This window comes from Channa argus, chromosome 15 (genome assembly GCF_033026475.1).
Source record: "Channa argus isolate prfri chromosome 15, Channa argus male v1.0, whole genome shotgun sequence".
Classification (NCBI taxonomy): domain Eukaryota; kingdom Metazoa; phylum Chordata; class Actinopteri; order Anabantiformes; family Channidae; genus Channa; species Channa argus.
This window is the reverse complement of record NC_090211.1, coordinates 3609376-4092648: the sequence shown is the minus strand read 5'-3', so window position 1 is coordinate 4092648 and position 483273 is coordinate 3609376. Positions and strand designations below refer to the sequence as shown.

Sequence of the window (483273 nt, the reverse complement as noted above, 5' to 3'; positions counted from 1 at the left end):
AAATTATACTTAACTGTTAACTATATTAAAAAATAATGAAAAAGGCTCAGTAGTTTTCATCTAACAAATCTATTTTCAGGGGCAGCATAATCTACATTTGGGACTCTAGTAGGAATAAGTATTTCTGTACTGTTTTGCTTGACCCCTTTGGAAATCAAAGATGGGACCGAGTCAAATAAACTGCTGTATTCTTCCATTAGCAGATGCTTCTATTAAAAAACAAACAAGGTATTGAATTAATTTCAATTCAAATTCACAACACCAAGACCTTACAGAATTATAGAGAAGAACATAACAGTAAGAAAATAAACAAAACTTAACAGACAAAATGCAAGTTGGTTGTGCCCAGTACCTGCACTCTGGAAAATCAAAGCCAAGGATGCCAGGAGAAAGGTACAGTGAGAGGGAGACAGAGATTGTGAAGCACAACTAAAGAGAAAGAGACACAGGTAATGACATGCAATAGTGTCTCCCATTCTTCTTTTTGAATGTAAGGAGCAAGATTTTAAGTTCAATTCTGGATTTCATTTGGCAGTTCATAAGGAGACATATGATCTCACTTGCTAATTCCAGTCAGTTGTAGCATTTTGGATTAATTTGGGGCTTTTTAGGTAGTCACTGGGACATCCTAACCCAATCTGGAAGTAACAAATGAATGGACTAGTTTTTCAGCATCACTTTGGGACAGGATGCTCCTAATCTTGGCAATGTTCCGTAGGTGGAAGAAGGTTCTTCTAGAGATTTGTTTTATGTGTGATTTAACACACACACTCTGGTTAAAGATACTGTCAAATAACTCCAAACTTCCTCATAACTGGAGGCCAAAGCTATGCCACCTGAAGTATATGATTTGTAAGCCCAAAGTACAATTTTGTATTTTGCTTTGTCTAAATTAAAGGCTTCAAATTAGAAAATATTGAATGCTTTGTTTCTCTAAGCCACGCTTGAAGTTTGAATTCACGTGTTTTATCTGGTTTTATAGATAAATATACCTGGGTGTCATCTGCGAGGCAATGGAAATTTCCAAAGTGTTTCCTAATGATATGGCCTAACGGAAACATTTCCAGCCAGGAGGTGAGAAAGTTCTAATGTCAGTTGTCACATGTCAGCCAATTACACAGAAATGTGTGTCTCCAGCTTAGTGTCAGATGGGGGGGATAACAGGAAAAGCTGGGTGTCATCAGCTGAGCAGTGACAGAGAAGAATGACAACCAGTGTCCAAGGACTCAGCCTTGTGGAGCTCCTGTTTTCAGGCTGTATGACTACAATGTGTGGGTTTATGCAAAGGGAAGAACATGTCACCCTGAACACATTGTGCTCCGCTGTAAACATTTACTGAGATTTTCCCTGAAAAACATTAATTTTGTCTCATTTATTAATGTTTTAAATTTGTGGGTCATTGTGGACACATCGTGATGTTTTCCCCTGAGTGAATGTCTCTGATGAGAACACTGTCAGAGACCTATCCATCTCTGTCCAGAGGTTGTTTGCCCGGTTTCAGTCTGGCCATTCATCATTGCTGCTTCTTTTCTGGATGCCACACCCTACTCAGATGACCTTGCCCTTTGCAATTTTTAGCTTTTTCCCAAAATCAAGGCCATTATGTGTGGAAAATGCTTGGAGGGTGAGGAGAAGAAGTGAATGAAATAGCATGATTTTTGGCAGCGTTTTGACAAATGGATCCAAAGATTGCAAAAGTACATTGAGTTGGAGGCCATTATGTGGTAAAGTGAGCAGAGTAAAACAGGTCTCTGATGGAAATATTTTTGTTTAATTACCTCTTTTATTTAAGTGAATCAACTTTGGAACTTCCTCATGTGTGAGAAAAAAACACTTCATTCTTCATGTGTTAACTAAATCTATTTGATGGAAAATGTTGTAATAAATGTATATAAAGTTATCTCATTTTTTTGTATTTTCTTAAGTGGCCAACTTAAGTTTTATATATTCTTTGTGTAATAAACAGTATGTGCATGTGTGTGTCTAACTAACATTTCTGCTTTATGAGAAAAATAGGAGGCACATCCCACGGACCTTTCGGAAACCTCTCTGAGAGGAGGTGCTAGATAAAAAGCCAGATCCACCTGCAGACACGACATTGAACTTTGTTTTAATTTCAAAGTGTTATCTTGGTGCAATGCTGTGTGATCCCTCTCCCTTTAGAAAGGAATGTATCAGGAAACCTCCCTAAACTGAATAAAAGAGAGGCAGCAACATAGATGCATTTCAGAGCGAGTAGGAGATGTTACTGTCTTGCATCTATGCTTGCTCTCCTCATGAGTAAAACTGAATAACGCCTTTGTCTTTCTTTCCTTGTATGTTATTTTTAAATGTTCTAGGTGCTTAGACCTGACAGAAAACCAGGTGGAAAACACAATGGCAATTTAGTTTGTTACATCAATGTAATGTGAGGACTATGGGGCGGCAGAGGGTCAGTTGGTAAAGTGGCCACCCGCCGACCGTAGGGTCGGATGGTCGTGCCCTGCTCTTCCCGATCACACGTGGAAGTGTCCCTGGACAAGACACTGAATCCCCAACAGCCCCTCCCCATCTCCAGCCGTGCAGTGCCGGTCCCAAGCCTAGTAGAAATTGTAAAGGGTTGCGTCAGGAATGGCACCTGGCGTAAAAACTGCCAAATCAACATGCGGCCAAGATGAACCTCTGTGGTGACCCTGAAGTCACAGAATAAAAAAAAAATCATGTTTGTAATGTAAGGAACATTGCAGTCTCCTCATGCCTCCACACAGATCTGTGTGATTTTAGCTCTTTCTCTCTGAATTGCTGTGGGGATCCAGTAACTAATTTCTGTTTATGTTTGCTGGCAGCAGAAGGAAACTATTTAGTCAGAGGCTGCAGACTCAAAGGTCAAAGCAGGCAGGTTAAAATAAAAATCAATAAACCTCTTACATACAGCAGGATTCAAAACAATAAAGCAAAATACAATAACAACGAAACACTGAAGAGTCAGTCTACAGATTATAACCCGGTTTATGTAAAGAAATAAATAATATTTTCTTTAACACAACGTTTACAGGTGAGAAAAAAAACAATGCCATTATGTGCCTCGTTTCTTAGCTCGGAAAAAAACATGCTGCTGCTACAGCTGACGTTGTGTGATATACGGTACCATTTGTTTTTATTAGAGTTAACATGGATGTGTGTGTCAGAGAGACAAATTGACCCAAAGGTATTGTCAATCATCATTCAGAATGGCCTGCAGTCTCAATAAATAACTGTGACACATTCTCTAAGAGATACAGCGACAAGACATTGCCATAGTTTCCTCTTTTTAAGGAAGAGATAACAGTGGTGAACAAAGGATTTAATCTTTATTAACGGCCCTAAAAATTTTAAATGCTATATGTGTAAAACTAAATTGAGACAGATTCACTTACTCAGAGATCCAACTCATGTAAAATACATTTTTTTTAAATGTTATGTTTTGAACATTTCGAAGCAGAAACATCACTCTTATCTTGCAGTTGTTCCAGCAGGTAACTTACATCTAAAATGCATTTCACTTTCCTGAATCTCTACAATGGAGGCAGTGATAACAAATTTTGCACTAGCTATAGTCACCATATCCACATTTAATCGGTTAATTATCAGTATATATATCTGCTTCAAAAATTTAACCTGTGTTTTTTTTGTGTAAACTACTAGACAATTTTTACTATTAAGGATGCAAAGAGTAAAAAAATGAGAATAAGGTAAAGAACCTAACTTTAAGTTTAAAGTAAGGCCTGAAACTTAATTTTGAGCAGTTAAAATCATAAAAATGATTTAATTACTACTATTGAAAAGAACACCTGATTAAACAGTGCCTTACATTTTATAAGCTCAAGATATCAAGAGTTTCAATTCAATTCAATTCAACTTTATTTATATAGCGCCAATTCACAACAAAGTCATCTCAGGGCACTTTACAGAATACAGTCAGGAATATAAAGATGTATAGAGAGAACCCAACAATTCCCCCTTGAGCAAGCCATAGGCAACAGTGGAGAGGAAAAACTCCCTTTAACGGAAGAAACCTCCAGCAGAACCAGGCTCAGGGTGGACGGCCATCTGCCTCGACTGCTTGGGGTGAGTGAAAAGTGAAGAGAGAAAAGAAAAGAGCAACAAAAAGCAACAGCAAAACATCGGGCAGATTGGTAGGACTAGTAGCTGCACACTCGAAGACACAGAGCTTCAAAGCCGGGGACACCTGCAGAAAGGGACAAAGAGAGGGGGACAGAGAAGGACAAAGACAACTATGGGATAAAACACACAGAGTTAATGACATACAGTTGTGACAATTGTGGGGTGAGAGGAGAGGAGAGAGGGTCAAGAGGAGGAAAGGAGCTCAGTCCATCGGGGGGTGGGTCTAAGCCTATAGCAGCAGAACTATAATAAACTATTAGCTTTATTAATGAGGAAAGTTTTAAGCCTAGACTTAAAAGTAGAGAGGGTGTAAAGTGTTGCAGTAACTTGTAACTATAGCTGGTAAATAAATAGAGCAAAATGTTTTCCTTTGAAATGTCATAAAAAACAACTGTGTTTGCTCTTGACTGAAACATACACTGGCTCTGACAAGTGGTCCACAGGGATTAGTATGGGTTCACACAAATAGAGAGGTCTGTCATTAAAGTGGCCTCAAGCTGACCTTTGACCTTAGCTCCCATGTCTGTGTTCAGTCTGCGGTGTATAAATGCACATCTATTACAACCAACCACTGAGCGGGTCGCTTACTGCAACTGTCACTGAGGCCTTAGGAGACATAGCTGCACACACACAGACACACACATGCACACACACACGCATATACACACACCACTGTCAGCTGCCTTGTAAGTCAGTGACACTGAAACTAAACAATGCAACAAATGCACACTTGTGCATTGGGCTGTGAATGTTTGAGCTATTGTTAAATTGGTGAAGATGTTTCCTTAAGTTGCTTGTGTCCACATGCATGTGTTTTCTTGTATCTGTAGTACATTTACCTCTCAGGCAATGTTTCCACTGTTCAAGTTTCTCCTAATCTAAATACTGTTAACAAAGTTCACACTGTGGCCTGCAGCCCGCAAAAGCCCTTCCAGGTTATAATAAGAATAAGAACAACAATTAATTCATAACTTTATTTATATAGCACAAATTCACATCAAAGTCATCTCAGGACACTTTACAGAATAAAGTCAAGAATATAAAGATGTATAGAGAGAACCCAGCAATTCCCCCTTGAGCAAACCATAGGCAACAGTGGAGAGGAAAAACTCCCTTTAATGGAAGAACCTCCAGCAGAACCAGGCTCAGGTTGGACGACCATCTGCCTTGACAGGTTGGGGTGAGTGGAAAGTAAAGAGAGAAAAGAAAAGAGCAAAAAAAGCATCAACAAAACATTGGGCAGGTTGGTAGGACCAGTAGCTGCACAATGGAAGACACACGGCTTCAAGGCCGGGGACACCTGCAGAAAGGGACAGAGAGAGGAAGACAGAGAAAGAGAAAGACAACTACGGGAGAAAGACAAAGTTTTGGTGGGACAAGAGGAGGAAAGGAGCTCAGTGCATCGGGGGGTGGGTCCCCCAGCAGTCCAAGCCTATAGCAGCATAACTATAACTAACTATAAGCTTTATCAAAGAGGAAGGTTTTAAGCCTAGACTTAAAAGTAGAGAGGATGTCTGCTTCCTGAATCGGAACTGAGAGCTGGTTCCACGGGAGAGGAGCTCCTTTTAGAAATTAGAAAGTAATTGCAAATATTTGTGTAGACATGTGCGCAGACTCCAACAAGAACTTTATACATGAGTTTAAATGTTTAACTATGTGAACTGAGCTTCACTTACAGTTAAACACCAAAAAAATGTAACGGAGAAATAAATGAGGCTCATCTGGAGACACACTGATAATCACTCATGCATGTAATGACGATGGTAATGATGATTGCACCAATAAAGACAGCTTCAGTTACACTTTACTCGACAATCACTTCACTGCAAAATACAAGCAGCCCCGCTGTGTGCTTCTACACTCTTTACTTGCCACCCACACAGCAGGGACGCTTCACACTTTGAATAAAACTATTTCATTTTTTTTTTAAATATGAAGTGTACAACCCCCCAAAACATCACAATAATTGCAAAACAAAAAACCTACATGAAAACGCAGTTATAGCCAAACCGAGGAGAATAATAAAATAAGCCAAAGCGCTGCGGATAAACGGTGGCTATAAAGCTGATGTGATGGCTGTTCAGTTTATCTTACATTACCAACTAAACTGCACATGTGAATGAGAGTCATTTACTGTTCCAATTCACATATGTTGGTGAAAAATCATAAATCTGGCCCTGAACGCATCGCTGAGAGATGAAGGGAGGAATGGGAAAACATTTATAAGTGGGATAAAAATCTAATCACACAGCTACTAGTGTTTTACACCGGTGTTTAACTGGGATTTGTTGCCCTATCTGGACAGAATATTAAAAACATCAATCTGCATCTGGAAATCAATGGGGCCAACATGCAGCATGGAACACATCCGACTTAATCTGTCGTGGAGCTCTGAGATCAGGGAAATATGATCACCGCTTCCTATTCATAGGGCAAATAAGTGCTTAGATAAGTAACAGTATTCTGGATGCAGAACATCTCATTTCACATCAATGAATATATTATTGGATTAGAAATATTGATGCATTACTGTGTTCATCTTTTTAATGTTGCAGCTGGTACAGTTTTTTAAGGGTGGAGTTGATTTTAATACCCAAATGGACTGTTTTTATGTTTACTGTTTTCTGGAGTGGCCCCACCATCACCGTAATCCATCCCAAAGCTCATTTTTCTTGTTTTCACAATACCAATCTTTTGAAGAAATGTCAAAACAAGCTTGTATACAGAAACAATAAAAAAAAAAAAAGCTGCAAATGGTAATAGGTGTTTTGTTTTTTTAAAATCCTAATCCCAGTGTGTCTTACATTGAAATCTCTGAGGTACAATTGTGAATCTACAAAGAGCTGTCAAGCAGCGGTAACAGAAAAGGAGAGGACACACAGCACAAGAGGAAGCATCTCCGTGAAAAATAATGAGGCTCAGCGGGAGCGAGCCAGCATCAAAGTGAGTCTTGTTATCTCACAATGACCTCGCTGCCCAGTGTGGCAGTGATTAGCCAGCCCGTAAACACTTGGGGGTGTTCAGAGTCACCCTTTACCATCCATGCATCAGCACACTAGTCTATAGACAGTGTAAACATCACTTAGTCACATGTACGTGATTACATGAACACTCATGACACACAACTACACAGCCGCAGATTGGTAACTCATGGTAAATTAGAGGTTCATTAGGTCATTAGCTCCAAATTAATCAGCAAAGGGCAGGGCGCCCTCCCATCAGCAGGAGAAGAGAAAAGACAAAGTGGAAATCCAGCGTTTGTATTTGTCTGTAAAGTCCCTCTTGGTGTTTACTCAACAAATAAATATAAAAGGTAGAGAAAAAGAGAACAAGGAAAAATAAACATCGGGAGTCAGTTTCACTGCGAACCACCAATATAAATTTTGCATTTTAGTATTTTGTATATAGTCAGAGTTTAATGAAGACTTAAGAAAAGAAAAACTGACCAAAATGATGCTCGGATGTTCTACAACCTTAAGGCTCCATATAGTAAATGACAATTGATAGGAGGAGAGAATAGGAGGAGGCAGATTTTTGCTCTATGCCACTTGTCACTGCTTCTTCTTTCAGCCATGCTGCTAAGAGCTCTTCTGTTCCACCATTTTGCTCCAGGCTAAAACATCTCAACAACTGCAGACTTGTTCATAACAGGCATTTTCAGGAAAACACACGTTAATGCTTGCATACAATACCAGTATTTTAATGCTAAAAAATGGTCCTTGCTTATGAGAAACACAAATGTCTGCTGTAGAAAAAATCTGTTGGATCACCAGGCTTGGATGTTAGGACACTATTCCACAGGTTAAAATAAAGTAACAATAGTGACTGAATACTAACACTGACTGTAAGGTTTAGGCTTAAAGGAAACAAACTTGTGTCTCTCAGTTCAAAGTTTTGTCATTAAACCAAACCTCTTCTTTACCAAGAGACCGACTGTTATTCTTGCCCCTGTCCTGTATTACAGCTGCATCCACATGTCTCAGAATAAACCTACTGACCTACTGGTAGTTATGAGCATGATAATGACTGATGTTTGGATTGATTGTCATGAAATTTGCTTCATTTCTTCATGGTATCTGACTGCTGCTGGTATAATTAACTATGTTTCACTCACATCATAATATGATCATTCATAAATAGGAACAGAGACACACCATTAAGTGACTGACTGTGACCATGAGAACTATCAGGAGGTGGTCTCAGGAGACTTCTGAGGCTCTACAGGGGTCCTTAGACTGGAATGTGAGCCCCATTGAGACAACGTTGACAGTACTCCTGTGTGGACAACACACACATCCCAAACAGGATAGTGAGGTGCTTCCCCAACAATAAACCCTGGATCACCAGTGACCTGAAGGAGAAAGAAGAACGTCTTCAGGGATGGGGACAGAGACCTGCTGAAGTCTGTACAGAAAGAGCTTAAAGTGAGACTGAGGGAGAACAAAGACTCTTATAGGAGGAAACTGAAGAACCAGCTCCAGCAAAACAGCAATAAGGAAATGTTGTCGGGTATGAAAAATATCCCAGGATTTAAGGAGGAGAATCAAGCTGAGGAAAACCCGCATAGCCAGAGAGCTCTATCCAGGTTGGTTCAACAGGTTCAGTTTGGGACCCCAAGCTGGCATCTCCCCCCTTGTCTCCAGACACACAAACAACACCTCCCCCTCCCCTCACAGTCTCCATAGCTTCTCTCACTACAGACAGACACCACAGAAAACAATATTACTCAAAATTTAATGGAGAATACAAGCTTCACTAAACTTGGGCGAGTCCGTGTATGGGGCAGCTGGTCAACGGCAGGAAGTCCAACTGGTGAAAGGAGCAGGCTCCAACTAGAGGCCAATGACGAAGGCTGGGCACCTGGATAGGGGGGACTGAAGGCCAGCGAAGACGGCTGACCCTCTGCAAAGGTCGGGCTGGAGGCTGGCGATGATAGCTGACCCTCTCCGGGGGCCGAGCTGGACGCCAGCGATGATGGCTAGAACCCCTCTGGCACCAAGGAGGGAAGGGGTCTGTCAAGCCTGAGGCAGGCGAGGAACCAGGAACTGTGAGTGCGAATGGGTAAATGAGAAGCAGTGTAAAGCGCTTTGAGTGCCAATTGGTAGAAAAGCGCTATATAAGTGCAGAACATTTACCATTTATGTCTGAGACCCTTGAAAAAATAAGGGTCTACTTACTACTCTACAAAATAATGATCAGGGTTGTCCAAAAAGACAAAATACTGGCACAATTACTGAAGGTACAGGTACTAATCAAGACAAGAAACTAATTCGAGGATAGATACACAAACTAAGAAATGGTACAAGGGCTGAGTTGGCAAACTGAAGAACCGGAGCAGGAAATTGACATAATTCAAAAGAGTGGAGCTAAAACTTAAATATGAGCATAGACACTAGAACTAGGAGATAACCATTAACTAGGAGCAGTGAAACTAAAGAATGTGGACCTTAATACTAACATAGGAAACTAGGAAATAAACATGAACCAGGCCTATGGAAACGAAGAATCCAAATTCTTAAGGAGAACCAAACACAAAAGTAATGAGGATGCAGCTAATAAATCAAAGAGTGAATGCCCATAAACATAAAACGACTAAGACACAGAAGGAAAATCAAACCAAACCTCAGGCCAAGACAAACAAGTAACAGAGTCCAAATAACAAAAGACAGGCAAAGCCGAAGGTAGGGTGTTGCATGAAGGGACAAAGATACTGATCTAATAGGAAACAAATGTGAGAGCTGGGTTTAAAAAGGCAGGGGAACAGGTGTAACCAAGTGTGAATGGTAATGAGTGGTGAAGCTGGAGCAGTGAACGGGAACAGGAAGTGGGGAAAATGGCTACCAAATAAATGTCCGGAATAGGAAGTGAATATAAAAAAAAATATATATATATATATATATATATATATATATATATATATATATATATATATATATATATATATATATATATATATATATATATATATATATATATATATATATATATATATATAAATGACACTGTGCTGCTCAACTACATCTTTCCTTTGTCTGCTGAGAATGTTTGTCCTATCTGTCTAAGGAGGAATATTAAGATGAAGATAACGCAAATTTCATTCAACACCAAGACTTTTTGGATGTTGTTAGGTGGGTTCTCTTACGATGACCTGTTGCCTCACCTGTGCAAAGCTCAACAGTGCAAGCAACTCTTATTTGCACTCAAATAGTGCGCTGAGTGAGATTAACAAATGTACAGTTATAGGTGTGTTGTCTTCTGCTCGCACGGACTTGATGCTTTCACTCCAGAGGCAGTGGAATCAGCCATGCAGCAGAATACTTTTATACATTACAAGGATTCAATCATCAACCTGTATTAGCTGTCATCTGATGTGAAGGCCCTCTAGCGCCAGTGAGTAAACAAGCTGGGGACTTTTTCGGTTTGTTATAATCGTGTGCAGCACATTTAGCTGTAAGTTAATTAGCCACATGGCACATATTTTCAGTTGCTATGACTGGGAGTAATAGCTGTTAAATACTTTGCCACTGTAGAATATTGTAATTAAGCCTGTCATGTGATAATTTAGCAGTTACACTAGCTAATGCTTAAACCATGTGGTTTTACAAATTTAGCTCATAGGACGTGGAGCTTTGCAGCCATGATGCCGCACATATTTTCTTGGCCACTAGAAGTCAGTGTACCCATTTATTACAGCTACATGAGCAATGGTAAATGTATAGGCTGCTTCAGCTTAAAGATGTCACAAGTCACATCACCACTGTCTTGTTATTTCTGTGATGTTAGGGGCGCATTATATATAGCGGACTGGAGTTAACAATTTGAGTTAAATATTGTGTATATTGCTTCAGCATACTCACTCCCAATATTCAAAAAAACGGCTGAAAACAGAACTCTTCCACACCATCCTATGCATTTAAATCTATTAATAAAAACGTCCTTTCTGCTCTTTCTTGCACTTGCATCTCATGAAATGTAAGCACTTTTCTGATAGGACTTCGCTTTGATGTTTTCTCCTTGACTTAGATTTTTCTTTGCCTCGTACCTCACTTGTAAGTCGCTTTGGACAAAAGCGTCTGCTAATTGACTAAATCTAAATGGTAAGGTATATGCAATTTCTGTTACAATGTCAAAGGACTAAGACATGATTCTCTTCTTATGTTATTACAACCATTGATTCATCAGACAGTTATATAGGGTGATTGTGGCGGTGAAATAAAGTGTTCTAGTGTATAGATCAGTACAGAATTAAATCGGAATCTAAACCTGTCTACCAAGTGGTCCTTTGATCTGGATTTAGACCATACAGCCTGGTGCCTGGTATGCATGTCAGGAGACAGACATCCCTCCCCACATACCTAAAGGATTATGTTTTATCCGATGTCTCACACAAACCAACTGCACCACCCACCCCTCCATCACCTCATCCACTGCAAGAGGATGGAGCAGACCAAGATGCAGTGGCTTTGTGCTCACGCTCTGCATCCCCTGTCAGCCAAAACAGCTACAGCCCCCCGCTTTGGAGAGTAGTGAATACTTTGCATGTGAGCAGTGGAATGAAAAGTGCCATAGGCTTACAATGAATGAGAAAGTCTTCTCGCCGCCATGCAGTAACTCACACTGCAGAATGAGGAGCTGAGAGCTCAGAGAGAGTACAGTGATACCATACAGGAGCAGTAATGGAATCAAAGCATAGCACCGGTAGAAAAAGGCCGAAAGAGGCCTCAAATTATTCACTTCACTAGGTAAAGTGGAGGTAACAAGGCAGCGGGGAAGGCTTCAACTCCCTGCCAGATATTGTAATCATGAACATAAGCTGTTAGCCTGTTCAGACCCTCATCATCAGCAGTTGGTAAGAGATGAATATGTGAATCCACATGCTCCTCTGGCAAGAAGGGAGTAATCCCAATACAAGGTTCATTTTGAGCCATCCCATAACTCGGCCCGTGCTCAGCTCACTACTCCTGTTTATTATGACACAGCTCAGCCTCACCAAGTCGTACAGAATCATATCAGCTATAGAGAGCATAACTACTCCCCTGAACACCCTCACTACCATACAGAGGAAAGAGCTGCTTCACATCACCTTTATTATTCAGCGGGAGACTACTAAAAATTATAGATATGGGTGGATCATGGCAGCCCTGAATCAGTACTATGGTTAACCACACCAGCTGGCCCTTCAATGCATTGCTGAATTAATGGATGGCCCAAACAATAATAGTGGTGACATCAAGTCATTCTGAACGTTTGCACATCGCATCAGATTCCTTGTTAGCATGCTGGATGAGCTGGGGAGGAAGGGAAGAGTGGAATTGGACTGCAGATCAGATGTTTTCATTCTACTGAGGAAGCTACCACATGATCTCAGATCCAGCTTTTGTTGCTTCATCCAAAACAATGAAGATCTAGCAGACTGGTTAGAATAGGAACTCCAGGACCAAGAAGATTACAGTAGCAGCTCAAGGAGGGAGACTTATACTAAAGGCCCAGATGTAAAGAGGGGAATCAACTCTGCAAAGGCATCTGTACTTCTGCTGGGAAACAAAAACCAAACAGACAAAGGAAACAGTAAGGGCCCTGTAACCGGTCAGGCATTGAAGAAATTTTGCCCATTTTGTGATAACAACAAGCACTCACTCACACAAGTGCTCCAATTTTAAGCTTCTCAGTCCCACTCAGAAACGCATTTGGATTCAGGACCACAACCACTGTTGGCTTTGTGGAAGAAATCATCGAGCAGCTGAGTGTGACCTGAAACTCTGCAAGCGACATCTCCTCCTTGATCTACATGACAGTGAGAAATAAAACTGATAAGAAGGATGAACTGGCATCTGACTCTGTCAAGCCCACTGTTTTGAATAAAACAGAGGAAGTCCTGTATATTGGCAAAACAATCACAGAGACACCGAGTTCTTCTCAAAGTCAGTAAAGTTATGCTTCAGAATGGAAAGCAAACTCTGGTGACATATGCCATACTGGACGATGGTTCAGAGCACACCTTGCTTCCCCACGCAGCAGCTAAGAAGCAGATACTGATGGTGAACCCAAAGACCTGCCCCTTTGTACAGTGAGGCAGGAGCTAAAGATGCTTCATCGGGTGGCAGTGTCATACACCAAGTTCCCCAAAACAGATCTTAAATATAAAAGGAGCCTTCACTGCCCCAAACCTTGGTCTAGGAGAACACACTTACCCAGTTACCCTGGCAGAGTAAAAAGGCCACACCAGATCACGCCAGGCTCAGGAGCACAGAGAAGATACTGGAAAAACCCCAGAGCTGGCCACTGCTTACATAGCAGAGATGCAGAGACTAGAAAACACCGGCTACATTGTCCAACTAGAGACACATGAGGAAGATATGCCAACACACTGGTACATGCCACATCACATGGTGGAACATAATGTGAAGCACTGTGTAGTGTTTAACTGCACTGATTCAACCACTGTACTCACCTGGCTGAAATCAGACTCATGCCAATTAAAAGTGTTGGTGGGCACCAGGGTCTTAGAGATTCAGGACCTTACGTGTGGTGATAAATGGTGTTATTTAGAATCCATCACCAACCCAACCGATGACATCACACTGGGAAAGTCACTTTCTGCACTTACAATCAGCAGTTGCTGGAGCCAGGGTCCTTCCTTTCTGCTCCATAAGCCAAAACAATGGCCAGAGGGTCCCCAGTTCCAACCACCCACAATTCACAATTAGGAATTAAGGAAACCACACTTTTGTTGATTTGCATCTAAAACAGCAGCAGCATCAACACCTTACACTACTCAGTTGACAACTTTTGAAGACTTACTAAAGGCTACTGCTCACTCCCTGCATGTGGCAGCCAAGCCAATCACAGCTGATGATTATCAGCAGGCACATGCGACTGCAGCTAGAATGTTTCCCTGCAGACCATGCCCAGCTGAAGTCAGGAAAAGTGGTGCTTATCAGTGGCCGACTGCTTATTTTGGCACCAGAGTTTGATGAAAGAGATCAACTCATTCGAGTTGATGGTCGCCTGCGCAACAGTCCACTGGAACCAGAGGCCATCCATCCAGTCATGCTCGATGCAAAACATCCAATCACAAAGCTGATCATTAAGGATGTTGATAAACAGCTACACCCACCTGCCCCTGAATGGGTCTTTTCTCAAATCTAACGCAAGTATTGGATTCCCCCTTTGTCGCCATCAATGCAGCTGAGTAGAGTGTGAAATATGACGTGGGAACCCAGAGATCCCCAAAATGGCCAACTTCCCACCCGCAAGGTTACTGCTTTGGATCCTACTCCATGAAAATATGGCAGAGAACTGAGAAACGCTGGGGGATGCTGTTTAAATATGTGACTACGAAAATTACATATAGACATTCTCTCTGGTCTTGACACTGAGGCCTTTCTCATGGCTTTGAGGCGGTTTGTATCCCAGAGGGGAAAGCCATTTGAACTGCTTTCAGATCACGGAACAAAATTTTTTTGGATGCATGTGAAGGAGACCAGACCTTCAATCCCAACTAGCAATCTGCCAAATGCAACTCATTGGTTGGGATTGAGAGATCAGGTCAGTAAAGGAAGTTTTACGGGTTACACTCGGAGCCCAGCCAGTGACAGAGGAGTACTGACGACACTTCTTATTAAAGTCAAGGGAATCCTCAACTCCAAGCCCTTAGGCTATGCATCATCGGACATCACTGACCCCGACCCAATTACCCCAAATTCCCTGCTAATTGGCCGGCCAGATGCATCCCTCCCACAGGTGGCTTATCCTGGATCAGAGTTTCCAAGCAAAAGGCGCTGGCATGATAGTCAGGTCCTTGCTGATCAGCTCTGGAAGAAATTCATCAAATCTTACCTTCCCAACTTACAAGCTCACCAGAAGTGGCACACAGACAAACCAGACCTATACATTGGCAAGATCGTACTGATCATGGATGTTTAGTCTCCACGTGCATTGCGGCCGGTGAGAAAGGTCATCTGCCATGGATATGATGGGAAAGTAACATATGCTGAGGTAACCGTTGGTGGCCAAATCTATACTTGTCCAGTATCAGGCCTCATTCAGCTCCCTGCTTTGCCTGACTAACCACCGGTGCACTAGAAGCTCCAAATGGAGGACTCAGTCAAACAGCTTTTGTCATCATTCAGATTACTTGCAGAAATCTGGTGGAATTAGCCATGCAGCAGAGGACATTAATTCTCGCAGGATTTAATTCTCAACCTATAATTGTAATTGAGCCTGTCATGTGACAGTTTAGCAGTTACACTAGCTAACGCTTACACCATGTGGTTATACCAATTAAGCACATAGCACGTGGAGATTTGCAGTGTAGCCATTCATTTCAGCTAACATGAGCATTGGTAAATGTATAGGCTGCTTCACCTTAAAGATGTCACATGTCATGTCACCACTGTCATGTTATTTCTGTGATGTTAGGGGTGTATTATACATAGCAGACTGGAGTGAACAATTTGAGTTAAATATTGCTTTATATGGTATGTGCAATTGCTGTTATAATGTTCAAGCACTAAGACATGATTCTCTTTTTATGTTAGTGTTGAATCACTGATTCATCAGACAGTTATATAGGGCAGTTGCGGTGGTGGAATAAAGGAACTGAGACTGAAGAAATCTGAGTGATTCTGATCGATCACTTGCTCCGGGTTTTTGTGTATAGATCCAGTACAGGATTAACTCAGGAGTTAAAACTTCCTGTCAGTGTTTCTGATGTGCACTTTCTCTGCTATCTGTGTCTCTGTCAAACAAAGCTTGTGAAAAGAAATCTGGAACATTTTCAGAACTTCAGAAGATAAGATCAGCTACATTTCAGAAGCATGAGAAATGGAATAAAGTCATACTAGTGTTAATGAAGCTTAACTATTTTTAGGATAAACAATGTAGACAAAGATAAAAATTTTACTTTTAGTTGTAAAACATGATGTTTGCTCCTGGAATGACACCATCATGATTAATGATGCTGATTAATGGTAATGCTGGCCTAAATTGATACACTGTGTTTTGGAAGGAAAAATCTAATTCAAAATGAGCTCATATTTTCCATGAAATGGTAAAATGTCTCAGTTTCAACATCTGATATGTTGTTTATGTTCTATTGTGAATAAAATATAAGATGATGAGATTTGCAAATCATTGAATTCTTTTTTATTTATGTTTTACATGTCGTGTTTTGGAATTGGGGTTAAAAATGCCACTCCTTTTTCTTTCACATGTACCACATAGGATTTACCTCTTTCAGTGGCAGTTTGTATAACGAACACACCGACTGTCGCTATTTGACACACACAGGACTGCTAGATGCAGTTAAGGTTCAGAAAATGAAAAAAATTTAAACTTATAACTAGCATTTGGTTTTACTGCAGTCAGCTAAGCCTGTTAACCACAGTATCTCAGCCTTCTTCACACAGAGACATTAAATCCCTCATATTGAAATGCATCAGAACATATCCACAAGGATGTCAGCAAAGGGTTTAAGAGATTTACGAAACAATACCAGGATATTTCTAGACACTTTTAATCTTTTAGTCATGAAATAATGGGGACATGGAACATGCCTGTTAATGCCTTTGTAATTATTTTCGATCAGTTCAAAAAGAGAGGGACTGCTGGACTCTTAAATGGAAATATCGTTTAAACTAAGAGACTGTGTGCCATCTGAGATCTTGAATGCTGGCTAAAATTGACTTTTGTATTTCTTATAACAATAATAAGCACCAAAAAAAGTCAAAAAAATATCGTTTCAGCATCCCCAGTCATCTCTGTCCATCCATTCATTTTTCATTCATTTGAGTTTAGCTTATGCGTTTTCTAATTACTTCCTCACGTTCCTCCTGAGGGCTCCAAGGCATTACCAAGACAGATAGGATATTTTCTAGGTTCTTCCTGAGGTGCATTCCCAGTCGAATAAGCCTTGAATATGTCTACATTGAGGATTTCATTCACGAACCCCTGTGGATCAGCCAATAATTGATAGAACAGCCCCTTGCGTTTTCTGGGCCCACCGCACAGAAAAAGGCTCAAAAACCTTCAGTGGTGCTTCAAATGAAGCTTTTATCGGACTGATGAAAAGGCTCTGAAAACCTCCTCTTATCTTTATGATGTCAGAATTGAGGGGAAACAATCTGACATTGATAATGCAATGTTTGGTCAATTGTGTGGAGCCACTTCTCTATCCTCTCTCTTTATTCTATAGTAAACTATAGTCCCCTCCAAAAGCGTTAGAATGGAAAGGTTGATTTTTTGAAGGTTGTTTTTAAAGCAAAATATGGATATGAGATGTCTGTGAAGGGTCTAAGGATGATTAGTCATGTCAGCTAGACTTTTTACTTTTTAGTTGGAAACATTTCACTACTTATTCAAGTAGTGTCTTCTATCTTGAGAAAGTTGGCTTGGAGACCCAGTTATGTCAGGTATGTGGAAGACACCATATAAAGATCAAGATCCAGGAAGTACAGGGTTTTAAAGACAGGAAAGGAAAACCTCATTGAAAATATACATCTTTTTTTGCAAAAGTGTTCTGACCAAGACAGGCTGCAATACATAAATGGTCTACACTTATATAGCGCTTTTCTACCTATTGGCACTGAAAGTGCTTTACTCTTCTTCTCATTCACCCATTCACACTCACAATCACACACACACTCACACAATGATGGGGGAGCTGCTATGCAACTAAGTGGGGGTTCAGTGTCTTGCTCAAAGACAATTTAGCATGTGACCAGAGGAGCCGGGGATCAAACCAAGAGCGGCATGATTGGTGGACGCTCTACATTCCTACGCCACAGTCGCATAAGATTCCACAAACATAAACATTGAAATTTGCACAAAGAAAGCAGTTACTGTCGTTTCAGTTCATTTTGCAGCGAAAGAATGGCTTTGGAAATAAAGTGGTGCCAATAGTAAAGCCTTTAAGAGATAACATTTTGTAAATATTAATAAATGTTAAAAATGTGCTTCAGATCAAGCAAGTATTGCTGAATAACAATTAATAAAAATAATGTAATAAAAATTTGTCTCATTAGCATAAAGATGAACACAGACATCTTGCATCTTTAAACAGAAGTTAATTATATGCATACAAAACATAAAAGGACCTAGTACAGAATCCTGAGGCCCCCCAATTATAAGGGAGGAGGATTTGGGGCCTTCCGCTTGTGCACATTTCTTTCTCTCCAGCAAGTACTGCTTTTTGTGATAGGCCAATAACAAACAGTTGATTCTTCAGCTGTTTATCAAAGCCTTTAGATAAGTCTACAAATAAAGCACCAAAATATAGTCTATTATCCATATGCATTAACCCCATCATTAAAAGTTTGTTAGTAACTATGTAGTACTGCAAGACTTTGTTACTTACTAATGATTAGAGGATGGATTAAAATTTCTTTGGATTTTTAAAAGTTTGTTGCAGTAGTACTTTATATTATTAAAATAACTGTGCAGCAATTGTCCAGCTTACTGGATGCCAGTCTAATTCCAAGTGAAACCTTGTACCACTAACCTTTTATTTTTGATTTTCTAAAAGGAGTGTGCTTATTAATGATACTATTCAGGCTTTCAAAATAATTCATTAGCTATTTCTATATCCAATATAAACTTCATTTTGTTCCAGTTAAAACAAGTGAGCTCATTTATAAATGCTTAAACGCAAAATTACTTCTAAATCTTTTTAATGGGTCCTTGGTGAGCCAACAATCTGAAAAAGACTCATTGAACTACAGAAACATTTTAAATCATCTGTGACATGACTGAATTAGGCATTCTGTTTGAAAGTTTACGGGAAATGCATCCAAATTGCTGCATCATGCAGCAGGACAACCATCCAAAACACGCTGTCAGCTCAACAAATGACTTCATCAAAAGGAAAAAGTGAAGGATTTTAGACTGGCCAAAGCATTCACCAGGCCTTTACCTGACTGAACATGGATGTCACTTGCTGAGCAGGAGAGTAGATTGAGAACTGATATGAAAAGCTCTATATTGTATGGTGTTTAAAATTTCTAGATTTCAATACCCGGAAATGAGAATTTTCATCTGAAATTCATCTTTCAATCTTAAACTCTACTGCTTGAATAAATTGGTCGATGAATTTGATAATTAGAGATGGTTGTTGATGTATTTATGTAGTTTACCGTGTATTAATTATGTTTTTCAGAGATAAGATCAACATAAACCCTATGAATGTTTTAATTTCTCTCACCTCCAGGTATATGGGTGTGGGCATAGCTATTTATTGCCAGGTTTTGGAAAGAAGCAGTGCTATAGAGCAATATTTTTATGCATTCACGCTGGCAGCAGCCATAGCCGGAGGCAATTATGTTTTTGGTTTGTCCTTCCATCTGTGCATCCATCCATCTGCGTGTCCGTCTGGCTGTCCTTCCCATTCTTGTGAATGCAATATTTCAGCAATTCCTTGAGGGAACTTCAGTTTTGGCAAAAATGTGCATTTTGTCTCATGGATGAACTAATTAGATTTTAGGAGTTAAAGGTCAAAGGTCAAAACAACTGTGATCTCAGATCTGGCCATAATTGTAAACATTATATCACAAGAATGCCTTGAGGACATTTCGTCAAATTTGCCACAAACATTCACCGGGACTTGAGGACGGTCTGATAATATTTTGGGTGTTAAAGGTCATAGGTCACAATTAATGTGACTTCACATCTCTCCCTTTAATCCATCCCATTCTAGTGAAAATGGGAATTGTTATAATAATACCTTAACAGAAATTTAAATATGATAAGAATGATCAACAGGATGCCAAATGAACTCTTTAGGTTTAAGAATAACAGTCAAATGTTGAGGTCACTGTTGACCTCACGCCTGTCCATTGTTGTGACTGTGATACCTTAGATTATACTTCCCGTTTTCATCCACACCAATGTTATTCTAAAAAGAAATTCTACAAAGTATTATTATTCGATTCTATTGTTATTACATCTGGCAGAAATGTCCACTTGGACAGAAGAACTGATTAGAATATGAGTCTGGACAGATATGTGTGCAAATTTCAACTTGACTGGTTTGTTTTATCACCTGTGCACTTAAGCACACAAATACACGATTTGTATAATCACAGTGTTGCCACTGGTTTTACTAGTTTTGCCTAGTTTACTCCACAGGTCATTGTTAGGAGACTCCACACCCCTGTGAGTCTCGTGTCTTAAGACTTTTCTACCTGTTTAATAGTGTATTAGTTACACTTACAGACTAAATAGCTCTTGAAGTTGTTGTGATGGATGCGGATTAGCATCCACCAGACAGTTTTGGGAGCTGACATGGGTGGACAAAAAAGAATTTTCCAGGTTTTTAAAGTATGTCAAAAAATCTAAATGCCTTCAGGGTCTAAATGTGATGAAAACAAAGTCGTGACTGATGAGAACTGGAAAGGTGAACGAGGAACATCATGAATAACTAATGCTGCCACATAGAATTGAGGTGTTTCTGGGGGCATTACAGTGTGGTTATAGATTCTAGCTTGGAGAGCAACATCTCATTCATGTTTTCTTGCTAAGTAAAGAGGAAGTGCAGAGGGATGAGCTTTGAAACGGGGCCTCATGAGAGTGAAACATTCAAAGAAAGAGAGATAAGAGAGTTAGAGTTGATGCACAGTGACCATAGACATGAGCTGAATCAGCAACTAACCCACTGAAATTCAAGTGAGAAGCCATATCGCAACGGTCTACTCATGTTAATCAGTAAGTGAGAACAACAAAGGTTACAACTTTGCAAAAGTAAGACCTTGAAAAATCTAGTCCATACTAATTTATCAAATATATCTATTCCTCAGAGCTTGATATGGGCTCTTTTAGCCTGTTTACATTTAGAAAATTGATTAAAATATGACTCTGAGAAAGAATACTTATTTTGGTGCTGCATTTAAACTGAAAGTACCATACTATCGTTCATAAAGCACAAATCCCTATTTCTCTATTACTCCTAGAAATACTGCATTGGATAATATTTACTAATGTTCCTATTTAAATATGTAGATTAGTACTGTATATGAAAATATGGAGTAGATAAAGTTAGTAAATTCATCAGCAGAGGATTAAGCAACAAAGGGGGGTGTAACAAAGGAAGACTGGGAACAAAGGAAAAACAGTGGGAGAAGGACTAGAGTCTGAACCCCAAATGAAATTAGACCTGAATGGTTGTTGTCTCATTTCTTAAGGGCCATTACGGTTAATAACCAATCTGCATAATACATGACATAAGTTTTTTAGGCACAACGTGTGTCTGAAAAGAATGAAGAAGGCAGGTAGGGTAGTTAACATTTTCGATTCAATTTCAATTCGTCTCATCATTATCAAAAATGTAACAGGAAGGTAAGTGTTTGATAATAAAATTTGCTTCTGTGAATAGAGAAGCAGCTAAAAATGTGTAGACCAGTTTAAGATCATTAAGGGCTGTTAGACTCATTTTCATTTTTTCTTATGGCCCATCAGAAGGTAATAGAGTGGGCATTATAATATATCAATCACACAGGCTTCAAATCAAGAGAAGTATTGTGACGTATTGTGAATCAGTGTGTACAATGTGTACAATGCTAAGAGTTGTTAGAAGAGATTTAAAGCTCTGCTCAATTCCAGGTGATCTAAGTGTTGCTTCTGATGATTGTTATATAAGGTGACATTTTGGTAGCAGAAGCCATACAATCTATGTATTAAAACTATTTATTAGAATCCCTCTGTTCTTTGTTTGTGTCTCCTGCACACAATTCAAACATGAGCTGAAATGAGGTCATTCAGATGGAGGGTTTCCTCCAACTGATAAAACTGACTAATAGCTTCATACTGTTCTTACAGATGATGAGTTACAGTGGTGGTGTCACGGTACTGATGCTGATTTGTGTTGCCCTGGAAACCTTCCCTATTTCTCCCCTCTGCTCTTGCCTCACTGTCTTCCTCCTGGCTCCACCTAATTAGCAGCAACTCGCCTCACCTGTGCCGCTCTCGTTATAGGGTCCTCTCACCTGTCTCTCCCTCCCAGATTGTCTTCTTGTTTTTTCCATGAGTCAACTCCTGAGTTGCGAAAGCAGCTTCAGCGTTTCCTGGAATTTGCCAGTTTTACACCCTAGCTTATCACCCAGGTCATAAAAACAGCAACGCTGATTCTCTGTCAAATGTATTTAATCCTTCTCCCAATCCCAAAGAACCCGATTTCATCTTACCCCCGTCCATCCGTTTAGCTCTGACTCGACTTGAGATTGAAAAATAGTTCACCCGAGCACAAACCAACGCCACAGTTCCTCCTGCCTGTCCTCCCGGGCTTCTGTTTGTTCTCCAACAACTCAGGTCTAAGGTCCTGGAATTGTGTCATGCCTCCCACATACTCATCCAGATGTTTCCCGTACTCTGGTTTGTCACGTCTTGGTGACAAACTAAGACGTCTGTGACCGAAGACATTCACGTGTTTGTCTTAACTTGTCCCATCTGTGCCTAATCTAAGTCCAGTCATCACCCTCCTGATGGACTCTTAGACCCCCTGTCTATCCCTAAACGTCCATGGTCCCACATTGCCGTAGCTTTAGTCACCAGTTTTCCCCTGTTCCAGGGCAATGCAGTCATCCTCACTGATGTTGAAAGGTTTTCACTGCAAAAGAAGCCGCCGAATTACTGGTCACTCCATCCTTCTCCAACTGGACCACTAGTTTGTGTCCAGATTTTGGAGAGTTTTTCAGGTTTCCACCACCGGCAGTCAAACAGTCAGACCGAGATGCTGAATTAGGATCTGGAGGTATGTTTCCGAATCCTTTGCTTCCCAAATCCTTTGCTCCTGGTCCCAGAATGTGATCTGGGTTGAGTATGCCCACAACTCCTTGCCATCCTTTGCCACGGGGCTAAGACCCTTCCGCATAGTTTATGGGTATCAACTTCCACTATTCCAAGCCGTGTGACAGGGAACCCTCTATTTGTTTTGCCGAGGCATCTGTTCAACCCTGTCAGCTGGCTTGGAGGAGGGTGTGTGCTGCCAACAGACACCGCAGCCGTGCTCCACAGTGTTGTGTGGGGCAGCAAGTATAGCTCTCTGCGAGGGACATTCTCTGCATTGAGAGCAGAAAGCTGGACCCCTGGTTCATTAGCCCCTTTCCCAATGTCAAGATCATCAACCTTGGGGTTGAGGTGTCGTAACCTTACCTTTGACACAAGACACTTTTCATGTGTCCCTTGACACAAGACACTTTTCATGTGTCCCGTGTCAAACCTGTCATTTCTAGTGACGTGCCTCTCCCTGCCAGATGCTTTTCCTGTTTCTCCCATTAGTCTCTCCGTTTGTTACTCCTGATGTGTTTAACGTCCTGCCTGAGTTTTCTTCTACGAGTTGTCTTTAGCCTACCTTCCTTTTCATCCCGAGCCACGCCTGGACCCTTGGTTTTATCTGGCCTACGGAATCATAACACTCCTGCGGTAAAGCCTGCTCTATTGTTGCCTCGCCTAAAGTAAGTCTTTCTTTTTGGACTATAACCTCTGGTTGATCTATCCGCTGTTTGAATCCCGCTGAGTTGGCTGGATTTTGTGAAAGTCTCAAGTGGATGTCTTATTGTCGGACTCCTCAGTAGTTTCTACTATTTATTTGTTACTTTGTGTCTTTTGGACTTTGAAGTTTGTTACTATTATGTGATTCCTACTGATTACTATTATGTGGCACAGACTCTTTCAGTCTCTACTTTCTGTTTCTTTGTTTGAGTTCTTTGTTTCTTTGAGTTTCCCTTCGTTATTGCTAAACCTGATATATTCAGCGAACCTTGGTTCTTCTGTGTTTTTGTCCCCTGCCTGCTCCTACTATCCCAGCTGCTTCCTTGACACACCAGACCTCGGGTAGCCATCATCTCCTATCTGCGTTTCTAACGACCCTAGCCTGTTCCATTAGTTTCCCTCAATGTGCCTTTCGCCATACTCACCTTTCCCTTTCCTCCCCAGACTTCCTCATCGTGTCTTTAATCTAGTCTTCTCAGAAGCGTTCCCTTCTGACGACCCCTCCATCTTCCCCCCACACACTACTTACAATAAAACTAATTTCCTTTCATTTGTTGTCTGTGCCTTTCTGATAGGTGGGCTATGTGTATAATGAATTAAATAAATTATTATATAGTATCGTCGTGTGTGCCTGTGTAGGAAGTGTTCTAACCCTGTCTTCCTCTGTCCCCTGTCATTGCCACACCCTGGACTGGTGCTGTGATTGCCCACCTACCTGCACTTGCTGCTTAGGTTAGAACCTTGCCTATAACAAGATTCTGCAAGGTTCTAACGTTGCCTAAGAGCTCTGGAATTCCCCCGCCTGCTCCGGAGTTGAGATCGTCAGTCTTCATGTCAGTCTATGTTCTGTCAGCGCCGACTATCTGGCTTGTCTGGTTTTTCCCTGCAAGTACTCAGACCTGTTTTGCTTGTCTAGTCGGTTTACTTTTCATATTACTGCCCCCTGTGTTTGTTTGCACTCTGAGGTGCCTTTTGTTGTATTTTATATTGATATCCCTCTCTGAAAGCCATTTTTAGTTCGACCAGCCAGCCTTTGTTTTCTCCCTGTACTGGCCTGCCTCCCAGTCATCATAATAAAATTTTATTTACTTCCCTATCTCGGCCTGTATGTGTGTTACCATAACAAGTATTATAATAAATTATATGTTAGGCAGATGTACAAAAAATATAGTTAAATTTACTGCTTCTGAAATGAAGGAATTAATTTTTAATGAAGGACTTTTTTGGACTAAAAATGTCTACAGTAAAGGTTGAGGTCATGGAAAATTGCTACTTTTGAGTGGATTCTATCGAAAACCTAAGTAAATAGTTGTTGAGATATTTCATGCAAACCACCAATGTTAATCATGTGTTGGTACAAGAAAAAAAGTCAAAAGGATGGTGCCGCTCTGAAGACCATGAATGTCTGTGTAAATGTCATGGTGATGCACATACACTCATCTGAGTCATCTTTCATGCACTTATACTGTAGCAATGCACTGAAGAAGCTATGTTGACTGATGACATGAAGGTGTTAAAAGCTATTTTAGCACAAATTGATAAAAATATAATGCTGGTCATGATCGACAGGTATTAAAAAACACAGTACATCACTGTATATGGGACTGCATAGATGAATCATTTTTTCATGCACATCATGTGGATGGCTGGGATTGTGTGCATCATTACAGATGCTACAGAGTGCATTACTGTATCTCACATCTCATACTGTACATGGAAGCTCCACCCTGTACCTTACAGGACTAAAATGATACACTGCTGATCTATTGGTGCCAGATACCAGAGGATCTTTTGAGGTCTTCTGAAGTCGATGGCTGAGTCAGAGCTGGTTTTTTTTGGTATGAATGAGACCCACACATAGCTAAACTTTTAAAACCCTACCTACACCCTAAAGTACAGTCTTTGTTTAGTCCAGCTCAGTCATTGCTTGTATTGATTTGCCCTCTTTACATTTCACCATTTAAAATACTCTGAAAGCCATAGTTGTAAAAGAAAGTAATCTTTTATTTTGATGGTCACCCAGAGATTAGTTTATTCCTAATGGATCACTTTCTAATGACTTTGCTTTCCAATAAATCTGATATGGTGAATGGCTTTTCTTTAGCTTGGCTTGGTTTGGTCAGACGCCACTGGCAGCTGGTGAAAAACTGAAAAAGGGAATTTGCTCCATCTGGGCTTTAAAAAACAAAACCTGCAGCAGCAGCAGCCATAGTATTTTTTATACTTCATCGAACTGGCCCGCTGGGCGTTGTATCATATTACACTAGAGATCAGAAAAGGAAATAAAGAGGCATGGGTGGAAAATAAAATCATATCAGGGTTCCCTCATCCATTTGGCATGCATGGGTGGGTAGAGAGAGAAAAGAGTGTGTGGGTGGATGAGATGCAGAGAGGACAAGAAGAGGAGGATAGAGGGTGATGGTGATGGGGGGAGGGGGGTGTTTAAAAAGGGGTTCCTTCACCCAAGGGACACATATCTCTCTGACCATGGGAGAGAGAGAAGAAGAGGAGGAATATAAGGTTGACGAGGAAGGTGAGGGATGAAATAGAAGAAAAAAAGATTGAAATAGGGACGAAGGATGGGGGCCAGATGAATTACACCCTTTCCTGAATAGGAGGAGTAAAAAAGACCAGAGCTTTGCACGGACATCTATGTGTGATTGTACATGTGTGCACACATGTATCATTAGGCACCATTAACCACAAATTATACAGAGAGAAAGAGAAAGACAGATGCTGCTGTTGGCACATTATTTTGCTCTAGTCTCCCCCCTGCAATCTGCAGCCCCAGGAAAGAAAAAGGAGAGAGAGGAGGAGGGATGGAGGAGGGAGAGAGAGTGAGGGAGAGTTAATCTAATACATGTGTAGGGTGATTAAAGAAAGAGCTTCATCGCTGTTGACATTTCAGATGAATGTGAAGCTCAGCGAAAGGATATTAAACACACTGACTTCGTACTAAAATAAGAGGCGGGTGAAGAACAGAAATGGTTAAAAGTCCAAATCTATCACAGGGAGATCACTCTCTCTTTCTCTTTTTCTCTCTCTCGCTGCTCCCCCCCCACACACCTCTCTCGACCACTCGGCTGCTCATTGCCTCTCTCACCACCTGTTAGTGCGGACCCCTCATGCACTGACATCCACTTGTTTGTGTAGGAATCTCCTTCACTCACACAATCAAAGGTAAGAAAAAACACATTTTTATTCCCACTTGTGTTTTCTCTTCATACTTGTGTAAATTTTGTTTCTCCTGGCTTGGTTTTGCCTCTTTTTCTTTCTTTTTTGGGATTAGTCACTTCTCAGAGGAATTAGCATTCTTCCTCTGCATCCTTTATCTCTCCTCTCTTGTCTTTATATTTTCTTTATGTTTGTTGCCCCTGTGTGTGTATAACTGTGGTCTTAAGTAAATACGTACATATATCAAAATATTCTACCATTATTTTTAGCCATTAATGATTTTATAGGATTTTAGTGCACGTACTTCCACCCCACTATATTTGAGTAATTTCAAGCTGTATATAACATTGTAACAGATTCAAACTAACACATTAAAACATGACAAAAAAAACCCCTCAAATTAATTAATAGAAGAACAAAACATCTCTTATTGTTGGGTTTAAGTGTAATTTTGGGCAAAAGATCATAGAAATATGATAACTTCTTATTTTAATTACATTGTCTACTAATAGATGATTATATGTCAAAGAGTCTACAGCTTTAAAAAGTTTTAGTCAGTGTTGCTATTGCGGCTTGTTTTTGTTGTGCTGCCACATATTGACCTTATAAGTGAATGTAGGTTTAAGAGATTGGAATGTAGTAGGTTAAGGAACTAATTAGTCCGTAAAATCGATTTTCAAGGTAAAGTTGACGTTTTTAAGTGGAAGAATTTCATTATATATTTGATTTTAATTATCTGAAATTGTTATGTACAGATATTTACTACACAAACTATGGAATACCAGACCACTAAAAGGGCTGCCAACCCCAAGATGATAAACTTAAACTGCCAAACATTGACAGTAGTTACACAAGGATGGATGTGGTGAGCAGTGGCATCACCTACTTGTTTTCATTGGATCCATTTTGAAGCAAAGACTTGCAGCGGACAGGCTGTGCTATGTATTTCACTTGGAGCCAGAGTTCGAGGTCCCAAACCCTTGTCCTGCTATGTGAGACCCAGTGCAAGCAGAGGTTGTAATCTTGGTCTTCTGTGTGTCCTCATTCAAAACTCCTCTGGATTACATTATCGGAAATAGGAAATTCCAGTACAATACCAGTACATTTATCAGAGGCCATGTGCCCACAACCTGTACATAAACAATTGTAGTTACTCCTTGTTTTAGGCTTCATGGAGCCACTTGTTTTCATCCACCACTGGTGGAGAGGATTGCTCCTTCATGCTCCTGCTGGATGATTACTTTCAGTGAGGGATTGCAGTTCAACCACACTTTCTGCAGTGTTTCCTGCATTCAGGTTCTCTTCAGGTTTTAAGTTCATTCATCTTTTATATTAGCAATATGCTCCAAAACTTAAAATAATGTGGAGCGGTGCTCTCAGCGGTTTCTGTGACATAAGGTGCTTTTGGACTAAACAGTTCTAGGGACTTTAACCTTCCCTTCAAGCAAATGGCAGTCGCACGTGTAATTTCCACGTATAAAACAACACCAGCTTTATCCTTCAAAATAATTATAACATTTCTAACACAGAACACAAGCCAGTGGCAAATTGCTGAAACAAGGACATTCGCCTCCCCAGGAATGAAGGCTCTTAAACTGGGCTGCAGACTAAAGAGATCACTGATCACTGTCGAACCTGGCAGAGCAGAGAGAAGTACAAAAAGTTCCTTTGAAAGTCTGAAAGCACCAAAGGACTCATTGAGCATCACTGATTTTTTTTGAGCGAGTCTCATCCTTTTAAGCAGTCAGAGAACTTCAATTACTTACCTCTAGTAACTAGTAATATGTAAAGAGCTGGGGAGAGCAGAGTCGATTCATTTAGAGTTTTATTTGTAGTTGTATATTGTAGTTTTAACACTTAAACACTGAAACAAATATTTGAATCCCTTAATTATTATAAGGTAGAGACAGAGAGCTTTACAAGTATTCCGTTTCAAATACAGTGGTAAAACGTGTTTTCTTTCTCTCACCTTTCTGCTGTGATGTATACAGTTAGGTTTACTCTAGTGCATCATGACATCACTGTTGGGTGTGGTTATACGCTGTGCCGGCATGTTGCTATGGGGAAGCAGTAAAAAAGTAAAGAAACAGTGAAGGAAATGCCATTTGCTTACTTGCGCAGTTTTAGATTTGATCAATTTCAATAGCCAGGATCGGTGGTCTGTGGTCAGGAAACTCATTAACATTTAAATAAATAAAACTAAAAGCTCAAAGCCTAACAATATTGCTTAAAGAAAATCAGTGGGATTTTCCATCTGTATGTGTATTTTGATTTAGACCTTGATCCACACATGGTTAAAGACAATAAAACATCAGATTTCAATGGAATACATATAGGCATTAATGAATTCTATACCTCGTTTTCTTGTAGTTCATAAATATTAATTATTTCTTTGACTTTGAGTGTAAATGGAGCTAATCCCTGTATGCATTGGGCCAGAAAACCACCAGACGCATCGGTAATAATCATTATTCCCTCATATTTCTTGATCCTGTGTTTCATCCACAGAATGATAACTGACCACCATGCTGCCCTGCTTTATACTCACACTCTTCACCGCCTTATTTAACAGATAACTTAATTAACCACGTGTATCGCAGGATCGAGGGGAAAAAACAATCTCATTCTCACTTCTCCTGCCAGAATTTTCTCAGCTTCTCTCAGGATTTAAAAACCTCCGATCACCAAAACACCACATTATAATTCATACCCACCGACAGCTGCATGTAAATCAATACCGCATCGGCACTGACACAGACCTGATGTTACAGGCTGTTGTGAGGAAGAGTTGCATTAAGAGAGTAAAAGAGAAGGCATTTTCAGAGAAAGGATGCAAAACAAATATTTCTCTGCATAATAATAAGGAACACTACTTACAGATACATTTGGTATAATAAACTACAAACAAAGTTTAACTGTGAGCAGAAAGATAGAGCAACGTGACACCGCTTTCTTTTTTTTTCCAGTTCAGGTTTCTATACACATTTATTATACAAGGTTAAAATATGCTGATATCTGTTAAAGTATTGTACTTAATGCTAAAGCCAGTATTGAAATGGAAACAGTAAATTGTCTCATAGTGATAGACTAGTCATAGACTTTCATCATTTCTGCAAGTGTCTGGAGCTTTCCAGGATCTCAAGGTGCAGTCCTTGATTATTGTGAAAAAATGAAATACACTATCCCTACAACACTCCTTCACTAACTACATCATGAACAGAATTCATCCATGCATATTGCCCAATTATTTCCGTTTCTATAGAGTTTGGGGGTCTGGGGGTCTTCCTGTGTTAGACAAATTAGAATAATATATTTGAGGGGGTTATATTGTTTCTACATAGAAGCACTAATAGATTGCCTTTATTCATTGTTAATTAACTATAGTTGGTCTTTGGCATAAAATGCCAGGAGTAGAGGCTCCTCAATAGAGGTTGTTTGTTTCGGTGCAGATGTAGACCTGCTGTTTGTTGCCTAATAGCAATGTGCTTAGCTTAGTTTTTACATTTTTTTGTTGAGTTTAATTTTTATTTATTTTGTTTTGATGAGGTTTTGGTTTATTTTGTTGCTATTTCAATTTTTTTCTTTTTTTTTTTGTCATTTCGGCTTATCCTGTGAGTTCAGAGTCGCCACAGTGGATTCAATATAGTTTTCCCCACATACACCAAAACCACTTTGAACTGTTTGTCCAGTCCACTGCAAATAACACTGGGTGAAGAACTCAGAACAATTATGGCTGAGTTTAGGCACTCACAGCAGTTGGTTAAGGTTAGACTCCAGTTAAGTTGCTTTTAAATAGAGATGACCCCCGCAAGATTTTTCTCAGGGGGCTTTTCATGTTTACACACATCCAATGTCTTTGTCTAACATTAACCAAAATGCTTTTGTTGCCTAAACCTAAGCCCACTTGAGATTGTGGAGCTTAACTAGGGTGTGTAGCATAACAGTCCGCTGCCACCCTCTTAACCTCATATTACGCTTATGTCTTTGTTTGCACAGTTGTAATCCAGCATTTTTGACTGTTTAGGGCAAAAAAATACCAAATGCCATTTCGGCACAGTTGGTGCCTGGCACAAATAGGATGCAATTTCAATAGATGCCTCCCTCCCTACATGGAGGCACTATTTCCTCACACACTCCTGTAGGGCTTATGAGAAGTCAGGGATAAATGACCAATAACGTTGGAGGACCTGTTACAACAATACAAACTACTAGGGAAAGAGCTGAACCAACAGATGTACATGACCAAAATAAAACCACTACGCAGATAAACACAGGAGCATCATAATAAAAAGTAAGGATGGTTGCGTGTGACTCAATGAGTGCTCAGTGGGCTGGCTAATTATTAGGGCTGTTAATTGATTCATATTTTTATTTTATTTTTACTGATTAATTACAAATTAATTGCACATTTTATCAAAGTTGTATTTACTGTAAAAGTGTTAATGCTGTTATCATCATAAGAGTGGATACATGATACTGATGGTACTGACTTGGTGAAGCCGACGAACTAACAAATTATTTCATTCCTCTCCACATCTGTCCTTTATCTTTTTATAGTTTAATTTAATTATCCTTAAAATTTTAAGTTTAAAAAAAAAATGTCCCCTAAAGTGGACAAAATATCAATGAATAATGCTTAACAGGCGTTCATGGTTGCACTATTTTTATTACATGAAGGGAAAAAAGAGAGCTTAAAAGAAAAGTTCAATCTCTGCCTTCTTCCTTAAATTCACACAGCTGAACAATCACTGTGTTGGCATAAATGTCAGTTGTTGTTGTTGTTGTTGCTGACAGTTTCTAAAAGTTCCAAAACTTGTCAAATGCACCCTCCCCTCCTCAGCTCCAACATCACAAAGAAACTGTTTAAAGATTTGACAAGATCCCAACACTTCTCAGTGCAGATGTCCTGTCTGGCCAGTAGGAACCAATGAAGTAATAACAATGGCTTCACTCACGGGCTTCCCAGCCTTAATAATAGCCAATTTAGTCTGCTGACATTTTTAGTAATTCTGTGTTGTATGCTATATTTTACTTGGATGTTTTTACAAATATAGGTTTTTCAATACGTTTCCTGAACCTTTAACAGAATCTAGAAGCTCAGTTGTTTCAGCATCCTAAATGTGAAAATATGCCATTGATGGTTAGTGTTTTGCGCTTAGTTGGTTGTAATTGTTAAAATAATTGACAGATTAATCAATAATAGAATAAGTCATCGAATGTATCCACAGATAACAAATCCTCTAAGTAACATATTCACATGTGGTCCTGCATGTGTGATGGTGCAGTATTAGTAGGACTGCTGTGTAGTTGTCTTTTGCTCTATTGACAGTAGCTGAATGCTGAAAGGATCAGATCAGTTTAGTAATAATGAAAAAGTACTGGCATGATATGTGAGGTTAATAGTATACTGTAGCTGTTAACCACCTCTCCTCACCCTTTTCTCACCTTTTCGTCTCTCACCTGTCAATCAGTCGTGGGAAGGGGACAGACAGAGACAAAGTATCTGCAGAACCAGGATGGCCATAAAAACTGCAGGAGTGACAGGCAGGTGAGATAGGGCAGTGAAAAGGACAGTGAGAGAGGGAGAGAGATGTGGATGCAGAGACAGGAGCATTTCATGTATCTTCATTAGCATACTCTGTGCCTTTCCCTCAGCCTCACCCTCCACTGCTGAGTCTCACTAGTAATCCCTCAGTGACTGAATATCACTGACTGGACGTGGGCCACTTTCATGTGGAGGAATGTTTCCACTGATAAACGCCGGTTCCCTCTGAATTATACGTAACTACAGCGTCCTTACAGTGGATCAGCTCTCTGCTGTAACACCAACAAAATGAATGGTTATACGAGGATGATAATTAAATAAGTCTTGTAATGGCTTCAGATTTCTAATTATAAATCCTCATAATTGCAGTTTATGATGATGACTGAGAATCACATGTTGAAGTGTCCTTGAGCAAGACATTGAAACCCAACTCAGTTGCTCCTGGTGAGTGTTGCCTAGCTGCATAGCAGCTCCTCCATCAGAATATGATTGTGGGTGAAAATGGGTGAATGAGAAGCAGTGTAAATTACTTTGAGTGCCCATAGGTAGAGAAGATCTATATAAGTGCAGACCATTTACCATTTTGTAAATTGTTGGTTAACCACTAAAATGGCAGCAGTTCGTCCTTTGGTCCAAGTGGACAGCAGCATGATTCAGATTATCTGTTTTAAAACAGCCTTGAGTTGATTTATTAAAGTGTACCTAAATAATCACTTGAACTGATTAGATTTTGGAGGTCAAAGGTCAAAGTTACTGTGACTGCACATTTGTCCTATTGTTGTCGGTTCCAAAGTGCCTGGAGGGAGTTCTTTTACATCTGGCACAACTGTAACTTGCCTGTTTGACTAAAGCATACAATCACATGGGGGTAACTGTAGTTGGCTTTGCAGCATGCTATATGTGGTTGTGTTTTCTGTATTTGCAGTGTCTTTCTTTATTTGCCTGTGTTTTGTCTTTTTGCAATGCCTTTCTTAAGTTGCTGTATATTTGAGCTCTGAGGGCCACCGTAGATGAAGGTCTGGGGCTCAAACATAGCTATGTAAGAAAGTGACCGATGGTGTGCATGAGTTCTTTTACAGTTTCTGTTTCTTCTGAGCAAGTCAACAGAATATCAGAATGTATAATATTGTAAAGTCATGCAAATTTATTGTTTGTGAAATGTCAGCTGAAGGGTCGGGCAGTAATGTAAATTCATGTACATGTTTCAAATGTGAAATGATTTTGTTAACGAGTGCACATAAGCCATGCTATAGCCTAACATTGAACACATCATGTGGTTTTGCACTGTCCTCCCCGCTCTGCTGCTATCTGCCCCTTAAGGTAGTTGTAGTTATCAAAATATGATATAGAAAATGCTGCAAAACATAGAAATTAAGTTAAAATAGTTTAATCAAATAGGTCTGTCACCTGCTTTTATCTAGTTTCATTTTCTCAGCAGCACGTGCAGCCACATGCCACTGTTGTGGCTGTTGCTTGTCTTGTATATTATTAGCTATTGTAAATGGTAAATAGTAAATGTTCTGCACTTATATAGGGCTTTTCTACCTATTGGCACTCAAAGAGCTTTACACTGCTTCTTATTCACCCATTGAAACTCACAATCACACACACACTCTGGCCAACACTCACCAGGAGCAACTAAGTTGGGGTACAGGGTCTTGCTCAAGGACACTTTGACATGTGACCGGAGGAGGTGGGGATTGAACCAGCAACTGTGAGATTGGTGGACAACCGCTCTACCTTCCTGCGCCACAGTCACAGTCGCACTGTGTATGTAGTGCAAGTTAACCCACCAGAAAAGGTTCTGAGAGTTTTTACTAACTCGCGGTTAACTTTTTTTGCTGTAGTAAAAACTCTTAAAACCTATCTTTGGCTATTTATCCTCATTCACCTCATTGAGTAGTGTAAATAACATCAATTATATCGACTGGGTGCCAATGCTGTGAAGAAATATTGTCTGAAAGCTGTTAAAAAAAACGTAAGTGACTCGATGCTGCACAGGTCCTCAGAAATGACATGGAATATGTGTGAAACTAAAAAAAATCTTTTTAGATGTCATTTCTAGACACCTTAACAATCATATTTTAGTTGGGGTAAAAAATCAGACAATGAAATCTATATCTAGGATTCGTCAGAAAACAGCTGACATTGAGCTGGTAGTTTGAGAAGGCAGTTTGAACAGCCTAGCTCAAGGGTAATTTCCAATTTTGTACCTATGTTCTAACCATTGCTAGTCATTCAATGTGTAAGCTACACAGATGTCATTATGCTGACCATATTATACTGACATATTACACTTAAGAATCCTGGTTCATATGTGTAAATATCTAAGCTGTTGCTTTTATACTTTTTGAGATAGAGCAGCCTGAAGCCCCCCATGCAGTCCTGGATTGCACATTAGTAACATTTATTCCATTGGTGAGCAGTTGTGGAATAATTGATCATAGCTCAAAAAACCTCATACACCTTCAATATTTATATTGTATGAATATGTACAATTGTGTGCTGACAATTATATCCTAAAATACACATTTTCCAGCACTCAATTTGACTCACAAACACACAAACAACTACTGTTGTACATACAAAGTATGTACTCCAATCTGTCATGCTTTTATATGAAAAAACAAAACAATTTTGTTGCAGAAATGAATGAAATCCATTAATTCCTAGGAAAACCCTAACAGGACAAGTCAATCAGCAGGTTGACTTGCACATAATGTCCGAAATTACCTTAAACTGGTAGCTCAACCAGTTGGTTGACTTGCATAACTGCTTCCTGTTTGGGTAATCTGACAAATAAAACCTGAAATACTGCTAAAGAAAAAGACACAATTTCACTATTAAATATTTGTATGCAAATGTATTTTTTAGTGTGGAATTTGGTGTGGAAGTTAATGCTTGCAACATCCAGTATTAAAACCCTTGCAATACTACTACATTTTAGAGGTCTGGTACCATACATACATCTTTGTAATTGGAGAAGACAAATAAACGTTCTTCTCTCCTAAGAGTCATGAGACACTGCAGCCAGAGACTGCAAGAGGGTATAAAGAGTGATGTTTGACATCTCTCCCTAACTGCAAACAATGAACTCACTGAAAGCAGCAGATGTCTCCATGTAGCTACAACAAAAACAAATGTCCTGAAATGTTACTTAAGAGAAGCTTTGTACTATAAATCAAATCACAAGTAAAAGTAGTAAATGCACACAAATGAACCTTGTGACTCCAGTATAGCATTAAGTTATTATAGATGCATCACTGTTGCAATGAATTGAGTAGGTAAACGTTTAGGTGTTGTGTAAAGGACTGCAACTAATGATTTGTTTTTATTTATGGATTCATTAAGCAATAGTTTTCTTTCAGCATAAATACAATTAAATACAAAAGCTGCAAAACTTCACATTTGGGAAGTTTTTACATGAGAATTTACTTTTTTTCATAGACAGAAATATCAACAATAATCAAAATATTTGCCAGTGTATTTTGGTACAGTAAGTAAACTAATGAATTAATCGTTAATTGTTGCAGCTGGAGCTGAAAAGTCAGATGATCACTAAGGTTATAATTCATGGCATCCTGAGAGAAACCAGGTTTGAAGCCAACTTCATGGCAATTTAGTCAGTGGTTAAGGAGATATTGAATGTCTGAACAACTTTCTGAACAACAAAAAGTTGTTGCTGCCCCTTTACAGCTCAGAATTAGTAAAAACAATTTGTGATTGGCAGAAGGGGAAGAAATGTGGAAAACAAAGACCATATTTTACACCGGTTGACACTGGTGAATGCATTGGTATTCAAATCCAGTGTAAGTGTGTGCAACAACAAATTGGGAGCAACTCAAGATACGGCTTTAAGGTCTGCATCTATGTCCGAACTCATTCATGGTAACTGCTGCTCAAATAGACGATTCTTCAAGAGACAATGCAGAACAAAAATTTATTCCTTCAAATGTGTTGGAAATATTTTTCTACATCTATACCAGTAACAAATCTCACAAGATCTTTTACCTCAGATATATGGCACAGTAAGACATAATATTTTTTAGCTCTTCCTATGTGATGACTACTGTCACGTCTGTCAACCCTGCAGCCACTCCTGCTGTAAACTCTCCTGGATGCTGCACTTGTCTGTCACATCATGTGTGAAGATGGTGGGTCCTTAGGTCCAAATGTGAGAAGTAAATTTACTTTGGAAAGGTCAGCAGCAGATCCTGAAGCATCAGATGCTCTGATTCAGTCCTACTATACAGATGTAAGTGTTGTGGGCTGAACAGATCCTGCTGTTATTGTTTTATCTTCACTCCTTTGTTTAACACCCAGCAGTGATTAGAAGGGGTCATGACTACTTGGAGGATGAGGTGGAACCACATGTTACTGAATTTTATTTCTCCATTGTGATCTCTGCCCTGTTAGCATAGTCATTATATACTGTACATATAGTTTGTTTACAATGTACTGTACAGTAACAGCAACTTTTTACTCCGGGAATTAGGCTTCAAAAATCTAAAAAACAGTGTTTAGTTTTTGAAGTTTATGTTGCAGAATGAAATGTGTAACTTGGAATGAAAAATCGCTTCGGCTTAGAGCAAACCAGGGAAATGCTAATTTCCAGGTTGGCCTACAAATATACATAATCCTTTTACACAACTTTTAGCAAGTAAATAGTATTTTGCAATTCAGTGTATTTTGCAGTTTTGAGGTTGGAATTGTCCGACTTTAACATTTTGAGTTCCTTCTTCTCAACCACATAAAAGTTAAATATTTATGTAAATAAATTACAAATGCACTTGTATTTATAGGGAACATGATCAGTGGAGGATAAGGTTCTGAAGCAACTTTTTTTTAATGAAAGAAATATTTCTTTTAGGCCTAACAGAAAAGTGAGTCACATAGCGACGGCAGGAGAGGGTAGTAGGTGTATCAGGAGCAAGGCTGTCACACTTTTAATGCGAGGATGACTCCAGAATCCCATGTGTGGTCAGGTTTTAGGTAAGAAAAGCTTTTACGGTTAGAAAAAGATTGTGGATTTCTTTGAAAGCTAACAAAAAATGTGTGTGTCAAGTAAAATCTCAAGTCATAACCAAATATTGTAAGAGCCTGAACAACGCTAATGCTACAAACTGATGCTGTACTTCAAGTTCGAATATTAGAACTTTTAAGAACTTTTCTGGAAACACTTTTTTGATAAGTCCAAATTAACCTTTTTTAAACATGTCCTTATTATGTTAACAGAAAATCTAATCTGCAATTATGTTCTCCACAAAACGTATTGGCATTTGTAATTCTATTGTGTAGAAGAATAATGTTTAGGTGACAGGATTGATGTTTGCAAAACGAGCAGTTTCCATACATCAGTAAAAATGCAGAACAATGGTGAAAAAAACTGCCTGTCACACAAAAGTTTACATCACCTTAGTCAAAATTCACACATAAGCGTAGTATTAAATACTATTTACTCACTCTAATTTAAGCAAACAGACCAGCCTGGAAGTTTCTGTGGATGCTGCCATATTAAATGACATCAGTACAGTGTTTTCTGGGAACTCAGGGTACTTGACTTGGTGCACATTTTCACACTTTTTCAAACAGGAAGTCAGAAAAATCTGAGCTTCCATGTGTATGCAATGAAAACATAACAAGTCCTTATGAAGTATGAGTATGTAAGAGCTGTCTTGTCCCTGCAGGGTGAAGCAGGAACGTTCGGGGAAGGTTAAGTGTTCTCAAAGCTGTTTGGTACCCGCCCCCCCCCCCCCGTGCTGTTCGTGAAACAAACAGTGTGTGTAGGAATGTGGAAGCAGGGAGCTATGTTTGTTCCCTCTGCTGGTTGTGGTCTCTATACAGATCTTTTCTATTTTCTGATATATCTACAGTATATCTCAGCTCTGGCCGTTGAGGGACCTGGTGTTTTTTTGTTAATTGGTTTCTCGTTTTCTTCCCCATCTCACTGCCACACACCTTTTCTCTCTTTTTTAGCTTTTCTATCCGTTTTTGATCGGTTTTGTCACTCACACACACTCCCCCATTAAACACCTGCAGCCAGCTAAATGCAGGTGCTGCTGTTGTTACAGACCTGGTGTCCAAAACAATGAAAAGAGGAATAGCTGTGTGTGTCTAATAACATTAGGAAATCAGATGGTCAAGCCAGTGCAGCACAGATTTCCCATAATGGCTCCAAATTGCTGGCAGACAGGGTTTGGTGACTAAAAAAGTGGTCATGTTAAATTGGCAGGTCTACACAAGCATGAGAACATGAGGTGTGAGAACATCAGCTCAGACTGGAGCTGTAGGGGTCATAGTGAGACATGGTTTTCCTCATTTGCTAACATGTAGTGTGTGTGTGTACGTGTACCAAGAACCTTGTGTATTTTCTTACTCCATTGTTAAACACATGGCATAAATGAGCCACATCACTAAACTAGGTGAATCATGCTACAGTTTTTTTTACTCACATCTCAAACAGTATTTGCATGTTGCTGCCTCATAAAAGAGCAAATAATGTAAAAACTGAAAACAGTATCCAGCAAATGCACTCATTGTTTCGGAATTTCCTCCCATTTCTTAAAAAAGTGCAAGAAAAATGACCTGTTCCTGTTTACTTATCGTTAGTACTATTAGTATTAATAAATGAAGCATTATGTTTCAGCGTGTCTGCAACACAGAGAGAACATCTCTGTTTAGGTCTTATTGGACTGGCTCTCATTACTTTCTGTGCTTAAAGTGTATCTCGTGTACAGTGTTGTGCTGCGAGATGTTTTGCCACTTGGGGAGATTATTAATGGACCACTGGTGGTTAGATATTAGTGGGTCAGCAAACAGTTTGAAATATTGTGACCTGCCAAAGATTTCTGTCTTGAGCTAGTGTGCAAGCATTTCCTCTTTTCTCTAATTATATTTTGGTAAGTGTTTATTCCACCCATGCCCCTCTGGGTCTCTCTCTCTCTCTCTCTCTCCCTAATGAAGAACAATCTGATGATTTTAAAGTATTAAAACTCAACACATGGCATTTAATCAACCAGTAACCATTAGCTGTACCAATTTATATTATTACATTTTTCAGACTCTATGACGGTACGGAGAGGAAAGAAGCTCAGCATCTCCATCCAGGAACACATGGCCATTGACGTTTGCCCAGGCCCCATCAGACCCATCCGACAGATCTCTGCATATTTCCCCCGTCTGTCTCCCACCTCCCCCACCCCCATCTCTCCAAACCCTGCCTCCTCCCCCCTGGCCCTCAGCCCTGGCTCTGTGGCCTCTGGGATGGGTGGGGCTCACCTCTTGTCACCTTTGCTGGCCCACGGCAGACCAGGTGGGGGGGCCTCGTTGTCCCTGACCAGCAGCGTAGACACGTCGGTGGAAATCAACAGCTCCGACAGTGACGACTGCAGTGAGCTTCGCTGTTGGCATGTGTCTGTGTGTCTGTGTTACTGTGCATCCCTACACACCTGCACAATGATTGACTGTGGCTTCAGTCAACCAAGCTTATTCAGTCAAGCTTATTTGCATGACACAGCATGAAATTTGACACCGTCTATGCACATAACAGCCATAGCTTATAGCTTATCAGCAACATATGGAATATGTCCAGTGATGATCCTAGACTCTTTGGGGCCCTAAGCTAAAATCGCTATGCTAAAGTTATGGAAAGTAAAATGAAATACAGACAACACCCCACTTCACATAGCACAATAACTTAAAGTTGATATAAATTAAATACATTTCTTAAGTTAGCATTCATAGCTTAACAGTTAGCTTGACAGTTGGACAGCTTTCATCAGTTACATACAGAAAAATATTGTCCGAGTTAGCTGATTATTAGCAGCCTGCTAGCTAAGCTAACGAGTTGAATTCTGGTGAATCCAGCAAAGGTGAACACATTAGGCTGCTCTGCTAAGTTAGCTCATGCTAAATTTCAAAGTAAAAATAAACAATGTGACACCAGAGGAAGATCTAATATTCAACTGCCACGTCACCACAATTACAGCTACACTAGCAGCATTTAGCTAACGCAATTTAATCATTATTATCTTCGCCGCTCCACTTACGACTGTGTTGCCTTTTCTCCCGTTGCTAATTTTTCTCTCCCAGAAAGATAACTCGTCTTCATTTTCATCCGCTGGTTTTCCTTGTTTCATTAGACCTGTTTATTCACACTGAATCATGATTACAACAGAGTGAGAGTCGGGGTCCTCTCAGGGAGGTCTGCAACAGTCAGTGCTGTACATAGTTTAACTTTTTTCAGCCCCCGTGAATCACTGGAAAGAGCGTAGGAATCCTAAAGGTGGGATGTATCACTTTGTTTTGCTTCATCATCTACTGTATGTGATAGCTCTAGGGAACACGTTGACAAATGTTCACGTCTTACTGACAAATTAAATTTCATCTTCGGGTCATTTATGAAGACAAATGACAAAGAAGTCCAGTGGCCCTGACAGCTCACAACACTGCAAACACATGCAAAAAAAAAAACAAAACTCAAGTAAATTAAAAAAAATAACACAGCATTAACAAATGCACTGCAAAAGCCACAATCACATAAAGAAGCCATTCATGGCTATAAACACATTAAGGGATGAACATGCTTCCCACATATGGCAGCGTGTGATCAATTCTACAAGAGTGTGCACTGTCCACAACCATGTGCTCATAATGTGCAAGCCCCACTTTTCTCCGTGATCTTACTCTCTGTTGTTACAGTGGATGCTGACCACAGTTCTGCATTAAAACAAAGACTTGGCTGTGAGGCGCTTTTGCGATAGTGGTCAAACTGCAGAACTGCACCGTTCACTTTGATCAAGTGATGGATTCTAGTCCATTTTTTTTCCCATAGAGAATAATTACAAAAGATGAAAGCAATAAGTTCTGTGTACCGTGCATATTGACTTTAAAATCAAAATGTCATCCCTTCAGTCCAGTTAATTTGAAAACTCTATAAGAGCCATAAAATTCTTTATTCTATTCCCATAACGTGTATGGAGCAAAGAGGTGCATCAGGAGAACAATGTCAGAACACAACTATAAGGATGGTTATTTTATGGCTGTAATCCTAAAGATTTATTATCTGCCACTGAGCAATTTTAATGAAAATTAATGAGAGCCATATATTTATGTAGGATCAGATCTCATAATACATCTAAGACTAAAACTTTACAGTTTAGCATTGTGAGTGTTTATGAGTCCATATGAGTGTTTTGGACAGAAGTTAAACATCAGGTGGTTAAGTCAATGCTCTCATGAAGTTATCAAAACATTTTAAGAATCTTTCTAAAATTATATACATTTAATAGCATTCTGTCCCATATTTAAAAAGATACCTCGCTCTGGATCAAACTGGTGGATGGACCCGTCTGTATCAATGTCCATCCTTAAGGAGCAAATACAGCCCCCTGACCAGCCACAACACAATAAACGATTCCTCCAATAGAGGATGAATTATGAGCTTTTTTAGCAGTGAATGAAAGCGAAAAAAAAACATTATCTTCTTGCAGAGAGGAGATCACCCCTTAAAGGTCTTTGCCCCCTCCCCCGTCACAAAATGAAAATATATTGTTATAACTGACTTGGGCTGAGCAGCTTTTGCCTGTGACATGTTTTTAAACTCCTCTTGACTCAGATCCAGTCTAAAACAAAAACTAATTAGGGTTTTTTTTACCACTTTTTTATTTCCTCATCAACACGTATTTGTTATCAGATTTGTTCTGCAGTCACAGCTTGATGACTTTTTTGTGTTCCATTTTTTTAATATTGCGACTTCAGATTTATCAGAGCAGGGGAAGCCTGAGGGAGGAGCGGAGCATTGGGGTTTGACAGTTTGTCTCGTGTAACTAAAACTCCAGCCTTTGATCAAACATAAAAGACACTTTCAGTAACAAAGAATACTTTTGATCGGAATTTGTATTTTCTGCACAAATAAATCCTATAGAGATTTTACCCACAGGCTCCGATTTCATCAGTACTGGGCATTAGAGCGCAGTGACGTCTTTAGGATGGTGAAAGACATTTGTTTGTGTAGTGTGGCTTGACTGAGATATTACTGCAGCCAGTTATCTCTGCCCTGGGCTGCTGTAAGTCAGTGCAAGTGGGTGGAATCAGAACTGTAAGCATTTGAAAAACCTGCATAAAACATCTAAGTGGAAAGTGAACTGAGAGCTGTTTCTACAGTATGCAGGGTTCAGGACTGCAGTGGAATCAGCAGAGGGTGGAATCACTTCATCTCTTTACTCTGCATGTTAGATTTGAATAGTTCTGCTGAAGACATCTAAAATTCATTGGCTGATGCCAAATAAGGCTCATCAGTATTGTCAACTTAAATTGTTGTTCAGCAAGAGCTGCACAAGTGGCCTTTTGAGGTGTGGACATTCCTGGTCTGAGCCTTCTGAGAATTGGTTTTCCATAAAGGCTGCTAAAACAGAAATACTGCATGAATAATAATAATTAAAAAAAAAACTGTCCTTACCTAAACATAAGAAGTCGACAATGTCAAATGCTGTTCTGTTTTTTTAGTTATGCAGCATTAAAAGTTTTACTTCATGACAGAAACTGGTTCAGCTCTTTGTATTCGTGTTTATGATGGCTTGTAGGTAAAAAACCCAACATTCCACAAAACAACATTTGAAATTGTTGGTGGACATGTTCTATATTGTGAAATGTTATGTTTTCTGAAATGTTCTCTCTTTCGTTGTCGTGTTCTGCACCTAATTCTAAGATTTGGCCATAAACCTAATACCTGGATAAATTCCATTTTTGATCTGGTGTTGGCACTAGTCAGAAGATTAAAGTCATGAGGATGTACAATGTAGAGACTGAATTTTCATAGTAATTTTCATAGCAATATTTTACTGAGCATATCAGTGCCAGTTGGTGGAAAGTAACTAATATTGGTAGAAATCCTCTTCTGAGTTACATGAATATTTGTCCACAGTTTCATGGAAAGTAATTTAAATACAATAAATTGCATAGCACAAATGAAGCTAACTTCTGAAAACGTTGTTCGTTGTTGGTCTCCCACAAATACTCAGTATGAATAGAACCACCCATTTTGGTATTTCAAACATTGTTTTACAATTTTACTGATGAACAGGAACAGTTATTATATGTTAAGAATTTCCCAACTTCCCTTTATGATAAAATGAAAAATGCCTTTTTAGTCTCAGTGTGCAGCACGAAAAACATGTTTTTCAAGCAATAGTAAATGTAGTGGAGTAAAAAAGAATTGACATAACTGAGGTAATTGAGTAAATGCACTGTAATTTGGTTGCTTTCCACCTCAGTATAACTGTAACCCCGAACATTTTTAAAGTTTCAAGTAATTTTCCCAAATTTAGACAAATCTACCAAATCTACAGTAGGACTGAAGCTGTTGTAGTTGTTGTTGCTGCTTAGAATTTATGCAAATATTCTGAAGTGTCTCTCAAACAGCAGCTGTGGTACTGATATTCATTAACTTAATTATAAAAAAAAGAAACAACTAAAACCTTTTCAGAAATTCTCTATGGGAAACTGCACCGATAACTCAAAGCTGGATGGATGATGAGACCACTATGGATGGGACCAGTGAAAAAGACAGACCAGGTTCACAGGTTAAAAGAAAGACAGTTAATGAGTAGTTTCTAAAAAACTCAGACTGGAGTGCAGTATATTAACAAATGTGGGTGGAGACGCTCAGTCATCCAGGTGGGTTATCTTTGAGATCAGTCATGGAAACTGGACTTTTTTCTTATTATACTGACCTACCTCTTCCTCTGCTGCTGCATGGTGACATAAACTATACTAGTAACTACTCATTTACTCATCATTAATCATCAGTTACAGTTTCTTGTGTTGCGTTAAGTGAAGTGACTCATCATACTATGTAATTACTACAGTAGGGAGTCCCTCATTTATTATGATTCCAAAGTCATTAACTTAATTTCTTGTGTACCCACAAGTAAACAGACATGCTAAGTAATTACTAAGTAGCTCTAATTCATTTAGAATAAAAACAATTAAATATATGACTTTTTAACAGTTCCTCAAAAATAAACCAGAGACAGCAGGTTTCATCGTATTAAGAGCACATAGCATTGTGCCATATATCATATATTTTTACAAGAGAATGTACATTATTCACTGTTGGTGATTATAAATTGGTCATGAAATGGGATCTTAACTTCACCAAAATTGCAAATACAATAAATACAATATTTCTAAGTTAATAAAACCCAAACTGTCATAATATGTCATGCATTTATAAACACACTCATTAAACATACAAAATGATCTAGTTGAACAGCCTTTGGCAGCAGTAATCCCGATCAAGTTCTTCCTATAGCTGTGGTTTACACCTGCACAACACTGATTTTAGACCATTCTTCATTACACAAATGCTTCAGCTGGGACATATCCTTAGGAAAATTTGTATATCCAAAACCATTCTGTAGTAGTTATACTCCAATGTTTAGGGTTATTTTTCTGCGGTGTCACCCTGCTGCCTCAGAGCGTCAGCTTAAAGACAGCCACCCTTGACAATACAGGATACCTTCATATATATATATATATATATATATATATATATGGGAATACATTTTTGGCAGCCCCAAATCATGATGCTTCCTCTACCAAACGTCACTTGCTTTGTGTTGTTTTATGCCATGTAGACTGTGTGTTGTTCCCAAACAATTCTGTCTTTGTTCCAACTGTCCTCAGGATATTATCCCTGTAGGTCTGTAGAGTGTTAAGCTGGTCTTTGGCAAACTGGCTTCTTCTGTGGTGTCCTGACATGGATCCCAAGCTTGTTCAGTATTATGAGGTCATTATTAGTGCTTTTACTTCAAACTGCCTGATTAAACATTTTGTTGCTCTTCTCGTCTTCATAATTGATTAAAAAAAAGTTTAATCATTAGTTAATATTTGACTAAGATTATAACGAACAACTCAAGGCAGCATAATGTCAGCTATAATCCTCAACCTTCATCGAGTTTGTAAAAGCTTCCAAGAGCTGCATTTTAAATGGGAGGTTAAATTTAGTGTGGAGCAATGACTTTGATTGACGAGCAGCACTGACTTCATGAATATTGTGTTTTGAGATTACAATTTCAAATAGGGGTTTCTTTTCACAACAATAATGTAAATATTCAACAACAACAAATGAGATGAAAAAGTAGCACTGTATTTTAAATGGGAGATTAAATTCAGAAAATGATTTACCTTTGTTTCTGTTAGGGGTAAAGCTGTTGTAGATTATATTATAACACCACATACTGAGTTAAAAACCTGTCAGGAATTTGTGGAAAGAGTTGAATCTGGAGCAATGAATTTGATTGATGAGCTAAGTCAACTTCCTGATCAGTCTGTTCAAGTTTACAATTTCAAATGTTGGTCTCTTTTAACAACAATAATGTAAATTATAAGCAGCAAGGAAGGACATGAAAGAGAATTTTTCTTTCTTATGAAGTGTATCATAAAGCTCTTGTTGAGGTCATACATCAGTTGAAAAAGACTGAATAATGTAGATGCTTGTTATAATCACTTGTGGTTGGATAAATGTTGTGGTGTTTAGAATAATATTGGTCTATAGAATATTGTTGATTCTACAAATGATTAATTATAGAACTCTGTTATGAAATTATCTTGGTTTAGAAAAGAGCTATAAGTTGATATGTAGGGATTAAAAATATGCCACTAAATCTGCTGTTTAAAGTTACATGGGTTGGGAGTCATATCCACTAAAGCAAAGACGTGAACTAATTTGGCTTTGAAATCGCCTATTACAGCGACCAAATTAAGATGTGCAATGTGATTTATATGTTAATTTGTTTGAACACCTTGCAGTTAAATAAGATTTATTTAGGAGTAAAAAGGAACAAGGTGGAGAAATAAACCTAAAACATAAAAATTTTGTTCAAATCAAAGACTAAAGCACAGATCTATACGTTACATTTAATTTACAGAGAGGGCAGAGGCTAATGGCAGTGGAAGTAGGCAGGTTTTAAGGTGTCTCAAAGAGCAATGCCTCTGTGTTGTCTGTGATCTTTATGTGGTGGAGGATGTGTTTTATTATTTATTCTATTGTTCCATGTACAGTGATTTAAGGAAGATGCTGTTTAAAAAAGGCAGATAAGAAATGTCGACTTGTTATGGCTTTAAAAAGGTGATACACACACTGGCCACTTTATTAGTCCACCTGTACAATCTAATGCAATCCACTACAGCAGCTCTGCCATGAATTCTACTTTTACAATGTTTTTATTTCAGTTTTTAAGTTGAAACTGTCAAATGGCCCGTGGGTGTGTATTGCAGTGGCATCTTACTTAGGAGTTTGCAAAGATTTATAGAAATGCATGGAAATTAAGACATAACATTTTGTAACCACTACAATGGAATAATTCTGTGCTGTTTAACATTTTCAAATGCCATAGTACCAAATCATCTCAATGTCTAATAAATATCTTTGAGATATTTGAGATCAATCTGTAGCCATTCCCAGCTACAAGCCAAACAACCACTTTTATAAGTCAGTGTAGCTCTAAACCGCACCTCCATTTTCATTTCATTGATTGAACTCCAGGTTTGCTAACACGTCAATCTCCAGTAGACATTTAGTGACATTTAGTTTTCCATTATTTTAGTATTTAGTAAAGTAGCTGTTGTGTCTTTGTCACCTGTACCTGTAGGAAGGCAGTTTGGTCATTTTTTGTAGTATATTTATTCAGAAACATGCTAAATACCATGAACCATACCTCGCTGCATCCCCTGGTTTAACTGGTAACCATATTGTGATACAAATACTTTTTGGATTATCTTGTTACAGTATGTGGCATTTGTATATGAACATATTGTATGTGTTCATCGGCTTTATTTTGGTGAACTACATAATTTAAACATAACAAAGTGACTATTTAGTAAATACTCAGTATGAGGTCAATTTACTTGAGGGTACATAAAAAGAATAGGAAATAATTTGATCTAAGTGAATTCATAAGGGTCAGCTTAGTAATTACTTATGATGTGTCACTTTCTTAAGGCTACATGAAAAGAGTAACTAATGATTAGGCAATGAGTAATCAACTAGTTATTAGTTTCTGTCATACTGCAGCAGATTGAGATGGTGTTCAAATTTGCAATGTTCTATTTGCAATGACTCATCTTGCAGATAACCTTGACTGGAAGACTGGGAACCTTCACCAACATTTATTAATATACTATGTATAAGTTAAATTAATATACTTTATTAAGTTTGTCTAGTGACTCATCATTATTATCATTAATATATTATACTCAATACAGAGTTCTTCAGGAGCTACTAGTGAAATCATTTTACTTCACTAACTCAGTATTATCTATTATATATTGAAGTATTCAGCTTTTGAACTACCTAACTGGGCCTAGGTGGGCCACCAAACTATGTAGCACACTAACATTTAAATAAAGAGGCATAAATTAATTTTTTTAATATAAGATTGATGTCCTTTTAATTTTAGAGAATGTTTTTTCTTGTTTAGGGAGTTATTTAAACACAGTCTACATAATTAGGCTGCTTTTATCAATTGTTTAAAATGTGGTTGTTCACTTTTTAAAAGAAGTTCCTAGTGAAGTTGTAGTCTTTGGGCATCTGTTTGTAATTGTGATGCTTTTTTGCTTTTGTTTTGTGGCTCTGTTTTGTTTGATATCACATTTTGGTCAGTGTCTATTTGTGTTTGTTTGTGGTTATTGAGCGAGTCATCTCCCTGGATGGTAGTTTTAATTCCCTGTAGCTATTTTTGTAGCTGTTATTCAGCTCATTGTGGTTGTTTGATACACAGATTCAGACTGGAGTTTGTGACTTAGACTCAACCAAAACTTGACAGAACACTCACAGGTGCTTGAGACAAAACAAAAATGGCAGCAAGCGAGCCACAAGTAGGTAAAATATCTTTATAAAATGAAGTAAGTTTAGGTGAACTGTAGTCATGTTATGTGTTAATCGATTGTGCTATTACATTATCACCTCTACAGTCATTGTCAGTGTCTTCCAACCTTATGTCAGACACAACAATTTGAGACTTGATTTAAGTCCAGTCCTCAAAAGATTTGAGACATAACTTGGAGTTAAGATTTGAGATGGTCTGTATTATATTTTTGTTTAGGTGCCATAATGTTATGAAGATTTTGAATAAGATGAACACCGTTAACTCCCTTCTTCTTCTGATACCGTTACAGCAGACTAGATGCAGTAAAGGTGTACTGCTGTCCTCCACTGGTCATTGCAGATTTCAGCACATCCTTAGTACCATTCTCTCTCTTGCAGACTTTATTGTTGTAATTGCTTTATTTGTTATTGTTATTCTTTTCAGACTATCTCTTATCAGTATTTTGCAAAATGGTCGAGGTCAGTTCACTTTCAATTCAAATTTTTTCTTCAACATTTAAATGAAAAACAAGCTTGTGTTAGAGTAGTAAATCTCAGATACAGTAATTGATGCAGAAGACTAAGAGACAACATGTAACATGTGCGTGCAAAAAAAATGGCTCCATAATAGTTTTATTAACTTCTAAAATGTCATTGGGATTTTGTCATGCTGCATAGAAATAAGGTGTTTAAAACCATCATAAACCAGACATCTAATCAGTGCTGACACTGTGTGCTAATATATACAGAAGTGATGATGACTTAGTACATGCTTTGAATCCCTTAGCTATGGCAATGGAGAGCTCTAAACAATGTGGACACATGCAGCATCATAATAGAAGGTTATTAGGTCCATAAGAGACTTGAGACTCAACTGGACTTGCAAAAGCTAACTTGTGAACATCATTGGTTCTGCAAATTTCTTCCTGCATCTCTTTGCAGTTGTTTTGTGTGTTTTTGTCACCATTTCTAACACTTCAAAAAGGAATGTTTGAAGCATAACAAGCTTTATATGTAAATCATGCAGTAGTTCATAGTAGTTAACAATTTCACATAGAAACACAATGCATTGTATAATAGTAGTAGTTACAGGAGGTGATTAGTAAAATAATGCCCAGTGTGCTGCATGCTCTGATCTAATATACTGGATTAATTAGTCCGTGTGGTTTTTTTCCCATGATCATGTATGCATGTGTATTCACGCACAGTATGTACTGTATGCATGGTGAAAAATCAGCCCTGACAAATGCTATTCTTTTAAGAGGCTTCTCTGTGCTGACATGTGGTGTGTTGTGTTTTGATACATGTGACAGGTGCTGCTCCAAATTGGATTCCTATCATCTAAAAACACGATGTTCCTGAGATATTTCTCTCGCATGCTTTGAATTTATTCTGACAACAGTGTTTTCTTTTTCTTGTCTACTGATGCGACATTTGTAAATCATGTTTTTTTATGAGTTGTGATAATTGTGTTTCTCCTATTTGCCTTCATGTGCCATTTCCTCAGCTGCTCTGGGAACTCTGGAGTTTGAGCTGAGATATGAGCAGAGTTCCAGTGAGCTGCACTGCACCGTGCTCCGAGCCAAGGTAAGGACGCTCTGCTGCAAAGAAAGAAAATCTGTTTGTTAGGCCTGTTTTCATGTGCCCAAATATTAAAGGGGGTCTCCTTGGGACAGTACATCACATAGCCAAAAGAATGTGGACATCAGAGAAATAATCTGCTGGCAATACAGATGTTCTTTTATTTTGTTTAATGTTAAAGATGTTCAAGACGGTGGTGAGACCAGGGATGTTGTTTGGCTTAGAGACAGCGGCACTGAAGAAAAGACAGGAAGCAGAGCTGGAGGTAGCAGAGCTTAAGATGTTGAGGTTCTCTTTGGGAGTGACGAGGATGGACAGGATCAGGAATGAGGACATCAGAGGGACAGCTCATGTTAGATGTGTTGGAGATAAAGTCAGAGAGGCCAGATTGAGGTGGTTTGGACATGTTCAGAGGAGAAACTGTGAATATATCGGTAGAAGGATGCTGAGGTTGGAGCTGCCAGGCAGGAGGTCTAGAGGAAGACCAAAGAGGAGATTTATGGATGTAGTGAGAGAGGACATGAAGTTAGTTGGTGTGAGTGAAGAGGATGCAGAGGACAGGGTTAGATGGAGGCACATGATTGGCTGTTGTGTCCTCTGAAAGGGAACAACCCAAAGGAAGAACAACAGGGCAAAGCCAGGTCTCAATGATAATTAAAATCGGCTGCTTTTGGCCAAGTTTGTAGAATCTGAAAAATGTGAATAGCCTGTTCAATTACAGTCCATTTCAAATAAAGTACTTTTTGTAGCTATTTTTTTTTGGACTGGTGTAATAAAATCTCATATCTTGTGTTTTTATTCTGTTAATGTTAATCTGACCATGACCTTCTGTGGTCATGTTATATTGTATGTGTCGTTTTAAGAGCAAATGTGAATGTTTCCAAGCAGTGTTTTTCCTCAAGTCCCAGAAGCTTGTGAACATTTTTCAGGAAGATTTATAAAGCTGTTGACAGAGGTGACTTTCATTACTACTTTAATTATACTTAAAGTAGTCAGCATTTGCATAAATTAAAACACTGCAACAAATACGATTTGGAATCTAACTGCCCATTGTTGCCTCAATAAAATAAATGCTATTTTAAAAAGGTAAACTAAATTCAGATTCCTCATTTGGAGATTTATTGCTACAGTGAATGCCCTTTGCCTATCCTCCACTACATGCTGAGGCTCTTTCTGGGTTAAGTTCATCTTGGCTATCATCCATCCTGTATCTGTATTAAATCTCAGTGATGTGTTCAGCTTGGCATCAAAGCTCAAGGCCTGGCCATCACTGGCCTTTTCCTTATGGATATATCTATCATGGTGATTCCATGTCCCAAATAGAGGACAACTGCTCCATCAGTCATTCAGACACAGTCTACCAGGAATAACTAATCCCCACAAAAATCACTGATATGTCATCTCTGTGAACCAGTGTGGCTTCTGATGTCTCGTCGCTTGTGTTCATTTTGACACTTTCACAGCAAAGATTTCGAAGTGGCATATATCATGGGTGATCACAGCTCAAACTACACATTTCTCAAGTGCTCTGGGTTTCGATGTTAAGTTTGGAACCTATTTTCTACTTTTTAAACTTTGATTTACATTTTGGCAACCAGTTTTTGTAAGTAAGTTAGTTCCAGTGTTGCCCTTGTTACTTAAACAAATGAAACATATTTTGAATTCCTCGTTACTCTGTTCAAAGGTATGTTATTTTACTTATTACTATCTATCAAACATAACTTGTGCATTACTCATTATATTTGTTAGGTGCTAGTTTTAGGGTTGGACCCAATAAGGGTCTTGACACCACTACTCAGTTTAAAAGAAGGTTTAATATAAAATATAATAGTTGGCAAAACAGGATGGAGATGTAGCAAGTCCTCCAACTCACTAGATGGTGTTGAACTCCAGTGTAGGAGAGAGGACAAGATGACGAGTATCTTGACAGTGACTTGTGGGCTATAACAAAACTTACTAGAGTCAGTGGGAAGATGGAAGCAGAGTCTAGAGGAGAAGCAAAGTTCTTATGGGGAAGAGTGAAGTATGGTCCTGGTAGAGTAGACGAATCTTGAGATGCGGCGGGTTGAGTAACTTGAAGATAGGGTAGGGGAATGGTGGGAGGAGGGACCGCTGGGGAAGATGTAGTGGTCTGGATCCATAACACCGAGCAAGCCTGGTAGTGAGCATGTGGAACGTAGCCGTGGTGAATCTCCAATCCCTGATAGTAAAGAGAAGTCCAAAATCCCTCTAGTAATTCAGTGCCCTATTGCAACTGTCTCATAGTTCTTGATTCCATAAATCTTACGTGACACAAACATGGTTCTTAACAATAGGATTCTTACAGTGGATGTTTACTTTGTGGACTCCTTGATAGAGGTACCTTGAACACATAATGAATACTAGTCTGAGTTCCGTCTTAGTAGTAGATAATCACATAACTTGGTAATAACGTAACATGGCATGATCAAAACGTAGACATGACGTGGTAAATCTTATAATCACATGGTTACAAGGGCTTGTGAAAACTTGAACCCTCACGGGCAGATAACAGTGCTCATAATCATGGTCATTCATTAGGCTGGCAACAGAGAGTCAATAGGAAGCGGTTACTCACAAAGTAGCAGCAGAGTCAGGTCAAAAACGTAGCTTGGTCCGAACCGTAAATAGCAAAGATGATTTAGATGAACGCTGGAAATCTGCGGCAAGAAAGCAGACGATCTGGCAGCTTGGTGAGGGAACTGAGGAGGTATATAAACAGAGGGGTGAGAGCAGGTGAAACTAATTGCTGGTGATTAGTAAAGCGGAGAACAATGTGATGGGACCAGGAACAGGAAGTGGCTGCAAAATAAAAGTCTTGAAGGGGGAACTGAAGCTGGTGATCCTGACAATGTTACTTTTTAAAAGGGTTAGGATTTGAAAAAACGTAGTCAATTGTGGAAATGGGCTACAATTCATTCATCACATGTGCTTTATGTAGCCTGCTGTTGATGATTAAAATCCAGTTTTAGTTGTTTAGCCATGGAAAGCCTACCATGCTCTACAGTCGTATTTTTGTTGGGGTTTATCTCCTTGAGCTTCATATTGTCGTGGTGTCTTAGTTAGTGTTTCAAGAGATTTGAGTTTTTGTTTTTCGCTGGGGAATTAGTCTTAGCAATACCAGCACATGATTAGTTTCTTATCACCTTACATCTCACCAAAATCATAGCAGGCACTACCATCCTTCAAACCAGCTTACTGCTCATGGTGCTGCTTATAGCATGACGATGAGAAGCTTTCAAGCTGTTTAAAGTTGACGTTTCGCTTATAATGATTTAAGCTGTCAATGAAGTATTTGGCTTCTGCCTGTTCTTTGTGGCATTTACAACAGAGTTCTAGTCTTTGTTAAGTTTTCATGCACCTTGGTTATTGTAGTTGATTTCTCTCTTTTACTTTTGACCTATTAAACTTATGGGTAGCATAGCAGTTTCTATAGAGTGGTTTTATTTCCAGAAGGATTGTGCACCCACTGGCTTCTAATTAAGGTTTTTTTCTGTTAGACACACCTCCTCCAGAAAAGGACAGCAAAAGATGACATAAGGACACAAGATTTACAGTTCTTTCTATAATATTTCAAGCTAAGCTGTCAAAAATAATAATGAAATGGTCAACTGGGGGACTGTAAAGAGTCAACAGGCTGCAGCACTGTATATCTACAGGACAGAGAGACAATTCACCAGACGCCTAATCTGTTACTGAGACAGAGGGTGTACAAAGTATGCTTGTTCCAGTCTTTGCCACAACAGGAGGCTCACGAGGTGATTACTGTTGTCCAAATCTCACCCCCTCCTCTTCACACCAAACACACCAGACTCTTACTTTTTATCTAACCATCCAAGATTCAAAGGCTAACTTTAAACTTTAAACTTTTCTTTTTTTTTTGTAATGAAGGACTATGTTACCCAGTGGTGTTTTTAATAGGTTTAAATTAAACCTATTAAACTGTAAATTAAATGTTGTTTTAATGGCCATATGGGCAATTTTTGACAATATGACTGATGTAGAAAATGACCATCGTTATCTTGTTTTTCTGGTTTGTACGTCAGTGAAAAAGGCAATGTAATGGATTCCACAGAAACCATCTGATGTACTAAGCACCGAGTTCAGCCACACTCAGATGGAATAAAAGTCGGTGTTTTTGTTCAGTTCACCGCACAAATCAAAAGTACATTTCTGTGTCGCTGACTTAAGTGTCACAGGTCTGAGTAACTCGGTAAATCTGAAATTGCACTGAAATAGTATTAGGGATTTTCTTAATATCTTCCAGTGCAGCCTCTGTATTTCTATACTTGGTAGAGAGGGAATAAAGAAAATGGCATTCTCATTGATTAATATGAAATGTGAGCAGATTTAATCTGTATTCAGTGGTGGAATTCTCCCAGTGATCATTATTCCCTGTTTGAGGGGTAGTTCAGAGGCAGTGCTTGCACACCAGTTCTTTGTATTTGACAGCCAGGCCAGGAGAAATGTTTTTAGAGTAGCACCAAGTATTCTCTAGTCTAAAACTGCTGAAATCAGGGACTAAGACCTGATCGTGACAAACAAGGCTAATGAAACCCTTGTTGGAAAGATGAAAATTATTGTACTAAAAGAGAGGCTCAGAGCGAATGTCAAACCTCGGATTCAGGAAGAACAATGTGCATTCCTCTCTGGCAGTGGAACAAACTTTTTACCCTTAAAGTACTACTGGAGGGGCCAGTCCACAAGTGTTTGGTAAATTTCGAGAAGGCTTATGACTGTGTCCCTCGAGATGTGGAAGCTACTACGGGACTATGGGATGCTGGGGCCATTGGAATAGGCCATCCAGTCTGTGTAACTAGAGTTTCCGCATCCTCAGCAAAGTTAAACCTCTCTCAAACTTCTCAGCTGGGGTTAAACTCCATCGTTGTCCCTTGTCACAGATATTGTTTGTGATTATTATGGAAAAGATCTCCAGGCACAGCCGGGGAAAGGAGGGTGTCCAGTTTGAGGACTTCAAGAAAGCTTCTCTGCTTTTTACAGATGATGGGGTTCTGTTCGCTTCACCAAATGGGACCTTTAGAATGCATTGGGTTCGGTTTGTGGATGAGATGCCTGGGAAAGAGAGGCAATTTTTTCTCTGTGGGTATACACTGGATTGCTCTCTTTGGGTAACCGCTTATTCAGTTCAGGATCATGAGGGGTGTCACCAAATAGCTTAACGTGCATGCATGTCTTTGGACTGTGAAAGGAAACCGAGGGTCGGCATGGGAACCATGGAGAGAACATGCAAACTTCACACTGAAAGGACACGGTCAGCTGGAGACGCGTACCAACAACCTTCTAGCTGTAAGATGGAGATAATGGCTTGGGAGAAGGATATGTAGGCCACCTTTGGATAAGATGGGGAAAATAATGATGATGATGAGTAACCCAACTGCCACTAAGACTGTCGTGATACAAACCTGATCAGACTCACACATCTCTGTGCATCCTGCCGCTCTTACACGGCAAAAAGCATGATATTAGACCAGAATTCTATGCACAACAGTATCAGAAAGAGAACCAACATTAGAGAAAAGTACACAATAGAAACAGAAGTCAGGTTTAAACTGCTTCATTATCTCAGCAATGGGAGATAATCTGAGCACCTGCTGTCACTGAGCTTCTTCTTTATATCCCCCACTGTTTTTTTTATTTGAGTGCCTACTTGAATGCCAACAATTTCCCTCCTGGCATTGACTGGTTTCTGCTTTAGAGAAGCAAACAGTTTCAGACATAAATAGGTGAATTAATTCAGCGCTGCCTGTTGTGAAGGTCCTTTTCTGTGGGGAGGAAGATAAGCTTAGAGTGTTAACACCTTAACTGCAAACAAAGGAAAGTACAGTAAGTGCTGCTCATACTGAACATGTGAATTAGTGGAAGTCGTTTTACTGAAGATTTGCATGATGACTATCTGGCAGCAAGATTTATGTTCCAGCAGTGAATGCTGCTGTGTGAAAAGGGACGACAGATGGAAACGAGCAAGAATCTGCAGCATGTGTGAGGCTGTAATGCATATTAATCACTAGAAAAACACAATTGTTGGATGGATACTGATGTTTTTCTTAGATTCTTATATTTGTAGATAATGTGAAATAATGTAACTGTGTTACCTGTTGAAGGACGGAGGTACTCAAATATTACTATATATATTACGGGATGAAGCTGAGGCTGAGCTGAACCATTTTTTTGAGTTTTTTGTCTATCAGATGAAGATTAGATTTCAATGCAAAAGAAATGGTTATTTTTCCTTGCTAATACCAAAAAGTAAGCATTTAGACTTAGGGTCAAAAGATATTGTTATGAAGATTTGTGGTCTGTTTATGAGGGCAAAAGATTTTGCAGAGATAATTAGATTTTTGGGGGATTTTGTGAAAAAGAAAAATCTATCCGGCTATCTGATACCTCTAAATCACAACAAACACATCGTGTTTATCTCAGTGAAGATCTAAAAATCTATGTGGCTAGAAAATGTCAAGAGTCACAATGTAATAATGGTAAATCAATAGAGAACTTTTAAACTTGAATCAGAGAATTACTGAATTTAGCAATTGATCAGTCTGTATCATATCACCTGGTGTCACAATCATAACTGGATCATTTGAGTGAGTTCTTGGTTTTGTCTTCAGGGTTTGAAGCCCATGGACTTCAATGGTTTAGCCGACCCCTACGTCAAACTCCACCTGCTGCCTGGAGCATGTAAGGTGAGATCCAAGCACACAGTGCAAATGTGTTTTGCACTAAACACAGAGTTATCCACAAAAGATGTAAGCATTAATGATTTTCTTATCTATCTTCATTTAGTTATTATTTGGCAGATCTGGGTCTGTACATATATATACACACACATATATATATACATACATTTATATATGTGCCTACATGTCTTAGTAGCAGGACCGTTTGCACTCAGCAGATTTCAGCTAACGTACACAGCATAACAAATCTCAAAATAACTACTATTGAATGGAAAAATTAATCTGCTGCTCACAATGAAATTACAATCTTTATAACTAATTTTCTGTCTATAAACCCAAATAGGCAGAGTTAATGTTAAAATATAGAAATCTTAAACCTGGATTATCTTAAACTAAATGTTTTTGGTGGTGGGTGTTCTCTAACAAAAAAATGGAGCAAAGTGAAATGGATCAAAAATCATTTACCATATAAGCTGAAACAAAATGAATAATTAAATTTGGTATTTAGCACTACATCTGTGTTTGTGTCTTTCAGGCCAATAAGCTGAAAACGAAGACAATCCGTAACTCTCTCAATCCAGTGTGGAATGAAACGCTCACTTATGTTGGAATCACGGAGGAAGACATGCACAGGAAGACGCTCAGGTGTGTGTGTGTATGACTGGAAAAAACTCATGCCTAATTTCATTGGATCTCATTTCAGACTGATTACACTTAGAGCCATTAATCAAGCACAGGGACATCTTGACATTCAGATATGAAGCTCGGTTTTCATCTTTAATTAATTACTTTGTGTCAGAGCACAAACCTCATATGAACGGCAATGAGTTTACACTGAATTTAAGACCAGAACATGAATCTTCATGTTCTACTTCCTGTTTAGCATGCATACACCCACAGCACATACATCAGTGTGGGACTGAAGTACAACATAATCAGAAGTGTCATATGGAAAAATTAGCTCTTTTTATCTGGTCTGCTGTAGCCTGAAACAAGCTTGCTACATATCAGTGTATTTTCCACCCTTTATTGCTTTCAGCCATTGAAAAGACAGAGGGGGGTGCATCCAGATGAGGGGTATCCATAATCAAAAGGAGTGTGAAATAACAGACCAGAAAGCCTTTAATTACACAACTCAGGAGCAAGCATTTAATCTCAAGTAAACATGTACTGTAGCAAAGTCAGCATGCGATTGTGAATAAACCTCGAAGGAAAACCCAAAAAGGAAAGTGTGTGTGTGTGTGTGTGTGTGTTGGCCAACAAGCTTAATTTATTAAAAGACACAAAATCTCTGAGAAGAATTTTCATTAGTAACAATTTCTCCTGAAGCGTAAATGTTTTGAAAACAGATACTGACTTCTCAGGGCTGCTCCTTAAACGGATTCTCCGCATGTAAATAATTTCAATGTCAGTTTCTTGAAAAAGACGTAAAATGTTTTTTTCTTTACAAAGAGGGTTTTGTGTTTGGATTCATGCATCTTCGATTTTACTATAAATAATATAAGGTCTGATGTTGCCAAGAGGCAATTTGTGTGTCATTGGTCCGTTGTATTTTGTCCAAATGGAGGATATAAAAATACAAGCTGCTAAATATTGTACAATTTTATAGAAACTTCTCAACAACTTCTCTTATTATACGCCAAAGTATTTTCAAAACATACCTGAGTTCTACAAGTAGTGCATTGTTGAGTATACTACACTAGAGCTTATTAACAATTAGTTAATTAATTGACAAAACTTAACTGCCAACTATTTTGATAATCAAATAAATTTGCTCTTTCCTGAATTTGCTGGTTGTGATTTTATAAGTAAGGATTTGATGCTTTACAATATTTGTATACTGTATTTTGGGTTTTGTAGTTGACAATACAAGATCATGACAATGCCAACTTCATCATTAGGAGAGTAGAAACAACTATTTATAACCATCTATTATTTTTTAAAATCATGACTTGATTAGTTCAAAAAATCTCCATGTTAATGACTTAAACAATATTTGCATGCAGCCCTATATTACACAGCTAAATAGTTTGGAGAAGTCAGAAAGACTGGCTACATATTTTGTAGTGCAGTTTGCCAGATACCTTTACAAATAAAATGCAAATACATTTTTACAGGGAACAATAATGGATTATAATGAGGATATAAATATTCCCAGACCAAATATCCATCTTTGTACTAAAACTTTTAGTAACGCTATCTACAGCGTTATTAAAAGTTTTATTGATGTGTTTAGACTTTCACAGCACTTTATTAAGGTTAGGGAAAGATGTGGACTGGCTTAACTGTCAATACACTCACATTTCTGATTGCTTTGTTAACAAAATCAAAATCTTTCCATAAGCATAACCAAAGGTTACCTCATTGTAATCACATATGGTTCATGTAGCATGACAGCCCCACACACTATAAGACTGTCACCCTACTTGCATCTCACTTTCTATGCATAAATGTAGCACTACATTCATTTAAACGTTGCGTTGCATCGGAACATGGTCATCGTGTTCTCTTTTTTGCAGAAAACACAGAAACATTGCACAGATCTCCCTGGTTGATCATAATTGATGTATAAATGACTGGATTTGTATGAAAGAACATACCATTTTCCTTGGTCGAACACAAACGTTAATACACACAGGAAGTAAGTCTCCTTTCAATACTCGTTTATCAAAGTTAATACTAATAGAATATGATGTAAATGTATGACACAGTTTTACCCTGTGACATGCTTCACTGCTCCCTCAGACCCTTATGCCAAAACTGGCTTTTTCACTCCTCTTCAGAATGATAAATACATTTTATGGTTTATCCCCAGGGCCCTGAGTGGGGGGAGGGATTACGCTTCAATCTTGTGAAGACCAATTTTAGACTTTAAAAGTGACATTTTCTGTGGTCCTTGTTCCATTAAAGGGGTGTTTGAGGGTTTTAGGGTTAGGGTTAGAATATGCTCAAGGTTACAGTAAGGCTTCCTGGAAGGGTGTGAGCATACATTATGGCTGGATAGAAGATTTCAGATTGCAAACCAATTACCGCCCTTTCAGGTCAAATCAATTGAAAAAGAGCATTGTACAGCGAAAAGTGAAAACTAATGTACAGAGTTTGGTCTGTAATGTCTTTCTAAGGACTTTAAATGAGTAAAGACATACAGTGGCTTGGGTTAGGCAGAATGAATGTGTGGAGTGAAAAGCAATAACTGGTCAGTAGGTCTGGAAGTCCAGGTCCAACCTCGTCCAAGTCCATGTACTGCTTTAGCTTTAAAAACAAACGTAAAAAAAAATAAAAAATGGCAGCATATCTGTATGTGATGCAGTTCGAATACCAACACAAATCCTAGAAGTCGTCTTCAACATACACCCACAAGCTATCAGCCAATATTTTGCTTCAGGCATTATGATTGTTTATTGTGATTTTTACATATTCATTACACTTCTACCCAGCATTTAGTAGCACTCTCACCTCAAACTGTTGCTCCATTCTGTTTATGTCCCCTGTCTCTCAACCATTGTTTACCTCCACATTTATTATGCTGCTTCAACTCTTGACGGTATTTCAACACGTCTGTCTCTAGTGCTGCACTCTCTCTGGCTCTACACTTGCTCGGCAAACAGAATTAAGATGATTCCTCTTCAGTTTGTTTGGTTTTTTGAAAGGCAGTAAAGGATTTATTTTTTCAGCTGTGCTGTGTCAAGGATGCATATTCTGTTTGTTTTGTTATTTAAGTGTTTAAACTTTTAAATAAGTTCAACATCAGGCACAGCTAATACACATAGTGTGAGAGTCCTCACACTAGTGTTAGCTTCCACGAAACCTAACTAACGTAATTCTAAACAAATCTTTTCACTTTATAAAATGTTTTCCCTTCTCATAACTGTCCTTGCTTTCCATAAATGTTGACGGTTCCTGTAACTGTCCTCTCTTTCCATGAATGTACTACTTTCCATAAAGGCAGGGGCGGAGCCAGAGAGGTGACCTAGGGTGACATTCCCACCCCCCACATGTAAAAAACTATCAGCACACAGAGAACTGAGCAAATCTGAAGCTGAAATAAATCATTATCATTACAAATAGATTAAATATTATTATTTTTTACAGTTAGAGTGGTTTCATATATTTGTCCCAATAAAATTTTGCAAACAGGCAGATTATCTCTGCAAAAGATGGGTTTTTACTTCTACTGAGCTTTTTATTATTTCTGACTATTTTGAGTTAAAAATGGTAGATAAGTTTTTGACATTTCTGACATTGAACTTTATAAAAATGCTTATAAAGCTTTATGAAAACAGCATTCCATAAATCTCCCCACTTCTCCATAATACCCCCCCTAAATTGCCTCACTTTTCACACGTTCTAACTTTCGATAAAGTTTTCTACGTCCTTACTTTCCTCTCTTTTTAAAAATGTCCACTTAGAAATACCCTCATTTCCAAAAATCCCCAAATCATGCCAAAAGATACTCACGCTCATTTTAAAGAAAGATTCTTACTTACTTTCTTTCTACAAAAAGAAATCCTCATCTTTAAAAACAAAGGAAGATAAACTCATTCACAACCCTGAAATGTCACAATTCCAATGAGCTCCTTTCACAGAAGTACAAGGACAAAATTACTGGACAAAATTACTGGTTCCTTACAGCTCTTTTATCAAACTCCTGTGGCCTAATGAACAACTAGTATACTGAATTTAAAGGCTTCACAGACCACATCCAGCAAAAGGCCCATTGAGGACAGTTAAGTCATATCATTAACTACTTAGAGCCACTACAGTGGTACAGTGTGTGTAGAGAAGTCTATTGGGGCTCTGCAAGTTCCTTTGATCTGACATCCTGAACAGAATCTAACATTTGGCTTGATAACTGGCAGCTTCTGTCATTTGATCATTCGTCACATCAATGACCTTTATCGTTGTTGCTGAGAGGTTGTGCACAGCAGGAAGAAAGGGATTTCCTTCACTGCCTGCAGCTGCTGATGAAAGTATAATATCAGGTCACAAGGAAAAAGCCTGAGTCACTGGTAGAAATTGCAAAGCAAATGTTGTTCTATCTGCTTCTTGCACACAACAAATACACAAATATTTTTGTGAGGAAAAAGTGTGAGTCTGGAAGACCATACCTTACTTAAAGAATACAAATCAGAGTCTAAACTATGAAGTTGGATCTGAACAACACAGGTTTGTAGAAGTGTGTCATAGCTCAAATGGAGATGGCAGAATTTCAAGAAGGAAGCCACTAGTCCCGAAAAACAACATCGTTGCCCATCTACAGTTTGCTCAAAGCTATATGGATAAACCAGAATGCTGTTGAAGGTAGTTTCTGTGCCAGTATCACAGTAATTCAGTGACGGTTTTAATACTTCAGAAAGTTTAGACAACTGAGTTGGTTTACTTTTTCCCCAAAATGCCAATAAATTGGCTATAATGCAAGATTTAATTATAATTATGAAATCCGTATGTTGTAAATAGAAGATAAAGATCTTATAATTTCAAGATAAGGATCTCGTGTCTCATAATTATGAGATACCTGTCTTATAATTACAAATTTTTTTCTCGATCTCAGAATTAGGAGATCCGTATTGTAATTCCGAGATAAAATAATAATGCAATACTGATGGTGAAATTTTGGGGCTCAATATTGCGCCTCATCACCAGCTCATCGAATATGTTTGCACTGTTTGTTAATTTACTATACTTTATTATCTTATTTTCAGTCTATGTCCTCTGACGTTACCTCGCGAGCAAATGCATCGCATTCTCGTTTAAATGTGAACTTGCGTGAATGAACGACAACGTCTGAATCAGTTCTTCATCAGGTCCAGATGTTACTTTCATATTTTCAGTTTCAACATTGACTGTCTCCGGCATGTTAGAGCTAACAGTGATAAAAAGCTACAGATGTTTATTTAACTTTATCCAATTATACTGTCCAGGCAGCTTCAAATTATAATACTGTCAAATTTCTTGAGACTTTCAGCCTCCACCTCCCTACACATTAAAAAGGCCATAGTCATTTATAAAGCAATAGCCTATAGATTACACAGTAGGTTGATTACCACTCAGGTCAAAACACAATGTAGCTTTCAAAATTTTTATCATTTTGACTATGCATCATTTCAGTACAGACTCATCAGGTAAAATTCAGTGTTTCCTTTAACTACGACTTTTCAGTATTTTTCACCAGATCAATAAAAAATGTAACTGGAAAATAATTTTATTTTTATCAGAATTGAAACCTGGTGTTTTTTACTGACTTATCTTCTGTTTCCTATCCTGTTTCTATCTGTGCAGGTTGTCTGTGTGTGATGAGGATAAGTTAACTCATAATGAGTTAATTGGGGAGTCCCGGGTGCCTCTGAAACGTGTGAAACTCGATCAGACGAAACATTTCCACACTTGTTTGGAGCATCCGCCTCCGGTAACACACCAACTGTATTTAGCTTTTAAGTGCTGGCAATTATTTTTGGAGTCTAATTTCACAAATTCAGGGGCAAAGAAAAAGCTTTTTGAATTTTATTGCTCTTTAAGTTGTCGACAACATGCTGAGTTTAGAGTAATGTGGAATTAAAATTATTGTTATATCCAGAAAGGATGTTATTCGTCGACACCACAGAGAATAAAATGAATATGTTTATTGTCAGGTGTAGTTTAGTAAAAAGTAACTTGAAATGAAATTGAAATGAAAATTCTAAAATAAAGTAATTCAAAATTGTAGTTATAATTAAATTTTTTGCAACCTCAGATTTATGGTGTTGGAGACAGTAAATTGTCTTTACATGTGTTAGGTTGACTATGTGCTGCCCTGTATTTTTACTTCAGTGACTGCATCACTCACATGCTTGTAATGCTCCTGATAGTATTGCATTAAAGCAGCAAAATTCAATTCAACTTTATTTATATAGTGACTAAACACAACAAAGTCATCTCAAGGCACTTTACAGAATAAAGTCAAGACTATAAAGATGTATAGAGAGAACCCAACAATCCCCCCTTGAGCAAGCCCTAGGCAACAGTGGAGAGGAAAAACTCCCTTTAATAGAAGAAACCTGTCATACAGTAGTGACAATTGTGGGGTGAGAAGAGAGGAGAGAGGGACAAGAGGAGGAGGGTGGTCCCCCAGCAGTCTAAGCCTATAGCAGCATAACTATAACTAAGTATAAGCTTTATCAAAGAGGAAGGTTTTGAGCCTAGACTTAAAAGTAGAGAGGGTGTCTGCTTCCAAAATCAGAACTGGGAGCTGGTTCCACAGGAGAGGAGCTTGATAGCTAAAGGCTCTACCTCCCATTCTACCTTTGGAAATTCTGGGAACCACAAGTAGGTCTGCATTCTGAGAACGAAGTGGTCTACTGGGATGATATGGTGCTATGAGATCTTCTATATATGAGGGAGTCTGATCGTTCAGAGCTTTATATGTAAGAAGCAGGGTTTTACTTTCTATTCTAAGTTTAATGGGAAGCCAATGGAGAGAAGCTAGTGAAGGTGAAATATGATCTCTCTTGCTAGTTCCAGTCAGCACTGCAGCATTTTGGATTAATTGCAGGCTCTTTAGGGAGCTACTGGGGCATCCTGAAAGTAGGGAATTACAGTAGTCCAACCTAGAGGTAACAAATGCATGGACCAGTTTTTCGGCATCACTTTGAGACAGGATGCTCCTAATTTTGCCAATGTTCCGTAGGTGGAAGAAGGCTGTTCTAGAGATTTGTTTTATTTGTGAGTTAAAGGACAAATTCTGATCAAACATAACTCCAAGGTTCCTTGCAATAGTACTGGAGGCCAGATTTATGCCATCTAGAGTAACAATATGGTTGGACATCATATTTCTTAGATTTTTGGGACCAAATACTGTGACTTTATGGCCTTTTAGGCCTTTATGTCTTGTAATCATGCTTGAAGCTTGATTAACTGATAAATATAGTAGGGTATCATTAGCATTGCAATGGAAATTTCTAATTATGTTGCCTAAAGGAGACATATATAAAGTAAAAAGTATTGGTCCTAACACTGAGCCTTGTGGAACTCCATAGCTACCCTTTGTGCACATGGAGGATTATTTGTTAACATGAACAAATTAAAGTCTATCAGACAGATAAGATTTAAACCAACCTAGTGCAGTTCCTTTAATTCCAATTTCATGTTCCAGTCTCTGTAATTAAATGTTATGATCAATGGTATCAAATGCAGCACTAAGATCTAACAGACAAGTATAGAGATGAGTCCATTATCTGAGGCCATGAGAAGATCGTTGGTGACTTTTACCAGTGCTGTTTCTGTACTATGATGAACTCTAAATCCTGACAAAACTAATGACTGATCTTCGTCAGACCTGAGCACAACTGCTTTGTATGGATGTGAATACAGGCTAAAAGGTTTGAGACCTCACAAACTAAGGAGCTCTTGCAATTGGGTTCGAGCATTTTTCTATGTTTAACTGTAGAAACTGTAAGCTACTGTATAGTAAGAGCATCATGTCTCGCCACATTTAAATGATTAACTTCATTACCACTGCTGTCTCCTTTCAATTTTGAAAACACACTTATTGATCTCACACAAAACTAAGACTGAACATCCCCTTTTATTCTCTGTGTTTCCTTCTTCCTGTTGTCTTTATTTGATCCAGCTCCCCTCTCCTACTGCCATGGGAGAAGCCCTTCGAGGAATATCCTGCTATTTAAGAGAGGTAAGAGAAGTCATCCATCCATGCATCTGTCTCTAAGTACACATCGGTGGCTTTGTTATCACGTTAGGAGTTGAATGAGGTGACACCAAAATTGATCAAAATCAACAGGTTTTTATCTCGAGAGTGACACGAGCCACACAGTCATCACACAACCAATCACATCAATATTGGCCTAAAATGTTCTCCACTACAAGTTGGTATTAATATTGTGGCTAATCAATAGAAAGAAATAAAATATTTTTACAGACTAAACATAAAAAATAAAAAGATATTTTTGGAAAAACTGAAACCAAACCAAACCAAACACAAACAGAAACCAATCTTTATGTTTTTATATTTGCCTATAGGAATTTATGACTTTGTGAAAGACCCTGTAGTGATTTTACAAGCTGTTAAAGTCCTTTTGGCATTTTCATTGAAACACTGTTGACTAGATGTTCTGCAGCTGACACAACCAGAAGGAGATTGAGGGGTCAGAAACAATAGTGGGTCATGTGACTCATGTAGCTTCGAATTGTTCCAATAGGGTGATTCAGATCCATTGTTTTCTATTGAGAAAAACAGGATTTAACAGCAAGCGACTGCCTAAGATGCCTTGCACAGACTTGCAGATGATTATGGAAAGAACTGGTTAGAGTAGAAAATAGCATAGGTTAATCTGCATTTATTATTCAACCATTTAATTCAGAATAACAATTATGAAACTTTATGCTGCAGATATGTTTTTAATGTTACAAAAGTATACAATGCCATTTTATAGCTACTAAAATATTAATTAATTAATAAACATGTTTTGGTAAAACATAATTGCTGGTGGTGGAAAAACTGGATTTTACAGAACTAGTCATTCTTTTTTATTGTAATTTGATAACTACAAGTACCTGATTGGCTGTGTAGCACATTTTGGAGCGCAAAGCAGAAGCGATGGATTCAGTCTCATGTTGCTAAATCTAGGGTGTAGGGAGTCTTTGAATCTCAAGTTTTTGTAAAACATGCCAAATTATACGATGTTAGCTAAGTATTTGCTAGATCAGCCACATGTCTGCCAACATTTAACCTGCAACAACTGGTGATGCAAACAAGCCCTTGAATTGAAAAAACATAAACTTTTTATTCCTCATTACACTTGATTATAAATGTTACCTGTGGGATCTTTTCATTTGTATTCCTTTTTAATGTTGTTAATGGTTACACATTATTATTAGTTGCGAACACCCAAAATATTTCTGTAATTAAGTTACATTTTCTACTACATGTGAGATTTACATTGAGACTTTGCTGAATTCAAATTGAATAGTTAATTTCCAAATGAGGACTGTTGCTATGGCAAATAAATCTTGACTGTAAATGCTAATGAATTGATGAAGATTCATGGCCACTTCCTTGGTGTATTGGAGCAGAGAATAAATGGCCCTCGCAGTCTGAGCTGAGTTACCAAGGATTATTCCCAATATTAATTTATGAGACCAGGAGTTATTTTAGGAGTATTTTACCTAAACTGTTTGTTTTATGCTGTGTACATTCATTTTTTCACCCATGTGATTGAGTAAATGTGATGCTGTTTATTCAGCGTGCTGCTTTTTAGATTATTGAAATTATCTCTTTTTGTGCAATAATAAGAATAAGTCAAAGGAAACATAATGTACGTGTTGAAGAGCTGAGGATGTCAAAGTAAAATCTCTTCAGTGTTCAGTGAAACCTGCAGCTCTTGGGCGCCTTTAATCTTTAACTGTAAATTCTAGCTTTCCCTGGCAAAATGTATTTGAAAAATGTAGTAAAATAATTGGATGTCAATCCAAGCCTGTTCTCCCAGATTTACTGCCTTTCAATTTAGATCTTTGCTAAATAAAAGCAGCCTGCAGCAAAATTCTCACAGTGCAACTGCTTCAAGCCTGCAAATGGGATGTGCACAATACAGTGGCCTTGTGACAGTGTAAGCACCATTTTTGAATATATTGAAATCAACTGTTTTTCTGCATTTAAATAGCTGAAAGTTGTGTCTTCAGGCTGCAGCAGACAACCATTAGGTTCTCAGAATGAAATGTACCTTCTGATGCAAATTAAAATTTTACATTTCATTTGACCCATTTGAGTCGGTGTAACATCCACTTACAGGGTTGATTTTATTGAATAGTGAGACCTACAGTCAAGACCGACTGCTGTGAAGCAGCAGTGCTGAATACCTCTGTGGTGCTCTCTAGTGTAACCATGGAAGGTCATTAATTAGATTTTTCCCATGCAGGGCCAGTGAACCGTAATGTGATTTTACACATGTGCACCCCATGACGGTGAAGTCATTCAGTGAGGTGCCATGGTAATCCAGGACAGGCCATGCAATGTCATAGCAGCCAAGACCAAATGTGACCTCTGTAATCCACATGTGCCACATATTTGGTTAAAACGCAAACCTGGTTATATTTTGTGTTTTTATCCTGTCGACACATTTTTTGGGCAAGTTTATTCAATACCATGAATTCACACATAAATACAAACAACATCCTGCTGCTGCTGCAAGTACTTTGGAGACCCAAATGCTGAATAATACACCACTGAAAACCCCCAAGTGGTACATTTGTTGAAGAAATAATTTCCAACAAATGTTGCAGCGAGGCCACTTTAGCACCTGGAATCTTTTAATACTGAGCCATGTGGTTGTAGAATGTGGTTTGATATTGGGCTCTTTCCTGAAACACTGTCTGAATAGCAGTACATGTTACTCTAATATCTGTATACATTATATATCATTCAGCAATAATCGAGGCTTTAAAGTGGTGCAAGTTAACAAATACTTCCACTTCCACCCCATCACAGATGCTGCGTTTGAACTGTTTGAACTTCTCTCTCGTCTTTAGCATAAAGGATGCAGAACCTATAATTTCCAAAAAGATCTTCAGATTTCCACTTCACTTCAGTACATTTGAAATTAGTTTCAATTTGCATTTTTATATGCAGCTACTACATTATTGTAGATGCATTAATGACAATTTAAAATATGTTTTCAACATTGCACTTTGCCTAAATTCTGAACTTTATAATGATATGTTACCACATACAAATTATTGGAATTTTATGTTGAGGAATGTTATTCTTGTTGTTGCTGCACACAGATTTTGATGAAGCTCGCCCCAGCCTCACTTGTATTACACAACATTACCAATTTTTGTTGCTTTTGCAAACATTTGAGATGTGTTTGTAGCATCAAATAAAAAAATATATATATATACAAATAATTATATAATTTCTGTTTCAACATTTGTATGTTGTCTTTATATTATTTACATATCAAAAACAGATTTAACATTATTTGTGAATCATTGCATTATATTTTATTTACATTTTACACAGTGCCCCAACCTGAAAATTGAGTTTATAACCCTTACCCTTACCAATTAATATTCCGACTTTGGAGTATTCATAAAACTGCTAAGAAAAGCTAACTCATTTTATGAAAAAGCTAACTAATTTTATATTTTGTTATTATGTGAGTTATGACTGCATGCTTTCAGGAGGATAAGGAAGGTGTAGATGTTGTTAAAAACCATGATTTGATTAAAGAAAACTGGGTTTGGAAATTTTATATTGGAATTGAATATAATTAAATTGTACTTCCTGCACAGTTAGAGCTGTATTTGTGTTTTCCCGATTTTAAGTGCAATATTGTAACAACACAAATGAGATAGGAACTCAATTGAACACTGAAGTTTTGTCAAAGAAAACTTAACAGGGTCAGGGAGCATGTATCTGGACAAGAGAGACATCCGATAAATGACAGTTAGCTCATCAAAAGTGAAGTGAGTGACAGCTGGAGGAGAAAGACAGTCAGAGAATGAGTGAACATGCACTGACAGATGATGACTCGCCCAGAGGAGTTTAGACCCACATAGGAGTCTAGTCGGTCTGCAGGGAACAGAAAATTATACAGAGGACTTTTTCTTTTTTGAATAGTGAGAAGATAAGCAAACAATTTGAAAAATAAATCTCCTCCTCTTCTAAGCTCACAGCTCAGCTCATGAGCATGAAGTGATGTCATGTAGCTGAAGTTTCTTCAGACTTACAGAACTTTATTTGAAAGGCTGGCAGAGATTGTAAAGTTTCCAAAGATACAATTTGCCTTCTGCCAGACTGCAACTCAGAGAAAACTGAATAAAAAAGATTCACAAGACATGAAAAAGCCTCACAAACATGTCAGCCTGAATTTAAATATGTCAGTATTGCTGAAACAATAAGATATTACTGCTTTTACAGGAATTAACCTGGGATATTTTAATAAAAAAGGTCAAATGTATAAAGAAAGAAGTTAAAGAATCAGTCAAGAAATAGAAAACATTTGCCCAAGAAAAAAGTAATGATAACATTAGAATTTTCTGCAATTAATGTAGTAAATAAAAGACTGATAAATAAGAGAATGACACGTTAATCGTATGAAGAAAATTAGGAAAATATATTGTTGGAAACAATTGAAATCAGTCATTTGCCTTGCTTTAGTTGCCAAATCGTTCAGAACAGTTGCTAAGTATTGCATCGAAATTTCATAACTTATCATTCATAGCTTGACATTTAGCTTAGTTGGACACAGCTTTCATCAGTTTACTCCAGAAAACATATTGTCCAAATTAGCTAACTAGCTAAGCTAACAAGTTGACTTCTGGTTGCTCTGTTAACTTAGTTAGCTAAGTTAGATTATGTTAAATGTCAAAGTAAAAATAAAAACACAATGTGACACCAGTGTCACCTCTGCATTAGCAGCATTTAGATGATGGCATGAACTGACAGCCACTGCAGGACCCAGTGAGAGGCCCATACATCATTTCACATGGAAAATGCAAAATTAACTGTGTATTGATAACTAAGTAACATTACTAAAACTAGAAGATTATAAGGATCTATTACATTCAAAATATAAACTAAAACGATTTCAGATGATTATTGCTATTCTATCTGCAGTTTACATAAAATGAATTTCATTCACAAATTCTTTGTAAGGCTAATTGTGAAAATACAGTATTTCCCTGGCAGACTTTGAGTTGACAAACCACATTAGAACTCAGTCCAGCACCCTAAGAACCTGTGGAAGATTTAAAGTCCTTTACGCTTCCCACAGCTGGGTTTTTTCCATTTCTACAGGTCCCACTGAGGCTGTGATAATGATTTAGGAAAGGATTAGCTGAAAACTCACAGAAAAAAATTAAAAAGCACTGATGTTACATTTATATTAAACTTTCAACACATGAATAACAAAAAGGTCACAGGTAAACTGATTCATAAAAAATTCAGGTTTGATGCTAAAGAATCAGCTAAACGCTCTGTGTGGATGAACATGGCATTGTAGGGACTTAATTTCCTTCAGTGGTGAAAAAGCAAGTCCCCATAATGTAAATAATTAAAGGTCAGAATAAGGTGAGGTTTACGTACGGTTAAAGTTTGGTAGGTTGTGGTTCTAATAGGTCTCCAGAAAATAGACAGAAAGGAAATAGACAGTAAATAAAAACTCACCTGTGCATGTGGACATAGGTGGTGGATTGTATGGCTGTCTATGAGAGGACATATTTTGGTTTAAAATGATAATACTGTGAACATGTCTGTATTAGAAGGACATCTTGACATATCCTCACTACCCAAAAAAGTGCTTTTTTCTTTGACATATTTTTGTCATATCTTTGAGGTCTTACTAATGATGTTATTTTGTGCAATTCTGCTTTTAAATCAAAAAGTAAATAGAATATGGACGAGGAGATATCTGACAGATGAGGACGGTCTGGCCCATCTGTTTATTGTCTATCACAGCACAGTCATGGTCCAATACATTTACAATGTGTACTGTAAAATGTCTTACTGCAATAATATTAAAACAACAACACTATAACAGAGGCTTTAACCTTCCAGAAACCTTTCTGACTATGCAGCAGTCAGATCGTTGACTGACCATGACTCACCTCAAACCACAGTATGCACTGACCTTATGTGGACCACCACTTTTGGGGTTATCCCTATTTATGTGTCTTGTCTTTTAACATTATTTGATACTGCCAGCTATGTTGAACTCCTCTTAAATCAGTTGGTCTGGAAGCAAGTTCTTACGCATTCTAATTATCATTATCATTGACAATCTAAGACAGTCCCTCTCCTGAGCAGCTGATTACCGGCTGTGTGTACTGTACCTCGTGTAATTTGTCTCTGTATAAACAGCTGGTGGCTGTTTGCCTGTTGATCATAAGCACCAGACGTTAATTTACACAACGCAACACATGGACGCTTTCTGTGCAGACAGGAAGTTGAAAAAAAAAACAAACAAAAATCATAAGGCCTATACAAAGATAGACAACGTGTCATTTCGTCCTGTCACTATGCAAGAAAGAAACCACTGCAATCACTGCTGCAGAAGCTGCCATGTTGCCTTTTTGCTGGCAGCTTCTACTCAGTAGTGTTGAGAGTGTTTGATGCTGATCTGCTGGATTCACCCCCTCGAGTTGAGGGAGAGGGGACGAGTTCCGAGCCGATACGCAGAGCTACCGAGAACGAAGGAGTCATGGTGAGAACAAAAGCGAATTAATAGTTAACCTTAACTATACTTACAGCTGAGTAGTTGGTTTTTAACAGACTCAATAACATTAGTTGCCTGAGACAGTTTTATGAGTTTGGTCGCAGTTAGTATTAGCTGATGTTAGCACCTATTGCTTTATTCATTACATTTCAAATAGCAGGTAGCAACTTCTGCCCCTCTGCCTATTGTCTTTCTTTACAACAGTTTGTTTTTAAAACCACTTACTTTGTTTTGTTAGCCTGTTGATGATTTTGCACCAACACTTGAAATTTTTTTTTCCAAGGTGAACCAACTTTTCTTAATATGCATGAAGCATAATGATATTCTAATAATTTTTATATGACGTTTTTTTTAACATCAAGTCCAAATCTAAGCTGTAAGTAATTTAACTTTGGTTTAGCAATGACTATAGGCTGTTTGTTGTTCCGATATGCTATTTTAATGTTTTACTATAGTAGTTAAATATTACACTACTTAGGGAAACAGTACACACACACACTCTCTCCCTCATTACTGGGATGATGAAAGAACAGCAGGTGGCAGGTCCCACCTGAACGGCTTTTTTCAAGTGTGCTGTATCTGTTTTCTTGTTCTGACATTATTGTGATCTCCTGGAACATGCTCATCCAGTTCACGTTCAGCCCCCCACCACCCTTGGAAAGCACCAATGTCCTGTACACATCAATATGTTAATAATGTGGAAAATTACCTCGTTGTCTCGAAATAATGAGAAAATACCCCATAATCACAAAATAACAGCACAAAAGAAGCTTTCTTTCATGTAACATGAACTCAGCACTTGAAATATTACTTGACCTAGGTATGAGGTCATAAAAAGATGTATATTTATGAAATTGACATTATTATAATTAACAAACACACACAAACTTATTTAGTTTGAATATTATACATGTAAAGGGATTTTTTTTTTGCTAAACAGATTTATAAATTATATAATTTGCTATACTTTTACTAAACCCAACCATTTTAGTAATTGCTTCACTAACCACTGGCGTGAAGTTTGAATACATTTTGAATAACTTATTTAATATATTTTCCTCAAACATTTGTCACAACAAATCTACTCAGTTAAATTACGTGTTGCTTTCTTGCCACAAAGTAAATAATAATCATATATTTTTACAGTTTAATCACAAAAGACTAATGGCTCTCGAGATCTTTGCTTTAGTGTTGGTAGCACTTGGGGATGTGGGGGTAGACTGCATCTCTGAACTTCCTCAGCAGGCAGTTTGGTTGGCACTCCATGACCTATCTGCACGAAAAAAGAAAATAAGCATTTCCCAAAATGCTGAACTATTCATTGAAAGGGTGATGTGCCCTGTTATCCCACAGTTTATTGAAAAATAGGAGCCACATTTTATTGAACTGGATCAAAGCAGACTCTGTATAAAGAGCAGCATATGCAGAGTGTCTATTTTCAGATCTTCATTTTTAGTTCCTGTGATCCTCACAAGGAGTTTCTGTTGTCATTGGTTCAGACTTCTTCCACTCCATGTGGGCAGATAATAGTGGCAGAGTGGAGTGAAAGCCATTATCTAAATTAGTCCTTATTATACGCTTGCTAACCGGGATCATTTCCAGTGAATTAAACCATCATGAGATGAAACTACTTATTTTTCTGGACGACTCATAGACCTCTTACAGACCTCTGGGAGTCTCTGAACTGTAGGTTATAAAATCACCCCATGGCAGGACGCCCTCGCGTTCATGGCATGAAACATCATGATGGGATTGGGTATTCTGTTATTAGTCACTTCCATTTACCAAACTACACTACAACATGCCAACAGGGACGACTAATGGATCTGCGTGTGTTATTCTTGGCTCGTGGATTTTTTGAAGCCTACACATAAATATATTCAGTGTGGTCCACAGCATAATTTTTCACTCTAAACTATTTCAGAAAGGGATTTTTTAATTGGTAATAAAAAACACTCCATGTCTTGTTTCAGGCGATGCTCTGTAGATAAAATATTTATGAGATCGAGCCATTTATTCTCACAGTCACTTAATTTTATAGAAGAAGTAAAGATTCAGCCAGTAGAGTGATGTAATGCGACTTTTCAGTACAATTTTACTTGTCTCAGGCACTTTTAAGAAATTGTCAGTTTCAACCTCAGCCAGCCTGTTACTGTATTTTAGTGTGATTGTCTGACTGCTCATGTTTCTTGGCCCATCTGGTTTATTTTATAATATCATGTTCCTCAGCTGTTAACGTGGGAATTTAAATATTATTACTAACAATACCATAAACAGAAGAGCGTTTGGGTCTAACATCCACATCTAGGGATTTGTCAGACTCGCAATCCTGGCTTGATGGACATTTTTCTTTTTATTTGGGACTCATTGTTCTTTACTTGGGACTTTTAATGCTTTTTCAAATGATTTGTTGCTCTTGACTTGGGTCTTGTTACCCATACCCTAGGTCTGGTTGAACTTGAGTTGGGACATTTGGAACAGGTCCCAAATGCAAGTGGTAGCAACATGTGCAATAAACCAAGACAAATGTATTACCAAAGTGTAGGAGAATACCAAAACAAGACCTAACCTAACCTAAAGCTCACTTAAAAATCACTACAGGAAATACTATGTGAATAAACAAAGGACTATTCTAATACTAGAGGAAAAACTACTCTGACATTCACTAAGGAGGAAAATATAAGAGGAATTAAAAATCACTCAAGTTAGAGGAAAGAACTAACAAGCTAAGTACCACAGAACTAATGCTAATAAAATGGTAACAAGGTTAACAAATATACAAGGCTAAAGGCACAAACTCATAAGGATATCAAAGGCTGGTGGTCTAGGAAAGGACAAACAAGGCAGGACAAACAAGCTGGAAAAGACAGTACAACATTAACCACTCAGACAAGTCCTTAAATACACAGAGAATGAATGGGTGATGATGGATGATCTGGAACAGCTGAGTGAACCAGTAGCCAGCTGAGGAACGGGAGCCCAGGAGGGAGTAGAGACAGACAGAGATGGAGTGGGAGTGGTGAGAGAGCCTCGGCTGGTGAGAGGGAGTACTGCGGGGGCACGTACAGAAAAACAATTAATTTACATACAAAACGCACTGAATTTGCTACTAAAAGAAAAAAACTTATAACAGTTGGTCTTACTGTAGTTTGTACTTGTTATTCTTGACACAGAACTCGGTTTGGGATTTATTGATCTTCACATGGTTTTCTTATTACTCACAAGAAGATTACTTCTCCAAAAAAGCATGCAGCAGTCACCCACAACGTGCTACAAAGCATCTGTAGGCCCACTGCCTGCAGTGTCCCAGATGCTTTAACTCTTTACTGTTGACATGACACTTTGGGGTCCAATAAGACATATTTAAATATGTCTGGATTCATGAGGTGTGTGTGACACAGGCACCAAAGCTTCTTCTAAGCTTCTTGTTATTTTATCTTCATGTATTTTGTTATTTAAACCAGGCATGGGCTCATTAGCTGCCTGCTACAGTATCAGCTTAGCAGTCGTATAGAAGTTATAACAAAGATGGATGACGAATAGCTGTTTTATTGTCTGTGCAGTCTCTTTGAGGGATTTCAGTCAATTGACCTTGGTATAACAAGAAAAAGGAGGCTTGCTTTGTATCTGTGCACTGGCTGATCTGATAACAGCTGACTGTCCGTAATAATACTGTATGCAATTTACACTCATTGTCTACTGATATATAATGAATAAAGCAGTTATTTTGATGGTAATATGTTATGCTGGTTTTCAGCAAAAAGCTTTTATCTTTACGATACTGCTATACAACGAGGCAGAATGTTAATGCCTTTCCTCACTGTGCCCCTTGAGGGGGATTTCGACCATGACAAAAACTCTAATTAAGCAAACTGATAGTAGCACAAAATATGTCTAATTAGCAGCTTCAACCCAAAACACCTTTATTTATTATGAATCACAATGCTTTCTAATTAACATTTAATGCTTGCTGTGTTGCAGATATCTATTATTCATCATTTGCACTGCTAAAAGGGTCAAAAGTGTAAAACACAGAGATGTGAGTGCCATTCAAATATTGCCTAGACTGTATATGAATTGCTACATTCAACCTAATTACAGATTGTAAAAATCCTGTAAGGGAGACGGGGAGGCTGGAGCCTATCCCAGCTGTCATTGGGCAAACAGCGCGGTGCATCCGAGACAGGCTGCCATAGACAGACATACCCAGACAACCATTCACACACACATCACAAGTATGATTTAAGTATATGGCATCGTTCAAAGTTCAGTGTAATTATTTCCAGAAATAATCTGTAAAATAGAATACAAGGGGAAAAGGATATATTTAAAATGTAAGAAAGGCAGAAAATAAATTCACATAATGAAAAATGATCGAAGCAAAGGCTATTATACAGTATGATCACAAAAGATTCAAAGAGCATGAGTACTTTCATCATCACTTCCCAAATGATGATGATCATCTGATCTTAAATAGCTGCTAATGTGCTGTTTGTTGTCGATAATGTGCTGCTTACTTTAATAACACACCAGATTATTCGAGTCCCAGTCTCACATTTGTATAAAATGGCAGGCTGATATGTAGGACAGAGATGAGGAGCATGTTAAGGTAAAAGGAACTGAACAACAAGCTAACCAAGGACAGAAGGCAAATTGAAAATCACTCCAAGAGGACGGCAAAACCAAAATGAACCTCTAAGCAAAAATAATGATAATAACATAAAGAGACCAAAACTGGCGAAAAAGGGAAACAGAGAAAGAGAGAGAGAGAGTGGATTTTTAGAGCGGCTATAAAGAATTAAAAGATGCTGCCACAATGCTGACAGACAGCCGCAAAAAGGGCCTGACAAATTAAATGTGAATCCTCACTGGCACCACGATAGCAGGTCCACTGATCGGATGGTGAATCCTTTGCAGAATCTGGGGATTATATTCGGAGCAAGTAAGCAGGACAAAAACAGATGAGATGAACAGAACAGACAAGTAACAAACTGGTGCTTGTGTATTACTCTTAGCCCTACCCTAACAATAATTGTGGAGACTTTTTTTGCAGGCAAATTAATCAAAAATGAGACACTAGCTTATTTTCTCGATTCTGTTAAGACATGTCAGGCACAAGACATGTGCCAGAGTGTGTGTGGTAGGTGGCTAAGAGCGTGCTTACACATGGCTGTAAAGGTGTGTTGGGCAATCAGATCACAAGTGGACAGCGCTAAATACGCGTGTAAACACGGATTGTAATCTAATCACTCAAACCTCTTGCCAATGTGGTCTTGGATGCTTTAGACTGCATAATTTGTAAAGTGTAAATGTTAATGTGTCCTGATTTGCCACGTTGTACAGGAGGTAAACACTGAATGTCATTTTTGTAAGATGGTGGTTGTTTTAGGGAAAGCACACCTGACCGTGAGACTCCCTTACTGGTCTTATAGCCCACAAATCCCCCATTTAACCATGTCGCACATTAGAGAAGGGGATGCAGCATAACAAAATCCTACTTGTAATGTGATCGCTCCAAATGCATTTAAAAGTAGGTTTAAAGAGAGTCTGAGAGCAGAGCCCAGGTGATTGTTTGAGTGAATGAAACTGAATAAAACAAAGCAAAAACTTGTATCATAACACAAAATCAGCAAATCAAGTTTATCTGTGGATGTGTCTTAGTGCATGGATGAAATCCTAGATAGTAAAGATTTGGATAACTAAAACCTTATAAAAGCTGAAATTACTAGTTAATTGTCTGAACCAATCAGCAACAATGGTGATATTTAATGGTGAGATTATTTTCAAGCGAGAATTCCAAAACTATTTAGCTTCAGTGACTCAGGATCAGCTGTTTTGCTCCACCTTTTGGAATTGAACGCTTTTTTTCCTGTTTGGTTTATTTGGACAGTTGGACAAAAGAAGACATCTGAAGATGACATCAGTTTTAAGACGCTAAAAGAACTTTATATACCAATTCCTTCTCAAATCAAAAACTAAAGAGAGTTAGAGGCAGATGAATGACTAATGATTGCAGTCTGCATCATGCTTGTTTTGTGTCCAAATTACTTTTAAATGTAGTTGACACTGTCCTTTTATTACAATGTGGGTGATTTTAATAAAGCTCTTAAACCACTTTCTGGGCTTTAGTTCACTGTGCTCGTTGTAGGTGTGTGAACACATTCTGATGGTGTCTCCTGCAAAAACACTGACCAGTGGACAGATTTAAGACTTCCTGTGAGCTAAGCCCTCAGTTAAACCGAGAAACTGGATGAACTCTGCAGTTCAGCATTTTACTCTTTCATTTCAAATGTCCCTGTAAAACATGAGGACAGAGGTCTCATACTGTTGGAGCAACCGTGCTCCAGCTGTCCATCAGCCACTCACCTGGAACATGAACATGCAGCTTGATGACATTTCCTGCAGAAGGGGATCATGTTTATTGAAGTGTGGTTTGCAGCAGATATCCAGAGTTGGACTGCTGGTTTATTTTGTTTCAGCCAGAGAGGTTGATTTTGTAAATGCTGCTGAGCTGAAACCTTATTCCGAGCAGGGTTCATCTACAAAGTGCTTCTCCCACCAACTGGAGGTGGGTGGGAAGAAATTCAGCCAAGCTGTGCTGACTCCCACTAAAAGCCATCGATCTGTTTATTTCCTGACCTCTTTCTTTTTTTAGCTGCAGTTTTATTGTGAAGGATGGTGGGGACGCAGGCTCTCTGGAGCTGAATGCCAACTGAACTTGTAGGATGCACTTAAAAATACACATTTTACTTAAGTCTAAGCAGATCCAAACTGAATGGTTTTGGTCTTTATAAAGACAAAAAGAAAGGTCAAAGTGTGAAGGAGGATGAGTGGATCAAAGCAAAAGATACGGGTGGAAAAGTGAGAGCACAGACAGTTTGTAATAAGGGTTGCGGAGAAGTGACGGGGCGAGCTGTTGGAGAAAGGTAACCTCACTACAAAAGGGGGGAGAAAAAGAGAGAGGGTGGGCAAGACAAAGACGGAGCATTGAACTATCATTGTTCTCACCCTTTGCTGTGTCACGACCAAGAAGATCAAATCAATGATCTGCAGTGAGGTGAGTTTTAATAAGCACAATCAGTTCAGGACACGATGTTGCTGTTCTTATCTCTTGGCTCACATGATCTCTCCTTTGTGGGAATTTCCAGCTCATCGGTAGAGAATCGGATTATATCTGGACTTGAACGCCATAATGGCCTGGCCTGTTTCCAGATAGAGCTAAAAGAAACCCTAATATCTTCATTATCCAATCCTGGCTGACATTTTCACCCAAAGGAAACCTGTGCTGCTCAAAAGTGCCTCTCTGTTGTCTAATGTGAAGTAAATTATTTTATTTATAGTTTAACGAAGCCCTATGTTTCCCTCTCCATAAAAACATGCTTTGTCCCAACTTATCCAGTCTGAGAGAACAGTGACACAACCTGTTCACATTTGTGGTGATCGGTTGCAAATGTCTGATGGATATCATTTACTTACAAATGTTATTGTTTCAATTTAACTAGGAGTTTGGTTTTCACTTCACTTTTGTAACCAAACATCCTATTCTGTACTGTTTTATGACCACACAGTGTTAATTTCTTAGAACATTTGTAAATACTATTGAGAAAACACTGTTGTTTAAAATACGACACAATAGGTCCAGTATTATAAAAAGACAAACAAAAGGCAAGAAACCTAAAAAAAAAACAAAGTCCAAGATGGGGATCACAACAATTTGTGCCAAACTTGCTTTCCAATTGATGTAGTATTACATTTTTTTAATTTAGGATTTAAATCATGTTATGTCGCTCATGTGAAGAATCTGTGAACATTTAATGTATTTAACAAAATACAAGTAACTGTTCAACTAGCCAATCCAACAACAAAACCAATTACCAGACTTGTCGTGTTTCATTTAATCTTGTTCACAGTGGGAGAACGAGCAGCTTCACAGTCTGGAGGAGAGAGGTCGTCTTCTCCTCTCTCTGCAGTTTCTGCCTCCGGGCAGTTTGGAGGATAAAGACACGGAGAGAGTCGAAGGCCGCCGCAGCGGAGGTCTCTGTGTCGGAGTGAAGCGTTGTGCTCACCTGGCAGCGATGGACGTCAATGGATTCTCTGACCCCTACGTAAAAATGTAAGAGCTCTGTCACACTGTAATCAACATTACAAATTATTGCAGTTATACTTTTACAAGCTGTGTCCTTATTTTGTGTATGACTGCATTGTCATGGATGTCAGTCATCATCCAAGTACAGTCTGCACCGAGCCAAGAACACTCAAAAGACCCCAAAGTGTTCCTGCACGTTTTTATGTTTCTATTGAGGACACTGTGGGACACTATGGGAGGTAACTGTGTGTGTGGATGAGTGGTGAAGTGTTTGGGCCCATTACTGATGTACAAGTTCTACAGTACACTGAAAATGGCGCCATTAAACGTAAAAAGTCTGTACTGAAATGCAATTTCAGTGCACGCTGAAACGCTCGAAGAGCATTTCATAATTCAAGTTCAATTCAATTCAATTCAACTTTATTTATATAGCGCGAGTTTACAACAAAGTCATCTCAGGGCACTTTACAGAATAAAGTCCAGACTACACAAGTATGTAGAAGCAACCCAACAAATCCCCCTTGAGCAGGCCCTAGGCAACAGTGGAGAGGAAAAACTCCCTTTAACGGGAGAAACCTCCAGCAGAACCAGGCTCAGGGTGGGCGGCCATCTGCCTTGACCGGTTGGGGAAGTGTGTAATTTGAATTAAGAAAATGTACTTGAAGTATCAAAAGTAAAGGTCCTCATAATACAAAACATGGGCCCTGTGACTGGATGTTCACACTGGGGAATTCTGCTGATGTTTTTTTTTTTATCACTTGATCAATAATTTGTGTTTGTTGGCCAAAGTCCAATGTGACACCTTCGCCGCGTTTTTTTGTTCAAATTACTTCCTTCAATTCAATTCCTTGAACAATACATTTTTTTGTTGGAGTATTCACATTGAACCATGAAATGTTTGACGTCTCTGCTTGAAAAATGTCATTTCTTGTTGCCAATTAATTTTCTGAATGACTCAGCTTGTCACTCACTTGCACTGTTTGGTGGTTTTATTTATACTCATCAAGTGAAGGTGGCAGAGGAAAAGGTGCAATATTTTTGTCTAAAATATAGTTGAGTGTGTGTTTAAAGGTAGGAACTGAATTAAAGAGACCATATCATGCAGGATTTAGGCTCTATAGGGGGTCTAATTAATTGGTTTTGGAGTAAGGCTCTTCTTGACATAGTTGGTCCGTGCAGGGGTTCTGAGAAACTCTCTGGAGATTTTTGGGAAAGTCTCACAAAGGCAAAAGAGCAGATCGACATAAAATATTGTGATTTTTCCAAACTCTAATCAGCTAATTAACTCAAAACACCTGCAAAGGCCTTTAAATGGTCTCTCAGTCTAGTTCTGTAGGCTACACAATCATGGGGAAGACTGCTGATTTGACAGTTGTCCAAAAGACGACCATTCACACCATGCACAAGGAGGGCAAGACACAAAAGGTCGTGGCAAAAGAGGCTGGCTGTTCACAGAGCTCTGTGTCCAAGCACATTAATAGAGAGGCGAAGGGAAGGAAAAGATGTGGTAGAAAAAAGTGTACAAGCAATAGCAACCGTGGAGGGAATTGTGAAACGAAACGTAAGGGAGATTCACAGAGTGGACTGCAGCTGGAGTCAGTGCTTCAAGAACCACTACGCACAAGACATAGGTTTCAGCTGTCGCAGTCCTTGTGTCAAACCACTCTTGAACAACAGACAGTGTCAGAAGCGTCTCGCCTGGGCTAAAGACAAAAAGGACTGGACTGCTGCTGAGAGGTCCAAAGTTATGTTCTCTGATGAAAGTAAATTTCGCATTTCCTTTGGGAATCAGGCTCCCAGAGTCTGGACGAAGAGAGGAGAGGCACAGAATCCACGTTGCTTGAGGTCCAGTGTAAAGTTTCCACAGTCAGTGATGGTTTGGTGCCATTTTCTGAGGTCCAAGGTCAAAGCAGTTGTGTACCAGGACGTTTTAGAGCAGTTCATGCTTCCTGCTCCTGACCAACTTTGTGGAGATGCAGATTTCATTTTCACAACAGGACTCGGCACCTGCACACAGTGCCAAATATACCAGTACCAGCAAACTCGCCTGACCTGAACCCCATAGAAAATCTATGGGGCATTGTGAAGAGGAAGATGCGATATGCCAGACCCAACAATGCAGAAGAGCTGAAGGCCACTATCAGAGCAACCTGGGCTCATAACACCTGAGCAGTGCCACAGACTGATCGACTCCACGCCGCATTGCTCCAGTACTTCAGCCAAAAGGAGCCCAACTAAGTATTGAGTGTTGTACATGCGCATACTTTTCATGTTCACACTTTCCAGATTTGGGGTTTTCATTAGTTGTCAGTTGTAATCATAACAATTATAAGAAATAAACACTTGAAATATATCAGTCTGTGTGGAATGAATGTAAACATTATACAAGTTTCACTTAGTGAAATACATCAACTTTGTGAAGATATTCTAATTATTTGACCGGCACCTGTAAGTATGACAATCCTTGCCCATATATCTTATTTTTCTGGAAAAGCTCCAATTGTGGAAGCGTGGTTTTTATTTTAGTTCTGTTTTTGCAATAAGCATCAGCTGTACATTTTACACTTGTAACCACTGCACAAGGGAAACAAAAATGAGCTTCATCACAAATCTGTGCCCCTCCCTGCAGAGCTCACTGAGGATGCTGACAGACAAAATACTGGAGTTCTGCAATAATGAATCTATTCAAATCTGGAGTTTCGCCATCTTATTAACTTCCCTAATCAATGATGCAATTGTTGTTAAAGAAGCACCATCTGTTAGCCAGCAGGAAGATTTAAAAGGAAACAGTGTGAGCAGTATCTTTTCTAGGCTCAAGTCTATCAGAAGGAAACACCAGGAGCCATGGGGATTTAAGGCTTCTCCTTGTTTTTGTTTCCCTTTGTACTTGACACACGCTTTGAGGAAGCAGAGAGTTTTCTGTTGCACACAGTCAGAATACAAACTGCATCCGAAATAGAACAACGAGGCAACTGACAGCTGAGGGGTCGAGAGAGCTCACAGAGATTTACCCATTTCAAAATGACTGCAGTGTCCAGAATTTCAGCATGCAGTGTCACGGCTTCCACTCTGCCAATATATCAGTTTAAAACAGGTCAATATTCCTTTTAAAAGGCAGACAAGGTCCAGTCAGTGTTGTCCACCTGTTCCTCTGTGATCTGTCTTGCTCCGACATTATCTTTATCTCCACGAAGACACATTGCTCCATTTTAGTGCAGAAGTTTCCACCTGCAGTAAAACTACATACATGATAAACCTAACAGTAATATTGTCCTTCAATTTAAGTTAAATGTTGTTTTAAAAAAAAATTACATTTAGAAACCAAATTATCACAGAGTAATTAGTAATAACTCTCTGACCTTTGTCTCGTGCTGATTGGACACACAGTCAAAGATTAAGTGCATTTATTGTTTGTTTGGATTTTCTTAGCTACATCTACAAAGTTTACATTTGGTTCTAAATGACTATTAACTGTACTCATCCACATGTTGATGTCAGTCAGATCATAAGAAGAATTCAACTCAGATTTCTTTCACAACACTGTAATCTGGGCGGCCACAGATGTTTGTGAAAATACTGATAATACTGATACTGATAATAGGTGATGGAATATTATTTTTATTTATCTGCACCCATTGTTGCCTAGTTAGTGATACTTAGATTTCAACCTAAAATGTGAAGTACCCACTTTGTAACATCTGTTTTAATACAGGTGCGTTATCATTTTTTTAATAGATTATCTTTCATCAATTTACTAATGATGATTGAAATGTTGAAACTAGGTTGGTTTTCACATATGTGTGATAATGAGCGGTCAGGCACAAGTGTGTGAACTGCTGCCAGTGCTGTTCTGAACACAGTGTGACTGTGTCATGTGAGGCGTAGACAGCACCCACTGTTGTCATTGGGATAATAAAGGAACTCAGAGTTGCAGCCTTCTTCGGGGCGGCTATAGCTCAGTTGGTAAAGTGGTTCGATCCCCGGTGCTGGCTATATGTCGAAGTGTCCCTGGGCAAGACACTGAACCCCTAACAGCTCGTTCCCCTCCCCAGCGATGCAGTGCCGGTCCGAAAATTGGGGAGGGTTGCGTCAGGAAGGGCATCCGGCGTAAAAACTGTGCCAAATCAACATGCGGACAATGATCCGCTGTGGCGACCCTGAACGCACGGGATAAGCCAAAAGGAGTGTAGTAGAGTTGCAGCCTTCTTCAGTGTAAAAATAAAATCTGGATTATTTAGATAAAAACATGATTTGAGTTAAGATTAAAATTTCTGAAAGTATTTTTACCTGCTGGGAACAAACTTGGGCATATGATATTATATAAAAGAACCCAGAAACAACCTCAGGATACCACCCAATGAAGGCTGGGGTTGAAACATTGAGCGAAAAAGTTTGATAAACTGGAGAAAAGTCGTGTGGTGTGTTGTAATTTTGATAAAATTGCAAAGTACCAGCATTCCATGTCAGTGTCAAACCAACTGCTGTCTCCCACTTCAGAGACACTGAATGTACAGGGAGGGAGACGGACACCTGCTAAACCAGAATCAAAGGCTGAGAAAAGCTGATTGAATTGTGGGATAACAGTCAAACTGGCGGTTGAAGCAGTCCAAAGTATTATAATTAGTCTCTGTTTGAATAAAACTGGTGCGTAGGCTGAGCTTTAGTCAGCAGGCTCAGCTGTGGGACATCCACAAACAACAGCCACACTCACACTGAAGTCAATTCAAAGAAAATTAGAAAATTAACAGGTCCAATATTAGAGCCAGCAGCTCTGGGCTTTTTAATTTCCTGCACAGCTTCCCATTCACACAAGCCCACACAGATACCAGGGCATCAGGGGCCCAGAATGACACAGGGCCCCAGCCGTCTCTTCTCTTCGCATTAGCATGCTACGGTATGCGGAGGAGGAACTATGATGAAGAGGAAACAGTTGAATGTTTCACACTCCGGGCTTTGTTATTTACTCATGTCGTCTGTTAAAATAACTGGTCAGAACCAATTAAAGTACAGCTCTGTTTGGTGAAGAGGCTCCGCGACAGCCGCCACCACTCTCCGCCAAGCATGAACTGCTGAGCTGACTGTGTGTGTTTGTGTGTGCACTGAGTGCTGCACTGACTCATTGCAGTAAATTATTAATTACAGCTTCATTAATGAGGATGTACACGGATTCAACAGATTGTGGAATAGAAATAATCCTGCAGCAAGCAAATGTTTGCTTCTAGCTTTCCACCACTCCTCTGCTTAACCCCACTGCATCACTTCAAGATATTTGAGATGTTAGATTTCATATTATTGAAAGCTTACAATTTAAGCCCACAGTAATACATGAGGTCATATGGAGCAATTATTAAAAGGAAGCAATCAGCAAGTCCCTGTGACTCCCAAATATCTAATAAAATAAAATTTACATAGAAATGAATAGATAAAAAATACAGAGCAATATGAGTGGGAGGACAAAACATGAATATAGACTTACGTGTTCAAAAAGTGTTTTGAAGTGAGAACTGTAATCTGATGTAAAATATAAGTTTATCATTAAGCTAAATTGTCTTTTTATCAAATGTCATTAAGTTTAATGAAAACTATACTCATCACAAAGCAGCGGAGCTAAAACTAACACCTTTAAATGTCTTGTTTGCTTCATTCAACAAACCCAACAGACACGTTTAATTTTTATGTCCGACAGGAAATAGACCTAAAAATTGACAATAGTCTTGATCAAAAAGATCAACAGAGGAATGTGTTGGCGTGAGTTTTTACGCTGGATGCGCTTCCTGCTGCAAAGCCTCCAATTTTATCTGGGCTCTGGACCAGCTCCAAGGTGGTGCTTGGTGACTGGATGGGGCCACACCTGGTAGGCCCACTATGTTTTTATGTCCTGATAAATGGCTTAAATTGTCAAGCAATTATCTAAACAGCTGTTTTCTGCCTGTGTCCTTTACCTCAAAACATTATACAACATCCCACATATCTGGAGTTATTACCAGCAGACTCATTTTAGCATGTGGTGCTCCAGAAGCAGTGATGCTCAAATATATTGATCCTCACCACACACGCCACCATTAGTCAAGAAACCTGTTTTTCTGAACACTTGTGTTTCCTCTTTAACCTCTGCAAGGAGGTGGATGTGAATACTGCTGCAGCTGACTTGTAAACTGTTGGTGTCTCGAAGTACTTGATTTGCTGAATTAAAATCTCTCACTCTACAAGAACTAACTTGCTCCACTCAGCAGTCATTTCATGTTTAAATAAAAGGCAGAATAAACTCATGTCCTTCTTCTCTGTCTGTTCTCCACCTCCGTTCAGTTACCTGAAGCCCGACATAGAGAAGAAATCCAAGCACAAAACAGCAGTGATGAAAAAGACCCTCAACCCTGAATTCAATGAGGTAAGACCCACAGCTGGTCCTCTCATGACCCATGCTTTACGCTCTCAGTGGGGCGGCGTTAATGAGCTCAGTCTCACTCTCTCTATGCTTTTACACTTACTTTTTTATTGAAATCGATCCTCATCTCTTCCTGCAACTCACCAACACTATAAACTCCTCTAAGCCCATTCTGCACTGCTTCACTTGCTTTCTTTTAAACACCTGTCGTCCTCTCAGCGGAAACCAGTGTTTAAATATGTTTAAAGAGTGGTCGGACACAGACACTGCAATTGTCCCGCACTAAACAAATGATTTCCGCTCTAAAAAAGTGCTTGCTGGGGATGGAAAAGGCTCCCACCGTAACTAGATCAGGACTTCAAAGACAAGGCAAAAAATATGTTTCATTGTTCACATAAAATGGGCCTGATTAAAAGTAAAATAGAACTGAAGAATTATTTCTACCTCACTAAATCTTTCAGAACCATTTGCATGTGTTTCCAGACCATAGTAAAGAAAAGTCTAAGAACCAAGGCTTTGAAAATAGTGCCTCAGACACCGGAGTACTGACTCCACTGGTTTCATTAAGGACATAAAACTTTAAAAACACCTCACAGTTATGCAGGATACACATATTTTCTGTAATTTCCTCAAACAGCTTTCATTACAAACTTTATTTTCTTTGTGGTACAGAAGTCCACAATAACATCCTTTGGCAACAGTAACGCGAAGTTCATCTGTCACAGTCAATGGAATATTTTTAATTCAGGTTTTGCCCTGAGAAATCCATCATAGCTCTACAAGATGTGATCTGTTTCCAACCCTGTCTCCACAAAATTACATTTTTATGCAACCAGGACCACCCACAGTGATGTTTTTGAGGGGAAGTAATCACAGGCTGTAGGTCTTAAATGAATGAAGTTCTCCATTTATCAGCAGCAAGGAAATCATATAAGTTGTTGACTTTAAATGACAAAACATGACATTTGTCCCTACCCCCTTATACCATCCATTGAAGCGTTTGTTGACAGAGCGTCTCCATGGCATTGGACATCTGTCTAAATATAACCCTTAAATGGTGCCTTATGTGTCTTACAATGGCAGCATAACACAGTTTTTCATGTTTAGCAATCAAACATGCTCAAAATCAAATATCTAATGGTTTGGGCGATTCTACAAGTCCTCCAATGTTAACACCCACAGGGGCCGTTTGTCTCTACCCTTGTTTATGTCCCAATGAACTGTTTGTTGAAATAGCACCACCACATACAGAGGCAGGCTTCTGTTGAAATTGCACCAATTTTGGCTTCACACTAACAAAATGGCCGTTGCTTGCAATGGAGCCAAATCGGTGCCCAGTTTCACATTTATTCGATGCTTTTAACACTCTAAAATACAGCATTTAAACTGGGCACCCACAACGGTTTGGTTGGGGATAGGTACAAAACAAGGTTTGGTTCAAACTTGGCTCAGGTTTGCAACAAGGGTTAGGGTTCTGTCCACACACAGAAAATTGTTCAAATTATATTTATTTTACTTAAACAAAATCAATAAAGGTGTGACTATGATTGGCATAAGTGCAAGCATATATGTGAGAGTGTGGTAGAGAACACAGAAAAACAAGCTACAGAACTAAAGATGAAGAAGGGAAGGCTGCTCAGTGAGAGAGAAAGAGAGCTGGGCAAGTAGGGCCTTTATAGCTTTGGCCACTTCCATGTCCCAGGTGCAGCCATTTCTGCCATTGCCACCCAGGATCCTGCTGGATAAAGCACAACAGAACCATCACAGCAAGCCCAGGAGGGCAGGTCACCACAGGCACCAAATAAAGATGTTAGGGTTAGTAAATAAATAGCACTCTGTCACGTGTCACATGGCACGCGTCACCTCACTGGAAGTCCTGGGAGAGTATGAAGTAAAGCTGTAGTGACAAAAATCTCGAGCGTTTCATTGATATGTCCGGTATTAAATATGATTGTGACTCGCCATTTGTGTAAACTATGATATGTTTTTCTGCACAGTTTGAAGGTCGTGATCTTCTTAGGTCACAAGGTCTCCAACCAATGTGGAATACATCACTCCTTATCCCAACAGCTTTGGTGTCCATGAGTATTTTGAGCCCTGTATCAGGATGGCTTTGCTGTTACCTAGAGGGATCTTTGTTTTAAAGCTGTATTCCTCAGACACCCAGATATTGCAGATATTTTAAAATAAACCCTTTTCTTTGCCTTGACACCCTTTTTTCCACAGTTCTTGAAGATCAGCCAACCCAAGTGAAGAAAAATATAGAATCTCATCAAAACTCTTGCTAATTATCATTCAATTAAAACGGGGCCAATACAATGTCGCAAAGGCTCCAAATCAAACTAAATGGTTCCTGTATTCAGCTTTCACTGTTGCTGCTTTATCACAAATTAACCATTTTTGCGCACCACTGTATGTGTGTGACTGTCACTGCAGGAGTTTTTCTATGAGATCTCTCTGTCGGAGCTGACCAACAAGGCGCTGGAAGTAACCGTGTGGGACTATGACCTGGGGCGCTCCAATGACTTCATAGGTGAGCAACACTGATATGGAATCTGGTAAACTCCTGTTGCAGAGGAAACACAATAAAGCAAAGAAACTCATCCTCACCCATGTGACCTTTTTGTAAAATGATGAGTAAATAGTCTCAAAATAAACAGAACATTTTTGACAGGATCATCATCGGAGTCATTTGTGAGAAAATGCTGAAGTTGTAAATATTAATGAATCTAACACTAGCTGCTCATTAGTGTGGGCAAAGCTGTTCAGTGAAATCCTATGTATGTTTATTGTGATTGTTTCTGCATATTTATCACCCTTACCATCTGTGTTACTGATCCGATTCCCTTTTCTCCTTGATTTTTGATAATTTTACTGTTTCTGCCTATGATCATAATATCCTTGTGAAATAGAAACACAATATTGTTCCATAACTAAGTGCCAATTTAGTTATTTCATCATCTGTGGTTGCGACAGGTAGAGGAGCTGTGAATTGGCATGTGAGGAGGCTGAAGAGAGAGTGCTTCGAGGGACAAAACCGTAGTGTAGCTCAAATGGAGGGAGGGATAGTGAGGTCAGTCAGGGGATACAGGAAATCCAGCCGATGTCAATGTGCTAAATGAAAGAGGAATAGTGACAACGCAGGCTGCAGTAATGTTAGTTCAAAACCAAGAAGTCCAAACCTAAAATGTCCAGTGCATAAAATCAAATAACCTAACTTGCTCTCAAGAATCCAGGTTCCAGTTCAAAAGCCTAAAATCCAAATCCGCACATATAATTTAGAAATCCAAGCATTCAAAATCCAACTCGAACACCAATTAATCTAGTTTCAAATTCAAATCCAAGCAAAAATATTCACATCCAAATCTAGATATTCATAATCCAAGTCCAAAGCCAAAAATAAATTAAAAAATAAACAAATGAAGATCGAAATCCAAAAAAAAAAAAATGGAAGGACAATAGTGTCCGTTCAGGCAGTGGCTCCAGGAAGCAGGCAGGGAGTGAGGCAGAGGGAAGTAAGCAAACGAGAAGGCTGGACTGTCAAGAGAGCAGCAACACAAGACAATCTGGCAAGGAACTGAGCAGAGAGCTGAGTATATAAAGTCAGGGGAACAGGTGAAAACGATGAAGACTAATGATGAGTAGTAATGTGATGGAAATACAATAGAACAGAAGGTAGAGCTGAGCAGTTACAAAATAAAAGTCAGAAAAGGAAAGTAAAGCTTCTGTACCAAAAATTGTCAATGTCGCAATAACTTAACAACTCTCAATTGTTAGGTGTCCTCTGGGTTCCATGGTGTGAAAATGTGAACAGCAGGATGATAGAGGACTGTTTAAATACAAATTGTCACTGAACCAGAACACAGTGGTCGATTCACAATGGGACTTTTTGTGGTTAATCATCTTGTTAGAGAAAAGCATGTTATGTAATAAGTACTGAATATTGAACAGGTGGACATGTGCATTCAGTAGTTTAGACAAGGTCAAATTAAGTTCACCTAAAATTTCACCTGAAAGTCAAATATCCCTATTTATGAGTAGTGGTATCATAATTTTCTTGTTAGTTTTAGCAGCACAATGCAAAACCTGCATGAGCTCCAACATCGTGGCTCAGTAATACAAGAGTCCAGGCGGTAAATTTAACCTGCCTGCAGTCCAGACCTGTCAACCATTAAAACATTTCAGCATAATGAGCTGAAATATTAAACAAAGAAGACATCACACCGTTGAACAGCTGAAATTCTTAATGAGATAAGAATGAATTAAAAAACACTTCAAAATGAAAGCAGTTGACGGCCCGAGTACGAAACATTTGGAAGTTGTTGAACAAAGCGTATTGTGGCACCACAGTAAATACGACCCTGACCCAACTTTTTCACGTGTTGTTTGGATCACATTTAACCAATAACATATTTCTAAGTATCAACATTTGAAATCTTGTCAACCAGATATTGGTATTTGCAAAATTTGCAAATCATTGCATTCACTTACAAATTCTATTTTACACAGTGAGCCAGGCGCTGTAACTTGTTCTCATTTTATTTTCTTGGTGTTTAGGCGGTGTCTGTCTGAGTTGTAACTCCCAAGGTGACGCTCTCCGTCACTGGATGGACTGCCTGAAGAACAAGGGTCAGAGGGTGGAGCGGTGGCACATCCTGACCAATGAGCTGCCGCGAAGCCTTAGCCACGACTAACTCTGCACGGCGTCTTTCCACACATGCAGACAGTCACTGTCAGTGATCACATGCTTCACAGAGATCCTCTGATTTCTTTATGGGACGAATCAGCAGTAATTGAGAGGAAAGATGTGTTTTATCAAGAGCCACCATGGAGGTTGGAGAGCCGAGGGAAGCTGGAGCAGCATGGTGGTGTGCCTTCATTACTGATCAGTGAGTCATAAAGAAGAAAAAGCTTGTCGGCTCCATCAACACTGTTAAGATCTCAGCTGCACTCAACATACAGCTCAGCATACAACATACAAACAGCACATAACAGGTGTAGATGGCTTCAGTTGACCTATGAGGGGATGGAACACACACAAATGAAACAGAAACCACAGCTGTAGACATCCGGCTAAACTTTATTTGCATGCTTTAGTTTCTACAGGTTTGTTTCATAAATCAAATGTCCTGTGCTCTCTCTAGAAGACAAATAGAAATTTTACAGTGCCCGCACATCTGTGCACTTCCCAGCCAGAATGGCATTTTTTTCCTCTCTCTAAGAGGCAGAGAACTTGGATGCATGTATCCTAACCCCAGTTTGTTCCCTTCATGTATTAATATTACACTTGGCTACAGAGCTATGGATCTGCATTCCAAATGATAATGGTTTGTTTAAAAAAAATCTGAAAAAGGATTGTTGTTGCAGGACACAGTTGCTGCCACTCAAATAATGTCTCTGTGCAGATATTATACATTTGATTTATCTTGCAGTTACTTTTTATGATTTTATCTTGACATACAAAATGGCATGTTAGTATTTTCTTTTGCTACACAAATAAAAACACCAGGAGACGTGTTATTTCTGCCTCACAAGAAATTGTGAGGGCTTCGGAAACAAAGGTATTAAACATTGTAGGTAACTTTCAGAAAATCTGATACATACTGTAGCTCTGTCATGTTAAGGTAATGAGAATATATTGGAAGCACAAACGGGGGTTACCAATTAAATAGTTTCAGTATTTGCAGTAACATCACCATTATCTGTGCTGCCGGTGACACCGACCAACAGCCGGACAACGAGCTGAGTCACAGCAAAAGCCCCATTAGCTGACACTGATGTTTCATTTTAACCAGTTCAGTTCAAAAATGGCTTTAATGTCATGAACATAATGATGTGCAGTTCTACCAGAGCATGTTGTACAAGGTTTATGTGTGAGTGTAATCATTCAGAATGTAAAAAAACATAAAAAAAAAACAATTTCTATTCCAACTGATGTATAAGCATGGTCACGTCTTGTGTTGCACATTGACTCACTGAATGAACAAGAACAACAACAAAACAATAAGCATCCCCCATAGGAAAATGGTCCCATCCAAGCACCAGACCACCTGTTTAGATGCTGTGATTTTAAAGACGAGAACTGCAGAACAAACCACAGCGCTGATGTTGCCTTGTAAAGTTGTAATGGACGCAAAGCATCTGTTTTAAAGTGGTGTTTGTGTTGATTTGATGAATGTAAGTCCAATATTTACTCTATTTCAACTCTATTTTGGTCTCCCCCCACTCATGTCCATCCTCCAAACACATTACACTTGACTTTGCGACACGTCAGATATTTCTGTCTGGCTCCGATTGGCTGGAGGATTTCAGCTACACAAAAGCAGCCTGAAAAAAGTTGCACCCGTTTATTCCTGCTGTTGTTTTTTGTAGGAAAAAAGTGAGACATTTCCCCTTTTTGAAGAAGTGGTGAGTCACTTTTGTTCAAAGGTGCTAATAGTCAGAGAACTTCATCAGTGCGTGTGTGTGTGTGTGTGTCAGTAGTAGTTTCGTGTTCACTGATTTAAATCAGCTACTTCATATCGACAAGAATATGCTGTAAGCTTGGTAACTGAACTTTGAGTAACAGCTGCATCCATACTTTTGCTCCAACTTTCTTTTCTTTATTCACATACACAGTTCACAATAACAGTGGCAGATTAACCACTGAAGCAGTGAGTCATCGATTTCCCACAGAAATAGACAAAAGTAACTTCTGATTTTTAGCCGATCACAGTTTAGTCTGTCACTCGTCTGTATCTGACTCATTTTAAAGCCTAAACGTGCAGCAGGATCCATGACCAACACAGGGGATAGAATGTGTTTCGGTATCAAGGAAGTAAAAAAAATATGATTAATCAGGCAAAGTACTGCCCAGCTGGATTTGATCAGTTACGGTAGCTACAAATGATATTTGCACCAAGGTGTCTCATGAGCTAATTTCCATGTCCCGTCTGCCCTGGAGAGTCTTTTTTGCCTAATTCTTGCTTTGAGACTTTATTAGTTATGTTTACAGTGTATTGTCCTCACTTTCCTGAATAACAAAATGTTTAACCGAATTCAGCAGAACCTTGTTGCAGACTAACAAGGCAGACTGCCACCATTGGCAGGAAGCTGTCAATATGAAGAAACATGTCACTCAGTGGAGCGATGTGTCAGGCCGTTGTGCTTTTAATTGCTCTTGCATGTCTACAGGACTGACGAAAAATCTCGTGAAGAAGGTGATTGTTGAAAATACATTCAATTTAGAAAATGACCAAAGTTATCTTTTTATGGAAATTTGGATGCAGCAGGGTTTCGTAGTCAGGTGGTGGGTGGGAGGATCAATCCAACTAATAGTTTACACACAATAGATGGAGCGTAACTCTTCCTTACAGCCGAATTCACACTGTGTCTACATCAACAATAAACACCGATACACCTGCTGTGATGGGTTACGGTTGCTAGGCTACGATTAGAGAAAAGATATCTATCAACCTATGTAAAATACCATAACCCTTCAACAGCTTCCATTCTTTGTTTTAAACAGTTTTATTGGTGAAATCCTAATATTATGGGAATTTCTGTGATCATGTCATTCACCATAACACATAGATAACATTTCTACTGCACTCCTCAAAGAGACTGTGAAAACATCAACTCCTATTTCTGCCATGACTGATGAAGATGAGAATGATGACGATGATGATGTTATATCAATAAAAGTTGTTCTTCCTTGTTGTTGCATGATGCAATATGTTGATATACTTCTTTATATCTCTATACTCCCCCTGCCTGTTTTCTAACTTAAAATGTTAAAGTGACACATGATGAAATATTCAGGTACAGCTCCTGTTAAAAAAGCCTCTGTTTACAGTGTTATTGTTCATCTCTTTTGCACGAATGACTGTATGAATGTGGCTTTCTATACAGTATTGTTGAACTGCTGTTTACACGGATCTTTGTGCTTTACAGGTGTTCTTACATTTCTAACAGGTGTTTTATGTAAAATGCAACAATAAATTTGGAATGCAACGAAGAGGCAAGAGTTTGGGTTGTGTTCATGTTGCAGGTCTCCTTAGTGTAGTTGAATACTGCCCCCTAGTGACTGGCAACAAAAGTACAACTGCACCTTCACAACAACAGGTTGTGATTTTTGTTTATCAGATGTTGTTTAACATCTCAACTGAAAATTATTATTATAATTATTAATTATTATTATAATTATTATTATTATTAAATGTTTAAAGTCTTATGAGATCCTAATCCACAGCATCCAACCTGACCTAAACATCAACAGCTTTAGGCTACTTTTACATAGACATGTGGTTACAATCAGAAAATATAATTGCAGTGAAGTAGTACTAAAAGTACCTGCAGAAATAGTTGCAGAAATTTATAAAATTATGGTTTCACTTTTACATTATGGGGTACTGAGTGCTGAATACACTTATTTGGAATATGATGTATCTTTTGGTGTAAGTACATTTCATACTTTCACACCACCACTCTGCTGTCACTGAAATACTTATAATTCTGTTTGAACATAGTGTACTGCATGTACATTATCCAAATCCTGACTCAGGAGAGACCAGGTTTAATGAATCCCTTATCCTGAAAAGAAGTTTTCAGGCTTCCTTTTTTTCAGTATTTCACATCTTTATTAGACCATCAAGATTAAATTCTGATAACACAAGGATTCACTTCAGGTTGTTTGTGATGCTCACAGAAATGTTCCTACACTTCTACAACAGTTTCTGATGATGATTGTGTTAAAGGGAAAGGTATTGTAATTCCAGCTGTCAAAACACTAAGCCAACGTTACCTCACCTCTTGAGAGGACTACATTCAGTTGTTTTTTGCACATTTTCAGTGCAACTGCAGCAGGTCATGCATTTTCTAAACCAGTCAAGACTATTTGTTAGCTACAACAAATACAGTGCCTTCAAAGGGAATTCAAATAGTCAGGCCACTTCATCTGTGTTTGCTGTAGGATAGACAATCGGATAAAACACAAAGATGCGGTACTTGTGAATTGGAGGAACATAAGCTATTTTGAATCTAAAAGAAGAAGGAAAAACTAAGATGTTACAAAACACACTGAGCACAGCCAGGACAACAATTCAAAAAAAAAAAGGAAGAAACCATTGGTGTTCTGAGCTACATACACAGAAATGGAAAACAACAGCAGCTGATGACAGAAGCTTTGCTTGAACATCCTCCACGGAGCGGGGATGAAGGTTTCACAATCCGCCATTTGAAGATAATATCATGAGCAGAAATACAGAGCCCACACATCAAAATGCAAACACCTGATCAGCAATAAGTATCAAAGAGTCAATTTTTGCACAAAAGTACAGAGATTGGCCACAAAAGTTCTGGAACAAAGTTTTATGACCTGATAAAACCAAGATCAACCAAAGTGTGGAGGAGGAAAAGATCTGGTGAGGATGCATATTCATCTGTGAAGCTCAGTGTAGGTAGGTGTCATATTTGCTGCATGGCTGCTTCTGGACATAATCTTTATTTATAATATGACTCGTGTTTGTAGCAGCAGAATGAATTCAGATGTACTGAAATATTGTCTCAAAAGATACAGAGAAATGCAAAACTAAGGTGGAGAAGCTTCATCGTGCAGCAAGACAATAAAACTAGGACTTCATCCGAGGGAAACAAGTCAATTGTTTTAGACCGACTGAGTCATTCACTAGACTTTAACATGAATTTGAACATGAATTTCCCCTGAGAGATTAAAGGGAGAAAGCCCCAAAAGAAAGAAACCAACAAGTGACTCACAGGCTTGATTTAGTGAATGAAAACAAGGGATTTGCAGCCAAATATTAAGTTTTATTTACTTTAAAAGAAATACTTTTGCTTACCTAGAACTTATAAAATGATGGTTTTACTTTTACATTATGGGGTACTGAGTGTTGAAAAATGAAATAATGAAAAAATAATGCAAACAACTGTACTATCAGCAACATAACAAAATTGACCAAAAGACAATAGGTTCCAAAAACTTTCTGAATTCACTGTAATAAAATTTGAAATAAAAATCTTAAACTAAATAAAAATCTGATTCCAGATGTCAAAGTTCATGTTCCTACACATTAGTTATTTTGTCAGATTACTGAGTGAACTTACTTGACCCACTCCACTCCGTTTGACATCTCATCAGTCACTTCTGATAACATCCACTTCCTAGAACCGGATGTCATCATGATCAGATATCCTTTGATTAACTTTTATTTTAGTTCTGCTCATAAAACTGTCACACTATTCACTTACACAGGATAAAACTTTGTGTTCATGTCATTGCAATATAGAATTCGTTGCACTAATTCGTAATAAATGAATTAGTGCTTAATGCCTTAATTGTTTCCATCTTTAGACAGAAATGGCAGCAACAATTCATTACAACTTTATTTTTTTTGAACTGTTTATCCATCAAATGTTAGAAAATTGTAAATTAGATCCTTTGTCTCATCAGTGTCTTTTATTCAACCCTCAGTCCAAATAGTTGATCATCATATACAATAACAAATGTAAGTGTAACTAATCCCACTTTGTCGGATTTTGGCCTCAGATCATCATATCATCACTTCAGGACAATATACATGAAGCAAAGAAACAGTTTGTTAGAAAAAGTACTGATGCAGAAGATAAAATAAAAGATCTGCAGTGTTGAAGCATCTGTTAGGGGTATTTAATAATCTGTTAAAGAGTAAATATTGTTTATTGTCTTTAGTGAATGTTCATGTAGTTCAAAGTGGTCTGAATCTGAACATCTGATAGTTTCACAATATGAGTCATCAGCCTAAAAGTTATCCTTTAATCACGGACATGTGATTGCTATTGATATCAAGTATCCTTCCTCAGAAATGGATCGTGTCACACCACACAGATACTGACAGAGATGAGGTCAGACGTTTTGAAATATTTTGACAACACAAATGCCGTGTGTGGGATTCAAAATACCACGAGCCAAGTAAAAGGAATATTTTAACTCCAGATTTTCTTAATATCAAAGTCGTCCCAATCCAGAGAGTTATGTCCAAGTTATTCTCCAGATATGATATTTAACCCGGACCACATCATATACGGGTCATAACTGAAAGTATCCAGACTCAACAGTCTCTGGATTCCAGGGTATTTTGCACAGCAACCCTTATGTTACAGTCTTTGGCATTAGTTTAAGTTATTTTCACCTTTCTTTTGTATTTTTAGTTTGACGGAATTTAACTTGTAAAATCAATGGATTCTATTGCTGTTATTTTTATTTTTATTTTTTTGCAAAAAAAACAAACCAAAACACATTAATACAAAGTAAAGATAATGAAAAGATGAACCACACAATCTTTGGTTTGTGCAGCTTCAGTTCAGAGAACCACTTATTCCTGTTTCGCACAGTTTCCCACTAGACTCTACAAATCAGCCTGAAAATATTCCTAGTGGTGAGAGCCGACACATTTCTAAATTAAAGTACAGATTTTTTAAAAAGCTAAATAAATAATGTATTGTTCTATTAATAGTATTGCAGCACTTTTTCCTCCCACCGTTTTATTGGGATCATACAAATGTGTAGAACGTCAGCTCGGCTCCTAACCGTCCTTTACTTACGTCAATAATCGCAACAGCAGCCTGAGTTTTCTCTCTCTTGTTTTCAAAGTTCACATTTGGTAGCAGAGCAGAGCCACAAGACAACAGCTTGAGCATGTTCACACTTTCTCTGTCTCTGCTCAGTGTCAGATAACACGCACACACACACACACGGACACACCTGTCAGCGGGGCAGGAAATGTCAGTCTGCGTGACTTCACCATGGTATGTCTAGTTTGGGGAAAACCAAAGATTCAGCAGCACCTCAACATTTCTGTCAACTCACTATTGAGTTTTTTGTTTTTGTTTTTTACAATTAGCACTGTCTGATCTGAGAGATGTGACCAAAAACATCTCTTCATTATTGCTGCAGCCCATTTAAGAAAGGAGATACGCATTTAAACCTGCTCTAACAGTTTGCAGCTTTTTATATATTCAACTGATCTTCACCTCTCTTTTTCACAAATTGCATGTGTTCAAGAAATGAGGTCACACAGGAAATCCTTGCACTATAGTAGCCTGCTTACTGTAAAATCTGTACACATGCAGCAGCCAGAACGCACATATATGCTCTTTGCCTTATTTAGTCATTTAACTTAACAGTTCTCGTGTAATCAAAGGTTATCTTGTGCTAGTTTCAGTTTTAGTCAAACGCTGAATACACTTATTTGGATTATGATGTATCTTTTGGTGTAAGTACATTTCATACTTTCACACCACCACTCTGCTGTCACTGAAATACTTATAATTCTGTTTGCACATAGTGTACTGCATGTACATTATCCAAATCCTGACTCAGGAGAGACCAGGTTTAATGAATCCCTTATCCTGAAAAGAAGTTTTCAGGCTTCCTTTTTTTCCAGAATTTCACATCTTTATTAGACCATCAAAGATTAAATTCTGATAACACAAGGACTCACTTCAGGTTGTTTGTGATGCTCACAGAAATGTTCCTACACTTCTACAACAGTTTCTGACAATGATTGTGTTAAAGGGAAAGGTATTGTAATTCCAGCTGTCAAAACACTAAGCCAACATTACCTCACCTCTTGAGAGGACTACATTCAGTTGTTTTTGCATTTTCTAAACCAGTCAAGACTATTTGTTAGCTACAACAAATACAGTGCCTTCAAAGGGAAATTAAATAGTCAGGCCACTTCATCTGTGTTTGCTGTACAGTGACATTTACCAACTATTTCAGTTTTAAATAACTGTATTTACATCCAGGTTGATTACCTTTTGTATTTTAAGAGACCAAAAGCACTGGAACATGTGACTGAGGTTGTCCTTGTTGCATAGCTGTGTCCACTGACACTGACTGTCTAATAATTAATAGTTCTAAAAGCACACTCTTTATTTGGCCTTGGGTTTTAGGATAAACAATCGGATAAAACACAAAGATGCGGTACTTGTGAATTGGAGGAACATAAGCTATTTTGAATCTAAAAGAAGAAGGAAAAACTAAGATGTTACAAAACACACTGAGCACAGCCAGGACAACAATTTAAAAAAAAAAGGAAGAAACCATTGGTGTTCTGAGCTACATACACAGAAATGGAAAACAACAGCAGCTGATGACAGAAGCTTTGCTTGAACATCCTCCACGGAGCGGGGATGAAGGTTTCACAATCCGCCATTTGAAGATAATATCATGAGCAGAAATACAGAGCCCACACATCAAAATGCAAACACCTGATCAGTGATAAGTATCAAAAAGTTAAATTGGAAGTTGCACAAAAGTACAGAGATTAGCCACAAAAGTTCTGGAACAAAGTTTTTTGACCTGATAAAACCAAGATCAACCAAAGTGTGGAGGAGGAAAAGATCTGGTGAGGATGCATACTCATCTGTGAAGCTCAGTGTAGGTAGGTGTCATATTTGCTGCATGGCTGCTTCTGGACATAATCTTTATTTATAATATGACTCGTGTTTGTAGCAGCAGAATGAATTCAGATGTACTGAAATATTGTCTCAAAAGATACAGAGAAATGCAAAACTAAGGTGGAGAAGCTTCATCGTGCAGCAAGACAATAAAACTAGGACTTCATCCGAGGGAAACAAGTCAATTGTTTTAGACCGACTGAGTCATTCACTAGACTTTAACATGAATTTGAACATGAATTTCCCCTGAGAGATTAAAGGGAGAAAGCCCCAAAAGAAAGAAACCAACAAGTGACTCACAGGCTTGATTTAGTGAATGAAAACAAGGGATTTGCAGCCAAATATTAAGTTTTATTTACTTTAAAAGAAATACTTTTGCTTACCTAGAACTTAGGTGATTTCATATAAAAGGTGCTGTGTTCAGTCTTGTCTCATAAATCTATATGCAAGCACATAATTTTAAAGTTCTGAACATGTGAAAGTCATGTGGTCATATGTCAAATCCAAACATCTGCTGTTTAAAGCTTCTCAAATATGAAGATTTGTATTGTTTTATACTTATGTATATCTTTTTTAGTTTTGGGGCTTCTGGGAAAACTATTGTCATAAATTTGGATGAAATAAATCCATAAATCACAAAGAAATGATTTTGCAGCTCTACAGGTATGTAAGTACTATACTGTATGTACAAACACTGACCTGTTAATAACACATCATCCTAAAATGTACAAATTGTCTGAAGGTGGCAACTCTGTGGGATATTTTAGGATGGTCTGGTGCTTCTGAGACAATACAAAAAAAATGTCCTGACGAGATCTCCTGTCATAGAGCGTCTGTGATAAAGTCATTTAAAGCATCTGCATTAATAATCCACCTGAACCTGTGATGAGCTGAACAGAAACTGAATTTATTAATGATGATGGTAAAAACAGCATTAACTTCTGTAATATCAAGAGCCAGAAATCAACACTGTCCAAACTACATGTCAAGACTTCAATTCATCATCGTGGGTTTGTCTCTACAAGTCTGTGTCCTGCATGTGCACATTGAGTGGGGGTCCGGGTTTCTTCAAAGTTCACATTTCTGAATCAGTTTTTTGGATGATGATGATGCCTTTAAATTATAAAAACCTTTCCAACTGCAGCAGAGACACTTGGATTTTTTCTTTTGTTCCAAAGCCAAAGGAAACAAATGGAGTCTTAAGTCATATCCTCAACAATGTGTGGGCAAGTTTAGTCTCCTTTATTAGGTTTAAAAACTTGTGGGGACATGGTAACAAACATTCTGATACCACTGCGTTACAGACTTTAACAGGCTGAGATATGACTCAGCTGCTCTGTTTCTCCAATCATTTACGTCAATGTAAAATGTAAGAAAGACATAAAAATAAATGAATAAATAAATAAATAGAAAGACATGAGTGATGTTGGTGCAACAGTGTTGTTGCTTAATCGTGTCTTAGTAAGAAAAAAAACAAGTGCTTTAAAGGTGCTCAGCAGGAGGAGAGAGATGAGCAAGCCGGACTGTAAATGTTATTCTGGATCCATCATCACTCATGGATTGCAAATACTGTGGAGGTTCAATGGGTGATCTGTGCTGCTTCTCCTGAAAAGCAGAACTATTCTTCAAAAATAAATTTGTTTTCTTTATCCTGTGCAAAAACCAAAAAACAAAACAAAAATGCAGCTAAATCACTGTATCACAAGCCAGTGAGCTATGAAAATGTAGTGTGTCATGCATCTTATGCCTAATCCTTTTTAAATTTCCAGACCCCAAATAATTACGTCTCACAAAGTGTGGACAGAATTATTTGTTATAGGTACTGTACTTGCTGAAGGTTAACACACAAAGTTGTCTTTTCATAATTTTAAGTTCATCTAATGTGTAAAAACAAATTTAAAACGTTTTTGCACTTATTCACCATGTGAAATTCCTTATCATGGTAATTTGCCTTCTTGGCAATAAACATATTTCTGATTTTGTTCTAACAGGTATTATCATGAAGTAATGTTACATTTAACAAAACCTTGCTGACCATGTTCTTTGATGGTCTTATACACGTACTGACATAATTTCAGCTTGTTTTCTTGTAGCCCCCATCTAGTGGCCATCAGGGGCATTATATGCAATGGTTGGTTTGCATGATAATACACATAGGAAACTACAAATATACAGATATACAAGTGTACATTTCTAGCCCACTGGCTTGCAATAGTGCTGCCCTGTCTGAATGGCCAGTCACACACTTCTATTCAACATTTCTACTGAGTGATGTGAATCGGAGGCGACTCTGCGGCAGCCAGATTCTCTCTTTAACTGACCGTTCACGTGTTAGCCACAAAGCACATGTCCTTCTTTAAATGTATCTGCAGGCCGCTGGCACTGGTGAAGGACTTGGAGCACTGAACGCACCGATACGGCTTCTCTCCGGAATGTGTGCGTTTGTGTTTCTTCATGGTGTCTCCATCACTGAAGGTGCGGCAGCAGTAGGGGCAGCTGTAGGGCCGTTCCCCTGTGTGGATGCGCAGGTGTCGCCTCAGGTTTCCTCTCTGACTGAAGCTCTTGGAGCAGAAGGTGCAGCGGTGCGGCCTCTCGCCCGTGTGCGTGCGCAGGTGTCGCCGCAGGTCGGCCGACTGTGCAAAGGACTTGCAGCACCACTCACAGGCGTAGGTCTTTCTTTTCTGTTCCAGGTGGAGGCGGAGGCTGCTCGCCTGGCCGAATGCCTCGCCGCAGCGGGGGCAACGATGAACAAGCTCAGGGACATAACCTGACACTATTGCATCATCAGCTGTAGCTGTCAGCTTCTCTTGAGGGGATTTCTTGTTTTGATGAGCCTCATGTCGTTCTGCACGCACCACCACTGTTCCATCTGCGTCTGTTCTCTTTCTGAAGCTCGACTCCTCCACTGCAACATGAGTGTGTTGTGGCGCTGTCAGAAAGTCTGCGTGACCTTCTAGTTCAGTCACTTTGTATTCCTCAGGTTCAGCTTTGATCAGAGCCGGGGGTCGAGGTTCCTCTCTGATTGCAGGAACAACGACATGGACTTTGGGGCACGAGACAGAAGGAGGATTTATGGAGGAGTGAGAAGGAAGAGGTGAAGCTTTCTCTGCTGCCTCCTGCTGAGGATCTGGCTTCAGCATGGGTTCCCAGGACTCAGTGGGCTTGATTTCACCCTGCAGGTGAACTGGCCCTGGGGGAGTCTCACTCTGGACTGACAGTAACTGCACAGGCACCACCTGCTCATGCCTTGGTTTGGCTGAGTTGTCCGGTAACTGTCTGGGCTGGTTCAAGGTGGAGTCTGGCTCCTCTGAGCGAGGTCTCGGCTCTGGATCATTGGGTTGCTGCTCAGGACCAGAAAAACCCAGACTGGACCTGGTGGACCCTGGAACAACACGTAAGGAAAAAAACGTAGAAATACCTTGAAATTAACGACAATTTCCTCGAGTGAACCAAACAAATAACAATGGATGGACTTGGCTCTTCTCAATCGTGGACACACTACAAAGCCCAAGTTCAGTTCAAGTGTCAGTTTTCAAAATATGGATTATAATCTTCTGAAATCATCACAACAGGTCAAAACTATTCTCAAATAAAAGTTCACAGACTGACATATTCAAATGACTCTTTTTTCAAACAAACAATCTAAAGTTGTCAGTTTTCTTTCACATAAGACAAAAATTATACATAAACTCACACTTTAGTAGAACAAATAAGAGCAATTTTGCAAGTGTACAAAATAAAACACACTAATAATGAATAGTTTATCAAAATTGTTGCAGTTAAACATCTGTCATTTCATTATTTTAGCCCTAGATTACCATTCATTTTACATTTGAATCACGCAATGTGCCACCAAATGATCCTACAAACTAGAAACGATTCCCATTTTACAGATGTTAGTGTCTCGTTCAGTGTAAGCAGTACTTGTATTGGTGGCCAGGCGTAGATAAATGTGATAGATAGAAGTGAACAGAATTCCCTTTTCATGGATTCGGGATTTAACCTTTCTGAAACTTTGTTTCACTGAAACTACTCACTTTTTGCAGTAGCATGTGAGCTGTTTAAGTAAAACACACAGCTCGTAACAATAAGAAACAATAGCATTTTTTGGGGGGATCAACAGACTTTAAAAGGTAACACTTGTTATTGCTTGCTGAGCTTTAAATCAACATCTCTTTCAAATGCCGAATCTGCACTTTCGACATCAAGCTGATTCACTGAGCTCATTGATGGAAAGTTCCTTATTTCAACAAGCAAAGAACAAGCATGTTCGAATCCTGGAACAGGTGCCGATGGTAAAAAGCAGAGCTTAACAACACGTACACATTTTTAAACCCGTGTTTTTGTCGGTATTTAGCGTTAGATCCATGAGAACGATTTAACTGGGCACATTTGTTCAGCGCAGTTTCGAACGCGGTTCACTAACGGAGCTACACAGCTAGCTCGGCCCTTACTCAGCCACTCGGTCTCGGCCTCCAGCAGTAGGATGTCCCGCAGCTGCCTCCGCAGGCTCTCGTTCTCTCGCTTGGTTCTGGCGGTCTCCTCCCTGTACTCGGTCACCGTGTCCTCCACCACGTCAAGGATCTCTTTAACCACCACCGTGAGTCGCTCCGTCAGATAAGCGTTGAGCAGCTGGAGTTTGGTCATTTTGATTTTGGAACCATGAAAAACTGCGGCTGTATCTCCACCGGAAACAGAACCAGATAACAACAAACGAAAAAGGAAACGATTTCATTGCTGTGCGGCAACGACTTATTTCTTCACAATAAAAGCTTTTCAAAAGCATCTAACTTGACTAAAACCTTGTTTGCATCACATGCACGTATGTATAAAACGGAATTTAATATGTTATTGTATAATATGTATATGTATAATATACATACACATGCTAATGTTATATTGGCATCAGCTTTAAAATACTTAAAATTTTCTTATCCCCAGACTGATTTCAGTGTCATGTGGGCACATTGACATGAGGCCATGAGGAAACGTGAACCACGAACCCTGTAATTGATAAACTGATTGGAAATTCTAGCAGAAGAACTATGAACTATGTATGGTGAACATGGGGCACTGCTCACCTCCTAACAGAAACATAGTGGTGGCAGCATCATGCTATGACATTGCTGAGTAACACAGACAGGATGAACCTAAGCTCCAAAGCACATGGGATCTGACACTGGGAAGACAGTTCACCTTTTAGCATGACAATGACCTGAAGCATACAGCCAAGACAATGCTGGAGTGGATCGGGACAAGTCTCTGACATTTATGGTCTATTGTACTAGTTAGTTGTAATTCAGATTGTAATTCATATGTTGGAAATTTCAAATAGAACAACCCTTCAAGTCAGATCTCTGAGTGGGAAATTAGATGAACCTGAGCAACCACAACCTCAAAATTTAATTTGGCTGCTTTGTTGCCACAACATTATTTATGTACAAAATACAGCATAGTGCTTATGGACATGGTATTGTTTTGGTAAACTACATGGCCGTCATTACACCCATCATGGGTACATTTCAGCAATGAGGGAACACACTAACTGTAACTCCAACGAATAGGTTGGCGGCTGTATCCACACACACACACACACACACACACACACACACACACACACACACACACACACACACATATATAAATACAATTTAAAAAAGTTGGGACAATGTGAATCTCTTCAACCCATATTTTATTCACAATACAACATTAAAAACATAAAAATGTAATATAAAAATGTTGAAACTGAGATATTTCCATTTCATGGAAAATATTAGCTCATTTTGAATTTGATGGCAGCAACACAGCAACACCACAGGGGCAACAAAAGACTGGAAAAGTAATTGCTGCAACTCAAAAACAAACGGAGGAGCATTTGATAACTAATTAGTTTAATTGGCAACAGGTCAGTAACATGACTGGGTATAAGAGGAGCATTTCAGAGAGACAGAGCCTCTCAAATGTAAAGATGGGCAGAGGTTCACCAATCTGCAACAAAATACCATATTCCAACTAAGCTGCTCAATGAAGCTTTACCTTTAATAGATACGTTCATATTAGATATCATCAATCTATCTTTAGAAACAAGCTATGTACCACAGGCCTATAAGGTAGCTGTAATTAAACCATTACTTAAAAAACCCTGTCTTGACCCAGATGTTTTAGCCAATTACAGACCAATATCTAATCTCCCCTTTATTTCTAAAATAATTGAAAAAGAAAACAATTATGTGATCCCCTTCATAGGAATAATTTGTATGAAGACTTTCAGTCAGGATTTAGAGTTCATCATAGTACAGAAACAGCACTGATAAAATTCACCAACGATCTTCTCATGGCCTCAGATAATGGACTCATCTCTATACTTGTTCCGTTAGATCTTAGTGCTGCATTTGATACCATTGATCATAACATTTTATTACAGAGACTGGAACATGAAATTGGGATTAAAGGAACTGCACTAGGTTGGTTTAAATCTTATCTGTCTGATAGATTTCAATTTGTTCATGTTAACGAATAATCCTCCATGCACACAAAGGTTAGCTATGGAGTTCCACAAGGCTCAGTGTTAGGACCAATACTTTTTACTTTATATATGTCTCCTTTAGGCAACATTATTAGAAATCACTCCATACATTTCCCCTGCTATGCTGATGATACCCAGCTATATTTATCTATGGAACCAGATGAAAAAAATCAGTTAATCAAGCTTCAAGCCTACAAGACATAAAGGCCTAAAAGGCCATAAAGTCATAGTATTTGGGCGCAAAAATCTCAGAAATATGATGTTCAACCATATTGTTACTCTAGATGGCATAAATCTGGCCTCCAGTACTGCGGTGAGGAACCTTGGAGTTATTTTTGACCAGGATTTGTGCTTTACCTCACATATAAAACAAATCTCTAAAACAGCCTTCTTCCACCTACGGAACATTGCCAAAATTAGGAGCATCCTGTCTCAAAGTGATGCCGAAAAACTGGTCCATGCATTTGTTACCTCTAGGTTGGACTACTGTAATTCCCTACTTTCAGGATGCCCCAGTAACTCACTAAAGAGCCTTCAATTAATCCAAAATGCTGCAGCAAGAGTGCTGACTGGAACTAGCAAGAGAGATCATATTTCACCTTCACTAGCTTCTCTCCATTGGCTTCCCATTAAATCTAGAATAGAATTTAAAACCCTGCTTCTTACATATAAAGCTCTGAATGGTCAGGCTCCATCATATATAGAAGACCTCATAGCACCATATCATCCCAGTACACAACTTCGATCTCAGAATGCAGGCCTACTTATGGTTCCCAGAATGTCCAAATATAGAACGGGAGGTAGAACCTTTAGCTATCAAGCTCCTCTCCTGTGGAACCAGCTCCCAGTTCAGATTCGGGAAGCAGACACCTCTCTACTTTTAAGTCTAGGCTTAAAATCTTCCGCTTCAATAAAGCTTATAGTTAGTTATAGTCATGGTGCTATAGGCTTATACTGCTGGGGGACCCACCCCCCTAATTCACTGAGCTCCTTTTCTCCTCTTGACCCTCTCGCCTCTCCTCTCACCCCGCAATTGTCACCACTGTATGTCATTAACTCTGTGTTTTCTCCCGTAGTTGTCTTTCTCCTTCTCTGTCTCCCTCTCTCTGTCCCTTTCTGCTGGTGTCCCCGGGCTGCAGCTACTGGCCCTACCAACCTGCCAGATGTTTTCTTGTTGCTCTTTTCTTTTCTCTCTTCACTTTCCACTCACTCCAACCGGTCGAGGCAGATGTCCGTCCACCCTGAGCCTGGTTCTGCTGGAGGTTTCTTCCATTAAAGGGAGTTTTTCCTCTCCACTGTTGCCTAGTGCTTGCTCAAGGGGGGACTGTTGGTTTCTCTCCATACATCTTTATAGTCTTGACTTTATTCTGTAAAGTACCTTGAGATGACTTTGTTGTGAATTGGCGCTATATAAATAAAGTTGAATTGAATTGAATTGAATTGAATTGAAACTGAATCTAAAAATAGTGGAACAATTTCAGAAAAAAGACTTTAATATGTTTAATATAATCCCACCATCTACAGTATATAACATCATCAAATGAGGAATCTCTGTGGGCAAGGGACAAGCCAGAAGGTCAAAACTGGATGTGGGTGGTCTTCAGGCCCTCAGGCAGCACTGCATTAAAAACAGGCCCGATTCTCTACTGGACATAACTGCATGGGCTCAGGAACACTTCCAAAAATCAATGTAGAAACCATGGATGCTGTGTCCTGCGGACTAAAGAGAAGTGGGCCCATCCAGCTTCTTATCAGCGGACAGTTCAAAAGCCTGCATCTCTGATGGTGTGGGGTTGAATTAGTGCCTATGGTGTGGGGAGCTTACACATCTGGAAAGGCAGCATCACTGCTGAAAAGTACAAAGAGGTTTTAGAACAACATTTGCTCCCATCCAGACAATATCTCTTTCAGGGAAGACTGGTTTCCTCACTTCCTAGACATTTACAGACAGTTGTTAAAAGAAGAGGGGATGCTACAAAACGGGAAACATCACTTTTTATATCCTCTTATATCCTTCACAAAATCAGCAACAGTGTGTGCAGATAGTGTCATTAAGAATTGTGTGTAATGTCAAATTGCAATTATTTCAGATGGCTTTTGAGAATAGAAAAAAAATTTGTATTCAATATTCTCTGTCCAATCTAAATGTCTTACAAATGTTAACATTTTGGCCAACAAACATAACTATTGGCTAGTAACTTTGGAAATCCACTAGCCACAGTAGCTGGGGAGAAAAAAAATGTTATATCAAGCCCTGGAAAGTGCAGAGATCTGATGAAGATTGAGGGGCTCTTTCAGGAAGAATGAGATAAACTGTCTAAATCCAGGTATAACAAGCTTCTAGAGACACAAAGCTCTATCCGCTGCCAGAGGTATAAATAAAGGTTTCAATACTGTGGTAAATGAATGATTTCAATTAGATTTGTTTTTTTACTGAAAAAGCAAAACATGTTTTCTTTAATTTTAGGTGCATTGGCAAATTGTAATTTTAGCAATTTAAAATATTTTGTAACAAAAAGTGTGCAAGTCACATCTATATACATATGTGTGTAGATACATAAATTAGCAAAATGATGGTTATTTCACTTCTAGTTAACAGTTTCAAAATAAACAAGCAAAAAGACATCAATGATTCTAACTTTCTGTCTGCCACAATACATTTAAATATGAATGGTTTAAACATTTACCGAGTTACTATTTATTCTACTGGTGTTTATTTATTACAAGGTGGAGATTATTTTATTGACACAGATCTCATAAAGTACAAATGTGAAAAAGTCCCTGACTCACACCTTTTACACTGCATTGTTAAATCCTTCAAACATCCAAACTATTGTCCCTGAGTTGTGGGATTGTGTAGCTGGAGAGTGTACGCTGCATTGTTACAACTGTATTAAGTCAGCAGAAACAGCAGGATGGGGACAGAAACAAGTGCTACAAATTATTCACAGTTAACTAAGACAATACAGGAAGTTAGACACCTATCTTTCAAAGTAAGAGTAATGCTTTCACATGATTCACATTATTTTGTTTTGTTTTTTTCTTCCTTCAAAATACATTCATATGTTGTATCTTTATATTCATTTTGAAAGATCTCAACGAGGGTAAAACTAGGGTACATCATCTGTGTTGTTTCCTGGGGTCATCAGGTGTCTTGGAGCTTAAAATATCATACACAGACAGGGTTGGTCGGAATTCAACCTGTACCTTAGCAGCAATCCACAGATCTGCTCTCTCAAGCAAAGCCGTCTTGATGCTTTCCTAACTACATCTGTGCTGGTACGTCCTTCTGTCTCCTTTAGTGAACAGCATCATCTGTGTACTGACTGACCTGCAAATCATCAGAACATAACCTCCATAGGCCAACACTAAACTATTCTGTCTCCTCTGTGGCAACTGCTCTTCAGCTTTTCATAACTGACTCGTGCTTATTTAAGTTTCCTCCCACAGTGAGTGTGGAGCATAAACGGACTACAACACATTGTTGGACCAAGGTGTAGTCCCAGTAATGTGAGTAGAAAACCAAAGCTATTTTAGCCATGAATTGCCATTCTGAAGATCCCTCTTTGACAAAGAAGATAGGATTCACATTTCGACAAATATTTATGTACTGATGCTGTCAGCAATTGTCTGTGGGACCTGGTCATCCCGCTACTGATAACCATCAGTGACAGTGCGTACTTTGTACAGTACTTACTTTGTCCAAGCTCCTCTCTGTCTTATTGATACTGGTCTGTTGGACCCCTCCTCCTCCACAGCTGCCTCGACCTCATTCTGAAACAGTTGTGCTTCCCTTTTTCATTGCCAAACCAAAAAGCTTAAAAGCAACTAACACCAGCTTTTCCCTTGGTAAAAGTCCCTCACCCACTGTATTCTCTGCTTTCTGTCACCTGCCAGTTTTCGTTGCCACTCCTTCTCCTGTGCAAACATTCTGGTCAAAAAAGATTCCAGGCACCTAAAAACCTCACTTCCAGAAATGTCCTCAATGAATTTCAGAGAGCCTGTCAGCTTGCAGTTGTTGCCATAGAGACCACATTACATTTAATTTAATCAATACTAATTGCATTTAAACAGATCTTTAGAGTTTCTGGTTTATCTAACATTTATTGTATTAAATATATAACAAACATTGAGATTTGTTTTCACCAATGAATTCCACCAAAGTCTCAGAGGACTACACCAGACTTTTATTGTGAAAGCTTTAGCAGACACTACACTTTTCTCCTCCTGCCAGCTTCACACTAAAGGAAGAAGAAAGCAGCGACTGCAGAGCAAGTGCTACCTCCTGCTCTCACATACACAGACACACACGCACACACATGCACACACCCACACACAAACACGGAATCTCACACATACATGCACACACACACACACACACACACACACACTCTCTCTTAAAGCACCCCTCCCTTCCTTTTTACCTCTTGCAGTAGAAGAGACAGATCTGCTGCAGTGACACTCCAGCTTGATCACAAAATTAAAATTATAAACCAAATCAAGGAAAATACTAATGAGCTAATCCACGATTTAAAAAACAAACTTTACAGAGGGTTTGATCCAGAATCGTGTCCCAGAATTTTTTTTTTTATTATCACTCCTTCTTTGTCTCACATCAATGGATTGTACCTCTTGTATCTCTTGCAGAGACAAAATGGACATCAGTCTGCAGCTTCTCATGGTCTAGGGCCAGGTAAAAGATCAGTGATCGGCTGCTGTGGTAAGAAAATGTTTATTTTACATGTTAGCTGTGTAAAACATGTGCTGCTTCTACAATAACACAGTGGGTGTGTCGCCTTCCCTCTGCTCCGGCTGCATCACACTTCCATCTGGATGTTTCCCTTTTCTTTGTCTGCCTTTGATGCTGAGGCATTTGGTGCATTTGTTTCCCTAGTGTGTGCCTCATTTGTGTGTGAGGAACAGCAATCCTGTCAAGACACATCATTGGGTTTTTAATATGCATAAAATAGAAGATTGGGTTTTCTAAATTGCTCTCATGGTTTACACATGATTTTACTTTGATTTTTCTACACAAGTGGGAATAATTCACAAGAACAGTCATATAATAGTTGTAGGTTCAGTGATATTTTTCTAGAAAAGCCTAAGAGAGGCTGGTTAGTTTGAATCATTATTATGTCCTTGTTCTGTGGTGAAAAGAATTGAAAAAGGTAGCACAATATTATATTGACAATTGATTGTGATTGTATGCATTGTTATTGTAGTAGAAACTGTAGTAACAGTCCAAAAGACATAAATAGCCCGTTTACAAATATATGTCACCCAAACAGCAAATTTAGCAAATTACAGAATTACTAAGTAATGTTTTTTTATTTGCTGACTTTTGTGTTTATTGGCCGAAGAGACAATTGATTCAAAGGAAATAATCAGGTGTTTATTAAAATTCTACTCAGTATAGAATGCAGATTTGCAGTTTAACTGGTTTATGACTACAGCTAAAGGTCTATGTGGTTGTAGTTGTTTAATAATCGTCCTGTTATATTTTTGAATAATCGTTGACAGAACGAAAATAATTAGTAAATATCCATCACAGTTTGATTAGTCCCATGTAACTTAAAAAATAAAAAATAAAAAAGTATAAAACAGAAAAAGCAGGACATGTTTGTATTTGAGAGGCTGAAAGTAGCAACTGATTGGTGATTGTACTTTTTGTTGCAGTGCTGTTTGGAGCTACAGTAACATGGCTGCCTCCAAAATGTGCTCTGTAGTCAAAGTTGTGATGCAGCTAAGGTGACAGTTGTGAGGGACAAGACATCCACTCAGACTGTCAGTATGAGAGTCAGCAGGATAATGGTCTGTACTTGAGGACAGTAAATCCACCGCAGATTCGCATGTGATCAGCTTCAGCTTCCATCAATTGTGTTGTTTCAAATGTCCCTTTGAGTTATATTAAATGGTTAATTTTAGACAAAAACTCTGCTCCAGCATAAACAGAGAAACAGTCACTTCATTGCGCAGCATGTTTACAGTATTAACCCATTAACTAAAGCACAATTTTTTGCTCAACTTTACCAAAGTGCATTTGTTTCCTGAACTTAACCACACATGGAATTTTGTAGCCAAACTCAGGTCTGCGATGAGACAGTCACCTGCTTTATACACTTTCTGATAATAATTAATAAATATTCATCCAATTAATACCCTGTGTCAGAACGTAACGATTGAATTCTCTACAGGTTTGAAATTATCTAGACATATGCTACTACATAAATGATAGCACAGCTGAACTTCTGACTTAATTCATTGGGGGTCTAAGACAGAAATAAAGTGAACAACATTTTTCAAAACAGGGATAGACATTCATTGAGTGGAAATTCTTTTTAATGCCTATACTCAAAGGAAAAATGAAAGCAAAAAGATACAATTTTCACAATTCAAACTCAATTACTGACACTGTGTCAAACGTTCGTAGCAGCATGTGACATATAGGGTCACTTCTCTAATTGGTAAGAAGAGCATGCCTTACTTAAACTTTTCGGTCTCTCAAAGACAGAACAAAACACCAAATGTAGTGAAAAGAAAAAATAAAAGCATGAAACCATTTGAAATATATATTGTAAATACAGTTATGTGCAAAGAAACAGTTTGAAATGGCAAAATGAGTAAAACGTAATTTTTTTCATCAGCAAAACTTACTTTAAAATAAATGTATTTAGAAACAAACTTTTGCACTGATTTAATTTTCATTATTTTGTTACTGTTATTTTCATTACTATCTTTGACCGTTTGTCTTACTTCTAATAATTAAATAACATTAGCTCTATGTGCAAAATTACATTTGTATCCCCTTACGTTGAAACTGCAACTAGTACAATAATAATGTACATTCAGTATTTTTAAAGTTTAAACGTTTGTAATAACTAATTAGGCGTTAAATATGTTGATGAAAAAAATTCTTCTTTTTACACTGTGCTATTTCGAAATGGGGGAATAAAAACTTTGCATGACTGTATTTAATAATTAACATGAGAAAACCTACAGTAGTTTAACAAACATTCTGTGACATATTTACATGTTAATGATTATTTTGTCGTTCTGATAAAAAGAGTTTTGAGAATTTTACGTTGTTTTGTTAGTTTGTTTGTTCTTTTTATGTTTTTTAATTAAATTTAGAGCTACAACATGCAAATGACATTAGCCCTGCATGACACCCATCTTTCCCTTATGTATGGTGCTCTGCCAAAACATACCAATCAAGCAGATATAACTGAAAACTTCTGATTGGTCAGTAGGGGGAGTCTCTATCAAAACCTGCAGAACTAAATAACTCTGCTGCCAGTGCTTTTTATTAATTCTGGGTCACAGGAGGCTTTGATGCGCCTCACCACAATAAAATATTTATAGTATATGAAATCCAGTTATTGTAAAATAAGTTTGAGTATATTCAGTTACTGCAGATTTTACCTTTAAATTCTTGGCATACTGACAATTTTTTCTCTGGAAAGTAGAAATATGTTCTGATAACATCTTACAATGATGTGGTAGACACCAAAAATCTAAACCTGCAAATAAAATGGAGGTGGATGTCAACGACCAGCCCTCATCCGGTATTTAATAAACGGGCTGTACATCGGACAACTGATGCTCTAACTGGGCATGAAATAAACATTATCGAAGCATTGAGTCATTACGCTGCTGCTGCTGCAGCAGCAGAGCTAAAAACAACAGACACTGATGGCTTTAATGGGCGTCTCTTCCTGCTAATTTCCCCCCCCCCTGACTCCTAAGTGTCCAATGCAGCTCGATGCAGCTGACATTAATCCTGCCACTTACTGAAAAAGAACGAAAGCAACAGCAGGTTAATTGCTGTGGGAGTTGGCTGTTTAGACCCCTAACCCTATAATGATCTTTCAGTGATTCAATTCTTTACTCAGCACTAAAGGTCTATATGAACGAAAGAGTAAAGTTAGCACGTGACCATAGACATCATGAAACTTATGCGTGATTGGGGATTTTTTTAACTGTTAACTGCCAAAAGTTGAGATACAGGTATCAACAATACACCATTATTTAAGGTTATTTAGTATGAACACATTTCAGAAACATGCAGAAACAACAAAAAATGGCCAAGTTTCAAAGAAACGAACTGTCAATGGTCAGTTAAATAAGATGAAGGGAGGATGGCCATAGTGAAGACAAACATATGAATTAATTTATAGGTAAAGTTTTGTAGACTTTTTTTTCTGATAGACAATATTGTTTGCATATTTACTAGAGTAGGTAAAAAATGTTGAGACCCTCAACATCCTATACATGGTTGTGTATGTAGCCTGAGAGACAAACACCAGGGCATAAAACCAGGGGGTGAAGGGCAGTTGTAGCACCTGATGTTCAAATACAACTTAATAGAGACATCGACCCACAACTGAAACAGCTGCAATAAAACTACAGTAGATTGTAATAAAGTGATGGGGACATGCAAAAACTATCCCTTGGCATAACGAGCATGGTGGTCAGTGGACCAGATGGTCTGCAGCTTGACTCTAAACTGGTTACATCTGTTCTTCTACTTTGATCACCAACTGGGTGAAGACCTATCGAAGATGTCAGTTACCTATAATCACAAAAGTCTTATAAAATAATTTGAGCAAAAGGAAAAATGTCTTCTTAATTTGAGTATCTGTCAAAACAGTTGTCAGCATTAGAGGGACCTTGAGGTTTCTGAGGGAATTGTCTAGTTTGACTAGTTATGTCAAGTTTCACTTTAAGGACCAGTGCTAACTTCTGCTTCATAAATTTAAAGGTTTGTGACCTGGCAGTGTCTTTTTACAACTTTGCTTTCAGTAAAATATTCCCAATATAATATCTATAAATACTGTATATATACAGATTTTGATAGTTGAGAAATATTTCTGTATCACTAATCTGAGTAAATGATAAAATGAGCTGTTGGAAAAAAAACAGCTTTGGACCAAATATATGCAGTTTACAGCATCCTTGTTTTAAAAAATGATGCATTAATTGTCGAGCTAGTAATCTCACTCATCTCTAAAATACGGAGGGATCCCAAATTTTTAGAGGTCCTTTGAAAAACTGTTTCAAATTACACACGTTTTGAATTACACTGCAGCTCAAAGCCCCTCAGGTTGTTCAGAAATGCACTGCATCAGGACACGGACAGTGATATAGAGTGTTACCTCTGTAAGAAAAGACTTTGCATTTGTCAGCTTTTACAGAGCTTTTACACAAGCTGCCGCATGTGGTCCTCAGGGGAGAAACAGTAGAATTCATCAATCCAGTCGTGGCAGGTCATTACAATATTGAGTGTGAAGGTGCTGCAACTCAGCTTTCCCTCCAAACCAGCTCTTCAAGGAGCCGTTTGTCCTGCTGGCTGTCGCTCAGATCAATGAATCTTTGCATTCGTCACATCCATAATGGTAAAAGACGAGCAAAATTAATCAAGCAGTGACATTTATTTATGTAGAAAAGATAGAAGATGGGCAGACTGAGGTATAAAAAGAGCTGCAGTGGAGCAGCTGCATTTAGGCCACTGCAGAAAAACAGTTTTTAGTGAAATGTAGAGTATGGATCGAGCCTTGACACAAACCTGAGGATGTGGTGGCTGAACCAGACCCACACTTGACGCACACAAGTTTGTGCTCTTTTTATTTCTCTATTTATAGAGAATTTCTATTTGAGCACGAACCAAACCTTTATGTACCGATGGGTCCTGTCACAGCTCAGTTGGGGTGTCCACCTCCATGAACTCACGTTGGTTTGGTGACTTACAACATGTTAAACTCTTATCATTTTCCGAGTTACACAATCACTTTCTTTCTGTTATTATCTGTAGCTGGAACTTTGTATTCTTTTTCAAATTTAATTAGGCGTTTAGTGATTTTATGAGTCTAACTAAACTCCACCAATGATGAGTGGGACTTAAATCAAAAACAGACTGAGCTGATGTCCACCCACACAAAAGACCAGGAGCCAGAAACCTCAGCAGATGCCGGCAAGAACCCGTTGAGTCACAGGAATAAACAAAGAAGCTTATCAACCCACATATACTGTATAGATCTGGAGTGTAAATATTTTGTGCTTGAGGTGATGAAAACTTTCTTCTTTCTTTTGTAAAGATAATCAAGTTGTGTTATTTTGTTGTCAGTGTCTGTATAATTGTATCATTCTAACTTTTATTATGTCTCATTAGCTTCAGTACTTTCCCAATTCTGTGCTTTTTTTCCCTTTTTGACAAAATAGTCTCACCACAAGGTCCATTTAGAAGCTTTCAGTTGTACCACACAATGTTCAAAGTGTACTAGAAGTATAACATGTACAAGTGAACACATACATGTACATGTATGTAAGTGCCAACTCCATGTGTTCTTTAAGGTCAAACCTATCAAAACTACTGAATTTCTGTCAGTATAGGAGAAATAAATATGTGACATTTAGATCTCAGCCCGTCTTAGTTTTTGGTATCAAAGAAATCCAGTTATTATTATTGTTTCGGTTATTATGTGAGGACATACTCTTTGTACTCTGCACCTTCAGTTTGTTCTGACAGCCGGGATCCAAAGACAAGTCAGTTTCTGACACCAAAGTAAAAGCAAACATAATAATGTTCTTCATTCCAGTGCTGCAGTTTTAATATTCTTTCTCAAACCTCCTGACTCACCCTCAAGCTTTTAAATAACACTGCAGTTATTACACAGAAAAGCAAACATATCTGAATATAGCCTATATTGCGATATTGTGGGAAGTCTGCGTTTTAATTGTTTATATAACTGAATAACTCTCCCTTCTCTTCATTTAAAATAGAAAACAAAAGCATTATTAAAAACAAAATACAAATCTGTTTTAAACTGAGTTCTGAAAAGTAAATCTCATGGGGATCACTGCTGCTGGCTGCTCTTTTACATGACGTGGAAGCATTACATAACACTAAGAGCTGGGAATTTTTAGAGTTTGTATAGATAAAGATGAATATGAAGCCTTTATATTAGGTCTGTAAGAGGATTTGTCTGCAAATGTTCTGACATTTATAGCTTTGAGGATGAAACAAAACTTCTTTGACAATAGAGTTCCAGACAAAACTTTGGCTAGAACATCTTAATTTCTTGGAATTGCAAAATTATGACCAAATGTCTCCTGCATCATTAGTAATTCATGTGAAATTATTATCTCATTACCAAACACTTCATTGTTATGTTGTTAACTTGTCAAGATATTGCGTTCATGGAGTTCAATTCTACACCCCAGGGCAATGTATATGGGTCTAAGTCGAAAAACTAAAATCTGTTCATTGCATCATGGAAGTTAGTTTTAAAGTTATTTGTGTTCAGTGATCATATTTTATTGCATCTATGTTTTGCAAAGCTTTTCATGTACTGTACATTTCTAGTCTGCCATATTCAAAACATCCTGCATGTTTACTGATGCATGAATAACTGGTGAGGGAGGCACAGAAAGTCCAAAATAAATTGTTAAAGTAACAAATAGAAAAACACACCACAGCTGTTTTTTCCTCCCCATTATTTTCAGACGGCGCCTCGACGTTTTTTCTTCAAGACTTAGGTTTGTCTGCACCCTCAAATGGCCACCAGTCCCAGCGGAGCCCAGCAATCCAGTACTATGGAGGAGTCCCAACAGCCAGATCAGCCAGTCAGCACCCAGCAGGATGGAGGAGAAGTCAACCAAGCGGCAGTAACTTCTCAACCCGCCAGCTCAGAGGAACAAACCCTCCCTCCAACAGATGCTCCTGAGGCCAATCAAACAGAGGAGGGAAATGCCATGGACCATCTAACAGTGATCAGTGAAAATATGGAGACCAGTAAATACTTAAGTCACCCATGTTGTACCTGTTCACGAGGGTTCATTGTTTGATTCCTCACTCATTCCACTTATCTTCTTTTAGTAACAGAAATGTTTCAAAGGGAAGCTTTTTATCTGCTCCAACCTTTTTGCCATTTCAGCCATACAATTTTATTCTGTTGTGTTTTTTATTATTATTTATTTTATTTAATGTAAAAAAAATTCCCTATTTCTTCAATTCTTTTCTATAACTTACAACGAAGGTAGTTTTTCGAATGAAGGCAGGAACCTTTTGAAAACTGAAACAAAGCAGTTATCAGTACTTGCACTGAAACAGCATAATAGAATGAGACCGTTCAGTTTTGCGCACCAACTTTTTTCAAAACCTCACCTGTTAGATGTCAAGAGATAAAATAAAAAAACAAATGAAAATGTTGACACCATAGTTATATGTTACTCTAAAACACATAGTGGATAATGGATTAGTTTGTATGTCTGAGCTCCATGACCTCGGTTGTCCCATAACAATTAAACACACACCATTTACATCATTATACTAAAGGTGAGATTCTATATTTTGGGATTATGGTGGCTACAGTGCATTTGTTCATCTCTCAAGACTTTCTCATTTTCCTACATCCTGTCAGTAGCTCCTTAACATGCCACTTTCGCATCCTTCAGTCTGGACTTCTTCTCTTTCAGGTAACGGTATCGGTCCAGTGATGGTCGACTCTACTCCCACAGCGCCCTCTGTGTCGCCCAAACAGCACGCTAAGCCAGGCGGCCACGCCAATGGTCGGGCTCGTTTGGGCAGCCGGTCCGGCTCGTTGGCGGCGGGCTCACCCAGGCCCTCGCTCACACGCCAGCCCAGTGCAATCACAGAGGCCGTTGGGGATGGATCCAAGCCAAGAGACTATCTGATCCTGGCCATCCTGTCCTGCTTCTGCCCACTGTGGCCCATCAACATTGTAGCCCTCACCTTCTCTGTGATGGTACGACGTTCATTCGGACATTTGTATATAAATAAAGAGAAGAACATAGGTAGAAACTATAGCATAAGATAATTCAAACGTCTCCACTGAAAGGAAAGTTTTTTTCTATCTGCAGGTTTATATGCTCCTCATACAGTAATGAAAGACAGACCTAAACTATTTAGGCCTCTGTCATTCCATTATGTTTCTCCACAACCTTCTGAAGGAAATACTTGGCTGTTTAGCTCCTAAATGCTCCCTTGTGTCCTGGCTAGTCTATAACTCTTTGGGCTGTAATTTGCTGCTGAGCAGATGGAGTAAAAAGAGTCCATCAGAGTTTGTTGCCCAGATTTGGAAACACTAAGTGTGTCTAGAGCGATGATTTGTGCAGGATGGTTTTACTTTTGATTCCTCATCTTTACCCTTTGTTTCTCTTCAGTCCCGCAACAGTTTTCAGCAAGGTAACATTGATGGAGCTCGCCGTTTGGGTCGTAATGCAATGGTTCTGTCGGTCGTGTCCATCTTGGGAGGCATCGCCATCATCACCGCAGCCATCGCCCTCAACTGGGGATGTAAGTAACCTTTGTCTGTATCTCTCCATCTAAAACACTGTAACACTTTCATTCTTTCTTTTTTTTCTCCATCCAGTGATATTAAAATCCTGATAAATACAGCGGCAAGACCGACTTCACAACAACATCTAAATCTACTCAACACCGCACACTCCTGTTCACAAGCACTATTTTTCTCAAGCGCTTGCACCAAAATGGAAAACAATATAAAATTCAGTTTCTGTTCTTTGCTGTTGTTTCTTGCTGCACGACGACAAGCATGATTTGCCTGACACTCTACCTCCTACACAACCAATGAATCCGCTCCTGACTCTGACGGCCAATCTGGATATGAAGGAGAAAACGGATGGATCGCCAGACGTCCACTTCATCCTGCAGTAGCAGCTTATCTCTTCTTTAGACTGCTTTCTCTTACTGCATTTGCTCCCATCGACGAACATTGTGTCTGTTGTCATGGAAATGGGCATCTGTCTCTATGGAAATGGGATTAACCTCATCTCTAAATTAATCTTCATGCCCCAGGTCCAGCAGCAGAATGAACTGAGGGATGAGGCTTTCACTTTTTTGATGCCAAAATATAAAAACTTCTTCGACTTAGTTCAACTAAAACTGGAGGTGCTGCTGCTGGTTTCACCATGAAGCAAAGATGTAAAAGACAAATGGAGTGATTGTGTTTATTGTGCACGCATACAAACACAGAGGTAGATATGCCAACGCTGCTGCTGCTGCTGCCCCAGTGGTCACATAACAGAGACCAAAGTCTGTTCCACTGGCTGCTTATTCAGTTTTTCTTTTTCTTCATTGGTTTTTCTGGAAAAACTACAAAACTTTGAAGAAAAAGCTCCTAAAAGGTGGTAATGCTCACATCATTTAAACAGGGCTTATTGGAAATACGATTATTTAAAGGCTGCTAAACTTCTCCAAAAGATATAATTTTTTTTTTCCATAAAACTCTAGTATCCTCAGCATTGTTACAACTGTCAGTGGGGCTGTCAGTTTCCTGACCTCTGGAACAGAACCTGAACCTGGCAGTTCTTATTTCACATCAGTTTTCTATAACTCAGCTGGCTTCTCAGTCTTGACCTGTGAGAACTGGTGTTTGTTAAAAGCTGCTATCAACAGAAATCTGAACTTATATATATCTTAGCAGTGTAAGGCAATGACCACACAATCTCATCGCCAGCTTGGGTGCTGTGGGGATGCTGCATGTCATACACTATTGGTCAGGGTTTTGTAATATCCCACATTTTGAGGTTTTATAACATATGGGACATAACATGGATGTTCTAAAAGTAGGTTCAACACTTCATGACATCGAATGTGTGTTTTGGTAAAGTTTAGAAACTAAGACAATCAGAGACTTGAAAGAATAATAAAGTCCTGATATGCCAGAGAGAACAAGGCTGTGTGTGAGGCAGAGAATGTGTGTTGAAAATGTGTGTTGTGGACTGAGTTGTGGTCGTCTCGACGTCTGAGTGCAGCTCTGTGCTTGTAACCGATTCCAGTTGAGTCCCACTGATCCAGACATATTTAATTATTCTCTCTGACCACAGAAGGTGCAGCTTTTTCTCCCTAATGGACATAAAGTGATGGGCAGTTTGATTCCTTCCTCTGTGATCTCAAAGCCCTCTATTAATTTAGGTGATAAAGGTTACATTTACACCAGAGATCTTCGCTCTGAGTGTTCAGGTTCCCACAACATGCTCTGACCCGAGACGGATCACATTTATTTTTGATACACTAACAATTCTTTATTATGCTTGTGTAATGGCTCTGGCCTTTATTTGAATTTCATTTGTTTTGGAAACCTCAGCTCCTTTATCATTATTGCTCGATCCCTCTAAAATAAACACTTTTTCATTTCTGAGTAAGTTTTTAGGAGACGGCTCTTTTCTGCAATTCCTGTTATTTATCTGATAATTAGAATGTGCTTAGAATCACTGTGCACTGTGCAGTTGGGACACAGCTTTATCAATCTGCCCCACAATATATAATGGTTTGTGATGAAGCAGCAAAATTTGTCTGATGAAACCTACAGTAAATAAAGTGTGAAGCACAGTGGAGCTGTGCTGCTGTCAGGCTCCGTAATGGCATTGGTCATTTACCAAACTTTAAAATCTTTACTTTTGTTCCTGTTGAAGGAAAAATCCAGACCTGTAACTTGTTTAAGAGAAATCTAACTGGAATAAGGTAATTTTGACATATCTCTGGCTACAATGTGGCAGCATATAGTGATTACTGGCCGAGCAACAGATAGATTTTTACACTGTCTTGGAGCTCACCTCCACCTAGTTTAGTCAGCATTTTCACAGAGCTACAGTATGATAGTGTGCCAAACACCTGTGTGTGTGTGTGTGTGTGTGTGTGTGTGTGTGTGTGTGTGTGTCTGCTCTGTTTTAGCCGATCCCTGTATTGAAGTGTAAACTCTAACACACTTTGTCCACTTTGTTTCAGGGGCTGATATATTATTATGAAACTCAATCAGCCCTTCATCTCCTATAACCTGTGCATGTTTACAGTATTTATTACAGAATGCTTTTACATAAGACTGTAGCCTCATTTACAGAGCTGACTGAGTAGCACCTTGTAAATAAATAGTATGAGAAATTGCCCACCTATTTAATATATTCCCTTTTAAACTTTGCATTGTCATGGAGGTAATGACCCACAGTTAACCTGGGGTTAGAAATGTACATGAACCACGGGTTTTTGTAGAAGATGTCACTGCTGTGAAGATAAAATGTGGCTGTAAGGCTTAAAGCAGGGACTCATTTGCACCAGTCAGTTGGCGCCTCTGCAAAGAGGTGAGGTCAGACTTAGAGGTGAAGGAGGAATGATAGGTCCTGTAATGCAACGTGAACGTCATATGAGGAGGATAGTGGACCGATCGAGTTCTAAGCGTTCACATCCTCAATGAAACACCTTAAAATTTAAGTTAGATCAAACAATGATTATCCACTGATCCACATAGGAAAACATAATTCTCAGACATATCGGGGCTTTCTTCCAGTCAAGTATATTTATGATTCTGATGTTAACATAAATCCCATTTATGAGCTGGAAACAAGCAATTACAATAACTGTGATACGACATTCACGCTGCATGAGGTCACTTCCATCCCACTCCCTTCTTCACTCCACCCACTCCTGTACTGTATGTAGCATGCCTGTTTACTGTTGACATTATGCAAAAAAACGGTTCCAGCTTGATTTCAGTATGAATGCTAGCTTTTCTGATTTTGGCTGTAGGTACTGTACTCACACAGTAATGTATGGAATTTGATTGTGCGACTTCTCAGAGTTGCCTACAGAGTTTTGTCAAGTGTGCCTCACATTTCACATGAGTTGAACTGACTGTTAATCCTTTTGTGCTATGGTTTATTGTGTTACTATTGGAGACTCCCACATACATTGCAATTATGATATTAATTCTTTTGTAAACACAGTTCCTCAAATCGGTACAGTTGTTCATCTCTAATCCAACTGGCACAACTTCTGTAAATAGAAAACTTCCTACAGAGTATATATCTGTCTATCTATATTTAAAAAAAACTGCCCAAAAAAGGGGTTAACTCTAAGTACTGGAAACATTTTATTTTAATTAGCACAAAAATCTCATGATATTTTAAAATATTCCTGTAAAGTCCCTATTATTGGGGAGAAGACACTGTCCAAATGAAATTCATAAAATCAATTTACCATCAGAAAATACAATAAATCTGTAATGACCTGTTTAAATTCAAAAGTCATAGAAACTAATGTCAATGTTGTATAAATGATTATTATTGTTGTTCTCATTGCAAATTGAAAAGCCAGAGATACGGATAAGGCTAATTACTGGCCTCGTGGAAAAAAAACTGCTTACAAATGATGTTAAATCGTCACTCAGTGACAGAGACAGAGAGCTAAGTACATTAAATTAATTCTGCAGCCTACAAAATGAAGATTGTAAATTACCTACAAGGTTATAAAATTGTTTTGCCCTGAGTTTGGACAGTAGTTCATTGAGGTAGATTAGTGATTTGTTATGTTTGCCTGTAAATTAAAATTTATTTGATTTGACAGAGAGATGTTGATATTCTTTAGATTTTGCCAAATTCTTTTCGTTTGACATCCCTTAAAGATGTAAAATATTAGTTTCTTTCAGGCACGTGTTACTCCCTCAAAATGGGGAAAAATGAGAAGTGAAAGTTCAAAGTAAGATCATCATAGATACAATTATTGCAATATACATATTTACAACTGTCAAATAAAAGATTAGTCCAGCATCACATATAGCTGTAAATACTGTATAAAATATGAGCTTATAAAACCTTTGCTCTGTTTGCTTACTGAAAATCTTCAATAGAACTTCTCATTTCAAACAGTCAGCTGTACTTGCAGTACTATATACTGGTATTTTTCAAGTTTTAGTGGCTCCTGACAGAAGGAAACAATAATCTTCTGTTTCATATGATTGTGTCATTTGTCATTTTCTTTTATATCTTATTTTCTTTTTTATCCATTTTGTTTATTTACTTTCTTAGATACACCTTTGCAGCCCTGAGTACCTATCTTTGTGTCTTTTAATATGTCTATTCTCATTCTCTGCATCTCTTTTGTATATACACAGTAATGTTTGTAATGCTCAGTATAACCTGCCTCCTGCTTGCATTTTTTTAAATGGCAAAGTGGGGGGATGCTGTATGCATGAGTAGACTGTGAGCTGAATTCATTATGTCCTTCTCTTACTATTGATTGCTAACTCCTGCCACTGGACTCTTTTTGTGCCTGTGCATGCCTTAAATTGACTGCTATATGAAGCATACTGAATGAGTATGGGTGTACACAATACATTTAGCAAAAACACTGTTGATCTTGACTACTGATGTTAAGTATTTGATCATGTTTGAAGGGAATAAATCCCAGTTAAATACTACCTCCTCTGAGCGTACAGATTCATGAATTGATCTGAGGGTACATATACTGTATGGTACAGAAAACCTTTATATACATATCATGGTCCTGGATAATACTGTGTTGGATATTATCACTCATAGAGTTGTAGATGAGAAAGTTGCTGAAGGAGAGTCACCGCTGTTTAAGACTTAGTGTATGATTAACCATTGCTGATCAAAACAATATTGGTAAACAAAAAGTAAATGATTTGCTGTCTTTTTATGAAATGTATTAATTTAAATTTACTTCAATACTGTAGACATGTCTTGGTTAGAACAAATTGTGTTTTTACTTTGCACATTCACAAGAGAACTGACAACTGACAAATACAATTTTAAGAAGGTATATTTGTAATCTAAACCACTTATCCTGGGGTCTCAGGGGGGCTGGAGCCTATTCTAGCTGTCATTTGGTAAAAGGTAGGGTACTATCTGGCAATCAATCAATCAATCAATCAATCAATCAATAAATTAATCAATCTTCATTGTTTCCTGGAAGGTGACATTTGATTTGCATCCAGGTGAACAACAACAACAACAACATAACATTAATCGCACAAAACACACAACAATATTATAACGAGTTCAACAATCCTGCAGCCAGTGAAGCAAAAAAGGATCGAATCGTTTCTTATCATCATAAAATGATGACCAGATGGAAGTAATACCAACCAATTTCACTTGACAAAAAGTTCAAGTAGATTCAATAACACTGCGATAAAACAAAGTTATCATAGATCCACAGATAATAACAGGCCTTGTTGTAATTTCTTGTAAACCAAGTCAGCATATTTTTCAAATTTCAGTTTACTATTAATAACAATCCCAAGATATTTGCAACTATCCTATAGGGCAATTTACGAGTCCTGTATGCTAGTTAATATACCGTAGAAGGGTGGTAAATTCCCTAAATTCAACAATCTTAATGTGTTCTTAGTTTTAGTCACATTAAGACGGAGAAATTATTTTAGGTACCTTGATACAAAATTACCTCTGGCACTATGACCCTGTTCCTGTAGAAGACTTCACAGTATCAACAGCAAATTTTATGATATGCTGGTTTTTGTACATACTCTGATATTCAAAAGGAGAGCAGCCTTTCAGAGAGCCTTACATTATAATAAATACCATTAACTTTCACATATTGTGTCCTACTGGTTAAAAAAAGGCCAATATCCAGCCAGTAAAATTCAAGATTCAAGAATCAAGATTAAAAGACAAAAGTTTTTCTGCTAAGAGATTTGGCTGCATAGTATTAAAAGCAGATTGAAAATCAATAATACCTCTAGCAGCCATATATTTAAAGTGTAAAAGCTCTGTCCTCAGCAATTGTCTCAATTATATTTTTAAAGCGTTTCATAACTAATAAGTGAGAGTGACAGGTCTAAAATCATTAAATAATTTCCGTGGACTGATCTTGGACACAGGAATAACAGTAAAATGTTCCATAGCATAGGAATTGTCTCAAACGTAAGAGAGTGTGAAAAAAATAAAGGAAAGTAAACTAAACAGGTGATCAACCGATCAGGTCACCAATCTGTCTCAGTGACAGACAAACATTTATTCTCCAACTCTCATGTACAAACAATTTAGAAACACTGATAAACCTAATTGCATATTTTTGGATTGTGGGAGGAAACCGGAGTACATGTAGGAAACCCATGTAAGCAAAGGGAGAACATGCAAACACACTTTGCTTTAAGGATAACATCTAAAACAAAACGAAGGGAATGCCTTTATGTTAAATAACCCCATGCCACATGCCCACACACATGCTTTTATTTTGTAGGGCCGCTCGATTTCAAATTGGCATGAAGAAATTAGGAGAGAAAGATGGTTTGAGAGACATAACGAGGGAGTGGACTTTACTTTTTACACCCTGTTTCTAGGACGACAGAGTGCATTGTCACAGCAACCATTGGAAAAGGAGCGAGAGGAAGCCAGGGATACAGAGATATGGCAGAGAGAAACAAGGATAGAGAGGAGAGAGGCCAGTTTCCTCTCTGTTAATAAAATATGTGTGTGTGTGTGTGTGTGTGTGTGCGCTTCATTTGAATTTTAGATTCTTATAAATTATTAGGAGACTCCACCACCGAGGCTACATGAGGAAAAATCAAGAGACAGGGGAGGGGGTCTGAAAATAAAGGCGGGGGAGAACCAGAGGAAAGAAGGAGACGCCTGCAGAAAGGATGCGGATGAGGGAGTTGTAACAGAACGAAAACCGAAAAAAAGGAAAAAGTGTGTGATCGTGGCTGGGTAGTCAATATTTAATTCAGATAAATGGACGTTTCTCTGGGTGTTTCTGGGTGTGGGAGGCTGCAGGAAGGAAGAGACAGAGGAGGAAGAACTGAACCAACAAAAAGGTGTAAAAGCAACCAGACACATAGAGAAAAAACAGAGATGAAGAAGGATGGAGGGTGGAGAGGAGGGAGGCGGTGTGTCATAATGCAGCTGAGAGTGGGGAGGTGGAGCAGCAGGGGAGGTGGAGGACGTGAAGACAACAATAAAAGAAAAGATACAGGAGCTAAACGAGTCAGTAAACAGTGAAGAGATCAATTCTGCACCGTCAAACATTCACATTACACAGAATTTTTTTAAACGAAATAATAGATATTGAAATCCATCGTCTCACCGACATGCTCCTAGATTACTGTACATACACTGTAGTGTTTTTGGACTCAGTCCCACATACACCGTCCATCTGCCCAAAATCCTCACTACAGCATAGAATCAAGATTCAATTCAAATTACCTCACTGTGAGGATATCCTTGCTGGTATGTGTGTGTGTGCGTGTGTGTGTGTGTGTGTGTGTGTGTGTGTGTGTGTGTGTGTGTGTGTGTGTGTGTGTGTGTGTGTGTGTGGGTGGGGGCTGGGGTGTTAGTATGGCAATTCCCTCTGTTACTATTACAGTTTATTATCAATCAAGTGTGAGAGAGAACACAGTGAAGAGACAGACTGAGCTATAACCACAACAACAACACAACAAGGAAGAAAGAGGGGAGATAAAGCTGTGTGTGGACGAGAGAGGAAATAGTTATGAAGAGTAGCAATCTGTGGGTGAGCATCAGTCCGGGGAGAAAGTGTAGGAAGAAGTGGAGAAGCAGGGATAAAAAATGGATGAAAGCTGCCAGATGAGGAGGAGGAGCCTGTAGAGGACAAGAAAAAAAAGGGTGAGAAGGACAGTAAGGAAGAAGAGTAGCCATCTGCTGGGGAGGATTAGGGAAAAAAACGATGAAAATGAAAAGAAGTAGGAGACAGAACATGAAAGGAAGATTGCAAGCACTTTATAAACTGTTAGGAGAGAAAAGAAAAGGAGTAAAACTGGGAAGTAGAAAAAAATTAAGAACAGAAGAAGGAATATGAGGATGGGGGAGAAGAGAAAAAAGAAGCAGACATGAGGAAAAAGGTGTAAGAAGAGAAAGTAAAACTGAAAAACTGATCAGCAAAACAACTAAAGTTATGAATCCATTCATACAAAGAACCAGATGTGTAACCCAGTTGAAATCTCTTTAAATAGAGAATTTTAAATGGATGTGGCTGCAGTTTTTGGAGCCAGATGTTTCAGTTCCTCTCCAGCCAATGCAAGAGGTCTGGTCAGGGCGGGGAACTGATGTTAGATCATTAACAACATTTTATAGAATTCTGAATTTTTATAAAAAATGAGACGGTGACAAACTTTAAAGCTTGACAGAATAAATGTTTATCAGAGACTATTGGCTATTACAGAGATATTGTAGTGTGCATAAGATTTTGGAAAGCTAATGAACAATAATGATTAAGTCGAACATTTGACAGTCAAAGTTGACAAATCAATAATTTTTCCCTCTTCTTGAGGGTGGTACCAATTTACCATAAACACTTTGGATTAACGTTTTAATAAAACTGGATCAGGCCCAACTGAATGTAACTGTTTCCATGACAACCTGTACAGATTATGAAAAGCTGATGAATACTGTATATCTTGACTTCAGGCTGTAGTCGCTTCCCCTTGCCGCCGGTGCCCTATCTCATTTGCATCGATTATCTCCAGTGGGCCTGTTGTGCTCAGAGAGGTTTGGTGGAACTTGTTCCTTTTAGAGCCTCGTACATGTTTTCTACAGATGCCATGTCCTGCCCTTACTGTGCTCTGAGTGAATTCCCCCTGTGTTTACACTCATTGATAATTACATAGCCACGATATGTGCAGATGTTAAAGTTTCTTAGTTTTATGATACACTTGTATCACTTGTTACCAGTAAGTCAGTATCCTGGTTATCTGAAGTCAAAAGAACACTTTTATCAACTGTATAATGCTTATTGAAAAGCAGAAGATATTTATACAGTCATTAAATATTTCATGCCAGGAAACTGCCTGGGACAGATCATCTTCAAAAAACCAAGTGACCATGCAAATAGGAGACTAATGAGGAAGGCCAGCAAGACTTCCCCGACCCCTCTGAAGGAGTTACAAGCTTCAGCAGCTGAGATAGAAGAGACTGTACAGACTGTACAGTCTGTACCAACTGTTTTCTGGGGTCTTGATAAGTCATAGCATCTACTCAGATACTCAAAATACTCCTTTCTGGTCTCATCAGACCATAGAACTGACATCAGAGAAATGATTTCCAGTGGGGCATAAAATTGCAGAGTCTGTTACACAAAATGAAACTACTATATGTAATAGTGATTAGTTTTGTAATTTACTAACAACCAGACAAATGCGAACATCAAGCGTCTGCTGTCTGTTGCTTTATGTCTGCTTGTCTTTGGACGCAAGCACAGGGAGAACATGCCAGCTCTCAACAGAAAGGGCACAGTCAGCAGGTAGATTTGAATTGGGGACCTTCTTGCTGGAAGGCAGCAGCACTAATCCACCATCCTGACTTAATTTACCCATAAAAACCCCAGAGTTTTTAGCTTCAAATAGTGGCCTGTCAATGACCTGTCAGTTGACTAACTGAATAATAGTTGGATTTTAGAACAATCACTAATTCACAGGCTCTTAATTAAAGAACAGATCTGCTCCTCAGACAGAAACTCTTAGGTATAGTTAACAGTCACTGTACTGATGGTGTGTTATACAATCTCCCCATAAACACAGAGGTCAAACTGCAGCAGGCGTCTGTGGGGGACATACAAGACTGATGTGCAGATTATAGAAGATGATAAAAAGAAAAATATGAGGAGACAGCTTGAGAGAATTACAGTCAACCTTGAGGGATTTCATTAGCTTGTCCTGACTGAATTATCAAATCGATGGATTGAATTAAAGAGGAGCCACCTCTTCTGCATGATCTGCATCTGCTTGGCTGCAGACCATTCTGTCCTGATGTCCTCTGTGATAACAGTCACACTGGCGGGACTGTAGAACTACACACAGGGTTTAAAACTTATCAAACATATCAAATGTTTAAACTGAGAACATGTATCATTTTAAGGGAAAAATAAGGGGAAAAAAGTTGGGACAAGGCCATGTTTACCACTGTGTGGCATCAGCTCTTCTTTTTATAACAGTCTGCAAACGTCTGGGGACTGAGGAGACAAGTTTAGGAATAGGAATGTTGTCCCATTCTTGTCTAATTGCTCAACTCTCTTAAGTCTCGTTTGTTGCATCTTCCGCTTTATAATGCGCCAAATGTTTTCTATGGGTGAAAGATCTGGACTGCAGGCTGGACATTTCAACACCCGCATCCTTCTTCTACGCAGCCATGATGTTGTAATTGATGCAGTATGTGGTCTGGCATTGTCATATTGGAAAGGTCTTCCCTGAGAGAGACGACATTTGAATGGGAGCATATGTTACTTGGATGTACCTTTCAGCATTGATGGAGCCTTTCCAGATGTGGAGGCTGCCCATGCCACACGCACTCATGCAACCCCATACCATCAGAGATGCAGGCTTCTGAACTGAGCGCTGGTAACAACTTGGGTTGTCCTTGTCCTCTTTATTCCGGATGACATGGTTTCCAAAAAGAACTTCAAATTTTGGTTCGTCTGAACACAGAACAGTTTTCCACTTTGCCGCAGTCCATTTTAAATGAGCGAAAACGCCTGCGCTCCTGGATCCAGTTTAGATATGGCTTCTTTTTTGACCTATAGAGTTTTAGCCGGCAACGGCAAATGGCACGGTGGATTGTGTTCACCCACAATGTTTTCTGGAAGTATTCCTGAGCCCATGTCTGCAGGTTGCAGCTTAAAGAAGCTATTTTTACGCACTTTGTGGCATTAGCCAACAAATAGCCCTTTTCTGTGCCACTCCGTTTCTGCTCCACCAGTGTGGGTTTCCTTATTCTGTTTTGTTTGAAAGCACATTCAACAAACTGCCTGAGCGCTTGTGATGGCTCTCAGTGCGATTAATGCCTGCACCAGCAGTGTTGCTGCAGCTAATGTACAGTAGCCTTTTGAATTTTTGTATGAATATCTGTACAGGCTATATAATGTCTGAAAGGTCACAAGCTGAGACAGAGCAAGCAACCAACAACATTCCCGGACATTCAGTCTGCATCTATTGGCATGTGCAATGTTGTCTGAGAACTGAACACAGAACATTTAGTAAAGCAAAACACTCGCACATCTACATGAATGACAACAATTATACTAAAGTTAACAGGCCAAGTCAGCATTACAAAGGTTTCCCTAGCTGTAGCCTATTTAACTATTTCCTTCTCTTAACATTTTTCACTTGATGAAAAAAAAAGACAGGTATTACTAAGCAAACAATAGGTACTAAACCTAGAACATGATGGCACTTTCATCTCAGATAGTGTTGACTTGATAACTGCTATAAGATTTCAAGAGAACTTCACCTCCATATCTTGCAGAAATGATTAGGTAGAGAAATAATTAAATGTGAAAAGGGTTTACTTGTGTAAACAGAAAGGTTTGTGTTGCCATGAAAACAGAAAGTAGCAATATCAGCATCAACTTGAGCTTTTTTTGTAGCCCATCTGTTTACATTGAAACTTAAACCGTCTGAATTAACTCTTAACTGTTCATTTATGCTGTGTACCATTGCACGTACAGATAACTATCACTGATTCTGTCCATAATGTCCACGGTGCAGGTAATCCCCCACAAATCCCATTGTGCAAACAACCCTGAAGTGCATAGGACAGTTTCTTCAAAAAGAAATATCTTTTCACCACTGGAGAATTCACATTAATCAATTTTATCATGGTGTTTTCCTATTTTACAGTGACATTAAATAGTTGTGCAATTTCCATATCCTCAATCTGAAAAGAGAACGGCAAGAAGTTTTTAGAACACGATGACCACCACCAACCTTTATGACTCAATACAATATTCCAATCCCATTCTCTCTTCCAATCTACGTCACTGTCAGTAGTAGTAGTAGTGGGTTTCTTATCACATCACTATCACATCCCGTTTGCCTTTAGTTTATCTCGAAAAATTATGCAGTTGCTCAAGACTTTACACATGACCCGGTTGCCCATCTGGAAGCGAGGAGTCAGATGATTCAACCTCTTTGTCCGTGATGATACCTTCTTTCCATTGCCTTTTTCCTGCATTTAATTAACAAATGATTTTACTCAACATGATTACTTTCTTCGCCAGGTAGCAAGAAAGACTGTCACCTGAGCGTCTCACAGGACAATGCAGTGTTTGACTATTGGGTTTACTTTATCTCTGGAGTTGAGCAAAATGAAAAACTGTTAATTTCATGCAATCATGGTCCAAAACTGCCACAATTTTCCAAAAAATGGCAAGGTAACTACCACCATTCATCCCCCATCTTGCAGCAGATAACAACAGTTGTCCTTGTGTACGTCCTCCACAAAGTAAAGATTTGTGCCAAATATAATACAAATTCCCTCCAGCCATGTCTGAGCTATAGCATTGACAACAAATGGTCTTCTTTAGAGTGACCTTGACCTTTTACATCTGACAACCAAATTCAAGGACTGGGCTGGCAAACTTGAAAGAATTCCCCTCTAACACTTGTTCAAAGAATGGGAGCGACAAAAAAGACTCACAAGATGTCACTGTCCTTGACCTTGACCTTTGACCTTGGGGCAAGAAAGCCCAAGGCATTTATCCTTGAGTCAAAGCTGTTGCTTCTTTTAAATTTCACAAAATTCCTTTGAGGTGTTCCTGTGATATTGCACTCAAAAAAATTAAAACATGGGGCCACAGAGACCTTCACCTTTGACCTCTGGCCAACAAAATGTAATCAGTACATAAAGTACAGATTGTGAAAATGTTTAAATCCACCAGTTTAAAAAAATAAAGTGTATCTTGCTGTATACACGTGCAGGAATACAACTCTGACAGATGACGGACATGTGACAGCTAAGAATCATCAAGAGTACAATACACAAAAAACAGGTTTGATTGACCTTTGAGGACTTTACATGTTCTCCTTGTGCATGTGTGGGTTTTCCTCCAAGGACATCGGTTTCCTCCCACAGTCCAAAGACATGCATGTTAGGTTAAGTGGTGACTCTAAAGTGCCTGTAGGATTGAATGAGAGTGTGAAAGGTTGTCTGTCTGTGTGTGTCTCTTTGTGCTGCCACTAAGATAAACTAGAGACCTGTCCAGGGGGTACCCTGCCAGTTGGGACCCTGAACAAGATAGGAGGTTACAGTTGGGTTCAATGAGATTTACTGAAACTTATGACTAAAAAACATCCAGTGAAGATGTGTCTCAGTGTGACTCAGTGTACTTTTTCTTGAATTCAGAGTTGGATGAATTCTTCCTGTTCTTAATACAAAGCCATTGAGCATGTTTGTGAGTGTGACCAGTGCTGCAGGAACAAGCCCGAACGACTGCCCAGAAATGCATTTAAACCCTGGTTCCTTTAATGAGGGACTAAGTTCCCCAAAAAGGTTTCTGACCCTAGAAAAGTGGTTGGAAAAGGGCTTTAGAGTAACCAATTAAACAAACATGCATGTGTTTGGATTCTGGAAGGCAACAGAAGTACCTGGCATAAACCTACACAAGCAGAGGTTTTACTACGAAGGACCAAAGAGCTGACATGAGAAACAATAACCACTGCTGATGTGTTTGAAAGATTAGAAGCTTTAGTTTTAGCATGTTGGTACCATGAACAGGTAGGAAGCATTAAACAGCATTAGGAACTGGGTGTTGGTTAGTGTAAATTGGGCAAACAGAATAAGCATAAGATCTTAACAGCAATAAGATCTTAACAGTCAGATTAATATGGGACAACCCAGTGATCAATGACAGGGAGAAAACAGAAGCAGACAAGGCAGAGATCATGGGATGTGATGAGAAAGCTTAGCATAACATACAGAAGAATTAGGTTAATAATGAGGGAGGGAGGCAAGCAGGGGGATTAAATGCTGTGGCTGATTGCTAAAGAGCTGCAGGTAATCGTGGGCGTGTATGTTGTGTAGCCTGGGAAGGGCGGTGAATGAGCAGGCATGTCAAAGTGAGATGACTGTGAATGAACATGACCCAACAGGGGAAAAAAGAAGAAAAAAAGCAGCGAACAGAGCAGAACTGTGACACAGGGAGAACATGCGTATGGAATCAAACCAGGAACCTTACCTGTAAGGAAGGAGCACAAACCACTCCACCACTGTGCTGCTCCGAGTAAAAGTCAGCTATCACCAACACGTACACATTATGCTGAATGACATGTTAAATATGTGGATACGTTTACAAAGTGCTGTAACTGCACATTTGCTATTTTTGTTAGTTAGTTCTAACATATCTACACTTCAACCATTTTTCCCCAATTCGCACTTCCCAGTCATTTCAACTGAGAGAGATGGCCGATCACCTTGAGTCTGGTTCCCTTTGCCTGGTTTCTTCCATCAAATGCTTCATTTCTTTTTGGTTCCAATCAATTTGAATTAAGTTCACATTTGTGATATGTGTCCAGCTCTGTTGTGAATACTGTTGCAGTCCTAGTCTGCTACACAAGATTGATTAAAATGTGAGCCAACTGCTTACAATAACAGGAACATCATTAGGGTCTAATTGCACAATTTCATCAAAAACTGCTCAGTTACAAGATGTTGCTTCCTGTTTGAACAGAAGCTCTGTAAATGTTCAACAGATTGGAAAATTCCTCTTCTCCTGTTTCGCCCACTTCTGTTGTTCATCTTTTTTTCCCCCAGATTGTGAGAGGCTGACGCTGACATTTAATAAAAATGCTCGAATTCTGATTTGAAGATTCTGACAGAGGTTGTATCGACAGGGATGAGCTTGAAAGTTGGCTCGGATGTGAATTTAAAAAATCTGATTTGGTTCGTTCACACTTCAGAGAAAAACTCAGGTCTGAGTTATTCGAAGATTCTGGATCTGGGCCACTTTAGTGCGTTGCCTAAGTGAGGCGGAGCTGGTATTCTGGGCTTGCACATCTGCAGGAACATGATATGGTCCACAGACATCACAGTCATGGTAAAAAAAAAAAAAGGCCCAGCTATATCTCAGTAGGAAGCTAAAAAAAAGACTTAGACTGAGACATTGACCCCTAACACTGACCCCTAACTAAGACTTAAGACAGTGTTGTTACCAGACGACCAATGTTACCCTTACCCTGACCCAAATGGCCAATTCATAGTAAATTGCATGTTGTAATAACATGAACTTTTCTTGGTATAATTAGATCTTTTTCTATTCAAGCTAGCAGTAATACCCCGCTGCAGAATAACATTTTGTGGTTCAGGCTGTTTCAAAACATCCAGAGATTTAAAAGGATTTTTAGGTTTGTGAAGGCATCTTTAAAAGTTCAAGAGTTCAGTATCTTGCTGTAGTATCAGCCTTCAGAAAGACTGACTACAATACACAACACAGGACTACACACCTGTGGGCCTTGTTGGAGAATAAAGAACATTGTTTGAGCTGTACTCTACACACTCACCTCTCTGAACTCCTACTCTCGTCTCCCTCACTGGCCCTGTCCCTGTTCCATCAGCGCCCCCAACAGGCCATTGGCTGTGGTGAAGAGCTTGATGGGTGACGATCTATCTGTGATGAGGGTGGACTTCAAACCCAGAGCCTGAAGCATCTTCACCTAAAGAAAGAGATGCACAGTGAAGGATAAGTTAAATAGAAACAAATGAAAAATATCATAATAATAATAAATATAAATACAAATATTTATTAAATAAATTAAATCACAGCTCTGAAATCAGACTCGTCCCTTGCACACAGAGATTCCTGATTCTCTAAATCTTTTGATGATATTATATATTGTAGATGGTGTAATTTCAAAGTCATTGAAATTTTTGTTGTTTTGTTGGTTTTTAGATGCTGTTTGTCACAGATCGGTGAACCCCTGCCCATCTTTATATTTGAGAGTTTCTGCCTCTCTGAAATGCTCGTTTTATACCCAGTCATGTTACTGACCTTTGCCAGTTAACCTAATTAGTTATCACATGCTCCTCCATTTGTTTTATTATTTGCAGCAATTACTTTTCCAGCCTTTCTGTTGCCCCTGTTCCAACTTTTTGAGATGTGTTGCTGCCATCAAATTCAAAGCGAGCTAATATTTTCCATGAAATGGAAATATCTCAGTTTCAACATCCGATATGTTGTTTATGTTCTCTTGTGAATAAAATATGGGTTGATGAGGCTTGCAAATCATACCTTTTACACATCATCCTAACTTTCTTTTAAATTGGGGTTGCACTTGCACTTGCACTTGCATTGAACTTGTATTGCTTTAAAAGGAAGTACAAAAAATATTTTGTTACAAAAAATGACATAAACATGAACTTTATTTATTTTTTTGTATTATACAAAGCTCTCATAAAGTGCTGTTTTGTTATTAGTTCAACTTTTAATAGCAGTGATTTATATCCATGCAACAAAGAGACATTACGTTTTAGAAATGCCATCATTTCTATATAACACATTTGCAGCTTACATGCTGCTTAAAATATGATACCAAAGTTTGCCAGTTGATGTCCTCTAACTCTATACCTGCTCCTTCAAATAGCCACCCATGTCCAGCCACCCTTTTTGTCTCCTACATCCTCTTCAATGTCCAGCAGAGCCTGCAGATGCAAGGCCGTGTCCAGATAAACGATCTGCAGCGCAGTCACATTTTGAAAGACAAATACAGGATGTCAGATGTTTCTAAAAAAAAAAAAGAAGAATGTTAATTAAATGTAATTACAAGGTGTCCAGTTAGCATGTTTTACAATAAAAGTCTAGCCATGGAAAATCTATAAAGCTGGTAAAATAAAAAGTAAACAAGCATAAACTACATTTATTTTATATAATTTTTTGTCTATAAGAATTTAAGGGGCGGCTGTAGGTAAAGCAGTCGTCCACGGCCCACAGGGTCAGTGGTTCAATCCCCAGGCCCAGCTATATGTCAAAGTGTCTCTGGGCAAGACACTGAACCCCTAACAGCCCATTCCCCTCCCCATCCGTGCAGTGCTGGTCCAAGCCCAGTGGAAATTGGGGACAGTTGCGTCAGGAAGGGCATGTGGCGTAAAAACTGTGCCAAATCAACATGTGGACAATGACCCGCTGTGGTGACCCTGAACTCACGAGATAAGCCGAAAGGACAAAAAAAAAAAACTTTAAGTTAAGATTCTATTAAATATTTCTATTTGGGTTTATTTACTTATGAAATTACGCATTACACCAGGGCAGGTAAGTATAATGAATGTGTGGGAAACACACATACATACCTATTATTTGTGTATCTTTACACCAACTTCTTAATCACTACTAATGATTAAACTTTACAAAGAGACACCCAAACATAATTTTGTAGAAAATTTAGCTCAAAATTTACACATGGTACAGAGGAAACTTTTGAAGGGCTGAAGTGCAAATGTCCAAATGAAAAACATTTACATTTAGTCATTTAGCAGGTCGAGACTTACAAGTGAGGTACAAGGCAGCAAAAACAACGACAACAACAATTCATGATTTACCGTATTGCACAGTGAACCTATGTCAGGTAAGGAACCAAATGTATACAATATACACAGATACACCTACTACACAAAGAAGTGACAAAGTCGACAAGATCTTAAATGTACTTCAGTCACTATTATTAAAGGACATTACACCATTACATTGGGTTAATGTTCCCATCTTTTGCATGTAGTTTAACTTTCATATTTAGCTTGGTTCTTAAATTTAGAATAAATAACAAACATAACAAATGACACATTTTATTATTTGGGTTTCATGAACAGCTGATGTTGAAACATCTAAAGTAACTTCAACTTGAAGTTACTTTTAATTGAGATATATTTGCACTGTATGGACCACTTTAGCTTCTCGGGTCCTTTGGAGATTTCAGTTGTTCCAAAGTGTAAGGCAGAAAGTTTAAGACCTGATTCTCGGAGCAGTAACAGGGCCTCAGAAGCAGCTGAAAGTTCTGTCTTAAAGTTCAAACACTCGAGTATTTTATGATCTTAAGTTTGTAATGTCAGTGAATAAATTCTCGTAGTTCAAAGTTTATGTAATGTCCTATTAATGAAGTTTCAGGGATCTTACCTCGTCCCTGTGAGTAGTGTCGTGTAGGCAGCTCAGTTTCAACAGACTTACTGTGGTGAAACAGATAGGGACAGATCAGGACAGGTAGGAAGTCATGGTTGCACTTAGCTCCCTCTTTGGGAGGTCTACAAAAGTGAAATTAAAATGATCTGAAGCTGAAGAAGGTGTTAGACATAATTTTTTTGGCAAGCGAAATCCCAATTTCCTGGTTATACTAGCCCTTTTATTGTATATTTTAACAGACAACCTACATGAGCGACAAAAAAATCTGAAGCAGGAAAAAAAATCATTTTCAAAGTATTAACTGGAATCTATTGGCTGGTTAAACTTCTCATTAGAAATAAAATAAAATACACACCACACTGCACATAGCACAATAATTTACAGTAATACACCATAGCGATTTATAGTACACTTGTTCAAGTTATTTAGAATCTGAATTTCATAACTTATCATTCATAAATTGACAGTTTATTCCAGAAAACATATTGTTCAAATTAGCTGATTATTAGCAGCCTGCTAGCTAAGCTAACAAGTTGACTTCTGTTAGCCAAGTTAGCTCACGTTAAATGTCAAAGTAACGAAAAGAGAAACAATGTGAAACCAGAAGAAGTTCTGTTATTCAACTGTCTCTTTACCACTGCATTAGCAGCATTTAGCTAATGCTATTTAGTTCATTATATTTAATAGTCATCTCCACTGCTCCACTTTCCACGATCCTACTTTTTTTTCGCTCCCAGAATGATAACTTCTATTCAGTTTCATCACATGGTTTTCCTTGCTTCATTAGACCCGTTTACACTCATGCAAAAGTATGCGCTACTTGCAAAGGTCAGGGCCTGGGGCCCCAAGCAGTTGCCTGCTGGCACGGAGCATCTCTGAACACAGCATTGTCATACTGAGCACTGTGCCGAGCGAGGAGACCTGTCTTCTCTGTTGTACCTGGAACACTTCCTTACCCATCGGAGTAACTAAATTCATTTGGAGACTTGATGTTGGCAGCACCTGCAGATTAGTAAAACTATACATTTTTAAGGTGTGAATATATTACCTTGTGCAGACAGCAGACCGTGTTGTTTCACGCTATGGGGAATAATGGGTTCAATTGTAAACAACTGTAAATGAAGTCTATTAACTGATACATAAAGAGTGACGACTGTCAGGGTTTGGAGCTACAATGTTTAAAAATCACAGCAGAGACAACAATGTGGATAGTAGGAATTTAATGGCTTCCAACTGCATTTTGCAAGGCAAACAAAGAAAGAAGTTTTTATTTCCAGGACCAATCAAACAGACATGTTTAATAGTGACTATGTAAACATCCGCATTAACTGTTCATCACATTTATAGTGGATGGTTTAGTGCAAAGCAAAAACGTAATTCTTTGGTTATCAGACTACATGACTAAACAAACTGTAGGATGTAGGCACAATTCTTAAGTTTGCAGCACATTGCCTGTTTTCTGTCTAGAAGTAAACCTCTGAACTGATTTCCTCTGAAGAGCGGAAAGTCAGATTCAACAAGCAAAAGGCACCGAAGAGAAAGAACACTTCACAGCTGACTGTTAAACTGTGTTTCACTGTGCTCTAAAAGGGATGTAAATGTGAAGAGGTCAGCAAAAAAAAAACTAACAAACAAAAACCCCAAAACAAATAGTAAACATAGAAACAACAGACAATAATTTGTCAGTGGCCAATTGGAGTGTAAGTCAGTAAAAATCACGTTCCATTAAATCGTTGTTGTGGTGTTTAATGGAAAGATTAAGAATTTTGAAGAAAGTCTGGATCCTATAGTAAAAGTCTCATTCATGTTCTCATGGTCAATGTTGCTGTATGTGACTGACAACAAATTTCTACCTGTGTCAGATAATATCTGTTTCTTTCATCTGATGAAAATGTGCAAAGGTACTATAAGGTCGTCAGACACAAGACTAAACTATTTCAGAGCTTAAATATCTGTTGTTAAAGCTACAGGTAATGCATATTCAGTGGTTTATACCAATTCTTTTCCCCAGCAAGAGCAGCTGGTTTATGAATAATTAATGAGGTATTAAACAGAGAGTAAAGAAAATATGATTTCTCAGATAGAAAGTTGAAAATGTAGAAAATCACAATTTTTGTTTTATTGTAGTAATCTCTTCAATGTTTCAGTTTGACTTTTATTTTTTTTTAATCAAAGAACCAGATGTTTTGTAACAGTTATTCAAGTTTTGATGAAAGTTTATGTCCATCTGAGACTTAAGAGCTTACTGAGAACGAATATGGTTCCACAGGATTTTTGGTTTGTGAATTCATTTCATATAATTTGTCTGATAATGTGTAGATTATGTACCTATCAGGATCCATATTTATGGCTATGCTTGTGTTTGTGTGTGACAATTTTGTGTTGCAAGTTCTGAGGTTTATAAAGAGTGCTATACAACCACAGACTTTTTGTTTTGGTAATTCTATGTAAATAAATCTCACTTAAGATTTATGCCAATTCTGACCCTGTTTGTCACCAAGAACAGGATTTCTACAGCTCAAAACTAGTCTCCCCTTTAAATAATTCATCCCAATTTCATCCAGACAGTCTGGGTTCCAGATCAAATTCTAGAGCATAATTTATTGTATTCCAGATATAGATAAATTAAATTATTATTTTTTTCCAATATCCATGTCTGCCAGAAAACAAACAAACAACAACAATATATATAGTGGTATTGGGGGTTTGCACAAGCAAAAGATGAAACTATTGATTATGAAAATATCTAGTATTCCAGACTTTTGCTCCTAGATTGCAAGATAAGTTGTGAAGAAACTTATCAGTTGGTGCAAAATGTTGGCATGAAATATTTTAAAAGGTACCGTCTGGTGTATTTATAGAGCCAGTTGTATAGTGTAAAAACATCAGAAAGGAAAATTTGAAAGCGATACAATAAACCCTGAACTGTTTAGTTCAGCATCTTGCTGTAATATCAGCCATTGGAAAGACATTTGACTGTGCCTGTGTGTCATATTGCAGAGGTTTACATTTGGACACTTTCCACTCTAATCTTTGTCCTCACCCTCATTGGCCCTGGCCCTGGCCCGGCAGCGCCCCCAACAGGCCGTTGGCTGTGGTGAAGAGGTTGATGGGTGAAGAACCATCTGTGATGAGGGTGGACTTCAAACCCAGAGCCTGGAGCATCTTCACCTGAAGGATGAGAAACAGACTAAGTTTTAAATCTGAATATTGGTGATAAGTCAGACAACAAGCCCAAATCAGATGCAACTTAACTATAGATTAAAAGGCCTCCTAATATTTAACCATTTTTGACTCAACGGGGTGGTTTGGAATTACATGTTGACACAATGTGGACATTTAATTTAGATAAAATCTTATAAATAGGCATTCTTGCACAGTAAATGTTTTTCACTTCTAATTTCCTCTTGTTATTTAGTATATGCCAAGATTTGTAACTAATTAAAAAATTGATGTCACGCACAGTTAACTCTGGAGGACAGGGATGCCATCTCTTGGGGATCCGTCTGCCAATCTGTTGCTGCGTTAGAGGCTAAGTTTTGACTTTCTGTCATGATTCTGACAGGCTTCTCCCCAAAAGGTCAGTGCTGCTGTCAAAGTAGGTCAGTAAAGGAGAGCCACATTATCGCTACGAGTTTGATTGTACTCCAGCAGTTTGCTGGGTTGTAATAAAGCAGATCTTGCACAGAGCCACTAAAACACAGATCTTGGTTTTATTGTTGTTTTATCCAAACACCACTGCAATGTAATTTTTTTATTGAGATTCAGTTTCTCCAGGTAGGGTCAGTCGTCCTTTATCTTCTTAATCTTTTTTAATTTCTTAATTTTTATATATATATATATATATATATATATATATATATATATATATATATATATATATATATATATATATGGTTGGATATATACACACACCACAAGAAAAATATTAATACCCCTTGAAAATTTCCATATTCAACTTTCAAAATTTGTGTTGCCACTTTGTGTTGGTCTATCGCATAAAATCCCAATAATACATTTAGGTTTGTGGTTGTAACATGCGAAGACGTGGAAAAGCTTCTGTACACCAGAAGCGATAAGCTAAACATTTAAGACAATGTTATTTTAAATAACTTTAACTCATAACTACTTAATTTCTGATCTTTCATTTGACAGGCCACTAATTTTGATTGTCACTAACTTTTCCAGATAACTGATTAACTCTATTCTGTGACAGTCTATAGTCTGTTAGCTTAACTGGATGTGTTTGTTTTAAGTTATACAGTATGGAGCACGAATGGGTGAAGAGTTACTAGATCATATTAACAGAACACATCTCTGAAGTGGGGCGAGATGTTACAAAAGTCACTGAGGTGAAGTAACAAAAAATACTCCAAACCTATGCAACCTGAATTTAAGAGGTTTTGATATTTAATTAGGCTTTTAATTAGAAATATCTCTTTATAAAGACGTGCTGACACTATGAACTAATACAGTAGGTCAAGTTTAACTTGGTGGTAATGAGGACGTTACTCCTCCATATTACATTTTGTTGTTTAAATTAAGATTAACATTTGTGGAGCTATAGCTTCACTACCGGGTGTAAGTATCAGAGCTAACATCTGAACTGTTCGTATTATATCGAAAGTTATTGAAGTGTTGTTTTCTCAGCAGTACAGTACAGTACAGTACCTGCAGCTCAGGCCCGGCTCTGGCGATTTCCTTCAGTGTGTCGCTGCCCAGACTCTCCACCAGCTGACTGAAGCGCTGACTCTCGATCTGAGCCATACGCTCCTGCTTCTCCAGTTCCAAACGGTCCATCTCCTTCTTATAGTTCAGCTCCTGCTCACGAGCTTTGGCCAGTCGCACCAGCTCTGCCTCCTGCACGAAAATGCACAAAGTGTTGGTTCACACATAAACAGACCTGGCCTGAACTGTACTAAAGAGACAATGTAGTCAAAGCCAGTTTTGTAGAGTCTAATGGATTTTTTTTGTTGGAATTTGTCAAAAAAGAAATGGTTTACTGAACTCAACTAAAATTTGAAAAATTAAGTTGAAAGCGTAGAATATGTAAATATGTACTATTGTCATGTTTTTGTTATTACTGGCTACATTTATTTTTCCCTACAGATGAAAATTAGTGCTGCTCCCTATTCAAAGTAGGTAAACTGTTACTTCTATGTCCCTACTCCGATGGAGAAACAAGTGTATGAGAAACGTACAGCCTCGATCCTCTGAGCTTCAGCTTTTAGTTTAGCCTCATTGACTGCAGCTTCTCCCTGAATACGGGCTGCCTCTGCCCGAGACTGAGCTTCAGCTTTCGCAGCTCCTGTGCTCTCCACTGCGGCACTAAACAAAAACACACACACACACACAAAAAAGGTTGAGTTAATAGACTGCAGATTAACACTGACAATGTAACTTAACACAACATCCACTTTTCTGACTCATGAAATGAATTTACGGTTTATTACACTATTAAATGCTTCTCCATCTCCTCAGACCAGAAAAAAAAAAAAAAACTTTTAAGATCTACTTATGATGTTCTAGCCAGTAATCCTAGTGAACCTGTGTTCACCTCAGCGCCTCCAGCTCCAGCAGCTCCTTCCTGGCTCTCTCAGCCTCAGCCTGGTCAGTGATCTTCTGTCTCTCCAGCTTTCCCCGAGCCTCCTGCTCCAGACGCTCTGCCTCGTGTCTACACACACGCACACACACACACACACACACACAGGTCATTATTTGAATGACAGATGATGTTTAATTGTGCCTTTAAAATGTAGATATCACTGATATAAACTATAAAATCTCGATCCTTTATAGAAGAAAAAAGAAATCCACTATCCATTTTTCCTTTTGGTAAACATTCACTACCTGAAACATTTACACATTTTTGTGTGTTCGTGTGTGTGTTTTTCTGACCGTGCTGCAGCCTCCTGGGAGTTGGTGGTGATCTCAATAGCCAGCTGGACACTCTTCATCAGGGCATCTCGTGTCCTCTGGTCGACGGGCTCCACAGACTGAATGTCGACGCTGCTGATCACCAAGTTGTTCTGGTGGAAGCGCAGACTGGGGCGAATTGCCAGCTTCTCATCAAAGCCAAACACTGCTGAGCAGATGATCCGGATCGAGTTCTGCAGACAAGGTCAATTTTAGTTTATGGGAACTTGGGATTAAGTGATTCTTTATAGTAGGTATAGGTGACACGGTTGCAATGCAAGTTAAAAGCTGTTCTCCTTTCTTTATTACACAACTGAAAGATGGTGATAGAAAACATAAAGACAGTGAATTACAAACCTTGTGGAAATCATCAAACTGCACTGAGGCGACAGCTCCTCTGATTCGGGAGGCGATGGCTTTACAAGCATCACCGACAAAGTCAGGAACTGAAAACAGAGCAGCTGCATCAGCAGAGTCTTCAGGAGACTTTATTTCAAAGTGCCTGAAGGGAAATAAAAAGGAGACAAGGAGGAATTACAGTCAGACATGTTAAATGTTACTACAATAAAAAAAAGGAAAACACATCTAAAACATACAGACAGTGAACTGTTGAGGTCTGGATTTGTCTGGGTCTGTTGGTAAACTAACCTGCTCTACTTTTGAAACTAATTTAAGGTCTTTTCATGCACACAAGAGCTATAAGTACAATAGTCTATCGTAACCTGGTAACCTTAAAGACATTACCTTATGCCAAAAAATAAAAAATAAAAAATAAACAAAAAGAGTTTTTCTCATGATAGAGACAATTTATCTCGTTATCCCAGTTTCTGCTCATTGCAGGAGTCTTGATAGACCATTAGTCATAACGCTTTTCAGGTGTCATCTCTTCCCTTGGCTCAAAAGATTTTAACTTGTTGTCACCTGAGCATCTACAGTATTTTGTGTCAGACTGTGCTGTATGTGATTACCAGTTGTAGGCGAGCTGCAGCTGCAGTCGGGCGTGGTCGGCCGTCTCGATGGTGATGATATCGGTGAAGAAGTCTGGTCCCAGCAGAAGGCAGATGGCCTTGATGACGTTGGCCCTCTTTGGTTTGTCTCCAGACAGAGACAGCATGGTGAACTGCTCATCAGGTCCCAGCATCACCATCTCAGGTCCAAATAACACCCTGCAGACAAAGCCACCAACACCATCACATCAGCGGGTTTATTTTACCTCTCTTTCCTCCATTCGTATAAGAGACCTAGGTCCCACCTGGCTTTCTTCTCTCTGTAGTCATAGACCTGGACGGCAGCATTGTGGGGGACCCTGTAGGAGACAACACGAGTCTTGTCCCTTGGCCTGCTCGGAGCCATCACAATGCGGTCTGAGCGGTTGGCCAGCGGGTCGATAGGAGAAGCAAGAAGAGCCTCGACATTTGGAGGAAGCTCCTTCTCCCACAGCTCCTCATCCTGAGTCAGCATGTATGTGTGTCCGATCACTGCACGTACCTGAGAGACAGCAGGACACATTGAATTTCGAATGAACATTGTACAGACATGGAGTTAGTTTGTTTTGAATTTTATTCCTAACTGAATCAGACAGAGAGCCTTTCAGCAGCCTGTGCTGGCCCTCTCCAGATTTTCTGCCCACAAGACTTTGCCCACAAGAATTTTTAGCAGAATAACCCAAATACTTGCAACTGATCAGAAAACCCAAAGTCATTTGCATTTTTTGGCCAATCAGATGACCTGGGCTACAATTGTTATTTATTAATTTAAACTGTACTATTAGACTAACATTGTCTTAGTCTTCAATGTCTTTAAACATCATTTATTCGCCATTAATAAAATACATGATGTCAGGCAACTAAAGAGCACATTGAGGAGAGCAGCACTATGCATTAAAGAGACACAAATAATCAAAGTGATCAGTCCTCTTTGTTAAAGCCTTTCTGTCCAGAACAATGCATTATATGCAAGTAGATTGTCCCACATTTATCTGTATTATCTAAGATCACCTGGATGCATAAGCCGCTGTTTTCGAGATTTTGGAATTTTATACAAGCTAAGGAGATGACACTTTAAGGGTTTGTAATAAGAACAACATCACAATGTCTCACTAGTTGGAGCAAACTAAAAACAGCATTTATAAAGGTTTAAAGGAAGGACTGATATACACATAGTTAAGAAAGACCACTGTAAATGCAAAACTTAAAAAAAAAAAGGTTCAATGTTTATAGCAAGCTTTTCAATGTAGAGGAGGTTAAAGAGAAACCATAAGAAGGGGAGAGATTTTCAGAAAACATTAAAAGGCAAATGGAAGCAGACATGAGCACTGCGGCTGAACCAAAGATTAGTAGGGGGGGTCATTCAAAGTCTGACAGATGTTCCTGCTCACCGGTCATGAATATCAGGGTTTCAACAAACAGGAAAGACCACTGTCTGATCTGAATCAAGAAATAAACACCTCTAAAGGGAGGTTTAGTTCTAAATCCACCCATGTTGAGTGGAGGCAAAGGCCTGTAACTCATACCTTTCCAGTTTTAATGTCCCTGACGTAGATGCCCTCGTTCTCATCCAGTGGGATGGCCTGTCGTCTCAGCATCACTTCCACAGCAGCGGGCGGGACGTACTCGATGGGGCCCCGCAGCATCCAGCGATCTCCAGGGCGACGGAGGATGCCACTCCTCCGAGAGCGCTTGGCCCTCTCCTGCATCTGCTCCTCTTCTTGCTCTTCTTCCTCCTCATGCTGGCAGAGAGAACAGGGCAGAGAGATGAGGAGGACGGAGATAAGGGTTAACGTGGCAATGCATTGGAGAGGTGAAGGAGCGTTTAGGAGAGGAGGAGGGGGGGTCACAGAGAGGGGCTAAGAGTAAAATGAATTCCAGAGTTGAAAGAAAAGTGGAAGATATAAATGGGTGTGTGGTACAATAATGAAATGTAATGGCATCAGGATACGAGGGGCATGACGGGGTTTGAGTCAAAGGTAAGGAAGGAGAGAAGAAGAAGAAAGCAGGGGTATAATGGATTAGCCAGGTTAGAAGGGAAGATGGTACAGTGAAGGACGGAACAACCTCCTTTCTAAAACATTTGAAACTTGCTTATTGGTAAAGACACTAGGAATTGAGAACCTAACAATTCTCACCAAATCCCTTCTCCGTCTTATGAGGAAATACCAGTCATAGTCCAGTATGGTTGTGCATTGTTTTTTGCCATAGCTCAACACATTGAAATAAATGGTGTAACTGGCCCAACACTACAATGCTCATAAAGTTTTTTTCCAAAACTAACAATATTTCAGATTCTGGAATAACATGATATCCACCACCACAAGAGTTTTTTTTCTCCAATCTCCTCTCAGCAGTTTACCAGCAGCTGTTTTTCCCAGCTTCTCCAGACCACACCCTGATTATTACACCTGTCATTCTCTATATCCAGAAATGGCTGCAATAACCTCTAACTACAACATAGAACATTTCTATAACACAAACTTAACCACAAGAAAACAAAACAAAATTCAACAAACCCAGGTGTGGCCTGAGCTGCACAATGCTGCTGCAGAGACACACCTTTGGCATTTTGCTTCATACCAGGCTACATATAGGTTGTCCTTTACCATGACACACCTCTGTGTAAAGATAGTTTGCTTTTGTGATTCATCATATTCTACTGGTTGCACAACTTTAGGTACACAAGACCAGCTTCACAAATTACTATCTTATACCAGCACTTTCTTCCACTTAATTCTTTTCTACTCCAACTGTCCCAAAGAAATGTTTCACATTGTAAAATGACAAGCAGATAAAACAGATCTGTAACAGGGCTGCAGAAAATGTTTTTTTAATTACTTTTAATACTATTAATACAACTGCAAAATAATTTTATTAGTAAGCAGTCACGGGAAAGATTGTTGCAAGGTCATCAAAAATAAACTACAAAACTCTTGTTTTGGTCCTTTTTGTTCTGCTCCTTTCAATGTCTCCACCTGTTGTGTGGAAAATTACTGACAGCATGAAATCGGAGACGTTATTTAATATTATTACTAACCAAAAAAAACAACTCGAGTTTGTTTAGCTGTAAACAGAAGAAGCTGCTCAACCACTGTTTGCTGTAGTACTAAACCACCCAAGGATACCATAGTAACCACTGGGTGTCATAACATTAAGGACGGCTGTAGGATTATAAATTAAAGACCGAGTACTCTCCTCACCTCTTCAGTGTCATTGAACGCCTCCACAGCTCTCAATACGAGACCCTCCTCCTCCGACAGCACGTAGACGTCCTGAATGCCGTTTTCAAGGTGTTCACCAGGCTGCAGGAAAAATGATCGCTCACCCTGTAAAAGACAAAGAAAGGAGGACATTTTCATCATACAATGGGTGTTATTACATAACAATTCGCAACTAAACAATCAAAAGAATTTAGGAGTAAGCAGGCGACACTGGAAAGAAACAAAAGGGGAACATTTAAACCATAGACACAGTTTCATTTAAGTTCAGGGGAATTTTAAAAGTACATAAAAGACAATGGAGATGGATGCCCCTCCTCACCTTTACAACCCTCTTCTGGCCCAGCTGTGGTTTCCCATCAGGTCCGACTGGGTCCAGAATCACACAGTACTGCCTGCTGCTCAGAGTGGTCACATTCACCACACCAACCACCTCCTCCGACACAGAGGGGATGTGAGCCTCCCTGTCAGCAATGGTGACGAGCCACTCCTCCCCCGTGCGACGATCGGTCTTGCCGGCATCTTTAAAGGGCTGCAGAGCCCGCACGTGAAGTGCTTTCTGAAAAAGACCAATTTGTAATACAGTATCTGAATCCAAGCAGGTTGGACGTCACATCCGTTTACAATGCTCATTGCAGCTTTTTTTACAACCATGATATGATTTTTACAAGTACAGGAAGAAATGCGTTTCTTCTAAAGCCTGATCACACCCATCTTTATGACACAGAAAAACCTACGTGATTGCTGCTCAGCTGTGGCTTATAAAAATTGAGTTGATTGAGCTGGTATTTAGTCAAAACGTTTAAATGGTTGTCAAGGTTCTCGTCTTCACTGAAGTTTGTTCTGTTCTCCATTCAGGAAGCTCTGCTGTGTGATGCATTTCCTCACCATTGTATTGGTCTCTGCCTCTGTCTCTAGAACACAATGTCTCTATGCTTTAAAATCTTGCACTAATTATAGTTTGAATTTTCCAATATATACTGGAAACCATTTAAAACAAGAACTTCAAAGTCAAATCAGACCACACAGATTAACAGTGATAGATTTAATCACCTTGTCGGTTAGGATGAAAGCGTTCACAATGTCAATGACCTCTTCGTGTGCACCTGGAAGGTATGCTCCCACCTTACTGACCAGCCACTCCTCACCTGAATAACATGACCAAACACACATGCACACGTAAAGTAGTGCTTTAAGACACCAAGATTGTTTTGTAATTACTTACAACAAACAAACAGTAGTTTTACAGCACTTTACCGATTATTAATGCTTTTGTTAAAGAAAAGACAAAAAGTATTTTGTCATGAAAACTGACATGAACTTTCTCATATTTAAGTGTATTATATAAAGTTGTCATGAAGTGTTGTTTTGTTATTAGTTTAACCTTTCAAGGCAGTCAAAGTTATGGACATTACTGGGCATGAAAACACTGTATTATTGGTTTCTACTAGCACTTTATAGGAGCTGAGGATGCATACACACACCCATGAGCAGAGAGCATTAATGCAAATGTATAGTCTACACTTTGCAAATTTGTATGCGGAAGTAAAGCCATTTTAAAGGCTTAAGCATACAGTGAGTGTGTGTGTTACCTGTGACTCTGCGGACTCCTCCTCTGTCCACACCCTCCTTGCGGGCTCTCAGCCTGATGGCCTGGTTCTCTCTAATCACGGTGGCCTTGATGGTCTCCAACACTGCCACCTCCTTTCTTGGGATGTAGGTCCCTGCAGCAAAAAGATTTCAAATGTCAAATATACCATAATTTCTACATAACACATTTGCAGCTCACTTCATGCTTGTTAAAATATGGCACAATTCTGCCACTTAAACGCTAATGACAAATTGATTTATCATTTTGGTTCTTATTGAATGATTAGTGAGCTACTGCTTCACATTCAACAAAATCAACACTTGTGTTAGTGAAAATATCTGTTTTAGTATTTATACTTAAAGGCTATTTGGTCCTAAAAAACATACCAGGTCCTTCAAACAGCCACTCGTCTCCAGCTACTCTTTTCTCTTTTCCATCCTCCTCAAAGTCTAGCAAAGCCTGCAGGCGCAAGGCAGTGTCTGGATACACGATCTGCAGCGGAGTCACATTCTGAAAGACAATGGAAAGATGTCAGCCAGGTCCCAAACAAGAAAAAAAAAAAAAACAACAGTTGATTGTTTACTGTTCATTTTTTGATAAATATGTAAAAATATGCAAAAATATCCAAACATAATAATATGTCATTACTTTTGAGACACACTGTCTGATTCCAATAGCAGAGAGGGCCTGTGGCACAGACCAGGATTCTTACAGACCTGCTGGATCTCCTCTCCAGGATAGAGGGGGAACGGGTCCTGGGTCAGACGGATCTCCAGATCAGCGTGGCGGAGCTTGGCCTGACCTGATTGGTCAAAGAGGGCCTGGCCATTATCATCGCGGGCAACAGGGTTGAGCACGACACAGTAGTGACGTGGTGGCACCATGATCATACGAACCGGGGAAAAAAGCACTCTGGGAAAGAAAACAGAAGAATTCTATACTAAATATAATTTACTGATTTTCATTCATTTAATCTTTATAGTAATTAATAGCTTTGGGTTTTAGCTTATTTTTATTGTGATCTTTTCTATTACAAACATCTGAAGTTATCAATGCAATGTCTCGGATCTACTCACGGACATTGTTGACTATTTTCTGGCATTCAATAAAAAACACAACAAATGGGAATAATATGACAGACAGTACAATAATGAACATGGCAGAAGTTTGATTTAATTAGACATGTCATTGCTGTTAAGGATGGATTCTGCCTTGGTCAGCAAAAACAAAACAAACAAAAAAAAAAAACTGTTTTGCATTTCCCCTCATAAACACAGTCACCATGCTAAAATCCTCTACCCAGCCTGCAGGATCTACACATATGCATGCATTACTGCACTTCAGAACACATATGAAGAAATCACATATAAAAAAGGCCCAGGACAGGGAATGTGGAAAGAGCTGCCTTGTAGTTTGGAGTTGATAAATGTTGGAATAAATGTATATAAAGTTCTCATTTTCTGTATTCTCTTTAGTAGTCGACTTAAGTTTTATATATTCTTTGTTTAAGAAATAGCATGTGCATGTGTGTGGCTAACACTTCTGCTTTGTGAGAAAAAACAGGAAGCACATCTCTGTGACCTTTCTGAGAAGAGTTACTAGACAAAAAACCACATCTAAATGCAGACAGTTATCTTGGTGCAATGCTTTGCAACTCCCCTTCCTTTAGAAAGAATGTAACAGGAAACCTCCGTTAACTGAATAAAAGAGAGGCAGTACATTAGATGCATTTCAGAGCGAGCAGGAGATGTTACTGTCTTGCATCTGTGCCTGCTCTCCTCATGAGTAAAACTGAATAACGCCTTTGTCTTTCTTTCCTTGTATGTTATATTTAAATGTTCTAGGTGCTTAGACCTGACATTAACTTGGTCCCTCGAGACGGATTCCAACATATCCAAAGTCTTCCAGTGGACGTGGAGGTCTCCAGGAAAGACTGTGGCCACAGCGGACCCCTAGGAGGGTTCATAGGATCCTTTTGAGAGGAACTGGTTTTCCTCCTCGTTGACTGGAAACCGAGGATTGACGGAATCCGAAGGAGAAAGACGAAAGGCTGACGACGGCGGAGTCCTGTCGTAGACTTAAGTTCCGTGAGTAGGTTTTAAGTTAAAAACCTGTGTGACTGCGGCTGTTGAGCGCGTCAAGTATAAAGCCCTGAGAATTCTAGACTCTATCAGGCAGGAAGTTTATTCGGGTAGGATGGTGGAATCCACTTTTAGTGAGACTAAAAGTTAAAACTCCATTGTAAATTAATAGGCCTAGAAAGTAAACGGAAAAGACGTCTAAAAGACAGTGTGTGTTTGTGTGTGTGCGTGTGGAAAAGACGTCTAAAAGACAGTGTGTGTTTCTTCCTTGTATGTTATATTTAAATGTTCTAGGTGCTTAGACGTGACAATAAATTATTCTCAAACCTCACACTATATTAATACTGTTACCTCTCAAATACTCTCATGTCACATACTAGTGTTGTGTGTCATCAGACCCTTATGTATAGTGGAAACTGCGAAGAATTTATGCTAATCAAAAAGCTGGTGGTTAACCGGCACATGGGTCCTGAAACTGGTAATATTAAACACATCATCCGTTGCAAGGCATTTTTAAAGAATGTGGAGTGTTTAATATTAGCTTTGTATAATGATTTCTATTCCCTCAGACACCATCTCTTCACACAGACAGTCGATATATTATATAAAGTCTTGTTTCAATGTATAAAGCTGAGATAATAGATATCGAAATGTATCCAGCTAAATGAATAGTTACCTTGCTTGCTTATGATAGTGGCACACTAACACACTGATAACACACTAATCTAATCCAGTTTATTTACAGGGACACGATGACACAACAGATTTAAGCAGTAGGTTATCACTAAATCATAATCAATCACAAGGCTCAAGAGCAAAGTATCTAGCAAGTGCTTGATTGGGTCCTCTAGACCCTGTGATGTTCATTATAGCCATAATTTGCTGGAGAGAAAAGAAAAACAATATACGGATATTCTACATATCTGCAACAGTAACTAATCGTTGACTAGTGCTGGGATAAGTGAAGTCTGTGGGCCAACAATCCAAAACAATTATGTTGCACTCACTACCGAAATCAATCAAGAACATAAATCAACAAATTTGTTGAAAATTAACATTACAACTTAAGAGTTAATCAAAGTAACTATTTTTTTATTATTCTCTACCACAGCTCCAAAACTAACATTAACAGGACTTGTTACTTATTTTATCTTTATATTATTTGGAGAGTGGCTGACCTCAGTAACTATTTGGTTAAGTTAAGAGTCACAATGCCAATGGTTGACAGGTCTAAAAAAGTAGTGAAAACTTTAAAACTATTATTTTTGAGAATAAAACTTTCGATACATGATCTTGACAAGGCTGGAGTTTGTAATTTAAAAACAGTTTCTGACCTTTCATTGTCCTGGCGGATGTAGGTTAGTGGTCCGAGCTCCACTCGGGCGATGTTGGTGTTCTGGTCCAGTACATGGATGTAGTGATGAGGTGGGATACGGATGATTGATGCCTCCACCTCCCCATCAAACTTGTTTCCTCCTGACCTAGACATGTTTAACTAAATACTGCAAAGATGGGAGAAGAAAAATGTTAAACTTTTTTTTTTTTTTTTTTTATAAGATTCCTCACATTAGTCTTATTTGGGTTTATTTACTGATGCAGTTCACCCAATTTCTTGACAGAATTTATTTTAAGATTTATAGTTTTCTATTTTGAAAGAGAAAAAGTACAGTATAGTCTCTTGAAACAAAGTACTTATTTACCTTTTTTAACGCCTTTATCAGCAACAAAGTTGAACAAAGAGACACCCAACCCTGATCTAAAGGAATGTAGCTCAAAGTTTAAACATAACTCTGAGGTAACAGGTCAAGCACATAAGTAAAGCTGACAAAAAGAAAACTGAGCAAACAAGAAATATCTTTATTAAATTTCATGTGACTAATGAGTTGACTAACAAGATGATGCTGTAAGAAGAAAAGGGACTTTTCTAGGCTTTGGAAAAGTTGTGTTTACTGAATTAACATTTGACAAGACAAACCCAAGGGCTAAACCTCGAGTATGCACACAGATACACCTACTACACAAAGACATGACACACAAAGTACAAAGTCTGATGAATTTTTCTTTGTCAGTCATTGTTGACTGATTGAGTAGATCCATTGGCTAATGATCCTACAAATATTAGTAGTTTATCTGGTATATAGTTTTTTTTAAAAAATGCTTTAGTATAGTTTCAGAACCAGGATTCTTATTAGCTCTTTCATTTCTGTAATTATCAATAAAAGAGACGGGTGTCAGCTGATTTATAGATTTAGTTATAGATCAGAAAAGGTCAATGAAATGCTCCCTCACAAAGCCTGAATCGACACTATTTTTACAGGTTTGCATCTTAAACTATTTAGCAAAGAGTTTTAGGTTCATTTTTCCAAAACATTTAACTATACTAATCTAAACTAAAATAACTCATGGAGTTCCCCAAGAATATAAATATTTTAGTATAGTTCGTGCACTTTTTCTGATATTATGTCTGAGTACTTCTGCACACAGTGGACCTGCTATTCCTGGCCTGTGCTGTTGTTCCTCGGGGCTTCCTGGTTTATAACAACAGGCCTGTGAGAAATATTCGTGTCTTTCTGTTCCAACAATGACCCGGATCGTCTCAGAATTATCCCCGAATCAAAGCGGACCACAATTACTTTCTATAAGCCAAGTCAAGCGCATGAAGTAGTTCCGGTGTAACTCATAATAAACACTAAGGTTACTGCGCACAAACGTCCTGACAAACTAAAGTGACGAACCAAACTCTGTGCTTTCATTAGAAGCAGTTAGCAGGTTCGTTTTGTGAAGGTCTAACGTTAGGAAGCTACATATAACATCGCATGAACGAACACAAAATAGTCCTAATATGTTCTTTAATACAGAGACGATCGGTGTCAGATTTCTGTACCGACTTATAGGGTTGACACTGGTTAATTTGGAACAGATTACAAATTGCATGTTATCGCGCATAAATCTTTAGTCGACGTTACCTCTTAACACTGACGCGTTAATACGGAAAACTGCTAATGTCACGTCAACGCGGAAACCAAATCCAAGGCTCTTACCTCGTCCCTGTAAAACACAACAGTGGGAGACAAGCTTTTCGGTCACCAGATACAAATTCCTATTTAAAACACAGGGACGAGAGAAGGGCGTTTACATAAACATCGCATTGCCTGCTGGGCGGAGTGTACGTCAACGTCGCAGACATGTTGGACCGGGCAAGAATCGTTGACATTGCGGCTTGAATGTGATTTTTATTTATTTTTTATTGTAAACATGTAATTGGTCAACCTGCTTCATATTACATGATGTTGTTTTGGTTGTCCTCTGTCTTGTTAACTGTGTATTTTTTGCCATAACACTGGAGCTGAGAGGCATTGTAGTTATTTAATGGGTAAACAAAAATGCACAGTTAACAAGACAGATGACAACCAAAACAACATCATCTAATATGAATCAGTTTGACCAGAACGATGATGTCCAACTTTATCTACATGTGAAAAAAGGTTATGAAACTATTTAAGGGCAGCGAACCTGCCAATCAGCTTACATAGTAAATTCAGTATGTATTCCACCACAGCATTCATATTTCAGTAATATCATTGTTGAGATAACCTCAAACCTAGTTTCCTATACTAATTCTAGTCTATCCGGTTTTCCTCATTCTCAATAGTTTGCTGATTTCAAAATTTCCTTTTGTTTTTTTCACATTAAAGAAATTGTAAAGGAATACTTCTATGTGTAACTTCTGAAACTTACATTATTATCAATATTAAATATTTATCAGGGATCATGATGATTACTGTTTTGAAAACAGATAATATACTGAATAAATCAAGACAACAGCTTGTCACTTTCATGTATAAATTATGAGCCTTTTGTATCTTTTAAGCACGTTGAACAAAACTATAATAATCTAGTGTTTAAAATCTCATTTCAACATCGAAATTTTATTGATGCTTCTTTGCCTCTTATCTTCAGAACTTCATTAGTGTTGAGAGGGCAAGATGGCAACAGTTGATTCCTTTGGACAAGCTGCTAACTGCTGGAGAGTTGGTGAATAGCAAATAAAAACTTCATTGTTTCATGTGCTGTCACTTCTTTGTGGACAGCTGCCACATGATGAAATGCTTCACATGTTACAGTGTTGCCTCTATTGCTCCTCTGGACGTACTGCAAATTATTTCAATTGTTTTGTTCGAGTGCTGTTGCTTCTACAATGTTCAGAGCTGCAGATTCGGCGATGGCTGCAGCAGCTGCAGCGGCTGGCTTTCAGCAATCACACGCATTTTCTGTAGGAAATGCCCATTCTAGTTAGATTTTCTGTTCAATTATAAGTTGAATGTGACATGTAAATAACCTTCAAGGACAAAAAGCTCACTACTTTAATCAACTGCTTATCATTCCTGTTTATTGTATTTTACTTTTGTTTATTTAAATGTCATTTTTAATTTGCTTTTTTAATCTTTCATAGTGTGAGCAGGAGAACATAGAGGAGTCAGGTGTTCATGTCAGGAGGGATTTTCCTGAGAATCAGAAATAAAGTCCAACATAGAGCATTTCATTCATATGAGTTCATAGGACATAACAAAAACACAGAGGGTTAACAGTCTTTTTACAATTTAAACACAGAAGTTTTAAAAAATCATCAAATAGAGTTATTTCATGCTAAATATGGAACCCTTATCCATACACTGCAGCTAGACAAGAAAATAACATTTCATAATATTTTTTTAATAACAAGAAGGACCACAGCTCAGCATTCTGTATTTTTTTAAGAAATATTTGTGAAAATATCAGGAGAATCTGTACAAAAACCTTTGGTTAAGTATCTGCTCCTTTATATACCTCAAGTGTACAATATACATATTTAGACAACCCTAATTTAAATACTATTTCGCTAAAATATCAAAAGTACTATGTATAGAACTGACAGGTCACATGCCATCTCCCGCTGTACACACAATGACCAACTCCCTAAATGAAATAAACATGCATCTCTTCCCTTTGCATAAACATCATCATTGAGCACTTATATATGTTCTGTAGCTTCATAAACACACATATCTGTAGCAAAAAAAATCAGTTTATAACAACACAAAAAACTGGCACCAAGCCAAGAGGAAGACTAATTACAAAAGCTCAAGATCACTTAGTATAAAATACATGTGTGTTTAAATATCACAAAGGTACATTTTGAAATGATCTGGCATATAGTGAGTAGAGAGCTGAAGTGAAACTGGATGATCCAGGTTCTGTTGCAGCACTAAGAACATTCAGAAGCACACTGACATTTTTAGTAACACAAATTGTTAAAAATGACTTTAAACACAACCTTACAGTCTGTTGACAAGATAGTAAATGTTTAAAAGAGCAACATAATATAGTTCCTTATTCTCGTAGTTGTGTAAATGTATTGTTTTTGTTTTCGCAAGGAAACAGAAACTACCAACATGCAACTCTCAGATGAAGCTCATAAGAAAATACTGTTTTTCACAAAAAAAAACTATCAACATATTCAAAAGATATCCATTTAATTTGTGCATCTTAATTGTATTAACTTCATCTCAATTTTAGAACAAGATATGTTGATTGTGTCTATATCTAACATATTTGTGTTGGAATGTAGGGATCACAGCCAGTATGGACAGGAGCAATGATTATGGCTACAAAAATCCCTTGGGATATACAAGAAATACATTTTATTATTTTATTTCAATGTGATGAACCTGCAGAAACTGCTGATAGACCGTTTCAACATTGGGACAAGATAGAATAAAATGACCTGATACTATTTTAGCTCTGTTTTTGGTCTCTACCAACATTTATCTTAAAATAAACCACAGGGAAAGGCTTCACTTCTACACATACATCAAAAAAAGCTACTTGAACAGAAGCTGGAGAGAAAGTGACGTCAGCGGTTTAGCTCTCTCTAATGTCAAAAAGATACATTTTCATCTTACAATATTAGTGTTTAACAAGAATTAGAATAATCTGCTCAGGTGTCTGTCCTCATATTTATAATGTACTGCTGGTCCAGCTTTTATATCTTTGTTTAGTTTATGTTTGTCTAGTTCAACACAAGGATAAAAAGGTTTGTGTTGAGTCAAAGACAATCATCCATACAGCAAACATTTGTTGTAACAAATGTGAGTAAAAGACCCACTTTAGGAAGCACAATGAAAAATAAGTGCTGGTGTTTAGTCCAAGTTTGACTTTAGTTCTTCGAAGTAGCTTCACAGTCAGGGCTAAAAACACTATTGGGAAAATCTGTCCATCATCTCCTCTTTCCGTGTTTTACTTCCTGAGGCTTAAGATGGTTACTGTGTGTTTGTTTTTTCAGGATTTATAAATACTCTTCAGTTCAACATGGCATCCAGCTGATCGGCCAGGTCATCAAACATGTTGCCGATGTCATCCAGAATTGTCCCTGCAGACTTCACTGTGTTTGCTCTGCTGGTGTAATAAAATAAGAAACATAATATTAATATAACAGTAGTAAAAAGGAGATGAACTACTGACTCTAGAGACTGAACAACATCCTGATGATGTTCTCCATTAATGATTGAACAGACATCATTTCAGATTATTTATGATTAAAATACTCCCACGAGAGTGAAAAAGGATGACTGGTGAAGACTGGGTTTTGTACTTACACGTTTAAATGAACAACTTGTTTACTTGCTAAAGCAAAGGATCTGAGTCATGATGTCACCTTACCTGTCTGAACTGTCCTCTAGGTACAGTTTTCTCTCTACAGCCTTTAGAGCTGCTTCTAGAGATGTGCTGGTCTGATCCAGTTTCTGCTGAACTACTGCAGGACCACAGTGTGAATCTGGGACTTGTCCCGCACCCACCACGCACACTGGATGCCTCACTGTTAATGCGGGGCTCTGAGGGGACGAGGCTGGGGTGGGAGACAGGGGCCCATGGGATGGAGACGAGGGAGAGGTGAAGGCCACACTTTGAACCCCACTGACTGTGGTAGGTGAAGAGGAAAGTCCTGTTGAAGAAAAGGCAACACCAAGTGAACTACCAACTAGTCTCGAGTCAAAATTGTCGAGTCCTAAGAAACCACCAAAATTTATATATTTAAATTGACTTTTATAAAGACAAATCACCAGGTATGAGAAAGTATTCAGAAGAGAAGAGAAAGAAAGAATGATTTCAAGTTCACTGGCCAGATTAACAATCGTAAGGTATTTAATACTTGCAGTTTCATAAGGTCCAGTCAGACTTCGGTTGACGTGAAAAAGTTATTAATCTACTTTTCTTGATATGTAATCAGATTTAAACTTTAGGCAAACAGGGCATCATTTAAACTTAGGTGTCTTACCTTGCGCAGCTAGCAGACTGTGTCGAACAGGTTTTGGGGCGACAGCAGGAGGTTTCGGGGACAGTGGGGGCTTAATAGGAGATCCTTTAGCCGGACTAGCTGGCCTTTCGGGACGGACCTCGCTGATTCTCAGGCTGGCCTCCTCCTGGCTCTGGGAAGCAGGCCTGCTGCTGCTTGAGTCTAAGCCAGATGCTTCAGCTCCATCTCTGCTGGGGGATCCTCCTCCCTGCTCTTTGTCTTTGGGTTTATGTCGACGCTTTACTGTGTCTGACTCTTTTAGATTAAACTCTGGTACCTCCAGATTCTTGGCTGCTGTTTTCTCTGGAGGCTCCAGCACTGCCTCAGCTCTGGGTGGCCCTGGAACTTTGGGCCTCTGTTTGATAGTCAGGTTGCCCTCTTCTGCAAAGGGGATGCACTCACTGGAGCTGTTCTGAGGGGACGAGGATCCCTCTAGTCCGTGCCCTTTAGATTCTTCTTCCTCAGAGTCAGACTTTACCCCTCGGTCCAGCTCTGTGCTGCTGCTGTTCTGGGTGGTAATGCACTCACTCTGCACTCTCCTTCTCACCACTGTGGCCTCTCTGGGCTCCTGCCCTGCAGAAATGAGGGAAAGAGGTGTCGGCTCCTGCTGGATATTGTTTGGTTTAGCACCTGGAGGGGGGTTATCTTCTGTACTGCCTTCCAGAGATGCTGTGATGCTCCTCACGCTGCCTGGACTGTCTGTCACCACCCCGCCAGTGGATGAAGTTGTGCTGCTGTCGCTCAGCTCTCCACTGGTGGTGCTGCTCACTGAGCTGAGTCTCTTGGGAGGGGGAGGAGGGGGACCTTTTTTGCGGGCACGCACTGCAAATGATTGACTCCTTCCTACGTTACTATTCTTTTCTGAACTTGACTGTAATCGCGCCAACTGGCTACGACCAGGCTTACGAGTTAAAGTGGCGTAAGATTGTAGGTTTCCGGAAGGAAGAGCAGGCTCCTCATCATCTTCATCAGGCTCTCCATCCGACAGAGCGTAGCGAATTGTGCCTTGGAAGCGCTTCTTGGGTGCTTTCAGGGTCATGGTGTGGTCCTCAGGCCTTGAAGATGAGCCCAATTCTGTTGAGCCACAGTGAGAATGTAGGTAGCTGAAACCCTTCAGGGCCGGGGAGCCGTGAGGTGAGGAGCCACGAGACCCAGGCAGTTTAGGCTTTGCTGGAATGGCCGGGTACTTAAACACAGTAGCTGTCCCCAGGGGCACCTGCTTGGGCAGCGGCCTCTGGTCCCAGCCCTCAGGAAGGTTCCTCTCCTTTGCAGGGCTCCCATCTAGGCTCTCCTGGGACCAGCTGTGGGGGGTAATGGAGGCTGTGGGAGGCTCCTGGGAACGTCCGGAGCCTCTGGACCTGGTGTCTATGCTCTCCTGGCTCTGAGACATCCCGACTGCGTTCTTTATAGCCAAACCATCCTCACAGCCTCCATAATGGCTGGATAGGGCCGTCTGCAGCTCAGCACTCAGCTCGCTGTCCTGGAAGGTCAACATCTTTGGGGTGTGAGGTGAAGAGCATTCGCCTCCTGCATCTGGCGGCTCAATGGTGACCAGACTAAGGGCTCCGGGGCCTTTGCGGTGCAGTGTGGCTTGACCCGACTCGGCCTGAAGCATCGCCCTCTGGATGTCACACAGCTTCTTCACTGCCAACATCAGCTTCTTCTGGTGACCTGCAGGTAAAATTCATCCATAGTGTAAATTTGTACCGATACAAGCAGTCATACCAATGTTCATTTACCATAATGTGAACACAATGTCTGCTCACCCAGCTTGGTGATGCCAATCTCCTGCAGATCCTCCCATGTCAGGTCTCTGACGATGCTGATGGAGTCATAGCCATTTTCAGAGAGTTTTTTGTGGTACTGTGGGAGGCCGATGGCACTGAGCCACTCACCCAGATCAGACTGTGAGAGACAAAAGATCACTTAGGTCATTGGGCATCATTTTCTTTTGAAGTAGGTGTATTCTGCTGCAATTGAGAGTCTTACAGGTATGTACTCAGGAAGCCACTCAGGGATATTCAGGTTGTTGATCTCCATAGAGATTTTCTTGCGGTGGCCTGGTTTGGTCACCCCGATGGCAGTCAGATCCTGTGAAGTCAGCAAGAGAAAATAAATAAGTTAGTCAATCAGCACATAAGCTACACAATTACTGACTCTTGTTTTAAACTCCTAGTTTAAGGTCAGAACAAGTGGCCTCTGGCGAATCAGATCCAAATTACAATTAAATATAAGCTAACATTTTCCACTTTAAATCAATTCTGAACACATTTTACAAGTATATCAGGCTTTACTTTGTCTATGTAACGCACTAACTCTGTGTTGGAAATATCTGTGATCTTGTACAGACACAGGCAACAACATTTAGATAAATGCTGCAAAAAAAGTGACAACCAAATCCAACTATAATTAAATGTTATTGTTGAATTAAACATAAAACACAGTTACTCTTCAATGTGAGTTTGTTCACCTCAGGAGTCATCCGGCTGATCGTCGGTACATCGTAACCAGCACTAATGAAGTTCCCAGTGTACTGCTCCAGCTGGAACTCACTCAGCCACTGATAGATGGCCTCTGCATCCTGAGATATACATAAAGCGTGAACAAACAATTATTACTGTCATCAACCTGTTGCATGTGTATTAATGGACATAAAAAAATTAAAGTTGTAGTCACAGACCTGTTAAGGGTCTCAAAGTTTAAAACTAGAAACACCCCCTAAGTGCTATTAAACCTGCTGACAAAATGACTGTATGTGCACATACGGTCTCTGTGCACATCTTTACCTTCCCTTCCAGCAGCTGCTGAGGACGAACAAACTGTTGGGAGAAGCTCTGCTCAACAGGTCTTTGCACTGTCACGGTCTGCCTCCGAGAGGTCCCACCTGCTTCACAGAACCAAGTGATACTGTTATTAAATATGCATCTAGTTTAAAGTTTAGTGTTCAAAATGATTGAAAGTTTATTTACATCAAAATTATTAGATAAATAGGAAGAAAAAAACTATTTTGTTTATATAGTTTATTTCTTTTACTGTATGTACTCATCAATATGTGTAGATGTTTTAGGAGAACATGTAGATGTTTTGGGAGAACTATACAACATTTTTGCTCGTTAAAGAGAAAAAAGGAGCAAAAATGTTGTGTAGAATAATAAAAAGAAAATTACCTGCAGCATCAGACATCAGTTGGCTTGCATCTAAGTGTCCAGAATCAACAGCAGGGGGCGCTGGCTACACACAAAATTACATATAACAAACTGAGTGGTAGTTGACAAGAGTGAAATCACTATGTAAAATTGTGAATCGGCATTATATAATGTCTGAGAATATTAATAAATCCAAGCTGCTAACAGCCGATTATCAACACCAACTGGATAGGATATTTGTTATACCACGAGTTTTAAAATGGAGGTTTTATTCTGCGCAGAAAACCAGTATTTTGACATGGGGCAAATACAGCTTTTAAACTTAAATACAAAAAACTTATCTAGGCAAATGTTTGTGTCAATTGAATTGAAATATTGCAAGAATCGTGATTTTTGAAAGCTTTGTTTCAGATAATGATTTAAATAGAAATCAAGGTTAAAAAAACTGTAATTTAGTCTGATTATCCCACTATAATGTCAAATATTGTCAAACTTTAAAATTTGTGTTTGGACCAGATGTGTACAAACACTATGTAAACCACAGAAATATGCAGGCTTATCAGTCTGATGGCAATTTTGTACCTTGTTGCCATTGTCATGGTGACTGTTGTGGTGTTGGAGTCCATTGGGTGCATTGTTGCTCTCGGTACTCTGTCCACTCCCGGCGCTGCGGGTGCTGCCCACACTGCCGGTACTCCCTACGCTGTTTCTGTCTCCAGCTGCACACAAAACAACAAAATTGAATTTCTGAGGTCTAGGAGTGGGGAGGAGAGACCATCAATCACTGCAGCTCATATCAGCAGAGAGGATTGGAGTCAGGCTGTAGGAAGCAGCGGGTGCTCTTTGTCGAGTCACAGCAGGTCAAGAGGACAGGGCCAACAGGCCTGCAGGGACTGGGGAGTGACAATGGGAGTGACAACGGGCAGGATGCAGGTTTCTGGTATAAAAGCTGTGTTGTGCTAGAGCAGAGGAGCACGGGTGAGTCCATTAACAACAATCATGTAGCCAGAAGCATCAGGCTTTAAGGTAGCCAGTTATTCTGCAGTTTGGGGATCCTTATGCCTAGGACAAGACATACTCAATTCAAAACCTAAAAACTGTTTCTTTACACTGTAGAAATTGAGGAGAAGACAGGGGATGACTGACTTGTAAGTTCAGCCTGAAGCAGACGAGCGTATGGACCCAACACACCAAGATGACTGTCGTTTGCATGTCACCTGTAGTTTTCCATATACGTAGATAATAAAAATAACAAGCATGACAATAGTTATTTTGTACCTCTGACGGATTCTCCTCTCACACACTAGAGGAGAACAAGCATGGAACTTCTGACTGTAGTGTCCAAAGGGAAACTTAACACAAGATGCAAGGTGATGTGAGGTTAAGTGCAAGACAACATGAGACAACGAGAGGCAATGCAGCTGTCACATTTTGTGCACAGTAGTTGCGTTTTGTGGTCTTGGTGTGTGGGGTCCTGATGCAGAGCATTGAGCGGCGCAGCGATGCAGCTTCAGAATAGCTGGGGAGAAGCTGTTGTTCAGGGGACTCTTACCATTACATGAGTCCCTAAGAACCCAGATGTCCTCAAAGGGACATCCAGACTGAGACAGGCGGCTTGCAGATAGACCTGTCACACACAAAGACTCAAATGGACTTTGTACTTTCAGGTGGGGGGTGGATGGGGTAGAAAATGTTTCTGCTGGGTTCTGTTGGAGGAGATCTTTTAATTGGGAACTTAAATGAAGAAGAAAATGTTTATGTTCATGCAGTTTATAAGTGATAACTTTTGGTGATGTTAAAGCTGAATAATTCCTTAAAAGTTTACATCCATTATATGCTACAGTTACAGTCACCTTTAGACTATTATTTATTGCTGTGTACATGCATATAACATTATCCAGGTTTGACTCTGCTGGAAATTTAAGAGGTTTTGTTTTCAGCATCGGGGGTTCATTCAACAGAAAAAGACCAAGATAGACCCTGATTGTAATATGGGAACAAAATTTGGTTTGTGCTAGACTCTGCAAAAAAACGTTAATCTTAGAAGCACATAATGCTCCTGCAGGAGGAGTGTCCAAGATGATCATCAAGAACGAAAGAGAAACTTTATGTTAACCCTAAGTGGGGCTAACATATGCAGAATAAAATGCAGTTATCCCAGCAAGTCTTTACATTGCTGAAAGTTCCTGTTGATCACATTAGAATAGGAATTAATTCTTATAGCTTACTTATATTTCAAACGCTGAAGGATAACAATGTTGATATTTTGTTTACAGGTGAACCTCTAACACAAATCATGTAGTAGTCAGTTAGTGAGTTAACCAAAACAAAGCTATAAATCCAGATTAAGGCTGTGCAATATGAAAATATTTGTTGTGGTATGATAGAAAAACGTCACTAATCACAATCTTTTTGGCACTATGAGGCCACACAATGCAGATCTTATCTATATTGGAATATACATTTTTGCTCATATCACACAGCTCTAATCCAGAGGTTTGATGTTGGAATAGGAGCTGTCAAAAATACTGAAAGCAAAATGTTTTGAGTGAGTGACCTGGTGAGCCATAAAACATTATACTGATGCTATCTATGAATATTGAAGAAAATACAAAATAATAAAATATTGTATATACTGTAACAAGCATAGTATGTTCCCTTGAAGGCGAGGTTGATATTTTTTTCAAGTGTTTGTTAAAAAAAAGTAGAGCTATTAAGCTGATATACATGTGTAAATTGATTAATAAATCTTTTTGTTATAAAATATTCTTTACAAAAGATCAGTCCCCACAGGCTTTCAGTCATTTAACCCGGGGAAACAGTATGTGCGGACACAACTCTGCTCACTAAGCTACTTGTCTGTTCAGAGAAGTTGACTCTTCCATGGTCTCAGGAAATCAAGTTGGGATGTTTATGTAGCAATAGTTGATGGGAATTTGCTTTGCTTAGAATCAGTACAGTAGGTCTGACGTGGTTAAATGTATAAATGCCCCTCTTTATCTTTACACCATGTGTGTGTCCTGAGAGTGTGTATACCTGTGCTGGTAGTGAGGCCATTGGCTAGCGGCAGCACCACATGGGTGGGAGACGTATACAGAGTGTGGGAGTCATCAGTCTGAGGGGCGGCGCTGAGGCTGGAGGAAAGGGGGGCTCTGGAATGCAGCTGCTGGCGCTGGGTGGGCAGAGAGGCGTGCCGGGAAAGGGTGCCCCCTATAGGGCAAGATGGGGGAGGACAAGAGGAGGAGGAGAAGGAGGAGGAGGGAGGGGAGGTTATCAAGCTGATGGTAAAGGGGGAGGTCAGTCATTACGTGGTTTAGATGGAGAGATGGATGCAAGAGGAAAGAGAGAGGAGGTGAAGCATGGGATGGTCTGTAAGCAGGCCGATTAGTTCCAAAATCAGGATGTGAAGGAGGGACTTTAATCTACAGCAAGGCCCAAATGAACCGATAGTCTCTGATCTGGAGTGATGGGCAGTCTGGTGATATTCTTTATTATTTATTCTCATTTATGGACTCAAAACAACGCTGATAGATCTTATTCCTGCACAGCTGGATACTATCTCTATGACAGAGAGAACCAACTAATCATGTCAACTAACGTGTACCGCCAGTTATTTTGACTCAGGTTTATCTAGACACCAAATGTGGATGAAAATTTGCCCTAATGGTGATTATGACACTGACTGGCAAAAAGAAAAATAATACCAGACTTTTTTACTATAAGGATATTAGTATATAATCGGAACAGTCTTCCAAAGTTTTCCATGTCAGTTTTTGTTTGTTATCAAACATGTTGGCAATTTTTCTGTCTTTTATGTTTAACTGACCGTTTCTTCTGCTGATGACCTCCACTATCGACGGAGGGAAAAAGCCAACTCTGTCCGTTCCTCTCTGGCTGTCGTGGATGTGGCCCTTCCAGCGGTCATCCATGTGTTGCTCCAACACCTGTAGTGGGCCAGATGTGTTACTACAAGCCCCCCATCCACTGTAAAGGGTTAACACTAGTGCGAAAGCAACACAACAGTGTCGTCTGTCTGATTTTTCCACTGTATATACAAAAACAGAGCTTACTTGAATGTCAGTGCACAACATGGCACAGTTTTGTGATGTTTAATACTCTAGTACAAGTCCCAACATGACGAACACCTGCATCACATCCCTGCAGCTCCAGGTAAACACCTTCAGCTTTACTCACCCCCTGATTCACTCATAGGAAGTCAGACTGGCTGAGAAAATAATAAGACTAAGCTCCAGCTATGAACTGCTCTGTGAGGCTGTTCCTAAAACTACAGTATGAAACTGTTTCAGAATTTATTTTATAGTAGAAATGTGTTTTGAAGACTCCTTGAACAGCATTGGTAAAAAGTTTTTGATTGAGGCTCGCTCCTCTAATCAGAGAATTTGAAACTTTTTTGCTGGATAAGAAATACTATGAAGTAGGTGTATTCAATATGGACATGAATAATCATTACTGTTTGTGTTATATCAACTTAGAAATATTGTGTTTTGTATGCATAACATTTTATTACCAGTTTACACAGAAAACCAGGAAATCAAATGTCAATTAGCAAAATATGGGACAGATGCTTCACACATTCATTAGTTTATTGATATGCAGTAAACTGTGTTTGAAATTTCAAATTCAGAGGAAAATGCCTTTGAGCTAATTGACAAATCAGATGAACTAATCACTAACACACATCTACGATCTACAGAGAGGAAATACAGGAAAGGGTTCAGAGGGTGCAGTGTGTGTGTGTGTGTGTGTGTGTGTGTGTGTGTGTGTGTGTGTGTGTGTGTTGGACTTGCCAGCACCTGTCTCTGTGAAAGCTGAAGTTTACTTTACTCAATCTCACAATGAAGTTTTATATTGATCGACTTCCAGTGGTTTAGTTCATTCAGCTCATATTGTGACATAACAGTTCTGGCAAAAATTTCCAGCTTGTGTTACTTTCGTACATATTTACCAGTGTTATCTCCATTTAGTTATACCTCATTTTTGGTTTGCTGTGACTATTATCTGTGTTTTAATTACTACCTTCTATGATTATTTATTAATAATTAATAGGTTTTAGTAACAGATTAAATAATGCATAACCTACAACAAAACCTACTAAAAGTGTCATGTGTTAGTGTCAATCCACTATGTTACACACACTATCTACACACTAGATACCCACATTCTATTACTAGTAGAATGTAAAACCTACTGGACTTCACATATTTCATATAAAAGGAGAACAAATCTGTTCAAACTACCAAAGAAACAAGTGTCTGAGATGCTTTTCTCACCATAATGATGTCTCCAGCTCGAATGTTCAGTGCAGTAGGATCGTGGAGGTTCCAGTAGTCCTTCAGAGCTCTGACCTGCAAAACACCCGTTGCATCTGTCGAGGGAAGGTCAGAAAACTGCATCAGAAAAAGGCTTTTACAAATAGTCGTTGATCCGTCACAAAGGTTTCTTTTGTTTTTCAAATTTGATTGTTTATAACACAGTGCAGTGACATCTTCACTAAACTTGTTTTCACATTGTCAAGAACCATAATTCTACTGGCGAAGAGTATTTTGTTCATATCATTTAATTTTTTTAAATTGATTATTTTATGCATTATTTAGAGTTTATATGTTTACTCCAAGGATCTGCTGAAATTGTTGTGGACAATTTGCAATTCAAATTTTTTTTGTATAATAATCCTTAATGCAGTATTACTTCTTTATGAAGATGAAACTCTTTTTAATTTCTGTCTCTTTAAGCCCCCCCCCCCAACAGCACCCTCAGTCCACTCTTTGACAACATTCACTCAGAGGAATGTCATAAATGCTTTGGGAGGGTCCAAAGAAAGTCTACTACTTTACATACATTCAACTTGTATTTTAGTTCATTTGTAGACTTGTAAGTACAGTGACACTCAAAAAAGCATAATATTTAAAACATTATAACATATAAATAATATAGTAATTTTAATAACTGAGTAATTGTTTTATATTATTAGAAATATGCATTCATTCATATATGCATTTAAATATTTTAAAAATGTATGTACAAATATTTTGAAATTGACCCCGATATGACATCTTCTTTTGTACAAATTCTTTTCCAAAACCTAAAACATTGTTGTGACAAAAAGAGAAAAACCAAATGTCCTAAATGTGGATTAATCCACCACTAAAAATAGTCACTGATAACTGAAATTAATTCCAGTTAATTTGAGGGAAATACACTGAACAGCTGTTTTAGGAAAAGATTGACACTTTTTTCAAAATTGAAACTATGTATTTTATAAGCTGTTTTAAAAGACTTATATCTTCAACAGTGAAGTTGGAGAAACTGATAAAGTATTGAGAAATGTATTAACACACTGAGAAGAAAGAAGGAAGTTAAGAAGAAAATACTGCCTGTCTTATCCTAAAGACCTCTGGAGCTCAGCAATTTTTTCCACACAAACAAAACCACAAATAGCTTGGGGTAATTCTTCAGGGAATGCAAAGATTTCATACATTCATCCGCAAACATTCAAAGAAGAAATAGATAACGGTTTCTCTCTTTTTATATATTCTTATCATGTTATTTAAAACTAGGAATATACATATTTGAATAGACGTGCAGATCCACAATGTTTTCTCTTGTTACACTGACTCATTCCTTCCTCAGAGATCCGACTGCTGTATGCAGCTGCTAACACGACACATTAATAATTAATCCACAGTGCATGTGGACCAAGTGTGTGCTACTTATTCATCTTTCCTCCATACACCAGTAAACAAGACGGGAAAGTCTCTCCATCCATGTTTAAATCACTTCTCCAACACAACTGCTTATTATTCCCTCAGTCTGTTCCCACAGGGAACTTCAAAAGACTGCAGGATTACAGAGCAGAAAGCATGCACACACACACACAGACGCACACACGCGCACACGCACACACACACACTGTGTATATACAGCTCTCTTAAATTTGAGGTCGAATGTGAGAAGTCTGGTCTTTGAAGCTGTGAGAGCTGATAGATGTGAGTGTAACGTTACATAAACCAAAATTTAAACACAGCTGCTGTTTGAATTACAGCTTATACTGTCAGGTGAACCTCAATATGTCTGCTGCACAGAGGGGACCAGAGCTCAGAGGTCTGAGCTTGTACAGCACTTTTGAAACTGCAAAAATCACCATTTCTAAATGTTTGGGTTTTACTCCTTCTCACATATTAAATACAAACTTCTTCTATCTAAAACTACTTCTATCTTCCCTATTTCTTTCCTTGATGGTCAATATGATACTAAATTCATCCTATAATATGTTTTCACTGATGTTTCTCCACAAAGGATGGGGTGGAAAAAAATACACAAAGCCATAAAAAGAAAAGGAAGTAAAATAAAATAGAGAAAGATAAGTAAAAGAAGACTGTCCTAGTGTATCTGCATGGACTCTGACCTCGGAGCAGTTGCTTGATGTCCTTGCTGGCGTGTGAGGTGGTGAACTGGTTGACGATGTCCAGCGCTGTCTGGTTGTAGGTATTTCGGATGTTCACATCCACTCCAGCCTGAAGGGGCCACACACGCACATACACGGGACACAAGATACAGAATACATTGTCTTTATATTTTGCTCTTCAACCTTTTTTGTCTCTTTGATGTAAAAAGAATTAGTTGGAAAATATGCAGTTTGCCCTCTGGCGTTTTGTAAGAGATTGCACTCATGGTACATCATCGCTGAACTCAAAAGAGAAGTGTTGCTTATGAAAAGATGAATGGTACAATCTCACTGTGGGCACAACCATCCTATCTCCTGAAGATTCTCTTCTAAGATGATACTTATTTGGAAATCTTAAACCTTAAACATATTAAGCCTCCTCACTGCTCTGTATATTCTCAATGTATCATCACTTCTGAACTCACATCCAGCAGGAGTTTGACCACTTCTGTTTTTCCATACAGAGAAGCTTCATGCAGAGCTGTTCCAGACTTGGTGGTCTTGTTGATGTCAATTCCAGCCTTCAGCAGCAACCTGAAACAAACAGGAAGACACATGATCCACGTCTGAGTCCTGAAACTGAGCACAGAACTTATCCAAGCGTAAAAGACGGTATGATTTAAATCCCTTCATTAACCTCCTTCAGATGACATTATCTGGCTGGTTTTAAGATGGAAGCTGGGAGGTATTTTAATATCAGGAAGTTCAAAGTCAGTCATTCACATTCATTTACACCATACAAAGTGAGCTGCAAATTTGTGAAGTTGCCCTTTAAATTAAAGTTTGCTTCCAAAACCCCACTATGTGAAAAATACACAACGGCAGTGTTGTGAGATGATTTTCTTGGGAATGTTGCATGCATGATGAAAACATAATAAACTGAGTTTCAGTATGCTCGTGAATTTATTCATCAGCCTTATGACTGCAAGTAAAATCCTGTGTTGCTGCCGCTTCATGAGGAATAACGTATCAAAGTTTATGTCCCGAGCAGCACTTTAATAAGGTCCTTATCATCCACATGAGATCACAATAATACATTTTGAAAAGTGAAAGTTGTCTAGGCGGCAGCACAATAACCTGTCATGCTGGTGTTCATGATCAGAAACTGCATCCCGTCAAATCTATCAAATTAATCGTCAAAATCAATTCGACCAGTTGTATTTATATGTTTGTTTTTGGTATAATTCTGTAATACCAGTGACTGCTGCCATGTGCGATTTGAACATTTGTTTTAGAATAAAAAATAACTTGAAATTGAAAAATACGCCTTGTGTTGCTTTATGCACACACAGTTCTTTTAGTTCTTTTTTTAATGATACTTGACGAGCGCTGGGAAAGCAGCTCTGGCACATTTTTATATCTGTGCTGCTGTCACTAGGATTCAGGCACCTTATTATAAAGCAGGTTAACACTGAAGTGCACTGTAGGTGTATTGCTGACTGGTAGCTTCCACTGCGCACACACATACAGAACCACACTTGTGTAACAGGGATAAAAGCCTTTTAAAACTGGGTCACAGCGACGCTGTAGTGTATTTCAGATCTCGCTGGAAATGTGAGGAAGACAAAACCATACAGAACACACACACGCGCGCACACACACACACCAGCTCCAGAGTTCATACTCCCACATCACCATGCAAACGTTCTGGCTCAGTGGTTAACAACCACAAACCACAGGAGCCCTGCCCTCTGCCGTCAACATGCACACAGCCTCTACAGGCACAAAGGCCCACGGACGCTATCCCCCTTGATAGGAAACCCAAGATTATGAAATGTCTCAAAGTAGTGACTTAAAAATGCAAAAATAAGGAGATTTTTTTTAAAGTCATACCAGGTCTGCACAAGGGACTGTTGTGTCAGCTCATGTAATGGTTTATAAGACATGAATCTTTTGCTTCACATCACAGTGTGGATCATCTCTGACTGCTTTGACACTTTAAGACAAACATAAGAAATGTTATTTATACTGGGTGAAATCTCAACAGACTCATATTGAGTGACTTCCAGATCTGTCAGGAAATTTGTTTACAAAAATGAAAAGCTAAACAAACTATCAGGCCAGTTGTGCTCAGCTCAAGACTTCTATTTCCAAACTATATAATATATAACAACTATAGTGAGAAAAATATAATAAACTTACCGTTGAACTGCTACAACAAAACATTTGCAAATATAGACCAAATGAAGCTCAGATATAAAATGCCATTTGCCAAGAGTGACAGACTGAATAGCTAAAATGTTCAATTGTGATCTCTTATTTGACAGTTCACTCTAGATGATGTCAGTACATAAGTCATTTAATGAAATAACACACAATAATTGACACGTCCTTAAATTCTTGGATAAAGCTGAATAAATGCCGAATAAAGAAGTGTTAGCCTTCAAATTCCCTCAGCAACTGGAATTAAATATTAGTTCATCTGTTGGATGATCAAATCTCAATGGTGAACTAAAATTTCACAGAACTTGTGCTTCGGTGATGTCTTTCATTACTGCCAGCTTTCTACATACCACCGCTGGTCTATCTGCCAGCCCACAACACCAACTCAAGGCTGAGAATCTTCACACAGAGAGGCAGAACTGGGTTATAATAATGACTACAGGCATGGGAGGCTGATGGGAACAAACATGGCGCCAACAGGACACCAAGACCAGAGTGACCTTACTGATAGGTCGGAGGCTTTTCACTGTGGTATTGTATTAGATTTGATCTGAAGAGAAGGAACACTGGACCAGAAATAATCCACTCAATATCAACAGTTTCTAAATGTATTGTGATTTCACACCAAGACACCAGTCTCTTTTTGGATAGTATTTTGACTTCAATAAGTTTAAAACATAAACATAAAACAAAACACTTTTTTAAAATCACATTCTCTCTTCCAGAAGTACTTGAAAATGTGACTGACAGTTCTTTCTTGTTACCCATAGCAACAAGGAGGGGCTTTATGATGCAGCCAGACAATGATCCAGTAATGGTTGCTGCCAAATCAACACAGGACTTTATCGTAAGGAAAAGTCTATGGTTTCAAAATGGTCAAGTCAATCAGCAGAGCTTAAACTGAGTGAACATGCATTTCAAATGCTGAAGAAGAGACCCCCAAAACTAACAACTCAATGAGGATGCAACAAAAGCCAGGAAATCAGATCTAAAGACGAACCAATAATGTGTTGATATCAGTAACTTGCAGGATTGATGCACCTGATGTAACAAGGGATTTGCAACCAACTATTGTTTCATGTACTCGAATTTAATGTATGAAAACTGTCTGTTTCAATACCTATGGTTGAGATCAAATTTGGGTGATTTGATACAAAGGTGCTATGTTCTATCCTGTTTGATGTATTTTGTAATTTAAACACTTAATTCATATCAAATAAAAGCTACAATTCTAAACTTTCATCCAACATCTGCCTCAGTGCAGGGAAAACTAAAGCGCTGGTGGTGAACACCTGCAGGCATACGCACTCTTCACCATCACCGGTGAACACCCGAGGAAAGGACATTGAGAGAATGAACTCTTACAAATACCTGGGTGTTCACCCAAACAATAAACTGGACTGAAAAGATAACAGACGCACTTTATATTTTTATATTTATTTTTTCATAGGAAACGACTGGGCAAACTCTTTCTGCAGACGAGACTAAGGTCTTTTGGAGTGCAAGGAGCACTACTAAAGACCTTTTTGACTCAGTGGTGGCCTCAGCCAGCTTTTATAGAGTGGTCTGCTGGTGCAGCAGTATCTTTACAGCAGAGAGGAAGAGACTGTATAAGGATGGTAGGCAACCTATCATCCTTGCTGGAAAATGAATCCAACTCCCTGTCTGAAATAGTGAGATCTCTGAGCAGCTCCATCAGTGACAGACTGTTACGATATCGTAGGTCTTTCTCCCTGCTGCTGTCCGACCTTTCAAACACAGCTGCTCCCAGTAAACCAATACTCACTATAATATACATTCCTACTAATGATTGTAACACTGTGCAATAACATGAACCCTAGTGGAATTGTTTGTTTGGTGATTGTATTCTTATTTGTATTTTTAGGTTTTTATTATTCATATAGATTTTTTTATATTGCCTTTTTGTTTTCATCTTATCTTGCAACCAATAAATAAGCTTTGACATTCCAATAATTTTTTTGGGGGAGTGGATGTTGTCCACAAACATACACCTGTTTTCAACCACAGGTCTTACCGTATGATGTCTTTATGTCCATTGCGGGCAGCAAGGTGCAGCGGGGTGGTGAAGGCCGAATCTGTCGGCTCCTTCCTCTCATCTTCCAACAATGCTGTAACCATGTTACTGTTAAGTAACAGCTGGGCCACCTGAGGGAGGCCAGAGGAGTCAAGGAAAGAGAAAAACGTGAAGACACCGATAAGATAAAGCTTCAACTTCAACTTCGACAACAATGTAAGAAAAGCACACTGCATTAAGAGACACTGCAGGTGAGTATGACAGAATACATAAGTGACCCAAAGCACTGAACTTTAAATTAATCAAGATGTTTGACAACAGACAAAATGAGTCACAGCTAGAACCACAAGTCTTATCACTTCAGAGATAAAACTAATTCACATTTTATTTTGTCATTGTGATTTCAGGTTCTACTGTCTCGGCCAACAAGTTCTAACTGATTTACAGATGTTTTTTTATGAGAGAATGAGCAGATGTTTGAAAGCTGTTTGTCATTACAGACAAGCTATAACACATGTCTGATCACAATGTATATTCAGAGTTAGAGTGGTAGAAATGAGATGTTTCTGCAAGGCTGCTGACAAGGAGACAATTTGTTTTTTCAGTTAAATCAACTGACTAAAGACACAAGTGAAACCCCAAAAGAAAAAAAAACTACATTTTGTAATGTTCAGATTTATTTACTGTTCAGACTTTATTTACTAGTTTCATGTTTTTTGAGGTACAGCTTCCCAGCATGACTGAATTAACGTAGAACATGTTTACATTGTGGCAAACAATGACAGTAGCTGTTGCATCAGAATACTTTTACAGCAACTGTACAAACATGGTTAAAGTCTGTCCTTAAAAACAGAAGGACAAACAGAGTGAGCTGAATGGAAACACAGCAGCTGCCACTGACACACCCCACTACCAGTAAGTAGCAGCTGAGGATCTCACAAACACACGCACACACACACACACACACACACTCTAAAGATATCTCAGTTTGAAACAGCGAGTGGGAATCAGACTTCATTTTTATGTCATTTCTGACAAACTGACAAAACAAACTGAGTGACTGAAAAGGTGACAAACCTTTGTGACTGACGTGCGTGTGTGTCAGACTGTTTGTGCATGTTTGCGTTTGTACAGCTGTGACTTTTTATCAAGAGCAGTGCAGTGTTAGAAAGATCAGTTAACACTCAAAAGCAAGTTTCCATCACTTAGACTGACAATTACATTACTCTTCTCTGGAAACTTGCCCTAACCTCACTATTAACTATAACTCTAACCTTAATTTAAACCTCCCCTATAAACCAAAAGGTATTGATTTACATTATGTGGACATGTTTTAGTGCCTAAAAAGGAACTAAATATGGTTGTCACCACAACAAGAGGTTTATGTTTCCGTAACTAGAAAAAGCCTACCTTAACCCTTCCAAACTCACAGGCCAAATCCAGAGGGGTCTTCTTGGCCTTGTTGACCAGACAGGGTTTGGACTGATGCTGCAGCAGCATTTCAGACTGAAAAAAAAAACAATCACACAACATTTTTATTGCAAAGGAGAAGTACAAATGTTAGTAAAATAAAGTTTGTTTCCTAAGTAGAGAGTTAAGCAAGAAGGAAACAACTAGCCTGGCCATGTGCAAAGGGATCAAAATTTAACCTTTACCAGATAAAGCACCTGCGATGAGTAGCAGCACCTCAGCTCTCAAAGGGTTGTCTTATGTCAGTGCTGTAATGTGGATAATGTTTCACTACCATTCAGTCAATAATGTGATGTCAACTCTTACATGCTCTGGGCTGACAAAGCCTGGATGAACAATACAGTTGGGGGTTATTATCACAGCTATGCAGGGACCCTGCAGGATGGATTAAATAGACTCAGGGCGTTATTTCAAACAGAAGACCTAAGATTTAAAAAAGACAAGGTGGGTTGTTGCTAATTCACTCACACATGCACATTCATAATAAATAATATAAACACCCCATTTTCAGAAAAGCTGTATAAATAAAAGGAAATATAATAAACATAAATAAAAAGAAAATACTATAATGTGATCCATCTCCTGATGTTGATGGCCCCACAGTAAATTAATCTTAGTGTGTGTATCATGGCCAAAAATATCGGAGCCCTTCTATTTCTGTAGTCTGTCAGAAAATCCAACCCTTCTCTCAGAAAATTGTTCCAATTGCAAATGTATTGGTATTCACATACTTATTGTTTTTGTTTGCACTGGAACAACACAAAAAACAGAGAAGAAAGGTCAGACTTGATAAAAGTTCACACAGAACTCAAAAATGCACTGGACAAAATTACTGGCACCTTGTCAAAATTGTTAGAAATAATTGTTTTTCAAGCATTCGATGCTGCTGTACTTTGTATTTAGACAAACCTGTGGCAAGTAACAGTTGTGGGCAATATGGTAATCACACTTGCAGCCAGTTAAAATGGAGAAAAGTTGACTTGTGTCAACACTGAGCATGGAGAAGAGGAAGAAGTGTTAAAGAGGTGTCTCTGGATTTGAGAGAAAAAAAATTATGGAAAAACATGGACAATCTCAAGTCCATCTCCAGAGATCTTAATGTTCCTGTGTCCACTCATATAATATCATCAAGAGGTTAACAGCCCATGGGTCTGTAGCTAACCTCCCTGTATCTGGACAGAAATTAATAAAAAATTAGAATGGTGGATAAAGAACCCTGATTAACGTAGTGGCCAGTGTCAGGAAGCTGCATCTCCACTAGAGGTCATGGGTCTTCCAGCAGGACAATGACCCGAAACACCCTTCAGAAAGCACTCAGAAATGGTTACAAACAAAGTGCTGGAGAGTTCAGAAATGGCCAGCAATGAGTCCAGATCTTAAGAGATCTTAAGAGATCTCAAAACAGCAGTTGGGAGAAGGCCTCCTTCAAATCTGAATGACCTGGAGCAGTTTGCAAAAGAAGAGTGGTCCAAAATTCCAGTAGAGAGGTTTAAGAAACTCATTCATGGGTACAGGAAGCAATTGATTTCAGTTAGTTTTAGGGGTTTATATAGGGGGGTGTTACCAAATATTAAGATAAGGGTGCCAATAATTTTGTACATTTTTGAGTTCCGTGTGAACTATTATCAAGTTTGACTTTTCTTCTGTTTTTTGTGTTGTATCTGTGCAAACAACACATGGCCATGACTGTGTGTGTGTGTGTGTATATGTATATCTATCTATAGCTAGATAGATAGGTGGACCGGCACTGCACAGCTGGGGATGGGAAAGGGCTATTGGGGGTTTAGCGTCTATGGATATAGATAGATACAGATACAAAGTGAAGAAGCTTGACAACTCGACATTCATACTAATCCTAGCCTAAAATAAATGAGTAGTGCATGATAAAAGAAGTACTCTGAAAAGAAAAACTACAGTGTTCATTTCATAATTCCAAAGATCCCCTCGTGTTTATGCTCACATCTGTCCTTCTAAGACGGATGACAGCACAAAACCAGGGTCACTTATAATCACATATAAAAGCTGATCACCCCACATCTACCCAGCACCCTCTTCCAAAATCACCCTCATATTCTACCCAAACATTCAATCACACCAAGAACTCCTCTTACACACATGCACACACCGAGGCCTACTCATACACACACAGGTGCGCATGCACACACACACACACAGCAAACAGAAATTAAAATTAAAACTAAATTCACTCCAAACCATATTACTTTTCAAGCATATTTCGAATAATTAAAAGAGACGTTTGTCAAAGCGACTACATACTGAGACATGTCATAATATACTTTTAAACTCGGATGTAGTAGGCTTTAAATCAAAAAAGTTAAGTGTTAATCGTTTTTAAATTTCCACATTTGACCAATTCTTTAATCATATTATGTTTTATATGTTGCTTATGCAAATAAACAACAGAATTCATAGGTCAGTTAAATATTGTATTAATGTAGTAGCTGCAGACTCACCACTTCATAGTGTCCGTACTGAGCCGCCAGGTGCAGAGGGATGTGTCCATCGAGAGAAACGCCATTAACTGAGGCTCCAGCACGAAGCAGCATCAGAACAGATTCAGCTTTTCCCTGCCAGGCTGCATAATGCAGTGGACGCATTCCTGCATGTGTCACACGTTAATAAAAAATTAATTAGTCATTACATGTTACTATAAATGCAATGCAAATGCAATACAACACAACCTGCTGCCCCAAACAATTAGATTTGTGTTGTAATGAGAAAACCTTATAGGTGTTCTGCATCATTATTAGCTTTGTGAAACTGCATTTCCCGAATAAGGTTGTAAGGTTGACACATTTATTAAAATATTTATTTTTATTTTAAACATATCTTTGACTTTTTATTTAGCTATGGTTATTCAGATTTGTCTACAGTAATCTTTACATATAGCCCAGATTGAATTCTGTCTTCATTCAATTTGTTTGTATGTTGTTAACATAAAATTATTCATGAGCCCCTACTATCTGTGGCCTTCACGTTCACCCGCAGCCATGGACTAATAAATAATACCTTTTCCCTTTACTAAATGTGAAGAGAAGGAACCTGCTGATGCACAACTGAGACTCGAACAGGATGTTTCAGAACGGTAGGATCATGTATAAGGGTCATTTTAAGGGCTTATCTTTGTATATCCCCAATATGATGTCAAAGGGAGACCACAGTTGATGACATAGCAGGGCTCATATCTTCACTTTATTCCACCCCAATGCTCTTTTTTTCCCCCCCGACATACCAGGTTTTTAAGGTTTATTCATGATTAGAGTATCAGCCACTGTATGTAGAAGACAGTAGTTAGTACACACGCACACAAACGCACAGGTCATGTGATTCATGTGACTCAGTGATAAACATAAAATTAAATTTATGTGGGTCCTTTCAGCAGTACCAAGACCCAGTAACGTTTGTCCCAGATATCTACCGATATGACACAACCAAGTGGCTTGTGTACTGTTTATAACTGAGAAAAATCTAATGAAATCTAAAGGCCACAAAGTGGTTATGCTTTTTAACATTGTTTAATTCCTATTATACTAATTTATATCTTTATTTTATATAGCATTAAATCTTCTAATGTATTTTTAGACATATCATTAGGATAATAAACCAGTCCGGTAATTCTTAGTCTTTGATTTTATGTTTCTAATCGTTAAAAATGTAAAAAGAAATTAACTAAAATAAGCGTTCATGCATGCCTTGTGTAAACTGCAGTTTACATGCATGTGTTTGCAGACTCCAATGCTAATCAGCTCAATTTGTGCCAAATGTAATAAAATTCCCTCAGTCTTCCTGAAGTTTTGCCTAAGTGAGAATGTGATAGATGTGAGGTTACAGTGACCTTGAGTTTTAAACTTTGACTATCAAACTATATTCAGTTTATTCCTGAGTCTAAGAGGCTGTTTATGTCAATAACGAAGAAATTCCCTTAAGGCATTTCTAAAATATGGTGTTCCTGAAAAAGGGGTTCACTGAAAACATTGCTTCTAGATTATTCATTATTCTAGATTATTCATTATCTTTTTTATTTTTTATTTTTATTTTCTTAACATGTTACTGTGAACAAATCTTATGTTTGGACCCAAACTAATGTGGCTCTCAGCCCTGATCCCACTGAATGAACAAGTATATCTTTAAAAACACCTTACAAATATTTCGTTTCCATTAAAAAAGAAAACAAGAACAGTGGTCCTGGGAAAGACATTGAACCAAGCTGCTCCTGTTGTGTGCTTCTCACTTGTAAGTCGCTTTGCATTTAAGCATCTGCCAAAAGACGAAATGTAAATGTACAGGAATCTTACCATTGCTGTCCTTGATATCCACAGTGGCCTGAGCCTCCAGCAGTGCAGAGAGCAGCTCTGTGGTCCCCGTGAGAGCAGCATGGTGCAGGGCTGAAAACCTGAGATGGAGAGGTTAAAGTTCACAAGCAGGGAGAATAAAGATGGGCACACACCTAGAGAGCTAATAGCAAAGACTATCAAAGACCGAACAGTTCACACACTATTTCTACCAACTATCACAGATATCTAGTCTCTCATAGTCTGGAAATAGTGCACACACAATGACTGTGGGCGACCCACTGAATGACCCGCCAGAATGTCTGGACGTTCTGGAGATCGGCATACTTCAAATCCTGCGAGAACAGACCTTTAAACTAAACAATTTGCTTTCAAAAGAACGAGGATGAAGTAAAGCAGCTAAACCGTAGATGTTAAAGGCCAGGACATCACAGAGTATTGAGCCTATAGAGGGAAACCATAAAAAATAACTATAAAACAATGCTACGTTTCGGTAACGCTGAAGTTACTGTAGGTCTTCCTAGGTTGTGACGTCATTGGTGGCAAATATTAAACATGGTAAAACATGTAACGATTTCTCTGCCAACGATCAGCAGTACTGAGTCAGACTGGCACTAACAGCGACCAACTACCTCCAACCAGTTGTCGCAACGTAATCACATTCAGAATTGGTCGTACAGTTGGTCAGTGTGTGCCGACTTTTAAAGAGACAGACAGAGAGAGAAGGATTATAAAGACACATGTCTGACACAGAGAAAAGGACTGACAAGAGCTGTATTTTTTAAACCTAAGCCTTTTACCACAGTAAGCAACCACCAGCTGGATCCAGTTTGAGTTTCAGAAGCACTAAAATGAACCGCAGCACTTCAGATCACACACTGTCGGCTGATGCTTTAATTTAGAGAGCTCAAACAAGACTATAAATACAATAAATATAAACAGTCCCTTTCAAACATACTAGAGACTGATTGGAAAACCAGGACTTTGTTGTTTAACAAGACTCACACAAACTTTCCCAATTAGATAAGAGAGTTTGGTTATTAATCTCAATCTGGAACAGACAAACTGATCTCTCTTTTCTTCTCTTATGTCTTGGGATAGAAGTGTGGAAACTGAACTTATTTTGTGTATATAACTAAGAATCATTTTGCTTTCTCCCAAATCAGAAAAGTCACATAATAGTGTTTCTGCAGGTTTCTGTCTGTATATTCACACAGCAGCAGTAATTCAATGAGTCTGAGCGATGCTTCTGAAGTAGTTTTCCATAAAGGGTGTGACCAATGTGGAGATGTGTTCCCAGGTGTACTATAATATACCTGTATCTGCAGGTCGGCGTCTGACTCACACTGTAACACAATATTCTCACTCTCCCTCCTGTCTCCTGTCCACACTCGAGCAGCAAGTCCAAACAGACTAGAGAATCATCACTAATTCAACCTTTTGTTTCATACATGAACACACATAGGTCTCACTATACTGAGAACAATCGTTGACATATTGCATTTACTTAGCTCTTTACCGTAACCGAATGGAAGTTATCCATGTCCTTGAGGGCCACAGCCCTGCTTGTCTTTAATTATCCCAGCACTACACTGCTGATTGACTAAACACACCTGATCCAGGTAATCAGTATTATCAGCTCAATCTTTTGCAATTGCCACGGGCTCTCTTTTATGAAGAACTTTACATCCTAAATGATTAAACAGGTAACAAAATATAAATTGCCTAAAGCAAACAGATTGTTTTGTAGACAAGTTATTATTATTATCTGTGCCTCCTCAGGGCAGCATGGTGGTGGAGTGGTTAGTGGTGCTGCCTCACAGCTAAAAGAGCACCAGTTCAAATCTACCTGCTGCCTTTCTGGGTGGAGTTTGCATGTTCTTTGCATGCGTTTCCTCCGAGTACTCCATTTTTACCCCGCAGTGCACTGACATGTATGTTTGGTTAATTGGTGACTCTAAATGCCTGTAATTGTGAATGTGAGAGTGAATGGTTGTCTGTTTGGCAACCTGGTGTATCCAGAACAGGATAAGCGGTTACAGACAATTCATGGATGATATATACAATGCATCAAACTCTTCACATGTAACCACCCTCCCCCACATGTAAAGTAAAGACAGGAGAGGGAAAAAAAAGCTATGGGCTACATGTGGCCGTCTGTAAATAAATCAGGCAGAGAAATCAGAGCTCTACGGGGGAGAGAAGAAAGAAAAAAACAAATAGAGGCAGAGAAGGGAGCTGGTTTTAAGGGTCGGTTTTTAGTGCTCTTGCTTCCTTTTGTCCTGTTGCGTAATGTGAGCGATAGCATTCATGTGGGCACAGTAATAGACTGTGCCGGGGGATGTTCCAACAGTAATGGATGCATCACTGAGAGAGAATTCAAAGAGCAGGACAGAGGAGAAAAAGAAGGAATCCTCTAGTCATCACAAGGAGTTCAATATCAGAAGTCATCTTCCACAAGAAACAGCTGCCTGAGGTTTGAATCTTAAGTCTTGCTACTGTAGTGGGGAAATTGCAGGAGCAAAATAATTAGTTTAAAAGAAGAGTGGACTCCCTAAAGGCTGCTAATTAAGACTCCCACATACAGTAGAGACATGTCAACATTAACTGAGGATCACAGAGAGGCAGTCAGAGAGAGTTAAGAACAAAGGTGAAGTCAGTTGAAGCTCCTCCAAAAAAAACCCAACATACCCAAGACTTAGGTAGTACTGTACTGGTACTAAAACAGCACGTAATAACAGCTTAGTTTGGGTTATATATAATAAATGTGTGACCATATTCTTGTATTTTACATTTTTTGTAAACCTCTGGGTTTGATTTAGCACCAGAAAGTCACTAGGCATTTTAACTTTCCTACTCTGCCTTCTTCCTTAAGCCCATAAATGGGTTACTAAACCTGTCTACTAGAGAGGAGGAGCCCTTGGACCAGCGCCTCTGCATGAGGTAACTGTTAATACTAGTTAAAGTAAAAGTCATCACTTTAAGCAATAATATGCAAAGAACACATGCAACACAGCCAAAAAGAGAAAAAAACTACAAATAAATGCAAAGAGAAAAACAAACAAAAAAACAACTGCAAAAAAAAAAAAATTCTTCATCATGAACTTCTGCTTTTCCACAATGTAAACAAAAGCAATGGCAACACTCAAAGAGTTTATTCTGGAGATTACGGCAGAAAAAACAGCAACACAACATGTAGATGTGGGTACTTGTAGACAAGCTCAATAATTTCTGTCCCAAAACTTTCCACTATTGTAGTTGTAATTTGAAGCTGCTGCCAAGATCTTTTGATACTGACCCACGGGGAATATATGGAATTGCATCTTGTGCATACATAGCAGTAATATCTAACGGGGTGCACGCTATTTGTAAACACGCAGTTTTATATTTGCTATGGTTTAAAGTATGACTTGAATCGTATTTACATCCACTACACAGCAGTTTAAGGCAGGATTAGGCTGCTGTGTCAATACAAATAAACATCTACGTGGGCCTAATCAGAGAATGGGGAGCACGGAGATATGCGCCAATGAGCTGACTGGTTATTTTCATGGAGTCAGAACATTGTGCAAGTCACACCATGTGGGGTGAGCTGGTATCAAGATTTTTGCAGAAGGATATAATTCTCAAAGACAGGACAGGATCTTTTCTCCTCACCAACAAGGCTCAGACTCATTCTGTCTTTTCCATCTGCCTATCCCCTCCTCTCTCTGGGCAAATAAGGCCCTTTTTGACCTCACCTCTCATCACTACTACTCAAATTCAAGAAGGAGAGGGGGGAGGCAGGGCAGAGAGACACGGACAGAACTGCAAACCTCTCCGTGGAGACTGTCACCTTCTCCCACCTCCTCCACTCTCTCCTGGTGTCATCCCTGCAAATTCGAACGCACTGGTGGCTTGAAATACAATTAGCCCCCAACATGCAATTACACAAATGTTCAAGAAGAGTTACAGATGACATTCCTGCTGATAGTGTCACATTCCTGCAGAGACCCAAACAATCACAGGGCTCTAAATCTTTCTCTGATTGCAGTGTGGTTGTGGGAGACAACCTATTGGGGATTGCTGGCAACAGCGATATTTGACTTGGATCTTTCCACTGTTGAAATTCCCCATGACATTCCCTAAAGTTGCTTAATGTGTCTTTTCTTTTCCTTTGTGAGGAGCTTGCTGCACCCTGGAGATCTGTCCAGAGGTTTTTGATACTGTCAGCCTCAGTACAACCTCAATTCCAAAGAAGTTGGGAGGATATGTAAAACAGAAATGAAAACAGAATGCAATGATTTGCAAATCTCATCAACCCATATTTTATTCACCCGAGAACATAAACAACATTAGATGTTGAAACTGAGATATTTTACCATTTCATGGAAAATAATAGCTCATTGCCGAATTTGACGGTAGCAACACATCAACACAAGAGGGGCAACAAAAGATTGGAAAAGTAATTGCCGCAAAGTGGATCAGTTGGTAGAGTAGCTGCCTACTGACCATAAGGTCGGAAGTTCGTGCCCCGCTCTTCACAACTGCATATATAAGTGTCCCTGGGCAAGACAAGACACCCCACAGCCTGTCCCTATCCCCAGCTGTGCAGTATGTTGTTAATAATGTTGTGATTGGAAGATAAGTTTATTTTCTGCATTACCAGCTGAGCTACAGCCGCCCCGCACTATCTACAGTACATCATATCATCAAAAGATTCAGAGAATCAGGAGGAACCTCTGTGTGCAACGCCAAAGGTCAAAACTAGATCTTAAAAACATGCATGATTCTCTTCTAGACATCACTGCATGGGTTCAGGAACACTTCCAAAAATCACTGTATGTAAACACGCTTTGCCATGCAATCCACAAATGTTAGTTAAAGCTTTATCATGCAAAGGAGAAATCTCATTTAAAATGGTCTGAGGCAAAATGCAAAACTGTTCCGTAGTCAGATGAATCAAAATTTGAAATAGTTTTTGGAAACCATGAACTACCTGTGGACTAAAGAGAAGTGGGACCATCCAGCTTGTTATCAGTGTACAATTCAAAAGCCTGCATCTCTGATGGTGTGGGGGAGCATTAGTGCCTATGGTGTGGGCAGCTTACACATTTAGAAAGGCAGCACCAATGCTGAAAAGAACTTATATGCTCCCATCAAGACAATGTCTCTTTCAGGGAAGGTCTTGAATATTTCGACAAGACAATGCTAAACCACATACTGCATCCATCACAACAGCATGGCTTCACAGGAGAAGAGTCCAGGTGCTGAACTGGCCTGTTTGCAGTCCAGACCTTTCACCAATAGATACATTTGGGCCATCATAAAATGAAAAATCCGGGAACAAAGGCCCACGACTGTTGAGCAGCTGGAATCCTGCATCAGAAAAGAATGAGACAACATTCCTCTCCTAAAACTCCAGCAACTGGTCTCCTCACTTCCCAGACGTTTACAGACAGTTGTTAAAAGAAGAGGGGATGCTACACAATGATAAACATCACCCTTTTCCAACTTTTGTGAGGTGTGTTGCAGCCATCAAATTCAAAATGAGCTAATATTTTCCACAAAATGATAAAATGTCTCATTTCCAACATCTGATATATTTTTTATTTTCTCTTGTGAATAAAATATGGGTTGATGAGACTTGCAAATCATTGCATTCTGTTTTTATTTACGTTAACACATTTGGAATTGGGGTTGTATTTTATCAAGTTAGCTTTCTGTGGTTTTCTTGACTCTGTCTAATACAGCCAATCTCAATACGACTTCCTGGACAAATAGAGCTTAATTTACACACTCAATAAGATTCACTATTATTCTAAAACTCATTTAAGGCTAAAATTCCTGAGGTCAAGTGTAACAAACCTAACTTTAAATGAAGAAATAAATTACTAGTAATTAAAAACAAACAAATTAAAATTTGTGGACATTGCACTCCCAACTAACCAACACTGCATTTAAATAAATTTTTTTGATATATATATCAAGCACACAAATACTTCTTAAAACTTTTTGTGGTCTTAAGGATGATATATCATATTTAACATGGTGAACACTGATCTTTACTTTACATAAAAGCATTTCAGTTCAATGGAAATCAGTTCAGTAAACATGAATATTCCCATGTGTTAATGTGGGCATTCAACAGGCTGAAGAATAAGGGATTTACCGTATATTCATATCCTTAACTCATGTGTTTTTCTAATCTTTTATTAGACAATGTTTTTTTAGTAAAATTAAAAACTACAGGGAGTTTTTTTCAGGAGCAGGTTGAGGCAGGCTGACAGAGGGGAAACATTTTACAGGAAAAATAAGTAAAGACCACACAGATCTCTCCACACAGAAGCAGATGTGGATCACATCTTTTCTTTGGTATGATCCTAGCTACTTATCATGTAATTTCAAGTGTCATACAATAAATTCCATTGCATTAAAATATATTGTGATTGGTTTCATTACATTGAATTATCTTAATCCTTTAATAATAATTTGACATTTTGGAGGAACTCACAACTTATGTTTTTTTACAAATTTTTACTAACTAATTTTAAGTATTAAAATCTGTTAGGATTATGATCTTTTTAAAGATCTTTTTAAGATATTTTTTTCTTAAAATATTATGTATACATATTGTGTTTCAGCTGCATTTTTCATCTGTCATATGTAACACATTACTAATATAATAGATACAATCTAACGTTAACGAATCATAACTGCAGTGACTGTGTTTTGGCTCACAGCACATCTAAAATGCAGGTGACCTACATTCATTATTGTACCTCAATGTCTCCTTTATAGATGCAGATTGAGAACTGGAGTTGTCACTGCCTCTCTGTCAGGCTTGAAGGCTTCAGATACTGGCTTTTCACCATGTAAAATTCAAATGATCTCAGCAGCTCTGAAATACCACAACAATAGCAGAATGTGTTGGGGAAAAACCTCATCAACCATTTACTTTGTATGTCATTGCTGCCATTTTTTTTTTTTGCTGTGATCTCAAAAATAATCTATGTGAGGGTTCTCACATCTTCTGATTATATTGTGAAGTTTACAAGAAAGAAATTCATTTGTTTAGTTGGGATGATTATTGTGCCTCCTCAAGGCCATGATTTCCTAATAATCTGGTTCTTGTGTTTGAGCCAGTAAAAAAAATATCCAGTTGACGTTTTCACCCTTTGCTGATTTGGGTTTCTGAGACTATTGACAAATCACAAATGTTTGATTCAAATCTTATTTGTTGCTGAAATATTTCCAAACAACTTGTTTGTAGGCTCATGTGAGATGTCCACATTACATCGGGTCCATGCAAACTGTTAATATAAAGATAAAACTAATTTGTATCTTGGTGCAAAGTTTTTACAATATACCACAGAGAATACAGCCCTAGTTATAAATAAAGGGCCTTAATGTCCTGCCTATGCCATGCGTTCTGTGTCAAGATGGTCTTAAGAGTTTTAGTAATAGTTATTGCTCTTTTACTTCTTTCTAAAACCTTTAAACTCAGTGTAAACTGTGATTTGATTCAATTTAGTGATTTTTATTTTTTTTAGAGGTTTTTTTTTTTTTGAAAACCATATAAATTTGCTGTGGCTGGATTAGGCTGTGGATTCTGTTGGGAAACGGAAAACGTTTTTCCTCCCTCCTTAGGCGGCTCATCCCGGACTAAAGGCCTGAGCTCACACCATCACTACAATTTACCATTCCAGCTCTGCTCACCATAGAAACACAACCAAACACTCAGCCATAAGGCCGCCGGAGACATCACCACAGACTCAAATACTCACCGGCTCACAGGGACACAGAAAAGAAGGCTCCTTTATTCCCAGTGTGTGTTTCACAGAGATGAATAGGCACACACGCACCAGCATGCATGTCAATAAAGACAAATATTCACAGTGATGAATGGCCAACCTGCACAAACACTAACACAGCCTTAGAAACACTGATTTGTGTGCAAGGTCACGACTCATTTTATCTACATGTCTCCCTCAGGTTTGTCTGTCCGTCTACATGTCCAAACACCATCCTACCTGTCAACGTGCCACTTTGTCTTTACACAAAATAAACTTCCAATCTTCCAATCACAACATTAGTATCAACAGACTGTGGGTCTGTAGAAACACCTGGAGAGGTGGGCCCAAATATCATCAATGAGAGTTTCATTAATCTGCAGTGGAGGATTGGTGATGAAAACTTGGCGAAATGTAAAAGTATCTGAGCCAGGAGGAAAGTATGTCAGCTATTGTTCAGACTGAATGTTGGCAAAGAGAGCTGGATGCCTTTCTGTTTCATTAAACATAACCTCCGGCTCTGTTCTTCTTCTTCTTCTGTGAATCTATTCTGAATGTTACCGTTTTCTTTGTTCACTTATTCAGAGTGTTTTTCTGTCTGTCAACAAGCTGCTCAACAAAAGGCACCGCATCCTCCAGTGAGTTTAATGATCTGATGAATAAATCAACAAGAAGAAGAACGTTCAGAGAGATCAGAAAGCTGCACAAGTTTACTGCACAAATTTGTTATTCTAATGACAGCATAAAAAACAAAGTTTTACCTAATTCTGATGTCAATCTCCATTAAAAAATACAAAGTGAAGAACAAGTAGCAGATGACAGATGCAAAAAGACAATGTTGAAACCATCCTGTCTTACAATTATATAAAATCTTGAACCTGCATAAAAATTTAGAATTTTCACTGAATATATTTAGGCAGTGACGCAATGTAATTTTTTTTTTTTACTTCTGTATCCCAACACAAGATGTGTTTTTAAAGCTGAAGTTTTAAACCCTGATCCTCAAGGACTGCTGCCCTGCTTGTTTTCCCACTATCCCTTTCCTGCCCACGAGTGATTACCTGCCTTATCAGGTGTTTTCAGTCAATCAGAAGCTGAAATGTAATACTTTACTTTGTCACACTCCTAATCTAAGATATTACCGTCCAGCAGATGACTTAATACATCTGACCAAGATAATCAGTGAATCCAAGTCCAAGTGGACCTTTTGGCCCAAATTGGAAGAGATTTCCTACCAAGTGCCCTCTGAATATTGTATTTACAAGAATAGAATGGATGTGACCTTGACCACCAAAATCTCAACAGTTCATCCTATCTGTTGTCATGTCCAAATGCAGACATTTCTCCAAAGCGATGATCTGATCATGTTAATATAAAGGGGGCAGGCAGGTGGACATATGATAGGACAACCTGAAACAATGATTCTATGCATGGCTGTTGCTTATGTGGAGGCTTAAAAAACTGTCAAACATCTTTATAATATAAACTTTTTAATTTAAATGCGGCTCTCAATCCCAACACAGACTAAAAGCTTCTCTAATATTTTACCTGAGTCACAGACACCTCTGGTCTTAGTGCAGAACAGAAGAACCAAAGAAAAGAATAAAATCCTCCTGTGAGAACAGAGTCACTGTTTGCTGACTGACTGTGTATAAATATGAACTGACATCAACAAACCGAACTCCTGGCCTGCCACGTGGGCACTGAAGGACTGTGGGAAGTTGTGCGTTAGGGATGTTGTGCTTAGATGCATCAGCATGATTATTGCAGTGGGGGTGGAGCTTTTTCTGAGCTCTATCAACCAGTGAGCCACCAGTGGCACTAATGAATAATGAAAACCCTTTTCCTGCCTGAAAGCTACTGTCCCTGTGGAGGCCATTAGGTCCAATACACACACACACACACACACACACACACACACACACACACACACACACACACACACACACACACACACACACACACACACACACAGTACAATCTGAGACATAGTGGGAGGAAAAGCACCAATTACATTTCAGACATGCTAATGTTGTTCCAAACATATCACACAGTTTGAGTCAGACTTCACCACTGAAACACTGTTCTCTTTAAAACATAAAATGTCTTGTCACTGCGGTTCCCTGTAGCCAAATAACCATCTTACACCTGAAGCAATTTGAATAATAAATTATACGTTGTGTCATTTTCCAAGCAAATGTGAATTCTTGCTTTTTCCTGCTTCTAAATTTGAAGATAGTTGTAAGATTTTTGTGTTTTATATAAAATGTAAATATTCTTTGGGTTTTTCACTGTTGGTTGGACAAAAGAAGATGTTTTTATGCTCTTGGAAAATGTGACTCACTCTATTTGCCCTTATCTGACATTATATAGACCAAACAACTTGATGATTAATATGGAAAACCATGAGCAGATAAGGTACAATAATTCTGTCTCGACTGTCACCCCTGTATTAAGTCATTCAGGCTCTTTGTAAACACTCCTATCTAATCATTAGCTATTGTCTAGCCCTCTGCTTCCCAACCTTTGACCTTCCCAGTTTCCCCCTCTGCCCTCCGAAGGGTCAACAAAGGAGACCGACACTTGACAGTGTCTAAGGACTGATATAGTGGTCTACAGTCTTCTATTTACTGCTATCTCAGACTCCTAGGTCGTCTACTCACTTTGAGCTTTTGTTACGACAACGTTGTCTTAAAGCTGAAAAGGCTCAGACAGTTGCATTAGCAGGAGGCCATTAAATCATGCAGTGATGTGCACTGAGCTGCACTCTTAACACTGAGACGCTGTCTGTTTCTATAGTAACAAAGAAGATCTGTATTAACTTTGGCATTAAAGTGACTTGTTGATTTATTAGTTTGAAAATTAACACAATGCGATAATTGCATTTAGCAACTTAGGTTTAGCAATAAACAATAAATCTAAATTATGATGCAGCCACCCAGCAATGCAAACTTTGTTTCATTATCCTCAGTTTAATATGCTGCAGTTGTGCTTTGTTGTTTTAATCAATCTGAATGTTGCATATTGTATTCTATGGCTACGTAGCTTCCCACCAACTTTTGTTAACACCTTTTAACTTAAATACTCCTGATGAATGCCAATACACTGCTATGAATCAAATAATTTAAGTATTTAAACCACCAAACGTTGACTGGTTACTGGTGGGCTATCCAAGATTTTAAAAGTCTTGTCTGATTAAAATTTGTACCGTTATATAAAGTGGATAAGTGAAAGAGTTATAGTGATGAGGCAGTCAACACAGGTAAAACACCACTGACTCGGGAGGGAGATGCTTAAGAGGAAACAGGAGCAAGATGTTACATGGAGGATAATGAAAAGCTTTAACAAAGAGAAATATTAATGTGGAGAGACTAAATTGTCTTCATATATTTTTCCTCTAAGGCTCATGAGCTCCAAGGGAGAAATTTAATGAGTCAGCGTAGGTAACAGAGAGTGAACCGAGTACGGGGAGTAAGGCTCTCAGTTCTAACAGAGTTGTTAAAAACTACTTTTAATATGATGTTTTGACACCAGACACTACTACCACTTGACTGAATCTGTTGACTCAGCTGAACAGAGCAACAGAGATGTGACCGAACAGCGGCCCAATCAAACAAGTCTTTTCCAGGTCCACAGCAGCAGCAGGAGTATCTGTAGCATGGAAACTGTTTTATAGATCTAGAGGGAGCAGAGTAATGGCTGGACACAGAGCAAGAACTCCTTCACTTTGAGAAATGTCTTTTTATAGTGCTGACTTCATCACTCACCCATCTGAATCTTGGTAGTTCACATTCAGTCTTTTAGTGGAGCCCAGCAACTCTGAAATACAAAAAGAATATTAGTCTTTGGACCTGTTCATTCACTCTATCCAAGCATCCTGTAGTTAAGGTCCTATTCATTTTCCAAAAAATAAAGATGCTCAAAGAAGAAAATTCTACCATGTGTTTAGTACTGAGGTCATAGTGAGTGCTGATGTCCCGGGGTGCACTATAATAAGAGGCGCTTCTAATATTTTGGCAATCTCTTTCGTTTTAAATAGGGTGGCCAAGATTAGAACCACCTCTAAATATTTTGCCTTGCTCTACAACTCCACCTCCCACTGTGACCTCAGTAATAAACAATAATTCAAACACGTGGAAAACATTTACACCTATAGTGCTGCACATTTCAATTAACCATAAAACACTTCTGGTTTTACAGTATATTGAAGAATGCTGAATGCTCATTAAAAGAAACATAAAAGAATTGACAACAGGAAAAATAACATCAGGCAGCAGTGGCTCATGTGGAATTGAGGATTGATTAATTAAGATAAAATGAGCAGATGTAAATGTATATTTTGATGAGACTCAGTGTATTGAACAGTGTTGGAAGTATTTAGACTTTATTTAGAGTTGATAAATGTGATCGTATTAAAACATTAAATTAACAGTACGTGTTTGCAATATTGGAAGGTAATACCTGAAAAACATTAATGGGTCATGTACAATTCAATAATTGCTATTAATCAGATAGGGGCATTTTCCAACAGATATATAAGATTATGTAACCAGGACCTAGTTACACAGTTTATTGTGAAGAAATCTCTTTTTGTGGTACATATAATAACATAATCATCCAAGGACCAGCTTGTTAGTATGATCTGTAATGATGATACAAAACACACTAGATGTATGTAAATGTGAGTATGAAGGCTTGAGAAAAATAAAGTGTTTAAGTTTTTCATTTGACAACTACCAAGATCAATTGCTTCAGAGACACTGTGTCCCAGCCAAAGGGGGCAGACTGGAGACTCCAGGTATCCTCAGGCTTACACTCTCTTCCCATTGGTATCAGTAGAGGAAATCTAGTCACAATCAGGAAAGAGATATCTGGCTGTTTCCTGCAGAGAGTTTATTCAGCAGACAGAGACACCTGATCATAAATCCTCTTGTGTGTCTCTGCTGGAACTCCTGAGGAATCTTCATTAGCCTCTGACCTGGGCTTGACTTCCCCTGCTAGGTCAAATGATGATGAAGAATGCTAAGACGCTAAAGAATAAAACTCGACAACTCTTTGATCTCCTGGCAGACAAAGACTCCCTGCTCCTTCTTCTCCTACTCGGGCTCTCTCACTCATCACTGCCAAGGCTCTACCACCAACTCCCAGTTTGGGAGCCTGTTGGGATGTCTCACGTGTCGAGGTCAGCAAAGTTTCTGACCTTGACACGTGAGACATTCAGCAGCTTGTCCTTTTTTCTGCAGCCTCAGTTTGACTCCCACTCAGTGGAATACTGTGGCCTTTAAACTAATCAGACTCTATGACAGGCTGTGCTCTGTTTGGTGCAGTGGTGGCCTGGCCTATGTCTAATCAGCATGTATAATGCCACGGTCACTGACTCTGCACTTTAAGTCAGAAAGCTGCATTCACTCTCTTAGCCTCTCAACTGAAGTTCAGGTGGCTGGTTCTGAATCACCAGACAATGGCAGGTCTGTGAAGCAACACAGCTACAGCCAAGTGCATCCTGTAAACCAGCTTTACAACCCAACTAACCCAATTACTACCAAATGCATACCTCCTTTCTGCTGAAACCTCGCTTCTTCAATCAATGTGCACGGATCAAAAAAACATAGTTAAGCACAGCTGGATGTTTAATTCCTGGAGAAATATTTGACACATGTTTTCAAATGTGAGCATGTATGCAGAAAAAAACTCCAGGGAGTATTACAGGGGAAGCAGTGCAGTGGGCGAGAAATCATCATTAGACACAGCTTTCTGACTAAAAAGGAAAGTAAAAATAAATATTTACTGTCTCAATATCTTTCTACAGCTGTAGGGGGCCGGATGGATATAGTTTTCTTACTGTTTTAACATTTCCAAAATTGCAGGTCCGAAACGGACATTTGTGGATGTTCGTTTACAATTGGCATCATAGATAATAACATGTCAGGCTCCAGTCTCATACGTTAGCATTGCACAAACATAAGGTAAAGACCAATACAACCAAATTCAGGGGGAAAAGAGAGATAAACCACTGCTATAACCAACATAACCTGTTGCCCATAAAGTTGGAATAAAATTTTTTACCTCTTCTCAAGAAATGATTGTGACAATATGATTTATTCTTGATAGATAAGTGTATATCTTCTTAAAACTTTATTGATCAATCTCTTCCAAACAAATCAGAGTGAAAATTAAACCACAATTAATCTTTGCAAAAAAAGAGGAAAACAAACTTATTCCAACTTTTATGGGCAACAGTGCACATAGAATGACAAGCCAAACTAAAACAACAGCTGTATTTTAGTGAGATCTGCAAAGCAACAACCGCCAGTGATATCACCAACAATCTCCACAGTGCAGGAGTAAAGGTATCACAACCCACTATAGTGAGGTAAACCTCATGAGCAGAAATACATAGGCCAAACCACAAGATGCAAACACCTTATCAGCAGTAAGAATCAAAAAGTGTGGGTGGAATTAGAGAAAAGTACAGTGCTGATGCACAAAAGTTTTGGGAAAAAAGTCTTATTGACTGATGAGACTAAGAGTAACCTCTACTAAGGTAATGGAGAGGCCAAAGTGTGAAGGAAGAAATAATCTGCTCATGACAGAGAATGTCTCACAGTTGGTGAAGTTCAAAAGATATTTATTCCAATGAAAATATGGACAAAATCTTGAAAATTATTATTTCCAATTGCATCACCATACAAGTTTTTCTTTATGCTTTTGTTTTGATTATGTTAATAAAAAAGATAATATTTCATCTATTCCAGTTCCACACAGCATAAAAAAAAACTGTATCTCCTCTTTCCAGAAATGTATTTTTGACTGTGTCATCAGTCCAACTACTCAGAAAGAACACAGTCTTAAAGATAACACATCCTAGTTTCAAAATATGGGCTTTGGTGGTTTGAGGGGGGGGTCAAGACATGAAACAGCAAGTATTCATTTCTGCCAGTAACCTGCTTCCTTGAATGCATTTAAACACAGTGGTTGAATAAAACACTGCTCCACTCAGTGTTTACAGTCACAGGTCACAGAAGGTTAAAAGGTCAGTTAGCAGGGACTTTGCTGGGGAATATGGGAAAATGATCCCAGACACGGGATCCACCCACAGACTGGAGACTAGCAGAAGCCAGCACAATACTGCATAAGGCAGTATGTCATCTTTAACATCCCTGCCCCCACACCTCCAAAATTAACCTCCACCACCATCCTCAGCCCCCAAAAGGAGAGCGTTTGAAGTTTTAACAACATGGGCGAATGCAGCAGGCTTTCCCTCTGAGGAAAGGAAGGCTGCTTTGGTAATGGTCTGGATTTTATAATTAAGTGGAATACATCAAGAAATAAAGCAAGAAAAAATTAAAACCCACAAATTATAAACATACAGGAGAAGACAGAGCCATGAAAACTCTCTGCTCATTAAAAGACCAAGAACAAGACCCTAGATAAACACTGAAGCTTCGTTTTGAAGAATGTCTTTACTACTATACTCATTTATTCCATTATAATCTGGGTACAGGTAGGTAAGCAGGTTTCAAACATGAAGCAAAGTGAGATATTAACTTGTCAAGTTGACTCAAGTGTAATCTTGGATTAATTTATTAGATTGTTTTGATTTGTTGTTAAGCAGATTGGACCTTTATTAAATCAGCCACCAAACTGTGCTTCAACATCTTCATTGTTTTCATATTGTTCTAAAACATGGATTTAACAAGAATATAGTGGGAAAATGCTTCATGAATTAATCTTATTATACTTGGTTTATTTCAAATCTTCGCTATAAGTCTTATGTAGGTTCTGCATAGGTGTGCACCCTACGCAGACCCCTGTGTAGGGTGCACAGAAACTAAGTGACATAGAAACATGGACAAAAACAGCTGTGGTTGGTCCACTCTGTCCCTCTAGTTTAGTGGTCATACAGACCGATGCCTCCAACGTGTGCTCTCCTTCCTGCCTTGCAGTAATTTCAGTCAAAGCAACTGCTGTTCAACATCTGTTAGCTCCAACGTAACATTATCCAATCGGTTTTAGTCACTATTGTTTCCAGAACACCAAAACAAGGCTTAATGCTGCATTCCTTTAGTTTGTTAGTAGATGCAAAGCCCTGATCATAGTAGCCGCTTGCCTGTCCCACATACCTGAACCCACATTATGGACTTCTTTGTTTACACTGCAACTGGGGATGGCTACAATCTGGAGAGTATCAACAGCAATAAGATGAAGAACACATTGTGTGTTGTATTTGATTTATCAACATGTAAGTGAAAGACCTCAAACAATATGTGTAACTGTTGAATGGTCTGAATGATGTTGAAGTATATATTACATACACTTTTTTTTTGTTTTTGTGTTTTGTCCTTTCGGCTTATCCCGTGAGTTCAGGGTCGCCATGTTCATTTGGCACAGTTTTTGTTTTTACGCCGGACGCCCTTCCTGACGCAACCCACCCCAATTTCGACTGGGCTTGGACCGGCACTGCACAGCTGGGGATGGGAATGGGCTGTTGGGGGTTCAGTGTCTTGCCCAGAGACACTTTGACATATATAGCCGGGACTGGAGGATCAAACCACTGACCCTATGATCCGTGGACGATTGCCTTATCGATATATTACATACAGTACCCTCCATGTATGAAATGAGCTGCGAGTTTAGTTTTCTACCCCGTGTTCAGTCAGAGAATTAGGGCTACGAACAGTTGTATAGACACAAATTCTTGGGCTGTATGCTGCCATTCATAGTGTCGGGTCAGAATCCTCATAGACTGGGCAGAGACAAAATTTACACCATAGATTCGCAATGTGAATGCTGAAATTAAGAATCAAGCTAGTTGTAGCAGTAGTCACATTGTGAGACACTGTTTTTGACACTGAATTTTGTCAAAGGCTGTCTTTGGTTGCAAAACCGTGACAACAGGCATGTTTTAACCTTTCTTACAGTGTGACAGCTGTTTTTGGAGTCACAAACAAAAGACACCACCGTGTTTGGTCATCTTTCTACTGGGACAGTCGAAAATCACGTAGCGTATAGTCAACTCAAAGGAGCTACAATACTTCGTCCAAAACTGATTGACATAAAGTCAGATATGCAGAAACCCTGTCTCCCTACCAACTCTGTGACATCAGATTATACCGTCTGTGACTATTTTAATTTTAAGTCTATTAGTGTAAATGATCTTATGGTCATTTGTCCCCACCCTCTGTCTCATCAGTCTCCTGAAATAAGACTTCAGCAAACAGATAGTGTAGCGAACCTTTATTTTTATACTTGCACTAATAAGCACGTGGTTGTCACAGGCACAGAAGACACAAAAATGACTTGCATAGGTTTAGAGAAAGGTTTGGGATCATGGTTTAGTTAAAATTATATTTTGTACGTTGTCGATCTTTACTCTACATCACCTGACCTCCTCCTTTGCTTCTATCACAATACCTACAAAGACAACCGCTAAGGTTTCCAATCCACTTTAATCTGAACAGCCAGTTCAGTTCAACCTGTACTGATGTCTGATGTTAATTAATCTCACAACTAGTTGTAACTTGTGAGAGACCAAGCCTTACTTTTTATTATTTATTAAGTGCATACAGTACATGAAACACTAGAAGTGACTTTTTCTAGAAATCTGTGCTGCATGTGATTGGACACCTGATGCCCCTTTAGTATCATCCATTCATATTTAAGTGTGAATAAAATCTTTGTGCCTACAAATGCAAATCAAAAATATGGCGTCCACCCCCCTCAAGGTTATTTTTACTGATTGTTTATAAAGCTAAGTGGAGAAGCCCGAGAAAGGCCGGAGTCTTTTGAAGCCCCAACATTTCCAGGGACTCAACCTCTTTGTATATTTTCGGCTCAAAGTTTAGCGTCCTGTAGATAGGCTGCCACAAGAATGCAGCAAGAGGAGGAGGTTTTTGCAGGAGTCTTAAACTTGACAAATCTTGTTGGGATCAGGCACATGGACCAGACTCTGAGTTTCAACGGGAATCAGTTGTAAAAATCTACTGACTAAAATTAGACGGCCACTGTGAGGATCAAATCTATGATTATATGTTTGCAGGCAACGTCTCATATGTCTTCTTTTTTTTTCCCAGGGCTCAAAAAGCTGCATTTTGGACAAAGCAATAAACAAATGATAATGGCTGCTCATCATTCTTCTCTCCCATCTCATTGTGGAAAAGTGTAAAAGCTGAGCAGCAGTGCTGCACTAAATCTATGCATTCTTTCATGAATCCTGGACGTCTTCCAATCACACCACAACAGATTCCAGTCAGAAAGTGTTCCCTGAAATACAGCAGAGGTCCAACTGCTACCACTTTATGATTTATACCACAGATTACATCTTGTAGTTTAAATATAAACATGCCTTTCTGCTTTAAAAACAGCTATAAAAATAAAATGTATGTCTTCATCCGGGAATTAAAATTAGACTAAATCTTAAACAATTTAGGTAAGGTCAGATTAAATGCCAAAATACATGGTAAAAAATATTCACACATTTGAACATTCCCTCTATAAAGTGGCAGCGTAACGTGATTCGTGTTCCATGTTCATGAGGTCTAATAGGCAACACTCTTCTGGTTTCTGCTGATGCTGATGCTGAAGCTGGGTGCAGATGATGAGCTTTATCTTTCTCAACCCTTTCTCTTCTAGTCCCTTCTACATTTCAGGATACCTGATTGCACAATGCAGTGCACAGTACACAAAAAAAATAAAATATGTGGCTAATACGCATTATTTACCAACAGCTCCAATGACTAGACTTGTTAATTCTTTTTCCTTTTTCATGAAGCTTTACAACGCTTTTAATTTTTATTTCCATTACTGAGAAAAGCTATAAAATGTATATGGCACCTATATACTGTTAGCCACATTCGCTGATCAAAATAGCTCTGTGGGGCAACACTAATGTTTAAACTTTTACATTTCCCACATCCCAGGTTTTTCAACCGTTCAACTTTTCATGCAGATCAAATCAGTATTTGGGGTTCAGCAATCAGCAAAGAACATTTTAGATCTTCTGCTGCTCTGGTCATTTATAGGTTGGAGCAACAGGTTTTGACCAATAACTAGATCTTTCTTAATTAATGATAATAATTTATTAGTGTTTGTAAATTTGCTGCTCTTAATTTGGAGCCCATAAAAGTAAATCACAGATTTAAAGTGAGTTTTTGCATTGTAGTTATTTGGAACTACTATTTGCAATGCTGTAGCTCAGTTGGGAAAGGCAGTCGACCGCAGACCACATGGTCAGTGGTTTGATCCCCGGTCCCGGCTATATGTCGAAGTGTCTCTGGGCAAGACACTGAACCCCTAACAGCCCATTCCCCTCCCAAACTGTGCAGTGCCGGTCCAAGCCCAGTAGAAATTGGTGAGGGTTGTGTCAGGAAGGACATCCGGCGTAAATACTGTGCCAAATCAACATGCGGACAATGATCCGCTGTGGCGACCCTGAACTCACGGGATTCTACATGAGATTTAATAGAATTCAGAAATTGCGATCGAACTCCAACCTTCAAACTCTCTCTTACTGGATATTGAAAATAAAAATGAACTTAGTTCAAAACATCTACATGTATTATATGAAAGATATTTAAGGAATCCTTCCACCATAGTCGTGGTTTATGATCTGGTCTTCAAACAGCCCAATCGGTCAAACACCAGTATGTGATAGAGGGTTTGTTTGATGCAGCAGGTCTGTTTGAAGATTAGAAAGTCTCAGGGGGAAACATGGGCACCAATCAGCAGCTTTTCTCCCTCCTCTGGCTTTCAAAGAGCCTGGCACAGGAACACAAGAAGCTCTGAAGTGTTTGTCCAGAGCAAGAGTGGGACACATCTGTCCCATATCTGCTGGCTGAGTGAGGATGGTGACGGCAGTACAGGGTAGAGATGAAGATTAGTTCTTGTATCTCATCTGTGCTCTGGAAGGAAGAGGCCACAGTGGAGGTTTCTCCAGCCTGTCCTCCAGCTCAGTCATATCGGACAGAGATGAACAGCAGAGATACAACAACTCGCCCAGGGTATAGACAAACGGGACTACAGTCACATAGCCATGCCATAGGGGCCACTGGTGCCCTGGTCCCTGTTCTACGCAATTTGATATCACCCATTGTGTTTACAATCTGTCTGCCATCTAAGAGCTTTCTGCCTTAACACAATGTAGTTCTCTCCCTGCTAGTGGTAAAATAGACAGATCACCTGGCTGCAGGTTGGAGGTGTTTTCTGACAGGCAGAGGTGTGAAACCTGTCAATTCATCAAATTTGTTAACTTGCAGCAGAAGCCTCAGTGTGAAGCTGGAAGCGTATTTTCCTGTATAGAGAGGAAAACCATAGCTCTTTCTCCTGTGGAAACCTGGTGAATATGTTTGTTTTAGACTCACTTATCTAACACCATTACAAGGAACGTAAACTCTTATTTCTCCTGTGTCTGCTGCTAGATGTCAGCTGTCAAGTTTTCTGCTTAATTCTGAAAAGTGGCTCTTACTGACAGCTCAGTTCAAATCTATAGTCATTAAACTGTCTTATAGATGATGATTTACATTAAGCCGCTTTTGAAAAAGCATTAAATTGTCTGCTCCTGATATACAAATGTATGTTTATACATTTTACAGTACATTAATACATTGATTAATTATTTCATCAATTAACAGAAAAAGAAGGACCAAGCATACCATGTTTAATATTATTTAATTTTTGTTCATTTTTGAAGCAATAATGCCCAAAATGTGTGTAGTGCAATGTGTTTAATTTTTGCACAGTTCTTCAGACAAGCAATTTAAAGATGCCACCTTGAACTTAAATTAATATCCAGAATTAGGTTTTGGTGTTCTCAAGTTTTATAAACTTCTTTGTACCTTCCTTAAGTTTCCTAGTGGTTGGTTCTCAAATGTTTGTGACATGTATGTTCTCATATTAGTTTTGACTTTCACAGTAGGTGTAATTGTGTCTTCTGAATTTACATGCTCCAGCATTTCTCCTAATCTGAAAACGTCCAGGGTCAAAAATTTTACTTCAATCTATCTCCCTCTTAAACTCTGTGTACCATTAAAAAGATATTAGGTGTAAACGGCAGAGATTTTGTTTACATTCCAGTGGAGCCAGTGGAGCAGTGGATTTTGCAGTTCAGAGATTCGGAAACTTCACGCTAAGTTAGGATGATGATGGAGGAATGAAGACAGCCTTATCGGCTCTTTATTGTTTAAGTGACGTCTGTGTTATCGGCTCTGTTCTCGTCTGCTGATAAAAGTGATTTTAACAAAGCACCAAGAAGGCGCCAGGTTTAGCCGCTGGTGTGCGATAGCAGTGACTTGGAAGCACTGTAGACTCACAGTCAATCATTTTTTTCATTGCGTTTTAACCTGGAGATGGTCTTCTCTTTAAATTGTACTTGTGCATAATATTGTTATTAAGATATTTACATTTTTAAAACAGGTATGCTCAGTTGGAATTTGATGCCAGTCACACGTCTCGTAACATTTTGGAAAAAGACAACAGTGGAGTACTGAAATGAAAACACCTGGTGGAACATCCCACCATGAGGCGTATTGGAAGATGGAGAATAGAGTTTCTCAAAATAAAATTTCCAAGAATATGCATATTTTATCATATGTGGTACATAAGCTTATTAAAACATCCATAGAAATCTGTGTAAACAACAGACAAGTACCCAGAATTAATGAATTAATGAATTAATGAATGGCTGATCTCTGGGCCCACAGTGAACAGTACATTAAACGCAGACATGATTCTTGTTTCAGAGACATGATCTCTGCCGTGGTCATCACTGCAGGACTCAGGAACACTTCTGAAAACCACCGGTAGTAAATAGTTTGTGTTCTGCAAATGGATGGGACAAGCCCCTTTCCCGAAACTTGCCACATACACATTGTCAGCATCACATCTAATATTAGCATACATTTTTCAAAAAAATAAGATAAAAACTTTCACTTTCAACATTTGATATGTTGTCTTAGTTTATCACCGCATTTTCGGGGAAACCTCTAAAAACCACTGTTAATTTGCTGCATTCACACATGCAAGTTAAAACTCTACTACACACCATATATATGTGACCTTTCATTTACCAGGTCACTATCTTCACTCTCTGCTCAACGACATCAGTCTCTGCTGTGTTTCCAGCCTGCTAGCTTAACCTGACTGGGTACGTTTGTTTCCGCAAAGCACCAGTGTGTGGTGAACTGACAATCCGAGTAAACAGGAGATTAAATGTTACAAAAACTGCTCTTAGAATCTACTAGTTGTCTCATACAGTATTTTGCACTTTCTGCTCTGCAAGTGTAAATTCTTGCAGTGATGTGACCCAAAAAAAAAAAAACAACAAGATTTGTCCGATCTGAATGTAAACCAATCTTGTACCTTCTAAGGCCTTAAACAGTAAATATAATTTGCAGACATTTTAATACCTTTTAAGGATCTGTAGCAACCTTGCTTAAGAATAAGAGAGTTAATGGAGGCAAATAAGACCTGTGTTTCTGAAAAATGACAGAGATCAGCAGAGATCATCAGAGAAAAAAATGAGTTGGCCCACAACAGTCAGTCAGTATCCTCTCTTTTCCTTAAGTCTATCACTCAGTGAGTTTGTTGTTTCCCTCAGGGAAGGGTCTGAGCTGACACAATGCTTCCACCTCCCACCCTGTGAACAATAACGTTGGGAAAGGAAGTGTAGAAGAGGCCCAGCTCAAAGTCCTGGCTTTGTTTCTGACAACCGCTCCACGCCTCAAGAGCCTCTGTCAACACAAAATACCTCCCCCCCCCCACCTACCCTCCTCTTCCTCTGACACCGAGTCACGGCCAGGTTACAGCTCAACGCCTCCAAAACACACACATTAACAAACACAAATTTAAAATGTCCCCCTTTTACTTTCTCAAACTCCTTCATGACAGTGTTAGAAAAAACAACTTTACAAGCATAGAATGCACCTTGATTTTGCTTGTTTTTTGCCCTTCCTGGGTTTTTTGCCCTTCGTGCCGCCACCCTCTCATTTTGGTGGCTGGGTGGGGCCACACCTGGTGGGGTGGGATTCAAACACGCTGCCTTCTTCATCCCAACCCAATGCTCTACCACTGAGCCACCACACCACCATTCTCAATCATGTATAATATATATGACCAGTATTAGAGATGGTTGATGTTACAACTGAGGCAGTGAGTAAAGCTTTACCTGAATGTAGCATTGTTTTATAAAATTATTTTACCTTCATTTTCCTCTGTAGACTCTTTAGACTGTGTTGCCATTTACATCCATTATTTTTCTGCTTTTTGTTCGTCAAAGTCAAAGTTACCGGCAGCTGCCATATTTGTTGGAACTCTAGTATTATCCTAATAAGAGTCATGATGTTACAAGAAGAGTCAAAGTATTATAGAATACTACTGTATTCTAATAATTTTGTTCAAGAGTCTAAGTAGAACGAGATGTAAGGAAATTTCTTACACATTTCTGAGATAGAGTGTTCCCAACAATAGCATGAGGTCACAATGGCCCATGTGAATATTTGTGACAGTTTTAAAGAAGTTTTTCTGGTATTCCTGTGAGTGTTGTCAGCTTAGAGGGTTGCTTTAGCTCAAGAAGTGTTAAAAAGTTTATGTTATTTTTATAACAGTGAATTGTATAAACTGAGAATCAGTTTGGAGAAGAACTAGGCCCTAGTTTGTTAAGATCCTTCAGTGGAAAAGAGTATTAGAAACGATATCCTTTGCATGCATTGTGCAGTAAAATGTACCTCATGTCACTCATCTTAACTAATAGACAGAATCTTGACATGTGAAGGTGAGGAGGAGGAAAAGGTCTTTGATCTTTGGTCCAAGCTGATGGAGTTGAGCAGCTGCAGTCCAGAGTCTCCCGAGTATCATCAGACCAGTGAGGTCAGTGTCAGGGAAGAAGGTGTAAAGAAGATCAATGAGCCACAAAACAATGTTTCAGACTTCAACTTCACAATAAAAACCAAGAGAGAAAAAGTGCAATAGTAAGTGAGGGAATGTTTTCTTTGGGAGTGGGAAGAAGTTCTTGCTGTCAGTTAGTGGACAGGAATCATCCTCATGAATTCATCATAAAACGTAACTAGTGAGAATGGCCTTGAACACATTCTATTAAGTACCGGGAAACACAAAATGCATCACAAAGGGAAACATCTGTACAACTGTCAGGGTTCTGTTTTAAAACTGCTGAACTGGAGAAAAATAATGCGTTGTGTTAATTTTAGAGAGCCCTAGATAAACCATTGTATATAATCGGTGTCCTGTATATCAGACCGATCACTAAGTAAGAAAAACGATATAATAAAAGAGAAAATACTGATGAATGGACAGAATTTCCCACATACCAAAGTGACTCTTAGTAATTAGTTATTTATTGCAGATGTATGTTTTGGTTGCCATTTGCCAGGATGCCCAAGTCAACAAAGCCTAATGTGGAGGCAGAGATGCTTTTATGTCCGTTGATCCAGCTGGAAGCTACTGACACCAGCCTCACTCTTACGAGGAAATGCTGATCAGGACACTTTAGGCCACCCAGACTGGGTGACAGCAGACATCATCATTGACATCTCTTGAATATGTCTGACTGTGGGGGACAACCTAATAGGACCCAATGGGCAGTTGACAATGTAGCAACAGCTGTGTGGGTCCCTCTTCTGTGTGTTTAGTAAAGCCTGGACTCATATTGTGTAGTAAAAAGTCAAATTATGACACTAGTTTGTTAATGAGGGACATGTTGTACCACAGCTTAGCACGTCTGGGGTCTTGGTGGAAAATGAAACAAGTTTTTCTGAATACATTTTGCACTGAAAGCTGCTGATGGCTGAATCAGACATGTTGGATCAGAGGGAAAAAACATATTAAAAAGCTTAATCTTACAATATTCACCCTGCAGGTATGAACACAAGAGCTGGGTAATAAAAGAGCTGGACCACAAAGAAAAAACTGAACATATAGGACGGGATTATTGAATGTGCTACATTACAGGTGTTAAAACTTTATGCAACTTTAATATAGACCAAAAAAATATAATTTCTCACTCAGCTTACACTGGGTAAACAAACCCTACCCTAATATATCTTAATATATAGGCCATGGTGGATAGTGTTGCTGACCAATAAGCGGAAAAAGAATTAAATAAAAAAGATGCAGTACAGTGAGGTGTTTACGACTATGCATGAAAAAAGTGTTCCCAAACACAATGCTGAAAACAAAATACAAAAAGGTAGCGTGTTAGTACTAGTACACAAAGATTTAGTAATCACTTTATATTATGACATGACCATTTCCACAAATACATTCTTGTGAATTGTTGAGAAACCTCCTGGGAACTAGTGTGTAATGTGGTAATAATTATAGTGGAACTAGAGCTCCCCAGAACAACAAGAAACCAGAAAGAGTTAACCATTGTAGTATGTTATTACTAATCCTTAAATGTGTAACACAAGAAATAAAAGTCAAGTAAAAATGTTTTAGAATTTGTGTGAAACAGGTCTACAAGTAAAAAAAGATATCTGCTCCAAAATGTATGATTCATTCAGTTCCTCAAAATATTTTGATGCATATTAGAAAGAAAAGCAAAAAAATCCTCATATCTAGGAGTCTCAAATGGCAACATCTGACATTTTGTCACCATTTTGACTTGCAAATTGGCTGAAACAATTCCTCAATTATTGAAATTGTTCACCGTTTTATGTGTAGACGTTTAGGGTCGCTGTGGGGCTGGAGCCTGTCCCAGCTGCCATAAGGCGAGAGGCGGGGTCCACCCTGGACAGGTTACCAGTCAATCTCAGGGCCAACATAGAGGGAGCTACATAGACAGACAACTATTCACAACTACAGGCAATTTAGAGTCACCAATTAACCTAACATGTATGTCTTTCAAATGTGGGAGGAAACCGGAGTATCCGGAGGACACGCACGCAAGCATGGAAAGAACATGCAATCTCCACACAGAAAGGCAGCAGCCGTCCGGGAATGCAAACCCATGACCTTCTAGCTGTGAGGTGGAAGCGCCAACAGCTCCACAAACATGCTGCCCAAAACTAACATTCATAAATTCAAAGCTGCTTAAATATAACTTTTGTGTTAATTCTCAAAACAAAGAATAGAACAAATGGCACCCACAGAAAGTCATCTGTGTTCTGTGAAGCCTTTTGAGTATTGTTTTCCCAGTGAAGTGTCTTAGGGTGGAGTGTGGAGTTCCTGTTTCTATCTGAACTTAAAACAAGAAATGGTTCAGCACGCCACACTTATTGTTCAGGGGGATGTGAGCTTGGCTCCACACCCGTTCCTTTGCTCAGAACGGACTTTTCCTTACAGACACGCCTCCATCTTTTTGGACAGTCATACCACTGGACTGCACCACCACCACCATTCAAGCGTCCAGCATGTGACTGGTCTGGGTGCGGTTAATCATGATAACCCTACAAGTGTAGTAGATGTAAAGATAGTGTGAATGGTGTGTCAGCAGGTACAACATTTGGGGAAATTTGTGGAGGAAGAAAAACAATGTGCAAAGTTATTTTGCATTTAAATCAAGTTATCAACTGTCTCAGAGCATGAATGAAAGGAGGAAACAACTCAAACTGAGCTAAAACTGATAGTATAACTCTGTAACTCCTCTGTTCATCACTTTATGTAAGTCAAAGATTATCTAAGACATATCACGGTTTAACGTCTGAACATCGCTTTCTGTAGCACAATATCGTTTTGTTTTTAATAACAGTGATCACTTGAATACTCCATCTTATTTTTTCCACTGCTCAGTAGCAGCTAGAGTTGAGTCTTCTTTACTTGACAATGCAATATGACCAGCATTTCATATGCCCATGTCGTTAATTTCTGTCCTGATAACAATATATACCATGATACTGCATATTTTCTGCCGATTTCTCATCAAAGTTTTAATTAAATACATATAACATATTATTTACATATATAAGGTAATGCTCATAATCCACATTACTAAATGTTATCAGTGACAGACTCTCTCTTGACAGACTGGTGAAGAAGTCAGAATCTTTTTCTCAGACTTTTCTGAGCTCCTCATCTGTGACAGCTGGGATTCTTGGCTGTTTCTGCAGTAAAGACACTAGGAGCTCAATTTTAGTTCATTTGCTCCTTGGCACAAAAAACATTACACCAGGCTCTAGAAACTACTTATAGAGTAACAAAATACTATGTGTGTTGACTCTGAAAGACTATGGATAAATGCACTTGCAAACATCAATAGCCAACAGAAGCCACAAAAAGAAAAAATGCACAACACTACATTTTAAAGGACATTTGAGTTAAACTAATAATAATCAAATGACTAGCATGTGAAAAACAAAATGCACATTTCTTAAAAACTACATTAGTCGGGTACCAAAATGAACAATGAAAGTTCTTATTGTCTGCCCTGCAGCCCAAAACTTCTACATCATTCACAAAAACCCTTTCCACTTTTTCAGCCTCTGAGTCAGAATATGTTTGAAGTCATATTAAAGCTTCACTGGGAAAGAGCAGCAGGAGTCTAGTGGCAATGGAGCAGTAGGCCTGAGGTCATGCTTGTTTTCTCATTGTCGTCTGTTGAAAACTTTAGGAAACCCTCTGTACACTGTATTTCACCCGAGTTAAATTCCAAGGAAAAGGGGGATCGAAGGTATTGCTCTGGGGTCCACATTCCGACACCATGACATCACCCCCTCTATTCTTCCCTCTGCATTCAAATTCCCTCTGCTGCTCTGACAATGGTTGGCACAGATACAACTCTGGGGATTTGGGGGAAAGAAATAAATTAAACTTTTACCTTCGAGTACACAGCTGTACTTGTCTTTAACTGCACTGATTATAAAACTTTTATTAGTTTTAAGATATTGGAATATGAAAACCTGCATACTTGCAAACAAGCTATGTTTTCTCAGGGAAAATACAACTATTTCGAGCATCTTACCACAATTTTGACCTAAATTAGTGCTTTCGGAATTCCACTCATGCTCAGTGGGAAATGTTCCTTATACAGAGAGTCTAATCAAAACTTAGTAGTCAAACAAGACAACCCGCTTAACAGCAGAAAATGAGAGCTTTGTCCAAAGAAAGACAGACTTATCAAGAACAGCTTAACCTCCTTACACACAGACATCATCAAAAAGGATGCTGGGCATTATTTGAGGTGCTTGTACATCATTTTAAAAGCAGCTGCTTCGAAATGGAAAAATAGCTTTTTAAAGATAAACAAACAACAATGTCACGAAATATTATAAGTCTGCGTTTATTTATCACATTATAAAACTGTATAAAAAAATTATAAAAAAATCCTGTCTATAGAAGCTGCATGCCCAATTTTTAGCCAGGTTCAGATTTTATACACGTAATGCACATGTGTAACTACGGTGTCAAGATGTTCACAATAAGCACTCTTCCTTAGTCTTTAGAAGTTGTTTTTCTGAATGTATTCTGTGCGTTATTTAAAGCAAAAGTCACATTTTGCAATGTCATAGATAAAAAGTGTTTGGCTTGAAAGTTAGAAAAGAGGAAGCCAACCAACAAGACAACCTGTTGCAGAACATCTATTACATAACGCACCAAATAAGCAGCAGCCATTACTCTGCCGCACACACTGCATCCCACGACACAATATACACAGGCTATAGCCTCCAACTAGATTCATTATCTTCTGGGTTTCATTTCAAAGCATCTATAAGAACTGAAGAGAGGAATGGTTTCCTCGGCTATGGGCATGCTCACAGGCACAGGCAATTATATTTGAGAAGGTGTTTATGTGAAAAATAAGAAAACTAAATAAACTATCAGCTTGAGAGCATCAGTTCAACAAGAGTTCAGCAGACATCCCAGATGCTAGAAAATTTGTTTTAAAACTCTATTTGGTTTAATTAGTTTAGCTGAAAATAATGTCTGTAGTAAACCAAGAGACTCAGAGCAGGAAATAAATCCTTACTGACCAAAAATTAACATGTGAGAGAACAGTTTCTGGTATTTTATCAACTAAGAAATGACTCCCATCTGTTCTGATATTTCGATCTCCATGGGCATAACCCTGTTAGGATATGTAAGAAGTGGCAAGAGCGGATTACAAATTACTGTTTTACTGAAAACTGGCCTTGTGTGAGATGCAAAAAGCAGCTTTACCTCGGAAACAAATTTAGAGTCTGTCACAGCCAACAATTGTAGAATTAATTTTCTGTCGATTAACTAATAATTTAGTTGACTTAGCAATTCAGCTCTCACACTACTGCATAACATTGTCTAAAATTATATATATATTTTTTTTTTTTATTTGGAATTTGAGGGGACAGTACTTTAACTAAAAAACTCCGAGTTAAAAAAAGTTCTTCTCTGACCAATTTTCGAAACCTAGATCACAGACTGTAACAGTACAGTTTCAGAAACACTGCTTTCTGAAATTCTTTTTTCTATTTTTCGCTGGGTGTTTGTGTTGCTGCAGAGTGACCATGGGTGAGCCAAAGAACACCTGTCGGATTCATTTTCAGTCAGACTTTGACATAAAATGAGGTCCATCAACAATCCCCTTCTTTCAGTCAGCCGTTCACTGCCCTGTCTGCAATGGCACAGGAGCGATACATGGCAGAGAAATTGGGTTTCTCCAGAAGAAATCTACCTGAAACCAGATTTCCCAGTAAAATACTGGGTAAGAAATCAGCTTTCTCCAAAAACCTGACTGTAAATTAAATGGATATAAGCACACTGCAGCTTGGGTCCTATGGTAATTTGTGAATAATGCTTGGACCCCAATATACTTGCTTGCAATATTAGTAATTTATTTAGGAAACGTTTTTGCATATATACCCATCAACTATTTTAACTGCTTGTGCTGTTAAGAGTCTATCCAAACTGTCCCTGGGCAGGGTATACCCCGGTCACTGGTGTATCTCAGGGCCAACTCAGGGAGACATAGAGTGTGTTTACATGGACTTAAGTAACCAGGTCACAGTTGGCTTTCTCGGGAAAGCTGGTTTACGGAATCAGCGTTCTTCTCCTGGAGAACAATTTTTTTTGCCGTGTATTCGCATAACCTGGTTTTTAATCGACTTTCTCCATCTATGCATGTGCATAATTAAAGGATGCAGAGAGGAACATGCAGCTGAATGAAAAGCTGAATGAAAGGAGAGGGCGTTTATGCCACCTTATGTTTAACACAAAGTCTGCCTAAAGTCCAACAAACAATGTAACTAACAAAACGTCTACTTTCCCCCACAGAGTTTTAAAGTTCAGGCAGTTCCTGTTGTAGATCAGCTGTGTGTCTCCCCCTTTTTTATTGTTTCTATTCCCCTGCGCCGTCACTCTGCCGAGATACATACGCACATAAAAAAGTCAGAAAGCAACATTTTCTGTCATTATACATTATACTCTGTGTGCCAGGCTTCCAAAATAATTCCAAGATGGGTAGAAATCTGATTACTTTTCTGCTGCATGTATACGCAGATTTTCAGGACCCAGTTCAGTTACTTAAGTTTGTGCAAGTCATACACAGACAAACCATTCATTCTCACATTGACACCAATAGGCATTAAGAATCTTTGCAGAAGAAAATACATGGGACAAACAGAACTTAACAGAAAGAAAGATTAATATGCAACTCAGAGGTAGTTCTGGTTTTAGTCACATTGAAAACATGCTGGATAAATACATGCCCTAAGCTAAAAAACAATAAGCATGCATAGCCACTACCCATGTCTTATCTTTTTTTTCTTTCTGTTACGTCAGAGTCAGGACTGAAACCCTTGACAGCCAGAGGTCATTAGGGGCCCCTCAGTCTCAACACACACAAGAGCTTTGTATTCCCTTCAGAGGTATGACTAGCCAAGCCCAAAGGCCATAAGCAAGCTGTCTGTTTAGTGGATCAATTAAACATTTAACACGCCAACACCAAAGTTGACAGGCAAACACTATCAGCTCAAACACAGAAAGAGTTTCATGCACTGTCTGAAAGGTTTTAACACTTTCCCTCAAACTTGTCTTGTCTGGGAGAGAGTGGAAATTTCCTGCCTCATTATCCCCTTGGTTTAAACAGTAGTTTGGTGTTTTGTGATGAGGGTAGAAATAGAGCAACTCTCTAAACTTCAACAGAGTGAGATTGATGACTGATTACCTCACAAACAGTCCTCTGTAAATGCTTGACCTTTCAACATACTGAACATATTATGTAAAGAAAACATCCTGTTTCTGGGTTTTCTTTAGTGGGGGAATAGAGCATCAGTAAGGGTGTGAAGCTCTGAATTTGTTCCAGTTACATACATAGCATTTCAAATGACTCATTTATTCCCCATAAGTCAGCAGGAAAAACAAGACAGTTGACAGCAAGCAGCGAAAACTGCAATTGCAAACCTGGCTTTATATTGTTGGTGTATCAGACTCATAACTAAAACAAGTCCTACAGTGCCTGTACAAGACTCAGAGAACAACCCCTGGAACAGAGTGATATGTCACCACTTTTCAGCCACAAGATAGACAGGTGTGATTTATGCCTTCATTAAACACAAATTCTACAGACGGGAGACAACACGGGATAAAGAGAAAGTAACAACAAAGGTCCAAAGGACGATTAACATCCTAAGCCCTGAGCCAAAGTAATTAAAGCATGTGCAAAGGTTTGGGTGCTGTACTAAATCTGTACTGTCATGTACATGCAGTAATGTTCCATAGGCTGTGGCATACTAATTACATTTCCCTTTAACTAATGGTACGTTTACTACAAATTTATAATTTCATTCCTACAATGTTGTAAATTAATTCTAATGCAGCAGAACCAGCAAGATAATAGTTTTTTTATAGACTCTTCTTTGTTGCCAAAAGTTAGTCTTTGGAACCTGTGATCTCCTAGTAAAATAGTATCTTTTAAATACCTCTGTTCCAATCTCTCCTCCTTCAACACATTCCTACAGTCTGTAACAGGTAAGGAGTCGTCCATATTAGCACATATAGGAATGATTTCCTAAGATGGAAAGTTCATACAAGGATTTTCCTCCGAAGCCTAAAAGAGAAGCTAAAAAATCATTACTCTGAGAACATTTAGGGCCAGTTAAGACTGATTAACTGTACTCTCAGATTCCTAAAATAAAACAAGTGAGATCCATCAAAGCAGAAAAAGGTGAAAGAACTTTTCGGAGAAACTGCAGTGTAAAATAGTCCATAATGAAACAAGGCCTCTGCCAACGCTTAAGAGTGGGAAGATTTTGTGGGAGATGATTGGCTGGGCCGAGTTTGAACCCAAACTCATGAATTAAACATGAGGCAGATATGTGTGAAAAGACAGCAGATATCCAGAGTAGGCATTAGTCCACCCCGTCTCTCAGCAGAGACTCAAACACGCCACTAGCTGTTTTTATTCATTCTCAACGGCCCAGATTTTTCATTGAGGGGTGACAGGTTTACGATGCTCCAATAATAGGATGTCAATGAGCTTTAACAGCAAACATCACTCCACTGGGTCAATAATAATGCCTCCTGTGGCACACTTCTGGTAAAGAAAGACAGATGGGGATGTTATAAGCCATTGCTTTTGTTTGTGGTTAAAGTGTCTAAAACCCCACCAGACCAAAATTTTAAGTGAGAAGAGGAGTTTTCATGATGCTACTGACATGAAACGAGACTTATAAAATAAAATATGTAAGACAGTTAGGTCAAAGGCTGAATTTGCTTCAGTTCCCTTCAAAACAATAAATACGTAATATGTATAGCAATTTAATTTACCAGATTAAGTGAAAAAAAAAGTCTAAACAGTCTCTGATTACCAGAAAACACCAGATCCGTGTGGGAGGATGAGGTGACTGTAACCTTCCTTTAACTGCTACATAAAACTAACAGCAACATCATTTGTTTCCACAGTCTTTACCATTGTTTGAGATATGACTGGAGCTCTTTCAACAAAATCATCACACTATGTCTTATAATATCTTAATGGCACCTACAGGAGAATCAGCTCCGAAAGCAAAAATCTGCATTTTTTTTTTTTGTATTGTTTTCTCAAATCTGGTTAAAATTTGCAGTACATTTGGATGGAAAGTAAATTGCAGTGATTCGTATAAGAAATCCTAATTTCTACACTGATAATGAAAACAATAATTGTTTAGATAGCAGACCTAAAAATGAGGCTTTTACATTTTACAACTGTAGATTTTAGAGAAATTGAACACATGGTAAATAAATTGAGGTTATGAGATTAGTCCGTTAAAATCTAATTTAACAGAGCAGTATATTCACAGTGTGCTGACTGTAAATAGCAGGGCAACAAGAATGAGATTCCACAGTGCCTGATAAACAGAGCTGGACCCCGTTCCCTCCCCAGGGCTATAATTCCACTTAATCCTGGCTGAGCAGCATCTGGGAGTTCCCTGTGATTTGGGCGATAGCAGTTGGGCATGGGGTTGATACTGAAGTACCAGATGTCAGAGGGAGAGAGTCTGGGTCAAACATGCCCCTAAAAAAAATCATAGGAAATAGCCGGAAAAGATTGTATCATTGTTGATTTTGCAATAAGCAAAAGGAGCAAAGTCCTTCTAAAAGTAAAGAATATAACACATTTTCTATCTTAGGCGGAGGATAGAAGATTTCTCACAATAGAGGACCTATCATTTTAATAGGCTGCTGTCTTCAGTAACAATGGCTGAAAAAGTTCTCATGTAACATATTAAGGTGATGGATTGGGTGTGTTAAGGTGGTGAATAATAGATAGGAGTCATGTGACAGTCTCAGGAAGACCCTCGGGGAGCAGTTTATGCCTGTCAGCTGGTTGAGGAGACCATCCAACACTAACAATACTATCCAACACTTTAAATGTTACAATACTGTCTACGACACTGAGAGACAGAGGTCTGAATCACCATCTACACCCACCACTGATGTGAGGATAATACTGTATTCACATTATATGGAAATTACAATAATTGCCAGCGTTCAAACTCTACTATATTCAGGGCCTGAATATTAAAAAACAGTGACAAGGAAGAGTATAGATTGGTTACATCTGATAAATAATAATACTAGTGATGTCCCATTTAAGCTTTCTTGGCCCTAATCCTGATCCTTCATTATCTATCTAGTCCAATCTAATACTTACATTTGCCCAAATAGTGCTCTCTGTTTGGGGAGAAGTTGTTATTTTCTGTTGGATGTTTTCTTTTAAAGTGCCTTAAGCTTCTAACCTGATCAGTCTCAACCACAAAGTCCACAAAAATTCAACACATTTACAGATACATAGTTATCACTGTAACTGTCTCCATTACTGCCAGATACTGTGGTCGACTCAAGTAAAATAAAACCCCCTTCGAGAGCAGCTCTCCCCTTCCTTGACAAAAAAAGTAGTAGACCCCCAGGTTCAGAACTGCAGCAGTAGTAATTATAGAGGGATCTGCATTTGATCAGCTTTATTTTAGCCAATAGCAATCCATTAAAATGTTCTCAGATTGGCTCTGATACCGATCCAGAACATCTCTACTTGATACACATAAATGGTGGTTTGGGTACCAATGCCAATTCAGTGGATTGGATCTCATGTAGAAACTCTTTGTTTCTGTCTCAACTTTCCTATGTCATGCAACTGTGAGCCTTTGAGTCTCCTCTGTCGAGGTGGGCAGTGCCCGCAACTTGAGTGTTCAAGTCCAAATGTGTAAATAAATGTGAAGTTATTGTGACTAACCATTGTGTGATCTTCATATTTTGATTACACAATCTACTGGATGTGGAACATTGAGGGTTTTTATATGAAAACCTACTTATAAACATTTATATCAAAACTGAAAAAAAAAAAATTTCAGACAGTGTAAAAGTTTCTCTTCATCTCATTTACAATCTATTTGAATGGCATGTATAGTTAAATATAACAATGACAATATTTTGGGTGGGAAATTACTGCCTTACTTTGAAGGATAGTACTGAATGTTATAATCTTTGTTTCTTTTGCTCATAAATGGACAGGCCATGTAAAAAAGACATGCTCACCAGTACAAATTTGATTTCTAAACCTCACATAAGGGACAGATTTTGACTCTTTGTTACTCTCTGTTACAATTAGATTTGCTGCATTTACAATACGATACAACACATTTGTATCGTATTGTCCTGTCTTTTTTTGGGCCACACAGCTCACAGTACCTCTTCTTTGCAGCCATCCTCTGAAGTGAAGAATGGGGCTCTGGTGCTGTCTGTGTAAGTGCTGGTTCTGGGGTTGTGTGTGTACAGCCTAGATGCGTACAGGCTGGCTGACAATCGCGCTCTCTGAATTGACAGAGACATGATCCTCTTGTTCAGAATATTCCTCATGTTCCAAAATAGACACTCCGGCCAAACTAGCCTGTCTGTCCTCCAAACCCTTTTGCCATGCCTCTTGGCTTACTGATCAGCAGTGATAAGGAACAACGCAGGCAATCCTATTTCCCTAGTGTTCCTCACCCAATTTTCAGTGAGAAACAGTATTGTGCTTTGGGAAACGTACAGATCACAGTTTCTCATGTTTGAAATGCAATGCTTGTTGCAACTGTTGCCCGTCAGAGTTACCAAACATCCCAACATCATATACTAAGGGTTAAGTATGTAACACTGGCTGTATGTAACATGTTGCTTCAGCTTCAACATCCTGTCCATGTTTGTTCAACACATCATTTGCTGACCCATCCTCGAAGTTTTCACCTCTTGGCACTCACTACATTTATCCTTGGAGGTCAGGGTTCACTAATGACAGTAGACATCAGCTGTGAGTAAGATCCTGTGATATGTAAAAGGTTTTCTGTCTGATAAAGACTGACCTCCTACTCACCCTAGGGCGACCTCTCTCCTTACTTAGTCAAAGAGAAAACAAAACTGACTGTCAGGTAGTAGGGCAATGATAAGACAACTACAAAGGGCTAAATTAAGTGAAGCAGAGGTTTCAAATGTTGTTCAGAAATTATTCTTCCATAAAAGTCTAAATCCCATCCAATTTTAACTAAAAACATTTTTGCAGGCCTGTGTCATATAGATTTATCTGTCTCACCCTAAATATTAACAATTCATGGAAAATATTAGCTCATTTTAAATTTAAGGACAGCAGCAGATATAAAGTTGGATGCGGTCAAGTCTATTTGGATAGTTACACATATTCTTTAATTGAAATTAGCTTACATTTGTGTAAACATTATTTCTTAACAATCTCTCTCCCATATTTCTAGTCTATATATTCACTAACTATGTATAAATAATAATAATAAGGCTAAAATGGCAAATAATCATCTTTAAAAAATCCTTTGGAGTCAATGACTGCCTGAAGTCTTCAATAAATAGATTCAGATGTTTCAGATTGTACAGTTCTTGGTGATGTTCTCATAGACCTTTGCTTCAGCCACCATTAGCTCTTGTCTGGTGGGAGGTCTCTCTGACCTCTGACTTGGCCAGGCAAGAATATTTCACCTCTTCACCCTAAAGAGTCTGCTATTTGCTTAGAATCATTATGCTACTGTACAATAAAATGTCATCCATTAGGCTTTCACACATTAGGCTAAATCTGACAATGTATACATCTGCTTTCCTATTGCTTCCATCAGCTAGACATTATCAATAAATGCCAATATGGCCTTTCCACTTGCTTCCATACATGTTGAAACCAGTGAAAGAACAGTGAATTTTCAGTCTGTAGCTGATTTCTCCTGACATTGTCTGGAGTTCATATGCGAAAAAGGCTTATGATACATTGTTTTTTGAAGCTCAGAGTAGCAATCAAACGGCTTTCATCATTTCTGAACTTCGAGCTGCTGGCTTCAGCTCACTCAAATCAGAATCAATTTAGACCCAGAGGTTTTTGTACAAATGAAAACACTAGGAGACAAAAGTCAACAAAATGATCACTTTCCTGCCTCTCTGCTAGAGTTTCTGTCTTTCTCTGCAAGAGAAAAACTTTATGCTAAGTGAAACAATTGAGCTCCAATAGCCACAGCTGCAGAGAGAAAAACTGATAAAAAAAAAATGAAGAAAAGCGGAAAAAAGAAAAACTGAAGCTCCCAGCAGCTTAATTTGGAATTTAAATTCAGTGTTTTCTCTCAGTGCTTCCATATTTGATTATTTTAATCCTAAGAACCTCAAAGTTCCTCCTGAATGTTTTGCTTGTAAAAGAAACCAAAACCATCTCAGCTGCATAATGGCTCTCCTCTGAAACCATAATAATACCAATCAAAACAGGAAGATGTATGAAAGTTCAGGACAAAAGAGCCTAGCAAGCGACCAGAGAGGCATATTAAATAGCATACATTTCATGCAAAGGTATGAGTATGCAAAGGTACTGTGGCGTAAACAGAATTTATCAAATTGCCAGTTACAGATGTAAATTTATGCTACTGAAATTTAACTAAGAGGAGCAACAGTCAATGAGATTCAATCAAACATTCCACCATCTAAACCACTCAGGCTGGAATTACTCCAAACAAGCATGGCTACACAAAATGTGTAGGAAAGCTTTGTGAAACAAACGCTGAAAGTTACTGTGCAACTTACTAAAAGCTTCCACTAACATGAGACTTTGCATCAATCCTGCATGCTATGCCAGTCCTCCCTCTCTGCTCTCAAACAGCTTCACTTTACTCTTTACACCCTGCACAGCCCTACAGGTAGTCTTACTTATGAAATTGCAAAAAAAAAAAACAATATTACAAAATATATTCATGTGGTATTAATTGTTCTTCTCTGATCGGTCAGTAGAGCGAACCTCACTTTTAAACCTTTTAAATGGGAATATCTCCGCACTGCTCCCAGTGATGTTCACTGAGTCTGTGTCACCTGAAGCTTAACTCTCCACATTAAGATGAGTTATGGAGCATGTCTCTATTAATAATATGTGACAAATGTTGCATACTACATATTTAAGTAATGTTTTTGTTTACTGCAATATTTAGCATTCTGCTTCAGCTGAGTTTAACCTGTAAAGGACTATAGGTAAACTGCTTATATAACAGCCTTTATGTGAACAATTTCCACCTGTAAAACAACTTTATCATGGCGAAACCCTCGTCTGTTGCTGGCAACAAGGCAAAACACTGCTTTAAAAAGTCAATTAGGAAAGGTTTGGAAATACTTCATTAAAGACAACTAAGAAAAGCAAACTATGCAAGCTAACTCAAGTTGAATTTCACAGCACTATCTTTGCAACTAAAATCATTTTGTTCTCCACATCAACATCAACCAGCTCAGCTCAAGATGTGTTGGCCAAAAAAATACAACATTAGGTGATATTATAATGGCATCAGGTGACCTGTGAAGAACTTTAGACAAGCATCAGTATCAAAGCAGCAGCATCAGGTGTACTTACTGTTCCTGTTGGATTTGAGCTTGGATAACAACTTCTGAGTGGACAGCAGGTCTCCGGTCTTCACTGCCTGCAGCAGGTCCTGCTCTTTTCCCATGCTCCCCCCTCCTCAGTTTTCAATAAGCTTTATTTAAAACGCTGCTTCCTTCTTAGAGCCTCATGCTGAGCACCAGAGACTTGGACCTGACTCAGGTGAGGCCCTCCACTTCCGCTCAGTAGAAAGCCCAGCAACAACCCGAGGCACAAAAAAATTCTCACTGTGATGTGCCCTTCAAGACCAGAAAGATGGAAAACCTTTCTGCTGCTTAATTTCCTGGTCAGATGTTTCTTTGTTACAGTCTTTATTTCAGGGGAAATGTTATATCCAAGGTCAGACGGGTGGTTGGCAGTTAGTAGAGCTACTGTTGATGTGACTGGAGGAAGAAGGAATGATGTGGTGAGTATCCAGAGCCTGAGAGGAAAAAAATGAGAAAAACAGATCAGATTATCTTTCATAGTACTCCAGACTGGACCACAGCAGCTCTCGTGCCTGCTTCCATGTGTGGATACAAAATAAGGGAAAGGTTTTTCTTCTAGCCCAGATCCAGTTCTGATCCACTTACAGTGACTGATCCTAACCAGAATCATAACAAATCAGATCTTCAAGCTCACAGTCTCAATTCAGACCTTTATGAGAACTAGATTTTCATGGATTCTGCTGTATTCATGTATGAGTGGAGAAATGCATTTAAAATTCATCTTCATCATTAAGTTAAAACTTACACTCTACTTATATATTAAAAAGTTGAGCCATTTGCTTTAGAGCTGTAACGAACACCTATTTTCTTTATTGATTATTCTGAGTTGCCATAATGGTGATGGTTAGTGCTGCCACATTACAGCTAAAAGGTCTGTGATTCAAACCTACCTGCTGGCTGCGTGGGTTTCATTCAGGTACTCTGGCCTCCTGGTTTCCAAGTCCAAAGACATGCATGTTAGATTTTTATTTATTTTACAAAAGTGTTACAGTGATCTGTCAACTAATCGATCACCCGATCAACAGAAAGTTATATATGTATATATTTGCTTCTCAAAGATTTGCATGTTATTTGCTTCCTTTTTTTGTTCCCGACTGTAAACTTAATACCTTTGTGTTTTGGACTGCTGGTCAAAAAACGTTGAATGAAATTTGCATGCACCATCTTAGACTTTGAGAAATGAAGCAACTTTACACGATTTTCTGACATTAAAAACAGAACAATGAATGAAAAAATAGGCAGGAGAATAGCTGATAATCATTTAATTGCAGCCCTAGAAAATAAAACTAATAAAGACTAATATAACATATATAAATGGACTAATAAAACTCCCAACTATCAGAAACATACAGTCAGAAAGAGAAATCTATGCTGAAATTCTACATTTGCCATTTATGAAAATCGGGGTTCTGCATGTAAAAGTCTTTTTGTGTTTCCATTCTTCCTCGTGTGTCATTAAGGCAAACATGACACACTCAAATTAGACAGAGATTTAGACAAGTCGTGTCTCTCTCTCTCACACACACACAAACACACCTGTCACAGGTGAGATCGGTGCTGGGAAACCACAGTAACCGAGTGTTAAACGTCCTGTGAGCCGAGCGGTTGGTTTAATTACAGCTCACCAAATCTTCAAACAACCTACAGCTCATGAAGAATCGGCTTATGGGCTGTCTCTGCTGTGTAAATATTGATGAGACTACCAGAGCCTCGCCACAGCATGAGAAGTTAAACATTTCCTACTTGGGGTCAAGTGCATTTTAAACCAAACCCCGTTTAGTTAATCCACATTTTTAAAGCAGAGTGGAATAACTGATCAGTTAAACCACCTGGCATTCAGCTCTGCGTGGCATTCAGTTGACTTCTCTTGCTCTGCTGCTTCCCTCGGGATGCTGTGATAGATTATAAGTTAGCCCTGGCTTTACACTTCGTTTCAGCTGCAGAAAAGCTACTTAAACTCTTCCAGCCCACTGGCCAGACCACAACTCACAGATATAGGAAGAAGAAGTTGGCAGAGTTTGTGAGCTCTGCTCCAGTTTTGCTGCAGATGACTGACATTGCTGTTGACAGTCCCGATTTCTGTCTGAAAACATGATCACTGCTGCAGCACCAGGCCTCAAAATCAGTGTTGCTGTATAAACAAACAGTGTGTTATGAGGTGTGTTTGCAGTTCGATCACAGAGTCCACTGGTGTGGCCCTGCACCCTGCTCTGTTTTCCTGCTTACAACTTGTGTCATTACATAACTATGCAGTCACAAAGGGGCAGGGAGCTATCAGTCCCTTTTGGCCCTATCACCCCCTCTTTTTTCCTCTAACCCCTCAGGAGCTTTGTTTTTAGTAAAACACTGTACGTGACAAGACAAGAGGCACAGTCCTTATAAGAAATGTCACTGTGTCACTGCAAAGACTGCAGTTGCTAGTGCAGTGGTCCAAAGTGTCGATGAATACCCCATTTTACACTAAAACACAAATGGGCAACAACGCTGTCATGGACAGGGGAGAGCATGGGAACTTTTTAACGCTAGACGTGATCGACAGGTGTCAAAACCCCCAGCATGCTGTGTAACAGCACGCTCACCCCGATCAGCCACAACGGTGGTTTGATGTTGTGGCTGATCGGTGTTTAACTTGAAGCCAAGTTTATGTGGCGTACGATAAAATATGTTATCATTTTTGTGAATACATTTGTAGCAAGCACTTCTAAACCGTAACAGCAAGTCTTGTACCAGCTAAACTGAGCATAGTGAGGCTGTGCGTTAAGGACCACTCTGCGCCCAAATCCATTGAAATGCAACTTTAAGATGAAAACCTACGCCGATTTGAAGAGCTGTTTGCAAAGATACAGAAACGTCTCTGTGGTGCCATTTTTTTTTTTTTTTCAAGTAAATTACACCGTGTGAAAAAGATTTCACACGGTGTAATGTAAGCTCTCTCCCCACCGGAAAAAAAGGACAAAACGCGGCGAGAGTCTGGCATGTCAACACCGGGAGGCGCTTAGCCTGTTCCCACAGCGCCGACCTTTGTAATGTTACCGAAGTTAGTTAATGCCACTAGTAAGAATTTTTACAATTATTTTCATACTTGTAAAAATATCATATGAATGTCAAAAACGACTTACCTTTTTAATAGAACTGTCTTAGGCACTTTTCGACCCCTGCATTTTAACGGACCACGGTGGCAGTTTGCAGGAAGACTCAGCAGAGCTGGAAAAGTAACGTTAGTCCATGTGTTGATATTCCAGAAAAGTCGATGTTCCTTTGGCTTTTATGTCAACAGCAGTAGCTTCAAAGACTATTCAATTATTGCTCAGTGCTCTTGCATAATTAGCATAGGAGATGTATGTAGTTTTAGGACTTACACTTTAGACTACACTTCGTTAGTCACCTCTCTATCAGCTTTTCCTTCCTCGCCGTAAATGCCACACTCTCTCCGCTGATTTCGAAAATGTTGGGACGGTGTCAAGGTGCCGTGAACACACCACATACAACATCCGACGGAGACTTTCAAAACAAGATGTATTTTTGGCGGTTCACAAAATCCACTGTTAACACTTTAGCTCACGACTTTGTGCACAAATCATTCATACATTCACGGATTCATTGTGTTGTTTATTTTCCAAAGTAGTCTCTCCACTGTTTTATGCTGGAATAATACTGATTCGTTAAATGATAAATTATTATTACAAATCATAAAAAGTATCCAGCTCTAAACAAACATCTTTTCAGAACAGTTACTGTAACTGTCAGTTTAAACCTTTATGTAGCCCATGTACTTACAAAAACAAAATTATGAAAGTGTAAATCTGTCATGTAGTAGGCTACCGCACATTTATTTGCAATAATCAAAACCTTTTCTACTTGATGGACATTTTAGAAACTTTTATTCTTTATGGGATGAAGTCATACATTATTTGTATAAGTCACTGTTTATTTTGCCTTATTTTACGCATTTTGTTAAATCTTTATTGCATGTTTTGAGTATATTATCGAATGATTTTCTAGTATGTGCCTTTAAATGTTTTATCATATTTCACTCAGAATTCAATGAGAGTGGATATTATAGTGTTTCACATCTAAGGTTTTGCTATTTTGTTGTAAGTTAACAAAATTGATGACCCTTTTAATGTTTCTCATTTCTCTTTTTTAATTAAAAGTTGACTCGGGCAACAAAACATGGTGGGACATCTCAGAACTAAGGAGGTTAATTGTGTCTGGGAATAAGAGGAGCATCTCAGAGAAGCTGAGTCTGCCACAACTAAGCATGGAGCAAAGTTCACTACTCTGAAAACATCAGATCAGACAACTTTATAAATTCCAGTGGGAAATACAGTTGTGCAATAATACATAAAATGTATGTTCAATGCCTCTGGAGAAGGTTTAATTTCTTCACTATAGTAAATACCTAATAGCATATCTAAAACATCCTGAAACCAAGAACAACGCAAGGTACAAGGCCAAAAACATTCCTAGATAGCTCTGACGTTTGGACCCTCAGGCAGCATCAAAAACTGTCCTAATTGTGTAGTGGAAATAAGTGCATGGGCTCAGGAATACCTCTGAAAATAACTGTCAGTTTCCTGCTCTATCCACAAATGCAAGTTAGGACCCTACCATGAAAAAAAAAGTGTATGAACACAAACCAGAAATACTGCTGCCTTCTCCAAGTCATTTAAAGAGCATTTAAAGATGCCTCAAACCTTCCAAAAACCTTCTTTAAATAACCATTTATTTTACCTTAACAAAAACATCTAATAATCATTATTTGAGGCACTAATAAATGGTTTCAAAAAGAACCTGATCATTTGAGAATTTCAAATTAAGAGAATAGTTTGAAAAACTAATAAAAATCAGCATACCAGTTTATATAAAAAATTAATTCAAGGAATTGTAATAAACCAACCATCAAAATACAACAGTCCTAGTAACATGACACAGTAATATGATTAACAACACCATATAATATGTATACCAGTTTGCATACAAATAATAAATTAAAGTTTAAAACAAACTTCAAAACGACAACAGTTGTTACAGAATTGTGTAACCTTTTTCCAACGTAAATCTTATTTGTTTTAATTTGACAAAGTGGGAACATGCCTCGACTAAATAAACTAAATTAATAAAAAAAATAAAAAAACCAAAAAAATCAGTGATTGTATAAAGATTAACCCCCTTTAAAGTAACTCCGCTTAATTATTGCTTGTTCAACCAACTCGTTACAAAACTCACACAGTGTAGTGACCATCATTGAAGGACTGCAGTATAAATCTGTATCTGGAAGAGGTTTTGTTAATATGCTATTTAGAATCAAAAATGGGTCTCATCGTTGTATTCTCTTTTAATTTACATTTTTCGCTATATTTGACAGAGGCGCTAACTCTACTCTAACTCTGTTACAAGTAGATCACGATTCAGTGTGAATAAACAGGTCTAATGAAACAAGGAAAACACGCTCATAAAGATGAAGAGGAGTTATCTTTCTCGGAGTAAAAAAAAAGAACAGCGGGAGGACCAAAGAAAACCAAGATAGCGGTAAGTGGAGCAGTTGAGATAATGACGATTAAATATAATAAACTATGTATCATTGGCTAAATGCTGCCAATGTAGCTGCAATTGTGGTGAAGGGACAGTTAAATAACAGAGCTTCCGCATTGTGTCTTGTTTATTTTAACATTTAACATGAGCTAACTCAGCTAACTTATGTGTTACAGCTTTGCTTGTTAGCTTAGCTAGCAGGCTGCAAATAATCAGCTAACGCAGACAATACTTTTTCCCATTTCTGCCCCTACAGACTCCAGGATCACCACTGGTGCTAGAAATTGCATTTGTACATAATTGTCTTCCAATATACTTAATTTACTTGTGTTTCTGACCACTTGCAGTCTGTGAAACATCTATAACAAGAAATCAAGTTGCTAAATTCCACATCCAGCAGCTGTATAGGCGACTAAGGGAAATATCTGACTCGTCAGCTGCTACATGCAGTCAACAGTCGACTGTCTGCTGTTTGTGTTCAGTGGCTTTTTAAGTTTTTTTTTTTGTCTCTGTGACAAAAACAGTAAATGAGCTGCAGAAATAAAACAAGGAGCCAAGCAAGGCTAAAATGTTTATTAAAGTTGCAGTTAATTGATAACAAATCTCTGGAGGTTTTAATACAGACAACTTTCACATTACATAGACACATCAATTCAATTCAACAAAAATATGTCGTCCAATTTTGCATTTGAAATACTTTTTTCATTTTTACCTTTATATATTGAATATATCTAAACAAGGGGTCTCCACCACACTGCTCATGCAGTAACTCTCCAAAAGGGTTAATGAATCCTACATAAATTTGATTAGTCAAATTTAAGTTCTCAAACCAACTTAAATGTATATCAGATTCATAAGTGTCCCGCCCCCTTCTTACATAAAGGATTCTTCGACAATTTGTCAAGCTTGATGAGTCAGTGTTTACACGTAGCCAGTATTAAGACCCCTCTAAGAATCGAGTAATAGCAAATCTAGCGACTTTTTCTGGTTTTCTATTAGAGACTTTTGGAGACTCTGACGTCACAACACGTATCGTTCTCTCTGTTCTCAACGAGCAGCGTGAGTTGTGGACAACGGCTTATCAGTTGGTTTTCGTCGAAATACAATATGACAATAAATAGATCATTTTGTAAAAGTAGCTCTCAGGGGACAAAAAGGTTGGAGACCCCTGATCTAAACATACACTAGGCTCTTCATTGAGTTCTTCTGTTCAATGCAATCCAATATAACAGCTGAGCATGAGAGTACATTTTAAAACTGACAAAAATAATTTACTTTTTAATATATTTCTAAGAAAAAGTCAACAAAAACACTTAAAATGATATATCATATTTATCATACCCCCCCTGTCTCCTCACTTGTCTTTGCTTCTCTGATACAACTTCATGATGTTACGAAGGTGCAGAGCCTCCCACAGCCGGCTCTCCATCTGCATGTCATGGTTGGTGTAGAATTTGAGGGGCTTATGCTTGGGGTCATAGTAATGATCAGAGAATGCTGCATAGTTGCTGGTGATGAAGCCGTAAGCAGAAACCTTTAGGATAGATGACAGTGTGGTTCAGTGATTCACAAGCTTCACCTCCAGTATTTACATTGTATTGTATTGTATCCAGTTTTTACAAAACTGTGATTTTCAAAGTTTCTCTGCAGTGTGACAACAATTACTGGATCAGTTTGATACAAAACAAAACAAAAAAACATAAAAACATCATGACTGTTAGGAATGTGGTGCAGTTATTAAAAGCGTATATATTTTTATAAATAATCTATTTGGATTTATGGATGTATAGTAGTGTTCCTTCTTTTTTTCTATATTTAGTTAGGTAAAATTTTGAATGACTATAAATTAACTTAGATTGATTCATTATTGATTATTTGCTTGCTAAAATAAAACAAATTATGATTTGATATTTTTTGATATTTAATATTGATATTTATAACTACCTGTAGTGCTGGGAAGAGCGTGGTGGGGTGTAGTAGAGCAAGTGACAGAACAAAATCTTGAACCAACTTAAGCTGCATATTGTAGCTTTAAGCACTGTACTAAACATTTTATTTTATTTTTTTCATAACAGTTTATGGTGAACTTATTGAGAGAGAGAGAATGTGTGTGTTTGTGTGTGTGTGTGTGTTTGTATTACCTGATCACAGCTGTGTAAGGCGGTCAGCAGCATCAGGGCTCCAGTGCTCGGTATATACAGGTTGTTGGTCATCCGAGGAGAATTAAGGAAGCTGAGAAATAAATAAAAAATGCAGAGACGAAACTCAGTCTTTCTGTGTGGCTGTTCACAACACCTGGACTTAAATTTAGAGGCCTCTCGTCATTTTTCAAAACAAACTCTGGTCCTTTACCTTTTTGTTACATAGGAAATAAATTCTGGGTGGAGAATCTTGAAACTGTCAGATGTGTTGTGGCCAAAATACTGGGTCTGTTGGACACGAAATGTGAATAAACATCAACTACTTAAAAATGTTCCAATAATAAGCCAAATAAGAGAACAACAAGCAGGAGAAAGAAAAGCAACTTCTATTTAAAAAAAACGTGTAAAAGAAAAGAAAAAGGAAACACACGAAATAATTAAGGAGTTCATCCCCATCCACAGGCCAAGAACAGAATTACATGACAAATCATGGTCCTTTTTTCCATACATTACATATCCAGATATTATGGATATTATGGATTAAAAAGTTAAAAAACTGATAGGCTGTGAAAGCTGTTTTGAGTTATTCTAATTTGTTACCTTGTTTTGCAGTTTAATGATTCTCTACTCTTGAAATGTGCAATACAAATCATTGTTTTTTTGGTTTTTTTTAGATAACAGCATAGTTATCGCCAGTAAAATACGTCTACATGTTGGTTCTTTAATTTGGGTTAAATAGCATAAATAAGTGTTGATCTTAGCTATTGAATTTAAGAAGCTCACGTGTCCCCCTTGTCTCTGCCTGATGGGACAGTCCGACCATGAAGAGCAGCGTCCAACATCACATAATCTCTGAGATCTGAAGGGATGAAGATGTATTTTATGTCCTGCACAGGAAGAAATTACAAATTACAGTCAGTCAGAGAGAAATAAACTCGGACGAGGAGAATAAAACATCTCAGCACTTTGTTTCAACATTTCTCACCGGGCCCTGAGGGACTTTGGTAAAACCGTCCTTTTTGTACCATCTGAGGGCATGTGTCATGGTGTTTACAGTAAAACCATAGAAAGAAATGTTTGTACCCACATCTTCTTCAAAACCTCGGATCACTGCTCCATTCACCCTGGAGACCAAGGAATAACAAGTGATAAATGATTTTTAAAAGACTACAGGAAGCAGTTTCCTCTACTGTTGCCGCTGTGTTGGTGCTGTATTTGGAAACTATTCATTTTTGTTTAACTTGAATAACAAGCCTATTTACAAAGTTTCACTCTTTAATAAAACCACTGCTCAGTTAGTTTCTTTATTTTCTATCTTTTTTTTTTTTAATTTTCTTAGCATCATTCCCACATCTACCTTATTACCAACTGAGAGACTAAACCTCTATCTGGTCTGTATAAGCACAAAAATACAGAAAGATTATGTTTTGCCATCAGGTAGCATGATGGTGGATAATTTATTAATACATTATCTTGAATAATTGTCTTGCAACAGTTAAATCTAAATAAATCAGTGGGTTACCAAAAGCCTAACAAGGGAATACTGTAACAAAAAGATGCTGAAAACAAAACACATTTACAAGTATATTTTACATTACACAAATATATAAGAATGGATATTTTTTTTAAAAATTAGAAACATGAAATCTTCAAATTAATCATATATTTCTTACTTAATTACTAACAATTGAAATAATGCCTCTTTGCTTTTTAGCACTATATAAAAAAAATATATTAGAGTAAAAAAAATGTGATCAGTTTGCTCAGTTTTTTTTGTGATAAAGTTGCTAACATCGGAAACATCCTGATGAGATCATCAAGCATTTTAGCTCCTATAGCTGCTCCCTTAACTTCATCCAGACTTTTTTGTTTTTATAGATAGAGTGATAGATTGATGAGAAATTACCTTGATAACCACAGTTACCTTGACTTATGACCCCCAAAGTCTAATCAGTTCATCCCAACTGGACATTTGTGACAAGGTATTCCTGAGATATTGCCGTCACAAGGATGGGGCAAAAGGACAGACTAACATTTGGACAGTACAACCAAATAACATAATGCGATTTCAGAAAACAACTTTTTTAACAATAAGTACATAAATAAATAAATATTTTTTTTAAATAAATAAGCGTGCATATAAGTGATTTTGCAGAACCAAAGGACATACTATATTGATTTAGTGGTGCAAGATCATCTTTTGATTTTAGATGCTCATAATTTAGGCCTAATATTTTGTCTTATGCATTCTAAAAAAAATACATAAATCAGACTTAATATGTGGAGGCTGCAGTTGTCTTCGGTCTCACCTGAAGACAAAGTCATGGCTATCAATGTCCTTCCCTTGCCTGGATCCTCTGAGGATGCCACCGTTTCCCACAACAGCACAGCGAACACACCTGTCAGGTAAGCCATGATCAAAGAGGTGTGAGCTGTTCAGGAGAGAGAGGGTCGAATTGACAACTGGAGAAGAAAGAGGAAAAGAAGACAAAGTTACATAACCTGGACATTTGGGCTCTATTCTTCATGCATGGATTAGCTGGAAAATAAAGTAAATGATAAGACATGATCCAGATCTGTTGATTCTTCAAATGTCTTTAAGCAACATATCTCAAAACTCGCAAACTCAGATCAGCTTATAGTCGTTCTAATTATTATGCACAGATTATACAAATAATTCTCTGTCTATCAATGAATGTGCATTTGTGGTGCCATTAATGAAGTACATTTAATTGTCAGGCAGCTTTTTTTCGTTCTGTATTTTTGCCACTTTTGACGAATCACGTCTGAATGTAACATCATTATATTGCTCAAAGCCTTCAGCAGAATCAGTTTTTCTGAAAAGGTAAAATCAATTTCAACATGGTCTATTCAACCACCAGAGTGAGCAGGTGCCTCAAATAATTAAATAATTAGATTAGAAATCCAACTTCACTCCATTTAACCTTAAATATGTATGAAGAAAAGTACCCGAATATTAGTTAAAGAGAAATGATCACATTTGTTTGTAGCTAAAGATTTAGGCTCTGACCTCTGTTTGTAACTCTGGCCGAGTTTGTAATATGGTGCTATAGGGTGCAATTTGCAATTTAATATTTGATGAATAAAACATTTTCACTCCCAGGTAAAGTCCTCTATCACCGGTTTCCTGGCAACTTTGTTTGCTCTGAACTCAGGCTCAAAGATTTATCCTACCAGGCTGTGTGTTAATAAACCTTGCAATGAACTGCAGCAGCAACATATACTGTGAATTATACGTGGCCAGTTCACTGACAGTAAACTTTTCTATGTTTGGGTTTAAAGAATTGGAAGAACCAATCATGTCTGTTGATGTCAAATTATCAACTGAAACCAGAATAACAGAGTTCTCCATGTATTAAGATCAGGGCCCTGCAGTGTACCATCAATGGGAAGTCCCTTCCAGCCATATGGAGGTGCATCATTCTTCAGATTTTCCCAGGCTGATTCCAAAAAACTTCCCATCCATTGAAGGACCGGTACTGAGAAGCTGAAGCTCTTCCTAAAGAAAGTATCATTCCTCACTGCCTTCCTCAGAGAACAAGGAGCTTCTATCTGCACAAAAACACAGGTTTAAAGCTGGAAAAAAGTGTCCAGAGAAACAGGCTGGCTCAGTTATTCATATTTTAAGTGTAAGATTTTAGCTAAAATGTCTGTGTGTGAATATTTTTTTCTGATCTGAAAACCGCCTCATGCACTTTAAACAGGAGCCCAAGGAGATGTTATTAATTCATTACGATGGTAATACCAAGTACAGTAAGCACAAAGTCAACATACTGAATAGACTTTTTGAGAACTGGTTCAGCAGCTTTGTTGCTCTTTGGCCATTAAAGGTTTCTGGAATTTAAACTGATTGAAAGGAAAAAAGAGCTGAAAAAAAAAAGAGCACACATGTATCCAGACAAAATTTTTGCGGTCTTCTACATGTGAGGAAATCAATTTTATGTATTATACTGAAATATGAGTTATTTTGACAATTGTAAATTTCTAGCACAAATTGGCTTGACAATATTTAGAATTCAAACATGTTTAAAATGTGTTGTGTTCATGTGTTTTATTTCATGATAAATGAGGGTGTTTTCCATATCAAATAAAATTATTAATGCAGTTAAAAGTGCATAAATTAAAGGGATTTCAATACTTTCCAAATACCATTTCCACAACATAAGTGGAAACAATGGCAACACTCTGAATTTATTTTGAGATCAATCACCTTCAGTATGCAGGATTGCTTTCATGCCATTTTGACTATATGTAAAAAATGACAACTGTGACTATGATTTGATTTTTCCATTTTTCCTATCTTCATTGCTTGCCTTGGTGTCAGGTACATGTAATGATATGAAAGTATAGAAATATGTTTTTGGTTTCCCTAATTTTTCCAAGGACACACAATGTACCGTAGTTGAAATATCAACCATATGTGTGTTTATGCAACATGCATATTTATTTGCAATTCTACTTCATTTTTTGCCTTTCACTACATTGCATGTTCTTTTCTCTGATGCACTTTATATATTTACTGTAGATGTATTATTGGTATTTGGTATCAATATGTATACATTGTTAAAGGATTAAATCAGTGAATGAGACAAAGGAGTTGCACCTATAGCTTGAAAGGAAACGAAAAGAAACACTCACTTTATCTTCTTGCTGAGCTGCTGATGTGGTTTTCAAGTTCAAGTCACTTGAGGTGACGAAGCTTCTGTAAAAGGTTTAATACACATAAATTAGCCGGAACATTAATGCCACCTGGTGGTTTTAATGTTGTGATGGACAGGAGTCAGCATGGACATTTATATATGTTTCTTCTGACACCTGTTGATCGTGGCCAACATAAATTTTTTTCAATGTTGACCCCTGTCCACCAATCAGCAGGGCCTCTAAACGACATCTCTGAACATTAAAGTTAGAGGACTTTTTGGTGTCTGTTCGACAACTTCAAACAATCCTTATTTATCTGAAACAACTACTGAATAGAAACATTTATTCTACTTTAAAACTAAAATTTCCTGGTTCAGGTTACTAACCCAGACTCTGGAGCAGCAGGTGAATATTTAAATGTAATTGCATCATAACATTATCAGGTGACATCACAGCCCACCTACCTGTTGGAGATCAGCTTGTTGTATACAGTACAAATGATTAAAGAGCACATTCCCAGTAGGAGAAAAGTAGATTTCATGGAGGGATTCATTTTTTCCTTTCAGATACTCATACAGTGCAATCACTGATATAGATCATCACATTATAAGCGTTGTCCTCAGGTGAATCCAGGAAAATACAGCAGGAGGAAGTCGACTAGGTGAAAAAAATGAAAACGGAAGCATTTACTGTCCTTGAAAAAAGAAGATGAGATAAGATTAGACTTTATTGATCCCACAACGGGGGAATTCCAGGGTTCCAGCAGAGAAGAGACAAGCATCAGTTATGCACCACACATTAATCAGATAAGATATTTGCTCTAACCCCTCACCTAAACAGACATTGAGCAACAGCACAAAAAAGTTACAGAACAGACATGAATGTTTCTCCCATAATAACCATACACATGGATGTCAGTTTGGCCAATATCCTTCTGTCCGCCACCTCCTCGATGGAATCGAGTGGGCAGCCCAGGACAGAGCCGGCCCTCTCAACCAGCCTATTGAGTCCCATCCCGTCTGTCCATGTTGCCACCCTCCCAGCACACAAGTTCTTATCTTCACAGATAGACCTTCAACACTACACAACATCTGCATCAACACTGGATCTACAGTGATTGTCCCCACTCATCGATGGACATCATCTCCTCAGTCTCCAGGCAAATTTGCCCTCTACAAAGATCAGACCCTACATCATTAAATACACAACCCAACCCATTCTAAAGGTGCTGGTCGTATCCCGTCTTGATTACTGCAACACTTTGTTAATGGGGTTACCAGTATCCACAATCAAACCCTTGCAGATGATCTAAAATGCGGCATCATCCCACAATGGTGGAACGAGCTACCAAACTCTGCACGCTCAGCAAACTCACTCCCAATATTAAAAAAAAAAACTCTTCCACACTCTCCTATGCACTTAAACTTGTTCTATCTTAAAAAAATAAATAAATAAATATCACCTTTCTGTTCTTTCTTGCACTTGCATCTCATGAAATGTGAACACTTTTCTGATAGGACTTTGCTTTGATGGTTTTCTCTTTAACTTAGATTTTTGCTGCCTTATAACTCACGCGTAAGTCACTTTGGATACAAGCATCACCAACTACTTTGTCTTGCTGGTGTTTAGGATCAGGTGGTTGGTTTATAAAAATATCTAAATTTTTAAATTGATTTGATTTAAATGTTTATGTGTAAATGAAACTGAACCTGGAACCATGAGAATCCAATAACATAAGATCTGCAAAACAGCACGAACAGCAAGATGTCAGGACCATAGACTATATGTTATAGGCAAATAGCAACACGTCCAACATAGTGAGGTGTCATGTAACTTAATGACATGTGACCTAATGACCTCATTACTAACTTTCAGATTAATGGATGGATTAAAAAAAATGGGCCAACAGACAGGCGAAGCTGTACTGATCCAGACCCTCCATGCTGTCCATCATTACCACAGACCAGTGGCACTTTCTTCACACATTTCTAAGGCTTTTGAGAGGCTGGTCTGGACCCTGGTCAAACTCATACTTCAAGTCCAGATCACCTGGACCATCCTCAACTTGAAGTGGATGATATCATCACTCATCTGCTCCACCACACCTACACCCACCTGACCAAGCCTGGGGGCATACTGAAACACCCCCATTGTTTCTGGCATTATAGGTTATGTCACTGGCTGCTCCCACTGTTTCCAGCTGCACAGCTGTGGGCCTGACACTGCAATCTGCAACCCAGCTGCTTCACAGGGGACAGTTCTATCTCCCTTACTCAAATCAGAGTCATAATCATTTATCAGTCGTTTGAATCTTAAATGCCATTGTCTGATTTATTGTCTGTTAGGACAATCCATGTCTACTTACTAATGAAAGAATGATACCTTAGTTTGCAGTCTCTGTTCTTTTTATTAAATTTGCTTTTTTTTGAAGATAAATCTACAATAATGTCACACATTACTATGACGTTACTATGATGATTGATGAATAAATGATTTACATTTATTTAGCTCCAATGATGAGGCTTTTTTTCTCTCCGATTAGTCACGTTAACCACAGAGTTTGTTAAAGCTGCTTCCTTAAACACCCGCCAGTTCCTTTAGCTGAGCTCTTTCAAACAAGAAATATGAATTGTATTGTCCGAGTTTTTTGTCCCTGGGCCTGTGCATGGGAGGTCACTTCATTAATGCATCCATGCAGGGTTCAAGTGCCTTATTGCAATTGACTGAAAAGCATGCAAACAAATTGAGATTTCTCCGGGTTTATGCTGTATCCAACAATTTTTCCACCAACACTATAGAGAATCACTTTCCAGGACACTGTGTCCTATCACTGTGCTGTGGAGACAGACGTGGCAAGTTTTACTGTAGGCAGACAGCCAGACTAGACAAGGAAATAAACTGTACAGGTATTTAATGATCAGATAGGAAATACTGGCACAGGCTGAACCCAGTGATACGGGTTCTAAAAGAATAACCTGCCAAATGACTGAAAGAATGTGGATGCTTTATAGACAAAGAGTGATCAGTCAGTGAGTGGCGGTTGTGTATATTGGTAAGTTGACAGGTGGGGAAACACCTGGATAAGTGGCCGCCAGGCTCTGTAAGAGGAAATTCACAAGCAACTATAGCAATTTTAATGGTTTAATTAGCTTTCAGATTTTCTGAAAACACAGTATTTCAAAACAGACTCAACAGTTGTTTATAAATTCTGTAAATGATATAATTTCTGCATGATGACTGGGACTCTGACACCGGACATCTTTTCACCTATTTTAATCAATCCAGCCACCCACAGTGCCACTTGCATTACACACATAACCTGTTAATCGTTCTTCTACTACTCTACTTCTACTGTTCAGTGTTTTACATATATGACCACAGTAATTGTCTAGTGACTTAAGGTACAATTTTGTAAATCTACACTTTGTGTCCACTGTCCCTGAATGACACTTGTATCTATAAAGATGGAGCATCACAAGTACAGTTGATCACACTGGGCTACAAAACAGGTTGTGTAACATAACAGTTACAATCCAAATAAAAACATCACAGAGAGTGAGCGTGAACGTTAAGTCATGCTGTCCAGGAGGGCAACGGTAGCCAGGACAAATTAATTCTTAAATCTATTTATTCTACCTTTTGGCAAAGAAATTCTCTGCTCAAGGGGAAGTAACTTATGTTTTGCAAAAAGAGGGTGGCTGTCATCGGCTTTAAAGCTCTGCTTGGAAGTTCATCAAAATTTGTGCCGGACACTTGACTGCACAGCCTCGCAATATTCTCCAACCTTTTTGGATTTTCAAATTAAGAGCCGCAAATCAGAAAATAAAAGAAAATGTTAAAATGGATTTAATACAACAAGAATAAAACCTTTTTCATATAAGTAGTATCAATGAAAACACATATGTTGGTGGGCCTTTGAACACACTGAGTCAATGTTACAGTCAAATATTTATACTGTTGCACCACCTCAACAGCCTGAAAGTAAGTGATCAATACTAAAGTTCTGACCACATTTATGTCCAAAAAGGAAACTTTTGCACCGTTTTTTAGGCCAATCATTCACCACTCAACCACCGTCACTGTGTGTTATGTCAAGTGCCATTTTACAGCTTATGCCTCCTGTCCCTGTGGGCCACTGGTTTCTAGAGACAGAGCCTCACCTGTACACAGAGTGTGTAAACATGGCTCACACGTTACAGTTATCAGCTCTAAACAAATCACACAACTCCAAACCAATGTTGAGCCAAATGTTACTGTCTGAAAAAAAGTGATAGGGACAAGGTAGCTGCTAGGGGAACAAGGTGAATAAATCTAAGCTCTGCAGTCTAAGTCACATATTCACCCGTGTGTGTGAAAATCCCGTGTGTGTTTGTGTGTGTGTGTGTGTGTGTGTGTGTGTGTGTGTGTGTGTGTGTGTGTGTGTGTGTGTGTGTGTGTGTAAAAAAGGTAATAATTCAAATGAGCAAATGTTGGTTATGGAGCAACAACACCTGAGAAGATGTTTTTCTAACTAACTTATCTTGTGAAACAACTCTGTGACGCAAGTCTCAGAAAGAAGCCCGTCCTACTCTGGCAGTAGAGGCAGTAAAGGCATAGGGTCAGTGGTTCGATCCCCGGCCCCAGCTATACTTCGAAGTGTCTCTGGGCAAGACACTGAACCCCTAACAGCCCATTCCCCTCCCCATCTGTGCAGCGCTGGTCCAAGCCCGGTAGAAATTGAGGAGGGTTGCGTCAGGAAGGACATCCGCGTAAAAACTGTGCCAAATCAATATGCGGACAAACAAACAAAAAACAACAACAACTCAAAACTGTACATAAATAAAAGGTTCACCTGCAAAAGACTTGTTTTTTCAGCTTATCCTTTGAGTTCAGGGTTGGCACACTTTTCAAGCCGGGTGCCCTCCCCAATTTCTGCGGGGCTTGGCAACGGTGCTGCGCGGGGATGGGCTGTTGGGGATCCAGTGTCTTGCGCAGGAAGAGTGGCCAACAAACCATGAACTACATTAAAGTCATTAACCAACACCAGGTCAGGCAAAAACAAGCATAGACTACAAAAAAAAGTGTCTCAACATACCTGGTTTCTTCTTAAAAGTCAGTTTTTCGCACGGAGAAGGGACACAAAGAAGACACCGGCGTCTCCGTGAATTTTCTTTTGGGAACCTAATGTGTCAAATAAATCTCCATAGGTCATTCGTGGTGAGCTGCTGTCGGGTCTGTGGTCCCGGCATCTATGATGGGAGTCTTGTACCTGATAAAGGTGATTCGCTTAGTTAGGGGTGGGGCCAAGTTCATGCCTGCCTGCACTGGATGGTGTAATAAAACGACTGTCTTTAATGTGAAATGTCTAATGTTATATTTGTTTTAGATGCAGTGAAGAAAAGTATTTAGTTTTGTGTCTTTCTGCTGATGAAAAACAGCTCCCATTCAAAAACAAAGAAAAACAAATATACTGATGACAAAGGGCAAATTTGAACATGATAGGCAAAAAGAAAGAACAATAAGGCACTAGATAGAGCAGATTGACACATTAGTAAAGAATATTCCATTATTTCCACTATAATATCTGTTGTCAATGATATCAGGTGAAGGACATTATGTCAGTGTAAACTGAGAAGTCGAGGGGCTGATTTTAAAGCTGTGTCCTTTCAGAATATTCAGAAGCGCCTCTGGAGTGGTGGCACCTGAAATGCTGGGTTGGTTGTGGAAACATCACGGTCTGGCTGACTTTGAAAACAGAAACCAATAGGTTTGGCACCAAAATCTCAGCGTAAGTGAAAAGATCAAATGCATACAGTGTTGAAAGTTGTGGATCGAAAGTTGTGGATCAATCTTGGACAAGTGCACAGCTTCTCCCACTGGAGTCATGTGTCTTGTTGTACCAACCAAATGAACTTATGGCTTTCTGTACTGCATTAGGAGTCAAATATTGAGGGCCCAGGGTTTCTAGTGTACTCATCTGACAGCCATAGTATCAAAATAGTGCCCTGGGATTGACATCAGGCTGGAGGACATATGAACATTATGTAGTCCAAATATTAACAGGTAGATGTTCAGTGTAGATTTGAGACCTATTGTTAATTGGTCATGTAATATATTTGCAATGAGAAAAACCTTTTCCACTGACTGGTTTTATGATAATGGAAGAGTTAGTGCACATGTGAGCATTGGAGAAGTAAAAGCTGACAATATCCGATTTTATTTAACCCGTTTTGTCCCCATGGAAACATGACAGAACAAACCTTAAAGACCTGAATGAAGTTAAAAGGCTCAGTAGAACTGCAGAGTTGGTGACAAACGTCTATAGACTGTTGATCACAATCATCTTTCAAAATATATAAAAACTTATACTGTATATTTAAAACCAGAAGGACATTTAGTTACAATTGCAAATACATTATATACAAAATACATCATATGATCATAATTTCTGTTAGTTTCTGCTATCAAAATGTTGAACATAAGAATTGGATTGTTTTCTATAATATATTTGCTCATTTGAATTTAAAGCCAGAAATAAAAGTCAGGGAGGCAGGAAATGGAAATGACACAGTCAAAATAATGGAATCTGCTTTAGAGACATGTTGTTGGCATCAAATTTAAAATCGGCATATATTTTACAAAAAACAATGACATTTTCTTACTGTCAAGATTTTATACGTTGTCTTTGTACTATTTACAACCTAACATAGGTTTCAATGACTTGCAGATCATTGCATTCCGATTTGAACAGCTTTACATTTTACACAGGACACGTCTTAATTTTAACACCTAACACCTGCATTATAAAAATTGAGTAAAACAAAAGGCCTTAATTCAAACCATTTGATGTTAATATTCAGCAAATTATTAAACAAATTTAAATGAGCAAGGTGTAACAACTACATGTTACACCATCATATTCTAGACATATTCACCGAGTAAAACATATAGAAATTGAAATATGTCAAATATAGAACAGAGCTACTTCCATTCCAGTCTCATTTAAATCCATCATATGTCCTCTCTCAGTCTCCCTTGTTCCTTCTTTGCAACTTGATGACCTTCCGGAGGTGCAGAGCCTCCCACAGATGGCTCTCCATGCGAAGGTCGTGGTTGGCGTAGAATATTAGGGGCTGATTTTTGGAGTCATAGTAATGATCGGAGAATGCTGCGTAGTTGCTGGTGATGAAGCCATAAGCAGAAACCTGTAGGGTAGAAGACAAAAAGAATGTGCTTCAGTGATTCAAGTGCCAACCGGTTTGCGCTTGCAAACACGGGACATCTACAGGACAGTAATCAGTGTTAAGGGCTGTTGTGAGGTTTACAATTTTCAAAAGATCAAATGTAAGTAGTCACAGGTTCTAAGTTGATATTTTAATTATATCAATAAATTAAATAAACTAGTTAGAACCCCAATTCCAAAAAAGTTGGGAGAATGTGTAAACTTAAATAAAAATTGAATGCAAATCTCATCAACAACATATCAGATGTTGAAACTGAGATATTTGCCATTTCATGGAAAATATTAGATCACTTTTAATTTGATGACAGCAACACATCTCCAAAAAGTTGGGAATGTGTGTTTGTGTGGTCACACATCACCTGGTCACAGGTGTGTAAGGCGGTCAGCAGCATCAGAGCTCCAGTGCTTGGCATGTACAGGTGGCGAGTCCTGACGTCGGTCAGCTGAGGAGAATGAAGGAAGCTGACAAATGGGAAAAAAAAGAACTCAGTCAACAATAATAAGTTGTCATATACTCAGAGGCCTGAGCTCAGTTTAAATAAAAAAGAAAAAAAAAGAAACTAAAACTCTGGTCCTTTACCTTTTTGTCACATAGGCAATAAATGTGGGGTGGAGAATCTTGAAGCTGTCAGGTGTTTTGTGGCCAAAATAATTCCAGGGTCTGTTGATGAAAAACAAAATGTGGATAAACAACAATAGCAACTAAAATTATAACCTCGTGATAAAGAAAGCTCACAAAATCTTGAGGGCCTTCACCATCCTACACGCCAAGAACAGACATGAACAGAGTTACATGACAGAGAGTAAGAGGGAGGAAATACTTACATTATCTTAAATTAGCGGAAAATATCCACCTACCATCAGGCAGTCTGGTTAAAAAGTGAATGTGATTCAATTTAGACTGTTATTGTTTACATAAATGTTAAACTTGTTACCTTGTTGATGCTCTGAAGTTTGGAATATAGATTAATATTTGATATGATGTAATTATAAGCAGTAAAGTCTACATTTATATGTTGGTTCTTCATTTTGGGTTAAGTTCGATAAATAATCATTGATCTCTTTGCAGCTGCTGAATGTAAGAAGCTCACTTGTCCCCCTTGTCTCTGCCTGATGGGACAGTCCGGCCCTGAAGAGCAGCGTCCAACATCACATAATCTCTGAGATCTGAAGGGATGAAGATGTATTTTATGTCCTGCACAGGAAGAAATTACAAATTACAGTCAGTCAGAGAGAAATAAACTCGGACGAGGAGAATAAAACATCTCAGCACTTTGTTTCAATATTTCTCACCGGGCCCTGAGGGACTTTGGTAAAACCGTCCTTTTTGTACCATCTGAGGGCATGTGTCATGGTGTTTACAGTAAAACCATAGAAAGAAATCTTTGTACCCACATCTTCTTCAAAACCGCTGATCACTGCTCCATTCACCCTGGAGATCAAGGAAATAGTGGTAAGTTTTAAACCAAAAATGAATGATAATAGTAAAACACAAAATGTGCCTTCAACTATAACTAATTTAATATACTAAAGTTTACTAAGTTTTTTGGGTCGTGGGTTTTACCAGTAATGTTGCAGTAATGATCTCAATTTGAATAGACTTTTAAACTCTCCATTTAAATTAAACCTAGTTACCCTAAATATGAAACATTGGGCAATTTAATTTTTTCACTTTAGTGGAAAATAATAATGATAAGAGTTAACGAAACTCAACAAAGCAACAAAGTTCAGAAATGGTAATTATTTCAGTTTTTCAATTTAGAAACATTTTATTTGTCAGCTTAAAGCATGAGGTCACTTGTTTTTCAGCTTTTCCAATACAGAGACTAAAACCAGCAAAGAATTGCATCCACTAACTAGAATTTTCATCCGTTCTTTCAAACTAATTTAGTTTCTTTGTCTGTGCCAACAACCTTTTCAAAAATTATTAAAACCACATCAGGGAAAAGTGAAATGTAAACAGCTCTGTACCAGGTGACATGTTTCATCCTCACAAATATGAAATCTGAGCTCTGAGCCTTGTGTCATCCTTTAATCCAAGTTAGAAACTCCATCCCAATTTACTTTTCTTAATTTATCTTGTTCATTTAACTCAGATCTGCTTTCTGTGCTTAGTAAGAGTCAGTTATCATTTCTAAATCATGTGACGAGTTTCAAAAACAATCGTACAATTGTACAATTCAAATTAACTTATGATTGTAGAACTTGAAACTGATAAAATTGTAAAGAGTTTATACAATTTAAAAAGGTTATTTAATATAACATCTGCAATTCTGCAAAACAAAATGCACTTTTGCCAAATCGGTTTTCATTCGGTGGCACTATTTAATTTTAGTTACTGGCCTAATAACTTATTTAATTTAACTATGCTATGATGTATAAAGAGCGCTGTGTAAATGTCTGGAGGCTCCAAGTGTCTTTAGTCTCACCTGAAGACAAAGTCGTGGCTGTCAATGTTCTTTCCCTGTTTGGATCCTCGGAGGATGCCTCCATTTCCCACGACAGCACAGCGAACACACCTGTCAGGTAAGCCACGCTGAACGAGCCGGGAGCTGTTGAGGAGGGAGAGGGTCGTTTCGACAACTGGAGAAGAAACAGAGAGTTTCCTGAACTACAGATCCGATCGCAAGCTGTAAATGAACCTTCACTTACTGTGTATAGAAGAGCCCATGATGACACTTGCGTGTGTCTTAGGTTTGGTGTATGGAGTGACAACAGTAATGCAGCAGTGAGACAGACTGCGAGTCTTAATAGTTTTTCCCAGTGCATTTTCAAGTTTTACAAGCTGATTCCCAGTTCGTGTTATTTTGGCTTTAGGTTTGGATTGGATTGCCTGGATTTGTGTGTGACAACAATTCCTAAATTGTTAACAGTCAGACCAGGATAACAGAGTTATCAGCGTATTAAGATCAGGGCCCTGCAGTGTACCATCAATAGGAAGTCCCTTCCAGCCATATGGAGGTGCGTCATTCTTCAGATTTTCCCAGGTAGGTTTGTTGAAGCTTCCCATCCACTGAAGGACTGGTACCGAGAACCTGAAGCTCTTCCTGAAGAGAGGATCGTTTCTCACTGCCTTCCTCAGAGAACAAGAAGCTTCTATCTGCAGCGTCTGTTTCAACATGACGGAAAGGGAAAAGTCTGATTTCCAGTTATTTAAAGGCACTGTATGGTTCTGGTTTCGGAAGTTGTTCTGATTAGAAATATCCATTTTTATGTGTGGATGTCTGTTTTGATCGTTATTACAGGCTCTTTGTGTTTGTTCTGTTAGTCTTTTCATCCAAACTCTTACATAAACTCTTCTGAAAATTAGACTATACGGTTCATGTTTGTAACTATGCATCTTTTGCAAAGCAACAATTACAGTGCTGTTTGTAGGATGGAGGATCTCCCTCTGTCTCAACTCAGAAAACACAGAAACCGTCAAATTTGTCTAAAATACGCTGTTACTTTAAAAGACTAGCGGAACTGTTGAAGTATTTTATGAGCCTCAGCTGCATTTTTGGCTTTGTTTACTTTAAGTCTAATCACATTCTAGGTGAAATTTGCTAAAGTGGGATTCATGAAAACAAGCTGCATTAGCAGCACCGAGACAAACTTTTACATAAATGAATGTCAATATTGTAATAAGAGCAGCTTTAATAAGCCAGAGCCATCACTGGAACTTTGAAGGTTCTGGAGGAAACATTGATCTATAGTAAGTACATAAAGTAGACCCCTTTCTACACATGCACCCAGTCCACATGTTTGAGATGATCTGCATGTTGGGCCTTAATAGTCTTAATTATGACAAATCAGTATTAATACACGTGATCCTAGGAGCTACGTCAGTGTCAGCAGAGGTTTTGAGGTAACTTTAACTAAAGCATCAGCTGCACTGTGTTCATTTTGTATATAATGTACTTTTTCCATTTTTAAGTAGTATTTGCCTTTACCATTTACTTGGCATGTGCTTTTCTGTAATTCACTTATTTGTCATTACGTACATTGTCAGAGGGCAAAACAGTTGGATGCTAGAAAGCAGCTGCATCCACCGCAGAAAAAGAAAAGAAACACTCACCGTGTCTTCTTCTGGTTGTGCTGCTGAGATGATTGTCCAGTTCACCTGATCTTCACTTAGAGGTTTGATGCTGCCACCTTCTGTCTGCTCACTGTCATGACAACACCGTCAGACATCTCCGGTAAAACTTACAGCCATAACATTAAAGTCTCTTTATGGACGACGTACACAAACAGACAGACTCACTGACACCTAAAGGCAATTTCAGGGTCACCAATTAACCTAAAATGCACGTTTTGGGACTGTGGGAGGAAACTGACGTAATGGAGGAAGCCCACACAAACCAAGGGAGAACATGCAAACTCCACACAGAAAGACTGCAGTCAGCTGTTGGATTCAACCCAGGGACCTTTCAGCCAGTTAAATTATACAAATATACTTAGTTTAACTTTGATTTGTAAATAAGACAGTAAATCTGATAAAGGTAATTCATATAAGAAATCACCTTTAATATTATAATTATTTCTAATCTACTAAGATTGGGTTCTTAGTACGAAGCTTCATATGTTTTATTTGCCATTTGTGGCTCACATTATTTTCCTATAAACATTATTATAAACATTTAGTCTAGTGTTAAACAAATATTTTCCGGTTCAGGTTACTAACCCAAACTCTGGAGTGATATTACAGCCCACCTACCTGTTGGAGATCAGCTTGTTGCACAGTCCGTACAAAAAAGTAAAAATGATGAAACAGCAGGTTCCCAGTAGGAGAAAGGTGCATTTCATGGAGAATGGTCTCATTTTTCCCTTTCAGGATCTCATTTGATCCCTGATACACTGTAGACTGTCATGTTTTCAGTGTCTTCCTGTCAGGTGGTTTCAGGTGAGTTGTAGTGGGTAAAGTACATGTGAAAAGTAGAAGGAGGTGGTGGATCAGGTAATAGACGTTTAGCAAATATTTGACTAGTTTTATAATCTGAAAAACAATGTAAAGAGGTAAAAGTTCAAGAAACACCCATTTACGGAGTGGAACTAATCAGAGCAGTTAGTATCCAAACAGCACCAGGATCAGTTGCTCAGCAGGATGATTATTACACACATAATACTTAATAATAACCTGCATGACATTGGTGGGTTAAGCTTCTGTGCCTTTGCTGTTTGTCACCATATGGACATCAAGCTAATGTCCCACTCACACACACAGTAGGCTAATGTTAGCACTAAGTTAGTTCCTGCCAAATAGAATTTCGAACCAAAGATCATCAATTTTATAAAATGTTTTGTTGTTTTTGTAGTATCTGTGGTAGATGTGGGGGTGTCAGGTCATGTGATCCCCCCTTACCAAATGTAGACTCGTTTTTACAGCTTGTTTGTGCTGTTAATTGATCCAGACCAACAATTTTAAAAAAAGGATTTTCTACCAAAAAGTCACTTTGGGAGGGGGACAGGTTTAGGGAACAAGCTGAGATTAGCTTAGAAAATCATTTTTTTCTCAGCTGTGAAGCAGAGCGTACAGCCCAACCTCATTCCTGAGGTGTTAAAAAACATCACTTTGTCAAGACCTTTGAAGCATTAATTGGAGGGACTTAATTGAAATTACAGATATCTGCAAAGTATATATCAATTGTCAAAACTGTGATTTAAGATATCTGTAATTACATTTTGCCTAGCTATAATTTCATTTTCCATTGTCTATAATTGTATTTTGACTCAGAATGTCTTTGGACATCCAAAAAAAGATCTTTTCAATGTGCCATCCAAGATATCTGTTATTTAGATGTTGACTAGTCATAATGTAATTAAAACTATTTGGAATTCAAATTACAGAATTGAATGGTAGAAATCCTAAATTGGTTTTCCCATTCAAATCATCACTAGTTAGAATGTAGTTGCAGATGTCTTAAATTACATTTTCTACCGGTTGATATCTGAAATGTAATTATGGATTAAAGATCAACGGCTTTCGTCTTGTCCCGTCAGGGGTCGTCACAGTGAAACGTGTTCCACACGTAGACTTGGCATGAGTTTTTACTCCGGATTTTGAGGCATTTAACAGACAGGAAGTTCAAAAAAGTACCAAACCAAAAAAATTACACACAAAAAAACCTGAAGTATCAGTATAAAACTGAATAAAATACAAACAGGAAGTAAATAAATTCTCTGCTAGCTGGAAGTGATGACTACCAGAGTGACAAGGCATCCTGCTACCTGACCACAGGTAGGGGGGGTCACTTAATCAATGAATGGCCCCTTTTTACATTTATGAATAGGATTTTATTGCATTTAATTATTGGGGTATCTTTGTGTTTATCACTTTTATCACAGCTGGTAAAGATGTGAGCTTTTTACAATGATCATATGCTGTTTTTTACCTGATATAAAGTCATATTATTGTATATTAATTAGATTCCAAACAATAAGTCCAGTCACGAAATAAACAATACAACACCTGACTCCAGTTAATGTTTAGAGACGTCAGACGTCAATTGCCATTACTTTTTCCAGTGTCATTTTAAGTTTAACAATTACCTGAAAGATCATGACTGTTTGTGTTTTTTTAAAGCTAAAAAAACTTTTGGACACATTTATGCAGAAAACCTGGAAATTGCCACCTTTTTCTTGAGTCTTAGGCAACACTGTGAGTAGAACTTCGCTTAGGATGGTTAGTTATGTTATTTAGATGTTCTACATTAATTTGTGTGACGAAGAGAGGCATTAAAAAAAATGTTTTACCTGCATTTATATCATCACATGCTCCACCACACCTTCCACTCCCCACACTGTGCTGTCTCTGTAGACACTTCCTCACTAGTTGCAGCTTCACACGCCACATTTTCAAACCAAATCACAACACCACAATGTTCCAGGGTGAGGCTGAGCATAACAAATCAGTCCAGCAGCAAGGAACTTGGCTAAACCTACTGTACTTGATAGGCTACAGGGTCAGCTGGTCTAAGCTCCTACTGCCCAGGAAGAGAAACCTAGACAGTCAGAAATATAATGTAAATAAATAGTAAAGTCAGTGATTTCAGTCATCAGCGTCTTTTCCATTGACTGTTTAGTCAACATATTCAGTCTGTCCTGGTTCTTCACAAGGCAGAGAAGTATCTCTCAGCTTCAGCTGTGTTCATGCTGAGGCTGATGTGGATCTTTAGCAGGTCTTCCACTGATTAAACAAGCCCTTCTGCAGCAGGGTGGCACTGACAAGGTGGTCTGTGAGAAAAACGTCTTCTTTTGCGTGTCTATTATCACAGACCTAAGAGGACAATCCAAAATGATAAGCGTAACATCATAAGACAACATGACCATTTCACCTATATCATAAAAGGTTACCAACAGATAAATATTTTAATACATAGATCACACCGCCATGCACTCAGTTTCACTCTTAAAGGGGCCCGTTGACTTAGTGGTAGAGCATTGGGTTGAGATGCAGACGGCTGCAGGTCGAATCCCGCCCAACAGGTGTGACGCTGCCCAGCCATCAAGGGTGACCTTAGTCTCAGTCCCCAGGGCATCTAGCGTAAAAACTAATGCCAAATCAATGTGCGGGACACCTTCTGATCTTTTAACTTAGTTAACTCTTACAGCAAAAGTCACAGTCTTCTACGAAGTATCAAAGGTATCAGTTTGGAGAAAGTACCTAAAAATTTCGAAAACATTAAATTTACCATGGAATCCAGTGGAGATGGTTCCCAACAAGTGGAAAACATATGGTACAACAGTGACTTAATTAACAACTGGACATCGCTCCACAATGGATAAAACAACAAGAAGAAAACTGGTCCAGGGGGTTGTCAAGAGGCCTAAGGGGCTGCAGGAATTTCTTCCAAGTACTGGTTGTGTACCACAGTACATGTGGCAACAGTCTCACATACTCCTCATACCTGGACTGTGAAGTCAAGATAGAGAGGAATCATCAACAGCTCCAAATATCAGTCAATTTTTAGCCCAAAACCTCCTTGTTTTTGCTAAAGAGCTCACAATGAAGGGAAATGTTGCCTCTCAGCACGATGACGACCTAATGGATACCTCCAAACAAGGAAAAAAATGGCTTCACCAGAAGAGAATCAGAGTCTTGGAATGGCCCTGCAAGAACCACGACTTGAACACAAGTGAAAATCAATGACCTGCACAGGGCCGTCCACAGGAGAGGCCCTCACAGTCTGACAGATTTAGAATGGGCAAAGATTTCCAAGGCAAGTTGTGCCATGATGGACTCCTTAAATACTGAATGCTGTCATAAAATCAGAATGTGCTTCAGCAAAGTTTTAGTATAAGGGTGGAAAAACTTGTGATTTGTTTGTGATTATTGTGATTAGAAGTGATTTTCTTTATCTGCCTTTCTTTTCAAACACCTCAAAAACATGTCTACGAGCAGCTGCTGCACACACAAGCTACTTTCTGGTATATTTTGGCACAATGATATTCCTGCAGTAAATTTATGATTAGGATTTAGTAAAATCAATAAATCAAGATATGGGTATTACAGGTTGAGGTAAGACTTTATTGACCCTGTGGCAAAACTGTCAAACTACACAACTGTATATAAAGTACTATCTATCTTTACCAGCTGCAGGAGTTTTGATTGTACCAGAGTATTTAAATGTTAGTTTTCTGTTGTACCATTATTGCTATTGACAAGACAGAAGCAAAAGACAAAACACAAAAAGTATGAATTAACAGTGAGAAGTGAAAACTTTCCTACAGTATTTTACATTCAGGTTTTGTGAGTTTGTGTTTCCATGGGAACTGTCCACCTCAGCTGACAGTCAGAGGTGAACATTAGAAGTAATGATGGTCACCCAAAGAGGATGGACGGCATCTCATAGGGAGTAGAGCTTCAGCTGCTCCTCCATCTTTCCCTCTGTCATCTCTCCCAACACTTCCTGCTTCTCCCTAAGCAGCTGGAAGATGGCGGCCAGCTGCTCCCGTTGCACCCTGGGAAGTCAATCACCCCACACACACACAGACACACACACACACACACACGATAAATCTAACATTGGACATTCTCAAAAATGTTTTAGAATGCTACTTTTTGTAGCTGAAAAATTGATTATCTTATCAAAATGTTAAAACCTTATGTGTACATAAAATGCCTTAAAGTAAACTAAATAAACTAAATAAAACAGGGCTTTCATGAATTTAAGTATCTAACCAAGAATACCAACATCTTATAGCACTGTGTAATGAGAAAACACATCAGATATTTGACAAATGTCTCTTTTAATAAGCCAAAATGAATAAAAGCCTCCAAAAATCATATAGCAGCACAAACACAATTAACATTTCACACAATTATCACATGTGAGACATTTAAGTCAGAAAAACTCAAAACACTAAACATGTTTTAAAACTGAAGCTGGAAGATGTTTACTCCAAGGATTTATTTTTTGAATTGTTTGGTCAACGTTTAGCCTAAATTTATTCATCTAAAAACAATAGAAAGAAACCAGCTGACTGCAGTTTAAGTGTTTTGGACTCGTAGACAAGAATTCATTTGGATTAAGATCAACTATGTTAAGAGTTTTTAAACCTATTAGCTCATATGTTACACAATCCTTCCTCTGCTCTGAAATCACAATAACCACATACATTTTCTGTTCATGTTTTCACTTTTTAATGTTCAATGTGTACAATTCTTCCTTTAACACAAAAGAAGACAGATAAAAATGCAGTTTCCTAAAGGCACAGTGGTGTAAAGCTCTGACACCAGAAAAAGAACTAAATTAAAGACAAGCTTATCTTTAATGAACTACTCAAACTACGCAGCTGGTATTATGATCTTCATATAGTGTTGTCCATCTGTACAGATCAGCTGAAAGAAAATAAAAAGGAAGCTGAGGGGAGTTGGAAGTCTTGGATCATTCAGGTGCTCTGAAAGAAGAGAAAAGGTAGGAAATTAGTTTCTGTGTTTTTATAAATGTACTAGTACAACACAACTACAGTATATAGGACCCTCCTTGGGGTTTTATTCCAAACCACTAATAATTCATATTACAAGTACCCAATCTGCAAATCATGTTGTACATTATAAAAATGACCTGTAAATTAATTTATATAAAGTGTAAGCATCAGAAAATGTGCAATAGATTTGTTGAAGTAAGACTCTACGGAAAGAAATGACCTGCAACAAACTATTATTTTTATTTTCATAAATAGGTGTGTTAGATAAATTAGTATCACCACAAATAAGAATTTCCATCTGGTTGCTGGTGTGTGGATCTGATTAGAGCCAAAAACAGCAACGTGTCACAGTGGAGAAACTGTGGCTATGATGTGTTTGGCATTTTGGCTAAAACGTTTATGAAAAGATAAAGATTATTAAAACATGTAAATCCATATTGCCATTTCCTAAAACTTCCTACTTGTAGTCACCTACATTACAGACACACAAATTACTGATGCCTTTTACCTCTACATTGATCTAATCTGAGTTTCTTACAAATTTTGATTAATAATATTACGTTTGATTATTAATAATTAAATATACAATCATCCAAGGATATACTCACAAACTGTTCAATGTTAATCAAATCAAAGTAATTCTAATGTTAGGGAATACTGCATAATAATATGTCAACTTTGAATGCATGACCTTTACTCCTACTTGTATTTCCATACTGTGGTATTACTACTGTACCTAATTAATAAAACATCAGAGTACTTCCTTTACCCACAGGTATGATCCTTTAAAATCAGGGTAGAATTATTCACCACACAAATCCCCACACAGAGTCACTTCAGATGTGAACGGATGAGAGCACAAGGACAGAGGACAGATTTATCGTCCAGCAGCCTTCTAATTAATGGACACTGATATTCATCCTTAGATATATCTACATTTTTCGAGATAAAGCTTTTATGTTTCATGTCATTTTCGAATATGATTATATTCTTTGGTCTCAGTGGACTAAACCACAGCTATTTCAGCGGAACTTTACTATGTCCTATGTCACATACACTATGTTTATTATAACATCATATTTTCTATGTTATATGCAGTCTTATACATATCAAATATCATATTTATTACATACCTTCATTCATTGTGTTTAATTGAGTGTTATTTTACTGTTGATGCTACTTGGTGACTTTTACAAATATGTTTAACAATTGATTTTTGTATCATTTTTAATTTGTTAATTTCTCTTGTTCTTATGTGTGTGTGTGTGTGTGTGTGTGTGTGTGTGTGTGTGTGTGTGTGTGTGTGTGTGTGTGTGTGATTTCATCAGTTCACAGCTGGTGTATTTCTTTTAAGGAGTCCAGATCTGAGAATCAGCACTCACCGTTAGTTGCAGTACGAGTGGGATGCATGCAGGGTTAGCAGATGAGCAGCACAGCTGGACAGAAGCTTAGTGAATAAAGAACGCTAGCACCACCAGAACCACTACAGCATGAGACTGAGGCACAAAGCAGCTGGATGTAGTCAGTGTATTAAATAAAAAAGTGATTTGATTTGCAGGGTACTGCATGTCCTTCAATCTGACAGAACATTAAGGAAAATGTGAAGGCATTTCATATGTAATACCAGGATCTGTCCTGCAGAGGGCACTCAAGTACAAGAAGGAAGATCCTTGCATTAAGCGCTAATAAAAAATAATAACATCAATAATGCAAAGTTAGCGATTTACTGCAACTGATGAAGGCAAAGACGGAGAGATGACTGTAAATATCTTTCAGCGAGTCTGTTGACATGCAGAATCTGAGGTATGTATTAACACAGCGCCGATATGAAGCTTTTAGACAACTTGGCAGGTGGCTCCAAAAATCACAGCTGCACTGGTATAAAAGTCCACACCCATGGAATTCAGCCGGTAAATCTGTGGCAACAGTTTTAGCTGCTGTGTTTCTCACTTGTGCTGATTTAGAAATGACATATTATCAGTATGTTAGAATAAAACCTAATGCAGCAGCATGGTCTCAAAAAGAAGCATATTTTTAAACCACTGCATGTTTTCTGCTACAGACGCTAAAATAATCTTAAACCTTAAACTTTTGCATGTTTTAGAGATCATTATTTATTTTATACTTTATCATAAATGTCTTCTGCTAACTGCACCATCTAGCAAAGACTATTACATATTCTGTTATCTGTATGTACAGTAAGCTATCACAGGGCAAGGGGCAGGGTCCACCCTGCACAGGTCTCCTGTATCCTGTAACACAGCACCACATATACAGACTGACAATCATTCACACTCACATACACACCTGCAGCCAATTTAGAGTCACCAATTAACCTGTTAATTAATAATTATTGGCATGTTTTTGGACTGTGGATTGTGTTGCTGTGTTATATTTTATGCCATTACAAATTCTGTTTAGAAGAATTCTAGCATTTTCTTATTGTCTGATTGTTTTCACAATCTGACATCAGCACTGACATTGAGAAAATATGCTTTGTTCTTCCCACAAAAGCCTCGAGAAGGTTCTTAGAGGATCTTTTGTGTTTCCTGTATTTATGCCTTGAGCATATATGACCCACATTGGCTGTTTCCCTCCATCTCAGGCACTTTTTTGTCCTCTCTGTCTTCCTATTGGGAGGTTTAAGCTCCAGGATGAAGCAGCAGGACTGAGGACACACTGGTTTAATGTTCAGTCTGTTAAGAGCAGTTGAATAATAAGAGGATAAAGCAAGATCCGAAACCAGCCTCCATCTGGAGCGCTGGACTGTAACATACTGCTGCTGCTGGTCCAACAGCTGCATGACACTGTGTGAACTGATTTGACCCCTTTTGGCCAAGCACTGAACAGCTACACATGGCTCCAGTTAAAACAAATGATAGATATGTTTTTGTCAGTTATCTAATAGTGATTACAACACTCCATACTTCAATGTGCCAATAATCATTATCAATGTGTCGATCCTGTAAATGCTGCCATATTCGTGTGCTGGCCATTCTGTGGGATTCATACGATTTATATGACTCCACTTGAACACATACCCCAATTCCAATATCAATTGTGAAGCCTAAAGAAACATTTCAATGTTTGAGCCAATCATGTTTTTCAATAGCACGCACACAACTTAGAATTACTTACTGGAATTTTTAAAGAGGGAACTTCAAATCTAATAAATATAATGGATACATAATTAAAATAAAATATACCCACTTAATATTTATCTGGTTGTGTTAAGGTTCGTTTGGGATGAGAGTTAGAGTTAAATAGTTAAATCATTACATACACTACACAATGTAAATGACTTAACAACATGAATAAATGTAAGGTTTATTAGAAATTATGGATTTTGTCAGGGTTGATTTATGGGGACGACTGAAGGTTCAGGTGAAGCTGGGGTCTGAGAGGTTATTCAATAGAAACATCACCTTACCATGTGCTTCCTAACACATTGTTTGTGTCTGCTGAGGTTGATTAAAGGGAGGTAAAATCTGATGTAAGCTCTATCCTGAAAAGATAAAGGTGGAGGCAGTGAGACACTCGCACAGACTGACTCACAAAGAGTAAAGACACAAACAGCTCCATGTATCCACAATTATGTTTTGGCAAAAAATATAAAAAGTTAACAAAAACTGGGGTGTCATGCATGAACCAGGGCAAAGGCACAATCCAGGTGTGCAAGTTAAAAAGGCCATATTATATACATAAATGTAGGTTTAGATTTTACTAAGACAGTTTTGGACAATTTGCAATTCCAAACAGTGCTTTATTTATCTTTATTTATCATTATAGGCCTTTATTCAGTACTTTCATTTTAGCTCCTGTCTCTTTAAGACCTCCCTCACCTCAAATCCACTCTGTTCTGAATGGCCAGACTGGAGAAATCTGCCAGTGGATGGAGCAGATTGGCGAGGCAGCGAAAACATTTTGGGAGATTTGAGTTTTTGTGTGATTTCTTCTACATACATTTCACTGGCATTTCGAAACTTTGGTGTTGTTTAATATGAACAATTATCATAATAATAACAGTTAAGTTACAACTAATAATATGAAAAAAAAAGAGATAATATGACCTGTTTAAATCTAAAGAAAGGCTGAGTATCGTATGAATCTATGTTATGGAGCTGTCACTTTTTTCAAAAATTAAGTTTGAATAATGTTTTAATTTTAAAACATTAACCCACATAACTTGCTACATATGGCATGCTTAATTTAATAAAGCAGTAGAATACCTTCAAACCGTGCTTATGACATGGTTCTGTGTTGTTACTGTCTGATTAGCAGTGCTTTGCTCACTTGTATCACTTATTTTGTCCAAGCAAACATCCATAGCTCAGTTTACTGAAATACTGATCAGAAGGGCAAGAGATTTGAATTTGAATTTTGCCCTCTGCTGGACCTCATCACAAATAACATCAAAACATCATATGGATCATGTCAAATAATAATTTGTATGCACAAGTCATTTCACAGCCACTATGCAGTACAACTTAAATTATTTATATTTTCTGATGCAATCAGAACCTGAGTAGGCAAGAATACACCTTAACACACACATGATACTGTATGTAAGTGTAGATCAGCATTTGTGACATTTCTGTGGAAGTGACTGTTTCCAGATGTTAATGTTGGCCTGTCGTGAAACTAGTGAATGCATCACTCAGTGTTGGTCAATCGTATGCTCACAACATATAAAGTTATTTAGGTGTTTGAGTTTACACAGGATTTCATATTTTCAAGTGCTTTAAAGAATGTCACATGCTACTAGAAGCTGTCACATTAGTCTGTCCTCAAGTATGAAGGTTTGATACCCAGCCTTAGTTGAGGGCATTGGTGGGGTTGGACTGGATAAAAAGCTGGAGCTGGTGGAAGGTAACATGTACAGTAGGTATGTGGAACTGAAAGGCAAGAACCAGACTGTTAGAGTGGGCAGGGGCATCATTCACACGAGCTAAGAGCAGGAGCTTGGATACTATTCAGCAACAAACACCGTCCCTCTGCTGGAGAAGTATTTACTCATCTGTGACGTCATTTGGCCCCAAGACACAAGTCAGACTGGAGATGTGAAGGGCAATAAAGACAATGGAGAGCAGAGACTTTTCTCCTCTGCTGCTCTTAAAACTTAACAGAAAGAAAATAAGATAGCGCTGCCAAAACACAGAAATATTTTAAGAGCTTCTGTGGTCCAATCAGAGAGCTGCCGATTCTCACTCCCCATACTGACAAAAAAACAAGAAAGCAAGCACAACTCTAAAGTCTATCTGTGGTGCTCAATCTCCTCACTCACACTCTTTTCTGAGATTAAAAAAAAAAAACTTTGTCCACCTTCAGGCTTCAGACTCGCCACAACAGAAGCCTCTAATAGACACAGCCCATATGTAACAGCGGATTATATAAGACCTTACTCTATTCACTTGCGGTTCAGGCCTCAGGAGGTCTTGATAAAAGAAATGAACGAAGAACACAGGCTGCTGTCTATGTAAATCTACAGGGACAAAGGGGAACAGAACAGCCAATTTCAGGACATACAAACTGTTCCTGGCTTTTATTTTGTAGCCGCTCTACCTCATTTCCTGTTCCATAGTTCATTCCGGCAACTTCACCTCTCCTGATTGTTTTTACCTGTTCCTCTCAACACATCTGCCAGATTGGCTCTGTGTTACCTTAGTGAATCTTTCGTTTGGATCTTGGTAATCGGTTTATCTGTCTACTATCACCTGCCTGAAGCCTCTCGCTAAACCTGGTTGTGTATTACCTGCTAGGCTGCTAACCTGTCTGCCTTTTACCTGCCTGCTACCTGGCTGCTGACTCATCACATTGTCCGTCTGTAGCCCATACTTCCAGAATTCCTGTGTGGTAAGTCCCCACTACTTATTTGTTGGATTGCTTATACCGACCCTGTTGTTTGAAACAGGAAAATATCTGGATTTTGGATCGTGTATCAGATCTTGAACTCTAAATATTTTACTTAAATATATAGACTTTAAACATTGATATTTGAACTTTGATATATCTGTTTCCCTGCTACAAAAGTACTCACCTGTTCCCTGAGTTCATCTACAGAAATAACACAGCACCCATCAGCAACCTCCCACTCAATTCTGGTACCCCACCATCCTGTTAACTTGGTCTCCAGCCATCTTCCTGGTCCCTCCATTTGTCTGGATCCTGATCCTCTCACCTGCTCCATCAACTTTTTCTCTCTCCTCTTGTCTACACCTAAAATGGTCGTCCCCCCTACCACTCAGGGTGCATCCATACTGAAATCATACTCCCCAACCTTCAGGCCATAAAAATACATGTAAAAAAATGTCAAAATATTAGCCTATTTTGAATTTGATGCCAGCAACACTCCTCAAAACATTTGGACAGAACCATGTTTTCCATTATATTGCCACACCTCCTCTTCTACTGGCACACTGTTCTGCAACTGGGCAGACAAACATTTAGTTTTACAGGCAACATTTTTCCCATTGTTTGCTAGATTTTATGTTTTTTGTTTTTTCACCTTCATATTTTCTTTAAAGGGTGTCAGGTCTGGACCTGGAATTTTTTTTTACTACAGATATGATGTTGTGGTGTTTTGTTGTTGTGATCTTCTGAAACCCCCCCCCCCCCCCCCAAAAAAAAAAACAAACAAACAAAAAAAAAAATATATATATATATAGTTCTCGAATTGTGCAGTGTTTTTGAACTGTGCACTGATAACAAGTTAGATGGTTCCTCTCCTCTTTAGCAAGGAGATCATGATGTCTGTGTGTGAATGTGTAAAAAAACATGTGGCCACACCAGCTAGTGGATAACTTGTAACTCCTGAACCCTCACGTTGGAAAAATGGGCTAAACTCTGATGCTATTATTAGAAAATGGTAATGTCGCTTACTAAACAGCTGCAATAGCAGGCTCATTTATATTTTGTCCAGACAGCTGCATTTACTGGTTAAAATGAGCAAACTGAACGGCAGCAGGTTAGTTCAGTTCTTACAATAAAAATATAGCCTGTCCCACGAGAAAGGTGATGGTTAAGTCAAAGTGTCTCTGTAGCTGGTGTTACAGTACAGATACTGTACTATAGTATATATATTTGAAGTCTAACATGTTGAATCTGTTATTAATTGTATATATTGATAGTTATCAATATCAATAAATATATTAAAAAATAGAGTAATAATATTTTTGCCACTTCTCACAGCCCTAAGAACAGACACATGACAGTTTTACACTTCCGCTCATTCAATTTAAATAAGCTCAGGCTTTATCCCGACTGCATCACATTTGTTTGACTGACACGTTGCAACTATTGGACTTGGTATGAACTTGTCAGGATCCACTCTAAAGACCTTTTTAAAAATATAATTATTAGGTTGCATCCACAGTCATATATATAGTTTGGGATTTCTAACTTGAAACCTTTGTTTAGTTTTCATGGGTGAAAGGTTTCAGGCTTCATCCATATCAGACCTGCAGAATACTATGCAACGCCGACAACTACAGTATTTATTCCAGGTGCTGAGAGAAACCTGTGAATTTGTACTGCCAAAGGATGCAAAAATATATGTACACTGCAGACGCTCCTCCACCTCTAAGATTATTGGAAAGCAGCTCTCTTTCAGACTAGCTTGCCTTTCTTTTCATGCAAGGATGAAACAAAAACAAACAAAAAAAAACACTAAAATGGCAGGAAGCAGGGAGTGTTTTTGTGTGTTTGTTAGCATGCACAGGATGCTACGATATCACCACCATCTCAAAGTCGGGATACAGTTTAAACTGACCTCTGTTCCTCCTCGATCTCATCCTTGGTCATCAGCGTCTCAAACTTGCTCTGTTTCTTTCCTGAAGCGAACATCACTTTATCATCATCTGAAACATAAGAGATACACAACATGACTGTCCCCCCACAACAGTTTTTTTTACTTAGTGATAGCAAATATCATATGATCATTTTTACACCTAAAAAAAGGATCACAAACAGTCTACCCACATTTGTGTCAAAAATCTATTTGCATTGTCTTACTCATCTATTAGTCATATGCTCAAGCAACAGCATATTTTGTTTTACCCAAAACGGGTTGTTATGAGTTGTCCCCCTGATGGATGTGTGACGTGGTCTTAAACTTCTGGGAAATAATGAAAAAGCAACACGGATAAAAAGACAGAGATTGTGTCACGTCTCTGTCCAAATTATGTGCATTATTGTCTTTAAAAGACTGTCCTTTGACTTTCAGGTGAAGGTAAAGTGTTGATTCTGGTCCTGAGGTGATGCTCATCCTATTCTGTGCAATCCTCCCTCCTACTGCGAGTTTTACATTGGTGTCTCTCAATGAAAATATGAACTCCAATGAGTTCATATTAATTTTCTCTGTGTAGACTAGTGTTGCAGTACTTACATTAGGCTACTACTCATGTGTAATCTAAGATAGAGCTTGTAAAAATGTTAACTGTTCAGGACTATGGACCACTTCTTATGAGAGGGTTAATGTATTTTTAAAAAAGTTTGTCATTTTAAGATGTAGTACTTTGTACTGTAAATAAACTGCGCATAAATGTACAGCACACACACACACAGACAAGTATATACACATGTTGCTCTTCCTGCTGTTGCAGAAGTGGAAGGGACATCAAGCATATTGTCAATTTGGACACCGGCTGTCAGGGCATCCAAGTGCCTGACTGACCATTCGAGGTTAATTATCATTAAGTATAATCCTTCTGAACCTGATGGCTGCTTGATCTCTAAGCATGGAAACACTTCCACTGATACAGTACACACACACACACACACTCTCTCTCATTAGATTCCTTGTCGGTGGAGGACACTAACTGTAAATAACTGGTCTGGTCATTATGTGAGGCTGTCTTTGTTTCAGTAAATATCATATTATTTAATTAATAGTTTAAATGTACTAATTAAAATGAATCTTAATGCTGGCATGTTTAGCATATGTATTTCATCGGAAAATAAGGCACTGCATGTCCCAATGTTTCCCAAGCGGATTTTCTGCTTGGTGAATAATCAGCCATTGATCTTTATGTCAAGTTTTCATAGGTTGAATCCATAAAGTTATTATTCCATGTATATCAAGTCTACAGCATCTGTGTGTATATTCTCAACAATTAAAAACAGCAAAGAGGTTTTACTAGTACAATTTGTAAACAAAATGGAGAAAAAGTTGATAATTGCGGTTTTGAAATCCCCATTTTTTTCTGAATCTGTCTTTACCACATTATTTAATATAAGTCAATAGGAGAAAAAAACTGAAGAAAAAAACACAACTTACATATGTTTGAGTCTTACCATTGTTGAGGATGGTGTCTTGGTCAGGTTCGACGTCTGGAAAAGGTGATGCCTCTACGATAGGTTCGGGAGTTAGAAGGTCATCTTCTGTAGAGTCAGTGATCAACTCAGGTAAAGATTCCTCATTGAGTTTTTCAGTTCCATCCAGTGGCTGTGGGACTGCTTCAGATCCTGGTTCAGACTTGACCAATTGCTCTGGTTTTGGGATTGATTTGGGTACGAGTTCAGGGACTGGTTCAAGTGCAGATTCTGGTTCTTGGTTTGCAGCTGGTTTTGGGACAGGTTCCGGTACTGACACTGGCTCTTGGGTAGGTTCTGGTATTGCAGCAACTTCTTGTGCTGTATCAGGGTCTGGTACAAGTTCTGTTTCTACTGGTTCTGGGAGAGTTTCAGGTACTTTTACTGGTTGTGGGACAGGCTCTGGTGTTTTCACTGGTTCCAGGACAGGTTTAGGTGCTTTCACTGGTTCTGGGACAGCTTCAGATACTTTTACTTGTTCTGGGGCAGGTTCAGATAGTTTTACTTGTTCTGGGGCAGGTTCTGATGATGATACTGGAACTGCCTGAAAAATAAAGGTTAAAAAGCAGTTTATTTATCGGACAGAAGTAAAAACTTGCCGAACATTGACTGAGAATCTTTTTTAACCGGATTCCTTTTAAGTCTGTCACACAGTATATTGTAACGTCTATGTTGTTATTCTTTGCGATGCTGCTGTCTTTTCAGGACAATTTTATAGAAATGATTTATTCCAGTGTGGATCTTTTCTTGTTTAATGCTTATCATGTAAGATATAGTACATTTTTTATCAGCCACACTTCTTGGGATGGGATCATATGTATATGTTGAGTGATGAGGCAGCTGAAACAATCATCAGCTGTAAACTGCAGCTCCTTGCTAAACTTGCTGTCTCCTGTGTATCTAGTAATGCACACACAAAAAGCACAGTGCCACAGTTCCAGTTATGTGTCTGATGACTCACTGCAGGGACAACTGCGGGCATCAGGAGAGATCAGACAGTGAAATGCATCAGGCCTGCCTGTTCCCTTAAATCCCACAGCTGCCCTCCCTCACACTCAACCTTGAATGGTATCCATTTAGGCAAAACACTGGTCCCTTCCTCTGCCTCTGAATTCCTGAGCTATGAAAACACCAAAATAATTTCCACAACCAAACACATTGGCCAAGTAAAACAATGTATTCAGAGCAATGGTTCTAAACACAGACTCATTAAATTGCTTCATGAATCAGCAGGGTGATTGTATTTTTAGTCAAAACCAAGTAACCCAGCTTCTGCTTCTGTCCTAAATAGGGCAGATATATTTGTTCTGTGAGCGAGTCATACATGAGATCATTGTGTGCAATACTACCCTCTTACAGGCAACGGCCATCATTCTGCTTTGGGGAATGAATTAATTAAGGAGCATTCATGAAATCACTGAAACCAACTTCTGCAAGGAGAGAAACACAAATCGAATTGATCCTGCGGACATAATTAGAAATGAAAAAATTATTTAAAATATACTAATGTAGATTCAGTCCCAGTCAGTGTGGCCTTAATGATCTCTGAAAGCATTTCCTGGTAAATATATCCCCTATATCTGTAACATTACCCTGAGTGCTTCTCCAATAAAAGCCATTTTAGCTCAGTAACAGGGTGCAGAGGAAGGGCATTAGATCTACTGGCATTTAGGGAATTTACTGAACTACCCGAGAAAACACAAAAGGGAGCAGTTCCAGTTGGCGAGGAGCCTGAGACTGACCATGTGAGATCGACAAGCTGTTCCTCTGTTGGTACAGGCTTCTTTTCTTGGTGAAACACTAATGGGAGTATCTGACACATCTGTGCTGTCTCTACATATAAACACTGTAGACTCATTGTTAACTGAGCTTTCTGCCTTATCTCTACCTCAGCTCTCTGACGCCAGCTACATTTAGAAAACAGACAACCACACACGTCCATCTGTTTTCTAAACTCATCTGCCGTCAGGGACACCGGTGCTGCACAGGGCTGCAGAGACAGACACCAGGTGTACAAATGGACAGTGTTTACTTCAAAGTCAACCCAACAGTCTCAAACTATTTCTGACAAGACTTGTGGACGTGTAGTAAATAATAATTCCGTGAGAAATTGAATTAATAAGCAGAATAATGTTTAAAAGTGAATAAAAACTTGAAACTCAAATTAGGATGACCAACTGCTACATGGCCACGGAACCCTAAAACTGAAATTGTAGGTGAACCAGTGACACCATGTTTCCATTTTTAACCTGTAACTCACGGCATAAAAAAACAGCTTTACTTGGTTGATCATGGATAGATACTGAATGGGCCTAAGGGGCCAATGGGCTCCCTGCTCTTAACCTGAGGAGCAGTCTGACCTTAGGGTAAATGTGCTGGGACATTCACTCCTGGGAAGATTGGCAGCTGCCTTGAATGCTTTTTGTGAATGTTCTCACTGTAAAACGCTGAACTCCAGATAGTTTGGAAATGGTTTAACCCTTTCCAGATTGTGGTGCAGGAACAGTTTTCTTCTCTAAGACCATTGCTTATGTCTGTCCCTCTTGGCACTGTGTGCTCCACAGCTGAATGCTCCAGACCAGCAAACTGCCAAAACTTGCTGCTGCTTTTATAAATGGCCGCAGACCTGCTGGTGATCAATTGAGCAAAGGCTGATGATTAGCAGCCCCTGGCTGCAACTTATCCTCTTAAATAGGGATTTCCTGATGCACACACCATATCAGGCATTGGGCCCGATCCTGCCTTTGTCTACTTATACATAACACGTCTCCCATACTCCACCTGATACTACGATAGCCTCCACAAGTAGGCGGAAGTGAAAACAAAAACGTCTGTGGTTTTGAGTTGTTTTAAGATAATTTATGACAACAGAAGTAAAGGCGAGACATGCCTCTCTATCCAGCCTCTCTCCCTAAATCCGTGCTTTGTTCGTCTCTTTTCCTTTTCTTTTTGTTCTTTTCAGTGAAAGTTGTTCCATTTATAAAACATTAGACACCACAATGTTTTTTGGCAGCAGAATACGTGATAATTTCCATTACCAAAGGATTTGCCTGACTGTATTTGATTGATGAGGATGATTTTAATGTGCAGCAACTTATACTAGAAGCAAAACAGTTTAGTACTTGTGTCAGTACTCGTAATTGGCGAGTATTAAAATGTAAGTACTTGTACTTAGTCTGGGAAAAAGCGGTATCTCTACAATGCACCCATTCACTCACACACAAAAACACCTGAAGGTGGAGGAAATAGAAGATTCATTACATCTGGTCACTAATAAATGTGTTTCTCTAATTTAAGGTTTCTAACGATTTAACATTAAACAGTAGTTTAATAGCTTGACCATCTCAGATCCCTTTATTGAAAAACACGGTCTGTGTCGTTTGAATGTTGTCAGTCACCATAAATCCCTTGGCTCAGTACCCTAATGGCATTAGTGCAGCATGGCCAAAAAAGACCAAAATAAGTGTTACTGGTGAGATAGAGGCAGGAGATGACAGGGTGTGGTAGCAGTGGTGGTTGTGCCGAGGGATTTGCTTTGATGCTGTGATATGACTTCAGTTTTTTTTCATGGATTTGAGGCATAGCCAGCAGCTCTGTAAAGCAGTGGTGTAGTGAGCCAGACCAGACCAGGCCGCAGAGGGAGGAGCACAGGGAGAGGCAGGAACAGCCTTGGGCCAGGTGGAAATACCAGCAGAAGTGTGTCAGACAAGAGAGGAGGTCCAATGAAAAACAGCTCACTACTGTTCACAAGCTCATAATCCAAAGAGATGAGAGGTCAGTAAATGCCACACATGCCTGTGGCTATGACACATTTGTATCAGAGTCAGAAGACCAAAAGTAGCTCTCTAACAAATTTTAAAATGATGGAAAAAAAAAACGTTTGGGGGCAGTTTTAAAATTCTGAGAAATATGACAGCAAATTTGGGAGGAAACCACAAGGCCAAGGATGGAGGACTGCTGCATTTTCAAAGCACTTTTAAATCATTTGGGATTAAATATATTTTGGGATCTTTCAACAAAGATTTGGGATAATGAAAAAGATTTATAAGATAGAACACAAAATGAATGTTGGAAACACGAGGACATTGGGGAAATTACAGAAGATAACTAACGATGTAGATGCAGTGAAGTGGAAACATACAGATACGATCGCACTATCTTTACTTCTGGTAGAGAGCTGCTGGCTCAAACACCATCTCTTCTTCAAACTTGCATAATGTGAGCACACTCACATTTCCATATAAGGGGAGCTGTATCTTCACAAGCAACAGTTTGTAATTTTATAAGAATGACGAGGGAGAAGAAATGTTAAACAGAGCTGAAAAAAAGCTCAGCACCTGGGAGCAACTGGAGAGTAATAAGTATGTAAACAGGAAGCTGCCACAACAGGTACAGAAGACAAAGGTTGGGAGTGAAAGTTTAGTAATTAGAGTTTATGCAATTTATTAGGCTACTGATCTGTTATAGTTTAAATCCAACAGACAAATCAGAAACAAACACACACAAGTATTTTAACATGATTATCATTAAAATAATTTCAATTTTTGGAATAAGTGGTTTAGACATAAGCAAGGAATGTGTTTCTGCACTGGCCCCGTCTGCACAGTCGTGCTCACTTTAACAAAGTTAAAAGTAACGTTTCCAAAGTGTTGGAAAGGCCATGGATTCAAATTTCATATTAGAAAGAGAAACAAATCCAGCCTTGTTCGTAGTTTGAGGAGTCAGGTCAGTAGTTTTGCAGGTTTCTTTTTTATAGAGAAAATGCTCCTGCAGTACCACAAGCGGCCACTGGGCACAGTTTGTGGTACCAGCTGACACACAAACTGTCATATTTGTTGTTGATAATGGCAGGTTATGATCTACAGAAATGTGTTACGTCTAAATATTTAGGACAGTCTGATTTTGTGTTACATTTACAAATTCATTTCAACTGTTCGACTCCCACACAGCTTCATTCATAACAGACAAAGAGCACAACAAGAGTCGCTGTGTTTCAGTTCAATAGGGTCACCAACACAGTAACCTCCTTTATGTGGACAAAGAAAACTGTAAAATATACCATAATGCACTGCGGCAGCTGTAAATCAGACAGCTGAGAAGTAAACTGTGTGTGCTGAATAAGGTTATCAGAGCAGAAGAGGGACTACAGCGTTTTAGCTGCTCGCTAACACCACGACACAAGATTGATGTCCATGATACTTTTACAACAATGGGGTGTTTGGTTTATATTTGGCACTCAGAGCAAATGTCAGTTACATTTTATGGCATAAATTTTGTTGGGTGGTCCACTTACAAGTGTCTCACGTCTTATCTCATTGTTACAGCTTGTTGTTATATTATTTTACTCAATATGAAGTGAATTTAATACAGTGGCAAAGTGAACTGAGATTTCAGATGTAAAGATCAGAAGTATAAATTCTTTCCTGATAATAAGTGACTGACAAATGTGGAAACTGGTTGAATGATCAGTACAACTGTTGAAGATTTTATTATTTGGCACGATATGGTTGTGAATATAAAAACAATAGAGGATAACTCAACTGCAAAGCCTAAGCATGGATAGATTACTGAAGCCTACTGGGCACATGTCCAGGGGGCCAAGAGGACAGGGGGCCCCTGGACCATAGCCTCTTAATGAAGTGTTAATAGTTCTTGAAAGTCACAGCTTTTTAAACAACAAAAAATCTCATATTAGGAGTCAAAAATGAATTAAGAAAATACAGAAAATGAAAAAGAAAATTGCCAAAATGGTCTAATGGCACATGCTGATTTTTGGACAATAAGGGGAATAGGTTTAGTTTCAAAAGTTACTTTAAAAACTTAACTTACTATTAAATTACTAACCACCAATCATGGTAACATATAAAGTAGAAATGTATGTATCTATGTAAATCCTCTGGTTTCCTTTACAAATATTTGTATTTGCATCTTTACCACAAAGAGGTCTTTTCTTTCTGATTTTTGATTAGTTTACTTCCAGCGCACTGGGAAACACTAATACAATTTAGTTTATTAACGTTGTACACTGCTTGAAGAAATTTCCCCAATGCAGCAGGAATCCTGTAGCCTGTATGACTCACTGGAACAACGATCACATTTTAGTTTCAAACATCACTATAGTAGCATATAGACAGCATTTGATACATCACTTTTTTATTTGTAACACCTTCTAACATCTTTTAGTAAACTACGCGTGGTCTTCTAAGTACTCTGCTAAACCTGCAGAGACCCTTTATGAAGATTTTTGGTGTTGCTCCATGCCACTTTTTAAACTGGGTGCTGCTGTCCTTGGTTCATCCTATAGAGCCATCAACCATCAAAGCAGATGGTATAACACATCCTGAATGAAGCATCCTCTTCTGTCTGAATCAGCAGGATTAAATAACACAGATATCCCAGTTGTGACAGTGCCCCACCATTTTGGACATGTGACACCATGAACATAGGCGCAAATATAGGATTCATGGCTGGCACCAAATATAGTTGTGCATCCATATTACGGCATTGGTGGGCACATTCTTTTAGTTGAGGTGGAAATGGGTCAAAAAGATCCACCAAATAAGGATCAACATGCTCAGAGATCTGAAGACTAGCCATGCTCAAAGGGAATTATCTCTACTGCTGCCAAAAAAACAAACACTTGATTTACATTCTGGTATATAACTACATTAATGTCATTAGAAATTCAAATATATAGGGAAGACTCACACAGGGCCTCAACTGTGGATTGTTCAAATCCACAAAAAACAGTTCCACATTTTCATAAAGGCTTCACAGTGTGTGCACAAGCAAATTATAACGCAGTAATCAGCTGCTGTGCGAAGAAAAGATAGCGACTATATTTGGGTGCCAGAAAGGCCCAACATAAATCGAAGAGGAAAACATGTGAACGGAGAGCAAATGATAAACTGCAAACTAGGGATGAACATTCCTAGGAGCTTCCGGTCTGTTTGTTTTTAGACTGACAACTTTAAACAGCAGGAACTCCATTTGTGAGGCTGGTGGTTTAAACTGTCTAATCGGTATTGTAACAAAGCCACTGGCTGACCTGGGAGGACAGGGGCAGCAGGACTGGTTGTCAGGAGGGAAGACGAGCACGACTCTAAGCTGATAACACAGTGACCCAGCAGCTGATCGATCAGATCAGATAAACAGTAGCCACTGTCCTACTTTGTCCCCGGTAAGTCCCATCTGTGATCAATGTCAATGAATTTAGATGGAAAACTGTCGCAGCAACATTGTCAGACCAGAATCAATGCTACTACATCGGTAAAGACTAACTGATACAATTAGGTGTACACCTGCATCTATAATACAAATAAATATGTGCAGAACATGAATCATTCTTTAAACATCTTCTATACACTAAGCTACTCAAGCTCATATGGCTGCAACTCCAGTCAATTTTCCATTAACGATTAATCTGTTAATTATTTTTGAATCATTGATTATTCTTCGAACCACAGACTGTCAATAAAAAAAACACTAAAAGTGATTATTGATTCGCTTGATGGATACATTTTATCTTTTCTAAAAAATGCCAAAGCTGTGACATCACACCTCTTCCTTTAGTCATGTCAACCCATAAGTTATTTTTTAGACTATATTTTGCACCAAGTTTTGCTGGTTGAATGTCAAAATCCAAAAAAAAAGAAAAAAAGAAAAAGAAAAAGAAAAAAATACCATTATCAGCTGGTTACTGTTGTTGTCAGGGTAGCTGCAGACATCTTTAGCATAAATGTAGATTGTGTTGTTTTTTTTTCTTCTTTATACTGTAACTTGCCATGTCAGAAATAAATCAACTAAGCAGCTCAAGTTTGTTACCTGGCATCTTTTTCCATGTGACTATATTGTAACTGATCAGTCGATCAATCTTACCTTAACTTGTAAGACCGGGACGTCCTGGATGCTCTCTGCAGCTCCGACATCCTCCACAAACGGAGCTGGAGGTTCTGGCTGCGGGAAGCCTTCAGGCTGCTCGGTCAGATCTCTGGACGGAGGGATGTCGTCTCCATAGCCGACTTTGGGCTTCTTGTTCGCGGCTGAGGAGGCGGAGGCGTTGGGCTTCTTGCTTAGGAGCGATGATGCGAGATAAATGGCAACTACAGTGAAGAGGATGGCGGGGATGATGACAGTCGGGTCCAGATCCATGTTGGTGAATTTATAAATTAAAAAGTTAATAAGAAAAAGTGTGTATAAAGGAGTATGTGCGTGTGTGTGTTAATCTGGCTGCAGTCTCACACCCACACACACTAAGCTGCTATGTTCCGCTTCTCGTCAGTTTAACCTCAACAACTGACAAGATCCACTCAGTGAGAAACGACACTATATCCACATTTGTTTCACATTAAAAGCCTTACATGATTTACATGTCCTGTCAGCTTTTCAGAATAATATACTACGTTTTGAGAGTTATTGTATATGAACAAAAATATCACTAAGTAATTGTTAGTAACAGCACAAAGTGTTAGAGAGATGGGTTTTTTTGTCATAAAAAACATTTTATTGATCAACAAAATTATTATTATTATTATTTTTACATGAGTGTTCCGTCCCATGAACATTTAACTGGTGAAGACTGAGCATCAACGTCTAATCAAAACAAAATCAAAATCTTTACTCAGATCAGTTCAGATGATGAAGGAAAAAACCTTTGAGCTTCACCAAAAGGCAGATGAAAGGCACAGTGTGACTGACCTCCGAGACCAACATAGTGCGTTAGATTAAGAACAGATAAAAACACAAACACAGAAACACAAGCTCTCCTACAGTCAGTCACACAAACCACCTCAAAGGCTGCTGACAAAAGTTCATAGGCACTTCAGATTACCATTACCTGCACAGATACAAACGTGTTTTATGAAGGTCTTTACAACTATTTTCAAATGAATCGGTCCTGTGCAGCTTTCAAACTAAAGATTTTACAGCTATTTAAGCAAAAACACCAACTATTCTGTAATTGTATTGTCTCAAAAGCGAGAATTTGCCACTTTCTCTCAATTCCTTCATAGTAAATATCCATCTCATTTCAGCCCTTATTTCTTAGACAAACCTATCACAGAAGACCCTCCCAAAAAAACCTTTAAAGCTGGACATGGTGATTTTTCCCCTATTTTTGCTTAATAACAATCATCCTGTACTTTCACCTATAAAAAAGAATTCCATTAGCTGTATTCCTTATTCGGCCCAATATTGAACAAACTTGGGTTTTTACTTCACAACAGTTTGACATTTCTTCTACTCTGACAACCAAAAGCTAAGTTGGTACTCAACAAGATGTAGAAGCTGAATAAAAGCTATTAACCTCTGTTCACCTGTAACATACAGGCTCATTATTAGACTCCAGAGTCTTGCAGCAAATGTAGTGGGCTCTACTATCATTTATGACAACTGCCAGGAGTTAAATGTGAATCAGCATTTAACTACTGTGCATCATGACTGTATCTCTTATTTTGCAGTAATGGCACGAAGCAGGCAAAAATATTGGCAACTTTACAACTTTACTGCTGAAAGCTCCCTCGAACACCTGAGAACACCAACTCTAGTGAAGAACTTCATTCCAGTTTGTTTTGAAGCTGCTGCTTTAAAATCATAAATGCAACCAGTTTTGTTAAGACTGACCAACTAAAAGTGATTGTTTTAATTCAGCATTAAGTTTAATTACCAAGGCAACTAAAACAGCTCATACACCTTCCCATGATTTTAAGGAGGAACCACGACAGTGGTGATTTCTACACAAACAACATTTAGTGCTTAGTGGCTTGGTTGCCAATGTGAAAGAACAGGGCCTCTAGTTTCTCTGCAACATGTCTAAAACCAGCTGCAACATGACTGAAAAGATGTGGAGATGATGAGGAGAAATTTGTGGAATGTGTTTTCATCACATCGAATTATATGGAAGTCTGGTGATGTTCTATGTGTTTTTTCATGTACAGATCCAAAGTAACACTGAATGTATCTCACTAACAAGTACTATGTGCACCAAAACCTAATATACCTTATTCTTTCAGATAACCGTTACATATCTAACACCAAAAAAAGCATGGATTTGTTTATTAAAAATAATTTTTGCTAAAACCATCAGGCAAGAGAAAATATTTAAGACGTTTATAAACTCAACTTAAGATTTTTTTAAATGCTTTCTCAGGCCTGTTACCATGATCAGTTTCAACGCACACTGTTGTGACATTATTGTTGTTAATGCCTTGAAACTAGAGGCCCAAGTGTCAACTTAATATTAACCAATAAAGCAAATACATAATTAACTGTTGGTGCTTGCCAATGCTGTCCAGAACGCACAATAATCTATACTGCTTACAGGACCTTGCACCTTGTCTTTTTAGGTCTTCTGGATTATGTGAACTTTTAAAATTTTTTACAGTCAACAATGACCCTTGAAAATATTGCCCTCCTATTTGATTAAAAATCAATCACAGTGCCAACCTCCTCCCTTCAAATCAAGACCACTTCGTTTTAATTTCTCTCCATATTTCCCTCCCCGTTCTAAGACAACAGACGCTACAGAGACAAACACATATTGATTGGTGTTGAAAAGCACAGTGGTGGCAGGTTTCCAGCAGGCTCATAGCCCAGAAGATCCTTCTCCTGCATCTGAACCTTACGTCTTACCGATGGCACATCTTATCACTAAAGACAGCCAGTCGACATTTACCTAAACTAGACTAGAAGCAGCTGGAGTAGTAGGTCGGTTTGTGATTCAAAGAGTTTTCACTGGAGGCAGAGGTCACCGTGACGAGCTCCTTTCTTTGCTGACACAGTCATCCTGGCTGCTGGTGTCTCCATTGGCTGTCATGCTGCAGGTGCGTCTCTTCTTTCTTAGGTGAGACATGGCATCGCCCTCAGAGCCCGAATCTGCCTGCAGTAACCCAGCACACAGGCATTTTAAATTTTGTGCACACTGTTACAGCATGTATTTTGGTACACAGATACAATCATGTGCAAAGGTTAATAAACCTTCTTTTAATTCTTTGTTTAATTTAAATTGTATCAGGATCATGAAGAGTAAATCTAGATAAGAATGGCTGAAACATAAAAGAATCAATTTAAATGCTGTTGCAGGATCAGAACAGAGCTGTGCTTAAACAAACCTCAATGAACAGAAACAATGTAAACAACAAAAGCCCAAAATTCCTCCACAATGGTGTGAGAGAGTCATAGACAAAACAATTACTTCAAGGTATTGCTGCTAAAGTTGAATATACAAGCTACTGATTGATGGGGAGTACTTAGTATTGGCCACGTATTTTTCTTTCTGGCTTGTTACTATTGTTTGTGTTTTTTTATTGTCTAAAAACATCAAAAAAAGTATTTGGCAAATACAACCTCAGACATAGAATTAAAAAAGGGAGCCCCCCTTTTTTAGGCTGAGGTCTTTACAACCCACTGGGATTATGACAGCTTTATTAGGCAAATATTGTAACAGGGGGTTTTGGACTCAACTTTAAGTCTACGTACGTGTCCAGTGCCCAACCCAAGTGTATAAAATCAGACACATCTTTATGCTGAAGTGTGTGTTTGTGTTTTGGCACATACGTCAGAGTCTGAGTCCGATGAACTGGAAGAGGACGATGAAGAGTCACTGGAGCTGTCTGATGCAATGCCTGTTGACTCCTGCAGGTCCACTTTGTCTGCCAGTGCTGCCATGTCAGGTCTCTCCTGCTTCAAAATCCTAAAACAATAAACCAAGACAGGGTTTACAGTTATTTCTACAATAATTAATCATTTATTCCATAGTGCTTCACTATTATGTGCATTTACACCAACATGTTTCTCTTGATCCAGAAAATATCACATAGGAAACAGGCTCATTAATAACTCATGACTTCTTAAACCTAGAATATATTTAAGACAAGTTAAAAAGTTGAACATATGAAATATGACTAACATACATATCAATCATCCAGTGGACACTATAACAGTACACACAGTTACTACCTAAGCAGTGGATTATTCAGAGAGGTATCCTTACCGATACCACTTCCTCGAGAGTTTGGGTCTTCCACGGACAGTTTTGTGCCAAACTATGGGAAAGTTGGTCGTACTTGCAAAGTTCTGAGTGACAGCAATAGTTGTGTCTAGGTTGAGGACGACGTGCCACCATCCGCCTATGGACACACAGCTAGTCACAATTACCATGTGGATATAACTGAATGTGATATCAATGACTGATCATGAGCATTACAGGCCCGGATTTGCACAATTGAACCCATCCAGGACTCTGGTGTATGTAGTCTTACCTATACTCTCATCAAATTATAATGCTAATATTATACAGATGTGGTGTTTGATTCATTGTAGAATGTATTCATGATATAAACTCTTGCCACATGAATTGGTCTGGTACTGATAAAAGGCCTGAAAGTGACATGTATGAGAAGCGATTCAATGATGTTTGCTCATGTTTACATGTTTAAATGTTTACATGTTTAAATGTTTATATTTCTGAAACACACACACATTAATTAAATGACACCAGCCTCGGTGATACAGTATGTTGAATTGCCAATATTTTGCCATTTTAAACTATTTGAAACAATCCTGGCTTAATTCCAACTTTATATATACTTTTAAATCTTACTTTTTATATCAAACTTTGAACAATGTCAATACAGAACAGTTGACCGTCGGGGTGACACAAAATATAGTCACTAGCTCCTGTTAAGTTGACAGGTTCTTGTTGTGTCTGTGGTGTAATCTGCTCAGTGCATCAGGTGAAGTCTACATCCTGGACTGATGCCAAAGAAGCAGCTGAGGGTTTAATCCATCCTGTCCCAATAAGCACTTTTGGCATTAGGTGAATCTAGGTCACATCCGCTTCACTCTGTGTTGTCACACAGTACTGTCTATACTGTCAGTACACCTGATAGGCCACTGCTGGTCACCTCAGGATTTTCTTAGTTAAAACGAGAACCAGTTTGCTGTGGTGGTAATAGAGAACTTGTACTTGGATGTAACAAAAGTACTTTTCCTTTTTACTGTAATTATTTACATTTTCACATATGTCTAATTTACTTAAGTAAATTCAATTATGGCTACTTTGACTTTTCCTCAAATACTTCCAAGAGCAACTATCTATACTTTTTACTTCACCACATTTGTAACTTCATTAGACGTTACAATCTTATTATTTCATAAAAAAACACTATTTTCATTTAATGAAAACAGTCACCAATAATAAAGGAATCGCTTCACTAAACCAGGTGCAGGCAAGCATAGTGTCAGTTTCTCCTTCCATTTAAAATACTTATTTTACATATTATCAGTGCTCAAGCTGAGCTGGTATGGAGTAGTTTTACTCTTTGGTGTGTTGTGCTGAGTGTGGTCTGTTTACTGAGAGCACACACAACTAAAGCAAAAACTCCTGAACTAATGGTACATTTTTAGACATAAAGCTACTGAATTCATGGTGAAATGTACCTTCAAATAGCTATCATTCAATGTGGTGTTAACTTCACTTTGCTATGTCAAACCAACACTGCTCCACAGAAAAAGACAGGGAGACAAAAATCCGTGGACATACCGCACAGAAAAACTACTTTCAATGATTACATCTGTTAGTTGGTGTGTTACCATTGGCTAGTCTGTGTTTCTGCATGGGTGCTGATGTGAAGAAGGTTAGGTCCTGTAATTACCTCATAAATAACTAGTGGCACAAGAATAAAACAGAAAGAACCACCAGTCTATATTCTAAAAGTGAGCCAATTGTTATAACTTTGATGAGCATCCATTCAAGATGCCCAGGGCATAAGGTATATGATTTAGCTGCTACTGTGTGATCTTTGTTTTTTTATAGAAATCTTCTTTCTTCTCTCTTCAGTGTGTTAGAGATGCTAAACTAAAGGTTATGTACTTTTGATTCTTGACACTGGTAATGTGATGCAGTTACACTTTTCATAATGTGTGGCCCAACAGAAAGGAGTGCTTATCATTGCTGAGAATTGGGTATTAATAAATAGGCACATACTGTGCTGTGTACTGTGAGTGGACCATTCACCTATATACTTAGCAGGTGATACATACCTCATGAAAGCTATTAAGGTCATTTTACACACAGCTGCAATTCGTGTTTTACTGCACTCAAATCTCAGCACACAGACTTGCTTTATAGTTTTAGATTTGATGTGACTTGCATGCTTTTTAAAATATCACCTCTGCTATCCATCACAACTAAATGTCTCTAAACCTCCTTGGAAATTACATGGATGCCCATTTTAGGTGCATATCATGCCTTAAATAACTGTTTGTTTTGTATTTTCATGGGATTTGTTGACAAGAAAACATAATGCCTCGAAGAAACATCTCTACACATAACGATTGAGCAATTTGTAAGCATCGTAAGAAATTTGCCCCTAAACCTAAGCTCAAATAAAGTATGCACGGTTGAAAATTGAATAAAGATGGAGTTTTATTAAGATTTATAAAACTGTTTCATCACTGACCAGGTACGAAAACAGTATCCCCAGGTCTTTGGAGGATCTCCAGAGGTGCAAACTCTGGAGGGAAGTTTGGTTGCTGTGTTCGGGGATAGATCACATTAAACCATGTTATAGCTTCATCCTGCTGGTTGCCTCCATCCTCTCTGGTCACCTTGATAAGTTCTCGAGGTGTGTTCGTGGGGAACAGACACCACCTCTTATGTCCTTGAACCAGGGCGTTCCAGGCACTAGTGCCCAGAGGGTCAATGTGGATGCCGGTGCCGGAGCGAGCTGGACCCATCACAAACCATCTGAGATGAAGTGACAAGTAGAGAAGGTAAACCACATGTAGACACTATTAAATACAGCAATATAAAGTAAGTCATCAAAAGTTATGGTTTCATGCATCTAGTCAAGTCAAATAAATTATTCTTTTTCTTTTTTTTTTTTTACATACACTCTAAAGCACAGTTAAAAACAGAAGGTTTAGAATGACTGCAACAAAGCCAGAGATGTCATTGTTTTATTTCTCCTTGTAAAACTCATTCCAAAAACATTAGAGATGATGCACCTAACAAATCCTAAAGTGTCTAGTCAGCAACAGAGATGATGAGAATGCTACATAGGTATGCTCACGTGTGTCTAGCTGTTGAGTCAATTCCAATTTAAATATAACAAGGTCAAACCTGTAGGGTGGTCTGCGCTTCTCTCCAGCAAATTGGAAAAGGTCGTCCCTGAAGAACACTGGGACCTGGTAATCCTCCAACAGCTTCCTGCGTTTGGCGTGTTCACCAAAGCTGCTGTCAAAGATGTAAAGTGGACTATCATCCTTGGTACTCTCCAGGTACTCAACGTAGTACTTCATCTTCATCTTCACTGAGTATCCATCATTGTCCTCCCCGCATTTAAATTTCTGGTTGCGGTATTTGCGCTTGAGGCGCTCCAGAGTCCATTTCTCTCGGGCAGGCCAGGTCTCCTGGCAGTTCAGAAGGACAACGGGTTTGTAGGGCCGCTCAAAGCGTTGAATGAACTCTTCTGGACTGAGACGGAGGGCGTCAACACGCTCAACATTGTCCTGTAACATCAGCATTAAGTTATATTTATGGTAATTTGTTGTCTGAAAACCTCAGTGGTCAGTAAGACCACAAACAGACACAAAACAACCACAGAGAGAGTAAAAATGCTTCAATTATTGGACTTATGTGGTTTGTAGTTGTTTTGTCTGTCTTTCTTTTTGGGGGTCATACATAGGAGAGGTATGATTAACCCAAGCCCTGGTGCCAATATGTCTCATAATATGTCTATGCTTGGACTCAGAGAAGCTGCAGGAAATTGAATAACAAACCAATAACTAACTGTTAAGATTTTCACTGAGATCTAAACTTCTCCATTATGAATCAACTGTTTTAGCAACTTTCCCCTGACAAATTTAAAACTTATATTGCTGTCCAGAAAAAAAATAAGTAAATTTGTAGATTAAATTCAAGAGATTATAATAGTTTATAAAGTCTTTGAGAAAATTGAATTAAGTGCCTTTTAAGATCTAAGTTACAGCGTCCATGTTTACATTCATGCTTGATAACTTCTATAAACAGTACAAAGTAGGAAAATGGTAAATAATGGTGAAATAAGCTAATTGTGTAAGTGACTCTGTGGGTCACATAACCTGTTGTAACTCCGGCTAGTACATTAGCTCTGTGTCTACGTGACAAGCTGCACTACTGCCGCTAGCCGCTGTTAGCTTAGCTTCGGGTGCTGACAGTTACCTTAACGGTGCGGTGTGACAGGTCGAAAGTCTCGTGATAACCGTGTTTTAGCCAATCTACAGAATCCTTCAGCTCCGGTCTGGCGCTGCGTTTTGCTTCTTTAATCCTCTTCTTACTCTTATGGTTCATCCCTCCGCCTGGTTTTAATAAGAAAACGTGTGTTACTGCTGCTTAGCTAGCTAGCTATCGAGCTAACTTGTGAATACTACAGAAACACATTCACTAGCCTGCACTGCTGCCCGGCCAGTTGTGCTTTTCTTACACTACCACCTTAATTATTTGATGATACAACAAAACCACAAGTGGGATTAATGGTTTCTCAAATATATGCCACCAGATATAAGAATAATGTTAAAACCAGACGAATGTATATAGTTTGATAAACAGTTAACAAGATACGCTAACTGCCTGTCGGCTCAATGCTTTCCAAACTGAGTGACACAGGTACCCGCCCCTTTTTGCAGGACATAACGCCCGTTGGCTATTGCGTCAGCGGGAAGCAAAACGTTGATTGGTTAAAGAGTGGAATAAGCCTTCCCGCCAGAGAATTACGTGGGTTCGATTGGTTGTCAACACATCCTCCTGTGTCTTCGTCGGCGTGCTACCGGACATATGCGAGTTGCTAGTTATATAACGTCAATATGTATATCAATGCAATTGCTAAATATAAATATCAAATAACAACAAGGCAAACCAGAATAACAGCTGACGATGTAATTATGAAATTTTAGAGGATATTAGCTTCCACCATGGACAGCTGTGGAGCCCACACACCTAGCATAGCTTATAAAGTTTTCACGTTTGAAGACAAGAAGAAAAAACCACAAGATTCACTGTCTGTCTCCATCCCAGAGGTTTGTTTTATTTTTTAATACGTCGTGATACTGAATTTATCCTCCATTAGAAACCCATGTGTAATACTGACTTCAGCAAACATATAATTCTTATGCGACTGTTAGAAGAACTATTAGAAGCGTCCCACTATACAAAACCAATTATTTAAATATACTTAGATGACGCTATACCTCTACCATTCACGCATGGCTAATTTAAAATACCGATCTGTTAGAACAAGGAATATCGATTTATATATTAGTGTACATCAAATACATCAGTGCCCTGTTCTCATCCATCTAATATATAACTGTACATTTATTGACATACAGCTTTAATTTTAGTAATTTGCTTACATCTACAAACCATATAGTCCAAGTTTTATTAAAACCATTTGGGGTATTTAAGTGTTACAATCATTTAAAAAAAGGTTTTAATGAGATACCATTACATTAGGATCCTCCCCCAAATTCATATTAATAAGATTGTTGTTTAAGTTCAACATGGTAGGTGTTCATCTAAACAGGGAAGAACATTTTAGATCTACTGCATCCACACTTTGGTTGTCGTACTTTGTAGAGGAATCCTTTATCAAATTTTCAAATTGTTAACTAATGTATTTTAGTTTGACAAAACTATTCCTATGTCATGTCAGTTGTTACTTTGTTACATTATTCTTGTATGTCAAACTACATTATCTCCTGAAGGTCAAGAATGAACATTAATTCTCATTTATATTTAATACATTTAAATTACATAGTTCCTATATGGTGTATTTCTTAATTTTACTGACTTCAAGCAGATGCTAACTATGCATATTCTGTTTAATAACTTGTAAGAATGAGTTTTGTATATCATTTTATAAGAATTGTATTCTTAAAAGTCAATGTTTAATATAATAATTATGTTTTGTTATGAGTGACTGCTTCTTGGTAAACTGTTTGCCTGTAATTCACACTTTTAGGCTCTTGATCCACAGTATGGAATGTATGTGTGGCCTTGTGCAGTGGTCTTAGCTCAGTATCTGTGGACACAAAGAGAAGACCTGAGAGACAAGACGGTGCTAGAGGTGAGAAAAATGTGTCAGTTTGGGTCCTGGTCTGCTGTCTTGAAAGAGTACAGAAGCACTACATTGTGCAGTATTGTTGTTTTTTTCTCCACAGCTTGGTGCAGGTGTGAGTCTACCAGGTGTGGTGGCTGCAAGATGCGGTGCAAAGGTGATCCTGTCAGACAGCACTAAGACTCCTCTGTGTCTGGAGAACTGCAGGCGCAGCTGTGAAGCCAATGGCCTACGTGATGCGGTCGTGTTGGGTCTCACCTGGGGGGAAATCTCACCTGATCTGGTTCTGCTTCCTAAGCTGGACATCATCCTGGGATCAGATGTTTTCTATGAGCCTCAAGGTATATTCTTTGACACAGTTCGGTGAAAAAGTTTGTATTACCTTATTTGACATCACAAAATTGACTATATCTGCTATATCTGCTCATTCTGAATTTGATGGCATCGACACCTTTGAAAAAAAGGCACGTCCGTGCCAACAAAGGGAAGGCGTTTGTGAGTGTGTATATGTTTAATGCTAAAAACTAAGTCAGGATTATTTTTGGAAACTACATAAACATCTCACAACGAATAAGGTTAATTAGCAACAGGTAAGAATCATGATTAGATATAAAAACAGAATCCCAAAGAGTTTTCAGAAGGAAAGATATGGGCAAAGTTCTTCATTCTGTAACAAATTGTGTTCAGCTCCTTTAAAATAATGTTTTTCAGCGTAGATTTTCAAAGAATTTGGTAATTTAATAGCTAAACACCATAATATGTTAAAAATATTAAAAGAATCTGGAGAAATCTATCTACATGAGGGACGAGGCCAAACCCGAGGGCTAAATGGCTGGAATTCTTAGGCCTTGATTCAGCACTGCATTAAAAACAGACAAAAGCAAAAGCAACTCTAAAAATTGCTGACAATGAACAGTTTGTCTCTGCATATACACATGCAAGGTGTAGCAACGAAACAACCATATATAAACAAGAGCCAGAAACACTGCTTGCTTCTCTGAGCTGTAGCTTATTAAAAATGAGTAGTTGAAATGTTGTCTGATGAACAACTGAAATTGAGCAACTTGCACATATGCAAAGGCACCAATAATGCTGAATGATATATACACGTTTTGGAGCAACATATTGTGGCACCGCACGGCTTATGGGATCTAACTATGGGAGTCAGCGAAGCAGAAGCTGAGGTTAGCCCTAACTGACTTAGCTAACTCAGCTAATTGGCTAGCTTGGCACTTGTGCCCCATACACCGCACGACTCCAAGTGCCTCACTGGCTATAAGGAGGCAATGACAGGACAGCTGTTGCCTTTTTACCTCTAGCAACAGTGATAACTGAGCTTTATTTTGAACACAGTGGCCGGTCACCGTGATGGCTACTCCGATACACAGCACTTTCCCTCACGGTGCCGGCCAACACATACATCATGTATAACAAAACCAGAACGTCTAAACAAGCCTAATAACACTAATCCTAACGCAAATCATGCACAGTAAACACTTTAAACACATAGAACTATTGATATGGCTTTTACCCATAATTTCCCGGGCTCACTGTGCCAGCCCCCAAACTAACCCACTAGCCGGGCCGTTACAATATGATGACATGTGGACAATGACTTTTTCAGGGAAGCCATTGGTCATTTTACCCGAAACTATGTGAAACCACATTCTGCGTGTAATACAACACATGGCTCAGTAGTACAGTAAAAGTCTGGGTGCAAAACTGACCTGCCTGCAGTTCTTTTACTCACTGAAAACATTTGCTCACTATGAGGCAAGTAGTTATTCCCCTGTGTTCTTAAACAATGGGAATGTTTTTAAAAGGTTATGCTGCATAGCAGTAAACATGTTTATGTCCCAATGTTTTTAATATCTGTTGCTGGCATCAAATTAAAAACAGTTGATATTAGTTAGTTAACAGATATTATATGTCTGTAATATTTATAATCTAAAATAAATTTGAATTGATTTTTAAATCATTCTTATTCATCCTTCCTTATTTATTCTTGTTTACATTTTACACAGCATCCCAACTTTTCTAACTATGCTGTATACAGAAAACTGACTATAACCTATAACTATACTATAACCTATTTCAGATTTTGAGGATGTCCTTGTGACTGTTGCTTTTCTTCTAAGAAAAAACCCCAGTGCCCAGTTCTGGACCACATACCAAGAAAGAAGGTACTGCTTTGTGTCTGTATCCATGCGTTTGTGAGACAGTATTTGTCAAGACCGCTAAAAACTGAAAAATTTTATAAAAAGGGATATTAGATAATTTCTATCTAGACAAATAGAGTGAACCACACAACATGCTGCTGTATAAAACCAAACACAGAATGATAAATATTTCTCCAAGGTGTTGTAATTTTAACAGTGATTTTAATCTCAGTTATTAACCTCCTGATCAAGTCACACACTACATATTGGATTTAATTTTTTTTCATGTAAGTTTTATCAGTTTAGTGTTCAGATTTCACAGAGTTATGAGTCTGAGAAAGTGTATGACCTCTTACCCTGTGGTGTCTTTTGTCCTTCCTTTGAATCTCCTTCAATTTAAATGGCCTCCAGAAGTGTGAGTTAAATCCTAGAGAACAGTCAACATATATATGTTGTATATGTTATGTGTGTGTGTGTTTTGTAATCATTTACTACATGTTATTACATTTGTTGCCATGATTTTTGAATTATGTATTCTTACTCCTGGTTCCACATCAGCCCAGTGCCACGGCTTCAGTTTAAATTCTCTACTTCTTGTGTTTCAGTGCTGACTGGTCGATTGAAGTGTTGCTCCACAGATGGAACCTCAGCTGTGTTGAAATTCATCTGGAAACATTCAATGCCAATAATTCTGAGTTGGCTGGATCAGCTCTACCAGGTTGCCACAGTGTCCAGATGATGATTATCTCAGTGAAGACAGAAGATGCTGGACAATAACATGTTGTGGTCAATGTTTGCAATGTTAAACTAACTGAATGTTAGGGAAATAACAAGGTGTTCAGCATACTGTATGATTTAGGAAAAACTGAGAAAAGTTTTGTCAATTCTGTTAGTATTTAAGGAATCACTTCAACTCAATATTGCTCAGTGACAATAAAGGTTGTTCTTCTGTATCATGGCGGAAAGTGGGCAGTCATGTTGTATTTTTGGAACAAAATAGCCTTTATTTTAAAGAAATTGACACATTTTACATTGCTATTTTAAATGTGTTTTAAAAAGAAGGCCTTTCAGTTATTACAATGTTAATAAATACCAATACCTCATGAATTCCCTCAAAACAAGCTAAAACTTTTGGAATGCCCTTGCAGTCTTTTGACATGACAATCTGTGGGTAGGTTCTTTATACAAACTTGTAAGAGATTCCTCCAAATCCCTCTAAAATATCTTCATTATGTAAGTGATGAGGGTCAAAATCTGCAGTCGTGTATCTGTGTCTTTATGCTTCATCTTTCAAACATTAAATGGTTATCATCACAACTCGCAGACATTCAGGAAAAAATATAAAATTTAAATTCCCCTGTAATAAATTCCATTCTATTCCAAGTTCTTTATTTACCCGAACACTGTTAGCTACATCTTTCCACCAACACCAGTTTTGGACCTGATTAATGTTCCGATATCTGAATGGGAATAAGATTAAGCAGCCAGTGTTTGTGGTGATTAAGGCACCAACTTTGGGGTCTGGGGGCAGAGACACACCAAGTCCTCACGTAAGAATTAGCTGTGCCTCGTCACCTTTTGTCCGGTCCAACAAAGGGCATTTGAACACACCACAAAGACTGCAGCTAACAGACAACTAAAACTTATGTTCTGCACCTACATGAGAGGAAAGGAAAGTAGAGGATCTGGAATTATACATTCCAGAAAACTTTGCATCCTCTTACTTTGAAGTGGCCAAAATGTAAATAAATATTTTAATTATATTACCATAGTATTTATTGCTTATTCAGCTAGTATAAATATTCATCATCAGATGTAACAGAAATAGCTAAGGAATGTTTAGAAAAGTCATAGTAAGGAAATTAATTCTATCATTGTAAATGTGATGAAAAATACACATACATATTTATTAAATTTAATTATATTTAAATCATATTTTAGCTTTCCATTTTCATACCACTCTCACTTACCAAAGATGGTTTATAGCTGTTCCTAATGCTTTCTTTTCATGCACTGATCTACTATGCTATTCAACCAATCACAATTATCTCCCTCATTGACGTGTCCTACACTTCTGTGTGGTGACCTTATGAGGGCTGGGCACACGAGATGCCCTGGCAGTCTGACAGGGAACACTTGCAAGGAAGAGTAAGAAAGATTCCCAAGGCAGGTTGTGTCATGCCGACAGACTCCTGGACCAAAATACCGAATGCTGTCCTTGGAAGATTTCAGTTTGTTTTTAATTGAATTACACAGACTGTAGGTCACGTTAAAAGTGGAAAGAATTCTAAAGCAATTAATCTATTTTTTTTAAACAACTCAGAAAAACTTAGAATTATGATGGATGTGTAAATGTAGATAATTTGTATTTACTGTACTATCTCCTTTGCTTGGATGGTTTAGGAGAGCTACATCTCTAAAAGATTACCCTACAGGTTTACCATTGCACCCCACTTATTAATGGACAGACTGCAAGTAACAGTCCTGTCTCGTTCAAAGCTGAAGAATAAATCTTTTCCCAGTGGGAAGACCCATTTCTGCACACATTTTCAATCACATCTTTTTGTCTAATAATGCTTCTATGATTCTGGATGTCAAACTATTACTTGAAGTAATGGAGTACTTTTACTCTATTGTATTAGGACAAATTAAAGATTCTGAAGGTCTTCACCAATGGTCTGCTTGTTTGTTCATTTGCTGATAAGAAAAAGGAACAAACAGTTCTTGCAGCATCACCTCTGAATATATTCAATCAGGAACAAACTACAAGTTGGACTCAGTGTTTGGACTTACTGGCAGGTGTATGTGAAGGAAAGTTTGTTCATAAGACAGATAAGGCAAGAAATTAAAAAACAGAAAGGTCTGGTCCCGTCATCGCTCTATTAGTGTGGCTGAGTGGTTTCCTGAGGCCCCTCACAAAGGCAACTGCAAAGCAATAAAGAGGCTTCCTCATCTCTCTGCTCCTGATGTCTCCACTTTCTTCAAAGCAAAAATGATTTCACTCAGTCTAAACATCTGTAACTAAGAATTGTAATTAAGACAATGCGCTAATACAAGTAAGTGTACAAAAGCACTGCCAGCTTTATGTAACTGAAGTATCAGCTGTAAAAGTAAAAAGTTGGAAGTAAAGTGATTCCAGCTGTGATTGATATCTTGTTCTTTTTAACATTACTAGATTATTAAATCATCAGCATATCCGCAGCAATTTACTGCTGCAGCTTCTAGAAGTGACTTTAGATTTAACTATCTCTCCTCTTTTACATTAGTCTGATAACGACGCAAGAAGTCCTTTAAAATTTGCAATGACACCTGCAGCTTGTCATTCTTCCAATTTCGTTCAGCTTTTCAGCACTCGCGTGAATTGGATGATTCAGCCACGGCTCAGCTTTAACTTTAGGCTGCCTGGATTTTAACGGAGCCACAGCATCTAGTGCGGTTTGGCAGATGGAATGAAACCAGGTGCTGAGCTCGTCTGTATCGGAACACAAAGACTCAGGAGTCACCTTGTTTTGAAGGAACAAGAGAACTGAGCGGCAGTGGAAGGGTTAATAATAGGGAGGCTTAAAAGGTGTTACAGTGCAGCGTAATGTCAAATAATACAGGCATATGATCAGAAAACACTGCATCACAAATCCTCAAGTTAGTAACAGACAGACCATAAGTTAAAACCAGCTCAAGAGTATGTCCATGCTTCGAAACGTGCTGAAGAAAATTAAAAGAGTCAATAAGGCTTAAAAAGTCCTTGGACATTTTAATTTTATACAACACACATGTGCATTAAAATATCCAACGATAAGGACTCGATCATACTTAGGCATGATTTCAGCAAAAAATTCATCCTTATTGTATTTAGGTGGACAATAGATACCTGCGCACAGCACAGGTGGACAGCGACCCAGTTCAAACAAGTCAAGTTCAAAGCTGGAAAAAGAAGACGACAGAGGTGGCTGTTTACATTTACATGCAGATTTATCAACAGAAACATTAACCCCCCCCCCCCCCCCTCCTCCTCGACCCGACGTACGTAGGGAGTTAAAATGACCACAATCCCGCGGTAACGGTTCAGAAACAGCGCTGGACTCACCGACATTCAGCCACGTCTCTTATTATTAACTCCTCCTGTGTTCATTTTTGGTTTATAAAGTTTGGGTGGTCGTGGAACAGACACAGTCTCTATTGGGCAAAGAGCAGTGTAGTTCATTAAAACAATAAAATTCCCTAGGTGAAATTTTTAAATCCAAGAACTGCAAAAACACTAATGTATGTTGTTAATGTCTGATTCTCTAAACATCTCAGACTGTTCATACCTGTGGATGTTGAGCGGATGATGAGAGAGCTCAGCACGTCAGAGCCACCGGTGTTTCCGATGGTCAGTCAGTCACCGGAAACTGAGACGCTGTGGACAATGTTCTAAGTCCGCGTCCGTAATTACAGAAGGTTCGGGTGCAGTTCGTCTTGGTTGAAGTACTGAGGACGATCCCAGAAAAGATTGAAATTGTTTATGTAAAAGAGTCCGTGTGCGGTGACTTGTGGTTGTGCAGCCCGAGGAGTCTGGAGAACCAGCCGACACCGCGACCCAGCGTGGAAATTAGGCCAGAAGTGACGAACCGTCTGTCGCGCTAACTCTCCACTGAGTTATAAAGTGACATCAAGTGGCCTTTGGTGTCATTTTTATCAACGTGTATCATGACTTTTGTTGCCGTAGGATGTTTTTCAAAGAGGTTTGGAATTTTCTCCGCTATGTCACTGACAGTGGCTCCAGGAAAGCAAAAACGTTTTAGCTGATTTTAAGCGGACTTCTGTAACGATAGTCGCCAATAATCAGTGAGACAGACCTCAAGGTCCTGGGGTCACAGAAGAAGCGGGTTCGATAGGGACTGTTTGGTCCATGTAGCTCGAGGTATTTAAAGCTGCGAGGTGCGACGGTGAAAAACTCCCAAGATAAGTTATTTTTTATTTATTTTTTGTTTAGTTCGTATTGCAAGTGTTTGATGGTCTTGCATCTGCGTGAAAACAACAGAAACACCGTCCAAACGTAAAAACATTCAGCTTATAATGGACGTTATTGCTTGTATACAGCATTTTAAACATCATTTATACTTATACGAGTCTATAAATAGGTTTATTTGTATAGGTTTTCAAATTCATTACATCATCTTTGACATCATCAATGACATCACATAATTACGTTCGAAGTTTGCTTAACCAGTATATCTATTTCAGCAAAAACTGTTTTTCAGCGTTGCTTTGAAAATCCTTTCAGTGCCAAAGCACTCAGTGCATTTTCTTTTTGAAAATGTTTTTTCTAGCTAAAAGTACAATCCTGAGATCAAAATATCAGAAGAAAGTAAACAAATATAAACACACAGTGGTTCAGATTTTTCACTGCAACACCTACTAGTTAGTAGTCAATATGTCAGCAACCCACTGCGACAAAACATTTCAAGAAGACTCACAAATCGATATTACAATGGTGTGACCAGGCCTAAATTCTGAAAACAAGTTTCTTTCTTCTTTGATTTTTCTCTAAAGTCATTTCAGAGTTCACCAAAAGCCTATCAGAGATAGTCTAGTTGTCCCTGTGATGATGTTCAGTAGGCATTGGGAGTATGTGGCATGGATTGGGTATTAGATTTTAAGGACCTAAGTAAGGAAACGGTAAGAAGAGCTTTCATAGTAAAAGGGGTTTATTGTGGGGAATTGGGAGTGAAAAAAACAGTAGCTCGCTAAACTAGGAGGACAGAGAGAACCCAAGAAGTAAAAGGCAATAGACTAAACCAAAAAGATGAATCAGGACATAAAGCTAAATACAGGAGTGAGGAGAACTAAAACTAGACCGCAACTGAGCTGGAGCAGAGGGGATGGATGAAGGGAGGGAGACAGACTTCAGGAACAACAGAGGAATCAAAAAAGAATTGTGGGTAAAGCCAGGTTAAGTAGACAGGGGCACAGGTGAATATAATCAGGGGTGATGACAGGTAGCGAAGAGAGATGAAAGACAGAGGGGATACAAAATAAAAGCTTGGAACAGGAAGTGAAGCTGGGGGAAACAGAGACAAACTAAACTCAGGGACCAGAATCGTGACAGTTCTTTAATGAGTCAGCATTAAAAATATAATTTTAAAAATTCTTTAACCAAAAAAGTTTGCATGAGTATATAAAAGAATCGTGTATTCGTCTGTAGTAATGCAAATAGTTTTTATTGTGAAAGTATAGCTTGAAAGCAACTATTCCTCAAAGAAGGGTGTCAATCCAGGTGCTGGGGCCTCCGCCTAATGATTCTCCAAGGACAAATAGCTGGTCCAGGTTGACAGTGGAGCTACGGAGGAAATCCCCGCGGCCTTGGTCCTCATCTTCAGGCCACGAGCTCTCCAGGAAGGCTGTATTGAGGGGGGTCTCCTCATCTAAATCTGACACATCATTACTTCTTTGGGTCTCTCCCAACACATGGACATCTGCTGTCCCTAAAGGGGCTTCACCAGGGGTGATGTGGGTCCCCTGTAATGTCAGGTCCTCCACTTTCATGATGGGGCTCAATGGTTCCCCAACCTCCAAATTGAGATCCCCACTGAGGGCTGAGTCCAGCAAGGCATCCCAGTCAAAGTCCCCCTTCAGATGTCCTATCTCCTTTTGTTCATCTACAGGGAAGAGTGGAGAGCTGGAGTGCCATGGGACTTTACTGGCACCATTTCTGGTGCCCACAGATTGTTTCCTTTTGTGCCCACCTCTTCCCCTAACCACTGGCCAAGATTCCAGCATGGTACCCTCACCCAAATGGGGGTCCCAGTTTTGGTCAACTCCAGTAGCTTCTTCGAACTCTCCTGGGTTGATGCACAGGTCTCCTATGGGGCTGCTGGGACCTTTGGGTTGGGGCTGGAGGTTGACCCAGAACCTGTTCTGCAAATCCGGGTTGATCTGGACTGGTGGTATTCTTCTCTTCTTGTAGGCACAGCTCAGAAGGCGCTCAGCATTCTGTGGGTCAATCTTCCAGAAACCGCCCTTCCCTGGCTCGTCTTTCTGCCGAGGAACCTTAATGAAGCACTTGTTGAGTGACAGATTGTGTCGAATGGAGTTCTGAAAACAGAGAAGCATATTCTCAAATAACAGCTCACATATTTATTTACCTAAACTATTTCTGTTTTACCCCACCTTACAGGAAGAGTACAACATTTTGCCAAATATTCTAATTCTCTTTCTTGCAGTGACTTAGATGATGACAATTTGATGGCTACAATTAGCAGTTAGCTTAGCCCAACACAGAGACTGTAAAGTACAAAAAAAACTATCATCTTTAAAATACCAAAATAACCTATGAAATAATTTTCACAAAATATCTGGTGACAAAGTGACGCTAGTTGAGAAATTCCTCTCGTTGGTCTTCGAAACCTTTTGGATTTTTTTCCCTTGTATTGGCATTTTTCTCCAAACTGTTATTGTGTTGACAGAATTTTACAATAAATCAATGAACTCATAAATACTTTTACTGAAAAAAAAAAACATCAGTTAGTTATTCTGTTGCCTAAGTCCAACGACAAGACAAGACATATTTTTACTGGACTTTGATCTCCTAACTCCACGTAAACCATATGTCTCGGCTTATATTCAGAGACAGGAGCATCATTAAAACTGGATGTTGACAAAATAAGTTGATACTCATTCTCAAGTCATTCTCCACTGTCAGACACTGTTTACTCAAAGGGCAGCTCTGTCAAGACACTATTTTATTAGCTATGGGTCAACAGCATAAACTCAATTTCAGACTCCATCAAAGTTCAACCGGATTTAGAAAATTTCTAACTTAATTGCTTCTCATGTTGTTATGCATTGGTTTTTGAACCAGACAAAATAAAAGCCTAATTGCATGTAGAGGAGCTGATAGGTGGATTTTGTCACCTGGTTTCTTTACGCTAAGAAAACTGGTGGCTCACTGTAACTTCAAAGATTGTTTTTAAACTTCATATAAAACTTTTCATCTCTTGGATTAACACATTTCTCAAGATGTCAAAGTAATATGCAGGACGTGCATGACAGCATCGCACATAAGATTTATGCTCAGTGTACCATTGCGTTCATTCAGCCCCCTACTGAAGCCTAAATAGAGCAGCAACCTAATGCCCTTCGTTGAATATTATCTGCTCCATGTAGTGCTACTTTTGAGAGAATATTGTGAGAACAATATGTGTCTAAAGTAATGTGTATCAGTCTGTCTGAGATCTTCTACCTGCCAAGTGTGGTCAGCATGGCGGTAGTAACAGAAGTTATCGGTGATCCACTTGTAGATGCAGGACAGAGTGATCTTGGTCTTTTTACTGGCCTGCATGGCCATGCAGATGAGTGCAGCATATGAGTATGGCGGCTTGATGTGAGGGTTGGTTTTGTAGTCCACCTCATCCGGACAGTGACCGTGCGCCACAATGCCGGGGAGGGACTGCATCCTGCTGTAGGCCGCCGCTGTGGGCTTCCCTGGGGTCAGGGGCATGCCAATGGAGGCGAGGTCCCCGGCCAAAGGGGAGGCTGGGGCTTCGGAGCCCAGCTGCTGGCCGAACAGGTGCGGCTGTTGGTGGTCCTGCTGTGGCACGTTGGCACCGAGAATGGAGAACTCCTGCAGCCACTGAAGGCTTGTCAGGCTGTCATCCAGGTTGAAGGAGCAGATGTTGTTATGGTTCTTGGTCTTGTTGTTGTTATTCTTGTTGTTGTTGTTGTTGATGACCCCGTCCCGTTCCTCCGCCTGAGCAGCGGCGGTCACCACCTCCTCCTCCAGCCCCACCGAGCCTTCGGGCCAGGGGTCTGTACAGCTCAGAAACAGCATGACTCTCTCCAGCACCCCTCTCCTCTCTGTCAGCCTAGTTCTCTTCCTCCCTCTACCAGCGCCTGCAGGACCGAAGATACACCCCCAACGTCAACAAAGTGCGAAAAGACAGGGACAATGAAGACAGAAAGCAAAGTAAAGTGAAATATTTGTAGATTCCCACTTCAGTGCTGCTGTGCCATGTCTGTCACCTAGATGTCTGACTGATTACAAAACACCAGACCTAAAATACTCTGAAAAAAGTTCAATCCTGACTTTGAGATGTGAGGCAGCTCTTACTCTTTGCAGGGCTCAGAACATCCCTGATTACCTCTGATGCGCACTTGACGCACCATGGGGCGCACGCACATCACCCTCAACGCAATGTTACAACTTTTAACCAGTATGTGTAGAAAAGGTTAAGAGGCTTTGAAAATGACTTCATCAAATCGTGCTATTATAAATTTCACATAAGTTTTATTGTCAGTTTTGAGGGGGAAAACATGCAGTTTGGTAATTTATTGCGTAAAATCCACCAGTTTGTCAGTCGACAAAATATATGATTTCATTTAATTAAAGCTACAAATCTTGTTTTGCAGTTGAATTTGTCAATTTCATAAAGTAGTATTTATATAGTATATAGTTAGTATTTTGTAGTTCTTATATGTAAATTTCTCATTTATTATTGAATTGAAATGTACTTGTCTAGCTCGGATGTTTGGCCTCTAGAAGGAGCAGGCTGGATTTAAACAGTTTACCTGTGTAAACATTTCAGGGACACTTTCTAATATCCCTTAAATAAACATTCAAACTCACCTTTTGTCGGCTGTGATGTTGAGTTGGGAGAGTTAAATATCCAAAGGAGCAGCTCACTAATGTGCACCCACTGTTGCTTGGTTTGCACCTGCTGTCAGTTTGTGACTGAAGAAAAGAAAGAAGGAAGAGGAATTCTGTGGATAGTGTTTGGCGCTTCTTCTCTACAGAGTAAATTTAGCAGTGTTGATATCAACACATTAGGTAATTTTAACATTGAGTCAGAATATATACCCGCTCTCCACAGGGAGTACTTTACACTTAACATAGTATTAAATCCCTAGTGTTAAATCAGCTAAGGTAAGAGTTATTTTTTTTAAGTGTTACTCCAGTTTAAACTATGAGGAAACTAACACTTACCGGGTCATTTATATTAAATATCAGTGTTAATCAACATTAACTTTTTAATCTAGTATTTAATTTGAAAAAATGTTATGCTTACTCCCAATACAGTGGTTTTATTTAAAAAATGTGTTTGTTTTTCAAATTACCACAAATTTTTTTATTTTCTACTTTACTCCATTTAATAAATGTTGCAGTTTGGTCTTGTTGTTTTGACCTATGTATTAATGTCTTAATAAAAATGTTTTAACAGCATAGAAATTAAAACATTAACCCTTAAAGTTTAGTTTAATAAAAAGATTTTCACTACAGTGTAAAACTAGAAAAAGCATTTCTAAAAAGAATGCACTGTGGTTGCTTTGGTGCTGAAAGGATTTTTTCATGGAAATCTGAAAAAAGCCAAACAGTTCTTGCTGAAATAGCTGAAACAAAATGTCCCGTCCTTACATGCTGGTTAGCAGAAGTCAAGGCTAGTTGGCCTTAAAAAACTTCAAAGGAAATGATGTGATGTCATTGAGTTCATCAATTGTGTGTTATATTTAAAATGTACAAAAGTACCTTTTAGTAAAGTTTAAAAGATATCAAAAATCAGTATTAATGCAATAATGTCCTTTTTATAAGCAGAATTTTTTGAAGTTTGAATAGTGTTTCTAGCTTAAATTATGCCGAAGTAGTTGTAGTAGGCGCTAAAAAACGTACAGAAAAGGGAAGTCAGAATAATAGTAGTAATAATAATACTAATAATAATAATAATAAAGATTAGAATATAACTTGAATTTAAAAATTAAGATGTTTCAATGATGTTTTTCTTTTTATCATGTCGATTAATAATAATCTTATTTTCAGTTTACACAAAAAAGCATAGCTATCCATTAGTTCATGATTACCTGGAGAAACTTGTATTAAAGCATAATTAATGTTTTATTTGTTAAATATAGTATCACTGAGAAAACAGTAACACTGCTGTTCTCGCACAGCTCAGTGTCATCAAATTTGAAGACCAAGAACAATACTAAATTAATGATAATATCTACTATGGTACTTAAAAACCAATATATTAATTGATCCCCTTATCAGTCTATTAACTTTGTTTCTGATAGCACATTGTGGGTGTGTGTGCACATAGAGCTCAGCTTCAAATCCATGTATCTTATCATGGAGCCTGTTTAACATAAATGTTTGTATGCACCACCCAATCAGAAACTGTAGAAAACAATACTTTTAGTAATGTGAACTAATCTAGGACAACTATGCCAAAAAAATTGCTAGCTTACTAAACTAAAAGTGCAAAAAAATGTTAGGACCCTTTTTATTGGACTCCAAATATCAACATTTACATTTAGTCATTTAGCAGACGCTTTTATCCAAAGAAAGTTACAAGTGAGGTACAAGGCAGCAAAAACAGAATATTTGCACTATTAAGACAAAACTAAGATAAGACTAACTTGCTTTCCCCATTTTATGATAATAATATAATGAAGCTACTAATCCTTGTGACTAGCTACCATGCTATTGAACTCCCAACACAGTCTTTTCAATTTCTTTTCTGGGACATATCAAATAAAAACAAAATCACACATAAATCGTCACGATAACCTTACCTCTTGCCCTGAATCTTCCCTGTTAGTCCTTTGTAATTCGCCCTTTCCAGGCCTAAAACTCTGAAGTTAACAGTGATAAGCAATATCAGGTTAACATAAAACACAGTCTTGGCTAAGATTTAAAATATAAATGTTTCCTATGTCATAAAATAGGACTTACCACAATCACAAGCTTTTTGAGATAAGGCAGAGGTGGGCGGAGCTTTCCGGAGTACTTTTTAGAGTGAATACCTCCCACATGAAGTGTTCACCTGATTTGACAGGGCGCATTGTACACTGGTGAATCCAACTCGAGATATTGTCACCAACACTGGAGGTGATCTTACTCTCTGTGATGTTGGAATAACTCCGGTAGACTTATTAGACTTTGTCACCAGATATTTTACACTGGCAAATTTACTCTGTATATTGCAGGGCTGCAGGATCTTATAGGAAAGCAGTTTAATACCTTTTCAAGGAGGTTTGTCCAGTAACAATAGAAACGGTAAAACAAACTGTTAAACTCCTCTATTGGCCCACTCGTTTCTATAGCGATTTACTTTATACTAATAAGGGCCTAGGACACTAAAGGGGACGTTACTGTATGTCATGTGCACATACAGACTCAGAACCAATCCATAGTTATGAGAACGTGGCATAACTGGACACACTGTATACATACCATAACACTTATTAACTATAATGAATAAAAACATCAGGTAGACCCTTGAAACCTAAGCATGAACCTCAAGGGGAGCAGACTTGTAACTTGAATTTAGTTTTGTCCTTTTCTTAAAGTTTAACATGTACTTTCCTTAAAAGATACCAATAATCAGAAGCAAATGTATTCGTCACTATACTTGGCCAATAATGGCAGAGTGTGATATTTTGCGCAGTTCTTTCCTTTAATACTGGGTCCTCAGCAGCCCTGCACTGTTCACACTCAGCTTTGGTTGCAAGATGTCCTTTGGAAATGGGCGTTTTAAAATGCTTCCAGACAGCACTGACTTCTACTGAGCTACATGGTGTCTTGGGAACTCTCCTTCTGGTGGTCTCTGAAAAACAACACAAGAAAAAATAGAGAGCAATAAAAATTCCATCAGCAGACACAGGAACAGGTTCTTTTTAAAAGCAGTCTCTCTCTTCAACAGTGACAAATCGTTGATAAATACACTGCATAAGTACCTGCTACCCAAAATTCATACAGGTTTGCAGGTCTGCCCCTTTATTGGGCACAGCTGTACAATCTGATGCTCTAAAATAAGACCGCTCTGCCACAAGTTTTACTTTTACAAAGATCATATTTTCTTAGTTATTTTTCCCAACTCCTATTTGAATAGGGTGAATCAAACTGAAATATCTTGCCGACTTCAACAAAAACAGTATTTATCAGGTTTGCAAAGTAGAATTTGTGGAAAAGCTGTTTTAACAGCATAACATTGTACGGGGGCGCCTGATAAAGCTTGATGACAATACTCCAAGAAAACAAAACAAGCTCTTCTGCTATCTGCTCTCTATCTGCCCTTTTTAAAAATGCCAAATTCTACATTGTACAACCATCATACATATACATAAGAGGCCAAGAGCTTTTTGAGATACGGCAGAAGTGAGCAGAGCTTTCTGGAGTACGTTTTAGAGTCAATATCTTTCATGTGAAGTGTTCATCTGCTTTGTCACCGGATATTTTACACTGGCAAATTTACTCTGTATGAAGGGTTTTTTATAACTGGTGTCAGCGGGCTGCAGGATCTTATAGGAAAGCAGTTTAATACCTTTTCAAGGAGGTTTGTCCAGTAACAATAGAAACGGTAAAACAAACTGTTAAACTCCTCTATTGGCCCACTCGTTTCTATAGCGATTTACTTTATACTAATAAGGGCCTAGGACACTAAAGGGGACGTTACTGTATGTCATGTGCACATACAGAATCAGAACCAATCCATAGTTATGAGAACAAACGGGGCATAACTGGACACACTGGGCCTAGGACACTAAAGGGGACGTTACTGTATGTCATGTGCACATACAGAATCAGAACCAATCCATAGTTATGAGTATGTGGCATAACTGGACACACTGTATACATACCATAACACTTATTAACTATAATGAATAAAAACATCAGGTAGACCCTTGAAACCTAAGCATGAACCTCAAAGGGAGCAGACTTGCAACTTTAGTTTTGTCCTTTTCTTATAGTTTAACATGTACTTTCCTTAAAAGATACCAATAATCAGAAGCAAATGTATTCGTCACTATACTTGGCCAATAATGGCAGAGTGTGATATTTTGCGCAGTTCTTTCCTTTAATACTGGGTCCTCAGCAGCCCTGCACTGTTCACACTCAGCTTTGGTTGCAAGATGTCCTCTGGAAATGTTTTATGTTTTAAAATGCTTCCAGACAGCACTGACTTCTACTGAGCTACTTGGTGTCTTGGGAACTCTCCTTCTGGTGGTCTCTGAAAAACAACACAGGAAAAAATAGAGAGCAATAAAAACTTCCATCAACAGACACAGGAACAGGTTCTTTTAAAAGCAGCCTCTCTCTTCAACAGATTTGCAGGTCTGCCCTTATATTGGTCACAGCTGTACAATCTGATGCTGTAAAATAAGACCGCTCTGCCATATTATACACAGACACACACACCTGTGGAGCTGACAGTCTCATCAGGGGGCATTTGTTTTTTATCCTATGGAGAACATAAAAATTATATAAATAAAAATAAGCCCCATGATGGTTTCCCATTTAATCTAGGTGTGAGAAGTCTGAAGTAACTAAGCCAAAAATGATTTAAAGCTGTAATAAATGAAATAATGGCTCCGTCTTGATTTAAAATTTCTCAAAACCATCATATTACCCTTTAGAAACCCTAACAGTATGTAGGAGAGCTCACAGTTTCATCAAGTGGTGCTGTTCTTTGTTCTATGGAAAACAATAAATGAACAATTATTAAACAAGGTGACTTCTGGTGTCCCCTGACTTCAGCAAAGCTGGACACATTAGGCTGCTCTGCTAACTTAGTTAGATAAGTTAACTAATGTAACTAAAGAAACAATGTGATACCAGTGGTGAAGACAACACAACACAAAACCCCAATTCAGTGTCCACAAAGAAAAACTTTCTCACTTACCTTGTCTTTATCTGATGAGGAGGAAGCCGCACTTTCTGGCAAAACCACTAAAGGCTCATCACACCACAAGTCCTGTAAATGTGTGAAAGAGGCAACACTTTGAGGCATGATATCTGCTGACTAGAAATCGCAATGATATGTAGCATATCCAAGAACTATTGATGATTCAGCATCTACTGCTGCTTTCCCTACCAACGTGTGCACAGCAGACATGAATCATCATGCCATGAAAGGCATGAATATAGGCAGGTTTTTCCAATTTCCCCCCCCATACAGTCAACCATCACACATCTGTTGCACTAATTAATGTAAGTCCAAGAACAGTTTGTAAACAGGTAAATTGTACTGATAGTTAAGTGCACCAACGCGCACACACACAGAGATACAGTCATGGCCAAAAATATCGGCACCCTCTCAGAAAATTGTTGCAGTTGCAAATGTTTTGGTACTCAAGTTTTTTTGTTTGTTTGTTTGTTTGTGTGCACTGGAACAACACCAAAAACAAAAGAAAAGTCAGATTTGATACAATTCCACAAAGAACACCCCCCCCCAAAAAAAAAAAAAAACAAATTACTCTACTGTACAGGAATTTGGACCACTCTTATTTTGCAAACTGCTCCAGGTCATTCAGATGTTTTGTTTTGAGATCTCTCTGATTGTTTTATGGCATTAAGATCTGGACTCATTGCTGGCCATTTCTGAACTCTCCAGCACTTTGTTTGTAACCATTTCCGAGTGCTTTCTGAAGGGTGGTCGGGTCATTGTCCTGCTGAAGGAGCCATGACCTCTCATAGCTGCCCATGACGCAGCTTCCTGACACTGGCCACTACGTTAATCGTGGTTCTTTATCCACCGTTCAAACAATCCTTTGTTGTTTTTACTAATTTCCATCCACGTCCAGGGAGGTTAGCTACAGTGCCATGGGCTGTTAACCTCTTGATGATATTGCACATAGTGGACACAGGAACATTAAGATCTCTGGAGATGGACTTGTAGCCTTGAGATTGTCCATATTTTTCCACAATTGTTTCTTTCAAATCCACACACCTCTTACCACTTCTTTCTCTTCTCCATGCTCAGTATGATACACAACACAAAGGTTGAGTCAACTTTTCTCCATTTTTAACTGGCTGCAAGTGTGATTACTATATTGCCCACAACTTTTACTTGCCACAGGTACAGCAGCATCACATGCTTATAAATCAATTATGTCTTACAATTTTGACAAGGTGCCAATAATACTGTCCAGTACATTTTTGAGTTCTTAGTGAACTTTTACCAAGTTTGACTTTTCTTCTGTTTTTTGTGTTGTTCCAGTGCAAAAAAAACAATAAGCATGTGAATATGAAAACTTTATCAATTGGAACAATTTGCTGAGAAAAGGGTTGCATTTTCCGACAGTATTACAAGGTAAATGTTCTGCACTTATATAGCGCTTTTCTACCTATTGGCACTCAAAGCGCTTTACACTGCTTCTTATTTACCCATTCACACTCACAATCACACACACACTCATACACCGATGGGGGAGCTGCTATGCAGCTGACCAACACTCACAGGGAGCAACTAAGTTGTGGTTCAGTGTCTTGCTCAAGGACACTTCGACATGTGACCAGAGGAGCCGGGGATTGAACCAACAATTGTCCTCTACCGTCCTGCGCCACAGGAAGGGTGACAATGTTTTTGTCCATGACTGTATATGTTTCCATCGACTTCACTTTGGGTTCATTCAGCGCCCTCTCCTGTGTCATTAGGGTTAGGGGCTATGGATTGTATTAAATCAACCAGTCTCACTAAAATAGAACTACAAATGTGTGTGTGTGTGTGTGTGTGTATATGTGTGGTGGTTTTCCTTCTTCCAGGACTTCATGGTGAAGAGGAGGTTGTGTGACTTAGGTCCTGTCTGTTGACATCTACTGGACACTTCTTGCCACTGTGCTGAATATGTTGACAACAGCCCCCCACATTGACTGACTACTAAATTGTAGATTCATTGTTTTAGAAATGAATTGTGTATTTGTCCTGGAACCACCAGAGGGCAGCATTACAAAAATAATAAACAGCATACTGACTTTCAGCTCTGTCATGCCTGGATTAATGAAACAGCCCACCAGCCAAGATGGACTTCACTTTCAAAATGAAGAACTTCAAGTAAATATTTCAAATGATTATATCGTATATAAAAAATATATATCTTATAGAATAACTTTTTGTTTTGGTGAGGTATTTGAATGATATATTTCTCCTTCTGGGGTTCAGTTATTAAAATAATAGAGCAGTTTGAAGTCAAAAGAAGTGTTAGAAATAGATTTTAACTTAATTACCTAAAGAAAAATGATTATGAAAACCAAAAATGTGAGCCATTTTGTAGAACGTTAAATCATGGTGTATTTAATTTGGCCAACAGAGAAAATCTGTTGCCATTAATTACCCTTTAGTTTTTTGACAGGATACAGTGAGTCAGTGCCGGGTAGAGGGATAAAACTTACACAACATAAAACTTACACTTCATGTTTCTTTGGATTAATGGTATTTCAGGGAAACGTTCCCATCAATAGAAAAACAGATGTTGAAATTGGCATATAATTAGGGTTGTTCTCATCATATATTTGATTGAATCCTAATTATTTATTTTTTCATTTATTCTGTTAAAGGTGTTATTAGTTTGAACTTTGAAGTCCATTATTTGGACATATTCTTTGTTGATGGCGAAGACGAGGTTGTTTGACTCAGGTTCTGTCAAATGTTGCCCCACATGCTCCGAGTCTACATTTCTTTGTACTGTGGCCAGTCAAGTATGCACGAGGGAGAGTTTTTGCAATATTTATGTTGTGTTCAGGAACTGCTCCTCATCACAAAAATTTCTTCCTGGGTCTGAACTGATACTAGTTGACTCCACAAAATGAATGTTTGGACTCCAAAATAACCTTTTTTTCATTTGCTGGGTTTCTGTACATCAAAGTTGGATGGATATTGATAGCAAATAACCACAAACCAAATGATCTTCAGTTTTTAAGTCAACATTTAAGAGTGCAAAGGTACATAGTTGCATAAAAAGAATTTGATTTGAATATTTAATCTGTACTTAAAGCAAACTAGAGGCAGGCTTCAAAGGTGGATCCCCTCTGTATCATCAGCAGTAGCACAGTGGGGGTCTAGAGGTTAAACAGGAAACCAGCAAACTCAATGGTGTGGTTCACAGCAGCCTGCAGAAAACACTGGACAGTGGATACAGAAACATGCTGCTCAAAAAGAAAGCTGCAAACTGAAAGCAGTGGAACCACAAGGGAAGGGTGATGACTGGGTTAGAGTTGAGAGCTAGGTGTTGTATTGTGTCAATGAGTGTGTGTTGTGTTTCCTCCTTCCAGGGCTTCATGGCGAAGACGAGGTTGTGTGACTCAGGTCCTGTCTGTTGACATCTCCTGGACGTTTCTTTCCAACCTGCTGAATATGTTGACAACAGCCTCCACCAATGACTCAGTACTACATTGTAGATTTACTGAGGTTTTAGAAACGAGTTGTGTATTTGTCCTGGGACCATCAGAGGGCAGCATTACAAACATGATAAAGTCACACTGCTTAGCTCGACTTCACTTTCAAAATGAATAATTACAAGTAAATATTTCAAGCGATTAAAATTATATATATCTTGCAGAATAATCATTTTTGGTGAGCTATTTGGATGATTTGTACCTCTTGCTGTGCCTCAGTTATTAAAATAATATGAGAGCATTTTAAAGTCAAAAGAATTGTGAGAAATAGATACTAACTTAATTAGGTAATTAAATAAAAGTATCTTTTTATCCGTTTGCTAAATACATAATTTATTTGGAAATCAACTACAGGAAAGGTGTTTGCCTTTGTATTCGGTGACTTCAAGTCCATTCAATCAGCTGTGTCAGTCACACTCAGCTGTTATTACTGACCTCTGCCAAAGTCGGTGTGGTTGCACAGTTTGAAGTTTAACAGTTTGTTATTGAAGTTTATCTCAGATTTGGTATCAAATCGAAGGCTGGAAGTAAAGGAGATGAAGATAAAACACTACAAACAACACCAACAACTGATAAACCTCTGAGTTTGGATAAATAAATAAAGTCAGGATTGATTATTGTTCTGTTTATTGACAGGTTGTGTAAAAATCTAGGTGCACAGGTTTTTATCTAGCACCTGGGTTTGATGTCTGCATGAACAACATTAAAAATAGTTGATTTATATCATTTTGTAAATTTCATCATAATTAATACACAGTGTTAAGACTTTTTCTGGTACTATTGGAGCACATATACGTCTTATTCTTCTCCATGAACAGGGGGTGCTGCTGTAGGCCCCTCACACTTGTCAAAACACAGGCACAGGCGCCCAGTCCTCATGCAGCAGCGCTGCAATAAAGTTCATTTGTAGTTCTAAATATATTTAGGTTTTTTTTATTCACTTTTTGTCTTTCCCACAGTGTTATTCCTCTCTCCCACTGCACCATTACAATGACATGCACATGACCAATTATGCAAATGACGCCATTTAACGACTTCTAGCATTGATGCACATATGAATTCATGTTTTCTACTTGCAGTTACTGTATACTAATATATCAGTTTATTGTTATATTTTCATTAATAATCCAAATCCAATAATCCAAATTGCTGGCTTAAAATAGCCAGCAATTACAGCTTTATAATAAATGTAATAAACCATCAACCATCTGGATACATGAGGAGCAAATTAAGAAGCTTCTAACATTAAAGCAACATCACTTTAGTTCAAAGAATTTGTATAATGAACATTTCTTATACCACTAAAAGTGTGTTGCATTGGAACATGTATGTTACCGAGTTATTACCAGAATAGTAAATATCTACATTGAAAAGAAACATCCAAACTCAGATATGCAGATATGAAGATTTATTCATGTAGCCTTTACACTTTGCTCCAAATTGCTCAGGCATCAGCCTTCTGCTTTACTGTTCTGGGTCAATCTTATCACTTTTATCAGCAGGCACCTGTTTAAGAACTGTCTGGGCTACAACAACATAATATGAAATAATGCACATCAACAACAGCTTGATAATAGCCTCATAATGTAATATGACACAACTCTTTTACAATGATTACAGTGATTATGACAAACATGAAATAACTCTTTAAACAGGAGCTTGGACATGAACTTTTAAACCCTCAAAACCCCAGACATAATGATCAGATACAATATAATGCTGCAATACAAAGTCCACATTGTCCAGAATATTAATAGTTAAACATAATTTGATCATTAAAAGCAGATAAGCTATAAATCAAAAATTCCATGATAAAATTTCCCACTCTATAACATTGACATGTCTGTTATTGTTATAAAGCCATTATTGCAATTTTATCTTACACATCCGTGATGACCTTTGTGTCATTTAGGATATTAAGCTAAATATTAACAAAGATTAAAGAACAAAATCTTTTTGGACCTTAAAGTGTTGCTAACACATCCATAAAAGTACGGATCAAGCTTTAGTTCCTAGGAGCAGATGCTTTAAACAGACAAACAGAAAAGAAACACAGCAAGATTAATTTACATTTGAACAGTGAAACAATTTCCATCCTTTTGGCTTTGTACATCATCTTGTCAGTTTAAATATGTGGTTGTAAATCTTTAGCAGTCAGTGACAACAATCTGGAACACACATGTATCAACAGTTGCTGAGTTTGTCAGATGATTAGTGCAGCTGTCTTCACTTCCTGGTTGTTGGCTTGTTGTTTATAATTGTTTTATATGTCCCATAGTGTAGTGACTCGGTATCACTTGGCATCGTTAAGCTTCTTTGTGGTTATTTTGCATCTCTTTGTGGTTTTTCTATGTTGATCTGGTGTCTGGTTTTATGTTGTGTCTGTATAAGTGCTGTTGTTGGTTTGGCAAACAATAAACTGATGTCAATTAAATGTTACATAAAAATTATCTTGGTTCTTGAAATTCATGCAAAAATCATAAATCTTAAATGTCATTGAGTTTTACTTAGTACCCAAAAACCATGATTGACTTCCAGTGTCTGTGATGTATATGTTGAAAATATTAAATTACAAAATGTACCAATAATATTTGGTCAGTTAAGCTGCTTTTTACAGTCTCTGCGTTTCCTGATATACACCTGCTCTGAGAAAACAACGTGGTGTGCTCCTGAACAAAACTAGCATGAACTGTCATGGGCAGTGGCTGCAGCAACAACCATTTACAGTCTCATAAAGCATGTTCATGTTGGCTCAGTTAGTCTGAATAAACACTACCAGCTCTGAAACATGCCAGTTTCTCCATGTATGCAGGTATAAATAAATCTCTTAATACCTACATACAATACTTTAGGTTTTAGATGGTATGTTAAGTATTGAAGCTACTATGACTTGATGGTTACAGCCATGAGTAGCTGTAGCTCAATTAGGTGAGCAGTTTTCCATGAACTACAGGTTCAGTGCTTCAACTCCCGGTCCTCTTAGCTTTAGGTCGAATTGTCCCAGGGCAAGACACTGAACCCCAATAGTAGTCCCCAGTGTCTGCTGTTTAGCTGTAAGATGCTTTGGATTAAAAAATCTGCTAAATGACTCATTTTAATTGTTATTTAGACAGTGCTAAAATCTTTAGCAGCATCTGGACACTGGAATCACTAGGTTGGAAGCAAGTACAGAAAAACATTACCTTTAAACTGAGGGCTGGAATTTTGAAGCAACACAGTCTTTGTTGAGAAAAATGTTTAAGTTGAATTATTTGTTTTCAAGTTACTGCTGCAATTTAGTTTTTTAAATATAAAGTATGACAAATAATGTTATTTTATATATTCAAATAAAATACATAACATAAAATTGAGTTTGTTTTGTTTGTCGCAGTTTGTTAAAGAACAACACTACCACCAGACACACACACACACACACTTCTCCAGGCTCATCTATAAGGATGAGGAAAAATCAGTGTATCAGACATTTTTGGTTTGTTTGGTTTGTTGTTGTTGGGTTTCTTTCGCAGTGTACTTCAAACGGGTGGAGCAATTAAACCCAGGGATTCAGTATAGCAGTCTTTGTTTTAATGTATGTGATTTACTAAATAAATTATATAAGATATATATTATATAATAAATAGAAATGCATAAAATGATCAGATTTTAAAAGCTGGAATATATTATTTTTTACTGATCGGGGACTTTAAGCTGTTATGATCACTTTTGTAATTTGTAATTAGCTAAATGATTATGGGAAATAATTATTATTGGATTGTACAGATAATTTAATCCAAATACCTCTAATGCAGTAGATAATCAGGTACAGTAAGTCATGAAGCTTGACGACCATTTCATTTGTACAGTATAGAGAATGTAAAGTTGACATCAAGCCTTATTAAATTTTATTTTTTAAGATCCCCTGCCATTCAGTTAATGTGTTTTTCTTAACAGTTGCAAACTTAAAGAAATGTATTTTGCTAAGTTGGAATATGTGTTAATTTTATAAAGCGTTGCCATAGTAGGTCAATACAGTTCTGCCTTTCTTTGCCCATCTCCATCAAATGTGAAGGATTTAAACAAGTTTTTAGCCAAACAAAACAACAGGTATGCAGGTAACTTATTTAAACCAATATAGCAGATGCATACCTCATATATTTCTTATGTTTTAAAGAACATATTGTATGTTGAAACAACTAAACAAGCTGAAAGAGAAACTTTTTACTATACTTTCTCCTTTATAAGAATTAGTCTGATGAGTTTGCACAATGAAATAAAAAACACAAACACTGAAACTTCATTTTGCAGTGCATTTCTTGATGCGGTCCGTGACAAATATCATCAAACCTGCCGATACACTTGCCAGTACACCACCTGCTGCACCTCCGAGTGCAGCTCCTGCCGCAGATGTCATCTCACCACCACCAACTAAATACCCAACCAAGCATCCGGTACCTGTTCCAAATAAAGCAGAGGTTTTTATTTGGAATACCTTTGCTTGTTTTTCTTCGTCTTCTTTTGGATTTTGTACCTGTTGCCGCTGTCGCAAGGCTTTTTCAGCTTCCTTGAGCATTTCCACAGTGTAGGGGCTCCTTCCTGATATGTCAATCATGCTCTTGATCTTCTGCAGTAGATCAGTGACTTGATTAGGACCCCCCTCTTCATTGTCAAAAACATAGTATTTCCATTGGCACTCAGTGATCAAGTCTTGAAGCTTTGGAGACGTTCCAATAAACTGTTCAATGGTAGATTTCTTCCGCTTTAGTTCTTCTCCGTAGGTGAATAAGACCATAGTGTACGGCATTGTATTTTTTCCAAAAGTGTGTTTAACAATTTCCACGGTTTTTTGTTGTTCCTCTGTGAATTTTTCATCCAAACTCACCACTAGCAGGAACATATGAGGACCAGGCCTGACAAGTGAGATGGATTTCTTGATCTCTGTCACCACCTCATCTTCACTTTGATCAATGTTAAACAGACCTGGAGTGTCAACAACAACCACATTTTGCCCACCAACAATCCCACTTAATGATTGGCACTTTTTTGTGGACAAGTATGTATTAAATGCATCATCCTTGCCCAGAATAGTGTTTCCTGAAGCACTCTTTCCAGTTCCAGCCCTCCCAAGCAGGACGATCCTTAGTTCTGGTTGGACTGGCTCCGATACATCTGTTATTGATATAAGAATTTGTCAATTTTGAGTCTTTTAACTTTCAATCTGTCAGTATATTGGGTTTTGGAAATCTTCAGTTTGGCCTTTTTGCTTAATTAAAAATATTTATTAAAACAGTTATCAAATAAGCATGAAAGCAAAACATGTAGGCCCTGCCTGTCTAACCACACAGACCTATGTGTTACATACTAAGTTTGTCTCTAATTGCTATTTATACCCCCAAAAACATCTCTCTGTATTTTATCACATGCTCTAACTGGGCAAACCTACAGTTCTGATTGGCCAACTTGTACTTAGGGTATGGTAACTCAAATGGCAGCCAATTTATGGACTTCATGCTGTTCAGCCTGTAGAAAGGACTGATGCCATCCACACCAACACTGCAACTGAAACCTGGGTTTTTCATTTGGAGGGAGCATATAAACGCACGGTCAGGATGTATAACACACAGCTTTACAGAAGTATATACACCTGATCATGAAAAGCATAAAATGGCCTCTTTAGGTTCACTTAACCACACTATGTTGAGATACTATTCCTCTACTGGTTAAAACCTGGCTATTGCAATTGATTGAGCTGATCTGATGGTGGGTGACGTGTCTCCCTGCCCCCTCCTCAAAATTCAATCAATGTTTCCAGCTGACGCACACTATGGAGGGTCAGAAGTTTGAAATTTGTGGATTGAGAAGTTAGATTGCATAGATTTACAACAGAATAAGCCATACAACATATCTTAAAGTTAACCTATATTAGCCTTCTAAATGATCTATCACAAATTCTATTTACAGACCAAAGTGTGGTCATAAAGAAATGTTACATGGGCCACAGTGGACCATTCTCCACCACTAGGATTTTGGAACGAAACGGCCTCCACCTCAAATGCCATAATTGTCCTGTTATTTTCTGTTACTCTCACTTTTTTCCCTGGTTGGGGGAAATCGCACTGACCAACTCCTTCCTCGCACATTCACACCCTGGTAGCCTCTCAGCCCCGTTTTTCCCCCACTCTCAGCACCATGCCCACTTTATCAGCATTTATTTTTAATTTTGCAGTGGGTGAATCTAGTTACTAGCTACTTAACGCTGTGGACATGCAGTAGCTTATTCCACCATCGTGGGACCACTGAGGTGAAGAGCTTTACTTGGAATATTTTGCTGTGTAGTAAAGTGGCCAACAGATGCCACCAGATGACAGCGGCTCACAACAGTTTCCAGAAAAAACTCTGAACTTTAGGGTAACTGCTTAATCCGTTTCATACCTGCTTTTTTTTAATGTGTTACACAACCAACAAAATGGTTATGCTGTGGTTAGCAATGTGCTGTGGCTTGATGACAACACTCATTATCCTGCAGTTAGCCAATCAACAACGACCAGCTTTGGAGAGGACGAAATATTCCCCAGTTGTAATGCAACTTAAAAAAGTGCTTCGATTTTGTTGCTAAAAAAGAGTTTCAAAATGAAGTGGCTGAAATAGCAAAGAATTATTTTTATTTGTAGCAATTGGCTTTGGAGTTAGCTAACAGTACAGTTAGATAACCTGTGCTTCTCTGTTTTCAGGATTCTTATCAATTCATCCAAATGTCCAAGAAGGAACTTTAAGCAATTACTTTGATGTTCCACTACCTGCAAAAAACCAATGGCCTAAGCCTGAAATGGGCATTTCTGGATAAGTGGCTGAAGTACATTGACTCCAATTTCACAATGAAAGCACAGAGATTTGGTGCAAAATATGCTGTGAAAATTCCAATCCAGCCAATTAAAGGGAGGATAGATTCAGCAAAGAACAGCGTTCAGCACTGTGTGATGTTTTTGGTTCTCGCCTCCCACAAAGTAAAACATACACACCAAATGCAGTCATATCAAGAGGATAATGGGCATTTGAAAAGGCTTGGAGAAAACATAAGGAGTGCCTATCATTCAAGAGAAGGGGATGCATGCATCATGCAAAACATTGCACTGACATTTACTTTAGAACTGTGAGAAAAATTGAAGCCAGTTAAATTTTGGGCATCCAACGTACAACACATGCCAAATTAAACATGTGAATCATGACTTTCTCATCGGATCTGATTCCATACCGGATTGGTCAGGGCTAGGGTTAACAATGACCCCCACTGGTGCTGTTGACCTACAGGGTACAAGGGGAAATTGGGCTACTGTTGGTCGAAGAAGGACAGGAGGAAGGCTTGTACGTAGGACTGACAGTAGAGACTTTGAATGTTGGGACTATGACAGGGAAGGCTAGAGAGTTGGTTGACATGATGCAGAGAAGGAAGATATACTCTTTGTCCAGGAGTCCACATGGAAAGGTAGCAAGGCTCAAAGCTTAGGAGCAGGTTTCAAGTCGATCTACCATGGGTCAGATAGGAAGCGAAATGGAGTAAGAGTATTCCTGAAAGAGGAGTTTGTGAGGAATGTTCTGAAAGTGCAAAGAGTATAAGACAGGTTGATGAGTCTGAAGCTGGAAATTTAAGGGGTGATGTTCAAAGTTGTTAGTGGTTTATGCCCCACAGGTAGGATGTGAGTTAGAAGAGAAGGAGAAATTCTGGAGTGAGTTAGATTAAGTGATGCAGAGCATCCTCAGAGGTGAGAGAGTGGTGATTGATGCAGATTTCAATGGACATGTAGGTGAAGGGAACAGAGGTGATGAGAATGTGATTGGCAGGTTTGGTCTTCAGGACAGGAATGCAGAAGGAAAGATGGTGGTAAACTTTGCAAAGAGGATGGAAATGGCTGTAGTAAACACTTTCTTCCAGAAGAGGCAGGAACATAAAGTGACATATGAGCATACCTCATATAGACATATAAGAGCGGAGGTAGAAGCACTCAGGTGGACTACATCTTGTGTAGACGTTGTAATCTGAAAGAGATCAGTGACTGTAAAGTATTGGTAGGGGAGAGTGTAGCCAGACAACACAGGATGGTCCTTTATAAAATGACTCTGGTGGTGAGGAAGATGAAGAGGACAACGGCAGAGCAGAGGACGAAGTGGTGGAAGTTGAAAGAGGAAGAATGTTGTGTGCTTCCAGATGACTGGACCAGTACAGCTAATGTGATCAGGGAGACAGGTAGGAGGGTACTCAGTGTGTCATCTGGAAAGAGGAAAGTGAACAAGGAGACTTGGTGGTGGAACGAGGAAATTCAGGATTTGTATACAGAGAAAGAGGTTAGCTAAGAAGAAGTGGGACACTGAGAGGATTGAAGGGAGTAGACAGGAGTACAGGGAGATACAGCGTAAGGTGAAGGTAGAGGTGGCAAAGGACAAACAAAGAACATATGAGGACTTGTACGCCAGGTTGGACACTAAAGAGGGAGAGGTGGATTTGTCCAGGTTGGCCAGACAAAGAGATAGAGATGGGAAGGATGTGCAGCAGGTTAGTGTGATTAAAGAGAAGGAAATGTATTGACAGGTGCCTAAAGTGCGATGTGAAGATGGAAGGAGAACTTTGAAGAGTTGATGAATGAGGGAAATTAAAGGGAACAAGGAGTAGAAGAGGTGACTGGTGTGAAGCAGGAAGTAGCAAAGATTAGTACGAGTGAAGTGAGGAGGACAGGAAGGAGGATGAAGAGTGGAAAGGCAGTTGGTCCTGATGACAAACCTGTGGAGGTATGGAAGTGTCTAGGAGAGGTAGTAGAGTTTCTGACTAGTTTGTTTAACAAGATCTTGGAGAGATAAGCGAGTACTGGACGAGAAGTGTACTGGTGTCCATTTTAAAAAACAAGGGAGATGTACAGAGCTGTGGCAACTACAGAGGAATAAAGCTGATGAGCCAAACAATGAAGTTGTGGGAAAGAGTAGTGGAAGCTCGGCTAAGGGCAGAGGTGAGGATTTGTGAGCAGCGATATGGTTTCATGCCTAGAAAGAGTCCAACAGATACAGTATTTGCTTTGAGGATGCTGATGGAGAAGTACAGAGAAGGTCATAGCGAGTTGCAATGTGTCTTCGTACATTTAGAGAAAGCGTCTGACAGGGTGCAGAGAGAGGAGCTGTGGTATTGTATGAGGACGTCTGGAGCGGCAGAGAAGTATGTTAGAGTGGTGCAGGACATGTATGAGAGCTGTAAGACTGTGGTGAGGTGTTGTAGGTGTGACAGAGGAGTTCAAGGTGGAGGTGGGTCTGCATCAAGGATCAGCTCTGAGCCCCTTCTTGTTTGCTCTGGTGATGGACAGGCTGACAGATGAGGTTAGACAGGAATCTCCATGGACTATGATGTTTGCAGATGACATTGTGATTTGTAGTGAGAGCAGGGAGCAGGTGGAGGAAAATCTAGAGAGGTGGAGGTCTGCTCTGGAAAACAGAGGAACGAAGCTTAGCCACAGTAAGACAGAATACATGTGTTTGAATGAGAGGGACCCAGGTGGAACGGTGAGGTTACAGGGAGCAGAGGTGAAGAAGGTGCAGGACTTTAAGTACTTAGGGTCAACGGTTCAGAGCAACGGAGAACGTGGAAAAGAGGTGAAGAGGTGAGTGCAGGCAGATTGGAACAGGTGGAGAAAAGTGTCAGGTGTGTTGTGTGATAAAAGAGTATCAGCGAGAATGAAAGGAAAGATGTTCAAGACGGTGGTGAGACCAGCGATGTTGTTCGGCTTAGAGACAGTGGCACTGAAGAAAAGACAGGAGGCAGAGCTGGAGGTAGCAGAGCTTAAGATGTTGAGGTTCTCTTTGGGAGGGACGAGGATGGACAGGATCAGAAATGAGGACATCAGAGGGACAGCTCATGTTAGATGTTTAGGAGATAAAGTCAGAGAGGCCAGATTGAGGTAGTTTGGACTTGTTCAGAGGAGAAACTGTGAATATATCCGTAGAAGGATGCTGAGGTTGGAGCTTCCAGGCAGGAGGTCTAGAGGAAGACCAAAGAGGACATTTATGGATGTAGTGAGAGAGGACATGAAGTTAGTTGGAATGAGAAAAGAGGATACAGAGGACAGAGTTAGATGGAGGAACATTATTTGCTGTGATGACCCCTGAAAGGGAACAGCCCACAGGAAAAGAAGAAGAAAGACGATTTACATGTTAAACCTAGTCTTATAATTATGCCCATTTGATGCTAAAGCAGTAAATGTCTGATTCAATGGAGAGAGATCATTAAGAGTGATGCAACCCCCCTTAAGCTGTGACTCTCTCCTCCCTGTTCCTAACATGCAGAGAGAAACTGGTCCACCCAAAGACAAAACAACCAGACATTAACAGAGCAATGTAGTATGTGTGAGGGAAATTTCAAAATCTAGGTAACACTGTTTCACTGTTTTCACAGTTCTCACAGACCCACTATCAAACCTGCTTACACCAGTGCTTCCTCACCGTTTGCTCCCCAGCAAGACATCCTGTCTCTGGCCACACAAAGAAGTGTGTTAGCTAGATATCAACTATAAAACTACCTACCCCTGAAAATTTGCTTCCCAGAAGGGACCCCACGGGACCCAGAACAGATGATCAATCTCAAGGACTCAAGGACCATGTCTCAAGACATGGAAGACAAAAGGACAAAGTGACAAGAACTTGCTAATTAAGACTCCTGACCACATTGTATGAAGGTTGATTTGCATTGACTCATCCCTTTGTTCTTTGTGTGAATCCAGCTGTTGAGTTAAATGTATAAAAGGCTGAACAACCTACACATCTTGGTCAATCAGATTAGCCCACTCTAGAGTGTAGCTCTGTTCTTCTCTGCATCTTTCTCCATTTTGGTGATTAAATTCCCCATTATCATTCACTTGTAAGTTGCCTTTTTGCTTCCTAACTTGCCTTCCAGTTTTTGCCACGACAGAATTTGCAGCGAGGAATGAACAGATTTGTACATTGGAGAAACTAAAACAATCACTTCACAAATGCATGGCACCACAAAGGAGAGCCAGCTCTTCAGAACATGACTCTGCCACCATCTATATCTGAAAGACACGGGTCACTTCTTGAAGACAGCAATGTCCACATGCTGGACAGAGAAAGACCATCACTTCAACCAATGTGTTCTGGAATCACTTTATGGCAGACTATGTAAATAGAGGATGTGGCCTATGACACCACTCATCAAACACTTACTGTTCAGTTCTTTCATTACCTCATTCAACATGAAAACTTACTGAAAAAAAAACAACCTAACAATCCACAAAGTTAATATGCCTGCCTCTTCAAGCCAGTTAGTCAGATCTGATGAGCCTTTTGAAGTAAAATGGGACACATCTTCAAGAACTACTACAGAAGTCCTATCACCACCGAACAGCACCTTAGGGACAAAAATGTTTTATTTTGTTTTAATGTTTATGATGTTTATAATGTTTATTGTTAAGAGATAACATCTGAGAGTAGAAAATATATAAATAAAGTTGAATTATTTGAATTTAATTTGAAATTGTTTAATAAATTCTGCCAAGCAAGGCTGCACTAAACAGAAGTTCTCTGCTGCCTCTCTCATACTTTGTCTCTTTTATAGGAATTATCTGCTACAGGTTTGCACTGTAAGATGGGCAACAGATGTACAATAATTTGTCTTGATTGCTTCAAGAAAACCTGCCATTATTATTCTCATTACAACTGATAAAATAAAATGTAATAAAATGTAACAAAAGAAAAATACATAAAATACAAGTTTTATGTAGTAAGTTTTAATAATCTACATAGGTTCCAAAAATGGTATAAAAAACTATTTATTTTGTGTACTAAAATTGCAAAGTTTTAAATGACCAACTAGACATTCACAACTAAATAAAAGGTTAGAGATATCAAATGTATCTGTAAAAAACGTCATGAATAAAACTCATCTAGGAACAGCATTTCATGTCAGATATTTATTGTACTCACTACTACTGAAAAATGAAATATTGCCTCTAAAATGCTACTGCATTTAGGTGTATAAAGACAATCAAACTTTCCACTGAGGTGATGCATCAACATCACAGGCATTCACACAACACAAACAAATGTCAGTGTTTAATTTATGATATTTAAAAGTTCATCATGGATCCAAAAAAGTGTTGAAGTTAATGGGTTGTTGCTGCTGCTTTATATTTAAAATAATATATTTACTGTTCCATATATCAAGCCCAAATAGTGAGTATTACTGTAGTACTTATTTAGAAAGATACTTACTCAAACCTATACTTTCTTGAGTGTCCATCTTTGTCTTTGTCTTTGTCAGCTCCTCTCAGATGTCTTGTCAATGTTGCTTTTATGTTCTATTTTAATGTCACCACATCATTATATATTATGGGTAGCTGCTAGTTCCCACCCCTACAACACACATCACCTGTTCCTAGCTGAAAGCTGACCAGTCAGAAGTCAAAAGGTCTCCATAAAAGGCACAGAGTATGCAAATAGAATTGATGTTTCTGCAGGCAAAGTAGGGTAACTTTTAACATTCAGAAAGACTGAGCATACAGTACAGGCTGCTGCTGGTGAACAACAGCTTCATGTATCTGCCATGTTTGTTGCACTGAATTATGTACTGCATTCCTACCTTAGGTAGGACATCAAGGTTGTTTTATCTATTAGAAAAATAAATGAAGGCATAGATTGAAAAATGCTTGCATGAAAATAAAATTTAAAGAAAATATTAAAAAAAGTCTAAAATTCCTTAAACTAAACATGAAGGGGTTTTGGTAAATGGTATGTACACTGCATTAAAATTAGGTCACTGGAAAAAATAAAAACATTTATATTACATATTAATAATAAAATGATTTAATAAGATCTGGCAACCAGTGATAAACCTTAAGGACTGAGCCTCATCTATGCTACTTGAGGGGACAGAGAAAAGCTGAGTTATCAAGAGAATTGACATGCACCTTACTGTGCAGTTTATGTATGTATGGGTTTGTGTAGTGACTGTTATTGTTAGTCTGTGAGCTTTCTGCTGCTTTGTGTTTTTGCTTTATTATGTCTTCTACTGCTCTGTATGGCCTTAGGTTTGAAGGAAGGGACCAGTAGGAAGAATGCAGAGAGTTAAACGGCCCAGGTGAGGAAGCAAGGGAAGAAGGTGGGGGGGTTGGATGACAAGCCCAACTGATGAAGCTAGAGGGACTGCTTAAACCCCTTCAGGGGTTGGGCAGGAGGCCAGTGTTAAGTATAAGGTCCACCTGGTGGCTTTGCCAGAGACCAGTGACAGGGAGTGAACTTCCCTGGTAACTGAACCGGAGGCATAGAGCAGGACTAGCCCCCCCAGGTCACTGGCAGCGTTGGGAACCATAAATAAAGTGGTAGTGTCAACCTGGACAGGCCCCTCGGGGCCACTGGTGGCTTCAAACAGGACTGGCCCCCCAGGGCAGCTAGGCGGCCTCGCCTCGTTCGGTATCCATAATAAAGGTGGTGCCATCAACATAGGCGGGTAGCTCTGGACCAATGGCAGGATCTTCCAGGAAGGGGCCAGTCGGGGCCTGTCCCTGACTCCGTGTTGGTTGGCCCAAGGACTGGTGTATGAACAGGATGGATGTCGGCCGGCCCAGTGGCAGATGCAGGAACAGGATGTGTGTCAACCGGACCAGTAGCTTGTACAGGCTCAGGAAGCATGGTGGCTGGCATTGGCCAACCTGGGAAAGGGAGCAGGACCAGGGACAGAGAACGCTTCAGCCGAGCTAAGCACAGGAACAGTAACAGGAAGGGCATCGACCTGCCCAAAGACAGGTACAGGAACAGGTGAGATATTGGCCGCCCCAAAACTGTAGCAGGAAAGAAATGAATGTCGACAGACCCAGCCACAGCCTCAGGAAGAGCAACAGGGACAGGAACTAGATGGCTGTTGGCTGGCAAAGGAACAGAAACAGACCTAGTGTTAGTTGGCTCAGAGTGGGAGAAGATCAGGATGTCATCTCTTCTCAAATCCAGACCAGACGCATGTCGAAATTCAACTGTAAAGAGGGTAGCAATCAGTAAAACTCAAAGGCAAAGGACATAAGTTAAAGTGGATATCAATCCTTGATGGTTATTTGCTTCAAACCTGGATAGTCTGTAAAAGGGTGTATTATTTAATATTTAAAGTCGATTATTTACATACTTTTACAAACTAATCAGACAAAACAAACTACACAAAATGCAAATCACAACAGTCTTTATCTTTTTATGCAAAGCTCTTTAATTATTCAATCTTACAAGGTCAGTATCACAGTGTTGGGTTGGTTAGGAGTGGAAGAGGTGGAGAGAGTGAGGGCTGCTGTCATCTGGGGTTTATGAAGTTTGTAATACCAGCGTGTCCAATCAGGCGGCAGCAAATAATTCAAATGGCCAATCCATTGACAACACCTGTGGCTCATCCCTCAGACACACCCACACACATACACACACAAAGAACACAAGGAGGATGAGGAAAGTATTTTTTGCCCAAATAAGTAATGACAGCTTTTCCAAAATCACTTTTGGACTGGTTACGATTAAGGGCAGCAGCACACAAGTGACTAAAAGTGTTTTCAGGTGTTCAGATATCATGAAAGTAGGGCATTTAAGTAGAAGCATGCAATGGTAATTTCTTCATCTCAAACATTTTATTAAAAGATTAACATTTAACAAAAAATGTCAATGATTCAGTACATATTGCATGGTATGAATAAGTACTGAATCATTGAACAGCTGGACATGTGCATTCAAAAGTTTAGGGAAGGTCAAATTAAGTTCACCTGAAAAGGTTATAGTGTATTTTAGGTGCATTCGGAAATTTCACCTGAAAGTAACTTATATCAGACTCACACAGTGTTAGCGGGATGTGATAGAAATTTTCCCTCTTGGAAGAATTGTAGACAGAAATCAGCGTGATGAACCATCTCAGTTTAATATATGTCAGCATGGAGAAGAACACATGGATGTTGGTGTCTTCTTCTGACTTGTATCTCTCAAACCCCTTCTATTTATACTTAAACCCAAGAAAGGATCCAGCCTCACAAAACATGAATGAAGAAACCAGGTACATGCAGTTGACAGTCATCACTCTTGTCCCTTTCTAGGTTATCTGAAGATGTCAGTTGTGACGAAAATAAAACCCTTTATTGTAGCTTCTTTTAGATCTTGTGACCCCAGGACCCACTATCTACTACATTGTTTTGGGCCTTGTAACAACAAAGTGTGATCTCAAACAATTCTCCAAACACAACCCAGCCTGTGATCTCTTGTCCTCTTTGTGACCTCTTCAATAGCCCATCTTGGTTGACTGTTTGCTAATTATCTAACCATATGACTAAATTTACTCTATTCCCTCACAGGGAGCTGCCAATACCCTTTAAGGAGATTTAGCTTGGTGACGTATTTGGCAAATCAAACTTGGTCTACACAGTCATGCATGCCTAAAAGTGCAAATGAATCTAATTTATTTATGCCGTTTATCATGCAGGAATCATGACAGAACCGGGGTGTCTGGTCTGGTTTAGGATCAAGAAGAGAAAACAAACTCTATGGACTATTACTGAGTACAGCAAAGACATGGCCTAGAAAATATTTAACATCTTGTTGCATCACTGTACTTTTTGTAGGATGGTCATTGTATGCATGTTGTTTGAATAATGATGGATTATTTTGGATGACTTCACTAATGTCTGACATTGCTGGTTTGGGAAGGTCTGTCAAATGAGCTTTTAAGTTGGTCAGGATTTCAGATTTTGGAAGGCAAGAACAGAGAGCAGAGCTATGTCTGTCATTTGACCTGTCATCTTTGGGATTGTATGGTGGTTGTGGGACAGACACAGATGAAACAGAGACTACCAAAGTCTCCAAAGTGAGAAATAAAAATACACCTTTCCGCTTAGCATACATTTAAGCATGTTAATTTGAAACACAAAAGTTTTTTTCTAGTGGTCAGGGTTTGGATTGTGTAATCTGTTCATGATCAATCAATCAGTTAGGCTCACATGTAGATGAGGAAGTAGGAAGAGAAGTGTAAAACTGAAATAGATAAATTATGTTGAGCTGAACTCTACAGGTGAGTTGAGGTAGGTGATTCAGGTAAGATGATGGGTGCATTTCAAAAGAAGGTGAGTAAACAGAGTGACAGAAACAGCAATCCAATTCAGTCCACTCCAATCCGATAATTGATCCAATTGAATAATTAATCCAATCCAATCCACAGATCCAACTATCATAATATTACATGACTACATTATTCCAGAATATGTATGTAAGTTCATGTTGGGAACAGGGGACTTACGACACTATAGAATTTACTGAAGCACAAATACCAGGTGACGGCAGAGGATTTGGTGGCAATACGACATGAAGACAGGTAGCAGCCAGATCAGCAGGCTAAGAGCTTACCGGGGATCAAACAGATGAAAGGTAACAAACAGGTTACTGAGATCAAAAAAGTCTCTCAAAACTAAGGGGAGGAAGGCTGGAAGACTTGCTGTCTGGAAACACAAGGTGATGATCTGCCGATGGAACTGTGGAAGTTAGATATAGTGGCATCTCCAGGTGAAATTTCCAGGTGGAAAAGGCACTGGCTTAATTGCAACTGCCTCCTTTCCAATAACGTTTCGCTTTTGCTTGAAGGAGATTGTTTGGGACTTTCCACAGTTAGCATTGCCTTTTTTTTTTTTTGTCCTTTCAGCTTACCCTGTGAGTTCAGGGTCGCCACAGCAGATCATTGATCATGTTGATTTGGCACAGTTTTTACGCCGCATGTCCTTCCTGACACAACCCTCCCCAATTTCTACCGGGCTTGGACTGGCACTGCACAGCTGGGGAGGGGAATGGGCTGTTCTTGCCCAGAGACACTTTGACATATAGCCAGGGCCGGGGATTGAACCACTCACCTTGGCATCTGTGTACGACTGCCATTACCAACTGAGCTACATATATTAATAAAAGGTAAGAACTTAAGCAGAAAATGGTGTAAAAGGCTGTACATAGCTCAGTCTAACCAGAATTGGTTACCGGAACCAGCCTCAATGAATTGTTGACTTGTAAGGGAATAGAGTAAATTTGGTGATATTGAAGCCGCAGGGTGGGTAATGTTTAGAAGACTGCTTAAGATCACTTTAGGCCTGTTGTTATAACGTCCAAATGAATGTACGTAGTACATAGTGGGTTCTGTGGTCACAAGGTCTACACGAAGGTTCATTAAAGGATTTTATTGCTTCACAAATTACATGGACAGATAAACTAAATGGAAAAAGAATGGTGACTGTCAGTTGCATGCCCCTAGTTTCTTCAGTCTGGGTGGTTCCTTTGTTGAGAGGAAGTAGAAATAGTAGGGGTTTGAGAGATTTAAGTCAGAAGATGCTGACATGCTGTAGGGTTTTTCTCCATGCCAGCATGTATTAAAATGACTTGGTTGATCACGCTGAGTCCTAATTTAAATTCTTTAAATGACTTGTAACACTCAATTAAGGAACAAAGAAATTTTCTACAACACACTGCACTTCTGATTTTCATGCACAATAAATAATATTTGGACTTTTCTGCATTAGCCTGTTTTTAAAGATACTAATAATTAAAATAAACCCTGGCCCTGATATGATCATTAATTCACTGTTAACTTTTTACATAAATAAGTAAACAAATTAATAATTAAGTTTTCCTATAGCCTTAATTCATCCTGAGAGTTTCAATTCCTCCCCATTTGCCTTTGATGGCCATTTGCTTCAGTGCCATTTACTTCAGTGCTTCAGTGATTGATGCTCTGAGCTTTCAGTGTAGTTAAGTAGAAAACCCAGTGCTTCAAATTTTGACTCCGAAATTGATGATGTAAAATAAGAACAGAAATAGGGAGAAGAACAAGGGTTGTGGATGATACAACAAGACACAGGACATTTCCACCGCAAAACATCTGGTACTCTAGATGTTTGCTTTATTGATGATTGTTTTGAAACGTGGCGCATTTGGTTATTATATTTTGTAGTTGTAGTTGTTTGTAGTTGTTTCTTAACTTAATGTTAACCGGAAGTTGATGTCCCTTAGATGAATGCGGTTTTGGTCCATATAATGTTGTTCCTTTCGCATGAAAAGCCTGACACTCCTGCAGCGTCAATACCGGACACAGTTGTTCCCTGGGCTTCAAATTGTGGCGCTCCTGGAGTGTCCAATAGTAATGCAAAAGGGTACCTGTCAACATGATACGGCAAAGGACATACAAAGCAGCACAATTTGACGCCTTACTATAGGAGAATCTATAGGAAAATTTTGTCCTAGCACTGCTCTTACAAAACGTAATTAACTTTTGACCTTTTTTTGTGAAAAGGTACCTCTTTAGGTTTATAATACATGCTCCATTTATCCAAATTAAGTCTGTTTTCAGTACCATGATAATTGTTCTGCCAAATGAGAAAGTGCTTATGTCAGCAGCCCAGCTTTGAGAGAATCTGTTAATGTCTACTATCATCTCAGGGGAGAACACACTTATCTCAGTATGCTGCGTGGTAGTTTTACTGTAAGCTCCGTTGTCTGCAGCATTTTAACATACATTGTTTACTTTGGAAGACAAAAATGTAATTTTTTTTATGTAAAAAATAAATGACTGTATTACACACTGGGTATTTATTTGTACCTTTTTGTAGTAATAGCTGTACTCATCATTGAACATCTTGCAACTTGAATGCATTTATGTCATTGCTTTTCACTTAACTTATTCCATAATAATTGTATTATTGACTTGATAATTAAAATAGCAAATTATATATCCACAAATCCACTGAAAATAACAGACCATCTTTTACTGCTTTGGAACATATATGTACCCTTTTGCTCCTCAAATGGTGCAGATAGTAGAAATGTACTCCTACTTTACCCCTATTTCTGAGAGTGCATTACATACATACAGCCTAGTTTATCCTTTATCTTAATCACTGTCAGATGGTTTTGTCTTTCCTGTAAAAGTCTGTTTGTGTAACAGTTGAGATTATTACATGTTATGTATATGTGTTCAAATTTTATCATCAGTGCTGAGCCACAGATTACTCAGTGCCAGATTGTACCTTTACATGTTGTCAAGTGCTCCAGCTATTTGTTTGTGCACGAAGTGGCCTGAATACCTTTGCCTAGTAACCTGAATCTGCCTCTTGTAGGTCTGATTTCTGCCTGCCCTGTCAGGAGTTAGGTTTTTTGGTTTCTTTGATTAGATGTAATTTGTTCCTGTGTCTTTTGTTTTTTCATCTTGTCTGTATGTGTCCTTGCAGTTCTTCTCCCCACCAGTTGAGGCTTCCCACCACTCAGTTCAACCCCAGTCTGTTTGCAGTCCATTTACATTTAGTCATTTAGCAGAAGCTTTTATCCAAAGCGACTTACACCTTACTTCTACCTTACTTAGGTACAAGGCAAGAAAAAATCTAAGTCAAGGAGAAAACATCAAAGCAAAGTCCTATCAGAAAAGTGTTCACAGTTCACGAGATACAAGTACAAGAGCGCAGAAAGGTTTTTTTTTTTTTTTTATTAAGAGATTTAAGTGCATAGGAAGATGCGGAAGAGTTCAGTTTTCAGCAGTTTTTTGAATATTGGGAGAGAGTCAGCTGAGCGTGCAGCGTTTGGTAGCTCGTTCCACCCTCGTGGGATCATTGCGCTGAACAGTTTTGCTTGGTGTCTTCTATGTGGTGCTGGGACCACCAGACGTCGTTCGTTGGCAGACCGGAGCGGGTGAGAAGGATTGTAGACTTGAATGAGTGAGTTGAGGTAAGCGGGAGCTGTCGAGTTAACCACCCAGTAAGCAAGAGACAGAGCTTTGAACCTGATGCGAGCAGCTACAGGAAGCCAGTGTAGAGATCTAAAAAATGGTGTGACATGGGTCTTTTTAGGCTGATTAAAAATGAGGCGAGCTGCTGCATTTTGGGTCATCTGCAAGGGTTTGATTGTGGATATCGGTAACCCCATAAACAAAGCGTTGCAGCAATCAAGACGCGATGTGACCAGCGCCTGTACAATGATGTTGTAAAGAGCAAATCTGCAAGCCCTAGAGACTGAGGAGATGTGGTTCTTAAAGCTCAGTTGGTCGTCGATGATGACCCCCAGATTTTTGGCCGAATTAGTGGGGACAATCACTGTGGATCCAATGTTGATGCTGATGTTGTGTTGCATCAAAGGTCTGGCTGGGAAGACAAGGACTTCGGTCTTAGAGAGGTTGAGTTGAAGGTGTCTCCCACTCATCCAGGCTGAGATGTCTGAGAGACAGGCAGAAATGCGCGATGAGACAGTGGAGTCGTCCGGTGGAAAGGACAGGAAGAGCTGTGTGTCATCAGCGTAGCAGTGATAGGAAAGACCATGTGAGTGAATGATGGCACCTAGGGATGAAGTATAGATAGAAAAGAGGAGAGGACCAAGAACTGAGCCCTGCGACAAACTGTTAGAGAGGCTATGAGAGTTAGAAAGATGTCCCCGCCAGGATACCTTGAAACTTCGTCCTGATAGTTAAGAACAAAGCCAGTCTAGAGCTGATCCAGAGATGCCCAAGTCAGAGAGTGTGGACAAGAGTATCTGATGGTTCACAGTGTCAAAGGCTGATGATAGATCAAGTAGAATTAAGACAGATGACCTGTGGCTTTTCAGGTGTGTTGTTTCCGGGGAATGACCCCTCTTGAAGCCAGACTGGTTGACATCGAGGAGGTTGTTCTTGGAAAGGAAGTCTGAGAGTTGGTTGAAGACTGCTCGTTCCATAGTCTTGGCCAGAAAAGGAAGGAGAGACACAGGTCTGTAGTTCTCTACTACAAAGGGATCAAGAGAAGGCTTCTTGAGCAGTGGGGTGATCAAGGCCTGCTTGAAAGAGGTTGGAAAAGTCCCTGTTTTGAGAGATGTGTTGATGACTTGTGTAATAGCTGGCATTAGTGCAGGTGCAACTGCTTGAAGAAGAGTGGAAGGGATTGGATCCAGAGTGCAGGTGTTGATGGTGATTAGAGAGGAGGAGGGTGGATACGTCATCCTCAGTCAGAATTGGAGTCCACTCTTTCCTTTCCGTTCCTCAGCTGACACTGGTCAACACACCTGATTCACATCACCCATCTGTTTTTGTTTTAGAAGGACTTTTATTCCCATTGTTTGTTGCTAGTGTGTCTTGTTTCCCTATTCTAGTTTGTTTTCCCGACCACCAGCTTAAGAACCTTCTCAGTGCTTTAGTCAGTCTTGTAGTTTATCTTGTCAGTTAGTGAGCCATTCGTGAGTTACTCTCTGCGGTTTTTTTTTGTTAGTTCCTCCTACTTTCTGTAGTGAGCGTTTTTGTTTATCCAAATTGTTAACTACTTCCTCCTGCCTTCTGCAGTGGGCGTTTTCTGTTTGGTTCATTTCCTTTACCTGCCTGCTGTAAGTTTGACTTTATATTTTTGTTATTAATTCTTCCTCTGCACTTCCTGTCTCGTATTGGCTCTTGCGCTTGAATCCCCATGTGTGTTGGAATCTTACAGTACACACTAGCCAAACCATGGATTCAGCAGAGCGAGGATGATTACAGGGCCCCAGCGTTGATCAGTGGCTACAGGAACGTCAGAGGGAGCGTTCCCCGGAACGAGGACTGAGTCAGCATCGTCAGACTACGGAATCACCTTTTACTCGCGTCACACTATCTGTCCTCCAGCCACAGTGCCCTAATGTTCCAGCCCTCATCACTGGTCCCTTGGCATCCAAGCAGTGTAATGCCTTTATTGACTCTGGCTCTGATGCCAGCTTAATCGTGTCACTCACCACATTCAGTTTGTTACTAAACCTGTGAAAATAGCATTGTCTGGTAACCTTCACGAAGTGAGTTCACTATTTGTGTACAGTTGACCAAATACACCTTTGTTGCTAGGGTTCCCTTGGTTATTTATTCACAACCCACACATTACTTGGCCCACCTGCAAAATTATGGGCTGGAGTCGCTTCTGTCTGGTTAACTACTTACGTGCAGCTCAGTCTTGTCCCAGTAATGTTAGATGCAAACCTGATGAACCCATTGACCTGTCTAGGATCCCCACAGACTACCATGATTTAGCTGAAGTATTTAGCAAGGCACGTGCCACATCCTTACCTCCACATAGACCTTACAATTGTGCCATTGATTTGTTGCCACTGGTGGCACTATGCCACCTCAGGGTCATGTTTTTTCACTCTCCCAGCCTGAGAAAGAAGCTATGAAGAATTATATTGACAGTTCATTCAAGGCAGAAGAAAGTTGGGAAGAAAGACGGGGGGCTTAGGCCATGTATAGATTACCTGGGAGTAAATGACAATAAGTATCCCCCTTCCACTTATGTCATCAGCTTTTGAGTTGCTGCAGGGGGCTACCATTTTCACTAAGCTCGATTTATGCAACGCTTACTATGTTGTTCATATTAGGGAGGGGAATGAGTGGAAGACTGCCTTCAACACCCCCAATGGTCATTATGAATAACTAGTAATCCCCCTCAGTCTCACTAATGTACTTGGATGATATTCTCATATACTCTCCTAACATGGAAGAACACAGATAACATAGGACAGTTTTGCGATGCCTTCTAGAAAACCAATTATTTGTTAAAACTGAGAAGTGTCTCTCACCACTATTCTACGACTTTCATTGCCCCAAGAAGAATTTCTTTGGATGATAGCAATGTGAGGGCAGTTGTAGAGTGGCCAGTTCCCACAGACCGGAAACAGTTACAAATGTTCTCAGGCTTTGCAAACTTCTATCGACGCTTCATTAGGGGTTACAGTAAGGTAGCAGCCCCCTTACAAGCTTTTACCTCCACCAAGACCTCCTTCATGTGAAGAGGAGAGGCAGAGAGAGCCTTCAACCGCCTCAAGACATTGTTCACCACTGCTCCTATCCTCACACTTCCGGACACAAAGAGGCAGTTTATTGTAGAGGTCCATGCCTCCAGTACTGGGGTAGGAGTGGTGTTGTCCAAACATTTGGTAGCAGACAAAAAGGTGCACCCCTGCACCTTCTTCTCGCGACATTTGACAGAGGCTGAGAGGATCTAGGACATCGGAAACAGATAATTCCTCGTGCTCTTGTCGCCCCTTTGGTCTCAGAACACCAAACCGGACGCCTTGTTACGCCAATTCGAGGACGAGGCCGGTGGACGGTGATGCTCAGAAAGAGACCATCCTATCACCCGTGCTGTTGGGGGCGATGCGGTGGGACCTGCTCATAACACCGACACTGGTGGCCAGGTGAGTGGCTGCCCCACCTGTGCGAAGGTCAAGGTTCCCCATCCCCCATCATTTGGATCAGCTTACAGTTACCAGCAACCGCTGTTTCCATTCCAGGAGACCCAGGCGCCAGTCCCCTCAGTGAGCACCTACAGCAGAGGCTGTCATAATACTTGGGTTTGAGTGAGAAACTTTCTCCTGAGGGGACAACAGTGGTTAGCCCAGTATGCCAACAAGAAGTGGTCCCCAGCTCCTCAATACAAGCTGGGAGACAAGGTGCGAGTTTCAGCCAAGAACCTTTCACTGAAGGTAGAAAATAAGAACCCCTTTGCACCCCAGTTTGTAGGCTCCTTTACCATTTTCAAAATAATCAACCCCCCTCATGTTGAGCTTGGCGAGCAGTATGAGCCAGGCCGGGATTCTCTGCTCGTTCCCACTGCCAAACTCCCTCCGCAGGCCCAGCACCTCGATGGACGCTCTGGCCTATACGGTCATCGTCCGGTCCAGACGTCGTGGGACAGGCGTGCAGTACCTAGTTGACTGGGAAGGTTAGGCCCGGAGGAGAGGAGCTGGATTCCCTCCCGGTTCATCCTAGACCCCCCTCTCATAACTGCCTTCCACCGGGACCATCCAGATCAGATACTTGCTCCTGCCTATCTTAGTATCTATCTTCTTCTTCACTTCCTGTCTCGTGTTGGCTATGCGCTTGAATCCCCCTGTGTGTTGGAATCTTACATCCGCCAAGCATCACTGATAGTGTGGGGGTAAATCAGTGCAATAGTAATGTTAAATGAGATGTGTATCAAGACAATGAGCTGTTCATTTTAGCAACACAATGCCAAACCACATTCTGCACATAATACAATAGTATGGCTTGATAGTAAAGAGTTAAGCTGCTAAATTGGCCTGTCTGGACTCCAGACCCGTAACCACAAGCTTTTATGAAGCAAAAAATATGGTAAACATGTTGCATTATAAATTAATAATTGGCACAACATGCCCCTACCCTGCTTTGGTTAAGTGTTTGCAGCATAAAATTGATAAAAAAGTTTTAGTATTTGATATGTTGTCTTCATTTACAATAAAAAAATGTTTCAAATGTTTGGCAAATCCTTGCATTTACAATTTAAATAAAAAATTACTGCTGTTTTTCAATGTGTGTAAATTGTGAACAGCCACTCTCTCAATTTGGAGACAGTTGTAGGCTATTGGTATTATTACAATTTAATAGGGACACCAAACTTAATAAAGTCACGGTGAAGGTTATGGTGGATTTATTGGTAATGTTTAATTTGCTGATTTTGTAGATTTTTCTTATTACAAGAACACAAATATTGATCATTTCAAAGCTCCATACTTTTGTATTAGAAAAGATTTTGGTAAATTTTTGGTAAATTTTCCAAAATCTACAATATTAAGTTACACATGAGATTTTTGTAACATTAGAGAGAAAGGACAGGACCCATGGGGAGGAAGAGATTGAGGGAGCAACATGCACCAAATATCCCAAACTACATTTGAAACACACTTACATACATACTTCTTAGACCACAAAGTACAGATCATATGTCACAATAGTCATATTTTAAAAACATAAACATGTTCTGTTTCATAGAAGTCACTGGTTACATGTTTTCTATTTAACCAAAACAACAGTCTTTCATTAAGACTCAATCAAGTGCTTTGAATCAGCCAGACCGGAATTTATTTTCCTCTCTCTTGAAAGAATAATTCACATCATATGATGTCAAATTTAACCTCCTGTACCTCTTATTTACTCAAATTACATAAGGAATAGTTGTCAACAAACCATGAATTCAATCAATATGGAGTAGTTAATGTCCATGATGTCATGAATAAAACAAAATCTTTAAGAAAAGCAGAAAAATATTTAAGCATCAATGTAATTTACACCCTCTTACCATAATGATTTGTATCTCTGCTTAGGAACCATTTGAAGTTGGTTGGGCCATCAGGCAAATATTTTCTCAACTTTATAACTCACTATTTCAACCAGTTTTCGCACCATCTCGCTCTGTTCCTCACCCATAAGTGCAGCTGTCAAGGAATAAACGAATTTGGCCAGCATTCCTGGGTCTGAATCGTCAACCACAGCTGCCTGTTGGTCAGTTTGAGATGTTATTTTCTGCATTAACTCCTGTCTGGCTTTCTGTGCCTTTTCGAACATTTCATTGCTGTAATATCCCCCTTTATTTTTTTCTACCATGTTGTTGATCATCTGCAGCAGCTCAGAAATTTGATCAGGCTTCCTGCCTGTAGTGGTGTCAAGGTCAAGACAAATGTGTCCCCCACCAAAATTTGTGGTCCTCTCTAATTCTGCTATGAATGCCTTTATAGCTTGATCGTTTTCTTTTTTACGGTTGATCAAAGCCAGCGTGTAATTACTGTACCCTTCACCAAAAATTGTCTCCATGGCTTTAAATGCCTTGATATCTTCTTGTGTAAAACGCTTTGGTCTCAGCACATAGAGGAACACATGAGGACCTGGAGCAGCAAATGTGGTGCATTTGGCAATGTCCTTCACCACCTCTTTTTTTTTCTCAGTGTGGAACAGTCCTGGAGTATCAATGACAGCCAGTGTTTGATCGCCAAACTTTCCTTTCTCCATCTTGCACTCATTTGTCTGGGAGGACGCAGACAATGCAGGGGAATCCTCTTTCCCCAGGATGGTGTTCATGGCTGAAGTCTTCCCAACTCCAGTCTTTCCAAGGAGCACAATCCTGAGCTCTGCTGGAGAATTTTATACAGACATTATTAATTTGTTAAAGGCTTAAGGCAATTTTAAACCTACCTCATTTATTGTGGTACAATCAAAATCTGGTTTGTTTTTGCACAACTTATTATGTATAATAGTTCATGTGTTATTCATGTGTAAAACAGCACTTCTATGGTTTGCTATTTTGAAAGAATGTATTGCATTTTATGAATAAATACATAAAAACATGAAAATAGGTATCTGCATTTATAATTACTTCAACTCTGCATCATATTTCCTTTAGTCCTCAGTCTGTCTTTATTGTTATTTGTATGAAGCAAGTGGAACGTTTCATCATAATAATCAACCTAATATGACAGAATATAAATGTAGACTGTATCAGTATATATTAAGCTCAGCAGGATTTTGCCACAGATGATCCATTTTGTGTGCAAATGAATTGAGGTCTCTCCCCTGTGTGGTGTCTTGTTGTATTCAGAGAGCACTGAAATCCAGTTTCACACTAACTTTACTGTATTGAAACCCAAATCATCCTCTTTACATCTGGCTTTGCCACTCAATGCGTTGTTCCATTTTTGCAATGTCCTAATTCAAGGAAACGGTTCTCTGTGTCTGTAAAGGGAAGAAATGTTGACAGTAGAGTGTAGGCTCTAATGGCCCTCAGCCCAATCTGACCATTTTACACAGATCAGTCACAATGTATAGCCACAAGACAAGGTCTCTCAAAGTCGTTGCTCCCTTATCTCAATTTATTAATTTGTGGTTACCTTTTAGAGAGCAGTGTGTAACCTCTTCCAATACTTTTTACTTGGGAACCATTTAGTAATATCTCCCACACAATAGATGAATCAGTCTACAATAACACTAGCCAAAGTGGATTAAAGGCTGTAATGCTTTCATTTCATTATCACTGGCAAAAAGCTTAAAAACGAACACAGTAAGTAACCGGCTGCAATCAAAAGAATTACCAAATTATACCCACATGTGGGAAGAATCAGTACAGGAATTGTGTTTTATAGTGAGCAATACCAATCTTGTTCTCAGAGGGACATTAATGTGGATGTAGACTTTTAATATTTAGATGTGTAATGTAAAAGCAGCTTGTCCCTGCAACATTTTTATATGCTGATGATAGTGGTCTTTCTATAGCACATTAAACAGACCCATGGTTACATATCCTACTCAATTTATTTTCTGAGTAGAGTGTCTCTTTACTTCCCTAGAGCTAAATATTGTCTTTTTAAAATTCAAATTGTATATAAATAAAAAGAAACCTAGGTTTTTGTTAAAGTTGGGTAATGTTTCTTTTTTGCCTTGAAGTAGACTTCATACTTCTTTAAAAAAAAACAATTATTGAGATTCAGGATCTGTTGAGTATGACCACCAATAACAAGAAGCACAACATATTGAATAAGGTCATTTTGAAACATCAGTTAAACATGCATCATAAACTGGCAGTTTGGCTGATTTTATATGATTCTGATTTCCTGAATTTAAAAGGTAAGATAGACACCATGATTTGTGAAAGGACCTTACCACTAACTGGAATAGTTTAGAGTCGTCTGTTTTTGTGTTTGTTTGTTTGTTTGTTTTCTTTATACTGCAATAAAATGTTTATTGTGCGAAAATGTGTCAGAATAATAACATTTAAAGTTTGTTCTAATATTTATCAAGGATTACTTCTTCTTTTCCTTTCGCCTGTTCCCTTTCAGGGGTCACCACAGTGAATCATGTACCTCCATCTAACCCTGTCCTCTGCATCCTCTTCTCTCACAGCTACTAACTTCATGTCCTCTCTCACTACATACATAAATCTCCTCTTTGGTTTTCCTCTAGACCTCCTGCCTGGCAGCTCCAACCTCAGCATCCTTCTACCGATATATTCACAATGTCTTCTCTGAACATGTCCAAACCACCTCAATCTGGCCTCTCTGACTTTATCTCCAAAACATCTAACATGAGCTGTCCCTCTGATGTCCTCATTCCTGATCCTGTCCATCCTCATCACTGCCAAAGAGAACATCATCAGCTAAAGTAACAATGCATGATGTTGGAATCCTCATAGGCTGTACCAAATATTATATATAGCATATTTATTCTTGATGTATTAGATGTGTCTGAAAAGCTTTTTTGCAGTGTTTTAATTGTCATGTGTAACACAGCAGAATTCCTGAGCCAGAAATTAAAGGGTGTGGCTAAATATGTTAAATCAATACAGGACAAACAAATGATCTTTGACATACACACATGCTTTACAAATGTAATTCAAGGCAACACTGTTATATTATAAGATATAAATAAACTATATAACAAGACAATATAACAATATAAATATTAATTTGTTATGAAGCAAAGTGAAGTCTAATACAACAAACTGTTTGTAAAGCCTATAAATACAAAATAATAATACTTGAGGTACTTAAAAGAAATAAAAATGTAAGTTTAAAAGTGATGCTTGAGAGAAAATGTCTTTTCAACATAATTGGTATAAAAAGTCAAAACAGTATTATTAAGAAAAGAAAAAGTAGTTGCTGTGCTGGCTTAATAAGCCTTATCTTGAGTAAGTACATATATGATATACTCACGAGTCTGTTTGCTGGTCATCTTTGTCTTGTATTAGACCTGGGATCTGAACTGATGTACTGTAGCTGCTGGTGTATTGTTGTTGAAGACTGTGTCAATTCATCTTTATATTATAAAGTCTTTGGAGTTCCCTCCCCTTTTTCACATGTCATCTGTGACCTAATTTGAACAGTCACAGATCAGGCACCAAAATGTAGCTGTGCAAGGAGCAAATTATGTGCCAAGGAAAAGTGCATCAAAGAAAGATTTATGTTGCTTGATACACACTAGGTTTGACCACATAATTCTTAAAGTGTGATTTATTTTTACAATCAGTTACCCAAATGTGAAATGCAGCTAAAATAATAAATGTACTAGGTGCATGAGCTGGTATAGAGAAAAAGCATGTACATTAGTATATTAGTACTTGGGAGAAGAATATTTCACACCAAACTTGCAAATGTATTTGAATGTGGCCATCCAAAATGTTCCCAGACAACATATTTTTTGCAGCCGCATTATCTGATACTGCTGGACAACATCAAATTGTTAATGAGTTTTCTGAGTTACCTCATGTTGCAGAAAATAGATTCTAAATTATGCTGTAATTAAAGCATCACTGGAGTTTATCACTCTGAGAAAGTATTGCAGACTACATCTAAATTTGTACTACCTGGTGGCTCAATGAGGAGAGCATCGGGTTGGGATGCAGAAGGCCTTGGGCTCGAATACCACCCCAGCAGTTGTGGCCACACCCAGCCATCAACGGCCATCGTGGTGCCCGTCCCGATAGGGTTCCGACAAGAAGGACATCTGGCATAAAAACTCATGCCAAATAAATGTGATGAACACATTCTACTGTGGCTACCCCTGAAGTCACAAGTCGAAAGCTAATGATCTTGATCTACATTTGGACTGCTTCACAAGAACTTCAGAGACTGTACACAGAAAACAAGGGTATATTCTGACTTAAATGTATATATTCAACACACAGCTTTTCTTAAACAAAAAACAGCACATCTGCAGCCAGATAAATAGAACACAACCCCATTTTGCTTGAAATGCTGAAGATTAAGGTTAAAATATCCACTTTGTATCCTGCCGCTCTGTTGCCTACTCCACATTAAGGTGAACCACATTATTGTGTTGTTGCAATAGCTAAAATAAGTGTGATTTGGAGGAAATACCACTCCTGTCCTGGAAGCTATCTTTCTCCCAAAACAAGTTGCTGTCTCTAAATATGAAGCTCACACTTCCATTTGAACCAGGGACCTTCTAGCTTTGAGGTAGTAACCCTAACCACTGCACTACCGTGCTGCCCCTTGTGCTTACAACTCTGACCCAGTCTCTCTAGTCATATGCAGCAGCAAGACAGGAACCAAAACTCACACACACATACTAATTTGTGACTCTGGTGAAAATATCCCAATAACAGCAGGTGAATGAAGAAAATGGCAAAATAAAAAATAAATACTAATTTGGCAAAGTGTGAGAAAACAGGTTTCATTTGAGTAACAGCTTTGCCAGTTGTGGTAATGTATACATAAGAACAAGAGATCAAAATGTGGGTAAGTCCTTTTGAAATTCTGTTTGGAATACCACCTAACAAAGTTATTTGACAACAGAAATGGCTGCTCCAATCTATCGAAGACTGCAGTAATGAAATGTTATGTTGTTATGTCTGATGTTCACGAGAAGGTAAAAGCAGCCCTACCCAAGTGAAGCAAAGGAAGCATTAGAATCACCAGGTGTTTGACAGAACCATATCAACTACAAATCAGTGTTGATATTACTCATGCTGTTATGTTGTTAAGTCTTTCCAAACATTGATGGTGTAATCATTAAATCTGTTCTTCTTGGTAGTGTTAAGAACTGTAGGCAGAGTTTAAGAGAGTTTAAGTTTTACTCTTTCACGCCTTTGACCTAACAAAGGCACACAAATTAGTTTGGTGGTTACAGCTGTCCCCAGGTAACACCGTATTCAAGGCACCTGCAGGGCTAAAGGATCAGCCCTTGTGTGCAGCCCCACTTGTGTAAAGACCAGCTATTCTATCTGTGCGAGTCCACTGAGCAAGGACACTGCAAGGCAGCCTATTTTATCTTCCTCTATTTCTTTGCTGTGCTTCACCATAACCCTCTTCTAGTCAGAAAAGTCAGTTTCTTCTTTTCACTATGTGTTTTTAGCAGATCTGTGTGCATCTCCACAAATGCAGGAGACATCTCAGTTGACGACACATTCCCCACAAGTGCAACCTCACCCACCTCTTTTTCTCTTGCTCTATGGAACTTCCAGTCTGCATTCAACAAGTCTGACTTCATTCCAACTTTTGTTACACAGTCAGCGTTTCAGATACTGGCACTTACAGAAACCTGAACCACCCTACAGAACACAGCCACCTCAGCTGCACTCCTTTTCTCACAGTCCTCATCCATCATAATGGGGTGGTGGGGCTGGACTTCTCATAGCTAACACCTTGAAGTTTTCCCCTATAGCACTCCTCAATAGTATGTCGTCATTGGAATATTATGACATCAGGATAAGTGAACTCATTACAGTCAATGCCATCATGATTTATCGTCCACCAGCTGGTTGGTCCAAACACAAGCAATCTTCAGTCAAATCTCATTTTTTTAATCACTCAGAACAACCTCCTTGATGTCAACCGGTCTTGCTTCAGGAGTGGTGACTCCACAGAAATGGCAGACCTGAAAGTTGTAGAATCCCTGTGGGATGCAAAAGCTGCTTAGCTCAACTCTCTTATTCAGGTCTACAATCTCTCCTGCCCACTGCATTGTGCCACCGAATGGCATCCAGTGGTCCCATCACCACACAAAAAGATAACAAGCAAAGATGTTCAGTGGTCCCACGATAGAGGAATGAGCTTCCACAGTTTGCAAATATTGAAACTACTGAAAACTGAACTCTTCCAAAACTTCCTATGAACCTAAATCGTAACAAAAATTTGTTACGATTGCACATTGCTTTGATATTTTCTCCTTGACTTAAATTTTTGTTTTATGTGCACTTAAACACTTGGGCTACTGCTGATTGACTATTTATAGCTTTTATGGGGGGAACAGTTGTGATAAATGTCATCAGACTACAACTGCTGATAGTGTTAGTAGGTTATTCTGATCTGGGTATAATTGAATTAGGAAACACTTTTTAACATATCTCTCATTTTATAGTCACCATAGCTTTGGGAAGTAGGGGTGATAGTGGGCCAGCCCCGCTATTCACAAAAGCCAAAAGACCACAAAATGACTAAAATAAAGTTTTTAAAATTTTTAATTTCTAAAGCAGCTTACCTTACCAACCATACTCACTTAGATATTGACCCTGCAATGTGGTTGTTACAGCCAAATGTGAAACATAATTATTTAGGATTTTTTCACAAAATGTCAGCCTAAAAGAAATTGTTGTAGCATCTTGCCAGTCACAACTCTTCAAAGCATGGCTGTCTCACAAGAAGAAAGGTTGTGTAGTTTCTTTTATCTTCGTGGGAAAAACTTTGAAAAAGTTCTAATTAATAGAGAAAAAACGTCTGTCCTGACAAGTGATGTCCTGGTCCTGGTCTGGCCTATTTATAAAGATGAAGTGTACACCATAATAAAGGTAAAATATTAGTCACATAGCAAATAAACACATGCAAATCATTTTACACACAAAGTCACAGTAAGCATCCAAATATTGCAATCTTAACTCCTGTGGTGAATTTCAACTGAAGTGGATAAGTGATCATGGTAAAGAACCTTTTACTATGTCCAGCCAAGTCAAGATGACTACTGGGGAGGTAGACCCATCATTGTCAGTCTACAGTCAAGACATGGCTTTATGAATAAATTAAGGAGGGTTCACAAAAAGTTACAAACCACGTATTATACTTAAGAACAGAAAGATCAGATTCGACTTTGGCAGAAAACACCTAAAAAAGTCTTTGGATGGATGAAACCGAGAATAACTTGTACCAGAACGATCCAAAGCATCATTACATCATTTGTCAAACATGGCGGAGGAAGTTTATGGCATGAGCATGTATGAGTGCCAAAGGAACTGAGTCAGTGGTGTTTATTGATGATCCGACCGCTGATAAAAGTACCAGGATGATTTTTGTAGTGTATAGATCAATACTGTCTGCTCAGATTCTGCCAAATGCTGCAAAACTTATAGGACACTGCTTCATACTGCAAATGGATAATGACCAAAAACATATAGAGAAACCTTCCCAAGAGTTTCACAAGATAAAGAAGTGGAATATTCTTCACTGACCAACTCAGTCAACTAATCTCAAACTAATAGAGTAGCTTTTCACCTACTGAAAACAAAACTAAAGGCAGAAAAAGCTAGAAACAAGCAGCATCCAAAGGCAGCTGCAGAACTGGCAAAGCATCTAGGGAGGAAACTCATCATTTGGTCACGTTCATGGGTTCCTGACATCAAAGACTGACTGCAAGGGATTTTCATCCAATACTACATTAGTTTGTTCATATGTTTATGAGCTGCCAAAGATAAACTGGGGCTGTGTGTATTAAAATGGCTGTAATTTTAAAATGGTTAATGCCACGCTTTTGTCCAAGCACTTGAATTAAAGCTCAAAGTCTTGCCTTTGTTCACATCATTTCAAAGTCAATGTGGTTGTGTACAGAGGCCAAATGCCAGTACTTGTCTGAAGTACATTGTAACAGTAGCTAAGTAATATTTAAACTAAACTTGCCTAACATAACTAGAATTGCATTCTTTATAATATAACTTGTTTTATAGTTTTGTAAATAAATGACCGTTTAATACATTTCATGTAATTACAACAAGCAATAAAGTGAATGATTAAATAGGCAACCAGCAGGCTTTAAAACTCTTTTTGAACTCCTTTCCTTATTTTCTTTTAAGACACTCATTATATACAAACATATATAGAGTATAATAGGTTATGCAGGGAAAATTTTGAAATAAATTAATTCCAGAAAATTATCACTACATCTTTCAGGATTTGCAGTTTAGTGTTCTAGCTATGTCCATCTTATATAATCTTATTATAGTATAGATACTATTTAGTTAAAAGTAGCTACTTACTGCATAAAAGCTGTTTCCAAATGAAAGATTGTTGATTATCATATACCTACCATGTAATACTAGAATAGATACCCTTCACGTAGAAAATAGTTACAGTAGAAGATCTCTTGCTTTTTTGCAAGATTATTGCTTAGCATGTATCATGTACAGACCACGTACAATTACAGTAGACACCAAATAACATCAGAAATTTTTTTTTTTTTTTTTCCGTTCAGCTTATCCCGTGAGTTCAGGGTCGCCACAGCGGATCATTGTCCGCATGTTGATTTGGCACAGTTTTTACGCCGGATGCTCTTCCTGACGCAACCCTCCCCAATTTCTACCGGGCTTGGACCGACACTGCACAGGTAGGGAGTGATTTATTCAGGAAAGCTGTTTTCCGAAATTAGGGTAGGGGATTAGGGAAACATGGTTTCTACCGGAATACTCTAATTGTCTTTCTCCAACTGTACATGTGCTTAACCAAAGGCTGCAGACAGTAAGCTGGAGCCATTGTTCGCATAAGGTCCGACAGAAAATGTAATTTACACAAAGTGTCTCGTAGGAGTCTAAATAAATCACTTTCCCCTGTGGATTTTTAACATTCAGACTGTTGTTGATCTGCTACATGTCTTTCCTTTCTCTCCCCCTGTGCTGTCACTCTGCTGCTGCACAAACAGAAACAAACAGGCACACGCAGAAAGAGAGAGAAAAGTAAAAAAAGCTGCATTTCCAGCCATTATACAGTTTAAATCTTTGCGCCAGGCTTCTAAACAAAGTCAGAGGTAGAGGTTACTCTACCTGTGATATATACAGGGATTTCCCATAACCAGGTTACTTTAGTGCATCTAAACATCGTTCCCTGAAAGCTGATTTCTCTGAGTAAACCGTTTTATCCAGACCATCCCTACAGCCAGGGCTCCACAATATGAGCATTTCACTTGTATTTACCAGTAGAAATTAGAGAGTGCAAATGTGAAAAACTTAGGTTACCCTCCCGTTCCAGTGTAGTTAGGTTCATGTTCTGTTTTACTAGTTATTGCTATTACTACGTGTGATTTCCTGACCTCCTCGTGGGGTGATTTTCAGATGTTAGCCTTTTTGGTAATAAAAACCCTCATTCACTATAAAATTTCCCCTTGCCGTCTCCTCTTTTGGGTCATAATATAAATGTAAATATTCACGAAAGTGTGACATTTAGCTATCAAGCCCCTCTCCTGTGGAACCAGCTCCTAGTTCAGATTCAGGCGGCAGACACCCTCTCTACTTTTAAGACCAGGCTTATACCTTCCTTTTTAATAAAGCTTACAGTTAAAGCTGCACAGTCAACCTGAACTAGCTCTTAACTATGATGCTATAGGTTTAGACTGTTGGGGACCCCCCCCCCCTCACAAGTGCAATGAGCTCCTCTCCTCTTTCTTCTCCCTATGAATTTATATGCCAGCACTGCATTATATTAACTTTATGTCTTTTCTCTCCTGTAGTTGTACTTCTCCTTCTCTGTCTGTCCCTTTCTGCAGGTGTCCATGGTTTTGGAGCTGTGTGTTTTCCAGCGTGCAGCTACTGGTCCTACCAACCTGCCCGATGTTTTGCTGTTGCTTTTTGTTGCTCTTTTCTTTTCTCTCTCAACTTTCCAAAATGTAATTTACACAGTGTCTCGTAGGATTTTTAACATTCAGACTGTTGTGGATATCTATGTCCCTTTTTGCAGGTGTCCACGGCTTTGCAGCTGTGTATCACCCAAACTGGTCAAGGCAGATGGCCGCCCACCCTCAGTCTGGTTCTGCTAGAGGTGACCCGATTTGACTGAGGTGGAAAAGAACATGTCTCCAGTGCTGCCTCAAAATACACAGATACTTTGCCAAATCAACATGCGGACTAATGATCTGTGGTGGCGACAGTGAACTTACGTGATAAGCTAAAAGGACCAAAAAATATTTTTAATTTTAAATAGTGTGGCCAAAACATTAGAACCACCTCTTAATATAATGAACTCCACCACCCACAATGACCTTAAGAATAAACTCATAGTAGAATTATTACCTTTGTGGCAGTTTTAACTCCCAGGTTCATTGCTCACTACGGCAACTCCTAGAACTTGCTAAATCCCCTACATCTGACATGTACTTTTTAACACTACCACCCTTCTATTACTATCATCAGAATTCTTAGGGTAATACAAGTTGTATGTAGAATTTTATTCCTCTTGTAACATACATTACATACATAGTACGTCAGTAAACTGCACCTAAGATGAACATTTTTTCAAACTCTGTTCTGTTAAAAATCCTTTCATGTTGGGTAGTAAAATGACTCTGCTTTGTTTTAGCTGAAATCAAGACGGTCTCAGTTAGCTCATGCTCACCTGTCACTAAGCTCTATTACAACATATTTGCATAAATCTATGCTTTCTTCAACTTTTTACTGTTAAGTCACCAGGTTCCTCTGTCTCTGTCTCACAAAGGAGTGTGTACTAACCAACTATGGCAAGTTTCCACTGGCAATGAATGACAGCTGTCACTTGGTTGGTGGTAGTTTGGATACACCATTGGGCACAATTTATGCCTGTTATGTAATAGCATACATTTGGGTCACTGAGCCATTAGGTTCTCAAAAACATGCGTCTGAAAGTGGGTTGTGGGTCTGTACTATAAGGACATCAGGTGAATTCCAAGCATGTCAAATTATTGTTTCTCTTCCTCTCACTCAAGCATCTTTTGTGGTGTGTTCTAGTACCACTTGTCTGCTCAGATAAGTTTGATGTGAGCTGACGCAGCTCTTATATGTCACTTTATCTTTCTGCCTTTTCTGGAAGAAAGTTGTAACTACAGCCATCTCCATCATTTTTGCAAAGTCTACCACCATCTGTCCCTCTGTGTTCCTGTCCTGAAGACTAAACCTCTCACCCTCTCATCACCTTTGCTCCCTTTACCTACATGTCCATTGAAATTAATCACCACTCTCTCACCTCTGGGGATGCTCTGCATCACTTCATCTAACTCACTCCAGAATTTCTCCTTCTCTTCTAACTCACCTCCTACCTGTGGGGCATAAACCACTAACAACATTGAACATCACACCTAATATTTTTAGATTTTTAGCCTCAGACTCATCAACCTGTCTGATATTCTTTGCACTTTCAGAACGTTCCTCACAAACTCCTCTTTCAGGATAACTCCTACTCCATTTCTCTTCCTATCTGACCCATGGTAGAACAACTTGAACCCTGCTCCTAAGCTTCTAGCCTTACTACTTTTCCACCTGGTCTCCTGGACACATAGTATATCCACCTTCCTTCTCTGCATCAGGTCAACCAACTCTCTAGCCTTGTCTGTCTCAGTCCCAACATTTAAAGTCTTTACTGTCAGTCCTACATTCTTAGCTTTCCTCTCTGCCTACGAACACGCCTTCCTCCTCTCCTTCTTCGACCAACAGAAGCCCAATTTCCACATGGAAGTCAACTGCACCAGTGGGGGTCATTGTTAACCCTGGCCCTGACCAATCTGGTATGGAATCATAGCCGATGTGGAAGTCATGATTCATATGTTTGTCATGTGTTTTACGTCGGATGCCATTCCTAACACAACCTCTGCAATTATCCAAACTTAGGACTGGCACAAGAAGACACTGGATTGTGCCCCCCTGAGGTTGTATTAACATTGTTGTTAATATTAATGCAACCATTATACTCTCCTCTGCAAGTAATTTAGGGAAACTAGACATCCTTTCTCCTTTTTCATAGGCTAGGCAACAAGACATTTATCTGCTATATACACTACTCACAAAAAGTTTGCGATATTTGACTTTCGGGTGAAATTTAAGATTGCACCTAAAATTTACTATAATGTTTACAGGTGAACTTAATTTGAATTCACTGTGGATTTTTGAATGCACATGTCCAATTGTTCAGTGTTTCAGTACTTGCATTATGCAGTAATTGCATGCTGTTCTCTAACCAGGTGATTAACCGCAAAAATTACAACTTGATTCATGGATCTGATCACGCCCACTAAATGTTCTGTTTCAATGACAATTTATACTAAAACAGTCCTCTTCATCATGCTGTTCACATTTTAACATCATGAGACCAAGACGACACCTAACTTTAACAAGTTATTGAGACATTAACATTTTTGTGGTGGTATACCCACCACATTTGCTAGCTTTTGTTTTAATAGATTGTTTGTGAAAAAGAAATTACCATTGCATACTTCTACTTAAATGACCTACGTTCATGATATCATATCACAAGCATGATATGATTAACTTTTTATGAGTAGTGGATATTATATTAGCAAATACAGACAAAATAGAGTTCAGATTGTTGTACACACACGGCTCTTGTTTAACCTATTAAAGAGATAGCATGTCTTTAGTGCTTCTGAGTGTTTTATTATCAAAGCAGATAAGAGAACGTTAACTGGATCCCTGTAACAAGCTCTTGTATTTGAGCAGTTCTGGCCCTTCTAAAAAGTAAACCTTTCTTCAGAATAGGTTTGATACCTTTATAGCTGGACAGAGCAGCTATAAAGGCTGCCAGAGTTCATTGGTTTATTTTGTTTTCATAGCTTACCTGAACCACCTTGTTAGTTTCCTTGGCATGCCCTTTTATAGCTCCTCAGAACAAGATGGATTCATTCAAGTATCAGGACATCCTAAGAGAAAATATCAGGTTGTCTGTGAGAAACCTGAAGCTTGGCATCATCGGACCCTACAACTGTAAAATGAACCCAAGCATACCTCAAATTCACCAAAGAAAGACACATCATTGGTCATCACAATTACCTGACTGGAACCCTATACAAAATCTCTAGTGGGATCCAAAGTAGGGGGTTGGAGCAGGGAAATCTAAAAATATTAGTAAAGTTCAGGCCATTGCCCTTGCTGCCAAAAGCTGGTGACTGGCTATGCATCAAATTTGCAGCAGGTCCGAACTGCAAATGGGTGCTCGACTAAATATTTAAGATGTTTGTCATGCGGGGGGATAATTAATTTTGAGACTGCAGTAGTTATTAAAAATTGCATTTTGTGTTGACTTTAGAGAAAACACATGTAATGTGTTGAAATTTATGTGTTTGTGTTTCAATTTGAATTGTTTTTGTCTGATTTCCAAACTGCTAAAGTTTGTACATTTTTTGACGGGAACTGTCAATGAACAATGACACCAAAGTTTTAAAAAGAAAATTTCTTATACATTGCTACTATGTTAATTTTTCAATTGCCATTTTTGTAACCATTGTCACTGTTCATAAGATTATCCAAAAGCAATTTTATTGGCATGCCTTTCTGCAGTTCCTCAGAACAGGAGAATAGGCTCCTTGTGCACACAGAGATATCATATCTCTGAATGTTTTATGATCAAAGCAAATTAGAGAACATTAACTAAAGACCTGAAACATGCTCAGATAATGACCTAATAGCTTTTAGGTGCAAAGGAGAAAACATGACTGTGATTGCAATGTATAATTTGCACATCATCAGTGCAAGTACGTAATAATACTGTAAAACTTCTAAATGTGCCATAAATGAAACATGAAAAATGGCACAAATGGTTTATTAATAAGACAAAAAATTGCATAAGCAGTGTGCATGCCCTTCTATTGTTCCCCAGAACAGAGATATAGGCCACTTGTGTTTGCTCATAGTATTTGAGCAGTTCTGGTCCTCATAAAAAGTTAACCTTTCTTCAGAATAGGTGTGATACCTTTATAGCTGAACAGAGCAGGTGTTTGTTTCTCTGGCTGCCAGAGTTCATTGGTTTATTTTGTTTTCTTACCTGAAAAACCTGTTGTTTCGGTGGCCTGGTCCCACAAATATGTTAACAACAATAGAAAAGTATCACTCAGCAGTCCAATGCAGCAGAATTCTGCACCTCTGTCCTGATGGGGACAAAAGCACACTGATCAGCCTCAAAATTAACATTTGTGGTCTTAATAATGTCATGGAGGACAAAGGTCAGCATGGACACTCTGAGCACTCTGCAGCTACACAGCCCCATACATAGCAGAATGTGATACACTGTGTGCAGAGGTGTTAGCAGTACACAAACTCAATACTCAAGTTGAAGTTTTGGCCTCAAATAACTCCACTACAAGTACAACCTCAAATCTCTGCTCTAAGCAGGTTATCTACATTTTACCTAAAGTACAAAAATAAAAATACTTCACTAAGTAAAGAATGTATTTTAAACAATACTGATTATAGTAATTATGGTAAAAATGCACAGTAATCAAAAACTAAGGATCAAAGGTCACGGTGATGGTAAACATGAAGCTGATTTTTACCACTTTATGTGCTGATAGGTTGTTAGCCTACAGTATAAGTACACAGTTGTTAGTTCTCACAATTTATAGATAAAACATATTATATTTGTATATTTAATTTCATATTCAGCGTATATTTTCAAAATAAAATTAAGTCACAGCCCGTCTTTGGAACTCTCTCCATGACAATACTTGTAACACTGTATTGTATTGCAGACTACGTGAGAGGCAGTCTAATCGTCCCATTCCATCCTTCCTTGATTCACCCACTTTCAAGTTTTTTAAGCCCCTTCCTGAGTCACATAGAACCCATCTGGCTGGAAAGATCTCGCCCGACCCCGGAAGAATGGCGAAGATAGGGCCTTGTCTCTTTATTGTGGTGGGACAGGTCACAGAGTCTTTTAAAAGACAAGGCTCAGCAGCAAAAGGGAGGCAACTGCTGAGCCACCCCTTGGTTGCTTCCTCCATCTCTCATCTATTCCTACAGGTCCCAATTCAAGTTTCTGATAAAAGCTTCTCTGAGAAGAATTATGATATTGGAAAATTGGATTTGGAAATTGGCTTTGTATTTAGATGGAATATTGGATGTGGAAATCTGTATGTTAATGTATGTTAATCTATGAGCCAACGGGGGTTTTCTCTGTATTTCTGCTTAGTTTTTTTCTGTAGTCACTGTGTCTTGAAGGGTTGGGTAAATTAACTAATGTATGTATAAGTGTATATATTATGTCAGTTATGACATCACACAACTGCCTTTTAAGTGGTTTGCCTTTTATGTTTGCCTTAACCAGTTGTTAAGGAAATTATGTTTGGTTTGGTAGTTTTTGAGCTACCGGAGATGAGAGAAACAAGGTAGTAGTGAAAAGTTGCAGCTGTGAAGGTAAACAGTTTCTTACCGTGCTGTGTGGAATTATTTTGTGGAACGTGTTTTGTGGACTTTTTTGGTCTTCATCTTAATGTTTTCTGTGGGTTTAATTTGTTATCAGCTCCATTGTGGAAAGCAGAATTTAATCAATGTTCAGTGTTTGTCATTTACATTTACATTTAGTTTGTTTTTTTTCCTTTGGCTGCCTGCTGTAAGTTTGAATTTATATTTTTTGTTAATGAATCTTCATCTGGACTTCCTGTCTCGTGTTGGCTTTTTGCTTGAATCCCCGTGTGTTGGAATCTTACAGTGACACCACATCAATATACAATGACGTGGGGCGACTGTGGCATAGGTAGGTAGAGCGGTTATCCACCAATCTCGCAGTTGTTGGTTCAATCCCTGGCTGCTGAGGTCCTTGAGCAAGACACTGAACCCCAACTTAGTTGCCCAGTGAGCATTGAACACACACTCATCGGTCCATGAGTGTGAGTGTGAATGGGTGGATAAGGAGCAGCATAAAGCACTTTGAGTGCCAATAGGTAGAAAAGCGCTGTATAAGTGCAGACCATTTACCATTTACAACTTAAATGTTACAGTTTAAAGGTATTTTATTTGTTAGAATCCAACACAGAGATTAAATGGCAACAGGCAGTTGCAGCATCAGGGAGTGCAGTAGACAAATTTATTAATTACAATAGGGAAACCAAACCTACAGCATGCAGGTACAGGAAAGAAAACTAAGAGAAAGTCCTCCCTAGAACGCCAGGTAGGAGGTAGGTAGGTGACACACTGGTCAATGTAGAACACCGATTAATACACAAGTATATGCAAAAAGACTTAACGAAAGTTCACTTGAACAAAGTATAAACAAGACAGGGCACAAGATAACAAAACTTACTAACATAAAACACACTCCGATAACTAACTGACAAAAACTTTGCATTCTTGTGGTGCCATCTTACACTCAGAAGACACAGAAAAACTAGACAGGCTAAACGCCTGCTCGAAACACCCGCACAACTAATCTAATTTGGACTAACCTATTTTGACGAACCTTAAAAGTATCCTGGCGGGGGCATGTTTCTCACTCTCATAGCCTCTCTACCGGTGTGCTGCAGGGTTCAGTTCTGGGTTCTCTTATTTTATCTGTCCATACTACATCCCTGGGTTCTATCATCCACTCACATGGCCTTTCCTATCACTGCTATGCTGATGACACACATCTCTTCCTGTCCTTTCCACCAGATGACTCCACTGTCTCATCACGCATTTCTCCCTGTCTCTCAGACATCTCTAGCTGGATGGGAGGGAGACATCTTCAGCTCAACCTCTCCAAGAACGAAACCCTTCCCAGCAAGATCTTCGACACAACACAACATCAGCACTAACCTTGGACCTACACTGATTGTCCCCGATAAGTTGGCCAGAAATCTGAGGGTCATCATCGAAGACCAACTGAGCTTTAAGGACCACATCTCCTCAGCCTTTAGGGCTGGCAGATTTGCCCTCTACAACATCAGAAAGATCAGACCCTACCTCACTAAATATACAACCCAACTCATTGTACAGGCGCTGGTTATATCTCGTCTCGATTACTGCAAGGCTTTGTTGATGGGGTTACCGATATCCACAATCAAACCCTTGCAGACGATCCAAAATGCAGCAGCTCACCTCATTTTTAATCAGCCAAAAAGGACTCGTCACACCAATCTTTAGATCTCTACACTGGCTTCCTGTAGCTGCTCGCATCAGGTTCAAAGTTCTCTTGCTTACAGGGTGGTCACCTCAACAGCTCCCGCTTACCTCAACTCAGTCATTCAAGTCTACAATCCTTCCTGTCCACTGCAGTCTGCCAACGAATGACGTCTGTTGGTCCCAGCACCACAAAGACATCAAGCAAAACTCTTCAGCGCAATGATCCCACGATGGTGGAACAAGCTACCAATCTCTGCTTGCTCAGCAAACTTACTCCCAATATTCAAAAAACTGCTGAAAACCAAACTTTTCCACACCTTCCTATGCACTTAATTCTATTTTGTCTTTAAGAAACAAAAAAACATAGTGCCAAAATAAGCGAGTGCCACTTACTGGCATCTCCAGGAAAAATGTCCAGGAGGTGCCATCTTACACTTGGGAGATTCAGCAGAACTACACAGGCTAAGGCCTGCTCAAAACGCTCGCACAACGAATCTAACCTACGAGAATTTTCCTCTACGAGCTGCTGTGTTTGATTCATTTGAGTCTCTATAGGACTGCCATGCTCCCCTGCATCCATTGTGACTACTACTGAATCCATAGTTTGGCTAGTGTGTACTGTAAGAATCCAACACACACGGAGATCCAAGAGTCAGTTCAGGGCAGGAAGTGCAGTAGACAGATTTATTAATTACAATAGGGAAACCAATGGCCAATGTAGAATACCAATCAATATACAAGTATAAACAAAAAACACTTAATTAAAATTCACTTGAAGAAGGTATAAACGAGACAAGGCACAAGATAACAAACTTACTAATAAAAACTTAGTGACAAAACTGACACACTCAGATGACTAACTAACTAACAATAATGTTGCGACTAAACTAACTCACTATCATAGCAAAGGCTGGTGGTCGGGGAATGAACGAGAATGAGAAAAGGCTGGTTACATGGGGAGAACTGAGTTTAAAAAAACGGGAACAGGCGAAAACCATCCAAACTAATTAGGTGAGTAAATAAACCTAAAGGACAGACAGGAAATGGAACAAAGGTGCTACAAAATAAGAGTACAAAACAGGAAACGAGAAATGAAAACAAACCAAAGTACGAGATCATGACAGTATTTCCTGTTCTATTATTGCTATGTGTAGGAAGGGTTTAAACTTGATGACAGACTCATTCAGCTTCATAAGCTTATGAAACATTGAGTTTAATATCACTGAAACCAAAACAAAGACTGTCCTTACAATGTTCACTTCTGTTTGCTGTTATATAACGGTTAAAAAAAAACAAGTTAAGACTTAACTGATCCCTGCTGCGATTAGAGGGTCTAAAGTAACAGAAAATGGTGTTGGTATATTATAGAATAACTTTGTTTTAAAGCATAACTTAAATTTAATTGTAAATTTAATTATCCACAGCCACCAGACAGATGTTAAAACCAACACTGAATCTCTCAGTCTCTGTCAGCCTGCAGCCTGGATTAGCTTGTTCACCTGTGCTGTACAACTCACATCAGCATGACACACCACTAAACTGAATAAAATATTTTATATATTTTATATATTCAATAATGTGTGAACAACATCTTTTTCACAATGTATTGTCCAAATTAAATGACCATAATTCTTCTGGAGATCTGGTGCAATTGCAGTTGACTAGTCTAGTTCGGATTATATTTCAAAGTAATGCAGATTCGCAGAATTTGGGGAAACATGTTCAAAATGTATTCTTGTAGCAATTCAGAAAAAGGTGCGTAGTCTGCTGGTAAAACTTGTAGGCAAATATGAACCGGGTCATGAACAGTAAGTAAGTATTAATGTGGTCATCCTGGTGCAGTTCATCACGGCATTTCATGGCATTTGCTAAGGATGGGGGACAGATTAAAATTTTCACTTTTCCACTGCTGCTACTAAAACTGTATTTCATGTTTATTTAGTACAGTGTAAAGCACATTTTACACTGTGGTAAAGCTGATCTGAGTACTCTTTTAAAGGTAATCATGTTTTTTAAGTAAGGTTAACTAATCAGAATTTACAGTGTACACATTTATTGGAAAAAAGCAAAAACAGAGCCTTCTTAGGTTGTGTGGTCATTATTTTAAACTTCTACGTCTCCAAGTACAATAATAATTGATAATTTGATAAATGCTGAAATTTCTGTTACATCTAATATCTGTTTCCTTTTAGATACTTGGATGTGTTGTAAATAAAAATGTCACATCAATGTAGTATTTTGATCCATTTGTTAACTCTCATATTAACATTAAAGAACTTCAGAGAGCTGAAGCTATTTTTTACAACCAGGACATCCTGTACTGTATCATTAGGCTGTTATGGTTTAATCTCAGTTTTACTGATGGGTGAGTTACCAAAATAATCATTTATGGCTACATATATCAGTCATAGACAATAAAACCACAATCAATCCGACTTTGGACAGAGCACAAATTACCTGGTCATTGCAGCCAACTTTCATTATGTGATTTCTCAGAATTGAGCAATAAGTTCTTTGGTAAACTCGTCCTGTTTAAACATTATACTGAGCAGAGCTGTGCTGTGTTAAGTTCATTAAACCTGAGTGAGGTTACTAAATTCCAGTAATGTCACAGTTCTATGTGCACCTGCATTAGTTTCCATCAGACCTGTAAAAAGAGGACTAATGCAATTAAATTCCCTGGAAGTTTCCATTTAAATTTTGCTTCAGTGAGAACATTTCTTGTTCCCAAACTTGAAATATTAGTGCAACAGTAGGGCAGCAAAAAAGAAACAAAGTCAAACAAGACAATATCCAAAATAAAATACATGAGAAAAAAAATGTATCAATGACCAGACAGTTCTAAAATTCTGTTTTCAAGTTTGAACAAGTGTAGTGTCAGGCTGCAACATAACAAAATTGAAGAAAAGTAAAAGGGATCTAAAAACTCTAAACTGTATTTAGAAAACAAAAAATATAGATATGAAATGCAGGAAACTCATCGAAAAAGCTCTGAATTTGCCATAGTGAAAGCAACAGGTAAAAACAATGTGTTTATCTGTTGGCTCTGGCCTGTTGCTGCCTGAAAATGGAGCCAGGAGGAAGGAACTATGAATGCAAGAGATGGGGGCTGTCTGACGAGATGGACTGCCTGACTTCTGCCAAAGTACATAAAGAAGCCCACCATTCCTACAATCTGATCATTGATGACAATGCAGATAGAACTAGGTAATGATGTCTAAAATGAATACAAATTTCTTAATTCTAAAACAAATCACAGCACCATTTTCCCAGTTCAAGAGACATTTCACACAAACTTGTTATTAAAGTTTCTTAATTTTTAGCTAGAGCTTTATTGTTTTAATTGGTGGTTGAAAAACCCACAAACAACATGATTTCATAGAGTTATTTTATCATGTACATCCTGCCCTTCAAATTGTAAAGGTCCAAAAGGAGTTCTGTGTTGTTTGTGCTCCCTAAGAAGGTTTTTATGTTTTTATCTGATGGTTTCTGCAACAGAAACAAAACAACCAAACAAAGAAAATGTGGTTTATAGCTCAGTAACAAATGAGGTGAGGATGGCTGCTTTGAAGCTCAGTGGACGGTTGTTTAGTAAATGCTGCCATCTGGTTATCAAAGGAGAAAATGCACAATTTAGCTCCCATAATGAAAGAAAAACTAAGTTTTAAAATTAATCTGAAGCAATATGAAGCAGTTGTGGTGAAAATGACACAATGATTTGACACAGGTGACAATGACCTTGATGTGTCATTATCTGGAACCAAGTTATTTGGAATGCGAGTGGTCCCAGTTATTGTTATTTTGTTCGACAAACTTATGAACACTTTTAAACAAACTCTATAATTCTGTATCTTGTATTTAGCACCTGTACAATGCCTTCAGTTATTTTATTCAGGGGCTTTATGTCATGAGTAGTTTTCATACTTAAAAAATGTGGTTCCAATCAAACCTAAATTTAATTGCCTTTCCCAATGTGGTGGATACTGATGATAAAATGTCTTACAGTTAATAAGGGAGGGGGACTGTGGAAACATCGACTTGGAATTCTATGCAGAGATTTTGTTCTACAAACTCTATGTGAAATATAGAAGTGAACACTTTATGAGTAAATAATCGGCTCAAAAAACAGGGGATGCAGATCTCGGCAACTTAGAAATCATCCCTGACAAATAATCAACCCCTCCTTAAATAACTGTAAGACACTGTTACCAGTCCATATTTTAGGATTTTTTTAAGGTGTCAATTAAAAATCACATATGCAACAGTCTGAGTGGCTGAAATCATTATAAGCAGATACTATATTAGATTGACTTTGACATGACAAAGTATGACACATTTATGATGACAACTTTCAACGAACCTCAATGAAAAACTTATTTTACCATAACACTAGCAGTCTGCTATATCTTTTTTAAAAAGCCAAATATTTTACCTTCACAAACAGTGTTTGGAGAAATTAATCAATGAAAGTTGCAGTTTTAGAGCGAATCTCGACATTGAAATACTAATTGACAGTTGAGTTTAGCCTTATAAAAAGCCGATGACACTAAATATTGATAAACGTATAATCAGATCATAATGATTATAGATCATAATAATTTTATAACGTTGTTTGCCTTACAAATCATTAGTTGGGGATTTCGCTTTAGCTGTGCGCGTTCCCGCTGGAAGAACTCAGATCTCGGCACGGAGGCAAAATTCGGCATAACACCGGCTGCACGTGTTTAGAGGATAAACTCCAGTAGGTGGCAGTAAATAAAACAGAAAGTCCGTGATGACGTTTCTAGAACATTGTAGAGAACAAATTCATTACCCACAATTCCTTACCCTTTTCCGGTTCCAATTATTGAAGACCTAAGATGGCGGACCGGCGGCGAAGGAGGAGGCGCGCGTCTCAGGACAGTGAGGACGACGACGAGTCCGGTACAGGTTCGGACAGTGGTAGGTCGGGTTCCCCGACGACCAAGAGCCGGGTGCGAGATCCTGACCCTGCAGAGGAGGTTGCCAGCCGGGCCGAGGTGAAGAGCGGCGCGGAGTCCGAGTGTGTGAGTAGCTAACTTCTGGAGCTAACAAACGTTAGCTCTTCGAGCTGACTGCGTCGTCTCCCGGCGCGTGTCAATGGAAGATACCTTCTCTACCTCTTCTATTAAAACGTTTCCAGGGGGGTGAGTTACGGCTTTTTGTTAACGTTAATGTGGGAATTCTCAGTAAATCGCTGAACAAGTTCTGGATCCGCTTGAGTCTATTTATTCTGTCAGTAGGGGGCGTTAGCTTGAGCCAAATCACGTTACTTAAGTTAGCCTTTAGTTGCTGTACGTTAACGTACTTTAACGAACTCCATTTTAAATTGACAATGAGTTATTTGTTTTTATATCCGTATGACCCGTTGTGTTTGTCAATGTTGTCACATTGACCTTTCAACCATGTAACTTTGTTAATTCGCCCCTAAAAGAGAACCCGAAACGAATAGGCGCCATTGGGGTCGGATTTACAGCTCTAAGAAAAGTGCTTTGTGAAAAACTGTAGTGCCACTATTCATAATGTTTTTTTTTTTGTTTTGCTTACCAGTTTACTTTTCGAGTATTTTATGTCACAGAACCACACGGCTTGACACTTTTGATTAAACACAACAAATTACCAAAGTACCTAATTTAATTCAACAAATCATTCAGCTCTGGTCCTATTCAAAGGGAGGGGGCTTCAACCAAACCAGCTTTGTCTTTTTCTGAGTTACTTTGCTTTGCTTGTTTCTTTACCAAGTATAAGAAGCTGTTTCTCCTAAATAGGAAAGATGGCCAAGACCTGAGCTTTTCCACATGTGTACATGGGGTTACTTGGTACTACAACTTGATCCGTGAGTGTGTTTAAAAAAAAAAAAATCAGCTTTTACTTTGGTGACAAACGACCTGGTCTTGTGTCGAAGTCCATTTTCCTCTTGTTAAACATATCTTTACTTGGGATATTTCTGTCTTTGGGCTTGAGTCCTATGGTGCGTATAGCTACAATGTAGTTGGATAGTAGGTCATCAAGTGTTAACTTTGCAGGACACACCATCAAAAAACTAGGCTGACAGTCACTAACGGCTGAGTGTCATATTGGGATGTCACAGCCCTCAGAGGATTGAGTGTATTTAACTTTCAGATCTGTTGCACATCATTCTAATAGTAGAGTCCGTGGTATTGGAAACCAGTCTTCCCCAGCTTAGCCCTGGTATAAGTAAAATCTGTCTCTTCTATGTTCTGGGCTCATAGTTTTGAGCTCTGTGCTCAAATAAGGATTTTTGAAATTCCAGCAGGTTGGATAGGAATGCCTTATAGATGTGGACACCTGCTGATGCCTTCCGCATTCCATAGATGACCATACAAGCTTTCCATATTACTCACAGTAATAAGAACAACAGCTTTCAAGGGTAATAAATCAAAGTGGTTTAATTGTAGCAGCATGAGCATACAGAAAATCTGCATAATCCAGTGTGGACGGTGTCTAGTGGCCACTGTATAATGATTTTTATTTTTTAAAAAAAATCAATAACATGTTTAGATTTTGTTCAACATCTTGTAATTTGGTGTCTGCTATATAACCAAATTCTGTCTTTGTTGGCTTGGCATGTCCATGTAGTGCAGGGATGGGATTCGGGCAGTAGTGGGTTATGTTTTATTGAAATGCAAGCATCTTATCATTTTGTTTAAATTGAACAGGGATGTCTGTAACCTGCACAGGGTCCGGCATAGAAGCCATACTACATGACTAAGTCTGCATAAAAGTGCATTACAGTGAATTGGAAAATTAACAATTTACCAGTAAAAGCAGGTATAGTGTTTATCCTTTAAAAGAACACTGCAACATTGTGATTTAGAATAGATATCTATGGTTTGAAACGGCTGTATACAGAAACCTTAAAACCCACAGAAAAGGGCTTAATTGACCAAATGTTTTTATTAACATAATGAAGAACCTTGCACAACTCCACTGCATACTGATGTTACTTCAGTCTAAACACCCTGCACTAAAAAGAACCTGTTTTCATTAAAGATGAAAATGTAATTAGGAATATGGTGACCAAAATTTTCATAGCCATCAGTACTATCGTTTTTAACTATTTTATAAATGTGCTCAAAATGATCAGAAAGTACTGCTAAACACGGTTATGCATAATCTACCTTTGCAGATTTGAGTACATAAATACAAATTAGTCTTAAAAACACAGTCATAGTAACTGCAATCTGTGCAAAAATAAAAATGCAGACAAATATTGCCAGGAAGTTTGATTATTACCCCCTTAATATGTAACTGTACAAAACCTATAAAGTGTTTTAATATTTAGCATTTTAAAGGTACAAGGTTTTGCTAACTTGTCGAACCAGAAGTAAACAGATTGCATTAATAATATGCCTGTATCAAACAAAAATTAAACAATATGCATTATTATACTCTTTAATAATTAAACTGGCAGCTTCCAGTAAGCAGGAAGATTGACTTTCATAATGGCCTACAAAACTGTCATCCCTACAGCACTGTATTGTGTTGAAGCTTCATCTGTGTTTTTGACATAAATGAACATAAAAATGTGAGTTTACAGTAGAAGATACTAAAAAAACCTTGTTTTGTAACTTACTATTTTGACACTAGCAGATAAGAAGTGACGTGAAGGAGATATAAGTTGCATCAAATAAATCAAAATGCAAACGCAGTTAGCACTAGCAGGCACTATAAGTTGTGTATCCTGACCTTACTGCAGTAGCAGCAACTCTCCCTAAGGGTCCACAGGCAGCATGACTCATGCAGGTGTTCATTTCCATGGATTAACAAGCTAGCACCCTAACGACTTCTATATACATTTCTCAGTGTAGAGAAATGCAGTGCAGCTACAAATGAAAGTGTAAAGGAATTGTCGAATCGGCACATGTCTGTAGGAGACGTGATACCAGCATCATCTCTATCTAGTTTGTAGGGGTCCTCCCACAGATCAGAGTGTAGCATTATAGTAAGGGAAAGAGTCTGTTTCTGGGGGACTGGTGCTAACTACATGCCGGAGGCTATTTAACCCTTCAGAGGGTGTTTTTGAAAGCGTAAATGGAAAGTGGAATTTAAAACTGTAATAATAACAATCAGAAATGTTACTACAGTTTACAGTGAAATTGATAATGGTTTATTCCCCAGTTGTCATTCAGATTTTTGGTCTGATTTTGTCTTTCTTTGCAGGAGAGTGAAGATGGAGTAGGAGAAGGTAAGATTTACCAATTAATTTATACCCATGTGTTGCACATGCATCCAGTACCAAGGACTTGTAAATGAAATTGAGCACACCCCACATGTTCCGCCTGTAATACATTCAAATATGTTATATGATTGAAGTGAGTTCTGTATCGGCCATTTGCTGACAGTTGTTGGCTGTTGAGAATCTCCAAACAAAGCCTGTTGCTACCTCTGGTTGGGTGTGTGTGTTTGTTCATTTATTTTTTGGGCCCTGCCACACAGGTAATGTCTATTTTCTTTTTTTAAACCAGCTGTCCTGTCGGACTATGACAGTGCAGATCCAGAGGAAAATGGCTCTCATTCAGAGGTAAACACACTAGCTAAATTAAAGTTAAATTATTTTAACCTTCATTAATTTTGCGATGTGAATTTTGATTAAGCTCATTTTGTTTTATGCATTTTAGATTGGTCGTAAGATGCAGGTAGATTTGTGCAAATATGAGAAAATAAAGACAATAAATTATGTATACTTTTTCATAGTACTGTACAATTTCTCCGTGTTCTCACTGGTGGTTGGGACAAATCTTTGGAATAACTGGTTGATGTGTTGCTATAAATGGAAAAATGGGTTCGTGCTGACCCCAGATAGCAGGTCTTTTAGCTCACTTTTTGTAAAGTCAGTAAAGTTTTTAACCTTTTCTTAGGCTGAATTTAACCTCAAAGTCCTGAACTCGTTACTTTTTCATCCCCTTTAAAACGCTAAATTTTTTGTTCACTGCTCCCTCAGGGAGTGGAAGAGGAAGAGGAGGCACAGAAGTACAGCGACGAAGAAGCTCCAGCAGTGGCCACTGAGGCCAAACCCTCTGCTGCCGATGGCACGACGCAGGGAGAGGAGAGGGAGGAGGAGGATGAAGAGGCAGAGGGCCAGCGACAGGGACAAGGAAAAGGACAAACTAAAGAGGAAAGCAAGACTGAAGAGAAGGGAAATCTAGCTGGAGAGAGACAGAGTGGGGATGGACAGGTGAGACTTCCTCTGCCAGTGCATCGACCACGGCTGGGACTTTGTTGTCCTGCCACAAATGTGACAATAGGACTTGTCAGCTTTTGTTTGTCTGATTGATTGTTTAATTATCTGGGCCTCAAAATGGTTACCAAAGAACTAGGCATTAAGTGGAATAGACCTTTTTCACACTTCAGCATTTCTCCAAAAGCGGCTGAAATCGTGCTTATTAACTTCCGGTATAAGTTATTACATATGGACAGTGGCATAATCTAAAAACCTGAGCTTTTGTAGTGTACCTGAATGTTTGTTTTTGGTGCAAAAACAGCCATACTTGTCATACTCATTTCCAACAGATCCACAGATTAATAGACAATGGGTCCAGGCAATTAGGCAAGACAAAGAAGAAAGTTGTAAGGGGCTAAAAGGTAGCACGTATGTCCGTAGTTGGCATTTTACTACAAGGATCAAATTAAAGCAGGCAGCAACAGCAGTCGTCTTAAAAACAGGTGTCCCCGCTTTTGGTGGATCAACTATGTCGCACCACAGAAAAGGGAGAATGTTTTCACAAGGACAAGTAAATGTTTAGCTGGAGAGGAAACGGTATCCTCTTCGTCTGTATGTGTGAAAGCTGCCACCTACACTCCTCTGCTGGACCACGATTATGTTTCCCACCCGCCCGCATGTAAGAAATGATGAATAACATTAGCTCAAATGTAAAATGTATGGCTTCTACGGTGGAATTTTAACCCATTTTCATTTTGTTGGCTCTAATTTAAAGCTAACCAATTTAGCCTGTAAGGTTATTTCAAACCATTACAAAGCTGGAGTCATTGCAAAATGCCCACGTTTGTTTATTTATTTATTTTTTTCTCTTTTTGGACCAAAGAGTAGATTTCACTGATGTAATAGACCTCTGTTGTGCTCCAGAAACTTGAAAGAAAAAAAAAAACATTAGCTTGACTGCATTGGATGATGTTTCTTTATTTCAAAAAGCAACATGTTTGTAAAGATTGCCCTTACTCTGTAATTACTCCTAAATGTTTCAACATTATCCAGACCCTATCCTTCAAGCCCCCTACAATGTCTGCATGAGGGTAGCTCGCCGCTCTGTCCCTGCACTGCCATTGTAGTTGAGTGGTAGAACCTTTTTTAATTAGATACACGGCTCTGATGTGCTGTAAACAACAGTTTCCCACAGCCTAAGTTTTCTATCATGTTGTGGCTCCTGTTTAAGCCCATCACACACTGAAATTGAGTGGCGTTTCAAACATTCTAGCTTTTAGCTCGGGTGATCTCCCGCTGTTACATGTGTGAAATCGGCCAATGTCCAATGCTGATTTCTCCTGACATTGCGAGCAGTTCAAATATGAAACAGGCAAAATCTCCACAAATGTGAATATGCACGGATCAATTTTTTACTTTAGCTGGATTGCACCTCAGTCTTCTTCAATTTTTATTCACATCCTTTAGCTGGGGCAGTCAATTATAGTTTAAAGAGGTCCAGATAAAGAGAATTTCAGGTACAGGTCCACAGCATCAGTATTTTTACATTGCATTATAATGTAGTTATACAGTACACTTTTGCCCACTGCCATCCTCTCTCAGCAGAGCTTCCTATGGGAAGGCCAAACATGCGCACCTCAGTCTTCTCCTATTTATTTATTCTCTCCTTTTCGGCTTATCGTGTGACTTCAGGGTCGCCATAGTGAATCATTTGTCCGCATGTTGATTTGGCATGTCGACATGTGATCGGGGAGTTGGGGGTGTGAACCTCCACCCTCCGTCGGTAGGGGGACACTCTACAAGCTGAGCCACTGCTGCCCCTATGCACACCTCAGCCAGAATTAAAAAAATAAAAATAAAAAAGTTTTCTGCACCTAAATTCAATGAAGACACACTTTACTCTGCCTGTGATTGGTCAATGCGAGAATGTCAGCCAATCTCAATCCTGCCTAAACCAACGCCAATGAGTACTGGCCAATTAGAGACTGGTAGACTGGCCCTCTTGCTGAATAATGGTGTAGAAACAATGGAAAGAGTCGCTGGTCGACATCTCCACCAAAACTAAATAAAAACTTGATCATATGTCGGTTCCGGCTCTAGGTACGGACAGGATGAAGTCTGGGTCACAGCTGTCCCATAGTAATGGCTTTACCTATCTGCAAATATTTAAACTGTCTTATAACAGCCTTTTTGTGTGTGTGTGTGTGGTTTTTTTTTTTTATTTTATTTATTTATTTTTTTGTCTAATTGGTTTAAATACACACATGCAGGAGTCCACAGATGATCCTGAGACGAAGGCAGGAGGAAAACCTGGTCAGCAGCTCGATGATGATGAAGACAGGAAGAACCCAGCCTACATCCCCAGGAAGGGTCTGTTCTTCGAGCACGATGTGAGAGGACATACTCAAGAGGAGGAGAGGTACAGACGGGCAGTGATGCTGTTTTTTTGAAGTAGATCCAGGAAGTCAATTTGTTTAATATGTAAAATCCATAGACTGAAACATTTAAAGAGTGGAAAATTAACAAGGCGACATTGTTAAATTCATAGGACTTAAGATATGTTTTCTGCTTTTGTTACTGAAAGTCGCTTAGTTTAAAGATGTAACAAAATTAACACATTTGACCTAGGTACATTTATTATACAAACTTTAAAAAAATCAGTTAACAATTGTTTCCCAGTGTATATTAAAAGAGTACTGTGGCCTATACTTTTTAACAGGGCTTGACAATAACTTCTCCCAACCTGAAAAATGCATGTGGATTTCAACAGTGGCAGGTTAAAATGAGTCCCACTAACCAATGTGTTATTAATGGCATCATGTTTCTCTATGTGATTCTCTCAGACCTAAGGGTCGAAACAGGAAGTTGTGGAAAGATGAGGGACGCTGGGAGCATGACAAGTTTAGGGAAGAGGAGCAGGCACCTAAGAGCCGTGAGGAGCTCATTGCCATCTATGGTTATGACATCCGAAATGGTGGAAGCCCCGGGGACCGTTCATACAGGCAGCGCAGGCCTAGGTGAGTGCCTCTTATTGGTTTTTGCATCTTTTACAAGTCCTGCTGTAAATCCTTGTAGGGCCTAAGTTAAGTATTCCAAGCCCTGGTGTTGCTGTGATAATATTTGTCTGACTAGACTAAGCTTATAAAAGTTCTGGACGTCATGGGACTAGGTTTTTTTTTTGTTGTTATTTTGGCAAGAATGACATAGCCAAAAATGAATGATGGAATGGGGCAGTCAGATATCATGGTGATTGACATGTCTTATAGTTTTCTGGCACCCTGTCAGAATTCTGTCATAAAACCCTGATAATTTCTGAAAACAGATGATCTATGTAAAATATAAATAACCTTGCATATTTTTAACTTTCTGTGACACAGCAAGAACATTGCAGTGTACGTATACAAGATTAAGGAAACTTGGAGTCTGTAATAATGAAGTAGATCTACTTTATATTCTGGCTCAGCAAAGTTTTAGCTCTATCATGCATGTGACTTCTGCACTTTTAAAAACATTCCATTAAATATACTGTTCATTTAATTATTCATACTTTGTATGTTAGTCTGTTTTCTCAGCAGGATGTCTTTAGTTCTCTAAGCTCAACCGAGCCTTATGTAACATTTCCTAGTCTTACTATGTCCCTTGAGTACTTTAGCAATATTAAAACAGACTAGTTTACAGATTTACAAGATGCTGATAAAGACCTCAGTATATCAGTAGGCAGTTCACACCAATCACCAAAATCCTTGTTTTCCAGAATTCTCAAACTCATTTTAGTATTTAGATAATAAAATAATTTAGTCCTTATTTCTAAAACTGTTTAGTCGATCTATGCCAAAAGTTGTGTGCAAAAAACAACCCGGCATGAGACCTTAAACTCAATCCACTCTGCTCCGCCTCACCCTCCATTTCACCTTTTTGCTACATTCTTCTGCTTTGCTTTGCCTTATCACCAGAAGACAATAAATGAAAATGCTGCAAATGTTAACTAATAAAGGCTTCAACATGGTGTATTTCTCTCTCCACAGACAGAGTATTTCTCCCAGCAGAGAGAAACGGTGGCGGGAGGGAGGAGAACGTCCGGTTCGGTCGTGGCAAAGTGGAGGAGGTCTGAACCGAGGAAGTGCTCCTTTACCTTCATCCATTCAGCCATCCTCTACCTCCCCCTCATCTTTACCCTTCTCTTCAGCTCAGCGCAGCAGCAACCCAGCCAAACCTCCACCATTGCGCAGCAGACCATCTCACCAGAATCATATCCCACCTCAGTCCCAGTACAGGAACAATGAATCAAATGCAGCCCAGATGTATCCAAGAGAACGACAGGGCCCTAAAGCTCAGTCAGAGCCTGCAGGAGACAGGGGTGTAATTAACAGGGGTGGACGTGGTGCTGCAAGAGGGGGACCTTCTGTGGTCATTGAGGACATTACAGTCAGCCAGGGGAGTACTGGAGAAGAGGACCTGAGCCTAAATGCTGCAATGACAGCGACATCTCAGCCAGTTCGTTACCAGTCTGCATCACCAAGGCGACAACAGCAGGAGCAGAAAGGAAGCAGTGACAGATCTGCACCTGGATCGACTGTTTCCTTGTCCACATCTGACCCCTCACTTCCAACATCTATGGCTGTTGTCAATCGGGAAGCCTCTCCCCCAACGGAGCGGCCAGTGGAGCGTAAATCTTACTCGCTGGCTCGCAGGACTCGCTCTCGGGCTGCAGACCTCGGCAGCAAACAGCCATCCATGGAGGAATCTGCAGTTGGAGGGAACACCTCCTCCACTGGCAGTGTAGGAGGAAAGAGCTGGACAGGAGGAGTAAATGGGCCAAACCAGACAGGGGATGTAGGGGGATTGACTGAGCTAGACCAAGATGTGGCTCGACTTAGTCTGGCAGGACAGGGCTGGAGTCAGGGCCAGACATCATACATGCGCTCTGAGATGAGAGGTGAGTGGAGGATCGCCTTTGGTTTCTCATAAACATAAACCTGTTTTTTGTGTGGTAATCCCCACTTTACCTTAGGAACACAGTCACTCATAGTTTGCTGTTAGTAATTTAAATTGAGCTTGCTGGAGCTTATTTTAGTTGGTAGATCATCTTGGTAATGTGCTCCTCCAGAACAGGTTAACTTTAGAGCACCAGATCAAAACCTATGTTATTTGTCAATCATTCCTGAGTCCACACAATAAAATGTAGTAAATTGTAATCAGTAATAAGGTAATCAGTCTGTATTTCATTAAAACCACAGAAACTCACTTACACTTTTGTTTACAGGTGTCCCCACCCCCATGCACATCCCTGGTGCCCCGCCTCAGTTTTCCAGCATGGAGGAAATAGGTGTTGGCTCCAGTCGGGCCAAACGCTACTCTTCCCAACGTCAGAGAGCCGTACCCGAGCCAGCCCCGCCAATGCACCTGGGTGTGATGGAGGGACCCTACTACGAACCCAGTAAGATAACAAAACATGAAACACTAAATATGCCGTGGCTGAGTGTAGGATTGGCTGAATAAGTCTCAATTTCCTGACAAGCTTATGTGAGCAGAGCTAAAGGTCCTCATGAGGAGGAAAAGTCTCAAATCTGCTGGTGTTTCAGTTTCTCTACTTCATAGCTCTGTTCTTTAGTGCAGCTTTCTGCTGCACAGTTGAAGGGAAAACTGGAGTTTCTGAATTTGAAAAGAAATTTGGCTACACCAGTAAGTGTAGCCAAATGAGCTAAACTGTGGAAATACTAATCTCGTTTTATCAATTTAGGCATTTTTCACATAACTCAAAAACATAAATTTAAATATGTCTGTATATCGCATAGACCTACCTGACAGTGAAGACATGGACCATAAAGTCTGAAATTCAAAACCTAAATTTTTGGTTCTTATGAAAGGAAATTTTTATTAAAGACTTTATATTTGATGATGTTAAGGTAAAGAGGTTTTAACATAGGATAGGTGTTGCCTAAGGCAGGGGAACTACAGTGTCAGCATTTTGCATATCTGACGAATTTAGAGCTTGCATAAAAATGTAGTTTGGTTCTCAGGTAGAACTGAATCAGCGTGAACATCAACAATTGGGCCAGTGTATAGTGCATTTTATTGGCAGCTAAAAGTACAGTGAGTGACATTATTGAATTTTTAAATTGTAGTGTTCATGTAGATTTTGCTTTCCGGCAAAGCTCTGCTTTGGGCAGCAGCAGGAGAACGGAGGGAGCAAAACATATGGGTGAGAGTCAAATTGGCACTCTATCCACAACAAAAACTTTTTCTTAACAAATTAATAAAGACATCAACATGCGGACAATGATCCGCTGTGGCGACCCTGAACTCTCGGGATAAGCCAAAAGGACAAAAAAATAAATAAATAAAAATTGAAACATTCGCTAAACAATCCTAAATGTGCAGGAGAAACTGTATTGTCAGCTTTTTCTGTTGTTCCTCATCTACTCACTCTATTAGCCAAAGTGCAGTTGTGAAAAATCGACAATCACTATGAACATGCTCAAATGAAAGCTAGCTCTATGCAGACTGCCTAACTGCGCACAGAATATGTAAAATTGTGCAAGTTCTGGTAAACCTGAGGCACCAGCCCCCTCCCACTACTAGGGGTAGGCCCTGAATTACATCTGGAAGAGGAGAACTGAAGAGGAGTGATAGTAATTGACTGCTTAATTATGTTCAGTGACGCTGATGTTTATTCCAAAAAGATTAGAAGTGTGAGCCTTGTAGAAACATGAATGTAAGAAGCAAAGCTTTAATTGCTAGGGAAGGGGGTCCGCTAAAGCAGAAAAGTGTTTGTTGTATGTATGTACGTTCTGAATTGACTGTACTGTCCTAGTTGCTCAGTGAGGTTATCATTTACCCACATGCCCGCAGGTTTTCAGCATGATGTCAAGAATTTATTCTGAAGTGTTTGATCAAATATATCATGATCACTTGATTACCTTCAATCCATCTTTCCCACAGTGTCATACCAGGGACCAATCTATGCTCACGGGGATGGCCCCACCCCGATCCCCCCGCAAGGCATGCTGGTCCAGCCTGAAATGCACATCCCCCACCCTGGTCAGTAGAGTTAGATTTCCTTTTTTATGTCAGAGCTGTTTGTTGTAAGGATGAATTTTGGACATTGTAATGCAAAGTAAAATTTAAAAGTTTACTCAAGATGAACATCATTTTCTAAGTAGAAAGTAGTTTTTTCAATGAGCCATTCATCTTTGTCCCCATCTCAGGTCTCCATCCCCACCAATCAGGTGGCCCAATTGCTAACCCTGCTCTCTATGGAGGCCCACCTGTATCTCTGTCTCCGGGGCAACCACAGCAACTGCTGCCCCCTCCTTTCTATCCTCCACCAGGAGTCATGACCTTCCCCTACCCCACCATGTACCCAACCCCACAGGTACACACTCTGCATATCTCTGAAGCCTTAAATGTGTTTATTTCTGTTTACTCCAAAAGAAACGATGATTTCACGTCTTAAAAGTAATTACAAAAATCGCAATAGCTGATGTTTTATTTTTATTTTAAGATGCTTATGACAGTATAAGTTTTTATTTTTTTCCTTCTATTTACTCATTGCTAGCCCAGGGAGCTAGCACTGACTGTCTCGCTCAGGGACACACCTGGTGGGTAGGCTGGAATTTGATCTCCCATCCTGCTGCTCTACCCATTGAGCTACCAGGCTGCTAAATTAGGCTGAATACACACAGTCAAATCTGTTGGAAACCAATAACTCTAAACTTGGTTTGTTTATGATTTTCAAAGGCGCACAGTTTACTCGCATTAGATTTAGTATGTGATTCTCTTTTATTATTCTTCTGTCAGGGTCAGTCCCAGGTGACCTATGGAGGTGTAACATACTACGACACAATGCAACAGCAGGCGCAGCCCAAGCCTTCACCACCCCGCCGCAAATCCCAGCCTGTCACCATCAAGCCCCCTCCAGAGGTGCACTTTGCCTCAGAGTGACCCTGCCCCTCATCCTTCCCCCACCACCCAGTCTAAGCCTCAGCCCAATCTTAAAACTACAGGTGAGCACACCAACTCTTCACTTGTGTCTCTTGACATTGTTCTTTTTAATTTTGAGTAATACAGTTTTGTTTGTTTTTATTGATGCTTAATTTATAATTTATTGGTAATTATGACACCATAGAAGTTTAAAAGCAGTTATCATATGTGCAGCCTCCTTCATACATGGTCATTTTTCACATCATTGCTTTATTTATTTTTTTTAAACCTGAAAAAGAAATGCTTTAAAATCTGTATCACTGACTGCAGCCGTGTAAAATATCTTCGACTCGTCAGTGCTTCAGCATTATCTGTCCTTACAGAGGACATGGGATTAAAAGCAGCTAACAAATGCAGGGTTTGCTTTTTCTTTTTGTAGGAGCAGGGTGGGAGGGTCGGAGAGGAGCTGTGGTCCCGAACAGCAGCCACTGGTAATCAGGGAGGAACAATGGAGCAAAGTGGAAATAGACTCTTCAGGTGACCCACAACATCACTGCTGGAATGTGATATATATATATATATATATATATATCCCTCCTTTGTTCTTTGTTTTTGAGCCTGTAGCAGTCATGTGGTTTAGCCATGTTGTAGTCAAACTGTTCTGTAACTCTGCAGGCACAGGTTTGACCCCGCCAACGTGTCTTTGAGCAACAATGTTGACCCTGAAAATGTAAAGAAACTTGTAATAAATTGCCTGTCTGTTGGACTGACAAATTTAAACCCTTTACAGACACTTTGAAGCATTTTACATATTAAAGAGTAGGATGGAGTTATGCTCAGACTTGTTGGCGATGCCAATGTAATGGGTGGAAACTTGTCAATGTCAAGTTTAAAGTGTTTGTTTTTTCCGTTCAGTGTTTTTCTTATGTCCTGTCAAATCTGGGGTCGGACCGAATAGTGTAAACGGCAGATAACTGCAATATAAACGGTTTCAGAGTTTTTCTGTGGAACACTTGGTTATCTAGTTATTTATAAATTACTTCACATTTTTCACCAACTTTTATTTTTAATGAACCTGAAACAGGAGGTAGATGTGATCTCTTTTGTCACCATCCACCATAGTTAAGGTGCTACAAAAAGATTCAAACAAATTAAAAAATAAAGCAGAATTTATCAGCAGTTAAAGGGATGTGTGAAAACTGTGGTGTGTGTGTGTGGAGATGGACTCAAGTGTCATTTTATGCATTCAAAGTTGACTCTGTGCTCCCTGAAAGGCTTCAGATGTTATTGTTGCTATACAGCGTGTTAGGGGTAGTTTGTTTTTGGATGTTTGTCAGTTCTTACACCTTTTACATTTTCGTTAAGCTTGATTGAAAAAAATCCATCATTGTTGCTGCTGACAGTTGTCTCAGTTAACAGTTGTTTTCAAGCTTTTTAACATTTATAATCTGTATACATTTAATAGATTTTATTAAAATTATAGACTATTAACTAAGTGTTAATACAAATTGACAGTTACTATAGCTTCTCCTGTAGACAGCTGTAATACTAAATATATATTCATAGGAGAAGTTATAATTGTTGACAGATACTTAAAGATTAAAATTACTATGAATTAGCCAGAACCAGCTAAGCACCAGAAGTCATGATAGTCCGTTAAAGCACAACACAAAATGCAAGGCTGATAGTTGATCAAGTTCTCACACCACCTGTGGCAATTTAAACACGTCAGTGGATTGGCCATTAAAATTTTGGTTCTTTTGCTCGTAGGAACATAGTTATTTTCTTACAGCAGTATTTTATTTTCTTCTTCCTTGTGATGAGCAGAAAGTTTGATACAAAACGCCGTAGCCCAACTGAGAGAAGCTGCTACTGCTAGGTGGAGGAGTCAGTTGTTGCTGTATATATCAAAATCAAATGTGTATATAAAAACTTGAACAGTAGACTTATTCTAATAATACTAGTGCTACAGAATAGTCAGCTTCTGATTCAGAACGCATCGGCAGGGACCTTATTAATGTTAAAAATAGATGGCTATAATTTAGAGAGAAATAGTATGAAACAAAGGAGCTGTGTGGCTTTAGCTTTGATTTTGTTTTTCCTTTTTGAAACGTCACTGTTTAATTTTAATCTTTTATATTAGTAAATGCAGGAGTAAAATAACTGCCTGCTGATTTACCTGTTTTCACCTGTTAACATCTTTAAAGGCACACTGTAAACCACTTCATGAAACTGAAATGCTAACTATAATTTGTTTGAACTGCAGACATCTCTCAGAAATAAAATTTCAAATTGAAGATAGAAATGTTTTAACTTTTTTTTTTTTTTTTTTTTGCTGTTTCTCCTTCTCCCTCCTTTGTTTAAAATAAATAAAAATAAAAATTGATGCTTATGGTTAAATTTAAATCAAAAGAAAAAATTCTATCAAGCTCTAATTTTGCTAAGGATTGTGGCAACCTATCCCAGCTGCCATTGGCCAAGTTGTGGTGTACACCTGGGACAGACTGTTAGGTGATCGTGGAGTACGGATTGAGTTGAACAGGAGTGTTTGAGGTCTCACAACATAATCTCAAAAGAACTTTATTTTGCCAAAGATTCTTATCTCACATAGTAAATATTTATGTGTTACAGAGTTAATAAATATTTATAATATGCCTAACATTAAATGCTGTACATACAAAAATCTTTTTAAAAATGTGACACCTGAAATTTGGTTTAGTAAATCTTTTTCCAACTTTGATGTCAGATTTATGCTACAATACCAATGTTGGTCAATAACAGAAATTCTTCCATTTTGGTTAACTAGCTAAACAATATAGGAAAGAAATTAACTTTATCAGCAAATTGTCTTTTTTTTTTTTTTTTTTTTGTTTAAACAGTGCTGATTTGCCCTGATAACAATACTTTTAACAAGAGCTGAAACTGAATTTAATTTATAGCAATGTACAGTTAATTTTTTATTTTATTTTTTTGGATCAACAAACAGCTTTTAGTTTTTTGGTTTTTCACTTTGGATGGACATCTGTTTGACCTACCCAGCAGTCTTAACTCCGATGAGGGTAATTTACAACAGCTATTGCCTTTTGACTAATGAATTACCGTTGCATACACAGTTTTTTTTTTTTAGTCATTTGTCAACTAAGGACACACATGCACAATACAAAACACGATGGCGAATCTGGACTGTGGCAACAATGAAGAGTTGCTTTGTTTTTGACTGAACAACTTGAAAACCTGAAATAAAACATACAATACTTTTAAGTGAACAGTGTCAAGAATATAAAAATAAATATAACAAGCTGCATTTAGAACTTGAATTTTGTTGAATTTTTCTTTTTGTTCCCTTTCTACCTATAATGTGCTTTTAATAACAAAATCAGAATAGATGTTTTATTAGAAAAATTCCTTAACTTTGTTTTTGAATTTAAGTACACAAAAGGATTTTGGTCAATTCAAACTTTTATTTAATGCTTACAAAATGTCAGTTTTTAACAATAATTCAGGTGTTTTATTTACATCATTACCGGCGGTATTCTCCAAGAACGTAAGAAATCCTGAGCAAGTGCTTTAATTTAATATTTCCAAAAATTTCTGATGGTTGTAATTTTATTTATCACGGGATAAAATAAAAACTTAAAGTGAATAGATGTGAGTTGGGGAGTGAGCTTTTGCGATGGGATGCTCCTAGTCAGGTCTGGACACGTTTGATCAGTGCAGCTTATGAAAGAGGGTGTAACCTGTTGGTGATGGCAGCCTCAGCAAAATGACTAATTTCTGCTTGTTTATCAGTGTATTTGTTTTTGTTTGAAAATCAGAGCTAGTTTGCTAATTGTATCTACTTTTGTAGTTTGCCTTATCTGTTAAATGTATATGACCTTTGACCTGAGCTGTCTACTCTGTGGTTACTGTGATGGCAGCGCGCTCTATTTTTGTTAACTGTGGTTAACAGTGGTTTGGTTTGTTTGCGCAGAAATTGTTTCCCCAGGACCAATAAAAGTTATCTATAATTGTTTTTAAACAAAAGCAGTTTTGTTCATATCAAACACAGGACCCCATATCAAGAAAGGTGGGGGGGGGAATTCCTAAAGTTTTTTTTTTTTCCCCATCTTTCATTTCTGCTTTCATACCTGCTTTTTTACCTTTAAAAAAAAATAAAAAATTTCATTTTCTTTAAACATTTCCTTGTCTTTTTCTTTTCTTGTACCATATTTTTGGTTCCTATTTCTTATATTGTCTTATTTTGTATAGTTTATTGCCATTTATTTCTGCTTCCTATCTTTATTCATTCTTTCTTTTTTCCCCAAACTTTAATCTTCCATTCTACCTTGAATTGCTTTCCTTTTCTCAATTTTTTTCCTTTTAGTTATGTCTCCTTTTTTCTTTTCCTTGTTTATATATCTTTTTTGTTTTGTTTTGTACTGTTTCTTTGTAACCACCTCCTTTTCTTTCTTCACTCATAAAACAGTTGTTTTTCTTATCCAACCCCTCCATCCACACCTGCTTGTCTGCTGATATGAATATGTAGAATCTGGAGGGGGGTTGGGTGGGGAACTCTTGCATAATTGCTCTGACAAGTTTTAACAGCCAATCAGACTGCAGACCATCTCCTTATGCATATTCAGTGGCAGCTGCTGAACACAAGGGGAGGCTCAGCTGTTAAAGGACCACACCGCCCGTTTTGATCATGTAACTCTCAGACCCTCTGTTAATGTCGCAGTTCTAAAGGGGTGCAGCATTTTTAAAACCCACAGCTGTATATTTGTGTTGACACACAACAAACACTAATTTGTTAGTTTCTTAAAAGCTAGTTTTTCCCTCATACATTTCTATGAAATGGCTTTGACTGGCTAAAACTGCTGGGCTCCTAAAGCTTCCGATGTTCCATCAACAACTTTATTCTACTTGTCTGTCAATTATATGCTGGACATGAATTTTGACAGAAGAAAGGACAGTAGTAAGGAGGGACGGGCTTATAAGGATGGTAGGATGTGAGGAAGATGAGAATAAAAGGTAGACTAACAAGGACATGAGGGTCAGAGGTTCATCATTTTACTGTCGTCATGGGCACATGATCTGTTGAAACCATGGCAATGAGCTTGCTCTGCTGACTGTCTGATGTAGTAACGCTTTCAGAAAATGAAGCTTCCTGTCTTGTAATTGGGTCCTTTTCTATGATGTACCAGCTTTACGTCTACGTGAATAGTTTTACACGTATTTAAATTTAATTTAAATTATGTGACCCACTCCTTTATTTCCCCCCTTTTTGTTTTAAAATTACAAATAATTTTAAAGCTTCTAATTCTGAATGTGTTTCTGAATTTTTCAAACAATAACACATTACCTCCATATGAACTCTTGTTTTAAAATAACTTACTTTATATCTCTGTATCTATTTAAACCAAGTAAAAAAACTAAATAAGATGATAGTCGTGTCATGTGTTTGTTATATTTAACTAAAATCATAGTCTTTCTCCACCCTTACCCAAAGTGCTTTACCACAGCAGTTCAGATGCAAACTGTGGGCTCTTGTGTCACAGTTGTGTGCTTTGTAAACTCGCCATCCTCTCCAGTCGGCTCCGTGTATCCAGTTTCATCCATTTGAAAAGTCTTTTGTTGTTGCAGTTGTGCAATTAGATGGTTGCAAGACTGGATAAAAAAAACAAACACAGCAACCAAAGCAGTACTTCAGTCTTTTTTTTTAAATGAGAAAATTGTATGAAAAGTTATAATACTGTGCCCCAGGATTACCTTGTCCATTTCTTTGTATTTCCAAATAAAATGTTTAGTTGAAAGTACAAGAAATCAGGTAAATTAAAATGTTAACAATAAGGAAAACTTTGGCAGACAGACCCTCTACAGCATGAAGATTTAAGGATAAAAGGGATGTTGCGCATGTTGTTTGGCCACTGAGAAATCTCTTAATCACGCAAGACGTGGTTCTTCTGCCTCATAAAGGCTCGATGACATCACTTACACCTTCATTACAGTCCAGTAACAAAAAAATACAAATTAATTTTTTTGTCATATTACATACAACAGGCTTGGAGCCTCATCTTGTGATGAGTGTGATGTGTTTTGCTCTTGTAGTAGGGGCAGCCCGATCACATTTTGATTAATTAAATTGTAACATTTTAGATTTAAAATGTAGTCTTTAAGTAGCATGTTGTGGGTTTGAGTTACAGTAAGGACATGTCTTTAGACAATGACTAAGTGCTCTCTTGTTTCAATGGATGGAGGTGGTATCAGTTTACAGCAACATATTGACAACTGCTCCTCCAGCAGGAGTCACTCGTGCATACAGGAGGAGGAAGATGAGGAGAGTCAGTGTGTGTGTGTGTGTGTGTGTGTGTGTGTGTGTTGAAATAAGATGCGTCTGTGTCAAATTACTGTTTGCTTGTCTTGACTTAAATTTTCATGGTGATGAGACTGTGACAAAACTGATCAGTTTACAACACACACCTAATAACCATTATAATTAAGCATCATTTTGACATTAAAACATAATTCCAGATCATTTTAACTTGGTGTATTTTCCAATCAGTGTGCGTATTGTGGCTCTGTTTGCTTTGCATTTGCCACCTGGGTTGTAAAGATTGAAGGAAACTGGAAGAAACTATTATCCAGGAACAGTTTGAGTCCACAGTAAACCAGTATTTACTTTAAATGCTTAATTCAAAAAATATGTTTGTACTGTAAATGTGTATATGTATGGACCACACACAGCTCCTAAATAAGTATTAAAAGTACAAGGCTAATTCCATTGTTTTTGCTGTATGTTGAGGACATTTGAGTTTAAGATTATGGATGAATATCAGATAAAAGTTTAGAATGTCAGCTGTTAGTACCTTAGTATGTTTTTTGTCTACTCACTATAACATGTGAATCCAGAACCTGATTTAGGCCACTATAGATATCTACTGTTTTCCAAAAACAATTGAAAACACATCGGTGAGCTACACTGTTACCCTGGGTGACATATTTCTTCTCATCAGAGTGAAATGACCTACTATCCAGAGGCAGTGAATATGATTTGTCTCTTGAGCTGTATGTAAATGCATTACTTTTCAGTGCCCATAGTTTCCTGGATTCATATGTCTCAACACAACCAATTCATTATTGGTTTGATTTTTTTGTTATGGGATTTCTAAAATATATATAAAACCTTATTATCATGTTGACTTTTTTTGTCCATTTTACATGGCGTACTTACATTTTTTTTTAAAATTTAAACACAAGATATAATAAAACCTACTTTTCCCACTGGAGGCTTGCAAAATGAAATCAGTGTTTTCGCTTAGTGATCTGGTGGATGAAGTCTCGCGGTGTTTTTGTGTCAGACCAGAATCTAAGGAAATGCAGGCTACTGAGCTACTTCGCTCCTGTGATGAATATTGCTGCCCCTTGTCGTCAGGGATATTCTCATTTCCATCAATTTTACAGCACTGGAAGTAAAAATGTGCATGCGCGCCCTCGTCCTGGCAGTCTGTCGGGTGCGCGCAACTGCAGCAGATCAGAGCGGGAGGAGGTGGGGGGGGGGCGCGCTTACGAGTCACTTCTCATCCCACTAATTTAGCAGAAGGGGAGGAGAGAGACAGAGCCTGGTAGTGTGCTGCTGTGCCAGAGGGAAGACGACGAGGCGGACAGACGTTCAGAGCCTCTGCAGTATCTGACCTGGAAAAAAAAAAACAAAAACACCAACGCTCCTTTTGCTGCTGCTGCCGCTAAAAAGAACCGACAACACCGAAACACACCGCGCCGGACTAGTTTTTCCTCCTCCAGGTGTGTGAGGACGAAAGGCGGACGGAAAATCCTCTAGCATCGACTCTCCACCGCCGTCACTCATTTCGGAGATACAGCAGACTGACGGTGTCCCGCTTAACTTCACGGAGAAGCCCCAGCATAGCTGCAGAGACGAAGGGCGGAGAAGGGGGAGCGAAACCTGGGCTTCAGCTTCATATTCTCGATTTTTTTCCGCCCACGGAGCTCGGTGTGTACGCGGCGACTGCAGAGAGCGCGCGGACGGCGAAGCAGGACGCGGCAACGGCGGAGAGCTGCGGCTACACGGAGCAGGTTTCTTCGAGATTTGTTGCAGAAAATCGCAGGGCGGTGAATTCTGAGAGCCAGAAGAGAGAAGGACTCCAAATCCACAAATGGGTTAAAATCGGTTAGTTCTTCCAGAGCAGCCGTGCAGAGCATCGGAGAGTCCGCTCCCACCTGCTCCCACCTGCCCACCCCGACCCGCGGGGGCAGTATGATGTAGGAACCACTTACCCTTCCACCGCTACTCTGTCTCTCTTTATCACCATCCTTAAAAACAAGACTCTTCCACCCTCCAGTGCATTAGTCTCTGCCCCCCACCATCACCACCACCACCCCCCCCCCCCCCCCCCCCCCCCACCCAGCGTCCCACCATGCCGGCGGGGATGAAACCGCTGGAGAAGTTCCTCAAGAAGCAGACCACGGCTCTGACCAGGGCCGGGGGCTTCGTTGGCGGGGTGGGGGACAAGGCCAGCGGTGGGACAGGGGCGTCCCGACGGAGGGCCAGCCTGTCCCGGGTCGTACCTTTTTTTAGGGAGACGTCACCAGAAAGCGGCCAGTCTCGGGAGGTGTTCAGGTGAGACGTTTACGGACTTTGACACAACAAGGTGAAGTACTGAACCTGTCCTCTGCAGGGCCAGACTAACGTGGGACAAGGTCTTCGGATAAAACTGAGCAGTAGGCCCTCATTGGCCCCTGTTAGTCATAACCTGGGGAAAACACACAGACCTATATTTAGGCAGATAGACCACAGGAAGTCTTGATTTGCATTGATGGCTTGATTATAGGGGGCAAGTTCAAACTGATGATACTGTGTTGAGTAGCCCCCATTATTCAGTGATTACAAACATTAGGGCAAAGTGAAAAAAGCTTAAATGTATAAATCCAGTAATTCCAACAATCACATGCCACATTCTGCTTTTTTCACTAGATCATAAGTTATCGGTCAACATAGTCTGTGGAAACACGGGTTATGAAGTTTGGTTTCAATCGTTATCATAATTTCAGAACATATTTGCAATTTTGATGAACTTGAAGAGCAGACATGCAATGACTGTTCAGAAAAACTAGATGCTGGGACAGTCGGTGACTTTTTCTGGATCCAGCTTTGGGTTCTGGGTTCATGAGTGCCCCTCAGATGCTCAGTGTGGTCCAGCTTCACTTTGTTTCAGCCCTGTAATTAAGATTCTATTCAGGTTTACTGTGTATTGATCAAACAAGTGAAGTCAAGAAAATCAGCAGCAGATTATATTATAATAAAAGTCATTCGTAGTTGAAAATCGTCCAACTATGTGTAGCACTGGTCAAGTTCTCATGCAGCTCAAACCCCAGTAAGCCATCATCAACATAGATGCACATGACTGATATAGCTGCAGTTGACCAGGTTTCAAATTTCGAGGCATTTGTTGGATTTCTGTACCAGCTGTTGAGGTTTGCATGTTCACACCTTTTTGAGAACCATAAACAGTCATTGTAGCAAACTCTGACTTTTTCTCTCCTCCAGCCCAGATAACGAGGACCCCCCATCCTGGCCCTCGGCTACAGGGACTGGTCTGGTCACGGTGCCCAGCAGCGCTAATGGGTCTGGCGCTGGTTCTGGTCATGGAGGAGGGGACGTCCGCAGTCCCTCCTTGTCCAGTGACGAACAGAGCTCAGAGGCCAGCCTGATTACAGAGAGCAGCAGCAGTGGGGGGGGCGGAGGAGGGGGCACGCCTGTTCATTCTGACACACCGGACAACTTGACCCTCACTGTGCTGGATAGCGTGGCGGGAAAATGTTATGGACACTGCACAGGTAAGTGATGATGATGTCATTGTATTCTAAGTAAGTCACACTGTTAGTTCAGATTTGTTCCCTATAACTAAGAAAAAGAGAACAATTGGGAAGGATCTTAAAAATCTAATATCCACCGCTGCTCCAAATGGCTCTGTTGAGAAGCAGCCATACTACAATCACTAACTTTCTCGTAGATGTGCCTGTTTACCTCTCATCTCTCAGTCTGTACATCCATAAGAGTTTTACCTCTTGAAAATATCTGAACATTGCTAGGTTGAAAACACTTATAAGTCCAAAAGAAGCCCAATTGTTTACTTACCCAAATAAAGAGGAAGTAGCTGAATGAGAAACGGCTAAAACCTCACTCATTGTATTAGTTATTGGGCCAGTTTAAAAACTGTGGAGCACTGTCAGCTGAAAGACACTAACAGACTTGCTGAATGTGTTTCCCAGGGGCTGGTCTATATAACCGATGAGACTGATGTTACTGAATTAATTGGATGATTTAACATGTTTTTCCTAATTTCCAAAACACTTGGTGTTAAATAATAAATCTGATCAAAATTTCTCTGATGGCAGCTCCTCTGTCTTTTTTTTTATAAACTTTTTTGTAAACTAAATTTTTTTGTCAAAACAAGGCAAAGATATTATTTTGGGCTCTGTGAAACTGTAACATACAGAAAAAACACATTAACAGGGAAAAGCACATTAATTGATGATGAACATGATTATCATTTGTCACTGCAAAGCTGTCCTCTAATAAAAAGGGCTGCTGCTGCTACTGCAGGACAAGTGGAAAGAAAAGATTGAATTTGACATTTTGGTATTCGTCTTCAGCATCTCGGCTTGCATTTTATGAGGAAATGTTGTCTGTCAGATTCAGATCCTGCCTGTTCTCTTCAGCAGGAGGATTTATATTTTTGAGTCCATATTATACAGACTGTTCCTGCAGCTTCCACTCTGTCTGTGTGTGTGTGTGTGGGTGAGAGAGACAGATCCAGTGGTTACATAATCACTGCCGTCCTCTTTCAGAAACACAGCCTGCTTATTACAGCTGAAGTGGGTGTGCATGCATGCGTGTACGTATATGTTTTCCTGCAGCAGTGTTTGCCAGCATGCTTGTGTGTGTGTTTGTGTGTTTATGTGTGCGTTTCTTGAAAATGAACATTGGCCTTTAGAGGCAGAGCAGTGATTGCTGCTAGTTAAACACTGCAGGGTGTGTTTGTGTCTACATATCCTTTGGTCTTTTACGCTCTATTAATGTCTAAAATATTTAATGGAAGAAATATAAATACATATTGCATGTTTTCTTAAATATTGAAATATATTAAAACATTTATAAAAATCTTAAGTTTTATATCAAAACCAAAAAAAAGTAACTAAAGATTTTGCACCAAATTTGCACCAATTGACAAGTTTAATATCAGTAAAAGCGTCATTTAATGCACTAACTGTTACCTAACCTAATGTGCCACAGATTCTGGTGGACACTGAGACAGTCACACTCCCAAACAAGGCAGGACCCTGTAGCTGCTGTTAGCAGTGAGTCCCTCTTAGCAGCAGACAGACAAGAACAGGAATCAGTTATAGGGACTGATTTCCTGTTCAATCTTCTATTCTGTTACACTATTTCAGCTAAACTTAACTGAACTGTTTACTGAGAAAATGAAGATTGCACCACATTCCTTTAACTTAAATGGAACCATCTCTTGCTTTAATTATATTGTGGAGAGTCTTTATATTAGTCTGTAAAACACAGATTACCAGTTAAGATTGGCCTATTTTTTGTGGTGGAGGAATAATGCCCTGCAGGGCATTAAATTATTATATTTAAATATAAATGATTGATTAGTAAATTAATCGACATGTTATTATATTTCTTATATATTAATCGAAAAATAAAAGGGTTTAAAGGGAAAATAATCAATAGATTAATTGACAAAAAAAATAATTATTAGATGCAGCTCTATAAAATTATTTAACAACATCTAAAATGTTATTTTGGGCACTTACAGCACTGCCGCCTCAAAGCTAGAAGGCAAGCACAGGGAGAACATGTAACCTGCCCAGGGTGTTACCTCGCCCCCACCAATGGGAGCTGAAATAGGCACTTCAGGTAACTGATGAATGGACGGATGCAGATTATAAGAAATGAGGTACCTAAAGACAGTAAAGTATTTTCTCTCGGTGTAATGACAGCAGAATTATGCCACAACCTGTTTGATTTTCTTGTAAAGTACCAATAACTTATATCTGGTTTACAGCTGAAACTACCAGAGCTAAAAAAAATTAATGGAAAAGGGAAGAGTTTCTGACAATTAAGGCAGGAGATCTGCAGGAACTTATAGAAACGAGTAACAAGTGATAACTAAAAATGCAGCAGAAAGCAAAAACACAGTCTGATGTGAAGTAATGAAGACCTCCTACTGTGTGCACCTTTTTTGCACTCAGATAATCCACGGCTTCCTTGTTTAACAAACTCACAAAGGAAGTATTATTATCAGTTCACTGTGTGTTTGTGTAGATTTGGCTGCTACCTGTTAGTGTTATGCAACAGCTCTCAGTTAATAAGAAGTTAACAGTGTGTCTCTGATAATTAGACACTATGAACTTCAGCTTGGTGTATTTTCACACAGTGTATTGTATGCATATAGCGGCGCGGCTGCTGTCATCATCATGTTGCAGAGACCACACTGTCCAGTTTGAGTTTTTCACAGAATGATTCAATGCCGATAAATTATGGACCGTCTGAACCAAATGTCCTGTTAGAAGGGAAGCAAACTGCGTGTTCAGACTTCCAGTCACTAAAGTTGCATTTGATAATTTTCCCTTCAAATTTCTTTAATCTTTTTTAATATTTTGAAAAAAATATTAATAGCAGCCCTTCATTGAAACTCTGATAAATTGTTTAATATTCAAACTGTGGCTTTTATCTTTTTATGGCTGCATCATTTCATTACAGTGAAATAACATCTCCACATTATCGTAATAAACCAAACCACTCATAGCAGTAATTGCAGATTTCACATGAAATCATTCTCTAGGGAAAGACGACTAGCTGCAAGCTTTTCAAAGAAGATGCTGTTTGCCTCTGTGTTTCTGGTCTATAACAAGCTTTCATAATCTGAGAGGTTTACCAAAGACAAAAAGCAGTATATACACAAAGTATTTGGATAGTTACACAGTTTTTTTCCTCCGACTGTGTTGGAGAACATTCAGTTTGAAATAAAACAGTGGTTGCTACAGTAAAGTGCCAAGTGTCAGACTTGATGTGAGTAGGCCTGTCTGAAAGAACAGTGTGGGAGATATAGTCATTTTAATGCATAATACCCAGGTGTGAAGAGTCCAGATGTATTTTCTTTTCGGTATTAATTCACAAGCATGTAACTCATAGTTGGCATTTAGATTAAGGTTGAGTTTTCTCAATAGCAGGGACGAATCGGCCATACAAGTAATAAGATAAATGTGAGATACCAATGTTGCCTGTTTGCCAGAATCACCAATTGGGTGCATTATAAAAGAGCATTTTCCCACAGAAACACACCGGTTTCTTCTTAACCTCAGTTGTTCGCCTAAATAGTTTCACAAAACGTGACAGCTGAAGGAGAACAGCCTGAATCTACAGCCTGAATTCTTTCTCTCTCCTCACAACTAAGTAAGTTGTAAGTAACTAACTGTGATGTCACATTGTTGGTAGTTTGGTTGCAGGCGAGTGAGTCTCCTCCTCCTTTGTTTGAAAAATGCACAACACGCAGTACACTTAATCTGCACTTGAGGGGCACTTTTCTTATATTGCTTTAAAGCTGTATTCAGTGAAGTGCGTCCCACAATTCACCACGGTCCACACATTAGACTAGCAGCTGACGGCAGTGAACTAAGCTGGTTTTAGGATGTAACAAAATAATCGACAGACAGTATGGTTTGTGCTATGTGCTATATTTTTATTTATGGATGTGATGATATGTCCGTTTTGTCACTCTTATATCAGATCTAACACTAATAAGCTCTCATAAACCAACACAAGCAGTTTTAACACTTGGGCACTGTGAAAAGTACAGGAAATATGTAGAACCTTCATCAATTGCTACCTCAAGAACACAATAATTATACAGAACTATCTTGGTATTATGAGGCACTTGAAAATGAAGAAAAAAAAAAAGGGCTTCCAAAAGCCTCCAGTCCGAGGCACAGATATGTTCAGAGTAGTATAACAGTATTAGTTTTGCCTCAGGCTGCGTGTTAGAGTGTTGTCTTGATAAAAAAAAAGTTCAAAATGCTCCTGAATCTCAGCAAAAATCTAAAGCCTCGGCGAACAGAATAAACCCAGAACGAAATGACAGCCATTTTGTAATTTTAGGGGCTTTTTATGAACCAAGCAGCTTCATTGTGGCCGCCTATTTTCTGACCCTGTTTCAAGAAGTAAATCACAAATCTGTATGTTTGAGCCCCTTGTCTGAGCAGAGACTGAGCTGCAGTCCAAAGGTCTGTGATTAGCTGTGTTTTGTTGTGATTTGTTTGTTTCTTATACTTTAAGGAGACAGAAAGAGTTCCTTGTTAGTTCTTACAGCAGATTATATAGAGATTATATAGAGAGATCCTGAATTTTTGTCTACACACATTTTCTATATCACCCTTGTTATGAATGAGTTTCCTAAGGTGTGAAAATCAGCATTGGTTACACATTTCTTAAAAGGATCCGATGCTTCCTGTTTAAATGATTATCGGCTGCCCACCTGTCTACTTGCCATTTGAGTCAAGCCATTCCAGACAAACTTTGCTTTTATCTTTTGCAACTAACTTCTTTCGATTACAAGATGCATACCTACTGTCTGCCCTTAGTATATGGATAGAGATGAGAAAGAGACTTTTCGTGTTTTCTTCTCCAGCCAGTTAAAATAATTTGCAAAGGGTATTTAAATGAAACAACACTGTATCTTAGACTGATTTCATCTGTTACTGTCAGACTGTACACTTTTCAGTAAACACAGAAACTCTGGAACCCACATTATCCATAATGCAGCAGGAGAATTTCTTTCATTAGAGCCTCTGCTTGGTAAACGCCCTTGTCTTAAAAGTCCACACCTCCGGTTTCTAACACAGACTGGTTGTTTTACTTTCATAGTCTCCAAATTAGCAATTAATTGGGACTTAATTTCTTATAATCTGCATCCGTTCTTTCATCAGTTACCTGAAGTGTTGTGATTTTTAGGGTCTGCTAGGGGTGTAGTAGAGGATCTCTCCAGGATTTGGGGGTTACTTGGGACTTGTGGGTTTCTGAGTATTAATGAATTCTTGTCCATTGCTTTTTCAGCTGTTGTATTGATCGATTCACTATTTGGTGCTGTTGCTGCAAGGAGTGAAGGGCATTAATAGACTGCAAATATGAAGAAGTTATTGACTTGTGCGAGCTGCAAATGCACTAATTTAATTCAAGGCTTAATGAAAGGCTTTGTTTAAATGTCACAGTCTTCCTAAAAACACAGTATAAGATTACAATTACACATTTATACTGGCATACAGGGTTATAATACAAATCAGACTCAATATTAATGTTTAATATAACACATTATATAGCATAGTTTTCCTTTTTATTCATTAATTACTGTCAGTGTTTAAACATGCAAATAAGACACTCATAATACAACATTCACAGTCAATCTTCAAAACAGTTAATTTACCTCCTGCTGGAGGACACATGAGGCTGCCAGCCTCCAAAAAATAATTGGAGAAAAAATTGTGTAGTGTTACCATGCCTGCTTTGTGCATCAGTTATAGCAAACCAATTTACAGAAAGTTTAGGGTTATGGCTTTGTCACAGAGCAACTATGGGCAGAAAGCAAATCATACTTCTTAGTTTAGACAGACAGTGATGTTGAACTGCTTTATTGGGCCGTGACACTTCAAGTTTTTATGTCTGCAGTCCTAGTGTTTGTGGCGTGTCCCACATAGTTGGCATTAGTTAAACCCCATTCGACGGATCTCGTTTCAGCCAGTTCAGCATTTTGAATCACCTGGGACCATGGCTACCACCTGTAGTCCAATTCGGAAGTTCTTATCAGACATGTCCTCAATTAGAAGTAGCCATAAACTGTCTGTAGTAAATAAGACCGCTGTAAAACTACAGGCAATGTATGGTTGTGTGTGTAGGCCTTTCTGTGTTGACCCTGAGATAGACATGCAACCTTTCCAGGGTGAACCCCACCTCTCACACAGTGACAGCTGGAATAGGCAACCCTGAAAAATACAAGCATTTACAGATAATATATAGATGGATGGATAGCTGCAGTCCTAAGTCTTTTGCTTTCCCTACACAGACAGAGAAACTACCTGCTAGTTGGTTGTTGGCTGTAATCTTTGTGGTGTATTCAAGACATTCTTTTTTTGGCCCTGACAAAGGCAACATGACACGTCACTGCTTGTTCTTTGATGTTGGCTTGGTGTGTCTATTGCTAAAATGCCACACTGCTGTCACAATTTGCTTGATGACTGATAAACCTGCATTTCTACAAAGCTCCACCCCTCATATCCTACAATGCCAAGCCCAAATTCTTAGATTTACACAATCAGAAGGCACTTTTTGAATATTTCCATGTACAGATTGACCTGGCTTTATGTAGATGTAGTCTTATGAGAGCAAGGTATAACTGATTTTTAGTGCACATAGACCTGAGTGTTAAAAAAAAAAGGTTACGTGTGCAAGCTTTTTATTAACACGTCGGATTGTATCTCAGATTAACACTTGAACACAAGAATGAATGCAAGGAAGTGATTTGCACTGTTTTATTTGTATAATATATGTACATTAATATGACTATGAACATGCTGTATGTCCTCTGTATGGATGGTAATGTCTATCACTCTACTCTGTGGTCTCAAAAAAGTCTAAAAATGTTAGCAGAGAGAAACTATGTGTCTGAATCCACATCGTCCTAAACTGATGGGTTTTTGTCTTAGCAGCCTGAAAATTACGCTGTGGTTCACATGTGATTACTGCAGAGCCTCAGCCTGTTGGTCCCCTTCAGTTTGTGTGACCCACATGCAGCTTTTATTTTAGCTCCCTGTGTCTGCGTCACACCTGCAGCACACATTCTCTCACTCAAGCTTTCCTCACAATAATGTTGTTTTCTTGTCTCTGAGCTCAGTGCATGCTCTTCTCTGATGTTCTCCATGTCGAGTGTCACTTCCCTCCACTGAGGATTGATTTTCACCTGTCTGGTTTTACCTGCTCGAATCAGCAGCGTTGCACATGTGTCTTTACTTGCACAATTTCCAAATAACATCTTTTTTAAAACAATTTTTTTATTATCGTTGTTGTCCTTTCGGCTTATCCTGTGAGTTCAGGGTCACCACAGCAAATCATTTTATCCGCATGTTGATTTGGCACAGTTTTTAAGCCGGATGCCCTCCTGAAACAACCCTCCCCAATTTCTACGAGGCTTGGGATGGAGGATGGGCCGTTGGGGATTCAGTGTCTTGCCCAGGAACACTTCGACATGCGGTCGGGAAGAGTGGTACGCGAACCTCTGACCCTATGCTTGATAGGCGGCCACTCTACCAACCGAGCAACTGCTGCCCCAAACAATTTCCAAATAAAATCTATTACACAGAAGCTCAAACACAAATATTTGAATTATTGAAATGTAAATCACTGTGGAAACAAAAAGATGTGACGATTATATTCGTCACCTGCCTACAGACGAAGATCGCAGACTGCCAAAATATGGCTAACTCTTAATCTCAGTGGAAAATTGCTGTCTTTGTATGAAAGTTAATCGTTTTGACATGTCTTAGAGTTATCACCATGAACAATCCCTCCCTAACCCTAACCACTCAACAGTATTGCCTAAACATTACTGTGTCAAAGTTCTTCCAGCTATTATTGACTAGTACCTGCTGAAGTCAGTAGCCATCTTTTTCTCCAACTAGGTTCCTTTCCAACCAAATTACTGTAAAGCTGCATTTTTTAAAATCATGTACAGTTTTTTTTCCCAAGTAAGTAAATACAGTTATTCTTTTGATTTATTTTTTATTTTTTTGTACTTTTAGTTAATGCTTGCATTAACTTACCATTAAATAATAACTATAACTTCTGTCAGAAAGCCTAGTGCATTTATCATTTACTTTCACTATGAATGAAGGAACCATTTCAAATTAGTAATGCAATGCTACAGGGGCTGGTGCTGGTTGCAATCAGAAATACACTTGCATTTAACTGCAAGAGGTTGCCTACACCAAATCAGCAGGATTTGCTCTAAGGAGTCTTCCATTCAATTCTTGTATGAAACACAACAGATATAGTAACAACACAATGACTACTGACATTAACCAACAGTTGCGAAACGCACTGTAAGGATTACTGCTGCCTGATCATTTACAATCAAGTTTATTATAAATGTACATTGTCTTTTCACTTGCTGCTCTTTTTGCAAGGGTTTCTCTTTCGATGATAACTTTAAATATTTACTATAAGATTTCTCAGTGGTTTCCTTTAGCACAGCGCATTCAGTTTTACCTGAACTGATTAGAGTCCGACACGGTTTGAGTATTTTCTTGTAGCCATTTGGTTTCACCATTAATTTGAACTGGCCCCACACAGATTTCCTACATTTTCTGACATCCGGACCTCAGTTCTTTACTTTGTAAGGCCTGAATTTAGATCCTGGAGAACTATGTCACTGTATATGTTCTAGCAAAGCTTGTAGGTAAGAGCTACACAGAACATTAAGCAGTTGTGCACCTGATGATTCTACTGTGTTACACTGAACAATATATAGAACAAGAACTACTAATATTGTTTGTCTTTTATTTTGTTGTATTTTTTTTATTTTTATTTTTATTTTTTATTTTAATTTGTGTTATGGATTTTTCTTATTCAGATGAATTTTAGCATGGCTGGGAGTGAATGCCACCATAATTAGCAACGAATCCAAACATTTGGATGCATCCAAATGTGCCTTTTTTTCAAGGCATTGTATTGCGTTAATTTATTATGTGGACATATTGTTCCAGCTCTACTGACAGATTTAACTTTACAAAATGGCCATAAAAATAAACATTTCTTATCAAGCAAAAGTTGCTCTAGTATAAAATCTGACGTTTTCCAGTGTTCAAGCCTGACAATAAGTAGAAAGTGATTTAGCACTGAGCTGGACCTTAAGCCTGAATTTTCTATTTTATGTTTTCACCGAATGTACACTGATTTGGCTGTTTTTCTTTGCATGTTTGCGTGAGGATTTTGTTTATATGTGTATGAGAGCAGACTGAGGTAGTAGCCTGGATAAACCTGGTTCAAGGTTCAGTCTTACCACACACACACACACACACACAGAGTGATGATTGATGTGATTGGTGTCATTGTGTTTGTGAGAGGGTGTGGATGTTTTAAACCATGTGGGTGTGTCAAGAGGCCATAAGGGTTTTAATAACAATTAGTTTGTATACGTGGCCAGATTAACCATGTGAAACTTCTGGGATTACATGGTTTTCAGCATTAATTGGACATAAAAATGGATGTGATTTAAGTCACAAGACCAGACAGACACACTGTGCTCAAACTAATAACACACAAGCAGTTTGAATCTTTTGTGTCTATTGGACACACCCAATAAACATGTTGGTGGAAAGTGAACACTTAAATTTAATAAATGGGTGCATTTATCACAATCACTTTGAGCAACATTCCAGTGAGTGTGGATTAAACCTGTACAACAGGAAGATTTCTGAACCATTCAAACTTAAAGAATTACTTCAGCTCAGCCATATTCTTAGGTCTGGGCTCTGCCAGCATAAAATATAATAATATAGTTTGAAACCATTTATTTAGTGTTTAGGGTAATTATCCTGCTGCATCTCCCAACTTCCTCTAATCTTCAGCTTGCAGACGGCTTCCCTGAAACATTACAGTTATGTTTCGGTCCTACAAGTGCAAAACAGTTGAGTGAGAATAATACTGAGCTTGTAACTTGACTTTGTGAGTCTGAACTGTTCCCAGCAGCTGGCTGGGCTTTGTTGTCTGGTAACTTTTCATATTTTCCAATCTTAAATCAAGAACAGGCTCATTCCTGCTGTACCTGCTTTTGGTAACTGTGCAAATCACTTCCTTGCATATTTTCATAACGTTAAAATATTAACATACGTTAGAGTTTGGTTTATAAAAATACAGTTCCAACATGGACATGAGCTTCATCCATGGCTCTAAGCAGAAAGTTTATAATAAAGCATAGAAAAGCCAGAGGTTGCTATGGGTAACATGTGTCTCCCACCTCATAATAGTGTGTGTGTAAACAGCTGTGTTGCAGGTAAAACAGAAAGACGATAAGTTTTCTGACAGTTTAATAAAAGAGGAACAAACCTGCCAAAGCTTCTTACATAACTCACTCACTCAACAACAGGCGAGTTGAGGCAGGCAGGCAGGCATCCAGATGAGGCAGAATCAGAATGTAAATAACATTTGTATTTGAATGGAGGCTTCACTGATCACATTGCCATATTGTCATTATATAGATAATGTTTGTGTATGTGTGTATTGTCATAGTTTTGGATGCATTTGGACCCATTAGAAAACAAATGCAGGAACAAACAAATTGTGTGTGTGTGTCTGATTTGGTTTTGATCTTTGTGGAACTGTGGTAGGAGGTTTTCCAATCCAGTATCCTTCTATAAAAGTAATTATCAATATCATGCTATATTCAGCTTTCTTTATTAATTCATGTATTCAGACAATATTACGTTGCCTCTCTAAATCAGCTAGTTGAAACTCCATTTGCAATTGGAACTGGAGTCAGGTGATATCAACCGTAATTTGTATCATTTTGTTATAACAGCATCTTGTTGACACTGCTCTGTGCTATGATCTGGAGGCAAAGGACTCTGTGTCTGATTAAACCACTTCTACGATTTTCGTTGCAGTCTGCTTTTTTCTTTGTTATGATAAAAATATTTTGCCACACAGTTGAAAAGCACCGAGAAGAAAGCCTCTGCAGGGATCATTTGGATTATTTCTTGTAGACTGTGGTGTGGTTGTTGGTTACGAGTTGAGAAGAAGGTGTGTTCCCCTCACCACATACATTAATCTACACTTACAGGAAGTACTGTTGAAAATCCCAGTATTTCTCCTGGGACTTGGGTAAGAATTCCTGGGAACTACCTCAGTCTATATGAATTGAATACTGCAGATGACTTCCCTGCTCTAAAAGCCGTTAGTGTACAGCAGTTGTGTGGGTTTGAATCCACTTTACAAACCAAAACATTGCGGATGATGGAGAAACTGAAAAAATTGGAGAGGCAGCATGACAGGACTGCTCTCTATGTGGGAGGAGGTTTGTTTTTTCTTTAGAAAAGAAAATGTGAAGAAAAAAGTGAAGAAGCTGCCCACTCTTTTAACTCTCTCATGATGCCTTACCTTCCTCCCCCTCGTCTTTTTGACCCCTGAGCTACATGTTCCCTTTTTCAACTTCCCGTTTGTGAAGATGTTAGATTTTTGTGTGTAGCATTAAGTGTTTGTATCAGACATGCATGTACTGTGTCTGTGTGATTGCATGCGATACATAAGAAGCTCTTTAGCACCTGTTCACATAGCAACCAGCTCTCGACAAGACATTTGGAGAGGAGTGGGAGGAAAAGAGAGGGAGAGCGAGCAGCAGAGGAGGTGGGAGGGGAAAAAGACTCAAATTAGAGGCTTTAGAGCTGACACGCAGGGAAAAAAAAGCTCTAGCTTCTCTTTACAAAAATATAAACTTAGAACATTTTTGCTGCTCTCAGAAGCTTTTGCTTCTTCACATGCGAATCTTGCTGCTGCCTTCAGGAAACACGGTTCCACTAAGAAGGTTTTTAATTGAACTAAGTTTTCTCATAATCCCTTGGCTCTTGTGTAACCCAGATAAAACTATTAATAAAGTCCTATTGTTTGTAAACTTTAAGCTCTAAAAAAAATTTATATACGATATTCAATAATTTTTTTTACAAATTAAGTTCAGCTTCTGTTTCTCTGTAGCCAGTCTAATTACACTGAGAGGTTTAGTTGAATTGAGGAGCCGGTAAGTTGTTCAGGGACGGTAAACCAGAAAACCGGTGAAAGGGTGGTGAGCAGCTCATTGATGCTGCCCCATTTAGTCTGATCCAATAGAAGAGCCAATGTAGCTCTTGCTACAAGGGCTCACACTCAATATTAGGTTGGTAGTCATAATGAAATGGCTGATTGGCGTAAACGTCTTTGTTGTTGCATCTATTACATAGTTGAGGAAATTTAAAACACTCTTATCACGTACATCTACGTGATTCTGATGTACCTAGGGTCAGTTAAAACTAGAGAATAACATGACATACAGTAAACATTATTTCTTTGTTATTCACAATTTGACATTAGAACTATTCTTCCAGTGACCTTTGTCAAAAAGCAAAAACAACTCACAGTTTCCTTCACATCAGTCTTATGAAGGGCACCTAGGAACAAACACTGTATTCATTAAAATGCTACAGTTCGAAACATGCTGAGGCCTTTAGCTGCCTTTTGTTTCAAAATGTGAAGAATTTTTCAAAATAACTGATATTTATCATTTTTATGTAATGATATTCTCAGGTGAAGATTTGCGTGTCAGTGCACTGCTACACTTGGGTTTCTCTTCCTCCTAGTCTTTAAACTTGCTTCTTGCTCTCTCTCCTCTCTGTTTTTCTCTGGTGTCCCCACTCTGAGCTTGTAGGCGCTCTTTACATCCCATTTGGATTCACTTGGTTTTCTCTTCTTCACCTCCCACGTTCACACTTTCTCTCCATGTCCTCTCTTTATGTTCACACTATCTTTTAACCGTGTTTCTTTCAACAGTTTTTTCCTCGAATAATTCTTTGTGCAAAATTATCATAATAACTGCATACAGAGTTGTTGCAGCTGTATATTTTTCTGACTATAAATCAGTATTTAGCACAAATGGAGCCTGCTGACATTAAAGCATAAATGTTTACTTTAATAAAAACATACTTATTGCTACAATTATGCTGTAATATTTATTTTCCTTTAGTCTAAAATATGAATTATTATACAGCTGAGCTGTAAAATGTAATTCATGAAGATGATTAGGGTACTTTAAAACACTTAGAGATAGATGGATGCAATTTGTGTCAAATACACACTCTGAGGACTAGCTCAAAGTCAAATTGGAACACAGACATGAGACACATATTTTTAGTTTCAGTCTTAGACTTATGCTTATACTTATGTTCAGAGCCCAGTATTTAGTTACATGTTACTTAGACTTATACTTTGTATGATTATGACTATCTTCGATGTCCATTATGCAGAAACATGCATAAATATGTTTACAAATTATAGTAAATAGATGCTTTGTTTATATTGAGAGCTTGCTTGAAAATTTTCATGCTTTCAAGTTTTTTCAACAATAAAATAGCGCAGTAGTAGTTTATCGTCCAATTATAGTACACTGCAAAAAGGAACAGCTGATAGCTAATTAAGTGCACTTTTAATAGTGACAGTTTGCTTAAAGGGGAAAAGAATTGGCTAAATAAGGTGCTCCTTTGTAAAGATACTTACTGTGTGTTAAAAATCTGTTGATCCATACGTAAATAAAACCTAACTTGTGGCGACAGGGGCACAATTTTGCCAGGGTAGGGTTGGGAGTAGGGGACACTCAGACTTAAAAACTACTGTAGTCAGAGAAAAGCTAAATCATAGGGATGCTGTTTGCTTTTTCTGATGCTTTCATATTACAGGTTGTAATGAACCCTGCAGTCTCTAGGCGACAGGAACCTGGCATGAGTTCCCTCTGTAATTTTCAGAAGGATGAAAAAACAACAATAAAACACTAAAACCCACAACAGAACCGGTAAAATTTATAGTTAAGGATCAGTGTAATATTGATTTTTGCTAATCAATCAGTATCACAGCTGTATTATACTTTGATCCTGTATTAAATATCTCTCTGGTACGCGCACACACACCCACACACTCTCACACTCTCACACTCTTGTATGACGTTCATCTCACTTCTCTGCATTTTATTATATTTAAGTGTTTCCTCTCTCACATTTCCCCCTTCATCCTCTCACTCTCCGCAGCATAGTGTCTCTATGGAAACTGCCATGGAGAGGCGGACCCTGTTGCAGCACACACAACACAAACACACAGACCAGTAGTATATTTTAGTAAACATGACCATAGGTTTTCTTCCGAGTCGTGTTTCAGCGTCGTAAATTACAGTTGTTTACAGCAGCAGCCGCTCGTCATAGTGCATGTTACACAGATGGTTTCAGTAAAACTGGGATTGGGGCAGTGTTCACCTCTGTATAGTCTCTGCTAAAGAGACTATACAGCAGTGTTTTTGTCTGTGTGCGTATGTATCTTTCTTTATAACAGAATCTTTTTCTTCTATTTGTAAGTGCTTCAGTTCTGGTTTTGCTTCAACGTCCTTAGGACTAAATATGTGTTCATGTCCTATATTCAGAGTGTGTATTTCTCTTTCTGTGAGTGTCTGTCTCTAGATTAATTTGTGACAAAGACAGAAACAGTTGTTTAGTTTAGTCTGATAAAGGTATTTGCCCATCAGACCTGTTTTTTTTTTTAATTATAAAACAAAATGAAATTACTTTAAACATGGTAATACATATTTATACACTGGATTTTTCGGTCAGCTTTACAAATTTACATTTGACATTGACAAAAGTAGCTAATGCTACAGCAAGGTGGAGCCAGCATGACAGGTTAGGGAAAAGAAGGCAGGAGAATAAACTGGATGTTCCACTGAACCATCAACAGTGTACAGTGGCAGGGCAATAACATGAGATTGGGCAATACTGGAAAAAACATATCTGGGAAGGAGGCATCACCGATAAAGCTCAACGATTAGTCGACCTGAGAGCAAACCACAAAAACTTACTTGAACATTATCCCTTTATCTTTAAGGAGTAATCTATGCTAGGTGCTTCCTCTTGCTTCCTGTGTTTGTGCTAAGCTTGGCCAAAAATTCAAAGAAAACAGAATTATGAAATAAAATTGAGACAAAGTTGCAGCAATCTCAGTATGTTTATTATATTCAGTGTGTTTGTGTGTCTAAATTGGAGCCATGTATTCACTATGTGTGGAGTGTTTCTGTTTGGTTATTTCCATATATTTTGTGTGTGCTCTCTATGGACTTTGTTTAGATCTTTAATTAACCTCAAGATGCAGCTATGCCTGTAAAATCCCACTGAATATATCATGTAATACATCACAGTATAATTTCAACCCATCCTTAACATTGAACTATGTGTTTTTAGTGATGCTTTTAATTATTTGTTCCATTAGAGAGGTTATGTGTGTTCCAGGTCACGTTTACATACACTGTGTACGGCTAACCTTTCTCTCCCTCTATCTGTGTGTGTGTGTCTTTGTGTAGAAACGCTGCTGGATGACTTCATGTTGACACATCCCATTTTCCTGACGACCGACAGGTTCCAGCAAGTCCTGCTGCAGCAGTATCCTTCTCACACACACACACACACACACACACACACACACACACACACACACACACACACACACACACACACACACACACACACACACACACACACACACACACATTCACATGCATAATTATCTTGACAGAATGTGCTCAAAGCTCTGTGTTGTGTAGCTGCAAGACTGCATGATAGAGTTAGACCTGAACACCCTGATATATCCACGTGTTTGACGGTTGAGTTATGGCGGGACCATCTGTGCTCACTGTTACTGTGTCACTGTAGTTGTTGAAACTTTTATTTAATGTATTTCAGTGTTTGGTCAACTGCAGTTTTATTTTCTGGGGAATCATAGTTGTGTTTTCCTAGCTGGATGTTTGTTTTATCTTCTGCTGACTGCCTGCAGACCAATACCATCTGACTCTATAAGCACTTTGGTCCAGAGGAAGGAAAAGGAAGCTCCCTCCCATGTTGGAAACACCAGTTTGCCTGATTGCCAGTGGAAATCTCGGAACGCAGTAATGGGCAGATTTAAAATAATGTCAGGCAGTCTACAAGATGAATTATCTTGATTTGAATGACCCCCAAATCTTCTCTGTAACACCACCCTCAGGACAAACCTTACATTTTTAGCTCTAAAATCTTTATACTCATTGCCTGAGTCAATACTCAGTCAAATCTGAACACGTAGGAATATTGATTCATTCTGTCTGACTTACTTCCTGAGGATGTCATTAACATTGATGGACATTCATCATAGATTTTTCTTTAGCATCACTTATATAGATACATAAGGCGTATATGCATTTATCAGATTTATCAGAAAGAAAAATTAAAATCACTGATCACCTTTCCTACAGACATATCTGTAGTATGACTGTGTTGCAGTGCATGAACTCAACCTAATTTGAGCTGTAGCACCACAGATTGAATGACAATAGTGCTTTTTTTTTTTTTTTTTAAGCTGTCCTACACTGAAAGCTTGTAATGATACCCCATCTGGTCCTGGATGCATGTCCTAGAAACACTTGAAAAACTTGGAAAACTCTGTGCTTTGATTTAATTGAGGTGGTCAGACAAATCAGGTGCACGTCTGCAATACCTCAAAAAGATACTGTGTGCTGTTAGGAGGCGTTCAGGGGCAGAACAGAGTGTAGGTCATCTCTGTTTTGGAAGCATTCAGAGCCCAATACGTAGTTACTGTGGGCAGGGGTCACCTTTTTGTTATTGTTGTACAGCTGCTCCTACTGTTATTCTTTAATATGTTTACAGTGTGTGAAAAGAGGCTGCTACCACCAGCACATATTGCCGTAGGTACCTGAGGAACAGCATTTCATTTTAATATAAATCTACTTTTGAATCATGTTTTGTCTTGAGTTAATGTAAACAGGAAAAAAAGAAAAAAAAAATTGTGAATCATCCAGAGCACTGAAAGAAAACCAAGTCATATTTTATGGCCATATTGCCCAGCACTAGACCTTATATTAAATTTAGGCATCAAACTACTTCTACAGATTAGGAGTGGCATTAACAAAACTACATACAACTGAGGCCCACAACTAAAACACTTGTGTTATAACTTTTCAAACAGATTCTTTTTATAGTTTCAGCACAAAAAGTTAGTCATTTTTTGCCCCTATGGAATAATTAACGCGTGACTCTAACACCTGATGATAATACAGTATCTGTAACTGGAACTGTAATCTGTGGCTGTATTCAATGGGCTGCATTTGTTGAAGATGCAAAGCAGAACTGAAAACTGATTCACATTAGTACAGACGGATCCCGAGCCCAGTTCATTTTAACAGCCCACATCAATATAAGTTTCTAACAGCAGGCTCCATCACTGCTTGCTGCTTCTGTAAAACTGCCAAAGAATGTGTTTTTTCCTTTGTCTTTGCAGTAACAGAGTGATAGTTGTCCACTTCAATACAGTACTCTCCCACACAGAGCAAAGAGCCGGAGGGAGGAGAGGAAGTAGAGCAGAGAGGGACATGTGCGATAAAGAGTGGGAGGAATGGATGGAGAAAAATACTTGTCCTCATCTTTTTCTGCTGTTGTTTCTTTTTAAAAAAGAAAAAGAAAATAAATCATCTCCTGCTACCTTCATCTTCTCTCCTTTAGGAAATATTGTTTTTTTTTTCATTTAATACAATATATCATATATGCAGTAGTTTTAAAAATAATTTATGCAGCACAAGTAAGGGCAGTAAAATCTAAACAAGAACTGAGAAAATATGTGTGAAAACATCAGATAACACAAGCGCCACTCTCCCTGCTCAAGGGAAAATACTGGTGCCATACCAAAGCGAAACTGCCTAGCTCTTCCCAGCTTTACACCCACCAGCAATATAGATTACAGCCCTCAAATTATTTATCTTGCACTGTTAGGAAAGGGACATCTTGACATCAGGGTGGGAAAACAGTAACATCAGTAAAAAAAAAAAACAAATTAATTACGAGAGCTGTTAATGTGTTTAACTGCATTTTTATCAAAAAGTCATGCTCAAAGCAGAATTAAAAAACAGCCGAATATACAGCCTACAAGAATTTTGAGGTTGTGAAAAATGTCATAATGGTACAGTTTTGTTTTTGGTGCCAGCAAGATATTTCGAAAAAGTTGGGTAGGGCTAAAAAAAGTAAAAGAAAAACCTAGTGCAACATCTCACAGCTAATGAGGTCAATATCATAATTGAAAAATAAAAAGAAACAAAGAATTTGTGGATTTCAGCACCTACAGTACTTAATAATAATAATAAAACATGCAGAAAATTCATAGAAATTCATGCGAGTAAGGGACAACACCAGTTGAAGTGAAAGACTGTCCTTTGGTCTGTTGAGTCAAAAATGTAAATTTCTAAGTCAATCATGGAAACCACATCCTCCATGCTAATAAGGGGAGGGTCCATTTGATTTATTATCCAGATCTGTAACCCATTGAAAACATTTGGTGCATTAAGAAATGGAAAAACTGTTAAACGGCTGAACAATAAGGAAGAATAGGGGACGAATTTTGCCTTTTGAAATGGAGCAGCTGGTAAACCTCAAACTTTGAGATGTGATGCTGCCATCAAACTCAAAATAAGTGAGACTCTCTTTCAGTATATGGTTACAGTTAAAGAGGTTTTAAATAAGTAGCAAATCCTTTTTCTTTAAAGATTTACACAGTTCCCCAATGTTTCCAGAGATTTGTGCAAACTGTTCAACTTAAAACACCACCATTCTGTTTGTACTCACAGGGTCTTTTTTTGTGGATCATAGTGCAAAATATTACTGACCTTTTGCAAAATGGCAAGAAGTGAAAAGATAAACAGCTTGTAGACTAAACTACAATTTAACGAACGTAACGGTTACAGAAACCACAGGCCTAGTGCATTATTTTGTGGGAAGGGTTGACTTGGCTTGGATGTGCTAGCAGCTCAGGATACTCATAGCTTAAGGGTAGAATGTGTTGCTGAAGTGAAGTGAAATCAGGATAATAAGGTGATAATTAGCCTGGCAAAGGAGACTCTGGTACATTGTGTTGGATGGTAAGAGAGTGGCACTGTACAACCTTGACGCTGACTCGAAAAACTGGGAACCTATCTTATAATAACGACTTTGCCAAGAGCATCAAAACACCACCCTGATGTGAAACCAGATCTCTGTGTTAGAAAGCTCCAAAGTCAGCCTGCTGTATGTACCTTGTTCATCAGAGACTCTCAGAGAAAGAAAAGATGTGTGCTGATTCGGAGCCAGCTATGTTTGTGTCTGCAGTGATATGTGGGTCATTGTGGCAGCGTCTTATACTGTGATTCTCTTCAGAGCTGAAACATTCAAATAACAGCTAAGGAATTTACACACTTGACCGTGAGGGCGATGATTGTTGGTAACTGCCTCTCTGTACCCCGTGTATATTTGGAGCAAATTTTAAAGCAGTGACTTAAAAACAAAATCTGCAAATGTGACAAATGCTCAAACACTGTCTACTGCTGGAACTGCTTCTTAACTCGGACTTTCCCAGATTTTCTCTGGAGATGAGAGGGAAGGAGGGAGAGGGAGAAGCAAAAGGTGAAAAGAGAGAGGGAGGAGGAGACGGGGATGGAGAGATGGAGGTGCCGAGAGAGAGGGTCCTGGACGGAGCAGAGAGGAAGCATGCAGTACTGAATGTTGCATTCAGATACCTGGACACCTATAGAGAGCTGTTGCAAGAGGAGGGGGAGCGCAGCAACAGCTTCCCCAAGGTGACACACACACACATATACATACATACAATTGTAAAACGTACCATACACAAAATATAGCATAGACAAACCAAAAAGAAACACACATACTGTAAACTGGTAGGTTCTTTAAGGAACATTTTAAGCAACATGCTGATTTGGTTAAAAATATGGAGTCTATGAAATGAAATGGCTGTAATTTCAGCACAGTTTCACCAGTATTTTTAACCAACACATTAACTCAAAGCTGACAGAGTGGTGTATAGATCCAACATGATGAAACTGTGTCACTGTCCAAATGTATTTGAGTCTTACTGTAAATCAATCTCATACACATACTCATTTATCAGGCATAATTACAGTTTACGAGTGCAAAATGCCAAAGTCAGCAATTAAAAAAAAAAACTGCCTCGATAAAATCTAATGTTTAAAGTTTACTTAGTGGAAGAGTTAAGGTTTTCAGTATTTGTTTGTTTACAGCTAATGCTATTTGGGGGAAATTGGCATTCAAAAGTTTAGGAACTGGCCTATTAGATTTATCTATCACACCTCAAAGAGAGATGATGCAGAAGACATGAAGGACCTTGTCATTCTCCATAGTGGTTTTCTGCAGCACAGAACTTTGACCACATGATGGACTTAAGTAGCTTTGTCTGCATCAATTCACGCCAAGCCTTCAAGTGTCTTTGCATCTTAGCATGTTCTCTTCTTCACATGACTGTCCTCAGGCAAAACACTGAACCTCAGGTTGCTCCATTTGCCTGGAAAAATGCAGCTACGCCTTCATTAGCGTGTTCTGAATTTTCTCCATGGTGGATTTCAAACCAGGGATTTTTGTTTTTTTTAAGCAAAATTTTTAACTCTACCCAGTTCACAGTAGAACAGCCTGGTCTGTCAAGTTTACCTATATCAGCTTGTCTACCCCTATAATAAAAGCACTATTGAAAGTAAAAGACACCTAATTATATCCAATCATTCTGTGTTTAACAGGTTTTAAGAAAATTTTTTAGTTTGAGTCATCTCAGAGTTGCTGATACAATCTGTAACTCTCTTTACATGTAAGAGTAGTGTGTGAGTTACTGTAAAATGGCAAATCTTGACAAACAGGAACCTCTCTGAAAAAGATGTGATGACTGAAATTCACCAGAAAGTAAAAGAAAAACAGGATCTGTGTTTAACAGTCTACTCTGCTATACACACACACACACACACACACACACACACACACACACACACACACACACACACACAGAAAATAATCATTATAGTAACACAGACACAAAATAACACCTCTGTTTTTTTTGGCATCTGGTTGACTCAGTGATTGTGGCTGTCATAGCAACAGAATACTTAGCTAAACACACACACATTGTCTTGTCTGCAATTTTGTTTCTGTGTGTATGTGTAGGAGCTGTACCTGCGTGCTGTACAGGAGCTGAGTCGATATCCTGAGCTGGTGGAGGATGTCCTCAAACTGCAGAGATGGACTGAGATCTTGCACTGCCCGTACGATAAACGCACACAGTAATACACAATTAATAAACTATAACAACACAGACGCACACAATTCTGCCTTGTTGCTCATTCCTTCCTATCGACCTATCAAACCTGTAACACAGAGATGTTTATAAAATAATTAACATAGTCATAATACAGTATGTATATCATGTGTTTATCATATGATAATTTATGTTATGACTGTATCACATATGTCCTATATATAACAAGAATCCAACATGTACTAGTTTTGAACATACATTGCATTTTTGCTAATACAGTAAATATTATATATTTACTGTATCACATGAATCACACTGCATACAAACACATATTTTGTATTATCTATGATTTATTTAGCTTTATCACTTATGTTATGTGTCTGTTATGTTTTTATATTTATGATCACATACATTTATGTTTTGGATCATAGAAATAATTTTACATCAATTACACATTCACCAAAAATATGTTATTGTTAAAAATGTGCTATATTTCATATATTAAAGTTTATACGTAAGGATTGCATATTTGCAACACTTACTGTATGCCAGTTATTTCATTTTAAATTTATGTGGGTGTTACTCTATATGGGTTTTGTGTTTTGTGTATGTCTGTTTTAGGTCTGATGAGGAGAAAGAGAGCAGGAAGAAGCAGGTTCGTCCCCTGTTCAGACATTTCAGACGCATCGATGCCTGCCTGCAGCCTAGAGAAGCCTTCAGAGGCTCAGACGAGAGTATGTCAAGCACAACATCACACCTGCACACACATGCATGGGCAGCAATATGGGGGTGTGCTACACTTTAGTATCTATAAACACATACGCACGTTTGAAATGCAAACACACCTGCAGACTGGTCACAATATACAAATCACAAACTGACTGACACACCCAGGATTCATTTACGCACACACACACACACACACACACACACACACAGATACACACAAGCAACTTAAACACCAGGAAGTGTTTAAGTGTGCTAGATACTCAGTGATGAAACATATATCCATTATCTTGTCTAAAGAGAATCTGAACATTTCCCAAAACCTTAGACTGGTCCAATATTATACAGTTCCACAAGCAGCCACTAGATGTTAAATGTTAAATGTTAAATTCAACATACTTACACCCCATACTTGTAGCTCTCTCTTTTTTTTTCTTCCATTTTTTACACAAACCACCTGATTGTCTGTCTCCCTTTCTTCAGTTTTCTGCAGGGTCTACACTCCGGATCACTCGTATGTCACCATCAGGAGTCGTCTGTCCTGCCGGGTAGGGGAGATTCTGGCTCTGGTCAAAGAAAAACTCCAGTACAGTGAAGACCAACCAGTTCTGCCTGGAAACCTCATACTAGTGGCCGTTACATCAGCTGGAGGTCAGAGGACACACGTAACTGTGTTTGAGTCTTTGTGCTTGTTTTCTTGCTTGTGACTCAATCCCAATCATTTCTTACACACTTTTAATGTGAAAAATTGATAGAAAGTCTTTTATTAACAATGATTTAACAAAGAAAAATGGTAGAAGAAACTGGAAATAATCAGTGAATAAAATGAACAGAAACAATGAAAAAGTACATTTATATAGAACTTTTCAAATATAATTTACAAAACTATTCACAATAAAAGACACTTTTAAGACACAATTTATTTCATTAATTGATATTCCACGTAAACTAAATGTTGTTCATTAATGTGCGTTGTGTATTCAGAAAAGGCAGTGTTTCGTCCTAGTGATGAGGCCGTGTTCACCACCCTGGGGGTCAACACTCACCTTTTCGCCTGCGAACCCTCCGAACTGGAGTCGCTGGTGAGGAGTCGATTGGTTGAATGACTGAGCATAGACTAACTGTGTAGCTGTTTAGTTTCCTTATTTTTTCAATAAAATAGGAAACATTTTCAGTGTTAAGTTAAGTTGCTCTTTTTCCTTTTTGTAATTGATTGTGTGTTTCATTAAAAGAATTGTGTTTGCAAACAAAAAATACGATCAGGAACCCGACACACCTCTGAAAGGATCAGTGAGAAGGATTTGGGAACAAATGTAACTACAGCGTGGTAGAAAGGCTCCTATTGGATGTGTATGTTATAATCTGATGATGTCTTTATCTGCATCCCCAGCTTCCTCTTCCTGAGGAGATCCACTGGACACCAGGTGACAGCAAACTCCACGATATGTCAGCAGAGGAGGTTGCCAATCAGCTGGTGGTGTTTGATTGGGAGCTCTTCAGCTGTGTGCACGAGGTCTGTCAAAGTTTGGATTTCCTTCCCTTCAGTTTAAGTGCAAAGTTTCTCTTCAACCCAACAAGTGAAATTGTATGTTCATCTATATCCTTTCTTTGCTTCATGGGTGTGTGTATCACTTTGTGACTCTGACTCTGCAATTCACACAGTGAATATGTACCTTATTGTAACTTTGTTTTGTTTCTTCTTATGGAATACAAACCTAAAAGCATGATGGGTCTTTCCTAATCAACTTCATAAATGCTTCAGAACTAACTTGGGGGCTAGTTAAAAATGGTAATAGCTCTTAGCTAGTTAGCTAGTTTTGCAAAATGTAAAAAAAACTAAAATTGGTAAACTTTACACAGTAGTAACATTTAACTATTTAACACAATATTTGAGGAAAACTTGACTCAGTTGTGAAATATCTGCACAGGAAGGGTTGAGTTGTGTTGGCATGTGCATCAAAACCTTTAGGTAAATAAAAGCCACGGCAAAGATTTGTGACTTTCTTTTGTACGCATCTTCTAAATTTTTTCATTTTGCACAAAGTCGCTACTTAAAATGGAACAAAATCACAATAAGTCTTTTTATGTGTTTATGTCTTTTACAGGTCGAGTTTGTGTGCTATGTATTTCATGGAGAGCAGTCCCGCTGGCGCCCCCTCAACCTGGAGCTGGTACTGCAGCGCTGTAGCGAGGTGCAGCACTGGGTCGCCACAGAGATCCTGCAGTGCCAGTCGCTGCCAAAGCGGATCCAGTTGCTCCGCAAGTTCATCAAGATTGCAGCTCTGTGAGTAGGGACGGGATTCTCTCACACGTACCAAGTTTGGAGAGTTGTATTTGATCTGGTATTTCACCTGGTGAGCTAACGTAAAGACTGAATCTTTGCTTTATGTTTCAGCTGTAAGCAGCAGCAGGACCTGCTGTCGTTACTGGCTGTGGTTCTGGGTCTGGATAACCCTGCTGTCAACAGACTACGACTCACGTGGGAGGTACACTACACACCTGTAACTAACAACAAGGTTTTAGGAGGTTTTAGCGAGGACACTGGAACTGTAAAAACAATTGCCATGTATTGATATAGCAGCCAGGTATCATAAATGTGGCAGGTCAATAGAAGATGTTTCTAGATGAGATCCCCCGAGCTAAAAGTTCAATACAAAGACGTTTTTTTCCTTTTAACATGATGCTGTTATATTGATCTCCTCACCGTGTTTGTGTTTAGGGTCTTCCAGGGAAGTTCAGGAAGCAGTTTCAGCAGTTTGAGAGCATTGCTGTGAGTAGATTATGTCTTTTGTTCTGTGTTCACACAACCTTCAAATCCAACCAGTTTTATAATGATAAAGGTCATCACGGATGTGTATCTATTCCAGGACCCTTCAAGGAACCATAAGTCCTACAGGGACTTGATCACCAGCCTGAGACCTCCACTGATCCCCTTCACACCTCTGCTGCTTAAAGGTACAAACACTCTCCAGTGTGCACACAAGAAAGCAGAACATTAACATTAATGATTTGCTCTATTTACAGTAGTTGTGGCAAATTCAACTAATCGTGCATAGTTTAGAAAGACACAGGCCTGCGTTTCAGAGGTCTCACAATTCCCACTGCATGTCAGGACAAAAACAGAGTCACCAAGTCCAAGCAAATCTGCAGAACCCAGTGGTCTCTTTGCAGAGATAAGAGAACCTGGGAAAACGACAAACATCTCAGTAAGACTCCAACAGGCAGTTGCAGTGGTTAGACAGAAGACACACCCTGTTTGGAGTTTAAAAACAGCTTTTAAATTTCATGATTTAGATGCTTATTACATCGTGCAAAAATAAGCATTTGATTTCATCTAATTAATAGCTGGCATCTGGATTTGTACTCGTGAAGCGTGCATTATTATTATGTTAAGTTTAGGGGTTAGATTTGCATCAGCGTACATTGGTCCAATCCTAATTCAAGGTTTATACCTCTACCCCTCTGTTTCAAGTGTACCTGCATTTTTAAATTTCCCCTAAAAAGGGTTATTTGACAGAAGTGTTTGAAATAGCTCTTTATGAAATGGGACAACTCTTCAAGACCATTATATGTTATCAGAGCTAAACCTGCTGTCCTGTTTTTTGAGGGTCCCCGGTAAAGCCATAGACTGTAAAAACACTGGGAAGCTTGTATTAAACTGTCCACATTTACAATACTGACAGCAAGATAACATCTAAATAACAACCAGTTCTCCTTTATCCTATTGAAATGAAGCTAAGCGTGTGGTAAATACATTTTTTTAGAGGCCACATAACCAAGAAATAAGGAGAAATACAAGCAAAAATGGTGAAGCAGTGTATAAAAAGAATGTTGTAGTTAAATAAAAAATATATATTTGTGAAAAAGTTTTGACCACCTGATAAATTAATAAAATAATATTTTAATTGTTTTGTTACTTGCTGAATGTATATTAAATATTATGTTAATAAAAATTTAATCTTTTTTTTTTAACTCCTTTTGTCATTTAAAAATAAGAGGATGCACTTTTGCACCAATTATACCAGGGCTTGGGTTTCAGTTTGGACTCTTGAGGTTAATCATTTCACCTTATTTGAAAGTGACAGTGTATCACGGCTGTTGAAGGTTTGTCCTTGCAAGCAGATGAAAGCAGGATGTAAACAGAAACCTCTTTTTTTTAGTGTTTAACCAACTTCTCTGATTTCCACTGTCAAACTCCGTAACTCTAGAAACCATTAAACTCTGTTAATGGTGTTTGACAGATGTTTTCTGGTGCATCTGACAGAAATTAAGACTGAACTACCACCAGTAGTACCACTCCTCCTCATCGGTGATCTTTCTTTTCACCACTCCAGTTTTTTTTCATCTCATCATTTGACCTAGCAGGTGTACACACACATACAACTTTCTTCAGGTTTTACAGGTTCAATTTCAAAAGACTTCAAATTAAATTATGGTGTGACTATATGACACCAGTAGATTTCTTACATTCCTGGAAGACTCATACATCTGAAAGACACAAACACCAAAAAAAAAAAGAATTAGCAAAGAATGGTTAAAAAAATTATTCAGAAGAGATTTATCAAACTCTACATAATCTCACATTATCTTAGTCAAATTAAAGTAATTGGTTTTGCAGTAAAATGACCCCATTCAATTTAGTGAAAACGCTGTACAAGCAAAACAATATGTCTGTGTGAGAACAAGCCCTTGTTGCTATAAGAAGTAACATTGCTGTAATGTAGGAAATGTGCCAAATACAACAACTTGAAAAAGTCCAACTGTGTCCTCTATACCATGAGCTAGTTTAAGCAAAAGTGCATTATATTTTGCATTATTATGTGTTTAAAGTAAATTCTTAATGTGGAAAGGATCTAGTAAGTGAAACTGTCACCAGAATAAATGTGCTTGTCAGGAGTAGCAGAAATTTAGACACTACCAAAATAATGTCACACCACTGTGAAAGAATACACAGACATTTTTTTGTTTCTTCTAGCCAACTTCATAGGAGCTGGCATTCGTGCCACCATGATCCATTATAATTAATTCTATAGGGAAATATGTTTAGTCTTAAAGAGTCTCTTTAAGGTGTGAAACAGGTTAGTAGCAAGCAAAAAACCAAGCAACAATTCCACATCATGTGGTGCCTGAATCCTTCCAACGATCAGAAAATTTGCTTGTAACAAGCCTACAAGGTGTGAGCTGTTGATAATGATGATGAGTGAGATGGCAGCTGAAAAACTACACTGAATTATTAACTTTGATTTTGTCAGCATGTGAGCCAGTCACCAAAGTCCAAACAAAGGTGTTCATATGATTCAGTTTGGATAAACACTGCATTTTTGTGTTAATTGAACTAAATTGATTGTTCTTGTTCTGTTTTGTGTCAGATTTGACGTTTCTTCACGAGAGCTGCAAGACGTTTCATGGTGAGCTCGTCAACTTTGAGAAGATGGTGAGTAAAGTCACAGTTTTTATCTACGTAAACAAATCCACTATATGCATGAACACATTTCAAAATGTTACTAAGTCTGTGCTAGTGATCCCAGGCTCTCTTAACTTGATGGAAATGGCTCATTATAGCCAGATGAATGTGGTCTTGTAATAAGGGGACAGAAATAACAACTGCTGTTTAACTCTTGTTATAAATATTACTTTGATATATGCAGAGAAATTTGCAGAATTTTGCAGCAGTAGTCTGTGCAGGTGTTTTTGTCAAGCTACAGCAAGAATCTTGACCAATCAGAGGTTACAGCAGTGGCCTCAGTTTACTGGGAAGAAGAGAAAATAAAATGGGTGTAGTAACAGATTTTTTAAAACCACTTGAACATTATTTTTGAAACAAATTATCTTGAATCAGTTGTGTGAGCCACTTGACAACAAATCTGTTTATTTGCACAGTCAAGGTTTGCAAAGTAAGTGAATGTTGGATAAATGAGAAATAAAACATGTTTTTTTCCCCCGTTGTTTCAGACCAGAATTCCAATTAAAATCTCTTCTTCCTGTCTTCTCTCTACTGTTTCCACTCCCTAAACTATGTCTACTTTTATTTTCTCCTCTTGTCCTTTTCCTGCCCCTCTCTCATCTTATCCCCATCTCTTTTGCAGCATAAAGTGGCAGAGATGGTGAGGATCATCAGACGCTACAGGAGCACTCAGCTAGGTAACACACACATGCATTGTTCACAGATGACTGAATGAACATCTCCTCTCTCTGCCTCTCCCTGCTGTCAGCACAGTCCCGGCCTGGAGGAAAATTGTAACATTTTGTAATGCATTCAGCTCTGAGCTTAAACACACTGAACAGGGTTAATTGTTTTGTGCAGTCTGTTAAGTTCAGTGTTCAGTTTTTCATGTGTTTTATAGAGACACGTTATTTCTTCTCCACAATCTTCACCACCTCTGCTTGATCCCAGAATGAAATTTGCTACAGCTACAGCTTTGATCAGCAACCTAATGAGATTTTTATACCATGTTGAGCTTTGTCTCCATCTAGTGGTGTCACTGTGAAACCACCCTGTTCTTTGCTGTAAACTAGAACTAATTAAAACATTAATCTAACACCCTTTTTTTAAATTGCAGCCATGGATATGGAGACCTCTCCATCCCACCTGCAGACAAAGGCCTACGTTCGCCAATTACAGGTGATTGACAACCAGAATCTGCTGTTCGAAATGTCCTGCAAACTGGAGCCCAAAGACACGTAAAGACATGGACAGAACGGGGAAAGGGGATGAAGAGGAAGAAGTGGGAAAGGGAGAGAAGAGCAGGAGGAGGACGAAGGGTCCGATCCTTTTGTTGAAGATGCAAATGGATTCAGGGGGAGTTGGGTAGGAAGTGATGGAACAGTCACATACAGAAACTAGAAGCCTACGATCTTCTCACCTCCCTTTCTGCCTCTTCATCCGCAGCATAAAAACAAGTTATTTTGGATTATCAGACAAAAGCAAATCATCTGCTTCTTGTTCATCCGTGTCTCTGACCACTTCTTTCATTTTAGTTACCTTCCTTTTCTCACTCACCTCGTCCTCCTCCTTCTAATCCCTCCATCAGCAGCTGTGCAGTTCAGTCACTGCCAGCAGCCCTGAAAACCTCTAAACATTCACATGGAGAAAATCATGTTAAAATGTAGAGGTCCAGTCATTTAGAAACCTGTATTTTTCAGCAGCAGATCGTGTTTATTCTACGGGAGATATAATATACCCTTATATCCTGTTAATAACCCATCTGGAACATTGCTGAAACATTTATAAAGCTCTATCATCAGCGAATTTAAACAGTTTGACATCACGTGAATGTCTGTCAAAGGTGGCCATGCTGCTTTGAAATCCCAGTGTCACTGTATATCAGTTAAATAAACCCTATCAGAGGTACAACAAGATGGCAGTGAAGGAAAAGAAATATAACCTTGTGATGCTGTTGGCAATCAGGGAACTTCAAAAGAAAACCAGGCTCAGTGTTTACTCTGCTGTGTCCTCCTCCTGTCGTGGGTTTCTAATCACACTAAAGACAATCTGGCACCTGCTGACCTTCAAAACTACTACATAAATGTCTCCATACTGTCGTTTATGCAGCCATGGAATGGTGAAAGGTGAGAAAAATATCATATTGGCCTTAATTTAAAATGTATTTTCTGAAATTTACAGTAAAAACGGTTCCTTTCAATTAGATATACACCACAACAGTCTTGAATTGTGGGGCGCCACAATAAAAATGCCTTTTAGAGAGAGCATTGCATTACGGGTCATAGAGCTACAGTGCTTATTTGGTTAATCAATTTATCCAGTCAAACTTAATTGGCAACTATTTTGATAATCAACTAATGATTTTACTATTTTTTTCAGACCAAAAAATGCCAAAAGTTAACTGGAAACCGCTGCTAAATTGTGAAAATGTGTGTCTTTGTGAATAGTGTAGTAAACTGACTCTGTTTGGTTTTGGACACTTTGCCACACCCTTTAATGGCCATGATCTGTTGTTATCAGCATGATTGCTATCAGCCGGTAGGTACCTGCTCCACATGCTAGCAGGCTCAGTAGGTCGTTGTGTAGACAATGACAATGTTGTTGGCATCATTGTTCACATACATACTGTAGTTTGTGTATATGTAGAGGATTTAAAAGGTTAAGGCCACAAGGGGGCAGACTCTGGCCTAATCATCCCTGACCAACTGCAGCATCTCTTTCTTATGAACTTGCATACGGGTATTTTTAATTTATGACCATGTGCACAACCGGTGAGCCAAATCAACGACTAAGCCTACATTTGCTTAGGCATACATGAAGTTAACGATGAGTGTATCTGAAATCTAAGTGGTGTGTTTTGTTACTCAACCGTCCACCCTAAGTCTCGTTCCTACAATTCTAAATTACATTAACAAAAACAACTGACACATGTCATTTTTACTAGAGTCCCTGAATTTCTCTTATGTCTTGCTCAATAACTATATCAGGAAAACCTGACCTATTAAACCTTAACTAACGGCTAATAGCTCTCTATTTAGTGGCATGGTAACACAAAAACACTTCAGGAAGCTGCGGTGGAAACTTTTCACTATCTTCTGATGATTGTAGGCCATTTTTAACTTGACGTGAATCGACCATAAAAATCCACTGATATCTTTACCACAAAAACAGACCAAATTGTGACAGAGAGATAATAACAGACAGACCTGCTCTCACTGGTTACCAGTATGAGGAGTTCAATAAGAAAATCATGCTGTTACGAACAACTAGAGGAAATAATTGTGACCACTGCAAGTAAGACTGATAGATGAGCTGAATGCACGTGTTCTACTTTAATGTGACTACTGGATGATGACCTTTTCATTGGAAAAACACTGTACCTGACAAACTTTCCCAACAGGGCTAGTCTAAAAGTGTTGCCTGCGCTCACACAGACTTTTTACAAAAGGAACTATTGGAAACGAGAGGATGTCATAAAACAGCAGGTTGTGCAGCTGTGGTTTTGTTACCCTTTTTTTTTTGAAGAACGTGGACACAGGACACTGAATCTCTGGAGCAACAAACAGATAGGGAATCTAAACTGGTTTCCAAGGAGAGGAACCAGTCATATTTAGATGCTACTACATTTAAAACTGTCTGAATACGAGTTTACAGCTGAGACTCCTGCTCTCAGAAATCTGCCATCTGGATTTAATGACAAAATCTATTTTTCCATCTGAATACTGAAACACTTTTTCATCACAAAAAGGACCCCAAAGTCTATTCTGTGGGTCTCTATCTGAACTCTCTGTCCCGGTTGATTGACTCAATGGTTTACATTAGGGGACTGACCTCTAATTTGTGCTTTGTATCACCTGCCATATTTCCTGCCAAGCAATCAGGAACTCTTTTCTTTAGCTAAATGCTTCAGATTCCTCCAGGATTTAACCTGATTAGTGACATTGCGTTCACTGAACAGTATTTACTGTACTAAAGACACTGTGGTGCATTCACAGACCCAGATGACCTCATACTTGTATGTGGAAGGTGTTCAGGATTGTGGACTTTCCTCACTGGAGTGTGTAGATGCTGGTTTTCTACCTGAAGTGATTTCAGTTTCAGTCTGAAAGGCATCAACAATCTCTTAAGTCTCTTCTGCTTTTTATTTGTGCACGTTAATGATGACCGTCATCATTAAATGCCTCACAGTATTTTAATTATCCAACAGAAAGTCAGAAAACTCATGTCACATTCATTTTGAAGGAAGGGTTTTTGGATGTTTTACCCAATTTAGTATAAACTACACACATGCTGCATGATTAACTGTCTTCCAAACCACACCGCAGATGTTTATGACTATTGGACATGTTTAAGTTCCTTCCAGACAGCCATTTGTGTCTTTTCCCTTTGAATATAATTTTGCATAGTGTCCTGCAGCTATAGTACCTCGGCAATATGTTATCACCTATAAAACGTTTGTTTACTTATGAAAACCTTAAATACTTTACAAGAAAAAAATATTTTGGTTATATAAGTTGGTTATAAGTAAAAGATTTTGTTAGTAAACTGGAAATATCATGAAATGTTTATTATCTAAAACGCATAGTACCATTAGCTGGAGTCTGAAAAAATAGGTCCCCTATAGTGTAAAATGTCCTTTTCACCACTTAATTCAGTCACAGTGCTTTAAAACAATTTATAACTTTAGTGTCAGTCGAGGTGAAAATGTGTCTTTAGTTCATTTGGCACTGAAGCACAAAGTTTTGTGCTCGTATTGCTGCAATTGTTAACATATTATCCCTTCCACCTGTCAATCAGTGAAATTGAACTGCAGGTATTGCATGTGTGTTCTTGTGTGCATGCACAGCATAAACTAAACACTGATTCACCTGTAAAAATGCTAACAGCACTAAAAAATATATAGTTTTAATTAAAAAAAACAAATAATTAGGTAATTAGTGACACTTTCTTGTACCCTTGTAATTTTCAGTAGGCATTAATCCAGGCAGACGTGGCTTTAATAAATATTTTACTTTATAGCTGCTTTCTTTAGAAGCAAGTTTGATTTTTAATTTTATAAGTGAAAAGAACGGAAACAACTGGTTCTCTGGAAGATGTGAAAACACAGTAAGACCTGAAACACTTAAGTCTGTTTTAGGAAATGGCGCAAGGTAAACAATGTGTGTGAGAGTTGGAATAAATTGGCTAAAACATGCAAAAAATACAGGCATGACCCTTTTTAAGAAAGTGAATGTGACCTGCTTATTGAACTGATAATGACATGGCAGCCAGTCAGCCATCTTTAGGGGATGACGTCATCCCCAAGACTCAAAAGGAATATTTATTTCTCAGCGTACGGGATCTTACTGCTGTCACACCTGAACAACCAGTCAGCTTTTAGGAAGGACCTGGTCGTCCCCCACCCCCACACAGAGTTGCTGTTGGTTCGGTGGAATTGCGAGCGGAGGTCCGAGGCAATAACAGAAGCGACAGGAAGTGAAGCTGATTGGTCAACTTCTCGCATCAACGAAGCACTTTTGCCAAACCTCAGGGCTCAGAGACACAGAGAGGTTTTGTTTACGCTTTCTTCTCAGTTTTCAGTAGCGTTCAGTTCAGTTGAGTCCAGTTGTGTTGCAATCAATTGGTTCTGTGTTGTTGTACAGCTGATAACACTTCAGTCATATTTACTATAATAATAGAAATCTATAGAGTTGTTGTTTTTATGCTGTGATCTCCACCAGATCTGGATCAAATTTGTCCACAATGAAATGTTATTTTTAGTTTGGGTTTTGAGTGAAAAGTCAGAGTGATGTATAAGAAAACCCTTCATCTAAAATCATTTTGTCTGAGTCCGAAGAGCCTTGTCAAGCCAATATTAATATCAAGACAATCAGCTATGTAAATGCTGATAGTTTTGGTCCAGTATATGTGATGATAAAGAAAATAATATCTGCCCTAAGTAAACCTGAAATTGAATTGAGTTCAAACGTTTAAAATTTTATTTTAAAAAATTACATTTACAAATTATTGCCACTTGGAAATTACAGATTCACTGGAATCCTATAGGGCCTTCGAAAGCTTAAATTTATCATAATAGGAAGTGATCTCACATTGCAGATTTGGTTAAACAGGCCCCAAGTCTATAGTTTAAAAAAAAAATAACAAAAGTGAAAAGGTTGAATTCATAACTTCCGTTATTATGAAATCTACTTGCCATTTGAAAAAACCTTATTCACTACTTTTAAAGTGAACAAACTTGATTCTGGACGACAAGGCTCAGCGTGAGACAGAATGGATTTTAATGGAATCCCTTTTTGCAGTACACTGAAGAGTTTTATTCCATGTAATTTCTCCCGCAGCTGCTTCATAGTAAGCCTTCAGCTGTTTATGAATACTTGGCTCATAAACCATGCAATTTAGAGAACAGCCATAATATCATGCTTGTCTTTTACACATTCACCTCTATTCAAACAAGTATGGGAGACCACTCCATTACATCCTGTCATTTGAAAGTATTTAGTAAGTAAACACTTATATTATTATCCAGTAAGATGTCCGGTCACGATCTCTTTTTGTGGTTGGATTGAAACTCTTCAGGTGTTTGTGTGTTTTTAAGATTTATTTGAAATGGTTTGAAAAATGTCTGTGCTCAACTCTGGTGGCCAGTGAGACTTATTATTCTCCATCTGTACCATAACATTATATTTGTTAAAGCTCGGTCCGGCTGATCCTATCCAGAAGCAAGTTGAACTTCTCACACAGAAGACATTTCAACATTCATTTAATATCTCTGAATTGTAAGTTAGTGTTTCAGACCCAACAACTTGGAGTTAAAGTTAAAATGCTTTGTTATCTTACAACTTGGCTTTAACTTCGGTGGTAAAAGTCATTTACAAGTAATTTATTAAGTTCTTCTGGTTTAACTCTTGACAGTTTGTCCCTCTGGTCAAACCCACTGGTGATGTCATATTATTTGACCAACCCCCTTCAGTTCACTTTTCCATCACAGCGTTAAGGTGAGAAGACCAACCAAGCCTTTCACCGGGTTTTCTTAAGTGATTATTACCATGATCACTGCTATAAAGGATCAGTCTGACATTTTCTTCCATTCATTTTAAAGTCAAACCTCAGGACAGCAATATAAGAATTGTCAAATTTTTCCTCAAACTTGGAATAGCATCATGATTGATTATGGTATTTGCTTGATTCTGGATGGGACACAACTGGCAAAACTTCTCCAGTTTGACAAGACCTTATATTGAAAATTTTGAAAAGTGTTGAAACTTCTTATTTGGAAATTTCAAGAAGTGTTACAACTAAAAAAAAAAAGGGGTCAAACCCCATAAAACATTTGATTTCAAAGATCTTGTCTAAACGGAGATGGTAGGGTACAAAGTGTAATACCCAGCGAAGATGACGACATCACTAGTTTATCAGTGGCTCTCTCAGGACCAATTCCTGGGTGTTTGGCACCTTTTTGCAGAAACAGAAGCCCTGAATCTCAAGGGTTTCCACCCAAATCGATCAAAGCTTTTAGCTTTCTGCTGCTGCTCTGCTGGGATCCATAATTTCAGGAGCCAGGCAGTCTCCTGGGTCGAGGCCATCTGCCATTGCCGCCTGTATAAAAACACAAAAGATAAAAAAGGTGTATATTTCACAAACCTGTAAATAGGAAAATACTAACGGAGACTCTATTTTATGTATGAGCTCAGAGAGAGTGACATTAACTCAAGGAGAAATATTTGATTTGGTGTTTTTTATTTGTAAAAGTGAAAGAGCGTGTACAGTGATGCTAGAAAGAGAAAGAAATTATGAATTTATCACTTTATGAATTGTACAGTTTAATTGCTTCAGTTGGACAGTTCTTGTTTTCTATCTAAAGCTTAGGGTTGTTTTATGTTTTGCTTAGTTTTTTTTTGTACAGAAGTGGTTGTTTACATTGATACAAGTTCTTATTTCTGTGGACAGCGTGATGGGACCAGAGGTATAGGAGGGGACAGGGCCTGGAAGTTTAGTGTTTATGTGTCATGAAATATTCCAGGAAATGCTGCAAAAACGAAAAAATAGGAATGTTCACAGAATCGCAGTCTAATTCAATGTATGACACAGAATTAGAGTCATCGGTAAGGGAAAAATAAAGTTCTATGATTTTGAGTAGAAAGTTTATGTTATGAAATGAAGTCATAATTTTTCTATTTAAAAAGTTATCATTTTAATTTAAAATTTTAAGTAAAATATTCTTTTGGTTAATGTAAATTTGTAAGAAATGTTTCAGTAAAGTTTTTGTTTGTTTGTCTGTTTTGGGTTTTTTTTAAAAAAGGAAAAATAATGAATTACAAAAAAGCCATAATAATGCCAAAAAGCCACCACTAATGATATATTGAGATTAGGTTGCGAGTTTTACAGTAGGGCTAATGAGAAAAGTTGATGATAATTGTTAATAATTAATTGATAAATGGGATAATTTGGATATTTGTCATTTAATGCAAAAAATAAATAAATAAATAAATCCTTTAAACAGGAAAGCTTGTGATAACATTGCAGTGAAAGCATGATTCATAAAGTCATAACTTCATAGAAAAAAGGAGTTGTTTTATGCAGTGGTTGTAAAAATGAGTAAAAATACTGCTGAATTATTTTAAATTAGAATATTCCTAAAATATGTTTTTCTTTTGTTAAATTGCAACTTTCCTTATTATGACCATATTATCAAAATTTCAGATTTTTCCCCCTAACATTGTATCACAGTAACACGTTTTATTGTGCCAATTTTCCTTAACTAATATGATATAAATAAATAAAATACAGCTCCTCTAATCTTGCAGTAAATATTTAAAGGCTCTACTTGTTTGTATTAATGCGAAATCAACAAATTGGAGAGGTATTAGTTCCACCAAATCTAATTCTTTAAAAATGTTTAATCAGGGAATGTTTGTAGATACGTTTACAGTTCAGTCAGAATAAGTTGAGTGGATTCGAGTTTTGCCCCGTCTCCTGCTGATTTCTGCTCCCTCTGCTGTCACACTTCCGACACTGAAATAAAACCTCTGGACAACAACAAAACTGCCTCACACTAATTTCTGTGTGTCTGTGTGATGTGCTCTTCCCACTGTCGTAGAATATGTAAGTGAATATTCAGACAGTAATATGTTTAAAGCAATATTAATTTTACACTGTAAAAACTACAAGTACAAGGAGAAAAGAATTTCATACATTTTAATATTAGGATATTTTTTCACAGTGAGACATTGTGCTAATTGGGGATGGATTTTTAACAGTGGTGATCTTCTGCCTGTTTAGTATTATAATCAGATCAGCATTTTAATTTTGTCCAGCTTATGATTCTAAGCCTCAACTGTATTTTGTGTTTACTGCTAATTAGCAGATGTTGGCATGTTACACACTGCTTTGTACAAAAAAAAAGGAAAAGAGATGGATGCAAAGGAAAAGAAACTGCTTCTGTTTAAAGACTCTGCCACCCAGTTTGCATTCTATTAAAAAGCTTGGCTTCCCTGTACATTACATAGCTATTGATGGCTATTACTTTCTTTAAAATAGCATAATTATTAAGTCTCTTTTCCTAACATCACCTTTCTCCTCCACGTCTTCTGACTGCAGCTTCTTAACATTTTCACACTCTGCAACATCACCACAGTTCTAAGTGGCTCAGAGTGCATTTGGAAATCGTACAACTCTTCTATCTATAGGCTCTGGCTTACAGTGCTGGAGTTCACACAACAGGCAGAAGCCAAAGTACTTCCTATCAATTGGTACTTATAGTAACCTTTTACGGTGTCCCTTGTGAAGGATGACATACACCCCAAGTGACTGTGTTTAGATTCTTTTAAAATAAAAATCGATCCTACAACAGGAAAAGTTGGGACTAGAAGTATTGCACGATGCTCTGCACATCACTAGCTTCTCATGTTGAAACAATGTCATGCTTGTGCATGTGTAAAAGCCCTGTTAGAGACGCACATACGGAAAGCATTTGAACTATGACGTGATCATTTAGCCTATGAGCTTATTGTCACGTATGTTAGTCACTAACACTCCAACTCTCTTGAAATCTGTTTTGACAATCAGTAACTGGAGAGGCCACACAGCTGTGTTTCTGCAGGTCCACGTCCAAAATGCATTGCATTATAAGGTAGATAAAACTCTTGAGTGTGCGCATGAGTGTGTTTTAATTTCAGCTGATAGGTTCCCTGTATCCCTCCCTGGGTTGTAGACTGGAGCTTCCTTTTCCTTCCTTGGAGGAGGACTGGTTTCCATCCCAGATTAGGAGAAGGTTTATATTTAGGGTCAGTTTTCAGGGAAGGGTGAAGGTTGAAGCTTCAAATTAAAGTCATCTGCAGTTAAGTGTTTGAGAGAGTGTTAGCATTTCAGCAGCGTGCGGTTGGTGTGTTAGTTTCAGTCTAATTTCAGGTCTTATATAACTCATGCATAATTCACTTACATAATACATTACACCTGTTACACTGGCTACTCATGCAATTCCTTCATTCAACATTTGATCAAGTTCTTGAACAGACAAAATAATAAAGTTATGTTAAATGGTCTGCGTATATAGTGCTTTCATCCCGAGTGCTTCACTTATTTAGACACACACACACACACACACACGGATGATGGTGGCTGCTGTGCCCGGTGCCCACCTGACCCAGCAGAAGCATCTTGGGGTTCAGTGTCTGGCTTTGATATGTAGCCAGAAGGGAGTGGGGGTCAAACCACTGACCCTGTGGTCCGACTGCCTGATGTCTGTCATTTTGATTGTTATTATATAATTGTTATTGTTTAATTAATATTTATTCATGCATATAATTATTTAACCAGCAGGATTTTACTACTACTACTTGTAGCTTTTTGTTGAGATGTGTAATCTTTTCAGTCTCCCAAAAAATTTGACTAATAACAACAATGCAATTTCCATCTTATGAGCTTCAACCGACTTACAATGTAAAGTCCCTGCATAACTTGTATTTTTTGACATACACTTTATTTTACATAAACTCTTAAGATGTGCTTGCAGTATTGCTATAGTGATAGAGAGCATCTACCATTAGCCTGGTTACCTATTAAATAAGTAAAGAGCTCAGACTTGATGTGTTAATCATATTCACACTTTTACTATTTCTTTAATATTTACAGTGTATGTGCAAAAACTTGTGACAAACTGTGTCGGTACATTTATAATTTGATCAGTTGCACAGGTTCATGGAAACACTCTGCACTTATGTCCTAAAGTCCTCTGGAAATCTAGCAACATAACAACAACAAATTTGCTGTTCAAAGCCGTTAGTCTGGTCTCCTATCAGCTGCTCTCTCATCCTAAACTAGATCTGTAAATGCATTGGAAACACAAAGCGAAATCAATAAAACGACCTTAACACTATGTCTATCACCGCAATTTTATTCTAAAATAATTTAAACTATAATGAGCTACTGGAATAAATTGCATGGATAGGAGGCAGTTCTCTCTCCAAAGTTTAACCTGCCATCAGCTGCATGGCAACAGACTTTCTCTGACTGGACATGTCTTACACAGAAAAAAGATTTCTGTCATAATGCTGAATTACTAAGACGAAGTTGAGATGCTTGATCAAACATTTGAGACTCTGACCTTTTGACACCGGGCCGTGATCTGACTCATCATACATGGGCAAGACTGATACAGCAAAAGATGTGGACAGCTGATATATCAGCAACTGAGTTAACACAGCAGGCAAATGAGTTGAAACTGTGGGCCATCTATGGCCGTGCTGACATGGCTGCACCTGAGCCAACACACCGTTACATATCATTTTGCATTGGCTGTGGCTCAGGAGGTAGAACACTTTGCAGCCTATTCACAGGGTTAGTGGTTCAATCCCTGGGAGCCAAAGTGTCCTTGGGATTCACTATTCTCCATGGCAACAGATGCTAGGTTTCATTGGTACTGCAGTATAACATTGTTGTTTTGGACAACTTACAAATTGATGACATTTGTAGAAATATTGTTGAAAAGTACATTTTACAGGCTAAAGCTTTTATAGTATAGATATTTTAGTAACTTCTCCTGATTTACAAAAATCCTTCATTCTAAAATGTCAAAAAATGAAAACAAGTTAGGATCAAAAACTGATATGGGTCCTCACAAATACAGATTGACACACTAGTCTAAAGTTATTTCGATCTGTCATCCAGCACCACAGATTCAGCCACTTATACTGTACACACACACATTTTTGGAGGTCTACCGCCCACTCCCACCCCCACTGAAAACCCTTTAAATAGAGCTCCACTCCGGCTCTTCGGCCTCGGTGATCGCATCCCCGCCACCGGCAGCTCAACTTCACAAGTTCTCCTCAACCCCAAAACCAAGGTAGACACACACACACACACACACACACACACAAAACAAGTCTTTTTGTTCTATGTCTTTGTTTTTATTGACTAACTATAATGCTCAGATTAATTTGAAAGAAAGACAAAATCTGCTTGCTGCTCACTACTACCGAACTATAAGATATGTTCATGTGCTGCAGCACACGTGTATGTGTGGCATGCAGGACGACTGCAGACAGCTGCAGGCAGACGTGTCTGTTCTGTGGGCTTAAATTAGTGTTAACTACATTGTGTTCTTTATTTAAAGCCTGTGGTTATGTTTCAGCCTTTGTAAATACCGTAAAACTGTGTATGTGAAATTCAAGTTTTCCAAAAGTTGTCATACTAATATAGGAATTTTAGGATGTCTAGATAGAGTTTGTGCCTCACTAGCCCCCAAGGTTTATCAAGGGCGAGCTAACCCAAGGACACTGAGGATAAAAAGGGATTTTGAACACCTAACTAACACTGAGGTTACACATGATGTTAAACTTACTTTTTTACTTTTGATTGTATTTTACAACATGCAAATGTGATTGACTCTGATTTGAGCCTATAAAAACTGATCAGTGAATTCAGTGAGTCAGTGACTCACCGATTATCAGTGAACAGTGAGGTGGAAGCACAAATCTTATAGACCGTAATCTCTTGACAAACGAAATCTAAGTGGAAAGTTAAAAGTTTGCAGGTTTCCATCTCTGCTCTCTGTCTCTTTGATAAAGACGTACGCACACATAAATACACTAGAGGAACATTAAAGCAGGCTTAAAAATCCAACACATGATATGACTATGATAATTTGGCTTACAAGGACACAAAGATTAGAGGAGGCAGTGGCCAGCAAGGGATTCATAGAGACAAATCAGCAGAACGTAAGCTGGATATATGATCTGGAATGTGAAATACACCCTCAGAAACATGACCCCTGAAGTTTTTCACAGTATAGAATGATCTCCTGTGATCAGATGCCCTGTTGCTTACCCTGCTGTACCGTGTCCAGGCACTCTGGGTTTTCCACTTTCTCAGCCTATATTGCTGCCAGTGCCACCTGCTTTCACTGGATATCAACTTCATATGAAGAGATACCAAAAGGGAGTAAACTTAGCAAGCAGAGCAGGATGGTTTTCAGGCTGAGGGGGAAGAGAACGTCATTCAGACTCAGGACAATCCAGTTTGGGTTTGTTTAATGAGGGGTAATTTGATATTAAGGAGGAAAAGTTGAAGCTTAGCTGCTGCGAGCCACAGCCGATTAATTATGATCAGTTGATTTAAAATGTGACGTGACAATTCCAAAATGACAATATTAAAAGAAAAAGACAGAAAAAGAAGAAAAGGCTGTGCATGCAGTCATTCAACTTATTTACCTTACTAGTGCAACATGATTCTTCACCCATACTGAGGTCAAATGGCCAAAGTCTCTTGTATGTCGTTTGAATTCGCATATTGTAAGTGACTTTGGACAAAAGCAAGTTGATGGTACATTTTATAAGAAGAAGCCAAACTTTTCAAACTTATCGACTCAAGATTACTATATTTTCATATTCCTGCAGCCTTTTCTCTGCAGACATGGAGCGTACCTTCATTGCTGTGAAGCCCGACGGCATCCAGAGAGGTCTTTGCGGTGAGATCATCAAGCGCTTTGAACAGAGAGGATTTAAGATGATTGCAGCAAAATTTGTACAGGTAACTATGATGACAGGTGTCAAGGAACTTACTTTTACAACCTAGGAATGAACAAGGAAACCAGCAGGAGTATCTCTTCATTCCTTTATACTGAAAGAACACATGATTTAATAACACGTACAACAGCCAGATTTAATTATTTCAACTTTCTTTATGAAGAAGTTTAATGCCCTATTATAGTAGTGACTGAAATTTTGGACAGATATAGCAGATACATTTCAACTTAAATTAAATGTACAATACATATAATTGCATTGTAAATAGCGTGTTTGATTGCATTTAGTGCTCTGGTTCTTTAATATTAAAAATTAATTGTCACTTTCATTGTTATTTTACCAGTTGCAAAGAATCTGTTGTTAGAATGCACCAAACATGGATAAAGAATCATCCTCTGGTGCACAGGTTTTGACTGTGTACCCTTCAAACAGTCCTTTGAAGAAGTGACAGTCAGATACTGTTCACACTCTCAGGGTCTCAGCATCAGACCTAAAGTACACAGAGCTGGTTTTAGATTAGAGAGAGGAGTTGACAGCTGTGGAGTTGTTGAATGTTGCAGCTTTAGTGAAGTACTCACACTGGTATCACACACACATTCCCAGCTGGTGTGCGTGTGTGTGAGTGTTTAATGATCCTACAGTGACAGTTGGCTTCACTGTCTGTGTAGATTAGTGCTCATAAATTGAGACAAATTAAGCTTAAAAAATGAAATTTATACTGTCAGTATAAAAACAATAAAGAGCAACTGTAATAACCAGTGTTTAATCATATCTATGGTACAACCACCTATTATTTACTTTATGCAGAAACAGGGACATTGTTGCAATAAGCTCAGATCCTGAACTTAATTTGAGAAAAATATCACCAGATTTCTATCGATTTTCAGAGGAATGTGTAACTTTTGTTCCAATGACATATTTTGCACAGTGAAAACCAGTTAAAATATAGCACTGAGGGTTAATGTTTTGTTAACCTATATTGTAATTAACTAATAAAATAATGAACGCTTACAAATGTGATTACATCTAGTTAATTGACATTGAAATTTGCTATAAATATTTTTTTACTAGTTTACATATTTATAATCATTTTATATGTAGAACCTTCTTCTGAAACAGAAAATGTGTGAGTACTTGAGAGCAGTACTTTGTTCAAATACTTTTCCTCCTGTGTATTTAGGCCTCTGAGGACCACATGAAGAAGCACTACCTGGACCTGAAGGACACACCTTTCTACGCTGGACTCTGCAAATACATGTCCTCTGGACCCGTCCTCGCCATGGTAACACACAGACACACAAACACACTCCATCCAGTCAGATATCTTTCCCTTTCCATTTCATCATATCTCTTTCCTTATTTTGGCCCGTGCTCGCTCGACCACCTGTCCCCTTTCTCTCTCTTCACACCCTCTTGTTTTCAAGGATTCTCTCCTTTTATTGGAGCAGACCACACTGTCTGTATGTGTGTGTGTGATCAGAGTGAGAGGTGACACTGTTGGAAAGGACACTCAGATGATACGAGAGCTCAAATGTATAATAGATTCTTCTTGACTTGATTCACACCAGAGCTGCCCAACTTTACAGGACTCATAGTCACATTATCCTTCAGCTAAAGCCTGAAACCTCAGTGTGAGACCAGTAGACTAGAAGCTTCCACCCACAACTATACCAAATATACAATAAGGTGCAAAACCCTGGTGTAATAGTGACAATGTGAGTGATGCACATACTGTGGATGTATAAACTGGCTGTAAATTACCCCTTTGCATTTCTGCCCCTGAGAAATATTTGTTTTTTTTCACAGTGTTGTATTTTAGTGTTGTATCCTTTATTGGTCCCACGCGGATTCACTTCCTGAACGAAACCCTTCCTGACGACACAGGTGACAAGCTGTGTGTTATGTTTCAGGTGTGGGAGGGTGAGAACATTGTGAAGCTGGTCAGGATGATGCTGGGTGAGACCAACCCCGCCGACTCCAAGCCTGGCAGCATCCGTGGAGACCTGTGCATCAACATCAGCAGGTACAGTAAGCAAAACATACACACACTGTACACACAGTATGTGTTTCTTTTTTCATTCCTCTGCCGTATCAGTTTTACAAATCATTGCAAATTTACTGGGACGACAGTATCACATGATCTTGGCAGAAGCTTCCAGACCTATAACCATGGTGGAAAGTTTTGTTCTAAATGCAGAGGTGGCAAAAGTGAACAGGCTTTTCTCAAGTAGAAGTAAAGGTACCTGTGTTAAAAAAATTGTTTAAAAAGTACTGATTCGAGTAGTGATTCAATGTCTTTACTCAAGAAAAAGTGAAAAAAGTAGTTCAGGCCCTGGAATGTAACCTAAGTATCAAATTAAAAGGGAAAACAATGTAAGTAAACCAATGTTACGGTAATGTTACAGATCTGAGTGTGAATTCCTGCCTCTCACTGTCAATCATGGGAGGAATCGAACTCTTCAAATAAGTTTTAAGCGGATATGTGCTGTAAGAAGCCTCCTGTAGCCACTGAGAAAAGATAAACTATATCAGAATATACAGTCGCTGGGCTGTCGAGGTTCATTCGCATTGATGCTCTGTCTTTATGATGCACCAGTTCCTCTTCCCATTAGAGGTGTTCATACAGTTGTGTACATCTCACAAACTACAGCACCAATTGTTGCAGAACTCTGAATATAATGGTCGCTGATAAGGATTGAAAACGTATCTGCCATCATTACCAGTACTAACACACACGGACATTTTCTTAGGAACATCATCCACGGCAGCGACACCCTGGAGAATGCCAAGACCGAGGTCGAACTGTGGTTCAAGCCTGAGGAGTTCGTCTCCTACACCTCCTGCGCCAAGCCCTGGCTGTATGAGTAAACTGTCCCATCATCGAACAGTAAACTACACCCAACTGGACCCCATCCTTTCCTCCTCCATCAACCCCCCAACCCCTCTGCAGTCGATTCTCTGACTTAGTCTTCACCGACCGATCCACAACATGTAGCACTTATCAATAAAGTCTCATGTTAACATCACCCGTCTCTGTGTGCTTTGAGAACATTTAATTATTTCATATTAAAATATACATTAAACATACTGACATTTGCCAACTGAGGCTGATGGGAATAGCAGTTTTGCAGGTATATGGTCATAAAAATGTTGGACAAATTAAAGCTATATTTTGCATGAGCCTTATAATCAGTCCTCTTTCTCGCTGCTCTAACACTCTACCACACTCTACCACACTCTCCACAGTCCTTCAGGTTGTCATCAATAGGTTACAAACTTGTTCAGTGAGTCTGTCACAGGAGGCTTCCATTGCATGGATCTTCAATATTTCTACTAAAATATATATGAAAAATGTTGTTGATGTGATCTTGGCAACAGAGAGGGGTTAGACATGGATATTTGAACCTCATCCAATCTTGGATATTGTGTAGAGTACTGTACCTAAACCCAGAGTCAATTGAGAGTCAAGACACATACATTTTTTTTTAACACTGCTGGACACTAGATTGACATTAAATGCTTTAAAAATGCTAAATTTGATGACATATTTATAGCAGTGGATTATGAAGCCACATTTGGTCCTCTAGTGAGCATTGGGGACAGCACAATGGCATGAGGGGAATACCCACATGGTCATGAACGAACTCCAAATTGGCGCATTATATACCTTGCAGATATCAACGCACTGTAAAATCTGCTTATCTTGAGATACTGTATCAACCCCAAACTTTTACAGCTACAATGCCAAAACACTGAATTTGTATCACATGTCTGCTGGCATTTCTGGCTGAATGTCAGAAATGTAATACCAGTCACTGGGTTCCAAATGAACGATGGAAAAAAAAAAATAGAACCAATCAGCTAAATCCTACACTCAGCAGGTGGCTGAATCGTCCTATACATCAGATGACTGTGCTGATCTGACATTTACTGGGTGGAGTCCAGGCGTCCAGGAGGGAAACACATCAGGCTCAGATTCAAATCTAGACTGTTGGGTGATGATCTGACGCCTCTTTACTTTCCTGAAAGTGAGTAGCATAGAGAGCAAATAGAGACGGCCGATACTTTCAACTAAAATAATGTTGCATGCTGATGATATTAACACTTACTTCTCTAATTATCCAAATGCACAGCCTGCTGTAAACTTATACATCTACTCTCAAATCACTGGAGTGAAAGACAACAACAATCTATCACACTGAATGTTAAAAAAGCTCAAAATGAAAGAGATTAAACATGTCAGTTTGTCCTATTCTGAGATTTATCCTGAAACCCGTTGCTATTTAAAAAAATATAGAGCCAATTTGAAAAAGGGCAAGATTTAAAAAAATCTAATTAAATTTAAGACAATAACTGAAGCAACTTAAAAAAAAAAAATCAATATTCCCATAACATTTTATTGCATAAAAATGTAAAGTTTGTCATTTATTTTACACCAAAATGTAATGATTTCTTCACAATCATGTTGCCAAAAATTGCACAATGTATTAAAAAAAGCTGCATGAAAGTTAACACCAATAACTACATTTGGTTTGTCATACATTTACAGTATATAGATGTATATTTCTCTGTATTTTTATGTTTATATATTTTGATGACAGTTCAGTAAATGTCGTGTTCACAGCACGAACATATGGACCAAACAGACAATAACAGTATCATACTGTAAATCTTAAAATTTGACTCTCACATCTTTTATCCACTAGCACTTCAGTCTTTTTCCTGCTTGTTTTCTGTCAGCTCTTGGCTCTGTCCTGTCTTGCAGGTTTGAAGCTGGGAAGTCGACATCAAAAGTAATAAAACACAAGACATAAACATGTTTGGCTAATCTGAAATGAGTTCCGTGACACAGGAAGTTCAAGTCCATGTTATTATCAGATGCTGCGAGTGGCTGTACCTGCTACATGTAATAGTTTTATCTTTAGTTACCTTATTATGCCAACATATGTTTTCTGCGATCCTAATGTTTTGAAGTAAAAGCTCATCAGACTTGCTTCAATCCAAGTAACATCAAACAACTCTGGACCCAATTTAGACCAGAGTGAGAATTGGTCTAATCTGGTGTAGCATGTTTCAAGCTGTTGCTGCATGTCGCTGTGCTGCAGGACACAACTAAATTATGGGACAAGAATGTTTACATTCAGTTTGGGAAACACCTGATTATTTTAATACTAACATATGTACATTTTTATTTTTATGTTTGTTCTTAATAGGATTTTCATGAAACTGTCTGTGATCCAGCACCAAAGTGGGATAGGATCCAACATTTTAAACCAGATCTAGAAATTTTAATTTTAAAAATGTTCTCAAAATTCTACATTGTAAATTCTGATCCAGTTTTGTGCAGTTTTTCATTTTTTATCTCAGAATGTTATATTGAAGATTCAATCTTTCCCAAATTTTTAACCAGATCCAATATTTACTTAGTCAAACCTTTGCTTGATCCAAATTTGTAATTTTGAACCCCAAGTGTGTCCAACATCTTTCATCTTGAAATATTAACCTTAAAACCTTGAACCATTACTGAACTCTTAAACTCCAAAATTTACAACCAGATCTAGAAATTTTGTACCAAATCTAATGTATCGGATCTCATCTTAAATTCAGGGTTGCTGTGGTTCTAAAACCTTTTATCCAACCGAAAATTGGAAAAAATCCAATCTAATTTAATTCCTGATTATGATCCAATTATCTCATCACGGTGAGAAAACAAATGTTGGCATGTTTATCTGGTTTACTTGTGCTGTTTTGGGTTGTATTTTGTGTCAAGACAAAGCCAAGCAACACAAAGACCTGATCACCATTAGAGTGGTGAAAAAACTGTCACAAAATAAACATATAAATCTAAGACGACCACTAACAGTCTCAGCATCCAGACTCGTTTTTTATGTCTTTGGGTCCCAAACTACACTTTAATAAAACACTGCAAAAAGTCATTTCAACCCCCCCAAAATCTATAAAACCTTTGAAATTATTTTTGCTGCTGCTTAGCTCTGACATAACCACAAAACACATAAAAAAAAAACTGATAGAGAAGACTGATGACTTTAAGAATTCAAATGTTCAGTTCTCATCACAGATACAAGAATCCTTAAGCGGAGGTGTTTTGATGCTTCAACAGTTTCTTGAACAATTAGTTTTCCTCAAGTACAAAATCTATTGCAAACAGCTGTGTCCTTAACTTCTTCATCACACACAATCTGTCAAATCATTCCATAAAAACATTATCAAATGTGTGTGCAGTCATATCATTTATACATGTACATAGCACCATAATACAAAAAGACAGTTTGACATTATTTGAAATTCACATACAAAAAGACAAACAAGAACAGACAATATACACATGTGACTGACAAATGTAAATAACAGCTACTAGCTTAGTGTGTACGTTACTTACATTTTATGCATGCTCACACAGTTGAGTTTAAAACACACACGCACACATGCACACACACACAAAAACACTCAAATTCTTTATTATTAAGAGCCCTATGTAACACTTGGTTTGTGCAAGAAAGACACCAACATTAGTATTAATTCCACTTTCATCAGGAAATCTAAATAAAAAATGTGCAGACATAAAAAAAGGTTAAAAAAAAAGTTGGAGTGAAAGACAACAACAATCTATCACACTGAATGTTAAAAAAGCTCAAAATGAAAGAGATTAAACATGTCAGTTTGTCCTATTCTGAGATTTATCCTGAAACCCGTTGCTATTTAAAAAAATATAGAGCCAATTTGAAAAAGGGCAAGATTTAAAAAAATCTAATTAAATTTAAGACAATAACTGAAGCAACTTAAAAAAAAAAAATCAATATTCCCATAACATTTTATTGCATAAAAATGTAAAGTTTGTCATTTATTTTACACCAAAATGTAATGATTTCTTCACAATCATGTTGCCAAAAATTGCACAATGTATTAAAAAAAGCTGCATGAAAGTTAACACCAATAACTACATTTGGTTTGTCATACATTTACAGTATATAGATGTATATTTCTCTGTATTTTTATGTTTATATATTTTGATGACAGTTCAGTAAATGTCGTGTTCACAGCACGAACATATGGACCAAACAGACAATAACAGTATCATACTGTAAATCTTAAAATTTGACTCTCACATCTTTTATCCACTAGCACTTCAGTCTTTTTCCTGCTTGTTTTCTGTCAGCTCTTGGCTCTGTCCTGTCTTGCAGGTTTGAAGCTGGGAAGTCGACATCAAAAGTAATAAAACACAAGACATAAACATGTTTGGCTAATCTGAAATGAGTTCCGTGACACAGGAAGTTCAAGTCCATGTTATTATCAGATGCTGCGAGTGGCTGTACCTGCTACATGTAATAGTTTTATCTTTAGTTACCTTATTATGCCAACATATGTTTTCTGCGATCCTAATGTTTTGAAGTAAAAGCTCATCAGACTTGCTTCAATCCAAGTAACATCAAACAACTCTGGACCCAATTTAGACCAGAGTGAGAATTGGTCTAATCTGGTGTAGCATGTTTCAAGCTGTTGCTGCATGTCGCTGTGCTGCAGGACACAACTAAATTATGGGACAAGAATGTTTACATTCAGTTTGGGAAACACCTGATTATTTTAATACTAACATATGTACATTTTTATTTTTATGTTTGTTCTTAATAGGATTTTCATGAAACTGTCTGTGATCCAGCACCAAAGTGGGATAGGATCCAACATTTTAAACCAGATCTAGAAATTTTAATTTTAAAAATGTTCTCAAAATTCTACATTGTAAATTCTGATCCAGTTTTGTGCAGTTTTTCATTTTTTATCTCAGAATGTTATATTGAAGATTCAATCTTTCCCAAATTTTTAACCAGATCCAATATTTACTTAGTCAAACCTTTGCTTGATCCAAATTTGTAATTTTGAACCCCAAGTGTGTCCAACATCTTTCATCTTGAAATATTAACCTTAAAACCTTGAACCATTACTGAACTCTTAAACTCCAAAATTTACAACCAGATCTAGAAATTTTGTACCAAATCTAATGTATCGGATCTCATCTTAAATTCAGGGTTGCTGTGGTTCTAAAACCTTTTATCCAACCGAAAATTGGAAAAAATCCAATCTAATTTAATTCCTGATTATGATCCAATTATCTCATCACGGTGAGAAAACAAATGTTGGCATGTTTATCTGGTTTACTTGTGCTGTTTTGGGTTGTATTTTGTGTCAAGACAAAGCCAAGCAACACAAAGACCTGATCACCATTAGAGTGGTGAAAAAACTGTCACAAAATAAACATATAAATCTAAGACGACCACTAACAGTCTCAGCATCCAGACTCGTTTTTTATGTCTTTGGGTCCCAAACTACACTTTAATAAAACACTGCAAAAAGTCATTTCAACCCCCCCAAAATCTATAAAACCTTTGAAATTATTTTTGCTGCTGCTTAGCTCTGACATAACCACAAAACACATAAAAAAAAAACTGATAGAGAAGACTGATGACTTTAAGAATTCAAATGTTCAGTTCTCATCACAGATACAAGAATCCTTAAGCGGAGGTGTTTTGATGCTTCAACAGTTTCTTGAACAATTAGTTTTCCTCAAGTACAAAATCTATTGCAAACAGCTGTGTCCTTAACTTCTTCATCACACACAATCTGTCAAATCATTCCATAAAAACATTATCAAATGTGTGTGCAGTCATATCATTTATACATGTACATAGCACCATAATACAAAAAGACAGTTTGACATTATTTGAAATTCACATACAAAAAGACAAACAAGAACAGACAATATACACATGTGACTGACAAATGTAAATAACAGCTACTAGCTTAGTGTGTACGTTACTTACATTTTATGCATGCTCACACAGTTGAGTTTAAAACACACACGCACACATGCACACACACACAAAAACACTCAAATTCTTTATTATTAAGAGCCCTATGTAACACTTGGTTTGTGCAAGAAAGACACCAACATTAGTATTAATTCCACTTTCATCAGGAAATCTAAATAAAAAATGTGCAGACATAAAAAAAGGTTAAAAAAAAAGTTTTCATTACTAGGTAAAAATTGAGACTATGTGTTATTTAATTTAGCATTAATATGTAGAATTTAACACATGTTTGTGTAGGTCTACGGTTTTTCTTTTTGCAGGCATAATTAGATAAAAACAGAAGCTTGCATGAGATACTAATTAGGATCATGATTTTTTTTTTTACTTAAATTTCGGTAATTTTCTTTCAAATGAACATTTTAGTTACCTGGTTAATGTTAGTCTTAGTCAAAATTTAGTTGGATTTTTTGATCAGTTTGATCATTTTTCATAAATTTCATTCAAATATTGTCCACTTTACTTTAATCATTCTTAATAAGTGTTAATCTTGCTTTTTGCTAAAATTGGCCCTCTGAGCTCCTTTTGACCACTACAGACTACTTTCAACAAGTCAGCGTGGCTGCAAATTTAAATCTAACACAAAAATTGCCACAAAAACAGAAAATTCTGTTTTATTGTTTATACACGCTTTTCATATATTCAGATATACACAAGCTCGGACAAAACTAACACTGAACATCACAGATAGAAAAGGTTTAAATCAACATTTAGTGACCTGGCTGTCACATTTATTTTACAGCTTATAAGTCTTTTTTTTTAGCCACATTGACACAGAAATAATATTTTAAATAAATATTTTCACTTTGTTTTTGTCTTCAGCAGATTAACCTAGACTGAACGTTTTTTTGCATCACTCTACGTCAACATGTTAGCATGTCCCTTTACAGGCCTGCAATGAGATGTTTCAGCTAATCTCACCTGTAAAAATGCCAGTTATTTTTTTGTCCTTTCGGCTCATCTCGTAAATTCAGGGTCGCCACAGCGGATCATTTGTCCGCATGTTGATTTGGCACAGTTTTTGCGCAGGATGCCCTTCCTGTCGCAACCCTCCCAGTTATAATAATGAAACACCTTTTTTGTGGAATATGTAATCCCCCTTTGTTACTGATAAATAATGTAAAAAAAAATCAAAAGCTGATTGGTTAATAAAAATATTGCAATGTTTCATTTGAAACATGCATTTACTCTCTGTTCTTTACAACATTGCAGCTAAATGATGTTTTTCAGAACTAAGTAAAAACGGGTAATCAGCCTTGTGATGTTTACCCACGGGTGTTTTAGAATGTTTAAAATATTTTTTCACTAGAATTTTTAAAACCTCTTTAAATCAATAAAATTTTTCTTATATCTGCATTGTTAAATATTTTGTAATAAAACTTGTAAATGCTGTTAGTTATTTTAATTTTATTTAATATCTTTGTAGTGAGGTATCAATAGATATGTGTATTACTCTTGTAGCTGCTGAACTAGCTTATGTGTATCCAACAAGTTTTTTGTTATTATCTGTGGGAAGTCGGATTATGTTTTCATCTTTGCTTCACATTCCTACAGCTCCCTACATTCAATCACAGAACTTACCAGTAAGAGCCCAATCCTGACTACTGGGAACAACCTAGTAAAAGCAAATGTCCTCTCCGCTGGTCATAGAGCAGCTGTGAGTTTACTGTAGCTCACATGGCACAAAACAGCCTAATGAAATAAACAACAAGTGCATCAATACTGGAGGACATTTCCCAGTTTTACTGCAGTTTTTTCTTTACAAAAACAAAAGTGATATTTAATAAGGGTTGACAAAACTTTTGCTTGCTTCATCACACACACACACACACACACACACGTTCTTTTTAAATGACTGCTAATCTCAATATGACATTACACAGCATCTAATAAAGTTGTTATTATGTCAAGAGTATTGACTCTTGAACATACTGAAAAAACATACTAAGATCTTGGTAATGAAAAAAAGGTTTCACAATGTGGTTTCTTTTTCTTCATTTTTCCCCACAGGGGAACCAAATATGATCAACTTGCCCTGTTCTTCTGTATCCTCTATTTTTAATGGGACAATTTTTTTCCAACAGCTTTCAGTGCTGACTGCAAAATCAGCTTCATTGAAGGTTTTCTGTTCTTAGAGAACGAATGTGGGGCAGAAGTGTAAACATGAATGAAGGGACTGTGGAGATTCAGCTGGAGACTCCTATACTTATGACTACACACCAAATGATAATTAGAGTGAAGCCTCTATGGCTGAAGCGAGTGGAAACCAGTAATCTGAAATTGTTTTGTGTATATCGTAATGTTTAAAACTCAAATTGTACAAAATCTAGAAACAAATGGATGGATAGAGATGAAAGGAGTAAAGGATGGTCGAGGCCTACTAGTGGCTCTGGTTGGTGAAAAATTCTCCAGAGGATCCATTGATCTCAGTTTCATTCCTTTCAGCAGAGGACTCTGTTCCTTTAGTGTTCTCTTTAATCAGTGAACCTACAGAAACAAAGACAACATTTAGGATACTTTGTTCAAATGGTGGATATTGATACTTTCACCCCCTGCTCTGTGGTGATGTCGCCGACAATCATTTCAAGCTTTTTGAACCATAAATCTCATTTGACACACCTTGACAATCTGATGAAAAAAAGTTCTACGCTGTTTAATGTCACTAGTTGTAAATAGCATCGAATAAAAACTGAAATTCTAAACATCTTATTCTTCTTTTGATCTTAATCCCAAATGTCTTTAGTTTACAGCAAAAACAAATTCATTGGTTGTGCCGTTCCATTATATGCATACCTCCTACCTCCTCAGTATTAGGTCTGGTATCTGTTTTGACAGTGGAGGGCTCGGCCGCTAAAGCAGGAGTCGGTGGTGATGGGTAATCAGGTGGAGTCTCATTCTCATCTCCTGACAAGCTCCTGGGGACACCCGTCACAACGACACCAGAGAGACTGATGGGCAACTTGGCAATGGGAAGCTTCCTCTCTAAAAGAAAGAGAAAAAGATGGTGCAATAGTTCCTGTGAGATATGGGCTTTTCCTAATCTGCTCTAAATCATGGCACCCGATAAAACCAAAACAAATATTCTATAAATTCTTTTAAAATGTCTAATTATGTTAACCTGTAAAGAAAGAATATCTTTAAATTAATTCTGTAGAAAGAGGAAAGACAGCTCAAATAGTCTCTGTAAAGTAAGACGTAACATAATGCTTTCATAACAGTTATCTTGCACCTGTTATCTCACCAACTCCATTTCTGATTAAGACATTTGTCTATGATGTATTTGAGCCATTTTTGGTTCAGAAGAAAGCTTTAGCAGGTAAAGTTGGAAATGTGAGCAATCCATCAAAGCACCTAGCAAAAGTCTATAACACAGAGGAGGAAAAATGTACAGTTTTCACTGCCTCACACAGAGTTAACTGAACTATACAGACATTGTTAAATGTCCTGCATACATTTTCTTCTCAATAATGAAGACTGAAAGAGGAAAATGTACTTAGATTTACATCTGTTGATAATGGAGCTTTTAATTCAGGATTGTTTAAGTAAGAATACACTAAATCATATTTTGTTATATTGTGAGCAAAATCTGAGATGCTGTACACAACAGATGGTGATGTTGAATTTTGAAATTGAATCCATTTAAAGATTATGGAACTTTTTTGTTTTAGAAAAATATAGTTATTTTAATCTTGTTCTTACTTTGTTTCTTTTCTCTGATCTTAAAAAAAAAAAAAGATTAACAAGAGTAGCAGAACGATGGGCAGTATTGGTAAGCCAAAGATTGAATCATGCCAACTGGTAGAAATGTTTCACTGCTTATCCAAGCAGCTTCTTCAGGCTGAATAAAAGTGTTTAGCGAACCCAATTATATCCTCCAGAAAGCTGAGAATCTTCATCGACACTATTGGTAAGAGCAGTAGTTCTGTTAAAATCTTATCAAATACTTTAATATTTCTTACAGAAGCTCTGTTTACTCACTGGAACTCAGCAGATGGATCTTGCTGACAACACGTTTGAAACTCGAGTGTTTGGAGTAGGTCATTCACGTTTTAGAGAAAGAAAAAGACTTACTTTTCTTTTGTCCCTTATACTGTTGAGATTTCTTTCTCTGTTTGGATACTGCTGATTGTAGATCTCTGGAACCTGAAACACACGTTCTATTGAATTTGTGTCTAATTTTAGCAAAATAAACAGCAGCTTTGTAGAGGTAGTGCATTGTTTTCATATACAACTATTGCTCTTTTGCTCAGAGATATTATCAAATTAAAGTTCAACTTTATTTTTTGTGCGTACATAAAAAAAAAAAACCAGAACAAATCCAAAGAGGCAGTGGTCTATTTATGTGTTCCTTTAAAATATGTCTGAGTAAGTAAATATACAAGTGCCAGCAAGTGACATGCAGTCTTGATTTCACCACTCAAACTACAAACAGTAAATGTCTCAATTCTATTAATTGTATCCTTATTCCAAACCATTTGCTCATTTGTAATGTAGTATTTATAGTTGAGTAGTTTGGAGAAGGTGATTTTAAGTGTGTGTTACCTGCATTAACAGCAGGGGGCTGCAGCTGGTATCCAGTCAGCTGACACCAGCCCACTGGGTACAGGTCAGGTGATTCACAGTCCACCCACTGATCATACTCGTCCTCCCAGCCATCAAAGTGTATACGTAGCAACCGATGGACAATGCGAGTGACTGTGGCAACACAGACCAATCGAGGCTCCATGAGGTCCACAGCCTCCAGCTTCATACCAGGACGGAAACCATGGTTAGGCACATCCTGATAAAGGCAAAAGACATGAAGAGACTTTATGGATAAAATGTATTTTACTTTTTGACATGTAATATTTTAATATATATTTAAAATATTTCACCTTGTTGAAGAGGTTGACTGGAGCAGCCACCGACTTGCTTTCCCTCATATACTCAAACCATCTAAAGGGAAGATTAGTATAACCTGAGAAACAAGAACATACGGGTAATGAAAAGAGGAAGAGGAGACGTCACCTCTTGTAAGAAATTTAGGAATGTTTTAGTAACTGTTTCATTATACAGCTATGTGATCTGCTGTACCTCTGGGGGGGGTCAGCTCGATGTTGTTGATCTCACAGAAGCCAACAGGGAAGATGGAAGGAGATGTACAGTGATAACAGAACCAGTCTGAACCATCAGCCGCCTCTGAACCATCAATACCAATCATCAGATACCCATCAGCCAGGACCTGTAGGAAGTGGAGGGGGAAGACACAGAGGGAGATGATGATGATAAATCAGTCAAAGATGAGGAAGAAGAATAGAGGAGTAAAAGAGGAATGATAAGCAATTGAACTTATTTAGAGGAAGCATGAAGGACAGACAGACCAGGACAGAAGGATTGACAGTGGGAAAAGGATTGAGGATAGAGAGAAGAAATTAAAGAAGGATGGAGAATGAATTCATGAAACTCATGATGAAACATAAAGATGGAAGGAAGGGGGGAGGTCAGATTAAAGAAATATAGACAGAAGATAAGGAAAGGACAGAGGGAAGACAAATGAAGGGTGGTCAGACAATATGTAAGAAAAGAGAGACAGACGGTAAAAAAAAATAATGACAGCATCATGTAATTTAAAGACTTTAAGTTATGCTTGTATATCATTTGGAGCTCACAGCTGTTTATTTTGACCCCCAACCTGGTTCTCACCTTCCTGACCGTGGCCACACAGATGGCTGACAGGTTCAGGGGGTCGATGGCCTCAAGCTTCATCCCATCTTCAAACCATGGACCATTCTGATCCACCTCCTTCACCTAAATTAACATTAACAAAAAAAACCAAAAACTTCTAGTTTAAAGCTCTTTGCTAGAGCTTGGTGATGTTTATACTGAGTGAAAAATATTTTGGAGCCACTGTGGTGTCAGTGAAGTAAAATCACTTACACAATTACTTACTTACTTACTTAATGTTCTGCTGCACCCAAGTGGTTAAAACATGAAACACTTTCATGTTTTCAGTTGATATTTTTATAGTGATCACTTGTAACACCGAAATCCAAACCCAACCCTCCGTATGATGGGATCAATATACATTTTTATATATACTATAAACTACATATACTACTGTATATATTCAAGTTTTAGTTACTGTAAACATTCCTGCTGTATTGTCCTTAACATGTTCATCTTGACATTTGTGGAGTTAATAAAATAAGCGCCAGAACAGGTTGACAAACACAAATGATGTCTTTTTGTTCTCACCTTGGCAAACAGCTGTCCAGGAGCATCCATCACACTTTCCAGCTTCTTTGACAGATCTAAAAAGAGACAGTTTTATCATCAACCATTAGTTCATAATATCACACTGACACTCACTGCCTATCCAATCTCCAGCTGCCTTACATCTAGAGCTTTCTAAAGGAAGCCTAGACATTTCCACAATGACTACATCAACAAGACACAGCAGGACTAGGAAGTGTTAAAAAAAAAAATAAATACAATTTTCTCCTGCTCCGATTACATAAAGAGTAAAGTTTAATTTAATCTGATTTTTTATATATAGTGGTGTTACACTATGAAAGTTATACTAAAATTGAACAAAAGAACAGAACAAAGTAAGAATCCAAAGTTGTCAAATGTTGTTAATTTAATTTAATTATGTCTAAATTATTTTTAAACATAGTTAATGCACATTTTTTAAATGCAGTTTGGTGACATCTTCCTAGCCAATACTGATTGCTAATTAAAACTTTCAAGTAAATTCTCAAAACTCCAATTCTGCCCAAAGAAACCCTCAACCGGAAACCCTCCTTACAAATCGACCACTGGACCAATCAGCTGACCCACCAGATCGTTTGAAGCGGTGTCCGATGGATCGAGACCACCCAATGCTGTGGATTAGAGGGCTGTACATGTGACACCAGAAGTCGTCCGTCCCGTCATCACACTCCTCATAGACCAGCCGGAGACGACCTCCTATCACCTGCAATAACCCCTACATGTTAATATACCAGTTCCTTTATTTTGGCACAAAAAGCTTCCTACAAGATGCCCTCTGCTCTAATATGTCTCCACAGTTTTTGACCCTGATTTGTTGATTAAAATAGACCCAGTTTTCTACTAAAATCCTGGACCAAAGAAAAACACACAAACAAGAAAAGAAGTGAAACGGAGTCCTACCTGTTCGACTAGAGCAACCCGAGTCCTACACAGGTGAGTCTTGTCCACCACCTCCACCCTCATCTGCTTTTTAAAAGGGAACTGCATGCTCTCCTGCACCTGAAGTTGGAGGAGAAGTGAGAATGTTACAATCAAAATCAATTTAGAATCAAATTCAGGTGAACGTTTGGGGAGACAGTGAGAACTGAGGCATGGATCCCTACAAGTATAGAGATAAACATGTTGGTCTGTGTGTGTTGGAGTTGTATAACAACAGCAGAGTGAAAACCTGTTTGAATTTTATGCCAACGAAAGGAGGATGACACTTATTTTCTCACAACCCTTTAAAGGACTGTCTGAAGGTTAAGATTTGGTTTTAGGGTTAAGGTAAAAATTAGATTTGCAGTGGGTTTAAGGTGAGGTGTACAGGAGTGTTCGGGTTTGAGAGAGAGAGACTGAGAGAACAAGAGAGAGAAAGAGACCTTGGAGGAGAAGTTTGGTGGCAGTGTTTTTGATCCTGTCAGTCTTTTAATCAGAAATGTCTTCCAGTTGGTGAACCTGTGCAGAATTGCTGAAAGAAAAACACACCTGAATGAGATAGGTGCTTCACAAAGTCTGTGAATACAAGCAGATAACTTCATATCAAAATCTGAATGTTACTGGATAAAAAAGAACAAAAAAACAAAGTTCACAGCAAGAATGAGTTAGTACAACTGAAGGGATATCAAGCAGGTACAAGCAGACTAATACTAAGTAAAGAGGATATTTAAATGAAACAAAGATCCCATAATATATTTTTTTTATTGCAACGTGAAGCTTCAACAGACAGAGGTTAGTTTCCCTCCCTTTGTTTTCGTCTTACTCTGAGGTGGGACCAGAGGTTTTCCTTCAGCAGCACACCAGCCAACCGGGTGGATGTCTGGCACACACAGATTCAACCAGAAATCTCTCGTGGAGTCGCTGTCAAAACCTTCGTACCGCAGCAACGCCTTAAAACCTGCAAACACACACACACACACACACACACACCTAAAGTGTCATCAGCAGACATTTTGGGGGAATAATATAAACATTTCTTAAAGGTAAGACTGTGACACAGAAAGCAAACTGTGCATTCCTGATGTAATCTTAGAGACATTTTTCCTATTTTAAGTGGATAAATATCAATGTAGGTCTGTGTTGGTCCAAGCTGTGTGTATTTGTGTGTGTGCGTGAGTGTATACGTATGTACGTATGTACGTATGTAAATGTAAATGTAAATGTAAAAATGTATACCAGCCAGTTTGATAATTCCAGCAATCCAGTAAACCTTCATGGGAAGTCCACTGTCAGTGTTTGTGACTTCAACTCGAATGCCTTCAATGATGTCGCCCCATGACTTCCCCATTGGGACCTAAATAACAATGGCAAAAATAATAAATTATATATTTTTTAAACTTAAAACAGGACTGGCCAAAGTAAATGAATCAATAACAAAATCAGACAGATTCATTATCACCAGTCCTAAAAGTTGGAAACAAACAGTCTGTATAATAAAGATCTGATGACAAATTTTATCTAAAAGTCTAAAGAGCAATATCAGCTACAGTACATATACAATAATGCAGTTTTAACCTTTTAACTTCCTTTTTAGTTTGGATATAATTCTCTGGGTGGGTTTTTGTCCGGTTTATTGTGTCAGCCTTGAGGTAATGTAATGAGCTGCTATATAAAGTTTCCTTTCAAGATAAAAAATGGACTAAAAATGAAATTTGAGCTAAAAGTGGTAAAAATAAGAAATGTTACATAAAAAGCAAGCCTATGGAAGTGTGTGTGTGTGTGTATGTGTGTTGTACTCACATGTTTGAAGCAGCTAACTGGTGCGCCTGTGACATCTCCATCTCCCAGGTAACGACCCCAGTCAAACACCTCTGCAGAAACTGTAGCAAACACACAAGATTGTCAAACTACCTAATTGTTACAGTTAAATCATGTAAATGATCCCTTTAACTCTTCATCATCTGCTGGATGTGTCCACATCATGGTGTAAATGTCTGTCAGATATGAGTCTCTTCCAACAGACACTTCTCTGACATATTGGAAAAATATTCTGAGGCAAAAAGTTTTGCCTAACACCTAAAAATAAAGAGGATGCCAATTTTAACATTAACAAACCTTAAGTATTTTATCACCAAAAGTAGCTGCTTAGTCCAAGATACAGTAGACGTCATATCAATTAAGATTTAGCTGACTTCCCAAAAAGTCAAGAATACTTTGATGGTTTGAGGAATTCTGCAATACTGTCACTCTGGGAATATCCAGCTCTCTTTGACAATTTATTAAATCCTGTGTGTGTGGTAATTGTTGTTCTACCCAATTAAAGTGTGAGAAATAAAAGTATTTACATACACTCACAGTGAATTTCAATCTCCAGATAGTAGAGTTATAGCTAAGAGAGGAAACTCCAAATTTGTACTTTAAAAAAAAAAAAAAAAAGATGGTAAAAAGGTGGCACCAGAAATTGTAATATGGAGGAAGAACACTCACTGTTTTTTTTTACACCACTCTGCTGGTTGGCTTGATGCTGGGTGTAAGCAGCTAGTTTAGTCATCAGAGGCTGTTTCTGCAGAACCTTGGCTTTCTTAGTGGGAGGTTTCCCCTTTAAAACACACAGAGACAGGCCTGAGAGACAGAGACAGTCCTGGGTCCCCCTTTAGAGCAGTAGAGAAATAGAGTGAAATAGAGTAAAGCTTTAATGTACACGGGGGCAATTTAGCTTAAAGGTAGAAGGAGTCAAAAATATTAAGAACGCAAAAAAGAATAAACTTCTTAAGCTTAAAAAATACAATGCCATTCAAAATAATCATGGGGTACACAGGTTAACACCAACCCACTGTCGTTACTACTGACATGAAAATCATCAAAGATTACAGCAACAGGAAAAGGATCCAGAAGCCATGAAGCACCACAGCTGCAGAAACTTGTTTAAAATGACAGCAAAAAATACTGACATATTAAATCAATTTCACACTTTTGATGACTTGTTCCTTTAATTAGAATCCAGTTTTGGCCATAGTGCCCACAGATGATAAATACATAAACATCTTTATAGACAAAAGTATTCTAAACTTTAATATGAGTATTTAAAAAAAAAGGTGTTCCACAAGGTTCCTTACTAGGATCCATTTGTTTTACATTTACATGAATCTTTGTGAATACCTTATAACAAGTTTTTCAAATTTCTAAATAACCTTTACCTTATTCTACATTGTGGAGTGAGGAGAGGACAAGCAAGGGGCTAGCAGGTCAGAAATCAGTCACATTTGATGAATGGCTTAATCACTTTATGTCTGTCAGACAGGTTAAGTGTCCTGATGACAATATAACTACATCACCCCAGCACTGCAGCTACATATCAGGTACATCTGTATATTTTTATGAATGTTGTTTTTTTTTTTTCTTTCCACCTACTAACATCTGGGGCCGGATGTTTACAGGCAACAAATTTGTCCAAAGAGACAAAAAAGTGATGTTTGTCTGCGACTTTTGATTTTGGCAAAACTACTTTTTGTGGATTAATGTCTTTGAAAATTGTTTTACTTCAACCACATTTATCACAAATTCTGCATTTGGAGGTATTAAACCTTGACACTATATAATGATGAATATAATGTCACATTCAATGCAGCAAGAAAAATAGACCCCTTTAAATAAGCCCAGTGACCCTCACCACAAATTATTGATACATGAGTCACAGATGTTTGTGAATAATTTATTAAATGATGTAATGAACATTTATAAGATTGGATGGGTGTAGTTTGGTAATTTCAGATAATTCAAATATATGTAAACCAGTTTATATTACATAATAGACACGTTAAATAAATGTAAGTGGATCCATATGATGTTCTGTGCTTCTACCTGCAGTCTGGCAAGGATGCTGGCCTTCTTGGAGTTGGAGGAGTAGCTTCTTGAGCAGGACACACTGCAGAAACGTTTTGTTTTACTGTAGAAAGCATCTCTGACTCCCACCATACCACACATCTCACATGTCGCTAGGGAAGGCAGAGAGAGACATATGAATTGTCATTGTATTTTATTGTGTACAAATGGGACATTAAAGATTATCCATGTTCCCAAATTTTTTCCACTTTCCTCCACATTTTACTTAGAGGTAATGCATCAGTTTATTACAAGTGTCACCACCGGTCAATACAACAGAACCTGGAACTGTTTCAAAGTAAAAAGTCTAATAACAGCAAGCTAGGATGAATAAAGATGAAAACAGATAATGAATAAACTGATGATTTAAAAGTATAATTTTTTATGAAACAGCCAAACAAACCCTGACATATCCTGAAGTAAAGATGGTAAAAACTGGACTCAATAGTTCATTTTGAAATGTTAAAATTTGACAAAGTTATTCTAAAGGCCTTGAAAAGTAGGCAAGATGGACTGTTCAATCAGTGACTGCATCTCGTTGTAATTAGGTTACTAACTATAACATTATTAATCTAGAAAGAATTTTTCCATAATCTAAAATGTTGGATGTCAACAATGATATCTGGAAATGTTATCTTTGTCACACTGACCCATGCCTGCCTTCCCATCAGGGTACGTGTACAGCTGCCCGTTGGTCTTAATGAGTGTCAGGGAAGAGGATGAGGAGGGGGTCAGCTGAGCCACCCCTACTCCTCCTCCTCCTTCTCCTCCCCCCAACTCTTCATCCTCACTGTCCTCTGGGCTCGAGGGTCCGCTCCCCCCGCTGGACTCTGTGCTGCAGCTGCTCCGGTCCTCTTCCAAACTATCAAGAATCCCAAAGGAGTCTCTGCGCTTCCTGGAAGAACGCTCCACCTGAGCATGTAAGAGACACAGTCAGAGAACCTCAGGAAAAGGGTCAGATCTTTTGTCGCTTTCCTGAGCTTATGAGCAAAAGATTTAGATTTTAAGACCATCAGTTTCTGTCAGATTTTGTCTCAAGATTTCTGTAGTTTGTTAACGACTGGCGTAATAACAACACCTACAATAATCTACATTTTTTTTCTGCATGTTAACACTTATGCTATTGACGGGTCAAGACAATTTGAAACCATTGGAAATTACGTGGACTTTTTAAACTATTTTCTGAAGTTTTATAGATCAAAATCCAATACATTTTTTAAAAAGTCTAGCTGTACATTATTGATTACAGTCATGGTAAATAGCAGCCCAAAATTAGTGAGGCATTTTCAAATTATTATGGTCCACAATTACTGTTCCAAATTTCCTTCGGCAGTATTACTACGACGAATACTGTGGCTTCACTCACTGTACCTCCAATTACTGACTTGGAGCAACTTTTGTTCTAGATTTGTCTGAAGGACAATTACAGCAAGAAGAATTCACTGTCATAAAGGGTTAATGACTGTAGACTGGTGAACACAAATGGAAATATTAAATCTATGGCAAAAAAGGTTAATGTATTCAATGTTAAAACATGCCAGACCTGTGAGTACTGTCTAGTAAGTTCAAGTGACTGGTATAGAATCAGCAACGCTGTGTTAGTTTTTTTAAAAGATTCACTTGTGTTTCACACAAAGTCAAGGTGAGTCATATAACACCAAGTAAATCTAATATCCCTTTATCCTAACCTACCTAGCAAACTAACTTTAGCCCTCTTTATCTTCTAAATTTTCACCAGCAGCTGATTCATATGAGTGACCCCCCCAACACACACACACACGCACACACACACACACAGACACACACACGCTTTCCAAACTGTCAGCGGTTGCATTCATTGTTTTGCATCATTGAAGTTGGAGCTAGGAGGAAACCTGCTGCCAGAACCACTGCAGTGCGGTGAAAGGAGGAGAGAGATGGAGGCTGACTGACAGCATGGAGAGAGGGACACTGGAACTAAAAGTGGCAACTGACACAGCCCAAGAACACAACAAACCAGGCGTAGATTACCGGCACCTAGGAAGATATTATACTAAGAAAAATCGGATTTTTTTTATTACAGGTTCACCTTGGCAGCCAGCGGTGAAAGAAGCGGTACAATAACAAAGGCATAGCAAAAATCTTTATTGACTTAAACGTGCACGTATGCCGAATAAAAGGGTGCATGTTCCGATTGAGAAATTGATTTTAATAGCCCGTTAGTAAGAAATGTACGTTTGTCAAGAAGCAAACAAAGCCACTGCCGCAGATTTTCCAGTGGCAGTTTGCAAGGAGAACAAGAGGCGAAGTCCTGATAAAGGTCTACCTTTCGATTTATTAAATAATCTACTTTGTCAATCAATATAGTGAATAAAAACGTATTGTGTACTTCTTTATTATCAAATTTTATGCACTGTCACATTTCTGTTGAAGAACAAGTGAACGTAAAAGTAACACATTTCTTAATGAAATTTCGCTTTAACATCCTGTCAGTGGTCGCTTTGTAGCAGCCTTTTGCACCATTGGGAACAGCTTTCACAACCACAACAAAGGAGCGAAATACGAGCTCCTACCGGTCACACAAAACTCAAAACTCACCAAGTCTCTGGAGTTTTCCATCAGGCCGGACCACAGGAACAGAGTCTCTCAGAAATACTAAAAGCTGCAGAAATAATCATTAAAATCCAGCGGCAGACATATCGCCAAATTATCGTACAGCTAATACGCATGCGCGGGGAATGCAGACGCTAACCTTTCATTGGCTGTTGATTCTGCTTCGTTTGCTCAGTTCTGCAAAGATTGTTAAGTCCACCAGCGAACCCTGCTGGACATCACCTGAAACTACCAATGTTCTGGAAAATTGCATATATTTTCACTTTAATTTTTAGATTTAGCTGCTCATGTTGAAAGTAGAACGTTCTAATAAGATAAATACATAATTGAAGAATGCAGTTTTTATTTAGAATAAAATAAAAGTATTACTTTTCTAACACAATGTAATGTGTAGAATATTTTTAACTGGTTTATCTTAAAAATGTCTGTGAAATAAACTTAACTTGAATAATCAATCAATATGTTTGGCTGTGGATCAGGAGATAGAGGAGTCATCCACCAATTGCAGGACCAATAGTTCAACTCCTGCAGTGCTGAAGTGTCGTAGGACAAAACACTAAACCCTAAGTTTCTCCCAGTGGGTCAACAGACCACGTTGCGTGGCAGCCACTTCCATTGGTGTGTGAATGTGAAGCAACATGTAAAGTGCTTTGTGTAATGATTAGGGAGAAAATGGCTATACAATTGCTGACCATTTAAAGTGCTTGTAAAGTCTAGCTTTGTGGCCTCAGCCAGAATCAAACAGTGAGATCATCGATGATTAATCAGTAATACGAGCAGTAACCGACAGTATTTAATAATTGCCATCCTTGGCAAAGTGCATTTGCATAGTGATGCAATCAATTAGTGACAGCGAATGTTTGAAATGGAGTAAATGGAGAGCCTTAATGTCTTTAGATAAACAGATCAAGTTTCTGTGTAATTTCTTTGTAACTTCTGTGATTTCTTTTGTTCCGTAGAATTATTTTTCAACAGTAAAAATGAAAAAAATATTTAAAAATATGAAATGGGTTCTCTGAGTAACTAAATCCATATGATTTTGTTTGTCTATAGATGAAATGTCATAAAATGTCCTTAATGTCCTGTCAACTCAACTTCATTATTTGTCATTTGCAAAGACATCTGTGCACAAGAAAACCATCTTGCATGGTTCTTCCAGTCAAGTCTTTTAACTGATAAAGCAAGTAATATGCAAAGATATATACAAAAGGTAACTATAATAAGTTGGGATGAACATATATTATTTTATGAGGCAACATAGCAACACAGCAGTTTATATATGATTGGTATAGATAAAGTAAGAATGACATTGATATTGCACATAGACTAATAAATTGATCACAAATTAACAAACTTAATTACACAAAAGAGTAAATGCATTACTGTTTCTTATAAACAACTTATCCCTGCATGATGTAAAGGGTAAAACACACCAATGGCATGCACCAGCCTTGATTTTGGAACTTACAATACAATTCAAGCTCATCAGTTGTCATATGGCCCTCCGGTAACAAAATTTTGTGATCCAGAACAACTGTAGAGCAAGTAAAAACCTGATCTGACACATAGTACATCTTTGGAATTTAATGTGACACATATTAAATCCAAAAGATTTAATATGTGCTGTGAGCTTTATTCTAAAACACTCTGAGGGGCAGGGCCATCCTGCCCAAACCTGTTACAAATAAGAAATAAAAGTCCATGCAGATTGTACCTTAGCTCCTTCAAGTCCTGCTACACCCAAACACCTTCTGGGACAGGCTTTAGATTCACAGTGGGGAGTTAAGATAGCTGCTTAAGGATGAGATTTAGAGATGCATGAGTATAATAAAGAGAAGAAAATATTTTCAGAAAAAGTCAGGGGGGGATAAGATGTCACAGTGGCAGGTTCTTCGTGCAGGGAGAGTGTCCCGGGCAGCTCTGGGTTCTGTTCATCATGGACCTGTGATTTCAGTGCATAGCAGCACAGCTACTACAACTTCTGCGGCTCCAGAAAGCAGCAGAATGTTCTGTTTGTCCAAACAGAAACTTACCATGCACCATTTGAACAGGAGACTGGCCTTGTACTTGGAGCAGGTAGGAGATGCATGAAGCAGAAACCCAGACTTCTCCCTGATGAATTCAACAGCAGTGCACAGATTTCTTATTGTTTTAAGATACGTTTTATGATTCAATTAATTGTTGATAGTTGAATTTGCTTTTATTCTTCATTGTATTATGCGATAGTAACCTGTGAATTGTTGTTGAAGCGGTATAATTCTTTAAGGATCAAGAGAATATATGTGTTTTCTTTGCATGTAGTGAATCACGAATAGTGTTAGATTCATTGTTCATACTATGTTCATTTGCACATCCTTATTTAATTACTATAATAATTATTTACCCTGTATGTTCTAGTAAACTTTTGGCAAGTTTGTTAGAAAGTACAGCTGTATATAACATGATACTAATAACGGCAGAAAGTAGAAACTACCAGTTATTTTATTTTCTGCATATTTTTGCTTTTGTCATTGTGTGATGCTAATTATTATAACACGTTTAGGCTTTTAAAACTAAAAATTAACATTCATTTTACCAGGAAACAAGCAAAACGCCTGAGCCTTACTGGTCTTAGGATGTAAGTGTAAGGCAATAGAACGGAGAACAAAGGTGTTCTAAGGCAAACAATTTTGACTGAAAATTGACCAAGTGCAGGCAGATCATTTAAAGTTTCAAGTGGGCCTCAGGTTGTTCTGAAGAAACATTTTATCAGCAACAACAACAAATTGAGAATCAGTCATTTGAGAGACTAAACCACTACCCTCAGCAAACCGATTAATTGTCCATCTGCTCTGGTCGGGGGATTTAGGTCCTATGTCTGCAGATGGCTAATCAAAGGCTCGAACATCAGATCAAAGATTTGCTGAACAGAATGTGTCCCAGAGAACTGAAAGAGATAGATGGACACCTAAGGACAGCATCTGTGCTGCAGGACCAGGTCAGTGAATTAGGGCATTCAATAAATAATAATAAGGAGATGGTTGGTCTGCACTATTTTATAAACACTGCTGTATTAAATAATATCCTCCAATATTAAATGTATTTTTTATGGGACTAAACAATGTCAGATGCAGACTGATGATATTAAACTGAGATGCAGAATGTAGGGGGTTAAGGTTCTCAGTTTGTGACTCATCTGGATGTTGAGAATCTGGTTGAAGGCCAAACAGGCTGAGACGAGTTTGAAAGTTGATTTATTGAAACATACAAGATCAAACCTGAAACTCAACATGTCCTAAAAAAACAACAAAAGTTTGATTAACAAACAGATGGCAATTTGTTCCTGAACACACAGAAGAGTTGTGCGTCAAAGGAACAGAGACTGTTCACTAAGTGTGAACCACAAAAGAATTTACCCAGTTTTCAAGAATAGGGCAAAAATCCCAAAACCTACCGGTCAGAAGTCTAGTCAAGACCAATAAGTCCCCTTCGGTTCCAAAGATAAGATCAACAACAAGTCCAAGTCACAGGCATAAACTTCCGAGTTAGGACTCCTCAGTACAAAGTCAAAGACCAGTTCAAGAACAACAGGTTCTCAATTCAAATCTGAAAAACATGATGTGCTGCTCAACAAGTTTGACAACTGATTTTGAATGTCTTTATGAATGGCACGTTATCAGTTATTGTCGGCCCATAGTTGTGGATTGCAGACCACCTGGCATATTTTCTACCAGCGAGACCTGCAGGGTTGTTTGGCTAACAAATAGTTTAAAACATTCAAATATGATGAAGATGGTGCAAAAGTAAGGTGGCACTCCTTAAATAACACTTATTCAGGAATTATGACAGAAAGTCAAAACCCAGACCTTAAGTCACAAACAGAAAGCCAATAGACTCTTCACAACAAACCAAAATTCACCGCAATGGGACATGAACATCCTGTTTTTTACAGATAACATAAGTGGCTTAATTTAATGCTGTTTGTTAATGTTGATATGAATAAATACTCAATAAATACTTAATAAACTGCATATGTACATGAAGTAATTACAAGTGAAAAGTCCAAATGAAGTGAGTCTTTTTTAACCTTTTGTGACTCAATCCATCCCTCTAATTGCTTCTACTACTGTGACTACTGCTCTAGTAACAGTAGAGTATGAGGCTACCACCACATGTGGGTGATCTGTCTGTTTTACTCACAGATCAGTGAATGTCTCACAGCACAGGCTCACATGAAGATGCAGCTGATGGATGCAGAGCTTAACATCTTTAACTTCAATGCCAGGTATACTGAAGGTCCACACAGGTTTACCATATAACACAGCATACATACAAACCTCATGTATGTACAGTATCCCATCATCCCCTGTTGTGCGAACAGGTGTGGAAAGGAACGTGAGTACCGTGAGCATTTGGAAAAAGAGCTTAGCAACCTGAGGTGGCAGGAGGAAGAACTAAAGGCTAATAAACTGCCAGAGCTCCAGAGTCTGCTGAACAGTCAAACACAACAACTAGCAGAGCTACAGATTCAACATCAACAGGTGCAACTACAAAAACCCTTGGATTATTCAAAATAACCACTTGTATCTACATGTACATCACATTTCCCTCTTACCTTTGTGGGGTATTCAGGGTCTCCTGGCCCAGGTATTAGGAGGCATCAGCTTAGAGGTGCAGACTGCTGAGTCGTCAGACCTAGTCCAGCAACTGGATGAGCTGAGACCGTTTAACACAACCCTGCTCAACAGAATCGAGAACAAATGCTGGCTAGACACACAGGTATTCAAACATTAACAGCAAAGAAACAAAATAATTGAAGTGAATTTTGTTCGACAACATTTATCAGGTGTGTTGTGTCTAGGTGTCCATGCTGAATTCTCCAGAGATGTGCCGTGACTCTTCAGTGGGGTCAGAGTTTGTTCGGGGTGAGCTTGAGGAATTGCGAAGAGCAGAAGCCAGTCTGGAGGAGGAGCTGACACAGATGCAGGCTCTGGTGACAAAAAACTCAGCATACGATGTGTAGCTTTATTTTCATGTCCCCCCACATGGAGCATCATGAAGAAGCCAACCACTTTTTATCTATACTTTAGTCTAATTTTATTGCATGGTGTCATATCCATAGCCATCAAGTGCTTATTTAAAGCTTTTCTGCAAAATATTTCATTGGTTCGACTCATACACAATTACAGCAGTGACTTTAGAATGAGAATGTCAAGACATTTACGGACAAACGTATCTTTTATTTCAGGTTTAAGCAGCAATATTTTCCTATTAAGGTAATAACTAGGTAATCGTGAACATTGGTATGGTTCCCATACACAGGGAAACCCCCACCTTGATCTAGATAACTGGGGTTGTGTCAAGCAGGTTAAAACCCAGATTACATCTGATGTGACGACCTCTGCTGGCTGTCTAATGCCATTGATTTGTTGGGATTTCAGTGCAGGAAAAGTAAAGATGAACTGTTTGACCTTCCTCATCAATGGTTCCCCTGAAAAAGGCTTTTACCAGCTGCTCAATGACCACGGTGGTTGTACTGGGGAACCAACATTGTTATATTAGCTGTGATGGCCGAGTTCAAACCCTCCTCGCAGTGCTAATCTGATGGCTCAGCCTAAGACTTTATGAATGTTTCTGATGCACTGCTTAGATTGCTACAAAAGTGTGTTTCAAATTAAAACTTATCAGCATGGTCCCTTTAAGCAAGGTGCTTAACCCACATTAAAAAAATGCTACAAATATCTGGATAAATAATGCTTTGAAAAATGTGGTGGTGGTTTCGTCCTGTTTTCAAGTACAATCTCACATCATTCCCTGCTTTACCAATGACTAACATGCAAAATCATGTCAGTTTGTCTTTTGGTTTATATAGAACATCCTGTTGGAAGCCTCCGGTTTGAAGCAGACAGAATCCTTTGAGCTGCAGCTGCTAGACCTGCAGCAGAGAGGAGACAGTCTATGCAGAGAGCTAGACTCTGTGTTGCAGGCTGCAGCTCAGCACACTGCAAATCATCAGAACCTGTTGGATATCAAAAACCAGCTGGAGATGGAGATGCAAGACTATGGAAAACTACTGGCTAAACTGGCTAAACAAAAGGGGTACAGTCAGTCATAATGAAAGTGTGAAAAATAATTGCAGTGTTTTTCGATACTTGCAACTCCTCTTTTGTCCTTAAAAAATCATATTTTGTATGTTTAAACCCATCTTAAAACCCTTTAGCCCTTAAGCATCTAATAGTTTTTGAAAGATTTGAAAGAAAGGAAGTAGCAAAGCCAACCAACCATCCAATTCATACTTGACTTATATCATGTGCAAACAATTTATAAAGCGTTTGAAATTTTAAAAAGTTAAAAACATGGGTAGCAATTTATACATGCTATAACACTATTATCCGTTTATGCTTATTTGTCAACTTTTATTCAGTTTGTGCAAAACACGCCAATGAATATAGTTTCAGAGATAAATAATGATAATGAATAATTTCATAGGACTAAATGGACGTGTGAGTGTTTCCACGTATTTCACTTGTTTCCACTAACCTCATGTCTTTCTGTGCCTCATCCAGCCAACTATATGACAACTATAGGAGACAAGCACCAAGGGACAGAACAGTCTGTGTTCAGGGAGAAAATCTCTGGACGATAGGGGTTCCAAGAGGCCTCATCTGTGCTGTTGGACAAGCACCAGTAGTTTCCCCTATTACCATAATCCAGTTACCAGTTACTGTGCAATTACCACAAAGAAAACTTTCAAACAACTTATCAGAGATACCGACTTCAGATCTGATAGAGTCACTTCATATGCCTGTGAAACAGAAAACAGGAGCTCTTCCCAAAATAACTGGAAGTGAATCCATGACCTTGATGGATGCAATGATCAAAAGGCAGAGCAGTCCACTGGCCTCTAAGATGGACATAAATGCTGCACAAGGAATCAGTATGTTGGTTCATGATGAACTATCTGCCAGGGTTGCTGCTGTTCAGGTTCAACCAGAAACTTTTACTTATAATGGACCTACACAAGAAATTGGGCTACAGGCCAATAAAACAGACAAAAACATGCAAACTGAGATCTCCAAAGCCAAATGTGGTGCAAAAGCAGAACTAAAGGAAGAACTATATCATGGAAGACAAACGGCTTCAACTGATCCCAGCAAAGAAAGTGCTGCTGGGTTAAAGACAGAGATAGGTAATGTGATTTTACATCAAACAGGCTCAGTCCGGGATAAGAATGAAGATCCAGACCAAATTATGTCCTATCGTTTGAGGTCTAGATCAGAAACTGGGAAAGTTGCTGTTCCAGCATACGAGGCATCTGGGTCTAGTAATGCTCTGGTTGGGATCTCCAGTGAGTTGACCATAGTAGATCACAAAGGGACTTCACAAATTATCAGATTAGATCAGAGTTTAGCACTTTCTGATAAGTCCAACAGCAAACCAAATAAAATCCTTAAGGATAAGGATACGAGATATTGTAGTGAGAATAATGCTTTCAGTGGCCCAGAAAGTAACAGTAATTTTGAAAGCAAAACTGCAGGCACAGAGGAGAGGGTAGAAGTAGTGGGGAGCAAAGAGAAGAACTGTTTCCATAAGACCACAGAGGTTAAGCTGACCCCTGCTGTACAGCATTTAAATAATTTAGTAGGTACAGAAGTATTGTTTAGTCCCACAGAGTTGAAAAAATCTGTAAGTCTAACAGATTCAGGTGTCGCTTTGAGTTCATCTGACCTGGAAGAGCTTCCAAGTCCTACAGAAACTGATGTATTCTTGAGCCCAACAAAAACTCGCTTTAGTCCAGAAATATGTCCACACCTAGTTGAAACAGAGGAGTTGATAGGTTTGACAGATCAAGTGTTTTGCACAGTTTACCCAGAATATCATTGTAGTAGCACTGATTTGAGCATAAATGATCCAGAGGGGTATGTCAGTCCAAATTATACAGAAAAGTGTTTAAGTCAAGTCATGACAGAGAGATCTTCAAGTCCAAAGGGAGAGGAAGACTGGGAAGCATCCCTGATTCTAACAAAGGGAAAAGCACAAGTGAGAACACTGGAGAAATACGTTTTCTCAAAAAAAGAATTTTGTGGTGGACAACCTTTGAGAGAAGGAGACAGATGTAGAACAGTCACAATTTCAGTGACAGAGGGAGATAGTTTGTGTTTTGGATCATTTGAAGATAACGAATCAAGAAGCAAAAGTATTGGAGGCTTGGGGTTCACAGGTCCGGGTTGTATTAGTATTGTAGCAGATAAAAAAGAACAGCTTGATAATGATCCATTTTATTGGAAAAATGTCAGAGACAGTAAAAAAAATAACAGCATTGTTGCAGATAATAATAAAGAACATAAAGATACTACCAGCATGGGAAGTGCTTTGACTAGACATTCAGGAAGTATTGCTGCTTGCAACAGTGCTGCTGCTGATTTTAGTGGCACAACTAAATCATCAGGTGTAGTCAGTAGTGCAGAATCTGCTGTTGCGGCAGATGAACAGGGAAGATTCGGGCATGGAAGCAGGGGATGGATGCTTTATCGAGGTGGTCTTGGAGACAAAAGCCGTCTGTATTCTGACACTAACCTAACCAGTGAAGGGACCAAAGAAGGCCCATCGATGGCCACACCTACAAGATGCCTCTCAGAAACAGGCAGGTTTGGCAGAAGAGGGAGTGGGGAGTGGTATGTTTATAGAAGCCGAAACAGCCAGGGTGGTGGTAGTTTACCCAGGGAAGGAGGGGCACAAAGCATGTCAGTCGCTACAAACCTTGCTACAACCAACCCGGCAGAAACAGGGAGATCTGACAAAACAGAGAGTAGGGGTTTTAATTTACTCAGAACAGGAAGTGAAGAAAGAGGGGAAACTGACATGCTCCCTACAAGCAGGCAACAAGGGACTGGAAGATTTGACAGCAGGATAAATAAAGAGGGGATGCAGATGGCTTCATATGCTGAAACAAGTCCAAACAAAGAAATAAGGAGGTCTGATAACCAAGCAAGATGCAAGTGGATGGTTAATCGCAGTGATAGCTTCTCCAGAGAGCGCAAAGAAAGCCTGCCAAAAAACACTAACATGGCAACAAGCCCACCAGGTACAGGAAGGTTTGGCAGCAGTGGTGATCTGAGAGTTTATGGCAGGAATATTGGATTTATGAGCAAATTAACTTGTAGCAATGCAAAGAGCGAAGAAAGCCCATCGTTAGCCAGAGAACTTGCAACAAGCGCGGGCAGGTTTGGTAGTGGAGGGAGTGGAGAGTGGAGAGTTTATGGTGGGAACACTGGACATTTTAGTAGTGTTAAAGGGGCAGACAAGATCAATGTCAGTGCTGATGAAGGCCAAAAACTCAGTTTGCCAATAGGACCAAGACTAAGTAGTACTGGAAGTGGTGGAAGGCTCAGCTCAGGAAGTGTTGTAAGGCGTTGTCACAGTGTAGGTAGCAATGGCAGGTTAAGTAGCTCAGGAAGTGGTGGCAGGCTTAGCACTTCACCCAGCAGATACAGGATTAGTAGCTCTGGAAAACCCATTTACAGATCAGCTAGTGGAAGCAGAAGCAACATGGGGTACGCAACACAACCAACTGGAGGAAGAACAACCAGCATTAAAACAGCCCCAAGCCCTAGAGGGAGAACAAGTGCTAACCGGAGTAGCAGTGGGGGGTTGAGCAGTTCCACAAATGGTGGGATTGGTGGGATCAGCAGCACTGGGAGCATGTCTCAAGTTAGCGGCTCAGGAAGCACAGACAGAATCAGTAGCCCAGCCAGTGGTGGTTTCAGCAGCTCCTCTGGGACAGGTAGGGCCACGAGCTCAGGGGGTCGGGTAATCAGCAGCAGTGACTGGCTGAAAAGGAACCCTGGCTGTGGAGCCAAGGGCAACAAAGAAAGAATCAGCATTTGTAAGATGGCTGCATTGTCAATCTCAGCAGCAGGGCGGGAAAGAAGCCAGGAGAGACGAAGACCAACTTAGCAGAGTTCTGCAACAGGTTGTTGTTGATTTCAAGTAAATGTAATTACTTTACTGTTTTCATTATAAGAAAAACATTTAAACCCAGTGGTCATGGGATTTAATATATATGATATGAACATGTTGTATTTTACTTACATTTATAGAGAACATATTATGCTTTTTGTGATCTGTAATGTTATATTCACTTGTGTAAAGCTGGGTGTCAAGCATTGGGCAAAAGCTTGAGGTAAACATGTATTTACATTCCCAGTGTGAAAAGCCTGGGTTTTGGTCCTTTCAGCAGTATCTGTTAGCTGCAGCTTTTACGTTATCCACTCAGTTTCAGTCACTATTGTTTGTAGAACACACACACACACACACACACAAAACAAAAACTCACCAGCGTTGGGAAAAAACTGCACACGGTGGCACAGAAACCCTTGTGTAATTGCAGTGTGACACAGACAAAGCAGTGCATAAGTAAAAATGCTCACAAAAGCATAGGCCACATTTGTAGCCTAGGACGTAGTCTCTGAGTAGATTCAATCATGGTTGATGGGTTTGATAGGTATTTCCTTTTTTCATATATCTGGCAATTATTTAAACTTAAAAAAAAAGGTTTTGTTTGCTAGTTGGAATTTTTGCATTTATTTACTGGAAACCATTTTTTATATCTGCTTATGTGGGTTTTGTGTATCTGGCATTATATTGTCTCTCTTTTAATTTCAAATTTCCTTCTGAAAATAAAGCTGATAAATAACCCTGTTTTTCCTTCGTTGTATTTTAAATAATACACTTTATGTATGTAAAAGGTAGAAAAAAACTATGTCAGAGATGTAATGTCAAGATCTTTTGTTTCATACATCTAACAACCTTATTTAGAAAAGGTTAAACTGTCTCAATTGCTTTGAGCTGTTCTACCAGCAGGTGGCACCAGAACAAGAAATATATTCAGACACAGCAGTTACTTATCATGTTGTGGTGTGTGAGTGTGTGTGTATGTGTGTGTGTGTGCATGCCGAAGAGCTGCTTTTGTAGTCAAGAAATAAGTCAGTCCCAGCAGTAATGATGATGAGGACCAACAATCATTTCCATTCATGATTTAAACAGACAAAAATACTGAGTTGACAGTCATTAAGCTGTGTAATGAGTTCAAGCTTAATTTAACTGGACCAGCAAACATATGCTGATAAATCATTAATGAAAAAAATGACCATGTTCATTGCAGTTTCAATCAACAGGGGTCACCAAAGTTTCAATTTCTCCATGTTTCAAAAACTGAGGCAGGTGATTAAGAAAAGCCGTATGCAGTATAAAAAGTGTTGTTAAAGCTGTCAGCAAATATAGTTGTATATTTAATTTTGTTTTCTGGTGACACAAGACAACATTTATCTACAGCCTTCAGTACTACTGAACTATCTACAGATGGCTTGTAGGAAGTACTAAGAACCATAGTAGCTTTCAGTGAACCTGAAGAAGGACCACAGTTGGTTAGTTGTTAAATAAATGCAGTTGATTATTTCCCTCTGAAGTGTATTGGTCTTGTGTAGGATAAAATAAAAATACCTAAGAACCAAACATGTTCTGACTAAATGTACAGTACATAGTTACACCTCACTACTGGTCCACTTATTGATTTTTTTTAGATGTTTTTATTATCAGCTCAGGTTTGCATTTGGTCTCAATTAGGTTTTTGCTGTCTATTTGCTGTCTGGTTAAAGATTTGCAGCATCTTGTTGTAAACATTAAAGAACCCTACACTATACATACACTTGCTGTTTACAGCCGCAGTATTGCATTTTCCTTTTTTGTAGTCCTATTGATGTCTACAATATCCTTGGTCTTAACCACATTTAAGGTCAGGTGATCATAGGTGCATCCAGGATTTTAGAAAACCTGAGGTCCTAAAACTGAGATGGTGAATAAAACCACTTTCTCTGAACTACACGTGTATTGTTTGAGATGCCTGGGGGGTATACATTTGTCAACAAGCTTTAAAAACCACTGTGCTAATTAAACTACATTGTTTGAATGTAATCAGCTCATTGAGTTTCTGTTTGTGTTCTTTCATTTACATCTGTAGGTCTAATAAACACTAGGCCAATTAATATATGAAAATGTTACTGGCTTCCACTATGATAATCTTGCAATGAAAAAAGGGAAAACTCATTTTAACACGTGTTTAATTTTTTTTGACAAACTGTATTAAACAGTCATTTTAACTTTCACTGAAGGTCCAGCAATCTGATGGGTGGGATGTTAATACCCTTAAGTATGTAGTACCAGCAAGTGATCCAACTTTGTCCAGATGAGAGCGGAAGAATCACAGCAGGTAGACGATGGCCTCACCTCCTCCAACCTGGGGGCAATAGCCAAACCACATCAACAAAGGATCTCTTGTTACAGCCTGTGACATGACAGCCACTAGTCTTTAGTTAAGGGTCGATGGAGATGATGTTTTTCATGTCATGTTTTTATTTTTTTTGGTTCTGTTCTTTCGGTTTATCCCGTGAGTTCAGGGTCGCCACAGCGGATCATTGTCCGCGTGTTGATTTTGGCAAAGTTTTTGGGCCGAAAAAATGTTTCAAGAGCTGTTCTAAATAAAACTTAGTTCTTCATTTAGCATAAGGAACCTTTTCTTGTTTAAAATCATCTGCTGACGTCACAAAACTCCTTATGATGATTTACAGTGTACATACAGTAGTTCTATATACCTACACTGATTAACTAATTGTTTGTCATCTGTCTAATGAGCAGGTAAACTCTTGTTCTTCTCTCTGACAAATAAATGTTAGTTTTCTCGTCCCTCTCCTGTCTGTTACACATATCACAATATATCAATGTCTAATCAGTGATTAGTGACTTTTCTGCAGGCTTTCCTTTGCTCGAAATGCCTCAGGTTCAAACAATCATAGAAACCTGCAAAGGTAAACACATCAGCAGAAACAAGGTGCATTCCAGTTTATTACCAGTCTTTAAAGGATACCTGCCTGGTTTGTTTCATCTACTGAAAAAATGTGCTGCAGGGAGTAGAGCAGTGGTTATGTGTCTGCTGCAGGGGTGGGAGGTGGGGTTATATAACACACACACACACACATGCACAGGATCGGAGATGTCACGGAATAATAGAAAGATGTCTTTGGTTCTCTTTAACGCAGCAGAATTAGAAAAATAAGTCACTAATTTTTGACTTACTGCAAAAAACGTACTGCTATTAGGTCCCTACACATGTAACAGATCAAAATTGGTCAGGTCTCTATTCTCACAGGGTGGTGACTGAGGATTAAACCAACCTGAACTTTTGAAAGATTACCCATCTGGATGGCAGTAAAAAAATGCAGACACTATTAAGGAGGATACCTCTGGTGTTACTTTATCGATCATGGGTATAAAGGAAACCGTCCAGCATGAGTCAGATAAGGTTTAGGAGAACATGTTTGGATAAACATGTTGTAAACATCTAATGAAATTCCTGCACATGTTTGACTCGGAGAGAAACGTAAATTTTTTATTTTGAGAACTTTCGGAGGGTAACTGCTCGCCGCAGTATCTTCTTTTTATTGCAATTTCTTGTTTTTCTAAAGTTGTATAACCACTGCTCTGCAATCTGCAGGATTTTTTTTATAGATAAAATGGACCAGGCAGATCCCCTTTAAAGACCGACACCTTCAAAAACCTGCAGATCAGAAACTGTTGGTCTTGTATACAAAGCTATAAATAACCACATTCCTCATGTGTTGGGAGATCATCATATCCGGAAATTTAAAAACTAGAAAAAGACTTACATGAAAGAATAATGTGCATGTGAGGTTTCAGCACAACCTGAACATAACAGGAAGACTTTACAGGACTCTTGGAGTAGGTACACATAATACACATAATACACATAATACACATAATACACATAATACACATAATACACTTGGGTATAGGTGTATTTTTTCCCATATTGTTGGTGCAGCAGTAAACGCTTCAGTTGTACAGGTTTGTTTTAGGTTTTTTTCACATTATTTATTTGAGTTATAGCTGTAAGTGGTGGTGATTTCATTAACAACAGAATCTGAATGAAGGTAAGATATACCAGGCAATATGTTAGTGAAACATCATAGTGTGTAATAATCCATACAAAGAGTGTACAGTATGTTATAGAGCTCTTTGCTGTGTGTGTGTGAGTTTCTGTGTGTGTGTCCATGCATGTATGAACCTGGCCGTGCGCTATTGCTGGTATTTCCCAGATGCACATGGGAACAAGAACCCCCCCACCCCCCCAGACACAATGTCACTTTACATAACTTCAGTGTCACTTCACAAAATTCAGTTTGGGCCTCACTGCCAGTCATACCAATACACAGATGCCCAAACACACACACACACAAACATTACCATGAAATAATTAATTGTTTTGATTCCAGTCAGTCTCCTGATTTTAATCTCTAATACTGATGTTTTTCCCACAGGTCCTGTCATTCTATTCAGTTAATATGGTTGTTGCCACACCACTGACACACCCATCACTCTGCTCTGCCTTAATGAGCTGTACAGTCACACCACCTGGACCTGGATCAAACACAACATGAGCCACATTTTTGTTCAACTGACATTTATCCAACTCCTATCTGGATAAGTGTTTTCAAAATTATTAAATAAAGAAAAGGCTTAACATTTCCTGTTGTACCAGAAACCAAACACAAGATACATTACAAAAACGGCAAATCCCCCTAAGCTAAACTTTAGGCGCAGAGTGAGTTTATAATCATTAATGATTTCCTGCTATAGTCTTGCAATGTTCAACAACTTCAACAAACATGTTATATGGTTATTGGCTTATATGTTTTATATAGATTAAAAACTTTCACTAAAGATGTCAGATTTCACTAAAATAGTAAAAACTGAATCGAGTTTGGTGGAAATAAGATAAATACAAGCACGTTTGTATTTTCTACTGAAAATGTATTGAATTTTCAGGACAATTTTGAATTAGCCCATTTCAAAGATATAAGAAATGTACAGCTTAAGTTGTGTTTGACTTATTTCTGTCAGGAACAAACCGTTGGCTTTAATTTCAGAAAGTTCAGAATTCAGAAAGTTTTTTCTTTTCACTTTTTTCAATACTGTTATGTTTCTGCCTGATACTCCAAGTGTTTAAATTCACTTTCTTCTCATTTATTTACACTCAGTACCCCATAATGAATTTTAGAAATACCATTGTAAACCCATCTACAAGGTTTCGGGTTCGCATCCCCGCCCGACCATGGCCTTTCTGTGTGAAGTTTGCTTGTTCTCCCCATGCTTGCATGGGTTGTCTTCCAGTAGTCGAGTTTCCTCCCACAGTCCAAGGACATGCATGTTAGGTTAATTAGTGACTCTAAAATTGCCTGTGAGCCATATGTGAGTGTGAATGGTTGTCTGAGACTGGGACAGGTTCCTGCCCCCCCTCGACCCTGAACAGTATAAGTGGCTAATGGATGGATGGACACAACTACAGAATTTGCTCTCATTGATAAAATCTCTACAGTGCCAAACAGAGTTGCAGAGCTTCAGATACAGTTTGTTCCAAGTGCAGAAACTGCAACATCTCACTTTGTGCTGCTTTTCATTATTTCTTCCTCTATCGTGCACTGTGCTCACATTGACATATTCAGACAGGAAAAACAAATGTCAATATCAGGAAAAAGGTGGAGCGCAGCTCATTATAAGCAAATATGAGGACATGGAGTGTCTGTGGGGACTGTACTATTAAACAGGTCCCATTTGGACCTGGGAAAATCCAGCCCATCCTCAGCACAGATGTTCCTGTGCATAATGCCAGCCACTTGAATGTGCTATTCAGTGTATACTGTTCCTGCCTGCATGTTACACCCTGACGTGTATGTGTGGAATTGATTCTAAAGCTTGTTTTTAAACTCTGCAGCTGGGGTCCTGTCTGTTGTGGTAGACCCCTGGTCTGGTGTTTAGTGCCCGTCCATGAGTTGCTATGATGAGAGCTTCAGTACTGTCTGTCAGTCCTATTCAGCCACTGGTGGGTTTTCCCACTGTCAGCCATCTCAGTTACCTGTCAATGGTACAGCCTATGCTGGGTCTTGACAAGCCGGGGCACGTCTTCTCCATAGGGCCTAAAGAATACATCAGCTGGTATTTGTTTTGCAGAGCACAGTTGAATCATGGATGCATAACTGCAGGGTCACCAAAGCAATGAGCTTTTGCTAAAATACTGTAAAAAAAAAAAAAAAAAAAAAAAAAATACATAAGATGACAAAAATGCAATGCAATGATTTATATTAGTACTTTCTATTTTATTTTCATAGATGTATATGAAAACCTCCATTATGTGCTTAACTCAAGACAGGCAAACTGATGGTGGATTAACATTAACCAGTGTGTAATTTATGACCACAAAGAGCAGTGGAAGAACTGGTTACTGTTGGTACGAACAGAATTAAACAACACATCAGATTCTCATCAGCTTCAAAGCACAGAAATTGGCAGCAGATGAATAGTAACAGCACTGCTGCCAAGCTTTATGATGGTTGCTGTGTGTGTGTGTGTGTGTGTGTGTGTGTGTGTGTGTGTACGTGTGTGTGTGTGCTTGTGTGCGTGTGTGTGTGTGTGTATGTGGGGGGCTATGTGTGTGATTGTGTGTGTATGTGTGTGAGACTGTGGTTCAGAAATTGTGGTTACCTGATGATGATCACGACTATGTCTGCGGTCAGTAGTCGACTGATAACTTGTATTTTAATTTATTATAACAAAATAGTAACACAAAATATAAGTCTATCAGCTAATTCTGAATCACTGACTGAAGCTTTTGAAGTCTCAAATTAAAACTATGTGCAATTTAACATTGCACATAGTTTTTTTAACAAAAAGCTTACAGATCTCCTTAAGATTAAAAGGGCACAAATACTGAGTGGAAGTGAATCTAATATAAAGGTATGATGATGTTTATCTTCACTCTCAGGCTGTCACATCACTTGTATCATCACTGTGAAATAGTTGAGCAAATGAGTGACACATGACAACAAAAGCAACAAAACAATTGCAAAAATGTTCTTCTGCAAAATTGTCTGCATTGTGCATGTGGCAAACAAATCTGGTAAAGTATGTTACAATGCTTTTTGTATTTGTATGTTTGTTTTGCAATGAGTTTTCGTATGCAGGTACGGTATGTTCTTCTGCGATGAGTCTGGCAGTTTTTTGCTCCAGTCATCACGCACTGTAGACACTTCTGTCTTAACCTGGAACATTGTTTAAGGTTTAGATGCAAAGGCTGTAGAATAAATAAATTCCATCTGCAATACATACAAACAACACAGTTCCTCTGGTGTTTCCAGTAGTAAAAATCCACCTATCAGTCACATCAACAGGTACAATCGAATGCAATCCAATACAGCAGCTCTGCCATAAATTCTTATACGTTCGCAGTTTTTCTATGACAGTTGTATACAACGGATCCAGGAGACACTAAAAGGTGACGAATATTTAGATTTATAATAGTATTTTTAGTTTCTCCTGGAGCCATTTTCATTGTGTTGTTATCTAATATGCTTGAAGTAATAGGTGGTTCTAATTTCCTTTTATGGTAACGAATGTGTAGAAGGTCTAAAACAGGTGGGTGGGCAAGTTGGTACAAACCACAAGTTTATCTGCGAGTTGTTGACTGTCAGAGCTGCTCAGAGACAAGCAGAGGTTTCAGTAACTGCATTTAAAATGCAAATTGTTCTGCAGGAGAAAGACGCACATAACAAATGGAACAATAAAGAACATGGAATCAAATTAGAGTGTTGATTTTTCTGTTTTCAGGGTGAATAATTTACGCTTTTAAACTTGCTATAAAAAAGCAACAGACCATGTGTTACAATAAATACCTGCATGCTGTTATTAAAAACAGCTATAAAAGATACAATTTTGGTCATTCAGGTTGGCAAGCAACAGTAGATCAGGGGTTTCTGTGCAAAGAGCTGATGAATGGTTTGAACAGGCCATAGTTGAAGTAATGATTGATGGTTGGATAAAAGCAAAAAGAAAGAAAAAGAAAGAGACAAGGAAGAAGATTTACGATAACGTGAAGGGCCCAGAGGTGATCTATGGAAACTTCTTAAGAATTCAAGTGGTGTCACACCCTAAAGAGGAGTGGGAGGAGGGGGAACAGAATTCCTTATCTGCCACCATCTATATGGCTTTTTTATGTTTATGTTTCTCAAAACCAGTTATGAGGATCTTTCAAAATTTCTAAGAACTCAAACTAAATTGAATAATCCCCCAGAAAATAGCCAAATATTCAAAAGTCAAACATGAGCTTTTGCTGTCATATCTCTTACGTCTGTGGGTTAAATGTTTATCCTCTAGCAGATCCTCCTAAATACTGCCACAGTCGAGAGCACACCCAGTTTGGTGTGTACGCCTGCACGGATTATACACAGCGTCCACACACAGTTTGCCTTTATCTGCTGTAGTCTAAAAGTTTTACATCCTGTCAATAATAAAGTAGATATTGTTTGTGTATGCGAATGTTATTACTACAAGGAAAGCGAATTGCAATAACTTCTGATTCACAAGTGGGTTATCATGATCTTTGTCTCTGCATGACTTACATAATCACAGTGAAAAGGGTCTTCTGCAAGCATCTCAGTGTCAGGCCGCTGGCTGGTTTTTAACTGCAGCCCTGCAGACATGACAGTTTCAAAATGACAACAAAAGAAAGTAAGTCAGCATTAAGTCCGTGCATCAATCATGAACAGCAACAAAAAGAAGCAAATTTAATATATGACATCTGCTATTCAGCATACAAGTCAAGCATAAAGAGCAGAACTTAAATCAGTTTTCATTACACTCAAAGCAGTTTAAGGTTAGAGAAAGACTGTGTGTTGGCTTAATAAAGGAAAATGTACCATGAACAAAGCAAGATCTTTCTCTAACCCTATAAAAGTCCTTTAGTTGCCTAAATTCAACCACACACTTTAGAATCAAACTGCCAGCTGTGAGATAACAGTCCTGTGATGTATATGCCCGATTTGCAACTCACTTTCACTTAAAAAAAAACACACTTCTCTCATTCAAAAATATTTGTCAGAACATAATCATATTCTCATTACATTCCCTTGTAATAACACTTGCAGTCCTGTGTAATGGTTAAGGTTTGGCAACAAAAGGACATAATTAATTAATTCATTCATTTACTTAATTAATTGGAGACAGTGGTGAGGTTGAAATGTAAATGAGCACATGAGTGTGAAGTCACTTTATATAAGTGGGGACCAAGCAGACAGTTTTTGTCTCATCTGGGCCTGACAATCACATAAGTTGTTCGCACTGAGCTACCACATCTGTCTTATAATCAGAAAAGTCTGAATTGTTGAGCTGCAGATCTTTACCATGACTGTAATACATGAGATCAGTTCAGTTGGATGCTGTGTCTTTCATTTGTTGAATGTAGGATCTTTATCTACCCAGTGAACACTAACCATAAATGTTAAGCTGTGTACAAAGTCAGGCAACACCACACGTTAACACCAAAACAAATATGACAATATTGGCATGTTTCAAACACACACACTTATTTTCTATGTAAACCACCAACAGCAGCAGAAATAACCTTCCATACACTGCTTCTTGTCAGGATAAATCAGTTGATAACAAGTCACAAGGAGGCTGTTTGTAGAAACTATCTGTGCTATACTGTCAGATCTTTGGAAACAAAGCAACAAACAGGAATAAAACCCACATTAGAAGAACAGAATATAAATAATGCACTTGCTCGTGGAAGTGTTACGTGTTAAGACAAACTACATACTTCTTCTTCTTCTTTTTTTGCTTTTGGCTGTTCCCTTTCGGGGGTCACCACAACGAATCATCTGCCACTATCAAACCCTAACCTCTGCATCCTCATAAGGCAAACTACACATAATTGTATAATTAGGATTGTATAGGTCATGCTATTAAAAATCACAAACAACAATCCAATACCTTTAACAAAGTGGCTGTTGGAGAAGAAATAAACCAGAAGAAATTTACAAGAATAATTCAGAAGAAGTCTCGGCTCGAATGAAAGAAGCATTTTTATTAGCGTTCTGTCAAAGAGGCACACCTACATTAATGTGGACCCTGTGTTTGTGTGTGTGTCCACAGAACGGCTGTTTCCAACTGTCATATAAGGTTTAATTTTCAGGTAAAGGCTGACAGGCAAGAGGGTGGAGTGTGGTAAGGACTGACTGGAGCAGGTTCAGTGGGTCGAGCAAGCTTGCGAGAGGCAGATGAAGGCGGGATTGGGTGTGTGTGTGTAAGTCATGAGACAACAGCTATCAGTGACTAAGCAGAGCTGTCGCCAGCAGACTGTCACTGTGTCAATTCACGCTCTGGAGCTACAATTAATAATTTGTGGTTTTGAGACTTTTCTGTACAGTTTGAAATGACATTAGGAAGAATGGTTTTATGTCACTGTGGAGAGTCCCGATACCTGTCACCAAACTGTTGATGTTGGATGCTTGTGACAAAGACGGAATGTGCTGAATGAAACCAGTTCATCAGATTTATGAACATTTGTCCACACTGGGATTTTAAAGCTGCTCCCTGGGTTAACATGTAGGACAAGACGCTAAGGAGCTAATACTCATAAGTGCAACAAATACAGTATAATGAGCATATTCTCTCAGTGGTTTCTGATGTTGAATGCCATGAACACACAGACATACTATAATGTGATAATCCACACCAGGATAAATATAAATCAGTACACAGATGATGCTGAATGTGTGCATCCTCAGCTAAGGTCATGTAGTCAGTGAGATGAGGTTTAACTCAAATGAGCGTAGAATGATGAACATTTCACTGATGTCGCGAAGCGGAAAAACCCACATGTATTGACATGTGTTTCAAATCCAGATGTTTGCTCATGTAATAGCAACTGTCAGCATCATGCCCCTGTGCTCCATTTAATCACCTTTCATTTCCAATACATACCCGCTTTTCAGAGCTGCTGTTAGTTTGGCTTTTTTTTTTTCATGCTTCTTTCATGCTTTCAAGAGTGTCTGTCTAAATCCTGGTCTGACCTTTCTGCTGCTTAACTTTCACACTGACATCCTCTCTTACACTGTAGGCCTACAGCATTAATGTGGCATTAATGTGTAATGTAATAAATAGAACTGAAATAGCTATTGTATCATAAAAATGGTCAGTACAACCATATGTGAATGAGACAGAAAAACGTTTGAGGTGTAGAAACATCGAAGACACAGGTAAACAATAACGTGACATGAATAATAACATGGTCTACATCATATCCTGATGTAGAACATGATCCACATCATATCAGGGACTAATGTGCAAATGTTTCATCAGTAAGACCTGTTGAACCAATCAGATTGAGGCATGTTGTTGCTTTCTCTCCTGTTGGCTGCCAGTTTGATGTCTGATCGATGCAAAACACCTCCATCCCCTTTACCTCTGGATTTCATTGCATCTAACTTTTAACATGGACATATTGCTGTGGTCGTCGGATTCATTCTTCACCACTACCACCACCATCCAGACTCTAACTGTTGAGATTCTTGCACTGCCCATGGACTCTGATAATCCTGGATTAAAATCTAAATACTTAAAATCTTAAATTTCATTATAGCATGCTCTACCAACAAAACTTAATTTCTAATAAGTACAGGATGCTGTGCACAATATAACTATAAAGGTATATTATAAATGATTTGCAAATCATTGAATAACTGTTTTTGATTGTGAACAGTACAAAAACAACCATTTAAATGTTGAAACTGAGAAATGTATTTGTTTTTATCTAAATATTTGCTCATTGCAATCTATTTTTTTCTCTCTCTCAATTTACATAGCATCCCAACTTTTCTGGAAACCTTTTTTAACGAGACCAGAAAGACCAATGCTACATGTGGATACTAATTACTACGTACATACTTTTGTGCATGTATCAAATCTAACTTTCTATCTCCTACATTGGAGTGTGCCTGTATAACCTGGCCCCTTTTATGTATATTATTAAGCAAATTATTTTACGTATATCATATTTGTATTATTATTGTAATTGTTTTTAACTTTTTTAATCACTGTTCCCCCCGACTGCTGAAACAGTGCTGTGCATTGACTCCTGCTGAGGAGGATTCTTTCAATTCATCTTCTTCAACTAGAGTTTTGTTCCTTTAAGGCAAATAAAGTCTACACACCTCTTAAAAAAACATGTTCAACATTGTCTTAACTTCAGTGAAATCAAACAATAACCTTTAATGAAATTAAAAAGAAAGAACTGGGTGTTGTACAAGCCTGTCAGTTTCACCTGCAGCTTGAGAGTGGCATCTGCAAATGATGGGAACACGCCTGGAGCAGAATACCACACAGCTACACCCACAGTGCATAAAAAAATATTTTAACAGGCAAATCATTAAAATTAATTAAATAAAAATCGCTGCGGGAAATGTTTATACATTTAGTGAGACTCTTAATGTAGTCATCCCAGTTTTTGCCTATTAGTCGCCCTTATTGCTTCATGACACTTTGCGACATTTCTGCACTGATGGTTACACTGAAATAATGAAATCTATATTGCTGCTTTCCTCAAACTTTGAAAACATACTTTATATAGCATTGTGCAAAGACGCAGGCACTTTAGATGTTTGTATCTATCCCACCATACCACCATAGCAAGGTGTCTGCTGCAAATTCATTCCGCAGAAGGCAACAAGCCTAAACGCACAGCGAATCATTCAGAACTATCTCCGGAGACAATAGGAATAGACCATGTCTGGCCGGCTTCCACCTGATGTCAATATCAGGTAGAAAGTCTGGGATTAAATGAAAAGACAGAAGACACTGAGACACAATAAATCTACAGAATCTCCTGTAGACATTTTCCAACATGCTTTTAACAACCTGCCAAGTACCTTATAAAAAAATGTGTGCACCTGCACCTTTATTGCACCTTGGTTAAAGTTAATAAATTAATAAATAAAATCTATTCATGCTATTATATATTTTAACATCCTTATTTTCTTTTCGTGCTGGAAATTGTCACTCTACTTAAGGAAGTGAATGAACTAATTATTATGGATTGGATTAGATTATTGAATCCTTTAGCTCTTATTGTGCTTAAACAAGCAAGGATTTATTGAAAAGAGCAGTATAAAACAGCACTTGAAGTGGAACAAAAAAGTGCCTTAGGGGAGAGGAGGGGAAGGTTCACTAAAGGTCCCAGTGATAACTAGTACAAGAATATGCCACAAGAACATTACCAATAATGACATTTAATAATTATGGTTAAAATTGTATAGGTCATATAATCAGTTGCTGTTTTGGTTTTATTTCTACACCACTAATGATGCCACGTAACACAACCACTTGCAGTATTTGCAGTTTGAAGCATTTCAAGTGTAAAATATAAAGTAGACCACTTATAAAAGAGTCTGGAGAGATGGAAAGAAGGTAAGGATGCACAGAATTAATAAGAGTCAGCAATGCCATAACAAGAAGAAAACATGAACGTAAAGGTTTGTGGTTTTCTTGTAGCATTAGTTTGTCATTTGCAACTGATTTGGTCGCATATAACTCCACTGTACAGTAAAGCGTGTACCATGCTGCCTTTCAAAGGAGAAATGTTTCATACGGTATCAAGTAGCTGTGGACAAAAAGTTGTGTCAATCAATCATAATTAGTTTATAAATCTCAGTGCAGCACCAAGATCTCAATTTGCACTGCTTTATATAAGAGCCCAGAGGGAATTTGAAGGTCAGGATACACTGGTCGTTAGAGGCACAAATGAGCACATACTTATAATTATTATAAATTGGATGTGAGGCATTCAATTATCCCTGATTTACCATAAAGTGAGTAGACATTTTCTGTCCAGGCACTGTTGCTTTAGCTGTGTGCTCCTGCGCTGTGAATGCAAATATTGGCAGGCAAGTTAAACTCTGCACCAGCAAGCTGTGCAAGTATGCAAAAAAGTCCCGCTTGATTGTTCAGTTAACGTACTGTACAATAAATGTGTGCTGAGCGTGAGTTTCGATTATTCAAATTAACCAACAGATCTTTCACTTGACTCAGTAAACGCATTGTTTAGGCATAAAAACTCTTTTGAGACTCTTGAGTTTTTAGTTTGAAAGTATTGTTTATGATGGAAACTTTTATTATGTCCTTAGTTGATTTCACATTTTCAAAACTCATAAACTGATAATAAACTAATAAACCAACTTCTGTTAAATCACATTTTCAAGGCAGCCGATTATCTTGTTTTTCCGAGTTGAACCAACGTTTTGCTGATAATGAGCTGTCATGCTGATGTTTCATGTTCACAATCTGAGAGCATTTCCAGAGAATTCGAATGTTTGCATTCCTCACACAAACATTAGTAGTCATGTGGAGCAGAAGCTCATGAACCTACATGTACATGGAAGAAGAAAGAAGAAGGTGGTGATAAACTGCACAGGGCTGCAGAGGAGCTGATATGCACTGCCACAGTTGATACTGTATGTTTCCCTATGTGCATGTTTCTTTCAGACTCTGCCACAACCACCTGCAGTTTTTCCAGTCACTGCCACCTTCCCTGTCACCTGCTTACCTGTTCTCCATCTCATTACAATTTACAATTTCGGCTATGGGAGAAAAGAAAGTTATAGAAAAAAGATAGGAAAAAGTTTTGCAATGTCCTGAAAAAGAAAGAAATCGCTGCTGTACTGAGCAACATACATAGAACAGAAAAAGTTTGCTGATGATATAATGTGATCCAAGATCTGTTTGGCCTTCCATTTTGCTGGCAACAGATTAAAAATCTTAAAACATGGACAGGAGCAGGTTTATTTCCACATTTAGTAAAGAAGATAACATCTCAGGTTTGAATGCTGTTGTACAAGGAAGTCGGTCATCCATGGTGGCGCTACAGGGGTCGATTCTTAGGCCGACCCCTTTCAAGATCTATATCCTCCCACTGGGCCACGTCATTGGCAAGCGTAGAATTTTCTTCCACTGCTATGCTGATGATTCTCAGCTCTATGTGGGGTTGAACCCGACCTCCCCGACACTTCCATCAACTCTCACCTGCTGCCTGGAGGACATTGAGGCGTGGAACTTCCTTCAGCTGAACAGCATCAAAAGCGAAGCCCTTCTACATGGTACCCCCCACCAGCTTCATTCCTTCAGTCAAGTTTGACCCCAACCTCTAATTCAAAACACATGTCCAACACCTCTGTAAAATAGGATTTTTTCATCTCTGAAACATAGCCAATCTCTGCCCCTCCCTCTCCCTCTGTGATGCTGAAAGGCTGGTCCTAGCCTTTGTCTCCTCCAGGCCCAACTATTGCAATGCACTCCTCATTGGGATCTCTGGAAGGTTCCTTCAAAAGCTCAATTACATTCAAAAAACAGTTCTGCCAGGATCCTTATGATGATGCAGAAATATGAGAACATCACTCCTGTTATTCCAGACACTTTACTGGCTCCCCATCCACCTTTGCATTGAATACAAACTCTGTCTACTTACCCACCAGTGCATCGATGGAAATGCCCCACAATATCTTGAAGAACTCCCCAAACCACAATCTACAACATGACACCTTTGTTCCACCAACACTTATTGCCTCTACCCCACCGCACAATGGGGGGTCGAGCTTTCTTAGCAGCTGCTCCACGGCTCTGGAAGGGTCTGCCTGAGAACCTGAGGGCACCACAGACTGTGGACTGTTTCAAAAAACAGTTAAGGACATTTTTGTTCAGAAAAGCATTTTAAAGTGATAATTGCCATTTTTATTTATGTCTTTTTAAGTTTTATACTTTGAGATTTGTTGACAAAAGTAAAGTACTTTATAAATAAAATGAATTATTATTATAAGTCCATTCAACTATGGATGCTCCATTCTTAATCAATTGAACCAATCAGAGTGATCATATAAATAGTCGTGCCTTTATAAAGTTTATGAAGTGCCGCATGATGCAACAGTATTTAAAATAACTTAATAATATGTTCCTCTGTTAGCCGCTGCAGTAATCAATCATCACTAGGTGTGCACAAACTTTTGCATGTATGTGCACAATAGTTACTAGTGGGTTAACACAATTCAGAAAATAAAACAAAAGGCAACATGCAATTTGGAATTAATAAATAAATACTTGCTCCAATAATTTTGCACAGATTATACAATCAATTCACTTTGACTTGACACGGCATTACAGTGTCGCGAAGGATTTATATTTAATTTGTCAAATCTTTTAGCCTCCATCTTTATGCCTTTTTGCTGCATCTTTAAATTATTCAGTCATCACTAACACGACAGCATCATGCAGTTGTTGCAGATCAGCTGCACATCCATGATGCAAATCTCGTGTTCCCCACATCTCAGAGCTGCTTTATTGGATGAGATGTGGTGACTGCGAGGGTCATTTGAGTACATGTTGACATGTTCAAGAAATTAGGTTGAGGTAATTTTTAGCTTTTTGACATGGTGCATTACCCTGCTAGAAGTAGCCATCAGAAGATGCAGGACGCAATAGCTTAACCTGAACACACTGGGCTGCTGTCATTAGACTCTAACGTCTTTGTCTTTCTCCTCCAGATCTGATCCAGTGGATTTGGGGTCAAAGCTGCACCAGCACATTTAAGTGTGCCAAAGTTTCCTAGGCTCTGTGGCTTTTATAAACATTAGCACCAGCACTCACTGACTTTCTTTGGTCCTGGGCATTTGAGTTTTAATTCCATTTATCTAGTCTATAATAAAATCACCTGCTCCTCAGTTTCTGCTCATTGTCTGCTCTGTTTACTTAAGACTAGGCAGCTGATAAAGGCCCTGCGTAATCAAATAAGTGGTTTACTCTTTAAACCGCTTTGGCTCCTGCTAGACAAAAGGTTGCCCAACACCACGGTCATAAACTGCATTAGTGATTTTTGTGATAAAGTTCACTGCTTTAACATTTCTAAATTGGTTAGGTGCAGTTTTCCATGCACGTAGAAAATTTCAGTCCATGATTATACTAAATTGTCATCCAGGTCTGAACTTGCCCTGTAGTGCTTTGTCTGTAAGAATCTTTTTATTCTTTTCATGTGAAGTGAAAGTTGGCATGATGATCCCTCAAGTAATTGAGCAGGTGAATGCACAGCGGATGGGTGGATGCCTGATTTCACAGACACACCCAGAGCCCATTAACCTTTCTGTTGTGTATGAGTTAAATAAGGACAGGTGTTCCCTCCCAGCTCTCCATCCTTCTCTCTTCCCCCTCCTTCTCCTCCTCCTCCTCCTCACAAACTCCTCTGACAGTATAAAAAAAACTGCCACTCTGTAAGCTCTCCACTTTCTCCTCTCCAGCTGAAGCAGAAAGACCGTCTCCACTTAACCTTTCAACCTGACATGATGTTCGCCTCCAGGAATGCCAGTAGTGGACCCTTCTCTGGCAGCAGTAGGTCCATGTACGGTGGTGTTGGACAAGTCAGAATCTCCACCGGTGGCTCCTCCATGTCCATGTATAGCAGTGGTGGTGGAGGTGGTCGAGGTGGCGGAGGTGGCTATGGCGGAGGTGGCTATGGCTTCAGCATTGGTGGTGGAGGTGGTGGCGGTGCTGGCTTTGGGGGTGGAGCAGGTGGTGGCGGTGCTGGTTTCGGTGGTGGTGCAGACAGCATGGACATCTCCGCCAACGAAAAGGCCACCATGCAGAATCTAAATGACCGACTGGCGACCTACCTGGACAAGGTCCGCAAGCTGGAGGCAGCCAATGCTGAACTGGAGATGAGGATCAGACAGTTCATGGAGGCCAAGACCTCCCCCTCAGCCAGAGACTACAGCGCCTACTATGCTGCCATTGCAGAGCTGCAGGGAAAGGTAAGCTCACCTCTGACACATTCAGTAAATGTTTGGTCATGTGACCAATTCTCACTGCGTCAAAAAACAACATTAAGGTAAATGCACACACCCTGTCTGTCAGTGCAAATTGAACAACAGCTTCTAAAAAGGGTTTGGAAGCTTCTGTAAAAGTTGACGTGACAGAATGAAATCAGACAGGTGAATATAATGATAATATATATTTAGGGGTATCAAAGAAACAAAAATTGTACATGTTTGTCAGTATAATTACAGTCATTATAAATTCAATATATAACAAATAGAAAAAAGAAAAATCTTCAAAACTGCATGACAAAATTATACAAAGATTTAAAGCAAAGGAAAATAAAAAAAATACATAGAAATACTGGCTGCACAGGGTCTCACATCGGTTACTGGCACTTGCAGATTGCAAGTCACTGCAGGGGTTGAACTTTACTTACCCTGCCTTAAAAGAACTGAGACTTTTTTTAGACATGCAGAAAGGACAGAAAGTGCCAAAGAGTGTTTTCTGCATTACAGGCTACAGGTTTACGAAACATTAAGTACCTTTAGCTTCTTAACAGTGGCCTGTAGCAAATGTCTTGGGTCCTCTTTTGTAAAGACAACGCAGAATCTTTGGGTTAATTTAAAAAAAAAAAAACTATATTTGCAATAACCTTTCTCAAAATATTACTAATAGTTCACTAAATCCACTGTTGGCAAAGAGTGAACGTACAAATCTAAAAGAATTTACTTATTCTTCTATCTTCCAGATCCAGGAGGCTACTAAAATCAACGGTGGCATTTACCTCCACATCGACAATGCTAAGCTGGCTGCAGACGATTTCCGGCTCAAGTGAGTGAATTCATTCATAATTTATGGCCACAGGAAAAACTTAAAGGCCCTGAAAAAGAAATAAACATTATGTCTTAGAAATGCCAGCAATAGGCTGGAATAATTTTATTACATTTCAGTGAAATCATAATTATCAGGATGGGCAAAATTAACTCCTCTCTTAGACGATCACCCCCATGTCAGGAGTCAGGTGTCTATTTATGTTGCACCTCTTTTGGCATCAAAATAGCGGCCAGTTTCACACAATTCCGTGCCCTAAATAGTCAAAAATGCCGGGTTGTAACAGTTGAAACATAGCAGTTTTATTAGGGTTAGGTATAAATACATCAAGGTTATGTCAGATTAGGGATAGGCACTAAATAAACATGGTTGGGTGTTGCTTCAACATTTTAATAGCTTAAGACAAAAAAGTTGAGCAAAATCTTTAAAGAAATATCCCAATGGTGCTTAAAGAATTTTGGCTATGTTATTATACATGCACCCACACATGCTCACTCGCGCACACACACACACACACACACACACACACACACACACACGCAGGCACACACATACACACACACACACACACACACACACACACACACACACACACACACACACACACACACACACACACACACACACACAGTTTGTCATGCAAACAGGCAGACGCACCCCTTTGTAATTTATACTACTCTCACTAACCATGAATATCCCACCTAAAATACAGTAGATCTGGATGCCACATCCTCTGTTACATTGATTTGACTTCATCTTTTAGACATTCTCCAGTTTTTTGGTGATTGAAAAGTGTTTGTCAGTCCACTACAATGTGGACTGACAAACACAAAGCATTTGCACATGCTTTTTTTGTAGAATATCAGGGACTTGTCCTGCACAGTCTTTTGCAGCAATTCTTGCAGACCACTCCTGGATGTCCAGACATATTATTAACTGCTTCCTGACATCCACAAACTATGTACAATATTATTTGCTGTGTGGTTTTACTTTAAACAAAAGAACACCGTGTAGCTACAGTAAACTCTGGTGCACAAGTTGTGCAAGGTGTACAGGAACAGTACAGAACATTAACTTTCTAAATTTGTGGAAAGGTTGGGGTGATCAGACAAAATTTTAAAGATGAAAAGAAATAAAAGTAATGTTGTTTGTGCAGGTATGAGAACGAACTGGCCATGCGTCAATCAGTGGAGGCCGACATCGCTGGGCTGAGGAGACTTCTAGATGAGTTGACTCTGAGCAGGACAGACCTGGAGATGCAAATCGAAGGTCTGAAAGAGGAGCTGATCTTCCTCAAGAAGAATCACGAGGAGGTCAGTGAGCACTCAGATCCATTCAAGGCTATGGGATATTTGGGTTAATTTAAAATTATACAAAAAAGGTTTAACAGAAGATTCAAATAAAGGACGCCTTCACTGATTTTGAACTTGCTTCATTTGGATCTTGTTTGGGTGGTAGATTACATGTAGATAAACCCATTAAAATATCTATCTACTTCTAGTTGAAATTGCCTCCAGATGACATCACATGGAGGAACCTTCAGTTTAGATAATGTCATCTTGTACGTCACACTATGCTTCAGCTAGAAGCAGCCACATATTTTGATATAGTCAGAGGGAACATTTACACCCTCAACTAAAGCCAGTGAAGTCACCCTTTATTCAAGTAGCTACAGATGTTAAATTTTTTCATGATTTCAGTTTCATTTAACTATAACAATTAAGTTCTGTAGTGCTGTGAAGTCTGTTAGTGGTGTTTTTATTACTTCATTTGAAGAATAAAATCTCAGCAGTTCATTTAACTCACCATTTTAAATCTGGAGCTGTCATGTTAATATAGATGACTGAAGAATTTAAACTTATACATTTACATTTATTTTACAACTTTTTAGTTGATTCCTCTATTGTCTTGCCTAAGGTTTCACATTTGAAACGTCTTAATGGATCTATTGCAAAGTCATTTTGTTCGTACGTAGGTCTTTCAAGTACTGAACACTCATGTTTCTCCTGTGGTTGTCTGTAGGACTTGTTGGCAGCACGAGGTCAGATGAGCGGTCAGGTGAATGTGGAGGTGGACGCTGCTCCTCAGCAAGATCTAACCAAGGCTATGGAAGACATCAGAGACCACTTTGAAAGTCTCGCCGCCAAGAGCCGCAAAGATCTTGAGCTCTGGTTCCAGGCAAAGGTAAGGAAATTATTGTAACTAGGTGATTCTGGAAATTCCAGCTGGGATGGATTGTGATGATCAGGAACAATTATGGCATTCCAATCAAATTGTCAAAAAAGTTGCAGTGAAGTGCATATTTGAAGCTTATAGTAGAACTTAAAGACCTCATACTGGACTATCCCAAGAGACCACTTTGCTCTCAGAGGGCAGTTTATGGTTACTAGAGTTTCCAAAAGTAGAATAGCCTTTATAGTCTTTAACTGTCAAGCCTCTCTGCTGTGGAACCAGCTTCACCTCATAATCAAGACCACCTCTTCAAGTGAGCCAGGACACAGAAGGCTCAACTGTACTCAAGCATGGAAATGAGTCTGGTTCTGTCTGAGGCTTTTGTTCGTTTTTCTGAATTGTTTGGCTTTACTCCATATCTGTGGGGTTTTGATCTTACGGTGTGAAGTGACTTGAAATGATTTTTGCTCTAATTTTAAATAAAAAATTAAACTAAGTTGAAATTAAAACTCAAAATGTATGTACATGAGAAGCTTTACATTTTTAGTGGAATAGTTGAATAGATTTTATCATAGACACTTATTTACTCCGTATTTTGTATGTCAAAGGTAAATATGCTAAATAATTTGTAACTAAATCTGCCAACTACCCACCAACTACTGTCAAATACATAGGGGAGTACAAAAGTACAAAGTAGTGGTGACGGGTTATATGACACCTCTGGACGACCATCAATGTTCCCATATGTGACCATATGTGTTCTTTCCCCCACAGACAGAAGCACTTAACAAAGAAGTTGCTGCCAGCACAGAAACCATCCAAACGACAAAATCAGAAATCACAGACCTAAAACGAACACTGCAGGCGCTGGAGATTGAGCTGCAGTCACAACTCAGCATGGTGAACATCACATCATTACACAGACACCGTTTTCATATCCACTGTTTCTATGTGGCGATTTGCAAAGCAAACAACTTGCTGTATTTTTCCTGCAGAAAGCGGGATTGGAGTCCACCCTGGCTGACACTCAAAACCAGTATGGCATGCGGCTGTCAGGTTTCCAGAATCAGGTCATCAGTCTAGAGGAGCAGCTGGGGCACCTAAAAGGTGACCTGGAGAGACAGTCCCAGGACTACCAGGCGCTGCTGGACATCAAGACCAGACTGGAGATGGAGATTGCTGAGTACAGGAGGCTGCTGGATGGAGAGGGCGTTGGCGGGTAAAATATCATTACTCCTTTAAGACTTAAAGGAAGATCAATAAAGTGAATTGAAAGTTAAAAAAAGAACACTATTAAAAATAATAAAACATATAATAAATAATTTAAAACCAATGAAATAATAAAAAATACTTAACAAATATACAGAGATAAGGAAAACTGTCTTTTTATAGGTTTAGATAAGTAATGTCAACATCTGTAACAACGAAATGGACCAAAATATATCTTCAGCCCTACAAAGTCATCTTAATATTATAAAATTGTTGCTGTTAAAGTAATAACATTCACCTCTCTCCTGCAGTGGCTCTGGCTCAACCAAAACCTCCATTTCCATGTCCAAGTCCTCCTCCTCCTCTTCCTCTGCCTCTGCTGCCGGCTCCGGCTCCGGCGCCGGCTCCGGTGCTGGCTCCGTCTCCACCACTACCACCAAACAGAAAATAATCACTGTTGTCGAGGAGATTGTGGATGGAAAGGTGGTGAGTGCCACACAGACCGTGAAAGACGTCGCTTAAGCACCAGTGGAGGGGAACTTTCACAGCTCTCATACAGAAACAAACATGGCAATAAAATTCTGCTGAGGTGCTTCAGAATAAAATACTGTGTCGTGTTATTTTGTTGGTCCACACTGAACTTATATCTGAGGCTGCAGTTTTAGTACTGACAACTAGATTAAAAAGTACATAAGCATTAATCAGAGTTTGCAATAAAATAATGAACATTAAATAATTAGTTAAATGTGTCCTATTATATTTATTTTGAAACAAAGAGGGCTTCCTCCAAAGCTTCCTTGTGCACAGCTGCTGGTGACATAAATCTTTATGTGATTTCTACACATTTCACTTTTAAAGCAATAACTCCGGACAAGGTATTTTGCTAGCTTTGCACATTTTCAGCATGATTTGCACAAAAAGTTGTTGTGCAACAAGTACTAAATCTTAATGACTGTGGACGACATGCATTTGGTTTCCTGCTGTGTTTTGAGCTGCAAAGACATAACATTACATTGGAAAAAGGAACCAGAGACCCCCAAGGACTGCTCCAATATGCAGCTCAGGAGTAGGCACATCTCCCTGTTTGACCCCCAACCTACATCTGTATCTTAATACATGAATATGAATATAAATGTGTTTGAATCCTGTCATAAATGTTCTTTCTCCTCCAGTGTACATGGAAAATGAATGTTAGATGCAGTGTAATCAAAGGTTAACAACCCATAAACACCAACCCAACCCACGCATGCACAACATGAATACAATAGTGTCTGGATCTCAGGGGACCTGAGAACAATCAGACCTGAACTAGAAGCACTTGAGGATTTGTAGACTTAATCCAAAAAGCATCTGACAAATACCCTCAAAGGTAACTAATAGAATATAACAATGGTATACTGTTTAGTATTTATAATTATGTTTTTATGAATGGTTGCATCCAACAGTGCAACAGCTACATTATGCATTATTGAATACATTATTGAACATCCACCTGGACAAACCACAGGCAGGTGACGTGTTTGCTCTTCTAAACACGTTTGACCTGAGTCTGGTCACCACTCCTCCGACCCACAAAGCTGGCAACAACCTCGACCTCATCCTCGCCCGGAACTGGACCACAGACAACATCTTGGTCACTCCTCTGCATTTATATGATCATTTCTTCATTCAACTCACAGTCTTCGTCCCTAGACCTTTGCATTCTCCCACCCCACTTGTAACATTCAGTCGTAACGTCAGGCCTCTCAACACGGACCGATTCTCTTCGCTGGTCTCCGCAACTCTGACCCCAACACAGGACCTCTCCATCCTCGTTGCAGATGCAGCCACGGACAGCCTCTGCAATGCACTTTAATCATGTCTGGATTGTCTCCATGTCTTCGAGACCCGCTCGTCCCTCAGGTAAATCACTCGTCTACCCACCTCCGCCATCTACCTCTCTCACTGCTGACTTTGCCGACTTCTTTACTAATAAGGCCATCAGCTCACAGTTCTCTCCTCCAGACGATGACATCCGGCTAACTTCTTCCCACACTGCATCGCTTTCATCCTTTTCAACTCTGACTTCTCTTGATCCCTCCGTTGTGGAGAATTACCCACCTGTCTCCCTTCTTCCATCTTTGGCCAGGACAATGGGATGAGCAGTCTTTAATCAACTCTCAGACTTTCTTTCCAAGAACAACTTCCTCGACCAGTCTGGCCTCAAGAGTGGTCACTCCACAGAAACTGCGCTCTTGACTGTCTTGGAATCTCTTCGAGCTGCAGAAGCCACAGGTGAGTCTATTGTCTTAATCCTACTTGATCTATCGTCAGCCTTTGACACTGTGAACCATCAGATCCTCTTGTCCAGACTCTCTGACTTAGGCATCTCTGGATCAGCTTCAGCACAATGATCCCACGATAGTGGAACGAGCTACCAAACTCTGCACGCTCAGCAAACTCACTCCCAATATTAAAAAAACTGCTGAAAAACTAACTCTTCAGCACCTTCCTATGCACTTAAATCTATGAAAAAAACAACAACAACCACTTGTCTCACTTGATTTAATCTGCTAAACAGTTTAGGGCCGTCTTTTGCCATATGTTTCACTCCATAATGCAACAAATCTTTGAGAAATTATGGTCTGGGGAGCAGGCAGAACAGCATGTGGACTTTTTGACAAATGAGCTGTTTTACTAGCAGCAGACTGTGGTTTGTCATTGTTTTACTGAACAAAGCTTAATGTCCAATGTGGGAAAAAAGGCACCTATTCTAACATCTTTTTTCCATTTTTTTACTTTATTTAAATATGTCACCATATCTCACACAGTGTAGTTTTGAATGAAAACATTGTCTTGTTCAAAACAACAGCTCTGAAGCACATACTGTCTAAAGGCATCTGGAGAAAATATTTTGGTGTAAGGCAAAGACAGTAAACCGGAGCTTCCCTGAATAGCTGCGGTTACCTGAAGGTTCAACAGTGACTCAGTCTCTTTTTGTTTAACGAGCAAGCAGGCAATAGGAAACAGGGTTCATTTACCTCAAAATTATTAAAACAAATCACAAACTATTTGGCCTATAAAAGAGGTCGACAAAACCACACTAGACTCAACTCAATATAACCGAATTATGTGTAAACAAACTTACTAACAGATACAAAGTAACCGGGCTAAAACCAACCCACAGACTAAACACACAGGGGAACAAATATTATGGCTGATATTAAAGACACACCAGGGGTAAGAGAAAAACAAAACCTCAAAATGAACTTATACGGAACAAAATATAACAATAAATCTACTGAATGCAAATAATTAGATATTATCCAAAACATAACTAACATAGGTAAATAACCCAAAATCCTAAAACAGAAATTGCAATCCCCCCTTGAGGTAGGAGGCTCTTGGTATGGTTGACAACTTCCTATATTTAGATGTTCTGCTTCCTAGGGTGCATCCATTCGCTCATGTGGACAAGAAGTCCCTACAGCAACTGAAGCCCACAGCAGCTCTACCTGCACTGGAAACATAATTATGATAAACTCAAGCAAAAATAATTATAGTGTAACTGTACAGAAGTTGACTACAAAAAGAAACTAATGTACTGAAAACTTATCAAATAAATAGAAATTACTAAAAATGAACTGACTCCTTATTTAATAATCTGTACAGTAAAATGTGCTCAGCTTCCACGTATGGATGACTGTGTAGACCTTGTTGGTTCTGCCAAATATCACCATGTCACCAAACTCGACCTCCTAAAAGGGTACTGGCAGGTCCCGTTGAAACCACGTGCCTCTGAAATAAGTGCCTTTGTCACCCCAGAACATTTCCTCCAGTATACAGTTGTGCCATTTGGATTGAGAAGTGCCCCAGCCAGCCCAGCAAAACATGTGAAATATATTTAGATGACATACTGGCCTATTCGGCAACCTGGTCTGAGCCTGTGAAAACCCTTTGTGGAATTTGTAGTCGTTTGCGTGCTGCTTCTTTCACTCTTAACCAGGCCCAATGCGAGTTTTGGAAAGCAGTGGAAAGTCGTTACCTATTTGGGCAAACATGTAGGACAGGGCCAAGTGTGCCCTGTTGCTGCTAAAGTTCAGGCCATCTTTGACCTTCCAGCTCCCCAGACACACCGTGAGCTCCGTCGCTGTCTTGGGATGGCTGGATATTACCTTGCCTTCTATAAAAACTTCTCTGATGTTGCTGCTCTATTGACTAGCCTAGTAAGTCCCCAAACCCCGTACCCGTGGTCAGAGAAATGTCAGTCTGCTTTTCAAGCTGCCAAAGCTCTCCTCTGCAGTGCCCCTGTGCTCGCCGCCCCAAATCATGTTATGCCCCTGGTCTAGGGGAACCTAGTCATAACAAAATGTGGTCCACCTCTGCCACTCCCAACCAACTAAGCATTCTGTTTGGACTCGACTCTCGACTCGACTCACGGAGAGCTCTGTGAACTTTGTGTTTTTTTGACATTTCTGTAAATAATTATAGACATAACTCATTGTACATATTGAGCACCAGGTAGCCACAATAGGAGAGAGAAGCCCTTTTACTTTACTCATTTTTCTCCTGGTAAGGAGTTCAGGTTCGACATCCTGTCATTTGTTTGGTTTGCTTAGGTAAGACAAGGATGGTGCTAGAGTTTGTGTTTGTTGTTTTGGGGACTGCTCACATCTGAAGCAAATAAAATTGCTACCGTTTAGAACACTTGGTCTGGTTTTTGCTTGGGAATGGAAACAGTGGTGGAGCACATCTTGTTATTTCTAATTATGAATAATACCTACAGTTTAACTATTTTGTAGTTAAGGGTTACTTTTTAAATATTACATGATAGGTGCAAATATTATGATGTAATTGCCTTGTAAGTCATGGGCAGTAATCATTACCAAAAAAAAAAAACTCTATGAATTCTTTTTCTACAAAGGAGAAGCTCAGCTAGTGATGTTGACTCGGGATATTTACCTCATCCTTGTGCCCATCCTTGGACACACGTGTTTTACTTTGTTATATTTGTATAATCTTATATTGTCATGTAATTTGTATAAAACTGTTCCTGCTTTCCAAACTGTCTGCAGGTATTTTCACTAAAATGATTTGTTCTATGAAAAATATGCACTTTAAAGTCCAACCTAATGCTCAAATGAAGCTTCTGCAAATAAATTTGAATTGGCTTCAGCAAATTCTTTCTTTTTGGTCTCCACAAAAAAAATAAAAATACACACACAGACAACGTATCACTCCTAAAGTATTTAACACTACAATCCATAAACCTGCAGTCACTCAGAGTTGATCTTGAAAGCAGCCACCAGCTTGTTTACTATTACATCAACACGAACGGAGGCCATGTTTGGTGACACCCACTGAAAGTTGCCTATGTCGTGTATATTTAACCCTGCAGGAAACAGCACTTGCAAAATACTAAGACTGGTTTTATTGTCAGAGGACAAACACCCAGATGGCAGCAGGTGAAACATAAGTCATTGTAACCTTCTGACAGCTGCGTTACACCCAGTTTACAGTGGAAAATATTCTACATGCTCAACTACATTCATATTTACATTCAAATAATTTACTAAAAACATTAATGGAAAGTAAGTACTTGTAATTTTTTACAAGTGGGGACATTGTGCTGCTGGAATATAATATTGTTTAATCAGAAATCAATTGAATTTATTTTATAATACATTTCTAAGCCAGTTGTACTTATATTATTTTCATTATTTTATTATGATCATTTGGACTCTCCTTGACTATTGTCGTTGTTCCAGCTGAATGTGCATTAATATTATGCTGATGGAAACCTTTATTGTTTTACCCTTTTTCAACATATTAAAATAAAGGGCTTGCATCAATATAATGGCTCTGAGTGCAGGCAAGCTACATAGCAGCTCCTCCATCGGCGTGTGTGTGTGTGTGTGTGTGAGAGAGAGAAAGAGATTGTAAGTGCGAATGGGTAAATGTAAAGCAGTGTAAGGTACGAGAGCAATATAAGTACAGACCATTTAACACTGAAGTAGCAAAATGTTTCTAACCAAGAAGTAAGAAGGCCAGTTGACATGATTCAAACTTCGGATACACAACTTTTTGTAATTAAGTATTTTAAAAAATCTGGCATTGTTAATTTTACTTTAACAATGTAACTTACTTTTTCTTTCAAGGTGACTGAAAAATAAAAGCAAGTATGAAATAAGAATATCACCGAAAAGTAGAATCTGAGAAAGTCACACAAGTAAATTCAATACTTTCTTCATTCTCTACAAACACCACTACAGCTTCAAATTTTATTTTGAAAATAAATGGAGGAGTTAAATCTTAAATTTAGGAGTTAAATCTGATTCACCGTGGTGTGTTTACAGTAAATATGGAACTAAAGTCAGCTGATCACAGTGCAGTGCAGTACAGCTGATTAGTTTAGTCGAGCATAAACACTGAAAGCAGGTAGAAACAGGTAGCAGCTGACTCCGTCCACACGTTACAGAATCCATCTACCAGCTGTTCTAAAGCTCACCAATTTATCATGTCATGTCTTGTTTGTTTAGGATCTAAGTCCACCACTTCTACTACATGTTTTCTTATGCACAGGGGTCTTTAGTAAAAACATAAATGATGATTTTCGTTGTAGATTTTCCTCATGTTGGTTTCTTAAATATAATTTACTAAATGTGGTTCTTCCTGGTTAGAATATGACTTTTTTTTCTGATATAATGGAATGTTTCATTTCAAAATCTGAATTTACCTTTAAACATTACCTGGATTGAAGGTCAGTGTTTGAGACTCGATGTTAAAAGGTTTCCCTTGTCATGCTATGTTTTGTCACAGTAAATAGAGTCTGTATGGTGAACCTGCACAAACCATTTCATCGTTTGCTTGCACAATAACAGGACGGAGGAAGGTTGGCGGATGGGGGTTGTGCAGACCTGCAGGGCCCACAATAACACCCACAGCTCAAAAACGAAGTGACAGGTTTGAACATGCAGTGCGGAATCCAGGTGCTTGTGACACAGAGGGGGCCATTAGTTTGAAAGCATAAAACAAAATAAAACAAAATTCAATCAGGTTGGTTTACAGAAAATCATATACAGAAACCTGAGTGACCATAAAGACATTTTCAGCTACACGGATGTTCTGAATGTGATATCATTGTGTAACAGATGTATATACTTTGTTTGTCGTGTTCCTGTCAGCTCATCTTACCTGTGAATGATGCCCTGAGGCATGCAGCCGGGGGCCGGACCTTGAAACCCTCCCTCACTTTCACATAGCATAAAAGGAGCTGAGTCCAACCTCTCCCCTACATTCCTCCTCTCCATCCAGAGCAGACAAACACCTCCACGATGTCCTTCGATCATTCTTTCCACTTCACTCGCTCCAAGGCCCCAAGTGTGTACGGTGGTGCTGGAGGCTCTAGAGTCCAGATCTCCAGAGTTAATGCTCCAAGAAGTTTCTCCTCGGTTGGTGCAACATTTTCTGCTGCCAATGCATCTTCAGGAGGTGGCTTCAACTTGGCTGACGCCGTGGACATCACAGACAACAAAAAAGCCGCGATGCAGAACTTGAACGACCGCCTGGCTTCATACCTGGACAAGGTGCGCATACTGGAGAAGGCCAATGCTGACCTAGAAATAAAGATCAAAGAATTTCTGGAGAAGAAGACCCAGCCTGAGGGCCAAGACCACTCTGCATACAAAGTAATCATCAGCGACCTGCAAGAACAGGTGAGACCAGGTTCTGAGTTTGTACACAGTGTTGTTTACATCATACATAAGACAACATAAGAATATATCAGGCTCAAGGTAAAAAACTGAAATGTGAGATGCTTAAAAGCATCAAGACAAGAATGGTGCTTGAAATTGATCAGTTGTCTGAACACGAGGCTCAAATGAAAATAAGTCCCAAACAAACTGGCATAAAGTGCAACTGCCACTCGGCAGGTAAATAAATAGAGCAGGCAGACGCGGATATTGTTTCCTGCAGGATGAATACAGGTGCTGCCACACCCAAAACACACAATACTATAGAGAGCTGCAGTGCTGAGGCTCCAACTCTGGTTTTGCATGATGTGCCCATGAGAGCCCAAAACCACAAAGACGATGAGATGAAATTTGACTTTTATTTGCATAGTCTCATGTTTTTTTAAATCAGTTGTGCAGCTGCCTCACAAACCTTTGTATCCACCCTCTCTACACTCATGTGGAAATAAAAATCTGGTTATATTTTAAAAATAAAGATTCATATTAGATACATATTATTATTAATTTGATCTAATTCAAGACAATGAACAAATCTCTTCTTTCTTTGTTTTCAGATCTTAGATGCTACTTCTACAAATGGATCTCTCTACCTGGCAGTCGATAATGCCAAACTGGCTGCTGATGATTTCAGGATAAAGTGAGTATAGGAACATTGAATTTTACATATTTGTTTACATATTTGTTTATATTCATCTACTCTTGCACACTGGATGCTCTCTCTTTGTATTTATAAAGAGAATTGAATGTCTTCACATGACCACTTAAGGTTCTTGTTAGAAGAATATGAATCCAGGATGCTGTAAGGGTTCTTCATGACCTTCTGAAGTTTTATTCATTGGTCTGAAGTTTTATTTTAGCTGATATGATTATTGCTGCTGCACAGATATGAGAACGAATTGGCCATGCGTCAGAATGTGGAGGCAGACATCGCTGGACTAAGGAAACTTCTGGATGATCTGACTCTGACAAGGTCTGATCTGGAGATGCAGATCGAGTCTCTGAAGGAAGAACTCATTCAGCTCAAAAAGAACCATGAAGAGGTGGGAATGAAACTGCAAACTTCAACACTATTAAGCATCTGAAACAACACACACACACACACAGGGAAGAAACCTGCAATTTTGCAAAGTTAAAAAACATTATTTTTTTGTCAGTAACTAATTCCAAACTGCTGATTTTATCAGGATTTGTCAGGAGGGTTTAGTGTAAAGTAATATTTCAAAAAATGTAATGTAATTGTTTGATGTGTTTTTTCGGCAGGATCTGCTGGGTCTGCGGGCTCAGGTGGGAGGTCAGATAAACGTGGAGGTGGACGCTGCCCCGCAGGAGGATCTGTCTGCTGTCATGGCTGGAATCAGAGAACACTATGAAAATGTTGCTACTAAAACCCGCAGAGACCTGGAGAACTGGTTCCAAACCAAGGTTAGGTGTAATTCTATCCATACTGCATCAGTAGTGTTTTCAGACAAAAGTTGGATGTTTCCCCTATTGACTTCAATAAAGTAAAGAGTTTTCTATCAGCTTCAAGTAAAATGAACTGCAGGCTTAAACACATCAATACAAGATTCTTGACTATGTTACACAAGAGAACATTAAAAAGTCCTTTAGCCTAAATGATAATACATATAAGTGCTTTTCTTGAACTAACACTGCATACTGGTGGCAGAAGGCATGGAGCACAACAACTGTCAATGATCACAGTCGATAACGAACCTTCTGACAAATAACTAACCTTTTTATGAAGTGGCAGTGCCATGGTAAAGCCTTGGTTAGGTCTAGATTAAAAAATAAACCTGACTAGGTTTGGTTAAAGATCATTGTTGAGGTGAAAATGAAACATCAGTTAAAGTCTGTTTTCCTGACACATCCATCCCCACCAACCCTTTTTCCTGTGACTTTGTCACTCTATAACTGACATGTAATTACCTCCGTTGCAAAAATGTTTTCATGTTTGACTTAGAGACAAAACAAATTCCAATATTTAAATATACTTTTATATATAATTCATGTAAATTCTCTTCAGTTCAAATTGAAAACAAATTCCCTTTTTAAATAAACACAAGAACAACAAGTAATGATAAACAGTGGAATGTCATCTGCATACAGTACAGAATGATTTAAAAGTACTTTAAACAGACTTAGATGTCATTTCTTTCTTGTTTTTTTTTTGTTCTACAGTCTGAAGACCTCAATAAGGAGGTTGCTGTGAGCACAGAGTCTCTTCAAACATCACGCTCCGAGGTCACAGAGATCAAGCGCTCGCTGCAAAGCCTAGAGATCGAGCTTCAGTTACAGAAAAGCAAGGTGAGTTTCTACCAGTGTGTAGTCATTTCTTCTGCATAAATCAACACAATTTTTCAGTCTCCTTGCATTGTTCCTTCTTTCCTTTAGAAAGTGTCCGTGGAAGGAAACCTTGCTGAAACCCAGAATACATACAGCATGTTGCTTGCAGGTTACCAGAGACAGGTATCTTCTCTGGAAAGCCAGCTCGCTCAGTTAAGAGGTGATCTAGAGCGTCAGGGACATGAGTACAAGGTGCTGCTGGACACCAAGACCAAGCTGGAGTTGGAGATTGAAGAGTACAGGAGGCTGCTGGATGGAGAGCTTTCAAAGTGAGTTAACTAGTCTGTACTGAATTGATCGGTACATGATCAGTGTAATCTTAGAAACATACAAAAAAACTAAGTTACAGTTTTTAATAAGGTGAGAAATGTGTTTATAAGTCCAAATTATGAAGCATCATTGTAGGTAAAACTAGAGGGAAAAAAGCTTCTATAAATGCAATTACAAACAACATTATTTTCATTGTTTGGCATAAAAGGGTCCATAGTTCACATACATGGTGCTTTTTATTATCGTAGAGAGAATAACAACCACACAAAACTCTTCAGCTGGGATTGGCGGACTGTTTTCTATTTTGTTTTCACTCATTGTTCAGAGGAATCGCCAATAAAACTTTATGTTTGTGTTGTTCTGCAGCGCCTCCACCTCCACTACAACACGTAAAGTGCTGATTGTCACCAAAGAGATCAAAGATGGAGAAGAAATTTCCTCTGAAGTTAAGGAGGCTTAATGAGACAACAAAACGTGTGTCAACATGATGCTAGCCATTCTCAGAAATACACAAATAAAATATTTTCTGACGAACTGAGCTCTGCTTTTTTTTTCTTGTTGTTATTACATTATTTTAAATTGTATGGGAGATGTTCATTTCATCAAGTTGGGTGAAATGAAGCATTTTATAATGGTTTAAAAATGCTTCAGACTATAACTTGATTACAGTTAGGAACGTGAATAAATCAATTGTGATCAAGTCTTATCAAAGAAGCATTATCAGTTCCTCCATCATTTTTGCCAATGTCTGAGAGCTGTTGCTGCTGAGGCTCTAGTGGATTCTGGCAGTTCTGCTTAGCTTTACATGAGATGCCATAGGATCACAATGCTGGCTCACGTTTAACTATGGTAACATGGTTTAAACATGGTTATTACTGGAAACACAGAGTCAAACTTTCTACAATTCTGACAAAATAATTTAGAATAAAGTGAAGAGAAGCTAGAACCGGGTTTGCACCCAGGACTTTTCCCACAGCCCAAAGACATGAAAGTTAGGTTAATTGGTGACTTGCCTGTAGGGGTGAATGTGAGTGTGGCTGGTTGTCTGTTTGTGTATGTGCATCTGTGTTGGTCCTGAGATGGACTGGAGACCTGTCCAGGCCCTATCACAGCTGGTATAGGCTCCAGCAACCCCAAGACCCTAAACAAAATAAGCTGTTCCGTATAATGGATGGATAATAAAGATAAATATGTATTTTCATGTCTCTCCTAAAACGGTGGGTGGGGGTTAGTTTTAATTGAGAAAAAAGAATTTTCATGTTTACGTTTATACAAATATTATACATAGCATTAACAATTTTTGAATATTACTTTGAGTTTTTCTTTCTGTTTCATGTAGGTAAATTGCTTCAGTTTTTACCTTGCTTGAGTAGTAGGGAGGGACTAAAGATACTTTTAACAACCCCACAAAGAGTATGAAGAAGAAACCGCTGCAGGTTTTCAGAATCCCTGACATAATTAATAAATAAATAGACACACATACATGGTTACTGGTCAGATGAATTTATACCTCAATGCTGATATGCCATCCAGAGCATATGTCCAGTAATTCCCCTCATAATTTTTTCATAACCCTCTGATTAAATTTAACCAGTGAAAACAGAACAAAAAACCAAGTTTGGAAAAATATGTATTTTTTTTAAAACAGCAATTTTTATCTTTATCTATAATGTTCTTAAAGGACATATTCCCAAAGAACATTTTAATGAAATTTTATCAAGTTAATGTCTTATTTGTACACATTTTGGTTACTTTTCAAATTTGTCAGTAGTTTTGTCTAAAAAGGCTGTAAAAGATGAAACCTTGGAATTCGTTTTTAAACAGAACTGACAATAAAAGTACATTGTGAATGAAGGAATGATCATAGCAGATTATATAGGCACCTGACTTCAAATCCAACTTTTATATTTACTTTTTCAACTTTTTATTCATTTATCTCTTCATTTTCATTAGTGTCCAGATTTTATTAAAAAAAAAAAATGGAGCCCGACCTGTGCCACCACCAGCTTAAAAGCAAAAAAACAATCTTTAAAGTTCCATCATAGGGATTTTGAACATTATGATAAATGGATTAGGATGTGGCTGGGATCGAGTTATAGGTCAGTGGGAAGGTTCAGATTAAAGTAGAGGAAACATATACACAGGAAAACCAATTCACTTTACTCACTTTACTGATGCTAACATCCCATAGCCATAAAAGGAAACATTGGGGCATTAGTTTCCTTAATCCACTGTGTGATGCTGTATTTCTACAGTGTTTTTAGAATCAACTTATCAATTTCTCTGCAAATACAGTATATGGTAACTTGTTACTATTTTACTGACAAATGTGGTAACAATACACATATGATGAAATGTGAATGCAAAAAAATGTAATCTGGGCTGTTTTATTATGAATGAGATTCTTGGCGATTAAAGTTTCACATTTGCCTCTTATGACATAATGTTTTGTATGTGATCATTTACATGTGTGTGCTTGGAAAGCTGAGTGCTGAATTGACGAGAATCACAAACACCATTTCCAGAAAAGCTGGAGCATTGTGTAAAGTCTAAATTAAAAGAAAAGACAAATAATCTGAAACCTTATTTGAGTGACCATATTCCAAATGTTGAAAGTGAGACCTTTGGTTGTTAAAAACCATTACAATGTTTGCTCAATGCAAATTTGAAAGCAGCAACATCTCTCAAAAATAAGACTAATGGTGTTTTTTAAGGGTGTTTCTGAGTTCAGGCAGTAAACTGCATCTGCATACAGATATTACTCTGGGTTTTCAGAAAACTTTAATTGTATTCTGAACTGTAAATGATGAAATTCCAAAGCATTTTGAATTTTACACTGAGAAATGTTAAATGTGTTGAAAATGCAGTCCTGGGATGATCTTTTAAATTTTTAATGATCCATTCTAAATTTTGCCTATTTTACATTGACAAATGTTGGCAAAGCAGTGCACATGGACATTTTTACTGTCATGAACCTCACTCGATCTTTAATTTTGAAAGAATCAGTAATATTTTAGAAAAAAAAATCAAATTTCTCCTCTTCAAACTTTGTACCTATTTATCAAAAATAGGTTTTAAATAATTTGCTAATTATTTCTTCTCTTCCTATTTACATATCACACAATTATTCAAGACCCAAACTTCATGTCTTATATTGAAAGATGCCTTTCATTAAGTAAAGGCTAGGTTTTCATTAAAGGTGCGTTTTAGTTATGTGTTTGGAATTAATATTCATTTAGAGACAATTAATAATTAAATGCAAAACTAACACAGTTTGAACAACTTAGATATTCATATGAAATAGTTTTAAAGAAAGGGGCAAATAATGGCTGAAATGGTTTAAACAAAAGCACAATCATTCTGCACACAGTATCTAAGTGTAATAAAATCTCAGCCGGAAGCACTATGAACCAATGTGTCCGCTTGTTAAATCAACTAAAAAGTTCTGCTTTCAGTTTATCAGCCTGCCTGTCATGTAGGGAATGTGACAATGCTTTGAGTGAAGTGTCTTCTTGCTGTCCATCAACATATCAACAGTTTTTTCTGCAGGTTTGTGTCAGCACATGAATCGCTCTTCACTTTAGTGGCTCCAAGCTTGAGCTACTATTTGTTTGTCAAGTTACTTTGCTGGACTGTAAAGAGTTACATCAGAAACATACTAAAGGATGTTTTTTTTTATGTGGCTCAGTAGAATTTTCACTTAAAAGATAAACTGAAATAAACACAAACAGAGTTTGCACAAATACAAAAAATTATAATCAACTGTTAATAAATTAATTTTTCATTCTGGTGTTCATTAGTGTGACTGACAAGACTGGTCCATCCTGTAAGAAGTGTATCAGGTGTTGGGCCCCTCTGACATGCTGCTTAGAGCTGAAGGCATCAGACGAAATGTTCTTTCTCTGTTCTATGAAGCCACCAGACCTGCTGGAATTGACCTGCTCAACTAAGACTTGTTTGGCATGTTAACCAGACCGACGACTAACCCCCCCAACACTCAGGCAGAGGCATAAAAGGAGCTGACATCCCAGCAGCCCGTTACTCTCGTCTCAGAGCTGACGACCAGCCGACCAGCAGCCATGTCCTCCTTCTCCAGCCGCAGCAGTTCCATCATCACCTCTTCCCGCCGCTTGGGCAACATGACTGCTGGCAGCATGTACGGAGGAGCCGGAGGATCTGGAGTCCGCGTCTCCAAGGCCTCCTTCTCCTCCTCTGCCGGCAGTGGGTTCAACCTGGCCGAGGCCGTTGACATCTCCACCAACGATAAGGCCACCATGCAGAACCTCAACGACCGCCTGGCCAGCTACCTGGAGAAGGTGCGCTCCCTGGAGAAGGCCAACGCAGACCTGGAGCTAAAGATCAGGCTCTTTCTGGAGAGCAAGACCAAGCTAGAGGGACATGACTTCACTGCCTTCAATGTCCGCATTCATGAGCTTCAGGACCAGGTGAGAACAGGCAAATTAAAGCCTACTGAGTTTAGTTAGACATCATGTGACTTCTTTAGTCTGAATTTATCCTGTGCAGACAGGTCACCAATGTTAAAGATGTGGTAACTCTATAAAACCTGAGTTTATTTACACAGAATGATAGAAAAATTATTATATAAAACAAAGAAACAAAGACAAAAATAATGTAACTGCTTACAAAGACTTTTCTGTGTTTAAATCTATGGTTGAATTTTTTCAACACCAGAGTTTCAACACCAGAGGATGAACATAGAAATAGAATTTAAAGTAGAGAAACCAGTTTTTCAATGAAGTGGAGGTGGGAGGGTGTGGACAGGTAACAGGTTACCAGGGAAACACCCGTCTCAATGTAAAGTCACATTTGTACAGTTTTACTTTTTTCACTGATGATTTACTTTATACCTTATTTTAAGTGTACTTGGTTGTTAGATTTTTACTTTAGACTTTTTAGGTGTGTAGGAGTTTCAGCATAAACATGTTAAAAACAACTCATGTTCCATCTGATTGTTATGTCTTATGTAGTTGTATGTCTATTGTAGTGTATCTCTCAAGCTCAAGCTGTTTTCAGGGGCAGCCTGAGCCTTTTTTGGGGTCTTAGCTGACCCCTTTCGCCCCCATTTCTTTTTACTGCAAATGAAACATAAGCTACAATCATATAAACTGAGTGGAAAAAGTTGGGCTGTAGTGAAATTAAAATACAATTAAATATGTTACAAAATCGTGAAAATTGGGTTTTATTTGAGATTTATTTTAGAACCATGTTCTAATGTGATGCTGTAATGATGTAATGTGATGTAGTGATGCTTAACTTTATCAGGCTGAAATTATTCAGTACAGCTTTAACAATAGCAATTAGTCCTGGTTTACATCAAAATACAACTACCGTAAACCATTATTCACTATTTTTTCTTCTTTCCTTTGCTCAGATTACTGTCGCTTGTCAAGGAAACGCAAGCCTTGCCATCGCCATCGACAATGCCAAACTGGCAACAGACGACTTCAAAATCAAGTAAGTCTGAATCAGAATCCCCTTTAATGTTAAGTCAAGTACAGAAACCGTACAAAATACAGATTGTATTTGTGTTTTTGTGAGCATGTTCTCTGATGAGTTGAATATTTGGGTCTTACATAATAAAATGTTTGTGATGTTTCAGGTATGAGAATGAGCTGAGCTTACGTCAGTCTGTGGAGGCTGACATCGCCGGGCTGAAGAAAGTCCTGGACCAGCTGACTCTGACCAGGTCTGACCTGGAGATGCAGGTGGAGGGTATGAAGGATGAGCTGATCCACATAAAGAAGAACTATGAAGAGGTAAGACCAGGAATACAAGACAACAAAACATAACACTTAAACAGTTAAAGACACTCAGGTATAATCATGGTTTTCTGCAGGACCTGCTGACTCTGAAGTCACAGGTGGGAGGTCAAGTTAATGTGGACGTGGATGCAGCTCCACAGGAGGATCTGACCACTGTCTTGGCTGGAATCAGAGAGCACTACGAGAATGTTGCCGCCAAGAACAGCAAAGAACTGGAGGCCTGGTTTCAGGCCAAGGTGAGACCACAAATATTATTTTCTTGATCTGAATGTGGCTACTATTTCCCTGGACAATTCAATTCAATTCAATTCAATTCAATTCAATTCAATTCAATTCAATTCAATTCAATTCAATTCAATTCAATTCAATTCAATTCAATTCAATTCAATTCAATTCAATTCAATTCAATTCAATTCAGCTTTATAATTTTTTTAATTTACAACAAAGTCATCTTAAGCACTTTACATAATAAAAACAAGACTATACAGATATTTAGAGAAAACCCAACAAATCCTCCTCAAGGAAAAAAAATCAGAAGAGAAGGAACCTCTAGCGATCCAGACTCCAGGATGGGCAGCTCTCTGCCTTGACTGGATCGGGTGAATAGAATGTAAAGTGGGTAAACAGAAAATAACAAGAAGCAACAACAAAACATTGGGCAGAACAAGCACAAGTCAGCATGCATTCTGAAATGATGGGGGTCTACTGGGATGATACAGTAATATGAGATCTCACAGATGGAGTTTGATCATTAGGAGCTATATGGAAAGTCAGTGTGTCACTGTGTTGTCTGTAGCATTTTATTTGAAAAATACAAATTGTAATAATACATGTGATCCACAGTCAGTGGAGCTGAGCAAACAGGTGGCAGAGAGCACTGAGTGTCTGCAGATATCCAAGTCTGAGATCAACGAGGTCAGACGAACTCTTCAGAGTCTGGAGATCAAACTGCAGGCTCAGATTAGCAAGGTAAGAAAACAGTCAACCCACCAAATCTGAATAACTGATCAGGTCAACATCCAGCCATCCCTTATCTGTCACCGCTTATCCTATGTGGGCCGTGGGGGGGCTGGAGCCTATCTCAGCTGTCATCCAGCGACAGGCAGGGGTACACCCTGGACAGAGTGACATATACAAACACCTACAGGGAATTTTAGATTCAGCGGGTCAACATGCAATATTATTTTATTATTATATGTAAGAATATATTAACTTTACAGTAGAAATAGGCTGATTCTTTTTTCACCCATTGATCTGTCACTGCTGATTGAATTTATTGATTTGTTGATAGATAGAATTTTCCAAAATATTCACGTGCAGGTCACCTTAGTAATTGCACACCTGCTGTTTAAACAATCTTTGCGTTAAGTACAAAAGTTTACGTTTCGTCTCAAATTCCCATGGACTTGTTTCTTTTCTGTGAAAAAAGAGTTTCCAGAATAAAGTCGAAATGAGGAGAATGTAAATGCTCATTTTATTTCAGAGTAAAACTGTCAGGCTGTTCACCCTGTTTCTCAAACAGAAAGGAGCCCTTGAGGTGACTCTGGCTGAGACCAACAGCCGTTACTCCAACATGCTGGCAGGTTACCAGAGGCAGGTGGGGGCTCTGGAGGAGTCGCTGACACAGCTGAGGGCTGACCTGCAGAACCAGAAGGTTCAGTACGCCGAACTGCTGGACATTAAGACCAGACTGGAGCTGGAGATTGCTGAATACAGGAGGCTGATGGACGGAGAATCCGAGAGGTTTGTGCTTTGATCACTTTGATCTAAGTTACAATTTTCTCCTCCTACACGTTCTATGCTACCAGTCTTATTTAGTTTTATTTTATTTACTGCATATTTTCAGTAGTTGTGTGTTAATTTTAAATGCAGGACATCAACTTGTAACGGATTAACTACACACTATGTTAAAAAGTTAACTTAAAACTCCAATTACTAAGAGCTAATTCCTTCATAAGGCAAAAAATATAAAATAAATGTAAATGTCTTTATACTAGAAGGTTTAAAACTGTATGTGTCTGACTGTACTGTGTGTATTTATTTTAGTACAGACATATGTACAGATTACTGTCCTCTTGGAGGTGCTGTTGGACACTAAAACATAAAGAGAATCAACTTTAGAGAAAAACAAAACCACACAGCTTCATTTTTGCACAAACCATAAAATTCCACAGTGTGTACTATAAGTGCTCATTGAGCTGGAGAATAACTTAAGAACTATCTTTCTTGATTGATTTCTCATTTAGGAATTAAAGGTAAAAACACAGAAAAAGGTCAAACAAAAGTCACTGAATTACTCCTTTGTTGTCCTGCAGCTCCTTCACAACCACCACTACCACCAAAACCACCCGGGTGGTGACCGTCGTGGAGGAAGTTGACTCCTCTGGAAAAGTGACAACCATCACCTCCTAATAATGAGACCTAATATTAAAGCAAACACATCTCTGACCAATCAGTTGCTGCAAACTAAGTGTGTGCTGTTCAACTCTGTGTGAGGGTCTGAAATAAAAGTGAAGTGTGATGCTTCAGTTGGTCCACATGCTCTTATTTGACTCTGACTTTATTTGGTTAAAGTTGCAGCAGATTGAAAAAAGAGAAACAAAACTGACTGATGATAAAATATGTTTAAACATTAAGACCATTGGTGTTGCTGTGTGATATGTTACTAGTATAGTTCTAGGTTTCATCAAGCAGAATAATTTTTCACATTAAATCTCAAACAATTACAATAAACAAGCTGAGAAATGTATTGGTTTCATGAAGTAAAAGTAAAGTTAAAAAAGCTAATGAAGATTAAATATGATATCTCTTTCTAATTCCAGTCACTATATTCTTGCTGCATAATTTTGGATTATTTGGAGGCTATTTAGAGTCATTGGGATATAGTAGGGAATCACAGTAGTCCAATTTAGAAGTGACAAATGCACAGACAGGTTTTTCAGCACTTTAAGACAGGATGCTCCTTATTTTGGCAAAATTCCACATGTGGAGGAAGGCTGTTCAAGAGATTTGGTTTGTTTTTGGAACTACATAATTAACGTTTGTGTGCCTTAAAGATTTATTACTGACATGAAAAAATAGGATCCATCTAAAAGAAAAACATAGCGGAGAAGCAGTTTCTTTAATGCCAATGACATGTTTCAGTCTATGTTATAAAATATCATATCATATCATAATAAGTTACAACGTCTGACATGTTCTTCCTGCTGCAGCCAAGTTTCAGTAAAACAAAATAAATCACTTGTCACTTTATATGGATTTGGGAGTTTTGGGGGTGTGTGGCTGTAAAGACACTGCAGAGAAGTGTGTAAAACTGGATCTCTGTGTCCTGGGCTCAGTGCTGGGTTGTCATGTGCTTTAGGTTGTCCAATAAATAAATATTTTTATATAAGAGACCTGCACCATCTAAAGTGGGATGGAAGCCACCTCTCAACATCAGCCCAGGTTTTCCCCAGAAAGGGTTCCATTTGTCTGTGGAACCCATATCGTTTGCTGACACCACGTAGACAGGCAGCAGCTGGATGACGACATGCAGTTGTACATGTCGTAGCTGGTCAGATTCTGCAGGGGTCCAGAGGGGCTGCCTCTACAGTCGACCTAAGTAATTGTCTTTTGTAGTAGGACAGTATCCCTCAACAGCCAGCTACAGCCAGCTGATATTCTAATTATTTTATTTTTTGTTTTTGAAAGTAATCTACAGTTGTTCTAAATCACTTTTAAAGGCCCATGCATTTACACAGGAGCTATCCCGGTGAAGTCAACGGTTTACATTATGAAAATGAGCATAGTTTCTTTTTCCCAATTTGCATCTGATTTTTTTTTTTATCTGCATCACAAAGTGAGTGTCTTGTTGCATCCATATTAGGTTTGATAAATCTGTCTTTACACACTATGTACCAGAGGGTTATCTTTAACCAATTATAGACCATTTTCCTCCAATTTGTTCTTAAAATCTTTTAAATAGCAGTTGCAAAGCAATTATGTCACCACCTGTGCAGGATAAATCTCTGATCTTCAAATACTGGACTCCTCTCTATACTCATCCTGTTAGATCTACATTTTAATTCTAATGAATGTTCATAATGATGCTGTTAAATTGAAGGCTGACGGATTTGAACCATGACTAAAATAAACTAAAAATCTCAGGGTGGACAAGAGGAGACGTCAATGTCATTTGAGCTGTAATTGTTGGTAATGACTGACCTCATGTGGCAGAAGCAGAAACGTACATCTCCTCATGGTTTTTCTGAACAAGTGTTATTGAGCTATCAGGAATGTGTTGTTTGTTTTTGTTTTTTATTTTAATATCTGACATTAACACTGCTACTGGTAACTGTTAACTGCACTGTGTGTATTTAAAATGAGACTTTTTTTTCAATTAAGAAATGTTATTTTGCAAATAACAAATGCATAGGGAGCTTCTCATTGTGGATATCAGAAATGTTCTTTTTTGACGAGGAGGAACTGAATTAACATATATCCAGTCTACTAAATTAATGTTAAAACTGTTTTGCCATAAGTGGCTGCAGTTTTTGGAGCCAGTCAGTGTTGGCTCAACAACATGGTTTTTTATAGACATGTTTTCTCCATTGTTTCATATTAGATTTTAGCGAAGGTGTCTAGTGGTAGATTGCAATGTGAGGAGTTCCTTAAGATACTGTGGGGCATTTCCATGGATCCACTGGTGGGTAAGTAGACATACTATGTAATCAATGTGAAGGTGGGAGAACAGGAGTGATGTGTTCATGTTTTGATGCTGGTGATGAGTTGGCTTATGTTTGAGACATTAGCTTTTACCAAGGGAGTGGGGATAGGGTCCAGGTTGCACGTTGAGGGTTTCATCCTCTGTATGATAACTTCAACTTCTTTCACAGTAGTAGCCAAAAACTTTGACAGACAGCCTTCTGGTCTAGAAGTGGGGAGGTCTGGGGGTTTACGACAGACAGTGAGGAGCGGATAGTTTTAACCTTAGTGGTGAAATGTGCAATGAAACTGCTCCTCTGTGTGTTTGCTGCCAGTGTGGGTTTGAGGTTTGAGTAGATGATTTATTATGGAAAAGAGTTGTTTTGAGTTCCTGGGGCCTTTATTGATTATATTTGAGTAATATTGTGATCTGGCAGTGGTAAGTACCTTGGAGTAGTTGTTTTGAAGTTCCCGGTAGGCAATTTTATGGACAGTTAAGTTGGTTGAGACAACTGGACATTAAAGAGTTCAAGCTTAGTGTTTTGTGTAGTATTCCTTTTGGTCAGTGGACGGAGAACTTTGGAGTCCGCTCCAGGATTCCAGAAGTCCATTCCAGGAAACCCATTTCGCCTGGTCGGTGGCTTCGCAGTGTTTTCAATCTCCACGGTGACGGTGTTCGGATGACGTAATCGAGCCGTCACGGAGCGAGGTTCTGACTACAGTGAAGGAATGGAGCTCCCGGTACTGGAGAGAGAATCAGGCCTGTTTTTAATGCAGTCCTGCCTGAGGGCATGATCACATTCATCCCGTTTGGACCTTTGGCCTTGTTCCATGCACGAGATTCCTCCCGAAGGGACATTTTTTCTAAAATTGTTCATTATTTTTTTTCCGACAGTTTGTCACAGATTGGTGAACCTCTGCACATCTTTACATTTGAGAGTTTCTGCCTCTCTGAAATGCTCCTTTTATGCCCAGTCATGTTACTGACCTGTTGCCAATTAATCTAATTAGTTTTCAAATCCTCCTCCATTTGTTTTTCATTTGCAGCAATTCCTTTTCCAGCCTTTTGTTGCCCCTATTCCAACTTTTTCCAGCTGCATCAAATTCAAAATGAGCTAATATTTTCCATGAAATGGTAAATTATCTCAGTTTCAACATTTGATATGTTGCTTATGTTCTGTTGTGAATAAAATATGGTTTGATAAGACTTGCAAATCATTGCATTCTGTTTTTATTTACATTTTACACATCCTTACAACTTTTTCTGGAACTGGTGTTGTAAATGGCACTGCCGGTTTTAGTAAATGGGATGTTTATGATTATATGTGTCAGAAGTTACAATAACTGAATACATAATTGAATTACTAAATACATAATTATTTGGTGACATTTTATTTTATATGGATCAGCGCTCATGGCATTTGACTTCCTTTATCTCTTCCATCTCTGCAGGTTTTTGTCCCCACCCTCCATGATCTGTATAAACTGGATCTTCTAGTCAGACAAAAATGGTCGTCACCTTAAAAGTCACTTTTCAGAATGCAGATTAACTAAAGCACTAGTCTTAACTACAAATTTAAGGTGTTTGTGTCTTATTTGAGTTTTTCCATTTTCTTAACAAATAAGAGTAGAATAAGGCGCTGAGTCAAAAACAATACGCCTTCTCTGCAATTTTTTTTATTTATTTATTTTCTTGCTAAGAGTTAAATGGGTTTTCTGTGCCCTTGTTAATGGACACTGAGTGTCTACAATGACTGTTAGGGAATAGAATTGAATGCTGTGGTGTTGCCTGGTAATGCTTATTACCATTTCCACCATATTTCCAAAGGTGGGAATTAATCAAATTACCACAAACCAACTGCCAGACTGTTTTTTAGGGGCCTTGGGTCTGTGGTAATCTGGCACCACAGGGATTTTACATTAGATTCCTTTTGTTACATCAACAACACAACTTTTAGTAATTTTCAAGTAATTATATTTAGGATAAAAATCTAATATTTTCAGGTTCCAGCTTCTAAAAGGAGAAAAGATTTGCTTATCTTTGTTTTATTGCTGTAAATGCAAAAGATTGGAAGATGTAACCTGAGTTGTGATGGACATTTCTTCACTATTTTTGGACAATTTATGGACAAAATGTTTGATCTGCTGTGAAACAACAATCAGTTTAACAGCACACAAAGTCACAAGTTATTAAAATACATGCAAAGTAAAATTCAATGTGCTGTGCTGCAGAGACAGACTTCAATCTTAGGAAAAGTGTGCAATAGCCTGACGCTTTTAGCTTAATGGGTCCCTAAAAAACTATATTACTGTGTACAAATATGTTTTGATACCACCCACTCTGCAGTTAAAAAAAAAATAAAGCATCTATGACACACCACTGCCAACACATTACAGATGCACTATTGCTTACAAAAATGCAAATGTACAGTTTTTACTATTTAGATTTTATTGCTTTGCAGCAACTTCTAAAGTTACTGTTAAAGTCCTTTAAAACAACAGCAACATTTGAAAGGTTTTTAATTTGTTGAAGCAGCTGAGCCAGAGTCAGGTCGGCTCTATTGGCACATTCCAGCAACACAAAGTGCAATGAAACCTC

General features: G+C 38.6%; 21 protein-coding genes and 2 long non-coding RNA genes across 50 annotated transcripts; 10 read left to right on the top strand and 13 right to left on the bottom strand.

The window, feature by feature from the left end:
* The first annotated feature begins 26137 nt into the window (after positions 1-26137).
* Positions 26138-94179, top strand: doc2a (double C2-like domains, alpha). 2 transcript variants are annotated; one of them, XM_067478159.1, is made up of 11 exons: positions 26138-26802; positions 39402-39731; positions 49717-49796; positions 56438-56512; positions 57042-57151; positions 62786-62912; positions 65112-65171; positions 79623-79825; positions 86105-86186; positions 88620-88716; positions 90741-94179. In XM_067478159.1, the coding sequence occupies exons 2-11, from the start codon at positions 39407-39409 to the stop codon at positions 90875-90877; spliced, it is 1296 nt and encodes a 431-aa protein (XP_067334260.1). In that variant the 5' UTR covers positions 26138-26802; positions 39402-39406; the 3' UTR covers positions 90878-94179. The 2 variants fall into 2 exon arrangements, with proteins under 2 accessions (XP_067334260.1, XP_067334261.1); XM_067478160.1 differs by lacking the exon at positions 26138-26802 and adding an exon at positions 27597-27810.
* A 6662-nt stretch (positions 94180-100841) lies between these two features.
* LOC137099361 (zinc finger protein 358-like) lies at positions 100842-104340 on the bottom strand. The gene is made up of 2 exons (XM_067476106.1): positions 104075-104340; positions 100842-103002 (listed from the first exon to the last, which is right to left on the bottom strand). The coding sequence occupies exons 1-2, from the start codon at positions 104265-104267 to the stop codon at positions 101945-101947; spliced, it is 1251 nt and encodes a 416-aa protein (XP_067332207.1). The 5' UTR covers positions 104268-104340; the 3' UTR covers positions 100842-101944.
* Positions 104341-110421: 6081 nt separating this feature from the next.
* Positions 110422-124379, top strand: LOC137099375 (proline-rich transmembrane protein 2). 3 transcript variants are annotated; one of them, XM_067476132.1, is made up of 5 exons: positions 110422-110866; positions 117649-117937; positions 118621-118910; positions 119329-119461; positions 119720-124379. In XM_067476132.1, exons 2-5 carry the CDS (start codon positions 117700-117702, stop codon positions 119722-119724), a joined length of 666 nt encoding a protein of 221 aa, XP_067332233.1. In that variant the 5' UTR covers positions 110422-110866; positions 117649-117699; the 3' UTR covers positions 119725-124379. The 3 variants fall into 3 exon arrangements, with proteins under 3 accessions (XP_067332233.1, XP_067332230.1, XP_067332232.1); XM_067476129.1 differs by having other exon boundaries at positions 110432-110866; positions 119538-124379; XM_067476131.1 differs by lacking the exon at positions 110422-110866 and adding an exon at positions 111466-111957 and having other exon boundaries at positions 119538-124379.
* Positions 124380-124530: 151 nt separating this feature from the next.
* Positions 124531-138917, bottom strand: LOC137099380 (uncharacterized). Of its 2 annotated transcripts, none has more exons than XR_010910746.1 (3): positions 137834-138495; positions 136295-136450; positions 124531-135383 (listed from the first exon to the last, which is right to left on the bottom strand). It is a non-coding gene; the product is annotated as an uncharacterized lncRNA (long non-coding RNA). The 2 variants fall into 2 exon arrangements; XR_010910747.1 differs by lacking the exon at positions 124531-135383 and adding an exon at positions 138885-138917 and having other exon boundaries at positions 135557-136450; positions 137834-137883.
* A 122-nt stretch (positions 138918-139039) lies between these two features.
* mvp (major vault protein) lies at positions 139040-154805 on the bottom strand. 5 transcript variants are annotated; one of them, XM_067476082.1, is made up of 17 exons: positions 154673-154805; positions 152966-153133; positions 150267-150462; positions 149937-150060; positions 149552-149683; positions 149013-149107; positions 148282-148518; positions 147942-148067; positions 146265-146597; positions 145005-145240; positions 144721-144918; positions 144110-144254; positions 143735-143946; positions 143394-143510; positions 143038-143164; positions 142508-142696; positions 139040-141007 (listed from the first exon to the last, which is right to left on the bottom strand). In XM_067476082.1, exons 2-17 carry the CDS (start codon positions 153118-153120, stop codon positions 140882-140884), a joined length of 2748 nt encoding a protein of 915 aa, XP_067332183.1. In that variant the 5' UTR covers positions 153121-153133; positions 154673-154805; the 3' UTR covers positions 139040-140881. The 5 variants fall into 5 exon arrangements, with proteins under 5 accessions (XP_067332183.1, XP_067332186.1, XP_067332184.1 ...); XM_067476085.1 differs by having other exon boundaries at positions 146265-146480; XM_067476083.1 differs by having other exon boundaries at positions 154598-154738.
* Positions 154806-156004: 1199 nt separating this feature from the next.
* On the bottom strand, positions 156005-221048 carry LOC137099349 (caskin-2-like). 8 transcript variants are annotated; one of them, XM_067476073.1, is made up of 22 exons: positions 220727-221048; positions 217594-218041; positions 191096-191147; positions 179560-179657; positions 177718-177863; positions 175184-175279; positions 173774-173904; positions 170001-170109; positions 169537-169645; positions 167402-167496; positions 165937-166054; positions 165147-165320; positions 163663-163737; positions 162693-162829; positions 162132-162195; positions 161751-161851; positions 161435-161545; positions 160954-161055; positions 160731-160869; positions 158947-160635; positions 158331-158613; positions 156005-158066 (listed from the first exon to the last, which is right to left on the bottom strand). In XM_067476073.1, exons 2-22 carry the CDS (start codon positions 217685-217687, stop codon positions 157970-157972), a joined length of 4020 nt encoding a protein of 1339 aa, XP_067332174.1. In that variant the 5' UTR covers positions 217688-218041; positions 220727-221048; the 3' UTR covers positions 156005-157969. The 8 variants fall into 8 exon arrangements, with proteins under 8 accessions (XP_067332174.1, XP_067332178.1, XP_067332176.1 ...); XM_067476077.1 differs by having other exon boundaries at positions 156005-158063; XM_067476075.1 differs by having other exon boundaries at positions 161751-161848.
* A 2645-nt stretch (positions 221049-223693) lies between these two features.
* On the bottom strand, positions 223694-235185 carry LOC137099378 (alpha-N-acetylgalactosaminide alpha-2,6-sialyltransferase 2-like). The gene is given in 11 exon segments (XM_067476135.1): positions 223694-224676; positions 225284-225374; positions 225495-225571; positions 226063-226170; positions 226269-226407; positions 227593-227746; positions 228685-228856; positions 229943-230006; positions 230410-230602; positions 234777-234943; positions 235020-235185. Coding segments are annotated over 9 exon segments (1074 nt in total). The 5' UTR covers positions 230499-230602; positions 234777-234943; positions 235020-235185; the 3' UTR covers positions 223694-224496.
* A 952-nt stretch (positions 235186-236137) lies between these two features.
* Positions 236138-242075, bottom strand: LOC137099367 (alpha-N-acetylgalactosaminide alpha-2,6-sialyltransferase 2-like). The gene is made up of 9 exons (XM_067476113.1): positions 241864-242075; positions 241225-241315; positions 240096-240276; positions 239597-239750; positions 238461-238599; positions 238259-238362; positions 237748-237828; positions 237527-237629; positions 236138-237129 (listed from the first exon to the last, which is right to left on the bottom strand). The coding sequence occupies exons 1-9, from the start codon at positions 241965-241967 to the stop codon at positions 236950-236952; spliced, it is 1137 nt and encodes a 378-aa protein (XP_067332214.1). The 5' UTR covers positions 241968-242075; the 3' UTR covers positions 236138-236949.
* A 3654-nt stretch (positions 242076-245729) lies between these two features.
* On the bottom strand, positions 245730-264689 carry si:ch73-366l1.5 (FILIA-N KH-like domain-containing protein). Of its 4 annotated transcripts, none has more exons than XM_067476115.1 (5): positions 264264-264688; positions 256368-256929; positions 254845-254932; positions 250507-250581; positions 246377-247046 (listed from the first exon to the last, which is right to left on the bottom strand). In XM_067476115.1, exons 1-4 carry the CDS (start codon positions 264534-264536, stop codon positions 250548-250550), a joined length of 957 nt encoding a protein of 318 aa, XP_067332216.1. In that variant the 5' UTR covers positions 264537-264688; the 3' UTR covers positions 246377-247046; positions 250507-250547. The 4 variants fall into 4 exon arrangements, with proteins under 4 accessions (XP_067332215.1, XP_067332216.1, XP_067332218.1 ...); XM_067476116.1 differs by having other exon boundaries at positions 246972-250242; XM_067476114.1 differs by lacking the exons at positions 246377-247046; positions 250507-250581 and adding an exon at positions 245730-246107 and having other exon boundaries at positions 264264-264689.
* Positions 264690-264865: 176 nt separating this feature from the next.
* On the bottom strand, positions 264866-273009 carry jmjd6 (jumonji domain containing 6, arginine demethylase and lysine hydroxylase). 2 transcript variants are annotated; one of them, XM_067476111.1, is made up of 7 exons: positions 272814-273009; positions 272587-272723; positions 271507-271895; positions 270845-271131; positions 268375-268510; positions 267939-268074; positions 264866-267261 (listed from the first exon to the last, which is right to left on the bottom strand). In XM_067476111.1, the coding sequence occupies exons 2-7, from the start codon at positions 272713-272715 to the stop codon at positions 267130-267132; spliced, it is 1209 nt and encodes a 402-aa protein (XP_067332212.1). In that variant the 5' UTR covers positions 272716-272723; positions 272814-273009; the 3' UTR covers positions 264866-267129. The 2 variants fall into 2 exon arrangements, with proteins under 2 accessions (XP_067332212.1, XP_067332211.1); XM_067476110.1 differs by having other exon boundaries at positions 272587-273008.
* A 145-nt stretch (positions 273010-273154) lies between these two features.
* Positions 273155-277604, top strand: mettl23 (methyltransferase 23, arginine). The gene is made up of 5 exons (XM_067476128.1): positions 273155-273440; positions 274385-274489; positions 274584-274821; positions 276579-276663; positions 277245-277604. Exons 1-5 carry the CDS (start codon positions 273336-273338, stop codon positions 277414-277416), a joined length of 705 nt encoding a protein of 234 aa, XP_067332229.1. The 5' UTR covers positions 273155-273335; the 3' UTR covers positions 277417-277604.
* Positions 277605-282125: 4521 nt separating this feature from the next.
* Positions 282126-286488, bottom strand: LOC137099377 (forkhead box protein J1-A-like). Its single transcript, XM_067476134.1, has 3 exons — positions 286244-286488; positions 284861-285510; positions 282126-283713 (listed from the first exon to the last, which is right to left on the bottom strand). The coding sequence occupies exons 2-3, from the start codon at positions 285446-285448 to the stop codon at positions 282874-282876; spliced, it is 1428 nt and encodes a 475-aa protein (XP_067332235.1). The 5' UTR covers positions 285449-285510; positions 286244-286488; the 3' UTR covers positions 282126-282873.
* Positions 286489-295147: 8659 nt separating this feature from the next.
* On the bottom strand, positions 295148-307098 carry LOC137099371 (GTPase IMAP family member 7-like). Of its 2 annotated transcripts, XM_067476124.1 has the most exons (3): positions 307022-307098; positions 299292-299929; positions 299066-299215 (listed from the first exon to the last, which is right to left on the bottom strand). In XM_067476124.1, exons 1-3 carry the CDS (start codon positions 307047-307049, stop codon positions 299189-299191), a joined length of 693 nt encoding a protein of 230 aa, XP_067332225.1. In that variant the 5' UTR covers positions 307050-307098; the 3' UTR covers positions 299066-299188. The 2 variants fall into 2 exon arrangements, with proteins under 2 accessions (XP_067332224.1, XP_067332225.1); XM_067476123.1 differs by having other exon boundaries at positions 295148-299929.
* A 12117-nt stretch (positions 307099-319215) lies between these two features.
* LOC137099373 (GTPase IMAP family member 7-like) lies at positions 319216-323345 on the bottom strand. Of its 2 annotated transcripts, none has more exons than XM_067476126.1 (2): positions 323258-323345; positions 319216-320686 (listed from the first exon to the last, which is right to left on the bottom strand). In XM_067476126.1, the coding sequence occupies exons 1-2, from the start codon at positions 323274-323276 to the stop codon at positions 319908-319910; spliced, it is 798 nt and encodes a 265-aa protein (XP_067332227.1). In that variant the 5' UTR covers positions 323277-323345; the 3' UTR covers positions 319216-319907. The 2 variants fall into 2 exon arrangements, with proteins under 2 accessions (XP_067332227.1, XP_067332228.1); XM_067476127.1 differs by having other exon boundaries at positions 319216-320683.
* An 18592-nt stretch (positions 323346-341937) lies between these two features.
* On the top strand, positions 341938-357381 carry casc3 (casc3 exon junction complex subunit). Its single transcript, XM_067476092.1, has 12 exons — positions 341938-342155; positions 345313-345337; positions 345618-345673; positions 346094-346327; positions 348583-348731; positions 349156-349329; positions 350338-351248; positions 351576-351749; positions 353255-353353; positions 353521-353687; positions 354113-354318; positions 354675-357381. Exons 1-11 carry the CDS (start codon positions 341970-341972, stop codon positions 354254-354256), a joined length of 2319 nt encoding a protein of 772 aa, XP_067332193.1. The 5' UTR covers positions 341938-341969; the 3' UTR covers positions 354257-354318; positions 354675-357381.
* A 4366-nt stretch (positions 357382-361747) lies between these two features.
* Positions 361748-399821, top strand: rapgefl1 (Rap guanine nucleotide exchange factor (GEF)-like 1). Of its 2 annotated transcripts, none has more exons than XM_067476098.1 (16): positions 361748-362849; positions 363777-364066; positions 379432-379510; positions 383499-383718; positions 385106-385221; positions 385818-385930; positions 386406-386573; positions 386907-387004; positions 387313-387435; positions 388028-388206; positions 388318-388408; positions 388642-388692; positions 388790-388877; positions 391292-391356; positions 392009-392063; positions 392483-399821. In XM_067476098.1, the coding sequence occupies exons 1-16, from the start codon at positions 362647-362649 to the stop codon at positions 392605-392607; spliced, it is 2064 nt and encodes a 687-aa protein (XP_067332199.1). In that variant the 5' UTR covers positions 361748-362646; the 3' UTR covers positions 392608-399821. The 2 variants fall into 2 exon arrangements, with proteins under 2 accessions (XP_067332199.1, XP_067332200.1); XM_067476099.1 differs by having other exon boundaries at positions 361753-362849; positions 385106-385203.
* A 3732-nt stretch (positions 399822-403553) lies between these two features.
* Positions 403554-408415, top strand: LOC137099376 (nucleoside diphosphate kinase B-like). The gene is made up of 5 exons (XM_067476133.1): positions 403554-403708; positions 405261-405393; positions 406570-406671; positions 407300-407412; positions 408140-408415. The coding sequence occupies exons 2-5, from the start codon at positions 405277-405279 to the stop codon at positions 408255-408257; spliced, it is 450 nt and encodes a 149-aa protein (XP_067332234.1). The 5' UTR covers positions 403554-403708; positions 405261-405276; the 3' UTR covers positions 408258-408415.
* Positions 408416-411627: 3212 nt separating this feature from the next.
* Positions 411628-428154, bottom strand: LOC137099354 (MBT domain-containing protein 1-like). Of its 4 annotated transcripts, XM_067476094.1 has the most exons (19): positions 428055-428154; positions 427901-427964; positions 425974-426235; positions 425303-425436; positions 423929-424040; positions 423242-423321; positions 422678-422795; positions 422265-422399; positions 421885-421973; positions 421424-421522; positions 421091-421226; positions 420506-420561; positions 419954-420058; positions 419345-419492; positions 419146-419228; positions 418814-419051; positions 418343-418414; positions 417065-417253; positions 411628-416758 (listed from the first exon to the last, which is right to left on the bottom strand). In XM_067476094.1, exons 2-19 carry the CDS (start codon positions 427919-427921, stop codon positions 416652-416654), a joined length of 2184 nt encoding a protein of 727 aa, XP_067332195.1. In that variant the 5' UTR covers positions 427922-427964; positions 428055-428154; the 3' UTR covers positions 411628-416651. The 4 variants fall into 4 exon arrangements, with proteins under 4 accessions (XP_067332195.1, XP_067332194.1, XP_067332196.1 ...); XM_067476093.1 differs by lacking the exon at positions 428055-428154 and having other exon boundaries at positions 427901-428048; XM_067476095.1 differs by lacking the exon at positions 428055-428154 and having other exon boundaries at positions 417072-417253; positions 427901-428048.
* A 1469-nt stretch (positions 428155-429623) lies between these two features.
* Positions 429624-438595, top strand: LOC137099348 (keratin, type I cytoskeletal 14-like). Of its 2 annotated transcripts, XM_067476071.1 has the most exons (8): positions 429624-429991; positions 430764-430892; positions 432097-432179; positions 432276-432435; positions 432527-432673; positions 432756-432887; positions 433767-433993; positions 434461-438595. In XM_067476071.1, exons 1-8 carry the CDS (start codon positions 429734-429736, stop codon positions 437849-437851), a joined length of 4527 nt encoding a protein of 1508 aa, XP_067332172.1. In that variant the 5' UTR covers positions 429624-429733; the 3' UTR covers positions 437852-438595. The 2 variants fall into 2 exon arrangements, with proteins under 2 accessions (XP_067332172.1, XP_067332173.1); XM_067476072.1 differs by lacking the exon at positions 434461-438595 and having other exon boundaries at positions 433746-433878.
* Positions 438596-440004: 1409 nt separating this feature from the next.
* LOC137099379 (uncharacterized) lies at positions 440005-447983 on the bottom strand. 2 transcript variants are annotated; one of them, XR_010910744.1, is made up of 4 exons: positions 447919-447983; positions 446422-446492; positions 443883-444041; positions 440005-440189 (listed from the first exon to the last, which is right to left on the bottom strand). It is a non-coding gene; the product is annotated as an uncharacterized lncRNA (long non-coding RNA). The 2 variants fall into 2 exon arrangements; XR_010910743.1 differs by lacking the exon at positions 447919-447983 and adding an exon at positions 447794-447860.
* Positions 447984-455070: 7087 nt separating this feature from the next.
* On the top strand, positions 455071-460470 carry LOC137099358 (keratin, type I cytoskeletal 13-like). The gene is made up of 7 exons (XM_067476103.1): positions 455071-455646; positions 456402-456484; positions 457641-457797; positions 458507-458668; positions 459431-459556; positions 459652-459875; positions 460177-460470. The coding sequence occupies exons 1-7, from the start codon at positions 455179-455181 to the stop codon at positions 460385-460387; spliced, it is 1431 nt and encodes a 476-aa protein (XP_067332204.1). The 5' UTR covers positions 455071-455178; the 3' UTR covers positions 460388-460470.
* Positions 460471-467126: 6656 nt separating this feature from the next.
* On the top strand, positions 467127-470746 carry LOC137099362 (keratin, type I cytoskeletal 13-like). Its single transcript, XM_067476107.1, has 7 exons — positions 467127-467559; positions 468150-468232; positions 468479-468635; positions 468856-469017; positions 469774-469899; positions 469987-470207; positions 470575-470746. Exons 1-7 carry the CDS (start codon positions 467179-467181, stop codon positions 470666-470668), a joined length of 1224 nt encoding a protein of 407 aa, XP_067332208.1. The 5' UTR covers positions 467127-467178; the 3' UTR covers positions 470669-470746.
* Positions 470747-474207: 3461 nt separating this feature from the next.
* On the top strand, positions 474208-478519 carry LOC137099365 (keratin, type I cytoskeletal 13-like). The gene is made up of 7 exons (XM_067476109.1): positions 474208-474653; positions 475601-475683; positions 475829-475985; positions 476066-476227; positions 476835-476960; positions 477514-477734; positions 478307-478519. The coding sequence occupies exons 1-7, from the start codon at positions 474288-474290 to the stop codon at positions 478401-478403; spliced, it is 1212 nt and encodes a 403-aa protein (XP_067332210.1). The 5' UTR covers positions 474208-474287; the 3' UTR covers positions 478404-478519.
* The last annotated feature ends 4754 nt before the right edge of the window (positions 478520-483273 follow it).

What these genes read in the sequence shown, in the direction of transcription:
- doc2a (XM_067478159.1), top strand. Translation starts at nt 39,407, where the DNA reads ATGACGGTACGGAGAGGAAAGAAGCTCAGCATCTCCATCCAGGAACAC. An exon ending in TGCTGCCTGGAGCATGTAAG is followed by an intron (nt 56,513 to 57,041) that starts GTGAGATCCAAG and finishes TGTGTCTTTCAG; the next exon opens with GCCAATAAGCTGAAAACGAA. An exon ending in ATGCACAGGAAGACGCTCAG is followed by an intron (nt 57,152 to 62,785) that starts GTGTGTGTGTGT and finishes CTATCTGTGCAG; the next exon opens with GTTGTCTGTGTGTGATGAGG.
- LOC137099361 (XM_067476106.1), bottom strand. Translation starts at nt 104,267, where the DNA reads ATGACCAAACTCCAGCTGCTCAACGCTTATCTGACGGAGCGACTCACG. An exon ending in GGCCGAGACCGAGTGGCTGA is followed by an intron (nt 103,003 to 104,074) that starts GTAAGGGCCGAG and finishes GTGTTGTTCCAG; the next exon opens with GGTCCACCAGGTCCAGTCTG.
- LOC137099375 (XM_067476129.1), top strand. Translation starts at nt 117,700, where the DNA reads ATGGCCACCAGTCCCAGCGGAGCCCAGCAATCCAGTACTATGGAGGAG. An exon ending in CAGTGAAAATATGGAGACCA is followed by an intron (nt 117,938 to 118,620) that starts GTAAATACTTAA and finishes CTTCTCTTTCAG; the next exon opens with GTAACGGTATCGGTCCAGTG. An exon ending in CCCTCACCTTCTCTGTGATG is followed by an intron (nt 118,911 to 119,328) that starts GTACGACGTTCA and finishes GTTTCTCTTCAG; the next exon opens with TCCCGCAACAGTTTTCAGCA.
- mvp (XM_067476082.1), bottom strand. Translation starts at nt 153,120, where the DNA reads ATGTCTAGGTCAGGAGGAAACAAGTTTGATGGGGAGGTGGAGGCATCA. An exon ending in GGGACATTAAAACTGGAAAG is followed by an intron (nt 145,241 to 146,264) that starts GTATGAGTTACA and finishes GCTGTCTCTCAG; the next exon opens with GTACGTGCAGTGATCGGACA. An exon ending in CTGGAGCTGGAGGCGCTGAG is followed by an intron (nt 143,165 to 143,393) that starts GTGAACACAGGT and finishes GTTTTTGTTTAG; the next exon opens with TGCCGCAGTGGAGAGCACAG.
- LOC137099349 (XM_067476073.1), bottom strand. Translation starts at nt 217,687, where the DNA reads ATGGGAAAAGAGCAGGACCTGCTGCAGGCAGTGAAGACCGGAGACCTG. An exon ending in AGTACGGACACTATGAAGTG is followed by an intron (nt 175,280 to 177,717) that starts GTGAGTCTGCAG and finishes TTTTTTTTTCAG; the next exon opens with TCTGAAATGCTGCTGCAGCA. An exon ending in CAGTCTGCTAGCTGCGCAAG is followed by an intron (nt 158,614 to 158,946) that starts GTAAGACACCTA and finishes TTTCTTCAACAG; the next exon opens with GACTTTCCTCTTCACCTACC.
- LOC137099367 (XM_067476113.1), bottom strand. Translation starts at nt 241,967, where the DNA reads ATGAGACCATTCTCCATGAAATGCACCTTTCTCCTACTGGGAACCTGC. An exon ending in AGCCACGACTTTGTCTTCAG is followed by an intron (nt 238,600 to 239,596) that starts GTGAGACTAAAG and finishes CTTGATCTCCAG; the next exon opens with GGTGAATGGAGCAGTGATCA. An exon ending in ATTGCCTATGTGACAAAAAG is followed by an intron (nt 237,630 to 237,747) that starts GTAAAGGACCAG and finishes CCCATTTGTCAG; the next exon opens with CTTCCTTCATTCTCCTCAGC.
- si:ch73-366l1.5 (XM_067476114.1), bottom strand. Translation starts at nt 264,536, where the DNA reads ATGGATCTGGACCCGACTGTCATCATCCCCGCCATCCTCTTCACTGTA. An exon ending in AGACACCATCCTCAACAATG is followed by an intron (nt 254,933 to 256,367) that starts GTAAGACTCAAA and finishes CTTATGTTTCAG; the next exon opens with ATGATGATAAAGTGATGTTC. An exon ending in GAGATCGAGGAGGAACAGAG is followed by an intron (nt 246,108 to 254,844) that starts GTCAGTTTAAAC and finishes TTGACTTCCCAG; the next exon opens with GGTGCAACGGGAGCAGCTGG.
- jmjd6 (XM_067476111.1), bottom strand. Translation starts at nt 272,715, where the DNA reads ATGAACCATAAGAGTAAGAAGAGGATTAAAGAAGCAAAACGCAGCGCC. An exon ending in CTCTCGAGGAAGTGGTATCG is followed by an intron (nt 268,075 to 268,374) that starts GTAAGGATACCT and finishes TTATTGTTTTAG; the next exon opens with GATTTTGAAGCAGGAGAGAC. An exon ending in CATCGGACTCAGACTCTGAC is followed by an intron (nt 267,262 to 267,938) that starts GTATGTGCCAAA and finishes GGGTTACTGCAG; the next exon opens with GCAGATTCGGGCTCTGAGGG.
- mettl23 (XM_067476128.1), top strand. Translation starts at nt 273,336, where the DNA reads ATGGACAGCTGTGGAGCCCACACACCTAGCATAGCTTATAAAGTTTTC. An exon ending in GAGACAAGACGGTGCTAGAG is followed by an intron (nt 274,490 to 274,583) that starts GTGAGAAAAATG and finishes TTTTCTCCACAG; the next exon opens with CTTGGTGCAGGTGTGAGTCT. An exon ending in TGTTTTCTATGAGCCTCAAG is followed by an intron (nt 274,822 to 276,578) that starts GTATATTCTTTG and finishes AACCTATTTCAG; the next exon opens with ATTTTGAGGATGTCCTTGTG.
- LOC137099377 (XM_067476134.1), bottom strand. Translation starts at nt 285,448, where the DNA reads ATGCTGTTTCTGAGCTGTACAGACCCCTGGCCCGAAGGCTCGGTGGGG. An exon ending in ATGCTGACCACACTTGGCAG is followed by an intron (nt 283,714 to 284,860) that starts GTAGAAGATCTC and finishes CTCTGTTTTCAG; the next exon opens with AACTCCATTCGACACAATCT.
- LOC137099371 (XM_067476123.1), bottom strand. Translation starts at nt 307,049, where the DNA reads ATGGACACTCAAGAAAGTATAGGTTTGA. An exon ending in TCAAGAAAGTATAGGTTTGA is followed by an intron (nt 299,930 to 307,021) that starts GTAAGTATCTTT and finishes TATCAATAACAG; the next exon opens with ATGTATCGGAGCCAGTCCAA.
- casc3 (XM_067476092.1), top strand. Translation starts at nt 341,970, where the DNA reads ATGGCGGACCGGCGGCGAAGGAGGAGGCGCGCGTCTCAGGACAGTGAG. An exon ending in TGAAGATGGAGTAGGAGAAG is followed by an intron (nt 345,338 to 345,617) that starts GTAAGATTTACC and finishes TTTTTAAACCAG; the next exon opens with CTGTCCTGTCGGACTATGAC. An exon ending in GGGACCCTACTACGAACCCA is followed by an intron (nt 351,750 to 353,254) that starts GTAAGATAACAA and finishes TCTTTCCCACAG; the next exon opens with TGTCATACCAGGGACCAATC.
- rapgefl1 (XM_067476098.1), top strand. Translation starts at nt 362,647, where the DNA reads ATGCCGGCGGGGATGAAACCGCTGGAGAAGTTCCTCAAGAAGCAGACC. An exon ending in GACTACGACTCACGTGGGAG is followed by an intron (nt 388,409 to 388,641) that starts GTACACTACACA and finishes GTTTGTGTTTAG; the next exon opens with GGTCTTCCAGGGAAGTTCAG. An exon ending in CTACAGGAGCACTCAGCTAG is followed by an intron (nt 392,064 to 392,482) that starts GTAACACACACA and finishes TTTAAATTGCAG; the next exon opens with CCATGGATATGGAGACCTCT.
- LOC137099376 (XM_067476133.1), top strand. Translation starts at nt 405,277, where the DNA reads ATGGAGCGTACCTTCATTGCTGTGAAGCCCGACGGCATCCAGAGAGGT. An exon ending in CTGGACCCGTCCTCGCCATG is followed by an intron (nt 406,672 to 407,299) that starts GTAACACACAGA and finishes GTTATGTTTCAG; the next exon opens with GTGTGGGAGGGTGAGAACAT. An exon ending in CTGTGCATCAACATCAGCAG is followed by an intron (nt 407,413 to 408,139) that starts GTACAGTAAGCA and finishes ACATTTTCTTAG; the next exon opens with GAACATCATCCACGGCAGCG.
- LOC137099354 (XM_067476094.1), bottom strand. Translation starts at nt 427,921, where the DNA reads ATGGAAAACTCCAGAGACTTG. An exon ending in TGATGGGAAGGCAGGCATGG is followed by an intron (nt 425,437 to 425,973) that starts GTCAGTGTGACA and finishes TGCCTTCCCTAG; the next exon opens with CGACATGTGAGATGTGTGGT. An exon ending in TAATACTGAGGAGGTAGGAG is followed by an intron (nt 416,759 to 417,064) that starts GTATGCATATAA and finishes TTGTTTCTGTAG; the next exon opens with GTTCACTGATTAAAGAGAAC.
- LOC137099348 (XM_067476071.1), top strand. Translation starts at nt 429,734, where the DNA reads ATGAGTATAATAAAGAGAAGAAAATATTTTCAGAAAAAGTCAGGGGGG. An exon ending in TGGCCTTGTACTTGGAGCAG is followed by an intron (nt 429,992 to 430,763) that starts GTAGGAGATGCA and finishes CGGGGGATTTAG; the next exon opens with GTCCTATGTCTGCAGATGGC. An exon ending in ATCTTTAACTTCAATGCCAG is followed by an intron (nt 432,180 to 432,275) that starts GTATACTGAAGG and finishes TTGTGCGAACAG; the next exon opens with GTGTGGAAAGGAACGTGAGT.
- LOC137099358 (XM_067476103.1), top strand. Translation starts at nt 455,179, where the DNA reads ATGATGTTCGCCTCCAGGAATGCCAGTAGTGGACCCTTCTCTGGCAGC. An exon ending in TTGCAGAGCTGCAGGGAAAG is followed by an intron (nt 455,647 to 456,401) that starts GTAAGCTCACCT and finishes TCTATCTTCCAG; the next exon opens with ATCCAGGAGGCTACTAAAAT. An exon ending in GCAGACGATTTCCGGCTCAA is followed by an intron (nt 456,485 to 457,640) that starts GTGAGTGAATTC and finishes TTGTTTGTGCAG; the next exon opens with GTATGAGAACGAACTGGCCA.
- LOC137099362 (XM_067476107.1), top strand. Translation starts at nt 467,179, where the DNA reads ATGTCCTTCGATCATTCTTTCCACTTCACTCGCTCCAAGGCCCCAAGT. An exon ending in GCTGATGATTTCAGGATAAA is followed by an intron (nt 468,233 to 468,478) that starts GTGAGTATAGGA and finishes GCTGCTGCACAG; the next exon opens with ATATGAGAACGAATTGGCCA. An exon ending in CTGGATGGAGAGCTTTCAAA is followed by an intron (nt 470,208 to 470,574) that starts GTGAGTTAACTA and finishes GTTGTTCTGCAG; the next exon opens with CGCCTCCACCTCCACTACAA.
- LOC137099365 (XM_067476109.1), top strand. Translation starts at nt 474,288, where the DNA reads ATGTCCTCCTTCTCCAGCCGCAGCAGTTCCATCATCACCTCTTCCCGC. An exon ending in AGGCCTGGTTTCAGGCCAAG is followed by an intron (nt 476,228 to 476,834) that starts GTGAGACCACAA and finishes TGTGATCCACAG; the next exon opens with TCAGTGGAGCTGAGCAAACA. An exon ending in ATGGACGGAGAATCCGAGAG is followed by an intron (nt 477,735 to 478,306) that starts GTTTGTGCTTTG and finishes GTTGTCCTGCAG; the next exon opens with CTCCTTCACAACCACCACTA.